Genomic DNA, 530,188 nt, shown 5'->3' with positions numbered 1-530,188 from the left:
TCTCTCTAACCTCCTCTCTTGGCCTCTCCCAATGGACTGACTCCCCTACTCATCAGGAGGGCCACTGCCTTGATCTTGTATTCACCAGACTATGCTCTGTTTCTGAACTCACTAACACTCCTTTCCCTCTCTCAGATCACAACCTTATCACATGCATGCTCTCCTCCATTACTTCAAACTCCATGTCCCTAAAGTCTACAAGGACACCTCTTACCCGCAGAAATATTAACGCTATTAATTTTCAACAACTATCTACCTCTCTGCAACCACTACTTTCACCAATTTCTACATTCACCTCTCCAGAGACTGCTGCGTCACACCTTAACCAAACTCTAGTAACAGCACTTGATGAAGTGGCTCCAGCTACCCATCACACTCCACGTAGACTTAGATGTCAACCGTGGCACTCTAAATACACTAGACACTTACAAAAACTCTCACGAAAAGTTGAACGCCAGTGGCGTAAATCTCGTAGTTCAAGTGACTTTGTCACATATAAGACCACCTACCACTCTTATCGTACTGCTCTGGACACTGCCAAACAAACATATTTTCAATCTCTCATCTCTGCTCAAGCCTCTAACCCCAAGCGACTTTTTAATACATTTAAATCACTTCTTGTCCCTCCCTCACCTAACCCACCAGCCACTGTCAGTGCGCAAGATCTTGCTTCCTATTTCAAGGACAAGATTGACAAGATCCGAAATGAAATGGTATGCTCTTCCACAGCAAGTGACCTGCTCAATTCCCTACCTGAACCCTCTAACACCTTCTCTTCCTTTGATCCTACAAATGAAGATGAAGTATCTGCACTCTTTTCATCTGCCTACTCTAATACCTCTCCCCTTGACTCTATACCCTCACAAATTAGTAAAGCTCTGTCTGCTGTGCTCATCCCAACCTTAACAAAAATCTGTAATCTCTCCCTGTCTACTGGTATCTTTCCTTCTCTATACAAGCATGCAGTGATTACTCCCATTCTGAAAAAACAAAACTCTGACCCAAACACTCTCTCTAACTACCGTCCCATCTCTCAGCTCCCATGCCCCTCCAAGCTACTGGAGAGACTTGCCTACACTCGCCTCACACACTTTCTTAACTCACACAGCCTACTGGACCCACTTCAGTCAGGATTTCGTGCCCAACACTCCACAGAGACAGCACTGACTAAGGTAGTGAATGATTTGGTCACTGCTAAATCTAAAGGACATTTCTCTCTACTTATTCTCCTTGATCTCTCTGCTGCTTTTGACACTGTTGACCACTCTCTTCTCATACAAACACTACAATCCCTAGGTATTCAGGACACAGCCCTTTCTTGGTTCTCATCCTACCTATCTAATCGCTCCTTCAGTGTTCGTTTCTCTGATTCCACCTCTCCTTCGCTACCTCTCTCAGTTGGAGTACCGCAAGGCTCAGTCCTAGGTCCTCTGCTTTTCTCTATCTATACCACATCTCTTGGCAAACTAATCAACTCTTTCGGATTTCAGTACCATCTGTATGCAGATGATACTCAAATCTACCTATCCTCCCCTGATTTGTCACCATCTGTATTGGGCCGTGTCACTGAATGCCTTTCTGCCATTTCATCTTGGATGACATCTCGCCACCTCAAACTTAATATTTCCAAAACAGAATTAATTATATTTCCACCTGCCAATAGTAGTTTCCAACCTGATATATCTATCACTGTTGAGAACTCAGCAATCACCCCTACCCCACAAGCTCGCTGCCTAGGTGTCATTCTTGACTCTGAACTGTCCTTTGTTACCCACATTCAATCTGTCTCAAGATCATGTTACATACATCTAAGAAACATATCCAAAATACGCCCTTATCTTACACAAGACACAGCAAAAACTCTAATCCATGCTCTCATTATCTCCCGCATTGATTATTGTAATAGTCTCCTGACCGGTCTTCCCAAACATAAGCTCTCACCACTACAATCCATTTTGAATGCAGCTGCGAGGCTAATCTTCCTTGCCAGGCGTTCATCGTCTGCAGATCCGCTCTGTCAGTCCCTCCATTGGTTACCGGTATTCTACCGTATTAAATATAAAATACTTTTACTCACATACAAGGCTATTAACCAAACTGCACCAACATACATCTCTTCACTCATCTCAAAATATCTCCCTACCCGACCTCTCCGCTCTGCACAAGACCTACGCCTCTCATCCACACGCATTACTTGTTCACACTCAAAATTACAGGACTTTATCCGGGCTTCACCCACTCTGTGGAATGCCCTCCCACGCACAGTAAGACTCGCCTCTAGTCTCCAAACCTTTAAATGTTCCCTGAAAACTCACCTCTTCAGACAAGCCTACCAAATTCCAGACCCACCCACATAACCTTCAGTGCTTCCCTATCTAATTACATCCTCTGTAGAGTATTCATAACATCACTTATCATGTCTTTCTTTAGTCTCACACCCTCCTGACACTTGGATAACTTTGTGGGGTATCATCATACAACCCATTAAGAACCTAGCAATCTGGTGGACCATTATGCAATAGGTAGCATCAATCCTTGTGTATCTATGCCTATTTCCCTATAGATTGTAAGCTTGCGAGCAGGGCCTTCCTACCTCTCTGTCTGTTTTTACCCAGTTTTGTTCTATTACTGTTGTTCCAATTGTAAAGCGCAACGGAATATGCTGCGCTATATAAGAAACTGTTAATAAATAAATAAAATAAATAAATCACTAAACATGCTCCTGACTGGCCACAGAGAGCAAGTCTAAGTCATGTGATCAGACAGCACCAGGGAGGAGCAAAGCCTGGCAAATGGCCTGGTATTTTCTAGTGCACTGAAGTAGGAAAATGGGAGTCATTAAAACCATGAAGAAGTGGATGTGTTTTTATATTCTATTATTTTCTATATAATAAAGTTCATACAATACATGTGGCTTTCGGATGGTCTTCAGGTTGCTGGAGGCCGGGCTCCCGACGACCACCATACCAGCGCCGGCATACCGACAGCTTTTCTCCCTCTTGGGGTTCCACGGGCCCCCCTGGAAGGAGAATAGATATCGTGGTATGTGCAGCGAGCCCGCAAGGGGCTCATTTGCGCTTGCCCAGCTGTCGGTATGCGGCGGTCGGGATTTCCGGCGCCGGTATGCTGGCCGCCGGGAGCCCGACCGCCGGCATCACATATTACACCCGTGGCTTTCTAATGGCATCTACACAATACAGAGAGCAGTGTAATGACTGCTATATAATACAAAGAATTTTGAATGATATCCATGTTGTACATACAGAGTGTATTCTAGTGACAGCTGTACAATACAGTGAGCTGCCTTGTAACCTCTATATCTGTTACAGATTGCATAGTTACATAGTTGTTGAGGTAGAAAAAAGACAATTTATCCATCAAGTTTGTCAAAGTCGAAAAATATCATGATTCATATGCCTTGTACTAACCCCTCATGCACATGCCCGCTGCGCGAGCACACGCTCTGCCGTGCGTGCACATATCCGCAATTTGCGTAAAGATCGCTCCAGCGATCACGCGCGTGGTATGCGCATTTACGGTAGAGTTTGTAAGCGTCAATCGTAGCATATTTAACCCATATAGTGTGTTTTGTAGTGAATATTCCCCTAGACAATGTCAGCGAGTATGTGACTACTAAGGTTTAGAGAATAAGCATTTCTCTAACGTCCTAGTGGATGCTGGGAACTCCGTAAGGACCATGGGGAATAGCGGCTCCGAAGGAGGCTGGGCACTCTAGAAAGATTTATGACTACCTGGTGTGCACTGGCTCCTCCCACTATGACCCTCCTCCAAGCCTCAGTTAGATCTTGTGCCCGGCCGAGGTTGGATGCACACTAGGGGCTCTCCTGAGAAAGTATAGATTTAGGTTTTTTTATTTTCAGTGAGACCTGCTGGCAACAGGCTCACTGCAGCGAGGGACTAAGGGGAGAAGAAGCGAACTCGCCTGCTTGCAGCCGGATTGGGCTTCTTAGGCTACTGGACACCATTAGCTCCAGAGGGATCGACCGCAGGCCCAGTCCTTGGTGTTCGGTCCCGGAGCCGCGCCGCCGTCCCCCTTACAGAGCCAGAAGCAAGAAGAGGTCCGGAAAAACGGCGGCAGAAGACATCGGTCTTCACCAAGGTAGCGCACAGCACTGCAGCTGTGCGCCATTGCTCCTCATGCACACCACACACTCCGGTCACTGAGGGTGCAGGGCGCTGGGGGGGGGGGCGCCCTGAGCAGCAATATAAACACCTTGGCTGGCAAAAATACATCACATATAACCCCCAGGGCTATATGGATGTATATTAACCCCTGCCAGATTCCATAAAAATGCGGGAGAAAAGTCAGCGAAAAAGGGGCGGAGCCTATCTCCTCAGCACACTGGCGCCATTTTTCCCTCACAGCTCCGTTGGAGGGAAGCTCCCTGGCTCTCCCCTGCAGTCTACACTACAGAACAGGGTTAAAACAGAGAGGGGGGGCACTAAATTTAGGCGCAGTATAAATTATATAAAAGCAGCTATAGGGGACATAACTCAGTTAGTCCCTGCATTATATAGCGCTCTGGTGTGTGCTGGCATACTCTCACTCTGTCTCCCCAAAGGGCTTTTGTGGGTCCTGTCCTCATTGGAGCATTCCTTGTGTGTGTGCGGTGTGTCGGTACGGCTGTGTCGACATGTTTGATGAGACTTATGTGGAGGCGGAGCAGATGCCGATAAATGAGATGTCGCCCCTGTGGGCCGACACCAGAGTGGATGGATAGGTGGAAGGTATTAACCGACAGTGTCAACTCCTTACATAAAAGGCTGGATGACGTAACAGCTATGGGACAGCCGGCTTCTCAGCCCGCGCCTGCCCAGACGTCTCAAAGGCCATCAACGCTCCCTCAGATGGCAGACACAGATGTCGACACGGAGTCTGACTCCAGTGTCGACGAGGTTCAGACATATACACAATCCACTAGGAACATCCGTTACATGATCCCGGCAATATAAAATGTGTTACACATTTCTGACATTAACCCAAGTACCACTAAAAACAAAGGGTTTTATGTGTGGGGAGAAAAAGCAGGCAGTGTTTTGTTCCCCCATCAAATGAGTGAATGAAGTGTGAAAAAGCGTGGGTTTCCCTGATAAGAAACTGGTAATTTCTAACAAGTTACTGATGGCGTACCCTTTCCCGCCAGAGGATAAGTTACGCTGGGAGATATCCCCTAGGGTGGATAAGGCACTCACACGTTTGTCAAGGTGGCACTGCCGTCTTAGGATACGGCCACTTTGAAGGTACCTGCTGATAAATAGCAGGAGGCTATCCTGAAGTCTGAAATTACACACTCAGGTACTAGACTGAGACCTGCAGACTGCTGCAGCGTGGTCTGTACCCCTTTCAAACAGGGATACTATTTTGCGAACATAAGACGTCGTCTTATATATGAGAGATGCACAGAGGAATATTTTGCCGGCTGGCATCCTGAATTATTGCAATGTCCATTCTGTCAGGAGGGTATTGGAGACCCGACACTGGACAGGTGATGCTGACTTTAAAAGGCACATAGAGCCTTATAAGGGTGAGGAATTGGTTGGGGATGGTCTCTGGGACCTCGTATCCACAGCAACAGCTGGGATGAAAATATTTTACCTCAGGTTTCCTCACAGCCTAAGAAACGCACTGTATTATCAGGTACAGTCCTTTCGGCTTCAAAAAAGCAGGCGGGTCAAACGAGGGAAGAGGGAAAAAGCTGCACCAGCAGCCAGTTCCCAGAATCAAAATTCTTCCCCTGCTTCCTCTGAGTCCACCGCATGACGCGGGGGCTCCACAGGCGTAGCCAGGTACGGTGGGGAGCCGCCTCAAAAATTTCAGCGATCAGTGGGCTCGCTCACAGGTGGATCCCTGGATCCTTCAAGTAGTATCTCAGGGGTACAAGCTGGAAGTCGAGGCGTCTCCCCCCCGCCGTTTACTCAAATCTGCCTTGCCGACAACTCCCTCAGGCAGGGAGGCTGTGCTAGAGGCAATTCACAAGCTGTATTCCCAGCAGGTGATAGTCAAGGTGCCCCTACTTCAACAAGGACGGGGTTACTATTCCACACTGTTTGTGGTACCGAAACCAGCCGGTTCGGTGAGACCCATTTTAAAATGGAAATCCTTGAACACTTATATAACAAAGTTCAAGATGGAATCGCTCAGGGCGGTTATTGCAAGCCTGGACGAGGGGGATTACATGGTATCCCTGGACATCAAGGATGCTTACCTGCATGTCCCTATTTACCTTCCTCACCAGGAGTACCTCAGATTGTGGTACAGGATTGCCATTACCAATTCCAGACACTACCGTTTGGACTGTCCACGGCACCGAGGGTGTTTACCAAGGTAATGGCAGAAATGATGATACTCCTTCAAAAAAAAAAAAAGGGAGTTTTTATTTATCCCATACTTGGACGATCTCCTTATAAAGGCAAGGTCCAGGGAGCAGTTACTGGTCGGAGTAGCACTATCTCAGGAGGTGCTACAACAGCATGGCTGGATTCTGAACATTCCAAAGTCACAGCTGGTTCCTTCCACTCGCTTACTGTTCCTGGGGATGATTTTGGACACAGAACAGAAAAAAGTGTTTCTCCCGCAGGAGAAAGCCAAGGAGCTGTCATCTCTAGTCAGAGACCTCCTAAAACCAAAAAGGGTATCGGTGCATCGTTGCACACGAGTCCTGGGAAAAATGGTGGCTTCATACGAAGCAATTCCATTCGGCAGGTTCCATGAGAGGACCTTCCAGTGAGACCTCTTAGATAAGTGGTCGGGATCGCATCTTCAAATGCATCAAATGATAACCCTGTCTCCAAGGACCAGGGTGTCTCTACTGTGGTGGATGCAGGGTGCTGATCTTCTAGAGGGCCGCAGTTTCGGCATACAGGACTGGGTCCTGGTGACCACGGATGCCAGCCTTCAAGGCTGGGGAGCAGTCACACAGGGAAGAAACTTCCAGGGCCTATGGTCAAGTCAGGAGACTTCCCTACATATAAATTCTGGAACTGAGGGCCATTTACAATGCCCTAAGTCAGGCAAGACCCCTGCTTCAAAACCAGCCGGTACTGATACAGTCAGTCAACATCACGGCTATCGCCCATGTGACCCGACAGGGCGGCACAAGAAGCAGGATGGCAATGGCAGAAGCCACAAGGATTCTCCGATGGGCGGAAAATCACGTACTAGCACTGTCAGCAGTGTTCATTCCGGGAGTGGACAACTGGGAAGCAGACTTCCTCAGCAGACACGACCTACACCCGGGAGAGTGGGGACTTCCTGCTGTTGGTAAACCGTTGGGAAAGGCCACAGGTGGTCATGATGGCGTCCCGCCTCAACAAAAAGCTAAAGAGATATTGCGCCAGGTCAAGGGACCCTCAGGCGATAGCTGTGGACGCTCTAGTGACACCGTGGGTGTACCAGTCGGTTTATGTGTTCCCTACTCTGCCTCTCATACCAAAGGTACTGAGAATAATAAGATGGCGAGCAGTAAGAACGATACTCGTGGTTCCGGATTGGCCAAGAAGGGCTTGGTACCCGGAACTTCAGGAAATGATATCAGAGGACCCATGGCCTCTGCTGCTCAGACAGGACCTGCTTCAGCAGGGGCCCTGTCTGTTCCAAGACTTACCGCGGCTGCGTTTGACGGCATGGCGATTGAGCGCCGGATCCTGAAGGAAAAGGGTATTCCGGAAGAAGTCATTCCTGCGCTTATTAAAGCCAGGAAAGATGTTACGGCAAAGCATTATCACCGCATGTGGCGGAAATATGTTGCATGGTGCGAGGCCAAAAAGGCCCCAACAGAGGAATTTCCACTAGGTCGATTTCTACATTTCCTGCAAGCAGGAGTGAATATGGGCCTAAGTCTAGGCTCCATTAAAGTACAGATCTCGGCTCTGTCGATTTTCTTTCAAAAAGAATTAGCTTCAGTACCTGAAGTTCAGACATTGTGAAAGGAGTGCTGCATATTCAACCCCCGTTTGTGCCCCCTGTGGCACCTTGGGATCTCAAAGTGGTGTTGAGTTTTCTTAAAATCACATTGGTTTGAGCCACTAAAAACCGTGGATCTAAAATATCTCACGTGGAAAGTGGTCATGTTATTGGCCTTGGCTTCAGCCAGGCGAGTGTCAGAATTGGCGGCTTTATCATGTAAAAGCCCTTATCTGATTTTCCACATGGATAGGGCAGAATTGAGGACTCGTCCCCAATTTCTTCCTAAGGTGGTGTCAGCGTTTCACCTGAACCAGCCTATTGTGGTGCCGGCGGCTACTAGTGAATTGGAGGACTCCAAGTTGCTAGACGTTGTCAGGGCCCTGAAAATATATGTTTCCAGGACGGCTGGAGTCAGAAACCCTGACTCGCTGTTTATCCTGTATGCACCCAACAAGCTGGGTGCTCCTGCTTCTAAGCAGTCTATTGCTCGCTGGATTTGTAGTACAATTCAGCTTGCACATTCTGTGGCAGGCATACCACAGCCAAAATCTGTAAATGCCCATTCCACAAGGAAGGTGGGCTCATCTTGGGCGGCTGCCCGAGGGGTCTCGGCTTTACAACTTTGCCGAGCAGCTACTTGGTCAGGGGCAAACACGTTTGCAAAATTCTACAAATTTGATACCCTGGCTGAGGAGGACCTGGAGTTCTCTCATTCGGTGCTACAGAGTCATCCGCACTCTCCCGCCCGTTTGTGAGCTTTGGTATAATCCCCATGGTCCTTACGGAGTTCCCAGCATCCACTAGGACGTTAGAGAAAATAAGAATTTACTCACCGGTAATTCTATTTCTCGTAGTCCGTAGTGGATGCTGGGCGCCCATCCCAAGTGCGGATTGTCTGCAATACTTGTAAATAGTTATTGTTAACTAAAGGGTTATTGTTGAGCCATCTGTTAAGAGGCTCAGTTGTTTTCATACTGTCAAACTGGATATAGTATCACGAGTTGTACGGTGTGATTGGTGTGGCTGGTAAGAGTCTTACCCGGGATTCTAAATCCTTCCTTATTATGTCTGCTCGTCCGGGCACAGTGTCCTAACTGAGGCTTGGAGGAGGGTCATAGTGGGAGGAGCCAGTGCACACCAGGTAGTCATAAATCTTTCTAGAGTGCCCAGCCTCCTTCGGAGCCCGCTATTCCCCATGGTCCTTACGGAGTTCCCAGCATCCACTACGGACTACGAGAAATAGAATTACCGGTGAGTAAATTCTTATTATTCTTACTGTGTTTTATTAAATAAGAATTTACTTACCGATAATTCTATTTCTCGTAGTCCGTAGTGGATGCTGGGAACTCCGTAAGGACCATGGGGAATAGCGGCTCCGCAGGAGTCTGGGCACATCTAAAGAAAGCTTTAGGATCACCTGGTGTGCACTGGCTCCTCCCCCTATGACCCTCCTCCAAGCCTCAGTTAGGATACTGTGCCCGGACGAGCGTACACAATAAGGAAGGATTTTGAATCCCGGGTAAGACTCATACCAGCCACACCAATCACACTGTACAACTTGTGATCTGAACCCAGTTAACAGCATGATAATAGAGGAGCCTCTAGAAAAGATGGCTCACTACAGCAATAACCCGAATTTTTTTGGTAACAATAATTATGTACCAGTATTGCAGACAATCCGCACTTGGGATGGGCGCCCAGCATCCACTACGGACTACGAGAAATAGAATTATCGGTAAGTAAATTCTTATTTTCTCTGACGTCCTAGTGGATGCTGGGAACTCCGTAAGGACCATGGGGATTATACCAAAGCTCCCAAACGGGCGGGAGAGTGCGGATGACTCTGCAGCACCCAATGAGAGAACTCCCGGTCCTCCTCAGCCAGGGTATCAAATTTGTAGAATTTTACAAACGTATTTGCTCCTGACCAAGTAATTGCTCGGCAAAGTTGTAAAGCCGAGACCCCTCGGGCAGCTGCCCAAGATGAGCCCACCTTCCTTGTGGAGTGGGCATTTACAGATTTTTGGCTGTGGCAGGCCTGCCACAGAATGTGCAAGCTGAATTGTACTACAAATCCAACGAGCAATCGTCTGCTTAGAAGCAGGAGCACCCAGCTAGTTAGGTGCATACAGGATAAACAGCGAGTCAGATTTCCTGACTCCAGCCGTCCTGGAAACATATAGTTTCCGGGTCCTGACAATGTCTAGCAACTTGGAGTCCTCCAAGTCCCTAGTAGCCGCAGGCACCACAACAGGTTTGGTTCAGGTGAACGCTGAAACCACCTTAGGGAGAAACTGAGGACGAGTCCTCAATTCCGCCCTGTCCGAATGGAAAATCAGATAAGGGCTTTTACAGGATAAAGCCACCAATTCTGACACGCGCCTGGCCCAGGCCAGAGCCAACAGCATGACCACTTTTTCTGTGAGATATTTTAACTCCACAGATTTAAGTGGGTCAAACCAATGTGACTTTTGGAACCCAAAAACCACCTGGAGATCCCAAAGTGCCACTGAAGGCACAAAAGGAGGCTGTATATGCAGTACCCCTTTAACAAATGTCTGAACTTCAGGGACTGAAGCTAGTTCTTTTTTGGAAGAAAATTGACAGAGCCGAAATTTGAACCTTAATGGACCCCAATTTCAGGCCCATAGATACTCCTGTTTGCAGGAAATGTAGGAATCGACCCAGTTGAATTTCCTCCGTCGAGCCTTACTGGCCTCGCACCACGCAACATATTTTCGCCAAATGCGGTGATAATGTTTTGCGGTTACATCCTTCCTGGCTTTTATCAGGGTAGGGATGACTTCATCCGGAATGTCTTTTTCCTTCAGGATCCGGCGTTCAACCGCCATGCCGTCAACGCAGCCGCGGTAAGTCTTGGAACAGACAAGGTCCTTGCTGGAGCAGGTCCCTTCTTAGAGGTAGAGGCCACGGATCCTCCGTGAGCATCTCTTGAAGTTCCGGTAACCAAGTCCTTCTTGGCCAATCCGGAGCCACTAATATAGTGCTTACTCCTCTCCATCTTATCAATCTCAGTACCTTGGGTATGAGAGGCAGAGGAGGGAACCCAAACACTGATTGGTACACCCACGGTGTTACCAGAGCATCTACAGCTATTGCCTGAGGGTCCCTTGACCTGGCGCAATACCTGTCGAGTTTTTCCCAACGGTTTATAATCATGTGGAAGACTTCTGGGTGAAGTCCCTACTCTCCCGGGTGGAGGTCGTGCTGAGGAAATCTGCTTCCCAGTTGTCCACTCCCGGAATGAAAACTGCTGACAGTGCTATCACATGGTTTTTCGCCCAGCGAAGAATCCTTACAGCTTCTGCCATTGCCCTCCTGCTTCTTGTGGCACCCTGTTTACGTGGGTGACTGCCGTAACGTTGTCCAACTGGATCAACACCGGCTGACCTTGAAGCAGAGGTCTTGCTAAGCTTAGAGCATTGTAAATGGCCCTTAGCTTCAGGATATTTATGTGAAGTGATGTCTCCAGGCTTGACCATAAGCCCTGGATATTCCTTCCCTGTGTGACTGCTCCCCAGCCTCGCAGGCTGGCATCCGTGGTCACCAGGACCCAGTCCCGAATGCCGAATCTGCGGCCCTCTAGAAGATGAGCACTCTGCAACCACCACAGGAGGGATACCCTTGTCCCTGGTGACAGGGTTATCCGCTGATGCATCTGAAGATGCGACCCGGACCATTTGTCCAGTAGGTTCCACTGGAAAGTCTTGCGTGGAATCTGCCGAATGGGATTGCTTCGTAGGAAGCGACCATTTTTACCCAGAACCCTTGTGCATTGATGCACTGAGACTTGGTTCGGTTTTAGGAGGTTCCTGACTAGCTCGGATAACTCCCTGGCTTTCTCCTCCGGGAGAAACACCTTCTTTCTGGACTGTGTCCAGGATCATCCCTAGGAACAGAAGACAAGTCGTCGGAACCAGCTGCGATTTTGGAATATTGAGAATCCAATCGTGCTGCCGCAACACTACCTGAGATAGTGCTACACCGATCTCCAACTGTTCCCTGGATCTTACCCTTATCAGGGAATCGTCCAAGTAAAGGATAACTAAAATTCCCTTCCTTCGAAGGAATATCATCATTTCGGTCATTACCTCAGTAAAGACCCGGGGTGCCGTGGACCATCCCTACGGCAGCGTCTGAACTGATAGTGACAGTTCTGTACCATAACCTGAGATACCCTTGGTGAGAAGGGTAAATTTTGACATGAAGGTAAGCATCCTTGATGTCCCGAGACATCATGTAGTCCCCTTCTTCCAGGTTTGCAATCACTGCTCTGAGTGACTCAATTTTGAATTTGAACCTCTGTATGTAAGTGTTCAAAGATTTTAGATTTTAAAATCGGTCTCACCGAGCCGTCTGGCTTCGGTACCACAATAGTGTGGAATAATACCCCGTTCCCTGTTGCAGGAGGGGTACCTTAATTATCACCTGCTGGGAATACAGCTTGTGAATGGCTTCCAAAACTGCCTCCCTGTCAGCGGGAGACGTCGGTAAAACAGACTTTTGGAAACGGCGAGGGGAATACGTCTCGAATTCCAATTTGTACCCCTGAAATATTACCTGAAGGATCCAGGGGTCTACTTGCGAGTGAGCACACTGCGCACTGAAATTCATTGAGAACGGGCCCCCACCGTGCCTGAACTTGTAAAGCCCTAGCGTCATACTGAGGGCTTGGCAGAGGCGGAAAAGGGTTTCTGTTCCTGGGAACTGGCTGATCTCTGCAGCCATTTTCCTCTCCCTCTGTCACGAGCAGAAAAGAGGAACCCTTTTGTCCGCTTGCCAACCAGGACTGCGCCTGATAATACGGCGTCTTATTTTGAGAGGCGACCTAGGGTACATCCCCTTTTTTTAGGCAATACTTCCAAATGCCGTTTGGAATCCCTGACCACTTTACTGGTAGAATACAACGCACTTATACTTGATGCCAGTCGGCAAATATTCCGCTGTGCATCATGCATATATAGAAATGCATCTTTTAATTGCTCTATAGGCAATAATATACTGTCCTTATCTAGGATATCAATATTTCCAGTCAGGGAATCCGACCACGCCAACCCAGCACTGCACATCCAGGCTGAGGCGATTGCTGGTCGCAGTATAACACCAGTATGTGTGTAAATACATTTTAGGATACCCTCCTGCTTTTTATCAGCAGGATCCTTAAGGGCGGCCATCTCAAGAGAGGGTAGAGCCCTTGTTCTTACAAGCGTGTGAGCGCCTTATCCCCTGTAGGGGGTGTTTCCCAACGCACCCTAACCTCTGGCGGGAAAAGGTATACTGCCAATAACTTTTTAGAAATTATCAATTGTTATCGGGGGGAAACCCACGCATCATCACACACCTCATTTTATTTTTCAGATTCAGGAAAACTACAGGAAGTTTTTCCTCACCAAACATAATACCCCTTTTTTGGTGGTATTCATATTATCAGAAAAGTGTAAACATTTTCCATTGCCTCAATCATGCAATGTGTGGCCCTATTGGAAATCACGGTTGTCTCTTCACCGTCGACACAGGAGTCAGTATCCGTGTCGGCGTCTGTATCTGAGGTAACGGGCGCTTTAGAGCCCCTGTATGAGACGTCTGGACATGCACAAGCTGAGTAGCCGGCTGTCCCATGTCAACCACTGTCTTTTATACAAAGCTGACACTGTCACGCAATTTTAACAGTACATCCACTCAGGTGTCGACCCCCTAGGGGGTGACAACACTATTACAGACACTCTACTCCGTCTCCACATCATTTTTCTCCTCATACATGTCGACACAAACGTACCGACACACAGCACACACACAGGGAATGCTCTGATAGAGGACAGGACCCACTAGCCCTTTGGGGAGACAGAGGGAGAGTTTGCCAGCACACACCAGAGCGCTATATATATATACAGGGATAACCTTATATAAGTGTTTTTCCCTTTATAGCTGCTGTATTGTTTATACTGCGCCTAATTTGTGCCCCCCTCTCTTTTTTAACCCCTTTCTGTAGTGTAGTGACTGCAGGGGAGAGCCAGGGAGCTTCCCTCCAACTGAGCTGTGAGGGAAAATGGCGCCAGTGTGCTGAGGAGATAGGCTCCGCCCCTTTCTCGGCGTCCTTATCATCCGTTTTTCTGTATGTTTTGGCAGGGGTTAAATGCATCCATATAGCCCAGGAGTTATATGTGATGCATTTATTTTAGCCATATAAGGTTTTTATTGATTTATTGCGTCTCAGGGCGCTGCCCCCCCAGCGCCCTGCACCCTCAGTGACTGGAGTGTGAAGTATGTTGAGAGCAATGGCGCACAGCTGCGGTGCTGTGCGCTACCTTATCTGAAGACAGGATCGTCTTCTGCCGCCGATTTTCCGGACCTCTTCGCTCTTCTGGCTCTGTAAGGTGGCCGGCGGCGCGGCTCCGGGACCCATCCAGGCTGAACCTGTGATCGTCCCTCTGGAGCTAATGTCCAGTAGCCAAGAAGCCCAATCCACTCTGCACGCAGGTGAGTTCGCTTCTTCTCCCCTTAGTCCCTCGATGCAGTGAGCCTGTTGCCAGCAGGTCTCACTGAAAATAATAAACCTAAACTAAAACTTTCACAAAGAGCTCAGGAGAGCCCCTAGTGTGCACCCTTCTCGTCGGGCACAGAAATCTAACTGAGGCTTGGAGGAGGGTCATAGGGGGAGGAGCCAGTGCACACCAGGTGATCCTAAAGCTTTCTTTAGATGTGCCCAGACTCCTGCGGAGCCGCTATTCCCCATGGTCCTTACGGAGTTCCCAGCATCCACTAGGACGTCAGAGAAATAAGGTTTACTGCGTATCATTCTGTGAGCGTCTGCGCCGCTCGTGTCTTACTCTCACAGCGCAGCGTCCGCTATGCCAATAGCGTAGCAGTACGGTACTCTGTACGCCTATAGCGTGCTTGATACGGAGCGTGAATCCGTGAGCGTACGTGTCGCTCGTGTGTCGCGCCCACGGCCTAGCGTCTGTTACGCTAAGTACGTACCCCTACGGTACGTACCCCTACGGTACTCGGTACGCAAATAGCGTACTCAGTCTGTAATAGTGTGGTAATAATTGACATTATCAATTGAGGGCTCGTCCGGTCCTCCTCATATCCGCAGCCTAGCAGGACAAGGCAGACTTTTATCTATCAGCAAAGGGCGGGAAGGTAGTATCCCCTGTTAGCCGTTTGGTGGTCGGGGATACAGTAGTGCTGATTAGATAAGCGTCTGCTCCGCTTGGTTTGTAGGGATGCTGGTGGGATCCGGATCCGAAAGGTAAGAACGTTAAGCGATTGTCTTTTAAATCTGTTAAATTTCTGTTTGGTGCAAACTGCACACGTAACACACGCACACACCTGTATTTTCATTTGTGTATTTTCGCATATCTACCCTCTTGTTTGCCATTAGCATTGATCACGTGCTGAGAAATTTGTTGCTATTTAGTTAAAAGTAAAGGGTAATACTCAAGGGAGTAATTGTAAAGCACACACGCAGCCTGACCCAGTTATAAAAGTTTATACAGGAGATACTGTGCGGTGCTTGGTAAGCGATTATAGTTAAATATCGTTTACATTTTATAGAAGTGTGTTGTTTGTGTTACTGCGGACGTATTCGGCCTGTGTACACGTGTCTCTGACCGCGCGTGAGACTGCGTACGCAACGCAAAGGCCTACACACGTGGCGTATATTACGCAACGTGCGTACGGATACGCCCACTGAATACAAATCACACGATAGCATTGTTTTAGTCTAGTAGATACTAGAGATGAGCGGGTTCGGTTCCTCTGAATCCGAACCCGCCCGAACTTCATGTTTTTTTTCACGGGTCCGAGCGACTCGGATCTTCCCGCCTTGCTCGGTTAACCCGAGCGCGCCCGAACGTCATCATCCCGCTGTCGGATTCTCGCGAGGCTCGGATTCTATCGCGAGACTCGGATTCTATATAAGGAGCCGCGCGTCGCCGCCATTTTCACACGTGCATTGAGAGTCATAGGGAGAGGACGTGGCTGGCGTCCTCTCCGTTTAGAGAAGAGAGAGACACAGTAGAGACGAGAGAGACACAGTAGTAGTAATTTTGGGGAGCATTATTAGGAGGAGTACTACTATACTACTATACTACTTGCTGAAGTGATATAGATTAGATAGTGTGACTGTAAGTGTATTGTATTATCTGACTTGTGGGGGAGACACTGACAGTGGGGAGCAGTTAGAGTCTGAGAGCAGGACTCAGGAGTACATATAACGTACAGTGCACACTTTTGCTGCCAGAGTCAGTGCCACACTGCCATTGTTGTGACCACACTGACCACCAGTATAATAATATATTTTGTGATTGTCTGCTTAGGACTCGGAGTACTAGTTGCAAGTTGCAACGTGAGTGACCTGACCACCAGTTTAATAATCAATCACCACCAGTTTATATATATATATATATATATATATATATATATATATATATATAATTGTATATAATATATATATATATATATATATAATATTGTATACCACCTACCCGTGGTTTTTTTTTTTTTCATTCTTCTTTATACATACTACTATAGTAGCTTACTGTAGCAGTCTGCGGTGCTGCTGACCTGACAGTGTCCAGCAGGTCCGTCATCAGTCATTACATAATAAATATATATAGTACCTGTCCGGCTGCAGTACTAGTGATATTATATTGATTTCATCTCATTATCAATAATTTATCATCCAGTCTAGACTCTATATTAGCAGCAGACACAGTACGTTAGTCCACGGCTGTAGCTACCTCTGTGTCGGCACCCGGCAGTCCATCCATAATTGTATACCACCTACCCGTGGTTTTTTTTTTTTTTCTTCTTTGTACATACTACTATAGTATAGTAGCTTACTGTAGCAGTCTGCGGTGCTGCTGAGCTGACAGTGTCCAGCAGGTCCGTCATCAGTCATCATTACCTAATAAATATATTATCTACCTGTCCGGCTGCAGTACTAGTGATATTATATATACATACATATATATATATTGATTTCATATCATTATCATCCAGTCTATATTAGCAGCAGACACAGTACGTTAGTCCACGGCTGTAGCTACCTCTGTGTCGGCACTCGGCAGTCCATCCATAATTGTATACCACCTACCCGTGGTTTTTTTTTTTTCTTTCTTCTTTGTACATACTACTATAGTATAGTAGCTTACTGTAGCAGTCTGCGGTGCTGCTGAGCTGACAGTGTCCAGCAGGTCCGTCATCAGTCATCATTACCTAATAAATATATTATCTACCTGTCCGGCTGCAGTACTAGTGATATTATATATACATACATATATATATTGATTTCATATCATTATCATCCAGTCTATATTAGCAGCAGACACAGTACGTTAGTCCACGGCTGTAGCTACCTCTGTGTCGGCACTCGGCAGTCCATCCATAATTGTATACCACCTACCCGTGGTTTTTTTTTTTCTTTCTTCTTTGTACATACTACTATAGTATAGTAGCTTACTGTAGCAGTCTGCGGTGCTGCTGAGCTGACAGTGCCCAGCAGGTCCGTCATCAGTCATCATTACCTAATAAATATATTATCTACCTGTCCGGCTGCAGTACTAGTGATATTATATATACATACATATATATATTGATTTCATATCATTATCATCCAGTCTATATTAGCAGCAGACACAGTACGGTAGTCCACGGCTGTAGCTACCTCTGTGTCGGCACTCGGCAGTCCATCCATAATTGTATACCACCTACCCGTGGTTTTTTTTTTTTTCTTTCTTCTTTGTACATACTACTATAGTATAGTAGCTTACTGTAGCAGTCTGCGGTGCTGCTGAGCTGACAGTGTCCAGCAGGTCCGTCATCAGTCATCATTACCTAATAAATATATTATCTACCTGTCCGGCTGCAGTACTAGTGATATTATATATACATACATATATATATTGATTTCATATCATTATCATCCAGTCTATATTAGCAGCAGACACAGTACGTTAGTCCACGGCTGTAGCTACCTCTGTGTCGGCACTCGGCAGTCCATCCATAAGTATACTAGTATCCATCCATCTCCATTGTTTACCTGAGGTGTCTTTTAGTTGTGCCTATTAAAATATGGAGAACAAAAATGTTGAGGTTCCAAAATTAGGGAAAGATCAAGATCCACTTCCACCTCGTGCTGAAGCTGCTGCCACTAGTCATGGCCGAGACGATGAAATGCCAGCAACGTCGTCTGCCAAGGCCGATGCCCAATGTCATAGTACAGAGCATGTCAAATCCAAAACACCAAATATCAGTAAAAAAAGGACTCCAAAACCTAAAATAAAATTGTCGGAGGAGAAGCGTAAACTTGCCAATATGCCATTTACCACACGGAGTGGCAAGGAACGGCTGAGGCCCTGGCCTATGTTCATGGCTAGTGGTTCAGCTTCACATGAGGATGGAAGCACTCAGCCTCTCGCTAGAAAAATGAAAAGACTCAAGCTGGCAAAAGCAGTAGCACCGCAAAGAACTGTGCGTTCTTCGAAATCCCAAATCCACAAGGAGAGTCCGACTCCAATTGTGTCGGTTGCGATGCCTGACCTTCCCAACACTGGACGTGAAGAGCATGCGCCTTCCACCATTTGCACGCCCCCTGCAAGTGCTGGAAGGAGCACCCGCAGTCCAGTTCCTGATAGTCAGATTGAAGATGTCAGTGTTGAAGTACACCAGGATGAGGAGGATATGGGTGTTGCTGGCGCTGGGGAGGAAATTGACCAGGAGGATTCTGATGGTGAGGTGGTTTGTTTAAGTCAGGCACCCGGGGAGACACCTGTTGTCCGTGGGAGGAATATGGCCACTGACATGCCTGGTGAAAATACCAAAAAAATCAGCTCTTCGGTGTGGAAGTATTTCAACAGAAATGCGGACAACAGGTGTCAAGCCGTGTGTTGCCTTTGTCAAGCTGTAATAAGTAGGGGTAAGGACGTTAACCACCTCGGAACATCCTCCCTTATACGTCACCTGCAGCGCATTCATAATAAGTCAGTGACAAGTTCAAAAACTTTGGGTGACAGCGGAAGCAGTCCACTGACCAGTAAATCCCTTCCTCTTGTAACCAAGCTCACGCAAACCACCCCACCAACTCCCTCAGTGTCAATTTCCTCCTTCCCCAGGAATGCCAATAGTCCTGCAGGCCATGTCACTGGCAATTCTGACAATTCCTCTCCTGCCTGGGATTCCTCCGATGCATCCTTGCGTGTAACGCCTACTGCTGCTGGCGCTGCTGTTGTTGCTGCTGGGAGTCGATGGTCATCCCAGAGGGGAAGTCGTAAGACCACTTTTACTACTTCCACCAAGCAATTGACTGTCCAACAGTCCTTTGCGAGGAAGATGAAATATCACAGCAGTCATCCTACTGCAAAGCGGATAACTGAGGCCTTGGCATCCTGGGTGGTGAGAAACGTGGTTCCGGTATCCATCATTACTGCAGAGCCAACTAGAGACTTGTTGGAGGTACTGTGTCCCCGGTACCAAATACCATCTAGGTTCCATTTCTCTAGGCAGGCGATACCGAAAATGTACACAGACCTCAGAAAAAGAGTCACCAGTGTCCTAAAAAATGCAGCTGTACCCAATGTCCACTTAACCACGGACATGTGGACAAGTGGAGCAGGGCAGGGTCAGGACTATATGACTGTGACAGCCCACTGGGTAGATGTATGGACTCCCGCCGCAAGAACAGCAGCGGCGGCACCAGTAGCAGCATCTCGCAAATGCCAACTCTTTCCTAGGCAGGCTACGCTTTGTATCACCGGTTTCCAGAATACGCACACAGCTGAAAACCTCTTACGGCAACTGAGGAAGATCATCGCGGAATGGCTTACCCCAATTGGACTCTCCTGTGGATTTGTGGCATCGGACAACGCCAGCAATATTGTGTGTGCATTAAATATGGGCAAATTCCAGCACGTCCCATGTTTTGCACATACCTTGAATTTGGTGGTGCAGAATTATTTAAAAAACGACAGGGGCGTGCAAGAGATGCTGTCGGTGGCCAGAAGAATTGCGGGACACTTTCGGCGTACAGGCACCACGTACAGAAGACTGGAGCACCACCAAAAACTACTGAACCTGCCCTGCCATCATCTGAAGCAAGAAGTGGTAACGAGGTGGAATTCAACCCTCTATATGCTTCAGAGGTTGGAGGAGCAGCAAAAGGCCATTCAAGCCTATACAATTGAGCACGATATAGGAGGTGGAATGCACCTGTCTCAAGCGCAGTGGAGAATGATTTCAACGTTGTGCAAGGTTCTGATGCCCTTTGAACTTGCCACACGTGAAGTCCGTTCAGACACTGCCAGCCTGAGTCAGGTCATTCCCCTCATCAGGCTTTTGCAGAAGAAGCTGGAGACATTGAAGGAGGAGCTAACACGGAGCGATTCCGCTAGGCATGTGGGACTTGTGGATGGAGCCCTTAATTCGCTTAACAAGGATTCACGGGTGGTCAATCTGTTGAAATCAGAGCACTACATTTTGGCCACCGTGCTCGATCCTAGATTTAAAGCCTACCTTGGATCTCTCTTTCCGGCAGACACAAGTCTGCTGGGGTTGAAAGACCTGCTGGTGAGAAAATTGTCAAGTCAAGCGGAACGCGACCTGTCAACATCTCCTCCTTCACATTCTCCCGCAACTGGGGGTGCGAGGAAAAGGCTCAGAATTCCGAGCCCACCCGCTGGCGGTGATGCAGGGCAGTCTGGAGCGACTGCTGATGCTGACATCTGGTCCGGACTGAAGGACCTGACAACGATTACGGACATGTCGTCTACTGTCACTGCATATGATTCTCTCACCATTGAAAGAATGGTGGAGGATTATATGAGTGACCGCATCCAAGTAGGCACGTCACACAGTCCGTACTTATACTGGCAGGAAAAAGAGGCAATTTGGAGGCCCTTGCACAAACTGGCTTTATTCTACCTAAGTTATCCTCCCACAAGCGTGTACTCCGAAAGAGTGTTTAGTGCCGCCGCTCACCTTGTCAGCAATCGGCGTACGAGGTTACATCCAGAAAATGTGGAGAAGATGATGTTCATTAAAATGAATTATAATCAATTCCTCCGTGGAGACATTGACCAGCAGCAATTGCCTCCACAAAGTACACAGGGAGCTGAGATGGTGGATTCCAGTGGGGACGAATTGATAATCTGTGAGGAGGGGGATGTACACGGTGATATATCGGAGGATGATGATGAGGTGGACATCTTGCCTCTGTAGAGCCAGTTTGTGCAAGGAGAGATTAATTGCTTCTTTTTTGGTGGGGGTCCAAACCAACCCGTCATTTCAGTCACAGTCGTGTGGCAGACCCTGTCACTGAAATGATGGGTTGGTTAAAGTGTGCATGTCCTGTTTATACAACATAAGGGTGGGTGGGAGGGCCCAAGGACAATTCCATCTTGCACCTCTTTTTTCTTTAATTTTTCTTTGCGTCATGTGCTGTTTGTGGAATGTTTTTTGGAAGGGCCATCCTGCGTGACACTGCAGTGCCACTCCTAGATGGGCCCGGTGTTTGTGTCGGCCACTAGGGTCGCTTATCTTACTCACACAGCTACCTCATTGCGCCTCTTTTTTTCTTTGCGTCATGTGCTGTTTCGGGGAGGGTTTTTTGGAAGGGCCATCCTGCGTGACACTGCAGTGCCACTCCTAGATGGGCCCGGTGTTTGTGTCGGCCACTAGGGTCGCTTATCTTACTCACACAGCTACCTCATTGCGCCTCTTTTTTTCTTTGCGTCATGTGCTGTTTGGGGAGGGTTTTTTGGAAGGGCCATCCTGCGTGACACTGCAGTGCCACTCCTAGATGGGCCCGGTGTTTGTGTCGGCCACTAGGGTCGCTTATCTTACTCACACAGCTACCTCATTGCGCCTCTTTTTTTCTTTGCGTCATGTGCTGTTTGGGGAGGGTTTTTTGGAAGGGCCATCCTGCGTGACACTGCAGTGCCACTCCTAGATGGGCCCGGTGTTTGTGTCGGCCACTAGGGTCGCTTATCTTACTCACACAGCTACCTCATTGCGCCTCTTTTTTTCTTTGCGTCATGTGCTGTTTGGGGAGGGTTTTTTGGAAGGGACATCCTGCGTGACACTGCAGTGCCACTCCTAGATGGGCCCGGTGTTTGTGTCGGCCACTAGGGTCGCTTATCTTACACAGCTACCTCATTGCGCCTCTTTTTTTCTTTGCGTCATGTGCTGTTTGGGGAGGGTTTTTTGGAAGGGCCATCCTGCGTGACACTGCAGTGCCACTCCTAGATGGGCCCGGTGTTTGTGTCGGCCACTAGGGTCGCTTAGCTTAGTCATCCAGCGACCTAGGTGCAAATTTTAGGACTAAAAATAATATTGTGAGGTGTGAGGTATTCAGAATAGACTGAAAATGAGTGTAAATTATGGTTTTTGAGGTTAATAATACTTTGGGATCAAAATGACCCCCAAATTCTATGATTTAAGCTGTTTTTTAGTGTTTTTTAAAAAAACACCCGAATCCAAAACACACCCGAATCCGACAAAAAAAATTCGGTGAGGTTTTGCCAAAACGCGGTCGAACCCAAAACACGGCCGCGGAACCGGACCCAAAACCAAAACACAAAACCCGAAAAATTTCCGCCGCTCATCTCTAGTAGATACGGAAGCCACGCGATAATAGCATAAATTTGTTCAGTTTCCAAAATTTTAGTTTAAAAGATCCTTCTCTTATTGTATCACCTCTGGGATTAGCCTGTTTCACCTGAATGAAAGTAATTTTCTGTACAGAAAAATCAAAGTGTATATGAGTAAGCAGGAGTGAGTGTGAAAATAAAGGTTTTGTGAACCCATAATTCGGGATCCCGTCGGAGACCACATCAGGTGAGTGGACACTTGGTGGCGTGGGAGTGGCTTTCTCACGTTAACATTGTATAAGGTATAAAGGAGCAATTAGTATTACAGCAGACCAAAAGGTCGGCGAAGTCAGAAATCCGTTTAAAGTAACTAGCGAAGTTCTGAAAACCCTGACTTTGAAAGGTCAGGAGTAGTGAGCGCAGCCCCGTGGGTTTTCGTAGTACCCATATAGGCCCGTTTTGAGAATACGCTCCGGCTGAGGTTTCGCAGCCTAAACAATCGATTCCGCTGGTCGTTCGGCGGATAAGTAATAGTTACTTATACGCAGTGCGACTGGACCGCACGCTACTGTGTACATTAGTTAGTTCACCTTGATACCCACTAAATTTGCTGAGGGATCATAGACGCTAATTGTGATTTGTGTAGGTTTTTTTTATTTTAAGGGAGTTTCGCTGTTCACTCAGGAAATCTCCAACAACTGATATTTACTGGGAGGGGTAGCATACTCCCACACGCTCTCAGTCAATAGAGGTTACAAAAGATCCCGAGGTTGGGTACTACCGGCACTGGGCACAGGGCTTGGTGTATAGGCCAATAGGGGCGTGAGTGGGTGAAAGCGCTCGGAGAACTTTCACCGTCGCCTTACCACTGAGTAAGTTGGTTTTTGTAAGGGTTCGCTGAGAAGGCAATACCTGCAAAGAATGGGGGCCAGTTGCTCAAGTAGGGGACGATCAACAAGGGTTCACGTTGATATTTGTCGGCCCAAAGGGTCGGCGAGGTACATAATGTGTGAGAAATATGGATCACACGCAGTGGTCTTGTGCAATGAATGGGAACGTATGACTGTGAACGATGGGGAACAGTTCCCTAGGGTGGGCAGTTTTAATCCTGAGGTTTTGCAAAATTTAAGGAGAAGGATATGTCTGATAAAATCCGGAAAGCAACGGATTAGACATTATGATTATTTACAGTTATGGCAACAGGAAGGTGAGATACAAAGGGGATTAGCTCAAGCAGCTGGTTCCAACCCTAGCAGGAAACTGATAGCAACAGCACCACCACCACCATACATGACAGGAGGGAAAATGGCTACAGAGAATGGCATACTGGTATATGATAAAAGTGCACTTAATAAATGTATTAATGATAAGAGTAAAGTAGATAAGTGTATTGATGCTAATGCTAACCCGTGCAAGTTGTATCCCATCTTAAACTTCCCTCAGGACTGCGACCAGGAAGATGAGCCCACAACGATATCGGCACTCTCTTTAGCAGCCACCATACAAGAGACTACAGTGGGCACGGCACAACAAGTAAGAGGAGTAGCGAAGGCCCCTAGTGGAGGGATAGGTGAGGTCGTGTCCACGGGTAAGTACGGAACTGTACATTGGCCCTCATTCCGAGTTGTTCGCTCGGTAAAAATCTTCGCATCGCAGCGATTTTCCGCTTAATGCGCATGCGCAATGTTCGCACTGCGACTGCGCCAAGTAAATTTGCTATGCACTTAGTAATTTTACTCACGGCTTTTTCATCGTTCTGGCGATCGTAATGTGATTGACAGGAAATGGGTGTTACTGGGCGGAAACAGGCCGTTTTATGGGCGTGTGGGAAAAAACGCTACCGTTTCCGGAAAAAACGCAGGAGTGGCCGGAGAAACGGAGGAGTGTCTGGGTGAACGCTGGGTGTGTTTGTGACGTCAAACCAGGAACGACAAGCAGTGAAATGATCGCAGATGCCGAGTAAGTCTGGAGCTACTCAGAAACTGCTACGAGGTGTGTAATCGCAATATTGCGAATACATCGTTCGCAATTTTAAGATGCTAAGATTCACTCCCAGTAGGCGGCGGCTTAGCATGAGCAAATCTGCTAAAATCCGCTTGCGAGCGAACGACTCGGAATGACCTCCCTTATGCGGAAACAATTACACCTCACATTGTAGAAGAAACACAGAGTGATGTAATTGAACTTAATCCTGTCAGGGTGATCGCAGTCCTAAATGGAAAGACTGACGCTCAGGGAGTCACTCCCATCAGTAAAATTGCGATGCATTGTCCCTGGTCCCGGACAGAATTAAGGACAATTATGTCTGAATTTCCTGATCCCAGGAAAGATCTAGCCGCATGCCAAAGGTTCATTAAAGAACTAGGTAACGCCGCCGAACCCACTAACAAAGATTGGCGGACAGTACTGCGGACATGTTTGCCCTCTACTATTGACCCTTTGAAATTCATTTCTGATTGTAAGTTAGATGAAGAGAAACCTCTCACTGATGCATACAATCAGGAAAATGTTAATCAGATCAATCTGCAGTTAGGAGTATATTTCCCAACTGTTGTCAAGTGGAACAAAATTTTCTCCATTAGACAAAAAGAAGGTGAAACTGCTTCTGACTATTTCCATAGGGCATTAGAGGAAATGGCTAGATACACTGGAGTTGTAGACATTGAGGAAAATGTGCACCATAGGGAAGTAGCGGTTTCTGTATTAATGGATGGGTTAAAGGAAGTGTTGAGAACTAGGGTGCAAACCACTCAACCTAACTGGAGAGGTATGTCGGTGGCTGCTTTGAGAGAGACCGCTGTCGGGCATGATCGGAACATCATTAGACACAGGGAGTCACAGGGCGATTAGCTGATGGCAGTAAGTATACAGGCCCTTACAACAAGGACACCTCAGCCTAAGCCCCAGACCCCTGTCGGTAAGTCGTATGTGGTAAAATGTTATAACTGTCAGAAGGAAGGTCATTTTGCACGAAACTGCACCTATAGAAACCCACATAAGGTATATCGACCCCCTAGACCGGAACATGACACACAGTATGACGCACGCAAATGGGATCAAGTCAGTGTTAAATTCAACAGTGGGTATGAAAACTACTGGTAAAACAATTCCAGCCATGGGAGTAACAGGAGTAGTACAACACTACCCTTTAAGTAAACCAGCAGAGATTACGATAGGGCCTTTGCAGACCAAGCATTCCTTTTTGCTAGCTGCATCGGCTCCGACTAATCTACTTGGGAGAGATTTACTGTGTAAGATGGGGTGTGTCATATATTGTACTCCTGGAGGTGTGTTCTTAGATATACCCGAGAATCATGCTCAGGAAGTGCAGGATATGTTAGACTCCCCTCACAGGTTAATGTCACACTCTGCTGTTACAGACGGGTGTCCATCCAAGGTAGAGGAAATTATCTCCCAAATACCGGAGTCACTTTGGACCAAGGATGGACAAGAGACTGGATTGATGGCAAATGTAGCTCCTGTAGTAGTTCAAGTAAAAGATGGTAGGATAGCTCCAAAAATCCCACAGTATCCTCTGAAGCCAGAGGTGGAGTTAGGAGTTTACCCAGTCATAGAGCGCTTGCTACAACAGGGCATTCTGGTTAGGACGTCCAGCACTGCCAATAGTCCCATCTTCCCTGTGAAAAAGAGTGGGGGGAGGGGTTACAGGCTAGTGCAGGATCTAAGGGGGATCAACAAAATAGTTGAGAGCCAATTCCCCGTAGTGCCAAATCCAGCTGTCATCCTTATGCAAATCCCTCCCACTGCGAAATTTTTCACTGTGATTGACCTCTGCTCCGCTTTCTTTTCTGTTCCTCTGCACCCTGATAGCCAATATTTGTTTGCATTTACATACAGAGGAGTACAGTACACCTGGACTCGTTTACCACAAGGTTTCATTGACAGCCCAAGTATTTTCTCACAGGCTTTGCATGATTGTTTACAATCCTTTCAACCTGAGAGCGGATCAGTATTAATACAGTATGTAGATGACTTACTGCTGTGTTCTGATTCACTCGAAGCGTCCTTGAGAGACACGAAACAGCTTTTGTTTCATCTTTCTAATACGGGACACAAGGTTTCAAAGGATAAGTTGCAGTTATGCCAGACCAAGGTAAAATATTTGGGACATTGCTTGACACAAGGACTGAGACACCTTACCGCTGATAGAATACAGGCGATTCGCGACATGACTCTGCCACAAACCCAGCAACAGATTCGCACTTTCCTAGGAATGTGTGGGTACTGCCGCAACTGGATCCCAGGGTTTTCCATACTGGCCTTACCTTTACAAGAGATGGTCTCATCAAACAAACCAGATCGGATTTCGCACACAGATGAGTCCGAACTGGCATTTGAGAGACTCAAACAGTGCCTATCGCAGGCACCAGCATTAGGTATGCCAGATTATGGGAAACCCTTTGAACTGTACGGTACGGAAAGTGCTGGGTGTGCGGCAGGTGTTTTAACCCAGAAACATGGTGATGCCAGCAGGCCGGTAGCCTACTACATCGCTCAGCTAGACACCGTAGCATGATCTCTCCCCACATGCTTGCGAAGTGTTGCAGCGATAGCATTGCTAGTGAGTAAAAGCGAAGATGTAGTGCTAGGACACAACCTGACCATCCATACACCTCATGCAGTGTCAGCCTTACTGAATTCTGCCCAAACCAGACACGTCTCATCTGCACGGTTTACAAGGTGGGAATTAGCACTAATGGCCCCTGTAAACATCACCATAAGGAGATGCAGCGCACTAAATCCTGCAATGTACCTCCCAGGTGTGCCTGGACAGGCACAAAGGGTGGGGGATGAGAGTGATGGTGAAGGAGGATTTAGTACAGACACTGACACACATGATTGTATGGAATATTTGACCCAAAATTTCACTGCAAGGCCCGACATCAGTGACAACCCACTGGAAGGTGTAGATTTTACTTTTTACACTGACGGTAGTTGCCACAGACAGACGGACTCGGGAGACTTGTGTACTGGATACGCAGTCGTAGATGACAAAGGCACCATAGAAGCGGAACCCCTGGGCCCACCTCACTCAGCACAAGTTGCTGAGCTGGTCGCCCTAACCAGAGCGTGTGAATTGGCTAAGGGTAAGTCAGCCAATATTTACACAGATTCTAGGTATGCCTTTGGAGTAGTGCATGATTTCGGGGCCCTATTGCGCCTCAGAAATTTCATGACGGCAGCTGGCACACCCGTGGCGCATGCGACCCACATCAAAAGACTTCTAGCAGCGATACAGGAACCTGACAGAGTGACTGTTATCAAGTGTAAAGCCCACACGTACAGCCAAGACCCAGTGTCACTTGGTAACAGCCGGGCAGACGAAGCTGCTAAATCAGCAGCCAGTACCCCCATACAGACAGACATCACACAACTGATGGTATTCAATACCGTCAACACACAGAAATTGAGTGAAATGCAAAATTTGTGTTCCCCACAGGAAAAGGCAGTCTGGAGGTCAAAAGGATATGGCCAGGAGTCCTCAGGACTCTGGACAGATGGACAGGGTAAGCTAGTGGCACCCAGAGCACACCTTCCAAGTTTAGCTGAGGCGGCACATGGTCTGACTCATCTAGGCAAAGAAGGTATGTGCAAGTTGGTAAGAGCCTACTGGTGCACACCAGGATTTTCTTCCCATGCAGGTAAGAGAGCAATGACATGCCTCACCTGCTTGAGGAAGAATATTGGAAAGGCAATACCAACTGAACCATCCCATATCCCGCCAACGGACGGCCCTTTTCAGGTAATACAAATTTATTTCATACAATTGCCACCTTGTAGAAATTTAAAGTATGTATTGGTTTGTATTGATCTGTTTTCAAATTGGGTTGAAGCGTTCCCCGCTGCCACAAATACTGCTACGTTTACTGCAAAGAAAATTGTGCAGGAATTTGTGTGCAGGTATGGTATCCCTAGGATAATTGAAAGTGATAGCGGTACCCATTTTACAGGTGAAGTCTTTCAGGTAATGTGCAAATTAATGGGAATTGATAGTAAGCTGCATAATCCGTACCGCCCACAGGCGAGTGCGAAAGTGGAAAGAGTAAACAGCACTATTAAGAACAAGTTGAGCAAAGTAATGGCTGAAACTGGATTGTTGTGGCCAGAAGCTTTGCCACTTGTATTGTACAGCATCAGAACCACTCCCAGGTCCCCTCTTAACCTGTCACCCTTTGAGATTCTTTTTGGTCGACAACCCCATGTAATGATTGACCCCCAGGATGATTTGAAATGTAACAATGAAGTAACTGTAAAGTATTTGGTTAAGATGAGCAAGCAGTTGAGGAATCAAAAGAGCAATCTAAAGCTAGTGATTCCTGATCTGCCAGACAGTAATTGTCATGACATTGAACCTGGGGATTATGTAATGATTCGAAATTTTCTACGCTCAGGTTGCCTGATTGACCGGTGGGAAGGACCGTACCAAGTCTTACTAACCAGCACGACAGCATTGAAGGTTGCCGAAAGAGAGACTTGGGTCCACTCGTCCCACTGTAAGAAGGTCGCTGACCCAGAGAAAGCCCGTGACAAAGAGCAGAGTGTGGAGGAACCATATCACTGGAGTGGAAAAAAAGATATATAAACATATATCTAAACAGGCGCTACTCAGAGAAGGTTTTCCTAGCAGCTGTTTTTATGGGGTAGTCACTCCCCACAATAATATATAAACACAGAAAAACAACTAGCAAACAGCGCTAACTGAATAGTGTGTATTATATTGAGAAAAACAGGGTAATCTAAAAACCTAATTTATTCACAGAAATAATTCTGATTAAAAATTATACATATGTATGTATATATTCATTCGTACCCCCAGCTTCACAAGGCTGGATTTCGCATAAGCATTCTAAAAAACAATAATAACAATAAGATCGTAAGACATGCAGCGTTCATATAATATCCTCTCTCCAAGATCAAATATCAGGGATTTTTTATATAAGCGTATACAGTTCTGTGGGCTACAGTCCATATAAATATGTATGGTCACGGACCGATGGAAGTGGTCCTAGATGGTATTGTGCATATATTTACCAGTCCCCAAGGTATTTGTAAAGGGAAAGATCCTCCTCGTGTTAGGCCTTTTGTAGCAAGATGGCACCAAGTTGGTAATGATGTGCAGCACGTTCAACGGAGTCCCCTTTAACCTTTGTAGCTTGGACCAAAAGTGACCTGAAGTTAGCCAATGGATGATAAATAGAATCAGAGTCCACAGAATCCCTTAGACCAGAGAGAGGCAAGGCTGACGCGTTTCACTGTTGTGCACAGCTTTTTCATATCACTGGAGTGTCTGTTTCGGGAAGGTTGAGAGGCAGGACTGTTGTCACGGCACCTGAGCACAGAGAACTACAAGATCAGAGGCGGTTGTCGTGCCAGTTTTCTTTCCCCCTTCTAATTATTTTCTTTACCTCCCATTACCACTTTTTCTTTCTCCTCCTGCAAGATAGACTTACCCCAAGAGACTGCATTCCAAGTTTTCCTGTTGACCCTGTTGTTGACCAGAGCAATCTATTTCGGTGAGAGTACCAGAGAGGTCGAGAAGGGATCTGGAATGGGTTCTGATGACAAGGATGGATTCGTAGAATTCCAAGAGCAACACAATCACCGAGCAAAGGCGAGTATCAGAAAACGATCTGGTAGTCGTGTCAAAGTCGAAAAATATAGCGACCTATGATGCCTTGTACTAACCCCAATGCACGTGCCCGCTGCTCGCGCACCGACTCCCCCGTGCGTACGCATCCCCTCAGGTTGCGTAGGGGACGCTCTGACGTCGCCTGCGCATGGAGATGGGTATTTAGGGCGGTGTTTGTGTGCGACTAGCGAGCGACTCGATCGCTACATATTTAACCAATATAATGCGTTTTATAGTTAATATTCCCCTTCATAATGTCAGCAAGTATGGTAAGTTTAAAACAGCTCTTGGACCTGAGAGATTCCTCTTTGCATGTTGGGAGGGCTCAGACAAAGGTTGGAGGGTAGTGTATGGTGTCCAGCTGTGGGGTATTGAAGGGATGTTGTGCCTATGATAATTGGGAGGGACTCGCATAGTTCCTGCTCATGGTTATGCACAGAAATAGAAAATAAGATTAATTGCATTCCGAATAAATTACACATAAATGCAGGGTGGGTGAATGGAATTCAGTCACTTCTTTCCCACAGACTGAAAACAATAGCCTTATTTACACTAAGCTTTGAGATTCTATGAAGAGGGCTTACACCTTTGTTTATGAATAGGTCCAGGTTTCTCTCCAGATGAATGAGTGCTGAGGTGTCATTGTCTCAACCGAAGGAGGGTGATGGTGGGGTAAACAAAGCCCAGAGACAGAGTTTGTTTGGAAGATCCAAACAATAGCTTTCCTCAATATAACAAGACAAAGAGGAATTTAGAATACTAACTAGTCCTAGCCATCGCCCACTTCTTGAACTAACCAATGATCCCAGGTGCAGTACATGTCCCACCCCCTAACCAATGGAAAGAGGGCACACAGTATCTATTGTAGTATGTCTTGAGCTAGTAAATAAATATAGTTTGCAATAGGCTTGGGGACACAAGACTCTACTCTCCACAAGGTTTTCATCACTGATTAACTGAGAGCTGGATTTCCAGATTGCGCCTGCGATTCATTCCCATGTGTGTAAGTTTCTCTCTGTGACCACCCTTATTCTCTGACTGTATTTTGCCACGTTCTCTCTTTTACTCACTCTCATTGTATGTTATTGTTTGCGATTGTGCCGCTATTGTATATTTATGTGTAGTTATTCTGTTAGATATTGATGTTAGCCTGTAGTGTATAAGATGTTAACTGTATTTTCCCTTTTGATATAACTAAATCTCGTTAGTAAAGGTTTTGGTGCCTTAGCAAGGTATTATGTGTTTATTACATTGCTGAGGGTATTCGGAGCGTCTTAATCGCTCCAACAGCTTTCATATGATAAGGGTTAATCAGCGTTGCATTGTGGTAATATTACAGTAATAAGGTTTACAGCATAAGCATACCCTTTCATTGTGTTGCATACAAGGTTTACTGTGTGTCATCCTGTGAGCGTCTGCGCCGCTCGTGTTCCTCTTGTGGGCACGGCGTCCGCTACGCTAGTAGCGTAGCATTACGGTACTCGGACCGCCTGTAGCGTGCTCGATACCCAGCGTAAGCCGTGAGCGAACGTGTCGCTCGTGCGTCTCGACCACGGCCTAGCGTCTGCTACGCTATGTGCGTACCCTTACGGTACCCCGTACGCCCATTGCGTACTGAGTCTCTTACCAATATATAGTGAATGTTATAAGATAAATATTTAGCTTTATCACATGACACTAAGAGACATTGCGAAGGATTGTTAGCTGAAGAGAATTGTATCTGTAGGAATTGTGAAAACATAGTTGAGGACGGGTGCATCCAGAGATGTCAGTCCAGCCTTAATATCAACATGGACCGTCATCCATTGAGTGACTATCACTCATTAGTGGGTAAGGTTTTAAACCAAACGGAATGTTGGGTGTGCTCACAAGTACCTCAAGGTCATAGAAAGTCAGGACTAGTGCCATACGCTTTAACGATAGATGAGGTACTTGAATTAAGGGGTGGGAGACCGGTGGACAAGAAATTTAATATTTCTAAGCCTCCTAGTTTGAAGCTCCACCAATATCATGTGGATAGGTCCTTAATATGTTTTAACATTTCCAATCCCCGAAAGCCGGGAAATTGGGAAGTGACATGGAACAACCAAACCATGACATTCTCACACAGAGCCGATAGAATGCCCATAGACTCAGAGCTTATACGCCAAATAGCCAACGATGGGAGATATTTTCAGTATAGGTACACTCTAGGAAGTAGGACCATGCGAGTTGGAGAAGTATCACCAGGATACTGTGCGCATATCATACAGCCTGATACGTGTACTAGACAAATGAGAGAGTTAGGGATAGGATTTTTCACCTGGAAGGTTTGTAATATGGTGATGTCATATTCTGTCCCATATGTCCTCCCCGATGATGCATATTTCATATGTGGGAGGAAGGCGTATAAGTGGCTTGCCCCAAACTCAGAGGGGTTGTGTTACATTGGAAGAGTGTTGCCAGAAGTAATGACCATTACCCATGATAAAATGAAAGACGTTCACCGCAATGCTCAAGCTCCTTACACTCACACTCACTACGAACACATGGTTAAGAGACACCTTATAGATAGGACAGAGCATGCAGCCTCTGATTTGATCCACGAATCCACCGGGATTCAATTCCTAGTCGCGCTAGATATCACCCGTACCGCCAGAGGAGTTATAAATTTTAGGTATATAACTGCGCTAGCGAACCTGATAGACAATATCACCGAGATGTATGATGACACCTTCAGGTATACTGGGAGAGAATTGCAAGCTTACAAAACGGAACTGATCCAGCACAGGATGGTTCTCAATTACATCACAGCGGTGACAGGCGGGTATTGTGTCACCCTAGCAACTCAGTATGGTGTGAAGTGCTGTACATATATCACAAACAGCACTGATGACCCAACCGAGGTCATAGATCAAAAGATGGACGATATCTTGCAATTGAAGTGGGAGTTCCGAAGGAGACACAACCTTACCCTTACTGCTGTGAGTAATGAACTGACCGGCTGGGTTTCATGGTTGAACCCTTGCAACTGGTTCTCAGGTTTAGGAGAATGGGCTCAAAATGGTATCGTTAATGTAGGGAAACTTGTCTTATGTATCCTAGGAGTTGTCATAATGATTGGAGTGATATTCAGATGTGTTCGGATTATAATGAATTGCAAACGCAGTACCAAATTGATGAGTTTAAGGAGCGAGGGCAGTGTTACAACAACTGGTTTAATTTATGACCCATCAATCGAGACAATGTTGTGATAAGATGTGATTCCACGGTCCGTTTCTTTCACCCGTTTCTCCTTTGCTTTTCCTCCAAGGTAAAAAGACATCCACTCGTAAGAAGATTTTGATGACCTTTTATACAGACCATTGATGAACTTTTTCACAGACATTTGACAAACTTTTAGAGACTTTAACTTTCTATGGACACTTGAAAAAACTTTGCTTGCCACTTACAGCAAAGATACAGCAATCCGGACAAGACATCAACAAGACTTCAACAGACATCCATGGACAATCACATACATTATCATAAGAATGCATTTATAATGCATGTTTCTTATCTTCATCTCTACGATCTTCAGGTAGTGACACACATAGTCGACAGGTAATATAGGTACATATATTAGCACTCACATATTTTCCCCCTTCATGTATCATCAACTAATGTGCACCCCATTTGTTGGAACTAAAAGCCGAAAAGAGCTCGGTAGAGTTTGTTAGCCCACTTAAAGACCCTTAATACGGGATAAGAAGGATTCAATGTATACTTCGCAATACCTCGAAGCTTATTTTAGAACATGTACGGCACGATGATACATGACCTCTCAGACATGAATTTCATACATACATGCTTTTACTATCCCACTAGGTCATACATTTCCCACCTTCTCCTCTCCTCCCTACACCCAATCATATATAGGTATTTCACGGTATTATATATTTTTCTGCTTAAATTGTTTAGATAGTGGCAGTTATTGTTGACTGCCAAAGGGTGGACTGTCAAAGTCGAAAAATATCATGATGCATATGCCTTGTACTAACCCCTCATGCACATGCCCGCTGCGCGTGCACACGCTCTGCCGTGCGTGCACATATCTGCAATTTGCGTAAAGATCGCTCCGGCGATCACGCGTGTGGTATGCGTATTTACGGTAGAGTTTGTAAGCGTCTAGCGTGCGACTCGATCGTAGCATATTTAACCCATATAGTGTGTTTTGTAGTGAATATTCCCCTAGACAATGTCAGCGAGTATGTTTAGTTTAAACTGTTCCTGGACAGAGAGATTCCTCTTTACATGATAGGAAGGGTCAGACAAAGGTTGAAAGGTGGTGTCTAGTATCCAGCTGTAGGGTATTTTAAGGGTAACATTCCGATGCTAGTTAGGAAAGGATCGCTCGCTCCTGCGTATAGTTATGTACAAATGTAGTTTATGAACATTAACTGTATTTGCTGTAAATTACACATGCGGCGGGAATCCTGAGGATACCTCCCACCAGAGCAGTTGGGGAAAGACACAGCCCACCTGTTCAAATCCACCTATGACCTTTGCTATAATGTATAAACACATCCCTGTGTCCAATGAACAATGAGATACAAGGTACCATTGTATTGTGAATGTATGTTGTGCTATATAAAGACCACCATTGCCTGGCCAGCCTCTCTCTCTGAAAGCTTTCTCCCTGAATGCTGAGGACTGGATCCAGGTCGCGCATGCGAATCATCCCCACGTATGTATTATTCTCTGTGGCCATTTTGTTAGCCATTGTGTTCGCCATTTATATTCTCATTCTGTTCGCTCTTGTTTGCGATTGTTCGCTATTGTATGTATTATTCTGTTATTCTGTTTAGATTTCCATGTTAGTTTGTAGTGTATAACTTGTATTGTGTGTTCCCTTTTTCTCTAAACCATCCACGGCGGTGTTAGAGCTGCTGTGGTTTTTAAAATCCAAACCAGGTCTTGTGTTTTCACTGTTTACTGCAAAGGGCTTTTCTTAGCGTCTCAATCGCTCAAACAGCATACACATTGTTAAGGTTTTTAAGTGTTACATCATTGTAGTATCTGACTACTAAGGTTTAGAGAATAAGCATATTCTTACTGTGTTTTATTAATAAGGTTTACTGCGTATCATTCTGTGAGCGTCTGCGCCGCTCGTGTCTCACTCTCACGGCGCAGCGTCCGCTACGCCAATAGCGTAGCAGTACGGTACTCGGTACGCCTATAGCGTGCTTGATACGGAGCGTGAATTCGTGAGCGTACGTGTCGCTCGTGCGTCGCACTCACGGCCTAGCGTCTGTTACGCTAAGTACGTACCCCTATGGTACTCAGTATGCAAATAGCGTACTCAGTCTGTAATAGTGTATAGCTTTATGTTTAATGGTAATAATTGACATTATCAAGTTCAACCTATATTTTGATCTCCTGCTATGCTCTAGATTTACTTTTGTTGACCCATATACTACCATATATTATTATGAAAGGTTATATCCCTGGATGCTTTTTTCAGCTAAAAATTCGTCTAACCCTTTCTTAAACATATCAACTGAGTCAGCAATTACAGCCTTCTCTGGCAGAAAATTCCATATCTTTCTCCCGTACTGTGAAAAACCCTTCCTTCGCTGGGTATGAAACTTCCTCTCCTCTAACCTTAGGAGGTGACCCCGTGTCTTGTGTACAGATCTCTTTACATTACAGATTCTTTTTTCATCTTATGCTTTTTAAAGTTCTACTCATAACCCAATATTGCCACATTCTCTGTCTGGATTTCATCTGCTGGTATTACCAAAATGCTTTTCTCATAAACAAAAATGGCTAAATACAGTTTACCATTTCACACATCTTGTTTTAAAAATGTCCCTTTGTTCTTTTTAAATACAGACCAGTTACACACACATTTTCTGACCACAAGTTGTGTCTAATAAAATGTCATGAAAGTTTTCTAAACACCCCAAATGCCTGCATTACAGAAATCAGAGCATTTAGCACATTCTAAGATCTGGTGCCAGTTACTTCAGCAGTTGCCTGTTCTCCAAGACCATTGCGACCTCCAGTAAGTGTGCGTAACCACTATATAAGTGCCCAAAAATCATGCTTTCCAATAATTCACTGAGAATGAACTAAATGTATGATTTATTTTCTTTCATGTTTAAAAAGGACCGATGAAAGGCAGCAGTAACAGAAAAAAATATCTCACAAGATTAGCATATCAGTTTTCAGCCAGTTAATGATGGTAACACATTGAACACCTCATTGTTTATTAAATATAGTTATTTAATTGACCAGATTAGATATGTTTTAAATTATTTTGTGTCTACTTTTATGAAAAAATGCCAGCCACTAATACTCTGAGAATTGGTCTGATGTTGAGTCGGATGCAGCGTCTTATATGGCTGCAAATAGCATGTTTTCAGAACCAGATTAACAATGGGGCAAATGGAGCTACTGCTAAAGGCCTCCACATAAAATAGGCCCATCATCATGACAGCATAAAGATGACAGGCTACCAGCTGACCATATGGTTGGTCATAATTCATGTGTATTAAAATTGATGCATTTTTAAAATATTTTTCCATATTTAGGGAGACAGTGGGGCCAATAGTGCAGGGTGTACACACCCAACGTGGCACTGGCCACACACCACTGGTCACGCCTCCTGCGCTTCTCACAATAAGCCCTTAAACATTTTCATCCCCAGGCCCTTGTGACCCTCAATCTGGCCCTGCGTGTTTTAGCCCACAATCAGAGGCAAATGTATACATTATTGTGCATCTTTGGCTGATTTTGAGTCGGACAGATCTTGCCAGGTTCTCTTGAAATGGGCATTTCAGGGTGGCAACTTAGTAACGCTGCATGGAATCATGGGAGGGTCATGGGAGTGTTGTGTGCATGTAGCTAGATGTTGCATGCATAGTGGAGGAAAACTTGTATTTCTCATGGGTCAGGTGCAGGTGCCGATAATAATGACGCCGTTGCAGCTGTGGAAAGATAAATTGGGGGCAGTGCAACTTCCCACTTGAAGCTGTACAGATACTAGTGTTAGCCTAAGGTATTAAGGGCCTAATTCAGAGTTGATCGCAGCAGCAAATTTTCTAGCAGTTGGTCAAAACCATGTGGGGACAGATATCTCATGTGCAGAGAGAGTTAGATTTGGGTGGGGGTGTTCAAACTGAAATCTAAATTGTAGTGTAAAAATAAAGCAGCCAGTATTTACCCTGCACAGAAACAATATAACCCACCCAAATCTAACACTCTCTACAAATGTTATATCTGCTACACCTGCAGTGCACATGGTTTTGCCCAACTGCTAACAAATTTGCTGCTGCGATCAACTCTGAACTACCCCCTAAATATGACATTCTGCTTTCAACCAGAATTACCCCTCTAGATCAGGGGTGGCCAAACATTCTCCGCATGGACCCCTAACAGGTCACTTTTTTTAAATTTTTTTTTATTATTATTATTATTATTATTATATATTTTTTTTATTCTGAAACACAATTAACAGAGTGAACAAAGGTGTCAGCAATATTGCAAGAAAGGTAAAAACAGATATACAGCCAAGACAGCAAATATAGTAGCCATGCTAGAACAGAAGTGTGTCAGATCACCATAGTTTCTTAATTTTCTCAACCAATGCACCAGGGATTACACTGGTGCACAGGGGTAACCTAAAAATGTAAACAATAGCGAGAACAGGGAAGCATCTGCTAACCATTGTGAAATGCAAAGTATTAATCGTTAAGGACCTTTAACGGAATGACATAACCAGTCACTAAATACAGGTGCTATACCAGAGGACTGGAAAAAAGCAAATGTAGTTCCACTGCACAAAAGTGGAAGCAAGGAAGAAGCAAATAACTACAGACCAGTAAACCTTACATCAGTAGTAGGGAAAGTAATGGAAAAACTATTAAAAGACTGAGTTGTGGAATATCTTAAATCAAACAACTTACAGAATCCAAAACAGCATGGATTTACTGGTGGGAAATCATGCCAAACAAATCTTATTGACTTTTTTGACTCTGACGAAAATAATAGACTTAGTAAGGCATTTGACACTGTCCCACATCGCAGACTGCTAAATAAACTTGAAAGCGTGGGGGTGGATTATAAAACAGTTAAATAGATAAGAACCTGGTTCCAGGATAGGAAACAGACAGTTGTAGTTAATGGAGTGCAATCTATGGAGGGAAATGTTACCAGTGGAGTACCCCAGGGATCTGTACTTGGTCCAGTTCTCTTTAATATCTTTGTTGGGGACATTGCAGATGGCATTGAAGGGAAGGTATGCCTTTTTGCAGATGATACAAAGATATGCAACAGGGTAGACACACCGGGAGGGCTAAAACAAATGATTGATGACCTAGGTAGGCTTGAGAAATGGTCAAGAACGTGGCAACTACAGTTTAATGCTAAAAAATGCAAAATCATGCACTAGGGTCTCAAAAACCCAAAGGCTAAATATAGTATCAAGGGTACTATAATGGAAACTACTGAGGAGGAAAGGGATTTAGGAGTCACTATTTCAAGTGACTTGAAGGCAGGAAAGCAATGCAACAAAGCATAGAGAAAGGTAAGTCAGATGCTTGGTTGCATAGGGAGAGGAATCAGCAGGAAAAAAGAAGTGATAATGCCACTGTATAGGTCATTGGTGCAGCCCCATCTGGAATACTGTGTCAAGTTCTGGAGACCATATCTCCAGAAAGATATAAATACATTAGAGAGTGTACAAAGAAGGGCAACTAAAATGGTGCATGGCCTACATCACAAAACTTACCCGGAAAGGCTAAAAGATCTTAACATGTATTGTTTGGAGAAGAGAAGGGAAAGGGGGGACATGATAGAAACTTTCAAATATATCAAGGGTCTTAACAAAGTTCAGGAGGGAAACATTCTTCAAAGAAAGAGAAGTATTAGAACTCGAGGACATACACTGAGACTGGAGGGGGGGGAGGTTCAGGGGAAATTTAAGGAAAAATTACTTCACAGAAAGGGTAGTGGATAAGTGGAATAGCCTCCCATCAGAGGTGGTAGAGGCTAAGACTGTAGAGCAATTTAAACATGCTTGGGATAGGCATCTGAATATCCTTACAAAGAATTAAGGTTCAAAAAGGGTTGAGATTGCCACCAGGATAAAAAAAAAGGGGCAGACTAGATGGGCCAAGTGGTTCTTATCTGCCGTCAAATTCTCTGTTTCTATGTTTAAGGACAGGAATACGTCCTCATGAAACTAAAGAGTTCTAAAAAAAAAAAAAAAAAGAAGTAAGTCACATGTCACTGAAAATTCCTGTGAGCAACATGAAACCTAGAGTCCAGAAAACCAATAGTAGTAAACTAGTGAGACGTAAGTACCAAAATGGAATCTGTATACACTGCACCCAAGGGCATAGCTACCATATAGGGAGGCCAATCCCAGGATCGGCGGGATCCCGGGATTTAGGGCCAAAATCGTCCCGGATTCAATCCCAGGATTGGAAGGTCCAATCCCGGGGATTGAGGGATCAGCGTTGAGCGTCCACAAGACGCTCAGATGCTGGCCGGCTTCCTCTTTCCGGTTCCACAGCATGAAGTCACGCTGTATTGCTGCCGCTGGGGGAGAGAGACACGCTGTGGAGTATCCCGCCTGCCCGCCTGTGGTATACGGTTGTGTGTGGGGCGAGGGGGCGGCCACATACTTAAAAGCCAATCCAGAGAATCCTGGGATTGCCCATTTTTCAATCCCGATACCCGGGATTGAAAACAATAGCCCGGGATTGGCTTCCCTACTACCATATGTGCAGGGAGTGCAGATGCTATGGGTCCTGGAGCTGAGGGGCCCACCTTCCCTGTCACTGTTACATGTGTTATACACGTTTCACAATTGGATAGTACATAGGGGCCCTTACAAACTTTTGCCTTGGTGCCTACAATATATTGAGTTACGCCCCTGGACCTGCTCATTGTGATGTAGTATAAAAAGAATCTGAGGGCACTATAATGTTACATAGTACAAACTTTTGCACTGTAATGTGGCACAGTTTGACGTGGAGGCACTATAGTGTGGAATAACCTGAACTGGGGCGCTGTAATGTGGAATAATATGTATTGGGGACACTGTATATTATAATGTGAATTGGGGGTACCGTGCTGCATAATGTTTACTGACAGCCCTGCAACGTGACACAATGTGAGCATTCTATGGCTCAGAAAAAGGAACTAGGGCACTATTATGGGGCATAACGTTAACAACTGCCGCAGAGAAGTGTCTCTCTAGAAGCATTGGGACAGGGGCTCCTTGAAAATGTTGCTATAGGGCCCACAAAGTTCTGGCTACACTCCTGCCTGCACCAGTCAAGGAGTTAAAGATAATCTGGACAATGACAAAGGGTGAAATAAGTGATAGATGTCCAAAGCAAAATAATCAAGATCGCAGGATTAACCATGGTCAAAAAGAGAGATTTTAACTTTGAAGAACAGGGATGATCTTTCATGTTCACTGGTACTGCAAGCACTTTGGTGGTGAGGAGACAAAAAGTAACTATGGCAATATGTCCTCTGAAGTTCCAAATATTTATCTTCATTTCTATACCCTGAAGATACCCAAGCAGTATAGTTATGTCGAAGTCGAAAAATATTGCAGTACACACATCACGTACAAACTACACACAGATGGCCTCCGTGCGCGTACTTGTTCTGCCGTGCGTGCACACATTTGCAATTTGCGTATGGTCGCTCCCATGGTCCTGCATATTAGCGCGTGGTATGAGTAATTACGGTAGTGTTTGTAATCGCATGGAAAAGCCATAAAAACTCATTCCATATTTAATCCAAATAGTGCACAATGTACACATAGTCTCCCTGCACCACACCAGCAAGTTACACTAGTTTAAATGGTATCATAACAAAGGGATTCACCTTTACAGGATAGGAGGAGACAGAACTAGGTTATAAGGTGGTGTTTGATATCCAGCTGTAGGGTATACTAAGGGCAATATTCCGGTGTTGGTTTGCAGAAGATCGCACGCTCCTGCGCATAGTTATGCGCAGGAGCAATATATAAATATGAACTGTATTTACTGTACATTTGGTATGCGGCGGGAACCCAGGGGAGACCATCTGCAAGTGCACCTGGAACAGACATCGCCCACCTATTCAAACCGACCTATGACCTCTCCTGTACTGTAAATGACCATCCCTGTGTCCAATGGACAAAGAGATTACAGTTTCCATTGTGTTAGGTTTTGGACTATTGTATAAAAAGCCAGCTGCATGCCTGGTCCCTCAGAGACTCTGAAGGTCATCTACCTTGGTGACTGAGGACCGGGCCGGGAAGCGCAGGCGAAACCAAAACGTATGTACCATTGACTGTAGCCATTTTTATATTGTATTGTATTGTTGTTATTGTAACCCCCTTTCAGCAATTATATGTTGGTGTGTCGGAACCCAGCATCTTAAATACAATCTGGTGTCGTGTCTCTTTTCCCTGCTAAGGTTATAAGTGTATTTCAGTCACCTGTAGCTGCAGAGTGCTCACGGCGTGTCTTTGGGTGTGTACGCACTGCATGTACTTTGTACGGCCAGCGCGGCATTTGTACGCAAAGTACGTACACGGTATGGGGCTTTGTACGCTAACGGTGTAAAAAGTACGTAGGCTAAGGATTGATTACAGTGGCCGCAGCGGCTCCATTTAAAGTGTATTGAAGGTCTTTTTAATGTGTTGCTTTTAGTTCTGTATGTAAATCAACGTTTACAGGTACCTCTCTGATCATGACAGGTAGCTGAATACAATGTGAGTTTATTTTTCCAGCTGTTATTGTGCCCACACACGGTACGATTCTCGCATGCTATTTGATCTTTTTATTTCAAATAGCATCATGTCTAGTTCACATCGCACCGTGTTTAGTTTCCCTTGCGGTGCGCGCTTCCGTATCACAAGGCGAAATAGTATGTGCAGGCAGGTATTTCTGAACTACATCGCATACATTACATATTGTAGTGTAGTCAAATTCGGGTGTAGTTCAAATCGCATACCACTAAAGTACAAATCGCATAGCACCCATTGTATAGGCTCAAATCGCACCTAGCACAGATAGCGCTGTGTGTGCGCACCATTAGTGTTATGTCTGGTAAATACAATATAAAATAAATAATTTCATTTTTTTTAAACCTCTTTCTGTGAATATCAGGGAAAAAAGCCTGGATTCCCTTTATAGATGTGTCCTCTTACACTGTGGCTTCAGTTGTGTCCTCTTACACTGTGGCTTCAGTTGTGTCCCTTACACTGTGGCTTCAGTTGTGTCCTCTTACACTGTGGCTTCAGTTGTGTCCCTTACACTGTGGCTTCAGTTGTGTCCTCTTACACTGTGGCTTCAGTTGTGTCCTCATACAGTATACTGTGGCTACAAATGTGTCTTCATGCACTGGCTTCAGTTGTGTCCTCATACACTATGGTTTTAGTTGTGTCCTCATACACTGTGGCTTCAGATGAGCCAAACAGCCCCTCTTCAGATCGCAAACACAGGTCGGACCCAGCGTTTGAACCCAGGTCCGACGAGGGTCAGAGTAGGCTCAGACCCTTTAACTTTGCAGTTTCGCCACTGGTTGGTGCCTTTCACGCTGAACCCAGGTCACCCATGTTAAACACTGTGATGTGATTTAAAATTGACTTTCCTGACTCACATTGATGAGGTTTCAAAGGAAATGAAAAGAGGGTCTGGAGACTGCTCTAAGCACACCGCACAAATAATCAGGTATCGACCCGGTATATTGCCGGGTCGACATGGATCAGCGTGCGGTGTGAAAGCGCCATAGTCAAAAACCCGGGTCAGTGTTAAAGTAGTGTTATTCCTGGGTTGAATACCGGGTCAGTGGCAGCGTAAATGGGCTCACGGGTCGATGCGACCCAGGACCCATTCTCTACAACAGGGAGAGGCGGCACGGAGATGATCTCATCTCCCAGCACTGCCTCCGCCCCCGCTGCCGGCTCCACACCCCTCCGCTATGGAAACCCGCCCGGTATATTTTGCCGGATCGGGGAAGCCAGCAGTAGCGTTCAAAGCCGGATCCCACCCGTGAAGGACCCGTTTCCAATTCCCGGGTGGGATCCGGCATTGGCGATGTGAAAGGGGTAATAAACAGCCAATCAGCACCTTTTATTTGAGACCCGGGTTTAGTATCCCAGGTCAGAGGCTTTCACACTGCATAACGACCTGGGTCCGACCTGTGTTTAACCCAGGTTAAAATGCCGGGTTGCACGACCTGGGTTATTCACTTTGTCGTTTTCACACTTCACCTCGAGCCGGGTCAGCTTGGCAATAACCTGGGTAATTTTTGTGATGTGAAAGGGGTATTATTTGCATATATAAAACAGCAAAACTACTTTGCTAGATTACAGTAGCAGACAGGTCCTTTACAACTCCGCCAGCGCTGATGTCTTTTTTGAAGAAAATGCCTCTTATCCGCAATGCGATGTGGCTTGGAAGCACCAAGGGACTGTGCTGATTATTTGTATATCTATGTGTGACTGAGTCTGTATATTAAGCACGAAGGAACTTGGTATGTAAAATAGCTATGACCGATGCATTGCAGCACTTCGTATGCAGATTCAGAGACTCAGTCGCACACAGATTTAAAAATATTGGGGGTAATTCCAAGTTGATCGCAGCAGGATTTTTGATAGCAACTGGGCAAAACCATGTGCACTGCAGGGGAGGCAGATATAACATGTGCAGAAAGAGTTAGATTTGGGTGGGTTATTTTATTTCTGTGCAGGGTAAATACTGGCTGCTTTATTTTTACACTGCAAATTAGATTGCAGATTGAACACACCACACCCAAATCTAACTCTTTCTGCACATGTTATATCTACCTCCCCTGTAGTGCACATGGTTTTGCCCAGTTGCTATCAAAAATCCTGCTGCGATCAACTTGGAATTACCCCCATTGCATCTAAAAGTAATCGGCAAAGTCTCCTCCTGCGTCCTAGTCACATCACATTGCGTCTAAGATGCATTTCCGGCAAAAAAGATGCCCAGCTTTAGCAGAGTCTCAAGGTACCTGGCATGCCAAGAGGGGCTGTTTGGCGTGACTGCAGCAAAGATGTATGAGGGCACATCTGTAATGTGAACAGGGGATAACATTAACTAAGGCACTGCTATGGTTCAGAAGATGGACTAGGGCAATAATATGGGACATAAGTAACAACTGCAGCATAGAGGTGTCCCTCTAGAAGCACTGGGACAGGGGCCCCTTCAAATTGCTGCTATGGGCCCCCTAAAGTTCCGGGCATGGGTTGAGTATGTGTTACCGGCAGCTGGGATCCCGATTGCAGAATGCTTGGGGGGGGGCGGCGTGCGCAAACCCCTTGCGCTTCAGGTTCTATGCCCACTCTATGGGTGCCGACTGTCGGGATTATCAGTGTTCGGGATGCAGGGGGAGGTATTATGACCTGCTCAGTCATACTGGCCATCACATGCTGAATGGCGTATTGAGGCTAGGGGCATAAGGACACATCTGTATGTCATTAAACAGCACAGACAAAAGAATTATAATTTTTTGTTTTTTTGCAAATGTCTAGCAACTCTGGTCATCAATCCCTTACAGAGAGAAGGAGGAAAAAAGACAAAGAAAACAGGTTGTGTCGGCCCTGCCCCAAAGTATACCCAGTACTATAACTGCAGGCAGCACTATCAGAGGGACAAAGTAGTAGGGTCATTATGGAATTGCTGCTACCAGCACTAGGCTTTTCCAGTACAAAGGTAAACCTGCAATGTGGGGATCCCCTTGCAATAGTCCCAAAGCAGCTCAAGGCTGGTCAACATGGAACTGTATTCCCTATAGGTAATGGGCCCACAAAAAAAGGTGTGATCCCCACCAGAAAATGTCAGCCCTGTGCTAATAGCACTAGGGCTATTTCCACACTACTGGGAGGTGGGTGTATTTAAAAATACAATACTGATTTATTTATTTTTTGCCCAGTTTTAATGGCTGCCAGGGCATGCTGGCACTTAGAGAGGTAGAATTGCCATGCACTCTGTCAAAGGTCCGCAGGAACTGCAGTATGCTTGTAACAAAAAAAAATACATGCACCTTTAAAAGTTACTTTATTAAAATAAAACTCCTGACACCGTGCTCTTTTAGCCATTTATTTCTCATCTGTATTCAAAATGCAAAATAATAACCGTATAGACAATGCATAACATGAGGATCCGCAACGTGAATGTCAGGTTAAGCTAGGCATTGTTTACAAATACACTAGCTTTATTCTGTAAGAAATGTTTTATTTAAAGAAAAGCCTAAATTCTATAGTGGCAGGAGGTTGGATGGTTATTGGACATTTATTCATTTGTAAAGTACACCTCTTCAGAAGAGTATGGCTGCCTGCAGGGGCCGATTGGTCACAGGGTTTACCAGGAAGATTCCTGTGGGGCCTGTTTTGTGTGTTGTCGTGTGGCCCCACTCCCCACATGACAGGCAGCCCACCACACTCACTACAAGCATTGCCCCCATTCATTCTGTTATTACATCTCTGCAGTACAGCTATTCTGCCATCCAGTGATGCTGACATGGCTACACGGTATGTTTTACCTTTTGTGCTGCCCATGTTGGGCCACTTCTACAAAAATTTACAGGGACACTTTTAGTTCCCAATCCGCCCATGGTCTCAGACACACTGCAGCATAAGATGCAAGATAGACCGCAATTGCATACAATCACGCACTATGAGGGAAGATCCCGCCCCCCTCAACAAACCCCACCCCCTCATCAAACCGCACCCCCATTAGGGCTGCTTCCATAAATTTCCCGGGCTGGTTATCCATCCCAATCCGCTGGTTTTCCATCCTAATCAGCTCCTGCCTGCCTGCACATATAGATGCAGTCAGTGTCTGACTGGCCCCACTGCCTGAAGGCCTGCCCCCTCCTCTAGGGGGATCAGATTACATTATACATATGTTACATTATACTGTACAGGACTTTCTGTACTCTACTTTCTACAGTGCATTCCTGTTTTCTCTGACGTCCTAGTGGATGCTGGGGACTCCGTAAGGACCATGGGGATAGCGGCTCCGCAGGAGACGGGGCACAGCTAAGAAAGATTTAGGACTACCTGGTGTGCACTGGCTCCTCCCACTATGACCCTCCTCCAGACTTCAGTTAGAATCCTGTGCCCGGCTGAGCTGGATGCACACTAGGGGCTCTCCTGAGCTCCTAGAGAGAAAGTATATTTTAGGTTTTTTATTTTACAGTGAGATCTGCTGGCAACAGACTCACTGCAGCGAGGGACTAAGGGGAGAAGAAGCGAACCTACCTAACTGGTGGTAGCTTGGGCTTCTAAGGCTACTGGACACTATTAGCTCCAGAGGGATCGACCGCATGGAACCGGCCATTGGTGTTCGGTCCCGGAGCCGCGCCGCCGGCCCCCTTACAGAGCCAGAAGCAAGAAGAGTCCGGAAAATCGGCGGCAGAAGACATCAGTCTTCACCAAGGTAGCGCACAGCACTGCAGCTGTGCGCCATTGCTCCTCATACACACTTCACACTCCGGTCACTGAGGGTGCAGGGCGCTGGGGGGGGGGGCGCCCTGAGAAGCGATAAAAACACCTTGGCTGGCAAATATATCACAATATATAGCCCCAGAGGCTATATATGTGATAAATACCCCTGCCAGAATCCATAAAAAAGCGGGAGAAAAGTCAGCCGAAAAAGGGGCGGAGCTATCTCCCTCAGCACACTGGCGCCATTTCTCCCTCACAGCTCCGCTGGAAGGAAGCTCCCTGGCTCTCCCCTGCAGTCTACACTACAGAAAAGGGTAAAAAAGAGAGGGGGGGACTAAATTTAGGCGCAATATACATATAGCAGCTATAAGGGGATATAATTTAGTTAATCCCTGATTTATATAGCGCTCTGGTGTGTGCTCGCATACTCTCTCTCTGTCTCCCCAAAGGGCTTTGTGGGGTCCTGTCTTCTGTCAGAGCATTCCCTGTGTGTGTGCGGTGTGTCGGTACGGCTGTGTCGACATGTTTGATGAGGAGACTTATGTGGAGGAGGAGCAGGTGCCTATAAATGTGTTATCACCCCCTGCGGGGCAGACACCGGAGTGGATGGACTTGTGGAAGGAATTACGCGAAAGTGTCGACTCCTTACATAAAAAATTTGACGACATGCCAAATGCGGGGCAGCCGGCTTCTCAGCCCGTGCCTGCCCAGACGTCTCAAAAGTCATCAGGGGCTCTAAAACGCCCGCTACCTCGGATGGCAGACACAGATGTCGACACGGATACTGATACCAGTGTCGACGACGAAGAGACTAATGTAATGTCCAATAGGGCCACTCGTTATATGATTGAGGCAATGAAAAATGTTTTACACATTTCTGAGGTGACCCCAGGTACCACAAAAAAGGGTATTATGTTTGGGGAGAAAAAACTACCAGTAGTTTTTCCCCCTTCTGAAGAATTGAATGAAGTGTGTGAACTAGCGTGGGCTTCCCCCGATAAAAAATTGGTAATTTCAAGAAAATTACTAATGGCGTACCCTTTCCCGCCAGAGGATAGATCACGTTGGGAAACACCCCCTAGGGTGGATAAAGCACTTACGCGCTTATCAAAAAAGGTGGCACTGCCGTCCCAGGATACGGCCGCTTTAAAGGAACCTGCTGACAGAAAGCAGGAGGCTCTCCAGAAAGCTATATATACACACACTGGTATTATACTGAGACCAGCTATTGCCTCAGCATGGATGTGCAGTGCTGCAGCTGCATGGTCAGACTCCCTGTCAGAAAACATTGACACCCTAGACAGGGACACTATATTGCTAAACGTAGAGCATAATAAAGACGCTGTCTTTTACATAAGAGATGCACAGAGCGATATTTGCCGGCTGGCATCAAAAATAAGTGCACTGTCCATTTCTGCCAGGAGAGGGTTATGGACCCGGCAGTGGACAGGTGATGCAGATTCTAAAAGGCACATGGAAGTTTTGCCTTATAAGGGTGAGGAGTTGTTCGGGGATGGTCTTTCAGACTTAGTGTCCACAGCAACAGCTGGGAAGTCAGCATTTTTGCCACATGTCCCCTCACAACCAAAGAGAGCACCGTATTATCAGGTGCAGTCCTTTCGCCCCCAAAAGAGCAGACGGGGTAGAGGCGCGTCCTTTCTGCCCAGAGGCAGAGGTAGGGGAAAAAAGCTGCAGCATACAGCCACTTCCCAGGAACAAAAGTCCTCCCCCGCCTCTTCTGCTGAGTCCGCCGCATGACGCTGGGGCTCAGCAGGCGGAGCCAGGTACGGTGGGGGGCCGTCTCAAAAACTTCAGCAATCAGTGGGCTCGCTCACAGGTAGATCCCTGGATCCTTCAAGTGGTATCTCAGGGGTACAGGCTGGAATTCGAGACATCCCCCCCCCCCCCCCTCCGCCGTTTCCTCAAATCTGCCTTACCAACGACTCCTTCAGAAAGGGAGGCTGTGTTAGAGGCAATTCACAAGCTGTATTCCCAGCAGGTGATAGTCAAGGTGCCCCTACTTCAACAAGGACGGGGTTACTATTCCACAATGTTTGTGGTACCGAAACCGGACGGTTCAGGGAGACCCATTTTACATTTAAAATCCTTGAGCACATATTTAAGAAAATTCAAGTTCAAGATGGAATTGCTCAGGGCGGTTATTGCAAGCCTGGAAGAGGGAGATTACATGGTATCTCTGGACATCAAGGATGCTTACCTGCATGTCCCCATTTACCATCCTCACCAGGAGTACCTCAGATTTGTGGTACAGGATTGTCATTACCAATTCCAGACGTTGCCGTTCGGCCTGTCCACGGCACCGAGGGTATTTACCAAGGTAATGGCCGAAATGATGATACTCCTTCGGAAAAAGGGAGTTTTAATTATCCCATACTTGGACGATCTCCTGATAAGGGCGAGGTCCAGAGAGCAGTTTTTGGTCGGCGTAGCATTATCTCAGGAGGTGCTACACCAGCACGGTTGTTCAGTGGGACCTGTTGGACCAATGGTCCGGATCGCATCTTCAAATGCATCGGTGGATAACCCTGTCTCCAAGGACCAGGGTGTCTCTGCTGTGGTGGCTGCAGAGTGCTCATCTCAGAGAGGGCCGCAGATTCGGCATACAGGACTGGGTCCTGGTGACCACGGATGCCAGCCTTCGGGGCTGGGGGGCAGTCACACGGGGAAGAAACTTCCAAGGACTTTGGTCAAGTCAGGAGACTTCCCTACACATAAATGTTCTGGAACTGAGGGCCATTTTCAATGCCCTAAGTCAAGCAAAGCCCCTGCTTCAAAACCAGCCGGTTCTGATCCAGTCAGACAACATCACGGCAGTCGCCCATGTAAATCGACAGGGCGGCACAAGAAGCAGGACGGCGATGGCAGAAGCCACAAGGATTCTCCGATGGGCGGAAAATCACGTGTTAGCACTGTCAGCAGTGTTCATTCTGGGAGTGGACAACTGGGAAGCAGACTTCCTCAGCAGGCACGACCTCCACCCGGGAGAGTGGGGACTTCATCCAGAAGTCTTCCAACTGATTGTAAACCGTTGGGAAAAGCCACAGGTGGACATGATGGCGTCCCGCTTAAACAAAAAGCTAGAAAAATATTGCGCCAGGTCAAGAGACCCTCAGGCGATAGCTGTGGACGCTCTAGTGACACCGTGGGTGTACCGGTCGGTTTATGTGTTCCCTCCTCTTCCTCTCATACCAAAGGTACTGAGGATAATAAAGAAAAGAGGAGTAAGAACTATTCTCATTGTTCCAGATTGGCCAAGAAGGTCTTGGTACCCGTAACTTCAAGAATTAATCTCAGAGGACCCATGGCCTCTGCCGCTAAGACAGGACCTGCTGCTGCAGGGGCCCTGTCTGTTCCAAGACTTACCGCGGCTGCGTTTAACGGCATGGTGGTTGAACACCGGATCCTAAAAGAAAAGGGTATTCCGGAGGAAGTCATTCCTACGCTTATTAAAGCTAGAAAAGATGTAACCGTACAACATTATCACCGCATATGGCGAAAATATGTTGCGTGGTGTGAGGCCAGGAAGGCCCCAACGGAGGAATTCCAGCTAGGTCGATTTCTGCACTTCCTACAGTCAGAGGTGACTATGGGCCTAAAACTGGGTTCCATTAAGGTCCAGATTTCTGCTCTGTCGATTTTCTTCCAAAAAGAACTGGCTTCACTGCCTGAAGTTCAGACATTTGTCAAGGGAGTGCTGCATATTCAGCCTCCTTTTGTGCCTCCAGTGGCACCGTGGGACCTCAACGTGGTGTTGGGTTTCCTAAAGTGACATTGGTTTGAGCCACTCAAAACCGTGGATTTAAAATATCTCACGTGGAAAGTGGTCATGCTTTTGGCCTTGGCTTTGGCAAGGCGTGTGTCAGAATTGGCGGCTTTGTCATGTAAAAGCCCCTATTTGATTTTCCATATGGATAGGGCAGAATTGAGGACTCGTCCCCAGTTTCTTTCTAAGGTGGTATCAGCTTTTCACTTGAACCAACCTATCGTGGTGCCTGCGGCTACTAGGGACTTGGAGGACTCCAAGTTGCTGGACGTAGTCAGGGCCTTGAAAATTTATGTTTCCAGGACGGCTGGAGTCAGGAAGACTGACTCGCTATTTATCCTGTATGCACAAAACAAGATGGGTGCTCCTGCTTCAAAGCAGACTATTGCTCGCTGGATTTGTAGCACAATTCAGCTTGCGCATTCTGTGGCTGGCCTGCCGCAGCCTAAATCTGTAAAAGCCCATTCCACGAGGAAAGTGGGCTCTTCTTGGGCGGCTGCCCGAGGGGTCTCGGCTTTACAACTTTGCCGAGCTGCTACTTGGTCAGGGGCAAACACGTTTGCAAAATTCTACAAATTTGATACCCTGGCTGAGGAGGACCTTGAGTTCTCTCATTCGGTGCTGCAGAGTCATCCGCACTCTCCCGCCCGTTTGGGAGCTTTGGTATAATCCCCATGGTCCTTACGGAGTCCCCAGCATCCACTAGGACGTCAGAGAAAATAAGATTTTACTCACCGGTAAATCTATTTCTCGTAGTCCGTAGTGGATGCTGGGCGCCCGTCCCAAGTGCGGACTGTCTGCAATACTTGTATATAGTTATTGTTAACTACAAGGGTTATTGTTGAGCCATCTTTTGAGAGGCTCTGTTGTGTTCATACTGTTAACTGGGTATATTATCACGAGTTATACGGTGTGATTGGTGTGGCTGGTATGAGTCTTACCCGGGATTCAAAATCCTTCCTTATTGTGTCAGCTCTTCCGGGCACAGTGTCCTTACTGAAGTCTGGAGGAGGGTCATAGTGGGAGGAGCCAGTGCACACCAGGTAGTCCTAAATCTTTCTTAGCTGTGCCCAGTCTCCTGCGGAGCCGCTATCCCCATGGTCCTTACGGAGTCTCCAGCATCCACTACGGACTACGAGAAATAGATTTACCGGTGAGTAAAATCTTATTATTAATTTATGTATTCATGCTGCTCTAGGAGTATTTATTTTATATACTGTATATTTGTATAGGGGCTCAGGCCATACACACTCTAATAGTTAGTCAAGCGTAAGTGAAGGCTGATCACACACCCTCTGGACACTGGACACACCCCTAAGCATGGGACCATATTACGGAATTCCCCGGTGGGCCCTTCATGCCTCAGTCCGACACTGGTTGCAATTCTAATCTGTAAAGGCATGTTTGAGAGTTGAGAGTATGCATACACTTAAGGTTCAGTGTCCTCAAGAATATATTCCCAGGCTTTTAACTGTACTAGAAATGTAGTCAAGGGCTCTTTACTTCCTATTTTCAGCTCTCCTTACAATCACCATATTTATTACACTACAGTGTTTCATTTTATATCACATTTGACAATGTGCAAAAATAATAATCTTGCACTTTTAGAATTTAGTAAATTCTTTATTCAATTGGAATGGAAATCTAAAAAGCTCAATAAAACCATGGAAATTCTGGAGCAGATTCTGCAAGACAAAGATTGTTCTCTGAGCAGTATGATAATCAATGGATACTGTTCAAGAAACATTCAGAGATTGTGAAACCCCAAGCAATAATCATTCTCTGTCGCTGACACCATGGATATTCTTGAAACGTGAATAGCTACTGGGGGGGGGGGGGGGGGGGGAATAAACAAAAATAGATTTTGTAATATCTTTGGCACTGATGCTTCTGCAACCAACACTCCATGCAACCATTCAACGTGCCACAATCCTGACCCTGATTACCCCAGGCCCATCCTTTCTTCTCAACTCAGTCTTTTCTACTCAATTCAGATCATTTAAGTGTTTGGGTTATTGAAGAATTCAAAGTGTTTAGGATGATCAGGGCTGGTAATTTAATAGGAAAAGGGTGCAGGTGCACCATACACCATTAAAATTATTATAACCATAATATAATATTTGAGGTTCTTGGCATATATTGGCCAGTATATGAGCCTGCCCACCTGCTTCACGGTGACCTCATCGGACAGGTCCCTAACACTATAGGGGTTCACCTCTGGGACGCAGAGCACCCCCAGACCACCCCAGCCAAACCAACCCAGGGCATCACACAGAAAAAGGATAGGAGTGAAAGATCAGTGTTAAGCAAATGAAAGAGGCTGTTGAATGTGAAAGAAAAGAAGAGGACAGCAGTAAAGTGTCAGAGTGTTAGAATGTGAAGTTTAGCTGAGCAGTGTTATAAGTGTAAAAAATATGTGAAAAAAGCTACATAAATATAAAACAAACAAAATGTGATATAAGTGTATGGTGCACCTGAACCCTTTTTCCTATGTTGTAGTATTACAGTACTTAGTCCCAGCAAGGTAGCACATCCCATTATAATAAGCTAGGGTGTGCAGTCCAGGCCCCATTTCCATATAGTCTGGTAATTTAATAATCTCCCCTCACGGCCTGTTTGGTTGTACATCTGGCATTTTCAAGTTTTTGGGACTTTCTTAGAAATTTGCTTTCACTATAACAAAATATTCTACTTTCTCACAATGTGAAAGATCTTTACTTCTCCTTGTCCATCATGATTTGGGCCACATAGCTCAATCAGCAGATGGTGCACAACAGACTGTGGTAAATACCATGAAAGAGGCCATTTTAGATGCAAGTGGTTGTGGTAGGTGATGTCCACCCAGTGGCGGATCAAGGGGTAGGCAGTAAAGATTAACTATTTGGATTTACATAGGGTGATTGCCGAGCCCCACACCCAGCTGGATCCACCCAGAGGTGTAGCTAGGTGCCATGGTTCCCGGAGCAAGGGTATTTTTCAGCACCCCCTCCCCTGTACTGAATTGGGGGCCTGACCAACATGTGGAGGCATGTTATATTTGAAAATAAAAAATCGTATATAAAAATTCTAAATTGGTGACAAGGCCAGTTCTAAACCTTGTGAACTCAGGGCGAAAGTTCCCCGCCCCCCAAGTTTAAAATAGGGTCGTGGTTTCAATGGGAAGGGGTGTGACCACAGAATAGTACCAATTCACATTACACTGCACAGTAGTTTCCATTAATCACGTTACACCACACAGTAGAGACGCTTATACACGTTACACCACAGAGCAGCCGTTTATACATGTTACGTTGCAGCTTCTAACGCAGAGAGAGGTGCTGCAGCAGCATAGAGAGGTGCTGCAGCATCAATGTAGAGAGAGGTTCTGTAGCAGCTGGGGTAGAGAGGGGTGTTGCAGCAGCTGGGGCAGAGAGAGGTGTTGCAGCAGCTGGGGCAGAGAGAGGTGTTGCAGCAGCTGGGGCAGAGAGAGGTTCTGCAACAGCGAGGGCAGAGAGTGGTGTAGCAGGATAAAAGTAACCCGACTGCATAGCTACTAGCAGACAGTGAGACATATAAAGAGGGTGGGCAGAGCTCTGGCATGTGCTGGATGTCAGTGTCTCTTGCTGTCACCACTGGCCTGCCCTGTTCACCACCTAGTCCCTGAGTCTGAGTCAGTGTGTGACCCATCTGTGCCCTCTAACTTCTTTGGCGCCCGGAGCTCACGCTCCACTGGAGCCACCCTTGCTACACCCTTGGATCCACCATGCATGTACATGGGGTAGCTGGGTGTCCAGTTCAGATTTGTGTTTTGGATATATAGGAGCTAAGTGACCCAAGTCATGAGACATTGGCCCTCATTCTGAGTTGTTCGCTCGCTAGCTGCTTTTAGCAGCCGTGCAAACGCTAAGCCGCCGCCCTCTGGGAGTGTATCTTAGCTTAGCAGAAGTGCGAACGAAAGGATCGCAGCGCTGCTACAAAAAAAGATTGTGCAGTTTCAGAGTAGCTCGAGACCTACGCCGAGCTTGCGATCACTTCAGACTGTTTAGTTCCTGTTTTGATGTCACGAACACGCCCTGCGTTCGGCCAGCCACGCCTGCGTTTGTATGTGACACGCCTGCGTTTTTACACACACTCCCCGAAAATGGTCAGTTACCTCCCAGAAACACCCACTTTCTGTCAATCACTCTACGGCCAGCAGTGCGACTGAAAAGCGTTGCTAGACCTTGTGTGAAACTGCATCGGCTGTTGTGAAAGTACGTCACGTGTGCGCATTGCGCTGCATGCGCAGAATTGCCGATTTTTTGCCTGATCGCTGTACAGCGACCGAAAACAGCTAGCGAACAACTCGGAATGACCACCTTTGTACTGAATGGGTAGTGACCTAGGCTCCTCCATTTTGGATTTTATGGTGCAACAAACCAAACTGTCCACTAATCTCCAGAAAGTAAATGGGAGAACTAGAAGGGCTTTCACTTTACACCATTTTGGAGAAAATACAGTAACTATTGTAAAACACATCCCATTAAATTTTAGAAATTCACAGAAGAGCCAATTTAGAATATGTAAAGCTTACCATTTGTCGTCACTAGATATTTTGCTTTATTAACTATTTGTTATCAGTACTCCTAACATAGTTTGCAATATGTACATGGCTAAGATTGTTTTTCATAGTTTATCTATTTATCTTTCCTTTAACCTTTCTGCAAATGAGTATGGCATTTTAAAGGGGAATCAAGAACAACACTTGAATAATTGATAAGCTTATTGACTATGCCAGTAACAAAAGCAGCAAGAAGAGCTTATATTAGCTGTACATGTACAATGATTACAGAGGCTGTGTCTAATAATAACAACCGCTAATGGACACTGATATTTTATAAAGAGATTAAACCTTTTATCACAATGCATAAATGCTTGTGATGATGGCAATTACAAAGGACACAGATATGCACTATTCTACAGCAGAGGTTTTTATCAATAAAAAAACCCAAGAGAAAACAAAAAAGTTCCCAGGCTTTCTGAACTATAGGATAGGCCTTTTAAGTTTGATTCTCCTGAATAGCTTGCTGGTTATATGCAGAAATTGCATATAGCGCTTTCCACAAGCTATGGGAAGACATCAAAATGCTGTTCCATTACTTCATCATTACAAACAACAACAATAAAACAGGGTCAGAACATATCAGAGGGCCCCGATATTCTAAATAGTCACCCACATATAGCCAAGATTCTTCTTCGGTAGGGAGGCCCCGTTGTAAGCATTGGGCTAATACATCTGAAGACCATGTTAGCCCATTTTGGCAAGATCCACAAAGCAAAGCCTTGCAGATCTCATTTACTAAAAATAATTTGTTCTAGTTGGAGTAAACGTGACACTGCTGGCGGTGGGACGCATACAACTACATACAACTACCGATGCTATACCTATAGCAGTCTCCTGTGTGTTATACAGTGGGATAGCATGTGCCGCTGGCTATCATTACACATCTGCACTGACACTCATGGTTCACAACAATTACATGTACTGCACCACATATAAAAGTTACTACACACGGAGACAGTGTGCTATGTATACCATATGCATTATACTGGAAGATAAGTGTTTTGCAGAGTACAATACTAAAGGTGGATGACCCCAACCCCCATGGGTATTATTATTATTATTATTATTATTATCCTTTATTTATATGGCGCCACAATTGATCCACAGCGCCCATTACACAGTACATAATCAAGTGAGCAAACAAGAAAACAGCACTTACAGTACAAGACAATATAGGACAGGTATAGAAAACCCGGGGTTAGGTGCCATCAAAGGGAGTATGGAGTATAAGATAGTGTAAGTAAGAAAAGGAAAGGCACATGAGGAAAGAAGTACCTGCTCTTGTGCGCTTACAATCTAAAAAGGTATCAAAGCATAACACCTCCCCCACCTACAGCACCTCCTGCCCCCATCCAAGGGCCACCCACAACCACCCCACCTACAGCATCTACAGACCCCATCCACGGCACCCCGCAACCACCCCTCCCCCAAACGCAGCACCTCTGAAACCCCTTCCCCAAATGCATCCCATCCTGCCCTGGCCCTCCCCAAACGCACCCCCCTGCACCCGCACTTCCCTCACCAACAGCACCTCCAGACCCCCTCCTTCATCCCTGGCCCCCCACCCCTCCCCTACAGCAGCATCTACATATCCCCTCCGCCATCTGCGCCCCACCCCCACCCGCAGCACCTCTGGACCCCCTCTCCCATCCGCACCCCTTGTGCACCCGCCCCTCCCCCATCCGCACCCCCTCTGCAACCGCCCCTCCGCCACCTGCGGTGGCTCAGGACTCCCTGCAGCACCGCCACACCCGCCCCTCCCTCACCCGCGGCACCCCCGCAACCACCCCTACCCCACTCCCTGACCCCATCCACATCTCCCCCGCACCCTCCACTCCGCCAACCACAGCACCTACTAGGTGATTAATCAGGCCCTGCGCGCGCTGTTCACGCCGTCGCAAGGGGCTACGGCCCCTTAACCATCACACACCCTTTGCCCGTGTAATATTTAACCATTCACAAAATTATGATTGGAGGTAATACTACATATCCCGCAACCACCCTATCCCCACCCACGGCACCCCCGCACTTACCCCTCCCCCAACCCACGGCACCCCGCAACCACCATCCCCCAACCGCGGTGGCTCAGGACTCTCTCCCCCACCCACGGCACCCCCATCCGCGACTATCCCACACCCGGCACTCCACCAACCACATCACCTTTGGCCCCATCCGCCTCCCCTCCACCCGCAGCATCTACAGACACCCTCCCCCATCTGCAGTCCCCACTGCACCCACCCCTCCCCCACCAGAAGCAACCCCGCAATGGCCCCTCCCCCACCTGCAGCACCCCCGGACCCCATCCACCATCCGTGTCTCCCCCGCACCCGCCACTCCCCCAACCACAGCACCTACTGGGTCATTCATCATGCCCTGCGTGCGTTGTTCACACCGTCGCAAGGGGCTACGGCCCCTTAACCATCGCACGCCCTTTGTCCGTGCAATATTTAACCAATCACAAACACAAAATTCTGTTTGGAGGTAATACTCCATATAATAAAAATATTGCACACCCCAAGGCCGTGCAACGGTTAATGGGGCGTAGCCCCTTGCGACGCTGTGAAGAGCGCCCATAGGGCGCGATGAGCCACCTAGTACTGAATATGTTCTAAGGTGACATGGGAGCCTTGGATACACAGGGTCTCATCTGCATACCTGCCATGGGTTAAGACACTTGTGCATTTGCTGCAAGGAGTCTACACCAAGCCATGATATGTTTCAGTGATTTAATAAGGGATGTACCACATGGAGGCACTTTTTGAAAATGAAGACAATGCAGAGGAACTTATTTGGAGGTGCAATACAGTCTTTTTCTTTACCATCTTAAATAAAGGTGGTTTGTTAAACAAATGTATGCACTTCATATAGTAATTCTCAGTACAGATGTGGACATATTTGTTGGTATCCTTCCATGAAAACAAATGTCTTCTACTGAAATAAAATGAAAGTGATGAAAGGAAATGGCATCCATCATTGTTTATTCCATATTTGATAGAAATCAGACTTTGCATTTAAATTTTTGATTCAATAGAATATTTTAAATAACACAACAAATGAAAATGGCATGGACAAAAATGATACCTAATACTTTGTTGCACAGCCTTCAGAGACAGTCACTGTAGTCAAATGATGTTAGTAGCTGCACCTGTCACCTGCCAGTTTGTTCCACTCCCCCTGTCTAAGATGTGATGGGTGACTTCCCCCACAGTGCATGTCTCAGCTCTTTTCAATATGCCTTTTATAAAAATCTATTGTTTGTTTTTTTCAAAAGTGTAGTCCTCCTGGGTCTCCTTTTATGGATCCCACTGTCGCTCAGAAAGCGTTGGATGGTGTGATCAGAAACTGACGTATATTTACCTTGGAGTTCAGGTTGCCTCTCTTTGGAAGTTTTACTTCTCGCTTTATCTGAGATTCTCACAATCCTTCTGTTTAATCTGGGGTTCATCTTCCTCTTGCAGCTGTGTCCAGGAAGGTTGGCTACAGTCCCTTAATAATATTTGCAACTGCAGTCACAGGAATATCAAGATGCTTGAAGATGTCTTAAGGGCCCTATACTAGAAGACATGACCAATGTGAAAGATGAACAATTTGAAAGATGAACAATTTCCCTTGAACTTCCAGGAGTCCTGACAAACGAAATCGAGTGTACGCACTAAGCAATTTTTAAAACAATTTGAAAGACGAAAGATATCTTTGGAATTGGCACCTTATTTACATATTTTAATATTGGGGAATCATTTCTGGGTGTGTGGGCAGGACTGTAGAAAGGGAAACCAATTAAGTTTTCTATCACCCACTGCCGCACCAATTATATTTCCACTGTGCCACCAACATAATTCATAAAACTCCTTGCGTCTGAAAAACTTAAATGGAGACATGCATGTTGAATGCCATTCAACATGCATGTCTCCATTTAAGTTTCCCAGACGCCAAGAGTGCCACACTTGCCTATCTACATACATCCTTTTATGTGTGGGCACCCAGCGCAGCACATATTTATTACAGGGAGAGCCGGACCTGCGTTTTATATATATATATATATATATATATATATATATACATTTATTTATTTCTATATTTATATGTGTATATATATATATATATATATACAGTTGTGCTCATAAGTTTACATAACCTAGCAGAATTTGTGATTTTATGGCCATTTGTCAGAGAATATGAATGATAACTCATAAACTTTCACTCATGGTTAGTGGTTGGGTGAAGCCATTTAGTGTCAAACAACTGTGTTTACTCTTTTTAAATCATAATGACAGCAGAAACTACCCAAATGACCCTGATCAAAAGTTTACATACCCCAGTTCTTAATACCGTGTATTTCCCCCTTTAACATCAATGACAACTTGAAGTCTTTTGTGGTAGTTGTGGATGAGGCTCTTTATTTTCTCAGATGGTAAAGCTGCCCATTCTTCTTGGCAAAAAGCCTCCAGTTCCAGTAAATTCTTGGGCTGTCTTGCATGAACAGCACGCTTGAGATCTCCCCAGAGTGGCTCAATGATATTGAAGTCAGGAGACTGAGATGGCCACTCCAGAACCTTCACTTTATTCTGCTGTAGCCAATGACAGTTCGACTTGGCCTTGTGTTTTGGATTATTGTCATGTTGGAACGTCCGAGTACGTCCCATGCGCAGCTTCCGGGCTGATGAGTGCACATTTTCCTCCAGTATTTTCTGATAACATGCTGCATTCATCTTGTCATCAATTTTGACCAAGTTTCCAGTGCCTTTGTAGCTCACACATCCCCAAAACATCAGCGATCCACCTCTGTATTTCACAGTAGGAATGGTGTACCGTTCATCATAGGCCTTGTTGACTCCTCCCCAAATGTAACGTTTATGGTTGTGGCCAAAAAGTTCAATTTTGGTCTCATCACTCCAAATCACTTTGTTCCAGAAGTTTTGAGGCTTGTCTCTGTGCTGTTTGGAGTATTATATGCTTTGTATTGTATTGTATGCTTTGTGGCATTTGCATAGTAATGGCTTTCTTCTGGCGACTCGACCATGCAGGCCATTTTTCTTCAAATGCCTCCTTATTGTGCATCTTGAAATAACCACACCACTTTTTTTCAGAGAGTCCTGTATTTCAGCTGAAGTTATTTGTGGATTTTTCTTTGCATCCTGAACAATTTTCCTGGCAGTTGTGGCTGAAATTTTTGTTGGTCTACCTGACCGTTATTTGGTTTCCACAGAATCCCTCATTTTCCACTTCTTAATTAGAGTTTGAACACTGCTGATTGGCATTCTCAATTGCTTGGATATCTTTTTATATCCTTTTCCTGTTTTATACAGTTCAATTACCTTTTCCCGCAGATCCTTTGACAATTCTTTTGCTTTCCCCATGACTCAGAATCCAGACACGTCAGTGCAGCACTGGATGAAAGATACAAGGGTCTTTCATGAGTCCAGAAACTCACTGACCTTTTATACACACACACTGATTACAAGCAAACAGATCACAGGTGAGGATGGTTACCTTTAGTAGCCATTCAAACCCGTTTGTGTCAACTTGTGTGCATGTTATCAGGCCAAAATCTCCAGGGTGTCGAAGTCAAAAAAATATTACATAGAAAGAACATACAGACTCCACACATATAAGTCGCTATACTTGCAAATACGCGCAGCGAGCACAGCAATATATGGTAACACATGCATTTACACGGACATGCCACAGAGATGGATTCGACACTTATTTCATACAGTACATAATTATAATAATATCAAGCGCCAGACATCATAATTATTTAAAATTATATAATGGAGTAATGTCATGTATGGGTATTATTGGAACGAAGCAAGATTCACCTGTGATATTTGGTATTAAAGCAAGCAGATTAATGTGTAGATTCATTTGATACTTGTTATTAAGTTGTAGGACATTGCAACTAATAGTTATGATTAAATGTATGAAAGCTAAAGTCATTTTTATTAGGACAATAGACATTTACAGAAACAGGTGGTGGACAGGAAGCTCAGGCCAGCCCTTTTTGATGTCTTCAAGGCTGAATCTGTTTAGCATACGAACAAACTAGTGACTCATCATGAATGAGAAAGTTCCCTCCCCCAAACTAGATAACACATTACAGAGACACACAGTTGCCAGTTGCTGTTTTGTCCCAGACGATGATGGAGGTGCTTCTAGACCAGTTCCTGTATTTATTTGCTGAGAGAGATATATATATTAAGAGGAAGATTCATTGAGGGAATGGTATGGTATGCTGGCCTGTAACTGTATGTATTAACGGCTTACTGTATAAATTGTAATCATGTAACTATATGTATACTGTACATTGTGATATATTGAATACATATCCTTTTAATAACAAATATATACATCAATGAGCTTTGGAACTCAGATAATGTGTGGGTGTATTGTTTTCTCTTATGGGATGCAGTGTTTTGCGATGTATAGCGCACATTCATGGCAAATGGTAATAAGATGTGCAGGCATCTACAATATATATTAGAGCGGGCATTTTAAATATTTGTAAGGAAACAATTTGGTATTCACAAGGGTATGTAAACTTTTGATCAGGGTCATTTGGGTAGTTTCTGTTGTCATTATGATTTAAAAAGAGTAAACACAGTTGTTTGACAATAAATGCCTTCACCCAACCACTAACCATGAGTGAAAGAAAAGTTTGTGAGTTATCATTCATATTCTCTGACAAATGGCCATAAAATCACAAATTCTGCTAGGGTATGTAAACTTATGAGCACAACTGTATATACGGGTGGTCTTCAGGTTGCCGGCGGCCGGGCTCCCGACGACCACCATACCGGCGCCGGAATCCCGACCGCCGGCATACCGACAACTTTTCTCCCTCTTGGGGGTCCACGACCCCCCTGGAGGAAGAATAGATAGCGTGGTGCGCGTAGTGCGCCACCATGCCCGTAGCGTGGTGAGCGCAGTGAGCCCACAAGGGGCTCATTTGCGCTCACCCAGCTGTCGATATGCTGGCGGTTGGGATTCCGGCGCCGGCAACACGTACTATACATATATATACAAATATATTTATTTTTAATTACGTTGGTGGCACAGTGGAAATATAATTGGTGGGGCAGTGGATGGAGACGCTGAGCGGTCAGCGTCTCCCCTCCAGCAGCTCCCATCAGCGGCTCAGCTACAATGAAGCTGCTGGAGGGGAGATGCGCTGAGCGGTCAGCGGCTGCCGGGGATGGAGCCGCCTGCGGGGGGTGAGCAATGTCACATTGTGGACATCGTTCATCGCGGGTCCGTACACACATGCCGCGATGAGCGAGTCACAAGTGACATTGCTCACATTGAGCATGCAGCAGGGGCAACCGCCAACCTGCAATCAACGAGCGCGGGTGAGCGCATCGTTGATTGCAGGACCATACACACTAGATAATGTGAACGATATATCGTTCACAATCGTCTGTATAGGCCATATTTTTCCAAAAAATCGTCTAGTGTGCATGGCCCTTTAGAGCCTTTATCTTTAACATGCTTGTCTATCCTTTTCTTTCTGCTTTCCTTAGAAAACTCCTTTGCTTTCTCTGGTCTATGTCCAGTGTCAGGGGCAAACACATGATTGTTAGCAGGGGATTTCCATACAAGTTTTATTTATATCTATATATAATTTTAATCATAACGAGTAGTGGTTCTACATGCAGGCAGTCAAACCGCAGGCACCCGCCTGCACCCCGCACACCAGCTGCAGCAGGTGCCATGGGCTGCATGGGCACCCACTGTAGCCAACTCCATTGAGGGAGAGCGTCAGACACTAGAGGCAGAGCCGGCCCCAACCAATATGATGTCCTGGGCAAGATTTTGGCTGGTGCCCCCTAGCACCGCCGCTAGTTCTGCCTCTGACCCAGAACACCTTTCCCAGCACCATCACCCCTCACCCATAGCAGTCCTCATTTTGGTGTTCCTAACCCCCATATTTTAAATAGGAACCGTGCACACCCAAAAAGGGGTGTGATCTTTCTAGGAAGGGGCATGGTCACACAATAGTACCCCAGTTCAAATTACACCACACTTGATTCACATTTTATTATGCAATAGTGTCCCTAATTCACGTTACATCACACAGCAGTACCTCTTTACCTTATAAACAATATACCTCACAGTAGTGCTCCTACTTGGCATTACACCACACCATATTGCTCTTTATCCACATTACACCACACCATATTGCTCTTTATCCACATTAGACCACACAGTAGTGCCCTTTCTATACGTTACACCACACAGTAGAGCACCTTATACACATAATACCACACATTAGTAATGCATTTATACATAATACTGCACAGTAATGCCCCTCACACATATGACACACATTATTAATGTCCTTAAAAACATAATGCACCTTTACACATTTTGACAACCTTTATTAATGCCCTTATACACATAATGTCCCTTACACATATGCTGCATATTATTAATGCCCTTATACACATAATGACACACACAATGTCCCTTTCACATATGCTGCACATTATTAGTGCACTTATACACATAATGACACACATAGTACCCCTTACACATGGCTGCTAACACTGTGGCCTCTGCCTCTGCTTGGATACAGATGTGTCCTCATACATCTTGCCTCAATATACCATGCAGCAGGAGATGCCTGGCGTGAGTCAACTGGCAGCTCTGCTAACATCGAGCGCCTTTTTTTAAAGAAAATTCATCTTCTTTGCATTACTATTTGCCTAGTTTGCCTATGCCTGGGGCCGGCTCTGACTAGAGGTCACACTTGACCTCTAGCATCTGTCTCCCTGCTTTCCTCCAGACGCTAGAGGTCAAGTGGGACCAGGCTCGGTGCTACTCGCTCAGCAAAGGGATGCAAAGCAGGTAGGTGCCAGGGTTGGAGAGGCGCTCTCCCTGCTGTGCATCCCCACTGCTGTGCCTGGGACCCCTGCTGCTGCTGCTGGCTGCTGTGCCTGTCACACTGTTTGACAGGCAGCAGCGCCGGCAGCATGAAGCTTCCTCCTACCCCCCCTGACAGCAGTCCAGTGTCTGTGTGTGTCCAACCCGAAAAAGGGGCAGGGCTTATTGGTGCTGAGGAGCGGAGCTACACGGGACCATGGTCATGCTGCAGAGGAAGACAGAAAGCAGAATACAGATCCGGCCAGCCAGATGGTGAGTTGAGGGAGAGTGAGTGAGAAAGTGTATGTGTGTGTATCTACAGAGTGTGTGTATTTGTACTGTATGTGTGTAATGTATGTACAGTATGTGTGTAATGTACACACATACATATGTGTATGTGGTATATGTGTGACAGTGCAGCATAATGTGTGTAAGCGTCACTGCTACAGGGGGCGTTGCGTCTTGTATAAGCATCACAGCTACAGGGGGCATTACGTGTGTAAGCGTCATTGGTACAGCAGGCGTTACATGTAAGCTTCACTGGTACAGGGGGCGTTACGTGTGTAAGCGGCACTGGTACAGGGGGCGTTATGTGTGTAAGCAGCACTAGTACAGGGGGCATTACGTGTGTAAGCGTCATTGGTACAGCAGGCGTTACATGTAAGCTTCACTGGTACAGGGTGCGTTACGTGTGTAAGCGGCACTGGTACAGGGGGCATTACGTGTGTAAGCGGCACTGGTACGGGGGCGTTGCATGTGTAAGCGTCACTGCTGCAGCTGGCGTTACGTATTTAAACGTCACTGTTGCAGGGGGTGTTACGTGTGTAAGCGTGACTGCTGCAGGGAGAGTTACGTGTGTAAGTGCCACTACTACAGGAAGCGTTGTGTATAAGTGGAACTACAACAGGGGGCGTTACGTGTGTAAGCGGCACTACTACAGGGAGCATTATGTGTAAAAGCATTATGTGCGCTGTACCTTTATAAAGTATGGGAGGGCACAAATTTATAGTATGCAGGGGGGCGCCGAACACCCTAGCACCGGTCCTGAGTGGGACCTCTAGCGTCTGACTGTCTCTGTCAGTGATGTCGGCTGCAGCGGGAGCACACGCAGCCCACGGCGCCTGCTGCAGCCAGTGTGCAGGGTGTGGGCAGGCGGCGGATGCCTGTCAATGACCACAGAACCCAGAGCATGAAACCGCTTACAATAAGCATGAGACTCCTGGCAATGAATAGGTCATTTAAAACTGATTAGAAATTTTACTATGTAGCATACTTTGTAAGGGACATTATTGTGTGTGGGCCATAAAAAGGTGTCAGGGGCATAACTGTATGTGGCATAATGTGTAATGGGCATTACAGTGTATGGACAAATCCCCTCTTGCGCTATAAATGATATGGTATGGCTCAAAGTTCAATAAAAACAGACTGAGGAGCAGAATATTGGACCCCTGTACCAGCTTTCTTTGTACCCTTAACTACTCTACCATCCGGCGTTGCTGTCCCTGGACAGGCGGAGATTGGGAGGAGAGAAGCCGCGACTGTGGTGTCTGCAGACGGCACTTGGAGGTGTGGACTCATAGAGCTTGGAAATCGGGTAACAATCAGTGCAGCAGGCGCCAGCGCAGGTGCCGTTCCGGCAGCCCGAGACCGCCTCGTCTGCCATTTGGATTCTCCCGTGCTGTAACAACAGGTGCAAGCTACACGTAAGGCTCCAGTGTGGAGAGGTTATTCTGCACAAATATCATCTTTCTTTGCTGAGTGGCAACATATTGAGGAATTCCATTACAAAGTAACTTGCAAAGATACTATTTGTTACATGGGCTCAAATCACAGCTGGTATTTGATTTTTTTTTTTTAATCCAATATATGGACTGAGTTTTAATTTTTAAAAATTATACTTCTCTGTGCACAGAGTTTACTTAGATCCACCTCCTCAGGAAGTTTATAGTATTATCTATGAATATATATTGTTAGTGATTTTATTGACCGGTCGATTAGTTCATCTGTAAAATATATATCTATCTATCTATCTTTTTTATGTATTAAAATATATAGAATTTATGGAATTACAAGTCTGTTTTTATTGAACTTTGAGCCATACCATATCATTTATAGCGCAAGAGGGGATTTGTTCAGTGTTCTTTGGTTATTGGTACTGGGGATTTCCAGGTGCCGGTTCTTTTTGACTTGTTCTACCCCAAGTCAAGCTCTCTCCTGCAGCTTAAGTATATATTAATCTATAGTTGTTTTTGTATTTAATTTTTAACATCAGTATTCGATCACCAGGACATGGTGATGATTTATTAGCGCCTGGTTATATTTCTTTGTATTATTACAGTGTATGGCACAATGTGTGGCATTACGGTGTGTGGCATATCATGTAATGGGCATTATGGTGTGTGGAAAAATGTGTAATGGGCATTTGGTGTGTGGCAAAATGTGTAAGGGGCATTACTATAAGAAGAAAAATTACAAAGAATGTAAAGGGCATGAATCAGGTATTTTTTTCCCTGTGTTTTTGTTTTACCTGTGTTGTATAAGGGGCTCTACCTGTGGTAATGTGTATAAGGGGTACTACTGTGCAGTGTAATGTGAATTGGTACTTTTCTGTGGCCATACCCCTACCCCAAGAAGCCACGCCACTGTTTTTATTGCGCCTTCAGAGCACACTAACCCAATTTGGAGTGGGGGCGCCAAAGAAAACTTTTGTCCTGGGTGCCACAAGGTCGAGAATCAGCCCCGATCATAATATATAAATATAGTTCTATCTACCTCTCTATGGTGGTCATTCCGAGTTGTTCGCTCGCTGCTATTTTTAGCAGAATTGCTAATAGGCTAAAATCTGGCAGTTCTACGCATGCGTATGCACCGCAGGGCGCACGCGCTAAGCAATTTTACACAAAACTATGCTATTTTACTCACGAGTGAACTAAGGGGGTAATTCCAAGTTGATCGCAGCAGGATTTTTGATAGCAATTGGGCAAAACCATGTGCACTGCAGAGGAGGCAGATATAACATGTGCAGAAAGAGTTAGATTTGGGTGGGTTATTTTATTTCTGTGCAGGGTAAATACTGACTGCTTTATTTTTACACTGCAAATTAGATTGCAGATTGAACACACCACACCCAAATCTAACTCTCTCTGCACATGTTATATCTGCCTCCCCTGCAGTGCACATGGTTTTGCCCAATTGCTATCAAAAATCCTGCTGCGATCAACTCAGAATTACCCCCTAAGCTTTTCAGTCGCTCTGTTGATCGGAGAATGATTGACAGGAAGTGGGTGTTTCTGGGTGGTAACTGAGCGTTTTCCGGGAGTGTGCTAAAAAACGCAGGCGTGCCAGCAGAAAATGCAGGAGTGGCTGGAGAAACAGGGGAGTGGCTGGCCGGACGCTGGGCGTGTTTGTGACGTCAAACCAGGAACTAAACGGACTGAGGTGATCGCAATCTAGGAGTAGGTCTGGAGCTACTCAGAAACTGCAAGGAATTACTTAATAGCAGAATTGCTAATCTTTCGTTAGCAATTCTGCTATGCTAAGATACACTCCCAGAGGGCGGCGCCTTTGCGTTTGCAGTGCTGCTAAAAGTAGCTAGCGAGCGAACAACTCGGAATGACCACATATATACTGTACTGAGAAAAATCTGCTATATAATATAAGCATAAGGCTGCTGAAAAAAGAACACATATTATTGAAGTAAGCAATCCAGGCACAGTATGCAGCCACTAATAATAACAGCAGTAAACTATGCCAAAATTGACAGCAGTCTGTTTCTGTAAGATTGTATGTCTATCTAGTATTTAAACAATGTGTCACTTTGAGATCTCACTACTTTTAGTCGGCTGCTGGAAAGTAAATGATACAACCCAGGCGCTGACCTAAAGCCATATAAAAGCACATGTATCCACTGTTCGAACAGTACAGGTCTACAGTATATAGCTGTCTCTCACAAAATGAATGGTATATGTAGAACGGAATTACACTAAGCACTACTGCAAGCAGAGAACTGCTGATAGTCACATATATTTAAGCATACACAAATACACACACAGCATACCTACAAACACACATAGTATGTATACACACACACACACACACACACACACACACACACACACTTGCATAAACCAAATACTGAGGAGAGGAAAAGGCTCACTGCTAGAGTCCCATCAGAATGCACTCACTGCCTCTGCAGGAAATATCAGAATAACCCTTGGGCGATAGCATTGGACCACATACCTGAGGCCCAGCTGCAGGAGAGTGACCTCCCTCTTGACTGGGAGTGGGGACCTGCAGTTTCAGTCACTCTCTGATGCCATCCTCCAGGGAGTCATCCCTGGAGGATGGCATAAAACAGGGCATTGAGACAAGGGACGAGGATGTAATCCTGCCACTGTACAAATCATTGGTACGTCCACACCTTGAATATTGTGTTCAATTTTGGGCACCATATTATAAAAAAGATATCAGGGAACTAGAAAGAGTTCAAAGGCAAGCTACTAAATTGATTAAAGGGTTAGAGACACTGGAGTATGAGGATAGGCTTACTAGGTTAAATATGTATACACTAGAAAAGAGGCGTCTAAGAGGAGACATTATTAATATATTCAGATATGTAAAGGGTCATTACAAAGAGTTATCAGGGGATTTGTTTATTACAAGAACTCTGTATAGGACACGTGGGCACTCGCTGAGGCTAGAGGAGAGAAAATTCTGTACACAACTTAAGGGGGGTACTCACGGAGCGATCACTGCTTAAAATCTAAGCAATCTGACTAGATTGCTTAGATTTTAAGCACGATCGCTCCGTGTGTAGCCCCCTTAGCGATAGCGATGCGCAGCCCCGCGCATCGCTATCGCTGCTGCTAGATTGGCCTGCATGCAGGTCAATCTAGCGGGTCGCTCACTTCACCCGCTGGGTGAAGTGAGCGGCCCCCCTGTCTCCCCCCGCTGTGCTGAGCGCCGGGAGAGATGTGTGCTGAGCGGTTCGCTCAGCACACATCTCTCTGCCATCGGCCAGTGAGTACTGGCCTTAAGGAAAGGGTTCTTCTCAGTAAGGACAATAAGAGATTGGAACTCCCTGCCGGAGAAAGTAATAATGGCAGACTCTGTAAATGCATTTAAAAACGGATTGGACAAATTTCTAACTGGAAAATGTATCCAGGGTTATAGCATTTAGCATAGTGACATTAATATCTGGGGGGGGGGGTAGAATCACAGTTGTCAATTGGTACTAAACCATTAGCTGCATTATAATATGAACAGCTTAACACAGCATACAGGTTGAACCTGATGAGCATTTTGCCTCTTTTCAACTTCACTAACTATGTAACTATCATGTATGTTCTGGGCCATAGGGGAGGTGTTGAACCCTGAACAGCTCAGCACCTGCTTCTCACACATGCAGATCCAGGTGCATCTACTCTGCATCTCCCCTGCAGGGAAGTTCTAGATTGCTTTACCTGAGTGACTTAGGCTCTATTTATCAAAGATTTCTAAGCCCGAACGCAAGTGAAAGGACTTTTATCACCTTAGGATTTGTTTCTATTGATTAAAGGTTACCCCCAGCAATGGCTATTGCCCAGTATCAATATTGATAACCATCACTGGCTTTCTGCAGTAATGGCTTCCTCATGCTAAGCATGTGCAAGTCCAATTATAAAAACAGCGGTGATACAGGTGTCCACTGATCAGTATCGCTGTCTCAGAATGACAATAACTGAGGATACTGCTGGGACTAATTGTTTGTCATTATAGGTTCACTTTCTTCTGTTCTGATTTTGTACTGCAGCTGCCCTTCTGCCTCACCATATTAGCCGTGACTAATACAGGTAATAGTTCCAGCAGGCCCAGCGACAGGGGGGGGGTCAAAGGGGACACCTGTACCGGGCCCCGAGGGTTGGAGGGGCCCCATGAATCAGGGAAATAAAATATAGGACGCACTGCCTATTTGAAGTGAATGCCTGCCCAGCTGCCAGTCACCTAAAAAATTAATTAAGTGTCCAGTCAGAAGCCGCAATACCTCCTTCCGCGCCTCCCCCTCCTTACCCTGTCCCTTGGTATGGTCCCATACCGTGGCACCAACGTCGTGACGTCATGACGCTGGCCCACCGGCACTTCCCTGTCTCCTGCCTCCGCTGAGGAGCTGTCCAGAAGCTGTGCACAACCTCCCGCTGCCGGCCTGTCCACTGGTGTGTGACACTCGGAGGGAGAAGATTGCAGCAGCCCCCCCGCAGTGCTACACACGAGAGAGACACCCTAGCTGTGGTGACAGTGAGTCCTTCCTGGACAGTCTATGTCTGCTTCACAGTATGTGTGTGTGTGTATACAGTATATGTGATGTGTATGTATGTAGGTATGAGTGTGTTTGTGCTCCAGTAACGGACACAGTGCACTTTTGTTGTGTGTTTTCCATCTATGTATTGTAGTGTTTCAGTATATGCACAAATCTAGTGCCTTGTATTTGGTGATGCCTGTATTGGCACATGCAGGTTAGGGATATTTAGGGAGTGGGACGGAGGGGAGGGGGGCCCCAGAGATATCAGTGTAACGGGCCCCTAGATTTCTGTTGCCGGCCCTGAGTTCCAGAGCTAACTGTGGAAGGGGCGGCATCAGTGATGTTTTTACTTGTACAAAATGTAGTTCCAAATTGTTATACATATTTATTATATGAAGACTTTATTCGCATATTACAAGCTTGATTGACAATTGTTGCGCACATCTGTAGGTGGTGCCACTAATCTGATAGAAAAAGTCTGGTAGAAATCTTTCATCCAGTGACGTGCAGTGAGAGCAGTGACTGGTGAGGCACTGGCGCCACCTCTCCTCCTCCCCCCCCCCCCCCCCCCAAAAAAAAAGCATAGGGTTCCCCTTCTTTTACAAAGACCAGCACTAAGCTGGGGGCGTGATGACATAGCAGGGGAGACACTCAGTATGGGGTCCCCCTGCCATAGCATAAAGCACCCCCCAAACCAGTCAGCCCAGGGATGGGATTCCTCAGGAAGTGGGGGCCCAAAAAATTTAAATGGGGTCCCCCCTCCTGAGCAACAACCAGCACTGGGCTAAAAGCCCAGTGCTATGCCCCGCACCCCTGGTGGCGGTGGGTTCAGGGTTCATGGCATACTAATATTGTTCTTTATAGTTGGCCTACAGGTTCCAGCAAGCATGCCAGCACTTGGAGAACCACAAGTGCCAGCATGCCCGGACATTAAGTACCCGCTGGCACCCGTAGTCCGCCTGTAAAGAAAATATTAAAATAAAAACACAACACCTGATGTTTTAATATTTTATTGTGCTGGACCTTCACCTACGGGAGGCGGCCTCTAAGCTCTTTTGCATGGCCGCCCCAACTCCAGGACTTCCGGCGTCTTCACCTGGGGGAGGAGGCCTTTAAGCTCTTTTGCATGGTCGCCCCCACTCCAGGACTTCCGGTGTCTTCACCTGGGGGACGGCGACCTTTAAGATCTTTTGCATGGCCGCCGCCTCCCCAGGGCTTCCGGCGTATTCGGGAGCTCTTGACTGCTTCCTCCCCGCCCCCGGACTGACCAGCCGCTACCTCACCACTGGCTTATATAAGCCAGTTGAGGGGGCAGGGCGATGACGCGGCGAGCCGGGATTGTCTCGCTTCAGCCATCTTGAATTTCAAAAATGATGCTGAGATAGCCCTCTCCACTGCCGAACTCTGCAGAGTGGCTGGCAGGGGCTGGATCCTCTCGCCAGCCACCCTTTCCCCACCGGGACCCTCCGCCACGATGCCACGTCACGCTGCCGCATGTGCCCGCTTAAAACGGGTAAAGAAGAGTGCCCATCTTACTTGGCGTGGGTTCAGACATCGGGCTGACTGTAGATACAGGAGGTTCTTGTGATCTGTGGTCACTGAAATTGGATGCTGAGCTCCCTCCAACAAATACCTCCACTCCTCAAAGGCCAACTTAATTGCCAGTAATTCCTGTTCCCCAATAGCGTAATTCTGTTCAGCGGGGGAGAATCTTCGCAAGAAGAATGCACAAGGATGGACCTTCTTGTCCTCAAAAAGCTGGGATAATACTGCTCCTACTCCTACAGTAGAGGCATCAACCTCCACCAAGAACGGACGGCTGAGATCGGGTTGTCGAAGAACTGGAGCAGTCGTGAAGGCCTCCTTTAAAGATGAAAAAGCTTCCAAAGCCTCCGGAGACCACTTGGCAGGATCAGCTCCTTTCCTAGTTAATGCGGTTATAGGAGCTATGACAGAAGAATAATTTTGAATGAATCTTTGGTAGAAGTTAGCAAACCCCAGGAAACGTTGAATTCCTTTAAGGGTAGCTGGAAGTGCCCAATCCTGAATCGCCTGGACTTTAGCGGGGTCCATCTGTAACCTCTGCCCTGAAAGAATGTAACCGAGGAATGGAATCGTGGGTACTTCAAAGGTGCACTTCTCTAATTTACAGAATAACTGATTCCTTCGTAAATTTATTAACACTTCTTTGACTTGTTCCCGGTGGGTCTTCAGATCCCTAGAAAAAATGAGGATGTCATCCAGATACACTAGCAAGCAGTCATAGAGGAGATCTCTGAAGATTTCGTTAACGAACTCTTGAAAGACAGCTGGGGTGTTGCATAGGCCAAAAGGCATTACCAGGTATTCGTAATGGCCGTCGCGGGTATTAAATGCCGTCTTCCATTCGTCCCCTGGGCGAATACGTATAAGATTGTAGGCCCCCCGTAAGTCCAACTTAGTAAATACAGTGGCTCCTTTAACACGGTCGAACAGTTCTGGAATCAGAGGTAACGGATATCTGTTCTTAATTATGTCATGTCATTGAGGCCTCTATAGTCAATACAGGGCCGCAACCCCCCATCCTTCTTTTTGATGAAGAAAAACCCTGCTCCGGCCGGAGATGTAGAAGACCTGATGAACCCTTTCTCCAAGTTCTCCCGTATATACTCCGACATGGCCTGTGTCTCGGGAAGTGAGAGAGGGTAAATTCGACCTCGGGGAGGAGTCTTACCGGGTACTAGCTCAATGGGACAAACCCAAGTACGATGCGGAGGCAAGGTGTCCGCCCCATCCTTACTGAAAACATCTTGAAAAGATTGATACTCCACAGGAAGGCTGGAAGGGTTGGAAGAACAGAGAGGTCTAACTGAAGGTAAACAGTTCTGAAAGCAGTCTTGCCCCCAAGAGAGAACATCCATAGTTTGCCAATCTATGTGGGGATTGTGTCTGATTAACCATGGAAACCCTAGGATTAGTTCATGAGAGGCTTTAGGAATTACAAGGAAAGAGATTTTTTCTGAATGGAGAACTCCGACCTTCATCTTGAGAGGAATAGTACGAAAGGATATAATACCCTCTGGGATATAACTTCCATCCACTGCGGTGATAGAAATGGTACGATCCAAAGGAACAGTTTGTATTCCAGATCGTTTGACCAGAGTTGACGTAATGAAGCTTTCGGCGGCTCCGGAGTCGAGTAGTGCAGGGATGAGAAGAGAAGAAGAAGGGAGCTCCAATTGGGTTAACAGGACAGACTCTTTCTTTGTATGTAATTCTGAGAATTCTCCTAGCTTGACCTCTCCAGCACAAACTAGGAGCGGGCGTTTCCCGGACGTAGACTGCAAGTTTTAACAAAGTGATCAGATGCACCACAATACAGGCAGAGGTTCCCTTGTCGCCGTCTCTGACGTTCTTCATTGGAGAGGTGGGAGTGATTAATCTGCATGGGTTCTTCCACAGTTGGTGATGATGGTGTTGGTGGAAGAACAACTCTAGGCTTAGGGCGATCTGACCGCAACCTCTCCATACAGCGTTCTCTGTACCTCAGATCTAACTTATTGCATAAAGAAATTAGTTTATTCAACTTATCAGGTACGTCCTGAGTTGCGAGGTCATCTTTGATCTTTTCGGAGAGACCGCTCCAGAAAGCTGCAATGAGAGCCTCCTCGTTCCAGTTCAGCTCTGAGGAAAGGGTGCGAAACTGGATCACGTACTGACTGACCGTACGCGTGCCCTGACGCAGGCGCAGGATCTCCAATGAGGCGGCAGAAGTCCTGCCCGGTTCGTCGAAGATTCTTTGAAAGGTGGCCATGAATTCTGGATAGTTAGATAAGATGGGATCCATCCTCTCCCACAAAGGTGAAGCCCATTCCAACGCTTGCCCGGTAAGTAAAGAAATTATATAGGCTACTTTGGTTCGTGCTGATGGGAAGTTGGCCGACTGTAGTTCGAACTGGATTTCGCACTGGTTAAGAAACCTGCGGCATTGTTTTGGATTCCCATCAAATTTACTGGGAGGTGGCAAATGCAAACGTGGAAGTGGTACTGGTACAGGAGGAAGCAGGACCGGAGGTGCCAATGTGGGAGCAGCTGTAGATACTTGAGGTGCCGTCATGGCAACACAGAGAGAATCGAGACGTTCGGACATACTCTGCATGAACTGCACGATTTGAGATTGTGTGGCCTCCTGCTTACTTAAGCGAGACCAGATATCTGCAGTTGAATCACCTCCTGAGGCCTGATCACCCGTCGAATCCATTGGGCCAGTGCTTACTGTCACGTCTGGCAGGGTTTGAGGATCCGGCAGCTGAGATTTGCCCGAGGAGGTAGCAGGCTGTGAATGAACCAGATGAGGGGGCTGGATATTAGAGATGTGCACCGGAAATTTTTCGGGTTTTGTGTTTTGGTTTTGGGTTCGGTTCCGTGGCCGTGTTTTGGGTTCGAACGCGTTTTGGCAAATCCTCACCGAATTTTTTTTGTCGGATTCGGGTGTGTTTTGGATTCGGGTGTTTTTTTAAAAAAACCCTAAAAAACAGCTTAAATCATAGAATTTGGGGGTCATTTTGATCCCAAAGTATTATTAACCTCAATAACCATAATTTCCACTCATTTTCAGTCTATTCTGAACACCTCACACCTCACAATATTATTTTTAGTCCTAAAATTTGCACCGAGGTCGCTGGATGACTAAGCTCAGCGACCCAAGTGGCCGACACAAACACCTGGCCCATCTAGGAGTGGCACTGCAGTGTCACGCAGGATGGCCCTTCCAAAAAACACTCCCCAAACAGCACATGACGCAAAGAAAAATGAAAGAAAAAAAGAGGTGCAAGATGGAATTGTCCTTGGGCCCTCCCACCCACCCTTATGTTGTATAAACAGGACATGCACACTTTAACCAACCCATCATTTCAGTGACAGGGTCTGCCACACGACTGTGACTGAAATGACGGGTTGGTTTGGACCCCCACCAAAAAAGAAGCAATTAATCTCTCCTTGCACAAATTGGCTCTACAGAGGCAAGATGTCCACCTCATCATCATCCTCCGATTCATCAACGTGTACATCCCCCTCCTCACAGATTATCAATTCGTCCCCACTGGAATCCACCATCACAGCTCCCTGTGTACTTTGTGGAGGCAATTGCTGCTGGTGAATGTCTCCATGGAGGAATTGATTATAATTCATTTTAATGAACATCATCTTCTCCACATTTTCTGGAAGTAACCTCGTACGCCGATTGCTGACAAGGTGAGCGGCGGCACTAAACACTCTTTCGGAGTACACACTTGTGGGAGGGCAACTTAGGTAGAATAAAGCCAGTTTGTGCAAGGGCCTCCAAATTGCCTCTTTTTCCTGCCAGTATACGTACGGACTGTCTGACGTGCCTACTTGGATGCGGTCACTCATATAATCCTCCACCATTCTTTCAATGGTGAGAGAATCATATGCAGTGACAGTAGACGACATGTCCGTAATCGTTGTCAGGTCCTTCAGTCCGGACCAGATGTCAGCATCAGCAGTCGCTCCAGACTGCCCTGCATCACCGCCAGCGGGTGGGCTCGGAATTCTGAGCCTTTTCCTCGCACCCCCAGTTGCGGGAGAATGTGAAGGAGGAGATGTTGACAGGTCGCGTTCCGCTTGACTTGACAATTTTCTCACCAGCAGTTCTTTGAACCCCTGCAGACTTGTGTCTGCCGGAAAGAGAGATACAACGTAGGTTTTAAATCTAGGATCGAGCACGGTGGCCAAAATGTAGTGCTCTGATTTCAACAGATTGACCACCCGTGAATCCTTGTTAAGCGAATTAAGGGCTCCATCCACAAGTCCCACATGCCTAGCGGAATCGCTCAGTGTTAGCTCCTCCTTCAATGTCTCCAGCTTCTTCTGCAAAAGCCTGATGAGGGGAATGACCTGACTCAGGCTGGCAGTGTCTGAATTGACTTCACGTGTGGCAAGTTCAAAAGGTTGCAGAACCTTGCACAACGTTGAAATCATTCTCCACTGCGCTTGAGACAGGTGCATTCCACCTCCTATATCGTGGTCAGTTGTATAGGCTTGAATGGCCTTTTGCTGCTCCTCCAACCTCTGAAGCATATAGAGGGTTGAATTCCACCTCGTTACCACTTCTTGCTTCAGATGATGGCAGGGCAGGTTCAGGCGTTTTTGGTGTTGCTCCAGTCTTCTGTACGTGGTGCCTGTACGCCGAAAGTGTCCCGCAATTCTTCTGGCCACCGACAGCATCTCTTGCATGCCCCTCTCGTTTTTTAAATAATTCTGCACGACCAAATTCAAGGTATGTGCAAAACATGGGACGTGCTGGAATTTGCCCATATTTAATACACACACAATATTGCTGGCGTTGTCCGATGCCACAAATCCACAGGAGAGTCCAATTGGGGTAAGCCATTCTGCGATGATCTTCCTCAGTTGCCGTAAGAGGTTTTTAGCTGTGTGCGTATTCTGGAGAGCGGTGATACAAAGCGTAGCCTGCCTAGGAAAGAGTTGGCGTTTGCGAGATGCTGCTACTGGTGCCGCCGCTGCTGTTCTTGCGGCGGGAGTCAATACATCTACCCAGTGGGCTGTCACAGTCATATAGTCCTGAGTCTGCCCTGCTCCACTTGTCCACATGTCCGTGGTTAAGTGGACATTAGGTACAACTGCATTTTTTAGGACACTGGTGAGTCTTTTTCTGAGGTCTGTGTACATTTTCGGTATCGCCTGCCTAGAGAAATGGAACCTAGATGGTATTTGGTACCGGGGACACAGTACCTCAATCAAGTCTATAGTTGGCTCTGCAGTAATGATGGATACCGGAACCACGTTTCTCACCGCCCAGGATGCCAAGGCCTCAGTTATCCGCTTTGCAGCAGGATGACTGCTGTGATATTTCATCTTCCTCGCAAAGGACTGTTGGACAGTCAATTACTTGGTGGAAGTAGTAAAAGTGGTCTTACGACTTCCCCTCTGGGATGACCATCGACTCCCAGCAGCAACAACAGCAGCGCCAGCAGCAGTAGGCGTTACACTCAAGGATGCATCGGAGGAATACCAGGCAGGAGAGGACTCGTCAGAATTGCCAGTGACATGGCCTGCAGGACTATTGGCATTCCTGGGGAAGGAGGAAATTGACACTGAGGGAGTTGGTGGGGTGGTTTGCGTGAGCTTGGTTACAAGAGGAAGGGATTTACTGGTCAGTGGACTGCTTCCGCTGTCGCCCAAAGTTTTTGAACTTGTCACTGACTTATGATGAATGCGCTGCAGGTGACGTATAAGGGAGGATGTTCCGAGGTGGTTAACGTCCTTACCCCTACTTATTACAGCTTGACAAAGGCAACACACGGCTTGACACCTGTTGTCCGCATTTCTGTTGAAATACTTCCACACCGAAGAGCTGATTTTTTGGGTATTTTCACCAGGCATGTCAATGGCCATATTCCTCCCACGGACAACAGGTGTCTCCCCGGGTGCCTGACTTAAACAAACCACCTCACCATCAGAATCCTCCTTGTCAATTTCCTCCCCAGCGCCAGCAACACCCATATCCTCCTCATCCTGGTGTACTTTAACACTGACATCTTCAATCTGACTATCAGGAACTGGACTGCGGGTGCTCCTTCCAGCACTTGCAGGGGGCGTGCAAATGGTGGAAGGCGCATGCTCTTCACGTCCAGTGTTGGGAAGATCAGGCATCGCAACCGACACAATTGGACTCTCCTTGTGGATTTGTGATTTCGAAGAACGCTCAGTTCTTTGCTGTGCTTTTGCCAGCTTAAGTCTTTTCATTTTTCTAGCGAGAGGCTGAGTGCTTCCATCCTCATGTGAAGCTGAACCACTAGCCATGAACATAGGCCAGGGCCTCAGCCGTTCCTTGCCACTCCGTGTGGTAAATGGCATATTGGCAAGTTTACGCTTCTCCGACGACGATTTTATTTTAGATTTTTGAGTCCTTTTTTTACTGATATTTTGTGTTTTGGATTTTACATGCTCTGTACTATGACATTGGGCATCGGCCTTGGCAGACGACGTTGATGGAATTTCATCGTCTCGGCCATGACTAGTGGCAGCAGCTTCAGCACGAGGTGGAAGTGGATCTTGATCTTTCCCTATTTTTGGAACCTCAACATTTTTGTTCTCCATATTTTAATAGGCACAACTAAAAGGCACCTCAGGTAAACAATGGAGATGGATGGATACTAGTATACTTATGGATGACGAGTGACTGACGACACAGAGGTAGCTACAGCCGTGGACTACCGTACTGCGTCTGCTAGTATAGAGATGATAATGATATAAAATATATATATATATCACTACTGCAGGTATATATAATATAATGACGGACCTGCTGGACACTGTCAGCAGACTCCTAAACTACTAGTATGAAGAAGATAGAAAAAAAACCCCCACCACAGGTAGGTATACAATTATGGACGAGCACTGACGACACAGAGGTAGCTACAGCCGTGGACTACCGTACTGCGTCTGCTAGTATAGAGATGATAATGATATAAAAAAATATATATATATCACTACTGCAGGTATATATAATATAATGACGGGCCTGCTGGACACTGTCAGCAGACTCCTAAACTACTAGTATAAAGAAGATAGAAAAAAAAACCCCACCACAGGTAGGTATACAATTATGGACGAGCACTGACGACACAGAGGTAGCCACAGCCGTGGACTACCATACTGCGTCTGCTAGTATAGAGATGATAAAGATGATAGAGATGAACAAAAAAAATATAACACTACTGCAGGTAAATATTTATATAATATAATGAATGACGGACCTGCTGGACACTGTCAGCAGAATGCGTTTATAGAATAAAAAAAAAAAACACCACAGGAGTGTTTAACTTTTTCAGGCAGACAATATACTGGTGGTCACTGGTCAGTCACACTGGCAGCAAAAGTGTGCACTGTACTCCTGCTATAACTGCACCCCAGTCTCCCCCACAATTCAGCTGTGTGAGCAGTGAGCACTCAGCACAGTCAGATATACATAGATGATATTATCATGCAGCACACTGAGGCTGAGCACAGATATGGTATGTGACTGTGTATCGTTTTTTTTCAGGCAGAGAACGGATTATATTAAATAATAAATAAAACTGGTGGTGGTCAGTCACTAGTAACTAACTATCAGCAAAACTCTGCACTCTGAGTACTCCTAATGCTCCCCAAAATTACTAAGTAATCAACTCAAGTGTCTCTATCTATTCTAACGGAGAGGACGCCAGCCACGTCCTCTCCCTATCAATCTCAATGCACGTGTGAAAATGGCGGCGACGCGCGGCTCCTTATATAGAATCCGAGTCTCGCGATAGAATACGAGCCTCGCGAGAATCCGACAGCGGGATGATGACGTTCGGGCGCGCTTGGGTTAGCCGAGCAAGGCGGGAAGATCCGAGTCTGCCTCGGACCCGTGTAAAAAGGCTGAAGTTCGGGGGGGGTTCGGATTCCGAGGAACCGAACCCGCTCATCTCTACTAGATATAGTTCCTTCGCATGGGACACGGAGCAATGAAGAACGTAGGCGGGGTTTGAGAGTCAATGGAAAGTATTTATTATGTACAGAGCTGAGGTAGGGAACTGAGGCTGAAGCACAATGGTTAAAGACGTGGCTGGAGGTGAAGAACTGCGGACTGTGATTTGAAAGACGAGACTGTAGATGATGAACTGTGGAATTGTTCATGGTAGTTGAAAACGTGGCTGGAAACAAGGACTGTGGACTGTGGTTTGGAAAACGAGGCTTGAAGATAATAATCTGCAGGCTGTGGTCAGTGGTACAAAGGCGTGGCTGGTGAAGGAGATCTGTGGAGTGTGGCTTGAAAGACGAGGCAGAAGACCCGGGGCCGACTGTGCCCAAAGAGTCTTACTGGACCCGGTTTTCCAGGAGCTCTTCCACAGGCAGTAGCAGGCAAGAAACAGCAGGGCTGCAGCAGCAACAGAGAGCCGACCAAGCAGGATCAGGAGGAACCAAGATACAGCAGGAATCCTGGGAGCACAGGATAAAGCACCTACAACAGGGTTGTAACTTGAAGCACTGGCATCCCTGTCCTAAACCAGCCCCCTTTTATAGGGAGAGCTTCCCCTGGATTGGCTGGAAGAAACAGGAAACAGGAACTATGCTTAAAACTTGGTCTCCAACATGGCGGCGCCCAGTAATGCAGACCTTTTTGCAAAGCCACATTGCTCACTGCCCCTGGTCTCCAAGCAACGGTTCAGCAAGAGCGAACAACGCCAAGGAAGCCAGCCCCGCGGCCCCAGCGTACCAGTAAGACTCCGGACGCTGACACCTTAGTTATTATTTATCTATCATCCTCTGGAGGATGATAGAGAAATAAAATATAGCCTCCATCTCCCCTCAGTTGGCCAATCACTCTCCTTTGCTATTACTTCTCTATCATCCTCTGAAGGATATTGGAGTCTTAAGAGTAGAGGCTCAGGAGCTTGTCCCAGAGTGTGCATTTCAAAAATTAAGTTATAAAGGCAAGTTAGCATAAATAATAAAGGATATTTGTAATACCAGAATAAATAATAAAGGGTATTTAAAAAATAGAGAATATTGTCTTAATTTTTTTAATATAGGGGGTAATTCCAAGTTGATCGCAGCAGGAAATTTTTTAGCAGTTGGGCAAAACCATGTGCACTGCAGGTGTGGCAGATATAACATTTGCAGAGAGAGTTAGATTTGGGTGGGTTATAGTGTTTCTGTGTAGGGTAAATACTGGCTGCTTTATTTTTACACTGCAAATTAGATTGCAGATTGAACACACCAAACCCAAATCTAACTATCTCTGTACATGTTATATCTGCCTCCCCTGCAGTGCACATGGTTTTGCCCAATTGCTAACAGAATTCCTGCTGCGATCAACTTGGAATTACCCCCATAATTATGTTCTGGTTTACCACGTTCTGGATTGCAATAACTTGAAGAACTGATGACCAATGTTCTGCAATACCAAAATATAGACGGACCCGTGAAAGACTGGCAAGTGTATTTACCAACAGGGAATCTAAGTGGTCATCAAAAGCATATCTGCCACACTCCATTCACCATCCGAGCTCTCCCAAGCTCAGATGAAGTACAAGTGTGTATGGACTGTCAATGTCTGTTAAAAACTAGGAAAATCAAGAGCAATGTAATCTCACCGTCTGGACACTTGTCACCTTGCTGGTTGATCGCCTTGTATGGAGATACAATATGCCCACCCAAACAGCTAGTATATTCACTAGCTCTAGTGATGTGCCCATCCAGCTATGTAACTAACTATATAACAATGGGGGTCATTCCGAGTTGTTCGCTCGTTGCCGATTTTCGCTATACTGCGATTAGTCGCTAACTGCTCATGCGCAAGGTACGCAGAGCGCATGCGCTTAGTTATTTAACAAAAAAATTAGCTGTTTTGCTGTAGCGTCTGCGGCGCTTTTCAGTCGCACTGGTGTTCGGTAAATGATTGACAGGAAAGGGGCGTTTCTGGGTGGTAACTCAGCGTTTTCCCGGCGTTGGCTAAAAAACGCAGGCGTGTCAGGGAAAAACGAGGGAGTGTCTGGAGAAACGGGGGAGTGGCTGGGCGAACGCAGGGCGTGTTTGTTATGTCAAACCAGCAACGAAACGGCCTGAGCTGATCGCAGTGTATAAGTAAGTCTCGAGCTACTCAGAAACTGCTAAGAATTTTCTATTTGCAATTCTGCTAATCTTTCATTCGCAATTTTGCTATGCTAAGATTCACTCCCAGAGGGCAGCGGCCTAGCGTGTGCAATGCTGCTAAAATCTGCTAGCGAGCGAACAACTCGGAATGACCCCCAATATACTGGCCCTATACTAACAACTGGCCTAGTGTAATAATAACCCCTGATCTCTGGATGTGATGCACTATTCTAAATTATCTTAAACTTACACAACACTGTATTTACCGCGAGTAACCTCACCGCTGACCGCAAAGTTCCCACCATTGGATACAATGTAGCGCCTATGCGCTACATTGTATCTCTGCCGTGCGCAGCCTTACTGACAGCTCAGGAGTGCACAGGCAATCAGGAGAGTGCCACGACGTGGCGCTCCCTGATTGGCTGAAGGGACCCTCTGTGACAGGAGTCTCGGGGGGTCTCGGCAGTCGGGGAAAGGGGTCCCATGTGTAAACATAGGACCCCTTTCAGTGCGTGGTTCGGGTTTTTCGGTTTGTTTTTTTGCCAAGTACGTGGATTACAAGCTCAGAAGAGGACTGATCTACACAGGATTGTGTGAGTATAATTTTATCCACAGGTACCCCATGGATTCTACTTGGAGAAGTGGACCGACCCTCGTGTGAACATAGGTAAGTATGTGTGAATGTAGGCAGAGCCAGCCATAGGCATAGGCAAACTAGGCAATTGCCTAGGGCATTTGATATGCCTAGGGGCATCAGCAGCTTCTGCTGATTAAAATGATATGCGGTATGCCTATATTCTGTGTGTAGCATTTCATATGCAGATACAGCCACAGTCTCACACAGTATATAGGCATGCTGCATATCAGTTTAATCAGCAGAAGCTGCTTGTGCATCCTAGCCACATAGCAATGCAAATAAGATGCATTTTCATAAAAAAAAGGTGCCCAACGTTAGCACTGAGGCAGAGGTCACAGTGTTAGTGGCAGTATAAGTGCTGTGTGCATGTGAGTGGGTTGGTTGTGCAGTAGTGTTCGGAATATGTATAAGGAGCATTGTTTGTCATGTAAAAATGCATTAATAATGTGCAACATATGTGTAAGGGGCACTATGTGTGTCATTATGTGTATAAGGGCATTAATAATGTGCGGCATATGTGTAGGGGGCACTATGTGTGTCATTATGTGTATAAGGGCATTAATAATGTGCAGCATATGTGTAAGGGACATTATGTGTAAAAGGGCATTAATAAAGGTTGTCATAATGTGTAAGGCGCATTATGTTTATAAGGACATTAATAATGTGTCACATATGTGTAAGGGGCATTACTGTGTAGCATTATGTGTTAAAGGTGCTCTACTATGTGGCATTGTTTATAGAAAGGGCACTACTGTGTCGTCTAATGTGAATAAAGAGCAATAGGGTGTGGTGTATTGTGAATAAGGAGCAATTCAGTGTGATGTAATGTGAATAAGGGGCTCTACTGTGAGGAGTAACGTAAAGTGATACTACTGTGGGATGTAATATGAATTATGGAGACTATCGCATGATCAAATGCGAATAAAGTTGCAGTACTGTGTGGCGTAATTGGAATTGGGGTTACTATTGTGTGGCCATGCCCCTTGCCAGCAAAAACACACCCCTTTTTGGGCTGTGCGCCAAATGTGCGAACTGTTCCTATTTAAAATATAGGGGGTACAAACACCTGGGAAAGAGGTGTAAGGTCAGAGGCAGAACCAGCGGTGTGCTAGGGGGCACCAGCCAAAATCTTGCCTAGGGCATCATATTGGTTAGGGCCAGCTCTGAATGTAGGTGTGCTTGTATGTAATAAAGTTTTACTTTCAAGGTGTGTGAGTTCTGTTTTTATTTGGGTATTTTTTTTGTAGTAGTACTACAGGTACCAGCGGGTCCGTTTTTCCACCGCTTGCTGGTACTTGTGGTTCTCCAAGTACCAGCTTGCGGGGAGGCTTGCTGGGACTTGTAGTACTGCTACAAAAAAACAATATTCTTATTTTTACACATGGCTATCAGCTCCCCATCCGCAGCCCTTGGATGGGGGGGACAGCCTCGGGATTCACCCCTGGCCCTTGGGTGGCTGGAGGGGGGGACCCCTTGATTTAAGGGGTCCCCACTCCTCCAGGGTACCCCGCCCAGGGGTGACTAGTTAGTGATTTAATGCCAGGGCCGCAGGAACCAATATAAAAGTGTCCCCCGGCTGTGGCATTATCTCTCTGACTAGTGGAGCCCGGTGCTGGTTCAAAAAATACGGGGGACCACTACGTCTTTTGTCCCCCGTATTTTTTGCACCAGGACCGGATGCAGAGCCTGGTGCTGGTTGTTTAAATATGGGGGAACCCCAGACATTTTTCCCCCCATATTTTTACAACCAGGATCGCGAGGCTGGTTTTGCTTAGGAGGGGGGACCCCACGTATTTTTAAAAAAAAATTTAAACAGTTTCCCACCCCTTCCCACTGATAAACATGCATGGATCTCATAGATCCGTGCATGACTATCAGAACACGGTAAAAAAAAAGCAGGTCTGTTTTAAAACTGCTTTTTTTTACGAATTGTATTTTTTCACGGCAGTGTTTGGCTATTGCCGGCAGTGTTTGTGAAATACAATTTTTAGTAAATTACCGAGTTGTATACCTAAACAGCCGCGTTTGACCAATGGTGTATTCATTCGTATTTTTTTTCTTTGACTACCAAAAAAATACGAATGGCCTCATCACTGCCGAGATTTTAGTTTAGTAAATTCCCGAGATGACACTTTGATCAAAAAACACCAAATCGGTCAAAATCGGGAGCTTAGTAAATATACCCCTAGGTGTCAAGTCGTGTGTTGCCTTTGTCAAGCTGTAATAAGTAGGGGTAAGTACGTTAACCACCTAGGAACATCCTCCCTTATACGTCACCTGGAGAGCATTCATCAGAAGTCAATGACAAGTTCAAAAACTTTGGGTGACAGCGGAAGCAGTCCACTGACTACTAAATCCCTTCTTCCTCTTGTACCCAAGCTCCCAGTGCAAACCACACCACCAACTCCATCAGTGTCAATTTCCTCCTTAGACCGGAACGCCAATAGTCCTGCAGCCCATGTCACTGGCAAGTCTGACGAGTCCTCTCCTGACTGGGATTCCTCCGATGGATCCTTGAGTGTAACGCCTACTGCTGCTCGCGCTGCTGTTGTTGCTGCTGGAAGTTAATCGTCATCCCAGAGGGGAAGTCGGAAGACCACTTGTACTACTTCCAGTAAGCAATTGACTGTCCAACAGTCCTTTGCGAGGAAGATGAAATATCACAGCAGGCATCTTATTGCAAAGCGGACAACTCAGGCCTTGGCAGCTGTGTTGGTGTTAGACGTGCATCCAGTATCCACCGTTAGTTCACAGGGATTTAGAGAATTTCTTGAGGTAGTGTGTCCCCGGTACCAAATGCCATCTAGGTTCCACTTCTCTAAGCAGGCGATACAGAGAATGTACCCAGACGTCAGAAAAAGAGTCACCAGTGTCCTAAAAAATGCAGTAGTACCCAATGTCCACTTAACCACGGACATGTGGACAAGTGGAGCAGGGCAGACTCAGGACTATATGACTGTGACAGCCCACTGGGTAGATGTATTGCCTCCCGCAGCAACAACAGCAGTGGTGGCACCAGTAGCAGCCTCTCGCAAACGCCAACTCGTTCCTAGGCAGGCTACGCTTTGTATCACCGCTTTCCATAAGAGGCACACATCTGACAACCTCTTACGGAAACTGAGGAATATCATCGCAGATTGGCTTACCCCAATTGGACTCTACTGGGGATTTGTGATATCGGACAACGCCACCAATATTGTGCGTGCATTACATGTGGGCAAATTCCAGCACGTCCCATGTTTTGCACATACAATGAATTTGGTGGTGCAGAATTTTTTTTTAAAACGACGGGGGCGTGCAAGAGATGCTGTCGGTGGCCCGAAGAATTGCGGGCCACTTTCGGCATTCAGCCACCGCGTGCCGAAGACTGGAGCACCAGCAAACACTCCTGAACCTGCCCCGCCATCAGCTGAAGCAAGAGGTGGTAACGAGGTGGAATTCAACCCTCTATATGCTTCAGAGGATGGAGGAGCAGCAAAAGGCCATTCAAGTCTACACATCTGCCTACGATATAGGCAAAGGGGGGGGAATGCACCTGACTCAAGCGCAGTGGAGAATGATTTCAACGTTGTGCAAGGTTCTGCAACCCTTTGAACTTGCCACACGTGAAGTCAGTTCAGACACTGCCAGCCTGAGTCAGGTCATTCCCCTCATCAGGCTTTTGCAGAAGCAGCTGGAGAGATTGAAGGAGGAGCTAAAACAGAGCGATTCCGCTAGGCATGTGGGACTTGTGGATGGAGCCCTTAATTCGCTTAACCAGGATTCACGGGTGGTCAATCTGTTGAAATCAGAGCACTACATTTTGGCCACCGTGCTCGATCCTAGGTTTAAAGCCTATGTTGCATCTTTCTTTCCGGCAGACATAAGTCTGCAGATGTTCAAAGACCTGCTGGTGAGACACTTGTCAATTCAAGCGGAACGTGACCCGCCAATAGCTCCTCCTTCATTTTCTACCACCACTGGAGCTGCCAGGAAAAGGATCAGATTTCCAAAACCACCCGCGGGCGGTGATGCAGGGCAGTCAGGAGCGAAAACTGACATCTGGTCCGGACTGAAGAACCTGCCAATGATTACTGACATGTCATCTACTGTCACTGCATATGATTCTGTCACCATTGAAAGAATGGTGGAGGATTATATGAGTGACAGCATCACTGTAGGCACGTCAGACAGTCCGTACGTATACTGGCAGGAAAAAGAGACAATTTAAAGGCCCTTGCACAAACTGGCTTTATTTTACCTAAGTTGCTCCCCCTCCAGTGTGTACTCCGAAAGAGTGTTTAGTGCAACCGGTCCCCTTGTCAGCGATCGGCGTAAGAGGTTACTTCCACAAAATGTGGAGAAGATGATGTTCATCAAAATGAATTATATTCAATTCCTCCATGGATACATTTACCAGCAATTGCCTCCAGAAAGTACACAGGGACCTGTGATGGTGGATTCCAGTGGGGACGAATTAATACTCTGTGAGGAGGGGGATGTACACAGTGAAAGGGGTGAGGAATCGGAGGATGATGATGAGGTGGACATCTTGCCTCTGTAGAGCCAGTTTGAGCAAGGAGAGATTGATTACTTCTTTTTTGGTAGGGGCCCAAACCAACCAGTCATTTCAGCCACAGTCGTGTGGCAGACTCTGTCGCTGAAATGATGGGTTTGTTAAAGTGTGAATGTCCTGTTTATATAACATAAGGGTGGGTGGGAGGGCCCAAGGACAATTCCATCTTGCACCTCCTTTTTTTTTATTTTTAAACATTAAATTTTTATTGAAGATTTTTCACACAGAAATGGGGAACAGAAAAAAAGAGATAAAGGGAAACATAGGGGCAGTCCGGAATGGTTACCATAATCAAAGCACTATTAACGCACAGTTGGATGAATATACAATTGGTTACATTGGGCGTTCAGAAACAAAAAAAAAAAAACACAAAAAAAAGAGGCATAGCACAAACAAAAAAAAAATTGTCTGATATTTACAACATTCTTAAAGCAGTCAGTCTAGGTGGGGTGAAGCACAGATAAATCAATGGGAGAGCTATAGACTGTTAGCCTACCTTCTCTCTCCCTATAGTCGGACCAACCTAACCATTTCAGGTGAATAGAATTAGCTGAGGAAGAATATTTAGCTTCCGCTGTTTCAAAAATGTAATGTTTGTGAATCTTATTTTGAATAGACGCTAGGGATGGAAGATTCTCAGATTTCCACAATTGGGCTATAGCAGCTTTAGTAGCTATCAGGATATGCCCCAAGACATAGTGATCACCTGCGGAGAGGTGGTCTATGTACAAATGAAATAACGCTAAAGCTGGGCCCAGGGGAATGGAGAACCCTAAAACCATGCTAACCATATTGAAAACTTCACTCCAAAGTGGTTGTATAAGTAGGCACGCCCAGAAAATATGAAAGATATCCCCCGTTGAACCACATTTCCTCCAACATAATTTAGATTGTGAAGGCCAGATTCTATTTTGTCTTTCAGGGGTGAAGTAGGCCCTCTGTATAAGCTTCTAGAACATTTCGGAGTGGTTAATACATTTGGAGACTTTAAAACAAGACTTAAATATACTGTCCCATTCTGCATCAGTAAAGGATCTATTCAAGTCTCTTTCCCATAAAATCTGCGCTTTGAAGTTAGTCTGTGTGCTGCTAGTTAATTGAAATTGATACCACCACGTAATCTCATATTTGTTTTAGGACATCTCCATTCGGCTTTTAATGTAAGCCGGAAGAGAAGGTTTGTGAAGATGCGGAGTAAATGAGTGTAACCAACTTCTCACCTGCAAATATTTGAAAAAGTCTCGAGTCCGAATCCCAAATCTCTCTTGTAATTGAGAAAAGGACATCAAGACGTCACCTAAGAAAAAATCACCCACAGTGGAGAGCCCCTTCCGAATCCAATCTTCTAGTGCAGGGGTTCTCAAACTCGGTCCTCAGGACCCCACACAGTGCATGTTTTGCAGGTAACCCAGCAGGTGCACAGGTGTATTAATTACTCCCTGACACATTTTAAAAGGTCCACAGGTGGAGCTAATTATTTCACTTGCAATTCTGTGAGGAGACCTGCAAAACATGCACTGTGTGGGGTCCTGAGGACCGAGTTTGAGAACCTGTGTTCTAGTGTAATGTTAGGAATCAATGACATAAGAGCGGTCAACGACAGGCAGGGGGACGGCAATTTAATCTCTTCCGAAGAGGACACTAGTTTATGCCATGAATCTAGGGTCGTTTTAATAGACTTGCAAGATCCGAACCTACTACGGGCAGCAGAGGGTGGTAACCAACACAAATCAGAGAGAGTAACAGCATTCAGATAAGAAGCCTCCAGAATAACCCAAGGTTTCAGGCTCGAAGTGTCAAACCAGTCTCTAGACTGACTTAACAGACAAGCAGCATGGTACTTTTCTATATCTGGGAAAGCTACCCCACCGGTTTGTTTGGGCAGAATAAGAATATTTTTAGCAATTTTCGGCCTAGAGCCTCCCCACACATACCTAATCAGGACCTGATTAAATTTATTATAGAAGAGTTTGGGAAGGGGTCTTGGTATGGCGCGAAACAGATACATTAATTTCGGCAATAAGACCATCTTGGCAGCAGCAACTCTACCCAGCCAAGACACCTCCTGCAGCATCCACTCCCCAGTCAGCTCCGCAAAGGCTTTTAATAATGGGGCATAATTACATTCAATGAAATTATCTTCACTGGATAAATTAATCCCTAGATATCTCAGGGAGCAGGACTTCTAGGCGTATTTGTACGATTCCTTCAACCTAGAGACCACAGTCGGAGATATATTGAGTGGGAGGGCCTCAGTTTTATAAGTATTCAATTTATAAAAGGAGACATCCGAATAGTCTTGAAGAACGGCATGAAGAGCTGGCAAGGAAGTCTCAGGATCAGAAAGACATAATAAAATATCGTCCGCAAACAAACTGATTTTGTGAGAAATGCCCCCTATAACAGGGCCACTAATCGAGTCCCGGGATCTAATGCAAGCAGCCAAAGGTTCTATCGCCAACGCAAAAATAATAGGAGATAACGGGCAGCCCTGACGAGTTCCATTAGAGATGTCAAAGGGTGAAGAAAGACATCCGTTAACAAAGACCCTCGCACAGGGCGTGGAATAGAGAGCCAGGATAAAGTCCATGATCCTTCCAGAGAAGCCAAATTTGTCTAGAGTTAATCTCATAAAGTCCCAGTTCAATCTATTGAACGCCTTTTCGGCATCCAGAGACAAAAATAGGAGGGGTTCTTTTCTACAGGCAGAATGTTCAATAACATTAATCACTCTTTGCGTATTATCTGGGGCCTGTCTGTTTAACACGAAGCCCACTTGATCAGGGTTGATAAGAGAAGGGAGAAGGGGACTAATACGGTTGGCAATTAATTTGGCATAAAGTTTCATATCTGTATTTAATAAAGCAATTGGTCTAAATTTTGGACAGAGGTGGGAGTTTTTCCCGGTTTGGGGATAGTGATGATTTGAGCTTCCAGCATCTCCCTGGGGAAGCGCCCAGCTTCTAAGGCTTCATTAAACACTGATAGGAGCACCGGGGCCAAACTCTCCTTAAATGATTTATAGAAACCAGAAGGATAACCGTCGGGTCCCGGGGCCTTATCTGCTGGAAGGGAGTCAATAGCCTTTTCGACTTCCGCTAAAGTCCAAGGCACACTAAGGGAGCTACAAGACTCCGGCGACAGCGAAGGGAGAGGAAAATTGCCCAGAAAATTTTGAACATCCATGCCTGTGGGTTGAAAAGTGGAGAAATCCTCCTTCAAGTTGTATAGTTTAGAGTAATAAGATGCAAAGACATTTGCAATTTCGTCAGGATCATAGACTCTCCTGCCCCTATCCGAATGAACAATATAAATTTTTTCTTTAGCTTTCCTGCCCCTCAACTTCCTCGCCAGCAGTCTGACCTCCTTTTTTTTATTTATTTATCTTTGCATCATGTGATGTTTGGGGCCAATTTTTTTTAAGTGCCATCCTGTCTGACACTGCAGTGCCACTCCTAGATGGGCCAGGTGTTTGTGCTGGCCACTTGGGTCGCTTAGCTTAGTCATCCAGCGACCTTGGTGCAAAATTTAGGACTAAAAATAATATTGTGAGGTGTGAGGTGTTCAGAATAAACTGGAAATGAGTGGAAATTAATACTATGGGATCAAAATGACCCCCAAATTCTATGATTTAAGCTGTTTTTGAAGGGTTTTTGAAAAAAAACACCCGAATCCAAAACACACCCGAATCCGACAAAAAATTTGAAGGGAGGTTTTGCCAAATCGCGTCCGAATCCAAAACCAAAACACAAAACATGAAAAATTTCCGGTGCACATCTCTATATATATATATATATATATATATATATATATATATATATTGATAATGTGTTGATTATCTTTACAGGAATAAAAGCTATACCTTAAACACACCTTTAGCCGCTGCTAAAGTGTATACTCAGTTCACACTCTATGCACCTTTTACGCTATTTGCGGACAGAGTCCCGTACAGTGTACGGACTTTGCGTACACACGCCGCGCTGATGGTACAAAGTACTCTCAGCGCGTACACACCCCGAGATACACTTAAAACCTTCTACAGCAATGCAATGCAATAATAACAATAATAATACACTTTAAACCTTAGCAGGGCAATGAGCACACGACACCAATTGTGATTAACCGCTGGGTTCCGACACCACAGTGGATTATTTCTGAAAGGGGATTACAATTCAAATTATACACTACAATACAGACAATATATATATAACAGAATAATGGCTACAGTCAATGTACATACGTGAGAATATTCGCGTGCGCTTCCTGGTCCAGTCCTCCGTAATCAAATAGATAACGTTGTGAGTCTTGTGACTGGCCGCTCTGCAGCAGGCTTTAGTTATACAAGGAAAAAAAAAATTTAAATTTATTATAGAAGAGTTTGGGAAGGGGTCTTGGTATGGCGCGAAACAGATACATTAATTTCGGCAATAAGACCATCTTGGCAGCAGCAACTCTACCCAGCCAAGACACCTCCTGCAGCATCCACTCCCCAGTCAGCTCCGCAAAGGCTTTTAATAATGGGGCATAATTACATTCAATGAAATTATCTTCACTGGATAAATTAATCCCTAGATATCTCAGGGAGCAGGACTTCTAGGCGTATTTGTACGATTCCTTCAACCTAGAGACCACAGTCGGAGATATATTGAGTGGGAGGGCCTCAGTTTTATAAGTATTCAATTTATAAAAGGAGACATCCGAATAGTCTTGAAGAACGGCATGAAGAGCTGGCAAGGAAGTCTCAGGATCAGAAAGACATAATAAAATATCGTCCGCAAACAAACTGATTTTGTGAGAAATGCCCCCTATAACAGGGCCACTAATCGAGTCCCGGGATCTAATGCAAGCAGCCAAAGGTTCTATCGCCAACGCAAAAATAATAGGAGATAACGGGCAGCCCTGACGAGTTCCATTAGAGATGTCAAAGGGTGAAGAAAGACATCCGTTAACAAAGACCCTCGCACAGGGCGTGGAATAGAGAGCCAGGATAAAGTCCATGATCCTTCCAGAGAAGCCAAATTTGTCTAGAGTTAATCTCATAAAGTCCCAGTTCAATCTATTGAACGCCTTTTCGGCATCCAGAGACAAAAATAGGAGGGGTTCTTTTCTACAGGCAGAATGTTCAATAACATTAATCACTCTTTGCGTATTATCTGGGGCCTGTCTGTTTAACACGAAGCCCACTTGATCAGGGTTGATAAGAGAAGGGAGAAGGGGACTAATACGGTTGGCAATTAATTTGGCATAAAGTTTCATATCTGTATTTAATAAAGCAATTGGTCTAAAATTTTGGACAGAGGTGGGAGTTTTTCCCGGTTTGGGGATAGTGATGATTTGAGCTTCCAGCATCTCCCTGGGGAAGCGCCCAGCTTCTAAGGCTTCATTAAACACTGATAGGAGCACCGGGGCCAAACTCTCCTTAAATGATTTATAGAAACCAGAAGGATAACCGTCGGGTCCCGGGGCCTTATCTGCTGGAAGGGAGTCAATAGCCTTTTCGACTTCCGCTAAAGTCCAAGGCACACTAAGGGAGCTACAAGACTCCGGCGACAGCGAAGGGAGAGGAAAATTGCCCAGAAAATTTTGAACATCCATGCCTGTGGGTTGAAAAGTGGAGAAATCCTCCTTCAAGTTGTATAGTTTAGAGTAATAAGATGCAAAGACATTTGCAATTTCGTCAGGATCATAGACTCTCCTGCCCCTATCCGAATGAACAATATAAATTTTTTCTTTAGCTTTCCTGCCCCTCAACTTCCTCGCCAGCAGTCTGACCTCCTTTTTTTTATTTATTTATCTTTGCATCATGTGATGTTTGGGGCCAATTTTTTTTAAGTGCCATCCTGTCTGACACTGCAGTGCCACTCCTAGATGGGCCAGGTGTTTGTGCTGGCCACTTGGGTCGCTTAGCTTAGTCATCCAGCGACCTTGGTGCAAAATTTAGGACTAAAAATAATATTGTGAGGTGTGAGGTGTTCAGAATAAACTGGAAATGAGTGGAAATTAATACTATGGGATCAAAATGACCCCCAAATTCTATGATTTAAGCTGTTTTTGAAGGGTTTTTGAAAAAAAACACCCGAATCCGACAAAAAATTTGAAGGGAGGTTTTGCCAAATCGCGTCCGAATCCAAAACCAAAACACAAAACATGAAAAATTTCCGGTGCACATCTCTAATATATATATATATATATATATATATATATTGATAATGTGTTGATTATCTTTACAGGAATAAAAGCTATACCTTAAACACACCTTTAGCCGCTGCTAAAGTGTATACTCAGTTCACACTCTATGCACCTTTTACGCTATTTGCGGACAGAGTCCCGTACAGTGTACGGACTTTGCGTACACACGCCGCGCTGATGGTACAAAGTACTCTCAGCGCGTACACACCCCGAGATACACTTAAAACCTTCTACAGCAATGCAATGCAATAATAACAATAATAATACACTTTAAACCTTAGCAGGGCAATGAGCACACGACACCAATTGTGATTAACCGCTGGGTTCCGACACCACAGTGGATTATTTCTGAAAGGGGATTACAATTCAAATTATACACTACAATACAGACAATGGCCCTCATTCCGAGTTGATCGCTCGGTAATTTTCTTCGCATCGCAGTGAAATTCCGCTTAGTACGCATGCGCAATATTCGCACTGCGACTGCGCCAAGTAATTTTACAATGAAGATAGTATTTTTACTCACGGCTTTTTCTTCGCTCTGGCGAACGTAGTGTGATTGACAGGAAATGGGTGTTACTGGGCGGAAACACAGCGTTTTCGGGGCGTGTGGATAAAAACGCTACCGTTTCCGGAAAAAACGCAGGAGTGGCCGGAGAAACGGGGGAGTGTCTGGGCGAACACTGGGTGTGTTTATGACGTCAAACCAGGAACGACAAGCACTGAACTGAACGCAGATGCCGAGTAAGTCTGAAGCTACTCTGAAACTGCTAAGTAGTTTGTAATCGCAATATTGCGAATACATCGGTCGCAATTTTAAGAAGCTAAGATACACTCCCAGTAGGCGTAGGCTTAGCGTGAGCAACTCTGCTAAATTCGCCTTGCGAGCGATCAACTCGGAATGAGGGCCAATATATATATAACAGAATAATGGCTACAGTCAATGTACATACGTGAGAATATTCGCGTGCGCTTCCTGGTCCAGTCCTCCGTAATCAAATAGATAACGTTGTGAGTCTTGTGACTGGCCGCTCTGCAGCAGGCTTTAGTTATACAAGGAAAAAAAAAAGGGTCGGCTGCGCTTATGGTGTTTTACAAATAGGTATAAATCATGGAGAGTTGACAGATTTATATATAAAACAGGTTTATTATGATATAAATTACATCAACAAATCATGTGTAACCTAATAAATGAATAACTGTACTCTGAGACACCGTTATGTAAACACACAGTATCAATCAAGCTCTATGTATAATGTTCCCCTGATTCAGGGTTTCGGATTGTTACTTGTTATCAATTGTAACCAAGATGAAACTTAAATAGTAACACTTAAACTCTGCAATAAATTGTGACTAAGAGATGGATAAAGACAAAAAAAGTTTTTTCCCCTCCAATGATCGGAAGCAGAAAAGCAAGGGCCCAGCGAAAAAACAAAAATAAAAATGTATTATACAATATACAGTTTTTACCTCTCCTGTGGGCTGGTGCTACCGAGCGTCCTCGGTGCAGTCCTATATTGAGCCCACCGTATGCTGTTTAGGGAGAGAGATTTGGTGAAGAGGTGTTTATCCCAGTTTGCTGTTGGATAAGTGAGTCCCGGATGCAGGATGATTACTTGTGTTTTACCTAGGGCTGGTGGAAATCCTTTAGGTGCCCTGAGCATCGGTATTAGCACATCTTCCAGAGCATCAAAGGAACACACGCTGCTGCCGCTAGTTGCGGTGGAGACTCACAGGTGAAATGCCGGTCGGATCTGCCGCACCGACATGCACAAGGATGAAGCGCTATCCCGCGTCCAAGGAGCTGTTTAAATAATGCTGGCTGGCGTTACCAGATGTAGCTGTATGGCGGTGATGCGGGCTGTAGTTTTCCCACTGCCGGGGAACAGCTATCGGAGCTCGCAATGTCCCGCGGCTCGTATCAGCCGTCAGACGCCGTTCAGAAGTGGCAGTATAGCCGCCGTGCAGGCTGAATAGCTCTCCGTGGAGGGCAGAGTTTCTTGGAGCTGTGGAGCTGTGGTACAGGTGAATCAGAGACAGAAAAAGGGGAGGAGCCTAACGCGTTTCGTCACGATTAACGTGACTTTTTTAATCGTGACGAAACGCGTTAGGCTCCTCCCCTTTTTCTGTCTCTGATTCACCTGTACCACAGCTCCACAGCTCCAAGAAACTCTGCCCTCCACGGAGAGCTATTCAGCCTGCACGGCGGCTATACTGCCACTTCTGAACGGCGTCTGACGGCTGATACGAGCCGCGGGACATTGCGAGCTCCGATAGCTGTTCCCCGGCAGTGGGAAAACTACAGCCCGCATCACCGCCATACAGCTACATCTGGTAACGCCAGCCAGCATTATTTAAACAGCTCCTTGGACGCGGGATAGCGCTTCATCCTTGTGCATGTCGGTGCGGCAGATCCGACCGGCATTTCACCTGTGAGTCTCCACCGCAACTAGCGGCAGCAGCGTGTGTTCCTTTGATGCTCTGGAAGATGTGCTAATACCGATGCTCAGGGCACCTAAAGGATTTCCACCAGCCCTAGGTAAAACACAAGTAATCATCCTGCATCCGGGACTCACTTATCCAACAGCAAACTGGGATAAACACCTCTTCACCAAATCTCTCTCCCTAAACAGCATACGGTGGGCTCAATATAGGACTGCACCGAGGACGCTCGGTAGCACCAGCCCACAGGAGAGGTAAAAACTGTATATTGTATAATACATTTTTATTTTTATTTTTTCGCTGGGCCCTTGCTTTTCTGCTTCCGATCATTGGAGGGAAAAAAACTTTTTTTGTCTTTATCCATCTCTTAGTCACAATTTATTGCAGAGTTTAAGTGTTACTATTTAAGTTTCATCTTGGTTACAATTGATAACAAGTAACAATCCGAAACCCTGAATCAGGGGAACATTATACATAGAGCTTGATTGATACTGTGTGTTTACATAACGGTGTCTCAGAGTACAGTTATTCATCTATTAGGTTACACATGATTTGTTGATGTAATTTATATCATAATAAACCTGTTTTATATATAAATCTGTCAACTCTCCATGATTTATACCTATTTGTAAAACACCATAAGCGCAGCCGACCCTTTTTTTTTTCCTTTTTTAACATTGCATTCATAGGCACACGCACAGTGCCTATTCCCGGCAGCGCTTAGGTGCGATTGCATATCGGTATTTATTTATTTATTTATTTAGGCGCTGTCAGCTAGGTAATTTGGTATTTAGTTATACAAGTCTTCCAAAAGCAATACAATGGATACTGTAATCCCTTTGTCCATTGGACACAGGGATGCACCTTTACAGTACAGGAGAGGTCATAGGTTGATTCGAAAAGGTAGGCAATGTCTTTTTCAACTGCTCTTGTGGGTGGTCTCCTCTGGATTCCCGCCGCATACATAATATACAGTAAATACAGTTTATATCTATATTCTGCTTCTGCACATAACTATCCGCAGGAACATGCGATCTTCCGCAGACCAACACCGGAATGTTTCCCTTAAAATACCCTACAGCTGGATACCAAATACCACCTTATAACCTTAGTCTGTCCCCTCTTATCCTGTAAAGGTGAATCCCTTTGTTCTGCAACCATTTAAACAGCTATAACTTTCTGATGTGGTGCAAGGAGACTGTGTACCTTGTGCACTATTTGGATTAAATATGTAATGTGTTCTGATTATTATTATTATTACATTTTATTTATAGGGCGCCACAAGTGTTTCGCAGCGCCGTACAAAGGACAGTACAGGGAGACAAAACTTAGCATAACAATAAATAACAAAAATGGAGTGCAGGTAACAAAGAGCAACACAATTCTCAAAACATAATACAGCTTAGATGTAAGTAGCGAAGGAGTAATCATTGTACTACTTGGGGCTGGCGGCCATAGATAGAGATGAGCCTTTACCAGCAGGAGAGAAAGCAGGTAAAGATGGTCGCTGAGTGAAATGTGTCAAGAAGAGGGTTTAGACAAGAGGAAAGAGGGCCCTGCTCTGAAGAGCTAACAATATAGTGGGGAGGGGCAACAGACAGATGACATGAGGTGCAAGCAGGTAAGCCTGATGGTGGTATGCGAGCAAAGCAGAGATGTCCAAGGCATGGGGCAGGGGGATGGAGGAGCAACCTAAGGACTAGGTTATGCATTGGAGGGGTACGCTTTGATGAATAGGTGGGTTTTCAATGCCCGTTTGAAGCTTTGCATGGCCCTCCATGCGTACACAAACTCTGCCGTAAATACCCATACCACGTGCCGATGCGCAAGACCGCGGGAGCGGCCATACGCAAAGTGCGTACATGTGCACGCACTGCAGAACAAGTGCACGCGCAGTGGGCATGTGTGTGCAGTTTATACGTGCTGTGTGTTCTGCAATATTTTTCGACTTTGACACTCCACCCTTTGGCAGTCACCAATAACTGCCAATATCTAATCACTAAACATAAAAATATCAATATAATATCTACAGACGATTGGATGGTCGGAGGAGAGTTGTAGGCGGGAAATGTAGGACCTAGTGGGATAGTAAAAAGCATGTATGTATGAATCCATAGGAAATGGGTCTAGACTGCACACCCTAGTGGTTGTAATGAAAGGTGCTATCTGCTGAGATTTTATGGTAATACAGGGGAAGAAATGGGTGCAGATGCACTATACAATCATTACTATAAATTACAGTATATAATATACTAAGAGGTTGTTAGCATATAATTGGCCAATGATACGGGCTTGCTCACCGCGTCGAGGTCACCTCTATCGAGCAAGTCCCTAACACTTTTGGGGTTCACACTGGGACGCAGGGCACCCCAAAACCAGCCCAGCCATGAACCCCCCCAAGGCATCACACTAGTGGGAAATTGTGAGGTGTAATAAAGTATAAGAGAAGCATAGGTAGTTACGGAGTGTAGAAAGTGTTTTAAAATTAGATATAAAGTGGGTGAAAAAAATACATGGACAAAATGACACACTTAGGAGGTAGTGAAAAAATAGTGACTATAAGTGTTAGGGTGTGATGCCCTGGAGTGGCCCAGACAGAACAGTTCAGGGGACCCCACGTCCCAATGCTTACCCCCAAATAGACTGACACTGTATGAAAATAATAGGACTTACTTTGTATTACGCCTGAATCATTGATGTGCAGTCAGATGTAGGTCCCTGCTTAAAATCAGTTTGGTAGATGGGGGAGGGGTGCTAGTCAGAATGAAGTAATCTCAGACTTCAGGTGTGTATTTATACACATAGTATAGACTATACAGAGGAAATGGGTCTAGACTGCACACCCTAGTGGTTGTAATGAAAGGTGCTATCTGCTGAGATTTTATGGTAATACAGGGGAAGAAATGGGTGCAGATGCACTATACAATCATTACTATAAATTACAGTATATAATATACTAAGAGGTTGTTAGCATATAATTGGCCAATGATACGGGCTTGCTCACCGCGTCGAGGTCACCTCTATCGAGCAAGTCCCTAACACTTTTGGGGTTCACACTGGGACGCAGGGCACCCCCAAACCAGCCCAGCCAGTTCATGGCTGGGCTGGTTTGGGGGTGCCCTGCGTCCCAGTGTGAACCCCAAAAGTGTTAGGGACTTGCTCGATAGAGGTGACCTCGACGCGGTGAGCAAGCCCGTATCATTGGCCAATTATATGCTAACAACCTCTTAGTATATTATATACTGTAATTTATAGTAATGATTGTATAGTGCATCTGCACCCATTTCTTCCCATGTATGAATCCATGTCTGAGGGGCATGTATCATCGTGCCGTATAAGTTCTAAATAAGCTTCGAGGTATTGCGAAGTATACATTAAATCCTTCTTATCCCGTATTAAGGGTCTGTAAGTGGGCCGACAAACACTACCGAGCTCTTTTCTGCTTCTTGTTCCAACAAATGGGGTGCACATTTAGTTGATGATACATGGAGGGGGAACATATGTGAGTGCTAATATATGTGGATATCATCTGTCGACTATGTGTGTCATTAACTGAAGGTTGTAGAGATGAAGATAAGACACATATCTAAAATACATTCACATAACATTTTCATAAACATTCTTGGGTAGGGCTGATGTCTTTTCCGGATGGGTGTATCTGTGCAGAGGGGGAGACAAAGGAAAAACGGGTGAAAGAAACAGGCCATGGAATTCATTTGCAATCCTTATCATAACACTGTCTCTATGGATGGGTTGTAAATTAAATCTGCTGCTATAACAATGCCCTCGCTCAAATTTGTGCCGTGCTTGCGCCGCGTCAGAATTCGAACACACCTAAATATCAAGCCAATAATTATGACGACTCCCAGGATACAAAGGAGAAACTTCCCTACACTCATAATAACATTTTGAGCCCACTCTCCTAATCCTGAGAACCAATTTCGTGGGTTCAACCATGAAACCCAGCCGGTCAGCTCATTACCCACAGCGGTCAGGGTAAGGTTGTGTCTCCTCCGGAACTCCCACTTCAACTGCAATATATCATCCATCTTTTGACCGATAATCTCTGTGGGGTCGTCAGTGCTGTTTGTAATATACGTACAGCACTTCACACAATACTGAGTTGCCAAAGTGACACAGTACCCACCCATCACGGCTGTGATATAATTTAGGACCATCCTGTGCTGGATCAGTTCCGTCTTGTAAGCTTGTAACTCCCTTCCCGTATACCTGAAGGTGTCGTCATACATCTCAGTGATATTATCTATCAAGTTCGCTAGCGCTTGGATATACCTATAATTTATAATTCCTCTGGCAGTACGGGTGATGTCTAATGCAAGAAGGAATTGAATCTCGGTGGATTCGTGGATCAAATCAGAGGCTACGTGCTCTGTCCTCTCTATGAGGTCAGAGCCGTAACTAAGGGGGGGCTAGGGGGGCATGTGACCTGGCGCTGGATTGGAGGGGGCGCCGCAATGCTTACACCCCCTCCGAGTCCCGATGCGCACAGGTCCCTTCGTCGGAGCAGCACAAGGCTGCCGTATGATGAAACTGAAATAAACTACAACTCCCAGAAGGCCTTGCTGCGGGAGCTGTAGTTTACTTTCAGTTTCTTCTATGTGGGCAGGCATGTGCTACCTGTTGTGCCCTAAGAGGGGGCACAGGGAACAAGTTACCCCAGCCACCCCTGCTGCCTTTGATCACCGCAGCAGTGCACTATTGCACTGCTGAGCGGGAAAAATGAATGACTGCAGCCGGAGGTCCGAAAAAGGGGCGGAGCTACACGGCACTATACTCACAGTGACAGGCCAGCCAGCACAATCGAAGAGAGGAGGGGAGAAGAGCAGCAGCACAGCACAGCCTAATAGTGAGTGTGACACAGTGAAGGGGCACTGTATGTGTGTGCAACTACTATATGTGTGTGTATGAATGTGTTGTGCATGTGTGTGACTGTATGTGAATAGATGTGTCACTACATATCTGTATGCGTGCTTGTGTGTCACTGTATGTATGTATGTATGTATACAGGTGTGTGACTATGTATGTGAGTGACTGAATGCGTGCATGTATGTGTTTAGATGTGTGACAGTATGTATGTGTGTGATTTTACATATGTATCAATGTATGGGGTATTATTTCCTTTTTAACTTCATCTGTAGCCCAAATGTCTAACTAAGGTGGTCATTCCGAGTTGACCGCACGTAGCAACTTTTTGCTGCTCGTGCGATCAACTAGACGCCACCTATGGGGGAGTGTATTTTAGCATAGCAAGGCTGCGATCGCTTGTGCAGCCCTGCTATGCTAAAAAAGTTTTATGTAAAACAAGACCAGCCCTGCAGTTACTTACCCTGTGTGATGGATCTAGCGATGAAGGTCCCGGAATTGACATCAGACATCCGCCCTTCAAACGCCTGGACACACCTGCGTTTGGATCTCCACGTCCGGAAAACGGAGAGTTGACACCCTGGAACGCCTTCCTCCTGGCAATCTTCTTGCAGTTGCCGCTGTGACCACTTTCTTCGTATGTGGCGTCGCTGCCCGGAGACTGTCGTCGCCGGGCAATGACGCACCTGCACAATGCGGCCGCCGCACACGCGCAGTTCCGACCCGTTCTCACCGCTGCAATGAACCGCAGCGTGCGAACGTGTCGGAATGACCCCCTGAGTCCAGCTAAATGTCTAGAAAAGAAGCTATATAGCAGCTACCAGCCCTTTGCTCTCATGGAGTATATATGGGTTGGGGTTACGTGGCCGGTGCACGGTCAGCATACCGACGCCAGGATCCCGGACGCCAGAATGCCTTCAGGGGGTGAGTGTAAAAAAAGCCTCTTGTGGGCTTCGCTGCGCTGGCCACAGGTTCTATTACTGCTCTATGGGTGTCGTGGACACCCATGAGTGGAAATAGCCCGTTAGCTGGTACTGGCTGATGGCATTGTCAGTCTTCGCACTGAGTTACACGTGGTGGTGGTGGTGGTGGTGGTGGTGGTGGTGGTTTAAGGAGCCTGAGCACTGCGGTGAACATCTTTCATCTTGTCATGGGTTATGGTAATGACCTCTGGCTGACTCTTCAAACATAAGACAATCCCTCTGAGTTCGGGGCAAGCCACTTATACGCCTTCCTCCCACATATGAAATAGGCATCATCGGGGAGAACATAGGGGACAGAATATGACATTACCATATTACAAACTTTCCAAGTGAAAAACCCCATCCCTAGTTCTCCCATCTGCTCAGTACAAGTATCAGGCTGGATGATATGAGCACAGTACCCTGGTGATACTTCTCCAACCCACATGGTCTTGCTTCCTCGAGTATACCTATACCGAAAATACCTTCCACTGTTGGCTATTTGGCATACAAGTTCAGAGTCTATGGGTATCCTATCAGCTCTGTGCGAAAAGGCCATTGTCTGGTTATTCCACGTCACTTCCCAATTTCCCGGTTTTCGGTAATTGGAAATATTGAAACATAATAAGGATCTATCTACATGATACTGGTGGAGCTTCAAACTAGGGGGCCTAGAAATATTGAATTTCTTGTCCACCGGTCTCCCACCCCGTCATTCGAGTACCTCATCTATTGCTAAAGGGTACGGTACTAATCCTGACTTGCTCTGACCTTGAGGTACTTGTGAGCACACCCAGCATTCTGTCTGGTTTAAGACCTTACCCATTAGTGAGTGCTAATCACTTAATGGATGACGGTCCTTGTTGATATTAAGGCTGGACTGACATCTCTGGATGCACCCATCCTCGACTATGTTCTCACAATTCTTACAAATGCAATTTTCCTCAGCCGATAATCCTTCACAGTGCCTCTGAGCTCCCTGACTACCAGATCGCTTTCTGATACGCGCCTTTGGTCGAGTGATGTGTTGCTCTTGAGATTCTACAAATCCATCCCCGCCATCAGAACCCATTCCAGGTCCTTTCTCGACCTCTCTGGGACCCTCACCGAAACAGACTGTCCTGGTCAACATCAGGATTAACAGGAAAACCCGGAACGCAGTCTCTTGGGGTAAGTCCATCTTGTTAAGGGAAGAGAAGGGAAACAAGAAGGGGGAGAAAGAGAAGGAGAGAAGGAGGGTAGTGGGGGATGGAGAAAATAAAAAAACTGGTGTGACAACCGCCTCTGGTCTTGTTGTTCTCCGCGCTCAGGTGCCGTCTCAACAGTACTGTCTCTCAACCTTCCGGGAACAGACACTCCAGTGATACGATGTTCTCTACATTGCTCTTTGTCACGGGTTCTTTCCGGGTCAGCAACCTTTCTGTAGGGAACATAAATCTTGCATTTCAATGTGTTTAACTGTTGTGTGAAGTGAACCATCTTTGGAAAGTGAAAAGAGAGGGGAATTAATAAAAAGAAAATTTGTCAGATTTGCGTTCACCATCAGGCTGTCACACCATCATGTATATCGGTATCTATGCACAGTCTCCCTTCACCAGTATTCTCATTCTCCACCCTTTGTGCATGGCCAGGCACACTGATACTGGTGTCCCTATGCTGGTGAGATATACTGTGTTTGGGCAGAACTCTGAAAAGACCGAGTAGGCATGTGACGTTTGAACTGTAATCCTGTCAGTGAACGTAAGAAATGAAGAGGAAACTTTGAAGACAAATCACAGGGTTTAGTAACAGGTAAGTTTGTAAAGGCAAAGAAGATTTTACAAAGTTTGACATCTGGATTGAGCACTACGGGGAATGATTCCCTAATCGGTCTGTTCCCCTTAAAAAAATTCTGTGTGTGTTATATCTCTACTGGGACTATCCCAGCCATCAATCCAGTGTCTTGTCCATTCTAAGTTCATAGGGAACCCGGTATCTTTGAGATAATTTCCTCTACCTGTGATGGACATGCATCTAAAACAGTGAAATGCAACATTAGTCTTCGTGGGTATCTAATATATTTTGTGCTTCCTGGGTGGGAGCGCTCAATATGTTTACCATCTCTAACAAAACTCCTGTTAAGTTATTTAGAGGTCACTTCTGCTAGAGAGAGAAGCAGAAGTTTAGAGACCTCCTCCTAACTTCAGTAAGTTCTGTCAAAAGGGTAAAGTTGCATTTATTCTGTTCTTCCCATTAACCGAATCTGTGTTTTTCTATACTGTATCGTGATTCCTTACTATATGTCCCTTGATCCCGTCTATGTGTTTAATAACGTGGCTTGTTTTCTCTGTCTAGGGATCTATATTGGCTATGTGTTCTACTACTCCTACAATCCCTGGCAAAATGCCCTTCCTTCCTACAAGTGTAGCATATCCTAGGTCCTTTCTTACTATCCGTGTTTTGGGGTTTAGGTTGATGAGACTTTGGTGTAAGGGCCTGTATTCTTTCAATCCTCAGCCTCTCCTCCAGTTCTCTACGCCTAGCAATATTCTTATGGTGTTCAATTGCACATTCTCTAAGACAAGCTACTGTGACCTTTTTCCAACTAGGCAAAGATGTTTCTACTCTGTCCCTCACTGTCTTATTGAGTCCGTCCATTAGCACAGAGACAGCTACCTTCCTGTAATTCGTATCGTTCCCTGTATCTGATACCCCCATGTATCTATCCATTATTTGCAGGGCCCGATGGAAATATTCAGATGTCATTTCATTTTCCCTCTGTTTTATGGAGAAAATTCTTCTCCACTCAGTGGGGAAACACAACTCTAGTTGCCTATTAATTCGTTCTATATTTTCCTGATTGTTTCTGTCAGTCATAGGACTATCCGACTCTAGCCTACAATCTATGGTAAATTTTTGTGTGTCAATATTAGGGGGTAGGCAAGCTTTCAAAACTATCTGCCAGTGTGTTTTTGTCGGTTCATACGCATTACCCAGATCTCTGATACATTTCTGACATCTGGCTAAATGCTTCCGAGGGTCGGGGAATTCTGAAATGATTGATCGCAGCTCATCTCTGGGCCACGGGCAATACATTGCATTATTCCTGGTGAGGACTACTTCCTGACTATCGGTTCCCCCATTGGAGTTACTATTTCCAAGACAGGGTGTAATCCTACCGTTACGTTCCTAATCTGTGACCTCACCAGTTCTTTCTTTGGGGAATACTGTTACTGCTCTACCTGGTTGGACAGGTCCCACCTGAGTTTCCTGCAAAATGACTGCTTGGAGGAGAGCTGGAATTTGGCTGGATCCTTCATCTTCTTGTGACCTATAACCTTGAAAAGACTTCAAAACAGGATACATCTTGCAAAAATTAGGGTTAATACATTGTTTATGCATACTACTATCATTTACGGATATACCATTGACTGTAGCCATCTCTTCCCCTTCGACCTGTGTCGACACTGGTGTGTTTGTGTTCTCATTCCCGCTAGGTCTTGAACCTGTTTTGCGAATTTGTTCTCTTTGCATATCCCTCTCCTGTTGCCATAATTTTAAACAATCATTATGTCTAATCCTTTGTTTTCTGGATTTAAGAAGACATATTCTACTGCTTACATTCTGCAATACCTCTGGTTCAAAGCTGCCCACCCTAGGGAATGGTTCCCTATCATTGTTAGTCATACATATCCACTCATTGCATAAACCTTCTGTGTGTGAACCATATTTTTCACACATGATTAACCTTGCGGAGCCTTTTGGCCACGATTCTGCCTGAACCCTGTCTAAACGTCTCTTACTTGAACAACTGGCTCCCATATTTGTGGGTCTCTTCTAATACCTTTTAAAAAATTCCCACAAACACCAAAATACTCAATATAAGTAGATGGTGGAGGTATACCTGAGCGCCTTCCACTCGCTCGCGCCCACGCTGGCCATACACTGTTGATAGCGAAGGCAATGTACCCAGCTTAGGGCTCCTATCAGACCTTACACCGTAATTTCTTTCGGTGGAAGTTCTGTTTGGAATATTTTCAAAGAGAGGCAGTGAAAATTTCCTTTTCGGTTTCTTTCACTGGAATTGTTTGTAGGGTGAAAAACAGAGAAATTAGATAACTATTTTTCACCCTTTCCAGTGAAGCCCACCAGGGAGATTTCCCGAAGTTATCAAAGAAAAACCCCTTTGTCTATACAATCACGTCTGCGTATGCTCTTCCACAGATGATACAATAATATCACGTTGCTCTGTGCAGAACATGTGCAGATGGTGATGCAATAGCACAGCCTATAGATACTAGTTATCTATATGCCCTACGATTATTGTAGACCACTTAGTAGACCACCTCAGAGTTGTATGGGATACCACTCAGTCCACTAAGACCACTTTAGTCCACTCTTAATAACGCAGGGTTGCGAACCCTACGCCACCGGATCTCTACTAACCAGAGGCGTAACTAGCATGGGGCGAGCAGGGCACGTGCCCTGGGTGCCAGGGCAGCCCCAGCAGAGGGGGGCGCCACCACCACCTGCACGACCCGGTCGCCCCATGCGACAGGGTTTCCGCCGGCGGACTCTCCCTGGCTCCCCAGCCCCGGCTGCTGTGCCTGTCACACTGTACATGCAGCAGCAGCTAGGACGGAGCCTCCCCCTACTCCCCCCCAAGCAGTGTGTAATTGCGGAGGTGCGCGTACGCGCGTGCGCCACCTCGGAGGTGCGCGCGTGCGCGGCCTCGGAAGTGCGGGCGCGCTGCCTCGGAAGTGCGGGCGCGCGGCCTCGGAGGCGGCAGGTGAGCATACAGGCGGCAGCAGTAGTTTACTGTCGGGAGGGGTGGGGGGTGCGGTACAGTGTGCATGTGTGTTAAGTGTGTGTGTGGGACAGTGTGAGTGTAAGTGAATATTTGTAGTCCTGTGTGTGGGGGGGAGGGGAAAGTATGAGAATGTGTGTGTAGTCTGAGTGGGTGTGTGTGGGGTTTGGGGGGTGGCCAGTCTGTGTGGGTGTAATCTGTAGATGACACACACACACACAGACTGGCCACCCCCAAACTCTACACCCACCCACTCAGACTACACACACATTCTTATACTTTCCCCTCCCCCACACACACTGGACTGCAAAAATTGACACACACTCACACTGTCCACACACACACACACACACACACACACACACACACACACACACACACACACACACACACACACACACACAATGAGATTTATTCTTCTATTTTCCTGTTAGTGATAATTTAGAACTAATGGAAGATTGACAGTGGATTAGACCTGAGAAGTGTCGTCCATTTTGTGGTAGCCGGTCTTTGAACTATAACAAGAATTTCCAAAAGTCAGTTACTAACACTAGGATTTCCCAACTGATGGTGTGCTGAGTGACGACGCAGGGGGAGGTGATGGTGTGCTGAGTGAGTGACGACGCAGGAGAGGTGATGGTGTGCTGAGTGACGACGCAGGAGGAGGTGATGGTGTGCTGAGTGACGACGCAGGGGGAGGTGATGGTGTGCTGAGTGACGACGCAGAGGTAGGTTATGGTGTGCAGAGTGACGACGCAGGGGAGGGGATGGTGTGCTGAGTGACGACGCAGGGGGAGGTGATGGTGTGCTGAGTGACGACTCAGGGGGAGGTGATGGTGTGCTGAGTCACGACGCAGGGGGAGGTGATGGTGTGCTGAATGACGACGCAGGGGGAGGTGATGGTGTGCTGAGTGACGATGCAGGGGGAGGTGATGGTGTGCTGAGTGACGATGCAGGGGGAGGTGATGGTGTGCTGAGTGAGAGACGACCAGAGGCGTAACTAACTTATTTTTTAATTAGCAGACAGCAGCAGCACGTAGGAAGGAGGCCCTGGAGGATTCACGCCTGCACCTGTCACCGGAGCAACCAGAGCCGTCCGCGCTGAGTGGAGAAGATGCCTCAGAAGAGGAGTCCAGCCAGACGCAGGACCGGGGAAGGACATCCAACCTTCGGTGGACCAGGACACTGCAGCAAGGGAGGAGACTGACCAGTGATGGGAGCACTGGCAGAAGACCCTGGCTGGCTTAAAGAAGACGGCACGGAACAGCGGGGAGGATGGCGCAGATTGGGATCCTGCAGCAGGAGAGAAGATTCCCTTTCGGAGCGCAGCAGACCACACTGAAAAGGGGGCATCCCCGGTGCGGTGCTCTGCATCCCGGGTGGCGCCGAAGATGTGGAGTGTCGGAGGTGGCAGAAGCGCCGCAGCTTGGGGTGAGAAACCGCTGCAACCCTTCCGCTGCTAAACTCTGCAATTAGTCGATTAAGGGGGTAGGCTCCCCTCACCACAGTGCCCCACAGGCCTTGTTTATTAAGGGGGTTGGATCCCCTCACTCTATGTGAATTTCGGCTCCTACCGTGTGTTATAATATGAAAGGGGCATGAGTACTAGATAGTATAATGGGTCCTACTACACTGAAGGCCACGCCCCCTTCTGAGTGGCCACCCCCCCTTTTCATACCCCCCTTCAAAAATTAAACTTTGACCACTGCACCTACATCTATACATACACACCCTGACATCTTTATACACAGTGACACCTATTTGTGTAGGAGATGATGATGGTAAGGTGCATGTGGAATTGAAAAGAATGTTCCCAGTATGACCTGAAACAGCTGGCGTGTCATGTTGGCACATCGCCATTAGCGTGCGCACATACTTTCCTTTTGTATTTTATTTATTTATTTATTTATTTATTTGGGGGGGGGGCATTTTTAATCTTGCCCTGGGCTCCAAAACCCCTAGTTACGCCTCTGCTACTAACCCAGTGTGCACACTTAGACCACTTTAGTCCACCTTGTTCACTTAGTTCTTGGGTTCAGTATCCACTCACTCCTGCACTCGCTCACTCAAATGTACTTTATTTTTCTGTACAGAAAACTATCATTCAGACAAGCAGCTTTAGTCCCAGAGGCAATACAGTAAATAAGGGTTTTATACTAAACTTTGGAAGCTGGGCAATCTTGTGTTATTGTAGCGTGGCTACTGTCTCACCTTTAAACTAAACGAACTATTGTGTAATTTGTACTTAGCGACCGTATTCTTACGCAATTTGCGTAAACACGCGACCGTGCTTACGCCACGTGTGCAGTTCCGTACCTTGTCCGAGACACGTGTACAAAACCGTACGTCCGCAATAGCACAAATCATACAATTTCTATAAATGTGAGCAATATTAACTATAATTGCTCACTTAACAAGCCACACAGTTTCTTTTCTGTATAAACCTTTATAACTAGGCCAGACTGCGTTTGTGTTTTACACTTACTTCCTTTGTTTATATTACGAATCTAGTAATCTAAATGTTATGGCAACAATGTGGGAGAGTATGCACAGGGTATGGGTGTACGCTTTTGTTGTGTACGCATTTGGCGACACAAATAAATTCACAGATTTTAAATAGCTTTTTTTTTCTGCTTACCTTACGAGTTCTTACCAGCATCCCTACAAACCATACAGAGCAGACACCATCTAATAAGCAATTAAGTAGGGTTTTCAGTATATCCACCGACCAAGAAAAGGATACGTAGGATCCCCCGTCCACCCTTATGCTGATAGATTATGTCTGCTTGTGACCTGTTAAGCAGTAAAAATGTGGAAAATCGGACGATGCCCCCAATTGATAATGTCGATTATCTTTACAGGAATAAAAGCTATACCTTAAACACACCATCAATACACTTTAAACCTTTAGCCGCTGCGGCCGCTATTCTTAGTTCACACTCTATGCACCTTTTACGCTATTTGCGGACAGAGTCCCGTACAGTGTACGGACTTTGCGTACACACGCCGCGCTGACGGTACAAAGTACTCTCAGTGCGTACACACCCCGAGATACACTTAAAACCTTCTACAGCAATGCAATAATAACAATAATAATACACTTTAAACCTTAGCAGGGCAATGAGCACACGACACCAATTGTGATTAACCGCTGGGTTCCGACACCACAGTGGATTATTTCTGAAAGGGGGTTACAATACAAATTATACTACAATACAGACAATATATATAACAGAATAATGGCTACAGTCAATGTACATACGTGAGAATATTCGCGTGCGCTTCCTGGTCCAGTCCTCCGTAATCAAATAGATAACGTTGTGAGTCTTGTGACTGGCCGCTCTGCAGCAGGCTTTAGTTATACAAGTCTTCCAAAAGCAATACAATGGATACTGTGCATCCCTGTGTCCATTAGACACAGGGATGCACCTTTACAGTACAGGAGAGGTCATAGGTTGATTTGAAAAGGTAGGCGATGTCTTTTTCAACTGCTCTTGTGGGTGGTCTCCTCTGGATTCCCGCCGCATACATAATATACAGTAAATACAGTTTATATCTATATTCTGCTTCTGCACATAACTATCCGCAGGAACATGCAATCTTCCGCAGACCAACACCGGAATGTTTCCCTTAAAATACCTTACAGCTGGATACCAAATACCACCTTATAACCTTAGTATGTCCCCTCTTATCCTGTAAAGGTGAATCCCTTTGTTCTGCAACCATTTAAACAGCTATAACTTTCTGATGTGGTGCAAGGAGACTATGTGTACCTTGTGCACTATTTGGATTAAATATGTAATGTGTTCTGATGGCCCTCCATGCGTACACAAACTCTGCGGTAAATACTCATACCACGCGCCGATGCGCAAGACCGCGGGAGCGACCATACGCAAAGTGCGTACATGTGCATGCACTGCAGAACAAGTGCACGCGCAGTGGGCATGTGTGTGCAGTTTATACGTGCTGTGTGTTCTGCAATATTTTTCGACTTTGACAATATATATATGTGTGTGTGTGTGTGTGTGTGTATATATATATATACAGTATATATATATCTCTATATATGTATGCAGAATATCCAAATGGTTGGCGGCACTCAGAGACTCATTAAACAATGTAAATGACGTGCGCAAAAGCCCCGTGGCGCGTGCTTTATTGGTGATGTTTCGGGGATAACTTCCCCTTCCTCAGACAAAGCTTAAGTGACAACAGTGATCTTAAATACCTTAAAGGACTTACCCCCTCCCTGTTTGTCACAGTGGGCTCCCGGTCCCTACGGCCGCCTTCCTGCAGTGGGCACTTCCGGATGCGGCTGGACTCGTCGTGCCGGAAGTGACATCACCCGTCCGGCGCCCGGGGCCATGGCAACTAGCTATAAACAATTTAAGGGATAGTGTAAACTAGAGATGAGCGCCTGAAATTTTTCGGGTTTTGTGTTTTGGTTTTGGGTTCCGCGGCCGTGTTTTGGGTTCGACCGCGTTTTGGCAAAACCTCACCGAATTTTTTTTGTCGGATTCGGGTGTGTTTTGGATTCGGGTGTTTTTTTCAAAAAACACTAAAAAACAGCTTAAATCATAGAATTTGGGGGTCATTTTGATCCCAAAGTATTATTAACCTCAAAAACCATAATTTACACTCATTTTCAGTCTATTCTGAATACCTCACACCTCACAATATTATTTTTAGTCCTAAAATTTGCACCGAGGTCGCTGTGTGAGTAAGATAAGCGACCCTAGTGGCCGACACAAACACCGGGCCCATCTAGGAGTGGCACTGCAGTGTCACGCAGGATGTCCCTTCCAAAAAACCCTCCCCAAACAGCACATGACGCAAAGAAAAAAAGAGGCGCAATGAGGTAGCTGTGTGAGTAAGATTAGCGACCCTAGTGGCCGACACAAACACCGGGCCCATCTAGGAGTGGCACTGCAGTGTCACGCAGGATGGCCCTTCCAAAAAACCCTCCCCAAACAGCACATGACGCAAAGAAAAAAAGAGGCGCAATGAGGTAGCTGTGTGAGTAAGATTAGCGACCCTAGTGGCCGACACAAACACCGGGCCCATCTAGGAGTGGCACTGCAGTGTCACGCAGGATGGCCCTTCCAAAAAACCCTCCCCAAACAGCACATGACGCAAAGAAAAAAAGAGGCGCAATGAGGTAGCTGTGTGAGTAAGATTAGCGACCCTAGTGGCCGACACAAACACCGGGCCCATCTAGGAGTGGCACTGCAGTGTCACGCAGGATGTCCCTTCCAAAAAACCCTCCCCAAACAGCACATGACGCAAAGAAAAAAAGAGGCGCAATGAGGTAGCTGTGTGAGTAAGATTAGCGACCCTAGTGGCCGACACAAACACCGGGCCCATCTAGGAGTGGCACTGCAGTGTCACGCAGGATGTCCCTTCCAAAAAACCCTCCCCAAACAGCACATGACGCAAAGAAAAAAAGAGGCGCAATGAGGTAGCTGACTGTGTGAGTAAGATTAGCGACCCTAGTGGCCGACACAAACACCGGGCCCATCTAGGAGTGGCACTGCAGTGTCACGCAGGATGTCCCTTCCAAAAAAACCCTCCCCAATCAGCACATGATGCAAAGAAAAAGAAAAGAAAAAAGAGGTGCAAGATGGAATTGTCCTTGGGCCCTCCCACCCACCCTTATGTTGTATAAACAAAACAGGACATGCACACTTTAACCAACCCATCATTTCAGTGACAGGGTCTGCCACACGACTGTGACTGATATGACGGGTTGGTTTGGACCCCCCCCAAAAAAGAAGCAATTAATCTCTCCTTGCACAAACTGGCTCTACAGAGGCAAGATGTCCACCTCATCTTCACCCTCCGATATATCACCGTGTACATCCCCCTCCTCACAGATTATCAATTCGTCCCCACTGGAATCCACCATCTCAGCTCCCTGTGTACTTTGTGGAGGCAATTGCTGCTGGTCAATGTCTCCGCGGAGGAATTGATTATAATTCATTTTAATGAACATCATCTTCTCCACATTTTCTGGATGTAACCTCGTACGCCGATTGCTGACAAGGTGAGCGGCGGCACTAAACACTCTTTCGGAGTACACACTTGTGGGAGGGCAACTTAGGTAGAATAAAGCCAGTTTGTGCAAGGGCCTCCAAATTGCCTCTTTTTCCTGCCAGTATAAGTACGGACTGTGTGACGTGCCTACTTGGATGCGGTCACTCATATAATCCTCCACCATTCTATCAATGTTGAGAGAATCATATGCAGTGACAGTAGACGACATGTCCGTAATCGTTGTCAGGTCCTTCAGTCCGGACCAGATGTCAGCATCAGCAGTCGCTCCAGACTGCCCTGCATCACCGCCAGCGGGTGGGCTCGGAATTCTGAGCCTTTTCCTCGCACCCCCAGTTGCGGGAGAATGTGAAGGAGGAGATGTTGACAGGTCGCGTTCCGCTTGACTTGACAATTTTGTCACCAGCAGGTCTTTCAACCCCAGCAGACCTGTGTCTGCCGGAAAGAGAGATCCAAGGTAGGCTTTAAATCTAGGATCGAGCACGGTGGCCAAAATGTAGTGCTCTGATTTCAACAGATTGACCACCCGTGAATCCTTGTTAAGCGAATTAAGGGCTGCATCCACAAGTCCCACATGCCTAGCGGAATCGCTCCCTTTTAGCTCCTTCTTCAATGCCTCCAGCTTCTTCTGCAAAAGCCTGATGAGGGGAATGACCTGACTCAGGCTGGCAGTGTCTGAACTGACTTCACGTGTGGCAAGTTCAAAGGGCATCAGAACCTTGCACAACGTTGAAATCATTCTCCACTGCACTTGAGACAGGTGCATTCCATCTCCTATATCGTGCTCAATTGTATAGGCTTGAATGGCCTTTTGCTGCTCCTCCAACCTCTGAAGCATATAGAGGGTTGAATTCCACCTCGTTACCACTTCTTGCTTCAGATGATGGCAGGGCAGGTTCAGTAGTTTTTGGTGGTGCTCCAGTCTTCTGTACGTGGTGCCTGTACGCCGAAAGTGTCCCGCAATTTTTCTGGCCACCGACAGCATCTCTTGCACGCCCCTGTCGTTTTTTAAAAAATTCTGCACCACCAAATTCAAGGTATGTGCAAAACATGGGACGTGCTGGAATTTGCCCATATTTAATGCACACACAATATTGCTGGCGTTGTCCGATGCCACAAATCCACAGGAGAGTCCAATTGGGGTAAGCCATTCCGCGATGATCTTCCTCAGTTGCCGTAAGAGGTTTTCAGCTGTGTGCGTATTCTGGAAAGCGGTGATACAAAGCGTAGCCTGCCTAGGAAAGAGTTGGCGTTTGCGAGATGCTGCTACTGGTGCCGCCGCTGCTGTTCTTGCGGCGGGAGTCCATACATCTACCCAGTGGGCTGTCACAGTCATATAGTCCTGACCCTGCCCTGCTCCACTTGTCCACATGTCCGTGGTTAAGTGGACATTGGGTACAACTGCATTTTTTAGGAGACTGGTGAGTCTTTTTCTGACATCCGTGTACATTCTCGGTATCGCCTGCCTAGAGAAGTGGAACCTAGATGGTATTTGGTAACGGGGGCACACTGCCTCAATAAATTGTCTAGTTCCCTGTGAACTAACGGCGGATACCGGACGCACGTCTAACACCAACATAGTTGTCAAGGACTCAGTTATCCACTTTGCAGTAGGATGACTGCTGTGATATTTCATCTTCCTCGCAAAGGACTGTTGAACAGTCAATTGCTTACTGGAAGTAGTACAAGTGGGCTTACGACTTCCCCTCTGGGATGACCATCGACTCCCAGCGGCAACAACAGCAGCGCCAGCAGCAGTAGGCGTTACACGCAAGGATGCATCGGAGGAATCCCAGGCAGGAGAGGACTCGTCAGACTTGCCAGTGACATGGCCTGCAGGACTATTGGCATTCCTGGGGAAGGAGGAAATTGACACTGAGGGAGTTGGTGGGGTGGTTTGCGTGAGCTTGGTTACAAGAGGAAGGGATTTACTGGTCAGTGGACTGCTTCCGCTGTCACCCAAAGTTTTTGAACTTGTCACTGACTTATTATGAATGCGCTGCAGGTGACGTATAAGGGAGGATGTTCCGAGGTGGTTAACGTCCTTACCCCTACTTATTACAGCTTGACAAAGGGAACACACGGCTTGACACCTGTTGTCCGCATTTCTGGTGAAATACCTCCACACCGAAGAGCTGATTTTTTTGGTATTTTCACCTGGCATGTCAACGGCCATATTCCTCCCACGGACAACAGGTGTCTCCCCGGGTGCCTGACTTAAACAAACCACCTCACCATCAGAATCCTCCTGGTCAATTTCCTCCCCAGCGCCAGCAACACCCATATCCTCCTCATCTTGGTGTACTTCAACACTGACATCTTCAATCTGACTATCAGGAACTGGACTGCGGGTGCTCCTTCCAGCACTTGCAGGGGGCGTGCAAATGGTGGAAGGCGCATGCTCTTCACGTCCAGTGTTGGGAAGGTCAGGCATCGCAACCGACACAATTGGACTCTCCTTGTGGATTTGGGATTTCAAAGAACGCACAGTTCTTTGCGGTGCTTTTGCCAGCTTGAGTCTTTTCAGTTTTCTAGCGAGAGGCTGAGTGCTTCCATCCTCATGTGAAGCTGAACCACTAGCCATGAACATAGGCCAGGGCCTCAGCCGTTCCTTGCCACTCCGTGTGGTAAATGGCATATTGGCAAGTTTACGCTTCTCCTCCGACAATTTTATTTTAGGTTTTGGAGTCCTTTTTTTACTGATATTTGGTGTTTTGGTTTTGACATGCTCTGTACTATGCCATTGGGCATCGGCCTTGGCAGACGACGTTGCTGGCATTTCATCGTCTCGGCCATGACTAGTGGCAGCAGCTTCAGCGCGAGGTGGAAGTGGATCTTGATCTTTCCCTAATTTTGGAACCTCAACATTTTTGTTCTCCATATTTTAATAGGCACAACTAAAAGGCACCTCAGGTAAACAATGGAGATGGATGGATTGGATACTAGTATACAATTATGGACGGGCTGCCGAGTGCCGACACAGAGGTAGCCACAGCCGTGAACTACCGCACTGTACTGTGTCTGCTGCTAATATATAGACTGGTTGATAAAGAGATAGTATACTCGTAACTAGTATGTATGTATAAAGAAAGAAAAAAAAACCACGGTTAGGTGGTATATACAATTATGGACGGGCTGCCGAGTGCCGACACAGAGGTAGCCACAGCCGTGAACTACCGCACTGTACTGTGTCTGCTGCTAATATATAGACTGGTTGATAAAGAGATAGTATACTCGTAACTAGTATGTATGTATAAAGAAAGAAAAAAAAACCACGGTTAGGTGGTATATACAATTATGGACGGGCTGCCGAGTGCCGACACAGAGGTAGCCACAGCCGTGAACTACCGCACTGTACTGTGTCTGCTGCTAATATATAGACTGGTTGATAAAGAGATAGTATACTCGTAACTAGTATGTATGTATAAAGAAAGAAAAAAAAACCACGGTTAGGTGGTATATACAATTATGGACGGGCTGCCGAGTGCCGACACAGAGGTAGCCACAGCCGTGAACTACCGCACTGTACTGTGTCTGCTGCTAATATAGACTGGTTGATAAAGAGATAGTATACTACTAATATTATATACTGGTGGTCAGGTCACTGGTCACTAGTCACACTGGCAGTGGCACTCCTGCAGCAAAAGTGTGCACTGTTTAATTTTAATATAATATTATGTACTCCTGGCTCCTGCTATAACCTATAACTGGCACTGCAGTAGTGCTCCCCAGTCTCCCCCACAATTATAAGCTGTGTGAGCTGAGCAGTCAGACAGATATATAATATATATATAGATGATGCAGCACACTGGCCTGAGCCTGAGCAGTGCACACAGATATGGTATGTGACTGACTGAGTCACTGTGTGTATCGCTTTTTTCAGGCAGAGAACGGATATATTAAATAAACTGCACTGTGTGTCTGGTGGTCACTCACTATATAATATATTATGTACTCCTGGCTCCTGCTATAACCTATAACTGGCACTGCAGTAGTGCTCCCCAGTCTCCCCCACAATTATAAGCTGTGTGAGCTGAGCAGTCAGACAGATATATATAATATTATATATAGATAATAGATGATGCAGCACACTGGCCTGAGCCTGAGCAGTGCACACAGATATGGTATGTGACTGAGTCACTGTGTGCTGTGTATCGCTTTTTTCAGGCAGAGAACGGATTATAAATAAAAGTGGTGGTCACTGGTCACTATCAGCAAAACTCTGCACTGTACACTACTGAGTAGTACTCCTAATGCTCCCCAAAATTAGTAAATCAAGTGTCTCTCTAATCTATTCTAATTCTAAACGGAGAGGACGCCAGCCACGTACTCTCCCTATCAATCTCAATGCACGTGTGAAAATGGCGGCGACGCGGGCTCCTTATATAGAATCCGAGTCTCGCGATAGAATCCGAGCCTCGCGAGAATCCGACAGCGTCATGATGACGTTCGGGCGCGCTCGGGTTAACCGAGCAAGGCGGGAAGATCCGAGTCGCTCGGACCCGTGAAAAAAAACATGAAGTTCTGGCGGGTTCGGATTCAGAGAAACCGAACCCGCTCATCTCTAGTGTAAACGTCCTCACTATGCACAAAACCAGATCATAAGAGCAGGACCTATCAGCCCTGCATTAAGTGAACACAACAATATTTACAATTTCTAAAACATATAATCGTGACATAATAAACACATGCACGACTTTAATCGACGCTGCTTGTGTCAATACCGACAATTAAAAACTAATTTTAAATTGTGAACTAGTGATAGCCTAATATAGCCAAAGTGCCCAGCAATATTAAAAAAGAAGTGCTTTTTGAAGATAAGGATACTCTCCCAAACAGGAGATCCCTTCACACCAGGAATTCATACAACACTGTCTGACTCAAACAGATACTGTTTACTAGTATACCGCTGCCATCTAGTGGCCCAAATATAAACTGCAACAGGATATCTGTATAGAAATATGTTTAAGGGCCAAGGTCATTAAAAATCACTATCAGCTATATCATCATGGAAACATACAAATTTACACCCAAAGGGCCTTGCTCATCTGGTTTATGCCACCCATTTACTGGGGACATCAAATACCTCACAACAAATGACTTACAAAAAATGACTTAGAATGAGTGATTCATTTAGGCCCTTGGGGGCCACACAGTCCAGGCGGAAAATCCATTTAATTTTGACCTCCTTATCTGATTTGGTGGAATTTCGGCACACTTGTTTCCTTCTTGAGGTTACCCCTAAAGGGGCCTTACCTGGGATTGAGATATCATCCAAGTCCAATATATTAAAGTCGCTCTCACTATTAAATGAATTGGGGTTCCTATACTCCATGGCACGGGTGTAGCAAGGGTGGCTCCGGTGGAGCGCGAGTTCTGGGTGCTGGAAAAGTTAGAGGGCGCGCAGCCGCCTTCCCCCTCCCTTCGTCCACTATACCGCGGGCCGCTGTACAGGCAGGTGCAGATAAGGAAAAGCAGAAGGGTGCACACTAACTCGGACTCGGAGACTAGGTAGGGAACAGGGCAGGCCAGTGGCAGCAGCAGGAGACACTGACAAGCCAGCACATGCCGGAGCTCTGCTGCCCTCTTTATATGACTCATCGGGGGTCATTCCGAGTTGATCGCTAGCTGCTTTCGTTCGCAGCGCAGCGATCAGGCAAAAAAATCTGCACTTCTACGCATGCGTATGATGCGCAGTGCGCACGCGCGATGTACTTTCACAAAAGCCGATGCAGTTTTACCCAAGGTCTAGCGACGCTTTTCAGTCGCACTGCTGATCGTTGAGTGATTAACAGGAAGTGGGTGTTTCTGGGTGGTAACTGACCGTTTTCGGGGAGTGTGCTGAAAAACGCAGGCGTGCCAGATAAAAACGCAGGAGTGACTGGGGAAACGGGGGAGTGGCTGGCCGAACGCAGGGCGTGTTTGTGACGTCAAGACAGGAACTAAATAGTCTGAAGTGATCGCAAGGTAGGAGTAGGTCTCGAGCTACTCTGAAACTGCACAATTTTATTTTGTAGCAGCGCTGCGATCCTTTCGTTCGCACTTCTGCTAAGCTAAGATACACTCCCAGAGGGTGGCGGCTTAGCGTTTGCACTGCTGCTAAAAGCAGCGGGTGAGGGGCAGATGTGGTGGATGCTGTGGGTGCCGCGGGTGGGGGAGGTGCAGGTGGGGAGGGGGAGAGGTGGGTATGGGGGTGGGGGAGGCTGGGGTGGAGGGTGTAGGGGTGTAGCGGGGAGAGAGGTGGGTATGGAGGTGGGGGAGGTGTGGGGGGTTTTGCGGGTTGTGGGTGATACGGGTGGGGGAAGGGGCGGGAGTGCCGCGGGTGGGGGAGGGGTGTGTGCCGGGGTGGGGAACGGATGTAGTGGGTCCTGCGGGTGGGTGAGGGGTGCTACAGGTGGGGGCGGGAGTGCCGTGGGTGGGGGAGGGGCGGGGGGTGCAGCGGGTGTGGGCGATACGGGTGGGGTAGGGGGCGTAAAGCGGATGTGGTGGATGCCGTGGGTGGGGGGCGGATGTGGTGGATACTGTGGGTGCCGGGGGTGCTGCAGGTGTGGGTGCTATGGGTGGGGGAGGGAGTGCCATGGGTGGGGGAGGGGCGTGTGCTGCGGGTGGGGAAGGGGCGGGAGTGTCGCGGGTGGGGGAGGTGCGGAGGTTGATGCAGGTGTGGGTGCATACAGTTGGGGAGGGTGGGGGAGGGGCTTGTGCCGTGGGTGGGGGAGGGGGCAGGGGGTGCAGCAGGTGTGGGTGCTATGGGTGGAGGAGGGGGTGGGAGTGCCGTGGGTGGGGGAGGGGCGTGTGCTGCGGGTGGGGCGAGAGTGTTGCAGGTAGGGGATGTGCGGGGGGTGCTGCAGGTCTGGGTGCAATGGGTGGGGGAGGGGCGGGAGTGTCGTGGTTGGGGGAGGGGAGTGTGCCGTAGGTGGGGGGAGGGGAGTGTGCCGCAGGTGGGGGGAGGGGTGGGAGTGCCGCGGGTGGGCTGCAGATGTGGGTGCTATGGGTGGGGGAGGGGCCAGGAGTGCCGTTGGTGGGGGAGGGGTGGGAGTGCCGCAGGTGGGGGAGGGGTTGGGGGTGCTACAGATGTGGGTGCTATGGGTGGGGGAGGGGGCGGGAGTGCCACGGGTGGGGGAGGGGCAGGGGTGCCGCGGGAGGGGGAGGGGTGCTGCAGATGTGGGTGCTATGGGTGGGGGAGGGGACGGGAGTGCCGCAGGTGGGGGAGGGGCGAGGGTGCTGCCGGTGTGGGTGCGGGGCATGTGCCACGGGTGGGAGGGGGGGTGATGCAGGTGTGGGTGCATCGGGTTGGGGAGGGTGGGGGAGGGGCTTGTGCCACAGGTGGGGGAGGGGGCAGGGGGTGCACTCCCACCCCCTCCTCCACCCATAGCACCCACACCCAGCAGCCCATGTGAACCTGATGTGATTTTATCTGTCTTGAAAAAGGCTCAGATGGAGCCGAAACATCGACATCTTTTGCTGACATGCTGTTGACTGTCTCTATGTGAGATACACCTGTGAGTTGTAATAAATTTTTCATCATCAAGGAAGTGGTGAGTGCCTGTACTCTTTTCGGATATGTTTTGGACTTCTTGAGAGCCCTTTACGGAGCACAGCCCATGTTGTGAATTGTAGCAGTGAGTGTGGACTTTCCGTATATATATATATATATATATATATATATATGTACATACATATACTGTACATATATATATATATATATCTACTATATAAGAATGAAAATCTGTTCTTCTGTCCATTTTTGTATACAAATCCACAGTTTACAAGTGAAGAACGTGCAATTTCACATACAAGCGTATTAAAACATGGCGGACGCAACTAAAACAATTTGAAATCCCTAGCACCCCTAGGCGGGCAGACAGCAGCACAGAGTATATCAGGAGACAGCATAACTCCGGAATGGACCCATGTACTAAAAAATTGGTACACATATGCCTTCCAATCTGCCAGCAAACACTGTGGGAGGAAGACACCCCTAGCACCCTTAGGGGTGAGCCAGCAGCACTGAGTATTTCAGCAGGCAGTATAACTCTGGAATGCCTGCAGCAATTTACAACAAACTTGGTACACATATGACTTACACTCTGGAAACAAACACTATGGGGTCAGACACCCCCGAGCACCCCTAGGGGTGGGGCAGCAGCACAGAGTATGTAAGCAGCCAGCAAAACTGTGGAAGGCCTGGAGTAATTTACACCAAACTTGGTACACTTCTGACTTAAAATCTTGGAACAAACTCTGTGGGGGTTAAACACTCCTATCACCCCTAGGGGTGGGACAGCAGCACAGAGTATTTCAGTAGACAGCAAAACTATGGAAGGCCTGGAGCAGTTTACACCAAACTTGGTACACATCTCACTTACAATCTGGGAACAAACTCTGTGGACTCTGTTAGACAACCCTAGCACCCCTAGGGGTGGCACAGAGTATTTCAGGAGACAGCATAAATCCTGAATGGGTAGACCAATTTACAACAAACTGGGTACACATATGACTTGCACTAGGGGGAAAAAAAAGTGGGGGTCAAACACCGCTAGCACCCCTAGGGGTAGGACAGCAGCACAGAGTATGTCAGCAGTCAGCATAACTGTGGAAGGCCTGGAGCAATTTACACCAAACTTGGTACACATTTGACTTACAATCTCGAAAACACCCCTACCATCCCTAGGGGTGGGACAGCGGCACAGAGTATTTAAGAAGATAGCATAACTCCCGAATGGCTAGACCAATTTGCAACAAACTGGTTACACATATGACTTATACTCTGGAAACAAACAATGTGGGGATCAGACACCCGTAGAACCCTGAGGGGTGGGAAAGCAGCACAGAGTACATCACCAGACAGCATTACTGTAGAAGGCCTGCAGCAATTTACACCAAATTTGGTACACATCTGACTTACAATCTGGGGGTTATACAACCCTACCCCCCCCCCCCCCCCCCCCTACCCCCTTCCCCCTAGGGGTGGGACAGCAGCACAGAGAATTTCAGGAGACAGCATAACTCCAGAATGCCTAGACCAATTTACAATAAACTTGCTACACATATGACTTACAAGTTGGGAACAAACACTGTGGGGTAAGACACCCCTAGGGTTGAGGCAGCAGCCCAGAGCTTTTCAGCAGACAGCATAACTCTAGAATGCCTGGAGCAATTTACACCAAACTTGCTACACATATTACTTACACTCTGGGAACAAACACTGTGGGGGTAACACACCACTAGCACACCTAGGGGTGGACCAGCAGCACAGAGTATATCAGGATATGCATGATATGTCAGTGATGACAGGGCTGCATGGGACAGGGGCAGTGACATGATGTGAGGAGGGGAATGGAGATAGCACGAACCCACACACTGAGAGTTATATAGTGGAAGTAGCACGGTCCCCCAGCAGCACATTGGGTTTTCATTTTATTGATGTGTATAACATTTTTCATGCTTCTTTATGCTGTGTTATTTATACTGTGTTTAATATTTAAATTAATTTTTGTTAACAAACATTCTTAAAATCGCGGGCAACGCCGGGTACTCCAGCTAGTATATATATATATATATATATGAAAAAACACACTCACAATTTGATTTGCTTATCATTTGTTTATTTGTCACTGTTGGTAAACCAGATACACATACTTGATATTTAGATTACTGTGGGAGTATATCAGCATAACCCAAAACTCCACCAGGTGGCGCTCTCCACTTGGTCTCCGATACAAGCACCCTGCACAGTGGACGATTACAACTGCCAGGGAGAGCCTCTTGCTTTATTGTGCTACGGGTCCTTGTTTTGGCCAAAAAAGCTTCGGTCACAGGAAGTCCCTGTACATGTTATTAAACCAGAATGAAAGATAGTCAATGTAGAAATATATTGTAAATATATCAATGAAAAAGTAGTGTCACCAATATATTTTACCATTACATTGTATGGAGTTACTGACAGGAGGTTTTATTCATTGCAAGTCGAACTCGTGAGAGGCAAGATGGCGCCTCCCAGTCCTGGTAATTAAAGGTAGGAAAAGTTACTGCTAAATGCGGAATTATAATGCACAGGGACTTGTAGGGAGGTGCGTGTCAGGGTCTCCGGGATATCAGCCTACTGTTTCTAGTACATGTACAGGGTCTGACTTCAATTTACCACGTGTACGCTGTAATAAAATAAGTACAGCAACTTGTTTAATTAATAGATAGCTGTGGCACACCATTTTTAAAACGTAAACAAGCTGTGTTATTGTACTGTGACAGGTTTTGTTTTTTTAGTAGTTCCCAGCTATTTGTGTTTTATTTTCTTTATTCAATATGAATTATATGGTAAGCACTTAAAATAGCGTATCTGCCACTTGTTAACTTTCACCATCTTTTGTTGAAAAGGAAATACCTGTTCCTTTTCATGTAATTGTTTTTTTCTCTCCATGTGTTTATATCATATAGATGATATATCAATATATTTTTGCGTCCTATATTCAGTAACAATAAAGCTCAGGAGTAAACAACCCAGCCCTCCCCAATAAAAAAGAACAGGGAAAAAACAAAACAATTCCTACAAGTGCAGTGCAGATACAGTTTTGTGTGTCTTTTTTTGTGTGCAGACACATGGCTTTATAAAGGTTTTCACTGACTGGAGGGGATTTGATGTGTACTCAGCAGGCTTCTTGTTGTATACAGATTAAATGCGCACATACGCACAAACAACATCTTATTTTGCTGGAGAACATTAAGTACATTAGGTAATGTAGGTGACATGGGCGGCATAGTAGTGTACTTTTATTCTTTTTGGGTAGATGACCTGTTTTATTCTCCCTGTCAAAGGGCCTCATACTATACATTCATCACTTGTGTGTTTTAGAAGTTTTTTCCCCCCCTCAAAATGACAACTGGAAGGTGCATTGAAAGTATAGGATGCCAACCAGAGACGGCACCCTAGTGCACCCTTCCAAAGGTGGTCTCATATGAGGGAGATGTATCAAGCCATGAAGAAGTTGAAGTTGCTCAAAGCAACCAATCAGCTGTAATTTCATAGACTGTGCTAGTGAAAGGAGTTAGAAGCTGATTGATTGATTTGGACAACATCTCCAGTTTATCGCACTCCAAGGTTGATACATCTCCCTCCTAGTGGTCAATCCAATTAGCCGCGATGATCTCGTGGGTGTGAGTCATTGTGGCAGTGGCCGCACTTTATGGCGGGCCAAATTTGCACAAAAGTGTTTGCAACCCCATAGAGTTCTGAGTAATTTTATGCAAATTGAGGCTGATTTAAGCCTACAAAGGGTGTGAGAGCGGGTGCTGTTGCCAGCTTTGAAATGCCGCGGCAACAGCACATCGCACCATTTGCGACTAAATGGATCAACCCCTTAGTAAGAAATGCCTTACCATTGGACTGTGCTACTTTTTTTTTTCTTTCTTTTTTTTTTAACCTCCTCCCAAGAAAAAGTGTGTCCTTCTCGGCCCACATACAAAATTTGTTGTGGGACATGGTTTTATGTAAAGATCATCACTACGGAGCCATAATGGTTACATTGTAAGATAACATTTCAGGGAGGTTCACTTACAGTACATATTATTGTAATAAGCAAATGTTTTTAAATTTAAAAAAATATATGTAAACTCACCCCAGTAAGCCATTGGGGATCAAGGTGCCACCACGCCAGTTCATTCACTGGAGCACATTGGTAGTATAGGGTCCCTATCTGTGTATGTAGATCTGGCAGGACCCAGAATTATTTGTCCTGGTAATGGTTGAAAGCAGCATGGGTAGCCCCACAGTAGCTCCATATTGAAATAGTAATAATTTTCGGGATGCTGCAAACCTTTCCCCATGTGGGGACCAGAGCGCAACAGTTCCAGATGCCTTTTGTGTAGTATCCGAAGGATTCCTCTCTGCATATTTAATGACATCATGAAAACAAATTGTTTTTGTTTTTTTTTGTCTGTTTCTTGCTAGTAGAAAAATGACTGATGTTTTCACCTATTGTTATCATTATGTTTGTCTGTTTTTATCTTGCAGTGATCGTCTGTCCCACAATCAACTTACTCCTTGTAGTCTTTAACATATTCTCCAGTAAATTACACATGCTAGTTGGGTTTGAGACTAGTTTCTCAACACATTGGCATATTATGAAACCATAGAAACGATCCAGTACATGATATAAATCAGCTGTAATTATGGACTGACTAGTGCACCACTGCCTTGTGAGTAAGCTGGGAATATTCTTTACATTTTGGTCCAATCTGCTTATCATGAAACCTTAAATTACCGTTCTACTAACAGTGATTGTGTTTTGGGTTGTGATTTGTTAGTGTTGATTATTGATCATTGATATTGTGTGCTACGATGTCTTAGGGTGTGTACACACGGTGAGATTCTTGCTATGCCTGATTTTCACTTGTGATTTCCCTTGAACTCCCCGGAGCCCAGCACCACCGATTTTGACTAACTTTTCTTGAGATATGGACTTATGTGTGCTTACGATTTTGGCTTAAGTGAGATGTCATTGACATGTGAGATGAACTAGATAATACACTGATCTAGCAAGGATTGACTTGCCTGCACAGTCTATCTTTTCTTGTGATGCGGACCCGCGAATCGGGATCGCAAGGTGACTTTCACCTTGCGATCTGTACAAACTTTTTTTGCGATTTTGACTATATAGTGATAATGCTGATTTATCCTTAGGAATGAAAGCTATACCTTAAACACACCTCAAATACACTTTACCATGGAGCTGCTGCGGCCGCTGTACTTAATACACACTCTACGTACTTTGTACGCTATTAGCGTACAAAGCCCGTGCTGTGTACGGACTTAGCGTACAAACGCCGCGCTGACGGTACAAAGTACACACAGCGCGTACACACCCAATGAACGCACTTTAAACCTTATACAGCAATGTGATGCGTTACTAATACACTTTAAACCTTATACAGCAATGCAATGCAATAGCAATTCACCTTTAAACCTTAGCAGGGAAAGGAAGACACAACACCGGTTTGTAATTTACCGTTGGGTTCCGACACCACAGCGTATTATTGCTGAAAGGGGGTTACAATACAATCAATACAATATATAACAGAGTAAATGGCTACATTCAATGTTACATACGTGAGTGGATTCGCCGCGCTACCCAGTCTGGTCCTCCGTCATCTGATAGATAACGTTGTGAGTCTTGTCTCTGACCAGGCCTGCAGCAGGCTCTCTTTATACAATTCATCCAAAACTTAACACAATGGATACTGTAATCTCTTTGTCCATTGGACACAGGGATGGTCATTTACAGTACAGGAGAGTTCATAGGTCGGTTTGAATAGGTGGGCGATGTCTGTTCCAACTGCTCTTGTGTGTGGTCTCCTCTGGATTCCCGCCGCATACATAATGTACAGTAAATACAGTTTATATCTATATTCTGCTCCTGCACATAACTATCCGCAGGAACATGCAATCTTTCTCAAACCAACATCGGAATGTTACCCTTAAAATACCCTTCAGCTGGATACCAAACACCACCTTGTAACCTTGTTCTGTCCCCTCCTATCCTGTAAAGGTGAATCCCTTTGTTCTGTTACCATTTAAACTGCTGTTACTTTCTGGTGTGGTGCAGGGAGACTATGTATACATTGTGCACTATTTGGATTAAATATGTAATGTGTTTTGATAGCCTTCCATGCGTTCACAAACTCTACCGTAAATACTCATACCACGCGCTAATGCGCAGGACCGCGGGAGCGACCATACGCAAATTACGAATATGCGCACGCACAGCAGAGCAAGTACGTGCACGGAGGCCATCTGTGTGTAGTTTGTACATGATGTGTGTACTGCAATATTTTTCGACTTTGACAATAGTCAAAATCGAAAGAAAATATCTCACTGTGTGCACACACCCTTATTCTTATCTGGGTAATCAAACAGATAATTGTATAGTGTATGACCAGCATTAGTAGTCATTCCAATATTTGCTTCATGTTATAAAATACATTTTTTACTACATTGTATTTGATATATATTAGTATTGTCTAAACCAGAGCTGGCCAAACCAGTCCTCGAGATCTACCAACAGTTCACATTTTCCAGACCACCTAGCTGGTGCACAGGTGTAGTCATTACTAATCTAGATGTGCTGCATTCATTCCTAACTGAAAATTCTACAGATCTCAAGGAGGCCTGGAAAACATGAACTGTTGGTAGATCTCGAGGACCGGTTTGGCCAGCCCTGGTCTAAACCCTTGAGTCCCTTCTCTAAGATATGTCATTATGGCAGGCATTTCCAACCGCGGTCCTCAAGGCACACCAACAGTGCAGGTTTTAGTGATATCCAGGCTTGAACACAGGTGACTTAATTAGTACCTTAACTATTTTGATTTAACCATCTGTGCTGAAGCCTGGATATCACTAAAACCTGCACTGTTGGTGTGCCTTGAGGACCGTGGTTGGGAATGCCTGCATTATGGTATGCAAATATACTAAAATACGAAGAAAACTAAATCCAAAATACTTCTGGTCCCAAGCATTTAGGATATTGGAGACTGAACCTGTCCCTTTATATACCTGTCCCACATCATTTTAACACGACTCTGCATTTTGCAGAATATCACCTCAAATGATGTCATTTTTGTCCAAATTATGGTAAATAATAATTGCAAGCGTCTAATTAATAATTAGGGGGTGTCCCAGCAGTTCTGAACCATTTTCCAATATTTTTACCTTTAAAATAGGGATTTTTCCCAACTTTTCACCTGCTATGGGTCTGCAAACATAAAGCTGTGTTAGTTACTGTGGAGTGGTAATGTGACTTTGGGGCTGATCGTGATTTGGGAATAAAGGGGCAGATGTATTAACCTGGAGAAGGCATAATGAAGTGATAAACCAGTGATATGTGCAAGGTGATAAACACACCAGCCAATCAGCTCCAATATGTAAATTAACAGTTAGGATCTGATTGGCTGGTGCCTTTATCACCTTATACATATCACTGGTTTATCACTTCCTTATGCCTTCTCCAGGTTAATACATCTGCCCCAAAGTCAGTAAGAGCAAGTAACTGAGCACCTGGGCTAAACCATGTTGCACCGCAGGTGGGTCAGATATAAAATGTGAAGAGAGATTTAGATTTGAGAAAGGTGTGTTCAAATTCAAATCTAAACTGCAGTGTAAAAGTGCAGCTGCCCAGTATTGGTGGATTACATGCAAAAGCAGCCAGTGTTTTTACCCTGAATGCAATACAATTTGCACCCTTTGAATTGTAACATGATTTGCCCAGGTACACAGTTACTTGCTAGTTCTTACTCTGTTCCCAAATCTAGGAATGGCCATCGGTGTGCTCACCAGCGATGGTGGAACCGAGTGTGACCATTGATGGTTGTAATGGAGGACGATCGAAGGGTTTCACCTACCGATGGTCTTCACTGACTGCTCTTTCACTGACTGACCTGTGTGCCAATCAGAACCTGAGGGCTGAGCTACACGGGTGTGTTGTGGGCAGAGCTAAGCTCCATGTCCGTGCGCCAACTAGTGGGGGGAGGAAAAACCATTGGGAGGCTTTGTACCATTAATGGTAGAGGACTGCTGGTTTTCCACCATCGATGGCAAAACTATCTAATACTGGCATTAAACCATTGATGGTTTGTAACCATCAATGGTCGATGGCCATCCCTACCCAGATCAGAATAGGACTTTTCTCTTACGTCCTAGAGGATGCTGGGGACTCCGTAAGGACCATGGGGAATAGACGGGCTCCGCAGGAGACATGGGCACTATAAAGAAACATTAGAATGGGTGTGCACTGGCTCCTCCCTCTATGCCCCTCCTCCAGACCTCAGTTAGATCCTGTGCCCAGAGGAGACTGGGTGCTTTCAGGGGAGCTCTCTTGAGCTTCTCTGTAAAAAATAATTTTGTTAGGCTTTTTATTTTCAGGGAGTCCTGCTGGCAACAGGCTCCCTGCGTCGTGGGACTGAGGAGAGAGAAGCAGACCTACTTCAGTGATAGGCTCTGCTTCTTAGGCTACTGGACACCATTAGCTCCAGAGGGATCGGAACGCAGGTCTCACCTAGCCGTTCGTCCCAGAGCCGCGCCGCCGTCCTCCTTGCAGAGCCGGAAGATAGAAGCCGGGTGAGTATACGAAGAAAGAAGACTTCACAGGTGGCAGAAGACTTTGGATCTTCACTGAGGTAACGCGCAGCGGTAACGCGCAGCGCCATTGCTACACACACACACACACACACACACACACACACACACACACACACACACACACACACACACGATACAGGCATGGATGGGTGCAGGGCGCAGGGGGGGGCGCCCTGGGCAGCAATAATCCTCTTGGCTGGCATAAATAATTGTATATTAAGCTGTGGCATCATTATATACAATCCCCCGCCAGGTTTTTTGTATTTTGAGCGGGACCGAAGCCCGCCACTGAGGGGGCGGAGCTTGATCCCACAGCACTAACCAGCGCCATTTTCTCCACAGCACGCTGCTGAGAAGCTGGCTCCCCGGACTCTCCCCTGCTGAACACGGTGACAGAGGGCTTTGAAGGAGGGGGGGGCACATAATTTTGGCGCAGTCAGTATATAAAAAAAGCGCTATATATATATCTGGGAATTGTGTTTCCAGGGTCATTGGTGCTGGGTGTGTGCTGGCATACTCTCTCTCTGTCTCTCCAAAGTGCCTTGTTGGGGACCTGTCTCCAGATTAGAGATTTCCCTGAGTGTGTGGGGTGTCGGTATGTGTGTGTCGGCATGTCTGAAGCGGAAGGCTCTTCTAGGGAGGAGGTGGAGCAAATGAGTGTGGTGTCTCCGTCGGCAACGCCGACACCTGATTGGGTGGATATGTGGAATGTTTTAAATGCAAATGTGAATTTATTACACAAAAGGTTGGACAAAGCGGAGTCCAGGGAAAGTACAGGGAGTCAATCCCTGCCTTTCACTATGTCACAGGGCCCTTCTGGGTCTCAGAAGCGCCCACTATTCCAAGTAGTAGACACTGATACCGACACGGATTCTGACTCCAGTGTCGACTACGATGATGCGAGGTTGCAGCCAAAATTGGCGAAAAGTATTCATTATATGATTATTGCAATAAAAGATGTGTTGCATATCACAGACGACCCCTCTGTACCTGACACGGGGGTCCACATGTTTAAAGAAAAGAAACCTGAGGTTACTTTCCCTCCTTCACATGAGCTAAATGAGTTGTTTGAAAGGGCTTGGGAAACTCCAGACAAGAAACTGCAGATTGCCAAAAGGATTCTTATGGCGTATCCTTTCCCGGCTAAGGACAGGATACGGTGGGAATCCTCCCCCAGGGTGGACAAAGCGTTGACGCGCTTATCCAAAAAGGTGGCGCTGCCGTCTCAAGATACCGCAACCCTCAAGGATCCTGCTGATCGCAGGCAGGAGACTACCTTGAAGTCGATTTACACGCATACTGGTACATTACTCAGACCGGCGATAGCGTCGGCTTGGGTATGTAGCGCTGTAGCAGCGTGGACAGATACCTTGTCTGCTGAGATTGAGACACTGGATAAGGATACCATTTTATTGACCTTGGGTCATATTAAGGATGCTGTCCTATATATGAGAGATGCTCAGAGAGACGTTGGCCTACTGGGTTCCAGAGCCAACGCCATGGCGATTTCTGCTAGGCGAGCCCTGTGGACCCGCCAATGGATGGGTGATGCCGACTCAAAGAGGCATATGGAGGTTTTGCCTTACAAGGGTGAGGACTTATTTGGGAAAGGTCTCACGGACCTGGTTTCTACAGCTACTGCAGGTAAATCCACCTTTTTACCTTATGTTTCTCTAACGTCCTAGTGGATGCTGGGGACTCCGTAAGGACCATGGGGAATAGACGGGCTCCGCAGGAGACAAGGCACTTTAAGAAAGAATTTGGATACTGGTGTGCTCTGGCTCCTCCCTCTATGTCCCTCCTCCAGACCTCAGTTTGAATCTGTGCCCGGACGAGCTGGGTGCTACTTAGTGAGCTCTCCTGAGCTTGCTAAAAAGAAAGTATTTTGTTAGGTTTTTTTATTTTCAGAGAGATCTGCTGGCAACAGACTCTCTGCTACGTGGGACTGAGGGGAGAGAAGCAGCCCTACTCACTGAAGATAGGTCCTGCTTCTTAGGCTACTGGACACCATTAGCTCCAGAGGGATCGTACACAGGATCGCACCCTTGGTCGTCCGATCCCGGAGCCGCGCCGCCGTCCCCCTCGCAGAGCCAGAAGACAGAAGCCGGTGACAGAAGCAAGAAGACTTCGAAATCGGCGGCAGAAGACTCCAGTCTTCATATGAGGTAGCGCACAGCACTGCAGCTGTGCGCCATTGCTCCCACACTAAGCCCACATACTCCGGTCACTGTAGGGTGCAGGGCGCAGGGGGGGGCGCCCTGGGCAGCAATTAGAGACCTCTTGGCATAAGTGGGCATATATACAGTTGGGCACTGTATATATGCATGGACCCCCGCCATATTTTTACACAGAAACGCGGGACAGAAGCCCGCCGCTGAGGGGGCGGGGCTTCTTCCTCAGCACTCACCAGTGCTATTTTCTCTCCACAGCTCCGCTGAGAGGAAGCTCCCCAGGCTCTCCCCTGCAGAATCACGGTAGAAGAGGGTAAAAAGAGAGGGGGGGGCACATAAATTTGGCGCAAAAACAGTATATACAGCAGCTACTGGGTTAACACTAAGTTACTGTGTGACTCCTGGGACATATAGCGCTGGGGTGTGTGCTGGCATACTCTCTCTCTGTCTCTCCAAAAGGCCTTGTGTGTGTGGTGTGTCGGTACGCTTGTGTCGGCATGTTTGACGAGGAAGGCTATGTGGAAACAGAGCGGGAACAAATGAATGTGGGGTCGCCGACGACGGCGCCGACACCCGATTGGATGGATATGTGGAAGGTTTTTAATGATAATGTTACTTCTTTGCATAAAAGGTTGGATAAAGCTGAAGCCTTGGGACAGCCGGGGTCTCAGCCCATGCCTGATCCTATGTCGCAGAGGCCGTCAGGGTCTCAGAAGCGCCCACTATCCCAAATTGTTGACACAGATGTCGACACGGATTCTGACTCCAGTGTCGATGGCGATGATGCAAAGTTACAGCCTAAAATGGCTAAAGCCATCCGTTACATGATTATAGCAATGAAAGATGTGTTGCACATCACAGAGGAAACCCCAGTCCCTGACAAGAGGGTTTATATGTATGGGGAAAAAAGGCAAGAGGTGACCTTTCCCCCTTCACATAAGTTAAATGAGTTATGTGAAAAGGTTTGGGAATCTCCAGATAGAAAACTGCAGATTTCCAAACGGATGCTTATGGTGTATCCTTTCCCGCCAACGGACAGGTTACGCTGGGAATCCTCCCCGAGGGTAGACAAAGCTTTAACACGCTTATCCAAGAGGGTAGCCTTACCGTCACAGGATACGGCCACCCTAAAAGATGCTGCGGATAGAAAGCAGGAGGGTATCCTGAAGTCCATTTATACACATTCAGGTACCTTACTAAGGCCGGTGATTGCGTCGGCCTGGATGTGTAGTGCTGTAGCAGCATGGACAGATACCTTATCTGAGGAACTTGATACCTTGGACAAGCATACTATAGTACTGACCCTGGGGCATATAAAAGACGCTGTCCTATATAGGAGAGATGCCCAAAGAGACATTAGCCTACTGGGCTCTAGAATAAATGCAATGTCGATTTCTGCCAGAAGGGTCCTGTGGACTCTGCAATGGACAGGCGATGCCGACTCAAAAAGGCACATGGAGGTTTTACCTTACAAGGGTGAGGAATTGTTTGGGGACGGTCTCTCGGACCTGGTCTCCACAGCTACGGCTGGAAAGTCAAATTTTTTTGCCATATGTTCCCTCACAACCTAAGAAAGCACCGTATTACCAAATGCAGTCCTTTCGATCACAAAAAGGCAAGAAAGTCCGAGGTGCGTCATTTCTTGCCAGAGGCAGGGGTAGAGGAAAGAAGCTGCACAATACAGCTAGTTCCCAGGAACAGAAGTCCTCCCCGGCTTCCACTAAATCCACCGCATGACGCTGGGGCTCCACAGGCGGAGCTAGGCCCGGTGGGGGCGCGTCTCCGAAATTTCAGCCACAAGTGGGTTCACTCCCAGGTGGATCCCTGGGCTATAGAGATTGTGTCTCAGGGATACAAGCTGGAATTCGAAGAGATGCCCCCTCACCGTTACCTCAAATCGGCCCTGCCAGCTTCCCCCTTAGAGAGGGAAATTGTGTTAGCTGCAATTCACAAATTGTATCTTCAGCAGGTGGTGGTAAAGGTTCCCCTCCTTCAACAGGGAAGGGGTTACTATTCGACCATGTTTGTGGTACCGAAACCGGACGGTTCGGTCAGACCCATATTGAATTTAAAATCCCTGAACATATACCTGAAAAGGTTCAAGTTCAAGATGGAATCGCTCAGAGTGGTCATCGCAAGCCTAGAAGGGGGGGATTTTATGGTGTCTCTGGACATAAAGGATGCTTACCTTCATGTCCCCATTTATCCACCTCATCAGGCGTACCTCAGATTTGTGGTACAGGATTGTCATTACCAATTCCAGACGTTGCCGTTTGGTCTCTCTACGGCACCGAGAATATTTACCAAGGTGATGGCGGAAATGATGGTGCTCCTGCGAAAGCAAGGGGTCACAATTATCCCATACTTGGACGATCTCATAAAGGCGAGGTCCAGAGAGCAGTTGCTGATCAGCGTAGCACGCTCTCGGGAAGTGTTACAACAGCACGGCTGGATTCTAAATATTCCAAAGTCGCAGTTGATTCCTACGACTCGTCTGCCCTTCCTGGGCTTGATTCTGGACACAGACCAGAAGAGGGTTTATCTCCCGATGGAGAAGGCTCAGGAGCTCATGACTCTGGTCAGAGACCTATTAAAACCAAAACAGGTGTCAGTGCATCACTGCACGCGAGTCCTGGGAAAGATGGTGGCATCATACGAGGCCATTCCCTTCGGCAGATTCCATGCGAGGACCTTTCAATGGGATCTGTTGGACAAGTGGTCCGGATCACATCTACAGATGCATCGGCTGATCACCCTATCCCCCAGGGCCAGGGTGTCTCTCCTGTGGTGGCTGAGGAGTGCTCACCTTCTCGAGGGCCGCAGATTCGGCATTCAGGACTGGGTCCTGGTGACCACGGACGCAAGCCTCCGAGGGTGGGGAGCAGTCACACAGGGAAGAAATTTCCAAGGTCTGTGGTCAAGTCAGGAGACTAGTCTTCACATCAACATCCTGGAACTAAGGGCAATATACAACGCCCTACGTCAAGCGGAGACCCTGCTTCGCGACCGACCGGTGCTGATTCAGTCAGACAACATCACTGCAGTGGCTCATGTAAACCGCCAAGGCGGCACAAGGAGCAGGGTGGCGATGGCGGAAGCCACCAGAATTCTTCGCTGGGCGGAGAATCACGTAAGTGCACTGTCAGCAGTGTTCATTCCGGGAGTGGACAACTGGGAAGCAGACTTCCTCAGCAGGCACGACCTCCACCCGGGAGAGTGGGGACTTCATCAAGAAGTCTTCACGCAGATTGCAAGTCGGTGGGAACTGCCACAAGTAGACATGATGGCATCCCGCCTCAACAAAAAGCTACAGAGGTATTGCGCCAGGTCAAGAGACCCTCAGGCGATAGCTGTAGACGCTCTAGTGACACCGTGGGTGTTCCAGTCGGTCTATGTATTTCCTCCTCTTCCTCTCATACCCAAGGTGCTGAGAATCATAAGAAGAAGAGGAGTGAGAACAATACTCATTGTTCCGGATTGGCCAAGAAGGACTTGGTATCCAGAGCTGCAAGAAATGCTCACAGAGGACCCATGGCCTCTGCCTCTAAGACAGGACTTGTTGCAACAGGGGCCCTGTCTGTTCCAAGACTTACCGCGGCTGCGTTTGACGGCATGGCGGTTCAACGCCGGATCCTAGCAGAAAAAGGCATTCCGGATGAGGTTATTCATACGCTGATAAAGGCTAGGAAGGACGTGACGGCTAAACATTATCACCGTATATGGCGAAAATATGTTGCTTGGTGTGAGGCCAGGAATGCCCCTACGGAGGAATTCCAGCTGGGCCGTTTCCTTCACTTCCTACAGTCGGGAGTGACTTTGGGCCTAAAATTGGGTTCCATTAAGGTCCAGATTTCGGCCCTATCCATTTTCTTTCAAAAAGAACTGGCTTCTCTTCCTGAAGTTCAGACGTTTGTAAAGGGAGTGCCGCATATTCAGCCCCCTTTTGTGCCTCCAGTGGCACCTTGGGATCTTAACGTGGTGTTGAGTTTCCTGAAGTCACACTGGTTTGAGCCACTTAAAACCGTGGAGTTAAAATTTCTCACGTGTAAGGTGGTCATGCTATTAGCCTTGGCTTCAGCTAGGCGTGTGTCAGAATTAGCGGCTTTGTCACATAAAAGCCCCTATCTGGTTTTCCATATGGACAGGGCGGAATTGCGGACCCGTCCGCAATTTCTGCCAAAGTGGTGTCATCTTTCATATGAACCAACCTATTGTGGTGCCTGTGGCTACTTGTGACTTGGAGGATTCCGAGTTACTAGATGTGGTCAGGGCTTTGAAGGTTTATGTAGCCAGAACGGCTAGAGTCAGGAAAACTGAGTCACTGTTTATCCTGTATGCACCCAACAAGCTGGGTGCTCCTGCTTCAAAGCAAACTATTGCTCACTGGATCTGTAACACGATTCAGCAGGCTCATTCTGCGGCGGGATTGCCGCTGCCAAAATCAGTAAAAGCCCATTCCACAAGGAAGGTGGGCTCTTCTTGGGCGGCTGCCCGAGGGGTCTCGGCATTACAGCTTTGCCGAGCAGCTACTTGGTCGGGTTCGAACACTTTTGCAAGGTTCTACAAGTTTGATACCCTGGCTGAGGAGGACCTTGTGTTTGCTCATTCGGTGCTGCAGAGTCATCCGCACTCTCCCGCCCGTTTGGGAGCTTTGGTATAATCCCCATGGTCCTTACGGAGTCCCCAGCATCCACTAGGACGTTAGAGAAAATAAGATTTCTCTATCGTCCTAGTGGATGCTGGGGTTCCTGAAAGGACCATGGGGAATAGCGGCTCCGCAGGAGACAGGGCACAAAAAGTAAAGCTTTAGGATCAGGTGGTGTGCACTGGCTCCTCCCCCCATGACCCTCCTCCAAGCCAGTTAGATTTTGTGCCCGGCCGAGAAGGGTGCAATCTAGGTGGCTCTCCTAAAGAGCTGCTTAGGAAAGTTTAGCTTAGGTTTTTTATTTTACAGTGAGTCCTGCTGGCAACAGGATCACTGCAACGAGGTCCAGAATCGGCGGCAGAAGACTCCTCAGTCTTCTAAAGGTAGCGCACAGCACTGCAGCTGTGCGCCATTTTCCTCTCAGCACACTTCACACGGCAGTCACTGAGGGTGCAGGGCGCTGGGAGGGGGGCGCCCTGGGAGGCAAATGAATACCTATTTTGGCTAAAAATACCTCACATATAGCCTCCGGAGGCTATATGGAGATATTTAACCCCTGCCAGAATCCGTTAAGAGCGGGAGACGAGGCCGCCGAAAAAGGGGCGGGGCCTATCTCCTCAGCACACAGCGCCATTTTCCCTCACAGAAAGGCTGGAGGGAAGGCTCCCAGGCTCTCCCCTGCACTGCACTACAGAAACAGGGTTAAAACAGAGAGGGGGGGCACTAATTTGGCGATATGCTTATATATATATTAAGATGCTATAAGGGAAAACACTTATATAAGGTTGTCCCTATATAATTATAGCGTTTTTGGTGTGTGCTGGCAAACTCTCCCTCTGTCTCTCCAAAGGGCTAGTGGGTCCTGTCCTCTATCAGAGCATTCCCTGTGTGTGTGCTGTGTGTCGGTACGTGTGTGTCGACAGGTAGGAGGACGATGTTGGTGAGGAGGCGGAGCAATTGCCTGTAATGGTGATGTCACTCTCTAGGGAGTCGACACCGGAATGGATGGCTTATTTAGGAAATTACGTGATAATGTCAACACGCTGCAAGGTCGGTTGACGACATGAGACGGCCGACAAACAATTAGTACGGTCCAGACGTCTCAAAAACACCGTCAAGGGTTTTAAAACGCCCGTTTACTTTAGTCGGTCGACACAGACACAGACAGGGACACTGAATCCAGTGTCGACGGTGAATAAACAAACGTATTCCTTATTAGGGCCACACGTTAAAGGCAATGAAGGAGGTGTTACGTATTTCTGATACTACAAGTACCACAAAAGAGGGTATTATGTGGGATGTGAAAAAACTACCATAGTTTTTCCTGAATCAGATAAATTAAATAAAGTGTGTGATGATGCGTGGGTTCCCCCCGATAGAAAATTATGGGCGGTATACCCTTTCCCGCCAGAAGTTAGGGCGCGTTGGGAAACACCCCTTAAGGTGGATAAGGCGCTCACACGCTTATCAAAACAAGTGGCGGTACCGTCTATAGATAGGGCCGTCCTCAAGGACCAGCTGACAAGGCTGGAAAATATAATAAAAAGTATATACACACATACTGGTGTTATACTGCGGCCAGCGATCGCCTCAGCCTGGATGTGCAGAGCTAGGGTGGCTTGGTCGGATTCCCTGACTAAAAATATTGATACCCTTGACAGGGACAGTATTTTATTGACTATAGAGCATTTCTATATATGCGAGATGCACAGAGGGATATTTGCACTCTGGCATCATGAATAAACGCGATGTCCATAACTGCCAGAAGATGTTATGGACACGACAGTGGTCAGGTGATGCAGATTCCAAACGGCACAGTATGGCCGTATAAAGGAAGAGGACTTGTTTGGGGTCGGTCCATCGGACCTGGTGGTCACGGCAACTGCTGGAAAATCCACCGTTTTTTACCCTAAGTCACATCTCTGCAGAAAAAGACACCGTCTTTTCAGCCTCAGTCCTCTCGTCCCTATAAGATCATATCTGCCCAGGGATAGAGGAAAGGGAAGAAGACTGCAACAGGCAGCCTATTCCCAGGAACAGAAGCGTTCCACCGCGTCTGACAAGTTCTCAGCATGGCGCTGAGACCGTACAGGACCCCTGGATCCTACAAGTAGTATCCCGGGGGTACAGATGGGAATGTCGAGACGTTTCCCCTTCGCAGGCTCCTGAAGTCTGCTTTACCAAGTCTCCCTCCGACAAGGAGGTAGTATGGAAAAAAATTCACAAGCTGTGTTCCCAGCAGGTGACAATTAAATTACCCCTCCTACTACAGAAAAGGGGTATTATTCCACACTATATTGTGGTACTGAAGCCAGAAGGCTAGGTGAGACTTATTCTAAAAAATTTTTTTTGAACACTTACAAAGGTTCAAATTAAGATGAAGTCACTCAGAGCAGTGATAACGAACCAGGAAGAAGGGGACTATATAGTGTCCCGGGACATCAGGGATGCTTACCTCTATGTCCCAAATTTGCCCTTCTCACTAAGGGTACCTCAGGTTCGTGGTGCAGAACTGTCACTATCAGTTTCAGACGCTGCCGTTTGGATTGTCCACGGCACCCCGGGGTCTTTACCAAGGTAATGGCCGAATTGATGATTCTTCTTCGAAGAAAAGGCGTCTTAATTATCCCTTACTTGGACGATCTCCTGATAGGGGCATAGTCCAGGGAACAGTTGGAGGTCGGAGTAGCACTATCTCGGATACTGCTACAATCAGCACGGGTGGATTCTAAATATTCCAAAATCGCAGCTGATCCCGACGACACGTCTGCTGTGCCTAGGGATGATTCTGGACACAGTCCAGAAAAAGGTGTTTCTCCCGGAAGAGAAAGCCAGGGAGTTATCCGAGCAAGTCAGGAACCTCCTAAAAACAGTGCATCATTGCACAAGGGTCCTGGTAAAAATGGTGGCTTCCTACGAAGCAATTCCATTCGGCAGATTTCACGTAAGAACTTTTCAGTGGGATCTGCTGGACAAATGGTCCGGATCGCATCTTCAGATGCATCAGCGGATAACCCAATATCCAAGGACAAGGGTGTCTCTCCTGTGGTGGTTATAGAGTGCTCATCTTCTAGAGGGCCGCAGATTCGGCATTCAGGATTGGATGCTGGTAACCACGGAGCCCAGCCTGAGAGGCTGGGGAGCAGTCACACAAGGGAAAAATTTCCAGGGAGTGTGATCAAGTATGGAGACTTTTCTCCACATAAATATACTGGAGCTAAGGGTAAATTTATAATGCTCTAAGCTTAGCAAGACCTCTGCTTCAAGGTCAGCCGGTATTGATCCAGTGGGAAAAACATCACGGCAGTCGCCCACGTAAACAGACAGGGCGACACAAGAAGCAGGAGGGCAATGGCAGAAACTGCAAGGACTTTTCGCTGGGCGGAAAATCATGTGATAACACTGTCAGCAGTTTTTCATCCCGGGAATGGAAACTGGGAAGCAGACTTCCTCAGCACGACCTCCACCCGGGAGAGTGGAAACTTCATTGAGAAGTTTTTTCCACATGATTGTAAACCGTTGGGAAATACCAAAGGTGGACATGATGGCGTCCCGTCTGAACAAAAAACGGGACAGGTATTGCGCCAGGTCAAGGGACCCTCAGGCAATAGATGTGGACGTTCTGGTAACACCGTGGGTGTACCAGTCGGTGTATGTGTTCCCTCCTCTGCTTCTCATACCTAAGGTGCTGAGAATTATAAGACGTAGAGGAGTAAGAACTATACTCATGGCTCCGGATTGGCCAAGAAGGACTTGGTACCCGGAACTTCAAGAGATGCTTACAGAGGTCTTATGGCCTCTGCCGCTAAGAAGGGACTTGCTTCAGCAAGTACCATGTCTGTTCCAAGACTTACCGCAGCTGCGTTTGTCGGCATGGCGATGGAAAGCCGGATCCTAAGGGAAAAAAGGCATTCCGGAAGAGGTCATTCCTACCCTGGTCAAAGCCAGAAAGGAGGTGACCGCACAACATTATCACCACGTGTGGCGAAAATTTGTTGCGTGGTGTGAGGCCAGGAAGGCCCCACAAAGAAATTTCAACTCGGTCGTTTCCTGCATTTCCTTCAAACAGGAGTGTCTATGGGCCTCAAATTGGGGTCCATTAAGGTTCAAATTCGGCCCTGTAAATTTTCTTCCAGAAAGAATTGGCTTCAGTTCCTGAAGTCCAGAAGTTTGTCAAGGGAGTATTGCATATACAAACCCCTTTTTTGTGCCTCCAGTGGCACTGTGGGATCTCAACGTAGTTCTGGGATTTCTCAAATCACATTGGTTTAAAACCAGTCAAATATGTGGATTTGCAGCATCTCACATAAAAAGTGACCATGCTCTTGGCCCTGGCCTGGACCAGGCGAGTGTCAAATTGGTGGTTTTTTCTCAAAAAAGCCCATATCTGTTTGTCCATTCGGACAGGGCAGAGCTGCGGACTCGTCCCCAGTTCTCTCCCTAAGGTGGTGTCAGTGTTTCACCTGAACCAGCTTATTGTGGTGCCTTGCACCTACTAGGGACTTGGAGGACTCCAAGTTGCTAGAAGTTGTCAGGGCCCTGAAAATATATTCCAGGACAGCTGGAGTCAGAAAATCTGACTCGCTGTTTATACTGTATGCACCCAACAAGTTGGGTGCGCCTGCTTCTAAGCAGTCGATTGCTCGTTGGATTTGTAACACAATTCAACTTGCACATTCTGAGGCAGGCCTGCCACAGTCTAAATCGGTTAAGGCCCATTCCACAAGGAAGGTGGGCTCATCTTGGGCGGCTGCCCGAGAGGTCTCGGCATTACAACTCTGCCGAGCAGCTACGTGGTCAGGGGAGAACACGTTTGTAAAATTCTACAAATTTGATATCCTGGCAAAAGAGGACCTGGAGTTCTCTCATTCGGTGCTGCAGAGTCATCCGCACTCTCCCGCCCGTTTGGGAGCTTTGGTATAATCCCCATGGTCCTTTCAGGAACCCCAGCATCCACTAGGACGATAGAGAAAATAAGAATTTACTTACCGATAATTCTATTTCTCGGAGTCCGTAGTGGATGCTGGGCGCCCATCCCAAGTGCGGATTATCTGCAATACTTGTACATAGTTACAAAAATCGGGTTATTATTGTTGTGAGCCATCTTTTCAGAGGCTCCGCTGTTATCATACTGTTAACTGGGTTTAGATCACAAGTTGTACGGTGTGATTGGTGTGGCTGGTATGAGTCTTACCCGGGATTCAAAATTCCTCCCTTATTGTGTACGCTCGTCCGGGCACAGTACCTAACTGGCTTGGAGGAGGGTCATGGGGGGAGGAGCCAGTGCACACCACCTGATCCTAAAGCTTTACTTTTTGTGCCCTGTCTCCTGCGGAGCCGCTATTCCCCATGGTCCTTTCAGGAACCCCAGCATCCACTACGGACTCCGAGAAATAGAATTATCGGTAAGTAAATTCTTATTTTTACTTACCGGTAAATCTATTTCTCGTAGTCCGTAGTGGATGCTGGGCGCCCGTCCCAAGTGCGGACTTTTTCTGCAATGCTTGTATATAGTTATTGCTTACATAAGGGTTATGTTATAGTTGCATCAGGGTTGATCTGATGCTCTATTGTTGTTCATACTGTTAACTGGGTAAGTTTATCACAAGTAATACGGTGTGATTGGTGTGGCTGTTATGAGTCTTGCCCTGGATTCCAAAATCCTTTCCTTGTACTGTCAGCTCTTCCGGGCACAGTTTCTTTAACTGAGGTCTGGAGGAGGGACATAGAGGGAGGCGCCAGAGCACACCAGTATCCAAATTCTTTCTTAAAGTGCCCTGTCTCCTGCGGAGCCCGTCTATTCCCCATGGTCCTAACGGAGTCCCCAGCATCCACTACGGACTACGAGAAATAGATTTACCGGTAAGTAAAATCTTATTTTCCTCACAGCCAAAGAAAACGCCACATTATCAGATGCAGTCCTTTCGGTCGCATAAATCCAAAAGAGTACGGGGATCTTCCTTTTTCGCCAGAGGTAAGGGCAGAGGGAAAAAGCTGCCAACTACAGCTAGTTCCCAGGAGCAGAAGTCCTCCCCGGCTTCTACAAAATCCACCGCATGACGCTGGGGCTCCGCTGAGGGAGTCCTCCCCAGTGGGGGCACGTCTTCGACTTTTCAGCCACGTCTGGGTTCAATCACAGGTGGATCCCTGGGCAATAGACATTGTTTCCCAGGGTTACAAGCTGGAATTCGAAGAGGTGCCTCCTCGCTGGTTTTTCAAATCGGCCCTACCAGCTTCTTCCCCAGAGAGGGAGGTAGTTTTAAATGCAATTCAAAAACTGTGTCTTCAACAAGTGGTGGTCAAAGTTCCCCTGCTTCAACAGGGGACATGGTACTACTCAACCCTGTTTGTGGTCCCGAAACCGGACGGTTCGGTCAAACCCATTCTGAATTTAAAATCCTTAAACCTATACTTGAAAAGGTTCAAATTCAAGATGGAATCGCTCAGAGCGGTCATCGCCAGCCTGGAAGGGGGGGATTATATGGTGTCCCTGGACATAAAAGATGCATACCTTCATGTCCCCATATATCCTCCTCATCAGGCGTTCCTGAGATTTGCTGTACAGGACTGTCATTACCAATTTCAGACGTTGCCGTTTGGGCTTTCCACGGCTCCGAGGATTTTCACCAAGATAATGGCAGAGATGATGGTGCTCCTGCGCAAGCAGGGAGTCACAATTATCCCGTACTTGGATGATCTCCTGATAAAAGCGAGATCGAGAGAACAGTTGCTGAACAGCGTATCACTCTCCCTGAGGGAGTTGCAGCAGCACGACTGGATTCTCAATCTACCAAAGTCACAGTTGGTTCCAACGACCCGATTGCCTTTCTTAGGCATGATTCTGGACACGGAACAAAAAAGGGTTTTTCTCCCGTTGGAAAAGGCCCAGGAACTCCAGAACTTGGTCAGGGACCTGTTAAAGCCAAAAAGGGTGTCGGTCCATCAATGCACTCGAGTTCTGGGAAAGATGGTGGCGTCTTACGAGGCCATTCCCTACGGCAGGTTCCATGCGAGGACCTTTCAGTGGGACCTTCTGGACAAGTGGTCCGGGTCACATCTACATATTCATCAGATGATCAGCCTGTCCCCCAGGGCCAGGGTATCTCTCTTGTGGTGGCTGCAGAGTGCTCACCTTCTAGAGGGTCGCAAGTCCGGCATTCAAGACTGGGTTCTGGTGACCACGGACGCGAGCCTCCGAGGATGGGGAGCAGTCACACAGGGAAGAAACTTCCAGGGACTGTGGTCAAGCCAGGAGGCTTGTCTACACATCAACGTACTGCAATTGAGGGCCATATACAACGGCCTGCGTCATGCGGAGAATGTTCTTCGCGACCTACCGGTTCTGATTCAGTCAGACAACATCACAGCAGTGGCTCATGTAAACCGCCAAGGCGGAACAAAGAGCAGAGTGGCAATGGCAGAAGCCACCAGAATTCTTCGCTGGGCGGAAAATCATGTAAGCGCTCTGACAGCAGTCTTCATTCCGGGAATGGACAACTGGGAAGCAGACTTCCTCAGCAGACACGATCTCCATCCAGGAGAGTAGGGACTTCATCAGGAAGTCTTTACAGAGATTGCAAGTCAGTGGGGACTGCCTCAAATAGACATGATGGCGTCACGCCTCAACAAGAAGCTTCCGAGGTATTGTGCAAGGTCAAGGGACCCTCAGGCGGTAGCTGTGGACGCCCTGGTGACACCGTGGGTGTTTCAGTCGGTCTATGTGTTCCCTCCTCTTCCTCTCATCTCAAAAATATTGAGAATCATAAGACGAAAAGGAGTACATACAATTCTCATTGTTCCAGATTGGCCTCGAAGGGCCTGGTATCCGGATCTGCAGGAAATGCTCACAGAAGATCCGTGGCCTCTTCCTCTCAGAGAAGACCTGTTGCAACAGGGGCCCTGTCTGTTCCAAGACTTACCGAGGCTGCGTTTGACGGCATGGCGGTTGAACGCCGGATCCTAGCTGTAAAGGGCATTCCGGATGAGGTCATTCCTACTATGATAATGGCTAGGAAGGAGGTGACAGCGAAACATTATCACCGTATCTGGAGGAAGTATGTGTCTTGGTGTGAGACCAAGAATGCTCCTCCGGAAGAATTCCGTCTGGGCCGTTTTCTCCACTTACTACAGACTGGAGTGAATTTGGGCCTAAAATTAGGCTCCATTAAGGTACAGATTTTGGCCCTGTCCATTTTCTTTCAGGTGGAATTGGCTTCTCTCCCAGAAGTCCAGACTTTTGCTTCATATCCAGCCTCCTTTTGTGCCCCCAGTGGCACCATGGGACCTTAAAGGGGTGTTACAGTTCCTTCAGTGTCACTGGTTTGAGCCTCTTAAAACCGTGGAATTAAAGTATCTCACTTGGAAAGTGGTTATGTTGTTGGCCTTGGCATCTGCAAGGCGAGTGTCTGAGTTGGCGGCTTTGTCTCACAAAAGCCCCTATCTGATTTTCTATGTGGATAGAGCTGAGTTGCGGACTCGTCCTCAATTTTTGCCTAAGGTGGTTTCCTCTTTTCATATGAACCAACCTATTGTGGTGCCTGTGGCTACAAGGGACCTGGTGGATTCCGAATCCCTTGATGTGGTCAGGGCTTTGAAAATTTATGTAGCCAGAACGGCTAGGGTTAGGAAAACAGAGGCCCTGTTTGTCCTGTATGCAGCCAACAAGGTTGGCGCTCCTGCTTCTAAGCAGACTATTGCTCGCTGGATCTGTAACACGATTCAGCAGGCTTATTCTACGGCTGGATTGCCGTTACCTAATTCGGTAAAGGCCCATTCCACTAGGAAGGTGGGCTCTTCTTGGGCGGCTGCCCGAGGCGTCTCGGCATTACAGCTTTGCCGAGCGGCGACTTGGTCGGGTTCAAACACTTTTGCTAAATTCTACAAGTTTGATACCCTGGCTGATGAGGACCTAATGTTTGCTCAATTGGTGCTGCAGAGTCATCCGCACTCTCCCGCCCGTTTTGGAGCTTTGGTATAATCCCCATGGTCCTTACGGAGTCCCCAGCTGGGAGTCCCCAGCATCCTCTAGGACAGGCATTCCCAACCACGGTCCTGGAGACACACTAGCAGTCCAGGTTTTAGTGATATCCAGCCTTCAGCACAGGTGACTTAATCAGCACCTCAGTAATTTTGATTTAACCATCTGTGCTGCAGCCTGGATATCACTAAAACCTGCACTGTTGGTGTGCCTTGAGGACCGTGGTTGGGAATGCCTGCTCTAGGACGTAAGAGAAAATAATATTTGAAACCTACCGGTAAATCTTTTTCTCCTAGTCCGTAGAGGATGCTGGGCGCCCGTCCCAGTGCGGACGACATTCTGCAAGACTTGTATATAGTTTTCTCTAACGTCCTAAGTGGATGCTGGGGACTCCGTAAGGACCATGGGGATTAGCGGCTCCGCAGGAGACTGGGCACAACTATAAAGAAAGCTTTTAGACTACTGGTGTGCACTGGCTCCTCCCACTAAGACCCTCCTCCAGACTTCAGTTAGATTCTTGTGCCCGGCTGAGCTGGATGCACACTAGGGGCTCTCCTGAGCACCTAGAAAGAAAGTATATTTAGGTTTTTTATTTTACAGTGAGATCTGCTGGCAACAGACTCACTGCAGCGAGGGACTAAGGGGAGAAGAAGCGAACCTACCTAACAGGTGGTAGTTTGGGCTTCTTAGGCTACTGGACACCATTAGCTCCAGAGGGATCGACCGCAGGACCCGACCTTGGTGTTCGTTCCCGGAGCCACGCCGCCGTCCCCCTTACAGAGCCAGAAGCAAGAAGAGGTCCGGAAAATCGGCGGCAGAAGACTTCGGTCTTCACCAAGGTAGCGCACAGCACTGCAGCTGTGCGCCATTGCTCCTCATGTACACCTCACACTTCGGTCACTGATGGGTGCAGGGCGCTGGGGGGTGGGCGCCCTGAGGGCAATATATGACACCTTGGCTGGCAAATATACATCATATATAGTCCTAGAGGCTATATAGATGTAAAATTACCCCTGCCAGTATTCCAGAAAAAGCGGGAGAAAGTCCGCCGAAAAGGGGGCGGGGCTTCTCCCTCAGCACACTGGCGCCATTTTTCCCTTACAGCTCCGCTGGAAGGAAGCTCCCTGGCTCTCCCCTGCAGTCTGAACGCTACAGAAGGGTAAAAAAAAAAGGGGGGGCACTAAATTTAGGCGCAGTATAGATAATATATATATATATATATATATATATAAGATATATAAAAAAGCAGCTATAAGGGAAAACACTCATTGATAGTGGGATCCCAGTGTTATATAGCGCTCTGGTGTGTGCTGGCATACTCTCTCTCTGTCTCCCCAAAGGGCTTTGTGGGGTCCTGTCCTCTGTCAGAGCATTCCCTGTGTGTTTGCGGTGTGTCGGTACGGCTGTGTCGACATGTTTGATGAGGAGGCTTATGTGGAGGCGGAGCAGATGCCTGTAAATGTGATGTCACCCCCTGCGGGGTCGACACCTGAGTGGATGGTGCTGTGGAAGGAATTACGTGATAGTGTCGACTCCTTACATAAAAGGTTTGACGACATACCAAATGTGGGACAGCCGGCTTCTCAGCCTGTGTCTGCCCAGGCGTCTCAAAAGCCATCAGGGGCTCTAAAACGCCCGCTACCTCAGATGGTTGACACAGATGTCGACACGGATACTGACTCCAGTGTCGACGACGAGGAGACTAATGTAACTTCCAGTAGGGCCACACGTTACATGATTGAGGCAATGAAAAATGTGTTGCACATTTCTGATGTTACCCCCGGTACCACAAAAAAGGGTATAATGTTTGGAGAGAAAAAACTACCAGTAGCTTTTCCTCCATCTGAAGAGTTAAATGAAGTGTGTGAAGAAGCGTGGGCTTCCCCTGATAAAAAGCTGGTAATTTCTAAGAGGTTACTAATGGCGTACCCTTTCCCGCCAGAGGATAGGTCTCGCTGGGAAACATCCCCTAGGGTGGATAAAGCGCTCACACGCTTGTCAAAGAAGGTGGCACTACCGTCTCCGGATACGGCCGCCCTGAAGGAATCTGCTGATAGAAAGCAGGAGGCTATCCTGAAATCTATATATACACACACAGGTGTTATATTGAGACCGGCTATAGCTTCAGCCTGGATGTGCAGTGCTGCTGCTGCGTGGTCAGATTCCCTGTCAGAAAATATAGATACCCTAGACAGGGACACTATTTTGCTAAACGTAGAGCATATAAAAGACGCACTTTTATACATGAGGGATGCACAGAGGGATATTTACCGTCTGGCATCCAAAATTAGTGCAATGTCCATTTCTGCCAGGAGAGGGTTATGGACTCGGCAGTGGACAGGTGATGCAGATTCCAAACGACACATGGAAGTTCTGCCTTATAAGGGTGAGGAATTGTTCGGGGATGGTCTCTCGGACCTCGTTTCCACAGCAACAGCTGGGAAGTCTACATTTTTACCCCATGTTCCCTCACAACCAATAAAAGCACCGTATTATCAGGTACAGTCCTTTCGGCCCAATAGGGGCAAGCGGGTTAAAGGCGCGTCCTTTCTGCCCAGAGGCAGAGGTAGAGGAAAGAAGCTGCAGCATATAGCCAGTTCCCAGGAGCAAAAGTCCTCCCCCGCTTCCTCTAAGTCCACAGCATGACGCTGGGGCTTCACAGGCGGAGCCAGGTACGGTGGGGGCCCGTCTCAAAAATTTCAGCAATCAGTGGGCTCGCTCACGGGTGGATCCCTGGACCCTATAAGTAGTATCTCAGTGGTACAAGCTGGAATTCGAGACGTCTCCCCCCCACCCGTCTCCTCAAATCTGCCTTGCCAACCACTCCCTCAGGCAGGGAGGCAGTGTTACAGGCAATTCAAAAGCTGTATTCACAACAAGTGATAGTAAAGGTGCCCCTACTTCAACAAGGAAGGGGTTACTATTCCACAATGTTTGTGGTACCGAAACCGGACGGTTCGGTGAGACCCATTTTAAATTTAAAATCCTTGAACACATATATAAAAAAGTTCAAGTTCAAGATGTAATCGCTCAGGGCGGTTATTGCAAGCCTGGACGAGGGGGATTACATGGTATCGCTGGACATCAAGGATGCTTACTTGCATGTCCCCATTTACCATCCTCACCAGGAGTACCTCAGGTTTGTGGTACAAGATTGTCATTACCAATTCCAGACGTTGCCGTTCGGTCTCTCCACGGCTCCGAGGGTCTTTACCAAGGTAATGGCGGAAATTATGATACTCCTTCGAAAGAAGGGAGTTTTAATTATCCCGTACTTGGACGATCTCCTGATAAAGGCGAGGTCCAGAGAGCAGTTGTTGGTAGGGGTAGCACTATCTCGGGAAGTGCTACAACAGCACGGCTGGATTCTAAACATTCTAAAGTCACAGCTGGTCCCTACAACACGCCTGCTGTTCCTAGGGATGGTTCTGGACACAGAACAGAGAAAAGTGTTTCTACCGGAGGAAAAGGCCAAGGAGCTGTCATCTCTAGTCAGAGGCCTCCTAAAACCAAAACAGGTGTCTGTGCATCACTGCACGCGGATCCTGGGAAAAATGGTAGCTTCCTACGAAGCGATTCCATTCGGCAGGTTTCATGCAAGAAACTTTCAGTGGGACCTGTTGGACAAGTGGTCCGGATCGCATCTTCAGATGCATCGTCTGATAACCCTGTCTCCGAGGACAAGGGTGTCTCTGCTGTGGTGGCTGCAGAGTGCTCATCTTCTAGAGGGCCGCAGATACGGCATACAGGACTGGGTCCTGGTGACCACGGATGCCAGCCTTCGAGGCTGGGGAGCAGTCACACAGGGAAGAAACTTCCAAGGACTATGGTCAAGTCAGGAGACTTCCCTGCACATAAATATTCTGGAACTAAGGGCCATTTACAATGCCCTAAGTCAGGCAAAACCCCTGCTTCAAAACCAGCCGGTACTGATCCAGTTAGACAACATCACGGCGGTCGCCCATGTAAATCGACAGGGCGGCACGAGAAGCAGGACGGCGATGGCAGAAGCCACAAGGATTCTCCGATGGGCGGAAAATCACGTGTTAGCACTGTCAGCAGTGTTCATTCCGGGAGTGGACAACTGGGAAGCAGACTTCCTCAGCAGGCACGACCTCCACCCGGGAGAGTGGGGACTTCATCCAGAAGTCTTTCAAATGATTGTAAACCAGTGGGAAAAGCCACAGGTGGACATGATGGCGTCCCGCCTGAACAAAAAGCTAGAAAAATATTGCGCCAGGTCGAGAGTCCCGCAGGCGATAGCTGTGGACGCTCTGGTAACACCGTGGGTGTACCGATCGGTTTATGTGTTCCCTCCTCTTCCTCTCATACCAAAGGTACTGAGGATAATAAGGAGAAGAGGAGTAAGAACCATACTCATTGTTCCGGATTGGCCAAGAAGAGCGTGGTATCCGGAACTTCAAGAAATGATGTCAGAGGACCCATGGCCTCTACCGCTCAGACAAGACCTGCTGCAGCAGGGGCCTTGTCTGTTCCAAGACTTACCGCGGCTGCGTTTGACGGCATGGCGGTTGAACACCGGATCCTGAAGGAAAAGGGCATTCCGGAGGAAGTCATTCCTACGCTGATTAAAGCTAGGAAAGAAGTAACCGCAAACCATTATCACCGCATATGGCGAAAATATGTTGCGTGGTGTGAGGCCAGGAAGGCCCCAACGGAAGAATTTCAGCTGGGCTGGTTCCTGCACTTCCTACAGTCAGGGGTGACTATGGGCCTTAAATTGGGTTCCATTAAGGTCCAGATTTCGGCTCTATCGATTTTCTTCCAGAGAGAATTGGCTTCACTACCTGAAGTTCAGACTTTTGTTAAGGGAGTGCTGCATATTCAGCCCCCTTTTGTGCCTCCAGTGGCACCTTGGGATCTCAACGTGGTGTTGGATTTCCTAAAGTCACATTGGTTTGAGCCACTGAAAACCGTGGATTTGAAATATCTCACGTGGAAAGTGGTCATGTTGTTGGCCTTGGCTTTGGCCAGGCGTGTTTCAGAATTGGTGGCTTTGTCATGTAAAAGCCCTTATCTGATTTTCCATATGGATAGGGCAGAATTGAGGACTCGTCCCCAGTTTCTCCCCAAAGTGGTATCAGCTTTTCATCTGAACCAACCTATCGTGGTGCCTGCGGCTACAAATGACTTGGAGGCTTCCAAGTTGTTGGATGTAGTCAGGGCCCTAAAAATTTATGTTTCCAGGACAGCTGGAGTCAGAAAGACTGACTCGCTCTTTATCCTGTATGCGCCCAACAAGTTGGGTGCACCTGCTTCAAAGCAGACTATTGCTCGCTGGATCTGTAGTACGATTCAGCTTGCACATTCTGCGGCTGGACTGCCGCATCCTAAATCCGTAAAAGCCCATTCCACGAGGAAGGTGGGCTCTTCTTGGGCGGCTGCCCGAGGGGTCTCGGCTCTTCAACTTTGCCGAGCAGCTACTTGGTCGGGGTCAAACACTAAATTCTACAAATTTGACACCTTGGCTGAGGAGGACCTTGAGTTCTCTCATTCGGTGCTGCAGAGTCATCCGCACTCTCCCGCCCGTTTGGGAGCTTTGGTATAATCCCCATGGTCCTTACGGAGTCCCCAGCATCCACTTAGGACGTTAGAGAAAATAAGAATTTACTCACCGGTAATTCTATTTCTTATAGTCCGTAGTGGATGCTGGGCGCCCATCCCAAGTGCGGATTGTCTGCAATACTTGTATATAGTTATTGCTTAACTTAAGGGTTATTGTTGAGCCATCTGTTGAGAGGCTCAGTTGTTATCATACTGTTAACTGGGTATTGTATCACGAGTTATACGGTGTGATTGGTGTGGCTGGTATGAGTCTTACCCGGGATTCAAAATCCTTCCTTATTGTGTCAGCTCTTCCGGGCACAGTATCCTAACTGAAGTCTGGAGGAGGGTCTTAGTGGGAGGAGCCAGTGCACACCAGTAGTCTAAAAGCTTTCTTTATAGTTGTGCCCAGTCTCCTGCGGAGCCGCTAATCCCCATGGTCCTTACGGAGTCCCCAGCATCCACTACGGACTATGAGAAATAGAATTACCGGTGAGTAAATTCTTATTATTGCTTGCATAAGGGTTATGTTACAGGTTTGTTCAGTCTTTGACTGATGCTGTTCTGTTTCATACTGTTGACTGGTTCGTATATTCCAGGTTATACGGTGTGGATGGTGTGGGCTGGTGTGAATCTTGCCCTTGGATTAACAAAATCTTTCCTCGTACTGTCCGTCTCCTCTGGGCACAGTTTCTCTAACTGAGGTCTGGAGGAGGGGCATAGAGGGAGGAGCCAGTGCACACCCATTCTAAAGTTTCTTTATAGTGCCCATGTCTCCTGCGGGCCGTCTATTCCCCATGGTCCTTACGGAGTCCCCAGCATCCTTTACGGACTAGGAGAAAAAGATTTACCGGTAGGTTTAAAATCTTATTTTAATGTGCACGGCTTATTGTAGTAATTTGTGCCCGGCCACATAAAATCACATTTATCTGCGTAATTAGGATAGTGTTAAAAACAATCTCTCCTTCTGCCACGCTCCCTGTACACTGCACTTTTCTGATGAAGTTGGTTTGAGGAACTTCATGGTTTACAGCCCATTGTTATCTGCCGTTATAACAGGTTTTGATATTTTTTTTACGTATATTAATAAAGGTTGCAGTTTACGTGTAGATGCATTTGACGATACAGGACACAGAGTGCTCTATCATATTAGATCTTTTCTCTAATCCACTTTTTTCCTTATTTTTTAAGCCCATACATTGCAATATAAGCAGTAAGAAGCAAATCTGTAGGCAAGGGGATAATGTATGAGAGCATTAAGCACATTTTCTATAGACGTTTTGCATATTTAGTATCAGCTACTAGATGAATGGTCTTTCCCTTTAAAATTGGAAATGACAGAAGCTGTGCATAGTAGAGTGAAGTAAAATAACACATCTGCCAGCTGTCGCTTATTTCAGTGCATTTGCCAGTGGGCAGGCAATTTAATGTCATTGCTATGATGATTTTATTTCTAGTAATATGGCTCATGAGATGAAGGATTGTTTAACAACTGCGTACTCTATTCCTGTGGACAAACTGCATTGTACTGAAGCCATGGGAAAGGACTGGCGTCCTATAGAGTGTTACATACAACCTGTTTTGGAAAGTACTTTGTATTTAGCTAGAATCTGACAAATTACGCGTGGGCGATTGTTGTACTGTCTACACTTGTGCTGATGAAATGCTGCTTTTTGCATTACAGAACGTAAACCAGTGAAATGGACCCTAAATATAGAGGCTGTAAAAGCAAGAATGCAGGGAAGTCTGACCTGCCTATACTCCCTATTTACAAATGTAAGGATCAGCTTGTTCAGGCTGCCAGGGAGCACTCCTTCCTTATTGTTACCGGAGACACGGGTAGTGGGAAGACTACGCAGCTGCCACAGTATCTCTACAAAGCAGGTGAATTGCTTTTTAAAATTAACATTTCTTATTGTACTTGTTATTACTTCCCCCATGTGAATTTAATATCATATTGAAAAGGTTAATTCGATACATGTTACACTTGAGCAGAGCCATAACTAGACTTTGGTGCCCCCAGACCTCCCCCCTGTCCCCATTTTTTCCAATAGGGACATAGGGGGTAATTCCAAGTTGATCGCAGCAGGAAATTTTTTAGCAGTTGGGCAAAACCATGGGGGTCATTCCGAGTTGTTCGCTCGCAACAAGCTTTTAGCAGATTTGCTCACGCTAAGTCGCCGCCTACTGGGAGTGAATCTTAGCTTCTTAAAATTGCGAACGACGTATTCGCAATATTGCGATTAGACCTCTGTTAGCAGTTTCTGAGTAGCTCCAGACTTACTCGGCATCTGCGATCAGTTCAGTGCTTGTCGTTCCTGGTTTGACGTCACAAACACACCCAGCGTTCGCCCAGACACTCCTCCGTTTCTCCAGCCACTCCCGCGTTTTTCCCAGAAACGGTAGCGTTTTTTCACACACACCCATAAAACGGCCAGTTTCCGCCCAGAAACACCCACTTCCTGTCAATCACTTTACGATCACCAGAACGAAGAAAAAACCGTGAGTAAAATTCCTAACTGCATAGCAAATTTACTTGGCGCAGTCGCAGTGCGAACATTGCGCATGCGCACTAAGCGGAAAATCGCTGCGATGCAAAGAAATTTACAGAGCGAACAACTCGGAATGACCCCCCATGTGCACTGCAGGGGAGGCAGATATAACATGTGCAGAGAGAGATAAATTTGGGTGTGGTGAGTTCAATCTGCAATCTAAATTGCAGTGTAAAAATAAAGCAGCCAGTATTTACCCTGCACAGAAACAAAATAACCTACCCAAATCTAACTCTCTCTGCAAATGTTATATCTGCCCCCCTGCAGTGCACATGGTTTTGCCCAACTGCTAAAAAATATCCTGCTGCGATCAACTTGGAATTACCCCATAAGGTGCACGACAAAATTAGAAAGATGCTACTATGCCCCTTCCCTCTCTGTCTGTCTGTCTGTCTATCTATCCTGTTGTACACACACATTTATACAACACTACAAGAAAATGGATTTTGACACAAATCCTCTTTATTCTAAATTCATCATGCACTTAATTTGAGAGCTCGTTGTTATTGATTTACAGTAACCGTTATTAAATAACACATGTCAATATACTGCCATACCAAAAATTCAAACCCATAATCTTTTGCATTCCAATCAAACATCGTACTCATTGAGCTATTTAATCCTGCATAAAATCCTTGAGATTTCTAACTATATGAAGCTACTTGTATTTTGTAAAAGAAAATAATCAGCATTGCAATTGAGCAGATCTATGTAGTGTGCAGCCATCTGCTCAGCTGCAATGCTTATAATTTTTTTCACAAAGTACAAGGTAAGCTTTAAATAGGTGGAATCCTCTAGCTTTCTATGCAAGTGCAGATAGCTCAATGAATAGAGTGTCTGACTGCAATGCCACAGGCAGGGGGTTCGAAACCCAGTTATGTCAGCATCTTGAAATGTAATAAAACTGAATTTCAGAGAGTTCTTAAGTTATAGGTATTTGCAATGGAAGGGGTGGGGGAAGTATACAGGGGTGGTCAGGAGATGCTGGGCTTCAGAAAGTGGGAAGCTGCAAAGTAATTAAAACAGATAATTGCCAAGTGCTGCCAACAGCGCCCCCCTACGCACCACCTTAGTTATAGCCCTGCACTTGTGCTCATGATGGTAGAATGTACAGCAAGGATGTCTCTTAAAAATGATTCATATAAAATAAATAGTTCACTCTTTACAAACTTGGTATAATATCAGCTGGAGAACTTTGAGACCTTGGAAGCATGTTTAAGATACATAGCAAGTGTTTTGTTAATGGAATATAAAGTTTAGGATGTACTATTCCAAGGATTTCATCTACATAATAAAATCAAGTGCTGATAGAAATTAGGTAGTCCCAACATGCACACATGCCAAAGAGGTTTAATAAAACCCCCAAGAATTCCTTAGCAGGCTCGCTCATTCTGCCAGTATAACAGAATCATGTGCCAATCAAAAGTTCAAGCTTTACATGTGTTACGCTGCTGTGATTTGTATCTGAACACAACTCGGCTCACTTTTTTCACTGATGGCTGTAAAGAGGTGATTGAAGCCAGACAGAGCTGAACTTCGACCACGGGTGGTCTTCAGTATGCCGACCGACGGGATCCCGGCGCACAGTATACCGGCGCCGGGATCCCGACAGCCGGCATACCGACACTTATTCTCCCTCGTGGGGGTCCACGACCCTCCTGGAGGGAGAATAAAATAGCCGCGCCACCGTGCCCGTAGCGTGGCGAGCGGCTCATTTGCGCTCACCACACTGTCGGTAAGCCGGCGGTCGGGCTCCCGGCGCCGGTATGCTGGTCGCCGGGAGCCCGACCGCCGGCATATCGTAGTGAACCCTCGACCACAGCTACAAAACCTCTGTAGTCTAGAATGGATTACAAGAAAGAGAATGACCAAACAGGACAGTGAATCCTGCTACTGGGGTTAATGAGGACAGTGTGGACAACACTGGTAAAAGGCAGAGATTGAGGCAGTTCCCCGTTCTGCTGCTGCCATATTAATATGGCAAGATAGTTCCGTATATTTCAATACCAGGATGAATTAGTAACAAGTGTGCATGCACAAATCAATGATAGTTCAACTAGAGGAGGATATTCCCTGAGTCCTCCTCTGTTAATACTGTCAGTCTGATACAAGTGCTATATATATGAAAGATGTACTTTCTGTACATTAATGAACACGTCCTTGTAAATCCTTTTGTTTTATAAAAAGTCTAAAATAGGTGATATGCTTTCACTCCTTAAATGATGATAGGTGACAGTTAATGAAACAAAGAACGGCGTCCCGTAACTCTGTGGTGTCTTTTTAGCAAATGAAGTCCATGCGCTTACTATTGCGGCCGTGTGGATGAGAGGTCCGTGTGCGGGCAGACGTCTGGATTCCACAGGGGCTCCGGACTGGTTCAGCCTCAGGGGACATGTAGGCTACCTCGGTTTTTCCTGGCACGGGACTTCCCGGATGCCCCCTTTGTCCGCTGTGCTGGCCGTTTGTCTGGGGAGGGAATGCACTGATGCGGGCTCCAGAGAGCCCGTTACCAGACACGCCTCTCCACTAACAGATAGTCACGTGCAGTCTCCATTCCGCTGCCCGTCCAACCTTCTCCCTCTCCGATTCTGGTCACATTGCTGCACACCCGGCACTGGGGCTTTGAAGTTGTTACTGCGTTACTTAGTACCGCTTGTCCGGTTTTTGTGTGTATCTTTATGTCCCTCCAACGTGTTTCAGCCTGTTCGTCCTTCCTCTGGGAGTCTGTGATTACACTTGTCCTGATTGAATGGAGTTTAAAAGCATTATTGGTGGGAACAGCTTTCATTCGTTGTCTGTGTTGAGTATCTCATTGGTTTTTCAGTCTGTCAATCATTGCAAGTTGTCGTAATTGGTTAATTGGATTTTTTTTTTCCTGTTTCTCTGTTGCAAATGACATTAGTGGACCATTTCTTTTTGATTATCAGCCTTAATTCTCCATATTCCTGTTCTTCGAATGCCTAAGCGTAATCCCTATCTTCTATTCAAACATTGTATGTTTGAAAAAGCAATACTACGTGAACCTTACAATGACTACTGTAAATTAAGAAAATTATGTAATAATTGAATTCCAATAGTTATCTACATGGAGTCTAATACTACTCTTTTGGGGGGTTTTCTGATGCCATAGTTCAGTGATCTACTCACAGTGCCTATTTAAATTTCTTTATGCAACTGATTTTTATGCGGAGCGGTGTGCGGGCTGATTGACTTGTTCATACACTGCTCGGTTAATTTATTTATTATTATTATTTTATGTTCTGTTGTTGATCTAAAATCGTTACAATTTAATTTCCATCATGCATTTAATCAGGGCCAATTCTTTGGCCTAGATCATGATTCCCAACCTTAGTACTCAAGGCACAGTAACAGTCTAGGTCAGGCTTTCTCCACCTCGGTCCTGAAGGCACACTAACAGTACAGGTTTTAGTGATATCCAGGCTTCAGAACAGATGGTTAAATCAAAACAACTGAGGTACTAATTAAGTCACCTGTGCTCAAGTATTGCAATCCTTAAAACCTGGACTGTTATTGTGCCTTGAGGACCGTGGTTGGGAACACCTGGCCTAGATGCTTCCTTCAGTACTTTCAGCCTTCCATATCCAAATCTGTTACCTCCTCGGTCCACAGTCACATAATGAGAAAGAGACGCAGTTTTTTGAGAAAATCTGTAGAGGGTTTGAAGTATTCAGCTCCCACTACTTCCTCAAATACCCAACCTACATACCCGAAAAAATGTACACTTGCCCAGATAATGCAAGTTGACACTGATACCGACTCTGATACAGGGGACGGTGATGGGGATATGCAGGGGGGTGATGCATCCCTTGCTAAAGGGGTGCAGCTAATGATTGAAGCCATTAAGGATGTTTTACATATTTCTGAGAAGGTACCTGAACAAGTAGAGGAATCTTATTTTACAGAAAATAGGAAATCCTCGCTTACCTTCCCTGCTTCTAAGGAATTAAACTCTTTATTTGAAAAATCCTGGGAAAACCCAGAGAGAGAATTCCAGATCCCTAAAAGAATTCTCATTGCTTTGCCATTACCTGAAGAGGATAGAAAGAAGTGGGAAAACCCACCTATAGTAGACGCTTCTGTATCTAGGTTGTCTTAAAAGGTGGTTTTACCTGTCCCTGGTTCAACCGCCTTAAAAGAGACGGCTGACCGCAAGATTGAGACTACACTCAAATCACTATACACTGCTACAAGCGTGGCTTTAAGGCCCACTATTGCTTGTGCGTGAATTTCTAAAGCCATAGTAAAATGGGCAGGCACATTACTTGAGTACTTAGATACTATGGATGGGAGTGACATTGACTTGTTTTTACATCACATACATGATTCTGTTAGCTTCATGGTGGAGGCCATGAAAGATCTTGGCATGCTGAATGCAAGGGCAACTTCCATGGCGGTCTCGGCATGCAGAGGACTCTGGCTACGCCAATGGACTGCGGTTGCAGAATCCAAGAAAAGTGTGGAGAACCTACCATTCACAGGTCAGGCTCTGTTTGGGGACGCATTGGATGCGTGGATCTCCACGGCAGCTGCGGGTAAGTCATCCTTTCTTCCCTCAGCAGTACCACCAACTAGGAAATCTTATCCTACGTCTACACTGCAGTCCTTTCGGACCGCAAAATTTAAAAAATCCAAATCCCTTTCCACCTTCTTTAGGGGTGGTCGCGGAAAATCCAGAAAACCTGCACCAACAGGAACAGAAACCAGTTTCTGCTTCCACAAAATCTTCAGCATGACGGTGGACCTCCCAGCCTGGAGATCGGGCAGGTGGGAGCGAGACTAAAAGATTTCAGTCGCATCTGGGCGTCATCATGCCTAGACCCCTGGGTGACAGACATTGTTACCCAGGGCTACAGACTGGAATTTCAGGAACTCCCACCTCACAGAAAGTGCTAGCCTGCAGGAAGCCATTCGAAAAATTGGTCTAAACAAATGTTATTGTTCCAGTTCCACCTCACCTAAAACACAAGGGTTATTACTCAAACCTGTTTGTGGTACCGAAACCGGACGGTTCGGTAAGGCCGATATTAAACCTAAAGTCATTGAACCCCTACTTGAGGGAATTCAAATTCAAGATGGAGTCTCTGAGAGCGATGAGCTCAGGTCTGATGGAGGGGGAATTCCTGGTATCCCTGGATATCAAGGATGCATACCTTCACATTCTGATCTGGCCGCCTCACCAGGCTTATCTCAAATTTGCGCTGCTGGATTGTCACTATCAGCTCCAGGCACTGCCTTTTGGCCTCTCCACAGCACCGAGAGTGTTCACCAGGGTCATGGCAGAGATGATGCTACTCCTCCACAGGCAAGGAATGAACATAATTCCATATCTGGACGATCTCCTGATAAAATCATCTTCCAGGGAGAGGTTGTTGCAGAGAATTGCTCTCTCAACTCGACTACTCCAGGATCATGGGTGGATCCTGAACCTTCAAAAGACACATTTGGAGCCGACAAGGAGACTACCCTTCCTGGGGATGATACTCGACACGGAAGTGCAGAGGGTGTTTCTACCGGTAGACAAAGCGATGGTGATCCAATCAATGGTACGGGATGTCCTGAAGCCAGCCCAGGTATCGGTTCATCAGTGCATTCGCCTTCTGGGGAAGATGGTTGCCTCCTACGAGGCTCTTCCGTACGGAAGATTCCATGCGAGGTCCTTCCAACTGGATCTCCTAGACAAATGGTCGAGATCACATCTTCACATGCACCAGCAGATACGCCTGTCGCCAAAAGCCAGAATTTCACTCCTCTGGTGGCTGCAAACTTCTCACCTACTCGAGGGCCGCAGGTTCGGGATTCAGAATTGGATTCTTCTAACCACGGATGCAAGTCTCAGAGGTTGGGGAGCGGTCACCCAAGGGGAAAACTTCCAAGGAAAGTGGTCAAGTCTGGAATCCATCCTTCCAATAAACATTCTGGAACTAAGGGCCATATACAACGGCCTTCTACAAGCGGCACATCTTCTGCAAGATCAGGCCATTCAGGTTCAGTCGGACAATGTAACGGCGGTGTCCTACATAAACTGACAGGGCGGAACGAAGAGCAGAGCGGCAATGTCAGGTAACAAGAATCCTCCTCTTGGCAGAAAAGCACGTGGTGGCGCTATCAGCAATCTTCATTCCAGGAGTGAACAACTGCGAAGCGGACTTCCTCAGTAGACACGAGAATGGGGCCTCCACCCGGAGGTGTTCGCAGAGGTGACAAGCCAATGGGGCGTACCTCATGTAGAGATGATGGCCTCTCGCCTCAACAAGAAGCTTCGCAGGTTCTGTTCCAGGTCACGAGACCCACAGGCAGTGGCGGTGGACGCACTGGTAACTCCGTGGGTGTTCCAGTCAGTGTATGTGTTCCACTTCCACTCATCCCAAGGAAGAGTTCAGGTGATCCTCATTGCTCCGGACTGGCCAAGAAGGGCTTGGTACGCGGATCTTCTTGAATTACTGCTGGAGGATCCGAGGCCTCTTCCTCTTCGCGAGGACCTTCTGCAACAGGGGCCGATCGCCTATCAAGACTTACCGCGGCTACGTTTGACAGCATGGAGGTTGAGCGCCAGATCTTAGCTCTGAAGGGTATTCCAAAAAAGGTCATTCCTACGCTGATACAAGCTAGGAAGGGGGTTACGTCTAAACATTACCATCGGATTTGGAAAAAGTGTGTGCCTTGGTGTGTATATAAGAAGTTTTCAACAGTGTAGTTTCAACTGGGACGGTTTCTCCTCTTTCTGCAAGCAGGTGTGGATGTGGGCCTATGCTTGGCCTCCGTAAAGGTTCAGATTCCGGCCTTGTCCATTTTCTTCCAGAAACAATTCGCTGCCCTCCCTGAGGTTCAGACATTCTTGAAAGGGGTTCTGCACATCCAACCACCCTTTGTGCCTCCTACGGCACCTTGGGATCTTAATGTGGTGCTGCAGTTCCTGCAATCGGATTGGTTCGAACCTTTGCAGGAGGTGGACCTCAAGTTTCTTACTTGGAAGGCGGTCACACTGTTGGCATTGGCATCTGCTAGACGTGTGCCAGAATTGGGGGCATTGTCATGCAAGAGCCCCTACTTGATTTTCCATGAAGATAGAGCTGAACTCAGAACGCGTCAACAGTTTCTTCCAAAGGTTAGGTCGGCTTTTCATATCAACCAACTTATTGTGGTGCCAGTGGCTACTGACTCCTCAATTACCTCAAAGTCCTTGGATGTGGTGAGGGCTTTGAAAATTTATGTAATGAGAACTTCTCGTCACAGGAAGTCGGATGCTTTATTTGTCCTTTATGATCCCAACAAAGTTGGGTGTCCTGCTTCTAAGCAGACGATTTCTCGCTGGATCAGGTTTACTATCCAGCATGCTTATTCGACGGCAGGCTTGCCGTGTCCAACATCTGTTAAGTCCCACTCTACTCGTAAAGTGGGTTCTTCCTGGGCGGCTGCCCGGGGTGTCTCGGCTTTACAGCTTTGCCGAGCAGCTACTTGGTCTGGATCGAACACGTTTGCTAAGTTCTACAAGTTCGATACTTTGGCCTCTGAGGACCTGAAGTTTGGTCAATCGGTTCTGCAGGAACCTCAGCACTCTCCCTCCCGTACTGGGAGCCTTGCTACATCCCCATGGTACTAAATGGACCCCAGCATCCTCTAGGACAGTGACGGCTAACCTTGACACTCCAGCTGTTGTTGAACTACACATCCCAGCATGCCCTGCATCAGTTTTAGCATGGCCAAATAACAAAACTGTAGCAGGGCATGCTGGGATGTGTAGTTCAACAACAGCTGGAGTGTCAAGGTTAGCCATCACTGCTCTAGGACGTAAGAGAAAATAGGATTTTAATTACCTACCGGTAACTCCTTTTCTCATCGTCCATAGAGGATGCTGGGCGCCCGCCCAGTGCTTCGTATTCCTGCATTGTTACTTGGTTCAGTATTGTTGTTTCAGCCGTTGCTGAATTGTTCCAAGTTGGTTAGCTTGGCTTTCCTTTTTGTTATGTGTGAGCTGGTGTGAATCTCATCACTATCTGTGTATTTCCTTCTCTCGAAGTATGTCCGTCTCCTCGGGCACAGTTTCTAGACTGCGTCTGGTTGGGGTAGCATAGAGGGAGGGGACAGCCCACACTATTAAACTCTTAAAGTGCCAGTGGCTCCCAAAGGACCCGTCTATAACCCATGGTACTAAATGGACTCCAGCATCCTCTACGGACTACGAGAAAAGGATTTACCAGTAGGTAATTAAAATCCTATTTATAATCGCTATGAAATCTATTTCCTCCATTTTTTTTTGTACCCACCGCTTCTTGAAGTCTGCATCATTCTCTCCTCCCTACAACTGCCCCTTTCTTTTCTCATCACCTCCAGTCCTTACATCACGATGCCTGTTCCCATATTGCTCCACTGTTTATCATGCCCCTTTCCCCTGGTATCTTCTCCTCCTCCTGTAAACATGTTTTAAGAACTCCCTTCTCTCCTATGCCTCCAAACAACTGGCTCACCGTCTTCTCCCACTTCTTCCTTAATTACTGTTGTCTACTCCTCACCAGACAACCAAACTTCTGTCTCATCACTCTTCAGTGTGTCCTCAACACCTCTTCCCACCTCATTTTCTTCTCTCATCACTCCATATCTGAGCTTCTTGTTCCATATGAATAGGGTTCAGACTCATTTCACCTACATAGCCCTAATCACTATTTGCCTTTCTAGCCATCTAGGTTTTGTATGCTTTTTATGTAAGTACAAAGTTGACACCACATTAAATATAGCTTGGCTTCCAGCCTAATATGAATGACATTCCCAGTTTAGTTCTTGCAGCGGAGTATGTTACCTGTCTCCTTTTTTATCATTGCTAATCATGGTGTCTGCATTAGTGTCTCGCCTCTTGTTAAGCCTGGTCTGTGAATCGTGTCCACAGGGAAAACTGTGTTGCATGCCTTACTTATACACTAACCACTTAAATGTTTTTTTATTTCTATTTTCTGTAGCGGGGTACACTGGTATTCCACAGGGAATAACATTGGGGTGTAGAGTTGGATCTTGATCCGAGGCACCAACAGGCTAAAGCTTTGACTGTTCCCAGGATTCCTTGCACCACCTCCTCTATAACCCCGCCTCCAGGCACTGGAGCTCAGTTTGTAAGGCAGCTAACAGGGAGGGCTGCGCTAGGCAGCCCTGGAAAGAGCTTTTCCGAAGAAAGAAGACTTCAAGGGTCGCAACACAGGCACTTAGTCTGACATATCGTGCTGCGGCTCCCTGACCTCCCCCAGCGGCGCTGTATACTCCTGTGCACTGGTTGCCAGGTACTTACAGCGGAGGTGCTCCGGCTTCATCAGGCACACACCCGCCGCTGCTCTCCGGGATCGCGTGGCCGCAAGTTCAGGGAGGAGGTAAGAGGGTACCCCAGGCGAGACCCGCGGAAATCGCGATCCGACGCTGCCTCCGGAGACGGACCGCGCCGCTTCCGTGGACACTGTGGCCGTGCAGGGACCCCACTAGATCCGCCAGGGCAAGGGGCACAGGTCGTATTTACTAAAATCCGTTTGATATATGCCCCGCAGTACCCGGTGGTGAAGTCCAGCAGAGGGGATAAGGCTCTGTCCTGTAGCCCCTCCCCCAGCCCCAGGCGCTATTTACTGCAAATGTTCCCGCCCTGGAGCTGCATCTCTCTCTCTCCCTCACTCCCTATCAGCGTTTGGGCGCCATTACACATAGCTGCGCTGATCTGGGACTGCTGGGCATTGTCTCTACTGTAAAGCCGCCTGTCTCATCAGCGCTGTACATTTACAGGACTCTTAAGTATTCTACATGTCGTTTAGACAGTGTTACAGTAGTTAAGAACAAGTGCATAACTACAGGAATATTTCAGTACAAGTACCCTGTGATATACATCCAATATTTACTGTGCATTGTTATATCTGTATACATATATAGCTTTACTTAGTATAGCTAGTCCAGTGCAGTTTTATTGTTGTTGTAATAATTTCTGCATTGTACATGTGACTGTGTGTGCCAATAGCTGCCGTGTGGTTCCTATTCCGTGTATCTCACACATATTGCTATCCCTATATTCTGTACCCTGAGGGGGGGTTAAGTGCGTCAGGGTTATATATATATATATATATATATTTCTCTTACGTCCTAGAGGATGCTGGGGACTCCGTAAGGACCATGGGGATAGACGGGCTCCGCAGGAGACATGGGCACTTTAAGAAAGACTTTAGATCTGGTGTGCACTGGCTCCTCCCTCTATGCCCCTCCTCCAGACCTCAGTTTGATACTGTGCCCAGTGGAGACTGGGTGCTTTTCAGAGAGCTCTCCTGAGCTTTCTGACGGAAAGTATATTTGTTAGGTTTTTTATTTTCAGGGAGCCTGCTGGCAACAGACTCCCTGCATCGAGGGACTGAGGGGAGAGAAGCAGACCTACTTCTGTGAGTTTCAAGGCTCTGCTTCTTAGGCTACTGGACACCATTAGCTCCAGAGGGAGTCAGAACACAGGTCTCACCCTGGAGTTCGTCCCGGAGCCGCGCCGCCGTCCTCCTCACAGAGCCGGAAGATAGAAGCCGGGTGAGTATGAGAAGAAAAGAAGACTTCAGAGGCGGCAGAAGACTTCATGATCTTCACTGAGGTAATGCACAGCAGTGCAGCTGTGCGCCATTGCTCCCACACACCTCACACACGGCAGTCACTGTAAGGGTGCAGGGCGCAGGGGGGGCGCCCTGGGCAGCAATATAAACCTCATTTTTGGCAAAAGAGATATATATATATACAGCTAGGCACTGTATATATAAAGAGCCCCCGCCAGTTTTTATTATATTTAAGCGGGACAGAAGCCCGCCGCCGAGGGGGGCGGGGCTTCTCCCTCAGCACTCACCAGCGCCATTTTCTCCACAGCACAGCTGAGAGGAAGCTCCCCGGACACTCCCCTGCTTATCCACGGTGAAAGGGGGTTTCAGAGAAGAGGGGGGGGGGCACATAATTGGCAGGAAATAATAGTATTACAGCGCTACTGGGTAAACACATTGTGTGTTTTTCCTGGGGTATTAGCGCTGGGTGTGTGCTGGCATACTCTCTGTCTCTCCAAAGGGCCTTGTGGGGGAACTGTCTTCAGATAAGAGGATTCCCCGAGTGTGTGGTGTGTCGGTACGTGTGTGTCGACATGTCTGAGGTAAAAGGCTCTTCTAAGGAGGAGATGGAGCAAATGTGTTTGTGTGTGTGGTGTCTCCGTCGACAACGCCGACACCTGACTGGATATGTGGAATTAAGTGCTGAGGTAAATTTATTGCACAAAAGATTAGAGAACAGACAGGGAATCTACCCATGTCTGTCCCTATGTCGCAGGGACCTTCAGAGTCTCAAAACGCCCACTATCCAAAATAATAGACACTGATACCGACACGGAGTCTGACTCCAGTGTCGACTACGATGATGAAAAGTTACAGCCAAAACTGGCAGAAAAGTATTCAATATATGATTATTGTAATAAAAGATGTTTTGCATATCACTGATGACCCATCTGTCCCTGACAAGAGGGTACACATGTTTAAGGGGAAGAAAGCTGAGATAACATTTCCCCCCTCTCATGAACCAAATGAATTGTGTGAAAAAGAGCGGGAATCTCCAGACAAGAAACTGCAGTTTCCCAAAAGAATTCTCATGGCGTATCCTTTCCCTGCTAGGGCCAGGATACGATGGGAATCCTCCCCTAGGGTTGACACGTTTACCCAATAGGTAGCTCTGACATACCAAGATACAGCTACCCTCAGGGATCCTGCAGATAGCATGCAGAAAAGTACTTTGAAGTCCATTTACACACATTCTGGTACACTACTCAGACCGGCGATTGTGTCGGCAGTGGTTTATAGCGCTGTAGCAGCGTGGACAGATACCTTATCAGCGGAGATTGAAACCCTAGATAAGGATACCATGTTTTCTCTGACGTCCTAGTGGATGCTGGGAACTCTGTAAGCACCATGGGGAATAGCGGCTCCGCAGGAGACTGGGCACAAAAGTAAAGCTTTAGGACTACCTGGTGTGCACTGGCTCCTCCCCCTATGACCCTCCTCCAAGCCTCAGTTAGATTTTTGTGCCCGAACGAGAAGGGTGCACACTAGGGGCTCTCCTGAGCTGCTTAGTGAAAAGTTTAGTTTTAGGTTTTTTATTTTCAGTGAGACCTGCTGGCAACAGGCTCACTGCATCGAGGGACTAAGGGGAGAAGAAGCGAACTCACCTGCGTGCAGAGTGGATTGGGCTTCTTAGGCTACTGGACACCATTAGCTCCAGAGGGATCGAACACAGGCCCAGCCATGGAGTCCGGTCCCAGAGCCGCGCCGCCGGCCCCCTTACAGAGCCAGAAGCAAGAAGAGGTCCGGAAAATCGGCGGCAGAAGACATCCTGTCTTCACCAAGGTAGCGCACAGCACTGCAGCTGTGCGCCATTGCTCCTCAGCACACTTCACACTTCGGTCACTGAGGGTGCAGGGCGCTAGGGGGGGGCGCCCTGAGCAGCAATAAAAACACCTTGGCTGGCGAAAATACATCACATATAGCCCCCAGGGCTATATGGATGAATTTTAACCCCTGCCAGATTACACTGAAAGACGGGAGAAAAGGCCGCCGAGAAAGGGGCGGAGCCTATCTCCTCAGCACACTGGCGCCATTTTCCCTCACAGCTCCGTTGGAGGGAAGCTCCCTGGCTCTCCCCTGCAGTCACTACACTACAGAAAGGGTTAAAAAAGAGAGGGGGGCACTAATTAGGCGCAGTATAAACAATACAGCAGCTATAAGGGGAAAAACACTTATATAAGGTTATCCCTGTATATATATATAGCGCTCTGGTGTGTGCTGGCAAACTCTCCCTCTGTCTCCCCAAAGGGCTAGTGGGGTCCTGTCCTCTATCAGAGCATTCCCTGTGTGTGTGCTGTGTGTCGGTACGTTTGTGTCGACATGTATGAGGAGGAAAATGATGTGGAGGCGGAGCAAATTGCCTGTAATAGGGATGTCACCCCCTAGGGGGTCGACACCTGAGTGGATAAACTGCTGGAAGGAATTACATGACAGTGTCAGCTCTTTACAAAAGACTGTGATTGACATGAGACAGCCGGCTACTCAGCTTGTGCCTGTCCAGACGTCTCATAGGCCGTCAGGGGCTCTAAAGCGCCCGTTACCTCAGATGGCAAATACAGACGCCGACACGGATACTGACTCCAGTGTCGACGGGGAAGAGACAAATATGACTTCCAGTAGGGCCACACGTTACATGATTGAGGCAATGGAAAATGTTTTACACATTTCTGATAATACGAGTACCACCAATAGGGGTATTATGTTCAGTGAGGAAAAACTACCTGTAGTTTTCCTGAATCTGAGAAATTAAATGAGGTGTGTGATGAAGCGTGGGTTTCCGCCGATAAAAAACTGATAATTTCTAAAAAGTTATTGGCATATATCCTTTCCCGCCAGAGGTTAGGGTGCGTTGGGAAACACCCCCTAGGGGGGATAAAGCGCTCACACGCTTGTCAAAACAAGGGCTCTACCCTCTCCTGAGATGGCCGCCCTTAAGGATCCTGCTGATAGAAAGCAGGAGGGTATCCTAAAATGTATTTACACACATACTGGTGTTATACTGCGACCAGCAATCGCCTCTGCCTGGATGTGCAGTGCTGGGTTGGCGTGGTCGGATTCCCTGACTGAAAATATTGATACCCTAGATAGGGACAGTATATTATTGCCTGTAGAGCATTTAAAAGATGCATTTCTATATATGTGTGATGCACAGCGGGATATTTGCCGACTGGCATCAAGAGTAAGTGCGCTGTCCATTTCTACCAGAAGAGGGTTATGGACACGACAGTGGTCAGGTGATGCGGATTCCAAATGGCATATGGAAGTATTGCCTTATAAAGGGGAGGAGTTATTTGGGGTCGGTCTTTCAGACCTGGTGGCCACGGCAACAGCTGGGAAATCCACGTTTTTACCCCAGGTCGCCTCTCAACATAAGAAGACGCCGTATTATCAGGCGCAGTCCTTTCGTTCCCATAAGGGCACGTGGGCAAAAGGTTCCTCATTTCTGCCCCGTGACAGAGAGGGAAACGGCTGCAGAAATCAGCCAGTTCCCAGGAACAGAAGCCCTCAGCATGACGCTGGGGCTTTACAAGCAGACAGGGAGGCAGTGTTGGAAGCCATTCACAAGCTGTATTCCCAGCAGGTGATAATTAAGGTACCCCTCCTGCAACAGGGAAAGGGGTATTACTCCACACTGTTGTGGTACCGAAGCCGGACGGCTCGGTGAGACCGATTTTAAATCTAAAATCTTTGAACACTTACATACAGAGGTTCAAATTCAAGAGAAGGGGACTACATGGTGTCTCTGGACATCAAGGATGCTTACCTTCATGTCCAAATTTACCCTTCTCACCAAGGGTACCTCAGGTTTGTGGTACAGAACTGTCACTATCAGTTTCAGACGCTGCCGTTTGGATGGTCCACGGCACCCCGGGTCTTTACCAAGGTAATGGCCGAAATGATGATACTCCTTCGAAGGAAGGGAGTTTTAGTTATCCCTTACTTGGATGATCTCCTGATAAGGGTAAGATCCTGGGAACAGTTGGAGGTCGGTGTAGCACTATCTCAGGTAGTGTTGCGACAGCACGATTGGATTCTCAATATTCCAAAATCGCAGCTGGTTCCGACGACTCGTCTTCTGTTCCTAGGGATGATTCTGGACACAGTTCAGAAAAAGGTGTTTCTCCCGGAGGAGAGAGCCAGGGAGTTATCCGAGCTAGTCAGGAACCTCCTAAAACCGAGCCAAGTCTCAGTGCATCAATGCACAAGGGTTCTGGGAAAAATGGTAGCTTCCTACGAAGAAAAGCCATTCGGCAGATTCCACGCAAGAACTTTCCAGTGGGACCTGCTGGACAAATGGTCCGGGTCGCATCTTAAGATGCATCAGCGGATAACCCGGTCATCAAGGACAAGGGTGTCCCTCCTGTGGTGGTTGCAGAGTGCTCATCTTCTAGAGGGCCGCAGAGTCGGCATTCAGGACTGGGTCCTGGTGACCACGGATGCCAGCCTGCGAGGCTGGGGAGCAGTCACACAGGGAAAAAATTTCCAGGGCTTATGGTCAAGCCTGGAGACATCATTTCACATAAATATCCTGGAGCTAAGGGCCATTTACAATGCTCTCAGCTTAGCAAGACCTCTGCTTCAAGGTCAGCCGGTGTTGATCCAGTCGGACAACATCACGGCAGTCACCCATGTAAACAGACAGGGTGGCACAAGAAGCAGTCAATGGCAGAAGCTGCAAGGATTCTTCGCTGGGCGGAAAATCATGGGATAGCACTGTCAGCAGTATTCATTCCGGGAGTGGACAACTGGGAAGCAGACTTCCTCAGCAGGCACGGCCTCCACCCGGGAGAGTGGGGACTTCACCCAGAAGTCTTCCACATGATTGTAAACCATTGGGAAAAACCAAAGGTGGACATGATGGCGTCCCGCCTAAACAAAAAATTGGACAGGTATTGCGCCAGGTCAAGGGAACCTCAGGCAATAGCTGTGGACGCTCTGGTAACACCGTGGGTGTACCAGTCAGTGTATGTGTTCCCTCCTCTTCCTCTCATACCAAAAGTACTGAGAATTATAAGACGGAGGGGAGTAAGAACTATACTCGTGGCTCCGGATTGGCCAAGAAGGACTTGGTACCCGGAACTTCAAGAGATGCTCACGGAGGACCCGTGGCCTCTACCTCTAAGAAGGGACCCGCTCCAGCAAGGACCCTGTCTATTCCAAGACTTACCGCGGCTGCGTTTAACGGCAGGGCGGTTGAACGCCGGATCCTGAAGGAAAAAGGCATTCCGGATGAAGTCATCCCTACCCTGATCAAGCCAGGAAGGATGTAACCGCAAAGCATTATCACCGCATTTGGCGAAAATATGTTGCGGGGTGCGAGGCCAGTAAGGCCCCGATGGAGGAATTTTCAACTAGGTCGATTCCTGCATTTCCTGTAAACAGGAGTGTCTATGTGCCTAAAATTGGGGTCCATTAAGGTTCAAATTTCGGTCCTGTCAATTTTCTTCCAGAAAGAACTAACTTCAGTTCCTGAAGTTCAGACGTTTTGTAAAAGGGGTACTGCATATACAGCCTCCTTTTGTGCCTCCAGTGGCACCTTGGGATCTCAATGTAGTTTTGGGGTTCCTAAAGTCACATTGGTTTGAACCACTTGAATCTGTGGAGTTAAAATATCTCACATGGAAAGTGGTCATGTTGTTGGCCCTGGCCTCGGCCAGGCGCGTGTTAGAATTGGGGGCTTTATCCTGTAAAGGCCCTTATCTGATCTTCCAGACAGGGCGGAATTGAGGACTCATCCTCAATTTCTCCCTAAGCTGTTTTCAGCGTTTCACGTGAACCAGCCTATTGTGGTACCTGCGGCTACTAGGGACTTGGAGGACTCCAAGTTGCTGGACGTAGTCAGGGCCCTGAAAATATATGTTTCCAGGACGGCTGGAGTCAGAAAATCTGACTCGCTGTTTATCCTGTATGCACCCAACAAGCTGGGTGCTCCTGCTTCTAAGCAGACTATTGCTCGTTGGATTTGTAGCACAATTCAGCTTGCACATTCTGTGGCAGGCCTGCCACCACCAAAATCTGTAAAAGCCCATTCCACACGGAAAGTGGGCTCATCTTGGGCGACTGCCCGAGGGGTCTCGGCTTTACAACTTTGCCGAGCAGCTACTTGGTCAGGGGCAAACACGTTTGCTAAATTCTACAAATTTGATACCCTGGCTGAGGAGGACCTGGAGTTCTCTCATTCGGTGCTGCAGAGTCATCCGCACTCTCCCGCCCGTTTGGGAGCTTTGGTATAATCCCCATGGTCCTTACGGAGTTCCCAGCATCCACTAGGACGTCAGAGAAAATAAGAATTTACTTACCGATAATTCTATTTCTCATAGTCCGTAGTGGATGCTGGGCGCCCATCCCAAGTGCGGATTGTCTGCAATACTTGTACATAGTTATTGTTACAAAAATCGGGTTATTGTGGTTGTGAGCCATCTTTCCAGAGGCTCCTCTGTTATCATGCTGTTAACTGGATTCAGATCACAGGTTGTACGGTGTGATCGGTGTGGCTGGTATGAGTCTTACCCGGGATTCATAAATCCTTCCTTATTGTGTACGCTCGTCCGGGCACAGTATCCTAACTGAGGCTTGGAGGAGGGTCATAGGGGGAGGAGCCAGTGCACACCAGATAGTCCTAAAGCTTTACTTTTGTGCCCTGTCTCCTGCGGAGCCGCTATTCCCCATGGTCCTTACGGAGTTCCCAGCATCCACTACGGACTATGAGAAATAGAATTATCGGTAAGTAAATTCTTATTATTGACCTAGGATATATAAAAGATGCTGTCTTATATATAAGACATGCTCAAAGAGACATTGGTCTACTGGGTTCTAGAGTCAACGCTATGTCGATTTCTGCTAGACGTGTCCTCTGGAACATGCAATGGACAGGTGATGCCGACTAAAAGAGGCATATGGAGGTTTTACCTTACATGGGTGAGGAATTGTGTGGAGAAGGGCTCTCGGACCTGGTCTCCACAGCTTTAGCTGGTAAATCTGATCTTTTGCCTTATATTCCCTCACAGCCTAAGAAAGCACGACATTATCAAATGCAGTCCTTTCGGTCGCAGAAAAACAAGAAAGTACGAGGAGCGTCCTTTCTTACCAGAGGTAAGGGCGCAGGGCACAGCTAGTTCCCAGGAACAGAAGTCCTCCCTGGCCTCTACTAAATCCACCGCATGACGCTGGGGCTCCGCTAAGGGAGTCCGCCCCAGTGGGAGCACGTCTTCGACTCTTCAGCCACATCTGAGTTCACTCACACGTGGATCCCTGGGCAATAGAAATTGTTTCTCAGGGTTACAAGCTGGAATTCGAAGAGGTGCCTCCTCGCCGGTTTTCCTTATCGGCCCTACCGGCTTCTCCCCCAGAAAGGGAGATAATATTAAATACAATTCACACATTGTATCTCCAACAGGTGGTGCTCAAGGTTCCCCTCCTTCAACAAGGAAGGGGATATTACTCAACCTTGGCTGTAGTCCCGAAACCGGACGGTTCGGTCAGACCTATTTTAAAATTAAAATCTCTGAACCTATACTTGAAAAGGTTCAAATTCAAGGTGGAATTGCTCAGAGCGATCATCGCCAGCCTGGAAGGGGGGATTTTATGGTGTATCTAGACATAAAGGCTGCATACCTTCATGTTCCCATTTATCCACCCCATCAGGTGTACGTGAGAATTACGGTACAGTATTGTCATTACCAATTTCAGGGTAATTGGCGGAAATGATGGTGCTCCTACGCAAGCAAGGAGTCACAATTATCCCATACTTGGACGATCTCCTAATAAGGGCGAGATCAAAAGAGCAGTTGTTGAACAGCGTGTCACTCTCGCTGAAGGTGTCACAGCAACTCGGCTGGATTCTCAATATCCCGAAGTCACAGTTGGTTCCTATGACTCGTCTGCTCTTCTTGGGTATGATTCTGAATACGGACCAGAAATGGGTTCATCTTCCGATAGAGAAGGCCCAGGAACTAATGACTCTGGTAAAAAACCTATTAAAGCCAAAACAGGTGTCAATGCATCTCTGCACTCGGGTCCTGGGAAAGATGGTGGCATCTTACGGGGCCATTCCCTTCGGCAGGTTCCATGCGAGGACTTTCCAATGGGATCTGCGGAACAAATGGTCCGGATCACATCTACAGATGCATCAGTTAATCACCCTGTCCCCTAGGGCCAGGGTGTCTCTCCTATGGTGGCTGCAGAGTGCTCACCTTCTGCAGGGTCGCAGGTTCGCCATCCAGGACTGGATTCTGGTAGCCACGGACGCGAGCCTCCGAGGTGGGGGAGCAGTCACACAGGGGAGAAACTTCCAAGGTCTTTGGGTCAAGTCAAAAAACTTGTATTCATATCAACATCCTGGAGCTGAGGGCCATATACAACGCCCTTCGGCAAGCGGAAACATTGCTTCGCGACCTACCGGTTCTGATCCAGTCAGACAACATCACCGCAGTGGCTCATGTAAACCGCCAAGGCGGCGCAAAGAGCAGAGTGGAAATGGCAGAAGCCACCAGGATTTTCCGCTGGACGGAAAATCATGTAAGCGCATTTTCAGCAGTTCATTCCGGGAGTGGACAACTGAGAAGCAGACTTCCTCAGCAAACACGACCTGCATCCAAGAGAGGACTTCTTTAGGAAGCCTTCGCACAGATTGCAAGTCAGTGGGAACTGCTACAGATAGACATGATGGCGTCCCGCCTCAACAAGAAGCTACAGAGGTATTGCACCAGGTCAAGAGACCCTCAGGCAGTAGCTGTAGATGCCCTAGAGACACCGTGGGTGTTCCAGTCGGTCTATGTATTTCCCCCTATTCCTCTCATACCCAAGGTGTTGAGAATGGTAGGAGGGAGAGGAATGAGAACAATCCTCATTGTTCCAGATTGGCCACGAAGGACCTGGTATCCGGATCTGCAGGAAATGCTCACAGAAGATCCGTGGCCTCTTCCTCTAAGACAGGACCGGTTGCAACAGGGGCCATGTCTATTACAAGACTTACCGCGGCTGCGTGGGACGGCATGGCGGTTGAACGCCGGATCCTAGCGGATAAGGGTATTCCGGATGAGGTCATTCCTACGCTAATAAAGGCTAGGACGGACATGACATCTAAACATTATCACCGTATATGGCGAAAATATGTTTCTTGGTGTGAGGCCAGGAATGCTCCTACGGAAGAATTCCATCTGGGCCGTTTTCTTCACTTCCTGCAAACTGGAGTGAATTTCGGCCTAAAATTAGGATCTATTAATGTTCAGATTTCGGCCTTATCCATTTTCTTTCAAAAGGAATTGGCCTCTCTCCCTGAAGTACAAACTTTTGTGAAGGGAGTACTGCATATTCAGCCTCCTTTCTCTATCGTCCTAGTGGATGCTGGGGTTCCTGAAAGGACCATGGGGAATAGCGGCTCCGCAGGAGACAGGGCACAAAAAGTAAAGCTTTTCCGATCAGGTGGTGTGCACTGGCTCCTCCCCCTATGACCCTCCTCCAGACTCCAGTTAGATTTTTGTGCCCGGCCGAGAAGGGTGCAATCTAGGTGGCTCTCCTAAAGAGCTGCTTAGAGAAAGTTTAGCTAGGTTTTTTATGTTACAGTGATTCCTGCTGGCAACAGGATCACTGCAGCGAGGGACTGAGGGGAGAAGGAGTCAACTCACCTGCGTGCAGGATGGATTGGCTTCTTGGCTACTGGACATCAAGCTCCAGAGGGACGATCACAGGTACAGCCTGGATGGTCACCGGAGCCGCGCCGCCGGCCCCCTTGCAGATGCTGAAGACAGAAGAGGTCCAGAATCGGCGGCTGAAGACTCCTGCAGTCTTCTAAAGGTAGCGCACAGCACTGCAGCTGTGCGCCATTTTCCTCTCAGCACACTTCACACGGCAGTCACTGAGGGTGCAGGGCGCTGGGAGGGGGGCGCCCTGGGAGGCAAAATGAGTACCTATAAAGGCTAAAAATACCTCACATATAGCCCTAGAGGCTATATGGAGATATTTAACCCCTGCCTGATTTCTCAAAATAGCGGGAGACGAGCCCGCCGGAAAAGGGGCGGGGCCTATCTCCTCAGCACACGGCGCCATTTCCTCTCACAGCTCCGCTGGTCAGGACGGCTCCCAGGTCTCTCCCCTGCACTGCACTACAGAAACAGGGTAAAACAGAGAGGGGGGGCAAATTTATGGCGATATTTTTATATAACAAAGCAGCTATAGGGGAGCACTTATTATAAGGCTATCCCTGATATATATATAGCGCTTTTGGTGTGTGCTGGCAAACTCTCCCTCTGTCTCCCCAAAGGGCTAGTGGGTCCTGTCTTCATTAGGAGCATTCCCTGTGTGTCTGCTGTGTGTCGGTACGTGTGTGTCGACATGTATGAGGACGATATTGGTGTGGAGGCGGAGCAATTGCCAAATATGGGGATGTCACCTCCTAGGGGGTCGACACCAGAATGGATGCCTTTATTTATGGAACTACGGGATAGTGTCAACACGCTAAAGCAGTCGTTTGACGACATGAGACGGCCGGACAATCAATTAGTGCCTGTCCAGGCGACTCAAACACCGTCAGGGGCTGTGAAACGCCCTTTGCCTCAGTCGGTCGACACAGACCCAGACACAGGCGATGACTCCAGTGGTGACGGTGACGAATCAACCGTATTTTCCAGTAGGGCCACACGTTATATGATTTTGGCAATGAAGGAGGCGTTACATTTAGCTGATACTACAGGTACCACTAAACAGGGTATTATGTGGGGTATGAAAAAACTACCTATAGTTTTTCCTGAATCAGAAGAACTAAATGACGTGTGTAATGAAGCGTGGGTTGCCCCTGATAAAAAGCTGATAATTTCAAAGAAATTATTGGCATTATACCCTTTCCCGCCAGAGGTTAGGGAGCGCTGGGAAACACCTCCTAGGGTGGACAAGGCGCTAACACGCTTATCTAAACAAGTGGCGTTACCCTCTCCTGAGACGGCCGCACTTAAAGATCCATCAGATAGGAGGATGGAAAATATCCAAAAAAGTATATACACACATGCAGGTGTTATACTACGACCAGCTGTAGCAACTGCCTGGATGGGCAGTGCGGGGGTAGTTTGGTCAGAATCCCTGATTGAAAATATTGATACCCTGGACAGGGACAATATTTTACTGTCGTTAGAACAAATAAAGGATGCATTTCTTTATATGCGTGATGCACAGAGGGATATATGCACACTGGCATCACGGGTAAGTGCTATGTCCATTTCGGCCAGAAGAGCTTTATGGACGCGACAGTGGACAGGCGATGCGGATTCAAAACGGCATATGGAAGTTTTGCCGTATAAGGGGGAGGAGTTATTTGGAGTCGGTCTATCAGATTTGGTGGCCACGGCTACAGCCGGGAAATCCACCTTTCTACCTCAAGTCACTCCCCAACAGAAAAAGGCACCGACTTTTCAACCGCAGCCCTTTCGTTCCTTTAAAAATAAGAGAGCAAAGGGCTATTCATATTTGCCACGAGGCAAAGGTCGAGGGAAGAGACAGCAACACGCAGCTCCTTCCCAGGATCAGAAGCCCTCCCCGGCTTCTACAAAAGCCTCAGCATGACGCTGGGGCTTCTCAAGCGGACTCGGGGACGGTGGGCGGTCGTCTCAAAAATTACAGCGCGCAGTGGGCTCACTCGCAAGTAGATCCCTGGATCCTGCAGATAATATCTCAGGGATACAGGTTGGAATTAGAGACAGATCCACCTCGCCGTTTCCTGAGGTCTGCTTTACCAACGTCCCCCTCCGAAAGGGAGACGGTGTTGGAAGCCATTCACAAGCTGTACTCTCAGCAGGTGATAGTCAAGGTACCTCTTCTGCAACAAGGGAAGGGGTATTATTCCACTCTTTTTGTGGTACCGAAGCCGGATGGCTCGGTAAGGCCTATTCTAAATCTGAAGTCCTTGAACCTGTACATAAAGAAGTTCAAGTTCAAAATGGAGTCACTCAGAGCAGTGATAGCGAACCTGGAAGAGGGGGACTTTATGGTATCCTTGGACATCAAGGATGCGTATCTCCACGTTCCAATTTACCCCTCACACCAGGGGTACCTCAGGTTCGTTGTACAAAACTGTCACTATCAGTTTCAGACGCTGCCGTTCGGATTGTCCACGGCACCTCGGATCTTTACAAAGGTAATGGCCGAGATGATGATTCTTCTTCGAAGAAAAGGCGTATTAATTATCCCATACTTGGACGATCTCCTAATAAGGGCGAGGTCCAGAGAACAGCTAGAGATGGGATTAGCACTGTCTCAAGAAGTGCTAAAACAGCACGGGTGGATTCTGAATATTCCAAAATCCCAGTTAATGCCGACAACTCGTCTGCTGTTCCTAGGGATGATTCTGGACACGGTTCAGAAAAAGGTTTTTCTCCCGGAGGAAAAAGCCAAGGAGTTATCCGAGCTTGTCAGGAACCTCCTAAAACCAGGAAAGGTGTCTGTACATCAATGCACAAGAGTCCTGGGAAAAATGGTGGCTTCTTACGAAGCGATTCCATTCGGCAGATTCCACGCAAGAATTTTCCAAAGGGATCTGTTGGACAAATGGTCAGGGTCGCATCTTCAGATGCACCTACGGATAACCCTGTCTCCAAGGACAAGGGTGTCTCTTCTGTGGTGGTTGCAGAGTGCTCATCTATTGGAGGGCCGCAGATTCGGCATACAGGATTGGATCCTGGTGACCACGGACGCCAGCCTGAGAGGCTGGGGAGCAGTCACACAAGGAAGAAACTTCCAGGGAGTATGGACGAGCCTGGAAACGTCTCTTCACATAAACATTCTGGAACTAAGAGCAATATACAATGCTCTAAACCAGGCAGAACCTCTGCTTCAGGGAAAACCGGTATTGATCCAGTCGGACAACATCACGGCAGTCGCCCATGTGAACAGACAGGGCGGCACAAGAAGCAGGAGGGCAATGGCAGAAGCTGCAAGGATTCTTCGCTGGGCAGAGAATCATGTGATAGCACTGTCAGCAGTGTTCATCCCGGGAGTGGACAACTGGGAAGCAGACTTCCTCAGCAGACACGATCTTCACCCGGGAGAGTGGGGACTTCATCCAGAAGTCTTCCACATGCTGGTAACCCGTTGGGAAAGACCAATGGTGGACATGATGGCGTCTCGCCTCAACAAAAAACTGGACAGGTATTGCGCCAGGTCAAGAGATCCGCAGGCAATAGCTGTGGACGCGCTGGTAACGCCTTGGGTGTACCAGTCGGTGTATGTGTTTCCTCCTCTGCCTCTCATACCAAAAGTATTGAGAATTATACGGCAAAGAGGCGTAAGAACGATACTAGTGGTTCCGGATTGGCCAAGGAGGACTTGGTACCCGGAACTTCAAGAGATGATCACGGAAGATCCGTGGCCTCTACCTCTAAGGAGGGACTTGCTTCAGCAGGGTCCCTGTCTGTTTCAAGACTTACCGCGGCTGCGTTTGACGGCATGGCGGTTGAACGCCGGATCCTAAAGGAAAGAGGCATGCCGGAAGAAGTCATTCCTACTTTGATTAAAGCAAGGAAGGAAGTAACCGTGCAACATTATCACCGAATTTGGCGAAAATATGTTGCGTGGTGCGAAGATCGGAGTGCTCCGACGGAGGAATTTCAACTGGGTCGATTCCTACATTTCCTGCAATCAGGATTGTCAATGGGTCTCAAATTGGGATCTATTAAGGTTCAAATTTCGGCCCTGTCGATTTTCTTTCAAAAAGAATTGGCTTCAGTCCCTGAAGTCCAGACCTTTGTTAAGGGAGTGCTGCATATACAGCCTCCTGTGGTGCCTCCAGTGGCACCGTGGGATCTAAATGTGGTTTTGGACTTCCTAAAATCTCATTGGTTTGAACCACTAAAAAAGGTGGATTTGAAATATCTCACATGGAAAGTGACCATGCTTCTAGCCCTGGCTTCTGCCAGGAGAGTGTCAGAATTGGCAGCTTTATCTTACAAAAGCCCATATCTGATTTTCCATTCGGACAGGGCAGAACTGCGGACTCGTCCGCATTTTCTCCCTAAGGTGGTGTCAGCATTTCATCTGAACCAGCCTATTGTAGTGCCTGCGGCTACAAGTGACTTGGAGGACTCCAAGTTACTGGACGTTGTCAGAGCATTAAAAATATATATTGCAAGGACAGCTGGAGTCAGAAAATCTGACTCGTTGTTTATATTGTATGCACCCAACAAGATGGGTGCTCCTGCGTCTAAGCAGACGATTGCTCGTTGGATCTGTAGCACAATCCAACTTGCACATTCTGTGGCAGGCTTGCCACAGCCTAAATCTGTAAAGGCCCACTCCACAAGGAAGGTGGGCTCATCTTGGGCGGCTGCCCGAGGGGTCTCGGCATTACAACTTTGCCGAGCAGCTACGTGGTCAGGGGAGAACACGTTTGTAAAATTTTACAAATTTGATACTCTGGCTAAGGAGGACCTGGAGTTCTCTCATTCGGTGCTGCAGAGTCATCCGCACTCTCCCGCCCGTTTGGGAGCTTTGGTATAATCCCCATGGTCCTTTCAGGAACCCCAGCATCCACTAGGACGATAGAGAAAATAAGATTTTACTTACCGATAAATCTATTTCTCGGAGTCCGTAGTGGATGCTGGGCGCCCATCCCAAGTGCGGATTATCTGCATAAGTTGTACATAGTTATTGTTAACTAATTCGGGTTATTGTTGAAGGAAGCCATCTTTCAGAGGCTCCGCTGTTATCATACTGTTAACTGGGTTTAGATCACAAGTTGTACGGTGTGATTGGTGTGGCTGGTATGAGTCTTACCCGGGATTCAAAATCCTCCCTTATTGTGTACGCTCGTCCGGGCACAGTACCTAACTGGAGTCTGGAGGAGGGTCATAGGGGGAGGAGCCAGTGCACACCACCTGATCGGAAAAGCTTTACTTTTTGTGCCCTGTCTCCTGCGGAGCCGCTATTCCCCATGGTCCTTTCAGGAACCCCAGCATCCACTACGGACTCCGAGAAATAGATTTATCGGTAAGTAAAATCTTATTTTTGTACCTCCGGTGACGCCTTGGGACCTTAACGTGGTGTTAAGTTTCATTAAGTCACACTGGTTTGAACCACTTAAAACGGTGGAGTTGAAAAATCTGACTTGGAAGGTGGTCATGTTATTAGCCTTGGCTTCGGCTAGGCGAGTGTCGGAATTAGCGGCTTTATCACATAAAAGCACCTATCTGGTTTTCCATATGGATAGAGCGGAATTGCGGACCCGTCCTCAATTTCTGCCAAAAGTGGTTTCATCCTTTCATATGAACTATTGTGGTGCCTGTGGCTACGCGTGACTTGGAGGATCCCGAGTCCCTTGATGTGGTCAGGGCTTTGAAAATTTACGTGGCCAGATCGGCTACAGTCAGAAAAACAGAAGCACTGTTTGTCATGTATGCAACCAACAAGATTGGTGCCCCTGCTTCAAAGTAGACTGTTGCTCGCTGGATCTGTAACACGATTCAGCAGGCGCATTCTACGGCGGGATTGCCGTTACCTAAATCGGTCAATTCCCATTCCACTAGGAAGGTGTGCTCTTCTTGGGCGGCTGCCAGAGGGGTCTCGGCGCTACAGCTGTGCCGAGCTACTACTTGGTCGGGTTCAAACTCCTTTGCAAAGTTCTATAAGTTTGATACCCTGGCTGAGGAGGACCTCCTGTTTGCTCAATCGGTGCTGCAGAGTCATCCGCACTCTCCCGCCCGTTTGGGAGCTTTGGTATAATCCCCATGGTCCTTACGGAGTCCCCAGCATCCTCTACGGACTACGAGAAAAAGATTTACCGGTAAATCTTTTTCTCGTAGTCCGTAGAGGATGCTGGGCGCCCGTCCCAAGTGCGGACTACTTCTGCAAGACTTGTATATAGTTATTGCTTAAATAAGGGTTATGTTATAGTCTCATCGGTCTTGGATTGATGCTATGTCGTTTTCATACGGTTAACTGGATAGTATATCACAAGTTATACGGTGTGATTGGTGTGGCTGGTATGAATCTTGCCCTTGGATTAACAAAAATCCTTTCCTCGTACTGTCCGTCTCCTCTGGGCACAGTTTCTCTAACTGAGGTCTGGAGGAGGGGCATAGAGGGAGGAGCCAGTGCACACCAGATCTAAAGTCTTTCTTAAAGTGCCCATGTCTCCTGCGGAGCCCGTCTATCCCCATGGTCCTTACGGAGTCCCCAGCATCCTCTACGGACTACGAGAAAAAGATTTACCGGTAGGTTTAAAATCTTATTTTATATATATATATATATATATATATATGTAGTAATATTTCCTTCCCCACCTGTGGCTCAGGTGTATGCGGCAAAGGAACAGAGGCGGCACTCCAAGGTCTTAGCAAACGTTTGTATTCAAATCATGGTGCAAACAAGGCAATCGTGTTCATAAAAAACAAAACATGGCAGGCTTACGACGTTTCAAGGCATTAAGCCTTTTCCTCAGGTAAGTATACCCATGTGCGGTGAGAATATACAGTATATAGTATATACTGTATATTCTCACCGCACATGGGTATACTTACCTGAGGAAAAGGCTTAATGCCTTGAAACGTTGTAAGCCTGCCATGTTTTGTTTTTTATGAACACGATTGCCTTGTTTGCACCATGATTTGAATACAAACGTTTGCTAAGACCTTGGAGTGCCGCCTCTGTTCCTTTGCCGCATACACCTGAGCCACAGGTGGGGAAGGAAATATTACTGCATTATCTCCAGGAGGGCACCCAGGCATTATCCTCTGTTGCATCGAGTGCCGGATGGTTTCATCTGTATATATATATATGTATATATTTATTTATATATATATATATATAGAGAGAGAGAGAGAGAGAGATAGAGAGTTTCACACAATATATACTACCGTGATATTTTTCTCTGTGTATTTCAGTCACCATATACCACTTAAATCCTCTGTTTGTGCTCTGCATTTGCGGTCACATAACACAGGGTTTTTTTGTCAGGCACTGTGTCTGGCTATATTGTACTGTTACGCCCTAAGGCTACATTCACACATACTGTCTGCTACACAGGGCGGGAGATCCGTGGCTGATCCTGCGTCATGCAGTGCTGACGCCGCGGATGCACCCGAGGAAAATATTCCAAATGAGGGTCCAGTCAGCACACCAAAACCCACCCTGGGCTGTTTTTTTCTAACTTGCTGACTACGCTAGTAACGAGATTTATGCCGCCTGTGGGACCTCCTGTGCCATTACAGCCACATATTGTCCCTGCAGTTCATCCGGCATGGGCAGATAATCTGTCAACTCAGTTACAGCAATTAAATCAGTCTTTGGTTAAACAAAAACCTAACCCTCGCCCTCCTAAGACCAAAGGGTCATCTAAGCGGGTCATTACTTCCTCACAATCTACTCATGTTACAGATACTTCATCCGATGAAGATGGCGTATACACTGATCCCTCAGACACTGATGGAGATGCTTCTGATGGGGAATCTATTTCACAGGTGGATGTTCCTGACCTCTTGGAGGCTATCAAACTGATTCTTCAGATTGATATTGAATCTGAACCTTCCGGATATGTCTAAGAAACCCGATAAGTTCAAACGTCAGAAGGTCACTAAATTGGTTTTGCCCCATTTTAACCATTTAGTTGACATACGTCAGGAATCCTGGGAGTATCCAGAAAGGAAATTCTCCCTGTTTAAGAAGATGCTTGCTCGTTATCCCCTCGCTGCAGAGTTAAGTAAAAATTGGGAAACACCGCCGCCGGTGGACACACATGTCGCACGTCTAGTGGTGTCCTCTACTCTGCCTGTCACTACCGTCACTTCAATGAAGGAACCGACGGATAAGTGTGTGGAGGGTTGCTTGAAGTCTATTTACACCTTTGCAGGTGCTGTGCATAGACCCACTATAGCGGCCTCTTGGGCTGTGAAGGCTATTGAAGCCTGGGTTCAAGAAGTTGAAGTGGAGCTACCTTCTAATTTTTCTGACAATGCCAGACAGTGTCTTTCATATATTATCACAGCCTCTCATTATATAAAGGAGGCGGCCTCTGATGCCGATGTCCTGGCGGCCAAAGCGTCTACTACGTCCATTTTGGCCCGCCGGATTCTGTGGTTGCGATCCTGGTCTGTGGATCTGGACTCTAAAAAGACCTTAGAGGTTATCCCCTTTAAGGGAGAGATCTTGTTTAGGGAAGGTCAGAACAAAATTGTTGCTGACTTAGTGTCTGCTAAAACTGCATGTTTGCCGAGTACTAATCCTTTGGTTCAGAAGGCTAAGAGTACCACCTTTTGCTCATTTCGACCTCCAAGTAAAGCACAGGGTCAGGCGTACCCGAAACAGGCTCGCAATTACAAAACCTCTAAGCCCAAACCTAAACATTCCTGGGCTGCCCGTCAGCCTGCTTCCGAACCAGACAAGCCTGCTGCATGACTGGGCGGGCCTCCCTTTGGGGGACCCCAGGGTAGGAGGCCGACTTCTACGGTTTGCTCAGGTGTGGTTACAGACCACTTCGGACGCTTGGGTAAGGGAAGTCATCACTCACAGATATGTAATCTCTTTCAAGAAACGTCCCCCTCGCCAGTTTTATCTCTTCGGATCCGGTAAAAGCAAAAACTCTCCATTTGGTGGTACAGTGCCTTCTACCAGCCATATCGGCAGTGTTCTTTCCGGGGGTCCTCAACTGGGAAGCGGACTTCCTCAATCGTCAGGACGTACACGCCGGAGAGTGGAGCCTTCATCCAGAAGTATTTCAACTCCTAGTGGACAAGTGGGGCCTACTAGATGTAGACCTGATGGTGTCTCGACACAATCGCAAGGTTCCAGTCTTCGGAGCAAGGACAAGGGATCCTCAAGCAGCGTTCGATGATGCCCTGGCAATTCCATGGAACTTTCGGCTGCCGTACGTGTTCCCTCCGGTGTCACTCCTGCCCAGGGTAATAAGGAAGTTCAAGCAAGAAGGAGGATTCCTACTTCTGATCGCTCCAGCGTGGCCCAGACGACATTGGTTCTCAGACCTACGGGGTCTCTCGATAGAGCGTCCTTTTCTACTTCCTCAATGCCCAGACCTCCTCGTTCAGGGCCCCTGTGTTTACCAGGATTTGGCCCGACTGGCTTTGACGGCGTGGCTCTTGAAGCTTCAGTTCTGAGGGCCAAAGGTTTTTCTGAGGCGGTCATTCAAACGATGTTGAAAGCTCGTAAACTGGCTTCGGCTCGGATTTATTATAGGGTCTTGAATTCTTACTTCACCTGGTGTGCGGCTAAGAATTTTGATGCATGCAAGTTCAGTGCTGCCAAACTCCTGGTGTTTCGGCAACAGGGCCTGGTCTCAGGCATTCGTCTGGCCTCCCTCAAGGTTCATGTTTCAGCCTTGTTGGGGTGGTTTCAGAGAAAAATTGCAACTCTGCCTGTCGTTCATACCTTCACCCAGGGTGTTTTACGGATTCAACCTCCCTATGTTCCTCCTGTGGCTCCTTGGGATTTGTCTGGACGCCCTACAAGAGTCTCTGTTTGAACCTCTTGAGTCTGTTGACCTTAAATGGCTTATGCTTAAGGTCTTATTTTTGCTGGCTATTGCCTCTGCTAGACGGGTTTCAGATCTGGGTGCCTTGTCCTTTAGGTCTCCCTTTCTGATTTTTCACAGTGACCGTGCGCTTTTTAGAACTCGCACTGGTTATCTACCTAAGGTGGTGTCATCTTTCCACCTTACCCAAGAGATTGTGGTTCCTGCTTTTATCTGTCCTGATTTGTCCTCCAAAGAACGATCTTTGGCTGTGGTACAGGCTCTCCGTATCTATGGGAAGAGTACCGCCTCCCTTAGGAGATCTGATTCTCTCGGTCCTTTTTGGTTTTCACAAACGTGGCTGGTTTGCTTATAAGCAGACTTTGGCCAGATGGATTAGAATGGTGATTGCACAAGCTTATGTACAGGCTGGACTTCCAGCTCCTGCTACTATCACGGCCTATTCTGTTCAGTCTGGTGGACCTTCTTGGGGGGCCCGCCGTGGCGCGTCCCAAGAACAATTGTGCAAGGCGGCTACATGGTCCTCAGTGAACACGTTCATTAGTTCTATGCCTTTGATACTTCCGCCTTCCAGGATGCTTCCTTTGGATGCCGGGTTCTTGTGCCCACTACAGTGCGTCCCCTCCCATGAGGAACTGCTTTAGGACATCCCCGATGTTATCCCCTGTGGAATACCAGTGTACCCCGCTGCAGAAAAGGACATTTATTGTAAGAACTTACCTTTGTTAAATCTCTTTCTGCGAGGTACACTGGATTTCACAGGGCACCCACCCTGACGCACTTAGCTTCTTTGGATTTGTATGGCATTAGCCGCTGGTACCTTCTCCTGTCGTGAGAATGTAGTTCGCTGTGGCTACTAACTGTTATCGTCTCTTTTACCTGCTACTGCATTGGACTGGTTAACAAAACTGAGCTCCAGTGCCTGGAGGCGGGGTTATAGAGCAGGCAGTGCAAGGCATCCTGGGAACAGTCAAATCTTTAGCCTGTTGGTTCCTCGGATCAAGATCCTACTCTACACAGTGATCGCAAAAACGCGCTATAGCGCGTATTTTACCCTGTAACTGTCACCTGGGACCCACTTTTAGAAGATGAGCGGGTCCCACAGGACGCGCTCATTCTAGATCTGTGTGTCAGCGCCCTAACCAATCAGCGGCACACAAGAGGTGACTGGCTGCTTCCCCAACCAGTCACCTCCTGTAGTCTCCAGCGAATCATAGCCTGCTGTGTCTCCCTCTCATTGCCCGCCAGTCCGGCACGCTGCGGCTTTGAATCCTCCTCCCGCTGCGCGCTGATCCTAGGCTCCGCTGCCAGCACGTACCTGGGCCCTCATTCCGAGTTGTTCGCTCGGTAAAAATCTTCGCATCGCAGCGATTTTCCGCTTAATGCGCATGCGCAATGTCCGCACTGCGACTGCGCCAAGTAAATTTGCTATGCACTTAGTAATTTTACTCACGGCTTTTTCATCGGTCTGGCGATCGTAATGTGATTGACAGGAAATGGGTGTTTCTGGGCGGAAACAGGCCGTTTTATGGGCGTGTGGGGAAAAACGCTACCGTTTCCGGAAAAAACGCAGGAGTGGCCGGAGAAACGGAGGAGTGTCTGGGCGAACGCTGGGAGTGTTTGTGACGTCAAACCAGGAACGACAAGCACTGAACTGATCGCAGATGCCGAGTAAGTCTGAAGCTACTCAGAAACTGCTACGAGGTGTGTAATCGCAATATTGCGAATACATCGTTCGCAATTTTACTATGCTAAGATTCACTCCCAGTAGGCGTAGGCTTAGCGTGTGCAAAGCTGCTAAAAACGGCTTGCGAGCGAACAACTCGGAATGACCCCCCTGGTATGTATCTGTGCCGCAGCACTGGCAGAGACTGGCCCCGCTCACCCAGCAGTGTCACCAGGGCCCTCCTCCTATGCAACGGTGAGTGCCGCTCGAGTCAGTCACTGCTCCATGCTGTGCCGTGTCCATGATGAGAGACAGCATAATACTCTGTGCCCTTGCACTGTCCTGGTCGGCATGTCTCACCTATAGACTGTGCCCCTTGCATGGTAAGAAGGCACAGCAGCAGGGCGGGTATAGAGGCACTCCAAGGTCCAGGGGCATATAAAGGGGTCTGTGGTGCCTAACAAAGAAGTTTACAATTATCGCTCTGGCCACCCACAACTTAACTGGCAGGGAGGGATGGGGGGGGGGGGGGGGGGGGGAGAGGTGTTTAATGTTAAGGTGAAGACAGAGAGAGCGCTGGATCTACCTGCAGAACCTCAGTGTAAACGGCATAGTGCATGCATGGGGCAGATGATCCAGATGACATACAGAGGCTGGCCGGGCAGGGAGAGCTTTCACCATTGACCAATCAGCACGGAGTAGGGGAGGAGCCTAGGGAGTATCTCAGAAGCAGGCAGCCGTTCATTCAGTGGTGAGTTGAACAGAGCAAGTAAATATGCATAGAGGTCTGTATAATAACTGTCACTTCAACATCTATATTAATACAGCTTACCCATCACACTAGAAAATACAGATAGGATAGCTAATCTGCACTAACCTCCATCAGCTGCAATTACTGCAAGTGCCCTGTTAACATATATGTATTTATTTGTTGCTGAAATTTGTTTATGCTAAATAGCTATATAACACAGTGCAGTAGCAGTGTTATGTCCTTTTGGTCATTGCCTAAATGTTCAAGTTAGATTTTAGTTGTAAACTAAAAAAAAAGAATATTTAAATACCAACCAAATGCTTTTGGCATAATTCTTTGTTTTCTTCGCCCCTTGTGGGCTTGCTGAGCTCACCACGAGTTCTATTCCCACTCTATGGGTGTCGTGGACACCCACGAGTAGGAATAGCCCCTGTTAGCCGGCATTCTGGTGGCGGGGATCCTGTGCAGGGCCGGATTGGCCATTACAGTTACCGGGGAGTTCCCCGGGGGGGCTGACTAGTGTGTGGGGCCACCTGTCATCGGTAGCCCCTCCCTTTTACAGCTAGTACTAGCGCGGCCACTATCGCAAGAAGAGGCCCGCGCTGCCTAGCTGAGAATAGGTGCGCGCGCCACATCAGTGATGTCACGCACCACGAAGGAAGAGGGGTGACTTGTCTAGCAGTCTGCTCTCCGCTCCCCGAGCCGCCGTCAGCTGCAGCCTGCAAGCCAGTGGTAAGAGGAGGGGACACGGAGTGGGCAAGGCCGGATTAACAATGGGGCTGATGGAGCTGCAGCTCCATGCCCCCCCTCCCTTTAAAATAGAGACAGGGGAAAAAAATTTTTTTTTTTTTTTTAGCTTCAAGCAGCCACTTGGGGCCCATCCATTCACACCACAACTGATCTCCCCCTGATAGCCAGCCAGAAACTTTAATAATGAAATATGTATGTGCAGTGATCGCAAAAACGCGATATGGCGCGTTTTTTTCCCATTTTTTAAGACCTGGAGGACGACGGACAAGGTGATTACTGCAGTGTGCCTCAGTACTCTTACCTGGTGTAGTGTGCCTCAGTGCTCTTACCTGGTGTAGTGTGCCTCAGTGCTCGTACCTGGTGTAGTGTGCCTCAGTGCTCTTACCTGGTGCAGTGGTGCCTCAGTGCTCGTACCTGGTGCAGTGTGCCTCAGTGCTCGTACCTGGTGCAGTGTGCCTCAGTGCTCTTACCTGGTGTAGTGTACCTCAGTGCTCGTACCTGGTGCAGTGTGCCTCAGTGCTCGTACCTGGTGCAGTGTGCCTCAGTGCTCGTACCTGGTGTAGTGTGCCTCAGTGCTCTTACCTGGTGCAGTGGTGCCTCAGTGCTCGTACCTGGTGCAGTGTGCCTCAGTGCTCGTACCTGGTGCAGTGTGCCTCAGTGCTCTTACCTGGTGCAATGTGCCTCAGTGCTCTTACCTGGTGCAATGTGCCTCAGTGCTCTACCGAGCGCATTGTGTATAACGTACTCTACCGGGCGCATTGTGTATAACTTGCTCTACCGGGCGCATTGTGTATAACTTGCTCTACCGGGCGCAGTGTGTATAACGCGCTCTAACTGGCGCAGTGTGTATAATGCGCTCTAACTGGCGCAGTGTGTATAACGCGCTCTAACTGGCGCAGTGTGTATAACGCGCTCTAACTGGCGCAGTGTGTATAACGTGCTCTAACTGGCGCAGTGTGTATAACGTGCTCTAACTGGCAAAATGTGTATAACGCGCTCTAACTGGCGAAATGTGTATAACGTGCTCTAACTGGCGAAATTTGTATAAGTCCTCAACCTGGTGCAAAGTGTATAACGTGCTGTACCTGGTGCAAATTGTATAATGTGCTGTACCTGGTGCAAAGTGTATAACGTGCTGTACATGGTGCAAAGTGTATAACGTGCTGTACCTGGTGCAAAGTGTATAACGTGCTGTACCTGGAGCAAAGTGTATAACGTGCTGTACCTGGAGCAAAGTGTATAACGTGCTGTACCTGGAGCAAAGTGTATAACGTGCTGTACCTGGAGCAAAGTGTTTAACGTGCTGTACCTGGCGCAATATGTATAAAGTGCTCTACCTGGTGCAGTGTGCATAGGAGGTTCTACCTGGTGCAATGTGTATAAGCGGCACTACTGTGTGGTGTAATGTGAATTGGCACTATTATGTGGTCACGCCCCTTCCCCATGAAGCCATGCCCCTAAAATTTTGTGGAGCGCCTTCGGCGCGCATTGCCTATACTTTGCGGTCTGGGAGGTGGGACACCAATTCACTTTCTGCCTAAGGGCACCAAAATGTCTAGTTACACCTCTGGTGCAGGGTGTCCTGCATGCTACACAGCCCAGCAGCATTGTCACCCCATCCCCCCACCTTGCAACACTTTTGTAGTGTCCAAACAAGATTAAGTTTAAAAAGAACCTTCATTTCGATGGGACCCAGAAAAGGACCGGTAGGACCCCAATTTTCAAAAGTGAGGGGTCCCTGGGACCCACTTTTTTTTGGGCTCAGCGCGATCACTGACACCCCATTGTTATTCCCTGTGGAATCCAGTGTACCTCGCAGAAAGAGATTTAACAAAGGTAAGTTCTTACCATAAGTCTCCTTTTTTTTGTGTGTGTGTGTTGTGCACAGGAAAATAAATGTGAAAATATATATTTTCTTAGATCAAAGACCTTTCTGAGGATGTTATTAACAAACCATATAAAGGGTGTTCTCACAGTGCTGATTGTTTGTGCAAGTATTCCTACATGTCCACCTAGCACTTTTCTCCTCCCCTTCACAATGGGCCAGATTCAGAGATTTGGGCGCAGCTACCCTGCGATTATATGCTAATGCTGCAGGTGGCGATGCGTCTTCTCTAAATAGATGCCTCCTGCATGCTTCTGTGATCTGCTCAAAAGACGCAGGTAGCAAAGGTCAGGAAATCTGCAATGACTCTGGACTCTGCACAGCTATAAAATGGGGTCACGATGACCCCATTTTTGTGAAACATTCGCTGTCGCCCATCCCTGACCGTGACCAGCACATAAGCTTGCTGATCCTACGCATGCACAGATCAAAAACCTTTGAAGCTGTATGCAGACCATCGACGTCCTGATGTCATGCCGCACCACTGAGACACAGAGGAGCTGCAGTGCGGCTAAGTGCAGCCAGAACCAAAAGACGCAGAATAAGGTAAGTGTAAGGGGCTGCAACCAGAGGATGTAGAGGACTGGAGCTGGAGAGACACTGTGGTGCTGGACAGACAGAAGAGGGCGGGAGTGCAGTGACTCTGGGGTGGAGAAAATGAGAGGGAAGCAGTAAGTGACCGGTGCAAAGAGGAGAGCGGGGAGCAGGGATATATTTATATAACTAGGTGATTCATCACGCCCTACGGGTGCTCTTCACACCGCCGCAAGGGACTACGCCCCTTAACCCCTGCATGCCTTTCTGGCATTCAATATTTGTATTATATGGAGTATTACCATTGCACGACGAAAGGGCTTGCGATGGTGAAGTCCTTTGCGACGGGGAGGGGGCGGGGGAGTGGGGGCCACAGAAGGGGGAGGGGGTCTGGAGGCGCTGCGGTTGGGGGAGGATCAGGTGAGGGGCTGTCGCGGATGGGGGAGGGGCGGATGCGGTAGTGCCGTGGGTGGGGTAGGGGTCTGGAGGCACTGCGGGTGGGGGAGGGGTAGGGGTGCCGCGGGTGGGTGAGGGGCGGGTGCAGGGTTGCCGCAGAGAGGGGAGGGGGTCCGGGGGCGCTGCGGGTGGGGGAAGGGCCGGGTGCTAGGGTGCAGCGGGTGGTGCATGGGCGGGTATATTGAGGAATATATAATGGGGTGGGGTACACTGTGGTGGGGTATATATAATGGGGTGGGGTACACTGTGCGAGGTATATATAATGGGGCGGGATACACTGGGGGGGTATATATAATGGGGATGGGTACGCCGTGGGGGGGTATATATAATGGGGATGGGGATGCTGTGGGGGGTATATATACGTGTACATCATGTATAGTATATGTGAGCGCTGTGTATAGTGTGTATAAGGGCTGTGTGTACCGCGTGTATAGTATATGTAGGTGCTGTGTATAAGGGCTATGTGTACAGCATGTATAGTTTGGGCGCTGTGTATAGTGTATATATAAGGGATACATGTACAGCATGTATAGTATATGTAGGTGCTGTGTATAGTGTATATATAAGGGATACGTGTACAGCGTGTAGGTGCTGTGCATAGTCTGTATAAGGGCTGTGTGTACAGTGTGTATAGTATATGTGAGCGCTGTGTATACTGTGCATAGTGTGCATAAAGGCTGTGTGTATAGCATGTATAGTATATGTAGGTGCTGTGTATAGTGTGTATAAGGGTTGTGTGTACAGCGTGTATAGTGTATGTAGGTGCTGTGTATAGTGTGTATAGCATATATAGTATATGTGGGCACTGTGTAGTATACAGGGTTATCTGTACAGTGTGTATATACAGGGGCTGTGTTGTACTATAGTGTGTATATCTAGGCACTGTGTAGTATACAGGGTTATGTGTACAGTGCGTGTATATTGATACTATATAGTGTAGTATACAGGTGCTGTACAGGTGTAGTATACAGTGGTATATAATATGTATGTGTGTGCGCTGTGTAGTATATAGGGGTGTATATGTGTGTGGTGTGTATATGTGTGTGTTGTGTAGTATATAGGGGTGTATATGTGTGCGGTGTGTAGTATATAGGGGTGTACAGTATATGTCTGTGCGGTGTATATGTGTGCGCTGTGTAGTATATAGGGGTGTATGTGTGTGGTGTGTAGTATAGGGGTGTACAGTATAGGTGTGTAGTATATAGGGGTGTATACTGTATGTGTGTGGTCTGTAGTATATATAGGGGTGTATGCGTGTGGTGTGTAGTATATAGGGGTGTATGTGTGTGTGGTGTGTAGTATAGGGGTGTACAGTATATGTGTGTGGTGTGTAGTATATTTAGGTGTGTGTGTGTGGTGTGTAGTATATAGGGGTCTATATGTGTGTGGTGTGTAGTATATAGGGGTGTATATGTGAGCACTGTGTAGTATAAAGGGGTGTATGTGTGTGGTGTGTAGTATATAGGGGTGTATATGTGTGTGTGCTGTGTAGTATATAGGGGTGTATATGTGTGTGGTATGTAGTATACAGGGGTGTATGTGTGTGGTGTGTAGTATATAGGGGTGTATGTGTGTGTGCTGTGTAGTATATAAGGGTGTATGTGTGTGTGTGTGTGTGTGTGTTGTGTAGTATATAGGGTGTATATGTGTGTGGTGTGTAGTATATAGGGGTGTATGTGTGTGGTGTGTAGTATATAGGGGTGTATATGTGTGTGCTGTATAGTATATAGGGGTGTATATGTGTGGTGTGTAGTATATAGGGATATATGTGTGTGGTGTGTAGTACTGTATATAATGGTGTATATATTTGTGTGCTGTGTAGTATATATGGGTGTATATGTGTGTCGTGTATAATATATTGGGGTGTATACTCTATGTGTGTGGTGTGTAGTATATATAGGGGTGTATGTGTGTGGTGTGTAGTATATAAGGGTGTATATATGTGTGTGTGGTGTGTAGTAGATAGGGGTGTATATGTGTGTGGTGTGTAGTGTATAGGGATGTATGTGTGTGGTGTGTAGTACTGTATATAATGGTGTATATATTTGTGCGCTGTGTAGTATATAGGAGTGTATATATGTGTGGTGTGTAGTATATAGTGGTGTATATGTGTGTGGGGTGTAGTATACAGGGGTGTATGTGTGTTTGGTGTGTAGTATATAGGGGTGTATGTGTGTGGTGTGTAGTAGATAGGGGTGTATATGTGTGTGGTGTGTAGTATATAGGGGTGTATATGTGTGTGGTGTGTATTATATAGGGGTGTATATGTGTGTGGTGTGTAGTATATAGGGGTGTATATGCGAGGTGTGTAGTATATAGGGGTGTATATTTGTGTGGTGTGTAGTATATTGGGGTGTATGTGTGTGGTGTGTAGTATATTGGGGTGTATGTGTGTGGTATATTGGGGTGTATAAATGTGTGGTGTGTAGTATATAGGGGTGTATATGTATGTGGTGTGTAGTATATAGGGGTGTATATGTGTGTGGTGTGTAGTATATAGGGGTGTATATGTGTGTGGTGTGTAGTATATAGGGGTGTATATGTGTGTGGTGTGTAGTATATAGGGGTGTATATGTGTGTGGTGTGTAGTATATAGGGGTGTATATGTGTGTGGTGTGTAGTACATAGGGGTGTATATCTGTGTGGTGTGTAGTATATAGGGGTGTATATGTGTGTGGTGTGTAGTATATAGGGGTGTATATGCGAGGTGTGTAGTACATAGGGGTGTATATGTGTGTGGTGTGTAGTATATAGGGGTGTGTGTGTGTGGTGTTTAGTACTGTATATAATGTATATGTATATAATACCGCTTCAACCGCCTGCTGCAGGCGGTTCCGGTATGAATGGTCGACCATGTTATGGTCGACAGTCATTAGGTCGACCACTATTGGTCGACATGGACACATGGTCGACATGGACACATGGTCGACACATGAAAATGGTCGACACATGAAAGGTCGACATATGAAAAGGTCGACATGAATTTTTTAACTTTTTTTGGTGTTGTTTTTTGCGTAAAGTGACTGGGAACCCCAATTAGTGCACCGCGTCCCCTCGCATGGCTCGCTTCGCTCGCCATGCTTCGGGCATGGTGCCTTCGCTCCGCTACTGCTTCGCTCGGCACACTTTACCGTTCCAATCGTAGTCCATGTGGATCGTAAAGTATGGAAAAGTTCCCCAAAAGAAAAAAAAGTTAAAAAACTCATGTCGACCTTTTCATGTGTCGACCTTTCATGTGTCGACCATGTGTCCATGTCGACCATGTCAATGTCGACCAATAGTGGTCGACCTAATGACTGTCGACCATAACATGGTCGACCATGTAAACGGATACCGCTGCAGGCTGGGCGTCAGCTTGGAGAACATCATTCCCCTCTGCTACAGCAGCTTCTCCCGGGAGTCCCTGGAGAAATCCGAGATCTGCTGCCCTGCCGCTCCAGCGTGTCACCGGTTACTCACAGCGCTGGCAGCCCGGGGGCCGGAGACTCTGCTGCGCTGCCACTCCAGCGTGTCACTGGCCGCGCACAGCGCTGGCAGACCGGGGGCCGGAGACTCCGCTGTGCCGCGCTCTGCTGGCCTCACCGCTCCTGCGTGTCACTGGCTGCTCACTGCACTGCCAGACCGGGAGTCCGGACGGAGACACCACCGGAGAAGGGGTGGGTGCGAGGGTTGGGAGGCGCAGTGGGTGGAGGAGGAGCGGGGTTGACGCAAGTGGGGTGCGGGGGTACCACGGATGGGGGATGGGGTCCATAGGCGCTGCATCAACTACTCACCAGACAGTCAAATCATCATGGCCTGCATCCAGCCAGCTCTCCTATATTTTTTAGCAGATCTGTGACTGTATGCCTGTGACTCGGCCCAGCGTTAGAGGCCCAGGTACAGAGTCACAGATCTGGGCTATTAAATAGGAAATACTACATGGTACTAAGGGCCTAATTCAGATCTGTTTGCAGCAGCAAATTTGTTAGCCAATGGGCAAAACCATGTGCACTGCAGGGTGGGCAGCTATAAGATGTGCACAGAGAGTTACATTTGGGTGGGTTATTTTGTTTCTGTGCAGGGTAAATACTGGCTGCTTTATTTTCTCTAACGTCCTAGTGGATGCTGGGGACTCCGTCAGGACCATGGGGAATAGCGGGCTCCGCAGGAGACAGGGCACATCTAAAAAAGCTTTTAGGTCACATGGTGCGTACTGGCTCCTCCCCCTATGACCCTCCTCCAAGCCTCAGTTAGGTTTTTGTGCCCGTCCGAGAGGGTGCAATCTAGGTGGCTCTCTTAAAGAGCTGTTTAGAAAAGTTTTTTTTTAGGTTTCAATCTCAGTGATTCCTGCTGGCAACAGGATCACTGCATCGAGGGACTTAGGGGAGAGATTTCCAACTCACCTGCGTGCAGGATGGATTGGAGTCTTAGGCTACTGGACACTTAGCTCCAGAGGGAGTCGGAACACAGGTCAGCCTGGGGTTCGTCCCGGAGCCGCGCCGCCGATCCCCCTTACAGACGCTGAAGAGACGGCAGAACGGAGGTCCGGAAAACAGGCGGCAGAAGACTCCACAGTCTTCATGAAGGTAGCGCACAGCACTGCAGCTGTGCGCCATTGTTGTCACACGGCTCACTGACTCAGTCACGGAGGGTGCAGGGCGCTGCTGGGGGCGCCCTGGGCAGCAATATAATTACCTTTAGTGGCAAAAGAAATACATCACATATACCCATTAAGGCTATATGTATGTATTTTGACCCAGGCCAGTTTCTTAAAAACCGGGAGAAAAATCCCGCCGAAAAAGGGGCGGAGCTTATTCTCCTCAGCACTCAGCGCCATTTTCCTGCTCAGCTCCGCTGGTGAGGAAGGCTCCCAGGACTCTCCCCTGCACTGCACTACAGAAACAGGGTAACAAAGAGAAGGGGGGCATAAATTGGCGATATTTATATATTGAGAGCGCATATATAGTAAACAACACCTTCTAGGGTTGTTTATATACATTTATAGCGCTTTTGGTGTGTGCTGGCAAACTCTCCCTCTGTCTCCCCAAAGGGCTAAGGGGTCCTGTCTTCGATTAGAGCATTCCCTGTGTGGCTGCTGTGTGTCGGTACGGGTGTGTCGACATGTATGAGGACGATGTTGGTGTGGAGGCAGAGCAATTGCCGATGATGGTAATGTCACCCCCTAGGGAGTCGACACCGGAATGGATGGCTTTAGTTATGGAATTACGTGATAATGTCAGCACACTACAAAAGTCAGTTGACGAAATGAGACGCCCGGCAAACCAGTTAGTACCGGTTCAGGCGTCTCAGACACCGTCAGGAGCTGTAAAACGTCCTTTACCTCAGTCAGTCGACACGGGTACCGACACAGATGAATCTAGTGTCGACGGTGAAGAAACAAACGTATTTTCCAATAGGGCCACACGTTATATGATCACGGCAATGAAGGAGGCGTTACAGATCTCTGATACTGCTGGTACCTCAAAAAGGGGTATTATGTGGGGGGTGAAAAAACTACCTGTATTTTTCCCAGAATCAGAGGAATTGAATGATGTGTGTGATGAAGCGTGGGTTACCCCCGATAGAAAATTGCTAATTTCAAAGAAGTTGTTGGCATTATACCCTTTCCCACCAGAGGTTAGGGCGCGCTGGGAAACACCCCCTAAGGTGGATAAGGCGCTCACACGTTTATCAAAGCAAGTGGCGTTGCCGTCTCCTGATACGGCCGCCCTCAAGGATCCAGCAGATAGGAGGCTGGAAACTACACTGAAGAGTATATACACACATACTGGTGTTATACTGCGACCGGCAATAGCCTCAGCCTGGATGTGCAGTGCTGGGGTAGTGTGGTTGGATTCTCTGACTGAAAATATTGAGACCCTGGATAGGGACAGTATTTTATTGACTCTAGAGCAATTAAAGGATGCTTTTCTTTATATGCGAGATGCTCAGAGGGATGTTTGTACTCTAGCATCAAGAGTAAGCGCGATGTCCATATCTGCCAGAAGAAGTTTATGGACGCGACAGTGGTCAGGTGATGCGGATTCCAAGAGGCATATGGAAGTATTGCCATATAAAGGAGAGGAATTGTTTGGGGTCGGTCTTTCGGACCTGGTGACCACGGCAACTGCCGGCAAGTCCACCTTTTTACCTCAGACCCCTTCACAACAGAAAAGGACACCGTCTTTTCAGCCGCAGTCCTTTCGCTCATAAAAAGCGACCAAAAGGACAGTCTTATCTGCCGAGAGGCAGAGGAAAGGGTAAGAAAGGGCAGCACGCAGCCCCTGCCCAGGAACAGAAGCCCGCCCCGGCTTCTACAAAGCCAGCAGCATGACGCTGGGGCTTTACAAGCGGACCCAGGAACGGTGGGGGGTCGACTCAAGATTTTCAGCAATCAATGGGCTCACTCACAAGTGGACCCGTGGGTCCTGCAGATAATATCTCAGGGTTACATGCTGGAGTTCGAAAGGTTTCCCCCTCGCCGGTTCCTAAAGTCTGCTTTACCAACGTCTCCCTCAGAAAGGACGTCGGTTTTGGAAGCCATTCACAAGCTGTATTCTCAGCAGGTGATAGTCAAGGTACCCCTCCTACAACAGGGAAAGGGGTATTATTCCACACTATTTGTGGTACCGAAGCCGGACGGTTCGGTAAGACCTATTCTAAACCTGAAATCCTTGAACCTGTACATACAGAAATTCAAGTTCAAGATGGAGTCACTCAGAGCAGTGATAGCGAATCTGGAAGAAGGGGACTTCATGGTGTCCCTGGACATAAAAGATGCTTATCTGCATGTCCCAATTTACCCCTCACACCAAGGGTATCTCAGGTTCGTGATACAAGACTGTCATTATCAGTTTCAAACGCTGCCGTTTGGTTTGTCCACGGCCCCTCGGGTCTTTACCAAGGTAATGACCGAAATGATGGTTCTTCTACGAAGAAAAGGCGTATTAATTATCCCTTACTTGGACGATCTCCTGATAAGGGCAAAGTCCAGAGAACAGCTGGAAGTCGGTGTAGCACTAACCCAGGTAGTGCTTCAGCAACACGGGTGGATTCTGAATCTTCCAAAATCTCAATTGTCCCCGACAACTCGTCTGCTGTTCCTAGGAATGATTCTGGACACGGTTCAGAAAAAGGTGTTTCTCCCGGAGGAGAAAGCAAGGGAGTTATCCGAACTTGTCAGGAACCTCCTAAAACCAGGAACTGTGTCAGTACATCAATGCACAAGAGTCCTGGGAAAGATGGTGGCTTCGTACGAAGCGATTCCTTTCGGCAGATTCCATGCACGGACATTTCAGTTGGATCTGCTGGACAAATGGTCCGGATCGCATCTGCACATGCATCAGCGGATAACACTGTCACCGAGAACAAGGTTGTCTCTCCTGTGGTGGTTGCAGACTGCCCATCTGTTAGTGGGCCGCAGATTCGGCATACAGGACTGGGTCCTGGTGACTACGGATGCCAGCCTACGAGGTTGGGGAGCAGTCACAAAGGGAAGAAACTTCCAGGGCGTGTGGTCAAACCTGGAGACGTCTCTTCACATAAATATACTGGAGCTAAGAGCGATCTACAATGCTCTAAGTCTGGCAAAACCGCTGCTTCAGGGTCAGCCGGTGTTGATCCAGTCCGACAACATCACGGCAGTAGCCCACGTAAACCGACAAGGCGGCACGAGAAGCAGGAGTGCAATGGCAGAAGCTGCAAGGATTCTGCGCTGGGCGGAGAATCATGTCATAGCACTGTCAGCAGTGTTCATCCCGGGAGTGGACAACTGGGAAGCAGATTTCCTCAGCAGACACGACCTTCACCCGGGAGAGTGGGGACTTCATCCAGAAGTTTCCACATGATTGTGAACCGTTGGGAAAAACCAAAGGTGGACATGATGGCGTCTCGCCTCAACAAAAAATTGGACAGGTATTGCGCCAGGTCAAGAGACCCTCAGGCAATAGCTGTGGACGCTCTGGTAACACCGTGGGTGTACCAGTCAGTGTATGTGTTCCCTCCTCTGCCTCTCATACCAAAGGTACTGAGAATTATACGGAAAAGAGGAGTAAGAACGATACTGGTGGCTCCGGACTGGCCAAGAAGAACTTGGTATCCGGAACTTCAAGAGATGCTCACGGAGGATCCGTGGCCTCTACCTCTAAGACGGGATCTGCTTCAGCAGGGACCTTGTATGTTCCAAGACTTACCGCGTCTGCGTTTGACGGCATGGCGGTTGAACGCCGGATTCTAAAAGAAAAGGGCATTCCAGAGGAAGTTATTCCTACCTTGATTAAGGCTAGAAAGGAAGTGACTGTACAACATTATCACCGCATTTGGCGAAAATATGTTGCGTGGTGTGAGGCCAAGAAGGCTCCAACGGAAGAATTTCAATTGGGTCGATTCTTACATTTCCTGCAAGCAGGATTGTCTATGGGCCTAAAATTGGGGTCCATTAAAGTTCAAATTTCGGCCTTATCAATTTTCTTCCAGAAGGAATTGGCGTCAGTGCCTGAAGTACAAACTTTTGTAAAAGGTGTACTACATATACAACCCCCAATAGTGCCTCCAGTGGCACCGTGGGATTTGAACGTGGTTCTAAATTTTCTCAAATCTCATTGGTTTGAGCCGTTAAAATCGGTAGAATTAAAATACCTTACATGGAAGGTAACCATGCTGTTGGCCCTGGCTTCTGCCAGGAGAGTTTCAGAGTTGGCAGCTTTGTCATACAAGAGCCCATATCTGATATTCCATTCGGACAGGGCAGAATTGAGGACACGTCCTCAATTTCTCCCTAAGGTGGTTTCGGCATTTCACTTAAACCAGCCTATTGTGGTGCCTGCGGCTACTAGCGACTTGGAGGACTCCAAGTTACTGGACGTTGTCAGAGCATTAAAAAATATATATTTCAAGGACAGCTGGAGTCAGAAAAACTGACTCGTTGTTTACATTGTATGCACCCAACAAGATGGGTGCTCCTGCGTCTAAACAGACGATTGCACGTTGGATCTGTAGCACAATCCAACTTGCACATTCTGTGGCAGGCGTGCCACAGTCTAAATCGGTAAAGGCCCACTCCACAAGGAAGGTGGGCTCATCTTGGGCGGCTGCCCGAGGGGTCTCGGCATTACAACTTTGCCGAGCAGCTACGTGGTCAGGGGAGAACACGTTTGTAAAATTTTACAAATTTGATACTCTGGCTACAGAGGACCTGGAGTTTTCTCATTCGGTGCTGCAGAGTCATCCGCACTCTCCCGCCCGTTTGGGAGCTTTGGTATAATCCCCATGGTCCTGACGGAGTCCCCAGCATCCACTAGGACGTTAGAGAAAATAAGAATTTACTTACCGATAATTCTATTTCTCATAGTCCGTAGTGGATGCTGGGCGCCCATCCCAAGTGCGGATTGTCTGCAATGCTTGTACATAGTTATTGTTACAAAATCGGGTTTTTACTGTTGTTGTGAGCCATCTTTTCAGAGGCTACTTCGTTTTGTTATCATACTGTTAACTGGGTTCAGATCACAAGTTGTACGGTGTGATTGGTGTGGCTGGTATGAGTCTTACCCGGGATTCAAGATCCTTCCTTATTGTGTACGCTCGTCCGGGCACAGTACCTAACTGAGGCTTGGAGGAGGGTCATAGGGGGAGGAGCCAGTACGCACCATGTGACCTAAAAGCTTTTTTAGATGTGCCCTGTCTCCTGCGGAGCCCGCTATTCCCCATGGTCCTGACGGAGTCCCCAGCATCCACTACGGACTATGAGAAATAGAATTATCGGTAAGTAAATTCTTATTTTTACACTGCAATTCAGATTGAACACACCCCTCCCAAATCTAAAGGGCCCTACAGACACGGCGATGCGCCGCCGAGCTGCCCGACCGCCGATATGGCAGACGGGCGACCCGGCGGCGGGGGGGCAGTGACTGGGGGAGTGAAGTTTCTTCACTCCCCCCCGTCACCCAGCTCAATACAAGTGCAGGCAAATATGGACGAGATTGTCCATATTGGCCTGCATGCACAGCCGATGGGGCACCAGCGATGAACGAGCGCGGGGCCACGCATCGTTCATCGCTGTTGCCTCCACATTGCACGATATGAACGGTATCTCGTTCAACGAGATCGTTCAAATCTTGCAGTCAGATCGCCCAGTGTGTAAAGCCTATACCTCTCTCTGCACATGTTATATCTGCCCCCCCCCCCCCCCCTGCAGTGCACATGATTTTGCCTATTAGCTAACAAGTTTGCTGCAGCGATCAGATCTGAATTGGGCCCTAAAATCAAAATGATAAAATCTACTGGGGGGCTGAAGCGGACCCACTTCTAAATTCCCACTTCAAGCACTGTAATGGTGCATTCAAAGTTAGGTTGGGGGTGGTGTAAGAAGGGAATTTGTAATTTTAGCACAAGTATTCAGGAGGTTTTCCTGGGAGGGCATCAACAATAATCATAATACTTCACATTGACAGTTTCTACTTCTTTCACTATTCTGTTGCTGTCACAGGATGTTTGGAAATCATTCTTGGGAAACATCATGAATATCGGATGTGTGCTTTAGAAAAAATAATTTTTTTTTCGAAGTTATGATGAAAATGTAATCAACTAATTAGATTTTTTTTTTATACCTAAAAATTCTGTGTTTGTGGTTAGCTTTTGTTTACCATAAAAGCGATAAGTTGGCGGCTACATTGTGTTATGTTGAGTTAGTAGGCGTGAAATAAGGTCATATGCTTTTAATTGTGGTATTTATCTGCTTTGATCAGTTTAATAGTTTAAGATTGTAACAGTTAGCACTTTACTATAAATGCATTTTCCTTTTTATCTAGAAGAACTGTAACAATGCTTTTTAATACTGTTGCCAAGGATACACCGTATATGAATATGTCAGACAAACTTGTGCTGTCATCTGAAATTAGCTGTTTTTCTTTTTTCTTTTACACAAAATGATTTGTAATTGCTTTATTTTCCCACTGTGCATAAAAGTGCACCTTTTGAATAACAGTCCTAAAAAGAGCTTTATTACTATGCAGAGTGTGAAAAAGTAGGGTTACTAAACATAAATAATAAAAACAAATGTCAAAATGTACTCACTCTTAAAAGCACAATTTGAGGAATCTTTCTGCACTCTTCAACACCAGGTGACCAAAACAAACAGTGGGGCAAATCCCTTTTATTTAACCAATTTGTACCTACCATCATTTTTGTCTCTTTTTTGGGCATTTGGGCGCAAGTGGTTGATTGTCATTTGTTCCCATACATTACTAGATTTGCGTTCCAACTAGCCAGATTGGACTGATAATCTTTAACCACTTGCCTGGCATGGCCGCATCAGATGCGACCATGCCTGCAAGTGCTCTATCTGACCTGGTCGCACAGGATGCGACCAGTCAGATAGAGAGTGTTAGCAGCGGCAGGCAAGATAAACTTCCCTCCGCTGCTGCTGTTGCCTCCCCGCACTCTCCCCCTGTGTCTGCCGTGCTGCCGATCACTGCTTATCGGTCATCACGGCAGGATCTCCCCCCTCTAGCGGCTGCAGACAATGGCAGCCGCTGGGGAGTGTAAGTGAACCCTCCCAAGCCACCCCCAGACCCCCCCTGTATACCTGCAGGCTGTCCCGGCTTTCAAAATGAAAGCCGTGATGTTCCCGATGGCCGCGATGTTCCCGATCGATGTTTCGATGATTGGGGGGAAATATGTATTTTTCTACTGGGGGGTACACTGGGCTCCACAAGGATGGACAATGGGGTGTAGAGTAGGATCTTGATCCGAGGCACCAACAGGCTCAAAGCTTTGACTGTTCCCAGAATGCACAGCGCCGCCTCCTCTATAACCCTGCCTCCCTGCACAGGAGCTCAGTTTTGTAGTTGGTGCTGCAGAAAGCAGGCACTTAACAGAGGGGCTGCTCCAGGCAGCCCTAAGAAGAGCTTTTTTATGAAGAAAAAGTGAAGACTTCAAGGGCAGCAGCGGTGGTAAATGTCAGAAGACATTCACTGCTGCAGCTCCAGCTCTCCCCAGCTACGCTGTACACTCCCGAGCCCTGTTTGCCGGGTAACTACAGCAGGAGGCTCCGGTTTTCTTCACGTTAGGCACACACGACGGGGGCTCTCCGGGATCGCGTGGCCGCACTTCGGGAGGTGGTGAGTGGGTCCCGCTTGCGGGACCCAGTCTTTATCGCGATCCGGCGCGGTCAGTGGGAGGCGGGCCGCGCGCGCTGGCGGTGGACACTGTGGCAGAACAGGCGATCCCACTAGATCACCAGGGCATGGGCGCAGGTCAGGTTTTCTCTCTAAACCAGTTTAATAAGAGCCCACAGTACCTGGTGGTTTTGCCAGCAGGGGGATAAGGCTTAGACCTGAAGCCCCAGCCCCAGGGCGCCATTTCCCGCAAATGTTCCCGCCCTGGAGCTGCATTTCTGTCTCTCCCTCACTCCCTGTCAGTGTCTGGGCGCCATTATCCCTCAGCTTCACTGTTCCTGGGACTGCTTGGGCAAATCCTCCTGTGTAAAGCCGCCTGGTTGTCAGTGCTGTGACTTTACATGACACTTAAGTATTCTACCTGCCTTTTTAGTCAGTTCTTGTTAAGAAAGAGTGCATTTAGTCAGGGTTTTCTAGTACAATTACCCTGTGATATACATCCAGTTCTTACTGTGTAGTGATATATCTATTGACTATATAGCTATATATATAAGCTAGTCCAGTGCAGTATTATTGTTAGTAATAACCTCTGCATTGTACAAACTGTGACTATCTGTGTGTGCATTTGATAGCTGAGTGGTGTCCATTTCGTGTCTTTCACTCAACCTGCTATCCCTATATTCTATAACCTGAGGGGGCTTGGTGCATCAGGTTTTATATTGATACAGGTTTCTCTGACGTCCTAAGTGGATGCTGGGGACTCCGTCAGGACCATGGGGAATAGCGGCTCCGCAGGAGACAGGGCACAAAATTAAAAGTTTGACCACTAGGTGGTGTGCACTGGCTCCTCCCCCTATGACCCTCCTCCAAGCCTCAGTTAGGTTTTTGTGCCCGGCCGAGAAGGGTGCAATCTAGGTGGCTCTCCTAAAGAGCTGCTTAGAATAAAAGTTTGTTAGGTTTTTTATTTTCAGTGAGTCCTGCTGGCAACAGGCTCACTGCAACGCGGGACTAAGGGGAGAAGAAGCGAACTCACCTGCGTGCAGGATGGATTGGCTTCTTAGGCTACTGGACACTAGCTCCAGAGGGACGATCACAGGTACAGCCTGGATGGGTCACCGGAGCCGCGCCGCCGGCCCCCTTACAGATGCTGAAGAGAGAAGAGGTCCAGAAATCGGCGGCTGAAGACGTCCCAGTCTTCTTAAGGTAGCGCACAGCACTGCAGCTGTGCGCCATTGCTCTCAGCACACTTCACACCGCGGTCACTGAGGGTGCAGGGCGCTGGGGGGGGGCGCCCTGGGCAGCAATGTAATTACCTTTACTGGCTAAAAATACATCACATATAGCCCCTGGGCTATATGGATGTATTTAACCCCTGCCAGGATTACAGAAAAAACCGGGAGAAGAGCCCGCCGTGAAGGGGGCGGGGCCTATCTCCTCAGCACACAGCGCCATTTTTCCCACACAGATCCGCTGGTGGGAAGGCTCCCAGGCTCTCCCCTGCACTGCACTACAGAAACAGGGTTAAAACAGAGAGGGGGGGCATATTTTGGCGATATTAATATATATTAAGCTGCTATAAGGGAAAACACTTACTATAAGGTTGTCCCTGTATAATTATAGCGCCTTGGTGTGTGCTGGCAAACTCTCCCTCTGTCTCCCCAAAGGGCTAGTGGGGTCCTGTCCTCTATCAGAGCATTCCCTGTGTGTGTGCTGTGTGTCGGTACGTGTGTGTCGACAGGTATGAGGACGATGTTAGTGGAGGCGGAGCAATTGCCTGTAATGGGATGTCACCCCCTAGGGAGTCGACACCGGAATGGATGGCTTTATTTATGGAATTACGTGATAGTGTCAACACGCTACAAGGTCGGTTGACGATATGAGACGGCCGGCAAACCAATTAGTACCTGTCCAGGCGTCTCAAACACCGTCAGGGGCTTTAAAACGCCCATTACCTCAGTCGGTCGACATAGACACAGACACGGACACTGACTCCAGTGTCGACGGTGAAGAAACAAACGTATTTTCCAGTAGGGCCACACGTTACATAATCACGGCAATGAAGGAGGCGTTACATATTTCTGATACTACAAGTACCACAAAAATGGGTATTATGTGGGGTGTGAAAAAAAAAAAAAAAACTACCTGTAGTTTTTCCTGAATCAGATAAATTGATTGAAGTGTGTGATGAAGCGTGGGTTACCCCCGATAGGAAGTTGCTAATTTCAAAGAAGTTATTGGCATTATACCCTTTCCCGCCAGAGGTTAGGGCGCGCTGGGAAACACCCCCTAGGGTAGATAAGGCGCTCACACGCTTATCAAAACAAGTGGCGTTACCGTCTCCTGATACGGCCGCCCTCAAAGATCCAGCTGATAGGAGGCTGGAAAATACTCTAAAAAGTATATACACACATACTGATGTTATACTGCGACCAGCAATCGCCCCAGCATGGATGTGCAGTGCTGGGGGGGTTTGGTCGGAATCTCTGACTGGAAATATTGATACCCTGAATAGCGACAATATTTTATTGACTATAGAGCATTTAAAGGATGCATTTTCTTTATATGCGAGATGCACAGAGGGATATTGGCACTCTGGCATCAAGGGTAAGTGCGCTGTCCATTTCTGCCAGAAGAAGTTTATGGACGCGACAGTGGTCAGGTGATGCGGATTCCAAGCGGCATATGGAAGTTTGCCGTATAAAGGGGAGGAATTATTTGGGGTCGGTCTATCGGACTTGGTGGCCACGGCAACAGCCGGAAAATCCACCTTTTTTACCTCAGGTCACCTCCTACCTCAGGTCACCTCCTACCTCAGGTCACCGTCTTTTCAGCCTCAGTCCTTTCGTTCTCATAAGAACAAGCGGGCAAAAGGCCATTCATATCTGCCCGAGGCAAAGGAAAGGGTAAGAGACTGCAGCAAGCAGCTCCTTCCCAGGAGCAGAAGCCTTCCCCCGCTTCTGAAAAGTCCTCAGCATGTCGCTGGGGCCCTACAAGCGGACTCAGGTCCGGTGGGGGGGTCGTCTCAAGAATTTCAGCGCGCAGTGGGCTCACTCGCAAGTCGACCCCTGGATCCTGCAGGTAGTATCACAGGGGTACAGATTGGAATTCGAGACGTCTCTTCCTCGCAGATTCCTGAAGTCTGCTTTACCAATATCTCCCTCCGACAGGGAGACGGTGTTGGAAGCTATTCACAAGCTGTATTCCCAGCAAGTAATAGTCAAGGTACCCCTACTACAACAAGGAAAGGGGTATTATTCCACGCTGTTTGTGGTACCGAAGCCGGACGGCTCGTGAGACCTATTCTAAGTCTGAAATCTTTTGAACACTTACATACAAAGGTTCAAGTTCAAGATGAAATCACTCAGAGCAGTGATAGCGAATCTGGAAGAAGGGGACTTTATGGTGTCCTGGGACATCAAGGATGCTTACCTCCATGTCCCAATTTGCCCTTCACACCAAGGGTACCTCAGGTTCGTGGTACAAAACTGTCACTATCAGTTTCAGACGTTGCCGTTTGGATTGTCCACGGCACCCCGGGTCTTTACCAAGGTAAAGGCTGAAATGATGATTCTACTTCAAAGAAAAGGCGTATTAATTATCCCTTACTTGAACGTTCTCCTGATAAGGGCAAGATCCAGAGAACAGTTAGAGGTCGCAGTAGCACTATACCAAGTAGTGCTACAACAGCACGGGTGGATTCTAAATATTCCAAAATCCCAGCTGATCCCGACAACACGTCTGCTGTTCCTAGGGATGATTCTGGACACAGTTCAGAAAAAGGTTTTTCTCCCGGAGGAGAAAGCCAGGGAGTTATCCGAGCTAGTCAGGAACCTCCTAAAACCAAGAAAAGTGTCAGTGCATCAATGCACAAGAGTCCTGGGTAAATGATGGCTTCTTACGAAGCGATTCCATTCGGCAGATTCCACGCAAGAACCTTTCAGTGGGATCTGCTGGACAAATGGTCCGGATCGCATCTTCAGATGCATCAGCGGATAGCCCGTCTCCAAGGACAAGGGTGTCTCTTCTGTGGTGGTTGCAGAGTGCTCACCTTTTTGGAGGGCCGCAGATTCGGCATTCAGGACTGGGTCCTGGTGACCACGAATGCCAGCCTGAGAGGCTGGGGAGCAGTCACACAGGGAAGAAATTTCCAGGGAGTGTGGTCAAGCCTGGAGACTTCACTTCACATAAATATACTGGAGCTAAGGGCAATTTACAATGCTCTAAGCCTGGCAAGACCTCTGCTTCAGGGTCAGCCGGTGTTGATCCAGTAGGACAACACCACGGCAGTCGCCCACGTAAACAGACAGGGCGACACAAGAAGCAGGAGGGCAATGGCAGAAGCTGCAAGGATTTTTCACTGGGCAGAAAATCATGTGATAGCACTGTCAGCAGTGTTCATTCCGGGAGTGGACAACTGGGAAGCAGACTTCCTCAGCAGACACGATCACCACCCGGGAGAGTGGGGACTTCACCCAGAAGTCTTCCACATGATTGTGAACCGTTGGGAAAAACCAAAGGTGGACATGATGGCGTCCCGCCTCAACAAAAAACTGGACAGGTATTGCGCCGGGTCAAGAGACCCTCAGGCAATAGCTGGGGACGCATTGGTAACACCATGGGTGTACCAGTCAATGTATGTGTTCCCCCCTCTGCCTCTCATACCCAAGGTACTGAGAATTATAAGGCGAAGGGGAGTAAGAACGATACTCGTGGCTCCGGATTGGCCAAGAAGGACTTGGTACCCGGAACTTCAAGAGATGCGCACGGAGGATCCGTGCACTCTACCTCTAGACTTACCGCGGCTGCGTTTGACGGCATGGCGGTTGAACGCCGGATCCTGAAGGAGAGGGCTCCGACGGAGGAATTTCAACTGGGTCGATTCCTACATTTCCTGCAAACAGGATTGTCTATGGGCCTCAAATTGGGGTCCATTAAGGTTCAAATTTCGGCCCTGTCGATTTTCTTCCAGAAAGAATTGGCTTCAGTTCCTGAAGTCCAAGCTTTTGACAAAGGAGTACTACATATACAGCCCGGTTGTGCCTCCAGTGGCACCGTGGGATCTCAATGTAGTTTTTGGATTTCTCAAATCCCATTGGTTTGAGCCTCTCAAATCGGTGGATTTGAAATATCTTACATGGAAAGTGACCATGCTACTGGCCCTGGCTTCGGCCAGGAGAGTGTAAGAATTGGCGGCTTTATCGTACAAAAGCCCATATCTGATTTTCCATTGGGACAGGGCAGAACTGCGGACGCGTCCTCAGTTTCTCCCTAAGGTGGTATCAGCGTTTCACCTGAACCAACCTATTGTGGTGCCTGCGGCTTCTAGCGACTTGGAGGACTCCAAGTTGTTCGATGTTGTCAGAGCCTTAAAAATATATATATATATTTAAAGGACGGCTGGAGTCAGAAAGGCTGACTCGCTGTTTATACTGTATGCACCCAACAAGCTGGGTGTTCCTGCGTCTAAGCAGACGATTGCTCGTTGGATTTGTAGCACAATTGAACTTGCGCATTCTGTGGCAGGCCTGCCACAGCCAAAATCTGTAAATGCCCACTCCACAAGGAAGGTGGGCTCACCTTGGGCGGCTGCCCGAGGGGTCTCGGCATTACAACGCTGCCGAGCAGCTAAGTGGTCAGGGGAGAACACGTTTGTAAAATTCTACAAATTTGATACCCTGGCTAAGGAGGACCTGGAGTTCTCTCATTCGGTGCTGCAGAGTCATCCGCACTCTCCCGCCCGTTTGGGAGCTTTGGTATAATCCCCATGGTCCTGACGGAGTCCCCAGCATCCACTTAGGACGTCAGAGAAAATAAGAATTTACTTACCGATAATTCTATTTCTCGTAGTCCGTAGTGGATGCTGGGCGCCCATCCCAAGTGCGGATTGTCTGCAATACTTGTACATAGTTATTGTTACAAAAATCGGGTTATTATTGTTGGAAGCCATCTTTTCAGAGGCTCCTCTGTTATCATGCTGTTAACTGGGTTCAGATCTCAAGTTGTACAGTGTGATTGGTGTGGCTGGTATGAGTCTTACCCGGGATTCAAAATCCTTCCTTATTGTGTACGCTCGTCCGGGCACAGTATCCTAACTGAGGCTTGGAGGAGGGTCATAGGGGGAGGAGCCAGTGCACACCACCTAGTGGTCAAACTTTTAATTTTGTGCCCTGTCTCCTGCGGAGCCGCTATTCCCCATGGTCCTGACGGAGTCCCCAGCATCCACTACGGACTACGAGAAATAGAATTATCGGTAAGTAAATTCTTATTTTTTCACAAAGATATACTCTAATACATATTTTTCTCTGTGATTTAGTCACCATATCTCTCCTTTATCTATGCTAGTGCTGACTACACTTTGCAAAGGTATTGTGCTGCTGACAATCGTACTGTGTTACCTGATACTGCAAGTTATATCATGTCTGCTTCTGAGGGTAACGGTTCTGGGGCTGAACACACTGCCAGTGTTGCTGAAGCCACAGATCCCTATGAGGGGAATATAGCAGCTGTGGGCTCTGGTTCTGGGGGCTCCTTGCCCCCCAGTGGGACTGTGGCAACGGAGGCACATAATGACCCACCGTGGGCCGCTTTTTCCACGCTTCTGCATACGCTAGTTCATAAACTAACACCCCCTATGGGACCCCCAATGCCGGTACAACCATATGTGGTCCCTGCATCTAACCCGCCGTGGGCAGATGATTTATCTGCTCAATTGAAGAAGTTGAACCATTCCCTGACTACTAAAAAGTCTGCCCATCGCTCGCCTAAGTCCAAGGGGTCCTCTAAGCGAGCGCTTGTCTCCTCACAATCCACTGCTGTCACTGACACCTCGTCTGATGAAGACGGCACTTACACTGACCCTACAGGTTCTGACTCAGATACGGATGATGGGGAGGGTAGTTCACATGTGGATGTTCCTGATCTTTTGGAGGCTATTAAGTTAATTCTACAGATTACGGATGATCCCGAGCCATCCTTCCCTCCTAGGAAATCTGATATGTTCAAGCGTCAGAAGGTGGTTAAACAAGTTTTACCTCACTCTGATCACCTAGTGGATATAAGTCAGGAACCCTGGGGAAACCCGGGTGCGAAGTTTGTGCCTCAAAAGAAGATGCTGGCTCGCTATCCCCTCGCGCCAGAGCTGTCTAAGAATTGGGAAACGCCTCCTCCAGTAGACTCACATGTGGCTAGGATGGTGGTTTCCTCAGCTCTGCCTGTCAGTACCGTCACGTCTATAAAAGAGCCTACGGATAAACGTGTGAAGGGTTGTCTTAAAGCGATTTACACCCTCACGGGTGCTGCACAAAGGCCCATTATTGCAGCTACATGGGCTGCAGAGGCTATTGAAGCATGGGCCTTGGAGTTAGAAGATGAAATCTCCTCTGACCATGCTAGACAATGCTTGTCATATATTGTCACAGCTTCTCGCTATATTAAAGAGGCGGCTTCTGATGCCGGTATCCTAGCAGCCAAGGCCTCTACTACGTCAGTCCTGGCTCGCCGGATATTGTGGCTGAGATCCTGGTCTGTGGATCTGGACTCTAGAAAAACCCTGGAGGTACTCCCTTTCAAGGGAGATATTCTGTTTGGGGAGGACTTAAATAAGATAGTGGCTGACTTGGCTACTGCCAAAACTGCCTGTCTGCCAAGTACCGCTCCTTCTGTGTCGAAGGCTAAAGCTACTTCCTTTCGCCCCTTTCGTCCTTCAGGTAAAGCAAAAGGTCAGGCGTACAACAAGCATGCCCGCACTTCCAAACATGGTAAGCCGATGCCCAAAAGAGCCAGGGCGGCCCGTCAGCCAGCTTCCAAGACCGATAAGCCTGCCGCATGACGGGGCGGGCCTCACCCTGGGGGATCCCAGGGTGGGGGGCCGGCTTCTAGGGTATACCCAGGAATGGTTGAAAACCACTTCAGATGCCTGGGTACGGGAAGTCATCACTCGAGTTTACGCTATAGCCTTCAAAAACCGACCCCCTCATCGATTTTGCCAGACAGACGTCCCTTTGGACCAGACAAAGGCAAACACTCTGCTTTTGGTGGTACAGACCCTCCTGGATACAGGAGTCGTAGTACAGGTGCCTCTTGCACAGAGGGGCCGGGGTTACTATTCTCCGCTGTTTCTAGTCCCGAAACCGAATGGGTCCTCCCGGCCCATTCTCAACCTCAAGGCATTGAACAAGTTTGTGAAGGTTTCCAAGTTCCATATGAAAACCCTTCGCTCTATAGTTCTAGCCTTGGAACCTGGGGACTACATGATATCCCTGGACATACAGGATGCTTACCTGCATATTCCTATAGCAGCGTCACATCAGCAATACCTGAGGTTTGCTATTGGCAACCTCCATGACCAGTTTTGGGTGTTACCTTTTGGTTTAACAACAGCTCCGCGAGTCTTCACCAAAGTTATGGCGGTGATGACGGTGGTACTCCGCCGTCAAGGGGTCAGGATACTGCCGTATCTGGACGATTTGTTAATCCTGGCAAATTCCCCAGAACTTCTCGTTCGTCATCTGGATATGACGGTCCGGTTTCTACAAGCCCACGGGTGGCTCATCAACTGGAAGAAATCCTCCCTGATCCCTGCTCAGAGCATGGTACATCTGGGAGCGCTATTGGACACTCACAACCAGAGGTTGTTCTTGTGTCAGGAGAAGGTCCTGAAGCTTCAGGACAGTATTCGTTGCTTCCTTTCTCGTCCGCAAGTGTCGATACATTCGGCGATGCAGGTCCTGGGTCTCATGGTATCAGCATTCGACATGGTGGAGTATGCTGAATTCCATTCTCGCCCCCTCCAGAGGCTGATTCTAGCCAAGTGGGACAGCCTGCCTCACCGGATCAGGGCTCAAATGATCTCATTGACTCTGGAGGTCCGTCTGTCGCTACACTGGTGGCTCCAGGACCAACAATTGTGCAGGGGCCGTCCCTTCTGGATATCCGACTGGGTCCTGTTGACGACAGATGCCAGTCTAAGAGGTTGGGGCGCGGTGCTGGAGCAACACTCCCTTCAGGGTCGGTGGACCAAGGAGGAATCTCTCCTCTCGATCAACATTCTGGAATTGCGGGCGGTCTTCAATGCATTGAACCTGGCCCAGCATTTAATTCAGAACCGTCCTGTTCAAGTGCAGTCGTACAACGCCACCACAGTGGCTTACATAAATCATCAAGGCGGCACTCGAAGCTGTTTGGCAATGAAGGAAGTCTCACGGATTCTACACTGGGCGGAACGCCATCTACCGGCCATATCGGCAATCTTCATTCCGGGTGTCCTGAATTGGGAAGCAGACTTTCTCAGTCGTCAGGACGTGCATGCCGGCGAGTGGGGCCTCCATCCAGAAGTGTTTCAACTCCTAGTGGAAAAGTGGGGTCTTCCAGACGTAGATCTGATGGCGTCTCGACACAATCACAAGGTTCCGGTCTTCGGAGCAAGGACAAGGGATTCTCAAGCAGCATTCGTGGATGCGCTGGCGGTGCCGTGGAGGTTTCGGCTGCCGTACGCGTTCCCTCCGGTGTCACTCCTGCCCAGGGTAATTCGGAAGTTCAAGCAAGAAAAAGGAATTCTGCTTCTCATAGCTCCAGCGTGACCCAGACGGCACTGGTTCTCAGACCTGCAGGGTCTATCGTCAGAGCGTCCAATTCTACTTCCACAACGCCCAGACCTCCTCGTTCAGGGCCCCTGTGTCTACCAGGACCTAACCCGGCTGTCTTTGACGAAGTGGCTCTTGGAAGCTTTCGTCTTGAGGGCTAAGGGTTTTTCTGAAGAGGTCATTAAAACTATGTTGCGGGCCCGGAAACCGGCTTCTGCTCAGATTTACCATAGGGTCTGGCATTCCTACTTTGTTTGGTGTGCATCTAACAATTATGACGCTTCCAAGTTTAGTACAGCCAAGCTTTTGGCTTTTCTGCAACAGGGCCTGGATTTAGGCCTGCGTCTGGCCTCCCTCAAGGTTCATATTTCTGCCTTGTCGGTGTGGTTTCAGAGAAAAATTGCGACTTTACCTGATGTTCATACTTTCACTCAGGGTGTGTTGCATATCCAACCTCCCTATGTCCCGCCTGTGGTTCCTTGGGACTTGTCGGTGGTTTTGGAGGTGTTGCAGGAGTCTCCGTTTGAACCCCTCGGTTCAGCTGACCTTAAGTGGCTTTCCCTTAAGGTGGTGTTCTTGCTGGCTATTGCCTCTACTATAAAAGTGTCGGATTTGGGTGCCCTTTCCTGTAGTTCCCCATATCTGATTTTTCTCCGTGACCGGGCGGTACTTCGGACTCGTCCCGGTTATTTACCGAAGGTGGTGTCCTCGTTCCACCTTAATCAGGAGATTGTGGTTCCGGCCTTTGTCTCTCCTGATTTGTCTCCCAAAGAGCGGTCTTCGGATGTGGTACGGGCTCTCCGTATCTATGTGAAGAGAACTGCTTCTATTCGAAAATCTGATTCTCTCTTTGTTTTGTTTGGATTTCACAAACGTGGCTGGCCTGCTCACAAGCAGACCCTGGCTCGGTGGATTAGAATGGTGATTGTGCATGCTTATGTGAAGGCTGGTCTGTCAGCTCCTGCTCACATTACGGCCCATTCTACTCAGTCTGTTGGACCTTCTTGGGCGGCCCAATGTGGTGCGACCCTTGACCAATTGTGCAAGGCGGCTACGTGGTCCTCTGGGAACACGTTCATGAGGTTCTATGCCTTCGATACTGCCGCTTCCCAGGATGCTTCCTTTGGACGCCGGGTTCTTGTGCCTGCTACAGTGCGTCCCCTCCCATAAGCAACTGCTTTAGGACATCCCCATTGTCCATCCTTGTGGAGCCCAGTGTACCCCGCAGCAGAAAACGAGTTTTATGGTAAGAACTTACCGTTGTTAAAACTCTTTCTGCGAGGTACACTGGGCTCCACAAGGCGCCCACCCTGACGCACTTATCTTCTTTGGGTTGGTATGGCATTAGCCGCTGACACTTCTCCTGTCATGAGAGTATGGTGTACGTGGCTACTAATCGTTGTCATCTCTTTTCCTGCTACTGCATTGGGCTGGTTAACTAAAAACTGAGCTCCTGTGCAGGGAACAGTCAAAGCTTTGAGCCTGTTGGTGCCTCGGATCAAGAGCCCAGTTTACCTCGCAGAAAGAGTTTTAACAACGGTAAGTTCTTACCATAAAACTTTTTTTTTTCCTGTTTTTTTTTTTTTTTTTTTTACTAAAATCATTTGGGATAGGGTTAAATTCATGTTCTTCACCTAGTTCACTCATTTAAAAAAATGACAATTTCGGAGCGGTTTTCGGCGAAATAAATCGTCAGTTAAGTGGTTAAGTGCATGGCCAGCTTTAGTGTAGCAACCAAAAGAGATTTGGTTTTGAATCGGGGTAATTGATGAGTACGTGCATTTCAGCTTTGCATATTGCTTCAGTTTATGCTCAAATTATCTCTTATTGGATGTTATATTCATATCTGAATTATTCATTTTACCCGTCGTATTCCCTTTTCCCGTCATTCCACTGAATGCTATTGGTAGGAAAAGCAGCAAGCAAAATAAACTAATGGTGATTAAAATCTCATTTGAAGGGTTTGCAAAACACGGCGTGATTGGGGTCACCCAGCCTCGTAGGGTAGCCACAATCTCAGTGGCACAGAGAGTGGCAGAAGAAATGGATTGCTTACTGGGGAGTACAGTGGGTTACCAAGTGCGATTTGACGACTGCACATCGCAGGTAGGAAACTATTCAGCTCTCAATCTTCTTCTAGCAAGTTGTAAAAATGTGTTATAATTGCAATTCTAAATGATACATTGAAAATGTATCTGTTGTACCACTTTTGTACCTGTATTATTTTATTACGTTAAATAAAATGATTGTTAACACTGGGATCCGGTCTCTAGGTCGACAGTAACTAGGTCAACATTGTCTAGGTCGACCACTATTGGTCGACAGGGTCTCTAGGTCGACATATGCTAGGTTGACAGGTCAAAAGGTCGACATTAGTTTTTCACGATTTTTGTCTTTTTTTGAACCTTTTAATACTTAACGATCCACGTGGACTACAATTGGAACGGTAATCTGCCCGAAGCATGGCGAGCGAACACGGTGCACTAATTGGGGTTCCCGGTCACTCTACAAAGAAAACTACACCAAAACGACACCATAAAAAACTAATTTTGACCTTTTGACCTGTCGACCTAGACCCTGTCGACCTAGTTACTGTCGACCAATAGTGGTCAACCTAGACACTGTCGACCTAGTTTCTATCTACCTTCCATACCACACCCGTTAAAACTCTGCAAACATGACACGTCTGTAATAAATGCAGTTTTTATTTTTAATACAGTACACTGAAAATTAAAGAACAAATTCCCTCTGTAATTCTTTTTTTTTTTAAAGTGTTTTTATTGACCAGTGAAATATCAGTACAGCTGTATCAACAGTATGCATTATATAAACAATACATTATAAACAAATAGTAACAGTACATGTTATTATACTCCGTATAAGCCATTTTAGCCCAAGATAGTAGTGGTATCTAAACTGCAGAGGGTGTATGTCCACCACTGAAGTGTGAGAGAGTTAGGTAATATCCTTATATGATGTACATTAGTATAGAGTCAGGGGTTCAGAAGTTCAGAAGGGAGGAGGTGTGGAGTCTAATGTCTCCTGCAGGTACCATTTCGTATCTTTGAAACATTTTCGCAGGGCTTCCCTTGTAACCTGGGGAAGGACCTGGACATAGGGTAGCCAGGTTTGGAAACATTTCTCTGTCAGTTTGTCTTTCTGTAAAGTGGTGTTGGTCCAGTCTAGATGGAATAGATGAGAGATTCTAGGATGTAGTAAGGAGATGTGGGTTGGGTCAGTGGATATCCATTGTGAGAGGATCGTTTTTTTTGTGGCTGCTGCTAGTTTAGTTAAGAGAATACGTTGTCCCTTGGACAGGTCAGGGGGATGTTGTTTCGGGAATATGCCCCAGAACGCCCACATCTTAGTAATGGTAAATTGTAGTTGTAAGACTGTTGTGATGTACGATTGGAGTGCCTGCCAGAGTGTATACACCTTGGGGCATGACCATAGGCAGTGTACGAGGTCAGCTTCCGGAGCAGTGCATTTAAAGCAGTGAGAGGATGGGGCTGCTCCGATAAGGTGTCGTAGCTTGGGGGTGACATACGCTCTGCGTAAAAATTTTTGGTGCATTTCTGAGTATGTGACTGAGCCTAGTGTTTTGTCTAAGTAGGTGTTTGCCTCCAAGATTTGCTTCATTGTGAGTTCCGGGAATTCCAGTTTCCACTTCAGGAGGCCTGTTGAGCCAGTGTCTACATCTAGTAGAGTGCGGGAATATGTATATATGAGTGCTGTGGGAAAGTTACCGTCACGGGTGCGTCGTAGTGTGTTGTCCAGGGCATGGGATCTATCCTGTATAGATAATGAGGATGTAACCTTTTGTACATAGCTGCATGCTTGAAGGAAAGGGAAAAACGGAATTGGTAAGGATGGGAAACGTGTTATGAGTTGGGAGTGTGTAAGTAAGGTTAGAGTTTCTGCATGTAAGAAATGGTGAATGAATTTCAGCCCACCATCGTGCCAAGTCTGAAATATGGGGGAGGTGTTATGAGGTTTGAATTCTGGGTTATTCCAGAGAGGTAGAAATAATGATGTATGTCGGGGTAGTTTCAATCGTGAGCGGGTCTGTCTCCATGCAAGGCAGGTGGTGGAAATAAGTATGTTGTTTGACACACTGTGTGGAATGGAGGCGGGAGTGGTGTGTAGTAAGGATGCCAGAGCCTGGGATGGGATAAAAGATTGCTCCAACTGTGTGTTGGCGTATACGTCTCGTCCGCCAATCCAGTCCAAGACTATCCTGTAGTTGGCAGCCAGGGCGTAGGAATAAAGGCATGGTAAATTAAGGCCTCCAAGAGAGCGGGGTTGGCGTAGTTTGAATAATGAAAATCTAGGATGTTTGTCCGCCCAAATGAATTTGGACAGTGCTTTGTCCAGTTGAGCTAGCGCATGTTTGGGCGGGATCAGTGGGAGCATCTGTAGTACATAAAGGAAGCGAGGGAAGCTAATCATTTTATACAGGTGGCTCCTGCCAGTATACGTAAGGGGGAGATGGGACCATCTGGCGAAGTCTGTATATGTCCTGGTCAATAATGGGGGAAAATTAAGCGAGTAAAGTTTGGATGGGTGATCAGGAAATTTAATGCCTAGGTATGTAATGCAATTGTTTGTGGCCCAATGGAATGGGAACGTGTCCCCCCAACCTGTCTTTATTGAGGGAAAGAAGGCTAAGGCTTCTGTTTTGGAGGGATTAATTTTGAAGCCAGAAACTAGTTCAAATGAGTATAGGATGTTGAGTAGGTATGGCATGGCTTTTCGGGGGTTGCTAAAATAAAGTAGGATGTCATCTGCAAATGCTGAGAATTTGATTTCGTGATTGGCCAGTTTTATGCCGTGCCATCTATTTTCTCTGCAGAAGTGGCGAAGGAGGGGGTCTAAGGCTAAGTTAAATAATAGGGGGGACAAGGGGCAGCCTTGTCTGGTGCCTTGATGTAAGGCGAATAGTCTTGAATTGTGGCCATTCACCGTCAGAAATGCTTGTGGCGTTTGATAGATACTATGAAATACTTTAACAAAAGCAGTGCCAAAGTTTTGCAGTTTGAGTATTCTGTCAATGTGGGCCCATGACACTCGATCAAAGGCTTTGTCTGCGTCACAGCTTAGTACCATATTGTCTAGCTCTGATGAGTCGTGAGTTTTGTACATAGCTGCCAGTAATGAGCGAACATTGTGCACTGAGTGTTTGTGTCTCATAAATCCTGTTTGCGCAGGATGTAGTAGTTTTGGTAGAACTGCTTGGAGGCGTGTGGCAAGAATCTTTGTGAATATTTTGAAATCTTGGTTCAGCAGCGAGATTGGGCGATAGGATGACACTAAAGTGTGATCCTTGTTAGGTTTAGGAAGGATTATGACTCGGGCCGTGTTAAAATCTGTTGGGGCGGGGTGTCCCTCTAAAAGCGTGTTATACAATTGTCTAAGGCAGTAGTTCCCAAACTGTGCGCCGCGGCTCCCTGGGGTGCCGCGGCGCTGTGACAGGGGTGCCGCAGCCTAGCAGCCGCTTGTCCGCTTTTTTTTTTTTTTCGCCTGTCGTGGGCGGCGCCGGGACGTGGTGTGCGGAATGTGTCCGCATGTGGCTACGGGAGGGGAGTACGGGCAGCAGGAGGAGGCAGTGCAGCCCGCTCTGTTAGCCGACGCCGGGGCTAGTGGGTGCTGGCAGTACAGTGCGCACAGTTAGGGGAGGGGGGAGGGGTGTCGGAAGGCGAGCCGGAGGGAGAGAGTGCAGGCTGATTACCGCAGCGTGCACAGAGCAGGCGCCCGGTGGGGAGGGCGCAGGGGCAGGGAGAGAGTGTAGGCGGCAGCTGCAGCTGGGCAGTGTGGAGTTAGCCGGCGGGGGAGGGAGGAAGAGGAGAGCTGCGGCTGGCCAGTGTGGAGTTAGCCAGCGCAGAGAGGAGGGGGGGTGGGTGTTTGTGTGGGATGTGCTGTGGCTGTGCCCAAAGTTAGCCAGCTCAGATGCTGGGGGAGTCACCCTGTGGGGAGGGAAGGTGTTATTGTGCAGGTTGTGACAGGGTGCTTTGGGGAACCTGTGACTGGAATCAGCCGGCAGGGGGTGCAGGTGTAAGCAGGTTGCAGTGGCCGAGGAGTGCCCTGGAGTGGCCGAGGAGTGCCCTGGAGTGGCCGAGGAGTGCGCTGGGCAAGGGTCCTGACGGCTGATTGAAGTCCTGGCTGCTGTGACAGAGGAGCTGGCTGAGAAAGTGAGTAAAATATTAATATGTGATTCTGTATGTGAGATGCTGCATAGGGAAATCTATAGGAGGGGGTGACTTATACCTCCCTCTGAGCACTAGAGACTCTACAGTGCATGCGCAGGACGCCGAAAAAATAGGCGCAGCGCCATTTTTTCGGAGTCCTGTGCATGCGCTGTAGTGCTCAGTGCGCTAGCAGCAGCGGTGGCGGCTACGGGAGAGGAGGGGAACACACGAACACCAATGGACGCCGGAAAGGTAAGTATCGAAAAATGGGTGGTGTGTGTGCGGTGCGGCCCCCCTCTGGACCCAGGGGCCCGCACACTCTGCACCAGTGGCGGAACTAGCGAGCGGTGGGCCCAGGTGCGACAAAATGCTTTACCCCCCCATCCCATCCAAGTCCACCCCCTCACCCCTGGAGAGGATCTGGTGAGGGGAATTTGCTCAGGGCCAGGGAAATGGATACCTAGCAACAGTGCTGTAACTAGACATTTTAGCACTGTGTGCAAGAAACGGCATCGGAGCCCCATACAATGTAAAACAGGGGCAATGCAATTACACCAGGTAGAGCCCCTTTTACACGTTACGCCGGACAGATTCCCCTTTTTACACATTACGGCAGAGAGCGTCCCCTTTTTTACACATTACGGCAGACAGCGTCCCCTTTTTTACACATTACGGCAGACAACGTCCCCTTTTTTGCACATTACGGCAGACAGCGTCCCCTTTTTTGCACATTACGGCAGACAGACAGAATATATATAGACAGACAGATAGAGAGATAGATAGAACAGATTATACTTGCAGTCTCCGCTGGCAGTCAGGCTCCTCGATGCAGGCAGTCACTGTCAGGCAGCCGCAGATCCCGGGCAGGGGAGAAGAAGGAGGAGGGAGGGGACTCAGGAGTGGAGCAGGGCACTGTAATTGGTGGAGGCGCTGCTGCAGCTGCCCCTCTACTTCCCAGCATTCACAGCGGTGGAGGGCAGCCTATGGTGAAGGAAAGGGACAGCAGCAGCAGCGCCTCCACCAATTACAGTGCGCTGCTCCGGCTCCCTCCTCCACCTTCCCCCCTCGTGGCGCAGCGCTCCTCTCCTCGGCGGACAGCGGCATGTAAAAAAAGGGACAGTTCGGTAATTATTTCGGCTTAAGGGTGCCTTGAAAAAGTCAGGAAGACCCAAAGGGTGCCTTGGACTAAAAAAGTTTGGGAACCACTGGTCTAAGGTGTTCGCTTAAGTGTGGAAGAAGTAATTTGTAATAGGACGCTGACATACCGTCAGGCCCCGGGGATTTCCCATTTGTAAGGGATTTGATGGTTGATTCCAATTCTCCCTCTGTAATTCTAACAATGTAAAGTTGTTGAAATGTAAACCCAAAAAATGAATTATATATGTAGCAGATTTATGTATTTTTCAATTGATTAAATACACATTTATCAGTCTGAAATGAATAACAAAATATTACTTATTATATTTTGATTTTTTTTGTGATGTTAATGGAGAAATGTGAAAGATTTACTCTTAAGCGTCTGCATTAACCGCTCTATTCTTAAAGCCTTTCTGCCCACAGTCAGTGTAATTATGTCAGTAGCTGGCTGGCTGCAGACTTTAGACTGGAAGTCTTCTGGTGATTTGCTGGACCTGTGATGAGTGTACTGTTTGTATAGAAATGAAGGATACCCCAGCATGCAAAGTGAAATCTCTTTACACCACATAGGTGATGTCACCATGGAAGTGACCTGGAACATGATCAATAGGCACCTGTTCATTTTACAATGTATATGAATTTATTCTTGCTTGGTTGAGTGTTATTCACTCACCGTCTCCCTGAATAAAACAATGGTTAAATAGAAGAGAAACAAATATGTAGCTGTTCGTTCTTAGTGTAATAAATGTGTTATTTGTTATCTCTAAACTGGAATCTGATTAATGGTTCCAATACTTTAGGCAGCTATTGGGATGGGGAGATACCCCATTCTGGTGCTGCCTCCTGGGTTGAGAAATCAGAGCAGTTCAGCATAACAATTCTGACCAAAAATTATCAGGATTGGTGAGTCAGGGATTACATGCAGTGTTTTGCTGATACCCTGACAGAATATCGATGTCCACATATCGGTTTGACGCTTGGCAACAGAAAAATTGTTATTGGCACACTTGGATGATAATTTACAGAAATATATTAAAAGTATGTTTACAACCTAATGTATACAAATTTTATGTACAATTTCCAATAGAAAACTGAAATGATATACCTGACTGATGGCTGCTTGTTGAGACACACTCTGACTGACCCCAACCTTATCAAATTCAGCACAATAGTTTTGGATGAAGCCCATGAACGAAGTTTAAGTACTGTAAGTACATTTTTGGTGTAAAATCTGTTTGAGTTAGTGTCCTATCATACCGGTGATGTTTTGAAAGCTCTGAAGAAGACAAGAATATCTAATGGTGCTTGGTAAAGATCCCCAATAAATGGATGCTTTAGGCTGAGAACAAATGTATATGGGTTAGAAGTTAATTCACTTTTGCATTACTGTTAATAAATGAAGGTGTCCTGTGCATAGACTGATGCAATTGCTGACAGTACTGAAGTGTAAGTGAATAAGGAATCAATATTCATGTTAGTGGTGTGAACATACAGTATAAAGACAAGAATATCAATAATCTACTATGGATAGAGTTTATTTTCTTATAAATTACTCTGATGTATGTTTATTTATTTTTTTAATAACATTTCTCCCCCCCAAAAAATTGGTATGATATATACTAGCTGTGTCATTGGTGATCAGAGGCCTATGCTTTCTGATGGAATGTGTAGGTGCATGCTTGTTAGTATCGCAGTGAATACCCAACATAGTTATTTCTTTGTGTGAGCTTGATTTTAATGCTTTATTAATATAATTGAAAAAAATGACTTTAACAGTAGGAGCCCATTTGGCCTAATTAGTATGTTAGTACTTTATATTGAGTTTTACACTGAGGAATTGTCTATCTGAATACTACAGCGGCACTTCCAGTTGATGCATTCCAAGCTATAATGTTCACGTTAGGCTGTTTATCCGGACGCTTCACTCTAGGATTTTTAAAGGGCAAAATGCGCCCTGCCCCTTTAGAGTCGCCTGGCTAAAACAGCCTGCCACTGCTGTATAAATAAAGGCAGTGCACATATGCACGTCATCTATACACAGTAAAGTGAGAGTTTAAGGGAAGCCCAGCACTCCGTAAGCATGCAGAGGGCGCCATACCACCCCGAATGGTGATGCTGCCGGGGCCACTCCGTCTTTTCCGACTTGCAGCGTACCAGGCATACTTCCCTGCTCCTGGTGGGAACACTAAAGCTGTAACACAAACAGGAAGTGTATGCACATGTGATTGCTAAGGAATATATTTTCTCTAACGTCCTAGTGGATGCTGGGAACTCCGAAAGGACCATGGGGAATAGCGGCTCCGCAGGAGTCTGGGCACAACTAAAAGAAAGCTTTTAGACTACCTGGTGTGCACTGGCTCCTCCCACTATGACCCTCCTCCAAGCCTCAGTTAGATTTTTGTGCCCGGCCGAGCTGGATGCACACTAGGGGCTCTCCTGAGCTCTTAGAAAGAAAGTATATTTTAGGTTTTTTATTTTACAGTGAGACCTGCTGGCAACAGGCTCACTGCAACGAGGGACTAAGGGGAGAAGAAGCGAACCTACCTGCTTGCAGCTAGCTTGGGCTTCTTAGGCTACTGGACACCATTAGCTCCAGAGGGATCGACCGCATGGAACTGGCCTTGGTGTTCGTTCCCGGAGCCGCGCCGCCGTCCCCCTTACAGAGCCAGAAGCAAGAAGAAGTCTGGAAAATCGGCGGCATGAAGACTTCTGTCTTCACCAAGGTAGCGCACAGCACTGCAGCTGTGCGCCATTGCTCCTCATACACACTTCACACTCCGGTCACTGAGGGTGCAGGGCGCTGGGGGGGGGGCGCCCTGAGCAGCAATAAAAACACCTTGGCTGGCAAAACAATCACAATATATAGCCCCAGAGGCTATATATGTGATAATTACCCCTGCCAGAATCCTTAAAAAAGCGGGAGAAAAGTCCGCGAAAAAGGGGCGGAGCTATCTCCCTCAGCACACTGGCGCCATTTCTCCCTCACAGCTCCGCTGGAAGGAAGCTCCCTGGCTCTCCCCTGCAGTCTACACTACAGAAAGGGTAAAAAAGAGAGGGGGGGCACTAAATTTAGGCGCAGTAAATATTATAGCAGCTATAGGGGACATAATTCAGTTACTCCCTGCATTATATAGCGCTCTGGTGTGTGCTGGCATACTCTCTCTCTGTCTCCCCAAAGGGCTTCTGTGGGGTCCTGTCCTCTGTTAGAGCATTCCCGGTGTGTGTGCGGTGTGTCGGTACGGCTGTGTCGACATGTTTGATGAGGAAAATTATGTGGAGGCGGAGCAGATGCCTATAGAAGTGATGTCACCCCCTGCGGGGCAGACACCTGAGTGGATGGTTTTATGGAAGGAATTACGTGCAAGTGTCGACTCCTTACACAAAAAATTTGACGACATGCCAAATGTGGGACAGCCGGCTTCTCAGCTCGTGCCTGCCCAGGTGTCTCAAAGGCCATCAGGGGCTCTAAAACGCCCGCTACCTCAGATGGCAGACGCAGATGTCGACACGGATACTGATACCAGTGTCGACGACGATGAGTCTAATCTAATGTCCACTAGGGCCATTCGTTGCATGACTGAGGCAATGAAAGAGGTGTTACACATTTCGGATATAAACCCAGGTACCACTTAAAAGGGTATTATGTTTGGGGAGATAAAACTACCCGTAGTTTTTCCCCCATCTGAAGAATTAAATGTTTTTCCCCCATCTGAAGAATTAAATGAAGTGTGTGAAGAAGCGTGGGCTTTCCCCGATAAAAGATTGGTAATCTCTAAAAAATTACTAATGGCGTTCCCTTTCACGCCAGAGGATAGGGCACGTTGGGAAACACCTCCTAGGGTGGATAAAGCGCTCACACGTTTGTCTAAAAAGGTGGCACTTCCGTCTCCGGATACGGCCGCCCTGAAGGAGCCTGCGGATAGAAAGCAGGAGGCGATCCTGAAGTCTGTATATACACACTCAGGCATTATACTTAGACCAGCTATTGCGTCAGCATGGATGTGCAGTGCTGCCGCTGCATGGTCAGATTCCCTGTCAGAAAATATTGACACCCTAGACAGGGACACTATTCTGCTAACCATAGAGCATATAAAAGACTCAGTCTCCTACATGAGAGATGCACAGAGGGAGATCTGCCGGCTGGCATCTAAAATAAGTGCATTGTCCATTTCTGCTAGGAGAGGCTTATGGACTCGGCAGTGGACAGGGGATGCAGATTCCAAAAGGCACATGGAAGTTTTGCCTTATAAGGGTGAGGAGTTATTCGGGGATGGTCTCTCGGACCTAGTTTCCACAGCAACAGCTGGGAAGTCAGCATTTTAACCCCATGTTCCCTCACAGCCTAAGAAAGCGCCGTTTTATCACGTACAGTCCTTTCGGACCCAGAAAAACAGGCGAGGAAAAGGCGGGTCTTTTCTGTCCAGAGGCAGAGGTAGGGGAAAAAGGCTGCAACAAACAGCAGGTTCCCAGGAGCAAAAGTCCTCCCCCGCTTCTTCCAAGTCCGCCGCATGACGGTGGGGCTCCACAGGCGGAGCCAGGTACGGTGGGGGGCCGCCTCAAAAATTTCAGCGATCAGTGGTTTTGCTCACAGGTGGATCCCTGGATCTTTCAAGTAGTATCTCAGGGGTACAAGTTGGAATTCGAGGCGTCTCCCCCCCGCCGTTTCCTCAAATCTGCCTTGCCAACAACTCCCTTGGGCAGGGAGGCTGTGCTAGAGGCAATTCACAAGCTGTATTCCCAGCAGGTGATAGTCAAGGTGCCCCTACTTCAACAAGGACGGGGTTGCTATTCCACACTGTTTGTGGTACCGAAACCGGACGGTTCGGTGAGACCCATTTTAAATTTGAAATCCTTGAACACATACATTAAAAAATTCAAGTTCAAGATGGAATCGCTCAGGGCGGTTATTGCAAGCCTGGACGAGGGGGATTACATGGTATCCCTGGACATCAAGGATGCTTACCTGCATGTCCCCATTTATCATCCTCACCAGGAGTACCTCAGATTTGCGGTACAGAATTGCCATTACCAATTCCAGACGCTGCCGTTTGGACTGTCCACGGCACCGAGGGTGTTTACCAAGGTAATGGCGGAAATTATGATACTCCTTCGAAAAAAGGGAGTTTTAATTATCCCGTACTTGGACGATCTCCTAATAAAGGCGAGATCCAGGGAGCAGTTGTTGGTAGGAGTAGCACTATCTCAGGAGGTGCTACACCAGCACAGTTGGATTCTGAATATTCCAAAGTCACAGCTGGTTCCGACGACACGTCTACTGTTCCTGGGAATGATTCTGGACACAGTCCAGAAAAAAGTGTTTCTCCCGGAGGAGAAAGCCAAGGAGTTGTCATCTCTAGTCAGAGACCTCCTGAAACCAAAACAGGTGTCGGTGCATCACTGCACGCGAGTCCTGGGAAAGATGGTGGCTTCTTACGAAGCAATTCCTTTCGGCAGGTTCCATGCCAGAATCTTTCAGTGGGACCTGTTGGACCAATGGTCCGGATCGCATCTTCAGATGCATCGGCTAATAACCCTGTCTCCAAGAACCAGGGTGTCTCTGCTGTGGTGGCTGCAGAGTGCTCATCTTCTAGAGGGCCGCAGATTCGGCATACAGGACTGGGTCCTGGTGACCACGGACGCAAGCCTCCGAGGATGGGGGGCAGTCACTCAGGGAAGGAACTTCCAAGGACAGTGGTCAAGTCAGGAGACTTCACTACACATAAATATACTGGAACTAAGGGCCATTTACAACGCCCTGAGTCAAGCAGAGCCCCTGCTTCAAAACCAACCAGTGCTGATTCAATCAGACAACATCACGGCGGTCGCCCATGTAAACCGCCAGGGCGGCACAAGAAGCAGGACGGCAATGGCAGAAGCCACAAGGATTCTCCGATGGGCGGAAAATCACGTACTAGCACTGTCAGCAGTGTTCATTCCGGGAGTGGACAACTGGGAAGCAGACTTCCTCAGCAGGCACGACCTCCACCCGGGAGAGTGGGGACTTCATCCAGAAGTCTTCACACTGATTGTAAATCGTTGGGAACGGCCACAGGTGGACATGATGGCGTCCCGTCTCAACAAAAAGTTAAAAAGATATTGCGCCAGGTCAAGGGACCCTCAGGCGATAGCGGTGGACGCTCTAGTGACACCGTGGGTGTACCAGTCAGTTTATGTGTTCCCTCCTCTGCCTCTCATACCAAAGGTACTGAGAATAATAAGAAAACGAGGAGTAAGGACAATACTTGTGGTTCCGGATTGGCCAAGAAGAGCTTGGTACCCAGAACTTCAAGAGATGATCTCAGAGGACCCATGGCCTCTGCCGCTCAGACAGGACCTGCTGCAGCAGGGGCCCTGTCTGTTCCAAGACTTACCGCGGCTGCGTTTGACGGCATGGCGGTTGAACGCCGGATCCTAAAGGAAAAGGGCATTCCGGAGGATGTCATTCCTACGCTGATTAAAGCCAGGAAAGATGTAACTGTAAAACATTATCACCGCATATGGCGGAAATATGTTGCTTGGTGTGAGGCCAATAAGGCCCCAACAGAGGAATTTCAGCTGGGTCGATTTCTGCACTTCCTACAGGCAGGAGTAACTATGGGCCTAAAATTAGGCTCCATTAAGGTACAGATATCGGCTCTGTCGATTTTCTTCCAAAAAGAACTAGCTTCACTACCTGAAGTTCAGACATTTGTAAAAGGAGTGCTGCATATTCAGCCCCCTTTTGTGCCTCCAGTGGCACCCTGGGATCTCAACGTGGTGTTGAGTTTCCTAAAATCGCATTGGTTTGAGCCACTAAAGACCGTGGATCTAAAATATCTCACGTGGAAAGTGGTCATGTTATTGGCCTTGGCTTCGGCCAGGCGTGTATCAGATTTGGCGGCTTTGTCATATAAAAGCCCTTATCTGATTTTCCATATGGATAGGGCAGAATTGAGGACTCGTCCCCAGTTTCTCCCTAAGGTGGTATCTGCTTTTCACTTGAACCAACCTATTGTGGTGCCTGCGGCTACTAGCGACTTGGAGGATTCCAAGTTACTGGACGTAGTCAGGGCCTTGAAAATTTATGTTTCCAGGACGGCTGGAGTCAGGAAAACTGACTCGCTATTTATCCTGTATGCACCCAACAAACTGGGTGCTCCTGCTTCAAAGCAGACTATTGCTCGCTGGATTTGTAGCACAATTCAGCTGGCGCATTCTGCGGCTGGACTGCCGCATCCTAAATCAGTTAAAGCCCATTCTACAAGGAAGGTGGGCTCATCTTGGGCGGCTGCCCGAGGGGTCTCGGCTTTACAACTTTGCCGAGCTGCTACTTGGTCAGGGGCAAACACGTTTGCAAAATTCTACAAATTTGATACCCTGGCTGAGGAGAACCTTGAGTTCTCTCATTCGGTGCTGCAGAGTCATCCGCACTCTCCCGCCCGTTTGGGAGCTTTGGTATAATCCCCATGGTCCTTTCGGAGTTCCCAGCATCCACTAGGACGTTAGAGAAAATAAGATTTTACTCACCGGTAAATCTATTTCTCGTAGTCCGTAGTGGATGCTGGGCGCCCATCCCAAGTGCGGATTGTCTGCAATAATTGTACATTGTTATTGTTCACTAAAGGGTTATTGTTATGAGCCATCTGTTGAGAGGCTCAGTTATGTTTCATACTGTTAACTGGATATGGTATCACGAGTTATACGGTGTGATTGGTGTGGCTGGTATGAGTCTTACCCGGGATTCAAAATCCTTCCTTATTGTGTCAGCTCTTCCGGGCACAGTATCCTAACTGAGGCTTGGAGGAGGGTCATAGTGGGAGGAGCCAGTGCACACCAGGTAGTCTAAAAGCTTTCTTTTAGTTGTGCCCAGACTCCTGCGGAGCCGCTATTCCCCATGGTCCTTTCGGAGTTCCCAGCATCCACTACGGACTACGAGAAATAGATTTACCGGTGAGTAAAATCTTATTTTAGAAGCAGAAGCTGTTTTGCAGTTTATATCAGTACTAATATTAAGAGTAAATCCCAGTGTATTTTGCACTTACTATTAGCACTTCTTTAAATTTGAAGGTCAAACTGACCAAGACTCCTCCAAGATGTTAATGAACCTTTACTAATACTTTTAAATAACATTTTGAGTTTCAAATATTACACTATGGGCCCTCATTCCGAGTTGTTCGCTCGTTCTTTTCCTTCGCATCGGTGCGATTTTCCGCTAACTGCGCATGCGCAATGTTCGCACTGCGGCTGCGCCAAGTAAATTTGCTAAGAAGTTTGGTATTTTACTCACGGCATTACGAGGTTTTTTCTTCGTTCTGGTGATCGTAGTGTGATTGACAGGAAGTGGGTGTTTCTGGGCGGAAACTGAACGTTTTATGGGAGTGTGTGAAAAAACGCTGCCGTTTCTGGGAAAAACGCGGGAGTGGCTGGAGAAACGGGGGAGTGTCTGGGCGAACGCTGGGTGTGTTTGTGACGTCAAACCAGGAACGACAAGCACTGAACTGATCGCACTGGAAGAGTAAGTCTGGAGCTACTCAGAAACTGCAAAGAAAAATCTTTTCGCAATATTGCGAATATTTCGTTCGCAATTCTGCTAAGCTAAGATTCACTCCCAGAGGGCGGCGGCTTAGCGTGTGCACTGCTGCGAAAAGCGGCTAGCGAGCGAACAACTCGGAATGAGGGCCATGGTGTCCAAGCTAAACTGTATATGCAACGTGACTAATTATTAATCTAGAGCTTAATAAATAATTCTAAAATCTAGGAGCCACAATGAAAAGGTAGGAGCCAGACCACCGTCCCATAAAAACGAAAGTCTGAGTCGTCCTGCCTTCCCGAAGCCACATTACTGGCCAACTCCCCCATCCCCTGGGCAATCCAACACCCATGGTCGCAAACTAAGAGGGTACCCCGTAGGCAAATCCCTCCCCTGTGGCCACATCACTACCCCTTACGAAGCTGCAATCCCCGGCCATAGTCCCCCTCTTACCGGAGAGCTCAATGCAGCCAGAGTTTAGAAACAGCAGACAGCACAGCCTGGAATGGACAGGAGGAGTCGGCGCAGGCCAGGATGGACACTCAGCACTTGCACTCTTGTGCATGAAATGGCCACCGCAATACAGGCACACCCACAAATCGCTGCTGGGGCTGACCAGGAGTTGCTTCCCTCTTCCTAGATCCCTGCAAAATCTGGTAGCCAGGCAGCAAAATCTAGGGGCCACAGGGACCTGGCCCTGAGATTTGTTGAGCCCTGTAGTAATCCATATTTCTCTAACGTCCTAGTGGATGCTGGGAACTCCGAAAGGACCATGGGGAATAGCGGCTCCGCAGGAGACTGGGCACAACTAAAAGAAAGCTTTTAGACTACCTGGTGTGCACTGGCTCCTCCCACTATGACCCTCCTCCAAGCCTCAGTTAGATTTCTGTGCCCGGCCGAGCTGGATGCACACTAGGGGCTCTCCTGAGCTCCTAGAAAGAAAGTTTATTTTAGGTTTTTTATTTTACAGTGAGACCTGCTGGCAACAGGCTCACTGCATCGAGGGACTAAGGGGAGAAGAAGCGAACCTACCTGCTTGCAGCTAGCTTGGGCTTCTTAGGCTACTGGACACCATTAGCTCCAGAGGGATCGACCGCATGGAACTGGCCTTGGTGTTCGTTCCCGGAGCCGCGCCGCCGTCCCCCTTACAGAGCCAGAAGCAAGAAGAGGTCCGGAAAATCGGCGGCAGAAGACATCGGTCTTCACCAAGGTAGCGCACAGCACTGCAGCTGTGCGCCATTGCTCCTCATGCACACTTCACACTCCGGTCACTGAGCGTGCAGGGCGCTGGGGGGGGGCGCCCTGAGCAGCAATAAAAACACCTTGGCTGGCAAATATATCACAATATATAGCCCCAGAGGCTATATATGTGATAAATACCCCTGCCAGAATCCATAAAAAAGCGGGAGAAAAGTCAGTGAAAAAGGGGCGGAGCTATCTTCTTCAGCACACTGGCGCCATTTTCTCTTCACAGCAGTGCAGCTGGAAGACAGCTCCCCAGGCTCTCCCCTGTAGTTTGTAGGCTCAAAGGGTTAAAAAGAGAGGGGGGGCACTAAATTTAGGCGCAATATTGTATATACAAGCAGCTATTGGGGAAAATTCACTCAATATAGTGTTAATCCCTAAATTATATAGCGCTCTGGTGTGTGCTGGCATACTCTCTCTCTGTCTCCCCAAAGGGCTGTGTGGGGTCCTGTCCTCAGTCAGAGCATTCCCTGTGTGTGTGCGGTGTGTCGGTACGGCTGTGTCGACACGTTTGATGAGGAGGCTTATGTGATGGCAGAGCAGATGCCGATAAATGTGATGTCGCCCCCTGTGGGGCCGACACCAGAGTGGATGGATAGGTGGAAGGTATAAACCGACAGTGTCAACTCCTTACATAAAAGGCTGGATGACGTAACAGCTATGGGACAGCCGGCTTCTCAGCCCGCGCCTGCCCAGGCGTCTCAAAGGCCATCAGGGGCTCAAAAACGGCCGCTCCCTCAGATGGCAGACACAGATGTCGACACGGAGTCTGACTCCAGTGTCGACGAGGTTGAGACATATACACAATCCACTAGGAACATCCGTTACATGATCCCGGCAATAAAAAATGTGTTACACATTTCTGACATTAACCCAAGTACCACTAAAAAAGGGTTTTATGTTTGGGGAGAAAAAGCAGGCAGTGTTTTGTTCCCCCATCAAATGAGTGAATGAAGTGTGAAAAAGCGTGGTTTCCCACGATAAGAAACTGGTAATTTCTAAAAAGTTACTGATGGCGTACCCTTTCCCGCCAGAGGATAAGTTACGCTGGGAGATTTCCCCTAGGGTGGATAAGGCGCTCACACGTTTGTCAAAAAAGGTGGCACTGCCGTCTTAGGATACGGCCACTTTGTAGGTACCCGCTGATAAAAAGCAGGAGGCTATCCTGAAGTCTGTATTTACACACTCAGGTACTAGACTGAGACCTGCAGATAGTGCTGCTGCAGCGTGGTCTGTAACCCTGTCAAACAGGGATACTATTTTGCGAACATAAGACGTTGTCTTATATATGAGGGATGCACAGAGGGATATTTTGCCGGCTGGCATCCAGAATTAATGCAATGTCCATTCTGTCAGGAGGGTATTAGAGACCCAACACTGGACAGGTGATGCTGACTTTAAAAAGCACATAGAGCCTTATAAGGGTGAGGAATTGTTTGGGGATGGTCTCTGGGACCTCGTATCCACAGCAACAGCTGGGAAGAAAATTTTTTACCTCAGGTTTCCTCACAGCCTGAGAAAGCACTGTATTATCAGGTACAGTCCTTTCGGCTTCAGAAAAGCAAGCGGGTCAAAGGCGCTTCCTTTCTGCACAGAGACGGGGGAAGAGGGAAAAAGCTGCACCAGTCAGCCAGTTCCCAGAATCAAAATTCTTCCCCCGCTTCCTCTGAGTCCACCGCATGACGCGGGGGCTCCACAGGCGTAGCCAGGTACGGTGGGGGGCCGCCTCAAAAATTTCAGCGATCAGTGGGCTCGCTCACAGGTGGATCCCTGGATCCTTCAAGTAGTATCTCAGGGGTACAAGCTGGAATTCGAGGCGTCTCCCCCCCCGCCGTTTCCTCAAATCTGCCTTGCCGACAACTCCCTTGGGCAGGGAGGCTGTGCTAGAGGCAATTCACAAGCTGTATTCCCAGCAGGTGATAGTCAAGATGCCCCTACTTCAACAAGGACGGGATTACTATTCCACACTGTTTGTGGTACCAAAACCGGACAGTTCGGTGAGACCCATTTTAAATTTGAGATCCTTGAACACATACATAAAAAAATTCAAGTTCAAGATGGAATCGCTCAGGGCGGTTATTGCAAGCCTGGAGGAGGGGGATTACATGGTATCCCTGGACATCAAGGATGCTTACCTACATGTCCCCATTTACCATCCTCACCAGGAGTACCTCAGATTTGGGGTACAGGTTTGCCATTACCAATTCCAAACACTGCCGTTTGGACTGTCCACGGCACCGAGGGTCTTTACCAAGGTAATGGCAGAAATGATGATACTCCTTCGAAAAAAGGGAGTTTTAATGATCCCGTACTTGGACGATCTCCTTATGAAGGCGAGGTCCAAGGAGCAGTTGTTGGTCGGAGTAGCACTATCTCGGGAAGTGCTACAACAGCACGGATGGATTCTATACATTCCAAAGTCACAGCTGGTTCCTACCACACGCCTACTGTTCCTGGGGATGGTTCTGGACACAGAACAGAAAAAAGTGTTCTCCCGCAGGAGAAAGCCAAGGAGCTGTCATCTCTAGTCAGAGACCTCCTCAAACCAAAACAGGTATCTGTGTGCATCACTGCACACGAGTCCTGGGAAAATGGTAGCTTCTTACGAAGCAAAATTCCATTCGGCAGGTTCCATGCAAGAACCTTTCAGTGGGACCTCTTGGACAAGTGGTCGGGATCGCATCTTCAGATGCATCGGCTGATAACCCTGACTCCAAGGACCAGGGTATCTCTACTGTGGTGGCTGCAGAGTGCTCATCTTCAAGAGGGCCACAGATTCGGCATACAGGACTGGGTCCTGGTAACCACGGATGCCAGCCTTCGAGGCTGGGGGGGCAGTCACACAGGGAAGAAATTTCCAAGGACTTTGGTCAAGTCAGGAGTCGTCCCTACACATAAATATTCTGGAACTGAGGGCCATTTACAATGCCCTAAGTCTGGCAAGGCCTCTGCTTCAAAACCAGCCGGTACTGATCCAATCAGACAACATCACGGCAGTCGCCCATGTAAATCGACAGGGCGGCACAAGAAGCAGGATGGCGATGGCAGAAGCCACAAGGATTCTCCGATGGGCGGAAAATCACGTCTTAGCACTGTCAGCAGTGTTCATTCCGGGAGTGAACAACTGGGAAGCAGACTTCCTCAGCAGACGCGACCTACACCCGGGAGAGTGGGGACTTCATCCAGAAGTCTTCCAAATGTTGGTAAACCGTTGGGAAAGGCCACAGGTGGACATGATGGCGTCCCGCCTAAACAAAAAACTAGATATTGCGCCAGGTCAAGGGACCCTCAGGCAATAGCTGTGGACGCTCTAGTGACACCGTGGGTGTACCAGTCGGTTTATGTATTCCCTCCTCTGCCTCTCATACCAAAGGTACTGAGAATAATAAAAAAACGAGGAGTAAGACTGATACTCGTGGTTCCGGATGGGCCAAGAAGAGCTTGGTACCCAGAACTTCAAGAAATGATATCAGAGGACCCATGGCCTCTACCGCTCAGACAGGATCTGCTACAGCAGGGGCCCTGTCTGTTCCAAGACTTACCGCGGCTGCGTTTGACGGCATGGCGGTTGAGTTCTGGATCCTAAAGGAAAAGGGCATTCGGGAGTAAGTCATTCCTACGCTGATAAAAGCCAGGAAAGAAGTAACCGCAAACCATTATCACCGTATTTGGCGAAAATATGTTGCGTGGTGTGAGGCCAGGAAGGCCCCAACAGAGGAATTTCAACTGGGTCGTTTTCTGCACTTCCTACAGTCAGGAGTGACTATGGGCCTAAAACTTGGGTTCCATTAAGGTCCAGATTTCGGCTCTGTCGATTTTCTTCCAGAAAGAACTGGCTTCACTGCCTGGAGTTCAGACATTTGTAAAGGGAGTGCTACATATTCAGCCCCCCTTTTGTGCCTCCTGTGGCACCTTGGGATCTCAACGTGGTGTTGAGTTTCTTAAAATCACATTGGTTTGAGCCACTTAAAACTGTGGATTTGAAATATCTCACGTGGAAAGTGGTCATGTTATTGGCCTTGGCTTCGGCCAGGCGTGTGTCAGAATTGGCGGCTTTGTCATATAAAAGCCCTTATCTGATTTTCCATATGGATAGGGCAGAATTGAGGACTCGTCCCCAGTTTCTCCCTAAGGTGGTATCAGCTTTTCACTTGAACCAACCTATTGTAGTGCCTGCGGCTACTAGGGACTTGGAAGATTCCAAGTTACTGGACGTAGTCAGGGCCTTAAAAATTTATATTTCCAGGACGGCTGGAGTCAGGAAAACTGACTCGCTTTTTATCCTGTAGGCACCCATCAAAATAGGTGCTCCTGCTTCTAAGCAGACTATTGCTCGCTGAATTTGTAGCACAATTCAGCTGGAGCATTCTGCGGCTGGATTGCCGCATCCTAAATCAGTAACAGCCCATTCCACGAGGAAAGTGGGCTCATCTTGGGCGGCTGCCCGAGGGGTCTCGGCTTTACAACTTTGCCGAGCTGCAACTTGGTCAGGGGCAAACTCCGTTGCTAAATTCTACAAATTTGATACCCTGGCTGAGGAGGACTTTGAGTTCTCTCATTCGGTGCTGCAGAGTCATCCGCACTCTCCCGCCCGTTTGGGAGCTTTGGTATAATCCCCATGGTCCTTTCGGAGTTCCCAGCATCCACTAGGACGTTAGAGAAAATAAGATTTTACTCACCGGTAAATCTATTTCTCGTAGTCCGTAGTGGATGCTGGGCGCCCATCCCAATTGTACATAGTTATTGCTAACTAAAGGGTTATTGTTATGAGCCATCTGTTGAGAGGCTCAGTTATGTTTCATACTGTTAACTGGATATGGTATCACGAGTTATACGGTGTGATTGGTGTGGCTGGTATGAGTCTTACCCGGGTTTCAAAATCCTTCCTTATTGTGTCAGCTCTTCCGGGCACAGTATCCTAACTGAGGCTTGGAGGAGGGTCATAGTGGGAGGAGCCAGTGCACACCAGGTAGTCTAAAAGCTTTCTTTTAGTTGTGCCCAGTCTCCTGCGGAGCCGCTATTCCCCATGGTCCTTTCGGAGTTCCCAGCATCCACTACGGACTACGAGAAATAGATTTACCGGTGAGTAAAATCTTATTTTCAGTGTATGTCTTCATTTTGAGTCCAAAATCTTTCCTTTTTATGCTGTGCTAACACTACACGCACATAGGTCATCTAACCAGAGTAGCATTGAGTTGCTTTGTGAATACCACTGTAGCACCATTGTAGCATCATATGGAATGGGCAGAGGCTGAACTACTGGTTATGCAGCAGGTGCCGGGGCCCCTGGTGAGCCAAGGGCCTACAGTTGGGTGGAACTATATTTCATTTGGCTGACCCCTTTAGAGAAGACTGTGGGGGTAATTCAGACTGGATCGCTGCAAGGGCAGCGATCGCAGTCTGAATTACTATGCGCAGCCAGTAAGATGCTATCAGCATCTAACTGGTGCGATCGCCTCTGCCTGATTGACATGCAGAGGCTGTCGCAGGGCGGGAGGGGGTGTGCCAACGGCGTTAGAACGCCGTTGGCGGGGCGCAGTCCGGACAACGGTGGTGTGTCCGGACTGTTGTGGGGGTGGGCCACGGCGGCTGTGTAACTTCACACGCAGCTGATGCGACCCAGGATGCGACAAGTAGCTCCCTGCCAGAGCGCAGGAGCTGCGCAGGTAGGGAGCTACTTGTCAAGAACAAAAGCTTTTGTACTTGTGTTGGGGGACGGTAGGGTTTGACATGCAGGGCGGACTAGCCCCGTGCTGGGTGTCCCCCCCGCATGTCAGAGTAAATGATCGTAGATATGCTAAATTTAGCACATATACGATCAACTCTGAATTACTCCCTGTGTCACAGTACAATACTGTGACTGTCCATGCCTTCCGATACTGCACTCCCTTCCCATCTCTTGAAGTTCAGTCCAGTGACCTTGGTACATGTGCGTAAATGCATCTGTATGCTAAAGTGTGTGTGCCTGTGCTCTTCCACAATGATAAGCACATTGGCCAGAATTACGCAGTTTCAGTAGGGGGTAAAAAAAACAAATTCAGACCTGATCGCTCGCTAGAGGTTTTTTGCACTGCTGCGAACAGATAGTCGCCGCCCATAGGGGAGTGTATTTTCACTTTGCAAGTGTGCGATCGCATGTGTAGCAGAGCTGTACAAACAGATCTTGTGCAGTTTGTGAGTAGCCCAGGACTTACTCGGCCCCTGCAATCACTTCAGCCTGTCCGGGACCGGAATTGACGTCGGGAACCCTCTCTGCAAACGCACGGACACGCTTGCGTTTTTCAAACCACTCCCAGAAAACGGTCAGTTACCACCCACAAATGGCTGCTTCCTGTCAATTGCCTTGCGATCGCCCATGCGAATGGATTCTTCGCACAAACCCATTGCTAAGTGACGATCCGCTTTGTACCTGAGCGACGCGCCTGCGCATTGCGGTGCATACGCATGCGCAGTTCTGACCTGATCACAGCGCTGCAAAAAACGCTAGCGAGCGATCAGGTCTGAATTACCCCCAAAGCCTGTACCCAGAGTGAAAGAGCCGTAAGTGAGCTAGTATTCATTTTGGGTGCATGGAAGGAGGTAGAGTGGATGCAATAGACATAGGGGCTGATTCAGACCTGATCGGTGCTGTGTGTTTTCAGACCTGATCGGTGCTGTGTGTTTTCGCACAGCAGCGATCAGGTATGAACTGCGCATGCGCCGGCGCCTGGCAGACAGCCGACAGCTGTCGTAGCCCTGTGATCGCCTCTGCCTGATTGACAGGCAGAGGCGGTCACTGGGCGGGAGGGGGCGGGCTGCCGCTGTTCAGGGGGTGTGGTCTGGGCAACGCAGGCGTGCCCGGACCGTTGAGGGGGGGGGGGGCGGGCCGCGGCGGCTGCGTGACATCAAAAGCAGCTGCTGCAACTCGGGCAGCGACGAGTAGCTCCCTGCCAGCGCACAGGAGCTGCGCTGGCTGGGAGCTACTCCTGAAGTACAAAAGCATCGCCGCTGTGCGATGCTTTTGTACTTGTGCGACGGGGCAGGGACTGACATGCCGGGCGGGCTAGCTTTGTGCTGGGCGTCCCCCCGCATGTCAGTGTGACTAAATTTAGCAGATCTACGATCAGGTCTGAATTAGCCCCATAATGCTGTATCTGGTAACTGTCCTTGTGTTAGGCTGAGTTGATGCTTGCATACCCACTGCCTTTGTCAGTGAGTGGAGTTTTGGGGGCACTGAGCACATTTGTTCCCATTAATCTCTGCTAAGTGTGCTTCTAGCACACTCTGGTCTGTATCTCAAGGCGGCCATACAGACCAGAGTGTGCTAGAAGCACCAGAGGAGATAGCGACGCTCCAGGCAGGAAAGGAACTGCATGGATTGTGACAGGTGCTAGAATGAACACTACTGCATTGTTTAATGCATCTGATTATTGTGTATGTGTAGTGAACAGGTGTCTCAGGTCCTGGCGATGGGGGTCAGGGTGGGGTTTTTTTTGGCTGACCTTGGCACAAATTCAATAAATATATAGGAGTAGGGGGAAGCAATTTTTGCACCTTGGTCAGCCACTTGCGTGTTCCACTATTGGGAATAGGTATCACTTATGGGCGATTCTCTGTGATGCACGGGACAGCTACACAAATTCAAACCACATACTTCTCCAAAATACAAGATTTTAGTGGGTCTTAAGTTATAGGGTAATTCAGTGCTACTAAGCAATTAAGTTTTCATATAACAACAATTTCTTAACAGACCAGTTTAAAAGGAAAACGTTTTTTGAAAGCGTGTGATGCACGGGACTTTATGTTCACTTTCTGGAGAATCACCCTTATTATTGTTATGTAGGAGTGCATAATGCAGTAAGTATGAATTGTTGAGGAGCCATGACCTTCTGTATCATATTGTGACCATGGGGGGTAATTCCAAGTTGATCGCAGCAGGATATTTTTTAGCAGTTGGGTAAAACCATGTGCACTCAGGGGGGGGGGGGGGGGGGGGGGGGGCAGATATAACATGTGCAGAGAGAGAGAGATTTGGGTGTGGTGAGTTCAATCTGCAATCTAAATTGCAGTGTAAAAATAAAGCAGCCAGTATTTACCCTGCACAGAAATAAAATAACCCACCCAAATCTAACTCTCTCTGCAAATGTTATATCTGCCTCCCCTGCAGTGCACATGGTTTTGCCCAACTGCTAAAAAATGTCCTGATGCGATCAACTTGGAATTACCCCCATGGTCCGTTCACCTTGAATGGAATTAATGCTGCCTATTCCCAGTGATGTTAACCTTGAAAAAGTGGCTTAATGTGGCCCAGGTTGGACATTCCTCAGAAGAAAATAAACACCACTGTGCAAACAGTACAAAGTATTTAGGTCACATTTCAATTGTTCCCCATCATATATAAATCATTGAAGGGATGAGCAAATCACTCCCCAAATATCTGTGAAAGGCTGGATGTAGAAGGTCCAAATATGATGTGTGGGGGAAAAATAAGCAGAATTTTGGAAGGTCAAGAGAGCTGAAAAATAGGTTGGTAATATGAGATAGAGTTAGGCTGGGTACACACTTGAGCGATATCATCACGATATGCAGTTTCCGGGCAAATCGGAACTACATATGGGGCTGGATGTAATGACGCCTGATTCCGGCCGCCGTGCAGGGTGTCGGCCGAACTTGGACTTTTTTTTAAAGGGGCAATTACTTACAACAAAATGTTGGGCGTCCATACATCCGGCCCATAGTGTGGATCACACTGTGTGTACCCACAACTGAACGCTCCCGCTGGTTGTTTACGGTATCTTTTGGTTGGCCGTGCAGCGCAGTCAATCAGAAGATATCATTAACGATGTGATACTGCTAAATGTGTAACTGCAGCCTTTAATTAAGGTTCGGATGAGGTACACAAGACAATGAGACAAGATCAATGGATTTGGGAAGATAAATTGTCATGTGGAGAAGTAGTAGAGTAGGAAAATAAAAGAAATCTAAAAAGTTAGGTCCGAGTTCATGTTTGTACGCCATGGCCGATTATCATGTAGTTGAGAGATTATCGTCAGACTGCATGTGCGCATGCATCAATGTAACGCCGCTGTCCCGCTTGCACTGAGGATTTCATGGGAAAGTAAGTAACAGGAAGTGACCATTTGGAGGTGTTAACAGGGAGTGAATAGGAGTGGTTGAAAAAATGCAGGCGTATGTGTCATGGCCGTTTTTCAGGGCGTGTATCTGCTGTCAGCTGCAAGCTCATACATGAAAAACATAGCTCCTGCGTCGCTAATGTCCAGTTTGCATAGCCATAGGCCTATTCTTAACCTCAGAGTTCCTCTTTTTTACGTTTAGGCTTCCAATATGTATGCGATTGCGAATTAGTTTGCGATGGCTCCGGTGGGTGTCTCTTTTCATTTCTGGGCGTCATCTTCACTTGCTAACATTAACATTTCTGTAGCGTAGAAAATCATAATTGCATTTGCGTATAACAATGAAGTAAGGCCCTAATTTGCTAGAGGATACAGGTGGAATTGAGCATGTTGGTGGTCTAGGAAGAGGAAATAATGTTATGTCTTAGCAATATTGGGCCTAATTCAGACCTGATCGCTAGCAAGCGATTTTTGCACTGCTGCGATCAGATAGTCGCCGCCTACAGGGGGAGTGTATTTTATCTGTGCAAGTGTGTGAACGCACAAAATAGATTTTGTGCAGTCTGTGTGCAGCCCAGGACTTACTCAGCCACTGCGATCACATCAGCCTGTCCAGGACCGGAATTTACATCAGGAACCCTCCCTGCTAACGCACGGACACGCCTGCATTTTTCCAGGCACTCCCTGAAAACCGGTCAGTTGACACTCACAAACACCCTCTTCCTGTCAATCTCGCCCGTGCGAACTGATCCATTGCACAAACCCATCGCTGAGCAGCGATCCGCTTTGTACCCATGCATTGCGGTGCATGCGCAGTTTGTGCCTGATTGCCCACTGTACTAAAACGCACAGCAGCGATCAGGTCTGAATTACCCCGATTGTCTTTGTAGTAAGCAAGAGCATGAGCATTGATGGGTTAGGGGTTAGGGGGAGTTTGAGAAAAGATGCAAGAGTATGTTTGTTTTGCAGTGTCCAGAGCAGTTTCATAGGCTTGGTAGATAACAGTATATGTGAAGAAGTCATTAGAAGTACAAGACTTCTCAAGACCATTGTAGTGTGTGAGAGAGTTTTTAAAAGGCCTCATGTTTCTTTAGAGTGTGACGGCTGACATCATGGCTGAGGGTAAAGTGTAGGTAATGCTACTTGGTTGTAGGGGTTGGTTAGGATGGGTTATTGCCTGACCAGGAGAGGTTACTGGGATTTTTTATTTTTTTTGTAAATAAATATCTGTCTGAGATGTGTGGCCAGATTGACCATAGACTCCACTGGGAAATTTAATTTCTCTAACGTCCTAGTGGATGCTGGGGACTCCGTCAGGACCATGGGGAATAGCGGGCTCCGCAGGAGACAGGGCACATCTAAAAAGCTTTTTAGGTCACATGGTGTGTACTGGCTCCTCCCCCTATGACCCTCCTCCAAGCCTCAGTTAGGTTTTTGTGCCCGTCCGAGAAGGGTGCAAACTGGATGGCTCTCTTAAGGAGCTGTTTAGTAAAGTTTTTTTTAGGTTTCTAATCAGTGATTCCTGCTGGCGACAGGATCACTGCAACGAGGGACTTAGGGGAGAGACTTGCAACTCACCTGCGTGCAGGAGGATTGAAGTTTTAGGCTACTGGACACTGAGCTCCAGAGGGAGTCGGAACACAGGTCAGCCTGGGGTTCGTCCCGGAGCCGCGCCGCCGATCCCCCTTACAGACGCTGAAGAAAGACGGCGGAACGGAGGTCCGGAAACAGGCGGCAGAAGACTTCACAGTCTTCAGAGAGGTAGCGCACAGCACTGCAGCTGTGCGCCATTGTTGCTACACGGCTCACTGACACGGTCACGGAGGGTGCAGGGCGCTGCTGGGGGCGCCCTGGGCAGCAATATAAATACCTATTTGGCAAATAAATACATCACAGATAGCCATTAAGGCTATATGTATGTATTTAACCCAGGCCAGTTTTCCTAATAACCGGGAGAAAAGCCCGCCGTGAAAGGGGCGGAGCTTATTCTCCTCAGCACTCAGCGCCATTTTCCTGACCAGCTCCGCTGGTGAGGAAGGCTCCCACTCTCCCCTGCACTACAGAAACAGGGTTAAAGAGAAGGGGGGCATAAATTGGCGATATAATTATATATTAAGAGCCCATATATAGAAACAACACCTTCTAGGGTTGTTATATACATTATGGCGCTTTTGGTGTGTGCTGGCAAACTCTCCCTCTGTCTCCCCAAAGGGCTAGTGGGTCCTGTCCTCTATCAGAGCATTCCCTGTATGTGTGTGCTGTAGGTCGGTACGTGTGTGTCGACATGTATGAGGAAAATGTTGGTGAGGAGACGGAGAAAATTGCCTGTAATGGTGATGTCACTCTCTAGGGAGTCGACACCAGAATGGATGGCTTACTTATGGAATTACGTGATAATGTCAACACGCTGCAAGCCGGTTGACGACATGAGACAGCCGGCGGACAAATTAGTATCGGTCCAGGCGTCTCAGACACCGTCAGGGGCTTGTAAAAACGCCCATTTACCTCAGTCGGTCGACAGACACTGACACGGACACTGACCCCAGTGTCGACGGTGAAGAAACAAACGTATTTTTCCTTTAGGGCCACAAGTTACATGTTAAGGGCAATGAAGGAGGTGTTACGTATTTCTGATACCACAAGTACCACAAATAAGGGTATTTTGTAGGGTGGGAATAAACTACCTGTAGTTTTGCCTGAATCAGATAAATTAAATGAAGTGTGTGATGATACGTGGGGTTCCTCCGACAGAAAGTTATGGGCGGTATACCCTTTTTTTCCCGCCAGTAGTAAGGGCGAGTTGGAAAACACACCTTAGGGTGGACAAGGCGCTCACACGCATATAAAAAACATGGCGTTACCGTTTCCAGATACGGCCGCCCTCAAGGAGCCAGCTGATAGGAAGCTGAAAAATATCATAACAGTATATACACACATACTGGTGTTATACTACGACCAGCAATCGCCTCAGCCTGGATGTGCAGCGCTGAGGGGGCTTGGTCGGATTTCCTGACTGAAAATTTTGATACCCTTGACAGGGACAGGATTTTATTGTCTATAGAGCATTTTAGGGATGCATTTCTATATATGTGTGATGCGCAGAGGCATATTTGCATTCTGGCATCAAAGAGTAAATGTGATGTACATATCTGCCAGACGAAGACACGACAGTGGTCAGGTGAGGCAGATTCCAGACGGCATATGGAAGTATTGCCGTATAAAGGGGCGGTCCATTGGACCTGGTGGCCATGGCAACAGCTGAAAAATCCACCTTTTGTTACCCCGAGTCACATATTGGCAGAAAAGGACACAGTCTTTTCAGTCTCAGTCCTTTCGTCCCCATACGGGCAGGCGGGCGAAGGCCAGTCATATCTGCCCAGGGGGAGAGGAAAGGGAAGAAGACTGCAGCAAGCAGATCATTCCCAGGAACAGAAGCTCCTCACGGCTTCTGCCAAGTCCGCAGCATAACGCTGGGGCCGTACAAGCGGACTCAGGTGCGGTAGGGGGTCATCTCAAGAGTTTCAGCAACACTCGCAAGGGAACTCCGGGATCCTACATGTAATATCCCAGGTGTACATTGGAAATTCGAGACGTCTCCCCCTCACACAATTCACAGGCTGTATTCCCAGCAGGTGATAATCAAAGTACCCTTCTTACAACAAGGAAGGGGGTAGTATTCCACACTATATTGTGGTACTGAAGCCAACCGGCTCGGTGAGATCTGAAATATTTGAACACTTACATACAAGCGTTCAAATCAAGATGGAGTCACTCGGAGCAGTGATAGCGAACCAGGAAGAAGGGGACGATATGATGTCACTGGATATCAGGGACGTTTACCTACAGGTCCAAATTTGCCCTTCTCACCAAGGGTACTTCAGGTTCCTGGTACAGAACTGTCACTATCAGTTCAGACGCTGCCGTTTGGATGGTCCACGGCGCCCCGGGTCTTTACCAAGGTAATGGCCGGAATGATGATTTTTCTTAAAAGAAACATGGACGCTTTCCTGATAAGGACAAGGTCCAGAGAACAGTTGGAGGTCGGAGTAGCACTATCTTAAGTAGTTCTACGACAGCACGAGTGGATTCTAAATATTCCAAAATCGCAGCTTTTTCCGACGACACGTCTACTGTTCCTAGGGAAGATTCTGGACACAGTCCAGAAAAACGTGTTTCTCCCAGTGGAGAAAACCAGGGAGTTATCCGAGCTAATCGGGATCCTCCTAAAACCAGGAAAAGTGTCAGTGCATCATTGCACAAGAGTCCTGGTAAAAATGGTGGCTTATTACGAAGCAATTCCATTCGGCAGATTTCCCGCAAGAACTCTTCAGTGGGATCTGCTGGACAAATGGTCCGGATCGCATCCTCAGATGCATCAGCGGATAACCCTATATCCAAGGAAAAGGGTGTCTCTCCTGTGGTGATTACAGAGTGCTCATCTTCTAGAGGGCCGCAGATTCGGCATTCAGGATTGGATGCCGGTGACCACGGAGGCCAGCCTGAGAGGCTGGGGAACAGTCACACAGGGAAAAAATTTCCAGGGAAGTGTGATTAAGTCTGGAGAATTCTCTCCGCATAAATAAGCTTAGAGCAAATTTATAATGCTCTAAACTTAGCTAGACCTCTGCTTCAAGGTCAGCCGGTATTGATCCAGTGGGATAACATCACGGCAGTCGCCCACGTAAACAGAAGGGCGGCACAAGAAGCAGGAGGGCAGTGAAAACTGCAAGGATTTTTCGCTAGGCGGAAAATCATGTGATAGCACTGTCAGCAGTGTTCTTTCCGGGAGTGGACGACTGGGAAGCAGACTTCCTCAGCAGGCATGACCTCCACCCGGGAGAGTGGAAACTTCATAGGGAAGTTTTTCAACATGATTGTGGACCGTTGGCAAAGACCAAAGGTGGACATGATGGCGTCCCGCCCGAACAAAAACGGGACAGGTATTCCGCCAGGTCATGAGACCTTCAGGCGATAGCTGTGGATGTTCTGGTAACACCGTGGGTGTACCAGTCTGTGTATGTGTTCCCTCCTCTGTTTCTCATAACCATGGTATTGAGAATTATAAGACATAGAGGAGTATGAACTATACTAGTGGCTCCGGATTGGCCAAGAGGGACTTGGTACCCGGAACTTCAAGAAATGCTCACAGAGGACTAAGGGCCTGGGGAGCTAAGAAGGGACTTGATTCAGCAAGTACCATGTCTATTCCAAGACTTACCGCGGCTGCGTTTGACGGCATGGCGGTTGAATGCCGGATCCTGAGGGGAAAAGGCATTCCATAAGAGGTCATACCTACCCTGGTCAAAGCCAGGAAGGAGGTGACCGCACAACGTCATCACCACATGTGGTGAAAATATGTTGCGTGGGTGAGGCCAGGAAGGCTCCACAACGGCAATTCAACTAGGTCGATTTCTACACTTCCTGAAAACAGGAGTGTTTTGGACCTCAAATTGGGGTTCATTAACATTTAAATTTCGGCCCTGTAGATTTTCTTCCAGAAAGAATTGAATTCAGTTCCTGAAGTCCAGATTGTAAAGGATGTATTGCATATACAGCTTTTTTGTGCCCCTAGGGGCACCGTGAGATCTCAACATAGTGTTGGGATTTCTTAAAATCATATTGGTTTGAACCGCTCAAATCTGTGGATTTGAAATATCTCACATGGAAAGTGACCATGCTGTTGACAAATATCTCACATGGGAAGTGACCATGTTGTTAGCCCTGGCCTCGGCCAGGCGATTGTCAGAATGGGCGGCTTTGTCTTACAAAAGCCCATATTAAAATTTTCCATTTGAACAGGACAGAACTGGGACTCGTCTCCAGTTTCTTCATGAAGGGGTGTCAGCGTTTTCACCTGAAACAACCTCTTGTGGTGCCTGCGGCTACTAGGGACTTGGAGGACTCCAAGTTACTAGACGTGGTCAGGGCCCTAAAAATATATATATATATATATATAGTTAGGACGGCTGGAGTCAGAAAGTCTGACTTGCTGTTTATACTGTATACACCCAACAAGCTGGGTGCTCATGCTTCTAAGCAGTCTATTGCACGCTGGATTTGTAGTACAATTCAGCTTGCACATTCTGTGGCAGGCCTGCCACAGACGAAATATGTAGATGCCCATTCCACTAGGAAGGTGGGCTCATCCTGGGCGGCTGCCCGAGGAGTCTCGGCATTACAACTTTGCCGAGCAGCTACGTGGTCAGGGGAGAACACGTTTGTAAAATTTTACAAATTTTGATACTCTGGCTAAGGAGGACCTGGAGTTCTCTCATTCGGTGCTGCAGAGTCATCCGCACTCTCCCGCCCGTTTGGGAGCTTTGGTATAATCCCCATGGTCCTGACGGAGTCCCCAGCATCCACTAGGACGTTAGAGAAAATAAGAATTTACTTACCGATAATTCTATTTCTCGTAGTCCGTAGTGGATGCTGGGCGCCCATCCCAAGTGCGGATTGTCTGCAATGCTTGTACATAGTTATTGTTACAAAAATCGGGTTATTACTATTGTTGTGAGCCATCTTTTCGGAGGCTACTTCGTTTTGTTATCATACTGTTAACTGGGTTCAGATCACAAGTTGTACGGTGTGATTGGTGTGGCTGGTATGAGTCTTACCCGGGATTCAAGATCCTTCCTTATTGTGTACGCTCGTCCGGGCACAGTACCTAACTGAGGCTTGGAGGAGGGTCATAGGGGGAGGAGCCAGTACACACCATGTGACCTAAAAAGCTTTTTAGATGTGCCCTGTCTCCTGCGGAGCCCGCTATTCCCCATGGTCCTGACGGAGTCCCCAGCATCCACTACGGACTACGAGAAATAGAATTATCGGTAAGTAAATTCTTATTTTATCTGTGGTGCCAGATGGATGTCCTTGCATAAATACTTTGCATTATATATGTTTGTTCTCTTTGTGTGGTGCTGTGCTCACTATGATGCTCTCTATACTGTGTGATGATCACTGGGATGTTCCTTGTTTTGTGAGGTGATCATTGGGATGTGCTCTATATAGTGAGGCGGTCACTGGGATGCTCTCTGAAGTTGCTGTGGTTCCACCTACCATTTTACATTGGGCTTGCTTATCACCTTTTTGGCTAGGGCTAATAGTTTGCTCACCCTACTTTTGTTTTGGCCCTGATCACGGTTTACTCCCACCTATGTGAGGCCACTATTATTTCTCTGACGTCCTATTGGATGCTGGGAACTCCGTAAGGACCATGGGGAATAGCGGGCTCCGAAGGAGGCTGGGCACTCTAGAAAGATTTATGACTACCTGGTGTGCACTGGCTCCTCCCACCATGACCCTCCTCCAAGCCTCAGTTAGATTTTGTGCCCGGCCGAGGTTGGATGCACACTAGGGGCTCTCCTGAGCCCTTAGAAAGAAAGTATAGATTTAGGTTTTTTATTTTCAGTGAGACCTGCTGGCAACAGGCTCACTGCAGCGAGGGACTAAGGGGAGAAGAAGCGAACTCGCCTGCTTGCAGCCGGATTGGGCTTCTTAGGCTACTGGACACCATTAGCTCCAGAGGGATCGACCGCAGGCCCAGTCCTTGGTGTTCGGTCCCGGAGCCGCGCCGCCGTCCCCCTTACAGAGCCAGAAGCAAGAAGAGGTCCGGAAAAACGGCGGCAGAAGACATCAGTCTTCACCAAGGTAGCGCACAGCACTGCAGCTGTGCGCCATTGCTCCTCATACACACTTCATACTCCGGTCACTGAGGGTGCAGGGCGCTGGGGGGGGGGCGCCCTGAGAAGCAATAATAACACCTTGGCTGGCAAAAAATTCCACAATATATAGTCCCAGAGGCTATATATGTGGAAAATACTCCTGCCAGAATATGGAAAAAAGCGGGAGAATAGTCCGCGGAAAAGGGGCGGAGCTATCTCTCACAGCACACTGGCGCCATTTCTCCTTCACAGATCCGCTGGAAGGAAGCTCCCTGGCTCTCCCCTGCAGTCTACACTACAGAACAGGGTAAAAACAGAGAGGGGGGGCACTAAATTTAGGCGCAGTATATAATATATAGAAAAAGCAGCTATAGGGGACATAACTCAGTTAGTCCCTGCATTATATGGCGCTCTGGTGTGTGCTGGCATACTCTCACTCTGTCCCCCCAAAGGGCTTTTGTGGGTCCTGTCCTCATTCGGAGCATTCCTTGTGTGTGTGCGGTGTGTCGGTACGGCTGTGTCGACATGTTTGATGAGGATAATGATGTGGAGGCGGAGCAGATGCCTTTAGAAGGGATGTCACCCCCTGCGGGGCAGACACCTGAGTGGATGAGCTTATGGAAAGTAATGAGTGCACGTATAGACTCCTTACATAAGAAAATTGACGACATGCCAAATGTGGGACAGCCGACTTCTCAGCTCGTGCCTGCCCAGGCGTCGCATGGGTCGTCAGGGGCTCTAAAACGCCCGCTACCGCAAGCAGACCCAGATGTCGACACTGATACTGACACCAGTGTCGACGACGATGAGTCTAACCTGATGCCCACTAAGGCCATTCACTGCATGATTGAGGCAATGAAAGAGGTGTTACACATTTCTGATATAACTACAGGTACCACTAAAAAGGGTATTATGTTTGGGGAGAAAAAACTACCCGTAGTTTTTCCCCCATCAGATGAATTAAATGAAGTGTGTGAAGAAGCGTGGGCTTTCCCTGATAAAAAATTGGTAATTCCTAAGAAGGTACTAATGGCGTTCCCTTTCCCGCCAGAGGATAGGTCACGTTGGGAAACACCCCCCAGGGTGGATAAAGCGCTCACACGTTTGTCTAAAAAGGTGGCACTACCGTCTCCGGATACGGCGCCCTCAAGGAACCTGCTGATAGAAAGTAGGAGGCGATCCTGAAGTCTGTATATACACACTCAGGCATTATACTTAGGCCAGCTATTGCGTCAGCTTGGATGTGCAGTGCTGCCGCTGCGTGGTCAGATAAACTGTCAGAAAATATTGACACATTAGACAGAGACACGATCCTGTTAACCATAGACCATATAAAAGACTCAGTCTTATATATGAGAGATGCACAGAGGGAAATCTGCCGACTGGCATCTAAAGTAAGTGCATTGTCCATTTCTGCTAGGAGAGGCTTATGGACTCGCCAGTGGACAGGAGATGCAGATTCTAAAAAGCACATGGAAGTGTTGCCATATAAGGGTGAGGAATTATTTGGGGATTGTCTCTCGGACCTAGTTTCCACAGCAACGTCTGGGAAGTCAGCATTTTTACCCCATGTCCCCTCACAGCCTAAGAAGGCGCCGTTTTATCAGGTTCAGTCCTTTCGGACCCAGAAAAACAGGCGTGGAAAAGGCGGGTCCTTTCTGTCCAGAGGCAGAGGTAGGGGAAAAAGGCTGCAACAAACAGCTGGTTCCCAGGAGCACAAGTCCTCCCCCGCTTCTTCTTCCAAGTCCGCCGCATGACGGTGGGGCTCCACAGGCGGAGCCAGGTACGGTGGGGGGTCGCCTCAAGAATTTCAGCGATCAGTGGGCTCGCTCACAGGTGGATCCCTGGATCCTGCAAATAGTATCTCAGGGGTACAAACTGGAATTCGAGGCGTCCCCACCCCACCGGTTCCTAAAATCTGCCTTGCCGATTGCTCCCTCAGACAGGGAGGCGGTGCTAGCGGCAATTCACAAGCTGTATTCCCAGCAGGTGATAATCAAGGTACCCCTACTTCAACAAGGCTGGGGTTATTATTCCACACTATTTGTGGTACCGAAACCGGACGGTTCGGTGAGACCCATTTTAAATTTAAAATCCTTGAACACGTACATAAAAAAATTCAAGTTCAAGATGGAATCGCTCAGGGCGGTTATTGCAAGCCTGGACGAGGGGGATTACATGGTATCCCTGGACATCAAGGATGCTTACTTGCATGTCCCCATTTACCATCCTCACCAGGAGTACCTCAGATTTGTGGTACAGGATTGCCATTACCAATTCCAGACGCTGCCGTTTGGCCTGTCCACGGCACCGAGGGTATTTACCAAGGTTATGGCGGAAATGATGATACTCCTTCGAAAAAAGGGAGTTTTAATTATCCCGTACTTGGACGATCTCCTAATAAAAGCGAGGTCCAAGGAACAGTTGTTGGTGGGAGTAGCACTATCTCAGGAGGTGCTGCACCAGCACGGCTGGATTCTGAATATCCCAAAGTCACAGCTGGTTCCGACGACACGGCTACTGTTCCTGGGTATGATTCTGGATACAGTCCAGAAGAAAGTGTTTCTCCCGGAGGAGAAAGCCAGGGAGTTGTCATCTCTAGTCAGAGACCTCCTGAAACCAAAACAGGTATCAGTGCATCGCTGCACACGGGTCCTGGGAAAGATGGTGGCTTCTTACGAAGCAATTCCCTTCGGCAGGTTCCATGCCAGAATCTTTCAGTGGGACCTGTTGGACCAGTGGTCCGGATCGCATCTTCAGATGCATCGCTTAATAACCCTGTCTCCAAGAACCAGGGTGTCTCTACTGTGGTGGCTGCAGAGTGCCCATCTTCTAGAGGGCCGCAGGTTCGGCATACAGGACTGGGTCCTGGTGACCACGGATGCCAGCCTTCGAGGCTGGGGGGCAGTCATACAGGGAAGAAACTTCCAAGGACTATGGTCGAGTCAGGAGACTTCCCTTCACATAAATATTCTGGAACTAAGGGCCATCTACAATGCCCTAAGTCAAGCAAGATCCCTGCTCCTACACCAGCCGGTGCTGATCCAGTCAGACAACATCACGGCAGTCGCCCATGTAAATCGACAGGGCGGCACAAGAAGCAGGATGGCGATGGCAGAAGCCACAAGAATTCTCCGATGGGCGGAGAATCATGTACTAGCACTGTCAGCAGTGTTCATTCCGGGAGTGAACAACTGGGAAGCAGACTTCCTCAGCAGACACGACCTCCACCCGGGAGAGTGGGGACTTCACCCAGAAGTCTTCCAGATGCTGGTAAACCGTTGGGAAAAACCACAGGTGGACATGATGGCGTCCCGTCTCAACAAAAAGTTAAAAAGATATTGCGCCAGGTCAAGGGACCCTCAGGCGATAGCTGTGGACGCTCTAGTGACACCGTGGGTGTACCAGTCGGTTTATGTGTTCCCTCCTCTGCCTCTCATTCCAAAGGTATTGAGAATAATAAGAAAGCGAGGAGTAAACACAATTCTCGTGGTGCCGGATTGGCCAAGACGAGCGTGGTACCCGGAACTTCAAGAGATGCTCTCAGAGGACCCGTGGCCTCTACCGCTCAGACAGGACCTGTTACAGCAGGGGCCCTGTCTGTTCCAAGACTTACCGCGGCTGCGTTTGACGGCATGGCGGTTGAACACCGGATCCTAAAGTATAAGGGTATTCCGGAAGAAGTCATTCCTACGCTTATTAAGGCCAGGAAAGATGTTACGGCAACGCATTATCACCGCATATGGCGGAAATATGTTGCATGGTGCGAGGCCAATAAGGCCCCAACAGAGGAATTTCAACTAGGTCGATTTCTGCATTTCCTGCAAGCAGGAGTGAATATGGGCCTAAAACTAGGCTCCATTAAAGTACAGATCTCGGCTCTGTCGATTTTCTTTCAAAAAGAACTAGCTTCAGTACCTGAAGTTCAGACATTTGTGAAAGGAGTGCTGCATATTCAGCCCCCATTTGTGCCTACTGTGGCACCTTGGGATCTCAACGTGATGTTGAGTTTCTTAAAATCACATTGGTTTGAGCCACTAAAAACCGTGGATCTGAAATATCTCACTTGGAAAGTGGTCATGTTATTAGCCTTGGCTTCAGCCAGGCGAGTGTCAGAATTGGCGGCTTTATCATGTAAAAGCCCTTATCTGATTTTCCATATGGATAGGGCAGAGTTGAGGACTCGTCCCCAATTTCTCCCTAAGGTGGTGTCAGCATTTCACCTGAACCAGCCTATTGTGGTGCCGGCGGCTACTAGTGAATTGGAGGACTCCAAGTTGCTAGACGTTGTCATGGCCCTGAAAATATATGTTTCCAGGACGGCTGGAGTCAGAAAATCTGACTCGCTGTTTATCCTGTATGCACCCAACAAGCTGGGTGCTCCTGCTTCTAAGCAGTCTATTGCTCGCTGGATTTGTAGTACAATTCAGCTTGCACATTCTGTGGCAGGCATACCACAGCCAAAATCTGTAAATGCCCATTCCACAAGGAAGGTGGGCTCATCTTGGGCGGCTGCCCGAGGGGTCTCGGCTTTACAACTTTGCCGAGCAGCTACTTGGTCAGGGGCAAACACGTTTGCAAGATTCTACAAATTTGATACCCTGGCTGAGGAGGACCTGGAGTTCTCTCATTCGGTGCTACAGAGTCATCCGCACTCTCCCGCCCGTTTGGGAGCTTTGGTATAATCCCCATGGTCCTTACGGAGTTCCCAGCATCCACTAGGACGTCGGAGAAAATAAGAATTTACTCACCGGTAATTCTATTTCTCGTAGTCCGTAGTGGATGCTGGGCGCCCATCCCAAGTGCGGATTGTCTGCAATACTTGTAAATAGTTATTGTTAACTAAAGGGTTATTGTTGAGCCATCTGTTGAGAGGCTCAGTTGTTTTTCATACTGTCAAACTGGATATAGTATCACGAGTTGTACGGTGTGATTGGTGTGGCTGGTAAGAGTCTTACCCGGGATTCTAAATCCTTCCTTATTATGTCAGCTCGTCCGGGCACAGTGTCCTAACTGAGGCTTGGAGGAGGGTCATGGTGGGAGGAGCCAGTGCACACCAGGTAGTCATAAATCTTTCTAGAGTGCCCAGCCTCCTTCGGAGCCCGCTATTCCCCATGGTCCTTACGGAGTTCCCAGCATCCACTACGGACTACGAGAAATAGAATTACCGGTGAGTAAATTCTTATTTTTCTAACTTGCCCCTGTCTGCTAACATAAAATAGGCTACAGTATATTATCTCTACAACTATCAAGTTAAAGAGTTCAGTTTGATAGGGAATGGGAGCATGGACTGTGTATGTATTTAATAACTTGTTCTTTGCTGCAATGTCTACACACGCATTGTGGCAGCGACTAGGTACGCCGGTTGCGACTGTTTGCACCTGCGACTATACAGTGTGATGTCTATGAGCTGCGGGCATGACTATACGCTACCCGCGGCAAACTAGTGGTGGGTGCGAATAATTGCAGCATGGATGGGGCTGGCTATGGCTGACTATATCTGTATGAAATATGCTCATTTAGGGGTATATGCAATTAGCGGCGAATCGCGGCAATTTTTCGGCCGTTTTTTAATTCGACACAATTCGACCGTCTAATTTCGGCAAGTGGGTGCCGAAATTGACCATATTCAATAAAAAACGGATTCGACAGTCCCGCTGACGAAAAACGGCCGATTTGACGGATTTTGTTCCGATTTTTAAAAACCGGGAAAAAACACAAAAAAAAATTGCGTGGGGTCCCCCCTCCAAAGCATAACCAGCCTCGGGCTCTTCGAGCTGGTCCTGGTTCTAAAAATCCGGGGGAAAAATGGACAGGGGATCCCCCGTATTTTTAAAACCAGCACCGGGCTCTGCGCCTGGTGCTGGTGCAAAAAATACGGGGGACAAAAAGAGTAGGGGTCCCCCGTATTTTTTACACCAGCATCGGGCTCCACTAGCTGGACAGATAATGCCACAGCCGGGGGTCACTTTTATACAGCGCCCTGTGGCCGTGGCATTAAATATCCAACTAGTCACCCCTGGCCGGGGTACCCTGGGGGAGTGGGGACCCCTTCAATCAAGGGATCCCCCCCCCAGCCACCCAAGGGCCAGGGGTGAAGCCCGAGGCTGTCCCCCCCCATCCAAGGGCAGCGGATGGGGGGCTGATAGCCTTGAGAAAATGACAAGAATATTGTTTTTTTCCTGTAGTACTACAAGTCCCAGCAAGCCTCCCCCGTAAGCTGGTACTTGGAGAACCACAAGTACCAGAATGCGGGAGAAAAACGGGCCCGCTGGTACCTGTAGTACTACTGGGGAAAAAAATACCCAAATAAAAACAGGAGACACACACCTTGAGAGTAAAACTTTATTTCACACCTGCCGACACACACATACTTACCTATGTTGACCCGCCGACTGCCACGTCTCCTGATCCGACGATCCGGGGTACCTGTGAATAAAATTATACTCACCTCAATCCAGTGTCCAGATATAAATCCTCGTACTTGTGGCCAGGGGTGACTAGTTGGATATTTAAGGCCACGGCCGCAGGGCGCTGTATAAAAGTGACCCCCGGCTGTGGCATTATCTGTCCAGCTAGTGGAGCCCGATGCTGGTGTAAAAAATACGGGGGACCCCTACTCTTTTTGTCCCCCGTATTTTTTGCACCAGCACCAGGCGCAGAGCCCGGTGCTGGTTTTAAAAATACGGGGGATCCCCTGTCATTTTTCCCCCCGGATTTTTAGAACCAGGACCGGCTCGAAGAGCCCGAGGCTGGTTATGCTTTGGAGGGGGGACCCCACGCCATTTTCTTCCGGGATTTTACCATTCCATCTAAAAAAATAAAATAAAAAAATATATATATTTTTAAAAATATATAAATAATACTTGTGCCTCCCAAAAAGACAAACCAAGTACCTAATCCCTTCTAATATAAATAGATATGCTATTACCAATAAAAAAAACACCAAATAAAAAATATGTTTTAATTTTTTTTTATTAGATTCACCCACCAAAGTGTGGCGGATTGAAAATGACGAATTTACTGTCTAAAAGCACTGTTGTCGAATTTCCAAACTTCAATTGAATATACTTTTGGCGAATTGCCGCATTTGTACCATTGCAGAAATGTCGAATTTGACAAATGTCGAATTTCAAAAAGTCGAATTTTGAAAGTCCGTTTTTTTTTAACGGAAAGTACTGAATTGCATTGTCGAATTTTTTTTTTTGGGCGAAAAAGTCCCGTTTTTCGACAATTTCGGGAATTCGACCGCAATTGCATATACCCCTTAGGGTAAATGGGAGTGTCAAATACGTACATGCTACACCTGTATACGGCAAATGTTAGATTTGTGGAGGATCAGATTTTAGATTCATTTGTTTATTGTTAGGGACGGGGTTACCGAGCTATAGCAGGAAAATATATAATTTTAGTTGAAGGAAAGATAGTAGTCCCTTCAAGGTCCCATTATGTCTTGGTTGCTTGGTGTATTTACAGATACCTGTATAACCAGCAGCTGAAAAATGTATATTTTGCTTGTAAGTTCATAAATGACCAAAGCCTACTATCCCCAGTGAGCTCATGTATAAACTACATTTTCCCACTTGAAGTTTGTTATATTTACTTTGATGGGTGTTGTTTGAAGGTGGAATATTGTGTAGTTTGGTAGTGTAAATATTCCATATTTAGGGCGACATGCATCGCACATAACATTTTGAATGCAATGCATCCCGCCACTGATTTCATAGAGCGTTTAATAAAGCCGTATGCATATAGATTTAATCAAAGGACAGGTCTTCCGATAAGAGCTGTCCTTGCGGTGTGGGGTCTTCTGGGTTTATGACCCGAGAACCCTTTTGTGCATGCACTGAGGGGGACATTGGGAGGGATCCCATTGGATCCCTCTTAGGTATTCTTGTGGAGAGAAGCCCATTGGCTTCTATTTGGCAACACCATCTATAGATGACATTGCTTATTGGGTGCAAGCTCAGGAAAATTTGGCTTTTCAGAGCTTGGTGTATATGGGGAATGCAGTCAAACGTCCAAAAACTGCATTTTCTGTGGTTTGACCAAATTTTTGCCACATGTGCTCCCTACTTTTAAAGTTATTGGTTCAAATGTTTGCTGTCAACCCTGGATTGCATATCTAATATTTCAGTATTCTAGCCAAGTGAGTTAATATGCAGAAGCTACAACATTATATGGTACATATATAGAAATCAGGGACAACCAGCTCACGCTCTTTACTGGGTTTTTGCAACCCTGAGCTGTCTGCTCTGAATCTTTTGTTAAACCCAAAAAAAAGAAGAAGCTATGAATAAAAATGTGAGTATTTTATATATCCTTCTACATGGAATACATATGTTTTACCGGCAGACGGGATGCTGGCTGTCAGTATACTGACAGCAGCATTCCGTCTGTCTGAATCCCGGCAGCGAGTCCCCTCTCTGGCTCGCTGTGCTTACCACGTTACGGGCCCAGTGGCTCACTTCATGTGCCACAGGTTATATTCTCACTTGGGTGGTGGCGTGGATCCACCAACCGAATGAGCCTAAGCTGCAGTGGTCGGGATTCTGTTTGTCGGTATGTCATCGGCTGTCAAGATTCCAGCGTCTGTTTCCTGATTTCCTTTTCCTTAGGAAAGTAGGTTGCTTTTTTTGCACTTATTTCCCTTGTTTGATGTCACTGGGAGGGGATATACATACATTATGTGGGCAGTTAGAATATCCACTTACAGTGTGTCAACATGTGCCGTACGTCTATATATGTTGACATGTTCATCATGTCAACTTGTCGTATATCAACACTGATATAATTTTTACGTTTCCTAATGTTGACAACTAACTGTAACCCCTTAACCCCATGTTGACATGTTCAATATGTCTGTATGTCACGTGTCAACATTTTGACTATTTCTCTTACGTCCTAGAGGATGCCGGGGTCCATATTAGTACCATGGGGTATAGGCGGGTCCACCAGGAGCCATTGGCACTTTAAGAGTTTAATAGTGTGGGCTGGCTCCTCCCTCTATGCCCCTCCTACAAGACTCCGTTTAGAAAATGTGCCCGGAGGAGCCGGTCACAGCTAGGGGAACTCTCCTGAGCTTCCTTGGAAAAATGTTTTTTTTAGAGTTTTTTCTTACAGGTGGCTGCTGGCGACAGCCTACCTGCATCGAGGGACATAGGGGGGGAGGGGGGGGCAGTGTCCACCCTGCGGGGGTTGAGTCACTGCCTCCGCTGACTGGACACTGAGCTCCAGAGGGACCGATCGCGACCCGCCATAGGGGACCGCTCGCCCCAGCAGCCAGCTGCCACCCCCTTCCAGAAGCTGAAGTTGGCGAGTGAGTCACTGTCCCCCCTCACTAGCGGGGGTCAGTGTGATGAGGCGGCTCCAGAACGGCTCAGCGGTGCTGCGGTGCGGCGCTAGGAGGGGCGCCCTGAGCCTTCTCCAGACCCATACTGACCTGTCCAGCCTGTCGGGGTCCGCGGATCTCGGATAGCAGAAAATTCCTCCGGGCCAGTCTAATCTTCAGAAGAGCGGGAAGCCGGCGCCATTGCAGAGGCGGAGCTTCTCCTCAGAGCGGACCCAGCAGCGTTCAGCGCCATTTCTCTAACGTCCTAAGTGGATGCTGGGGACTCCGTAAGGACCATGGGGATTAGCGGCTCCGCAGGAGACTGGGCACAACTAAAGAAAGCTTTAGGACTACCTGGTGTGCACTGGCTCCTCCCACTAAGACCCTCCTCCAGACCTCAGTTAGATTCTTGTGCCCGGCTGAGCTGGATGCACACTAGGGGCTCTCCTGAGCACCTAGAAAGAAAGTATATTTAGGTTTTTTATTTTCAGTGAGATCTGCTGGCAACAGACTCACTGCAGCGAGGGACTAAGGGGAGAAGAAGCGAACCTACCTAACAGGTGGTAGTTTGGGCTTCTTAGGCTACTGGATACCATTAGCTCCAGAGGGATCGACCGCAGGACCCGACCTTGGTGTTCGTTCCCGGAGCCGCGCCGCCGTCCCCCTTACAGAGCCAGAAGCACGAAGAGGTCCGGAAAATCGGCGGCAGAAGACTTCGGTCTTCACCAAGGTAGCGCACAGCACTGCAGCTGTGCGCCATTGCTCCTCATGTACACCTCACACTTCGGTCACTGATGGGTGCAGGGCGCTGGGGGGGGCGCTCTGAGGGCAATAAATAACACCTTGGCTGGCAAATATACATCATATATAGTCCTAGAGGCTATATAGATGTAAAATTACCCCTGCCAGTATTACAGAAAAAGCGGGAGAAAGTCAGCCGAAAAGGGGGCGGGGCTTCTCCCTCAGCACACTGGCGCCATTTTCTCTTCACAGTGCAGCTGGAAGACAGCTCCCCAGGCTCTCCCCTGTAGTTTTCAGGCTCAAAGGGTTAAAAAGAGAGGGGGGGCACTAAATTTAGGCGCAATATATGTATACAAGCAGCTATTTGGGGAAAAATCACTCAGTTATAGTGTTAATCCCTGCATTATATAGCGCTCTGGTGTGTGCTGGCATACTCTCTCTCGGTCTCCCCAAAGGACTTTGTGGGGTCCTGTGCTCAATCAGAGCATTCCCTGTGTGTGTGCGGTGTGTCGGTACGGCTGTGTCGACATGTTGGATGAGGAAGGTTACGTGGAGGCGGAGCAGAGGCCGATAAATGGGATGTCGCCCCCTGTGGGGCCGACACCAGAGTGGATGGATAGGTGGAAGGTATTAACCGACAGTGTCAACTCCTTACATAAAAGGCTGGATGACGTAACAGCTGTGGGACAGCCGGCTTCTCAGCCCGCGCCTGCCCAGGCGTCTCAAAGGCCATCAGGGGCTCAAACAACGCCCGTTACCTCAGATGGCAGACACAGATGTCGACACAGAGTCTGACTCCAGTGTCGACGAGGTTGAGACATATACACAATCCACTAGGAACATCCGTTACATGATCTCGGCAATGAAAAATGTGTTACGCATTTTCTGACATGAACCCAAGTACCACATAAAAGGGGTTTTATTTTTGGGGAGAAAAAGCAGCCAGTGTTTTGTTCCCCCATCAGATGAATGAATGAAGTGTGTAAAGAAACGTGGTTTCCCCCGATAAGAAACTGGTAATTTCTAAAAAGTTACTGATGGCGTACCCTTTCCCGCCAGAGGATAGGTCACGTTGGGAGATATCCCTTAGGGTGGATAAGGCGCTCACACGTTTGTCAAAAGGTGGCACTGCCGTCTTAGGATACGGCCACCTTGAAGAAACCTGCTGATAAAAAGCAGGAGGCGATCCTGAAGTCTGTATTTACACACTCAGGTTATATACTGAAACCTGCAAATTGCCTCAGCATAAATAGTGTTGCTGCAGCGTGGTCTGATACCCTGTCAGATAATATTAATACGCTAAGACAGGGATAATATTTTGCTAACATTGAGCATATTTAAGACGTTGTCTTATATATAAAGGATGCACAGAGGGATATTTGCCGGCTGGCATCCAGAATTAATGCAATGTCCATTCTGCCAGGAGGGTATTAGAAACCCGGCAGTGGACAGGTGATGCTGCATTTAAAAGGCACATGGAGATTCTGCCTTATAAGGGTGAGGAATTGTTTGTGGATGGTCTCTGGGACCTCGTATCCACAGCAACAGCTGGGAAGAAAATTTTTTACCTCAGGTTTCCTCACAAAAGCCTAAGAAAGCACCGTATTTTCAGGTACAGTCCTTTCGGCTTCAGAAAAGCAAGCGGGTCAAAGGCGCTTCCTTTCTGCACAGAGACAAGGGAAGAAGGAAAAAGCTGCACCAGTCAGCCAGTTCCCAGGATCAAATATCTTCCCTCGCTTCCTCTGAGTCCACCGCATGACGCTGGGGCTCCACAGGTGGAGACAGGTGCGGTGGGGGCGCGTCTCGGGAACTGCAGGGACCAGGGGGCTTGCCCACAGGTGGATCCCTAGGTTCTGCAAGTAGTATCACAGGGATACAGGCTGGAGTTCGAGACAACTCCCCCTCGCCGTTGCCTCACATCAGCCTTGCCTGCTGCCCTCGGAGAAAGGTAGTACTGGTGGCAATTCACAAGCTGTACTTCCAGCAGGTGAAATCAAGGTACCCCTCCTTCAACAAGGCCGGGGTTACTATTCCAAAATGTTGTGGTACCGAAACCAGACGGTTCGGTGAGACCCATTCTAAAATTGAAATCCTTGAACACTTATATACGAAGGTTCAAGTTCAAAATGGAATCGCTCAGGGCGATTATTGCAAGCCTGGGAAATTTCAGGGTATCACTGGACATCAAGGATACTTACCTGCATGTCCCTATTTACCCTCTTCACCAGGTGTACCTCAAAATTGTGGTACAGGATTGTCATTACCAATTCCAGACGTTGCCGTTGGTCTGTCCCCGGCACCGAGGGTATTTACCAAGGTTATGGCCGAAGTACTTATCCCGTACTTGGACGATCTCCTTATAAAGGCGAGGTCCAGGGAGCAGTTGTTCGTCGGAGTAGCACTCTCTCGGGAAGTGCTACAACAGCACGGCTGGATTCTGAATATTCCAAAGTCGCAGCTGGTTCCTACGACGCGTCTACTGTTCCTGGGTATGGTTCTGGACACAGAACAGGATAAAAAGGGTTTCTCCCGGAGGAGAAGTCCAAGGAGTTGGCGTCTCTAGACGGAGACCTCCTAATACAAATACAGGTATCGGTGCATCAATGCACGCGAGCCTTGGGAAAGATGGTAGCTTCTTACGAAGAATTTCCATTCGCCAAGTCCCATGCAAGGATCTTCCAGTGGGATCTGTTGGACAAGTGGTCCGGGTCGCATCCTCAGATGCATCGGCGGATAACCCTGTCTCCAAGGGCCAGGGTGTCGCTGTGGTGGTGACTGCAGAGTGCTCATCTTCTAGGGGGCCGCAGATTCGGCATACAGGACTGGGTCCTGGTGGCCACGGATGCCAGCCTTCAAGGCTGGGGGGGCAGTCACACAGGGAAGAAACTTCCAAGGCCTATGGAAAAGTCAGGAGACTTCCCTACACATAAATGTTCTGGAACTATGGGCCATTTACAATGCCCTAAGTCAGGCTAGACCCCTGCTTCAACACCGGCCAGTGCTGATCCAGTCAGACAACATCACGGCGGTCGCTCATGTAAACAGACAGGGCGGCACAAGAAGCAGGATGGCGATGGCAGAAGCCACAAGGATTCTCCGATGGGCGGAAAATCATGTGTTAGCACTGTCAGCAGTGTTCATTCCCGGAGTGGACAACTGAGAAGCAGACTTTCTCAGCAGACACGACCTCCACCCGGGAGAGTGGTGACTTCATCCAGAAGTCTTCCAAATGATTGTACACCGTGGGGAAAGGCCACAGGTGGACAGGATGGCGTCCCGCCTCAACAAAAAGCTACAAAGATATTGCGCCAGGTCAAGGGACCCTCAGGCGATAGCTGTGGACGCTCTGGTAACACCGTGGGTGTACCAGTCGGTGTATGTGTTCCCTTCTCTGCCTCTCATACCCAGGGTAATGAGAATAATAAGAAGGAGAGGAGTAAGAACTATACTCATTGTTCCGGGTGGCCAAGAAGAGTTTGGTACCCAGAACTCCAAGAAATGATCTCAGAGGACCCATGGCCTCTGCCGCTCAGACAGGACCTGCTGCAGCAGGGGGCCTGTCTGTTCCAAGACGTACCGCGGCTGCGTTTGACGGCATGGCGGTTGAACGCCGGATCCTGAAGGAAAAAGGCATTCCGGAGGAAGTTATCCCTACGCTATTTAAAGCTAGGAAAGAAGTGAACGCAAACCATTATCACCGCATATGGCGGAAATATGTTGCGTGCTGTGAGGCCAGTAAGGCCCCAAAGGAGGAATTTCAGCTAGGTCGATTTCTGCACTTCCTACAAGTCAGAGGTGACTATGGGCCTAAAATTGGGTTCCATTAAGGTCCAGATTTCGGCTCTATCGATTTTCTTCCAAAATAGAACTGGCTTCACTGCCTGAAGTTCAGACTTTTGTTAAGGGAGTGCTGCATAGTCAGCCCCCGTTTGTGCCTCCAGTGGCACCGTGGGATCTCAACGTAGTGTTGGATTTCCTGAAGTCGCATTGAGTTGAGCCACTTAAATCCGTGGAGCTACAATACTTCACGTGGAAAGTGGTCATGCTGTGGGCCTTGGCGTCGGCCAGGCGTGTATCAGAATTGGCGGCTTTGTCAAAAGCTCTTATCTGTATTTTATATGGATAAGGCGGAATTGAGGACTCGTTCCCAATTCCTTCCTAAGGTGGTAGCAGTTTTTCATGTGAACCAACCTATTGTGGTGCCTGCGGCTACTTGGGACTTGGAGGATTCCAAGTTTCTGGACGTAGTCAGGGCCCTGAAAAGTATATGTTTCCAGGACGGCTGGAGTCAGGAAAACTGACTCGCTATTTATCCTGTATGCACCCAACAAGCTGGGTGCTCCTGCTTCTAAGCAGACTATTGCTCGCTGGATCTGTAGCACGATTCAACTTGCACATTCTGCGGCTGGACTGCCGCACCCTAAATCTGTGAAAGCCCATTCCACGAGGAAAGTGGGCTCTTCTTGGGCGGCTGCCCGAGGGGTCTCGGCTTTACAAATTTGCAGAGCTGTTACTTGGTCGGGTTCAAACACTCTTGCAAGAGTCTACAAGTTTGATACCCTGGTTGAGGAGGACCTAGAGTTTGGTCATTCGGTGCTGCAGAGTCATCCGCACTCTCCCGCCCGTTTGGGAGCTTTGGTATAATCCCCATGGTCCCCAGCATCCACTTAGGACGTTAGAGAAAATAAGATTTTACTCACCGGTAAATCTTTTTCTCGTAGTCCGTAGTGGATGCTGGGCGCCCATCCCAAGTGCGGATTGTCTGCAATACTTGTATATAGTTATTGCCTAACTAAAGGGTTATTGTTGAGCCATCTGGTGAGAGGCTCAGTTGTTATCATACTGTTAACTGGGTATAGTATCACGAGTTATACGGTGTGATTGGTGTGGCTGGAATGAGTCTTACCCGGGATTCAAAATCCTTCCTTATTGTGTCAGCTCTTCCCTGGCACAGTATCCTAACTGAGGTCTGGAGGAGGGTCTTAGTGGGAGGAGCCAGTGCACACCAGGTAGTCCTAAAGCTTTCTTTAGTTGTGCCCAGTCTCCTGCGGAGCCGCTAATCCCCATGGTCCTTACGGAGTCCCCAGCATCCACTACGGACTACGAGAAATAGATTAGAGTAAAATCTTATTTTTCCTGCCTGCAGCTCCCTGCCAGCGAATGTCCATGTCCCTCCTGAGCACCTCCAGCGATCTGTACGGTACCAGGGGGGTGTAGAAGGGGGGAAGGGTGTTCTGTGAAGGGCTGTGTCACCTATTAAGGGACTCAGTCAGCGCTGGTGTGGGGTTTCCCTATACCTGTTACAGCGCTGTGTGTGGGTTGGCTCCAATCTCTGTGTCTCTCTGCCATTCTTGGGGGGAAACTCTGTCTGCCCAGGACCCTGTGTGTATGTGTGGTGGTTGTGGTGTATTTGAAAACATGTCTAGGGATCTGTTTCCTATGCTGCAGAGGATTTATCTTCCCCGGAAGATCCCATCCCATCTATTTAGGATTGCACTGTTGTAGCGCAGATTCCAGTTAGAGAGCCGGAGTGGTTAGCCTCTCTCAGGGTGACTATTTCTCAGATTTTCGACAGAGTTGCTAGAACTCAGGGGCTGCAATCTTCTATGGTTGTATGGTCTGATACTGCTTCCTCGGGGTCCCCCGTGGTACATTCTCAGAAAGGTGCACTTGCAAAAATTATGAAGGATGACACGGACACCGATTCTGACACTGCGGACGGTGACGGGGATGTGTCACGGGGAACGGCATCACTTGCTAAGGGGGTGCAATTAATGATTGAGGCCGTGTAGGAGGTATTGCACTTTACTGACACACCGCCTGAACAGGTTGAGGAGGCCTTTTTCACGGACAGTAAAAAGCCACCCCTCACTTTCCCAGCGTCTAAAGAATTAAACGCTATCTTTGAGAAAGCCTGGGAAAATCCGTAGAAAAAGTTCAAGATCCCTAAGAGGGTCTTCGTTGCTTTTCCCTTCCCGGAGAAGGATAGAAAAAGGTGGGAGTCTCCGCCGATTGTGGACGCCTCTGTCTCCAGGCTGTCAAAACAGGTGGTATTACCGGTCCCGGGGGCTACCGCATTGAAGGACCCGTCAGACCGCAAGGTGGATGCTACGCTGAAATCCATTTACACAGCTTCAGGGGCTATACTGGGGCCTACTAAAGCCTGTGCTTGGATTGCTAAGGCTATTGCCAGATGGTCGATCGCTCTGCAGGAGGAATCGACTACGCTAGATAAAGGTGACGTTGATTTATTTTTACGTAATATTCAGGATTCTGCAGGGTTCCTGGTGGACTCCATGAAAGACCTGGGCTCCATGGCTGCGGGGATCTACTCCATGTCTGTCTTGGCTCGCAGGGGTCTCTGGCTACGCAACTGGTCTTCGGACGCAGAATCCAGGAAGAGTTTGGAGAGCTTGCCATATAAGGGCCAAGCTCTCTTTGGGGAGGCACTGGACGCGTGGATTGCCACGGCTACGGCGGGTAAGTCTCCTTTTCTCCCCTCAGCTGCACCGGCTACGAAGAAGCCCTTCACGCCCGCTAGGCCTAGAAAGAACAAAACTTCGAACACCTTCTTCAGAGGTGGCCGTGCTAAAGGCAAGAAGCCTGCTCCCGCGGGCTCCCAGGGCCAGAAGCCCGCTTCTGACACCCCAAAGTCCTCCGCATGACGGTGGACAGCTCAGCCTGGAGGAAGTTCCAGTGGGGGCGAGACTCCGGCATTTCAGCCAAGTCTGGGTGTCATCGGGTCTGGACCCCTGGGTACTGGATATAGTGTCCAGGGGTACAGGCTAGAGTTTCAGGATTTCCCGCCTCACCGTTTCTTCAAGTCAGGCTTACCAGCTCTGCTGGCAGACAGGACGGTTCTTCTAGAAGCTACCAAAAAATTGGTGGTGTCCAGGGTCATTGTTCCCGGTTCCGCCTCATCAGTGGAACAAGGGTTACTATTCAAACCTTTTCTTGGTACCGAAACCGGATGGTTCGGTACGGCCAATTCTGACCCTAAAATCTTTGAACTCCTATCTCCGGGAGTTCAAATTTAAGATGGAATCCCTGAGACCGGGCATCTCGGGTCTGACGCAGGAGGAGTCCCTGGTGTCCCTGGACATAAAGGATGTGTACCTCCACGTTCCAGTCTGGTCTCCGCATCAGGCTTATCTCCGGTTTGCGCTTCTAGACGATCACTATCAGTTTCAAGCGCTACTGTTCGGCCTCTCCACAGCTCCGCGAGTCTTCACCAAGGTGATGGCGGAGATGATGGTTCTCCTGCGCAAGCGGAGGGTGAACATAATTCCATATCTGGACGACCTCCTAATCAAGGCGTCGTCCAGGGAGGAGTTTTTGCGATCCATAGCTCTCACGACGCATCTGCTCAGAGAGCACGGTTGGATACTGAACCTTCCAAAGTCTCATCTGGAGCCGACAAGGCGTCTGTCCTTCCTGGGGATGATCCTGGACACGGAGGTCCAAAGGATGTTTCTGCCAGTGGAGAAAGCATTGGTGATCAATCAATGGTCCGGGCTGTCTTGAAGCCTACCCGGGTCTCAGTTCATCATTGCATCTGCCTTCTGGGAAAGACGGTTGCCTCCTACGAGGCTCTCCAGTACGGAAGTTTTCACGCTCGGTCCTTTCAGCTGGATCTGTTGGACCAGGACTGGATCCTCCTGACTACGGATGCAAGTCTAAGAGGTTGGGGAGCGGTCGCTCTGGGGGAGACCTTCCAAGGAAGGTGGTCCGATCAAGAATCCCTCCTCCCGATAAACATTCTGGAGCTAAGAGCCGTGTACAACGGCCTTCAGCGAGCATCGCACCTTCTACAGGATCGGGCTGTTTAGGTGCAGTCGGACAACGTGACCACAGTGGCCTACATAAAACGACACGGCGGAACGAAGTGCAGGGCTGCCATGTCAGAGGTGTCACGGATACTCCTCTGGGCAGAGAGACACGCAGTGGCGATGTCGGCAATCTTCATTCAAGGAGTAGACAACTGGGAAGCAGACTTCCTCAGCAGACACGATCTCCATCCGGAGAGTGGGGCCTCCATCCGGAGGTGTTTGAGGAGGTAACAGGTTGGTGGGGGGTTCCTCACATCGACATGATGGCCTCTCGCCTCAACAAGAAGCTGCGGAGGTATTGTTCCAGGTAGAGAGACCCACAGGCAGTGGCTGTGGACGCTCTGGTGACACCGTGGGTGTTCCAGTCAGTGTATGTGTTCCCTCCACTTCCCCTGATTCCAAAGGTTCTTCAGCTGGTCAGAAGAACAGGGGTTCGGGCAATCGCCATTGCTCCGGACTGGCCAAGGCGGGCTTGGTACGCGGATCTGCTTGATCTTCTGCTGGAAGATCCCAGGCCTCTACCTCTTCGGGAGGTTCTGCTGCTGCAGGGGCCGTTCGCTTATCAAGACTTCCCACGGATACGTTTGACGGCATGGCGGTTGAGCGCCAGATCTTAGCTCGGAAATGTATCCCGAGTGAGGTCATTCCTACCGTGATTCAGGCTAGGAAGGGGGTAACATCTAAGCATTACCATCGCATTTGGAAAAGATATGTTTCTTGGTGTGAGTCAAAGAAATTTCCTGCGCGGGAGTTTCAACTCGGACGTTTTCTCCTTTTTCTGCAAGCACGATATGGGACTGTGATTGGGTTCCCTCAAGGTCCAGATCTCTGCTTTGTCCATCTTCTTCCAAAGACAATTGGCTGTCCTCCCTGAGGTTCACACCTTTTTGAAAGAGGTTCTGCATATCCAACCTCCCTTTGTGGCGCCTACGGCTCCCTGTGATCTTGATGTGGTGTTGCGGTTCCTGCAGTCGACTTGGTTTGAGCCTCTACAGGAAGCTGAATTCAAGTTCCTCACGTGGAAGGCGGTCACTTTGTTGGCCTTGGCTTCTGCGCGACGTGTGTCGGAATTGGGGGCTTTGTCTTGTAAAAGTCCCTATCTGGTCTTCCATGAGGACAGGGCAGAACTTAGAACTCGTCCACAGTTCCTGCCTAAGGTTGTATGGGCTTTTCATATCAACCAACCTATTGTGGTGCCAGTGGCTACTGACTCCTCAATTTCTTCAAAGGCCTTGGACGTTGTGCGGGCTTTGAAGGTCTACGTGACGAGGACTGCTTGTCACATGAAATCGGACTCTCTGTTTGTCCTCTATGATCCCAAGAAAATTGGGTGTCCTGCTTCTAAGCAGTCGATTTCTCGCTGGATCAGGTGCACCATCCAGCATGCTTATTCTACGGCAGGATTGCCGTGTCCGTAGTCTGCTAAGGCCCACTCTACTCGTAAAGTGGGTGCTTCCTGGGCGGCTGCCCGGGGTGTCTCGGCTTTTCAACTTTGCCGAGCGGCTACTTGGTCTGGGTCGAACACGTTTGCCAAGTTTTACAAGTTCGATACTTTGGCCTCTGCTGACCTCCAGTTTGGTGAAGCAGTCTTGCAGGAGCCTCCGCGCTCTCCCTCCCGTACTGGGAGCTTTGGTACATCCCCATGGTACTAATATGGACCACAGCATCCTCTAGGACATAAGAGAAAATAGGATTTTAATGACCTACCTTTAAATCCTTTTCTCGTAATCCGTAGAGGATGCTGGGCGCCTGCCCAGCGCTGCGTTTTGCTGCATTGGTTTTCTAGTTCAGTACTGCCTGGTTCCTAGGTAAGTTCTGCATTCTTTACTGTTTCAGTACTGTTCAGCTGTTACTGTGTTGTTCCGGCATGTTGGCCGGATTTGCCTGTTGGGTGAGCTGGTATGAATCTCGCCACTATCTGTGTAAGTCCTTCTCTCGAAGTATGTCGTCTCCTCGGGTACAGTTTCTAGACTGAGTCTGGGAGGAGGGGCATAGAGGGTGGAGCCAGCCCACACTATTAAACTCTCAAAGTGCCAATGGCTCCTGGTGGACCCGTCTATACCCCATGGTACTAATATGGACCCCAGCATCCTCTACGGACTACGAGAAAAGGATTTACCGGTAGGTAATTAAAATCCTATTTTTCCACATGTCGATGACATAACATCCGACATTATGGTGTCGGAATTATGAATGTCGACTTAGTGAATGCATACAATTGGGAGAGTTTTCTCAACTTTATTTCTTATGCTATTAATGACTTGTGTATTTTAATGTGCACCTGTCAATTGCAGGTATTGTTATCTATATAAAATATTTATTTATATGTAAATATATAACTAACTTTTAAGCATAGTGGATGCTCTGATATGGTCTAATACTGTATAACAGAAAATGGCTATATCAACCTACAGATTTTTGAGTAATAATCAATGCAAAATGTAAAAAGTTGTTTTTAATGTAATGATTGAACATTTGTCTTTCAGTAAGGCTGTGAACACTAGCACAGAGCTCGTTTACTGAGGGACATTTGCTCTTAAACAATCTGTGTATTTAGATGACCCCATAATCCCTGTATTTTAATCTCGTTAAGCATGTGTCCCATTATTTTCATACTGTAAAAGAAGTCAAAATGCTTGATCAAGTGTTCTCTGAAATTGACGGACAATCTCACCCAATATGTAAAACAATTCAGTTTTAAATGGCATATACTAAGGGAGGAATTCAGCTAATTGTTTAATTGCACTGCCTGGTTTAATTACAACGCGTGGTAATCCCAATAGGCAGCATCAGAAGCTGTGAGGAAAAATCGGCATTAAATGCACCCCTCTGCATTTAGCCTGCGGGGAAACCATTTAGATTCATCAGTTTACACAGAATCAGTGTATTTCTGCATGTTTCCAGATGTGTTGCCAACTGAGGAAAAGGCTAATTAATTGAATAGCTATTCAACACCTGGTGTGATGAATTAGCGGCGTGGTGCGATTACTTAGCTTAGGGAATTCCACCCCTAAGTATATTTCATTTTAAAAGGCTCTTCTCTGGAAACCACAGTTCTCCTGACCTCTTATCTACCTGCTGCTGGTCCCGTCACTCTTTCATTCTTCTGTTTGTAACGTGTTAAACACATTGCGTATCTGAACATGTTGAGAGCAGAAGGAAAATGAGTGTCAGGCTTACGCTTTAAATTAATGGTTGAATTTATTTTTACTTCAGTGCTAATTTGCTTCTGTGAGTATACCCCATTACAACCAGTTCCACCTCTTCAGATAGAAGATGAAATGAGTATTACTCTGCATCTTCTATTCTTGTGTATGTCCCCTTGTGGCACATGCTCAGCGTGAGAACACACAAGATATGCTCCGCAAACAGTTGTAAATTCAGCGCCACATTAGCCCCATAATTAATAACACTACAAATCATGTATAACTGAATAAAAAAAATATCCACTATGTTAATCAATGGAGAAAACATTGAATCTGTTATAATGTCACACATGAAATCCCTCTTCACAAGCAATAGTGTGCATACCTTATGGGCAACATGGATGGTGTAATGGTTAGCATTACTGCCTCACAGCACTGAGGTCTTCGGTTCAATTCCCACCATAGCCCTAACTGCGTTAACTTTGAATATTCTTCCAGTGATTCTGTGGGTTTCCTTTGGGCACTCTGCTTTCCTCCCACACTCCAGTGTGTGCGTGACAAGTGGTAAGGAATATAGATTGTAAACTCCACTGGGGAAGAGACTGATATAAATATCATATTTTCTGTAAAGCAATGCGGCATATGTGTGCCCTATATAAATAACTGGTAATAAATTATTAATAATACCATCACCAAATGGACCCAAGTCCATTTCAACTCTGTGTGGACATGAAACCACTTATGGTATATATGTGTGTTCCGTAATAGGATCCATGGATAGCCATGGTACAGACTGAACTACTGCCGTCAGCACAAACAACTTGAACACCACAAAGAGACATTGGCCAATATTTAATAGCCTGGGAGGTGCAGGCTGTTTGGGAATTCCTATGAGTCTGCCCATATTTTTAAGCTGCATTGTTTGCCCATTGTCTCAGAAAAGACGTTTTAGTGACCTAAAGGTTTTCCTTACATATTGAGGCTCACAGGAATATTTTAGAACATAAATAATGAAAGTACAGTAGATTTATAAATCATAAATAGCTGTATAGTTTTGGAAAAAACGGAGATGATTTCACTTGTTATTTTGCACATCTCTGGGGTATGGACAGCTGTGAATGGTTACATGTTTTCTGTGCAGTGCTGCATATCATCATTATCGCTGTTTAAATAATAATGGAGTTCTGAGAAACAAACTTACAACATTCCCTTCTGTGGTTTAAGTAAAGATTAATGATCAAGCCTTTGGACAGCCCGTTTTGCCTTCATGAATTCCGCTCATATTGTAAACAAAAACTGTTACTTCCAACTAATTTGTAAAGATTATTTTATTGCAGTCTACTTAGAGGGTGTGATCCAAGACATTAACAATGTGATAGTCATAACAATGGGTGAATTTCAAATTAAAATTCTTAGTGTTTAAATCTGCCACAAATTCTTATGCTAATTGCGAATACCCTTCCTAATAATTAATCAATATATGGCCATAGAGCACGATGTTTGCCTCAAAGGAGCCATTCCTGATGAACTAGTCCTTGAACCCTCCCATGTGTTGCAAAACTAGGGGTAAATCTAGTTCCCATAACCAGTGATTGTAAATGAAAGATGGTAACAAAGACAAATAGTTATGTGTGAGCATATAAGGAATAGAATCCAAAGGAAAGTGACAGTGCCTCTCCAAGATTACTCTGTTCATAGTTAGATAGGTACACCTTCCTTCTACCTCAGATATATCTACTTCGTTCAAATATGGACATTGCATAGTATCCTGGATGCGGGATCTCAAGATGCAGCGTGAACCTGCAAGAAGTCAAGAGCAAAACTCATAAATTAAAGACACTGTACCTGAGATTATTAGATGCTAATGAAAGAGCAGTGGTTCAGTGATTTTTGGAAGATGTTAAAAAAAGATGTAACTGGATACACAATAAATAAAAAGGAAATTGTTCCTTTTTCTGTAGAGTATTAGATAAAGGAGGCTCTACGGCAGTTGTGAACCTACAAGTCCCAGCATGCCCTGGGATGTCTAGTTTCACAACAGCTGGAGAGCCACAGGTTGGCTAAGCATGCTCTACAGCCTCGTTTATGTAATCAATGACCCTACTGAAATTTGTCAGTTCGATTTGAGAAGTTTGTTAGATTCTGCCCAGGAAGAGAAGGTACTGTAATACTGTATCTGAGAAATAATTTCATTTTTTATTTTGGAATAAATTTATTTATGGGAATAGCGGGCTCCGCAGGAGACAGGGCACATCTAAATAAAGCTTTTAGGATCACATGGTGCGTACTGGCTCCTCCCCCTATGACCCTCCTCCAAGCCTCAGTTAGGTTTTTGTGCCCGTCCGAGAAGGGTGCAATCTAGGTGGCTCTCCTAAAGAGCTGCTTAGAAAAAGTTTTTTTAGGTTTAAATCTCAGTGAATCCTGCTGGCAACAGGATCACTGCATCGAGGGACTTAGGGGAGAGATTTCCAACTCACCTGCGTGCAGGATGGATTGGAGTCTTAGGCTACTGGACACTTAGCTCCAGAGGGAGTCGGAACACAGGTCCTCCTGGGGTTCGTCCCGGAGCCGCGCCGCCGATCCCCCTTACAGACGCTGAAGACGGAGGTCCGGAAAGCAGGCGGCAGAAGACTCCTCAGTCTTCATGAAGGTAGCGCACAGCACTGCAGCTGTGCGCCATTGTTGCTACACGTCTCACTGATTCAGTCACGGAGGGTGCAGGGCGCTGCTGGGGGCGCCCTGGGCAGCAATATTAAATACCTTTAGTGGCAAAATAAATACATCACATATAGCCATTAAGGCTATATGTATGTATTTAACCCAGGCCAGTTTTCTTAAAACCCGGGAGAAAAGCCCGCCGAAAAAGGGGCGGAGCTTATTCTCCTCAGCACTCAGCGCCATTTTCCTGCTCAGCTCCGCTGGTGAGGAAGGCTCCCAGGACTCTCCCCTGCACTGCACTACAGAAACAGGGTAACAAAGAGAAGGGGGGCATAATTTGGCGATATTGATATATTAAAAGCGCTTATATCAAAAACAACACCTTCTAGGGTTGTTTATATACATTTATAGCGCTTTTGGTGTGTGCTGGCAAACTCTCCCTCTGTCTCCCCAAAGGGCTAAGAGGGTCCTGTCTTCGATTAGAGCATTCCCTGTGTGGCTGCTGTGTGTCGGTACGTGTGTGTCGACATGTATGAGGACGATGTTGGTGTGGAGGCAGAGCAATTGCCGGTAATGGTGATGTCACCCCCTAGGGAGTCGACACCGGAATGGATGGCTTTAGTTATGGAATTACGTGATAATGTTAGCACATTACAAAAGTCAGTTGACGAAATGAGACGGCCGGAAAACCAGTTAGTACCGGCTCAGGCGTCTCAGACACCGTCAGGGGCTGTAAAACGTCCCTTACCTCAGTCAGTCGACACGGGTACCGACACAGATGAATCTAGTGTCGACGGTGAAGAAACAAACGTATTTTCCAATAGGGCCACACGTTATATGATCACGGCAATGAAGGAGGCTTTGCAGATCTCTGATACTGCTGGTACCTCAAAAAGGGGTATTATGTGGGGGGTGAAAAAACTACCTGTAGCTTTTCCAGAATCAGAGGAATTGAATGACGTGTGTGACGAAGCGTGGGTTAACCCAGATAGAAAACTGCTAATTTCCAAGAAGTTATTGGCATTATACCCTTTCCCACCAGAGGTTAGGGCGCGCTGGGAAACACCCCCTAGGGTGGATAAGGCGCTCACACGTTTATCAAAGCAAGTGGCGTTGCCGTCTCCTGATACGGCCGCCCTCAAGGATCCAGCAGATAGGAGGCTGGAAACTACACTGAAGAGTATATACACACATACTGGTGTTATACTGCGACCGGCAGTAGCCTCAGCCTGGATGTGCAGTGCTGGGGTAGTGTGGTTGGATTCTCTGACTGAAAATATTGATACCCTGGATAGGGACAGTATTTTATTGACTCTAGAGCAATTAAAGGATGCTTTTCTTTATATGCGAGATGCTCAGAGGGATATTTGTACTCTAGCATCAAGAGTAAGCGCGATGTCCATATCTGCCAGAAGAAGTTTATGGACGCGACAGTGGTCAGGTGATGCGGATTCCAAAAGGCATATGGAAGTATTGCCATATAAAGGAGAGGAATTATTTGGGGTCGGTCTTTCGGACCTGGTGGCCACGGCAACTGCCGGCAAATCCACTTTTTTACCTCAGACCCCCTCCCAACAGAAAAAGACACCGTCTTTTCAGCCGCAGTCCTTTCGCTCCTATAAAAACAAGCGACCAAAAGGACAGTCTTATCTGCCGCGAGGCAGAGGAAAGGGTAAGAGAGGGCAGCAAGCAGCCCCTGCCCAGGACCAGAAGCCCGCCCCGGGTTCTACAAAGCCATCAGCATGACGCTGGGGCTTTACAAGCGGACTCAGGAGCGGTGGGGGGTCGACTCAAGATTTTCAGCAATCAGTGGGCTCGCTCACAAGTGGACCCGTGGATCCTGCAGATAATATCTCAGGGTTACATGTTGGAGTTCGAAAGGTCTCCCCCTCGCCGGTTCCTAAAGTCTGCTTTACCAACGTCTCCCTCAGAAAGGACGTCGGTTTTGGAAGCCATTCACAAGCTGTATTCTCAGCAGGTGATAGTCAAGGTACCCCTCCTACAACAGGGAAAGGGGTATTATTCCACACTATTTGTGGTACCGAAGCCGGACGGTTCGGTAAGACCTATTCTAAACCTGAAATCCTTGAACCTGTACATACAGAAATTCAAGTTCAAGATGGAGTCACTCAGAGCAGTGATAGCGAATCTGGAAGAAGGGGACTTCATGGTGTCCCTGGACATAAAGGATGCTTATCTGCATGTCCCAATTTACCCCTCACACCAAGGGTATCTCAGGTTCGTGATACAAGACTGTCATTATCAGTTTCAAACGCTGCCGTTTGGTTTGTCCACGGCCCCTCGGGTCTTTACCAAGGTAATGACCGAAATGATGGTTCTTCTACGAAGAAAAGGCGTATTAATTATCCCTTACTTGGACGATCTCCTGATAAGGGCAAAGTCCAGAGAACAGCTGGAAGTCGGTGTAGCACTAACCCAGGTAGTGCTTCAGCAACACGGGTGGATTCTGAATCTTCCAAAATCTCAATTGACCCCGACAACTCGTCTGCTGTTCCTGGGAATGATTCTGGACACGGTTCAGAAAAAGGTGTTTCTCCCGGAGGAGAAAGCAAGGGAGTTATCCGAACTTGTCAGGAACCTCCTAAAACCAGGAACTGTGTCAGTACATCAATGCACAAGAGTCCTGGGAAAGATGGTGGCTTCTTACGAAGCGATTCCATTCGGCAGATTCCATGCACGGACATTTCAGTGGGATCTGCTGGACAAATGGTCCGGATCGCATCTGCACATGCATCAGCGGATAACACTGTCACCAAGAACAAGGTTGTCTCTCCTGTGGTGGTTGCAGAGTGCCCATCTGTTAGAGGGCCGCAGATTTGGCATACAGGACTGGGTCCTGGTGACTACGGATGCCAGCCTACGAGGCTGGGGAGCAGTCACACAGGGAAGAAACTTCCAGGGCGTGTGGTCAAACCTGGAGACGTCCCTTCACATAAATATACTGGAGCTAAGAGCGATCTACAATGCTCTAAGCCTGGCAAAATCGCTGCTTCAGGGTCAGCCGGTGTTGATCCAGTCGGACAACATCACGGCAGTCGCCCACGTAAACCGACAAGGCGGCACGAGAAGCAGAAGAGCAATGACAGAAGCTGCAAGGATTCTGCGCTGGGCGGAGAATCATGTCATAGCACTGTCAGCAGTGTTCATCCCGGGAGTGGACAACTGGGAAGCAGACTTCCTCAGCAGACACGACCTTCACCCGGGAGAGTGGGGACTTCATCCAGAAGTCTTCCACATGATTGTGAACCGTTGGGAAAGACCAAAGGTGGACATGATGGCGTCTCGCCTCAACAAAAAATTGGACAGATATTGCGCCAGGTCAAGAGACCCTCAGGCAATAGCTGTGGACGCTCTGGTAACACCGTGGGTGTACCAGTCAGTGTATGTGTTCCCTCCTCTGCCTCTCATACCAAAGGTACTGAGAATTATACGGAAAAGAGGAGTAAGAACAATACTGGTGGCTCCGGACTGGCCAAGAAGAACTTGGTATCCGGAACTTCAAGAGATGCTCACGGAGGATCCATGGCCTCTACCTCTAAGAAGGGATCTGCTTCAGCAGGGACCTTGTATGTTCCAAGACTTACCGCGTCTGCGTTTGACGGCATGGCGGTTGAACGCCGGATTCTAAAAGAAAAGGGCATTCCAGAGGAAGTTATTCCTACCTTGATTAAGGCTAGAAAGGAAGTGACTGTACAACATTATCACCGCATTTGGCGAAAATATGTTGCGTGGTGTGAGGCCAAGAAGGCTCCAACGGAAGAATTTCAATTGGGTCGATTCTTACATTTCCTGCAAGCAGGATTGTCTATGGGCCTAAAATTGGGGTCCATTAAAGTTCAAATTTCGGCCTTATCAATCTTCTTCCAGAAGGAATTGGCATCAGTGCCTGAAGTACAAACTTTTGTCAAAGGTGTACTACATATACAACCCCCAATAGTGCCTCCAGTGGCACCGTGGGATTTGAACGTAGTTTTGAATTTTCTCAAATCTCATTGGTTTGAGCCTCTAAAATCGGTAGATTTAAAATACCTTACATGGAAGGTAACCATGCTATTGGCCCTGGCTTCAGCCAGGAGAGTTTCAGAGTTGGCGGCTTTATCATACAAAAGCCCATATCTGATTTTCCATTCGGACAGGGCAGAACTGCGGACACGTCCTCATTTTCTCCCTAAGGTGGTTTCGGCTTTTCACTTGAACCAGCCTATTGTGGTGCCTGCGGCTACTAGCGACTTGGAGGACTCCAAGTTACTGGACGTTGTCAGAGCATTAAAAATATATATTTCAAGGACAGCTGGAGTCAGAAAATCTGACTCGTTGTTTATATTGTATGCACCCAACAAGATGGGTGCTCCTGCGTCTAAACAGACGATTGCACGTTGGATCTGTAGCACAATCCAACTTGCACATTCTGTGGCAGGCCTGCCACAGCCTAAATCTGTAAAGGCCCACTCCACAAGGAAAGTGGGCTCATCTTGGGCGGCTGCCCGAGGGGTCTCGGCATTACAACTTTGCCGAGCAGCTACGTGGTCAGGGGAGAACACGTTTGTAAAATTTTACAAATTTGATACTCTGGCTAAGGAGGACCTGGAGTTCTCTCATTCGGTGCTGCAGAGTCATCCGCACTCTCCCGCCCGTTTGGGAGCTTTGGTATAATCCCCATGGTCCTGACGGAGTCCCAGCATCCACTAGGACGTTAGAGAAAATAAGAATTTACTTACCGATAATTCTATTTCTCATAGTCCGTAGTGGATGCTGGGCGCCCATCCCAAGTGCGGATTGTCTGCAATACTTGTACATAGTTATTGTTACAAAGATCGGGTTATTACTATTGTTGTGAGCCATCTTTTCAGAGGCTACTTCGTTTTTTGTTATCATACTGTTAACTGGGTTCAGATCACAAGTTGTACGGTGTGATTGGTGTGGCTGGTATGAGTCTTACCCGGGATTCAAGATCCTTCCTTATTGTGTACGCTCGTCCGGGCACAGTACCTAACTGAGGCTTGGAGGAGGGTCATAGGGGGAGGAGCCAGTACGCACCATGTGATCCTAAAAGCTTTATTTAGATGTGCCCTGTCTCCTGCGGAGCCCGCTATTCCCCATGGTCCTGACGGAGTCCCAGCATCCACTACGGACTATGAGAAATAGAATTATCGGTAAGTAAATTCTTATTTTATCAAGCAAGCTACTTCTCCTTTCTTGTGCCATTTTCCAATCATGCGCAAAGCACTGCACCTTCCACTGGGCATCCTACTATTTATGGGACTGATTTTTTTACATTCTAATTTATTGTAACTTGCTGTTTGCAGGGTCATGTTGCCTCACAGGAGGTCACAGTTAATGTTAAATTATATAAAGGGGGCACAATGATAAATTCCCCTCTGAGGTTTGGTAAATATCCAGACCAGCATGCAGTTACAGGTGTAACAGATCTGTCTCGTCACGTTCTCAGATCCTTGGTATAATTATCTAGGAGACTAATAATGCAAACAACATGCTTAATTGCAGAGGATGCCTAGGCACAGGTACAAAATGGTAACCACAGAAAGAAAAAGGCAAGACGCAGAGCTCGATATGCAGATAGTAAATATTGATAGGACACAGGTATAAGTGGTGGGTAAATAGACTAGTAACACAGGCAATGCAGAATCAAAAAAATATTTTGATCAATAGTGGTGTTTTGGCAATTGCTTTGTGCCCAGCTCTTTATGCTAGTGCTCCTTTTTTTATTCTGCTTTTCCCTTTTGAAGGAGATTGGCCGCACATTGTACTGTCTATTGTTGAGTGGTGCACCCTTTTTCTTTATATTTGGTAACACAGGTAACGATAGCTGATGAATAACAGGAGTAAATGAAGCCAGATGTACTGACAATGCTGGAGAATCACAGGTATAAATGGGTTGGGGCTGAAATGCCGGTGTTGGGGATGCTGGCGGTCAAAATACTGATCGTGGCTTCCCAATGTTTAGAACCTTGACAGGCATCGGGAAAGTATGGTAACCCTCCCCCCTAACCTTCCCTTCCAGCAGCCTAAACCTAACTCACGCAGCTGAACCCTAATCCTCCCAGGTGATGGCCTAACCCAACCCTGTCTGGGGGTGCCTAAACCTAACCCTCCCTCTCCGCAGCCTAAACCTGACCCTCCCACCCCGTAGCCTAACCCTAAACCTCCCTCTCCCCCCACCCTCTCAGCCTAAACCTAATCACCCTCCGCGGCTTGCCTCTGTGATGGCCGACAGTCACTTGTTTGGGATCCCGGCTGTCGGGATGCCGGCGCTGGTATTGTGATCTCATTCGGAATGCCGATTCCTATTTCGACTACCGGGGATCCCAACCGCCAGGATCCTGACCAGATCCCATTTAAATCACTGTCCGGTGTTAGCACAAATGCAAATTTCGGTTCAACATGCTGGGGATATGGCTTGTTAAAAGACAGATGCAGGTCACAGCTCAGTATGCTGTAGAAATGTCTTGATGATACAGAGATGCAAGTCACAGTCCAGTCCCGACAAAGCAGAAGTGACTGACTTACAATTGAGTAGTCAATTCTGGATAAACCCAAGGTAATTGATTCTTGAATTTCCTTTGCATTATGTCACACAGGGGGCTATTCATGTACTTGTGCAGGTGACGATTGTTAGTTTTCACTATATATTGGATCATTTCGATGCAATATATAGCGGTGGTAAGTAGATATTCTGGTATACTTATCTTTCTTGCGAATCCTGTCTTCAGCTGCAGTCCGCCATGAAATCACAGTCTATGCTAGCTGGACCTATGTGCACATGCTACGGCGCATAAGGGACAGGGCAGACTGAAAGAGAAGGAAATACAGTAGCCTGAAGCAGGGTCACTTCATCATATACGAGGGGTGTGCAATAAATTTCCGGATGTGCAGTGCATAGGTAAAATAGACACAATCTTACTGTCTGGTTGTGAACTGTAATCACTGACTAAAGTTCATGTGAAATGTCAAGGCACAAAACCGTATATAAGCAGCACTACACACAGCAAAGAAGTCCGCATGTTCACTACCTTTACAAACTCATTATGGAGCTCAACAGAGGCCACTGGAGAGCCATGATCTTCTACGACTGCAAGAGTGGTATGCGACAGCAGGAGATTTTGACTGAGTGCAGCTTTTGGTGAGGAAGCACCATCCTGAACCACTGTGTTTGAGAAGTTTGCAGAATTTCGGCGTGGAGACAGTCCCTGGAAGACAAGGGGGGTCATTCTGACCCATTTGCTCGCTGCGTTTTAACGCAGCAGAGCGAACGGGTCCCTGCTGCGCATGCGCCGGTGCCGTAGTGCGCCGGCGCATGCCAGACGGCCGACGGCCGTAGCAATGATGCGATCGCCTCTGCCTGATTGATAGTCAGAGGCGATCGCAGGGCGGGAGGGGGCGGAACAGCGGCGTTTGGCTGCCGTTTCGTGGGTTTGGTCCGGCCAAAGCAGGCGTGGCCGGACTGAACGGGGGGCGGGCGGCGCTGGCTGCGTGACGTCACACGCAGCCGCTGCGGACCGGGGAGCGATGAGTAGCTCCCGGCCAGAACGCTAAATCTGCGCTGGCCGGGAGCTACTCTTGCAGTGCAAAGGCATCGCCGCTGTGCGATGCCTTTGCACTTCTGCGAGGGGGGGGCGGACTGACATGCGGGGCGGGCTAGCCCTGTGCTGGGCTTCCCCCGCATGTCAGGGAAGAAGATTGTAGCTGTGCTAAATTTAGCACAGCAACGATCAACTCTGAATGACCCCCAAGGAGCACTGCGGCCGACCTGTGTCTGATGTCACAGATGACAATGTTGCTGCCGTAGTTGAGGTGGCCCCCAGGGTGATGGTGGCCCAGTTAGAGAAGAACATAGGCATCTCGTCAGGATCCATCTGCTTGATACTCCACGAAAAGCTTGGCCTGAGCAAGGTTTCTGCACACTGCGTGCCCCATCAGCTGACTCGAGAGCAGGAGGTGACTTGGTGCCACAAAATGCTGGCCAGGTTTGATGGGAGATAGTGACGATGAATGGGTCTACAGTTTCAACCCCAAGACCAAAACACAGTCAGCCCACTTGATCCCATTTGGTGGTTTGCTGCCACAGAAGTTCTGACATGAGTGCAGTTTGGCCAAGCAGATGGTGGCTGTTTTTTGTGGCCAAGACTGGTCATGTATCTACCGTACCACTTTTGCAGGGGCTTCGTTGTGCTCGCCACCCTGCTGGCATTCTGGAGGCCAGGATCCCGGCGTCTGTATGCTGACCGCTGGGATCACGACCGCTGGTCACTCGGCCCCAACCCATTTAGGACTAAAAGTCTGAAGGATTTCTCTAAAGTCTTATGTTTTACAACCTGCAGGGTAAAGATGTGTGTAACATAAACCTGTACCTGTGGTTAATGAAGAGCAGCCCATGCACCTTGCCTGGGTTATTTTAACTTCTACAAAATATGCCATGTTAAGTGTATTATGCACATGTACCTGTAGCTGCCATTTGTCTTTTCTGTGAGCAAGCTCTAGTTTCTGGACCAGGGTCACCAATTTCAGCATTGTTGTCTCTCTTTAGCCTGACCTCATGTTCTGTCAAAGTACCTTGAGTGAAGCACTTGTAGTCCTCTCAGATTATAAACTGGTTTTGGTTGGTAATTGAATCAATGAAAATTTAAAGGTCAAGTTCCTTCTTGACATGATCTGAATAAGTAATGTCACCTACTAGGGAATTAAGGGTGAAGTTTGTATCCTTATTTTTTTTAGAGAAAGAAAACAGCATCAAACCTGTGAGGGGTTAAATTATATGTATAGTCCCTCATATCTGTATGTTCAACCTCAGCTAATGTTCATATACTGTACTTTGTACTTACCTGAAACTACACACAAATGATGGAAAGCACCCCTAGACCAATCATTCAGACGATCATGTACGATTAAAGGCATTAGTATTTCTGTGTTGTGATACTGTATAACCTGTACAAATAGACATCAATATTTTAAATTATAATTGGAGAGTAGAATTACTATCCATTCATATTTAACAGTGGTCATAAAATAATTTTAATATACATTGTGAATATTCTTATAGCTCTACTAGCCATATACACTAATTTATGAACGCTATACGTAGTTCATAAAACCCTTGTGTTTCATAGTAGAGGGTAACTTCTTTTTACCACTCTATGGTAATATACAGGGTGATTCAAAAGTCGCAGTACACCCTTTTGTTTCAAAAACTGTGTAGGAAATGGGAAAACTGAATACTCCAGTAAGGTATGGGTGAGGTGGGCTATCTTTTAGGGTATGTACCGAACATGGGCGCCATCTTGAAATTGGCCATCTTGAATCTAAGTCAGTTTTCCCATTTCCTGTAGTTTTTGAAACAAAAGGGTTTACTGTGACTTTTGAATCGCCCCCTGTACAATTTATATTCATTGTAAATAGTAACTGGATGTCTGGTAACAAGTGTATTCTAGACATATATATATCTATACAAGTAATTTCATGTTTCTCTTTCATCAGGATATATTATTTGGGCTGCTGAGAAAGCAGTTTCTGAAGCAGTGTTCTGCAGCAAGGAAGTACCCTCTCCGAGTTATAGTAATGTCCGCTACTCTGGACATTGAGCGGCTCTCTGAATTCTTTGGCAATTGTCCAGTAATCACAATCCCAGGAAAGATCTTTCCAGTCACAATGAAATTCCATAACCTTATTGGTCCAAGAGACAAAGACAGCAGTGCTTATGTTACTGAGGTATGTGCTGTATTTCTACACCTGATTAACTGGTGAGACTAAATAATGTCTCCTAGGGACTTCCTAAAGTTACTTATGTAATGGATTAAAAAACATCTGTATTCTTTGCAGTAGTATTTACTTGTTGGCTAAAATATATGAAAACATGTAATTCCAAAATTGTCATTGTGAGATGTTTATTAATGTAAGAAATAAAGCAAACATTGCTGAAATATATTTATCAAAGGAGAGCTTTATCCATTTCCTAGTATGCCAAACAGAAACCTCACATTTATTGAAAAGCAATATGCTTGCATTAAGTACTATGTTGGGATTACTCTGATGCACAGCAAAAGATAAGTGAATGATATAAAATTGTTTTGTGCAGTTTAAAAAAACCAAAACACTTTACTGTTAATATATGTATCTTATAAATGTATTTATAGATCTATTTTTTTTTCTACAGTATATTCATTTTTGTACATGAGAAGAAAGATTATACTGTCTGTATCATATGGGTTTTTTGTGTAAATGAAATCAAGTTGTAAATGTTTTTTCGGTATCAAAACACTCATCCTGCTTATTTTCTGGTTGGATTTGAGTGTATCTGATGTACAGTACTGTGCAAACGTTTTAGGCTGGTATGAAAAAAAAATGCTGCAAGCTAGGAGTGCTTTAAAAACTAGAAGTGTTAATAGTTTATTTTTATCAATTAACAAAATGTAAAGTGAATGAACAGAAGAGAAATCTAACGCAAATCAATATTTCAGTATCTAAATCAAATCACCCTTTGCCTTCAAAACAGCTTCAGTTCTTTTAGGTACATTTGCACACAGTTTTTGAAGGAACTCGGCAGGGAGGTTTTCCAAACATCTTGGAAAACTAACCACATACCTTCTATGGATGTAGTCTTGCTCAGATCCTTCTGTCTCTTCATGTACTCCCAGACAGACTTGATGATGTTCAGATCAGGGCTTTGTGGGGGCCAGTGGCGTAAGTTTATCCCAGTTACCCGGAGGCAAGAAAAATATTGGTGCCCCCCCCCCCCCCTCTTATATATCATCCGTGAGCCAATAAGATGCCGTTTTGAGATCCGAGTAACACAGAGTAAAACCGAACCCGCTCATCTGTAATTCTAACTATATGAAGCTACTACAAAACCATTGCAACTAGGCAGATCTATGTAGGGGTCCAACCACACACTACATAGATCTGCTCAGTCACTCACAATGCTGATTATTTCTCTGACAATTAATTTGCAAGTGTCATATCCAGGATTAGAACCCACAACCTATTACACTGGTAGCATGCACCTTACTGATGGAGATATCTGCTCTTGCATAGGAAGCATGAGAATTCTAACTATATGAAGTTACTTGTAATCGTCAGAGAAATAACTTCATATAGTTAGAATTCTCATGCTTCCTTTATAGGGGCAAATAGCTTCATCAGTAAGGTATCTGCTTCCAGTGTATCTGTAATAAAGAGGGTGTGATTTGTAAGGTGCAGTGACAAGTGGGGAAGTCGGCTACGGAAGAGATACCGGCTGCTGTCATTTAACTTAATTGATTAATGTCGCTAAACACATGGAACAGGAGGAGAGGTGCCCCCCTTCAAAGCAGGAGCCCGGCGGCAGCTGACTCCGTTGCCGCCCAGAGTTCTGCCTCTGGTGGGGGCCATAGAATCACTTCCAAGACTCTTTGAGGCAGATGTATTAACCTGAAGAAGGCTTAAGGAAGTGATAAACCAGTGATATGTGCAAGGTGATAATGGCACCAGCCAATCCGCTCCAATATGTAAATTAACAGTTAGGATCTGACTGTCTGGTGCCTTTATCACCTTGCACATATCACTGGTTTATCACTTCCTTATGCCTTCTCCAGGTTAATACATCTGCCCCTTTGTTCTTTACGCTGAAAATAGTTCTTAATGACATTGGCTGTATGTTTGGGGTCGTTGACCTGCTGCAGAATAAATTTGGAGCCAATCAGATGCCTCCCTGATGGTATTGCGTGAAGGATAAGTATCTTGCCTGTATTTCTTAGCATTGAGGACACCATTAATCCTGACCAAATCCCCAACACATACATACATACATTCACACATACATACATACATACATACATACATACATACATATACATAACAAACGGCGGCACTCACGGGCATCGTAAGAAGGATCAAGAAGAGCACAAGAAGTCCATTCAACAGTTTCGATCTATTCAACCTTTGTTAGAAAAATTCTTGACTAAGGGTTTATAAGCAAAAACTGTTTAACGGCTTGTTATGCTCTTATTGATCCTTCTTGTGATGTCCGTGAGTGCCACCGTTTGTTCTGTTTAACTACCTTGTTATGTGGAAGGCACCCAGTAGTACAGCTGTGATTTTATGTATTTAAGTCCGGAGTTTCTACATTATATGTGTGTGTGAAGTTTGGCACTCTGGAAAATAAACCATATTATTCCATGGTGTCCTCCTAGCTTAGTACAAGCATATGCAGATGTAGCCACGTCATCTATTTGCATTGCTGCATGGATGATGCGACTAGTGTGCCCGCGTCTATAGTATGCCATAGACTTCTATGGAGCGTTGCAGCATAACATACCTTGCAGCTTGCCATGATGTATGTGCCCATGCGTGCGCATCGTAGCAAGGATGAGCGTGGCTACATCTGTAGGTACCCAATAGGCAGCATTCCACAGGCTTTTGAATTAGTATAAATTTGTACCCCGAGGGAAAGACCCACATCAGTAACTATTAATATACAGATTTACACTGTCTGCCGAGTGCTACATCTTCCTTTTTATGGGATACCTATATGCTATGTATTGATATAATTCATGTGCCTGCCTCTTTAATAGGGGCTCCCTGACTGAAGTTCCCTGGGCTCCCCATAGCCTTAATCCGGCTCTGCCTAACCACTCATACACCTCATTGACTTTTCTCTGACGTCCTAGTGGATGCTGGGAACTCCGTAAGGACCATGGGGAATAGACGGGCTCCGCAGGAGACTGGGCACTCTAAAAGAAAGATTAGGTACTATCTGGTGTGCACTGGCTCCTCCCTCTATGCCCCTCCTCCAGACCTCAGTTAGAATCTGTGCCCGGCCAGAGCTGGGTGCTCCTAGTGGGCTCTCCTGAGCTTGCTAGAAAGAAAGTATTTGTTAGGTTTTTTATTTCTCTATCGTCCTAGTGGATGCTGGGGTTCCTGAAAGGACCATGGGGAATAGCGGCTCCGCAGGAGACAGGGCACAAAAAGTAAAGCTTTTTCCGATCAGGTGGTGTGCACTGGCTCCTCCCCCTATGACCCTCCTCCAGACTCCAGTTAGATTTTTGTGCCCGGACGAGAAGGGTGCAATCTAGGTGGCTCTCCTAAAGAGCTGCTTAGAAAAAGTTTAGCTAGGTTTTTTATTTTACAGTGATTCCTGCTGGCAACAGGATCACTGCAGCGAGGGACTGAGGGGAGAAGGAGTCAACTCACCTGCGTGCAGGATGGATTGGCTTCTTGGCTACTGGACATCAAGCTCCAGAGGGACGATCACGGGTACAGCCTGGATGGTCACCGGAGCCACGCCGCCGGCCCCCTTGCAGATGCTGAAGACAGAAGAGGTCCAGAATCGGCGGCTGAAGACTCCTGCAGTCTTCAAAAGGTAGCGCACAGCACTGCAGCTGTGCGCCATTTTCCTCTCAGCACACTTCACACGGCAGTCACTGAGGGTGCAGGGCGCTGGGAGGGGGGCGCCCTGGGAGGCAAAATGATTACCTATAAAGGCTAAAAATACCTCACATATAGCCCTAGAGGCTATATGGAGATATTTAACCCCTGCCTAATTTTTCTAAATAGCGGGAGACGAGCCCGCCAGAAAAGGGGCGGGGCCTATCTCCTCAGCACACGGCGCCATTTCCTCTCACAGTTCCGCTGGTCAGGACGGCTCCCAATCTCTCCCCTGCACTGCACTACACTACAGAAACAGGGTAAAACAGAGAGGGGGGGGCACATTTATGGCGATAATTTGATATAACAAAGCAGCTATAAGGGAGCACTTATTATAAGGCTATCCCTGATATATATATATAGCGCTTTTGGTGTGTGCTGGCAAACTCTCCCTCTGTCTCCCCAAAGGGCTAGTGGGTCCTGTCTTCGTTAGGAGCATTCCCTGTGTGTCTGCTGTGTGTCGGTACGTGTGTGTCGACATGTATGAGGACGATATTGGTGTGGAGGCGGAGCAATTGCCAAATATGAGGATGTCACCCCCTAGGGAGTCGACACCGGAATGGATGCCTTTATTTATGGAACTACGGGATAGTGTCAACACGCTAAAGCAGTCGTTTGACGACATGAGGCGGCCGGACAATCAATTAGTGCCTGTCCAGGCGACTCAAACACCGTCAGGGGCTGTGAAACGCCCTTTGCCTCAGTCGGTCGACACAGACCCAGACACAGGCGATGACTCCAGTGGTGACGGTGACGAATCAACCGTATTTTCCAGTAGGGCCACACGTTATATGATTTTGGCAATGAAGGAGGCGTTACATTTAGCTGATACTACAGGTACCACTAAACAGGGTATTATGTGGGGTATGAAAAAACTACCTATAGTTTTTCCTGAATCAGAAGAATTAAATGACGTGTGTAATGAAGCGTGGGTTGCCCCTGATAAAAAGCTGATAATTTCAAAGAAATTATTGGCATTATACCCTTTCCCGCCAGAGGTTAGGGAGCGCTGGGAAACACCTCCTAGGGTGGACAAGGCGCTAACACGCTTATCTAAACAAGTGGCGTTACCCTCTCCTGAGACGGCCGCACTTAAAGATCCATCAGATAGGAGGATGGAAAATATCCAAAAAAGTATATACACACATGCAGGTGTTATACTACGACCAGCTGTAGCGACTGCCTGGATGGGCAGTGCTGGGGTAGTTTGGTCAGAGTCCCTGATTGAAAATATTGATACCCTGGACAGGGACAATATTTTACTGTCGTTAGAACAAATAAAGGATGCATTTCTTTATATGCGTGATGCACAGAGGGATATCTGCACACTGGCATCACGGGTAAGTGCTATGTCCATTTCGGCCAGAAGAGCTTTATGGACGCGACAGTGGACAGGCGATGCGGATTCAAAACGGCATATGGAAGTTTTGCCGTATAAAGGGGAGGAGTTATTTGGAGTCGGTCTATCAGATTTGGTGGCCACGGCTACAGCCGGGAAATCCACCTTTCTACCTCAAGTCACTCCCCCACAGAAAAAGGCACCGACTTTTCAACCGCAGCCCTTTCGTTCCTTTAAAAATAAGAGAGCAAAGGGCTATTCATATCTGCCACGAGGCAAAGGTCGAGGGATGAGACAGCAACACGCAGCTCCTTCCCAGGAACAGAAGCCCTCCCCGGCTTCTACAAAAGCCTCAGCATGACGCTGGGGCTTCTCAAGCGGACTCGGGGAAGGTGGGCGGTCGTCTCAAAAATTACAGCGCGCAGTGGGCTCACTCGCAGGTAGATCCCTGGATCCTGCAGATAATATCTCAAGGGTACAGGTTGGAATTAGAGACGGATCCACCTCGCCGTTTCCTGAAGTCTGCTTTACCAACGTCCCCCTCCGAAAGGGAGACGGTTTTGGAAGCCATTCACAAGCTGTACTCTCAGCAGGTGATAGTCAAGGTACCTCTTCTACAACAAGGGAAGGGGTATTATTCCACTCTTTTTGTGGTACCGAAGCCGGATGGCTCGGTAAGGCCTATTCTAAATCTGAAGTCCTTGAACCGGTACATAAAGAAGTTCAAGTTCAAAATGGAGTCACTCAGAGCAGTGATAGCGAACCTGGAAGAGGGGGACTTTATGGTATCCTTGGACATCAAGGATGCGTATCTCCACGTTCCAATTTACCCCTCACACCAGGGGTACCTCAGGTTCGTTGTACAAAACTGTCACTATCAGTTTCAGACGCTGCCGTTCGGATTGTCCACGGCACCTCGGATCTTTACAAAGGTAATGGCCGAGATGATGATTCTTCTTCGAAGAAAAGGCGTATTAATTATCCCATACTTGGACGATCTCCTAATAAGGGCGAGGTCCAGAGAACAGCTAGAGATGGGATTAGCACTGTCTCAAGAAGTGCTAAAACAGCACGGGTGGATTCTGAATATTCCAAAATCCCAGTTAATGCCGACAACTCGTCTGCTGTTCCTAGGGATGATTCTGGACACGGTTCAGAAAAAGGTTTTTCTCCCGGAGGAAAAAGCCAAGGAGTTATCCGAGCTTGTCAGGAACCTCCTAAAACCAGGAAAGGTGTCTGTACATCAATGCACAAGAGTCCTGGGAAAAATGGTGGCTTCTTACGAAGCAATTCCATTCGGCAGATTCCACGCAAGAATTTTCCAAAGGGATCTGTTGGACAAATGGTCAGGGTCGCATCTTCAGATGCACCTACGGATAACCCTGTCTCCAAGGACAAGGGTGTCTCTTCTGTGGTGGTTGCAGAGTCCTCATCTATTGGAGGGCCGCAGATTCGGCATACAGGATTGGATCCTGGTGACCACGGACGCCAGCCTGAGAGGCTGGGGAGCAGTCACACAAGGAAGAAACTTCCAGGGAGTATGGACGAGCCTGGAAACGTCTCTTCACATAAACATTCTGGAACTAAGAGCAATATACAATGCTCTAAGCCAGGCAGAACCTCTGCTTCAGGGAAAACCGGTGTTGATCCAGTCGGACAACATCACGGCAGTCGCCCATGTGAACAGACAGGGCGGCACAAGAAGCAGGAGTGCAATGGCAGAAGCTGCAAGGATTCTTCGCTGGGCAGAGAATCATGTGATAGCGCTGTCAGCAGTGTTTATCCCGGGAGTGGACAACTGGGAAGCAGACTTCCTCAGCAGACACGATCTTCACCCGGGAGAGTGGGGACTTCATCCAGAAGTCTTCCACATGCTGGTAACCCGTTGGGAAAGACCAATGGTGGACATGATGGCGTCTCGCCTCAACAAAAAACTGGACAGGTATTGCGCCAGGTCAAGAGATCCGCAGGCAATAGCTGTGGACGCGCTGGTAACGCCTTGGGTGTACCAGTCGGTGTATGTGTTTCCTCCTCTGCCTCTCATACCAAAAGTATTGAGAATTATACGGCAAAGAGGCGTAAGAACGATACTAGTGGTTCCGGATTGGCCAAGAAGGACTTGGTACCCGGAACTTCAAGAGATGATCACGGAAGATCCGTGGCCTCTACCTCTAAGGAGGGACTTGCTTCAGCAGGGTCCCTGCCTGTTTCAAGACTTACCGCGGCTGCGTTTGACGGCATGGCGGTTGAACGCCGGATCCTAATGGAAAAAGGCATGCCGGAAGAAGTCATTCCTACTTTGATTAAAGCAAGGAAAGAAGTAACCGTGCAACATTATCACCGAATTTGGCGAAAATATGTTGCGTGGTGCGAAGATCGGAGTGCTCCGACGGAGGAATTTCAACTGGGTCGATTCCTACATTTCCTGCAATCAGGATTGTCTATGGGTCTCAAATTGGGATCTATTAAGGTTCAAATTTCGGCCCTGTCGATTTTCTTTCAAAAAGAATTGGCTTCAGTCCCTGAAGTCCAGACCTTTGTTAAGGGAGTGCTGCATATACAGCCTCCTGTGGTGCCTCCAGTGGCACCGTGGGATCTCAATGTAGTTTTGGATTTTCTAAAATCTCATTGGTTTGAACCACTAAATAAGGTGGATTTGAAATATCTCACTTGGAAAGTGACCATGCTTCTAGCCCTGGCTTCTGCCAGGAGAGTGTCAGAATTGGCAGCTTTATCTTACAAAAGCCCATATCTGATTTTCCATTCGGACAGGGCGGAACTGCGGACTCGTCCGCATTTTCTCCCTAAGGTGGTGTCAGCATTTCATCTGAACCAGCCTATTGTAGTGCCTGCGGCTACAAGTGACTTGGAGGACTCCAAGTTACTGGACGTTGTCAGAGCATTAAAAATATATATTGCAAGAACAGCTGGAGTCAGAAAATCTGACTCGTTGTTTATATTGTATGCACCCAACAAGATGGGTGCTCCTGCGTCTAAGCAGACGATTGCTCGTTGGATCTGTAGCACAATCCAACTGGCACATTCTGTGGCAGGCCTGCCACAGCCTAAATCTGTAAAGGCCCACTCCACAAGGAAGGTGGGCTCATCTTGGGCGGCTGCCCGAGGGGTCTCGGCATTACAACTTTGCCGAGCAGCTACGTGGTCAGGGGAGAACACGTTTGTAAAATTTTACAAATTTGATACTCTGGCTAAGGAGGACCTGGAGTTCTCTCATTCGGTGCTGCAGAGTCATCCGCACTCTCCCGCCCGTTTGGGAGCTTTGGTATAATCCCCATGGTCCTTTCAGGAACCCCAGCATCCACTAGGACGATAGAGAAAATAAGATTTTACTTACCGATAAATCTATTTCTCGGAGTCCGTAGTGGATGCTGGGCGCCCATCCCAAGTGCGGATTATCTGCATAAATTGTACATAGTTATTGTTAACTTATTCGGGTTATTGTTGTAGGAAGCCATCTTTCAGAGGCTCCGCTGTTATCATACTGTTAACTGGGTTTAGATCACAAGTTGTACGGTGTGATTGGTGTGGCTGGTATGAGTCTTACCCGGGATTCAAAATCCTCCCTTATTGTGTACACTCGTCCGGGCACAGTACCTAACTGGAGTCTGGAGGAGGGTCATAGGGGGAGGAGCCAGTGCACACCACCTGATCGGAAAAAGCTTTACTTTTTGTGCCCTGTCTCCTGCGGAGCCGCTATTCCCCATGGTCCTTTCAGGAACCCCAGCATCCACTACGGACTCCGAGAAATAGATTTATCGGTAAGTAAAATCTTATTTTTCAGTGAGATCTGCTGGCAACAGACTCACTGCTTCGTGGGACTGAGGGGAGAGAAGCAAACCTACCTGCGTGCAGCTAGCTTGTGCTTCTTAGGCTACTGGACACCATTAGCTCCAGAGGGTTCGAACACAGGGCCTGACCTCGATCGTCCGTTCCCGGAGCCGCGCCGCTGTCCCCCTTGCAGAGCCAGAAGACAGAAGAAAGGAGATGAAATCGGCGGCAGAAGACTCCGGTCTTCATTAAGGTAGCGCACAGCACTGCAGCTGTGCGCCATTGCTCCCACTGCACACCACACACTCCGATCACTGTAGGGTGCAGGGCGCTGGGGGGGGGGGCGGGGCCCTGGGCAGCAATAAGAATACCTTTTGGCACATTATGCACATAATACAGTCTGGAAAACTGTATATGTGCAAAAAACCCCGCCATTAAGATATAAAAAACGCGGGAGAAGCCCGCCGCTGAGGGGGCGGGGCCTTCTTCCTCAGCACACCAGCGCCATTTTCTCTTCACAGCTCCGCTGGAAGGACGCTCCCCAGGCTCTCCCCTGCAGTATCCTGTACATGAAGGGTAAAAAAGAGAGGGGGGGCACATAAATTTAGGCGCAAATAAGATAATAAGCAGCTATTGGGAAAAATCACTCAGTATAGTGTAAATCCCTGTGTTATATAGCGCTGTGGTGTGTGCTGGCATACTCTCTCTCTGTCTCCCCAAAGGACTTTGTGGGGTCCTGTCCTCAGTCAGAGCATTCCCTGTGTGTGTGCGGTGTGTCGGTACGGCTGTGTCGACATGTTTGATGAGGAGGGTTACGTGGAGGCGGAGCAAGGGCAGATAAGTGTGGTGTCGCCCCCGACGGGGCCGACACCGGATTGGATGGATATGTGGAAGGTCTTAACAGACAGTGTCAACTCCTTACATAAAAGGTTCGATGACGCAGCAGCCTTGGGACAGCCGGGATCTCAGCCCGCGCCTGCCCAGGCGTCTCAGAGGCCATCAGGGGCTCATAAACGCCCGCTAGCTCAGATGGTAGACACAGATGTCGACACGGAGTCTAACTCCAGTGTAGATGAGGATGAGACAAATGCACAGTCTACAAAAGCCATCCGATGCATGATTACTGCAATGAAAAATGTATTGTACATTTCTCTAACGTCCTAGTGGATGCTGGGGACTCCGTCAGGACCATGGGGAATAGCGGCTCCGCAGGAGACAGGGCACAAAAAGTAAGCTTTTAGGATCACATGGTGTGTACTGGCTCCTCCCCCCATGACCCTCCTCCAAGCCTCAGTTAGGTTTTTGTGCCCGGCCGAGCAGGGTGCAATCTAGGTGGCTCTCTTAAAGAGTTGCTTAGAAAAAGTTTTTAGGTTCTTTATTTTCAGTGAGTCCTGCTGGCAACAGGCTCACTGCATCGAGGGACTTAGGGGAGAGAAGTGAACTCACCTGCGTGCAGGATGGATTGGCTTCTTAGGCTACTGGGCACCATTAGCTCCAGAGGGAGTCGGAACACAGGTCTCGCCCTGGGGTTCGTCCCGGAGCCGCGCCGCCGACCCCCCTTGCAGATGCTGAAGATTGAAGAGGTCCGGAACCAGGCGGCAGAAGACTTTCAGTCTTCATCAGGTAGCGCACAGCACTGCAGCTGTGCGCCATTGTTGTCAGCACACTTCACACAGCGGTCACGGAGGGTGCAGGGCGCGGGGGGGGGCGCCCTGGGCAGCAATGTATAATACCTGTATGGCGAAAAATACATCACATATAGCCCTTGAGGCTATATGGATGTATTTAACCCCTGCCAGATATCACAGACTCCGGAGAAGAAGCCCGCCGAAAAGGGGGCGGGGCCTATTCTCCTCAGCACACAGCGCCATTTTCCCTCACAGAAAGGCTGGTGGGAAGGCTCCCATGCTCTCCCCTGCACTGCACTACAGAAACAGGGTTAAAACAGAGAGGGGGGGCACTGATTTGGCGATATGAATATATATTAAAATGCTATAAGGGAGGAACACTTATATAAAGGTTGTCCCTGTATAATTATAGCGTTTTGGTGTGTGCTGGCAAACTCTCCCTCTGTCTCCCCAAAGGGCTAGTGGGTCCTGTCCTCTATCAGAGCATTCCCTATGTGTGTGCTGTATGTCGGTACGTGTGTGTCGACATGTATGAGGAAAATGTTGGTGAGGAGGCGGAGCAAATTGCCTGTAATGGTGATGTCACTCTCTAGGGAGTCGACACCGGAATGGATGGCTTATTTATGGAATTACGTGATAATGTCAACACGCTGCAAGCCGGTTGACGACATGAGACGGCCGGCGAACAAATTAGTACCTGTCCAGGCGTCTCAAACACCGTCAGGGGCTGTAAAACGCCCATTTACCTCAGTCGGTCGACACAGACCCAGACAAGGACACTGATTTCAGTGTCGACGGTGAAGAAACAAACGTATTTTCCTTTAGGGCCACACGTTAAGGGCAATGAAGGAGGTGTTACATATTTCTGATACTACAAGTACCACAAAAAAGGGTATTATGTGGGATGTGAAAAAACTACCTGTAGTTTTTCCTGAATCAGATAAATTAAATGAAGTGTGTGATGATGCGTGGGTTTCCCCCGATAGAAAATTATTGGCGGTATACCCTTTCCCGCCAGAAGTTAGGGCGCGTTGGGAAACACCCCTTAGGGTGGATAAGGCGCTCACATGCTTATCAGAACAAGTGGCGGTACCATCTACAGATAGGGCCGTACTTAAGGAGCCAGCTGATAGGAGGCTGGAAAATATCCTAAAAAGTATACACACACATGCTGGTGTTATACTGCGACCAGCGATCGCCTCAGCCTGGATGTGCAGAGCTGAGGTGGCTTGGTCGGATTCCCTGACTAAAAATATTGATACCCTTGACAGGGACAGTATTTTATTGACTATAGAGCATTTAAAGGATGCATTTCTATATATGCGAGATGCGCAGAGGGATATTTGCACTCTGGCATCAAGAGTAAATGCGATGTCCATATCTGCAAGAAGATGTTTATGGACACGACAGTGGTCAGGTGATGCAGATTCCAAACGGCACAAAGATGTATTGCCGTATAAAGGGGAGGAATTATTTGGGGTCGGTCCATGGGACCTGGTGGCCACGGCAACTGCTGGAAAATCCACCGTTTTTTACCCTAAGTCACATCTCTGCAGAAAAAGACACCGTCTTTTCAGCCTCAGTCCTTTCGTCCCTATAAGAGTCATATCTGCCCAGGGATAGAGGAAAGGGAAGAAGACTGCAGCAGGCAGCCCATTCCCAGGAACAGAAGCCCTCCACCGCTTCTACCAAGTTCTCAGCATGACGCTGGGACCGTACAGGACCCCTGGATCCTACAAGTAGTATCCAAGGGGTACAGATTGGAATGTCGAGACGTTTCCCCCTCGCAGGTTCCTGTAGTCTGCTGTACCAATGTCTCCCTCCGACAGGGAGGCAGTATTGAAAAAATTCACAAGCTGTATTCCCAGCAGGTGATAATAAAATTACCCCTCCTACAACAAGGAAAGGGGTATTATTCCACTATATGGTGGTACTGAAGCCAGAAGGCTAGGTGAGACCTATTCTAAATCTGAAATATTTGAACACTTACAAAGGTTCAAATCCAGATGCAGTCACTCAGAGCAGTGATAGCGAACCGGGAAGAAGGGGACTATATGGTGTCCCGGGACATCAGGGATGCTTACCTCCATGTCCCAAAATTTGCTTTTCTCACCAAGGGTACCTCAAGTTCGTGGTACAGAACTGTCACTATCAGTTTCAGACGATGCCGTTGGATTGTCCAAGGCACCCCGGGTCCTTACCAAGGTAATGACCGAAATGAGGATTCGTCTTCAAAGAAAATGGACGACCTCCTGATAAGAACAAGGTCCAGAGAACAGTTGGAGGTCGGAGTAGCACTATCTCAAGTAGTTCTACGACAGCACGGGTGGATTCTAAATATTCCAAAACCGCAGTTGTTCCGACGACACGTCTGCTGGTCCTAGGGATGATTCTGGACACAGTCCAGAAAAAGGTGTTTCTCCCAGAGGAGAAAGCCAGGGAGTTATCCGAGCTAATCGGGATCCTCCTAAAACCAGGAAAAGTGTCAGTGCATCATTGCACAAGAGTCCTGGTAAAAATGGTGGCTTATTACGAAGCGATTCCATTCGGCAGATTTCACGCAAGAACTCTTCAGTGGGATCTGCTGGACAAATGGTCCGGATCGCATCTTCAGATGCATCAGCGGATAACCCTATATCCAAGGACAAGGGTGTCTCTCCTGTGGTGATTACAGAGTGCTCATCTTCTAGAGGGCCGCAGATTCGGCATTCAGGATTGGATGCTGGTGACCACGGAGGCCAGCCTGAGAGGCTGGGGAGCAGTCACACAGGGAAAAAATTTCCAGGGAGTGTGATCAAGTCTGGAGAATTCTCTCCACATAAATATACTGGAGCTAAGAGCAAATTTATAATGCTCTAAGCTTAGCAAGACCTCTGCTTCAAGGTCAGCCGGTATTGATCCAGTGGGATAACATCACGGCAGTCACCCACGTAAACAGAAAGGGCGGCACAAGAAGCAGGAGGGCAGTGGCAAAACTGCAAGGATTTTTCGCTAGGCGGAAAATCATGTGATAGCACTGTCAGCAGTGTTCATTCCGGGAGTGGACGACTGGGAAGCAGACTTCCTCAGCAGGCACGACCTCCACCCGGGAGAGTGGGAACTTCATCGGGAAGTTTTCCGCATGATTGTGAACCGTTGGGAAAGACCAAAGGTGGACATGATGGCGTCCCGCCCGAACAAAAAACGGGACAGGTATTGCGCCAGGTCACGAGACCTTCAGGCGATAGCTGTGGACGTCCTGGTAACACCGTGGGTGTAACAGTCGGTGTATGTGTTCCCTCCTCTGCTTCTCATAACCAAGGTATTGAGAATTATAAGACGTAGAGGAGTAAGAACTATACTCGTGGCTCCGGATTGGCCAAGAGGGACTTGGTACCCGGAACTTCAAGAGATGCTCACAGAGGACTAATGGCCTCGGGAGCTAAGAAGGGACTTGCTTCAGCAAGTACCATGTCTGTTCCAAGACTTACCGCGGCTGCGTTTGACGGCATGGCGGTTGAACGCCGGATCCTAAGGGAAAAGGCATTTCGGAAGAGGTCATACCTACCCTGGTCAAAGCCAGGATGGAGGTGACCGCACAACGTTATCACCACATGTGGTGAAAATATGTTGCGTGGGTGAGGCCAGGAAGGCCCCACGAAGAAATTTCAACTAGGTCGATTTCTGCACTTCCTGCAAACAGGAGTGTCTATGTGCCTCAAATTGGGGTCCATTAAGGTTCAAGTTTCGTCCCTGTAGATTTTCTTCCAGAAAGAATTGGCTTCGGTTCCTGAAGTCCAGACGTTTGTCAAGGGAGTATTGCATATACAGCCCCTTTTGTGCCTCCAGTGGCACCGTGGGATCTCAACGTAGTGTTGGGATTCCTCAAATCATATTGGTTTGAACCGCTCAAATCTGTGGATTTGAAATATCTCACATGGAAAGTGACCATGCTGTTGGCCCTGGCCTCGGCCAGGCGATTGTCAGAATTGGCGGCTTTGTCTTACAAAAGCCCATATTTGATTTTCCATTCGGACAGGGCAGAACTGCGGACTTGTCCCCAGTTTCTTCCTAAGGTGGTGTCAGCGTTTCACCTGAAACAACCTATTGTGGTGCCTGCGGCTACTAGGGACTTGGAGGACTCCAAGTTGCTAGACGTTGTCAGGGCCCTGAAAATATATATATATATATATATTTTGAAACAAGTATATACAGGTGCGCTGGTGACTCTATGTTAGGTAGTCCACAGACCAACAATCCGGGCTTCAGGCACAGGTAAGTTTAATTACCGCAGCACTTTACTCCTATATTCACTCCGGACTCCAGGAGATAAGTTTTCTAAAGATACAAATGAGGAGAAAGTGCGCTCATAGTGCAGATAAGTATTTTAATGGATAAAACAACACTGTGTACAATCCAGGACAGGTAATTTAAAGACTCGTACCCTGATTACCCACTCTGTGGGCTGATTACCACATGATATAAATGTTTCCACAAGGCTGTCTCAATGACGAAACGAAAGTGGTATACGAAACGCGTTGGGGCGTGGTCTGTCTGACGTCTTCTCTCCACAATTATACTGGTTGATCTGGTCGATTGCACGGCACGGTGGCTGGACGGATCCTGACGTGTTTACGGCTGGAGACGGTGCTGTGTCCCGGACTGTGGTAGGCGATCATTGAGACAGCCTTGTGGAAACATTTATATCATGTGGTAATCAGCCCACAGAGTGGGTAATCAGGGTACGAGTCTTTAAATTACCTGTCCTGGATTGTACACAGTGTTGTTTTATCCATTAAAATACTTATCTGCACTATGAGCGCACTTTCTCCTCATTTGTATCTTTAGAAATATATATATATATATATAATTCCAGGACGGCTGGAGTCAGAAAGTCTGACTTGCTGTTTATATTGTATGCACCCAAAAAGCTGGGTGCTCCTGCTTCTAAGCAGACTATTGCTCGTTGGAATTGTAGTACAATTCAGCTTGCACATTCTGTGGCAGGCCTGCCACAGCCAAAATCTGTAAATGCCCATTCCACAAGGAAGGTGGGCTCATCTTGGGCGGCTGCCCGAGGGGTCTCGGCTTTACAACTTTGCCGAGCAGCTACGTGGTCAGGGGGGAAAACGCTTGTAAAATTCTACAAATTTGATACCCTGGCTGAGGAGGACCTGGAGTTTCTCTCATTCGGTGCTGCAGAGTCATCCGCACTCTCCCGCCCGTTTGGGAGCTTTGGTATAATCCCCATGGTCCTGACGGAGTCCCCAGCATCCACTAGGACGTTAGAGAAAATAAGATTTTACTTACCGATAAATCTATTTCTCGTAGTCCGTAGTGGATGCTGGGCGCCCATCCCAAGTGCGGATTGTCTGCATTACTTGTACATAATTATTGTTACAAAAATCGGGTTGTTATTGTTGTGGGCCATCTTTTCAGAGGCTCCTTCGTTGTTATCATACTGTTAACTGGGTTCAAATCACAGGTTGTACGGTGTGATTGGTGTGGCTGGTATGAGTCTTACCCGGGATTCAAGATCCTTCCTTATTGTGTACGCTCGTCCGGGCACAGTACCTAACTGAGGCTTGGAGGAGGGTCATGGGGGGAGGAGCCAGTACACACCATGTGATCCTAAAAGCTTACTTTTTGTGCCCTGTCTCCTGCGGAGCCGCTATTCCCCATGGTCCTGACGGAGTCCCCAGCATCCACTACGGACTACGAGAAATAGATTTATCGGTAAGTAAAATCTTATTTTCTGATATTAACCCGGTTACCACCAAGAAGGGTATTATGTTTGGGGAGAAAAAGCAGCCAGTGACTTTACCCCATCTGATGAATTAAATGAATTGTGTGAGGAAGCGTGGAGTTCCCCCGATAAGAAACTAGTGATTTCTAAGAGGTTACTGATGGCGTACCCTTTCCCGCCAACGGACAGGTTACGTTGGGAAACATCCCCTAGGGTGGACAAGGCGCTCACACGCTTATCAAAAAAGGTGGCACTGCCGTCTCAGGATACGGCCGCCTTAAAGGAGCCTGCGGATAGAAAGCAGGAAGCTATCCTGAAGTCTGTGTATACACACTCAGGTACTATACTGAGACCTGCTATTGCTTCAGCATGGATGTGTAGTGCTGCAGCCGCATGGTCTGATTCCCTGTCAGACAACATTGATTCCCTCGACAGGGATACTATTTTGCTAACCGTAGAACATATAAAAGACGTCGTCTTATATATGCGGGATGCACAGAGGGACATTTGCCTGCTGGCATCTAGAATTAATGCAATGTCCATTTCTGCCAGGAGAGTATTATGGACTCGGCAGTGGACAGGTGATGCTGATTCTAAAAGACACATGGAGGTTTTGCCTTATAAGGGTGAGGAATTGTTTGGGGACGGTCTCTCGGACCTCGTATCCACGGCAACAGCCGGGAAGTCAACTTTTTTACCTCAGGTTCCCTCACAGCCTAAGAAAGCACCGTATTATCATGTACAGTCCTTTCGGCCTCAGAAAGGCAAGCGGATCAGAGGCGCATCCTTTCAGCCCAGAGGCAGGGGTAGAGGAAAGAAGCTGCACCAGGCAGCCAGTTCCCAGGAACAAAAATCCTCCCCCGCTTCCTCTAAGTCCACCGCATGACGCTGGGGCTCCACAGGCGGAGCCGGGTGCGGTGGGGGCGCGTCTCCGAAACTTCAGCAACCAGTGGGTTCGCTCACAAGTGGATCTCTGGGCTGTACAAATTGTATCTCAGGGATACAAGCTGGAGTTCGAGGCGACTCCCCCTCGCCGTTACCTCAAATCAACCTTGCCAGCTGCTCCCAGGGAAAGGGAGGTAGTACTGGCGGCAATTCACAAGCTGTACCTCCAGCAGGTGATAATCAAGGTTCCCCTCCTTCAACAGGGACGGAGTTACTATTCCACAATGTTTGTGGTACCGAAACCAGACGGTTCGGTGAGACCCATTCTGAATTTAAAATCCTTGAACACTTATATAAGGAAGTTCAAGTTCAAAATGGAATCGCTCAGGGCGGTTATTGCAAGCCTGGAAGAGGGGGATTTTATGGTGTCGCTGGACATCAAGGATGCTTACTTGCATGTCCCCGTTTACCCACCTCACCAGGAGTACCTCAGGTTTGTGGTACAGGATTGTCATTACCAATTCCAGACGTTGCCGTTTGGTCTGTCCACGGCACCGAGAGTATTTACCAAGGTAATGGCCGAAATGATGATACTCCTTCGGAAAAAGGGAATTATAATTATCCCGTACTTGGACGATCTCCTTATAAAGGCGAGGTCCAGAGAGCAGTTGTTAGTCAGCGTAGCACTCTCTCAGGAAGTGTTGCAACAGCACGGCTGGATTCTGAATATCCCAAAGTCGCAGCTGATTCCTGCGACGCGTCTGCTCTTCCTGGGCATGATTCTGGACACAGAACAGAAGAAGGTGTTTCTCCCGGTGGAGAAGGCCCAGGAATTGTCATCTCTGGTCAGGGACCTCCTGAAACCAAAACAGGTGTCTGTGCATCACTGCACGTGAGTCCTGGGAAAGATGGTGGCTTCTTACGAAGTAATTCCCTTCGGCAGGTTCCATGCAAGGACAAATGGTCCGGATCGCATCTTTAGATGCATCGGTTGATCACCCTGTCCCCAAGGGCCAGGGTGTCTCTGCTGTGGTGGCTGCAGAGTGCTCATCTTCTCGAGGGCCTGCAGATTCGGCATACAGGACTGGGTCCTGGTGACCACGGACGCAAGCCCCCGAGGATGGGGGGCAGTCACTCAGGGAAGGAACTTCCAAGGACAGTGGTCAAGTCAGGAGACTTCACTACACATAAATATACTGGAACTAAGGGCCATTTACAACGCCCTGAGTCAAGCAGAGCCCCTGCTTCAAAACCAACCAGTGCTGATTCAATCAGACAACATCACGGCGGTCGCCCATGTAAACCGCCAGGGCGGCACAAGAAGCAGGATGGCGATGGCAGAAGCCACAAGGATTCTCCGATGGGCGGAAAATCACGTGCTAGCACTGTCAGCAGTGTTCATTCCGGGAGTGGACAACTGGGAAGCAAACTTCCTCAGCAGGCACGACCTCCACCCGGGAGAGTGGGGACTTCATCCAGAAGTCTTCACGCAGATTGTAAACCGTTGGGAACGGCCACAGGTGGACATGATGGGGTCCCGTCTCAACAAAAAGCTAAAAAAATATTGCGCCAGGTCAAGGGACCCTCAGGCGATAGCTGTGGACGCACTAGTGACACCGTGGATGTACCAGTCAGTTTATGTGTTCCCTCCTCTTCCTCTCATACCCAAGGTACTGAGGATAGTAAGAAAGAGCGGAGTAAGAACTATACTCAACGTTCCGGATTGGCCAAGAAGAACTTGGTACCCAGAACTACAAGAAATGATCTCAGAGGACCCATGGCCTCTGCCTCTCAGACGGGACCTGTTACAGCAGGGGCCCTGTCTGTTCCAAGACTTACCGCGGCTGCGTTTGACGGCATGGCGGTTGAACGCCGGATCCTAACGGAAAAGGGCATTCCAGATGAAGTGATTCCTACGCTGATAAAGGCTAGGAAAGACGTGACAGCACAACATTATCACCGTATATGGCGAAAATATGTTGCTTGGTGTGAGGCCAGGAAGGCCCCTACAGAGGAATTCCAGCTGGGTCGATTCCTGCACTTCCTACAGTCAGGAGTGACTATGGGCCTAAAATTAGGATCCATAAAGGTCCAGATTTCGGCCCTATCTATTTTCTTTCAAAAAGAACTGGCTTCACTGCCTGAAGTTCAGACGTTTGTTAAGGGAGTGCTGCATATTCAGCCCCCTTTTGTGCCTCCAGTGGCACCTTGGGATCTTAAAGTTGTGTTGGATTTCCTGAAATCCCACTGGTTTGAGCCACTTAAGATCGTGGAGCTAAAATATCTCACGTGGAAAGTGGTCATGCTATTGGCCTTAGCTTCGGCTAGGCGTGTGTCAGAATTGGCGGCTTTGTCATGAAAAAGCCCTTATCTGATCTTCCATATGGACAGGGCAGAATTGAGGACTCGTCCCCAATTTCTCCCTAAGGTGGTATCAGCGTTTCATTTGAACCAACCTATTGTGGTGCCTGCGGCTACTCGGGACTTGGAGGACTCCAAGTTACTAGATGTAGTCAGGGCTTTGAAAATCTATGTAGCCAGGACGGCTGGAGTCAGGAAAACTGACTCGCTGTTTATCCTGCATGCACCCAACAAGCTGGGTGCTTCTGCTACAAAGCAAACTATCGCGCGCTGGATCTGTAACACGATTCAGCAAGCTCATTCTGCGGCAGGATTGCCGCATCCTAAATCAGTAAAAGCCCATTCCACAAGGAAGGTGGGCTCTTCTTGGGCGGCTGCCCGAGGGGTCTCGGCTTTACAGATTTGCCGAGCTGCTACTTGGTCGGGTTCAAACACATTTGCTAAGTTCTACAAGTTTGATACCCTGGCTGAGGACAGAGCTGTCTTAACAGCAGTGTAGACCCCTGGGCACAGCAATGCACTGGGGCCCCTACCCACCCATCATTGGTAGGGGTGGGGGTGCTATCAGCGGCAGCTTTGATGTCCCGCGGGGGTTTGGGGGGGTTCTATCTTTTGCTCAGCATTTAGGACCTGGAGAAATAATTTCTGCTAATTACACCTTTACTGCACAGATGGGGCGGGAAGGAGAACACTAACCTGTAGAAGGGGACATTGTGCTGAATGAAGGGGCCCCGGTACATGACTTCCAGGGTGGTAGGGGGTGTTTAATGCACAGGGGAGGGGTGGATAGTGGAGTGGGCTTAATATTCATAATTTTCCGGGGGTCAGGACAGCTTGCTTTACTGCAGATATCTCCAGTTCCTGGAAATAGATTTCTTAGCTTTAATGGAATACAAAAAAACCTAGGGAGTCCCATCTTTCAGGAGGTACTGGGGACTTGGGGATCAGACTTCAGGAACCAGAGCAATCCACCAACAAATATATAAAACTGCATATTAGGTGTGTGGAGCTGGAGCAAGGACCAGCTGCTTGAAGGCTGATATCTGTGGTTCTGGGCTTAGTAGAGACAAGCTGCCAGTGTCCACTGAAAGAGGAGAGTCCCAGCTTTTGGAGTGTACCTTCAGAAAAACGCTAAGTCAGACAGAACTTGATATATCTGTCTGGGAAGAACAATTAACAGGCTTGGATGGGGACCACTGCTTTGAAGTCGGATATCTCCAGTTCCCCTGGGCCGATTTTCAAAAATCTGGTGCCCCTGGAAAGAGGGGACCCTCAGCTATCAGCCTATGGCCCTTTTTCTCCTGGGGCCCTTGGGCAAGAGCCCATTGAGCCCATATGAAAAGACGGCCCTGGCTGAGGAGGACCTTGCCTTTGCTCATTCGGTGCTGCAGAGTCATCCGCACTCTCCCGCCCGTTTGGGAGCTTTGGTATAATCCCCATGGTCCTTACGGAGTTCCCAGCATCCACTAGGACGTCAGAGAAAATAAGAATTTACTCACCGGTAATTCTATTTCTCGTAGTCCGTAGTGGATGCTGGGCGCCCGTCCCAAGTGCGGACTCTCTGCAATACATGTATATAGTTATTGCTTAACTAAAGGGTTATTGTTATGAGCCATCTGTTACTGAGGCTCAGTTGTTGTTCATACTGTTAACTGGGTATGGTTATCACAAGTTGTACGGTGTGATTGGTGTGGCTGGTATGAGTCTTACCCTGGATTCCAAATCCTTTCCTTGTTGTGTCAGCTCTTCCGGGCACAGTTTCCTTAACTGAGGTCTGGAGGAGGGGCATAGAGGGAGGAGCCAGTGCACACCAGATAGTACCTAATCTTTCTTTTAGAGTGCCCAGTCTCCTGCGGAGCCCGTCTATTCCCCATGGTCCTTACGGAGTTCCCAGCATCCACTACGGACTACGAGAAATAGAATTACCGGTGAGTAAATTCTTATTTTTAAATATTATTAAATGTATGGACAAGGATACTAAATACGCATGCATGACCTTGCGTTTAGTGTAAACCCGAATTTAAGCTTTCTTGTTCCACTTTTGCAGAAAACAATAACTTCTAAAAGGTACAGTCATTTAGGTAAGGTGACTATCTTGATTAAATTATCCCTACCAAGATGTGAGAGGGTAAGATGATCCCATCAGCAATATTTTTGAATACTCAGGATATATTAATTCTGTAGAGATTGGTAGGGTTCCTAGGAAGATTGATTCTCAGATAGGTCAGAGGGAGATGCAGGCCATTTTATTGGACCTGATCAACTCTGTCGAGGATTGACTGCCCTGGGCCCAGCATAATTCCAGCTTATTTATCTGCATTAATAACTAGTTCAACGATGTTGCCATAGAAATGAATTGCGTCTGATAGAAGACTCAGAGTGACCTGAGGGCTAGTTATACAAAGGAGTAGGTCACTCGCAAATGCTGAAATTTTGATTTAACTAGACCCAAATCGTGTGCTGTGAAAAGATGCCTAAGCCTGTGCTATCTGCAGAAGGGCATCAGGAGAAAAAAATAGACCGTAATGGGGAAAGCAGGCAGCCTTCACGTGTTCTCCTACCCCTTACAATTTGATCCCATTTTATCTCCTTTATTAACAGCAAAGTGTAAGGGGCACAATAAAATGGAGAAATGAACTGTATAAAATCAAAAGCTGTCAATTCCAAACAGAAAAGGTGTGGGGCTGTACAGAGTACTATGTAAAACGCTTTTTAAGTTTCTAAACTCCGTAACATATTTTCTCTAACGTCCTAGTGGATGCTGGGGACTCCGTCAGGACCATGGGGATTAGCGGCTCCGCAGGAGACAGGGCACAAAAAGTAAGCTTTTAGGATCACATGGTGTGTACTGGCTCCTCCCCCTATGACCCTCCTCCAAGCCTCAGTTAGGTTTTTGTGCCCGTCCGAGCAGGGTGCAATCTAGGTGGCTCTCTTAAATAGTTGCTTAGAAAAAGTTTTTAGGTTCTTTATTTTCAGTGAGTCCTGCTGGCAACAGGCTCACTGCTACGAGGGACTTAGGGGAGAGAAGTGAACTCACCTGCGTGCAGGATGGATTGGCTTCTTAGGCTACTGGACACCATTAGCTCCAGAGGGAGTCGGAACACAGGTCTCGCCCTGGGGTTCGTCCCGGAGCCGCGCCGCCGACCCCCCTTGCAGATGCTGAAGATTGAAGAGGTCCGGAACCAGGCGGCAGAAGACTTTCAGTCTTCATCAGGTAGCGCACAGCACTGCAGCTGTGCACCATTGTTGTCAGCACACTTCACACAGCGGTCACGGAGGGTGCAGGGCGCGGGGGGGGGGGGCGCCCTGGGCAGCAATGTATAATACCTGTATGGCGAAAAATACATCACATATAGCCCTTGAGGCTATATGGATGTATTTAACCCCTGCCAGATATCACAAACTCCGGAGAAGAAGCCCGCCGAAAAGGGGGCGGGGCCTATTCTCCTCAGCACACAGCGCCATTTTCCCTCACAGAAATGCTGGTGGGAAGGCTCCCATGCTCTCCCCTGCACTGCACTACAGAAACAGGGTTAAAACAGAGAGGGGGGGCACTGATTTGGCGATATGAATATATATATTAAATGCTATAAGGGAGTAACACTTATATAAAGGTTGTCCCTGTATAATTATAGCGTTTTGGTGTGTGTTGGCAAACTCTCCCTCTGTCTCCCCAAAGGGCTAGTGGGTCCTGTCCTCTATCAGAGCATTCCCTATGTGTGTGCTGTATGTCGGTACGTGTGTGTCGACATGTATGAGGAAAATGTTGGTGAGGAGGCGGAGCAAATTGCCTGTAATGGTGATGTCACTCTCTAGGGAGTCGACACCGAAATGGATGGCTTATTTATGGAATTACGTGATAATGTCAACACGCTGCAAGCCGGTTGACGACATGAGACGGCCGGCGATCAAATTAGTACCTGTCCAGGCGTCTCAAACACCGTCAGGGGCTGTAAAACGCCCATTTACCTCAGTCGGTCGACACAGACCCAGACACGGACACTGATTTCAGTGTCGACGGTGAAGAAACAAACGTATTTTCCTTTAGGGCCACACGTTAAGGGCAATGAAGGAGGTGTTACATATTTCTGATACTACAAGTACCACAAAAAAGGGTATTATGTGGGATGTGAAAAAACTACCTGTAGTTTTTCCTGAATCAGATAAATTAAATGAAGTGTGTGATGATGCGTGGGTTTCCCCCGATAGAAAATTATTGGCGGTATACCCTTTCCCGCCAGAAGTTAGGGCGCGTTGGGAAACACCCCTTAGGGTGGATAAGGCGCTCACATGCTTATCAGAACAAGTGGCGGTACCATCTACAGATAGGGCCGTACTTAAGGAGCCAGCTGATAGGAGGCTGGAAAATATCCTAAAAAGTATACACACACATGCTGGTGTTATACTGCGACCAGCGATCGCCTCAGCCTGGATGTGCAGAGCTGAGGTGGCTTGGTCGGATTCCCTGACTAAAAATATTGATACCCTTGACAGGGACAGTATTTTATTGACTATAGAGCATTTAAAGGATGCATTTCTATATTTGCACTCTGGCATCAAGAGTAAATGCGATGTCCATATCTGCAAGAAGATGTTTATGGACACGACAGTGGTCAGGTGATGCAGATTCCAAACGGCACAAAGATGTATTGCCGTATAAAGGGGAGGAGATATTTGGGGTCGGTCCATGGGACCTGGTGGCCACGGCAACTGCTGGAAAATCCACCGTTTTTTACCCTAAGTCACATCTCTGCAGAAAAAGACACCGTCTTTTCAGCCTCAGTCCTTTCGTCCCTATAAGAGTCATATCTGCCCAGGGATAGAGGAAAGGGAAGAAGACTGCAGCAGGCAGCCCATTCCCAGGAACAGAAGCCCTCCACCGCTTCTACCAAGTTCTCAGCATGACGCTAGGACCGTACAGGACCCCTGGATCCTACAAGTAGTATCCAAGGGGTACAGATTGGAATGTCGAGACGTTTCCCCCTCGCAGGTTCCTGTAGTCTGCTGTACCAATGTCTCCCTCCGACAGGGAGGCAGTATTGAAAACAATTCACAAGCTGTATTCCCAGCAGGTGATAATAAAATCACCCCTCCTACAACAGGGAAAGGGGTATTATTCCACACTATATTGTGGTACTGAAGCCAGAAGGCTAGGTGAGACCTATTCTAAATCTGAAATATTTGAACACTTACAAAGGTTCAAATCCAGATGGAGTCACTCAGAGCAGTGATAGCGAACCGGGAAGAAGGGGACTATATGGTGTCCCGAGACATCAGGGATGCTTACCTCCATGTCCCAAAATTTGCCTTTCTCACCAAGGGTATCTCAGGTTCGTGGTACAGAACTGTCACTATCAGTTTCAGACGATGCCGTTGGATTGTCCAAGGCACCCCGGGTCCTTACCAAGGTAATGACCGAAATGAGGATTCGTCTTCAAAGAAAATGGACGACCTCCTGATAAGAACAAGGTCCAGAGAACAGTTGGAGGTCGGAGTAGCACTATCTCAAGTAGTTCTACGACAACACGGGTGGATTCTAAATATTCCAAAACCGCAGTTGTTCCGACGACACGTCTGCTGGTCCTAGGGATGATTCTGGACACAGTCCAGAAAAAGGTGTTTCTCCCAGAGGAGAAAGCCAGGGAGTTATCCGAGCTAATCGGGATCCTCCTAAAACCAGGAAAAGTGTCAGTGCATCATTGCACAAGAGTCCTGGTAAAAATGGTGGCTTATTACGAAGCGATTCCATTCGGCAGATTTCACGCAAGAACTCTTCAGTGGGATCTGCTGGACAAATGGTCCGGATCGCATCTTCAGATGCATCAGCGGATAACCCTATATCCAAGGACAAGGGTGTCTCTCCTGTGGTGATTACAGAGTGCTCATCTTCTAGAGGGCCGTAGACTCGGCATTCAGGATTGGATGCTGGTGACCACGGAGGCCAGCCTGAGAGGCTGGGAAGCAGTCACACAGGGAAAAAATTTCCAGGGAGTGTGATCAAGTCTGGAGAATTCTCTCCACATAAATATACTGGAGCTAAGAGCAAATTTATAATGCTCTAAACTTAGCAAGACCTCTGCTTCAAGGTCAGCCGGTATTGATCCAGTGGGATAACATCACGGCAGTCACCCACGTAAACAGAAAGGGCGGCACAAGAAGCAGGAGGGCAGTGGCAAAACTGCAAAGATTTTTCGCTAGGCGGAAAATCATGTGATAGCACTGTCAGCAGTGTTCATTCCGGGAGTGGACGACTGGGAAGCAGACTTCCTCAGCAGGCACGACCTCCACCCGGGAGAGTGGGAACTTCATAGGGAAGTTTTCCGCATGATTGTGAACCGTTGGGAAAGACCAAAGGTGGACATGATGGCGTCCCGCCCGAACAAAAAACGGGACAGGTATTGCGCCAGGTCACGAGACCTTCAGGCGATAGCTGTGGATGTCCTGGTAACACCGTGGGTGTAACAGTCGGTGTATGTGTTCCCTCCTCTGCTTCTCATAACCAAGGTATTGAGAATTATAAGACGTAGAGGAGTAAGAACTATACTCGTGGCTCCGGATTGGCCAAGAGGGACTTGGTACCCGGAACTTCAAGAGATGCTCACAGAGGACTAATGGCCTCAGGAGCTAAGAAGGGACTTGCTTCAGCAAGTACCATGTCTGTTCCAAGACTTACCGCGGCTGCGTTTGACGGCATGGCGGTTGAACGCCGGATTCTAAGGGAAAAGGCATTCCGGAAGAGGTCATACCTACCCTGGTCAAAGCCAGGAAGGAGGTGACCGCACAACGTTATCACCACATGTGGTGAAAATATGTTGCGTGGGTGAGGCCAGGAAGGCCCCACGAAGAAATTTCAACTAGGTCGATTTCTGCACTTCCTGAAAACAGGAGTGTCTATGAGCCTCAAATTGGGGTCCATTAAGGTTCAAGTTTCGGCCCTGTAGATTTTCTTCCAGAAAGAATTGGCTTCAGTTCCTGAAGTCCAGACATTTGTCAAGGGAGTATTGCATATACAGCCCCTTTTGTGCCTCCAGTGGCACCGTGGGATCTCAAAGTAGTGTTGGGATTCCTCAAATCATATTGGTTTGAACCGCTCAAATCTGTGGATTTGAAATATCTCACATGGAAAGTGACCATGCTGTTGGCCCTGGCCTCGGCCAGGCGATTGTCAGAATTGGCGGCTTTGTCTTACAAAAGCCCATATTTGATTTTCCATTCGGACGGGGCAGAACTGGGACTCGTCCCCAGTTTCTTCCTAAGGTGGTGTCAGCGTTTCACCTGAAACAACCTATTGTGGTGCCTGCGGCTACTAGGGACTTGGAGGACTCCAAGTTGCTAGACGTTGTCAGGGCCCTGAAAATATATATATATATATATATATATAATTCCAGGACGGCTGGAGTCAGAAAGTCTGACTTGCTGTTTATATTGTATGCACCCAAAAAGCTGGGTGCTCCTGCTTCTAAGCAGACTATTGCTCGTTGGATTTGTAGTACAATTCAACTTGCACATTTTGTGGCAGGCCTGCCACAGCCAAAATCTGTAAATGCCCATTCCACAAGGAAGGTGGGCTCATCTTGGGCGGCTGCCCGAGGGGTCTCGGCTTTACAACTTTGCCGAGCAGCTACGTGGTCAGGCGGGAACACGTTTGTAAAATTCTACAAATTTGATACCCTGGCTGAGGAGGACCTGGAGTTCTCTCATTCGGTGCTGCAGAGTCATCCGCACTCTCCCGCCCGTTTGGGAGCTTTGGTATAATCCCCATGGTCCTGACGGAGTCCCCAGCATCCACTAGGACGTTAGAGAAAATAAGATTTTACTTACCGATAAATCTATTTCTCATAGTCCGTAGTGGATGCTGGGCGCCCATCCCAAGTGCGGATTGTCTGCATTACTTGTACATAATTATTGTTACAAAAATCGGGTTATTATTGTTGTGGGCCATCTTTTCAGAGGCTCCTTCGTTGTTATCATACTGTTAACTGGGTTCAAATCACAGGTTGTACGGTGTGATTGGTGTGGCTGGTATGAGTCTTACCCGGGATTCAAGATCCTTCCTTATTGTGTACGCTCGTCCGGGCACAGTATCCTAACTGAGGCTTGGAGGAGGGTCATAGGGGGAGGAGCCAGTACACACCATGTGATCCTAAAAGCTTACTTTTTGTGCCCTGTCTCCTGCGGAGCCGCTAATCCCCATGGTCCTGACGGAGTCCCCAGCATCCACTACGGACTATGAGAAATAGATTTATCGGTAAGTAAAATCTTATTATTAGGATTTTGGACATTGGCTCAAGGACACAACAGTTGTTGTAGCCATTCAGACACCCCTCACTGAGTGACAACCAGCCACCAAGCCCAGCAAAATAGCCTGGGCTTGATTTAACATTATCTTTTTGAAAATGGTGCGAGATTTCCTGTTCTGTAATTTCACTGGACAATATACAGTATCATGATGGGATTGAGACAATTGAGGGAGATAAGCCTCTTGTAACATGCAAAATAATTACAGGATTAACCTTGGTAAAGATTCTCATTTTATGCTTGAAACAAGGACAAGATGTGCTTAGAATTGGTGATAGGAGGACAAGTTATAGGGTATATTATAGCCATCATTTGGGTATATGTTTTCCAAGGGTTGGTGTTTGGCCTGCGTCAACAAGGATTTTTCTAGGAGTTGCTGAGCCTGTTATAAGGAGTCAGCATCTCATCGCCTGGTGAAGAAGAATGTGCAACAAACATCAACATCACTTCTTCCCCTCGGGGACAGTAGATAAATTCAGTTTCTTCTTCAGGGTCCATAGGGCTCCACAGGGAATACCTTGGGGTGTAGGTGGTTGGAGTGGACCAGGCACAAACAGTTAAAGCTTTTAAGCTCCCGGAATGCTTCGGTCCCTCCTCCCCTATACACCGCCCCCAGCCAGGGACAGCCAATTTTGCTTTGGTGCCGGCAGGAGCCGGACGCACCATTTAACAGTGGGGCTCCTTTTAACCACTTAACTGACGATTTATTTCGCCGAAAACCGCGCCGAAATTTTCTGGTTTTTTTATTCATGAATTAGGTGAAGAAAATCAATTTAACCCTATCCCAAATGATTTTAGTTTAAAAAAAAGGGGAAAAAAAATATATTTTTTTATAAAAAAAATAATAATAATAAAAATAATATTTTTTCAAACATCGAAACATCGATTGGGAAGATAGCGACCATCAGAACATCGGGAACATCGCGACTATCGCGGCTTTCATTTTGAAAGCCGGGACAGGCTGCATGTATGCAGGGGAGGTCTGGGGGTGGCTTGGGAGGGTTCATTTACTCTCCCCAGCGGCTGCCATTGTCTGCAGCCGCTGGAAGGGGGGGGATCCTGCCGCGCTGAACAATAAGCAGTGATCGGCAGCACGGCAGACACAGGTGGAGAGTGCAGGGAGGCAGAGTGACCTTCCGGTCCCACTGACAGCAGCAGCGGGGGAAGTTTCTCTTCCCTGCCGCTGCTAACACTCTCTATCTGACTGGTCACATCCTGTGCGACCAGATCAGATAGAGCACTTGCAGGCATGGTCGCATCTGATGCGACCATGCCAGGCAAGTGGTTAAGCAGCCCCAGGCATTTTATTTTATGATTTTTATTTTTTATTTTTTTTACACTTAGAGCAAGCAGCGCTAGGCTATCCTGTGGACGCCAGCGGTGCTGCTCCTTCATCTCCCCACCTGCGCCGTAACACCAGTGAGTGGACTGGTAATTATGGAGGGTAACATGGAGCTCAGCTAGTAGGCTCCCTGGGGACCCACAGGGTCAAAAACGGGGGAACAGGTAAGGCGGGGACCCGCGTCTTTCATTGCAGTCTTTCCTCCAGTCACGGAGATGGCGTGGAAGCCGGTCTGTCCGCGACCCCACTAGTCCACGAGGGCAACAAAATAATGGCGCTGCTGTATTTTAGAGGCCAGTGGCCCATGGAGGTTAATGTCAGCAAGGGGAGGTCAGCTCTCTCCCGGCAGCCCCTCACCATCTTAGAGCGCACTTCCAGTGCATCTTCCCCCCTCTGAGCTGTTCCTCTTTTATACTCAGAGACACTCAGCAGCCATTTTAATTACAAGGCTGATGCTGCAGAAATGTTGGGGCCAGTCTCCCTGTATACCTCTCCCAAGGGCCAGGTTATACAACACTAAATCCTACCAGCCACTGCGTTCTAAGTAATTGATTACACTGTGTCCATTACAATTGTAGATTTTTATATGCAGTGTATGTGACTTGTGCAAGCTCTGCTGTCTGATTTTCTCAGTGTCAGTTACACCTACCCTTTCTGTTCCTATAATCCTAGATACTGGTGTATAGGGGTTCACAGTACTTTACATTTACAGAGTATTTGTGGAGGGTGTCACTGCTGCTATGTCTTCCAAAGGCAAAGGTAACAGGGAGGCTGCTGCTCTTCTGCTGGTCTCATGCAATTCCTGTTCAGCAGGATTATCCCCTCAGGACATTGTACAAGATGGTGTGTGCATCTTGCTATATTCCTCCTAACCAGCCTGTTTCACCAGCCCCTGTTCAGGACCCACCATGGGTGTCTTCCTTTTCACAGATGTCGCAGATAGTGGACCATTTAGCAGCTCCCGCTTTGCCTTCACCTATGGGATTCCCACAGCAGTTACATCCTGCTTTACCAATCCCCTCATTGGGTGAATGTACTGTCTCACTCAGTTCGGAATCTGGCTCAAACTTCTGTTGCCTTTCAGCAGATATTACAATGTGACAGACCCTTAGCTGCCAAAGCACAGAGGCGTACGGTACCATCCTCACAGTCTACACAGTTCTTAGCTTCTGACCACTGCGGTGGCCTACCTCAGTCATCAGGGGGGCACTCGCAGTTTGTTGGCAATGGAGGAAGTGGCACACATTCTCCGATGGGCTGAACGTGATCTTCAGGCCATCTCGGCGGTGTTCATTCCAGGGATTCGCAACTGGGAGGCAGACTTCCTCAGACGTTACGATGTCCACGCAGGAGAGTGGTCTCTACACCTAGACATCTTCCAAACTCTGTCAAATGGGTCCTACCGGACATGGACCTCATGGCCTCACGTCACAACCACAAAGTTCCCGTGTACGGGTCCAGGATAATAGACCCTAACGCAGCCTTCATGGACGCACCGGCAGTCGCCGAACTCTGATCTTCCTCCTTCCCAGTGTTCTTCGCAAATTCAAGCAAGAAGGAGGCACTGTCCCACCTTTTGATAGCCCTGGCCTGGCCCAGGAGCCATTGGTGCCCCATCTACAGAGTCTCTCCATAAATACTACTTTTCCACTTCCTCTGTAACCAGATCTGTTGTCGCAAGGTCCCTGTTTGCTCCCGGACCTAGTTCGCCTGTCTTTGATGGTGTGGCTCTTAAGTGATCCCTCCTAAGATCCAATGGCTTCTCCCACACTGTGATTCAAACGATGCTCAGGGCACGGAAGTCTGCCTCTGCATATATATTACCGAGTTTGGAATGCTTACTTCCAATGGTGTGCTGCAAGACACTATGACCCTCTGGTTTTTCAGGTTTCCAGGGTGCTTGCCTTTCTCCAAGCTGGACTCCATTTGACGTCCCTGAAAGTGCATGACTGTGCTCTCTTTTCATTTGGTTCTAGTTACGGATTGCTCCACTGTCTGATGTTCGAATCTTCCTTCAGGGACTCCTGCGCATTCAACCTCCCTTTGTCTCTCCAGTGTCTCCTTTGGATTTACTTTTAGTTTTTCAGGCTCTACAGCAGCCCCCGTTTGAACCTCTGGACTCCGTGGACCTCAAATGGCTGACGGTGAAAATATTGTTTCTTCTGGCTATTGCCACGGCCTGAAGGATATCAGATTTAGGGACAATCTCCTCTTGCTCCCCCTTTCTGATCTTTCACCCTGACAGAGCTGCTCTACGGACCCAGGCCGGCTACCTCTTCTAGATGGTGTCTAGATTCCATCTTAATGAAAACATTGTGGTGCTGGCCTTCCAATCCCCGCACCTCTCACCGGGGGAAGCCTCCTTGGATGTGGTCCGTGCTCTTCGGATTTATGCTGAACCAGCTCTATCAGGAAAACGGATTCCCTATTTATCCTATATGGATTCCACAAGAGGGGCTGACCAGCTAATAAGCAGACTGGCCGGAATGATTCACATGACTATCTCACAGGATTACGCACAGGCTGACCTCCCTCTGCCGGATGTAGTCTCTGCCCACTCTATTCGCTCTGTGGGTCCTTCATGGGCAGTCTGACGTGGTCCGTCTGCTGAACAATTGTGCAAGGCTGCCACGTGGTCTTCTGTCCACACCTTTCTTAGGTTCTATGTCTTTGATACCTTTGCCTCTTTGGATGCTTCCTTTAGGTGCCAGATTCTCCTCTCTTCTCAGAAATGTCCCCATCCTTAAAAACTCTTATCTCTTTTTTTTTTTTTTTTTTTTTTTCAAGGTTCATAGGATCCACAGGGCGCCCACGCTGACGCACCTGGCTTCTATGGATTTTTCCTCTTGGTCACCTCTCCCTTCTCTGTTGTATGAGCATGCGTTTCTTCTCCATTCTCCCTTCTATCCTATCCTGCTCCTGCCTTGGGCTTGTTCGCAATACTGGCTGGCCCTGGGTGGGGCAGTGTATAGGGGAGGAGTGACCAAAGCATCCTGGGAGCTTAAAAGCTTTAACTGTTTGGTGCTGTGTCCTCCCCAACCACCTACACACCAAGGTATTCCCTGTGGCAGCAATTCAATTATCCACCCGTGGAATCTCTGCTTGCTTCCAACGTGTCTGCAGAAACATTGTGTCTGGGCACAATTATTTAAAATTAGTTACTGGTCTTTTCTGATTAACAAGGCTGTTAATACCTTCTACATTCCATAATACTATTTTTGTTATGATTATGAGATTTGGAGTTAGCATTGAAAAAGAAAGAGATTGCTAACCCACACTCCCAGAACTAAAGCTAAAACCATTCCTGGAATATGGACATAAAGGGAGCTCCCCCTTTCCTAAAATAAGAATAAACATGCAGTGTATTGGTTGTGGAAACTACATTGATAGAAAATAGTTGGACTACAGTCATAAAACATTACTGAAACGAGCATTGTAGTGCACAATACAAATTACCGTTAAACCTGTGAAGTCGTGCTTCAAATTGCCTAATTGCAGATGTGGATTGGGGAGAAAGACTAGGGGAGTAGGGGAAGGAACAAAATGGTAGTAGGGACAGAGCTACAGTGTCAAACCATATTCATTTTTTAAGGGACACAATCATAAAAAAATCAGATTTTCTGTTAAATGTAAGATCGTGTTTTGTAATCTATGTAATCAAAAATGGCATGTACACATTTTTCTCACTGATTCAGTATACTGGATGTCATTTACAAAGCTGGGCGTCTAGGCAGCACAAATACAGCTATAGAAATGATTTGCCCAAATGCTTCTAAATTTCCACAAGATGCGCACAGGAGCAGAAGTTTGTACTGACAGAGGGGAGGAGTTGGGCTTAGTGGAGGGATTCCTTGCACAGTAGTGCAGAAACCAGACTTCATTCTGCAGGGAGATTATTGTAATCCGATTTGTATGACCATTTTCCTGGCAAAAGAACTTCAGGTTTACACCAGCTCAGAGATCCTTTACTATTAGTGACACAAAACACTTTTTCTCTTACGTCCTAGTGGATACTGGGGAACTGTAATTTAGTACCATGGGGTATAGATAGGGTCCACTGGAGCCTGGCATTTTAAAACCTTTAGTGTGTGTATATGTTTTCTGGCTCCTCCCCTCTATGCCCCTCATACCAGGCTCAGTTTAGAAAAATGTGCCCAAGGAGCCGGGTGCATTTCTCTGGCGCTCCAGAGAGTTTCCTTTATTTTTTATTTTAGTTATTTATTTTCAGGTAGTACTGGTTGGCAACCAGTTTACCTGCTTCATGGGACTTAGAAGGGGGACCGAACCAACCTCCTGAGGGTTAATGGTTCGTAATCCCAGCTGACAGGACACTGAGCTCTTGAGGTGCTGTTTCACACACCATACTATGTGTGCCCACGCCAAGCAGCTAGCCGCCACCCTCTAACAGATGCCGAAGAGTCACAGGTGTGGTGAGTGTTAACACCAGGGTCCCGGATAGCCGGTCCCCGGTGTGGTTTGGCGGCATGTCATGTGGCGGTTACGGGACACGAGCTGCGGTGCCCACCGCGGACTACACTGGCTCAGCAGTGCTTTATGCTGCACAGGGTGCTAACTGTCAGTAGGCATTGTGTGTATTACTGTGTATTTCTCTATCGTCCTAGTGGATGCTGGGGTTCCTGAAAGGACCATGGGGGATAGCGGCTCCGCAGGAGACAGGGCACAAAAAGTAAAGCTTTAGGATCAGGTGGTGTGCACTGGCTCCTCCCCCTATGACCCTCCTCCATGCCTCAGTTAGATTTTTGTGCCCGGCCGAGAAGGGTGCAATCTAGGTGGCTCTCCTAAAGAGCTGCTTAGAAAAGTTTAGCTTAGGTTTTTTATTTTACAGTGAGTCCTGCTGGCAACAGGATCACTGCAACGAGGGACTTAGGGGAGAAGAAGTGAACTCACCTGCGTGCAGGATGGATTGGCTTCTTTGGCTACTGGACATTAGCTCCAGAGGGACGATCACAGGTACAGCCTGGATGGTCACCGGAGCCTCGCCGCCGGCCCCCTTGCAGATGCTGAAAAGAGAAGAAGGTCCAGAATCGGCGGCAGAAGACTCCTCAGTCTTCTTAAGGTAGCGCACAGCACTGCAGCTGTGCGCCATTGCTCTCAGCACACTTCACACGGCAGTCACTGAGGGTGCAGGGCGCTGGGAGGGGGGCGCCCTGGGAGGCAATGTAAACCTATTTTTTGGCAAAAAAATACCTCACATATAGCCTCCGGGGGCTATATGGAGATATTTAACCCCTGCCAGAATCCGTTGAAGAGCGGGAGACGAGCCCGCCGAAAAAGGGGCGGGGCCTATCTCCTCAGCACACAGCGCCATTTTCCCTCACAGAAAGGCTGGAGGGAAGGCTCCCAGGCTCTCCCCTGCACTGCACTACAGAAACAGGGTTAAAACAGAGAGGGGGGGCACTAATTTGGCGTTAGAAATATATAAAAAGATGCTATAAGGGAAAACACTTATATAAGGTTGTCCCTATATAATTATAGCGTTTTTTGGTGTGTGCTGGCAAACTCTCCCTCTGTCTCTCCAAAGGGCTAGTGGGTCCTGTCCTCTATCAGAGCATTCCCTGTGTGTGTGCTGTGTGTCGGTACGTGTGTGTCGACATGTATGAGGACGATGTTGGTGAGGAGGCGGAGCAATTGCCTGTAATGGTGATGTCACTCTCTAGGGAGTCGACACCGGAATGGATGGCTTATTTAGGGAATTACGTGATAATGTCAACACGCTGCAAGGTCGGTTGACGACATGAGACGGCCGACAAACAATTAGTACCGGTCCAGACGTCTCAAAAACACCGTCAGGGGTTTTAAAACGCCCGTTTACCTTAGTCGGTCGACACAGACACAGACACGGACACTGAATCCAGTGTCGACGGTGAATAAACAAACGTATTCCTTATTAGGGCCACACGTTAAGGGCAATGAAGGAGGGGTTACATATTTCTGATACTACAAGTACCACAAAAGAGGGTATTATGTGGGATGTGAAAAAACTACCTGTAGTTTTTCCTGAATCAGATAAATTAAATGAAGTGTGTGATGATGCGTGGGTTCCCCCCGATAGAAAATTATTGGCGGTATACCCTTCCCCGCCAGAAGTTAGGGCGCGTTGGGAAACACCCCTTAGGGTGGATAAGGCGCTCACACGCTTATCAAAACAAGTGGCGGTACCGTCTATAGATAGGGCCGTCCTCAAGGAACCAGCTGACAGGAGGCTGGAAAATATCATATAAAAGTATATACACACATACTGGTGTTATACTGCGACCAGCGATCGCCTCAGCCTGGATGTGCAGAGCTGGGGTGGCTTGGTCGGATTCCCTGACTAAAAATATTGATACCCTTGACAGGGACAGTATTTTATTGACTATAGAGCATTTAAAGGATGCATTTCTATATATGCGAGATGCACAGAGGGATATTTGCACTCTGGCATCAAGAGTAAGTGCGATGTCCATATCTGCCAGAAGATGTTTATGGACACGACAGTGGTCAGGTGATGCAGATTCCAAACGGCACAAAGGTGTATTGCCGTATAAAGGAAGAGGAGTTATTTGGGTCGGTCCATCGGACCTGGTGGCCACGGCAACTGCTGGAAAATCCACCGTTTTTACCCTAAGTCACATCTCTGCAGAAAAAGACACCGTCTTTTCAGCCTCAGTCCTTTCGTCCCTATAAGAGTCATATTTGCCCAGGGATAGAGGAAAGGGAAGAAGACTGCAGCAGGCAGCCCATTCCCAGGAACAGAAGCCTTCCACCGCTTCTGCCAAGCTCTCAGCATGACGCTGGGACCGTACAGGACCCTTGGATCCTACAAGTAGTATCCCAGGGGTACAGATTGGAATGTCGAAACGTTTCCCCCTCGCAGGCTCCTGAAGTCTGCTTTACCAAGGTCTCCCTCCGACAAGGAGGCAGTATGGAAAAAAATTCACAAGCTGTATTCCCAGCAGGTGATAATCAAATTACCCCTCCTACAACAAGGAAAGGGGTATTATTCCACACTATATTGTGGTACTGAAGCCAGAAGGCTAGGTGAGACCTATTCTAAATCTAAAAAATTTGAACACTTACAAAGGTTCAAAGCAAGAGGGAGTCACTCAGAGCAGTGATAACGAACCAGGAAGAAGGGGACTATATAGTGTCCCGGGACATCAGGGATGCTTACCTCCATGTCCCAAATTTGCCCTTCTCACTAAGGGTACCTCAGGTTCGTGGTATAGAACTGTCACTATCAGTTTCAGACGCTGCCGTTTGGATTGTCCACGGCACCCCGGGTCTTTACCAAGGTAATGGCCGAAATGATGATTCTTCTTCGAAGAAAAGGCGTCTTAAATTACCCCTTACTTGGACGATCTCCTGATAAGGGCAAAGTCCAGGGAACAGTTGGAGGTCGGAGTAGCACTATCTCGGATACTGCTACAACAGCACGGGTGGATTCTAAATATTCCAAAATCGCAGCTGATCCTGACGACACGTCTGCTGTGCCTAGGGATGATTCTGGACACAGTCCAGAAAAAGGTGTTTCTCCCGGAAGAGAAAGCCAGGGAGTTATCCGAGCTAGTCAAGAACCTCCTAAAACCAGGAAAAGTGTCAGTGCATCATTGCACAAGGGTCCTGGTAAAAATGGTGGCTTCCTACGAAGCAATTCCATTCGGCAGATTTCACGCAAGAACTTTTCAGTGGGATCTGCTGGACAAATGGTCCGGATCGCATCTTCAGATGCATCAGCGGATAACCCTGTATCCAAGGACAAGGGTGTCTCTCCTGTGGTGGTTACAGAGTGCTCATCTTCTAGAGGGCCGCAGATTCGGCATTCAGGATTGGATGCTGGTGACCACGGAGGCCAGCCCGAGAGGCTGGGGAGCAGTCACACAAGGAAAAAATTTCCAGGGAGTGTGATCAAGTCTGGAGACTTTTCTCCACATAAATATACTGGAGCTAAGGGTAAATTTATAATGCTCTAAGCTTAGCAAGACCTCTGCTTCAAGGTCAGCCGGTATTGATCCAGTGGGAAAAACATCACGGCAGTCGCCCACGTAAACAGACAGGGCGGCACAAGAAGCAGGAGGGCAATGGCAAAAACTGCAAGGACTTTTCGCTGGGCGGAAAATCATGTGATAGCACTGTCAGCAGTGTTTCATTCCGGGAGTGGAAACTGGGAAGCAGACTTCCTCAGCAGGCACGACCTCCACCCGGGAGAGTGGAAACTTCATCGGGAAGTTTTTCCACATGATTGTGAACCGTTGGGAAATACCAAGGTGGACATGATGGCGTCCCGTCTGAACAAAAAACGGGACAGGTATTGCGCCAGGTCAAGAGACCCTCAGGCAATAGCTGTGGACGTTCTGGTAACACCGTGGGTGTACCAGTCGGTGTATGTGTTCCCTACTCTGCTTCTCATACCTAAGGTACTGAGAATTATAAGACGTAGAGGAGTAAGAACTATACTCATGGCTCCGGATTGGCCAAGAAGGACTTGGTACCCGGAACTTCAAGAGATGCTCACAGAGGACTTATGGCCTCTGCCGCTAAGAAGGGACTTGCTTCAGCAAGTACCATGTCTGTTCCAAGACTTACCGCAGCTGCGTTTGACGGCATGGCGGTGGAACGCCGGATCCTAAGGGAAAAAGGCATTCCGGAAGAGGTCATTCCTACCCTGGTCAAAGCCAGGAAGGAGGTGACCGCACAACATTATCACCACATGTGGCGAAAATATGTTGCGTGGTGTGAGGCCAGGAAGGCCCCACGAAGAAATTTCAACTCGGTCGATTCCTGCATTTCCTGCAAACAGGAGTGTCTATGGGCCTCAAATTGGGGCCCATTAAGGTTCAAATTTCGGCCCTGTCGATTTTCTTCCAGAAAGAATTGGCTTCAGTTCCTGAAGTCCAGAAGTTTGTCAAGGGAGTATTGCATATACAACCCCCTTTTGTGCCTCCAGTGGCACTGTGGGATCTCAACGTAGTTCTGGGATTCCTCAAATCACATTGGTTTAAAACCAGTCAAATCTGTGGATTTGAAGCATCTCACATGAAAAGTGACCATGCTCTTGGCCCTGGCCTGGGCCAGGCGAGTGTCAAATTGGTGGTTTTTTTCTCAAAAAAGCCCATATCTGTTTGTCCATTCGGACAGGGCAGAGCTGCGGACTCGTCCCCAGTTCTCTCCCTAAGTTGGTGTCAGTGTTTCACCTGAACCAGCTTATGGTGGTGCCTTGCGCCTACTAGGGACTTGGAGGACTCCAAGTTGCTGGATGTTGTCAGGGCCCTGAAAGTATAGGTTCCAGGACGGCTGGAGTCAGGAAAACTGACTTGCTGTTATCCTGTATGCACCCAACAAACTGGGTGCTCTTGCTTCTAAGCAGACTATTGCTAGTTGGATGTGTAATACAATTCAGCTTGCACATTCTGTGGCAGGCCTGCCACAGCCAAATATGTAAATGCCCATTCCACAAGGAAGGTGGGCTCATCTTGGGCGGCTGCCCGAGGGGTCTCGGCATTACAACTTTGCCGAGCTGCTACTTGGTCAGGGGCAAACACGTTTGCAAAATTCTACAAATTTGATACCCTGGCTGAGGAGGACCTGGAGTTCTCTCATTCGGTGCTGCAGAGTCATCCGCACTCTCCCGCCCGTTTGGGAGCTTTGGTATAATCCCCATGGTCCTTTCAGGAACCCCAGCATCCACTAGGACGATAGAGAAAATAAGAATTTACTTACCGATAATTCTATTTCTCGGAGTCCGTAGTGGATGCTGGGCGCCCATCCCAAGTGCGGATTATCTGCATTACTTGTACATAGTTACAAAAAATCGGGTTATTATTGTTGTGAGCCATCTTTCAGAGGCTCCGCTGTTATCATACTGTTAACTGGGTTCAGATCACAGGTTGTACAGTGTGATTGGTGTGGCTGGTATGAGTCTTACCCAGGATTCAAAATCCTTCCTTATTGTGTACGCTCGTCCGGGCACAGTATCCTAACTGAGGCTTGGAGGAGGGTCATAGGGGGAGGAGCCAGTGCACACCACCTGATCCTAAAGCTTTACTTTTTGTGCCCTGTCTCCTGCGGAGTCGCTATCCCCCATGGTCCTTTCAGGAACCCCAGCATCCACTACGGACTCCGAGAAATAGAATTATCGGTAAGTAAATTCTTATTATTACTTCATTGACTGTGTACAATACTTCAGCCAGTATAAACAGCTACTTGGGACCTCACGCCATTACAGGGGCGGGGCTTCCCAGAGAGCGGGACCAGAGGCGGGAAGGCGCCATTTCCTGCTGCTGCGGATCACAGGCTGCAGGTATGCTGCTCCTCCATGGACCCACGCTGTTACAGACTCTGTACTGATTCCAGGGGGGGTCATAGCAGCGGGGGAGCACATCAGCGGTAGTGCCGCTGAACATAAGTAAGGTGATACACATACTTTTACACACTACGCTGCTGTGTTTTGTGTGCTGTTCTCCTTTTCTCTGTGTCACTCCAGGGGCTCTCTAGGGTCTGTGTGGAGGTGTTTTCAGTGGGTTTGTGCTCAATATGTCTGTTGACATGGGGGGTCATTCCGAGTTGTTCGCTCGTTATTTCTCTGACGTCCTAGTGGATGCTGGGAACTCCGTAAGGACCATGGGGAATAGCGGCTCCGCAGGAGACAGGGCACATCTAAAGAAAGCTTTAGGATCACCTGGTGTGCACTGGCTCCTCCCCCTATGACCCTCCTCCAAGCCTCAGTTAGATTTTCTGTGCCCGACGAGAAGGGTGCACACTAGGGGCTCTCCTGAGCTCTTTGTGAAAGTTTTAGTTTAGGTTTATTATTTTCAGTGAGACCTGCTGGCAACAGGCTCACTGCATCGAGGGACTAAGGGGAGAAGAAGCGAACTCACCTGCGTGCAGAGTGGATTGGGCTTCTTAGGCTACTGGACATTAGCTCCAGAGGGACGATCACAGGTTCAGCCTGGATGGGTCACCGGAGCCGCGCCGCCGGCCCCCTTACAGAGCCAGAAGAGCGAAGAGGTCCGGAAAAATCGGCGGCAGAAGACTTTCCTGTCTTCAGATAAAGGTAGGCGCACAGCACCGCAGCTGTGCGCCATTGCTCTCAGCACACTTCACACTCCGGTCACTGAGGGTGCAGGGCGCTGGGGGGGCAGCGCCCTGAGACGCAATAAATCGATAGAAAACCTTTTATGGCTAAAATAAATGCATCACATATAACTCCTGGGCTATATGGATGCATTTAACCCCTGCCAAAACATACAAGAAAACGGATGATAAGGACGCCGAGAAAGGGGCGGAGCCTATCTCCTCAGCACACTGGCGCCATTTTCCCTCACAGCTCAGTTGGAGGGAAGCTCCCTGGCTCTCCCCTGCAGTCACTACACTACAGAAAGGGGTTAAAAAAGAGAGGGGGGCACAAATTAGGCGCAGTATAAACAATACAGCAGCTATAAAGGGAAAAACACTTATATAAGGTTATCCCTGTATATATATAGCGCTCTGGTGTGTGCTGGCAAACTCTCCCTCTGTCTCCCCAAAGGGCTAGTGGGGTCCTGTCCTCTATCAGAGCATTCCCTGTGTGTGTGCTGTGTGTCGGTACGTTTGTGTCGACATGTATGAGGAGAAAAATGATGAGGAGACGGAGTAGAGTGTCTGTAATAGTGTTGTCACCCCCTGGGGGGTCGACACCTGAGTGGATGTACTGTTGAAATTGCGTGACAGTGTCAGCTTTGTATAAAAGACAGTGGTTGACATGAGACAGCCGGCTACTCAGCTTGTGCATGTCCAGACGTCTCATACAGGGGCTCTAAAGCGCCCGTTACCTCAGATACAGACGCCGACACGGATACTGACTCCTGTGTCGACGGTGAAGAGACAACCGTGATTTCCAATAGGGCCACACATTGCATGATTGAGGCAATGGAAAAAGTTTACACTCTTCTGATAATATAAATACCACCAAAAAAAAGGGGTATTATGTTTGGTGAGGAAAAACTTCCTGTAGTTTTCCTGAATCTGAGAAATAAAATGAGGTGTGTGATGATGCGTGGGTTTCCCCCCGATAACAATTGATAATTTCTAAAAAGTTATTGGCAGTATACCTTTTCCAGCCAGAGGTTAGGGTGCGTTGGGAAACACCCCCTAGGAGGGATAAGGCGCTCACACGCTTGTAAGAACAAGGGCTCTACCCTCTCTTGAGATGGCCGCCCTTAGGGATCCTGCTGATAGAAAGCAGGAGGGTAGCCTAAAATGTATTTACACACATACTGGTGTTATACTGCGACCAGCAATCGCCTCAGCCTGGAGGTGCAGTGCTGGGTTGGCGTGGTCGGATTCCCTGACTGGAAATTTGATATCCTAGATAAGGACAGTATATTATTGCTTATAGAGCAATTAAAAGATGCATTTCTATATATGCATGATGCACAGCGGAATATTTGCCGACTGGCATCAAGTATAAGTGCGTTGTCAAATTATACCAGTAGAGTGGTCAGGTGATGCGGATTCCAAACGGCATTTGGAAGTATTGCCTTAAAAAAGGGGATGTACCCCAGGTCGCCTCTCAAAATAAGACGCCGTATTATCAGACGCAGTCCTGGTTGGCAAGCGGATCCTCTTTTCTGCTCGTGACAGAGGGAGAGGAAAATGGCTGCAGAGATCAGCCAGTTCCCAGGAACAGAAACCCTTTTCCGCCTCTGCCAAGCTCTCAGTATGACGCTAGGGCTTTACAAGTTCAGGCACGGTGGGGGCCCGTTCTCAATGAATTTCAGTGCGCAGTGGGCTCACTCGCAAGTAGACCCCTGGATCCTTCAGGTAATATTTCAGGGGTACAAATTGGAATTCGAGACGTATTCCCCTCGCCGTTTCCAAAAGTCTGTTTTACCGACGTCTCCCGCTGACAGGGAGGCAGTTTTGGAAGTCATTCACAAGCTGTATTCCCAGCAGGTGATAATTAAGGTACCCCTCCTGCAACAGGGAACGGGGTATTATTCCACACTATTGTGGTACCGAAGCCAGACGGCTCGGTGAGACCGATTTTAAAATCTAAAATCTAAAATCTTTGAACACTTACATACAGAGGTTCAAATTCAAAATTGAGTCACTCAGAGCAGTGATTGCAAACCTGGAAGAAGGGGACTACATGATGTCTCGGGACATCAAGAATGCTTACCTTCATGTCAAAATTTACCCTTCTCACCAAGGGTATCTCAGGTTATGGTACAGAACTGTCACTATCAGTTCAGACGCTGCCGTAGGGATGGTCCACGGCACCCCGGGTCTTTACTGAAGTAATGACCGTAATGATGATATTCCTTCGAAGGAAGGGAATTTTAGTTATCCCTTACTTGGACGATTCCCTGATAAGGGTGAGATCCAGGGAACAGTTGGAGATCGGTGTAGCACTATCTCAGGTAGTGTTGCGGCAGCACGATTGGATTCTCAATATTCCAAAATCGCAGCTGGTTCCGACGACTTGTCTTTTGTTCCTAGGGATGATCCTGGACACAGTCCAGAAAGAAGGTGTTTCTCCCGGAGGAGAAAGCCAGGGAGTTATCCGAGCTAGTCAGGAACCTCCTAAAACCGAACCAAGTCTCAGTGCATCAATGCACAAGGGTTCTGGGTAAAAATGGTGGCTTCCTACGAAGCAATCCCATTCGGCAGATTCCACGCAAGACTTTCCAGTGGAACCTACTGGACAAATGGTCCGGGTCGCATCTTCAGATGCTTCAGCGGATAACCCTGTCACCAGGGACAAGGGTATCCCTCCTGTGGTGGTTGCAGAGTGCTCATCTTCTAGAGGGCCGCAGATTCGGCATTCGGGACTGGGTCCTGTTGGCCACGGATGCCAGCCTGCGAGGCTGGGGAGCAGTCACACAGGGAAGGAATATCCAGGGCTTATGGTCAAGCCTGGAGACATCACTTCACATAAATGTCCTGAAGCTAAGGGCCATTTACAATGCTCTAAGCTTAGCAAGACCTCTGCTTCAAGGTCAGCCGGTGTTGATCCAGTCAGACAACATTACGGCAGTCACCCACGTAAACAGACAGGGTGCCACAAGAAGCAGGAGGGCAATGGCAGAAGCTGCAAGGATTCTTCGCGGGGCGAAAAACCATGTGATAGTACTGTCAGCAGTTTTCATTCCGGGAGTGGACAACTGGGAAGCAGTTTTCCTCAGCACGACCTCCACCCGGGAGAGTAAGGACTTCACCCAGAAGTCTTCCACATGATTATAAACCGTTGGGAAAAACTCGACAGGTATTGCGCCACGTCAAGGGACCCTCAGGCAATAGCTGTAGATGCTCTGGTAACACCGTGGGTGTACCAATCAGTGTATGGGTTCCCTCCTCTGCCTCTCATACCCAAGGTACTGAGATTAATAAGATGGAGAGGAGTAAGCACTATATTAGTGGCTCCGGATTGGCCAAAAAGGAATTGGTAACCGGAACTTCAAGAGATGCTCACGGAGGATCCGTAGCCTCTACCTCTAAGAAGGGACCTGCTCCAGCAAGGACCTTATCTGTTCCAAGACTTACCGCGGCTGCGTTGACGGCATGGCGGTTGAACGCCGGATCCTGAAGGAAAAAGGCATTCCGGATGAAGTCATCCCTATCCTGATCAAAGCCAGGAAGGATGTAACCGCAAAACATTATCACCGCATTTGGCGAAAATATGTTGCGTGGTGCGAGGCCAGTAAGGCTCGACGGAGGAAATTCAACTGGGTCGATTCCTACATTTCCTGCAAACAGGAGTATCTATGGGCCTGAAATTGGGGTCCATTAAGGTTCAAATTTCGGCTCTGTCAATTTTCTTCCAAAAAAGAACTAGCTTCAGTCCCTGAAGTTCAGACATTTGTTAAAGGGGTACTGCATATACAGCCTCCTTTTGTGCCTTCAGTGGCACTTTTGGGATCTCCAGGTGGTTTTTGGGTTCCAAAAGTCACATTGGTTTGACCCACTTAAATCTGTGGAGTTAAAATATCTCACAGAAAAAGTGGTCATGCTGTTGGCTCTGGCCTGGGCCAGGCGCGTGTCAGAATTGGTGGCTTTATCCTGTAAAAGCCCTTATCTGATTTTCCATTCGGACAGGGCGGAATTGAGGACTCGTCCTTAGTTTCTCCCTAAGGTGGTTTCAGCGTTCACCTGAACCAAACCTATTGTGGTGCCTGCGGCTACTAGGGACTTGGAGGACTCCAAGTTGCTAGACGTTGTCAGGACCCAAAAAATATATGTTTCCAGGACGACTGGAGTCAGGAAATCTGACTCGCTGTTTATCCTCTATGCACCCAACTAGCTGGGTGCTCCTGCTTCTAAGCAGACTATTGCTCGTTGGATTTGTAGTACAATTCAGCTTGCACATTCTGTGGCAGGCCTGCCACAGCCAAAAATCTGTAAATGCCCACTCCACAAGGAAGGTGGGCTCATCTTGGGCAGCTGCCCGAGGGGGCTCGGCTTTACAACTTTGCCGAGCAGTTACTTGGTCAGGAGCAAATACGTTTGTAAAATTCTACAAATTTGATACCCTGGCTGAGGAGGACCGGGAGTTCTCTCATTGGGTGCTGCAGAGTCATCCGCACTCTCCCGCCCGTTTGGGAGCTTTGGTATAATCCCCATGGTCCTTACGGAGTTCCCAGCATCCACTAGGACGTCAGAGAAAATAAGAATTTACTTACCGATAATTCTATTTCTCGTAGTCCGTAGTGGATGCTGGGCGCCCATCCCAAGTGCGGATTGTCTGCAATACTGGTACATAATTATTGTTACCAAAAAATTCGGGTTATTGTTGTATTGAGCCATCTTTTCTAGAGGCTTCTCTATTATCATGCTGTTAACTGGGTTCAGATCACAAGTTGTACAGTGTGATTGGTGTGGCTGGTATGAGTCTTACCCGGGATTCAAAATCCTTCCTTATTGTGTACGCTCGTCCGGGCACAGTATCCTAACTGAGGCTTGGAGGAGGGTCATAGGGGGAGGAGCCAGTGCACACCAGGTGATCCTAAAGCTTTCTTTAGATGTGCCCTGTCTCCTGCGGAGCCGCTATTCCCCATGGTCCTTACGGAGTTCCCAGCATCCACTACGGACTACGAGAAATAGAATTATCGGTAAGTAAATTCTTATTTTTTTTCTCGCAACGGAGCGATTAGTCGCTAATGCGCATGCGCAATTTCCGCAGTGCGACTGCGCAAAGTAAATTTGCTATGCAGTTAGGAATTTTACTCACGGCATTACGAGGTTTTTTCTTCGTTCTGGTGATCGTAATGTGATTGACAGGAAGTGGGTGTTTCTGGGCGGAAACTGTCCGTTTTATGGGAGTGTGTGAAAAAACGCTACCGTTTCTGGGAAAAACGCGGGAGTGGCTGGAGAAACGGAGGAGTGTCTGGGCGAACGCTGGGTGTGTTTGTGACGTCAAACCAGGAACGACAAGCACTGAACTGATCGCACTGGCAGAGTAAGTCTCGAGCTACTCAGAAACTGCACAGAGAAGTCTTTTCGCAATATTGCGAATCTTTCGTTCGCAATTTTGATAAGCTAAGATTCACTCCCAGTAGGCGGCGGCTTAGCGTGTGCAAAGCTGCTAAAAGCAGCTTGCGAGCGAACAACTCGGAATGACCCCCCTGGTTATGTGTACTGCTTGTAACACTACCCCTTCTTCTGCGGGGTCCCTCATGTGTGAACAGTGCTCCTTATCTCCACAGGGATGCAGTTCACAGGCACCTGACTGGCTAGATACTTCACAATGTGAATTCGGAACTAGCTGCAGCTAAGAAGGAGAGACAGGTGTTAAAACAGTCTATTGATTGTATGGCTAAAGCAGCAGATACCAGAAAGGCTTCTCAGCCTCCTCTGGTGGTCTCACAGGTGCTCCAGTCTGCCACAGGTGCTCCAGTCTGATTCTGACCAGACTGATGTAGATGATGATGATATGGATGAGGAGAAGCTCTCTGTCCCCCGGGGTGGAGGCCCTCATTTATGCTGTAAGAGAGGTTCTTCACATACCCGATCAGGAGCAGAACCAGATGAGGAGTTGTACTTTAATGTTAGACTCAAGACCTTAGCCACGTTTCCTATGTCTAAGGAATTAAACTCCCTGAGGCACGGGTGAACCCTGAGAACAAATTCAAAACTCCTCAGAGGTTTTTATCTGCATTTCCCCTCCCAGCTGTTAACAGGAAGGTATGGGGAAAACCCCCATCAGTCGATACGTCTGTGTCCAGACTGTCTAAGAAATTGGTACTGCCGGTGCCAGGGGCTGTATCCCTAAAAGACCCTGCTGACTGTAAAATTGAGACCACTTTCAAGGCAATATATACGGCAGCGGGCGTAGCACAGCGACCCACAATAGTTTGTGGTTGCATTTCTAGGGCAGTAGTCAAGTGGTCTGATAATATTATTAATGGATTAGACACTCTGCCCCAGGATGAGGTCATTACTCTGCTGCAACACATAGAGGATGCTGCAAATTTTATGAGCGAAGCTATAAAGGAATTGTGAAAGATAAATGGGCGCCCTACTGCTATGGCAGTTTCGGCATGCAGGGCTCTGTGGTTACGTCAATGGTCAGCGGACGCTGTTTCCAAAAAGGGTGTAGAAATCTTCCCTTTACAGGTGATGCCTTGTTTGGAGATGAGTTAAATAAATGGATCTCTCAGGCAATGGCGGGTAAATGTACCTATCTGCTGTCGGCTGCACCACCTGCTCGACATTCTTACCAAGGACCCTCCTTGCAGTCCTTTCGTGTAGAAAGGTTCAGAGGCAGGGGAAGTAGTCTCCACTACTCCCAGAGGATCTTGTGGTAAGTCCCGTAAACCTGTAACTGCTGCATCCCTGGACCAGACCACCGGGTCCCCTGCCTCTAAGCCTTCTGCTTAACGGTTGGTCCCAACAGCAGGGTGACATTCGGGTAGGTGCTCGCCTTCAACACTTCGCCCACGTGTGGGCAACGTCCTGCCAGGATCCTTGGGTGAGGGACCTAATTTCCCAGGGATACCGGCTGGAATTTGATGCACTTCCTCCTCACAGATTTTTCAAGTCAGGCTTACCAGTTTTACCAGCAGCAAAAGTTATCTTGCAAGAGGCTATTCAAAAACGTTTGCAGACTGGTGTGCTGGTTCCAGTACCTCCTCCGTTACGCAACAGGGGTTTTTACTCCAGTCTTTTTGTCGTTCCAAAACCAGACGATTTGGTGAAACCCATCTTGAACCTGAAGTCTCTAAACCCGTATCGGCGGGTGTTCAAATTCCAGATGGAATCCCTGCGGGCAGTGGTGTCTGGTCTGCAGGAGGGGGAATTCCTGGTATCTCTAGATGTCAAGGATGCTTACCTACACGTTCCCATGTGGCCCCCTCATCAGGCTTACCTCAGGTTCGCCATATTGGACGACCATTTCCAGGTTCAGGCCTTACCCTTTGGCCTATCCACAGCTCTGAGGGTCTTCACTAAGGTCATGGCGGAGATGATGCTGCAACTGCGCATGATGGGAGTCGACATAATCCCCTACTTGCACGATCTCCTGATTAAGGCTATGTCCAGGGAGCGTCTACTGCACAGCATTGATCTGACTACTCGCCTACAAATGGTTCATGGGTGGATCCTAAATTTTCAGAAATCTCACCTGGAACCGGCACAATGACTTCAGTTCCTGTGAATGATACTGCATAATGTGTCTCAAAAGGTGTTTCTTCCGATGGACAAGGCCTTGGCTATCCAAGCTATGGTCCGCTCAGTGCTCCGTCCTCGCAAGGTATCCATACATCTTTACATATGCCTGCTGGGCAGGATGGTAGCTGCTTACGAGGCAATCCAATACGGCAGGTTTCATGCCCGGCCATTTCAGCTGGATCTGCTGGACAAATGGTCAGGGTCTCACGTTCACATGCATCAGGAAGTGACCTTCTCTCCGAAAGCACGGATTTCTCTATTATGGTGACTACAAATTCCTCACCTGGTAGAAGGCAGAAATTTCAGTATCCACTTGTGGATTCTACTGACAACGGATGCTACCCTTTGAGGTTGGGGTGCTGTGACTCAGGGGGCCCAGTTCCAGGGAACATGGTCAAATCAGGAATCTGCTCTGCCAATAAACATTCTGGAATTCAGGGCAATTTACAATGCCCTTTTGCAGGCTTCCCATCTCCTGAAGGATCAGGCCATCCAGGTTTCAATCGAACAATGCCATGGCAGTAGCGTACATAAATCAACAAGGGGAGGGGAACAAGAAGCAGAGCGGCGATGCAAGAAGTGTCAAAAATACTCTTCTGGACGGAGGCCAACGCAAAAGCCATCTCAGCCATATTCATTCCAGGAGTGGACAACTGGGAAGCAGACTTCCTCAGCAGACAAGACCTCCATCCGTGGGAATGGAGCCTACATACCTAGATGTTTCAAAAGTTAATTCACCGGTGGGGCTGTCCGCAGATAGATCTGATGGCTTCTCGTCTCAACAAGAAGTTATGCCGTTACTGTTCCAGAACGAGGGATCCGCAGGCTGTAGCAGAGGACGCGCTGACGACACCATGGATGTACCAGTTTGTGTACCTGTTCTCTCCTCTACCGCTAATCCCAAGGGTTCTAAAAAGGCTAAGATTGGCCTCGACAGGCGTGGTACTCGGACCTCCTAACCATGGCTCTGGAGGATCCCTGGCCTCTTCAAAAAGGATCTTCTTCAGCAAGGTCCATTCATCTATCCAGACTTACCGCGGCTACGTTTGACGGCTTGGAAGTTGAGAGGGAGATTCTAGCCAGAAAAGGTCTTCCTTCCAGGGTTATTTCCACTATGGTCCAGGCCAGGAAGATGGTTACGTCAAAACGTTATCATCGTATCTTGAAAACCTATGTTTCGTGGTGTGAAAGTAGAAAGGTTTCTCCCGTGGAATTTAGAATTGCTCGCTTTCTTCTTTTCCTGCAAGCGGGAGTGATATGGGCCTACGTTCAGGCTCCATCAAAGTGCAGATTTCGGCGCTATCTATTTTCTTCCAGAAACAACTTGCAATGTTGCCGGAAGTACAGACTTTCCTAAAAGGAGTTCTTCATATGCACCTCCCACGGCTTGTGGGATCTCTATGTGGTTTTGTCATTTCTTCAATCGGACTGGTTTGATCCCTTACATAGGATGGAATTGAAATTTTTTACCTGGAAGACTGTGATGTTACTAGCATTGGCGTCTGCCAGATGTGTCTCTGAATTGGGGACCTTATCCTGTAAGATTTATTTGATATTTGATTTTTCACGAAGACAGGGCAGAACTCAGGACCCGACCTCAGTTTGTGCCAAAAGTGGTGTCAGCTTTTCACGTGAATCAACCCATTGTGGTTCTGGTGTTGTCTGACGCTTCCGTTGGTCCAGAGTCCTTGGATGTGGTGAGAGCTCTGAAGGTTTATGTCAAACGGACTGCTCGTCATCGGAAATCTGATTCGCCGTTTGTCCTTTATCATGCCACCAAGATTGGTCGTCCGGCTTCTAAGCAATCATTTGCTCTTTGGCTCAGGTTGACCATTCAACAAGCCTATACTTCAGCGGCTCTGCCTTTGCCGACGTCTATGCAGGCCCACTCGACAAGATTTGTGGGCTCTTTCCGGGCGGCTGTCCGGGGTGTCTTGGCCTTACAGTTGTGCCGAGCTGCTACTTGGTCTGGTTCGAACACTTTTGTTGAGTTCTATAGGTTCAACTCCTTGGCCAAGGATGACCTTTAGTTTGGTTAAGTGGTTTTGCAGGGGTCTCAGCGCTCTCCCACCCGTTTAGGAGCTTTGGGACTTCCCCATGGTACTAAAGTACAGTTCCCCAGTATCCATAAGAGAAAATAGGAATTTAATACCTACCGGTAATTCCTTTTCTCGAAGTTTGCAGTGGATACTGGGCGCCCGCCTCAGTGCTTCGATTCCTGCTTACCTGAGTAAGTGTTTGGTTGGCCCGCCATTGGGGTTCCCTTTATGATGTTGGGATAGCTTTGCTATCCTTGTTATGTTGGTGTTGCTATCCTCTGTTCTGGTTAGCGCCCTCCTTTTCGGTTATGGTTGTGTGTTGGCTTAGTGCCTCACCGCTGTTGTACCTGTTTTCTTCTCTCGTGGTATGTCCATCTCCTCGGGCACAGTTTCCTAGACTGAGTCTGGTAGGAGGGGCATAGAGGGGAGGTGCCAGCACACACATACACACACTAAAGGTTTTAAAGTGCCAGGCTCCAGTGGCCCCGATCTATACCCCATGGTACTTAAGTACAGTTCCCCAGTATCCACTACGGACTACGAGAAAAGGAATTACCGGTCGGATGCTGGGGTCCACATTAGTACCACAGGGTATAGACGGGTCCACTAGGAGCCATTGGCACTTTAAGAGTTTGAGAGTGTGGGCTAGCTCCTCCCACTATGCCCCTCCTACCAGACTAAGTTTAGAAAATGTGCCCGGAGGAGCCAGTCACAGCTAGTTTTATTATTTTAATTAGCGTTTAGGAAACAGCCTCCCTGCTTCGTGGGACTAAGGGGGGGAGTAGACCAAACCGTCCAACACCTTCTTTAGAGGAGGTCGGCCAAAATCCAAGAAACCTGCTGCTGCGAGTTCCCAGGAACAGAAGCCTGCTTCAGGTACGCCAAAGTCCTCAGCATGACGGTGGACCGTGGGGCCTGGAGGGGGTCCAGTGGGGGCGAGATTCAGGCATTTCAGTCACGTCTGGGTGTCGTCCGGCCTGGATCCCTGAGTGCAAAATATTGTGTCCCATGGATACAGGCTGGAGTTTCAAGATCTCCCCCCTCACGATTCTTCAAATCAGGCTTGCCAGCTTCGCTGGCGGACATAGCTATCCTACAGGAAGCCATCCAGAAGTTGGTGGAGTCACAGGTCATTGTACCAGTTCCACCCCATTTGCAAAACAAAGGTTACTATTCAAACCTTTTCTGGATGGTTCGGTCAGGCCCATTCTGAACTTAAAACCACTAAACCCCTTTCTGAGGGAGTTCAAGTTCAAAACTGAGTCTCTGAGGGCGGTGATATCAGGTCTGGAAGAGGGGGAATTCCTGGTATCCCTGGATATCAAGGATGCGTACCTCCACATTCCGATTTGACCACCGCATCAAGCTTTTCTCCGATTCGAACTGTTAGACAGTCACTATCAGTTTCAGGCACTGCCTTTTGGCCTCTCCACAGCAACGAGGGTCTTCACCAAGGTGATGGCGGAGATTATGGTTCTGCTCCGCAGACAGGGGGTGAACATAATTCCATATCTGTACGATCTGCTGATAAAAGCATTGTCCAAGGAGAAGCTGTTACAGTCCATTGTTCTCACGACCGGAACACGGTTGGATCCTGAATCTTCCAAAATCACATTTGGAGCCGACCATGAGGTTGTCCTTTTTGGAAATGATCCTCTACACGGTAGTGCAGAGGGTATTTCTTCTGGAGGAGAAAGCATTGGTGGTACAAAAAAATTGTCCGGGATGTCCTGAAGCCAGCCCGAGTGTCGGTTCATCAGTGCATTCGCCTTCTGGGGAAGATGGTGGCCTCTTACGAGGCTCTGCAGTATGGGAGGTTTCATGCTCGGACCTTCCAACTGGATCTCCTGGACAAGGGATCGGGATCCCATGTACACATGCACCAGAGAATATGTCTATCGCCAAAGGCCAGGATTTCACTCCTCTGGTGACTGCAATTACCTCACCTTCTGGAGGGCCGCAAGTTCGGGATCCAGGACTGGATCCTTCTAACCACGAATGCAAGTCTCCGGGGCTGGGGTGCAGTCACTCAAGGGGAAACCTTCCAAGGAAGGTGGTCAAGTCTGGAAGCAGGACTACTAATAAACATTCTGGAACTAAGAGCCGTCTACAGCGGTCTTCTCCAAGCGTCCCATCTTCTGAGAGATCGGGCGCCGTCGGCAATCTTCATTCCGGGAGTAGACAACTGGGAAGCGGACTTCCTCAGCAGACATGATCTCCATCCAGGAGAGTGGGGACTCCATTTGGAGGTGTTCAAGGCGGTAACAGATCTTTGGGGTGTACCTCAAATAGACATGATGGCATCTCGTCTCAACAAGAAGCTTCGGCAGGGACCCTCAAGCCGGTGGACTCCCTGGTGACTCCGTGGGTGTTCCAATCGGTGTACGTGCTTCCTCCACTTCCACTCATTCCAAGGGTTCTAAAACTCATAAGGAAAACAAGAGTTCTGGCGATCCTTATTGCTCCGAACTGGCCAAGGCGGGCTTGGTACGTGGCTCTTCTGGATCTACTGCTAGAAGAGCCAAGGCCTCTTCCTCTTCAGGAGGACCTGCTACAGCAGGGGCCGTTAGCCTATCAAGACTTACCGCGGCTACGTTTGACGGCATGGAGGTTGAATGCCAGATATTAGCTCGGAAGGGCATTCTGTAAAAGGTTATTCCTACCCTGATACAGGCTAGGAAAGGGGTAACGTCTAAACATTACCATTGTATTGGAAAAAAATATGTATCTTGGTGTGAGTCCAAGAAATTTCCTACGGTGGAGTTTCAACTGGGGCGGTTTCTCCTCTTCCTGCAAGCAGGTGTGGATATGGGTCTGAGGTTGGGATCCGTAAAGGTCCAGATTTCGTCCCTATCCTATTTTCTTCCAGAAACAATTGGCTTCCCTTCCTGAGGTTCAGACTTTTCTGAAAGGGGTTCTGCACATCCAGCCTCCCTTTGTGCCGCCTACGGCGCCCTGGGATCTTAACGTGGTGTTGCAGTTTCTCCAGTCGGATTGGTTTGAACCTCTGCCGGAGGTTGAGGTCAAGTTTCTCACGTGGAAGGCTGTCACTTTGTTGGCCTTAGCTTCTGCTAGACGTGTGTCAGAGTTGAGGGCTTTATCTTGTAAGAGCCCCTACTTGATCTTCCATGAAGATAGAGCTGAGCTCGGGACACGTTAGCAATTTCTTCCGAAGGTTGTGTTGGCATTTCATATCAACCAACCTATTGTGGTGCCAGTGGCTACTGACTCCTCAATCTCATCAAAGTCCTTGGATGTTGTAAGGGCTCTGAAAATCTATGTGAAGAGGACTACTCGTCACAGAAAGTCTGACTCTCTGTTCGTCCTGTATGATCCCAAGAAACTTGGGTGTCCTGCTTCTAAGCAGACGATTTCTCGCTGGATCAGGTTCACTATCCAGCATGCGTATTCTACTGCAGGATTACCGTGTCCTACGTCTGTTAAGGCCCACTCTACTTGTAAGGTGGGTTCTTCCTGGGCGGCTGCCCGGGGTACTCTGCTGTACAGCTTTGCCGAGCGGCTACTTGGTCAGGGTTGAACACGTTTGCTAAGTTCTACAAGTTCGATACTTTGGCCTCTGAGGACCTAAAGTTTGGTCAGTCAGTTCTGCAGGAGCCTCCGCGCTCTCCCTCCCGTTCTGGGAGCTTTGGTACATCCCCATGGTACTAATGTGGACCCCAGCATCCTCTAGGACATAAGAGAAAATAGGATTTTAATTATCTACCGGTAAATCCTTTTCTCGTAGTCTGTAGAGGATGCCAGCGCTCCGTTATCCTGCAATGGTTACTTAAGTTCAGTACTGCTTAGTTTTTTGTTAAGTACTGTTTTGTTACTTGGTAAGTAATCTTGTTCAGCCGTTGCTTATGTTTCAAGCTAGTTAGCTTGGTTTGCCTTGTGTGTGAGCTGGTGTGAATCTCTTCACTATCTGTGTAAATTCCTTCTCTCGAAGTTGTCCATCTCCTCGGGCACAGTTTCTAGACTGAGTCTGGTAGGAGGGGCATAGAGGGAGGAGCCTGCCCACACTATTAAACTCTTAAAGTGCCAATGGCTCCTAGTGGACCCGTCTATACCCCATGGTACTAATGTGGACCCCAGCATCCTCTACGGACTACGAGAAAAGGATTTACCGGTAGGTAAGTAAAATCCTATTTTTTTTTCTTTTTAGAATTCTTTATTTTGAATGGTCAGCCAAAAATACAGAAGATAAAAAACTTGAAGGCTGTATGATCACCGATCGCAGCAGACAAAATGATTGTAAAATAGCGTAGTGTGTATGATGCTGGATAAACACTGGCCTATATATTGGCCGTTCAGTTGAATGGGCAATATATTGTGGGTGCGTCGGGTGTGTAGCAGAAATATGTCTGTGAACTACGTCTTTCACTGACATATTGTGTCGCCCCTGCAGCACAGCTGATGGCCAAATAAATTATTACATTATTCTGTGTGTACTGGCAATCTGCCGACTGCCCATACAGTGCTGCAGAGGCCGCCGGTGACTGACATCACAACTGGACAGGCACATGTAAATACCCGCCCAGTTGAGATGTCAGGCACAACACATCTGACCAAAAATTGGTAAGTGTTTATGCTCTTACCAGTCGTTGTATAGGTTGCTGTCATCCTAGTGTGCACCCAGCTTTAGTTTAGCAATGAATAAAACACTGGAACAAATAGGGTTGGACAGTAATAGACACAAACGTATAGACAAAACACTTTCAATGCACAGGGTGCTTTGTAAAAATAGTAATAATAATGACTAAAACAGGCAGCATTGTGTTGTGTGGCAGAGAGACCGCAATTTTGTCCTTCTGTACTGCATACTGAAGCACTTATCATCGTTCACCATTCATACTCAAACAGACGTGGATGCTCCATACATAAAATAGTGTCTACCCTCCCTATTGCCAATATCTCTGCTCTTATGTGAAACTGAGAGCTGGCACTCTATTAAGGTGTGCGATCAGTCTGTAGCTCACAGTAAACCATTTTGATAAAGGTATGGATGGTGTAAAAAGCACTACATACTATAGAGAAAGTTAGCACACTGGGCCCAGGTAATTTTAGGAGGAAGACTCCTTGGGGTTCCTAGAAAGGGCATTTCCCCTACTCCCCATCCCTACCTCATCTCTTTGCTGTATGACGAGTTCATAATGATTTTTGTGTGTGCGTATGAGAATGTTTTGTCCAAAATTTTGATTTTCTCATTCTGTGAAGATAAAATTGTAAAATGTGGCTTTATGACCCTATGTGACAATCTAAGCTTTAGTACATGTTTCTCTGGCGTCCTAGTGGATGCTGGGAACTCCGAAAGGACCATGGGGAATAGCGGCTCCGCAGGAGACTGGGCACAACTAAAGAAAGCTTTTAGGTCACCTGGTGTGCACTGGCTCCTCCCACTATGACCCTCCTCCAAGCCTCAGTTAGATTTTGTGCCCGGCCGAGGTTGGATGCACACTAGGGGCTCTCCTGAGCTTCTAGAAAGAAAGTATATAATTAGGTTTTTTATTTTACAGTGAGACCTGCTGGCAACAGGCTCACTGCAGCGAGGGACTAAGGGGAGAAGAAGCGAACCTACCTGCTTGCAGCTAGCTTGGGCTTCTTAGGCTACTGGACACCATTAGCTCCAGAGGGATCGACCGCATGGAACTGGCCTTGGTGTTCGGTCCCGGAGCCGCGCCGCCGTCCCCCTTACAGAGCCAGAAGCAAGAAGAGGTCCGGAAAATCGGCGGCAGAAGACATCAGTCTTCACCAAGGTAGCGCACAGCACTGCAGCTGTGCGCCATTGCTCCTCATGCACACTTCACACTCCGGTCACTGAGGGTGCAGGGCGCTGGGGGGGGGCGCCCTGAGCAGCAATAAAAACACCATGGCTGGCATATATATCACAATATATAGCCCCAGAGGCTATATATGTGATAAATACCCCTGCCAGAATCCATAAAAAAGCGGGAGAAAAGTCCGCGAAAAAAGGGCGGAGCTATCTCTCTCAGCACCCTGGCGCCATTTTCTCTTCACAGTGCAACTGGAAGACAGCTCCCCAGGCTCTCCCCTGTAGTTTTCAGGCTCAAAGGGTTAAAAAGAGAGGGGGGGCACTAAATTTAGGCGCAATATTGTATATACAAGCAGCTATTGGGAAAAATTCACTCAATATAGTGTTAATCCCTAAATTATATAGCGCTCTGGTGTGTGCTGGCATACTCTCTCTCTGTCTCCCCAAAGGGCTGTGTGGGGTCCTGTCCTCAGTCAGAGCATTCCCTGTGTGTGTGCGGTGTGTCAGTACGGCTGTGTCGACACGTTTGATGAGGAGGCTTATGTGATGGCAGAGCAGATGCCGATAAATGTGATGTCGCCCCCTGTGGGGCCGACACCAGAGTGGATGGATAGGTGGAAGGTATAAACCGACAGTGTCAACTCCTTACATAAAAGGCTGGATGACGTAACAGCTATGGGACAGCCGGCTTCTCAGCCCGCGCCTGCCCAGGCGTCTCAAAGGCCATCAGGGGCTCAAAAACGCCCGCTCCCTCAGATGGCAGACACAGATGTCGACACGGAGTCTGACTCCAGTGTCGACGAGGTTGAGACATATACACAATCCACTAGGAACATCCGTTACATGATCCCGGCAATAAAAAAGGTGTTACACATTTCTGACATTAACCCAAGTACCACTAAAAAAGGGTTTTATGTTTGGGGAGAAAAAGCAGGCAGTGTTTTGTTCCCCCATCAAATGAGTGAATGAAGTGTGAAAAAGCGTGGGTTCCCCCGATAAGAAACTGGTAATTTCTAAAAAGTTACTGATGGCGTACCCTTTCCCGCCAGAGGATAAGTTACGCTGGGAGATATCCCCTAGGGTGGATAAGGCGTTTGTCAAAAAAGGTGGCACTGCCGTCTTAGGATACGGCCACTTTGAAGGTACCTGCTGATAAAAAGCAGGAGGCTATCCTGAAGTCTGTATTTACACACTCAGGTACTAGACTGAGACCTGCAGATAGTGCTGCTGCAGCGTGGTCTGTAACCCTGTCAAACAGGGATACTATTTTGCGAACATAAGACGTCGTCTTATATATGAGGGATGCACAGAGGGATATTTTGCCGGCTGGCATCCAGAATTAATGCAATGTCCATTTGGTCAGGAGGTTATTAGAGACCCGACACTGGACAGGTGATGCTGACTTTAAAAGGCACATAGAGCCTTATAAGGGTGAGGAATTGTTTGGGGATGGTCTCTGGGACCTCGTATCCACAGCAACAGCTGGGAAGAAATTTTTTTTACCTCAGGTTTCCTCACAGCCTCAGAAAGCACTGTATTATCAGGTACAGTCCTTTCGGCTTCAGAAATGCAAGCGTGTAAAACGAGGGAAGAGGGAAAAAGCTGCACCAGTCAGCCAGTTCCGAGAATCAAAATTCTTCCCCCGCTTCCTCTGAGTCCACCGCATGACGGGGGGGCTCCACAGGCGTAGCCAGGTACGGTGGGGGGCCGCCTCAAAAATTTCAGCGATCAGTGGGCTCGCTCACAGGTGGATCCCTAGATCCTTCAAGTAGTATTTCAGGGGTACAAGCTGGAATTCGAGGCGTCTCCCCCCCGCCGTTTCCTCAAATCTGCCTTGCCGACAACTCCCTCAGGCAGGGAGACTGTGCTAGAGGCAATTCAAAAGCTGTATTCCCAGCAGGTGATAGTCAAGGTGCCCCTACTTCAACAAGGACAGGGTTACTATTCCACACTGTTTGTGGTACCGAAACCGGACGGTTCGGTGAGACCCATTTTATATTTGAAATCCTTGAACACATACATAAAAAAATTCAAGTTCAAGATGGAATCGCTCAGGGCGATTATTGCAAGCCTGGAGGAGGGGGATTACATGGTATCCCTGGACATCAAGGAGGCTTACCTACATGTCCCCATTTACCATCCTCACCAGGAGTACCTCAGATTTGTGGTACAGGATTGCCATTACCAATTCCAAACACTGCCGTTTGGACTGTCCACGGCACCGAGGGTCTTTACCAAGGTAATGGCAGAAATGATTATACTCCTTCGAGAAAGGAAGTTTTAATTATCCCGTACTTGGACAATCTTCTTATAAAGGCGAGGTCCAAGGAGCAGTTGTTGGTCGGAGTATCACTATCTCGGGAAGTGCTAAAACAGCACGGATGGATTCTATACATTCCAAAGTCACAGCTGGTTCCTACCACACGCCTACTGTTCCTGGGGATGGTTCTGGAGACAGAACAGAAAAAAGTGTTTCTCCCGCAGGAGAAAGCCAAGGAGCTGTCATCTCTAGTCAGAGACCTCCTGAAACCAAAACAGGTATCGGTGCATCACTGCACACGAGTCCTGGGAAAAATGGTAGCTTCTTACGAAGCAAAATTCCATTCGGCAGGTTCCATGCAAGAACCTTTCAGTGGGACCTCTTGGACAAGTGGTCGGGATCGCATCTTCAGATGCATCGGCTGATAACCCTGTCTCCAAGGACCAGGGTATCTCTACTGTGGTGGCTGCAGAGTGCTCATCTTCAAGAGGGCCGCAGATTCGGCATACAGGACTGGGTCCTGGTAACCACGGATGCCAGCCTTCGAGGCTGGGGGGCAGTCACACAGGGAAGAAATTTCCAAGGACTTTGGTCAAGTCAGGAGTCGTCCCTACACATAAATATTCTGGAACTGAGGGCCATTTACAATGCCCTAAGTCTGGCAAGGCCTCTGCTTCAAAACCAGCCGGTACTGATCCAATCAGACAACATCACGGCAGTCGCCCATGTAAACCGACAGGGCGGCACAAGAAGTAGGATGGCGATGGCAGAAGCCACAAGGATTCTCCGATGGGCGGAAAATCACGTCTTAGCACTGTCAGCAGTGTTCATTCCGGGAGTGGACAACTGGGAAGCAGACTTCCTCAGCGGACACGACCTACACCCGGGAGAGTGGGGACTTCATCCAGAAGTCTTCCAACTGTTGGTAAACCGTTGGGAAAGGCCACAGGTGGACATGATGGCGTCCCGCCTAAACAAAAAACTAGAGAGATATTGCGCCAGGTCAAGGGACCCTCAGGCGATAGCTGTGGACGCTCTAGTGACACCGTGGGTGTACCAGTCAGTTTATGTGTTCCCTCCTCTGCCTCTCATACCAAGGGAGAATAATAAGAAAACGAGGAGTAAGAACAATACTCGTGGTTCCGGATTGGCCAAGACGAGCGTGGTACCCGGAACTTCCAAGAGATGATCTCAGAGGACCCATGGCCTCTGCCGCTCAGACAGGACCTGCTGCAGCAGGGGCCCTGTCTGTTCCAAGACTTACCACGGCTGCGTTTGACGGCATGGCGGTTGAACGCCGGATCCTGAAGGAAAAGGGCATTCCGGAGGAAGTCATTCCTACGCTGATTAAAGCCAGGAAAGATGTAACTGCAAAGCATTATCACCGCATATGGCGGATGTATGTTGCTTGGTGTGAGGCCAAAAAGGCCCCAACAGAGGAATTTCAACTGGGTCGATTTCTGCATTTCCTACAAGCAGGAGTGACTATGGGCCTGAATTTAGGCTCCATTAAGGTACAGATCTCGGCTCTGTCGATTTTCTTCCAGAAAGAACTAGCTTCACTACCTGAAGTTCAGACGTTTGTTAAGGGAGTGCTGCATATTCAGCCCCCTTTTGTGCCTCCAGTGGCACCTTGGGATCTCAACGTGGTGTTGAGTTTCTTAAAATCACATTGGTTTGAGCCACTTAAAACCGTGGATCTAAAATATCTCACGTGGAAAGTGGTCATGTTATTGGCCTTGGCTTCAGCCAGGCGTGTGTCAGAATTGGCGGCTTTGTCATGTAAAAGCCCTTATCTGATTTTCCATATGGATAGGGCAGAATTGAGGACTCGTCCCCAGTTTCTCCCTAAGGTGGTATCAGCTTTTCACTTGAACCAACCTATTGTGGTGCCTGCGGCTACTAGGGACTTGGAGGATTCCAAGTTGCTGGACGTAGTCAGGGCCTTGAAAATTTATGTTTCCAGGACGGCTAGAGTCAGGAAAACTGACTCGCTATTTATCCTGTATGCACCCAACAAGCTGGGTGCTCCTGCTTCTAAGCAGACTATTGCTCGCTGGATTTGTAGCACAATTCAGCTGGCGCATTCTGCGGCTGGACTGCCGCATCCTAAATCAGTAAAAGCCCATTCCACAAGGAAGGTGGGCTCATCTTGGGCGGCTGCCCGAGGGGTCTCGGCTTTACAACTTTGCCGAGCTGCTACTTGGTCAGGGGCAAACACGTTTGCAAAATTCTACAAATTTGATACCCTGGCTGAGGAGGACCTTGAGTTCTCTCATTCGGTGCTGCAGAGTCATCCGCACTCTCCCGCCCGTTTGGGAGCTTTGGTATAATCCCCATGGTCCTTTCGGAGTTCCCAGCATCCACTAGGACGCCAGAGAAAATAAGATTTTACTCACCGGTAAATCTATTTCTCGTAGTCCGTAGTGGATGCTGGGCGCCCGTCCCAAGTGCGGATTGTCTGCAATACTTGTACATAGTTATTGTTAACTAAAGGGTTATTGTTGAGCCATCTGTTGAGAGGCTCAGTTGTTTTCATACTGTTAAACTGGGTATGGTATCACGAGTTATACGGTGTGATTGGTGTGGCTGGTAAGAGTCTTACCCGGGATTCAAAATCCTTCCTTATTATGTCAGCTCGTCCGGGCACAGTGTCCTAACTGAGGCTTGGAGGAGGGTCATAGTGGGAGGAGCCAGTGCACACCAGGTGACCTAAAAGCTTTCTTTAGTTGTGCCCAGTCTCCTGCGGAGCCGCTATTCCCCATGGTCCTTTTTTGAGTTCCCAGCATCCACTACGGACTACGAGAAATAGATTTACCGGTGAGTAAAATCTTATTTTCTTTTTTTTCAGGCTGTGAAAGTCACACTACAGATACATTTAAATGAACCTGCTGGGGATATTCTTGTTTTTCTCACTGGTAAGTTGAATGGGTAGCCAGATAACAACATTCAGTCTGTTCTTGCATAACTAATGCTGGGAATATATTCTTACATTTTTGGCCCTATCAGCCAGTAATCAGCTAATCGGTCCTGTAATTGAGCAGTGCATTGCCGGGACCGGTGAGTAATTGTTGGTCTATCGGACATGCAGAATCATCCAATTTACACTATCTGACATCTGCTGGTAGCATCCATTATCGTGTTAGATAGTATGTAGATTGGTCTAACAGGCATTTTTATCAGGTGTGTGCCCAGCATTAGTCTGCTTTAATCGAAAATTAAGGGTGAGTAGCATGCTCCAAGACAGGTATATCTTAAAAATATAAAATACTGTCTAGTGCAAACTTATAAAAGTTTGCACTAGACAGAGATTTATAAAAGTTTGCTGTATGCATTTCTTTTGCTTTATTACAGGCCAGTCAGAGATTGAGAAGGCCTGCAATGTACTGTTTCAAAAAGCTGAACTGATAGACTATCGGCATGATGTGTATGACTCTGCTGTGGAAGGCCTGCTCATCCTACCAATGTATGGTTCTATGCCAACAGGTAAGTTGTTTGCAGTGGCGTAAGTTTGTCCCAGTTGCCCGGAGGCAAGAAAAATATTGGTGCCCACCCTATATATCATCCGTGAGCCAATAAGATGCCGTTTTGAGATCCGAGTAAAACCGAACCCGCTCATCTCTAATTCTAACTACAGTATATGAAGCTACTACAAAACCGTTGCAACTAGGCAGATCTATGTAGGGGTCCAACCACACACACACATACATAGATATGCTCAGTCACTCACAATGCTGATTATTTCTCTGACAATTAATTTGCAAGTGTCATATCCAGGATTAGAACCCACAACCTATTACACTGGAAGCATGCACCTTACTGGTGGAGATATCTGCTCTTGCATAGGAAGTATGAGAATTCTAAGTATATGAAGTTACTTGTAATCGTCAGAGAAATAACTTCATATAGTTAAAATTGTCATGTTTCCTTTATATGAGCAAATAGCTTCATCAGTAAGGTGTCTCCTTCCAGTATATCTATAATAAAGAGGGTGTGATTTGTAAGGTGCAGTGACTAGTGCGGAAGTCGGCTACGGAAGAGATACCGTCTACTGTCAATTAACTTAATTGATTAATGTTGCTGAACACATGTAACAGGAGGAGAGGTGCCCCCCCTTCAAAACAGGAGCCCGGCGGAAGCTAACTCCGTTGCCTCCCAGAGTTCTGCCTCTGGTTGTTAGTTCGATTGGTGGAGTTCAGAATCCGTTTTAGATGCTTGGTTAGAAGGAAACGTCCCTAAAGTACCTGCTATTAATAAACAAATGTATTGAAGTGACCTGTGTATTTACTAAACATTTAAAATACTATGATGCTGTTTATCTAGATAACTACTGTAAATTGCTCCAAAGTACATTTTAGATCAAGTTTCCCTAGTTTTGCCTTTATCTGGCTATTTCTTATTCAGTAACACAATACACATACCATACTTTAGCAGAAACTCTGTACACTCACCTGTACTGGATCAGATGTTTGTTAATGAAGTACCTGTAAAGAAAAAGGATATGTAATTCACATTTTCCCTTCATATCCTGTGTTTTGCAGGTCAGCAGAAAAGAATTTTTCTTCCGTCCCCAGCAGGCATCAGAAAGTGTATTGTAGCCACAAATATCGCAGCAACATCAGTGACTATTGAAGGAATACGGTATGTACTTATTTTTACATTGTATTAGTTTTGAACATTCAATTTAGAGTTGTTTTTTCAAAAGCATAATACCTAGACCAAAATGTTGTGATTCCGGTATGAATGGTCGACAGTTATTGGGTCGACGTGGACAAATGGTCGACACATGAAAGGTCGACATGATTTTTTTTACTTTTTTTTGTGTCGTTTTCTGCGTAAAGTGACAGGGAACCCCAATTAGTGCACAGTGTCCCCTCGCATGGCTCGCCATGCTTCAGGTTACCGTTCTCAATCGTAGTCCACGTGGATCGTAAAGTGTGAAAAAGTTCCACAAAAGAAATTTTTTTTTAAAAACTCATGTCGACCTTTTCATGTGTCGACCTTTAATGTGTCAACCATTTTCATGTGTTGACCATGTGTCCATGTTGACCATGTCAATGTCAACCAATAGTGGTCGACCTATTGAATGTCGACCATAACATGGTCGACCATCCAAACGGATACCAATGTTGTTATAGAGACTTTCATGCATTTGCCTTGTTCTATTTTTTTCTTACAGGAAAGATAAAAATGCTGAGGCACACTCTAAAGGTGCATACACACTTAGCGATATAGTAAACGCTATAGCTCATTTTCCCCTTCCTGAGCGATACCGTTTTCTATATTGCCCAGTGTGTATGCAGCTGATGACAGCCGATGTGCAGCCCCGCCGCGGGTCGGTAACGATTCTTGGGGACAGCCGTACATGCAGCTCAATTTGGACTCATCGACCAAAGCTGCATTTACAGCCAGGCCGCGGCATAAAGTCACTGTGCGATATCACTAACGATATCGCACAGTGCGTATGACCGCCGTCGGGCAGCCTGGGTCAGGAACGGACACACTAGGAGATTTCACTCACAGAGCACATCGCCTAGCCCTAAGAATACTGATAGTCAAAATCATTTTGATAAACTCTTACAATGAACATGGCGTATAAGGGAAGTTCTTAGCACAAATCTGGCCAAATGTGTGCCTCATCCACTGTGTCCAAGTGAACTTTATTATATGGACCCCTAATAGCTCTAATACTTAGACATGATATACATTTATCTAGATTTTACCATTAAATAGAGCCCATTCTAATATGTAGTCAACAATGTAGGAACCTGTGCTACTTAAAATACCGGAGGGTAGATGGGAAGGGTTCCAAGTCCAAAATGAAGGAGCCACACCTAAGGTAAGACCTGGATATGTTTATATCATGTGTTAGTTAGAGCTATTAGGGGCCTGTATAGTAAAGTTCACCTGGACGCAGTGCATGAGAAACATATTTGGCAACATTTGCGGTAAGAACTTCACTTATACTCCATGTTTACCCATCTGATGAAGTTCACCTGGACGTGGTGGATGGGCCACATATTTGGCCAAATTTGTGCTAAGACCTTTACTTATACTCCATGTTAATTGTAAGAGTTTATCAAAATAATTTTGACTATCAGTATTCTTAGTGCTTAGAGCATGGTAGCACCTCTTCTTCTTATTTTTTAAAATAGGGTGTGCAGTCCAGCCTCCCCCTTTTTCCTCTGTATTTTTCTTGTTATACCTATACATTTTATGTACTACAGTATGCTTAATTTCCCTACTGCACTATGCTGTGGGTGTTTGTGGTGTCTTATGAATAAAAAAATAATAGTGATTGGAATAGTACAAAATTAATACTTTTAAGCCAGATGTCAATACAAAACAATTTACAGACATCAGACTTAATATTACAATATATGTTTTCAATATTTTTCTTTTTTCAGGTATATTGTAGACAGTGGGTTTGTGAAACAGTTAAACCATAATCCCAGAGCGGGACTAGATGTTTTAGAAATTGTTCCTATTTCAAAGTAAGTTACAGTGAAAGAAGATAATCTTTTTTTTTTTTACCCAGTTACGAGTCTTTCTATATTTACCATTGCTTTCATTTTCCTTACGTAAGAAGTGAAGCAGTGCAGAGAGCTGGAAGGGCTGGCAGGACGGCTTCTGGGAAATGTCACCGGATTTACAGTGAGGAATTTTGGGATAAATGCATGCTTGACCACATGATCCCTGAGATTAAACGAACCAGTCTTACATCTGTCATTCTGACCCTTAAATGCCTGGAGGTAAATGATGTAATCAGGTAATCCAGAGCTTCTTTAATTACATTACCTAGATGTGTGTTTTTTTTAGTTTATCACCTTAACAAGCATATTGTGTTGCTTTGTTTCTATTTATTCTACAGTATCATACTAGCTTGAAAAATAAATAAAAAATGGAACGTGATTGAAATTCTTCAACATTCTCTATACCATTCTAATATTGCTGACACTGCTTTGTGGACTGTTATTAAAATGATTGTGAGCTGTTCATGAAGCTCTGGTGACATAACGGGTGTCCTGTGAGAACAAAAGTGGATCTAATCTCACTAATAAGTGTCCGCAACTCTGCAGATTAGGAGACTGATTCAAATACCTCCAAGTTGTTATTGCGTGATGTCTTTCACCACATTTCTGCTCGCAACCTGTGGGAATATGAGCCTTTGTAGCCCCAGATCTGGGAGCATGCAGGGTGTTCCTGGGAGGTGGCTAGTAGTATGCACAAAAACAGTCAGTGGGCATGATATTGAAGCGCCCCAGGTGTGTCAGTGCAAGTGGCTGCATGCACAGATGCACAGCCGAAGGCATAGGAGGCCATGGTCCAAAGTAGAAACAGAATCTGCCATAGTGCTGGTGTAAGGTTTGATGGTGTGACCGATACTGGCTGTTGGGTACACACTAATCAGTATCATAGCATGGTGTGTATGCTAAAAGTGGGCGTCTTAGTTTTTGCACATTCGGCTGCATGGATGTACATGAGAAGGAGTTTGTAACAGCATTTGAATAAAGTTGCAGACCTGTGATCTCCAATCAATCTGTTGAATCAGGCCCATAGATAGATATGTAGACTGTGGCAGTAAAAGTATGCACATGGTCTGCAAAAATGGCCAGGATGACTGTTGCATTTTATCAGTGATAACTTGGTTTTAACCCCTTGACTGGCATGGTCGCATTTGATGCGACCGGAGCCAGGTGTGCATAGCCTGGCTAGGCTGCATCACATTTGACCCGCTACCTGCCGTGTCCCCCTGCTTGTGCCTGACTGCCCGGATCTCCTTGAGTGATGCGGCGGTCTCTGGCCACCAACATCACTGCTGGAATTGTGCCCCAGAATGCCATGCGGCCGGCATTCTGGAGCGCATGCTACGGGAAGCTCAGTTCGGGGTTTCCCCTCCCCAGCCCATCTATGCTGATCTCTGCTTGTGCCCCCACAAAGCCCTGATTTCCACATCATCGAGTCTGTCTGGGATTACATGAAGAGACAGAAGGACTTGAGAAAGCCTACATCCACAGACGATCTGTGGTTAGTTATCCAAGATGTTTGGAACAACCTCCCTGCCGAGTTCATTCAAAAACTGCATGCAAGTGTACCTAGAAGAATTTATGCCGTTTTGAAGGCAAAGGGTGGTCACACCAAATATTGATTTGATCATTCACTTTGCATTTTGTTAATTGATACAGTAAACATCAACACTTCTATTTTTTTTAAAGAATTCACACTGCAGCATTTTTTCTACACTGCCTAAAACTGTTGCACAGTACTCTGGGTGTGTGTATATGTGTATATATATATATATATATATATATATACACACACGGGCCGTCATTACAGAGGAGGAGGCCCGTGTGCATGCTCCTTCTGGACCCTTTCCTCTCTAGCCGACAGTGCTCTTGTCTCTGGGCATTAGGGGACCCTAGGCTATCCCAGAGTCTTGTGCGCATGCGCAGGGCTCCGGTAAAACAAATTAGTATGTGACAATATTGTGTTTCTGTGATGCCGCATGTGTAATATATTTACCCTGATTGTCATCCACAGGTTCCCATACTTGGATCCACCAGAAGAGAGGTTTATTTTAGAAGCACTGAAGAAGCTCTATCAGTGCAGTGCCATTGACAGGTAAAAATAATCTTTTTTTCCATTAAATAAATAATTGTGCTATTATTTAACTGTGTGATCACGGAAATGTAAGTAATATAGTGTATCATGTCGTCTTATAACTGCCAGTGAGATAATGTCCCTATTAGTCACATCTGTTAAAATACATAAGAAAAATATTTGTTATTGTCATCACTTTTGTTGGCACAACATCTCCTAATATATAATTAAACATGTGAAATATTACTAGAAATATTCCTTTGTACTGCACAACTGTGATTGGATTGGCCCGGAGCATACAGCTACTTCTTTCAGATTCAGCTTGCAGATTAAGCATAATTATGCATGGCTAGGGTTACTTGTAATGGATTTGTCTCTTGTCTCTTTAACCTGGATTGTGTACTTTTTACGTCATTTAACAACTTTTTCTCAATTTTGCACCTTCAATTCAAACAATGTTCTAGGTGTTTAGGATTGGTGGGGGGTTGTCACCAGAAAATGTATGTGAAATTGTAGATTAAGTTTAAGCATGTCTTTTGCCTGTTTAACATGAATCGTGTGCTTTTTCCACAACTTTGCTAGTCTGCGTCATGATAAACGGGACTATTTGGCTTGATTTGTGGATAGGTGTATGTGGACACATCTGTACTGTTACATATTGACCATCCATTGATACATTTTAACATTTTCAATTTTTCATCTCAACAGAATGCCAGTTTTGTCTTATGTATTGTATACTTCATTGCAGTAAACTTAGTTTGGGATTATCTTTATTTTAGTTCACTTATTTTAGGTGCGAGTTGTTTCATGAAATTCATAGACATTTGCACGAATGCACGTTTGTGAGAAATCTCCAATACAATTGAAAATGCCTATCCGCAGTACTCACAGCGGGGGGGCGAAGGAGGGTGAGAATTGTCATCCATATGCGATGTGAGAGAAGTGCGTGAGAAAGTGGGGTGACCTTCCTGGACTGCCCAAAAATTAAATTTTGTTTGCATAATCATACAGAAGGCTGTCAGAGGTCATAATGAAAGTATTGGGGGCATTTAAACAGTGTTAAATGGCTGATTTGTGCAATTTTCTCATACGTCCTAGAGGATGCTGGGGACACTTCAAGAACCATGGGGTATAGACGGGATCCACAGGAGACATGGGCACTGTAAGACTTTCAAAGGGGTGTGAACTGGCTCCTCCCTCTATGCCCCTCCTCCAGACTCCAGTTTAGAATCTGTGCCCAGGCAGACTGGATGCACACTGAGGAGCTCTACTGAGTTTCTCTGAAAATACTTTGTTAGGTTTTTTATTTTCAGGGAGCACTGCTGGCAACATTCTCCCTGCTTCGTGGGACTTAGGGGAGAGAAGTCAGACCTACCTCTGTGAGTTTAAAGGCATCTGCTTCTTTGGCTACAGGACACCATTAGCTCCTGAGGGTTTGGAACACTAGGTACGCCTAGGGGTTCATTCCCAGAGCCCGCCGTCACCCCCCTTGCAGAGTCAGAAGACAGGTGAGTAGAAGAAGATCAGAAGACTTCAGTGACGGCTTTGAGGTACCGCATAGTGGCGGCGCTGCGCGCCATGCTCCCACATGCAACAGCACTACAGGGTGCAGGGCGCTGGGGGGGGGGGGGGGGGCGTCCTGGGCAGCATATAAACCTCATATATCTATCTGGCAACAGCGGACTAAGTGCCTGGGCACTGTCCGGACCCCCGCCAGTGTAAAAAAGTTTAAAAATGAGCGGGTCTGAAGCGCGCCAGTGCGGGGGCGGGGCTTAGCCCTCACAGCACACAGCCCGGCGCCATTTTCTCTTCACAAGGCTGCAGAGACGCTGGTCCTTCCTCACACGGCTGTACAAGTAACGGTGAAAAACGGGGGGGGCACAGCGATTTTGGTGCATTATATTAGTTTATAAAAGCGCTGCAGGTCTGGGACATTGTCTGTAGTGTTCAGACCGGGTTTAGGCGCTGGGGTGTGAGCTGGCTATATCTCCCTCTGTGTCTCTCTGACAGGCTTTACTGTAGGTCTTTCCCCTGTAGGCCCAGCGTATCTACGTGTGGTGGGTGCACGTGTGTCGGCATGTCTGAGGCAGAGTGCTCTTCCCAGGAGGAGACTGTGTTAGGGACACAAAAGGCTGTGGGAGTGACCCTGTCGGCACTGCCGACACCGGATTGGGTGAATGTTTTGAGTGCTTTGAATGCAAATGTGGCTCTGATTAATAAAAGATTGGATAAATCTGAGTCTCAGAACCAGGCTTGGAAGAAATCCGTAGAGGATGTGTTGTTTCAAGTCCAGACCCCTTCAGGGTCACAAAAACGTTAATTTGCCCAGCTGGCAGACACGGATACCGACACGGACACTGACTCAAGTGTTGACTATAGTGATGCCAGATTAGATCCAAAACTGGCAAAGAGCATTCAGTACATGATTGTGGCTATTAAAGATGTATTACATATCACTGAGGACACTACTGTTCCTGATACTAGGGTCTGTATGTATAAAGGGAAGAAACCTGAGGTAACATTTCCTCCTTCTCATGAACTGAACGCGCTTTTTGCAAAGGTTTGGGAAAATCCTGACAAAAAGTTTCAGATTCCCAAAAGGATTGTAGTGGCGTATCCGTTTCCCTCTGGGGATAGGGAAAAATGGGAGTCATCCCCCATTGTGGACAAAGCTTTATCACGGCTGTCCAAAAAGGTGGCTCTTCCGTCCCCTGACACGGCAGCCCTAAAGGATCCTGCGGATCGTAGGCAGGAAAATACATTGAAATCCATTTATATCTCTACGGGTACACTACTCAGACCAGCCATTGCATCTGCGTGGGTGAGTAGTGCTATCGAAAAATGGGCAGATAACCTGTCATCTGAATTGGATACCCTGGATAGGGATAGCATTCTTCTGACACTAGGTCATATCAGGGACGCTGCAGTCTACCTAAAGAAAGCTGCGAGAGATATTGGCCTCTTGGGTTCACGGGCCAATGCCATGGCGGTCTCAGCTAGGAGATCATTGTGGATTCATCAATGGAATGCTGATGCTGACTCCAAGAAAGCTATGGATTCTCTACCGTATAAAGGTGGTGTATTGTTTGGTGACTGCCTCGCTGAGTTGGTATCTACGGCTACCGCGGGTAAGTCGTCATTTTTACTTTATGTGCCTGCACCACAAAAGAAACCACACTATCAGATGCAGTCCTTTCGGCCCTATAAATACAGAAAAGGCCGGGGGTCTTCCTTCCTTGCTAATAGAGGAAAGGGAAAGGGTAAGCGATCACCGGCCGTGGCCGGTTCCCAAGAGCAGAAGTCCTCCCCGGCTTCTGCCAAGTCCACCGCATGACGCTGGGGCTCTGCTGCGGGTGTCCGCACCGGTGGGGGCACGTCTCAGGCTCTTCAGTCAGTTCTGGGCTCGTTCGGGCCTGGACCCATGGGTTTTAGAAATAGTGTCCCAAGGGTACAAATTGGAGTTTCAAGACGTCCCCCCTCACCGATTTTTCAAATCAGCCTTACCAGCTTCTCTTCCAGACAGGGAAGTGGTATGCGCCGCAGTACAAAAATTGTGTCGAAATCACGTCATTGTCAGGGTTCCCCCGTCGCAACAGGGATAAGGCTTTTATTCGAGCCTGTTCGTGGTCCCGAAGCCAGACGGCTCAGTCAGACCAATCCTGAACCTCAATTCCCTCAATTTCTACCTGAGAAAATTCAAATTCAAGATGGAATCTCTCCGGGCTGTGATCTCCAGTCTGGAGGAGGGGGATTTTATGGTGTCGGTAGACATAAAGGATGCCTACTTACATGTTCCCATTTATCCTCCACATCAGGCTTACCTGAGGTTTGCAGTTCAGGATTGTCATTATCAATTTCAGACGTTGCCGTTTGGTCTGTCCACGGCTCCGAGGGTTTTCACCAAAGTAATGGCCGAAATGATGGTTCTCCTGCGCAAACAAGGAGTCACAATTATCCCGTACTTGGACGATCTCCTGGTAAAGGCGAGATCCAGGGACCAATTACTGCAGAACATTACGCTCTCCCTGACAATTCTGCAGCAACATGGTTGGCTCCTAAACTTGCCGAAATCGCAGTTGGTTCCGATGACACGGCTCACGTTTTTGGGAATGATTCTGGACACAGAATTACAGAGAGATTTTCTTCCAGTGGAAAAGGCTCTGGAAATTCAGAACCTGGTCAAACAAATTCTGAAACCAGCAAGAGTATCGATCCATCAATGCACTTGGTTACTGGGGAAGATGGTGGCAGCCTACGAGGCCATTCAGTTTGGCAGATTCCATGCCAGAGTGTTTCAGTGGGACCTATTGGACAAGTGGTCCGGGTCCCATCTGCACATGCACCGAAGGATAACCCTGTCCTCCAAGACCAGAATCTCACTCCTCTGGTAGCTGCACAGCTCTCACCTCCTAGAGGGACGCAGGTTCGGGGTCCAGGACTGGATCGTAGTGACCACAGATGCGAGTCTCCGAGGCTGGGGAGCAGTCACGCAGGGGGAAAGCTTCCAGGGAAAATGGTCAAGCCAGGAAATGTGTCTACACATAAAAGTTCTGGAGTTAAGGGCCATTCACAACGGCCTTCTGCAAGCGGAACGTCTTCTTCGCAATCGGCCCGTCTTGATTCAGTCGGACAACATAACGGCAGTAGCGTACATAAACCGCCAGGGCGGAACAAAGAGCAGATCGGCAATGGCAGAGGCCACAAAGGTGCTCCGTTGGGCGGAAAGGCATGCAAGCGCTCTATCAGCGATCTTCATTCCAGTAGTAGACAACTGGGAAGCAGACTTCCTCAGCAGACACGATCTCCATCCAGGAGAGTGGGGTCTTCATCAAGAGGTCTTTGCAGAAGTGACAAGTCTTTGAGGAATTCCTCAAATAGACATGATGGCGTCTCGCCTCAACAAGAAACTTCAGAGATATTGTTCCAGGTCGAGAGACCATCAAGCAATAGCAGTGGACGCCCTAGTGACACCGTGGGTGTTTCGGTTGGTGTACGTGTTTCCTCCACTTCCACTCATTCCAAAAGTGATAAAGATCATAAGAAGAACAAAGGTTCAAGCGATCCTCATTGTTCCAGAGTGGCCAAGGAGGGCTTGGTATCCAGATCTTCAGGAATTACTCATAGGAGATCCCTGGCCTCTTCCTCTGAGGGAGGATCTATTACGACAGGGGCCGTGCGTGTTCCAAGACTTACCGCGACTTCGTTTGACGGCTTGGAGGTTGAACGCCGGATCCTAGCCCGAAAGGGTATTCCCAAGGAAGTCATCCCCACTCTTATTCAGACCAGAAAAGGAGTAACGTCTAAACATTACCATAGTATTTGGAGAAAATACGTGTCTTGGTGTGAATCCCAGAAAGCTCCTACGGAAGATTTTCAGTTAGGACGTTTTCCCCATTTTCTACAAGCCGGTGTGGATGCGGGCCTAAAGTTGGGCTCAATTAAAGTTCAAATTTTGGCTTTATCGGTTTTCTTCCAAAAACAATTGGCCTCCTTTCCAGAAGTTCAGACCTTCGTGAAAGGCGTATTGCACATCCAACCTCCCTTTGTGCCCCCTGTGGCACCATGGGATCTTAACTTGGTGTTGCAGTTCCTTCAATCTCATTGGTTTGAGCCTTTACAGGAGGTAGAGTTGAAATTCCTTACTTGGAAAGTGGTCATGCTGTTGGCCTTGGCATCCGCAAGGCGGGTGTCTGAATTGGCGGCCTTGTCTCACAAGCGCCCTTATTTGATCTTCCATGAAGATAGAGCAGAATTGAGGACTCGTCAGCAGTTTCTGCCGAAAGTGGTTTCATCGTTCCACTTGAACCAGCCTATTGTGGTGCCAGTGGCTACTGACGCCTTGCTGGAATCAAAGCTTCTCGATGTAGTAAGAGCTTTGAAAATTTATGTCGCCAGAACGGTTCAGTTTAGGAAAACAGAGGCACTGTTTGTCCTGAATGCTCACAATAAAATTGGGGCTCCTGCTTCCAAGCAGACTATTGCGCGCTGGATCTGTCATACGATTCAGCAGGCTCATTCTACGGCTGGATTGCCGTTACTGAAATCGGTGAAGGCCCATTCTACCAGAAAGGTGGGCTCATCCTGGGCGGCTGCCCGAGGGGTCTCGGCTTTACAACTTTGCCGAGCGGCTACTTGGTCGGGTTCAAACTAGTGATGAGCGAGGTTCGGTTTTACTCGGTTTTACTCGGTTTTACTCGGTTCTCAAAACGGCATCTTATTGGCTATCCAAAACACGTGACATCCGTGAGCCAATAAGATGCCGTTTTGAGAACCGAGTAAAACCGAGTAAAACCGAGTAAAACCGAATCCGCTCATCACTAGTTCAAACACCTTTGCGAAGTTCTACAAGTTTATACCCTGGCTGATGAGGACCTCATGTTTGGTCAATCGGTGCTGCAGAGTCATCCGCACTCTCCCGCCCGTTCTAGAGCTTTGGTATAAACCCCATGGTTCTTGAAGTGTCCCCAGCATCCTCTAGGACGTATGAGAAAATAGGATTTTAATACCTACCGGTAAATCCTTTTCTCTTAGTCCGTAGAGGATGCTGGGTGCCCATCCCAGTGCGTACTGTATCTGCAGTTATTGGTTATGGTTACACACATGTTGTGTTACGTTTATAGTCAGCCTGTTGCTGATGTTGTTCATGCCATTGACTTGCGTTGTTGAATGCCATGTTGTACGGCGTGCTTGAGGTGTGAGCTGGTATGTATCTCACCTTAGTTTAACAATAAATCCTTTTCCTCGAAATGTCCGTCTCCCTGGGCACAGTTCCTATAACTGGAGTCTGGAGGAGGGGCATAGAGGGAGGAGCCAGTTCACACCCCTTTGAAAGTCTTAAAGTGCCCATGTCTCTTGTGGATCCCGTCTATACCCCATGGCTCTTGAAGTGCCCCCAGCATCCTCTACGGACTAAGAGAAAAGGATTTACCGGAAGGTATTAAAATCCTATTTTTTTTTAAAGTGAGAAATTATAAAAAAGCTAACTTTTTTTGTTTACTTTTATATGAAAAATGAAAAAAGATGCTTTAGGGGAGTTTTGAGGTCACATAAAAAAAGGAGAAAATATAAAAAGCAATTATTTAGAAAAATAAATACTCTAATAGCATTTGGTGTGCATACAGCAACAAAATAGTTAATTTTGGGGTAATTTGAGACCATTGCTTTATATGTAAACCCCAATAAGGACATGCAATTATTACACTAATTAAGCTAATTGGAAACTTCCCTTTGCAAGGGTGCCCAAAGTTTACTGCACACGTGTCCCGACGTTTTAACCTTAAAGTAAGGATTTTCCTTACGATCTTTCACCCTCAGTGAGGTACGAATGGAAAAAGAGTTTACTCTGGTTCAATGCGAGTTGCTAATTGGATTTGAAAAATGTATTCACAATGCGAATTTGCAGAGATAGCGACACCTCGCATCTCGCAACTCACCCCCAACTGGATTGACCATCTTAACCAGGCATGTCAAACTCGTGGCACTCCAGCTGTTGTGAAACTACAAGTCCCAGCATGCGTTGCCGCCATACCTGCCAGAGATCAGTTGGTAAAGCATGCTGGAACTTGTAGTTTCACAACAGCTGCATGACCATAAGTTTGACATGCCTAATCTAGACCATGGGTCTTCAACATGTGGCCCTCCAGCTGCTGTGAAACTACACATCCTAGCATGCCATAGTATTGTTATTAAGGTATGCTAAAACTGAGGCAGGGCATGTGGGGATGTGTTGTTCCGCAGCAGCTGGAGGGCCGCAGGTTGAATACCCATGATCTAGACTATGACAGATTTGTCCCTTATTGTCCCTTAATGGGCAACTGCTGAGTAGCGCACAGATCTGGCCTCTTTGCTACATGTGCTCTGTGGGGTTATTTGGATGTGCAGATCTGCAGTATATTGTGCCATTCTGCAACATGAAACCTGGCTCTTGAGTAGCCCGGCACTTTATTGCAGATACTTTGCAATGCTTTTCGTGTGGCACATGAATTGGATGACATCGCTTTTATAGTACAGATGAAGCTTTATTCTTGTTTCTTTAATAAATGACTTCTGTTATTTTGACTCTGAAGTCCCTGACATGTTTCCCATTGTCTAAAAGTCTTCATTCTCCCTAGTGTGGAGCTTATTTTTTGTATCACAATGTTCTGTATTATTTAGCTGTTAAAATGGAGACACATGTTTAATGTTCATGTGTAGCCAGCCTGCAGCAGAAATACATACAGTAGCTTCCTAGATTGAGAGAAAAAAAACATGAAGTTTCTAAAGTCTCATCACATATAATTGTGTTAATTCAGACTGACATTTAGCTCTAAGGGAAATGTATGTATTTCATAGTCAGTAGTCTTTCTAACCCGAAAGCAGATCAAGTATTAGGTAGAAAGGGGTTAGTAAGAAACATAATTGTTATAATAGGGAGACTTTTTGGCCTCCTCAGAACGCAGGGTTTCACGCAACCACCCTTGCATGTCTGTAGTGGAATGGGAAGTGGGAACGAGGCTTGATGAAGAAGTCATCATACACAATGCCCCGCCAACTTGATGATAGCAAATTGTGTCAAGTCAGATGCAAATATTCTTTCTCATACGTCCTAGAGCAGTGATTTTCAACCTTATTCAATTCGCGGCACTCCAAACATGATTTGAAAATTGCCAGGGCACACCATCAGTACCGCGCAAAAAAAAAACCCAAAAAACAAACACACACACAGGGATATAAAACAGAGATATTGACCCCTAAGGGGGAAAAACACAAATGCACTGGCCCTCACAGTAATTCCACACATTGCCCCCCATAGTAATGCCACCACACATTGCCCCCATAGTAATGCCACCACACATTGCCCCCATAGTAATGCCACCATACATTGCCCACATAGTAATGCCACCACACATTACCCCCATAGTAATGCCACCCCACATTGCCCCCATAGTAATGCTACCACACATTGCCCCCATAGTAATGCCGCCACACATTGCCCCCATAGTAATGCCACCACACATTGCCCCCGTAGGAATGCCACCACACATTGCCCCCATATTAATGCCACCACACATTGCCCCCTATAGGAATGCCACACTAACCTGTGACTGTTAAATCTTTCACTGTCAGTGGTGGGAGCAGTGAGGAGCGCCGAGAATGAATGGAGGAAGCAGCACAGATCAGCAGTGGGCGGGCACTCCAGGCGGGAACGCGATGTGGTGTTTGCGTGACCGTGACCTGTGAGTCACGGCTCATCAGCATAGGTCGCAGGCTGGGCTGCAGAAGTGCCCAGCGCTGGCCGATCTTCTTAATCATCACTGCGGCAGTCAGGCAGCGGCCTCTCTGGCGGCTGTGCGGCACACTTGAGAACCGCTGGCGGCACACTAGTGTGCCGCGGCACAGCGGTTGGGAATCACTGTCCTAGAGGTTACTGGAGAATGTACTTTAGTACCGTGGGGTATTGATCGGGTCCATTGGAGCCTGACACTTTAAGAATTAATTAGTGTGTGCTGGCTCCTCCCCTCTATGCCCCTCCTAGCAGACTCAGTTTAGAAAATGTGCCCAAGGAGCTGGGTGCATATCTTTGGAGCTCCAGAGAGTTTTCTTAAGAATTTGATTTTGTTTATTTATTTTTTTAGGCAGTACTGGTTGGCAACCAGTTTGCCTTCGTCATGGGACTTAGGGGTGGGGACTGAACCAACTTAATAATAGGATTTTGGTTACCTACCGGTAAATCCTTTTCTCGTAGTCCGTAGAGGATGCTGTGGTCCACATTAGTACCAAGGGGTATAGATGGGTCCACCAGGAGCCAGTGGCACTTTAAGAGTTTGAGAGTGTGGGCTGGCTCCTCCCTCTATGCTCCTCCTACCAAACTCAGTCTAGAAACTGTGCCCGAGGAGACGGACATCTTTGAGAGAAAGATTTAACACAGATAGTGGCAAGATTCATACCAGCTCACACATACAAGGCACATCAAGCTAACTAGCTTGAAACATTCAGCAACTGCTGAAACATTACTTACCAAGTAACAATGCAGTATATAACTAAACAAAGTAGTACCGAACCAATAACGGTTACAGGAAAACGAAGCGCTGGGCGGGCGCCCAGCATCCTCTACGGACTACGAGAATAGGATTTAACGGTAGGTAACCAAAAACCTATTTTCTCTGACGTCCTAAGTGGATGCTGGGGACTCAGTCAGGACCATGGGGATTAGCGGCTCCGCAGGAGACAGGGCACAAAAGTAAAAGCTTTAGGATCAGGTGGTGTGCACTGGCTCCTCCCCCTATGACCCTCCTCCAAGCCTCAGTTAGATTTTTGTGCCCGGCCGAGAAGGGTGCAATCTAGGTGGCTCTCCTAAAGAGCTGCTTAGAGTAAAAGTTTTGTAAGGTTTTTTATTTTCAGTGAGTCCTGCTGGCAACAGGCTCACTGCTACGAGGGACTTAGGGGAGAAGAAGTGAACTCACCTGCGTGCAGGATGGATTGGCTTCTTAGGCTACTGGACACCATTAGCTCCAGAGGGAGTCGGAACACAGGTCTCACCCTGGGGTTCGTCCCGGAGCCGCGCCGCCGACCCCCTTGCAGATGCCGAAAAGTGAAGAGGTCCAGAAACCGGCGGCAGAAGACTTTTCAGTCTTCATAAGGTAGCGCACAGCACTGCAGCTGTGCGCCATTGTTGTCAGCACACTTCATAGCAGCGGTCACTGAGGGTGCAGGGCGCTGGGGGGGGCGCCCTGGGCAGCAATGAAAGTACCTTATTCTGGCTAAAAATACATCACATATAGCCCCTGGGGGCTATATGGATGTATTTAACCCCTGCCAGGTCTCAGAAAAACGGGAGAAGAAGCCCGCCGAAAAGGGGGCGGGGCCTATTCTCCTCAGCACACAGCGCCATTTTCCCTCACAGAAATGCTGGTGGGAAGGCTCCCATGCTCTCCCCTGCACTGCACTACAGAAACAGGGTTAAAACAGAGGGGGGGGGGCACTGATTTGGCGATATGACTATATATATTAAAATGCTATAAGGGAAAAACACTTATATAAAGGTTGTCCCTGTATAATTATAGCGTTTTTGGTGTGTGCTGGCAAACTCTCCCTCTGTCTCCCCAAAGGGCTAGTGGGGTCCTGTCCTCTATCAGAGCATTCCCTGTGTGTGTGCTGTGTGTCGGTACGTGTGTGTCGACATGTATGAGGACGATGTTGGTGAGGAGGCGGAGCAATTGCCTGTAATGGGGATGTCACTCTCTAGGGAGTCGACACCGGAATGGATGGCTTATTCAAGGAATTACGTGATAATGTCAACAGAGACGGCCGGCAAACAAAATAGTACCTGTCCAGGCGTCTCAGACACCGTCAGGGGCTTTAAAACGCCCATTTACCTCAGTCGGTCGACAGACACAGACACGGACACTGATTTCAGTGTCGACGGTGAAGAAACAAACGTATTTTCCTTTAGGGCCACACGTTACTTGTTAAGGGCAATGAAGGAGGTGTTACATATTTCTGATACTACAAGTACCACAAAAAAGGGTATTATGTGGGGTGTGAAAAAACTACCTGTAGTTTTTCCTGAATCAGATAAATTAAATGAAGTGTGTGATGATGCGTGGGTTTCCCCCGATAGAAAATTATTGGCGGTATACCCTTTCCCGCCAGAAGTTAGGGCGCGTTGGGAAACACCCCTTAGGGTGGATAAGGCGCTCACACGCTTATCAAAACAAGTGGCGGTACCGTCTACAGATAGGGCCGTCCTCAAGGAGCCAGCTGATAGGAGGCTGGAAAATATCCTAAAAAGTATATACACACATACTGGTGTTATACTGCGACCAGCGATCGCCTCAGCCTGGATGTGCAGAGCTGGGGTGGCTTGGTCGGATTCCCTGACTAAAAATATTGATACCCTTGACAGGGACAGTATTTTATTGACTATAGAGCATTTAAAGGATGCATTTCTATATATGCGAGATGCACAGAGGGATATTTGCACTCTGGCAGCAAGAGTAAGTGCGATGTCCATATCTGCCAGAAGATGTTTATGGACACGACAGTGGTCAGGTGATGCAGATTCCAAACGGCACAAAGATGTATTGCCGTATAAAGGGGAGGAGTTATTTGGGGTCGGTCCATCGGACCTGGTGGCCACGGCAACTGCTGGAAAATCCACCGTTTTTACCCTAAGTCACATCTCTGCAGAAAAAGACACCGTCTTTTCAGCCTCAGTCCTTTCGTCCCCATAAGACCGCTTTCTGACAAGTTCTCAGCATGACGCTGGGGCCGTACAGGACCCCTGGATCCTACAAGTAGTATCCCAGGGGTACAGATTGGAAAGTCGAGACGTTTCCCCCTCGCAGGTTCCTGAAGTCTGTTTTACCAACGTCTCCCTCCGACAGGGAGGCAGTATTGGAAACAATTCACAAGCTGTATTCCCAGCAGGTGATAATCAAAGTACCCCTCCTACAACAAGGAAAGGGGTATTGTTCCACACTATATTGTGGTACTGAAGCCAGAAGGCTCGGTGAGACTTATTCTAAATCTGAAATATTTGAACACTTACAAAGGTTCAAATCAAGATGGAGTCACTCAGAGCAGTGATAGCGAACCAGGAAGAAGGGGACTATATGGTGTCCCGGGACATCAGGGATGCTTACCTCCATGTCCCAATTTGCCCTTCTCACCAAGGGTACCTCAGGTTCGTGGTACAGAACTGTCACTATCAGTTTCAGACGCTGCCGTTTGGATTGTCCACGGCACCCCCGGTCTTTACCAAGGTAATGGCCGAAATGATGATTCTTCTTCAAAGAAAATGGACGACCTCCTGATAAGAGCAAGGTCCAGAGAACAGTTGGTGGTCGGATTAGCACTATCTCAAGTAGTTCTACGACAGCACGGGTGGATTCTAAATATTCCAAAACCGCAGTTGTTTCCGACGACACGTCTGCTGTTCCTAGGGATGATTCTGGAAACACTCCAGAAAAAGGTGTTTCTCCCGGAGGAGAAAGCCAGGGAGTTATCCGAGCTAGTCAGGAACCTCCTAAAACCAGGAAAAGTGTCAGTGCATCATTGCACAAGAGTCCTGGGAAAAATGGTGGCTTATTACAAAGCGATTCCATTCGGCAGATTCCACGCAAGAACTTTTCAGTGGGATCTGCTGGAAAAATGGTCCGGATCGCATCTTCAGATGCATCAGCGGATAACCCTATCTCCAAGGACAAGGGTGTCTCTCCTGTAGTGGTTACAGAGTGCTCATCTTCTAGAGGGCCGCAGATTCGGCATTCAGGATTGGAGGCTGGTGACCACGGAGGCCAGCCTGAGAGGCTGGGGAGCAGTCACACAGGGGAAAAATTTCCAGGGAGTGTGATCAAGTCTGGAGACTTTTCTCCACATAAATATACTGGAGCTAAGGGCAATTTATAATGCTCTAAGCTTAGCAAGACCTCTGCTTCAAGGTCAGCCGGTATTGATCCAGTGGGACAACATCACGGCAGTCGCCCACGTAAACAGACAGGGCGGCACAAGAAGCAGGAGGGCAATGGCAAAAACTGCAAGGATTTTTCGCTAGGCGGAAAATCATGTGATAGCACTGTCAGCAGTGTTCATTCCGGGAGTGGACAACTGGGAAGCAGACTTCCTCAGCAGGCACGACCTCCACCCGGGAGAGTGGGGACTTCATCGGGAAGTTTTCCACATGATTGTGAACCGTTGGGAAAGACCAAAAGGTGGACATGATGGCGTCCCGCCTGAACAAAAAACTGGACAGGTATTGCGCCAGGTCAAGAGACCTTCAGGCAATAGCTGTGGACGTTCTGGTAACACCGTGGGTGTACCAGTCGGTGTATGTGTTCCCTCCTCTGCTTCTCATACCCAAGGTATTGAGAATTATAAGACGTAGAGGAGTAAGAACTATACTCGTGGCTCCGGATTGGCCAAGAAGGACTTGGTACCCGGAACTTCAAGAGATGCTCACAGAGGACTCATGCCTCTGCCGCTAAGAAGGGACTTGCTTCAGCAAGTACCATGTCTGTTCCAAGACTTACCGCGGCTGCGTTTGACGGCATGGCGGTTGAACGCCGGATCCTAAGGGAAAAAGGCATTCCGGAAGAGGTCATTCCTACCCTGGTCAAAGCCAGGAAGGAGGTGACCGCACAACATTATCACCACATGTGGCGAAAATATGTTGCGTGGTGTGAGGCCAGGAAGGCCCCACGAAGAAATTTCAACTCGGTCGATTCCTGCATTTCCTGCAAACAGGAGTGTCTATGGGCCTCAAATTGGGGTCCATTAAGGTTCAAATTTCGGCCCTGTCGATTTTCTTCCAAAAAGAACTAGCTTCAGTTCCTGAAGTTCAGAAGTTTGTCAAGGGAGTACTGCATATACAACCCCCTTTTGTGCCTCCAGTGGCACTGTGGGATCTCAACGTAGTTCTGGGATTCCTCAAATCACATTGGTTTAAACCGTTCAAATCTGTGGATTTGAAGTATCTCACATGGAAAGTGACCATGCTGTTGGCCCTGGCCTCGGCCAGGCGAGTGTCAAATTGGCGGCTTTGTCTCACAAAAGCCCATATCTGTTTGTCCATTCGGACAGGGCAGAGCTGCGGACTCGTCCCCAGTTTCTCCCTAAGGTGGTGTCAGTGTTTCACCTGAACCAGCTTATTGTGGTACCTGCGGCTACTGGGGACTTGGAGGACTCCAAGTTGCTAGATGTTGTCAGGGCCCTGAAAATATAGGTTTCCAGGATGGCTGGAATCAGGAAAACTGACTTGCTATTATCCTGTATGCACCCAACAAACTGGGTGCTCTTGCTTCTAAGCAGACGATTGCTAGTTGGATGTGTAGTACAATTCAGCTTGCACATTCTGTGGCAGGCCTGCCACAGCCAAAATATGTAAATGCCCATTCCACAAGGAAGGTGGGCTCATCTTGGGCGGCTGCCCGAGGGGTCTCGGCTTTACAACTTTGCCGAGCTGCTACTTGGTCAGGGGCACACCCTGACTGAGGAGGACCTGGAGTTCTCTCATTCGGTGCTGCAGAGTCATCCGCACTCTCCCGCCCGTTTGGGAGCTTTGGTATAATCCCCATGGTCCTGACGGAGTCCCCAGCATCCACTTAGGACGTCAGAGAAAATAAGAATTTACTTACCGATAATTCTATTTCTCGTAGTCCGTAGTGGATGCTGGGCGCCCATCCCAAGTGCGGATTGTCTGCAATACTTGTACATAGTTATTGTTACAAAAATCGGGTTATTATTGTTGTGAGCCATCTTTTCAGAGGCTCCGCTGTTATCATGCTGTTAACTGGGTTCAGATCACAGGTTGTACAGTGTGATTGGTGTGGCTGGTATGAGTCTTACCCGGGATTCAAAAATCCTTCCTTATTGTGTACGCTCGTCCGGGCACAGTATCCTAACTGAGGCTTGGAGGAGGGTCATAGGGGGAGGAGCCAGTGCACACCACCTGATCCTAAAGCTTTTACTTTTGTGCCCTGTCTCCTGCGGAGCCGCTATTCCCCATGGTCCTGACGGAGTCCCCAGCATCCACTACGGACTACGAGAAATAGAATTATCGGTAAGTAAATTCTTATTTTATCTTACGTCCTAGAGGATGCTGGGGTCCACATTAGTACCATGGGGATCTACCAAAGCTCCCAGAACGGGGAACGGGAGGGAAAGTGCGGAGGCTCCTTCAGAACTGATTGACTGAATTTCAGATCATCAGAGGCCAAAGTATCAAACTTGTAAATCTTTGCAAATGTGTTCAACCCAGACAAAGTTGCAGCTCGGCAAAGTTGCACTGCCGAGACACCCCGGGCAGCCGCCCAGGAAGACCCCACCTTACGAGTAGAGTGGGCCTTAACAGATTTTGGACACGGCAGTTCTGCCGTAGAATAAGCGTGCTGGATAGTGAACCGAATCCAGCGAGAAATAGTCTGCTTAGAAGCAAGACACCCAATTTTCTTGGGATCATAGAGGACAAACAGAGAGTCCGACTTTCTGTAACGAGAAGTTTTCTTCACCTATATCTTCAGAGCCCTTACAACATCCAAGGACTTTGATGTAATTGAGGAGTCAGTAGCCACTGGCACCACAATAGGTTGGTTGATATGAAATGCGACACAACCTTCGGAAGAAACTGCTGACGTGTCCGGAGCTCAGCTCTTTCTTCGTGGAAGATCAAGTAAGGGCTTTTACAAGATAAAGCCCTCAATTCGGACACGCGTCTAGCACGAAGGACAACAACGTGACCGCCTTCCATGTAAGAAATTTGACTTCAACCTCCTGTAGAGGCTCAAACCAATCCGACTGGAGGAACTGCAACACCATGTTAAGGTCCCAAGGCGCCGTAGGTGGTACAAAGGGAGGTTGGATGTGCAGAACTCCCTTCAAAAAAGTCTGAACCTCAGGGAGGGCAGCCAGTTGTTTCTGGAAAAAAATGGATAGGGACGAAATCTGGACCTTCACATATCCCAACCTCAGGCCCATATCCACATCTTCTTGCAGGAAGAGGAGAAAACGTCCGAGTTGAAACTCCACCGTAGGAAACTTCTTGGATTCACACCAAGAGACATATTTCTTCCAAATACGATGGTAATGTTTAGAAGTTACCCCTTTTCTAGCCTGTATCAGGGTAAAAATAACCTTCTTCAGAATGCCCTTCCGAGCAAGTATCAGGCGCTCAACTTCCATGCCGTCAAGCGTAGCCGCAGTAAGTCTTGATAGGCGAACGGTCCCCGCTGCAGCAGGTCCTCCCGAAGAGGAAGAGGCCTCGGCTCTTCTTGCAGTAGATTCAGAAGGTCCGCGTACCAAGCCCTTCTCAGCCAGTCTGGAGCAATGAGGATCGCTTGAACCCTTGTTCTCCTTATGAGCTTCAGGATTGTTGGGATGAGTGGGAGTGGTGGAAACACGTACACAGACTGGAACACCCACGGAGACACCAGGGCGTCCACTGCCACTGCTTGTGGGTCCCTTGACCTGGAACAAGAACGCTGAAGCTTCTTGTTGAGACGAGAGGCCATCATGTCTATTTGAGGTAATCCCCAAAGGTCTGTTATTTCCTTGAACCCCTCCGGATGGAGTCCCCACTCCCCTGGATGGAGATCGTGTCTGCTGAGGAAGTCTGCTTCCCAGTTGTCTACTCCCGGAATGAAGATGGCTGACAGAGCCAACGCGTGTTTTCTGTGCAAAGTAGTATTCTTGTCACCTCTGCTCTTCATTCCACCCTGTCTGTTTATGTAAGCCACTGTTGTTACATGTTCCGACTGCACTTGAATGGCCCGATATCCTAGAAGTGGGGCCACCTGAAGAAGACCGTTGTAGATGGCTCTTAGCTCCAGGATGTTGATGGGCAGGCCGGCTTCCAGGCTTGACCACCGTTCCTGGAAAGTTAATCCTTGAGTGACTGCTCCTCAGCCCCGAAGGCTCGCATCCGTGGTTAGAAGGACCCATTCCTGAATCCTGAACCTGCGGCCCTCCAGAAGGTGAGGTAATTGTAACCACCAGAGGAGCGAATTCCTGGCCTTCGGCAACAGACAAATTCTCTGGGGCATGTGGAGATGAGATCCCGACTACTTGTCCAGAAGATCCAGTTGGAAGGCCCGAGCGTGGAACCTCCCGTACTGGAGAGCCTCGTAAGATGCCACCATCTTTCCCAGCAGGTGAATGCATTGATGAACCGACACCCGGGCTGGCTTCAGGACAACCCGGACCATAGTTTGTATCACCAACGCCTTTTCCTGCGGAAGAAACACCTTCTGCACTTCTGTGTCCAGGATCATTCCCAGCAAGGACAACCTCTGGGTTGGTTGCAAATGTGACTTTGGAAGGTTCAGAATCCAACCATGATTCTTGAGGAGGCGTATTGTGAGAACAATGGACTGCAGCAGCTTCTCCTTGGACGATGCTTTTATCAGCAGATCGTCCGTATATGCAATGATGTTCACACTTTGCTTGCGGAGGATAATCATCATTTCCGCCATCACCTTGGTAAACACCCTTGGTGCCGTGGAGAGGCCGAATGACAGGGCCTGGAACTGGAAATGTCAGTCCAGCAATGTGAAACGGAGATAAGCCTGATGCGGCAGCCATATCGGAATGTGGAGGTACGCATCCTTGATATCCAGGGATACCAGGAATTCCTCCTCTTCCAGACCTGATATCACCGCCGTGAGAGACTCCATCTTGAACTTGAACTCCTTTAGAAAGGGGTTCAATGATTTTAGGTTCAGAATGGGCCTGACCGAACATATCCGGTTTCGGTACCACGAAAAGGTTCGAATAGTAACCTGTGGCCTGCGCAGGAGGAGGAACTGGCACAATGATCTGTGCCTCCACCAGCTTTTGGACAGCTTCTTGTAGTACAGTGCTGTCTGCCAACAGAGCTGGTAAGCCTGATTTGAAAAAACGATGAGGAGGGAGACTTTGAAATTCCAGCCTGTATCCCTGGGATACAATATCTATCACCCAGGGATCCACGCCGGGCGATACCCAGATGTGACTGAATGAAGTGTCTGAGTCTCGCTCCCACCGGCCCCACCTCCAGGCCACGCGGTCCACCGTCATGCGGAGGATTTTGGCGTACCTGAAGCAGGCTTTTGTTCCTGGGAACCTGCAGCGGCAGGTTTCTTGGACTTAACTCGGCCTCCCCTAAAGAAGGTATTGGACGGTCTGGCCTTTCTAGGCTTGTTAGGCCGAAAGGACTGTGTTGCAGATGAAGAGAAGGATTTCTTCGGAGCAGGTGCTGTTGAGGGAAGCTACGGAGACTTACCCGCTGTAGCCGTGGGTATCCACGCATTGAGAGCTTCCCCAAAGAGAGCCTGACCTGTATAGGGTAGGGACTCCACACATTTTCTGGATTCCGCGTCGGCCGACCACTGGCGCAGTCCCCGACAAGCTGAAACAGACATGGAAGATATTCCCGCAGCCATGGAACCCAGGTCTTTCATGGATTCTACCATAAAACCTGCTGAATCATATATGTTGCGTAAAAATAATGCAACATCATCCTTATCCATCGTATCCAAATCCTCAAGTAAGGTAGCCGACCACTTTACTATAGCCTTTGCACTAGTGCGACGTAATATGGCCCCCGAAGCAGTGTACATTGATTTAAGTGTGTTATAAATTTTTTGATCAGCTGGCTCCCTTAAGGCGGTAGCTCCTGGAACAGGCAAAACCACCCTCTTTGAGAGTCTGGACACAGGTGCGTCAACAATCGGCAGGTTTTCCCATTTTTTTCTATCCTCCTCAGGGAAAGGAAACACCACATGTACCCTTTTAGGGACCTGGAGTTTTTCTCAGGGTTTTCCCATGCTTTCTTAAATATAGCATTCAATTCCTTTAACGCAGGGAAGGTTAGCGAGGCTTTTTTATTTTCAGTGAAAAAGGCCTCCTCAACCTGCTCAGGTGTGGTATCATTAATATTCAACACATCCCTGATAGCCTCTATCATCAATTGCACCCCCTATGCAAGAGATGCGGACCCCCGCAACACATCCCCACCACCGTCTGTGGTGTCAGAATCGGTATCCGTGTCGTCTTGTGTGACATGCACAAGCGCACGCTTATGGAGGTATATAGCGGAGTGTCCCGAGGTACCAGAAACTGGCCATACTGCCATAGAGCTCTGTAATACCTGGGTTGCAGATTAATTACTTGCAACCCTGTCAGAGATCTGAGAAATCCAAGATTTGATAAAGGAAAACCACTCAGGCTCCCTTGCTGGTTTCTGTGCTAAACCAGTGCTGTCCTGCTTACATGGAATGGGATCATCCTGGGAGGACGAATCCTCTGCATCATATGACACAGTGTCCCTGGACATAGCTAAAGGAGACCACCAAACACTCTATACACACACACACACACACACACAGGTGTGGGCAGACAGAGTTTCCCTCCCAAGAATGGCAAGAGAGACATAGAGATTGGAGCCAACCCACACACACCGCTTTTACCAAAGGGAGACCCCTTGTCAGCGCTGACTGTGCACCCTAATAGGATACACAGTCGTATTACAGCCCCCCCCCCCCTTCTACAACCCCTTGGTACCATTTACAGATAGCTGGAGTTGCTGTGGAGGGACCTGATTCTCCTCTCAGCGCTGTGCAGGCACGAAAATGGCGCTGAAACGCTGCTGGGTCCGCTCTGAGGAGAAGCTCCGCCCCCTTAATGGCGCTGTCTCCCCGCTCTTCATGGATTATACTGGCCTGAGGAATTAGTGCTGGCTGAGATTTGGGGACCCCGACAGGCTTCTGGACCAGTGTAGGGTGTCGCGCTGGCTCAGGGCACCCCTCACAGCACCGCACCATGTACCGCTGAGCCATCCCCGGAGCGCAGTTAATACTGCGCTCCTACCCTGTGCCGCCTTCTTCACACTGACCCCCTGCTTGTTAGGGGGTTGGTGTCTCACTTGCCACTGATTCTTCAGCTCTGCAAGGGGGTGGCGGCATGCTGCCTGGGCGAGCGGTCCCCTGTGGCGGAGAACGATCAGACCTCTCTGGAGCTCAGTGTGTAGTCAGCGGAGACAGTAGCTCAGACTCCGCAGGGCGGACACTGCTCCACCCTCAGTCCCTCGCTGCAGGGAGGCTGTTGGAAGCAGCCTCCCTGTAAAATAATAAACTCTAAAAAAAACATTTAGCAGGAAAACTCAGAAGAGCTCCCCTAGCTGTGACCGGCTCCTCCGGGCACATTTTTTAAACTGAGACTGGTAGGAGGGGCATAGAGGGAGGAGCCAGCCCACACTCTCAAACTCTTAAAGTGCCAATGGCTCCTGGTGGACCCGTCTATACCCCATGGTACTAATGTGGACCCCAGCATCCTCTAAGACGTAAGAGAAATAGAGTTAGTGGTTCATATCCCCACTGACAGGACACTGAGCTCCTGAGGTGATGTTTCTCACATTCCCAGAGTGTGAGCCCACACCGGCAGCATGCCGCCACCCCTAACAGATGCCGGAGACAGGTGTGGTGAGTGTTACATCGGGGTCCCGGTTAGCGGGTCCACAGTGACAATGGCGGCATAAGGGCGCGACGGTCACGGGCCCACACTGGCTGACGAAACAGGGGGTTGTTCTCGCTGTTTTTTTACCTCAAATCTGCTTTTTACACACAGTACATGCCAGTATAATAGATAGGGGCCGCGCGCCGTGAAAGGGGCGGGGCTTACCAGAGAGCGGGATCAGCCGGCAGAAGGCGCCATTTCCTGCTACTGCTACAGGCTGCCTGCTGACGCTGCTCCTCCACAAAGGCCACTGAACCACCACTGTACTGGTACCAAGGGGTCTAATAGGAAAGGGGGAGCGCATATATATACAGCGGTTACACCGCTGTCCACTTAGCAAACAAATCTATATATAATATACCCAGCGGAGCTTTGCTTGGACTGTGGTATTGTGTGCTGGTCTCAATCCCCTCTGTGTCACTCCATACAGGGCTGTTCGTTGAAGTGATCGGAGTGTGATTGACAGGAAGTGGGTGTTTCTGGGCGGAAACTGACCGTTTTATGGGAGTGTGCGGAAAAACGCAGGCGTGCCAGGATAAAACGCAGGAGTGTCTGGAGAAACGGTAGAGTGGCTGGCCGAACGCAGAGCGTGTTTGTGACGTCAAACCAGGAACGAAACGGGCTGAGCTGATCGCAGTGTAGGAGAAAGTCTCGAGCTACTCAGAAACTGCTAAGAATTTTCTATTCGCAATTCTGCTAATCTTTCATTCGCAATTCTGCTAAGGTAAGATACACTCCCAGATGGCGGCGGCCTAGCGTGTGCAATGCTGCTAAAATCTGCTAGCGAGCGAACAACTCGGAATGACCCCCTCTATGTAATCTGCTGTAAGAATGTCTGGGGAAAAAATCTGTATGTCACTAAGTTTACACCTTCCTCACAGGGATCTTAACTGTGTACCCAGTGATCTCTGCCTTCACAGGCCAGTGCTATGCAGGAACCTGAGTGGTTAGAATCATTTAAAACAATGATTGCTAATATTAATACTGAGTTAGCTACGACTAAGCATGAAAGACAGACATTAAAACAGTCTATGGATGATTTCCTAGTTAAGGCTGCAGACCGCAGACAGGCTACTCGGCCCCCTCTGGTGGTCTCATAAACGTACGCTTCCACAGGAACTCCAGTCTGACTCTGAGACTGACTTACTGGAGTTGGATGAGGATAATTCCCTGTCCCCTAGAGTTGAGGCCCTAATTTATGCCATTAGAGAGTTCCTCAACATACAAGATAAGGAGGCAGAACCAGAAGAGGAATTGTATTTTAATGTAAAGCCAAAATCCTCTGTCACCTTTCCTGTTTCATAGGAGCTAAACTCCCTGACTAAGGAGGCATGGGTAAACCCTGACAAGAAATTCATTACCCTAAAGCGGTTATTGAATTCTTTTCCCTTTCCTGCTGAGTACAGAAAAGTTTGGGAAAATCCCCCGTCAGTGGATACTTCAGTGTCCAGGCTGTCACGTAAAATTGCTATCTCTCTGAAAGACCCAGCCGGACGTAAAATTGAGAATACACTCAAATCAATTCATATTGCAGTGGGTGTAGCTCAACGGCCCACTATTGCTTGTGGCTGGATTTCTAGAGCCATGGTAAACTGGTCTGAAAATACAGTGAGTAGGTAGGACTCCCTGTCGCAGGAGGATATCATTACCCTACTGCATCATATACAGGATGCGGCTAACTTTATGAGCGAAGCCGTTATGCCTCATCAATGGCCGTACTACAGCTATGGCGGTCTCGGCCCGCAGGGCTCTGTGGCTACGGCAATGGTCAGCGGATGCTGATTCCAAAAAAGGTGTAGAAAACCTTCCTTTTACAGGGGATGTCCTGTTTGGAGAGGAGCTGAACAAGTGGATCTCCCAGGCAACGGCGGGTAAGTCTACCTATCTGCCGTCTGCTGCACCTCCTGCTAGATGTCCCTACCCTGAACCCTCTTTGCTTTCCTTTCGTGTGGCAATATTCAGAGATAGAGCCAGAGGTGCCTCCAGTGCTGCTAGAGGATCTTGTGGTAAGTCCTGTAAGCCAGCAGCAACTGGTTCTCTGGATCAGTCCTCCGGATTCTCATCCACGAAGCCCTTCGCGTGACGGTTGGCCCCAGCAGCAAGGCGACTTCCAGGTAGGTGCTCGACTTCAGCACTTTGCCCAGGTCTGGGCACTGTCCTGCTGGGATCCTTGGGTGAGGGACCTCATATCCCAAGGATACCGGTTGGAGTTTCAAGCACTACCTCCTCTCAGATTCTTCAAGTCAAGCTTGCCAGCTTCACCCGTAGCAAAGGTTACCTCGCAAGACGCCATTCAAAAACTACTACAAACAGAGGTTGTTGTCCCAGTACCTGCTCCATTACACAAACAGGGGTTTTACTCCAGTCTGTTTGTTGTTCTGAAACCGGACGGTTCGGTTCGACCCATCTTGAACCTCAAATCTCTGAACCTATACCTACATGTGTTCAAATTCAAAATGGAATCACTGCGTGCGGTGGTTCACAGTTTGGAGGAGGGGGAATTCCTTGTATCCCTGGATGTTAAGGATGCTTACCTGCATATTCCCATATGGCCTCCCCATCAGGCTTACCTTCGGTTCACTCTCCTGGACATCCACTTCCAGTTTCAGGCATTGCCTTTCGGTCTCTCCACGGCTCCGCTGGTATTCACGAAAGTCATGGCAGAGATGATGCTCCAATTGCGCAGAATGGGAGTCAACATCGTCCCCTACTTGGATGATCTCCTGATAAAGGCGATGTCCATTCAGCGTCTGTTGTACGGCATCGACCTGATGACTCGCCTGCTTACGGATCTTGGCTGGATCCTAAATTTCTCTAACGTCCTAGTGGATGCTGGGGACTCCGTAAGGACCATGGGGATAGACGGGCTCCGCAGGAGACATGGGCACTTTAAGAAAGAATTTAGGTTCTGGTGTGCACTGGCTCCTCCCTCTATGCCCCTCCTCCAGACCTCAGTTTGATACTGTGCCCAGACGAGCTGGGTGCTTTTCAGTGAGCTCTCCTGAGTTTGCTGAGAGAAAGTATTTTGTTAGGTTTTTTATTTTCAGGGAGCTCTGCTGGCAACAGACTCCCTGCATCGTGGGACTGAGGGGAGAGAAGCAGCCCTACTCTCTAAAGCTAGGTCCTGCTTCTTAGGCTACTGGACACCATTAGCTCCAGACGGATCGTACGCAGGATCTCACTCTCGCCGTCCGATCCCAGAGCCGCGCCGCCGTCCCTCCCGCAGAGCCGGAAGACAGAAGCCGGGTGAGTATGAGAAGCAAAGAAGACTTCACTGGCGGCAGAAGACTCCGTTCTTCACTGAGGTAACGCACAGCACTGCAGCTGTGCGCCATTGCTCCCACACACCTCACATACTCCGGTCACTGTAAGGGTGCAGGGCACAGGGGGGGGGGGGGGGGGGGGGGCGCCCTGGGCAGCATTTGGGACCTCTTTTGGCAAAAGTTAAACATATATACAGCTGGGCACTGTATATATGTATGAGCCCCCGCCAAAAATTGCATATTTAAGCGGGACAGAAGCCCGCCGCCGAGGGGGCGGAGCTTCTTCCTCAGCACTCACCAGCGCCATTTTTTCTCCACAGCTCCGCTGAAAGGAAGCTCCCCAGGCTCTACCCTGCAGATACACGGTAGAAGAGGGTAAAAAGAGAGGGGGGGTACATAATTAGGCGCAAAAAACAATATATAAACAGCAGCTACTGGGTTAACATTAAGTTACTGTGTTATTCCTGGGTTTATAGCGCTGGGGTGTGTGCTGGCATACTCTCTCTCTGTCTCTCCTATGGGCCTTGTGGGGGAACTGTCTTCAAAAAGAGCATTCCCTGTGTGTGTGGTGTGTCGGTACGCTTGTGTCGACATGTCTGATGAGGAAGGCTATGTGGAAGCAGAGCGGGAGCAAATGAATGTGGTGTCTCCGCCGACGGCGCCGACACCTGATTGGATGGATATGTGGAAGGTTTTAAATGATAATGTTAATTCCTTGCATAAAAGGTTAGAAAAAGCTGAAGCCTCAGGACAGTCAGGGTCCCAACCCGTGCCTGATCCTTTGTCGCAGAGGACGTCAGGGTCTCAGAAGCGCCCACTATCCCAAATTGTTGACACAGATACCGACGTGGATTCTGACTCCAGTGTCGATTACGATGATGCAAAGTTACAGCCAAAATTGGCTAAATTACTTGCTTCAAATACACCCAATAGGTTATAGCAATAACTTTGTTCATAATCCCATTATAATTTTGGATCATATACCGAATTGGGGGAAAACAAAACACAAAAAACAAAACAAAAAAACCCACTGCTTTCTCTCCCTCTCTCATCATATGCAGCTCAAACTTATAGTAATCTGTCATTGATGACCAAATGTATACGTATTGCTCCAGCTTCATTCTTTCACTCCGCCCACCACGTTCTGCAGTTCCTATCACACCATCACAGGCTTCTATTCTCCAATCCCTTGGCATTTTAAAAAGAAAACACTGGCGCATTCGTGGGAAGCGAGCAGGCTGGAAATGTATTTCCCCCGGTAACCATCTAAGTCCTTTGCCCACCTGCTCACCCCCATACTCAAAGAACAATCAAATAGAAGTGATACCCAAAAGACGGCCCTGTGTTTGGAAGGACAGAACTGTCAACTCTCACTTTGTGACCCCCATACCCAGAGCTCCTGCACTTAACATAAAGAAAACTGAAGGCCCTCTGGTATGCCCAATCAGGTCAGTCCTTTGTAATGCCAGATCTATAAGAAACAAGACTGCAACAATTGCTGACCTTATTGAATCTGCAGATCTAGCCTGTATTACAGAGACCTGGCTAGATGAAAATGCAGCACCTATATTGGAGGCTGCAGTACCAACAAACTACTCTGTCATCCACAACCCAAGACTGGACCGCAGGGGTGGCGGGGTGGCTATCTGCTTCAAAAAAGAACTTAAACTTAGGGTCCACCCTATTGAAACTACTCGCTCATTCGAGTGCATTGCTGCCCGGAGTTCGACAGGATTAGGTTTCAGAGTACTTCTCATTTACCGGCCACCTGGAGATGGAAAGATATTTCTACAAGAAATTGCAGACACTGTTGCTGGCCTGGTTCTGGAACATCAAAGATGGCTCATCCTCGGGGATTTCAATGCATGGGTGGATGATGAGCTCTCACGCCTTGGCCAAGACCTCCTGTGCACAATGAATGGTCTGGGCTTCACACAGGTCGTTCCCTCTGCCACACATAAAAGTGGTCACACCCTCGACCTTGTCTTTCAGATTGGATTAGAAGTCACTGACCTAAAAATAAACCCAGTCATCTGGTCAGACCACTACTCCCTCTGGTTCTCAGTTGCAACCCCTCAAATAAGATCTCTGCCCGTGGAGTTGACCAGGTATCGTCCAAGGAGGGGTATGACTCCCCAGGCTCTTGCAGCAAATCTGGATCTCTGCTATACTGGGTGCCTGTGAAGATCCCTGTTCCCTAGTCCGTTATTATAATAGGGATGTTATGGCTGCAATTGATATTATCGCCCCTGTGCGTTTAAGACCTCGTAAACCACAACGTCAAGCTCCATGGTTCGACAACAGTGTTAGTGAGCTCAAGAAAAGGGGGCGTAGACTGGAAAGACGATGGAGGAAGACTAACCTAGTGGATGACAAAATAAAACTAATAAAGCATAACGAAGAATATCAATCGACAATCACTCGTAAGAAAGCACAGTTCCTGTCAAATGAGATCACAGCAGCAAACAATAGGCCAGCTCAACTTTTCCGCACAGTGGAGATGCTTTGCAAGCCAGCATGCCTGCAGACTGATGAGACCCTCTCCCAGGCAAGATGCAACGAGTTTGCAAACTTCTTTGCAGATAAAATATCCACCATCCGGGCTGGAATCTCCACAGTGCCATCAAAGGAGTGCCAAACTACAAAGTCTGCCAATATAAGCTACCTGCCTTCATGGACCAGCTTTGACCCAGTGGATGTAAAGGACACTGCTGAAATTGCTCGGATTTTGCGTCCCACCACCTGTGATCTGGACCCAGCCTCAACCAAGCTTCTAATCGGTTGTATGGATATAATTGGTCCTGTCTTTACAAAAATTGTTCAATGCTCTTTGCAGACAGGCATTTTTCCTGGACCCCTAAAGGAAGCAATTGTTAGACCGCTTCTTAAAAAACCTAATTTAGGGGGCGTGGCCTGAGCTTTAAACTGGAGAGTTGTGCTGCATATGAGCTCCAGCTAACAAGAGGTTAAATCTACCTATTACTGCTGGCCCCTGCACCTAGACAACCCCACTCAGCTCTACCCACAACTGTAACCAGGGACCTTTACACAGAGACATCATCAGGTGGACCCTCCGGCCCGTTTTGCGATTGAGGCCTACCATCCATCCTGAAGCCGGGGCCTCGATTTTGAAGCCTCCCCGGCGCCGAGCTCCGGGACCGGAACGCGGCCGAAACGGGACCCGCGGCTACTCCCCCCCGAGACTGGGAGCTCCCCCATACCTCCTCCAGCCTGCCTTGGACCCTCGGGCACCTCTGGGACAGGGAAGACTCGCTGCCTGACCCCTGGAAACGAGGTTGCTGTGAGAGATCCCCTGCCTGGGTGTATGACGGCGGCCATCTTGGATTCCACAGCTATAAAGTAAGTGGAACTGTTTCTCATCCAAGCTGGGCGCGCTGCTCACGATCTCCTTCCCCACCACACACCTCTCCCCTCATCCCATCACAGGGTCTGAGAACTTGCCCCACTAAGGCCCCCCACGATTGGAAGTACATCCTGTGGGCTATCTTTGCACCCCAGCTTTTCCCCATATTCCAGCACTGAAGGAGCTAAACCTAGCTCCATACATAATAAGCACTCCTTACAGAGGAGGGTCGGGGTCGACGCTCTAGTGGATATGCGCTGGGAACTTCAAACCCTACAGTCGGTCCTTAGATCACCTCAAGCCCCGCGAGATCAGTGATCAGAGAACACCGGCAGCCCCTGCCGCATCGCCCACGGGACGAGACTCCCTGCCCTTCCGGAATAACGGATTTGGGCAATATTCTGCCTTACTCTGTCCCGCCCCTATACTCTCAACCCTCCTGCTCTACGATCTCGATGCCCTATATCTGCAAGACCTCCGCAATGTGAGTGCTCTCCAAATTGTTCACCGCCACTCATGTTCATCTGAATAACACGTACACACCATCAATGTGACTGAGTTCTCCTGTCTCTCCACTATCAGCTGATTGGACCCACCCCTGAAGTACGCCTCTTTGTGCCTTCTACATGCGCTACTATCGACGAGAAATGGCACCTAAAAAAAGCAAGGAGATAATACCCCCTAAGGTCTCCTACCCCACTCAAAAGTCCCTCCAAATCTCCCCTCTACAAAGTGTCTCCTCCCCTTCCGCCACGCTGGACCCCACGGGATCTAGTGTCCTAACTTCCACTCTCTCAGTGTCGGGTGTGGACTGCGAATCGGATGCCCCCCTAACCGTGAGATCCCTCTGTCAGATTCTCTCCGCCTTCAAGTCTGAACTTTCTAAGGATTTGACCTCTGCCGTCCGCGAGGTCAAAACTGAACTGGTAGCATTGGGAGACAGGACAGACCATCTAGAACGTAAGATGGAAGAATTGGTCACCTCCCACAATGACCTGCTTTCATCCCATGATCGTCAACAACAAGACCTGGACCAATTCAAATCCAAACTGGCAGATATGGAGGACAGATCAAGGCGGAATAACATCAAAATTAGAGGCATCCCAGACTCAGTTACCAACTCTGAACTGGAATCCTACGCCACTGCCTTATTTAGGAAACTTCTCCCAACGGCGGACACCTCGGAACTCCTGATCGACCGCATCCACCGACTCCCTAGACCCCGTACTGTCTCATCTGACCTCCCTAAAGACACCCTCCTTCGAGTTCATTTCTTCCCAGTTAAGGAGCGTATTATGAGGGCCGCTAGAGAATCCAAGAACTCCGATACTTTAGGGGGACTTCAGATATTTCAAGATTTCTCAGCTGCTACTATCGCAAAGAGACGCGCTTTTACCCCCATCACCCTTGCTCTGAGGTCCCACGACATCCACTACCGCTGGGGATTCCCAGTTAAATTGATAGTCTCATATGAAGATTCGACCTATATAATTCCCTCCCTAGACGCGGGTGTGAAGCTATTGCTGGATTGGGACATCTCTATCCCGAAGCCGTCTACATCGACAAGAGCTGCTACCGTCCGTCAAGACTGGGCGTCCACCTGACCGGACTGCCACATCGGGTCCTTTCAAAATTTACCCACTGACATCTCCGGTCCACGGAGACTGTAGACCTCCTACCCCCTGTCAAGGGGAGATATAAGTACTTTTTCTATTTTTCTTCCTTCAAATGACATAATATGCCTTATTACATGTTTTCTTTCCAGGTCTACGAGTTACAGGCTTACTCTTTCACATGTTGTTCAAATGTTGTTTCCTATTAAGGGGCGATACTTTGCCCGGTTATTACTACCCACTGAATACCTGTTGGTGCCCCATAGTGCACCTCCTTGTTAATTAGAGAAGTTTACACTAGCTGTACGTGCTTTAATTTTACCTTCTCAGAAGTTATATTGGAGTGGCGGTGCATGTTCACCCAGCCCGCCTCCACCTTTTTCTGTACTACTGCAAACCCCCGAATCTTTTTCCCCCTCCCTGCAGTAGCCATGCAGGTCCAGTATACCGGACCTTTTCTTTTTGTTGTTTGCCTCCTACTCTCCTGTTTTCAACCCAACCCATGCCATTCCCACATGCTCCCTCCTCCCCTGAGCTCCAGACTTGATTCATTCCCCCGGTCACAACTGTTCATCAGTACTCGGTACAGGTACGTTCCAGTAGATCAGTATAGATCCCTCTTTCTCATGTCTAACATATGTTTACAATGCTGAACCTTATATCTCTAAATGCCAAAGGACTGAACTCGCCCAATAAGCGTCGGCTGGCCCTCTCCTCCTTCCACCAGCAAAAAGCTGATGTCGTAGCACTACAAGAAACACACTTTTCTTCTGCTAACCCTCCCCTTTTTAAGAATAGCCACTTCCCTGTGGGATACTATGCCAATGGTCCATCCAAGAGGAATGGGGTAGCTATCCTTTTTAGCAAAAATGTCTCCTTTTCCCTACAGTCTCAACTTTCAGACAAAAATGGCCGTTATCTTATTCTCACTGGCCTCCTGGATGACAAGCCGATTACCCTGGTATCCCTATATGCACCTAACTCTAACCAGGTCCCCTTCCTACGAAAACTATTCCTCACTATACGCAATACACTAAAGGGTTCTCTGGTAGTCTTGGGTGACTATAACCTTGTTCTTGACCCTAAAATGGACAAGTCCCGCCAATTCTCCCAGACTGTGCCCACTACCCTCTCTGGCCCCTCCCTGGCCTTTCGCAATCTCCTTGCGGAATTCGACCTTTATGATGTCTGGAGAACTCATAACCCCTCGGGTCGGGAATACACATTCCACTCACTTGTCCACAACTCCTACTCCAGAATAGACCTGATCTTGTGTGATAAATGGTCTCTCCAGAGAACTAAAGACGTTGATATTCTACCAATCACATGGTCTGACCACGCCCCAGTTCTCTGGAAATGGAATCTTCACGGTACTTACAACCCTCCCCGCCAATGGCGTTTATACCCTTACCTTCTAAATAACCCTGTGTCTAAAAAAATAATCTCTGACTCTATTGACTCTTATTTAGCTACTAATTCTCCCCAAGATACTTCCCTTATTAACCACTGGTGTGCTTTTAAAGCCGTTACCCGTGGAGCCGCAATTCAGGCTGGCGCTACTCTCAAAAAACAGGCCCATCAAATGCAGAAGACACTAGAAGCTGACCTGTTAGACCTTGAAGCTAAGAATATAGCCCATCCCTCCAAAATCCTTAAAAATGAGATCTCTAATGTTCGGGGTCAGCTCCAAAAGTTGCTCCTTGCCCGCACTCAAGCGGCTCTAAACAGAATGCGCCACAAATTCTACCTCCTAGGCAATAAAGCTGGCAAAATGTTGGCACGTAAACTACGTGTTCAACAAGCCAGGAATAGGATTAAATGTATTTATTCTCCCACCAAACAAAAGATCTTGAACCCCAAAGATATAACGAACCAATTTGCAAAATATTACGCCAAATTATATAATTTAGCAACTGACCCTTCCACTCCCCAACCCACCCCCCCGTCTATTTCTTCCTTCTTAGAAAACCTCTCTCTCCCTACTCTTACACAGGATCAGCTGTCTTCACTTAATGCCCCATGGTCGACGGCTGAAATCTCCGCCGCTATTAAAGCCACCCCTAGGAATAAAGCCCCCGGCCCAGACGGCTTTGTCTCTGACTTCTATGCCACTTTTCATGACGCCCTCGCTCCCCACCTGACTGCGCTCTACAATACATTTTCAGACCAAGGCTCCCTCCCCCCGGAACTCCTAGAAGCACGTATTGTTACTATCCCTAAACCAGGAAAAGACCCCGCCTATGTACATAACTACCGACCAATAGCACTACTTAACTGCGACATCAAACTCTATGCCAAAATGATTGCAACACGCATTAACAGATTCCTCCCATCGCTGATACACCCGGACCAGACTGGCTTCGTCCCTGGGAGACAAGCGTCCGATAACACGCGCCGGGTCTTCAACCTGATAGACTCCCTATCTGAAGACCAGGGCCTTCTCTTGCTATCTTTAGATGCAGAGAAGGCCTTTGACAGATTAAATTGGTCGTACATGCGTGAAACCCTCCTCAGATTCGGATTTAGAGATCGCATTCTAACCTCTATCCTAGCACTATACAGCTCTCCTACGGCCCGGGTGTTCAGCGGAGGCTTCTTGTCTGACCCTTTCCCTATCACAAATGGCACCAGACAAGGCTGCCCCCTATCCCCTCTAATTTTCGTCCTGTCAATTGAACCCCTAGCAACTAAAATACGAGAGAATCCCTATATCCCGGCACTCCAATTCGGTACGTCCTCTCATAAACTAAGCCTCTTCGCAGACGATGTCCTCCTCTTCATTTCTAACCCCACCACAACTCTTCCTGTCTTACACTCTGTCCTAGATGCCTATAGCCTCGCATCTTATTATAAACTTAACACTACCAAAACAGACGCCCTTCCCTCTAACCTATCTCACTCCATCTCAACACTCCAAACCTCCTTTCCGTATAACTGGCGGAAACACACAATAAAATACCTGGGTATCAACATCCCTGTCTCTATTACAGACGTCTTCTCGGTCAACCTCGCCCCTCTGATAGAGTCATTGGCAGCACTTACGAAATCCTGGTCATCCTATGAGGTCTCATGGTTGGGACGTATGGCGGCATTCAAAATGTCCCTACTACCCAAACTAATGTACCTCTTTCGCACGATTCCATACCCCTTTCCAAAGAAGTACATCCAGTCCTGTTCTTCTATCATGTCCAAATATATCTGGTCTTCTAAACCACCCTCGCTGGCTCTTTCAAGAATGATCCTGCCGAGAGCGTCTGGAGGTCTTAATATACCTAATATCCCCTTGTACCAAGAAGCCTCTCTCCTGGCCCCCATTAAACATTATTTCGCAGCCCACTCACACTTCGGTTGGATGGAGCTGGAACAAATTCGAGCAAACCCAATCCCTTTAGCTGATCTTTTCCGCATTCCAAAGTCACTCCGACCTACTCATTTAAACCTCCTCCCCTCCACGCAGGCTTCACTACAAACCTGGGACAAACTATCGGCCTCCCTAATATCCCCTATTTCCCATATTCCCCAGATATCCATCACTACCTTAGCACTGATGATACCCCATCTCAATCTAACTAAATGGAGACGAGCTGGGGTACTATATGTAGGCGACCTACTAGATGGACTTTCTCTAAAACCCTTCTCATCTCTCCAGTCGCAGTACTCTCTCCCAGCCACAGAACTCTTCCATTACATGCAAGTGGCACACTGGTGGAGGACGATCCCTCCTACTTACTCAACGCTACACACAACTTCTTACACCCTCTTTGCCCGCCTCGCCTTACCTGAATCCAAAGGCGACATTACATACTGGTACAACCTACGGATAACCCCTACTTCCCCTTCCAAGTCTAATGCCCAATTGAAATGGGAACAGGACCTGGGAAGAACCCTATCCCCAAACGACTGGCGCCAAGTCTTCTTAACCTCGTACTCCATGTCCCAGTGTTTAAACCACACTGAAATGCATATAAAACTAGTAAACAGATTGTACCAGACCCCAGACCGAATTCATAAATTTTGGCCCTCCCATAGTAATAAGTGCTGGAGATTGTGCGGCTCGGTAGGCCATATCTTCCATATCTTCTGGACGTGCCCAAAGATCACTAAATATTGGTTAGAGGTATTTGAACTAATAAATAAGGTTTTGTCAATTCACATCATGCCAGACCCGACCCTAGCATTACTTCAAGTTGTCCCCCACTCAGTCCCACCCCCTGCTAGATATGTCCTGGGCCACATCTTGATAGCCGCCCGTGCCAACCTGGCCCAAATGTGGAAACAACCCACACCCCCCACCTTGTTAAGAGTAATTCATAAGATGAACCACCACTTCCTTATGGAAACAGAATGTGTCTCCTCTTCTCTCAACTCTACTTCCCTCAAAACATGTTGGTCCCCGTGGCACCGCTATATCTCCTCGGCTGAAGGGTCCCATTATTCTCATAACCCCACCCCAACCCCTCCCTAGTTCAACTGACCAGCCCGACAATGCCTAAAACTATGTGATATAGTCTACTACTGTACTCTCTTATATCAGGGTAGTCATATACCCCCCTTGCCTGTTGAGAGACGACACCAGCTTTGATTCCCCACACTGTCTTCCCCTAACTTACACCTGTAAGCTTTAACTTCCAAGGCTAGACCAATATCTCCTTACGGCAATGTAATGGTTTCCTATGTGACTTAACCTAACCGATGTATACTGTTTGTTTGGTTCTGATGTATTACCCCCCCAATTTTAGTCTGGATGCCCATTTCCCCCCCCCCCCCATACCTCTGTATCCCTACCATACCTACCCTTGCAATGTATTGTTATATCATCCCCTTTTTTTGTTCTGTACCCTATAAAAGTGATTCTGTTTTCTCAATAAAAAACTATTGATTCAAAAAAAACCTAATTTAGATCCCGAATGCATGACCAACTACAGACCGGTATCAAACCCTCCTTTCCTAGGAAAGGTTATTGAGAAAGTCGCTGCAAATCAACTGGAAACCCGCCTGACAACCCATGATATTTATGATCCATTTCAATCAGGATTCAGGAGAAGACATAGCACTGAAACAGCCCTGGTGTGTGTGTTAAATGATCTTCTGATGGCAAAAGACAGAGGTGACTGTTCAATATTAATCCTTCTGGATCTCTCGGCAGCATTTGATACCGTGGACCATGGGCTTCTGATTGAGCGACTGATACATTTCTGTGGTCTGGATGGCACAGTCCTAAGCTGGTTCAAATCATTTCTCACTGGCAGGTCACAGAGAGTATCATCTGGATTATACTCATCACCACCAGTGCCATTGCCATGTGGTGTCCCGCAAGGTTCTATACTATCCCCCATGCTTTTTGCAGTATACATGCTCCCATTGGGCGAAATAATCAGGCGCCATGGCCTGGTCTACCACTGCTATGCAGATGATACACAACTGTACTTGTCCTTTGCTCCGGGCACTGATAACCCAATAGCCACCCTAAATGGCTGTCTAGCTGAACTACAGGAGTGGATGAGCGCCAGTTGGCTGCGACTGAACCCGGATAAAACAGAGGTCCTTTTGATACGACCGCAACATCAAAGGACAAGACTGCAGCATAGCCAACCAACTGGACTTACACTCGGGGATTCAGAATTACAGACCAGTGATCGTGTGCGGAATCTTGGCGTTGTCCTGGATGGTGGCTTGACACTTAAACATCAGATATCAGCCACAATCAAATCCTCATTCTTTCACCTGAGGAACATAGCCAGAATCAAGCACTTAGTTCCCTCAGATGACATGCCAAAAGTCATACATGCATTTGTATCATCTCGTTTAGACTACTGTAACGCCCTCTACCTTGGTCTACCAGCAAAAGAATTGCAACGCTTACAGCTGGTGCAAAACACAGCTGCCAGGCTATTAACCAACCAGCCCCGTTCTAGCCACATAACACCCATCCTCTACTCCCTTCACTGGCTGCCTGTAAGATGGCGAATCATCTTCAAGATTGGCTTACTGAGTTTCAAAGCATTACATGACCAAGGCCCAAGGTACCTGAAACAGCTGCTGACCCCATACTGCCCCACTCGATTACTGCGATCTGTAGATGAAGGACTTTTAGCAGTACCTAGAATCTACCGTAATTCATCTGGGGGTCGAGCTTTTAGTCATGCGGCTCCAACTCTATGGAACTCACTTCCCCGCACAGTGCGAGAGGCCCCAACTAAAGAATCCTTCAAAAGTAGACTCAAGATTTTTCTGTTTACTCAAGCATTTCCATAGTGTCCCTTTTAGTATCTTCATGGTTCTGTATTTTATGAAAATGTACTTCATTATTTTCTGTACTATATTATGCTATGTATCTGTTAAGCGCCTTGAGTCCTATTGGAGAAAGAGCGCTATATAAATAAAATTATTATTATTATTATTATTATTAAATCCATCCGTTATATGATTATAGCAATTAAGGATGTGTTGCACATCACAGAGGAAATCCCAGTCCCTGACAAGAGGGTACATATGTATGGGGAAAAGAAGCCGGAGGTAACCTTTCCCCCCTCACACGAGCTAAATGAGTTATGTGAAAAGGCTTGGGAATCTCCAGATAAAAAACTGCAGATTTCCAAAAGGATTCTTATGGCGTATCCTTTCCCGCCAACGGACAGGTTACGCTGGGAATCCTCCCCTAAGGTGGACAAAGCTTTAACACGCTTATCCAAGAAGGTAGCCCTGCCGTCACAGGATACGGCTACCCTCAAAGATGCTGCGGATCACAAACAGGAGGTTACCCTGAAGTCCATTTATACACATTCAGGTACCTTACTGAGGCCGGCGATCGCGTCGGCCTGGGTGTGTAGTGCTGTAGCAGCATGGACGGATACCGTGTCGGAGGAAATTGATACCTTAGACAAGGATACTATATTGTTGACCTTGGGGCATATTAAAGACGCTGTCCTATATATGAGAGATGCTCAAAGAGACATTAGTCTCTAGAATAAATGCTATGTCAATTTCTGCCAGAAAGGTCCTGTGGACTAGGCAATGGACAGGTGATGCCGAGTCATAAAGGCATATGGAGGTTTTACCTTACAAGGGTGAGGAATTGTTTGGGGAGGGTCTCTCGGACCTGGTCTCCACAGCTACTGCTGGAAAGTAAAATTTTTTGCCATATGTTTCCTCACAGCCTAAGAGAGCACCGTATTATCAAATGCAGTCCTTTCGTTCACAGAAAAACAAGAAAGTCCGAGGTGCGTCCTTTCTTGCCAGAGGCAGGGGCAGAGGAAAGAAGCTGCACAACACAGCTAGTTTCCAGGAACAGAAGTCCTCCCCGGCCTCTACAAAATCCACCGCATGACGCTGGGGCTCCACAGGCGGAGCTAGGCCCGGTGGGAGCACGTCTTCGAAATTTCAGCCACAAGTGGGTTCACTCCCAGTTGGATCCCTGGGCAATAGATATTGTGTCTCAGGGATACAAGCTGGAATTCGAGGAGATGCCCCCTCACCGATACCTCAAATCGGCTCTGCCAGCTTCCCCCCGCGAGAGGGAAATAGTGTTAGCTGCAATTCACAAATTGTATCTTCAACAGGTGGTGGTCAAGGTTCCCCTCCTTCAACAAGGAAGGGGTTATTATTCGGCCATATTTGTAGTCCCGAAACCGGACGGTTCGGTCAGACCCATATTGAATTTAAAATCCCTGAACATATACCTGAAAAGGTTCAAGTTCAAGGTGGAATCGCTGAGAGCGGTCATCGCAAGCCTGGAAGGTGGGGATTTTATGGTGTCTCTGGACATAAAGGATGCATACCTTCATGTCCCCATTTATCCACCTCATCGGGCGTACCTCAGATTTGTGGTACAGGATTGTCATTACCAATTTCAGACGTTGCCGTTTGGTCTGTCCACGGCACCGAGAATATTTACCAAGGTAATGGCGGAAATGATGGTACTCCTGCGGAAGCAAGGAGTCACAATTATCCCATACTTGGACGATCTCCTTATAAAAGCGAGATCAAGAGAGCAGTTGCTGATCAGCGTAGCACTTTCTCTGGAAGTGTTACGGCAACACGGCTGGATTCTAAATATTCCAAAGTCGCAGTTGGTTCCTACGACTCGTCTGCCTTTTCTGGGCATGATTCTAGACACAGACCAGAAAAGGGTTTATCTCCCGATGGAGAAAGCTCAGGAACTCATGACACTGGTCAGGAACCTATTAAAACCAAAACAGGTGTCAGTGCATCACTGCACTCGTGTCCTGGGAAAGATGGTGGCATCATACGAGGCCATTCCCTTCGGCAGGTTCCATGTGAGGACTTTTCAATGGGACTTACTGGACAAGTGGTCCGGATCACATCTTCAGATGCATCGGTTAATCACCCTATCCCCCAGGGCCAGGCTGTCACTCCTGTGGTGGCTGCAGAGCGCTCACCTTCTCGAGGGCCGCAGATTCGGCATTCAGGACTGGGTCCTGGTGACCACGGACGCAAGCCTCCGAGGTTGGGGTGCAGTCACACAGGGAAGAAATTTCCAAGGTATGTGGTCAAGTCAAGAGGCTTGCCTTCACATCAACATCCTGGAACTAAGGGCCATACAACGCCCTACGTCAAGCGGAGACCCTGCTTCGCGACCAACCGGTTCTGATTCAGTCAGACAACATCACCACAGGGGCTCATGTAAACCGCCAAGGCGGCACAAGGAGCAGAGTGGCGATGGCGGAAGCCACCAGAATTCTTTGCTGGGCGGAGAATCACGTAAGCGCACTGTCAGCAGTGTTCATCCCAGGAGTGGACAACTGGGAAGCAAACTTCCTCAGCAGACACGACCTCCACCCGGGAGAGTGGGGACTTCATCAGGAAGTCTTCGCACAGATTACAAGTCGGTGGGAACTGCCACAGGTGGACATGATGGCATCCCGCCTCAACAAAAAGCTACAAAGGTATTGCGCCAGGTCAAGAGACCCCCAGGCGATAGCTGTAGACACCCTGGTGACACCGTGGGTGTTCCAGTCGGTCTATGTATTTCCTCCTCTTCCTCTCATACCCAAGGTGCTGAGGATAATAAGAAAAAGAGGAGTGAGAACAATACTCATTGTTCCAGATTGACCACGAAGGACTTGGTATCCAGATCTGCAAGAAATGCTCACAGAGGACCCGTGGCCTCTTCCTCTAAGACAGGACTTGTTGCAACAGGGGCCCTGTCTGTTCCAAGACTTACCGCGGCTGCGTTTGACGGCATGGCGGTTGAACGCTGGATCCTAGCAGAGAAAGGCATTCCGGATGAGGTCATTCCTACGCTGATAAAGGCTAGGAAGGACGTGACAGCTCAACATTATCACCGTATATGGCGAAAATATGTTGCTTGGTGTGAGCCCAGGAATGCTCCTACGGAGGAATTCCAGCTGGGCTGTTTCCTTCACTTCCTACAGTCCGGAGTGAATTTGGGCCTAAAATTGGGTTCCATTAAGGTCCAGATTTCGGCCCTATCCATTTTCCTTCAAAAGTAGTTGGCTTCTCTACCTGAAGTTCAGACGTTTGTAAAGGGAGTGCTGCATATTCAGCCCCCTTTTGTGCCTCCAGTGGCACCTTGGGATCTTAACGTGGTGTTGAGTTTCCTGAAATCCCACTGGTTTGAACCACTCAAAACGGTGGAGTTGAAATATCTCACGTGGAAGGTGGTCATGCTATTAGCCTTGGCTTCGGCTAGGCGTGTGTCAGAGTTGGCAGCTTTGTCACATAAAAGCCCCTATCTGGTTTTCCATGCGGATAGAGCAGAATTGCGGACCCGTCCACAATTTCTGCCGAAAGTGGTTTCATCCTTTCATATAAACCAACCTATTGGGGTGCCTGTGGCTACTACTGACTTGGAGGATTCCGAGTTACTTGATGTGGTCAGGGCTTTGGAGGTTTATGTAGCCAGAACGACTAGGGTCAGGAAAACAGAGTCTTTGTTTATCCTGTATGCTTCCAACAAGCTTGGTGCGCCTGCTTCAAAGCAAACTATTGCTTGCTGGATCTGTAACACGATTCAGCAGGCTCATTCTGCGGCTGGATTGCCGCTGTCAAAATCAGTTAAGGCCCATTCCACTAGGAAGGTGGGCTCTTCTTGGGCGGCTGCCCGAGGGGTCTCGGCATTACAGCTTTGCCGAGCGGCTACTTGGTCAGGTTCAAACACTTTTGCAAAGTTCTACAAGTTTGATACCCTGGCTGAGGAGGACCTTGTATTTGCTCAATCGGTGCTGCAGAGTCATCCGCACTCTCCCGCCCGTTTGGGAGCGTTGGTATAATCCCCATGGTCCTTACGGAGTCCCCAGCATCCACTAGGACGTTAGAGAAAATAAGATTTTACTTACCGGTAAATCTATTTCTCGTAGTCCGTAGTGGATGCTGGGCGCCCGTCCCAAGTGCGGACTTCTTCTGCAATACTTGTATATAGTTATTGCTTCAATAAGGGTTAAGTTATGGTTGCATCAGGGTTTGACCTGATGCTCTGTTATTTGTCATACTGTTAACTGGTTGTTATCACATGTTATACGGTGTGATTGGTGTGGCTGGTATGAATCTTGCCCTGGATTACCAAAATCCTTTCCTTGTACTGTCAGCTCTTCTGGGCACAGTTTCTCTAACTGAGGTCTGGAGGAGGGGCATAGAGGGAGCAGCCAGTGCACACCAGAACCTAAATTCTTTCTTAAAGTGCCCATGTCTCCTGCGGAGCCCGTCTATCCCCATGGTCCTTACGGAGTCCCCAGCATCCACTACGGACTACGAGAAATAGATTTACCGGTAAGTAAAATCTTATTTTCCAGAAATCTCACCTGGAACCATCACAAAGACTTCAGTTCCTGGGAATGATACTGGACACAGTGTCTCAGAAGGTGTTCCTTCAATTAGCGATTTACTAACGACTTTATGCGCTAATAGAAATTCAGGTGTATAGAGAGATTGCACCCCCAATTCCAGGAAGGACTTTATCATCAGCTACGATCGCCTGCCTATACCTAGATCATTGCCTCCAGTTGTCCAGCTACCACGGCACCTATTGTGACGCCACACGCTAGAGGCGCCCACCGTGAATGAGACATCAGGGCCAGGGGCAAACAGCGGGTGTGTAGAGGCTGGACGCGGTCCGGGCACGAAGGTGAGCTCCCCCGGCTGGTGCACACCGCCGGGAGACGACAGCAGCAGAACGATACAACAGCAGCAGAACGATACACTCATCACTGCTCATGCACATGCCGTCTTTCCCGCTGGAAGGTGATTTATTACAAGTCGCTCCATAAAAAAGCGTAGCAACACACATCTGCAGCTTTTAAATAGGAGCGCTTAGGAGTGGACATTCAGTGTTGCAGAGAGTGGAGGCAGGTGAGCCCACCACGAGTGGAGACATTGCTAACTTATCTTATTACAAATTACATTCTATCATTTCGGATTCCAAGTATGTCATAAAGTTTCAGTCCTCATGTTGGGACATTATAAATGAGGATTCTCTATACATTTTTTACTGTGTCTATAGTAGACACAACAATAGTCACGTGACCAACAATTTTTCTGCGTAGCATTGGATGCCGTTCATTAAATAATTTTAAATGCTATGAATTGTTTGTGTATCTATGAAATATATTTTTCACATGATATAAAGATATAGAAATTTACTGAAGTAGTGTGTGTTCATCATTTATACACCTGAATTTCTATTAGCGCATAAAGTCATTAGTAAATTGCATTGTTTTTTGGTATAAGCACTAAGAGCCGTACTTTATATAGCTGTGTGTACACCTACACAGCTGAAATTAATTGCTGCTTAACGTATTGTAGGATAAAATTATTAAATACAAACTTTTTATTAAAAAAAGTGTTCCTTCCATTAGACAAGGCCTTGACTATCCAGGCTATGGTCAGCTCGGTGCTCAGGCCCCGCAAGATTTCCATTCATCTTTGCATTCGCTTACTGGGCAAGATGGTGGCCTCATACGAGGCCATCCAGTACGGCAGGTTTCATGCCCGTCCGTTCCAGTTGGATCTGCTGGACAAATGGTCTCACCTACATATGCACCAGATGATAACTCTGTCGCCAAAAACACGGATTTCCCTGTTATGGTGGCTGCAGGTCCCTCACCTTGTGGAGGGTTGGAGTTTCGGTATCCAGTCATGGATACTACTGACAACGGATGCCAGCCTCCGAGCATGGGGGGCTGTGACCCAAGGGACCCAATTCCAAGGGAAGTGGTCAAGTCAAGAATCTGCACTCCCGATAAATGTATTGGAACTCAGGGAGTTTACAATGCTCTCCTGCAGGCCTTCTCTCTTCTCTGAAATCAAGCCATCCAATTACAGTAGGACAGTGCCACGGCGACAAGGAGGAACAAAAAGCAGGGGCACAATGTGAGAGGTGTCCAGGATACTTCTCTGGGCGGAGGCCAACGCAAGGGCCATCTCGGCCATCTTCATTCCAGGAGTGGACAATTGGGAAGTGGACTTCCTCAGCAGGCACGATCTTCATCCAGGAAAATGGGGCCTTCACCCTCAGGAGTTTCAACAACTGATTCACCGGTGGGGCTGTCCACAAATGGACCTTATGGCTACTTGTCTCAACAGGAAGCTCCATTGTTACTGTATCAGGACACGGGATCCGCAGGCTGCGGCAGTCGACGCTCTGACGGCACCGTGGACTTACCAGTTTGTATACCTGTTTCCACCAGTCCCTCTCATTCCCAGAGTTCTAAAACAACTCAAAAGAGAAAGAGTTCAGGCAATTCTGATTGCCCCGGATTGGCCCCAGCGGACCTGGTATGCAGACCTCCTGACGATGTCTCTGGAGGACCCCTGGCCTCTGCCGCTTCTCAAGGACTTCCTTCAGCAAGGGCCGTTTGTCTATCCAGACTTAAAGCGGCTACGGTTGACGGCTTGGAAGTTGAGAGGGAAATTCTAGCCAGAAAAGGCCTCCCATCCAAGGTTATTTCTACTATGGTCCAGGCCAGGAAGGTGGTTACGTCAAAACATTACCACCGTATTTCGAAAAAATATGTTTCTTGGTGTGAGGGTATGAAATATTCTCCTGTAGAGTTTTGATTGGGTCGTTTCCTACTCTTCCTGCAAGCAGGTGAGGATATGGGCCTACGATTGGGCTCTATCAAAGTCCAGATTTCAGCTCTCTCCATCTTCTTCCAGAAAAAGCTTGCGGTTATGCCGGAAGTACAGACATTCCTGAAGGGGGTTCTTCACATTCAACCATCCTTCATACCTCCAACGGCGCCGTGGGATCTTAATGTGGTCTTGACCTTTCTCCAGTCGGACTGGTTTGAACCCTTACGTAGGGTGGACTTGAAATCTCTCACTTGGAAGACTGTCATGTTGCTGGCATTAGCCTCTGCAAGACGCGTGTCAGAATTGGGGGCCTTATCCTGTAGGAGCCCGTATTTGATATTTCACGAGGATAGGGCTGAGCTCAGGACTCGCCTGCAGTTTTTACCGAAAGTAGTGTTGGCTTTTCATGTTAATCAACCTATAGTGGTTCCAGTAATGGCTGACACATCATTTGCTCTAAAATCCCTGGACGTTGTGAGGGCTATGAAGATTTACATCAAGAGGACGGCTCGTCACAGGAAATCCTACTCGCTTTTTGTCCTTTTATGATCTACAAAAATTGGTCATCCTGCTTCTAAGCAGTCAATTGCTCGTTGGCTCAGGTTGACCATTCAACAAGCCTTTTCTTTGGCAGCATTGCCACTACCGAGTTCTATCCAGGCCCACTCCACAAGGTCGGTGGGTTCTTCCTGGGCGGCTGCCCGGGGTGTTTAGGCCCTACAGTTGTGCCGTGCAGCTACCTGGTCAGGGTCGAACACGTTTGTTAGGTTCTATAGTTTCAACACCTTGGCCAATGATGACCTTCAGTTTGGTCAGGTGGTTTTGCAGGGGTCTCAGCACTTTCCCACCCGTACTGGGTGCTTTGGGACTTCCCCACGGTACTAAACTACATTCCCCAGCTAAACATCACAGCCCATACCGATATATTTACGCATCAGGATGTGTGTATGGAAAGTCCATATGGATGTGGTTAGGATCCCGGCAGTCAGAATACCGACAAAGGATCCCAACAGTTCCAATGGATCCTGAAGGTAAGTACAGGGGTTAGGCACTGGAGTGCGGGTTAGGGATAGGTTGCCGGGGGGATGGTTAGGTTAAGCTTGCTGATGGGAGTGGGTTAGGGGTAGGGGTGGGATTAAAATACCAGGATCTGTTGGAATTTTGACTGTCGGGGTAGTAACTGCTGGTATTTCATACCCAACCTGCCCATACACTTGATGCAGGGCAGGGAGCTGGACAGTCAAATTGAAAGGCAATTGGAAAGTCAAATTGATGTCAGGACGACACATCGGGCAGACGATCGGTATGTGCATGTGCATACCCAAATCAGCCATTCTGCTTGTGGGATGATGGGCCCGCTGTCAGGTCGGCCTAGTGTGTACCCAGCATGCTTGTGAGCGTGTAAGTCCACATGCTTGCCCACACAATTTTTTCTTTTTATGTCATTACTCATCATCATGTTCTGAATATAATTGGGGTATCCATTGCTGCTGTTCATTCAACATAGTTGTACTGGTTTTTTTTTATCACAAGTTTTGCTCAAACAAAACCATTTATTCTTCTAATGATTGACCAGAAAAGATGTGCTTGTGAAGGAAGCTGGCACCGGTTTGTGTCTGAACTAAAAGTGTCTGAAGTAGCTTTGAAAACCTATAGTAAAGCTTTGAGTCCTAAACATGGCAAGTTTACCTTGTTAAAGTTTATACATGTCTCAAAAACAGCAAATGATCAAAGCCTTGCATTCTAGCAGATGCATATTTATTTTGATTGATGTTGAATACTGTCACTGATAGGAATATTCAGAAAAATGGCCTCCATAATGGTGACCTAATGATGTAGAACGTTACTATGTTAGCAATTATCAATAATGATTATCTCTGTAATAAAGCTGCATAAATGGGAGGGACAAGGGCGGTCACCATCAGCTCCATAGCTACTCATTACCAACAAATAATGAGAGAATACTATTATTTATTAAGCTCATGTTAATGAATGTGTCGGATAAATCACTGTGAATGTCCTACATAATCACCAGACTTTCAAATGAAACTCTCAAAAGCAGTAATCTTAGCAGATCTAGGATCAGCAGCACTAAACTGTGCTATTGTTATAGGCAAATAATGTCCTATTGCTTGTGCATAGTAAGAAGATGTTGTAGAAGTCAGTGGGCTAGCTACTAAGAGGAAATCCTGCTGTTGATATGGTTTTAATTCATGAATGTTAGCTGCACAAAATCCTGAAAATGGACCATTTCACAAATTGTAGCTAACTGTGCATTGCATCACAGCCTCCATATGCAAGTTTTGAGCGATTCAAAGTTGACCACATCTCGCCTAAATGAGCATTATTGGGTGACAATGGGGTCATCACACATAGTAGAAACACCTCACCTCTCTTTTTCCCTCCTCTTCTCACCTTGATATTTATTCTCTTACCCCCCTTTTCTCTACCCTTTTTTTTCTTTCTCCACATTACCCCTGTTTCTACCCTTCTCTATTCTGTCCCTTTATCTATCCCTCCCTTTCTACATTTTTGTTTTACTATTTCCACCACCCTCTCCCTGTCTTTTTTTTCTTTCCACTATTTTTCATACGTCCTAGAGGATGCTGGGGATGACATCAAGACCATGGGATATAGACGGGATCCGCAGGAGACATGGCCACTCTAAAGACTTTCCATTGGGTGTGAACTGGCTCCTCCCTCTATGCACCTCCTCCAGACCTCCGTTTTAGAAATGTGCCCAGGTCGACTGGATGCACTCTGAGGAGCTCTACTGAGTTTCTCTGAAAAGACTTATGTTAGGTTTTTTATTTTCAGGGAGATCTGCTGGCATCAGACTTCCTGCTTCGTGGGACTTAGGGGGCAAAAGCAGAACCAACTTCCTCAGAGTTTCATGGCTCTGCTTCTGGCTGACAGGACACCATTAGCTCCTGAAGGGAACTGAACGCTAGCCGTGTCTAGATGCTCACTTCCACAGCACGCCGTCACCCCCCTCACAGAGCCAGAAGTCAGAAGACAGGTGAGTATAAGAAGAATGATCTTCTATCAAGTAAGTGATGGCTGAGGTGCGGCGCGGCTGACGGGAGCGCAGCGCGCCATTGCTGCCCACACACACAGGCACTACAGGGTGCGGGGGGGCGCCCTGGGCAGCAAGAAAAATACCTCAAACTGGCTAAAAGGGGGCATAAGTTGCCGCTGGCACAGCCCTACCCCCGCCAGTATAAATATTACAGTGTATATATGAGTGTAAGGATGCGCCATTGCAGGGGCGGAGCTTCTTCCTCAGGCAGCCAGCACACTACTCAGCGCCATTTTCTCTCTCTCCTCAGGCTGCAGAGAACACGCTGGTCCTCTCCTCCACTTCTGACAAGTATAGGGTGCTATTAAGGGGGGGCACAAAGCGATTGTGGTGCATTTGATAGTGTATATTACTATTTAGAAAGCACTGTTAGGCTGTGGACATACTGTGTTCACAGGAAATACTGGCGCTGGGATTGTGAACTGGCGGCTCCTCTCCTGTGTCCCTCTGACAGATTTTACTGTGGGTCTGTCCCCAAAATAAGTCCCAGTGAGTCTGTTGGTGTGCTGTACATGTGTGAGGCATGTCTGAGGCAGGGAGTTCCTCCCCGGAGGAAGCGATTTTAGGGACACAGAGTTGTAATGTGGTGGCGCTACCGGCACACCAAGAGCCTGCATGTGTGAAAGAGATACGTGACAGTATGCATCTGATTAACCGTAGATTAGATAAATCTGAATCTAAGGCTGCATGCTGGAGAAAATCTGTGGAAGATGTAATTTTTCAGGATGCTGTTATTCCTTATGCGGGCGGCCCCTCTGGGTCACATAAGAGACCATTTGCAAATGTTGTTAACACTGATACCGACACGGATTCTGACTCTTGTGTCGACGATAGTGAATCCAGAGAGATAGATCATAAATTGGAAAAAAAAAATATACAATATATGATTGTGGCTATAAGGGACGTGTTGGAGGTTACAGAAACCACCCTGTACCTCAGGAGAAGGCGTATTTATGTAAGGAAAAGAAGTCCAAAGTCACGTTCCCCCCTTCACACAAACGAAATGCTTTGTTTGAAGGGATGTGGGTGAATCCTGATAAAAGATTTCGTATTCCCAAAAGGATTCACATAGCTTACCCTTTCCCGGCTGAGGACAGAAAAAAGTGGGAGTCACCCCCTGTGTTAGACAGTGCACTTTCCAGGTTGACAAAGAAGGTAATTCTTCCTGCTCCTGGCACGGCTTCTCTTAAAGAGCTGGCAGACCGCAAAATGGAAACGACATTGAAATCCATTTATGTTACCAATGGTACACTGATTAGGCCCACTATTGCCTGCGCATGGGTGAGTCGCGCTATTGAAAAATGGTCAGAAAGCGTGTCATCAGAAATTGACACGATTGATAAAGATAAGATACTCCTTAAATTAGGGAATATCAAGGACGCTGCCGCCTACATGCTGGAAGCAATGAAGGATATTGGACTCTTGAGTTCACAGGCCGCTACCATGGCAGTATCGGCTAGGTGGGCGTTGTGGATTCGCCAGTGGAACGCGGATGCAGATTCTAAAAGAAACATGGAGGCTCTCCCATATAAAGATGAGGCCTTATTTGGCGATGTTTTACTTGTGGAGTGATTACCACTCCAACTCCCGGCGCAAAAATTCAATTCAAATATTTATTCATGCACCTGCTGCATACACCAAAGGATTGGCAAAATCCCCAATTACTATAAAACAAAACAGAAAAAAAGTGTTTCTTTGGCTGGGTCCACAGGATTATCCACAGGATAACATTGGGATATTGTCGAGCGACAGCGAAAATGGCACCAACACGGTCACGAGCTTTCTGGCCTCCCAGGATGCATTGGGGCCTCCACTATATAGTCCCGCCCACTGACTCAGTCAGATCAGTTTTTGCTTGGTGCGGCAGGAAGCCGCATGGTCACAGGGCTGCTGTGAGAGCAGCCTCAAGCTTTTATTTTTTTATTTTTATAGACTTACTATATTGTTTTTTTGAGCGACTTATCTTAACAGCGTCTTAAACGCATTCTAGAAAAGAGTCGCTCCAACAACTCCCCACCGGGTCGCTACAACGCTTACCTGCGGGTATCAGTGCTGTCTCGACAGGCGTCTGTGTCGGATGTTCTAGCAGGTCCAGCAGACGTAACCAGGCTGTGGCCGGAGCATGGGGAGACGGTGAGTCTATGGACTTCCTCTTACTAGAGGGGTCAGGACACAGCTACACTGATTTGGTGGAGACTACAAACAGTGTGTTGATGCGCCGAACATCTAGAGTGCGACAGCGCTACGCTCCGGGGATCATAGGCGCCAGGACTAGGTGAGGCCGCGATCCTGGGAGTTTAAGTCAACAGGGGGATTCAGACGCTCTCCTGGCCGTCCCTCCTCCGAGTTCATGGCCAGTTCCCGCGTGTTTCTCGTTTCATGAGCTAAATGACCTCACTTCCGGCTCAGATGCTACCACGAGGGTACTCGGTCGCAGCTTAGACGCTGCGGTTGTGTACACTGGAGATAAACCCGCCCAGACCAAGTCGTAGGCCTTAGCGTCTGCATACACGTGGAAGTCGCTCAGCGTCCGTGTCCGTTGGTGAGCGTCCGTGTCCGTTATCAGTTATCAAGAGCGGCAGTGTACACCAGTAGCGTCTAAATCCACTCAGCGTCTTACGAGCGTATTTGCTTGGATATGGAAGTGTGATGAGTCTCCCTGTATCCCGCTCTACGGAGGCAGGGTATACAGTACTAAAAATTCTCTCTACTTCTTAGTATGCATTGTTAATTTTTAGTACCTATTGCATATGAGACCTGTATATTACTGTGTTTTCTGCATGCTATGTTGGAAAAAAGAACAAGTTTAAAACAGAAGTACAATTTTCCTACTTATGTATAAGTTGTTATGGAGGTTGTTTTCTCATATGGCAATGTCTAATGCTTTAACATGTGACTGACTGCTAGTATGTGTGCTGACTTTTCTGTGTAATGTCAGTCCGGTTCTGACCCTCAAATCAGGTGCACTGTGGTCAGATTGATCTCACCTCTATATACTGACATATAGGGTGATTTTCAGTCACAAATTGTGTAGTCAATAACAGCTTAATACCATGTCTGTGAGCGGCAAAAGTGATGAGGAGAATTTATCAAGCACTCCTACAGCCCTAACATGCTTATCTTGTAAGTCAGGGGTAATTGATATGAATCAATTGGTCACTTATGAGGGTTTGTGTGCAAACTGTTTCGCTTTTCAGCGAAGTAAAAAACAGGAGTTGGTTCAACCACCAACAGAGCCACCATGGAATATGTTCGCAAAGACTCTGTCTTCAATAGCAGACAGGTTAGCTCCGGTAGCACCACCTCAAGGGTTAGGTTACACTATGAACCCATACATGCAGCTCCCTTCCTATGGTTTGGTTCCAGTAGCCTCTACAAGCAACCAAGGGACAGGTAAGACTAAGACAGATACGTCTGTGTGGCAGACTACACAAGATGATACATCGGATGATGATGATACAATAGATTCAACTCCGTATGATGATCAGTCGCAGAGCTTTAGTTCAGAAGATGTAGCTGAACTTCTTAATGCTGTGAAGGCTGTTCTCTCGTTGGAAGAGCCAGCCAAGATAGTGTTAAAAGCTAAAGCACCTGTATTTAAACGAACAAAATCAGTGAAAGCTGAATTCCCAGCGTCAGATGAGCTGACGGAAATGATGGATGAGTCTTGGGCAGCGCCCAGTAAAAAGTATAAGATTCCTAAGAGATGGGATTCTTATTATCCATTTCCTGCTGTGAATTGTTCGAAAAGAGAAGTTCCTCCAAAAGTAGATGCACATGTTCTGCGACTCGTGCATAAATCTGCTTTACCACTGTCATCTACCTCATTGAATGATGTCACAGACAGAAGGGTAGAGAGCCTTTTGAAAAATATTTTTTTCTCTAGTAGGAGCAGTGGTAAGACCTGCTATGGCTTCGGCCTGGGTAGCAAAGGCAATGGGCGAATGGATAGAGGAACTAGAGAATGACATCCCTTCTCCTACTAGGGAGCAAGAGGATCGTTTTTGCCATTTAAGACAATCTGCTCCGGTATTTGGAAGAAGCAGCAATTGATGTAGGTACAGTTGCTTCTAAAGCTTCAGCCTTGACAGTAGTCGCTCGCAGACCAGTTTGGCTACGGACCTGGAAGGCAGATGCGGAATCCAAGAAAGAATTGGAAGCATTGCCTTTTGTCGGTAATATATTATTTGGAAAACCTTTATCGGATATCCTAGAATCAGAGGTTGAATCGAAAAAGGTCAGATTTCCAGCTGCTTATAACCCTAAGTCCAAGGGTTTAAATTTCGCTCATTTCGTTGGCAAAGCAAAGCGAAAGCTAAAGAGGATCCTAAACAACCCCAGTTTAAATCCAGGGGTAGGAAGCAGTGGGCTAGCAAAAAGCCAGCTTCCAAACCTGAACAGAAACAGTCAGCCTGAAGAGGATGCTTGGGTGCAGAAGGTAGTATCTCAGGGGTATGGGTTCCCATTCAGGAGGCAGCCTCCTCAAAGATTTTTTTGCACCAGCCCGTCTCGTATAGAGTCGAAGGCCAATGCCCTGCAAGAAGCAGTCCAAAAATTACTGCAGTCAGGTGTGATTGTCCCAGTACCTCCATCACAAAGGGGACAGGGGTTTTACTCCAATCTATTTCTAATCCAGAAACCAAATGGGTCATACCGACCAATCCTCAATTTGAAAATGTTGAACAAATACATATGGATGCCGAAGTTCCACATGGAGACGCTACGCTCCATAATGTTGGCTATGGAACCGGGAGATTACATGGTATCTCTGGATGTGCGGGATGCTTACCTACATGTGCCTATAGCACTGTCACATCAGTGTTACCTCAGGTTTGCCATCCTCCAGCAACATTTCCAGTTCCAAGCTCTGCCTTTCGGGCTAGCTACAGCACCCAGGGTGTTTACCAAGATCATGGTGGTTATGGCAGCTTGTCTGCGCAAACAGGGGATAAGAATATTCCCATACCTCGACGACCTATTAATCTTAGCACAGTCGCAAGATTTACTGTTGAGCCATCTTCAACAGATGATAGTTTGTCTACAGAGACACAGGTGGCTCATAAATTGGGAAAAGTCGTCCCTGAATCCGTCACAGCGGATGGTTCATTTGGGGGCCATATTGGATTCAGACCTACAGAAAGTTCTCTTACCATAGAAAAAGATAGTCAAGGTGCAGGTCATGGCTCAGGAAGCGTTGCAAGCCCAGACATTGTCAGTCCATGCAGCAATGCGACTGTTGGGTCTGATGGTATCAACCTTCAACATGGTGGAGTATGCGCAATTCCACTTCAGACCGTTGCAGCACCTTATTCTGACCAAATGGAACGGAAATCATCAGACGATAAGGAAGCAGATGATAAAGATTCCAGTAAATGTAAAAAGGTCTCTAGCGTGGTGGCTACAGACAGACCATTTAAACAAGGGGAGACCCTTATGGATAAAAGAGTGGCAAGTCCTGACAACAGATGCCAGTCTGCAAGGCTGGTGGGGCGGTACTCGGAAGCCTATGGTTCCAAGGAAAGTGGACCGCAAGGGAAAGTCACCTGCCAATAAATCTGTTAGAAATAAGGGCCATTTACTTGGCTTTGGTTCAGGCAAAGGACAATCTACAAAGAAGACCAGTCCAGATCCGCTCAGACAATGCGACAGCAGTAGCATACCTCAATCATTAAAGAGGAACTCACAGCAAGAGATTGATGGAGGAAGTAACTCCCATTCTAAAATGGGCAGAACTCCATCTCCCGGCATTGTCAGCAGTATTTGTCCCGGGTGTACTGAATTGGGAAGCGGATTTTCTCAGTCGGCACACCATTCAGGAAACCGAATGGGCACTACACCCAGAAGTGTTTCAGACACTGGTGAACAGATGGGGTCTACCGGAGATAGACCTTATGGCGTCTCGTCTAAACAACAAAGTTCCGAGGTACGGATCGAGAACAAAAGACCCAGGAGCGGTCCTGGTAGACGCATTGTCAGTAGAATGGAGATTTCAGCTGGCATATCTGTTCCCTCCAATATCCCTGTTACCCAGAGTAGTGAGAAAGATAAAACAGGCAAAAGGAGCGATCATTCTAATAGCTCCAGCTTGGCCAAGAAGGCATTGGTACACAGATCTGTTGAGAATGTCCGTGGAAGCACTGATACTGCTCCCTCAGCGTCCAGATCTGCTAATGCAGGGTCCTTGTTGTCACAGTCATCTGGATCGCCTATCTTTGACGGCGTGGCTGTTGAAACCTCTATCCTAGAGGCTAAAGGATTTTCGAAACAAGTAATCCAAACTATGCTTAGAGCAAGAAAGCCTTCTTCGGCCCGTGTGTATCATAGAATATGGCAAGCCTATATTCACTGGTGTACTGGAAAAAATATCAATCCGAGGTCTTTTAAAGTAGCTAGGATTTTGGATTTCCTTCAGGCAGGATTGGATAAAGGTTTGAAAGTTGCTTCCTTGAGGGTTCAAGTATCAGCGTTAACTGTATGGTTTCAGTAAAAGATTGCTGATTTACAGGATGTACGTACATTTTTTCAAGGAGTAGTACATATTCAACCTCCATTTGTTCCTCCTGCAGCTCCCTGGGATTTGAATTTAGTTCTTACATTTCTCCAGGGTCCTTGAACCACTTGAGAGAGCAGATCTTAAGTGGTTAACGGTTAAAGTTATTTTTTTACTGGCAATGGCGTCAGCCAGAAGAGTGTCAGATTTAGGAGCATTATCATGTAAGTCTCCTTTCCTAAGTTTTTTTCCAGACAGAGCAGTTCTCAGACCGAGATCTCGCTATCTTCCAAAGTTGGTATCAAAGTTTCTTCTGAATGAAGAGATTGTAGTCCCTGCTTTTCAGGTATCGGGACTATCTGCGGGAGAAGCGTCGCTGGACGTGGTCCGGGCTTTAAGAATCTACATAGATCGTACTAGTGCCATCAGGAAAACAGATTCTCTCTTCATCCTCTACGGATTCCATAGAAGAGTATGGCCTGCTAGTAAACAGACGCTGGCGAGATGGCTCTGAATGGTAATATCAGAAGCTTATTCGCATGCAGATCTCCCTATTCCGACTAATGTCTCTGCACACTCTACACGTAAGGTAGGTCCTTCTTGGGCAGCACAACAGGGTGCTTCAGCAGAACAGATATGTAAGGCAGCCACATGGTCTTCCATAAACACATTCATTAGACATTATGCCTTGGATACTTTTGCCTCTCATGACGCAGACTTCGTGCGAAAGGTCCTCCTGTGCAATCAGGAGCGTCCCCACCACTAAAATGGCTTTGGGAATCCCAATGTTATCCTGTGGATAATCCTGTGGACCCAGCCAGAGAAATATACGTTATGGTAAGAACTTACCATTGATAACGTGATTTCTCTTATGTCCACAGGTATCCACAGGGATCCCACCCTGACGCATCTGATTTGAGGATCTAGACCAGAGGTTCTCAAACTCGGTCCTCGGGAGCCCACACAGTGCATGTTTTGCAGGTAACCCAGCATGTGCACAGGTGTATTAATTACTCACTGACACATTTTAAAAGGTCCACAGGTGGAGCTAATTATTTCACTTGCGATTCTGTGAGGAGACCTGCAAAACATGCACTGTGTGGGCCCCCGAGGACCGAGTTTGAGAACCTCTGATCTAGACAATCACTAAAACCTCTTCCTTCTTGTATGGAAGGGTGTGCATGTGTGTTCTTATCGCCTAAACAGGTCTCTGCCTGATGTTCCTGCCTAAAATCGCTGTGGAAAGAACTGATCTGACTGAGTCAGTGGGCGGGACTATATAGTGGAGGCCCCAATGCATCCTGGGAGGCCAGAAAGCTCGTGACCGTGTTGGTGCCATTTTCGCTGTCGCTCGACAATATCCCAATGTTATCCTGTGGATACCTGTGGACATAAGAGAAATCACGTTATCAATGGTAAGTTCTTACCATAACGTATATATTGCGCTTAATGTAATTAATAAATATATCCAAATGAAGATACAAATAATAATAGTAATAATTAAAATAATTAGAATGTAATCAGGTGTCTGCTTATACTCAATTGACACACATGGAACTTGCTTAATAAAATAAAATTAATTTATTCATTAATAACACACATGAAAAAACATACAATTCTAAAACCGTATTAGTATGCTCAGACACACAGATATAATAGACTAGAAGTAGCCTTATGCTTGAATAGCAACAATAAATCTCAGATGAATTTGAACAGACTAAAGTGATCTGTTACAAACGTTGCAACAAACTGCAACAGTTGCTATTGCCAGTAATAGAATCTCCAATCCTCCTGCTACTGGCGTCCCAGTGCAGAGGAAATATTGTAGTTATAATTACCCAGTCAGCGGGAATGTCCAGGTACACGGTACAGATATTAAAGGTTGCTCCTTGCGGCATACAGCCAAATCGTCCACCGCCGGCACTATACGTGGCACAGATGATATCACTGTCCTGGCGGGCAAGAGTGGGCGATCCAAAAGCCGCTGTCCTGACGTATAAAGATAAAGTTCCTGGTGTAATTGCGGGAATACCCGCTAATGGTGAGAGCTAAAATAGCTCTAGCAGCTGATGTTACCGTCAGTATCCAGTGGAATTGTTTGAATCCACAATGCAGGTGTTCAGAAGAATGCGCTCGTGGCGTGCAGCCACGGTGTCCGCCGCCGGCACTATTCTTAGTGCAGACAATAGCTGTGTCCTGGCTGGGCGGATATGGACAATTCCAAACGCTGACCTGGTATGCAGAAATAAGTGCTCCTAGTGCCGCTCCGGGATAAGCCGCTGGTAATAGATGCTGGCAATAGCGCTGGTGCAGGTGTTGCCGTCACAGTGTGGATCTGAGCAAGGAAATGACGTCAACGCGTTTCGTCCCGTCACAGCTCGGGACTTCCTCAAGACTATAGGGCTCACTGTCTACTTAGCCCTTATTTAACTCCCCACAAGGACCGCCTTAATTGTAATTAAGCATCAATATGATATGGTCTATAATTAACTCTGCATATACTAGTAATACTCTAAAAAGCAAGTTCCATTTAATTGTCAAACAGCTGACATCGGTACATAAACCCACATAAATAATAATAAATAATGGATAATAAATAATGGATAATAGATAAAAATATATAAATGTGAAAATGAATAATAAAAAGCTAAACATATTTAATAAAGTTAGTTAAATTAATTGTATTAAATAATTTTAATACAGTATATAATTGATACACAAATAATAATAGCACAAACCACAATTAATATGAAAAGAGGGGTTTTCATATAAAAAGAAAGAAGAAAAAGGAAAAGAAAAAAGGTAAATCACCTGAAGCTGGTCATAGTAATCATTTAAATAAATGATCACAATATCATAATAATGGAAATGGGCACAATAAGTACATTCGTACTACCATTACTCAAATTACAATAACAGAGATGAAATTCACCCTTTAGCTGTCAGTAGTAGTAACCCCTAACCTACCATTCCCAGAACACAATTGATAGCTAATATAGATAGAATGAAATAGAAATAAATAAATAAATGAACTGACTGACTAATCTAAACAGGTATAATCAATGGCCTCATTAAGCCCCTTAGGGCTCAAGGTATCTAATTTAAAGATCCATGCTGATTCACCAATGCATAGCTGTCGAAATCTATTCCCACCCCTCCTAGTGTGGCAAAACTGTTCAACTACCGTTAGGGACAACCCCTTGGGGTCCCCATTATGACTTTTAACAAAGTGTCTGGAGACACTGTGTTTGGTGGATTTGTTTATAATGTTACACCTATGTTCTCTGAAGCGACTTTTGATAGATCTAATAGTCCTGCCAACATATTGCAGTTGGCAGGGACATTGGAGGACATACACAGAATACGTAGATTCACAATTTAAATATTGTTTGATCGGAAAACTCACTCCACTGCTATTGGACATGGCCTGGATGCGTTTGCATGGCTTATTTAGCGATGGCCTGGATGCGTTAGTCTCAGCGGCTACTGCAGGTAAGTTGACATTTTTGCCCTCTGCGCCTGCACCAGCAAAAAGACCTATCACCCGCAAATGCAGTCCTTTCGGCCCAATATATACAAAAAGACGAGCGTTCCCCCTTCTTTGCAGGTAGGGGAAGGGGAAAGAAGCCCACAGCGGCTCCAGGTTCCCAAGAGCAGAAGTCTACCCCTACTTCTGCCAAATCCCCAGCATGACCCTGGAGCTCCCTTGCGGGAGGCCGCTCGGGTGGGGGCACGTCTCAAACTCTTCAGCCAGGGTTGGATTCTGTTTGGCCTGGATCCCTGGGTGTTGCAAATAGTATCCCAGGGATACAAACTGGAGTTTGAAGACGTGCCTCCATGCCCATTTTTCAAATCGACCTTGCCAGTTTCTCAGCCAGAAAGAGAAGTAGTTACAGCGGCAATCCAAAAATTATTTCAAGACCAGGTCATAGTCCTGGTACCGTCGTCTCAACAAGGGAAGGGTTTTTATTCCAGCCTCTTTGTTGTTCCGAAGCCGGACGGCTCAGTCAGACCGATCCTAAATCTAAAAGATCTGAATTGTTACCTAAAAAGGTTCAAGTTCAAGATGGAATCACTTCGGCAGTGATTGCCAGTCTGGAGGAGGGGGACTACTTGGTGTCGGTGGACATAAAGGATGCTTACCTGCATGTTCCCATTTATCCTCCTCACCAGGCTTATCTGAGATTCGCGGTCCAGTATTGCCATTACCAATTCCAGACGTTGCCTTTCGGTCTCTCCACGGCGCCGAGGGTATTCACCAAGGTGATGGCGGAGATGATGGTCCTCCTTCGTCAGAAAGGAGTTAATATAATTCCTTATCTGGACGATCTCCTGATAAAGGCGAGATCCAGGGAGCAGTTGTTACAAAACATATCACTCTCTCTGTCAATACTCCAACAACACGGGTGGATCATAAATTACCCAAAGTCACAGTTGGAACCGACGACAAGGTTGTCTTTCCTCGGGTTGATTCTGGACACAGAAGTTCAGAGAGTATTTCTTCCGCTGGAAAAGGCTCTGGAAATCTAGAAAATGGTAAAACGGATATTGAAACCATCAAGTGTGTCGATCGATCAGTACATTCGGTTGTTGGGGAAGATGGTTGCGGCCTACGAGGCCATACATTTTGGCAGGTTCTATGCCAGAGTATTCCAGTGGGACCTGTTGGACAAGTGGTCGGGGTCACACCTACACATGCACAGAAAGATAATCCTGTCGTCAAAAACCAGGATTTCGCTCCTGTGGTGGTTTAACAGCTCTCACCTACTAGAGGGACGCAGGTTCGGGATTCACTACTGGTTCCTGATAACCACGGATGCAAGTCTCCGAGGCTGGGGAGCAGTCTCTCAGGGAGAAAACTTCCAGGGACATTGGTCACAACAGAAAGCCTGCCTTCACATAAACGTTCTGGAGCTAAGAGCCATTTACAACGGCCTTCAACAAGCGGTACATCTTCTTCAAGACCGTCCCGTGCAGATCAGGCGGACAATGTAACAGCAGTCGCGTACATAAACAGGCAGGGCGGAACGAAAAGCAGAGCGGCAATGGCAGAGGCGACAAAAATCCTCCGCTGGGCAGAAAAACATTTACAAGCTCTGTCGGCAATATTCATTCCGGGAGTAGACAACTGGGAAGCAGACTTCCTCAGCAGACACGATCTCCATCCAGGAGAGTGGGGCCTCCACCAAGAAGTCTTCGCAGAGGTGACAAGTCTTTGGGGAGTTCCTCAAATAGACATGATGGCGTCTCGTCTCAACAAGAAGCTTCAGAGATACTGTTCCAGGTCGATAGACCCTCAAGCAGTAGCAGTGGATGCACTAGTGACCCAATGGGTGTTTCTGTCAGTGTATGTCTTCCCTCCATTTCCGCTGATCCCAAAAGTACTCAGGATCATAAGAAAAACAAGGGTTCGAGCAATCTTCATTGCCTCGGACTGGCCAAGGAGGGCTTGGTACCCAGATCTTCAGCAGTTACTCTTAGGAGATCCTCGGCCTCTTCTTCCTCGAGAGGACCTGCTGCAGCAGGGGCCGTGTGTGTACCAAGACTTACCGCGGCTACGTTTGACGGCATGGCTGTGGAGCGCCAAATCCTAGCCAGGAGGGGTATTCCCGAGGACGTCATCCCCACCCTTATTTAGGCCAGAAAGGGAGTAACGTCGAAACATTACCACCATATTTGGAGAAAATATGTATCTTGGTGTGAATCCAAGAAAGCTCCTACGGAAGAGTTTAATTTAGAACGTTTTCTCCATTTTTTGCAAGATGGTGTGGAGGCGTGCCTCCGATTGGCATCAATCAAGGTCCAGATTTTGGCCTTGTCAGTGTTCTTCCAGAAACAATTGGCCTCTCTTCCAGAGGTTCAGACCTTTGTGAAAGGGGTTCTGCACATACAGCCTCCATTCGTGCCTCCAGTGGCACCATGGGACCTTAACGTGGTATTGCAGTTCCTTCAATCGGATTGGTTTGAGCCTCTACAAAAGATAGAGTTGAAGTTTCTCACTTGGAAAGTGGTGATGCTATTGGCTTTGGCCTCCGCAAGGCGGGTGTCTGAATTGGGGGCCTTGTCTCACAAGAGCCCTTACCTGATCTTCCATGAAGATAGGGCAGAGTTGAGGACTCGTCAACATTTTCTTCTGAAGGTGGTTTCATCTTTCCACATAAACCAACCTATTGTAGTGCCAGTAGTTACTGACACATTCACTGATTCAAAATCTCTGGATGTGGTTAGAGCTTTGAAAATCTGTGTCTCTAGAACGGCTCGTATACGGAAAACAGAGGCTCTGTTTGTCCTGTATGCTCACAACAAGATTGGCTGTCCTGCTTCCAAGCAGACTATTGAACGTTGGATTAGAAATACGATTCAGCAAGCTTATACTATGGCTCTATTGCCGTTACCGACGTCGGTAAAGGCCCACTCCACTAGGAAGGTGGGCTCATCCTGGGCGGCTGCCCGGGGGTCTCGGCATTACAACTTTGCAGAGCAGCTACTTGGTCAGGTCAAACACATTTGCTAAGTTCTACAAGTATGACACCTTGGCCGATGAGGACCTCAAGTTTGGTCAATCGGTGCTGCAGGGTTATCCGCACTCTCCCGCCCATACTGGAGCTTTGGTATAGACCCCATGGTCTTGATGTCGTCCCCAGCATCCTCTAGGACGTATGAGAAAATAGGATTTTGATACCTACCGGTAAATCCTTTTCTCCTAGTCCGTAGAGGATGCTGAGCGCCCGTCCCAGTGCGTAATTTACCTGCAGTTTAGTTATTACAGTTACACAAGTTGTGTTATTTTAGTTCAGCATGTTGCTGCAATTGGTTCATGCCTGTTGGCGTGTGTTATGATGAATGCCATGTGTGCGGCATGTTTGAGGGTGTGAGTTGGTAGATATCTCACCACTAGTTAAGTAATTCCTTTCCTCGAAATGTCAGTCTCCCTGGGCACAGTTCCTACAACTGAGGTCTGGAGGAGGGGCATAGAGGGAGGAGCCAGTTCACACCCAATGAAAAGTCTTTAGAGTGCCCATGTCTCCTGCGGATCCCGTCTATACCCCATGGTCTTGATGTCATCCCCTGCATCCTCTACGGACTAGGAGAAAAGGATTTACCGGTAGGTATCAAAATCCTATTTTTTCTCCTTTTTGTCCAACCCACTTCTTTTTTTTCTATAGACCTTCCATCACTCTTGTTCTCCTGTTTCTTTTACCATAGTTTTCCATAGTACCTAAGCAACAGACATTATATACATTTGTAAAATAGGGTATTTCTATTTACAATCTCAGGCAGACTGAACATGTGAGCTGGATGACAGAGTGTACATGTCCTGGCTTACTCCCAAACACACCCCTAGCTGTGCTTCTGAAAGTTTAAATAGATTAGTATATACCGTATTTTGCCTGTTTTGCTAATTTGTATATTCATTTGCTATACTGCAGTGTATATGAACATGTGTTTACATGCCAATTGTTAGGTTGTGATCTGTTTAAAGATGTATATTTTTAAATGCATGTTTTTTGGATTTTTTTTAAAAGGAGTGGCAGCGTTACAAAACTGGGACGCTTGATCGTAGAGTTTCCCTTATCTCCCAGTCTGGCTTGCGCTGTGATTAAAGCGACATCTCTTGGGTGTGAGGATCTTCTCCTTCCTGTAGCAGCCATGTTGTCTGTTGAACATGTGCTTATACAACCAGGTAAATTGCACAGTTTCCATGCATTTTTTCATTCATGCATTTTATATGTGTTGAAAATTGAAAAACAATATTGTTTACTTTGACTATGCCATAATAACATCTGTAAAGTTCAATTATTTTACTAGGAAAAGCAATACCGTATCACACTGTGGTTCAGGCCGCTGCGGCCGTTAAACATAAGCAAATAACCGCTAAGATATGTATGCATGTTGCGTATACACGCCGACACGCTATGCGCACAATGAAGCAACACGTGTGGCTGAATACACCTTATCCCCAAGCAAGAATGGAATGCGACACCAGTAGTTAAATGCAATGTTGTGGTCCAACGCATCAACAGTAACTATTTACTCAAAAGATAAAGATAAAATATACAACAATATTACAGAGAAGAGCTACAACCAATAGTACATACGTTTGTTCACGAGCGCTCCCGGATCCAGGACTCAGTCAGTCTTAGCAAGATGACCTTCAGAGAATAGACTGAGCCTGGTCAGGAGGACTCTCTTTATACAATGTGTCCAAATACAGTACAATGGGAAATGTAAGCTCTTCTTTCATAGGTCAAGGGGCAGGTCATATACAGTACATGAGGGGTCATAGGTTGGTTTAAATGAATGGGCGATGCTTGGTCCAGGTGTACTTGCAGGTGTTCGGCACTGTGTTCCTGCTGAATATCAAGAGTACAGTATTTACAGTAGTTTATGAATATTACAATTCTGCACATACCTATGCGCAGAAACATGCGATAAACTGCAAATAGCGACAGGAATGTGGCTCTCAAAATACTGCACATCTGGATACCAAACATTAAGTTCTAACCTTGCTACATCCCCTCACATCCTGTAACCCTGAATAACTCTGTTGTTCTATCTTTTAAGTATATGTAACTTGCTGGAAAAGTGTGTGGAGACTATAGGGTATATGCAATTCCGGGCGAATTGCGGCTTTTTTTTCGCCCGTTTTTAAATTCGACCGTCGAATTCCGGCCGGCGGGTGCCGGAATTCGACATATTCAATAAAAAACGGATTCGACAGTCCCGCTGTCGAAAGACGGACCAATTGACGGATAAGTGCGTCCTGGATTCGACTTTTCCGACGGTGCAAAAATAGTTAAAAAACACAGAAAAAAATTGCGTGGGGTCCCCCCTCCTAAGCATAACCAGCCTCGGGCTCTTTGAGCCGGTCCTGGTTGTAAAAATACGGGGGGGAAATGGACAGGGGATCCCCCGTATTTTTAGAACCAGCACCAGGCTCTGCATCCGGTCCTGGTGCAAAAAATATGGGGGACAAAAAGCGTAGGGGTCCCCCATATTTTTTGAACCAGCACCGGGCTCTACTAGCTGGAGAGATAATGCCACAGCCGGGGGACACTTTTATACCGGTCCTTGCGGCCGTGGCATTAAATCTCCAACTAGTCACCCCTGGCCGGGGTACCCTGGAGGAGTGGGGACCCGTTAAATCAAGGGGTCCCCCCCTCCAGCCACCCAAGGGCCAGGGGTGAAGCCCGAGGCTGTCTCCCCCATCCATGGGCTGCGGATGGGGGGCTGATAGCCTTGTATAAAATCAAAGAATATTGTTTTTTTGCAGAAGAACTACAAGTCCCAGCAAGCTTCCCCCGCAAGCTGGTACTTGGGAGAACCACAAGTACCAGCATGCGGGGGTAAAACGGGGCCGCTGGTACCTGTAGTTCTGCAAAAAAAATACCCAAATAAAAACAGGACACGCACACCTTGAAAGTACAACTTTATTTTTTGCACCAGGACCGGACGCAGAGCCCGGTGCTGGTTCTAAAAATACGGGGGATCCCCTGTCCATTTCCCCCCCGTATTTTTACAACCAGGACCGGCTCAAAGAGCCAGAGGCTGTTTATGCTTAGGAGGGGGGACCCCACGTATTATTTTTTTTCAGAATTTTAACCCATTCCCGCCCCTTCTTACTGAAAACCATGCTCTCTCAATTTTAGTCAGTTAAAAAAAAATAGTATTTAAAAAAAATATATAAATAATAGTTGTGTCTCCTAATAGACAAACCAAGTACCTAATCCCTTCTAATATAAATAGATATGCTATTAGCAATAAAAAAAAACACAAAAAAAAACATGTTTCAATTTTTTTTTATTAGATTCCGCCAGCAAAGTGAGGCGGAATGAAATAGACGAATTTACTGTCAAAAGCACTGTTGTCGAATCGACATTTTTCAATTGAATATACTTTTGTCGAAAAGCCGCATTTTTACCATTGCAGACATGTCGAATTTGTCACCTGTCGAATTTCAAAAAGTCGAATCTGAAAAGTCAGTTTTTTTGTCGAAAAGTACTGTATTGCATTGTCGAATTATTTTTTTGTGTCGAAAATGCCCCGTTTCTCGACATTTGCGGCAATTCGACCGCAATTGCATATACCCCTATGTGTAAATTATGCACTATATAAATAGAATATTGAATATGACTATCTGGCTTTTCTGTGCAAATGCGTATGCTACCGTATTTACTCATACCACGTGCCAATACGCAAGGCTCGTGAACCAGTGTACGTAGCGTGCGTCTATGCGTACGCACGGCGAAAACGCGCACGCACAGAGGCCACTCCGTTTGGTGTTTGCATGTGGTGTGTATGTAATATTTTCGACTTCGACACATGATAATACAGTACTCCACCATTTATCTATTCATTTAAAAACAAAATAATTTATGGTTTACAAAAGATTTGATTCAGTCCAATTCCTTCTGTGATTCTGAAGGTCCAGTGTTCTGGTACATTGCCGTGCATGGGCATTGTCTAGGTGCTGAATGCATTTTAACTTGAGCTAAAATATTGTTAATTAAACAGATTTATATTGCAATAATTTTATAAAAAGCCTGATGGGCTTTGAGAAAAGGCTTTCTTATTTATTTATTATACATCAGCAGTTTTTTGAAAATGTCTGAGTATTTTTCTTGTTTGTTGGAAGTCCATTTGTACTTGCGTAGAAATTGGGGATGTGCTGCTGCGGATGGTGGTGTTTATAGAGTTTGGGTTCTTGTTACTTTGTTGCTTTGTGGTACCTTGGTGCATTCGGGGAGGGCTTCCTGTTGGAGAGAGAAAGTGTGGAGAGTTATGGCACGTATGCAGTGTTCCTACATTTCCCTGTGAATGTATTTCAAGGTTTTGAAATTATAAAATAGATGGGGTTTTTTTTTTGATGGGTGTATCAGTTATCCTCAGTCTGTGTCTCAGTACTGCCAAAAAAATTGGATTTTAATTACCTACCGGTAAATCCTTTTCTCGTAGTCCGTAGAGGATACTGGGGTTCCATTTAGTACCATGGGGTATAGATGGGTCCACTAGGAGCCATGGGCACTTTAAGAATTTGATAGTGTGGGCTGGCTCCTCCCTCTATGCCCCTCCTACCAGACTCAGTCTAGGAAACTGTGCCCGAGGAGAGGAACATACTTTGAGAGAAGGATAGATAAAGGTAGTGGTGAGATTCCAAACCAGCACACACAAACAGAGGAAAGCTATGCTAACCCAACTTTAAACAGGAACAGCAACAGCTGAACCAACATTACTTAACCCAGTAACAGTGCAGGAAGAACAAAGCATCGGGTGGGTGCCCAGTATCCTCTACGGCAGGGATTTTCAACCTTTTTAAACTCATAGCACACTAAGCAAGATTTTAAAATTGCCAAGGCACACCATCAGTTTTTTTCTACAAATATTTGGCCCTCATATTTCCACACACCTGCCCCCCCCCCCCTTAGAAATTACACATACTCGCTCCCCCCTTAGTAATTCCAAACACCAACTCCCCACTTAGTAATTCCACACACCAGCTCCCCCCTTAGTAATTCCACACACCAGCTCCCCCACTTAGTAATTCCACACACTAGCTCCCCCCTAGTAATTCCACACACCAGCTCCCCACTTAGTAATTCCACACACCAGCTCCCTCCCTTAGTAATTCCACACACCTGCCCCCCCTTAGTAATTCCACACACCTGCCCACCTCCTTAGTAATTCCACACGCCTGCCCCCAGCACCCATAATAATTTGTCATGCTTTAATAACTAAATATCAGTGAGGCGCTACGGGACCTCACCTCACCAGGCAGCATGGAGCAGCAGAGCACTGTGTGAGTGGGCGGGCGACATGCGTTGCATGACCTGTGACTCACCATAGGTCACGGGCCGGCTGTCGGAATTAAAATCCAGCGCTGGTTGTGAACTGCCTGCCGGATGCTGAGGGGCTGTCTGGCGGGCGTCGGTGGCATGTCTTGCTGGCTGGCAGCAGTGGGTATGTGCGGCGGGCGGCGATCTGTTTGGCGCCGGTGTCAGGTCTTGCTGGCTGGCGGCAGCAGGTCTGTGCGGCGGACGGCGGCACACCAGTTGAAAAAGGCTGCTCTACAGACTACAAGAAAAGGATTTACCGGTAGGTAATTAAAATCCTATTTTCTCTTACATCCTAGAGGGTACTGGGGTTCCATTTAGTACCATGGGGATGTACCAAAGCTCCCAGTCCGGGTGGGAGAATGCTGAGGTTCCTGCAGAACTGATTGACCAAACTGAATCTCCTCAGAGGCCAAAGTATCGAACTTGTAGAACTTAGAAAATGTGTTTGAATCAGACAAAGTAGCCTCTCGGCATAGCTGTAAAGCCGAGACACCCCGGGCAGCTGCCCAAGAAGAACCCACTGACCTAGTAGAGTGGGCCTGTACAGATTTTGGAACCGGCAACCCTGCCATGGAATAAGCATGCTGGATAGTGAGCCTGATCCAGCATGCAATTGTCTGCTTTGAAGCAGTACACCCAATTTTATTGGGATCATATAGAACGAACAGCGAGTCGGATTTTCTGTGACGAGCTGTCCTCTTTACATATATCTTCAAAGCCCTCACAACATCCAAAGACTTTGAAGTAGCGGAAGTGTCGGTGATAACCGGAACCACAATAGGTTGGTTGATGTGAAACGCAGACACCACTTTTGGGAGAAATTGCTGACGAGTTCAGCTCTGTCCTCATGGAAAATTAAATAGGGGCTCTTGTGAGACAAAGCCTTCAGCTCTGACACACGTCTTGCTGAAGCCAAGGCCAACAGTGTGATGGTCTTCCATGTAAGATATTTTACGCCCACCTCCTGTAATGGTTCAAACCAGTCCAATTGGAGGAACTGCAGCACCAAATTGAGATCCCAAGGTGCCGTGGGAGGCACAAAGGGAGGTTGTATGCGCAGAACACCTTTCAAAAACATCTGTACCTCAGGGAGAGAAGCCAATTGTTTTTGAAAGAAAATGGACAAGGCTGAAATCTGGACCTTTATTGAGCCCAAACTTAAGCCCACACCTGCCTGCAGAAAAAGCAGGAAACGTCCCAGGTGAAATTCCACTGCAGAATAAGTTCTGCTCTCACACCAAGAGATGTATTTATTCCAAATATGGTGGTAATGTTTAGACGTTACCCCCTTCCTGGCTTGGATCATAGTTGGGATAACTTTATTAGGGATCCCTCTTCTGGCTAGATTCAGCCAGAAGTTCAACTTCAATGCCATCAAACGTAGCCGCGGTAAGCCCTGATAGATGAACAGGCCCTGTTGCAGAAGATCCTTACAAAGAGGTACAGGCCGCGGATCATCGAGAAGCATCTCAAGAAGGTCCGTGTACCAGTCCCTTCTTGGCCATTCCGGAGCAATGAGGATTGCTTGAACCTTTTCCACTTTTTTTATTCTTTTGAGAATTCTTCGGAGGAATCACATACACCATCTGATAGACCCATGGAGTCGTTAGAGTATCTACCGCCACTGCCTGTGGGTTTCTCAACCTGGAACAATACCACTTGAGCTTCTTGTTGAGACGAGAGGCCATCATGTCGATTTGTGGATATCCCCACCGATGTGTCAAGCACCTGACACTTCCGGGTGAAGGTCCCCCCTTCCCCGGGTGCAGGTCATGTCTGCTGAGGAAGTCTGCTTCCCAGTTGTCTACTCCCGGAATGAAGACCGCTGACAATGCCACCGCGGTTTTTTCTGCCCAGAAGAGAATTCTTGACACCTCTGACATTGCTGCTCTGCTTTTCGTTCCGCCCTGTCGGTTCATGTACGTCAATGCCGTCACATTGTCTGACTGGACTTGTATGGGCCCGATCCTGAAGAAGAAAAGAGGCCTGCAGAAGGGCGTTGTATATGGCCCTGAGTTCCAGAATGTTGATTGGAAGGACGACTTCCTGACTTGACCATCTTCCTTGAAACTGCACCCCGAGTGACTGCTCCCCAACCTCTGTGGCTTGCGTCCGTGGTTAACAGGATCCAGTCCTGAATTCCAAACTTCTACGAGGTGAGAGGTCTGTAGCCACCACAGAAGGAAGATCTTGGCTTTTGGCGACAGACGAATCCTCTGGTGCATGTGAAGATGCGATCTGGACCATTTGTCCAACAGATCGAGCTGGAAGGGTCTTGCGTGAAACCTTCCGTATTGAAGTGCCTAGTAAGAGGCCACCATTTTCCCCAGAATGCGAATGCATAGATGCACCGAAATCCGGGTTGGCTTCAGTACATCCCGAACCATCGACTGGATTACCAATGTCCAGTATCATTCCCAGGAATGAAAGCCTCCGTGTTGGCTCTAGGTGAGATTTCGGAAGATTCAGAATCCACCCGTGATCATGGAGAAGTTTAGTTGAGAGGCCAATGCTGTCCAGCAACCTCTCCCTGGATGGTGCCTTTGTCAGAAGATCATCCAGGTACGGAATTATGTTCACTCCCTGCTTGCGGAGTATAAACATTATCTCTGCCATCACTTTGGTGAACACCCTTGGTGCCGTGGAGTGACCAAATGGCAGGGCCTGGAACTGTTAATGACAGTCCTGTAGCGCAAACCGTAGATAAGCCTGGTGAGGCGGCCAGATCGGAATGTGAAGGTACGCATCCTTGATATCCAGAGACACAAGGAATTCCCCTTCCTCCAGACCTGAGATCACCGCTCTCAGAGACTCCATATTGAACTTGAACACGCTTAAGAACGGGTTCAAGGACTTGAGGTTCAGAATTGTTCATACCGAACCGTCCGGTTTCGGTACTACAAACAAGTTGGAATAGTACCCCTTGTTGTGTAGATGAGGTGGAACTGGAACAATGACTTGAGTCTGTACCAGTTTTTGGATGTCCTGCTGTAAAGTTATACTGTACTTGCCTCTTGTGAAGCTGGTAAGCCTGATTTGAAGAATCTGTGAAGTGGGAGCTCTTGGAACTCCAGTCTGTAGTCCTGCGAAATAAGGTCTATTACCCAGGGTTCCCGACACGAACTTGACCAGATGTGACTAAAGAATTGTAGTCGGGCTCCCACCTGACAGACCTCCAGGCCTCGCGGTCCACCGTCATGCTGAAGGCTTTGAGGAAGCAGAGCCTGAGCTCTGTTCCTGAACACCTGCAGTTGCTGGTTTGCGTGGTTTACCTCTTGGGCCTCTGGAGGCCGTAGAAGCACCTCTGGATTTTCCCTTAAACTCGGCTGTCGGAACGGACTGTAAATTTGAAGCTGAATAAGCTTTTCTAGCTGGGGGAGCTGCGGAAGGAAGATACGTAGACTTACCCGCAGTGGCTTTGGAGATCCATTTGTCTAGTTCGTCTCCATACACGGCCTCTCCTGTGAATGGTAGGCCTTTCATTCCTTTCCTGGAGTCCGCATTAGCAGTCCACTGGTGTAGCCACAAGCCCCTGTATGCTGACACTGACATAGCGATGGTGCGTGGATTAAGCAAACCAATCTCTTTTATGACTTCCACCATAAAGTTCATGCTGCAGGAGTAAAACAACATCCCCCCTAGACAAGGAATCTAACCCCTCAATTAGGTTACCTGACCATTTAGCAATGGCTTATGTGATCCACGCACATGCAATAGTGGTTCTTTGGGCCACCCCAGCAGCTGTGTACAATGATTTGAGTGTAGTCTCAATTTTACGAATAGCCGTATCTGCACCAGGGACAGGTAATACAATTTTACGTGATAGCCTAGAGACTGATGCGTCCACTATCGGTGGATTTTCCCATTTTTTCCTATGCTCCAGAGGAAAAGGAAAAGATGAGAGCAACCTTTTAGGGATTTGAAATTTCTTATCAGGATTAACCCACGGTTCTTCAATTCTTTTGACGCAGGAAAAGTGACTGAAGACTTATTTTTTACATTAAAATAAGATTCCTCACTCTCCCCTGACACCTTATCAGGAATTTGCAGAACATCTCTGATAGCCTCTATAAGAGCCTCTATTCCCTGTGAAAGAGTAGCATCCCCCCTCCAAATCCACCTCACCCTCCTCCATGTCTGACCCATCAGCGTCAGAGTCAGACTGCAGGATATAGGCCAGAGATATATTTTGCGGACAAATTGGAGGGGAATGAGACGCTGGTTTGGGGACTGAGTCTCTATTCATAAACTCATCCACAGTCTTTCTTAACTATTGCGTCTCTTTCTCATTGCGGGATAGCTTTTTAGAAATATTTGAGATCATTCCTTTGATGGAATTGATAAAGCTAACTATTTATCTTATAACATTCACAATAAATGGGTAAGAGACACAGTACGCAATTGGCGTATGAGGTACCGTAAGGGTACGCACTTAGCGTAGCATACGCTCGGCCGTGATCGAGACGCACATGCGACACGCTCGTTCACAGCTTAATGCGTGGTGTCGGGCACGCTATAGGCGGTTGACTACCGTAATGCTACGCTACCAGCGTAGCGGACGCTCGAGACCACGAGGAGATCACGAGCGGCGCAGACGCTCACAGGATGACAATCAGTAAACCTTGAATGTAACGCACCGAAAGGATACTCTTATACTGTAAACCTTGAACTGAAATACTGTAGCGATATAACGCTGCTTAACCTTGATAATGCTTGAGCGTTTGAGACGCTCCTATTACCTTCTGCAATATAATAAACACACGATACCTTGCTAAGGTTCCAACACCTTTACTAACAAGCTTTTAGTTATATCGAAAAGGGGAAACAGTTTACAAGTCATACACTACATGCTAACATATCATTCTAACAGAATATCTAGACAGAAATATACAATAGCGTCACAAACTTATACTATAACAGAGAGAGAGAGAATGGCCAATACAAACAGAGAACAAGTTGATTACAGAGAATTACTTACACACACTGGGAACGATCGCTGAGCAGCTTCTGGTACCAGCTCCAAGTTAGTCAATATGAAAACCGTTTGTGGAGAGTGAGAGAGCTGCCCAGGCTGGCTGATCTTATATACACTGCGTACAATACACTACAATGGGACCTATAATCTCATTGTTCATTGGACACAGGAATGTCTCCCTGCATCATAACAAAAGGTCATAGGTTAGTTTGAACAGGTGGGCTGCGACTATATCAAACTGCTCAGGTGGGAGGGAATCTGAAGATTCCCGCCGCATGGGTAATGAATCGCAAATATAGTAAATGTCCAGAAAATACAAATGGCCATAACTATACGCAGGAGCGATTAATCTTTACCTAACCAGCACCGGATTGTTTCTAATAAAATGTTCTTTAGTTAGGTACCAGACACAGCTGTTCAAACCCTGTCTGACCCTTCGTACCATACAAAGAGGAATTCCTCTGTCCAGCGATCATTTACATTAAACAAACTTACAGTCATTATTAAGGGGAACATTATCTATAAAACATGCTATTTGGTTTTATTATTTAACGATTGAGTCGCCCGCTAGACGCACACAAACTCTACCGTAAATGCACATACCACGCGCTCGAGCGCATGGCCGAGGCGCCATCACGCGGCTGCGAGTATCCACACGCACGGGAGAGAATGTGCACGTGCAGCAGGCACGCGCATAGAGTGGATATATGGCAACGTGTAGCATGATATTTTTCCGACTTTGACAGTCCACCCTTTGGCAGTCATCAATAACTGCCACTTCCTAAAACAGTTAAAAAAATAAAAATATATGTCATATGTAAATACATTTCTATGATTAGGTAAGGGAGAAGAGGATCAGGTGGGAAAAAGGTATGACCTAGTGAGATAGTAGAAGCATGTGTGTATGAATCCATGTTTGAGGGGTCATGTATCATCGTGCCGTACGTGTTTTAGATCAAGCTTCGAGGTATTGCGAAGTATACATTTGAATTCCTTCTTATCCCGTATTACGGGTCTGTGGATGGGCTGTCAAACTTTACCGAGCTCTTTTCGGCTTTTGGTTGTAACAAAATGGGGGAGCACATTTTAGTTGATGATACATGAATGGGGGGATATGTGAGTGCTGATATCTGTGCCTATATTCCCTATTGGCTATGTGTGTCATTACCTGAAGATTGTAGAAATGAAGATAAGAAGCAATTATGGTAAATGCAGTCATAAACTATGTGAGTTTAATATACATTTGCCGATTGAGGTCTTGTCTTGTCTCGATGTACATGTTGACTGTAGTCTCCTGATGTTTTTGCTATAAATGACGGCAAAAGTTTTTCCATTGTCCAGAAAGTTAGTCACTAAAGTATTTGGGCTATCGTAAAATTTAAAGTCACTAGGGAAAATGGGGCTTATAGTATAGTTCATCAATGGTCTGTATAAGAGAGGTTGTCAAATTCTTCTTCCAAGCGGATGTCTTTGTACCTTGGAGGAAAACAAAGGAGAAACGGGTGAAAGAAACGGACCGTGGAATCACATTTTCATCACAACATTGTCTCTATCGTTGGGTCATACATCAAATTAGTTGTTGTTAGTACAGTGTCTTCGCTCCTTAGACTCATCCCCCTGGTATTACTTTTACGCTTCGCTAAAACCCGAACGCATCTAAATATCAGGCCAACCAATATGACGACTCCCAGAATACACAAAAGACATTTCCCTACATCCATAATAATACCTTGGGCCCATTCTCCTAAGCCCGAGAACCAATTTCGTGGGTTCAACCATGACACCCAACTGGTCAGCTTATTACCCACAGCAGCGAGTGTGAGATTGTGTTTCCTTCGAAACTCCCACTTTAATTGTAAAATGTCATCCATCTTTTGGTCTATGACCTCGGCTGGGTCCTCCGTGCTGTTTGTAATGTACGTGCAGCACTTTATTCCATATTGAGTTGCTAGGGTAACACAATACCCGCCTGTCACAGCTGTGAGGTAATTGAGAATCATCCTATGCTGAACCAGTTCTGTTTTGTAGGCTTGTAACTCTTTCCCAGTGTACCTGAATGTGTCGTCATACATTTCGGTGATATTGTCTAATAAATTTGCAAGCGCAGATATATATTTATAATTTATCACTCCTCTGGCGGTACGAGTGATATCTAACGCGATTAGGAATTGAATCCCGGTGGATTCATGGATCAGGTCAGAGGCCGGATGCTCTGTTCTCTCTATCAGGTGCCGTTTAACGATGTGCTCGTAATGAGTGTGAGTATAAGGAGCTTGGGCACTGCGGTGAATATCTTTCATTTTATTATGGGTTACAGTCATTACTTCAGGCAGTACTTTTCCAATATAGCACAATCCCTCTGAGTTTGGGGCAAGCCACTTATACGCCTTCCTCCCGCATATGAAATATGCATCATCGGGGAGAACATATGGGACGGAGTATGACATTATCATGTTACAAATTTTCCATGTGAAATCTCCTAACCCTAACTCTCCCATCTGTTTAGTACACGTATCAGGTTGTACGATATGTGCACAGTATCCTGGTGATACTTCTCCAACTCGCATGGTCCTACTTCCTAGAGTGTACCTATACCGGAAATATTTTCCATGGTCGGCTATCTGGCGTATAAGTCCTGTGTCTATGGGCATTCTGTCGGGTCTGTATGAAAAGGTCATGGTTTGATTACTCCATGACACTTCCCAATTTCCCGTCTTTCGGGGATTGGAAATGTTAAAGCATATTAAGGACCTATCCACATGATATTGGTGGAGCTTCAAACTAGGAGGACTAGAGATATTAAACCTCTTGTCCACCGGCCTCCAACCACTTAGCTCAAGTACCTCTCTTACAGTTAAAGGGAATGGTACTAGTCCTGATTTGCTATGACCTTGAGGTACTTGAGAGCATACCCAACAGTCTGTCTGGTTTAACACTTTACCCACTAGGGAGTGATAGTCACTCAATGGATGCCGGTCCATGTGGACATTAAAACTGGACTGACATTTCTTGATGCACCCATCCTCAACTATATTGTCACAGTGCCTACAGATGCAGTTCTCTTTAGCTAACAATCCTTCACAATGTCTACAAATAACATGGCTGCTAGATCGTTTTCTGGTACTCGCCTTTGCTTGGTGATTGTGTTGCTATTGGAAATTTACGCCTCCGTCTCAGTCATCAGAAACCCCTTCCGGATCCTTTCTCGACCTCACTGGCACTCTCACCGAAACAGACTGCCCCGGTCAACACCATGGTCAACAGGAAAACACGGACTGCAGTCTCCTGGGGCGAGTCCATCTTACAGGAGGAGAAAGAGAAATTTGTAATGGGGGCACAAAAAAAATACTTTGAGGGGAAAGAAAAAAATGTTATGATGCTTTTGTCCTCTAGTCTTGTTGTTCTTCTTGCTCTGCTGTCATCTCAAAGGTGCTGTCTCTCAGTCTTCCAAACGAACATTCTGGTGATACAATATTCCTTCCAAATCTGCGATCTTTCTGTAAGGAGCAAAAAATCTTGCATTACCATTTGTCCAACTGATGTGTGACATACCATCTTTAAAGCATGAGAACATGAGAAAGAAGAGGGGGAAAAAAAAAAAAACGAGAGAGAGAACAATTCATCACATTTTGCATTAACCAACAAAAAAAAAAAACATTGTCAGATCTTCCGTTCACCATCAGGCTGTCACACCAACACATCCACTGGTGTCCTTGCGAAGTCCTCTCCCCACCAGTATTCCCACACTCCACCCTTTTGTGCCTGACCAGGACACACCGATGTCGGTAGGTCACACTGGGGTTAGGTAGACTTCTGCAAGGACCAAATAGCTATGTGATGTTTGAGTTCTGCCAATGAACGTCAGAGATGGGGAAAAAGAAACATTTACAAATAAATTTTACAACGTTTACCCGGCCGTTCCTGTGTTTACAAGGAACTGACCTCCCAATATCATTAACTGTAACCTCAGGCTTACTATCAGTCCTAATGATCACCTTTCCCGACTGCATATTACAGGTGCGGCCCAAACTCCTTCCTATGTGATCCCTGATTACAATTTTGTGTGTCATGACTCTGCTCATGTCTTTGTCTAGGGGGTTTATATACCTTCTGTGGTTCTTTAAACCTACAATCTCGTGCATAATGACCTTCCTTCTGGCAATTATAACACCTTATCACCTTTGACTTACCCACAGGGATCTGAGGCCTCTTACCTCTCTGTGCTTCCCTGTGCTTGCTGATGTTTTGCTCATGCCCAACAGCGGACTTTCTTAATGCAGCCACCGAGATATTTCTCCAGTTTGGGTTGGTGGTCTGTACCCTTGTTCTCAACACTTCCTTTAAACCATTCATTAATACCTTAACCGCTACTTCTCTATGCTTCACATTTGTTTTGATGTTTTCTATCCCTGTATACTTAGCCATGTCCTGCAATGCCCGATGGAAATAATTAGAAGTACTTTCCCCTTTGTTTTGTCTCATGGAGAAGATTTTGTTCCACTCGACAACGGCTGGGAAATATACTCCTAACTGTCGGTTGATCTGCTTAATACATTCCTGATTGTGTTCCTCCGTTTGAGGTACTTCTGTGTCTAATTTACAATCAGTAATGAATTTCGCAGGGTCAACACTGGAGGGCAAACATGCCCTCAGCACTGTCCGCCAACCTTTGTTGGTGGGTTCTGTGGAGTTTCCTAGTTCTTTAATGAACCTTTGACATGCAACTATATCTTTCCTAGGATCAGGAAATTCAGACATAATTGACCTCAATACCATCAGGGACCAGGGACGGCGCATTGCACTGTCCCTGACGGGAATGGTTCCCTGAGCGTCAGTCTTCCCATTGGGGACTGTGATCACCCTGACAGGATTAAACTCAATTACATCATCTTGTGTTGGTTCTACAATATGAGGTACATTTGTTTGTGCGTGATATATAACACCGTACGTACCTGTGGACACGACCTCACCTGACCCTCCGTAAGGGGGTTTGATTACTGCCTTTACCGAATTGGTCGTGTCCACCTGGATGTCTTGTGTGATGGCTGCTGAAAAAGGTGCCGACATCGTGCTGGGCTCACTTTCTTGCTGGTAATCCTGAGGGAAGTTTAACATGGAGTGCAACTTGCACGGGTTAACAATTGAACATTTAACAGTTTTACTTTTATAATTGTTACATTTGTTACACTTATCCTTATCATCTATAATACAGTTGCTAAGTGCATTTTTATCATACACCAGTGTGCCATTCTCTGTAACCACCTTCTCTCCCGTTGCCATATTTTTCTTACCACAGTGAGAGTCAGCTGTGTAAGCTAATTCTCCTTGTATTTCACCTTCCCGTTGCCATAACTGTAAATAATCATAATGTTTGATCCGTCTCTTTGCAGATTTAATGAGACATATCCTTCTCCTTAGATTTTGCAACACCTCGGGACTAAAACTGCCTACCCGTGGGAACTTTTCTCCGTCATGCACAGTCATTCTTTCCCATTAATTGACCTTTGTGTGTGATCCATTTCGGACTTCCCGGTCTGTATCACACGTTATCCTTGCCGACTCTATTGGCCGGTTTACTAAGTCAACCCGAACCGAGGTTGATCGCCCCCTACCTGAACAACTGGCCCCCATCTTTGCAGGTGTTGCTTTCACTACCTCTGACCTTCAAATCAGGGTCTTCAACGAACCCTTAAAAAACCAAGATGTCCGGGGTAGGCCGGCGGCGGAGGTTTACCGAGTACTCCACTCACTCGCCCACGTCGACCAATACGCCCACACACTGCACTAGCGCTGGCGTACTCGACCTAGGGCCCCTGCGACCTGAACCTCTATTTACTGGAACATGTGGGTGTGATCCGAAGAGCACTTAACCCTTCCCAGTAACTATTGGTTGTTGGATAGTTCCCAAGTGACCAGCGAACTTCCCTTAAAATAAAAAAAATTACACAAATCACGTTAGAATGTACAAATAGCGTTTATGACCCCTCTAGCGTACGCAAATGGTACTGGGTCAAGTTACCAACTAATGCACACAATTACGTGCGGTACAATCGTTCTGCACATAAGCAACTAATCTTATGTGCGGAGCGACCAGTGGAATCGAAAATTGTGGCTGCGAATTCCTTCAGCCAGAGCTTAATGGCCTATATGGGTACCGCACCAACCCTTCCTGGTGTTGTGCTCCTTTACTCTTTATCTATAGCGGACTTCCTAGTCTGCTGTACCTAGACCTCCTGGTCTGTTTCTGGACCTCCTGGTCTGTGCTACAGTAGACCTCCTGGTCTGCTATACTCTAATGCTCTTTTTTAAATGTTTAACAAGGGATGCCTCCCAAGCCACCGTGCAGTCACTTACACGTATGTACCTTCACGAGAACTCGATGATTTCCTGTGGTTCAACCATATCGAAAAGGGGAAACAGTTTACAAGTCATACACTACATGCTAACATATCATTCTAACAGAATATCTAGACAGAAATATACAATAGCGTCACAAACTTATACTATAACAGAGAGAGAGAGAGAATGGCCAATACAAACAGAGAACAAGTTGATTACAGAGAATTACTTACACACACTGGGAACGATCGCTGCGCAGCTTCTGGTACCAGCTCCAAGTTAGTCAATATGAAAACCGTTTGTGGAGAGTGAGAGAGCTGCCCAGGCTGGCTGATCTTATATACACTGCGTACAATACACTACAATGGGACCTATAATCTCATTGTTCATTGGACACAGGAATGTCTCCCTGCATCATAACAAAAGGTCATAGGTTAGTTTGAACAGGTGGGCTGCGACTATATCAAACTGCTCAGGTGTGAGGGAATCTGAAGATTCCCGCCGCATGGGTAATGAATCGCAAATATAGTAAATGTCCAGAAAATACTAATGGCCATAACTATACGCAGGAGCGATTAATCTTTACCTAACCAGCACCGGATTGTTTCTAATAAAATGTTCTTTAGTTAGGTACCAGACACAGCTGTTCAAACCCTGTCTGACCCTTCGTACCATACAAAGAGGAATTCCTCTGTCCAGCGATCATTTACATTAAACAAACTTACAGTCATTATTAAGTGGAACATTATCTATAAAACATACTATTTGGTTTTATTATTTAACGATTGAGTCGCCCGCTAGACGCACACAAACTCTACCGTAAATGCACATACCACGCGCTCGTGCGCATGGCCGAGGCGCCATCACGCGGTTGCGAGTATCCGCACGCACGGGAGAGAATGTGCACGTGCAGCAGGCACGCGCATAGAGTGGATATATGGCAACGTGTAGCATGATATTTTTCCGACTTTGACAGAACTAACCCATTCTGGTTCAGCCCCGCTATGCTGGGAAGATGCACTGCCCTGAGTACCCAGTAGTGAGCCCCCTGGTGAAGAGGAACACTCCGCTGTACAAGAAACACACTCTTTGCCTGACATAATGTAAATGTGACAGCACACACACAGGAAAAGGTTAAGCACAATTAACCCAGAAAGAGCCCTTCAGGGAGACACAGAGTAACTTGGAGCCAGCCCCCACCACGCCCTTATCGCTAATGCCAAGCTTAGCCGGGTCGCAGACTAAGTACCCTGATAGGGGACTTAGTACATTAATAATTGCTCCCCCCCTTCTATGACCCCCTGGTAACGTTGAGGTAATCTGGAGTCACACTGGAGGAGCTGCGCGTCCCTGTCAGTCAGCGTCTGTGTCCACTGCAGAGGGAAAATGGCGCTGGTGAGCTGCTGGATCCTCTCATAGAGAAGCCCCACCCCTTCAATGGCGCCCGGTCTTCCCGCTTTTTTTACACTGATTGAGGTAATCTGTTGCTTAAAATGGAGAGCAAACCGTTTTAAGGCTGTTTTTGTCAGTGTGGGTACTGTGCACAATGTACTGAGACACAGCTGTGTACTGTGTATGGAGACGCATTCCGCCCCTGTTAGAAGCCATGCGTCTCCGTACCCTCATGCCGCCATAATGCCCGGCGACCCGCTAGTTGGGACGCCGGCTTAGTACTCACCACTCTTCTTTCTTCTGGCTCTGTTAGGGGTGCTGCGGGAATGTACGCTCGCCGTGGTGGGGCTTGCGAATAGTTCCCTCAGGAGCTCAGTGTCCTGTCAGCGGGGAACGGGACCATTAACCCTTCAAGAAGTTGGGCCACTCCCCCCCCCCCCCCCCCCAAGTTCCACGAAGCAGGCATGCTTGCCTGAAAACAACAAACATTTAAAACTAGGTGATTCATTGCACCCTACTGGGCGCTCTTCACACCGTCGTTAGGGGCTACGCCCCGTTAACCCCTGCACACCTTTGGACATACGCAGGCCGGTAGATAACAGAATCAGAAACACAGGGCAGTATAGAGGGCATACAGAAATGGTGTCCGGTTGAGAAAAGATAGAGAGGCGTAGGAGGGGAGAAAGGGAATGTACAGAAACGCTGTGCGATCGGTAAAGGATAGGGAGAGGCAGGGTGGTAGGGAGAGGATAAAGAGAGGGAAGGTGTTAGAAAATACCGTTGCAAAAGGCTACGACCTGTAACCCCTGCACGGGCTTCAGCTGTGCTATAATTGTTATTATATGGAGTATTACCTGCAAAAAAGTTTATGCTAGTGGGTAAATATTGCAAGGGGGAAGGGCGTGCGATTGTCAAGGGGGCGTAGCCCTTTGTGAGGGCGTGAAGAGTGGCCGCAGGGCACAATGAATAACATAGTGTAGTATATACTGCTAGTGTATACAGCGCAGCTTATACACACAGTGGACACAGGTATCAGAGCTGCGTATACACACAATGGACACAGGTAGCAGCGCAGCTTATACACACAGTGGCCACAGGTAATGGAGCCACATATCCACACAGTGGCCAGCGGTAGCAGGGCAGCTTATACACACAGTGCCCACAGGTAGCAGAGGCGTTGATACACACAGTGCCCACAGGTATCAGAGACGTTGATACACAACGTGCCCACAGGTAGCAAAGCAGTTTATACACACAATGACCACAGGTAGCAGTGGTGCTTATACACACAATGGCCCCCGGTAGCAGTGCCACTTCTACACACAATTCCCATAGGTAACAGAGGCACTTATACACACAGTGGCCACAGGTAGCTGAGCCGCTTATACACACAATGGCCACAGGTAGCAGCACCACTTATACACACAATGGCCACTTTTAGCAGCACCACTTATACACACAATGGCCACTGGTAGCAGTGTCACTTATACACACAATGGCCACAGGTAGCAGCACCACTTATACACACAATGGCCACAGGTAGCAGCACCACTTATACACACAAGCAGCACCACTTATACACACAATGGCCACTGGTAGCGGTGTCACTTATACACACAATGGCCACAGGTAGCACCACCACTTATATACACAATGGCCACAGGTAGCAGTGGCGCTTATACACACAAGGGCCACAGGTAGCAGTGGCGCTTATACACACAATGGCCACAGGTAGCAGTGTCACTTATACACACAATGGCCACTGGTACCAGAGCCGCGTATACACACAGTGGCCACAGGGAGCTGTGCCACTTATACACAATGGCCACAGGTAGCAGTGTCGCTTAGACACATAATGGCCACAGTATTACTTTTTGTTTATTAATCCAATGTCCATTGGTAGCAACTATACTCACAGAAGTTCAGTGTGTGTGGGGGGTTTGGAAAGAGGGTGGGTTCAGTGAGGTGGAGGTGCCTATCCGTGCCGCTGATCACCCCAATTCAGGGAATCACTTGTAGCGGCTGCGGATGGTGTCCGAGGTGCTACGTGTGGTGGAGGGGTGGGTGCGGGAGGGGGTCCAGAGGTGTTGCGGGTGGTGGAGGGGTGGGTGCAGTGGCACGGATGGCAGAAAGGGTGCAGAGGTGCTGTGGGTGGGGGAGGGGTAGGAGTGGAGGGGGCGTGGATGGGGGATGGGGTCTAGAGGTGGGGTCTAGAGGTGCTGCGGGTGGGGGAGGTGCGGAAAGGTAGTGTAGATGCTGTTGGTGGGGGAGGAGTGGGTGCGGGGGGCTGTGGATGAAGGAGGGGGTCTGGAGGTGGTGTGCATGGGGGAGGGGCGATGTAGTGGGGGGTTGTTTGGGGAGGTGGGGTTGCAGGGAGGGTGAGGTTGGGTGATAGGTTCTAGAAGTGCTTCGGGTGGAGGAGTGGCTGCAGGGGAGCCGTGGATGGGGTCCGGAGGTGCTGTGGGAGGTGGTCCAGAGGTGCTGCGGGTGGGGGAGGTGTGGTAGGTCCACGAATGGGGGAAGGTGTCTATAGATGATGCGGGTGGGGGAGGGGCCAGAGGTGCTGTGGTTGGGGGAGGGGCGGCTGCGGGGTGTGGTGGGGGTCCGGATGCGCTGTGGGCAGGGGAGGGGGCGGGGGTGCTGCGGGTGGGGGTGCTACGGGTGGGGGTGGAAGCGGGAGTGCCGCGGGTGGGAGGGGGATGTGGTAGATGCTGTGGGTGGGAGGGGGGCATGTGCAGCAGTTGTGGGGCAGATGTGGTGGATGCTGTTGGTGCGGCGGGTGGAGTGGAGGATGCAGGGGTGTAGCGGGGGAGAGAGGTGGGTATAGGGGTGCAGGGGTGCTGCGGGTGGTGGAGGGGTGGTGGGTGCTGCGGGTGTGGGTGCTACGGGTGGGGGAGGGGCGTGTGCCGCGGGTGGGGGCGGATGTGGTGGATGCTGTGAGTGCCGCGGGTGGGGGAGGTGCGGGGGGGGAGGGTTGGGTGCAGGGGTGTAGCGGGGAGAGAGGTGGGGAAGGGGAGGGGGTACTGTGGGTGGGGGAGGGGTTGGGGGTTTGCGGGTTGTGGTTGATACGGGTGGAGGAGGGGGCGGGAGTGCTGCGGGTGGTGGAGGGGCATGTGCGGGGGACGGATGTGGTGGGAGGGGGAGAGGTGGGTATGGGGGTAGGGTGGGGGAGGTGCAGGGGGTGTAGGGGGGTTAGAGGTGGGAACGGGGGTGGGGGAGGGGCAGGGGTGCCACGGGTGGGAGAGGAAGGGGGAGGGGCGGTTTGTGGGTGCTACGGGTGGGGGAGGGGGCGGGAGTGGTGTGGGTGGGGGAGGGGCGTGTACCGTGGGTGGGGGACAGATGTGGTGGGTGCTGTGAGTGCCGCGGGTGGGGGAGGGGCGGGGGGTGCTGCAGATGGGGGAGGGTGCGGGAGTGCTGCGGGTGGTGCTGCAGGTGTGGGTGCTACGGGAGGGGGCGGGGGTGGGAGTGCCGTGGGTGGGGGAGGGGCGGGAATGCTGCGGGTGGGGCATCTGCTGCTGGTGGTGGAGGGGCGGGAGTGCCGCGGGTGGGGGAGGGGTTGGGGGTGCAGCAGATGTGGGTGCTATGGGTGGGGGTGCCGCGGGTTGGGGAGGGGCGGAAGTGCCACGGGTGGGGGAGGGGCGGGGGGGTGCTACAGATGTGGCTGCTATGGGTGGGGGAGGGGGCGGGAGTGCTGCGAGTGGGGGAGAGGTGGGGGTGCTGCAAATGTGGCTGCTACGGGTGGGGTAGGGGACGGGAGTGCCGTGGGTGGGGGAGGGGCGGGGTGTGCTGCAGATGTGGCTGCTATGGGTGGGGGAGGGGGCGGGAGTGCCGCTGGTGGGGGAGGGGCGGGGGGGTGCTGCAGATGTGTGTGCCATGGGTGGGGGAGTGAGTGTTGTGGGTGGGGGGTGCTGCAGATGTGTGTGCCATGGGTGGGGGAGTGAGAGCCGCGGGTGGGGGGTGCTGCAGGTGTGGGTGCCGCGGGTGGGAGGGTGCCGCGGGTGGGTGGCGGATGTTGTGAAGGCTGTGGGTGCCGCGGGTGGGAGGGGGGCGGCAGTCAGTGGTCGTCCACGGCATTCTCCTCCAGACTGTGCGGCAGCTGAGCAGTCACTGGCTGCAGTGTCACCAGGGTGCAGGGAGTGTACGGGGAGGGGGGAGAGAGGGGAGTGGGCGGAGATGGGGAGGGGACTGGGCGGACCGAGGGAGGGGACTGTTCCTGGCCTGCATCCAGCCACCCAGATCTGTGACTGTGACTCCGCCCAGCGTTAGAAATGCAGGCACAGAGTCATAAGGCTATTATATAGGACAGGGGTGGCCAACCAGTCAAAGGCAAAGAGCCAGAAAAGATCTGTAGTCAAGGGCAAGAGCAACTACCATTTTTAGTCATGTTGTACAGTGCCACATACATATAATGCCCCAGTACAGTGCCACATACATATAAATATGCCAATATATGGGTGCCTCCACACTGCGAGAAACATATGTCCCCACAGTGCCAGATACATATATGCCTCCACACTGCCAGAAACATATCTCCCCACAGTGCCACATACATATATGCTCCCAGTGCCAGATACACATGTCCCCACAGTGCCACATACATATATGCCCCCAGTGCCAGATACACATGTCCCCACAGTACCAGATACATATATGCCCCCAGTGCCAGATACACATGTCCCCACAGTGCCAGATACATATATGCCCCCAGTGCCAGATATACATGTCTCCACAGTGCTAGATACACATGTGCCCCACGGTGCCAAGTACACATATGCAACACAGTGCCAAGTACACATATGCCCCACAGTGCCAAATACATATCTGCCAGATATGTCCCCAGTGCCAGATATACATGTCCCCACAGTGCCAGTTATGCCCCCAGAGCCAGATATACATGTCCCCACAGTGCCAGCTATGCCCCCCAGTGCCAGATATGCCCCCAATGCCAGATAGACATGTCCCCCCAGTGCCAGTTATGCCCCCAGTGCCAGATATACATGTCCCCCCAGTGCCAGTTATGCCCCCAGTGCCAGATATACATGTCCCCCCAGTGCCAGCTATGCCCCCAGTGCCAGATATACATGTCCCCCCAGTGCCAGCTATGCCCCCAGTGCCAAATATACATGTCCCCACAGTGCCAGATATACATGTCCTCACAGTGCCAGCTATGCCCCCAGTGCCAGATATACATGTCCCCACAGTGCCAGCTATTCCCCCCCAGTGCCAGATATGCCCCCAATTCCAGATATACATGTTCCCCAGTGCCAACTATGCCCCCAGTGCCAGATATACATGTCCTCACAGTACCAGCTATGCCCCAGTTCCAGATATACATGTCCTCACAGTGCCAGCTCTGCCCTCAGTGCCAGTGTCCCCACAGTGTCAGATATACCCCACAGTGCCAGATATGCCCCCAGTGCCAGATATACATGTCCTCACAGTGCCAGCTATGCCCCCAGTGCCAGTGTCCCCACAGTGCCAGACATGCCCCCAGTGCCAGTGTCCCCACAGTGTCAGATATGCCCCCAGTGCCAGATATACATGTCCCCAGAGCAAGCTATGCCCCCAGTGCCACATATATATGTCCCCACAGTGCCAGATATGACCCCAATGCCAGATATACATTTCCCCCCTACCCTTCCCCCATGCTGCTCACCGCGTTGCTGCTGTTTTTTTAGGGGAGGGGAGCGCAGCACGCGACTCTCCTGACCCTCACTCTCCGGCGGCGGTTTCTCTCTTCAATTAGGCGCCGGTCCGTGAGCCAATCAAAACTCACGGTCCGGCAGCCAATCAGGAGCCTCAGCTGCCGGTCCGCGAGCTCTGATTGGCTCATGGACCGGTGCTGAATTGAAGAGACACCGCCGGAGACAAGAAAAGTGTGTGTGCCGGGCAGCGGTTGCCAGGAGCCGGCCAAGCCGCTTGCGGCGGATGAAAGAGCCACATGCGGCTCGAGAGCCACGTGTTGGCCACCGCTGATATAGGAGATAAATGCAGAAAACTCTTCAGGAGCTTCCATAAGCGTGACCGCCTCCTCCGGGCACATTTTCTAAACTAAGTCTGGTAGGAGGGGCATAGAGGGAGGAGCCAGCCCACACTGTCCAATTCTTAAAGTGTCCATGGCTCCCAGTGGACCTGTCTATACCCTACGGTACTAAATGGAACCCCGGTATCCTCTAGGACGTTACAGAAATATGAGGTACTATCTGAAAAATGGAGATAAGTAGCAGGTAAAAGTGTTCTGTAGGGGGAATTCAATTGTTTTCAGCTGCAGGTAATTAGTGAAGCAGTTCATTTGCTTCTTTGGGCGCGAATGCCGTGGGAGGACACATTTCTGAGATGGCAAGAATAAATGTACATAAAGCCCGTGGTTTGGGTGCCTGTGCACCAATTTTCAGAAATGCTTCCATTGCTAATTTTAGATACCATTGAAACAGCAATAAACCGCATGTGTTACACGTGCAGTATTATATGTAGTACAGCAATTTACTAGGGAATTCAAAAATATATAGGCCAGACGTTGTGAGAAAATAGTAATTTATATACTCAAGGTCTGTAAGTATGTGATCTTTTGAACTGGAGACCTTTGAGTTTTGTTCCGTCTGTGTTGCACCAAAAGAACCTGTTTATCAAGCAATATATTAACCATAGTTAAAGTGTTCTCTGTAGTTCAATGTTAGTTAAATTGTGTCCCTGAAGTTTCACATTCTACAGCAATGTGATGGAGATTTCAAATATATCTCCGGCAAAAAGCTCATTAGCGCTGAAGACTGCTGTCTCCATTATTATCAAAGGGGACTACAGTCTGACTCATATGTACCAAACTCTAAAAAGCAAAGCTTTTTGGAGTTTGGGCCCGTTGGGCTGCACCACGTCCCTCACAACTTCAGATTGTGTAAATCGATTTTTTTTTCCTATGGAGGGATTATCGCAGGAGAGGGATATTACAGTACCTCTCCCGCTGCCTTCGCCCTGCTCCAAAATTGACAGTTTGCATGTGCATTGTCATAGTTACAGGAAGTGTCTTTTAGAAATGTGGAGATGTAACTTGGAGAGACAGCGTTTATTGCTACTGCTATTCCTGCAAGGGGATCCAGTCACTAGGTCAACAGTAAGTATGTCGATATGGTTTCTAGGTCGACAGGGACTTTAGGTCGACATGTACTAGAGTCCCTGTCGACCTAGAACCCATGTCGACCTACTTACTGTCCACAAATAGTGGTCGACCTAGACACTGTCGACCTAAGTCTAGTCTGTCTAATACCCCTTTCACACTGCCAATGCCGGATCCCACCCGGGAATTGGAAGCGGGTCCTTCCTGGGTGGGATCCGGCATTGGCAGCTGCTGCTGGCTTCCCCGACCCGGCAATAAGCCGGGCGGGGGGCGGAGCCGACGCTGGGAGATGAGCTCATCTCCGCGCCGCCTCTCCCTATCTAGTAAACGGGTCCCGGGTTGCATCGACCCGGGAGCCCGTTTACGCAGCCACTGACCCGGTATTCAACCCGGGTATAACACTGCTTTATACCCGGGTTGAATTGCCGGGTCAGGCGACCCACGATTTCGGCAATGTCCCTTTCACACCGCACGCCGACCCGGCAATATGCCAGGTCGATACCAGGTTATTTGTGCGGTGTGAAAGGGGCATTAGATACCACACACCCCTGCGAGTTACAGTTTGTACATAGTCCGTAGCTGTTTTTATAAAAACTGAAAAAGTCAGCCACATAATTATTTTTCTCTAACGTCCTAAGTGGATGCTGGGGACTCCGTAAGGACCATGGGAATAGCGGCTCCGCAGGAGACTGGGCACAAAAGTAAAGCTTTAGAACTACCTGGTGTGCACTGGCTCCTCCCCGTATGACCCTCCTCCAAGCCTCAGTTAGATTTTTGTGCCCGAACGAGAAGGGTGCACACTAGGTGGCTCTCCTGAGCTGCTTAGTGAAAAGTTTAGTTTTAGGTTTTTTATTTTCAGTGAGACCTGCTGGCAACAGGCTCACTGCATCGAGGGACTAAAGGGAGAAGAAGCGAACTCACCTGCGTGCAGAGTGGATTGGGCTTCTTAGGCTACTGGACATTAGCTCCAGAGGGACGATCACAGGCCCAGCCATGGATGGGTCCCAGAGCCGCGCCGCCGGCCCCCTTACAGAGCCAGAAGACAGAAGAGGTCCGGAAAATCGGCGGCAGAAGACGTCCTGTCTTCAACAAGGTAGCGCACAGCACTGCAGCTGTGCGCCATTGCTCTCAGCACACTTCACACTCCGGTCACTGAGGGTGCAGGGCGCTGGGGGGGGGCGCCCTGAGACGCAATAAAAACACCTTGGATAGCAAAAAATGCATCACATATAGCTCCTGGGCTATATGGATGCATTTAACCCCTGCCAGAATACATAGAAAAATGGGAGATAAGGCCGCCGATAAGGGGGCGGAGCCTATCTCCTCAGCACACTGGCGCCATTTTCCCTCACAGCTCCGTTGGAGGGAAGCTCCCTGGCTCTCCCCTGCAGTCACTACACTACAGAAAGGGTTAAAAAAGAGAGGGGGGCACTAATTACGCGCAGTATTAAATAAAACAGCAGCTATAAGGGGAAAAACACTTATATAAGGTTATCCCTGTATATATATATAGCGCTCTGGTGTGTGCTGGCAAACTCTCCCTCTGTCTCCCCAAAGGGCTAGTGGGGTCCTGTCCTCTATCAGAGCATTCCCTGTGTGTGTGCTGTATGTCGGTACGTTTGTGTCGACATGTATGAGGAGAAAAATGATGTGGAGACGGAGCAGATTGCCTGTAATAGTGATGTCACCCCCTAGGGGGTCGACACCTGAGTGGATGAACTGTTGGAAGGAATTACGTGACAGTGTCAGCTCTGTATAAAAGACAGTGGTTGACATGAGACAGCCGGCTACTCAGCTTGTGCCTGTCCAGACGTCTCATAGGCCGTCAGGGGCTCTAAAGCGCCCGTTACCTCAGATGGCAGATATAGACGCCGACACGGATACTGACTCCAGTGTCGACGGTGAAGAGACAAATGTGACTTCCAGTAGGGCCATACGTTACATGATTGAGGCAATGAAAAATGTTTTACACATTTCTGATAATACGAGTACCACCAAAAAAGGGGTATTATGTTCGGTGAGGAAAAACTACCTGTAGTTTTCCTGAATCTGAGAAATTAAATGAGGTGTGTGATGATGCGTGGGTTTCCCCCGATAACAACTGATAATTTCTAAAATGTTATTGGCATTATATCCTTTCCCGCCAGAGGTTAGGGTGCGTTGGGAAACACCCCCTAGGGTGGATAAAGCGCTCACACGCTTGTAAGGGCTCTACCCTCTCCTGAGATGGCCGCCCTTAAGGATCCTGCTGATAGAAAGCAGGAGGGTATCCTGAAATGTATTTACACACATACTGGTGTTATACTGCGACCAGCAATCGCCTCAGCCTGGATGTGCAGTGCTGGGTTGGCGTGGTCTGATTCCCTGACTGAAAATATTGATACCCTAGATAGGGACAGTATATTTTTGCCTATAGAGCATTTAAAAGATGCATTTCTATATATGCGTGATGCACAGCGGAATATTTGCCGACTGGCATCAAGTCTAAGTGCGTTGTCCATTTCTACCAGTAGAGGGTTATGGACACGACAGTGGTCAGGTGATGCGGATTTCAAACGGCATTTGGAAGTATTGCCTTATTAAGGGGAGGAGTTATTTGGGGTCGGTCTTTCAGACCTGGTGGCCACGGCAACAGCTGGGAAATCCACGTTTGTACCCCAGGTCGCCTCTCAACATGAGAAGACGCCGTATTATCAGGCGCAGTCTTTTCGTGGACAAGCGGGCAAAAGGTTCCTCATTTCTGCCCCGTGACAGAGGGAGAGGAAAAAGGCTGCAGAAATCAGCCAGTTCCCAGGAACAGAAAACCTCTCCCGCCTCTGCCAAGCCCTCAGTATGACGCTGGGGCTTTACAAGCAGAATCAGGCACGGTGGGGGGCCCGTCTCAATGAATTTCAGCGCGCAGTGGGCTCACTCGCAAGTAGACCCCTGGATCCTTCAGGTGATATCTCAGGGGTACAAATTGGAATTCGAGACGTCTCCCCCTCGCCGTTTCCTAAAGTCGGCTTTACCGATGTCTCCTTCTGACAGGGAGACAGTTTTGGAAGCCATTCACAAGCTGTATTCCCAGCAGGTGATAATCAAGGTACCCCTCCTGCAACAGGGAACGGGGTATTATTCCACACTGTTGTGGTACCGAAGCCGGACGGCTCGGTGAGACCGATTCTAAATCTAAAATCTTTGAACACTTACATACAGAGGTTCAAATTCAAGATTGAGTCACTCAGAGCAGTGATTGCGAACCTGGAAGAAGGGGACTACATGATGTCTCGGGACATCAAGGATGCTTACCTTCATGTCCAAATTTACCCTTCTCACCAAGGGTACCTCAGGTTTATGGTACAGAACTGTCACTATCAGTTCAGACACTGCCGTATGGATGGTCCACGGCACCCCGGGTCTTTACCAAGGTAATGGCCGAAATGATGATATTCCTTCGAAGGAAGGGAATTTTAGTTATCCCTTACTTGGACGATTCCCTGATAAGGGTAAGATCCAGGGAACAGTTGGAGGTCGGTGTAGCACTATCTCAGGTAGTGTTGCGGCAGCACGATTGGATTCTCAATATTCCAAAATCGCAGCTGGTTCCGACGACTCGTCTTCTGTTCCTAGGGATGATCCTGGACACAGTCCAGAAAACGGTGTTTCTCCCGGAGGAGAAAGCCAGGGAGTTATCCGAGCTAGTCAGGAACCTCCTAAAACCGAGCCAAGTCTCAGTGCATCAATGCACAAGGGTTCTGGGTAAAATGGTGGCTTCCTACGAAGCAATCCCATTCGGCAGATTCCACGCAAGAACTTTCCAGTGGGACCTGCTGGACAAAGGGTCCGGGTCGCATCTTCAGATGCATCAGCGGATAACCCTGTCACCAAGAACAAGGGTGTCCCTCCTGTGGTGGTTGCAGAGTGCTCATCTTCTAGAGGGCCGCAGATTCGGCATTCAGGACTGGGTCCTGGTGACCACGGATGCCAGCCTGCGAGGCTGGGGAGCAGTCACACAGGGAAGGAATTTCCAGGGCTTATGGTCAAGCCTGGAGACATCACTTCACATAAATATCCTGAAGCTAAGGGCCATTTACAAGGCTCTAAGCTTAGCAAGACCTCTGCTTCAAGGTCAGCCGGTGTTGATCCAGTCGGACAACATCACGGCAGTCACCCACGTAAACAGACAGGGTGGCACAAGAAGCAGGAGGGCAATGGCAGAAGCTGCAAGGATTCTTCGCTGGGCGGAAAATCATGTGATAGCACTGTCAGCAATTCCGGGAGTGGACAACTGGGAAGCAGACTTCCTCAGCAGACACGACCTCCACCCGGGAGAGTGGGGACTTCACCCAAAAGTCTTCCACATGATTATAAACCGTTGGGAAAAACTCGACAGGTATTGCGCCAGGTCAAGGGACCCTCAGGCAATAGCTGTAGACGCTCTGGTAACACCGTGGGTGTACCAGTCAGTGTATGTGTTCCCTCATCTGCCTCTCATACCCAAGGTACTGAGATTGATAAGATGGAGAGGAGTAAGCACTATATTCGTGGCTCCGGATTGGCCAAGAAGGACTTGGTAACCGGAACTTCAAGAGATGCTCACGGAGGATCCGTGGCCTCTACCTCTAAGAAGGGACCTGCTCCAGCAAGGACCCTGTCTGTTCCAAGACTTACCGCGGCTGCGTTTGACGGCATGGCGGTTGAACGCCGGATCCTGAAGGAAAAAAGGCATTCCGGATGAAGTCATCCCTATCCTGATCAAAGCCAGGAAGGATGTAACCGCAAAACATTATCACCGCATTTGGCTAAAATATGTTGCGTGGTGCGAGGCCAGTAAGGCCCGACGGAGGAAATTCAACTGGGTCGATTCCTACATTTCCTGCAAACAGGAGTGTCTATGGGCCTGAAATTGGGGTCCATTAAGGTTCAAATTTCGGCCCTGTCAATTTTCTTCCAAAAAGAACTAGCTTCAGTCCCTGAAGTTCAGACGTTGTAAAAGGGGTACTGCATATACAGCCTCCTTTTGTGCCTCCAGTGGCACCTTGGGATCTCAATGTAGTTTTTGGGTTCCAAAAAGTCACATTGGTTTGAACCACTTAAATCTGTGGAGTTAAAATATCTCACATGGAAAGTGGTCATGCTGTTGGCCCTGGCCTGGGACAGGCGCGTGTCAGAATTGGCGGCTTTATCCTGTAAAAGCCTTATCTGATTTTCCATTCGGACAGGGCGGAATTGAGGACTCGTCCTCAGTTTCTCCCTAAGGTGGTTTCAGCGTTTCACCTTAACCAACCTATTGTGGTGCCTGCGGCTACTAGGGACTTGGAGGACTCCAAGTTGCTAGACGTTGTCAGGGCCCTGAAAATATATGTTTCCAGGACGGCTGGAGTCAGAAAATCTGACTCGCTGTTTATCCTGTATGCACCCAACAAGCTGGGTGCTCCTGCTTCTAAGCAGACTATTGCTCGTTGGATTTGTAGTACAATTCAGCTTGCACATTCTGTAGTAGGCCTGCCACAGCCAAAAATCTGTAAATGCCCACTCCACAAGGAAGATGGGCTCATCTTGGGCGGCTGCCCGAGGGGTCTCGGCTTTACAACTTTGCCGAGCAGCTACTTGGTCAGGAGCAAATACGTTGTAAAATTCTACAAAATTGATACCCTGGCTGAGGAGGACCTGGAGTTCTCTCATTTGGTGCTGCAGAGTCATCCGCACTCTCCCGCCCGTTTGGGAGCTTTGGTATAATCCCCATGGTCCTTACGGAGTCCCCAGCATCCACTTAGGACGTTAGAGAAAATAAGAATTTACTTACCGATAATTCTATTTCTCGTAGTCCGTAGTGGATGCTGGGCGCCCATCCCAAGTGCGGATTGTCTGCAATACTGGTACATAGTTATTGTTACCAAAAAATCGGGTTATTGCTGTAGTGAGCCATCTTTTCTAGAGGCTCCTCTGTTATCATGCTGTTAACTGGGTTTAGATCACGAGTTGTACGGTGTGATTGGTGTGGCTGGTATGAGTCTTACCCGGGATTCAAAATCCTTCCTTATTGTGTACGCTCGTCCGGGCACAGTATCCTAACTGAGGCTTGGAGGAGGGTCATAGGGGGAGGCGCCAGTGCACACCAGGTAGTTCTAAAGCTTTACTTTTGTGCCCAGTCTCCTGTGGAGCCGCTATTCCCATGGTCCTTACGGAGTCCCCAGCATCCACTACGGACTACGAGAAATAGAATTATCGGTAAGTAAATTCTTATTTTACATAGACCCCTTAATCAGAGAGCCACCCCACCCTGCTAGGGTCATTGCACCCCATATTTACTGGATTTTCAGCAATTATAAACCCAAGGTATTATTTTTGTAACTGAAAGTTAGGTTTGTTTGCAGTGAAAACTCTTCACAATTTTTTACATTAGGTTTTCAGGAACAGACTGTTTTAGTTTTTGACTAGAATTAATTGTACTCAATTAAAATAAATTAAATGAATGGTTTCATCTATAAATCTTTCTATGAGCGAAGCATGTCCTCTATAATACAATGGTAACCTCTAACCTTTTCACACTGCAAATTATAATTGTAGAAATACGACTTGTTATAAAACTAATATGTAAAGCATTGGTTTAGCTCCAAGCTGTCACAAGTAGAATATTATGGCAGCTTTTTTAGCGTTCACACATCTGTGGACAATGCAAATGCTGCTCCAAAGTCCCATCCCTGAGGTATATCCATACATACTGTATGAATGTGCAAGGACTGAGATGCCCACTATGAGCTTATGTAGATTCTGTAATTCTGCCTGGTGCTCCTTTAGCCACCAGCACTGGTTGCACCAGCTCTGTGCAGAGTATGTCTTCTAGTGTGAGCGATGATGATGCTGTGTACGCAAAGACTTTAACAAAGCACCTGCGACACTCCCATAACACGTATATTTTTGCGCGTCTATAGCATTACCACCCAGGAACTTCCTGCACTTTTCCAAGACATTTCTGATACCATATGTCTCAATGGCAATGGCATCTGCACCTTCGTGCATACACAGGGATGCAGTCAGGATCCCTGCGCTTGAAATCCCTACAGTTAGAATGCCGACTGATTTGGACGTAAGTACTGGGGTTAGGGTTAGGCTACGTGAGGGGACAGATAGGGTTAGGCTGTGGGCAAGGTGTGTTAGGGTTAAAATACTCGCCAGGATCCGTTTTTGAGTTTTGTGATGCCGTTGTCGACATTCTAACCTTTGGGATTTCAACCGCTGGGGTAGCGATACCATCCCCATACACACTATGTAATGCATGTGCCATATAAGTTTTTATGCGCATGCAGTACCAAAATATTGTTCAACTCTGAACAGCAGCATTGATTGCGACTCAGAATCAGGCCATATGTTTTATTTTCAGATTTTCTCTATCGTCCTAGTGGATGCTGGGGTTCCTGAAAGGACCATGGGGAATAGCGGCTCCGCAGGAGACAGGGCACAAAAAGTAAAGCTTTAGGATCAGGTGGTGTGCACTGGCTCCTCCCCCTATGACCCTCCTCCAAGCCTCAGTTAGATTTTTGTGCCCGGCCGAGAAGGGTGCAATCTAGGTGGCTCTCCTAAAGAGCTGCTTAGAAAAGTTTAGCTTAGGTTTTTTATTTTACAGTGAGTCCTGCTGGCAACAGGATCACTGCAACGAGGGACTTAGGGGAGAAGAAGTGAACTCACCTGCGTGCAGGATGGATTGGCTTCTTGGCTACTGGACATTAGCTCCAGAGGGACGATCACAGGTACAGCCTGGATGGTCACCGGAGCCTCGCCGCCGGCCCCCTTGCAGATGCTGAAACGAGAAGAGGTCCAGAATCGGCGGCAGAAGACTCCTCAGTCTTCTTAAGGTAGCGCACAGCACTGCAGCTGTGCGCCATTTTCCTCTCAGCACACTTCACACGGCAGTCACTGAGGGTGCAGGGCGCTGGGAGGGGGGCGCCCTGGGAGGCAAATGAAAACCTTTTTTGGCTAAAAATACCTCACATATAGCCTCCGGGGGCTATATGGAGATATTTAACCCCTGCCAGAATCCGTTAAGAGCGGGAGACGAGGCCGCCGAAAAAGGGGCGGGGCCTATCTCCTCAGCACACAGCGCCATTTTCCCTCACAGAAAGGCTGGAGGGAAGGCTCCCAGGCTCTCCCCTGCACTGCACTACAGAAACAGGGTTAAAACAGAGAGGGGGGGCACTAATTTGGCGTTAGAAATATATATAAAAAAGATGCTATAAGGGAAAACACTTATATAAGGTTGTCCCTATATAATTATAGCGTTTTTGGTGTGTGCTGGCAAACTCTCCCTCTGTCTCTCCAAAGGGCTAGTGGGTCCTGTCCTCTATCAGAGCATTCCCTGTGTGTGTGCTGTGTGTCGGTACGTGTGTGTCGACATGTATGAGGACGATGTTGGTGAGGAGGCGGAGCAATTGCCTGTAATGGTGATGTCACTCTCTAGGGAGTCGACACCGGAATGGATGGCTTATTTAGGGAATTACGTGATAATGTCAACACGCGCCAAGGTCGGTTGACGACATGAGACGGCCGACAAACAATTAGTACCGGTCCAGACGTCTCAAAAACACCGTCAGGGGTTTTAAAACGCCCGTTTACTTTAGTCGGTCGACACAGACACAGACAGGGACACTGAATCCAGTGTCGACGGTGAATAAACAAACGTATTCCTTATTAGGGCCACACGTTAAGGGCAATGAAGGAGGTGTTACATATTTCTGATACTACAAGTACCACAAAAGAGGGTATTATGTGGGATGTGAAAAAACTACCGTAGTTTTTCCTGAATCAGATAAATTAAATGAAGTGTGTGATGATGCGTGGGTTCCCCCCGATAGAAAATATGGGCGGTATACCCTTTCCCGCCAGAAGTTAGGGCGCGTTGGGAAACACCCCTTAGGGTGGATAAGGCGCTCACACGCTTATCAGAACAAGTGGCGGTACCGTCTATAGATAGGGCCGTCCTCAAGGAGCCAGCTGACAGGAGGCTGGAAAAATATCATAAAAAGTATATACACACATACTGGTGTTATACTGCGACCAGCGATCGCCTCAGCCTGGATGTGCAGAGCTGGGGTGGCTTGGTCGGATTCCCTGACTAAAAATATTGATACCCTTGACAGGGACAGTATTTTATTGACTATAGAGCATTTAAAGGATGTATTTCTATATATGCGAGATGCACAGAGGGATATTTGCACTCTGGCATCAAGAGTAAGTGCGATGTCCATATCTGCCAGAAGATGTTTATGGACACGACAGTGGTCAGGTGATGCAGATTCCAAACGGCACAAAGGTGTATTGCCGTATAAAGGAAGAGGAGTTATTTGGGGTCGGTCCATCGGACCTGGTGGCCACGGCAACTGCTGGAAAATCCACCGTTTTTACCCTAAGTCACATCTCTGCAGAAAAAGACACCGTCTTTTCAGCTTCAGTCCTTTCGTCCCTATAAGAGTCATATCTGCCCAGGGATAGAGGAAAGGGAAGAAGACTGCAGCAGGCAGCCCATTCCCAGGAACAGAAGCGTTCCAACCCTTATGACAAGCTCTCAGCATGACGCTGAGACCGTACAGGACCCCTGGATCCTACAAGTAGTATCCCAGGGGTACAGTTTGGAATGTCGAGACGTTTCCCCTGCGCAGGCTCCTGAAGGCTGCTTTACCAAGGTCTCCCTCCGACAAGGAGGCAGTATGGGAAAAAATTCACGAGCTGTATTCCCAGCAGGTGATAATTAAATTACCCCTCCTACAACAAGAAAAGGGGTATTATTCCACACTATATTGTGGTACTGAAGCCAGAAGACTAGGTGAGACCTATTCTAAATCTAAAAAAATTTGAACACTTACAAAGGTTCAAATCAAGATGGAGTCACTCAGAGCAGTGATAACGAACCGGGAAGAAGGGGACTATCTGGTGTCCCGAGACATCAGGGATGCTTACCTCCATGTCCCAAATTTGCCCTTATCACTAAGGGTACCTCAGGTTCGTGGTACAGAACTGTCACTATCAGTTTCAGACGCTGCCGTTTGGATTGTCTACGGCACCCCGGGTCTTTACCAAGGTAATGGCCGAAATGATGGTTCTTCTTCGAAGAAAAGGCGTCTTAATTATCCCTTACTTGGACGATCTCCTGATAAGGGCAAAGTCCAGGGAACAGTTGGAGGTCGGAGTAGCACTATCTCGGATACTGTTACAACAGCAGGGGTGGATTCTAAAGATTCCAAAATCGCAGCTGATCCCGACAACAAGTCTCCTGTGCTTAGGGATGATTCTGGACACAGTCCAGAAAAAGGTGTTTCTCCCGGAAGAGAAGGCCAGGGAGTTATCCGAGCTAGTCAGGAACCTCCTAAAATCAGTGCATCATTGCACAAGGGCCATGGTAAAAAAATGGTGACTTCCTTCGAAGCAATTCCAGTCGGCAGATTTCATGCAAGAACTTTTCAGTGGGATCTGCTGGACAAATGGTCCGGATCGCATCTTCAGATGCATCAGCGGATAACCCTATATCCAAGGACAAGGGTGTCTCTCCTGTGGTGGTTACAGAGTGCTCATCTTCTAGAGGGCCGCAGATTCGGCATTCAGTTTTGGATGTTGGTGACCACGGAGGCCAGCCCGAGAGGCTGGGGAGCAGTCACACAAGGAAAAAATTTCCAGGGAGTGTGATCAAGTCTGGAGATTTTTCTCCACATAAATATAGCTAAGGGTAAATTTATAATGCTCTAAGCTTAGCAAGACCTCTGCTTCAAGGTCAGCCGGTATTGATCCAGTGGGATAAAACATCACGGCAGTCGCCCACGTAAATAGACAGGGCGGCACAAGAAGCAGGAGGGCAGTGGCAAAAACTGCAAGGACTTTCCGCTGGGCGGAAAATCATGTGATAGCACTGTCAGCAGTGTTTCATTCCGGGAATGGAAACTGGGAAGCAGACTTCCTCAGTAGGCACGACCTCCACCCGGCAGAGTGGGAACTTCATGGGGAAGTTTTCCACATAATTGTAAACCGTTGGAAATTACCAAAGGTGGACATGATGGCGTCCCGTCTGAACAAAAAACGGGACAGGTATTGCGCCAGGTTAAGAGACCCTCAGGCAATAGCTGTGGACGTTCTGGTAACACCGTGGGTGTACCAGTCGGTGTATGTGTTCCATCCTCTGCTTTTCATACCTAAGGTGCTGAGAATTATAAGACGTAGAGGAGTAAGAACTATACTCATGGCTCCGGATTGGCCAAGAAGGACTTGGTACCCGGAACTTCAAGAGATGCTCACAGAGGACTTATGGCCTCTGCCGCTAAGAAGGGACTTGTTTCAGCAAGTACCATGTCTGTTCCAAGACTTACCGCAGCTGCGTTTGACGGCATGGCGGTGGAACGCCGGATCCTAAGGGAAAAGGCATTCAGGAACAGGTCATTCCTACCCTGGTCAAAGCCAGAAAGGAGGTGACCGCACAACATTATCACCACATGTGGCGAAAATATGTTGCGTGGTGTGAGGCCAGGAAGGCCCCACGAAGAAATTTCAACTCGGTCGATTCCTGCATTTCTTGCAAACAGGAGTGTCTATGGGCCTCAAATTGGGGTCCATTAAGGTTCAAATTTCGGCCCTGTTGATTTTTCTTCCAGAAAGAAGTGGCTTCATTTCCTGAAGTCCAGAAGTTGTCAAGGGAGTATTGCATATACAACCCCCTTTTGTGCCTCCAGTGGCACTGTGGGATCTCAACGTAGTTCTGGGATTCCTCAAAACACATTGGTTTAAAACCAGTCAAATCTGTGGATTTGAAGCATCTCACATGAAAAGTGAACATGCTCTTGGACCTGACCTGGACCAGGCGAGTGTCAAATTGGTGGTTTTTTTCTCAAAAAAGCCCATATCTGTTTGTCCATTCGGACAGGGCAGAGCTGCGGACTCGTCCCCAGTTCTCTCCCTAAGGTGGTGTCAGTGTTTCATCTGAACCAGCTTATTGTGGTGTCTTGCGCCTACTAGGGACTTGGAGGACTCCAAGTTGCTAGATGTGGTCAGGGCCCTGAAAATATAGGTTCCAGGACGGCTGGAGTCAGGAAAACTGACTTGCTGTTATCCTGTATGCACCCAACAAACTGGGTGCTCTTGCTTTTAAGCAGACTTTTGCTAGTTGGATGTGTAATACAATTCAGCTTGCACATTCTGTGGCAGGCCTGCCACAGCCAAAATATGTAAATGCCCATTCCACAAGGAAGGGGGCTCATCTTGGGCGGCTGCCCGAGGGGTCTCGGCTTTACAACTTTGCCGAGCGGCTATTTAGTCAGGGGCAAACACGTTTGTAAAATCCTACAAATTTGATACCCTGGCTAAGGAGGACCTGGAGTTCTCTCATTCGGTGCTGCAGAGTCATCCGCACTCTCCCGCCCGTTTGGGAGCTTTGGTATAATCCCCATGGTCCTTTCAGGAACCCCAGCATCCACTAGGACGATAGAGAAAATAAGAATTTACTTACCGATAATTCTATTTCTCGGAGTCCGTAGTGGATGCTGGGCGCCCATCCCAAGTGCGGATTATCTGCATTACTTGTACATAGTTACAAAAATCGGGTTATTATTGTTGTGAGCCATCTTTTCAGAGGCTCCGCTGTTATCATACTGTTAACTGGGTTCAGATCACAGGTTGTACAGTGTGATTGGTGTGGCTGGTATGAGTCTTACCCGGGATTCATAAATCCTTCCTTATTGTGTACGCTCGTCCGGGCACAGTACCTAACTGAGGCTTGGAGGAGGGTCATAGGGGGAGGAGCCAGTGCACACCACCTGATCCTAAAGCTTTACTTTTTGTGCCCTGTCTCCTGCGGAGCCGCTATTCCCCATGGTCCTTTCAGGAACCCCAGCATCCACTACGGACTCCGAGAAATAGAATTATCGGTAAGTAAATTCTTATTATTTTGCTACTGCAGAATATTTAGCACTTTAATTTATTAGTCCTATAGATTGTAAGCTTGCAAGCAGAACCCCCTTTTCTGTGTCTGTTATTGCCCAGTCTTGTTTTATTACTGTTTTTGTTCCCAATTGTAAAGTGCAATGGAATATGGTATTGCATTATAAGTAATATAAATAAATAGAAGTCCAACTAAATAGCTGTGTTTGTCTAGGAACGTCTCAGAAACAGAAGGAAGTGGAACAAAGTCATGAAGCGTTATCCAAGATGGCTGGTGGAGACAATGACTTTGCTACTCTGCTGCACATTTTTGAACAGTGCAAATCTAAGTAAGTTCGGTTAGAGAGACCAGTGATCTCATTCAAGTCCTTGATGAAAGGTAGAGATTTGCAGTCGGTTGGTCTGCACTTACTCCCCTCTTTTGCCTTGCACTTTGAATGAATATATGGACATCATAATCTTGGAGTATATGCGCCTCCCATCACTGTTTCCCTTTGTTCATGATGTTTTTCAATTTAGTTATCACTTTAGCACAGTTACTTGTGTATCAGTAGCAAGTTTTCACTTTAGACATGGTTACTTGTGGGGTTGGGTATGTGTGACCGGCCACAATATGGACGGTGGGATCCCGGCAGTCGGATGGCCGATGGGGAGGGGGGCGAGCGGAACGAAGGCCCTTGCAGGCTCGCTGCGATCGCCGCGCAGCTGGCTCGGTGTCTCGCTGTGCTCGCTACAGGTTCTATTCCCACTCTATGGGTGTTGTGGTCACCCACAAGTGGGAATAGTCCCTGTTGGTCGGCATGCCAACTGGCAGGATTTTCAGATGCCGGAATCCCGGCGTTGTTATTTTGACCTGCGGTCTCCTGACTGCCGGTCATATAAATGCAACCCTACTTGTGGATTATTAGCAAGTTATCACCTTAGACACTGTTACGAGTGGATCAGTAGCAAGTTATCACCTTAGCGCTGCTGCTCGTGGATCAGCTGCAGGTTGAACTGTTCTGGTCCCTGAGGGTTCTGCCAAACACTTTCCCATAACTATAGGAGACCAGGGCAGTCCAATATTTTTATATTTGACAGCCATACATAATAATATTGAAGTACTTAGATATCCCAGTTAGCACTGTTGGATCAATTGTGAGAAATGGAAGCTACCACCCTGACACTGCCTAGACAAGGCCAGCCTTCAAAACAGTGTCTGAGCAAGAAGGAGACTTGGGAAGGTAGCCTTAGAGAGGCCTGCTATCACTTTGAGAGACCTACAGAGTCAGTGGCTGAGACTGCAGTGAAGGAGCACCAGTCAACCATATTAAGACCTCTGTATTGGAGGGTGCCTAGAAAGAAGCAATTTCTGAAGAAAAACCACATCAAGAAAATATTGGTGACTCTGCTAAAATGTGAGATTATACTTTGTGGTCGTGACCAGGGGTTAAATTGAGACGGAACGGGGCAGAACTGCTTTCCGTCAGTTCCATTTGAGGACGGAACCAGTTCCACCTCCTTTCCGAGCCACCTAACCCAGAATGTCTGCCCGGAACTGCAGGGAGATGCCGGGCGCCTGCTGAGTTTTCGTTACCAGCGAATGCCTGGTTCCTTCCCCACAGCGGCAGCCGAAGGCAGGAGCTCACTCCTGAGCTCCGGCTTCTGGCTCTGGCAGTGTGCCCTATGGTAGAGACGTCATAGTTCCGAGGAGCAGGCAGCCAGAAGGACTGCAGCAGTCGGATGCAGGAGTGGGGCTTAAGGTGAGTATTGTGTTTACATTTTTGTGTGTGTGTAAGCAGTGCTATTACATGGGGCATTACTACTGGGGGCAATACTACATGGGGGCACTACTACGGGGGGGCATTACCACTGGGAACACTACCACAGGGGGCAATACTACAGAGGGCAATACTACACAGGGGCATTACTACTGAAAGCAATACTACACAGGGCCATTACCACTGGGGGGCAATACTACACGGGGGCATTACCACTCTGGGCTTCACTACTGGGGGCACTATTAATGAGGGCATTGTATCACTTCATAAGGGGCTTCACTCCTGGGGACATAAGGGGCACTACTACTGGGGGCACTGTATAAGGGGCACCACTACTATGTGCTGTACATAAGGGGCAATACCACTACAGTGGGCATTGCATAAGTGGCACTACTACTGTGGGCATTGTAGAAGGGGCACTACTGCTGTTGTCATAATGTGTATTAGGGGTGCTACTACTGTGGGCTTTCTGTATAAGGGGCACGAATGTGTGTCATAACATGAATAAGGTACACTACTATGTGGTGTATTGGGAAGATTGTGCTACTGTGTGGCGTAATTTGAATTGCTGATACTATTGTGTGACCACGCCCCTTTATTTTTGAGACCACACCCTTTTTTTAACGGCACACACGCTATCCCTTTATTACATAGGCACCTTAGGGGGCCTGGGGATGAGTTCCACCACCTTGTAGGACCACTTTAAGCACTGGTCATGAAGCTTTTATCCTCAATTCAAAACATTGTGGGGCAGATTTATTAAGCTTGGTGAAGTGATAAAGTGGAAGGTGATAAAGGACCAGCCAGTCAGCTCCTAACTGACATTTTTCAAACCCAGCCTGTGACATGGTAGTTAGGATCTGATTGGCTGGTGCGTTATCACCTTTCACTTTATCACTTCACCGAGCTTAATAAATCTGCCCCTCTGTATGGTGCAAACATAACAATCTTGTTAAAATTGTTGGAATGATGGATGGTGAGAAATACAAGGAGATACTGCAAGACAACCTGCTTCAGTCTTCTAGAAAACTAAAGCTTGGGAAAAAGGCCACCTTTCTGCAGAACAATGATCCCAAGAACAAGGCCAAAGCAGCACTAGCTTGGCTTATCAACAAACAGGTGAGCGTTCTGCAATGCCCAAGTCAAAATGCAAATCTCAATATAAAAGAGAATCTGTGGCACTATTTGAAAATTACAGCTACCAAGCGTCATCCAACCAAGCTGAACATCCTGGAGCAAATCTGCAAAGTAAAATGGGAAAAAATCACTACCAAACAGTGTGCAAGCCTAGTAGCTTAGTAAATCCTGACGCTTACAACTGGCCATGCTTCAAACCAGCCAACAGCCAACCAGACGATTGTCATTTGCTCCCATGCAACTAGTTGGCTGGTTGGACTGATAATCTTTAGATGTGTGGCAGGCTTTAGTTCCACCCCTGTCAGGTTTTAATTATCCACCCCCCCTTCCCTAAAATAGTGCTTCATTATGGCTTATACTAATCATGAGTGTATGTGAGGACATGGTGCCTATCTTTAATACAGTCTCTTTTTGTGCGTTAAGTGCTTTATTACAGTAAATGGGGGGTATGTAATTAGCTTTTCGCTATTTTCTCTTATGTCCTAGAGGATGCTGGGGTCCACATTAGTACCATGGGGTATAGACTGGTCCACTAGGAGCCACTGGCACATTAAGAGTTTGAGTGTGTGGGCTGGCTCCTCCCTCTATGCCCCTCCTACCAGTAAAAGTTTTCTTAGAGTTTATTATTTTACAGGGCGGCTGCTGGCAACAGCCTCCCTGCTTCGTGGGACTAAGGGGGGGAATAGTGTCCGCCCTGCGGGGTCTGTGCCACTATCTCCGCTGACAGGACACTGAGCTCCTGAGGGTGCTGATCGTTAGCCGCTCCAGGTGACCACTCACTCCCGCAGCATGCCGCCACCCCCTTACAGAGCCAGAAGACTTCGGTGGCAAGCGGGGAGCCGGTGTGAAGATGGCGGCAACAGGGTAGGGAGCGCAGTACTAACTGCGCTCCGGGGCTCAGCCGTACATAGTGCGGCACTGTGAGGGGCGCCCTGAGCCAGCGCCTATACCCTACACTGGTCAGCAAGCCTGTCAGGGTCCCCGGATCACTTCCAGCAGAAATCCTCAGGCCAGTACAATATAATGAAGAGCGGGAAGCAGCACCATGTTCGGAGGGCGGAGCTTCTCCTCAGAGCGGACCCAGCAGCGTTCAGCGCCATTTTCCTAACTACAGTTCATGTACAACAGACGCAAACGGGTTCCAGAGAGTTGTGAAAGATCCGGTGATCAAGCCTATCAGCGAAACGTACGTCAGGACTCATATGGTCACGTGGTGCGCACACGTGACCTGTAAGCCGGATCATCTCAGCCTGTCACCAGGCAACCACAAAAGCCGCGGAAGTCAGCGGCTCTCCCCACCCGCCGGAGCTCGATTGCGGGCAAACAGTGGTGGATATCCACCGGATCTTCCACAACTCTCTGGAACCCGTTTGCGGGTACAAACGGCGGGACGTAGCGGCGTTCTCCTCACTTGCTGGAGCTCGATCGTGGGCAGGAGCAGCGGGGATCAGCGGCACCCCTCCCGTTATCCACACTCACAATACCTGTACCGGAAAACCTGGGGACACAAAATCCTACACAGCTTGGTATCGTATGTAATACCGGAGTGTCTGGTATAAATATAACAGTACCTGTTATGCTTAAATTTCTAGCAGTCTCTACATTGGGAGATTAGTAAATAGTTACCTGCCAACCTACATATCCCCACAAGCTATATTACTGCTTAGTGGTAGTACTATTTTAAAATATGTCATAAAGTTTGCCAGGTTTAGACCTATGTTTCCTGATCACCACAGAATGGTTGAGGATTTATCTGCTATTAAAGCTGACACCTGTTATGTTTTGATCTAATATACATTTACACTCTTCTGCAAGAACAATATATCATATGCTGCGGTAAGAAACCAGCTGCATATCTTGTATAGGTACACACAGATGGTTTATTTATAAATTTCCATTTGTTTTTGCTGAACCAACATATGTGCCTGGGTACTCCGGAAGGTGGTGGAGTACATTTTTAGAAACTAAGAATTGTATTGAGAAATTCCCTGTTTAAATCTGTACATAAGGCATTACATGCATCCAAGCTTTCTGTTCATACCATTAAAGGGCCACCTGGTCTAGAAACTCACCAATTGAAAGTGATTATACTAATCAGTGAAAAGCATACAATTGCGGATGTACCCCACTAAAGGTGCTTAATTGCATCCAAGCACGATTGCTATATAGTGGTGGGCAGAGTTGGTACTTAGATGGGAGACCACTTTGGAACACCCTGTTACTGCAACATTTGCTTTCATCTGTATACCTCAGATGTATATACCAATGGTGGATTATTGGTTGTCAGAAAAATATAGATGCAAACCCATCAACTATAAAGGATTCTTTGTAGTAATCTTGGGATTTTTCTTGGTGATAAATGCATGCCTAGTTTTACATATTTAGACAGCACCACTACGAGTGAGTTTATTATTGACTCATATTTGACTGGTGTACAGTACTGCATAAATAAGGAAGGATTTACCTTGTTTGGATATCTGTGGCCTTGACATTTTCTTGCCATATAATTGTTATATCCAATCTGTATATTTTGAGCCTAATTGTCACATGTGTGTCCGTCCCCTTTTCTTGTGGAAAATACGACCAATTCCATTTCCTATTTAAGGTGACAAACAAAAGGGCTAGCTTAAAAAATTGCGGACATACCCCACTGGAGATGCCCAATCTCTTCCGATCTTGGAAGCCAAGCAGTGGAGGGCCGGATTAGTACTTGGATGGGAGACCACCTTGGAACATCCTGGTACTGCAAATAAATTTTGCTGCCTAAATTTAAGTCACAGATAGGAACTCGGATCCATATGACCTATGATTTAATTCTCTGCAACCATTTTTCCATTTGGGATTCTTGCAGTATGAATGATGGTCATATACTCTCTATGACGGACACTACTGAGACTAGAAGGTGACACCTTTTTGACAATATAAAAGATTTTCCGGCTTATATTATATTATAGCAATTTTTGCTAATTATCTACTCTAATCTATATAAATATTTTTGCATAATAGTCTTGAATCACATATTTATTGAACTTCGATAATTCTACATATTTTACTAAGAAACTATTAAAATCATGATTTTATCAGTATAAGACATTGATACACTTTAGTCCCTCTGAGGTTGAGTGCTCCCAAACAAGAGTCTACTTCTTTTCCATTTCCTCTCATTTGGTATTTTTTTCTCTAGTCTAGTAAGGTACACAGAGAGCGCTGGTAATTTCATTAGTTCTACCTCAAAAAGCACTGTGTGTGGGTTGGCTCCAATCTCTGTGTCTCTCTGTGGCATACTTGGGGATAAACTGTGTCTGACATTTCCCTGTGTGTGGGTGTTTAATATCTCACATAGCCATGTCTAGAGACTCTGTGTCATATGCTGCAGAAGATGTTTCCTCTCAGGCGGGATCCATTCTATGTACACAGGATTGTAATGCTTTGTCTCAGATCCCTGTTGTTGAACCTGAGTGGTTGACCTCTATCAAAGGAATGATCTCTCAGATCTCTACTAGGGTAGCTAATACAGAGACTGAAACTCAGGTGTTGAAGAAATCTATAGCAGTTTGGTCAGGCTCTGTCCCTATTCCTGCAAAATCCCCTAGCATGTTCCCACAGAAACGTGCACTTGCCCAAATTATGCAAGATGACACGGATACCGATTCTGATACTGCAGACAGTGATGGGGAGGTGCTGAGGGGGGCGACATCCCTTGCTAAGGGGGTGCAGCTCATGATTGACGCCATTAGAGATGTGTTAAACATTAATGACACCACACCTGAGTAGGTTGAGGAGGCTAACTTCACTGACAATAAGAAAGCCTCGCTAACCTTCCCTGCGTCTAAAGAATTAAACAATATATTTTAAAAATCCTGGGAAAACCCGGAGAAAAAATTCCAGATCCCAAAAAGGCTTCTGGTTGCTTTTCCCTTCCCTGAGGAAGGTAGGAAAAAATGGGAAAACCCACCCATTGTGGACGCATCTGTCTCCAGACTGTCTAAACAGGTGGTTTTACCTGTCCCTGGATCTACCGCGTTAAAAGAATCGGCTGATAGTAATATTGACACTACGCTCAAATCCATATACACTGCTTCAGGATATTATTCATAATAAGGATTCAGGCGTTAAGGCCCCACTATTGCCTTTGCATGGATTTCTAAAGCCATAGTAAAGTGGTCAGGCACATTACTAGAGGATTTGGATACAATGGATAGAAGTGACATTGAATTGTTTTTACGTAACATACAGGATTCTGCGGGGTTCGTGGTGGAATCCATGAAGGACCTGGGTACGCTGACTGCACGGATATCTTCCATGTCGGTCCCAGCCCGCAGGGGACTCTGGCTATGCCAATGGTCTGCAGACGCGGAATCCAGGAGAAGTGTGGAGAACCTACTCTACACAGATCGGCTTTATTTGGGGAAGCGTTGGATGCGTGGATTTCCACGGCTACCGCGGGTAAGTCAACTTTTCTTCCCTCTGCTACACCTTCTACGAAGAAACCATTTTCTTCAGCTGTGCCGCAGTCCTTTTGGACCGCTAAGGCAAAAAACGTCGGGCAAAATCCAAAAAGCCTGCACTCGCAGGCTCCCAGGTCCAGAGACCTGCTTCTGGTTCCTCAAAATCCTCAGCATGACGGTGGACCTCAAAGCCTGGAGGACGGGCTGGTGGGTGCGAGACTCAGACATTTCAAACACGTCTGGGTGTCGTCCGGCCAGGATCCTTGGGTACAGGATATTGTGTCCCAGGGGTACAGATTGGAGTTTCAAGAACTCCCGCCGCACCGATTCTTCAAAGCAGGCTTGCCAGCTTTGCTGACAGACAGGGCTATCCTACAGGAAGCCATCCTAAAATTGGAAAAAGTCACGGGTAATTGTCCCAGTTCCACCTCATATGCAAAACAAGGGTTATTATTCAAAACTTTCGTGGTACCGAAACCGGATGGTTCGGTCAAACTAATTTTGAACTTGAAATCGTTGAACCCTTACCTGAGGGTGTTCAAATTCAAAATGGAGTCTCTCAGAGCAGTGATTTCAGGTCTGGAGGAGGGAGAATTTCTGGTTTTCCTGGATATCAAGGATGTGTACCTCCACATTCCGATTTGGCTGCCGCACCAAGCTTATCTCAGATTTGCACTGTTGGACAGTCACTATCAATTTCAGGCACTGCCAGTCGGCCTCTCCACATCACCGAGGGTGTTCACCAAGGTGATGGCAGAGATGATGGTTCTCCTCCGCAGACAGGGGGTGAACATAATCCCATATCTGGACGGTCTGCTGATGAAGGCATCGTCCAGGGTGAAGCTGTTGCAGTCCATTGTTTTCACGACTCATCTGCTCAGGGAACACGGTTGGATCCTGAACATTCCAAAATCACATTTGGAGCCGACCAGCAGGTTGTCTTTTCTTGGAATGATCCTCGACACGGAAGTGCAGAGGGTGTTTCTCCCGGAGGAGAAAGCATTGGTGATACAAACAATGGTCCGGGATGTCCTGAAGCCAGCCCGGGTTTCGGTTCATCAGTGCATTCGCCTTCTGGGGAAGATGGTGGCCTCTTACGAGGCTCTACAGTACAGAAGGTTTCATGCTCGGCCCTTCCAACTGGATCTCCTGGACAAGGGGTTGGGATCTCATCTACACATGCACCAGAGAATACGTCTGTCGGCGAAAGCCAGGATTTCACTCCTCTGGTGGCTGCAACTACCTCACCTTCTGGAGGGCCGCAGGTTCGGATTCAGGACTGGATCCTTCTAACCACGGATGCGAGTCTCCGGGGCTGGGGCGCAGTCACTCTGGGAAACCTTCCAAGGATGGTGGTCAAGCCTGGAATCCAGCCTTCCAATAAACATTCTGGAACTAAGAGCCGTCTACAATGGTCTTCTTCAAGCGGCCCATCTTCTGCGAGATTGAGCCATTCAGGTGCAGTTGGACAATGTAACGATGGTGGCTTACATAAACAGACAGGGCAGAACAAAGAGCAGAGCTGCAATGTCAGAGGTAACAAAAATCATCCTCTGGGCAGAAAAACACGCGTTGGCGCTGTCAGCAATCTTCATTCCGGGAGTAGACAACTGGGAAGCGGACTTCCTCAGCAGACACAATCTCCATTCAGGAGAGTGGGGACTTCATCCGGAGGTGATCACGGAGGTAACAGATCTTTGGGGTGTACGTCAAATAGACCTGATGGCCTCTCGTCTCAACAAGAAGCTTTGGCGGTATTTTCAAGGTCGAGGGACCCGCAGGCCGTGGTGGTGGACGCCCTAGTGACTCCGTGGGTGTTCCTGTCGGTGTACGTGTTTCCTCCACTTCCACTCATTCCAAGATTCTAAAACTCATAAGGAGAACAAGAGTTCAGGCGATCCTCATTGCTCCGGACTGGCCAAGAAGGGCTTGGTATGCGGATCTTCTGGATCTACTGCTAGAAGAGCCAAGGCCTCTTCGGGAGGACCTGCTACAGCAGGGGCCGTTCGCTTATCAAGACTTACCGCGGCTATATTTGACGGCATGGAGGTTGAACGCCAGATATTAGCTCGGAAGGGCATTCCGAACAAGGTTATTCCTACCCTGATACAGGCTAGGAAAGGAGTAACGTCTAAACATTACCATCTTATTTTGAAAAAATATGTATCTTGGTGTGAGTCCAAGAAGCTTCCTATGGTGGAGTTTCAACTGGGACAGTTTCTCCTCTTCCTGCAAGCAGGTGTGGATGTGGGCCTGAAGTTGGGATCCGTAAAGGTCCAGATTTCGGCCCTATCCATTTTCTTCCAGAAATAATTGACTTCCCTCCGTGAGGTTCAGACTTTCTTGACAGGGGTTCTGCACATCCAACCTCCCTTTGTGCCGCCTACGGCACCCTGGGATCTTAATGTGGTGTTACAGTTCCTCCAATCGGATTGGTTCGAACCTCTGCAGGAGGTTGAGGTCAAGTTTCTCACGTGGAAGGCTGTCACTTTGTTTGCCTTAGCTTCTGCTAGACATGTGTTGGAGTTGGGGGCTTTGTCTTGTAAGAGCCCCTACTTGATCTTCCATGAAGATAGAGCTGATCTCCGGACACGTCAGCAGTTCCTTCCGGAGGTTGTGTCGGCATTTCATATCAACCAACCTATTGTGGTGCCAGTTGCTACTGACTCCTCAGTTTCATCAAAGTCCTTGGATGTTGTAAGGGCTCTGAAAATCTATGTGAACAGAACTGCTCGTCACAGAAAATCGGACTCTCTGTTTGTCCTGTATGATCCCAAGAAACTTGGGTGTCCTGCTTCTAAGCAGACGATCTCTCGCTGGATCAGGTTCACTATCCAGCATGCGTATTCTACGACAGGATTGCCGTGTCCTACGTCTGTTAAGGCCCACTCTACTCGTAAGGTGGGTTCTTCCTGAGGAGCTGCCCGGGGTGTCTCGCTTTGCAGAGCGGCTACCTGGTCTGGGTCGAACACGTTTGCAAAGTTCTACAAGTTCAATACTTTGGCCTCTGATGATCTGAAGTTTGGTCAATCAGTTCTGCAGGAGCCTCCGCGCTCTCCCTCTCGTTCTGGGAGCTTTGGTAAATCCCCATGGTACTAATGTGGACCCCAGCATCCTCTAGGACGTAAGAAAAAATAGGATTTTAATTACCTACCAGTAAATCCTTTTCTCGTAGTCCATAGAGGATGCTGGGCGCCTGTCCAGCGCTTCGTGATCCTGCAGTGGTTACTTAGTTGAGTACGGCTTCTTTCTTGGTTAAGTACTGTTTTGTTACTTGGTTAAGTAATCTTGTTCAGCCATTGCTGATTTTTCAAGCTGGTTAGCTTGGTTTGCCTTGTATGTGTGAGCTGGAGTGAATCTCGCCACTATCTGTGTAATATCCTTCTCTCAAAGTTGTCCGTCTCCTCGGGCACAGTTTCTAAACTGAGTCTGGTAGGAGGGGCATAGAGGGAGGAGCCAGCCCACACTATCAAACTCTTAAAGTGCCAGTGGCTCCTAGTGGACCCGTCTATACCCCATGGTACTAATGTGGACCCCAGCATCCTCTACGGACTACGAGAAACGGTTTTACCGGTAGGTAATTAAAATCCTATTTTGAGGGTGAATGGGGATTCTCCCTATGCAATAGCAGGGCCGGATTTTCGCCTAGGCGAAAAATGCGTCAGGGGTGGAAAACACGTGGACTGGCGAATCCACAGGTTTTCCGTCGAAAACGCGGGCCATTTTCAGTGCTTTTGAGGCATTTTTCACCAATGCCTTTTCACTTAAAAAACAAGGTGAAAGTAAAAATGCCTTCAAAACAGTCGAAAATGGCCCTAATTGAATACTTAGTGGGGCGAATTCATTAGCTCCGAAATGATCGGAGCTAATTGCATACCCCCCCATATTATTCAAAGTGAACCTAGAAATGTACTTCTCTAACAAAGCACAAATCAGGTACCATTTAAAATGCGCCCTCCTTTTTATTTCATTAAAAATAGTTTTACTTCACAAACTGAAATCTCCCACCCCACCCTCACCTTGTGCACCTTAAGGCCCATACACACTTGACGATAAAATGAGCGACGTCGTTCATTTCAGCCCTCATCAACGACATCGCTCATTATATCGTCAAGTGTGTATGCATCCAACGACCACCGATACGCGGCCCCGCGGGACGTTAACGACCCTCGCTTATCTGTGGAGCATGTATGCTCAATTTCCACTATGGTCGTTACCGACCAGAGACGTCGTTGAATGTGTATGGTGTGAACGACCAACGACCAAGCCACTGTTCACCAGCCCTGTTCCCAGCTCATTATTTTAATAAACTCTTCAGCTTGGATGCTTCAACGATGAATGGTCTTTGGTCGTTGGTAGTGTGTATGCTCATGTCTGGATGCAGAAATAAGGTAAAATATACCCAAAGGTATACGGGCGCTGTGAGACGAGATGGTTGGCTAAGCAGCCAATGTTACAGGGGAGTCACTCCCAGGTTGAAAGTACAAAAAAGGAAGGAGGCTGCGCTAGTGGAGGAAAGAACAATATAAACAAATCAATGTGTAATTAAAAAAAATTATTAAAATACATTAGTTCATTAAAAAGCTATAGTTATGTGCAAGATAATGTGCCAAATATATGCAGAAAAAAGATAGAATTTGCCAATGCTATGCAAAAATAGGAGTTTACCCAAGGTGTTGGTACAGGATTAGTGGAGGTAATTCTCTAGAGTCCGTTCCTTATTTTGCCCATCAATATGGTGTCCAGTAATAATCCGGTGAGGAAAATCCCTTTTAGATGTTACTGAGGAGAGTCCATGGAGAGTTTCTATATAGCGCTAGAGGATTAGTGCAATGTCTCATAGATGTAGAGTACCTCATGCAATGCGGAAATAGGCTGGTGCCTCTCTCGGGCTCCTCCGGATAACTGGTCGGCAGAATGGGCTGGTTCGGGTCCAATTCAGATATATCCTGTTCCAACGGGTAAGTACCTGACGCGTTTCGCTGCATAAACCTTGCAGCTTTGAAAAAGCTGCAAGGTTTATGCAGCGAAACGCGTCAGTACTTACCCGTTGGAACAGGATATATCTGAATTGGACCCGAACCAGCCCATTCTGCCGACCAGTTATCCGGAGGAGCCCGAGAGAGGCACCAGCCTATTTCCGCATTGCATGAGGTACTCTACATCTATGAGACATTGCACTAATCCTCTAGCGGTATATAGAAACTCTCCATGGACTCTCCTCAGTAACATCTAAAAGGGATTTTCCTCACCGGATTATTACTGGACACTATATTGATGGGCAAAATAAGGAACGGACTCTAGAGAATTACCTCCACTAATCCTGTACCAACACCTTGGGTAAACTCCTATTTTTGCATAGCATTGGCAAATTCTATCTTTTTTCTGCATATATTTGGCACATTATCTTGCACATAACTATAGCTTTTTAATGAACTAATGTATTTTAATAAATTTTTTTAATTACACATTGATTTGTTTATATTGTTCTTTCCTCCACTAGCGCAGCCTCCTTCCTTTTTTGTATGCTCATGTCGTTTGCTCAGCTGTTCAAGGGAAGTTCAAGGAAAGTCGTTAACGACGTGTGCATTGTCAAGTGTGTATGGGCCTTTATACACCTTATACAATATTTGCTAAATGTGTGCGGCGTGAACACTGTAATTCCTAAGTGTTATGTTTGGAATATAAAATGTTACATTACGTACTGTTAACATTTGTAGAATACGGTTATTATGCTAGAAAAAAATCAGACCTAATTTAGATATTTTTCTTTGACAGCGACAATCCTGCTTCCTGGTGTCACAAACACTCCGTTCACTGGAGAGCTGTAAAATCTGCATTCAGTGTGGAAAAGCAGCTTAAAGATATCACAAATAAGTTAAAACAGGTTTGTACCTTCTTTTCTTTTACCTGCTTCCCTCAACCATTCCCCTTACAAAAACCCAAAGACACTTTAAAAAGTAGTCCTGTTATAAAATAAGTGACTGTGAGTTAATGTCAAAAATACGTATTTGTTTGCACCTCCCATGTAGGTGAAATATTTATAAAAAATTGTTCTTTTGTTCTACAAATGTCAGGTGATATTGCAGAACGAGGAAAAAGGGGGATTGGACTGTACACCCTATTTTTAAACATAAGGAAAGGTGATACAATGCTGAGGCTTCTAGTTACATACAAGATAATGAAAAATGCTAATGCACACTCTATGCACTAAGAATACTAATAGTCAAAATAATTTTGGTACATTCTTACAATTAACACGGAGTATAAACAGGGCCGGCAACAGAAATCTTGTGAAGTTTCCACAGTCTGTGTTGATTTGGGGAGCCATGTCATCTGCTGGTGTTGGTCCACTGTGCTTTATTAAGTCCAGAGTCAATGCAGCCGTCTACCAGGACATTTTAGAGCACTTCATGCTTCCTTCAGCAGACAAGCTTTATGGAGATGCTGACTTCATTTTCCAGCAGAACTTAGCACCTGCCCACATTGCCAAAAGTACCAAAATCTGGTTCAATGACCGTGGGATTACTGTGCTGGATTGTCCAGCAAACTCGCTTGACCTGAACCCCATAGAGAATCTATAGGGTATTGCTAAGAGAAAGATGAGACATGAGACCGAACAATGCTGAAGAGCTGAAGGCCGCTATTGAAGCATCCTGGTCTTCCATAACACCTCAGCAGTGCCACAGGCTGACAGAATCCATGCCACGCCGCATTGAGGCAGTAATTCATGCATAAGGGGCCCAAACCAAGTACTGAGTACATATGCATGATTATACTTTTCAGAGGGCCGACATTTCTGTATTTCTCTAACGTCCTAAGTGGATGCTGGGGACTCCGTAAGGACCATGGGGATTAGCGGCTCCGCAGGAGACTGGGCACAACTATAAAGAGAGCTTTTAGACTACTGGTGTGCACTGGCTCCTCCCACTAAGACCCTCCTCCAGACTTCAGTTAGATTCTTGTGCCCGGCTGAGCTGGATGCACACTAGGGGCTCTCCTGAGCTCCTAGAAAGAAAGTATATTTTAGTTTTTTTATTTTACAGTGAGATCTGCTGGCAACAGACTCACTGCAGCGAGGGACTAAGGGGAGAAGAAGCGAACCTACCTAACAGGTGGTCGTTTGGGCTTCTTAGGCTACTGGACACCATTAGCTCCAGAGGGATCGACCGCAGGACCCGACCTTGGTGTTCGTTCCCGGAGCCGCGCCGCCGTCCCCCTTACAGAGCCAGAAGCAACGAAGAGGTCCGGAAAATCGGCGGCAGAAGACTTCGGTCTTCACCAAGGTAGCGCACAGCACTGCAGCTGTGCGCCATTGCACCTCATGTACACCTCACACTCCAGTCACTGATGGGTGCAGGGCGCTTGGGGGGGGGGGGGGGGCGGCGCTTGGGGGGGGGGGGGGGCGCCCTGAGGGCAATATATGACACCTTGGCTGGCAAATATACATCATATATAGTCCTAGAGGCTATATAGATGTAAAATTACCCCTGCCAGTATTCCAGAAAAAGCGGGAGAAAGTCCGCCGAAAAGGGGGCGGGGCTTCTCCCTCAGCACACTGGCGCCATTTTTCCCTCACAGTTCCGCTGGAAGGAAGCTCCCTGGCTCTCCCCTGCAGTCTGAACACTACAGAAGGGTAAAAAAGAGAGGGGGGGGCACTAAATTTAGGCGTAGTATAGATAATATATATATATATGATATATATAAAAAAGCAGCTATAAGGGAAAACACTCATTGATAGTGGGATCCCTGTGTTATATAGCGCTCTGGTGTGTGCTGGCATACTCTCTCTCTGTCTCCCCAAAGGGCTTTGTGGGGTCCTGTCCTCTGTCAGAGCATTCCCTGTGTGTTTGCGGTGTGTCGGTACGGCTGTGTCGACATGTTTGATGAGGAGGCTTATGTGGAGGCGGAGCAAATGCCTGTAAACGTGATGTCACCCCCTGCGGGGTCGACACCTGAGTGGATGGTGCTGTGGAAGGACTTACGCGACAGTGTCGACTCCTTGCATAAAAGGTTTGACGACATACCTATTGTGGGACAGCCGGCTTCTCAGCCTGTGCCTGCCCAGGCGTCTCAAAAGCCATCAGGGGCTCTAAAACGCCCGCTACCTCAGATGGCTGACACAGATGTCGACACGGATACTGACTCCAGTGTCGACGACGATGAGACTAATGTAACTTCCAGTAGGGCCACACGTTACATGATTGAGACAATGAAAAATGTGTTGCACATTTCTGATGTTACCCCCGGTACCACAAAAAAGGGTATAATGTTTGGAGAGAAAAAACTACCAGTAGCTTTTCCTCCATCTGAAGAGTTAAATGAAGTGTGTGAAGAAGCGTGGGCTTTCCCTGATAAAAAGCTGGTAATTTCTAAGAGGTTACTAATGGCGTACCCTTTCCCGCCAGAGGATAGGTCACGCTGGGAAACATCCCCTAGGGTGGATAAAGCGCTCACACGCTTGTCAAAGAAGGTGGCACTACCGTCTCCGGATACGGCCGCCCTGAAGGAATCTGCTGATAGAAAGCAGGAGGCTATCCTGAAATCTATATATACACACACAGGTGTTATACTGAGACCGGCTATTGCTTCAGCCTGGATGTGCAGTGCTGCTGCTGCGTGGTCAGATTCTCTGTCAGAAAATATAGATACCCTAGACAGGGACACTATATTGCTAAACGTAGAGCATATAAAAGACGCACTTTTATACATGAGGGATGCACAGAGGGATATTTGCCGGCTGGCATCCAAAATTAGTGCAATGTCCATTTCTGCCAGGAGAGGGTTATGGACTCGGCAGTGGACAGGAGATGCAGATTCCAAACGACACATGGAAGTTCTGCCTTATAAGGGTGAGGAGTTGTTCGGGGATGGTCTCTCGGACCTCGTTTCCACAGCAACAGCTGGGAAGTCTACATTTTTACCCCATGTTCCCTCACAACCAAAGAAAGCACCGTATTATCAGGTACAATCCTTTCGGCCCAATAGGGGCAAGCGGGTTAAAGGCGCGTCCTTTCTGCCCAGAGGCAGAGGTAGGGGAAAGAAGCTGCAGCATACAGCCAGTTCCCAGGAGCAAAAGTCCTCCCCCGCTTCCTCTAAGTCCACAGCATGACGCTGGGGCTTCACAGGCGGAGCCAGGTACGGTGGGGGCCCGTCTCAAAAACTTCAGCAATCAGTGGGCTCGCTCACGGGTGGATCCCTGGATCCTTCAAGTAGTATCTCAGGGGTACAAGCTGGAATTCGAGACGTCTCCCCCCCGCCGTTTCCTCAAATCTGCCTTGCCAACCACTCCCTCAGGCAGGGAGGCAGTGTTACAGGCAATTCACAAGCTGTATTCACAACAAGTGATAGTAAAGGTGCCCCTACTTCAACAAGGAAGGGGTTACTATTCCACAATGTTTGTGGTACCGAAACCGGATGGTTCGGTGAGACCCATTTTAAATTTGAAATCCTTGAACACATATATAAAAAAATTCAAGTTCAAGATGGAATCGCTCAGGGCGGTTATTGCAAGCCTGGACGAGGGGGATTACATGGTATCACTGGACATCAAGGATGCTTACCTACATGTCCCCATTTACCATCCTCACCAGGAGTACCTCAGATTTGTGGTACAAGATTGTCATTACCAATTCCAGACGTTGCCGTTCGGTCTATCCACGGCTCCGAGGGTCTTTACCAAGGTAATGGCCGAAATGATGATACTCCTTCGAAAGAAGGGAGTTTTAATTATCCCGTACTTGGACGATCTCCTGATAAAGGCGAGGTCCAGAGAGCAGTTGCTGGTAGGGGTAGCACTATCTCGGGAAGTGCTACAACAGCACGGCCGGATTCTAAACATTCCAAAGTCACAGCTGGTCCCTACGACACGTCTGCTGTTCCTAGGGATGGTTCTGGACACAGAACAGAGAAAAGTGTTTCTCCCGGAGGAGAAGGCCAAGGAGCTGTCATCTCTAATCAGAGGCCTCCTAAAGCCAAAACAGGTGTCGGTGTATCACTGCACGCGGATCCTGGGAAAAATGGTAGCTTCCTACGAAGCGATTCCATTCGGCAGGTTTCATGCAAGAACCTTTCAGTGGGACCTGTTGGACAAGTGGTCCGGATCGCATCTTCAGATGCATCGTCTGATAACCCTGTCTCCGAGGACAAGGGTGTCTCTGCTGTGGTGGCTGCAGAGTGCTCATCTTCAAGAGGGCCGCAGATTCGGCATACAGGACTGGGTCCTGGTGACCACGGATGCCAGCCTTCGAGGCTGGGGAGCAGTCACACAGGGAAGAAACTTCCAAGGACTATGGTCAAGTCAGGAGACTTCCCTGCACATAAATATTCTGGAACTGAGGGCCATTTACAATGCCCTAATTCAGGCAAAACCCCTGCTTCAAAACCAGCCGGTACTGATCCAGTCAGACAACATCACGGCGGTCGCCCATGTAAATCGACAGGGCGGCACGAGAAGTAGGACGGCAATGGCAGAAGCCACAAGGATTGGGCGGAAAATCACGTGTTAGCACTGTCAGCAGTGTTCATTCCGGGAGTGGACAACTGGGAAGCAGACTTCCTCAGCAGGCACGACCTCCACCCGGGAGAGTGGGGACTTCATCCAGAAGTCTTTCAAATGATTGTAAACCGGTGGAAAAAGCCACAGGTGGACATGATGGCGTCCCGCCTAAACAAAAAGCTAGAAAAATATTGCGCCAGGTCGAGAGACCCGCAGGCGATAGCTGTGGACGCTCTAGTAACACCAAGGGTGTACCGATCGGTTTATGTGTTCCCTCCTCTTCCTCTCATACCAAAGGTACTGAGGATAATAAGGAGAAGCGGAGTAAGAACTATACTCATTGTTCCGGATTGGCCAAGAAGAGCTTGGTACCCGGAACTTCAAGAAATGATGTCAGAGGACCCATGGCCTCTACCGCTCAGACAAGACCTGCTGCAGCAGGGGCCCTGTCTGTTCCAAGACTTACCGCGGCTGCGTTTGACGGCATGGCGGTTGAACACCGGATCCTGAAGGAAAAGGGCATTCCGGAGGAAGTCATTCCTACGCTGATTAAAGCTAGGAAAGAAGTAACCGCAAACCATTATCACCCCATATGGCGAAAATATGTTGCGTGGTGTGAGGCCAAGAAGGCCCCAACGGAGGAATTTCAGCTGGGCCGTTTCCTGCACTTCCTACAGTCAGGGGTGACTATGGGCCTTAAATTGGGTTCCATTAAGGTCCAGATTTCGGCTCTATCGATTTTCTTCCAGAGAGAACTGGCTTCACTACCTGAAGTTCAGACTTTTGTTAAGGGAGTGCTGCATATTCAGCCCCCTTTTGTGCCTCCAGTGGCACCTTGGGATCTCAACGTGGTGTTGGATTTCCTAAAGTCACATTGGTTTGAGCCACTGAAAACCGTGGATTTGAAATATCTCATGTGGAAAGTGGTCATGTTGTTGGCCTTGGCTTCGGCCTGGCGTGTATCAGAATTGGCGGCTTTGTCATGTAAAAGCCCTTATCTGATTTTCCATATGGATAGGGCAGAATTGAGGACTCGTCCCCAGTTTCTCCCCAAAGTGGTATCAGCTTTTCATCTGAACCAACCTATCGTGGTGCCTGCGGCTACAAATGACTTGGAGGCTTCCAAGTTGTTGGATGTAGTCAGGGCCCTAAAAATCTATGTTTCCAGGACAGCTGGAGTCAGAAAGACTGACTCGCTCTTTATCCTGTATGCGCCCAACAAGTTGGGTGCACCTGCTTCAAAGCAGACTATTGCTCGCTGGATCTGTAGTACGATTCAGCTTGCACATTCTGCGGCTGGACTGCCGCATCCTAAATCAGTAAAAGCCCATTCCACGAGGAAGGTGGGCTCTTCTTGGGCGGCTGCCCGAGGGGTCTCGGCTCTTCAACTTTGCAGAGCAGCTACTTGGTCGGGGTCAAACACGTTTGCAAAATTCTACAAGTTTGACACCCTGGCTGAGGAGGACCTTGAGTTTGCTCATTCGGTGCTGCAGAGTCATCCGCACTCTCCCGCCCGTTTGGGAGCTTTGGTATAATCCCCATAGTCCTTACGGAGTCCCCAGCATCCACTTAGGACGTTAGAGAAAATAAGAATTTACTCACCGGTAATTCTATTTCTCATAGTCCGTAGTGGATGCTGGGCGCCCATCCCAAGTGCGGATTGTCTGCAATACTTGTATATAGTTATTGCTTAACTAAAGGGTTATTGTTGAGCCATCTGTTGAGAGGCTCAGTTGTTATCATACTGTTAACTGGGTATTGTATCACGAGTTATACGGTGTGATTGGTGTGGCTGGTATGAGTCTTACCCGGGATTCAAAATCCTTCCTTATTGTGTCAGCTCTTCCGGGCACAGTATCCTAACTGAAGTCTGGAGGAGGGTCTTAGTGGGAGGAGCCAGTGCACACCAGTAGTCTAAAAGCTTTCTTTATAGTTGTGCCCAGTCTCCTGCGGAGCCGCTAATCCCCATGGTCCTTACGGAGTCCCCAGCATCCACTACGGACTATGAGAAATAGAATTACCGGTGAGTAAATTCTTATTTTAAAATCCTTTTTTTATTGATTTTATGTAATATTCTAATTGTGATTTTGGATTTGGGGTTTTCTTAAGTTGTAAGTCACAATCATCAAAATTATAACAAATGAAGGCTTGAAATATCTCACTTTGGATGTAACGAGTCTATATAATATATTAGTTTCACCTTTTATGTTGAATTACTGAAATAAATGAACTTTTGCACTATATTCGAATTTTCTGAGATATATATAAAATAGTAAACCAACTACAGCTCGCTGCCCCATTTGGACATGACAGCTCACATCCCTGCCAGGTGCAAAGTGGCTTATCCTTGAGGCCCCTCTGATCCTTGGGGCCCGGTACAGGTTTACCCTTTGACCATCCCTGTTGCCTGCCCTGAGTATAAGGGAAGTTCTCATGTTTGGCCAAATATGTGGCCCATCCACCGCGTCCAGGTGAACTTCATTAGATGAGTCCCTAACATCGCTAATATAAATTTATCCAGGTCTTACCTTTAAATAGAGCCCATTCTAATATTATCTGATAATCTAATAATAAATTTACAAGGCAAAACCATGCCTTGTAAATGACTACCCCTTTAAAAAAATATCAGAGATTGGCCGGCATGCTGCATATCCTGCGATCTCTGACTCCATTACATCCCACCCATAGAATTTGTGATTCACGGACCTATGTGTTTTCACTGCCTGATTTGCAAAGACGGATAATTATCTGAGATTTTTATTCTGAGCCGAAAATAGAAATTCTTGATCAGTGCTGCTGGCGGCCACGCTTTGGGGCCTATTGGATTCCCCTCTATGTCATAACTAGATTTGCAGTTGGAAGAATTAGCAGTCTTTTGGAGAATGCGTAATAATAAATAATTCTAATAATAATTTTGTATAGTGCAATCATTTTGAACTGAAAAGATATTTATAGTATTTGTTTTGCATGTATTTATTTAGATGAAAGATTTTCCAGTGGAAACAATTGCTGCTCCTAGTGATGAGATGCTCAAGCGATGTCTCTGTGCTGGTTTTTTCTCCAATGTAGCCAGAAGGTAAAGCATGCACATTATGGTGTACAACAGAGCTCTCTAGTCTGCGCCTCAGGGCTTCTAAGTGATGAGACTCTGATTAAATTCTCTTATTCATTCATACGGAATCTAGTCATTTTATAGTATGCATCATGATGCTCTTTTTGTTAATTTTTAAAAAATATATATTAAATTGTAGAATTTTAATATTTTTTTTTCTTATAATTCATGCTATCATAGTTCTGGTACAACGTGGAAAAGCTGTCCTGCAGTAAATATGATCATGCACTTTGCTTTTTGGGTTTTGTTGTCCAACTTGTGTTTTGTACATGCTAATAAGGTCTTGTAGAGGAGGTAGATTGCTAGTTTACATAACACCTTCGCTGCTGAGGGTTTTCTCACCCCAACAACAGTATCACTTTTTTATACAATACCCATGCAAATTATACTTCAGTGTATTTTTCAGAAGGCTATTTTGGGAATTCAGTTGCTGGCGAATACCTTTACTTGGTCAAATCAGCACGATTATAGATGCACCGTACGGCAGCCTGATCTCACATTCACATCTGGCATTCGGCTGGCCGGGCGAATAGTGCGACATGGGGTGCCATTGTTGCCGTTTAAATGCAGTGGCAACGGCAAATCGCTCCCTTCGCTGTCAGTTGAAGTCCGCCCAAAGTATTTTCCAGAAGTACCATTCTTCCTTTTGCTCATTGTAACACGTTGACTAAAATTTTACTAAAATGGGCAGTTTTTTATTTAAACTTAAAGATGGCGAACAAGAAGAAAACTGCATTTATGCATGCATGCATGCATTCATTCAATCCTTTTATTCATTCATATATTTCTTTTTTTTAATATGAATACCATAAATAAATGCTTTGTGGTTGTTGCTTCGTCATAAATTCATTTTTCTAAAAAAAAAGCAACTAGTAAGAATTCTGCAGGTAATTTTTCACAAGAAAAAAATCTAAACTTGAAAAAAAAAAAAATTTTTAAATTTTTGTGAATTTTTGCCATCTTGTTATAAATGCTCTCTAGGTGGGATGCGGTCAAGATCCCGCCGGACGTGATCCCGGCGGTCGGAATACCAACACCGGGATCCTGACCGGCACAATCCCGACATATTCTCCCTCTGTGGGTGTCCACAGTGTCTCGGTGTGCCGAGCGTAGCGAGTTGAGCACAGCAAGCCTGCAAGGGGCTGCGTTGCGCTCACCCCCCTGTCGGGATTGTGCCGGTCGGGATCCCGGTGTCGGTATTTCGACCGGCGGGATTTCGTACTGATCCCCTCTAGGTGTATGTATAATACCACAGCCCAAAAACCTAAGTTTTCCATAGTGTAGGTAGTATTGGGCCTTATACAGATTGGATTGTAATTGCAGAGCTTTTCTTAGCAGTTTTGCATTACGATCCTTAGCAATGCAAATGCAGGATGTTCATGCCACCTCCTTCCTGCATTTGTGATTGCTAAAAACTGGGATGCTATTGCAGTTCGTGATGATCATCTGCGACTGTAGTCTGAGTAAGTCCATACTTACTCAGACTCTCAGTCGCAGGGAGGCTAGTGACGCCAAGGAAACTGACAGCGTTGAGGTACTTGGCCTCACCACTCATGGAAAAAAAGGGGCAAAATGCCCCCAAATGCCCCAGCCACCTTCACCCCTGTTCCTCTTTGCAAACACCACTGCCTGATTGTGATCACATATCTGAGATGCGATTGCAGGACCCGTTCTACCCATGCATGGAACGGGTCCCGTGTTTGCACAGTTTTCCAGAATATCAAGACACTGCGGGTTGGATTGCATAAGGTGTCAACCCCCTGGATGGTGTCAACCAGTAAGGTCCGCACCTTCCTAGTGATGCCACTGCACCACATACAGTGAATATGGCCCTGTCTATATGAGCCCACTTTTATAATTTTATCCACGGCCACTTTTTAAGGTCTTTGTCTACCCCTGTATTAGTACATGGCAGTTTTTTCACTTACACATACACTCCTCTAAAACCCCACACATCACACAATGTGGCGTTGGGGGTCTCGATCCAAACACTGGAGGCGTGTCTGGACGACTTGCGGGACGGGCCGCAGCAGCTGCGTGATGTCATACTCAGCCGCTGCGACCCAAAACATGGCGGCCCGGCGAATGCCTTTGCAGCTAGGCTGCGAAGGCAGAGGGCTACCCTTACTATGCGAGCGCTTGCATTTTAGCGCAGGGGTAGGGTGGACCTGGCATGCGGGTTGGCCTTGCCCCGTACTGTGCGCCCACCCCACATTCTGGAGAAAGGAGTTGTAGTTTTGCAATTTTTTGCAAAACTACAACTCATGCTGAATTAGGCCCTGTTTTCCTTATGTCAGTAGTAATACTAAGGGGGAGATTCAAATGTTTGAAAAGTCAGTTGGGAGTCTGTTTTTTCCTATCTCATAGACAGCCAACCGACTTTTCAAACATTTGAATTCCACCCTAAATATTCTTCTTAAAACAACACATCATATAGCGATTCACAATTCCTACGCTAACACAAACAGTGACAGACAACTGCTCTGTGTACCAATAATTATGTACACAGTAATCTTTGTTTCTCAGCCCCCTAAACAATGCTTTTTATTCACAAGATGAAACATCTGTGCAATATCAAACACTACAGAAACATTTGTACTGACAACCAGTCATCTGTAATTATTTGGTTCATCTTGTACAGTAACCCCTTAAACTTATTTGCGGCACTATGCCTTGTAATGTATGGTACTCACCCATCCTCAACATCAAAGTTTTTTTTGTCACAGGCAATAACCAGGTTACTTGTGCTCATTTGAATTATACCTCAAACACACTTGTTGTATCTGTGACTCATGACCTTTTCAGTTAAAAGTTTTACTTACATTGTGAACACATTTGTGCTGTTCATATAGGTCTGTTGGTAGAACATTCTGCACAATGGATGGAAATGGCAGTGTGGTACACATACACCCTTCATCAGCTGTGAGTATTTTGAATGTGGTAATAGATGCTCATCTCACATTGTTTAATCTCCTGTTTTGGATATTACTTTCAGTTTGTTCAGGTAAAAACATTCTAAATCACTAACTGCATTTTTATTTTCTTGTTAAATTTAATGCAACCATTTGAACATACAAAAAGCAGTAATTGCTTCGAAAATGTCAGTCTTATTTCAAAACCATGCTGTTGAAACCGTTAGTTTTCCTATTCGTATTAAAGATAATATACAAGTGAAACAAGTACCGTAGTTGCTGATACTGTGAAGCATTTAATAAATATCTATCTATCTTCTATCCGTGACTTCTTTTCCCCTGTATCTAGAGATGAAGTCATGACCCTAATCTGCTCTTCCCCCTTGATCGCATTCCTCCCACCTCCTCTGCTCTGCTTGATCCCATCTGCCTGTTCCAATCTTGTCCAGCTCCGCAGTCTCTCCTTCTCATCAGGCATTGTCCCCTCTGCATCTCTCCTTCTCAGGCATTGTGCCCTCTGGTTATGCCATGCCCTTGTCTTCCCAATTCTTAAAAAACTAGGATTTATGTTCTTACCTTGTTAAATCCTTTTCTCTGAGTCCATAGGGGGCACAGGAGTAATCATGCAGGGTATAGGCTGGATGTGAGGCGTCTGGGCACCAGTGGGTTACTTTTAACTACACAGCCGCCCACAGGCCCCCTGTCCCCTATACCACGCTAGTTTTGGTTAGCAAGCCCACGGCAGGAGCAGGAATAGGAATGAAGACCATCACTCTTACAGAGGCACAAGCCCTCAAGTTAAGGACACACTTAACCTAGGAACAATCTCCGTGCGTCAGGGAGGGCGTCCTGTGCCCCCCTATAGACTCAAAGGAAAGGATTTAACAAAGTAAGAACATAAATCCTAGTTTCTTTTTCGTCCACTAGAGGACACATTAGTAATCACGCTGGGATGTCCTAAAGCTGTCCCTACAATGGTGGGGACGCTCCTTGACTGTGCTCAAGACCCCATGCCCGTAGGCAGCGTCATCCGACACAAATTTGTCGAATACATAGAATCTAAGGAAAGTGTGGTCCGAAGACCACGTGGCTTCTCTGCAGAAGCCCCACGCTGGCCTGCCCAAGACACTCCTACAGAGTGAGTAGAATGGGCTCTGACCCTATCCGGGGTAGGAAGTTCCACACTTTGCTTGAGAGGAATCCATGAGAGCCGGAACTACAATCTCCTGGTTTATATAAAATTTAGAGACAATCTTTAGAAAGGTAATGCAGCCGAGTGCGAAGCTCCGCTCTGTCCCAGTGAAAAACTATAAATGGAGAGCAGCATGATAAGGCACTAAGGTCTGATACCCTACGAGCTGAGGCAGTCACCAAAAGGAAACATGCTTTCTAGGTAAGCCAATGGAGATCCACCATTTCTAATGTCTCAAAGGGATCTTTCCCCAATGATCCTAGGACTACCGATAAGTCCCAAGGAGCTACTGGAGGTACAAAAGGAGGCTGCACATGTAATACTCCCTGAAAAAAGGTATGCATGTCTGGCATCTGGGCTGTCTCTGGAATAGGACAGACAGTGCCGAGACCTGGTCCTTTAAGCAGGACAGGATGAGACCCAGGTCGAGACTTGATTGCTAAAAAGCCAAGTAGTGGGAAAGCCGAAAGGATCGTGGGCCGAACCCTCTAGCTGAACACCACTGAAAGAAAGTCCTCCACACTCAGTGTTAAATTCTCGCTGAGGAAGATTTCCTTGCTCTGAGCATGGTATCGACCCCTTCTTCGAAAATCATTTCTGCCTTAGGACGGAGGTTTTAATAGCCACTCCGTCAAAATGAGGTGGTTTGGATTCGGATGAAGGCAGGGCTCTGTGCTAGAAGATCCGGATGTCTGGGTAGCGGGACGTCTACAGCCAGTGCCTGAAGATCTGCGTACCACGCCGGTCGTGGCTAATTTGGAGCCACTAGAATCAACATGCCTCCCTCCTTTTTAAACTTGCAGAGAATTCTCAGCAACTTCTGGATCAAAGAAAACATTTAATTTAGCTTGCATGCCCATGGAGTTGTTAGAGCGTCCACCAGACTGGCTTCCGAGTTTCGTGTTCTGGAACAGTATCTTGGCACCTGATGATTGTGGCGAGAAGCCATCATGTCTATGTCTGGAAATCCCCGTCTGTCAACCAACAACTGAAACACCTCCGGATGGAGCCCACTCTCCTGAATGTACATCTTGTTGACTAAGGTAAATCCACTTACCAATTGAAAACTCTGGGGATGAACACTACTGAGATGGCGGGAAGATGACTCTCCGCGCACTGTAAGTAACAATATTTCTCTGACGTCCTAGTGGATGCTGGGGACTCCGTAAGGACCATGGGGAATAGACGGCTCCGCAGGAGACTGGGCACACTAAAAGAAAGATTTGGTACTACCTGGTGTGCACTGGCTCCTCCCTCTATGCCCCTCCTCCAGACCTCAGTTAGATTTCTGTGCCCGGCCGAGCTGGATGCACGCTAGGGGCTCTCCTGAGCTCCTAGAAAGAAAGTATATTTTAGGTTTTTTATTTTACAGTGAGACCTGCTGGCAACAGGCTCACTGCAACGAGGGACTAAGGGGAGAAGAAGCGAACCTACCTGCTTGCAGCTAGCTTGGGCTTCTTAGGCTACTGGACACCATTAGCTCCAGAGGGATCGACCGCAGGACCCGTCCTTGGTGTTCGTTCCCGGAGCCGCACCGCCGTCCCCCTTACAGAGCCAGAAGCAAGAAGATGGTCCGGAAAATCGGCGGCAGAAGACTTCAGTCTTCACCAAGGTAGCGCACAGCACTGCAGCTGTGCGCCATTGCTCCTCATACACACTTCACACTCCGGTCACTGAGGGTGCAGGGCGCTGGGGGGGGGGGGGGGCGCCCTGAGCAGCAATAATATCACCTTGGCTGGCAAAATAACCACAATATATAGCCCCAGAGGCTATACATGTGGTAATTACCCCTGCCAGAATACAGAAAAAAGCGGGAGAAAAGTCCGCCGAAAAAGGGGCGGAGCCATCTCCCTCAGCACACTGGCGCCATTATTCCCTCACAGTTCCGCTGGAAGGAAGCTCCCTGACTCTCCCCTGCAGTCTACACTACAGAAAAGGGTAAAAAAGAGAGGGGGGGGCACAGATTTGAGGCGCAGTAAATATTATAGCAGCTATAGGGGACATAATTCAGTTAGTCCCTGCATTATATAGCGCTCTGGTGTGTGCTGGCATACTCTATCTCTGTCTCCCCAAAGGGCTTTTGTGGGGTCCTGTCTCCTTTAAGAGCATTCCCTGTGTGTGTGTGCGGTGTGTCGGTACGGCTGTGTCGACATGTTTGATGAGGAGACTTATGTGGAGGCGGAGCAGATGCCTATAAATGTTATGTCACCCCCTGCGGGGCAGACACCTGAGTGGATGGACTTATGGAAGGAATTACGTGCAAGTGTCGACTCCTTACATAAAAAATTTGACGACATGCCAAATGCGGGACAGCCGGCTTCTCAGCCCGTACCTGCCCAGGCAATTCAAAAGCCATCAGGGGCTCTAAAACGCCCACTACCTCAGATGGCAGACACAGATGTCGACACGGATACTGATACCAGTGTCGACGACGATGAGTCAAATTTAATGTCCACTAGGGCCATTCGTGGCATGATTGAGGCAATGAAAGAGGTTTTACACCTTTCTGATATAAACCCAGGTACCTCAAAAAAGGGTATTATGTTTGGGGAGAAAAAACTACCAATAGTTTTTCCCCCATCTGAAGAATTAAATGAAGTGTGTGAAGAAGCGTGGGCTTTCCCTGATAAGAAATTGGTGATTTCAAAAAAATTACTAATGGCGTTCCCTTTCTCGCCAGAGGATAGGTCACGTTGGGAAACTCCCCCTAGGGTGGATAAAGCGCTGATACGTTTGTCTAAAAAGGTGGCACTACCGTCTCCGGATACGGCCGCCCTAAAGGAACCTGCTGATAGAAAGCAGGAGGCTATCCTAAAGTCTATATATACACACACTGGTGTTAACAGATTTATTTAACCAGTCACTAAATACAGGTGCTATTCCAGAGGACTGGAAAAGAGCAAATGTAGTTCCACTGCACAAAAGTGGAAGCAAGGAAGAAGCAAGTAACTACAGACCAGTAAGCCTTACATCAGTAGTAGGGAAAGTAATGGAAAAACTATTAAAAGAAAGAGTAGTGGAATATCTTAAATCAAACAACTTACAGGATCCAAAACAGCATGGATTTACTGGTGGGAGATCATGCCAAACAAATCTTATTGACTTTTTTGACTCTGTGATGAAAATAATAGATCAAGGGGGAGCTGTAGATGTAGCATATCTAGACTTTAGTAAGGCATTTGACACTGTCCCACATCGCAGACTGCTAAATAAACTTGAAAGATGGGGGTGGATTATAAATCAGTTAAATGGATAAGAACCTGGTTGCAGGATAGGAAACAGACAGTCGTAGTTAATGGAGTGCAATCTATGGAGGGAAATGTTACCAGTGGAGTACCCCAGGGATCTGTACTTGGTCCAGTTCTTTTTAATATCTTTGTTGGTGACATTGCAGATGGTATTGAAGGGAAGATATGCCTTTTTGCAGATGATACAAAGATATGCAACAGGGTAGACACACCGGGAGGGGTCAAACAAATGATTAATGACCTAGGTAGGCTTGAGAAATGGTCAAGAACGTGGCAACTACAGTTTAATGCTAAAAAATGCAAAATCATGCACTTGGGTCTCAAAAACCCAAAGGCTAAGTATAGTATCAAGGGTACTATAATGGAAACTACTGAGGAGGAAAGAGATTTAGGAGTCACTATTTCAAGTGACTTGAAGGCAGGAAAGCAATGCAACAAAGCATTGAGAAAGGCAAGTCAGATGCTTGGTTGCATAGGGAGAGGAATCAGTAGCAGGAAAAAAAGAAGTGATAATGCCACTGTATAGGTCATTGGTACGGCCCCATCTGGAATACTGTGTCCAGTTCTGGAGACCCTATCTCCAGAAGGATATAAATACATTAGAGAGTGTACAAAGAAGGGCAACTAAAATGGTGCATGGGCCTACATCACAAAACTTACCCGGAAAGGCTAAAAGATCTTAACATGTATAGTTTGGAGGAGAGAAGGGAAAGGGGAGACATGATAGAAACTTTCAAATATATAAAGGGTCTTAACAAAGTTCAAGAGGGAAACATTCTTCAAAGGAAAAGAAGTATTAGAACTCGAGGGCATACATTGAGACTGGAGGGGGGGAGGTTCAGGGGAAATTTAAGGAAAAATTACTTCACAGAAAGGGTAGTGGATAAGTGGAATAGCCTCCCATCAGAGGTGGTAGAGGCTAAGACTGTAGGGCAATTTAAACATGCTTGGGACAGGCATATGAATATCCTTACAAAGAATCAAGGTTAAAAAAGGGTTGAGATTGCCTAAAGGATAAAATAAAAAAGGGGCAGACTAGATGGGCCAAGTGGTTCTTATCTGCCGTCAAATTCTATGTTTCTATGTTTCTATACTGAGACCAGCTATTGCTTCAGCGTGGATGTGCAGTGCTGCTGCTGCTGCTTGGTCAGATTCCCTGTCAGAAAATATTGACACCCTGGACAGGGACACTATATTGCTTACCGTAGAGCATATAAAAGACTCAGTCTTGTACATGAGAGATGCACAGAGGGAGATCTGCCGGCTGGCATCTAGAATAAGTGCATTGTCCATTTAGGCTAGGAGAGGCTTATGGACTCGGCAGTGGACAGGGGATGCAGATTCTAAAAGGCACATGGAAGTTTTGCCTTATAAGGGTGAGGAGTTATTCGGGGATGGTCTCTCAGACCTTGTTTCCACAGCAACAGCTGGGAAGTCAGCATTTTTACCCCATGTCCCCTCACAGCCTAAGAAAGCGCCGTACTATCAGGTGCAGTCCTTTCGACCCCAGAAAAACAGGCGGGGAAAAAGCGGGTCCTTTCTGTCTAGAGGCAGAGGAAGGGGAAAAAAGCTGCACCACGCAGCAGGTTCCCAGGAACAAAAGTCCTCCCCCGCTTCTTCCAAATCCGCCGCATGACGGTGGGGCTCCACAGGCGGAGCCAGGTACGGTGGGGGGCCGCCTCAAAAATTTCAGCGATCAGTGGGTTCGCTCACGGGTGGATCCCTGGATCCTTCAAGTAGTATCTCAGGGGTACAAGCTGGAATTCGAGGCGACTCCCCCCCGCCGTTTCCTCAAATCGGCCTTACCGACAATTCCCTCGAGCAGAGAGACTGTACTAGAGGCAATTCACAAGCTGTATTCCCAGCAGGTGATAGTCAAAGTACCCCTACTTCAACAAGGACGGGGTTACTATTCCACACTGTTTGTGGTACCAAAACCGGACGGTTCGGTGAGACCCATTTTAAATTTGAAATCCTTGAACACATACATAAAAAAATCAAAGTTCAAGATGGAATCGCTCAGGGCGGTTATTGCAAGCCTGGACGAGGGGGATTACATGGTATCCCTGGACATCAAGGATGCTTACCTGCATGTCCCAATTTACTTTCCTCACCAGGAGTACCTCAGATTTGTGGTACAGGATTGCCATTACCAATTCCAGACACTACCGTTTGGACTGTCCACGGCACCGAGGGTGTTTACCAAGGTAATGGCAGAAATGATGATACTCCTTCGAAAAAAGGGAGTTTTAATTATCCCGTACTTGGACGATCTCCTAATAAAGGCGAGGTCCAGGGAGCAGTTACTGGTCGGAGTAGCACTATCTCGGGAAGTGCTACAACAGCATGGCTGGATTCTAAACATCCCAAAGTCACAACTGGTTCCTTCCACACGCTTACTGTTCCTGGGGATGATTCTGGACACAGAACAGAAAAAAGTGTTTCTCCCGCAGGAGAAAGCCAAGGAGCTGTCATCTCTAGTCAGAGACCTCCTAAAACCAAAACGGGTATCGGTGCATCACTGCACACGAGTCCTGGGAAAAATGGTGGCTTCGTACGAAGCAATTCCATTCGGCAGGTTCCATGCAAGGACCTTCCAGTGGGACCTCTTGGACAAGTGGTCGGGATCGCATCTTCAGATGCATCATCTGATAACCCTGTCTCCAAAGACCAGGGTGTCTCTACTGTGGTGGCTGCAGAGTGCTCATCTTCTAGTGGGCCGCAGATTCGGCATACAGGACTGGATCCTGGTGACCACGGATGCCAGCCTTCGGGGCTGGGGCGCAGTCACACAGGGAAGAAATTTCCAGGGACTTTGGTCAAGTCAGGAGTCGTCCCTACACATAAACATTCTGGAACTGAGGGCCATTTACAATGCCCTAAGTCAGGCAAGCCCCCTGCTTCAAAACCAGCCGATTCTGATTCAATCAGACAACATCACGGCAGTCGCCCATGTAAACTGACAGGGCGGCACAAGAAGCAGGGTGGCCATGGCAGAAGCCACAAGGATTCTCCGATGGGCGGAAAATCACGTACTAGCACTGTCAGCAGTGTTCATTCCGGGAGTGGACAACTGGGAAGCAGACTTCCTCAGCAGACACGACCTACACCCGGGAGAGTGGGGACTTCATCCAGAAGTCTTCCTACTGTTGGTAAACCGCTGGGAAAGGCCACAGGTGGACATGATGGCGTCCCGCCTCAACAAGAAGCTAAAGAGATATTGCGCCAGGTCAAGGGACCCTCAGGCGATAGCTGTGGACGCTCTAGTGACACCGTGGGTGTACCAGTCGGTCTATGTGTTCCCTCCTCTGCCCCTCATACCAAAGGTACTGAGAATAATAAGAAGGCGAGGAGTAAGAACGATACTCGTGGTTCCGGATTGGCCAAGAAGAGCTTGGTACCCGGAACTTCAAGAAATGTTATCAGAGGACCCATGGCCTCTACCGCTCAGACAGGATCTGCTACAGCAGGGGCCCTGTCTGTTCCAAGACTTACCGCGGCTGCGTTTGACGGCATGACGGTTGAATTCCGGATCCTAAAGGAAAAGGGCATTCCGGAGGAAGTCATTCCTACGCTGATAAAAGCCAGGAAAGAAGTAACCGCAAACCATTATCACCGCATTTGGCGAAAATATGTTGCGTGGTGTGAGGCCAGGAAGGCCCCTACAGAGGAATTTCAGCTGGGTCGTTTTCTGCACTTCCTACAGTCGGGAGTGACTATGGGCCTAAAATTGGGTTCCATTAAGGTCCAGATTTCGGCTCTGTCGATTTTCTTCCAGAAAGAACTGGCTTCACTGCCTGAAGTTCAGACTTTTGTAAAGGGAGTGCTTCATATTCAGCCCCCTTTTGTGCCTCCTGTGGCACCTTGGGATCTCAATGTGGTGTTGAGTTTCCTAAAATCACATTGGTTTGAACCACTTAAAACCGTGGATCTCAAATATCTCACGTGGAAAGTGGTCATGTTATTGGCCTTGGCTTCGGCCAGGCGTGTGTCAGAATTGGCGGCTTTGTCGTGTAAAAGCCCTTATCTGATTTTCCATATGGATAGGGCAGAATTGAGGACTCGTCCCCAGTTTCTCCCTAAGGTGGTATCAGCTTTTCACTTGAACCAACCTATTGTGTTGCCTGCGGCTACTAAGGACTTGGAGGATTCCAAGTTACTGGACGTAGTCAGGGCCTTGAAAATTTATGTTTCCAGGACGGCTGGAGTCAGGAAAACTGACTCGCTTTTTATCCTGTATGCACCCAACAAAATAGGTGCTCCTGCTTCTAAGCAGACTATTGCTCGCTGGATTTGTAGCACAATTCAGCTGGCGCATTCGGCGGCTGGATTGCCGCATCCTAAATCAGTGAAAGCCCATTCCACGAGGAAGGTGGGCTCATCTTGGGCGGCTGCCCGAGGGGTCTCGGCTTTACAACTTTGCCGAGCTGCTACTTGGTCAGGGGCAAACACGTTTGCTAAATTCTACAAATTTGATACCCTGGCTGAGGAGGACCTTGAGTTCTCTCATTCGGTGCTGCAGAGTCATCCGCACTCTCCCGCCCGTTTGGGAGCTCTGGTATAATCCCCATGGTCCTTACGGAGTCCCCAGCATCCACTAGGACGTCAGAGAAAATAAGAATTTACTCACCGGTAATTCTATTTCTCGTAGTCCGTAGTGGATGCTGGGCGCCCATCCCAAGTGCGGATTGTCTGCAATACTTGTATATAGTTATTGCCTAACTAAAGGGTTATTGTTGAGCCATCTGTTGAGAGGCTCAGGTGTATTTCATACTGTTAACTGGGTTAAATATCACGAGTTAAACGGTGTGATTGGTGTGGCTGGTATGAGTCTTACCCGGGATTCAAAATCCTTCCTTATTGTGTCAGCTCTTCCGGGCACAGTATCCTAACTGAGGTCTGGAGGAGGGGCATAGAGGGAGGAGCCAGTGCACACCAGGTAGTACCAAATCTTTCTTTTAGTGTGCCCAGTCTCCTGGGGAGCCGTCTATTCCCCATGGTCCTTACGGAGTCCCCAGCATCCACTACGGACTACGAGAAATAGAATTACCGGTGAGTAAATTCTTATTTTCTGAGGTTGAAAAAAGACAATTTGTCCATCGAGTTCAACCTGTTAGTGGTCTCCTACACTGAACTATTTTTAAGACTAACTTTAACTGTGGTGTTTAGCCATAAACTAAAAAAACTCAGCTTTTTTATTACTATAGTACATGATTTAACCACTATAACCCAGTATATCCTTATCCATTAGGAATTTATCATGCTCATTTGTAAAAGTAGTGACAGAGTCCACCATCACTACTCTCTCAGGCAGGGAATTCCATATGAGTATTGCCCTTACTATGAAGAAACCTTTCTGTCTCTTTGTGCGAAATCTCCTCTCATCCAACCTAAGCGGGTGTCCACGTGTCCTTTTTGATGGTCTTACCAAAAACAAATCCACCGCTAGCTCTGTGTATTGACCCCTTATATATTTGTAAATGTTAATCATGTCACCTCTTAATCTCCTTTTTTTCAATGTAAACATGCCTAGCCTAGCAAGCCTTTCTTCGTATTTTAGAGTCTCCATCCCCTTTATCAAGTGGGTCGCTCGTCTCTGAACCTTTTCTAGTTCCAAGATATCCTTTTTGTAGTATGGTGCCCATAATTGTACACAGTATTAAAGATGTGGCCTCACCGGTGATTTATACAGTGGGAGTATAACACTCTCGTCCCTTGCATCAATTCCCTGCTTAATGCATGCTAATACCTTGTTTGCCTTTTTTTGCTGCAATCCTACTTTGGGTACTGCTGTTAAGTTTATTATCTATGTGAATACCTAAATCTTTTTCTAGTACAGAATTCCCTAGTTTCTCCCCGTTTAGTATGTAGGTAGTCTTCTTATTTTTGCAACCGAAATTAATTACCTTACATTTTTCTATATTGAACCTCATTCTCCATTTTGAAGCCCATGCTTTCAGTTTAAATAAATCGTTCTGAAGAGACTCGGCATCCTCCACCAAATTTAGAACCTTACACAATTTGGTATTGTCTTCAAAAATTGACACTAAGCTCTCTAGACCTGTTAATAGATCATTTATGAAAATGTTGAACAATAGTGGTCCAAGTACAGACCCCTGTGGCACACCACTGAGTACCTCAGTCCATTTTGAAAAGTTCCATTTACCACCACTCTCTGCTCCCTTTTATCCAACCAATTACTCACCCAAGTGCATAATATGTACCCTAGCCCAAGTTCTCTTAACTTGTAGATTAGTCTCATGTGAGATACTCTGTCGAAAGCTTTAGCAAAGTCTTAAAAGATAACATCCACCCTCCTTAGGGTTGCACTAACTGTTTCAAAAAAGTCTGTTAAGTTTGTTTGACATGATCTATCCTTCACGAATCCATTTTGGTTCCTATTAATAACCTTATTGATTTCAAGGAACTCTTGTACTATGGGGGTCATTCTGACCCAATCGCTCGCTGCAGTTTATCGCAATGCACCAGCGCTGCAGTGCGCCGGCGCATGGCAGCCAGCATTGCCTAGCGATCGCCTCTGGGGCAGAGGCGGTCGCTGGACGGGAGGGGGCTGGACGGCGGCGTTAAGCCGCTGTTTAGGGGGCGTGGTCCGTCTGTTGGGGGGGCGGGCCGCGGCAGCTGCGGGACATCACATGCAGCTGCTGCGACTGGGTCAGCGAAGAGGTTCTCCCGGCCAGCCGCAGGAGCTGCGCTGGCCGGGAGTAACTCCTGAGATGCAAAAGCATCGCCGCTGTGCGATGCGTTTGCATTTCTGCAGGGGGGGGGGGCGTCACTGACATGTGGGGCAGACTAGCCCTGTGCTGGGCGTCCCCCCGCATGTCTGAGTGCCTGATCGTAGCTGTGACAAATTTAGCACAGCTACGATCAACTCGGAATGACCCCCTATATCTCTTAAAATACCTTCCAGTATTTTCCCCACTATAGATGTAAGACTTACTGGTCTGTAATTACCCGGTTCAGATTTACTCCCCTTTTTAAATATTGGCACTACTTCTGCTATACGCTAGTCTTTGGGAACCATGCCTGATGTAAGTGAGTCAATGAAAATCAAATATAGGAGTCTTGCTAATTCGGAGTGTAGCTCCATGAGAACCCTTGGGTGAATTCCGTTGGGACCAGGTGACTTATTAATCTTAATTTTTTTTAATCGGTCACAGACTACTTCCTCACTTAAATAAGCACTTAGCAGTGGGACATTCTCATTGCTGAGGTTATACGTCAATCCCTCCATATGATCCTCTCTTGTGAATACTGATGAGAAAAACTTGTTTAATTCTTCCGCTATGTCAATGTCGTCTTTGATTAGGACGCCAAACTGGCCTTTTAAAGAGCCTATACTCTCTTTAATCTTTTGCTGTGTATGTATTTAAAAAAACCTTTGGGGGTTTGATTTACTTTCCTTTGCTATTATCTTTTCCGGTTCGATTTTAGACGCTCTGATTTTTTTTTTGCATATTTTGTTATAATCCTTTTAGTACTGGAATGACTTCGCCTTCCCGTCTGATTTATACTATTTGAATGCTCTCCTCTTTTTGGCCATTAGTTCCTCAATCTTTTTAAGACACATTGGTTTGGAATTATTGCTCCTCTATGTTTGCTGCCCATGGGAATGAAGTTACGACTACAACTAGCGAGCAACGTTTTTATTACATCCCATTTATCTGTGGTATTCTTGCCTTGAAGCAATAAATCCCAGTCAATACCACTTAAAGCTTCCTTCATCCTGGCAAAGTTGGCTTTGCTAAAGTTTAAAGTTTTAGTAGAGCCTAAATAGGGCTGTTTGTAAAAACTGATATTGAATGTGACCATATTGTGGTCGCTGTTTCCCATGGCCTCCCCTACTGTAATATTCGATATCAATTCCACATTGTTTGTTAGTACCAAGTCTAAGATTGCATTGTACCTAGTTGGTTCCTCGATCAATTGAAGTAAGTAGTGATCATTTAGTGTGTTTAAAAACCTATTACCCCTAGCAGTATCACATGAATCATTTGTCCAATTAATCTCTGGATAGTTAAAATCGCCCAACACTATTACATTACCTAATCCTGCTTCAGTAACAATTCCTCATCAGACACATTAATGTCAGGCGGCTTGTAGCATATCCATATTAGTAGCTTTTTAGTTCCCTTTCCCCCACATGCAATTTCTACCCATAAAGTCTACAGTATTTACAGTTCCATCGTGAATATCATCCTTTATGTCTGGTTTTAAAAAAAGGCCCCGTTTGTTAATTCTGTCTCTCCTGAACAGCATGTAATCCTCCAGATTAACTGTCCAATCATGAGTTTCGTCCCACCAAGTTACAGTACAGGCCCATATAGACGGGCCGATGCGAGGAGAGATGTGTGCTGAGTGAACCGCTCAGCACACATCTCTCCCGCCACTCAGCACAGCGCGATCTGTGCTGAGCGTGCGGGGGGAGATGGGGGGCCGCTCACTTCACCCAGCGGGTGAAGTGAGCGACCCGCTAGATTGGCCTAGCAGCCATCGCTATCGCTGTAAGGGGGTACACACGGAGCGATCAGGCTTATATTCTAAGCAATCTGGTCAGATTGCTTAGAATATCGCTACGTGAGTACCCCCCTTAATACCTATAATATCATACTGTTTGTTTGCTGCAAGGACTTCTAGTTCTCCCTTTTTCCCTGTGAGGCTTCTAACGTTTACATACATACAATTAAGATAAGCATTTCCTACATGTGACTATGTGTGTGTGCATATGGCTGCTGCATGATTTCTACTTCGTGTATCTCACTCAGATTGCTATCCCTATATTCTGCACCGTGAGGGTGGCTAAGTGCGTCAGGGTTATTATTTGATATAGGTGTTTCACAGTATATACTTATTTTGTATTTTTCTCTGTGATTTTCAGTCACTATATATCTCTTGAATCCTCTGTGGTGATATCACACTGTACAGGGGGTTCTTGGTAAGGTATTATACTGTTGATATTGTATGTTGCCCGTGGTTTATGCTTTCATATTAAGTCAGCTTCAAGGGGCGACGGTTCTGCGGCTGATCACGCAATGCGTGGTGGTGATGTCACAGACACATTAGAGGAAAACATAGTAGCGGAGGGTTCAGGTTCTGGGGGTTCCCTACCCCCCAGTAGGGCTGTAGCAACGGGGGTACATAATGACCCACCTTGGGCTACTTTACTAAATACGCTGGTAACTAGACTTACGCCCCCTATGGGACCTCACGTGCCTGTACAGCCACATATTGTCCCTGCGGTTAATCCGCCATGGGCAGATCTCCTGTCCACTCAGTTACAGCAATTGAATCACTCACTGAACAAACAGAAGCCTAACCCTCGCCCGCCTAAGACCAAGGGATCCTCTAAGTGGGCCATTACTTCCTCACAATCCACCCTGGTTTCTTTTCAGACACTTCGTCTGATGAGGATGGCGTGTATACTGACCCCTCAGACACTGAATCATATGCTTCTGATGGGGAATCTATTTCACAGGTGGATGTTCCTGACCTATTAGAGTCTATCAGGCTGATTCTTCAAATTGATGATGACCCAGAGCCTGTTGTTACCTCTAAGAAACCGGATAGATTTAAACGTAAGAAGGTTACTAAACAAGTTTTACCTAATTTTTACCACTTAGTTGACATACGTCAGGAATCCTGGGAAAATCCAGGAAAGAAATTCACACCTCACAAACAGATGCTGGCTCGCTATCCCCTCGCTGCAGAGTTAAGCAAAAATTGAGAAACGCCACCGCTGGTGGATTCGCAAGTGGCTCGGCTGGTGGTGTCCTCTGCTCTGCCTGTCACTACCGTCACCTCTCTGAAAGAACCGACGGATAAGCGTGTGGAGGGTTGCTTAAAAGCTATTTATACCCTTGCAGGAGCTGTGCATCGGCCCATGGGCTGCAGAAGCTATTGAAGCATGGGCTCAGGAGGTGGAAGCAGAGCTGCCGTCCAATTTTTCTGATAATGCTAGACAATGTCTCGTATATTGTCACAGCTTCTCATACATTCTGATGCCAGTGTTCTGGCGGCCAAGGCTTCTACTACGTCCATTCTGGCTTGCCGGATTCTCTGGTTATGGTCCTGGTCTGTGGGTCTGGACTCTAAGAAAACCCTGGAGGTGCTCCTTTTTAAGGGAAACATCCTTTTTGGTGAGGATCTCAACAAGATTGTGGCTGACTTAGCTCCTGCTAAGACCGCGTGTCTACCTAGTACTGATCCTTCGGTCCCGAAGGTTAGGAGTACTTCCTTTCGACCTCCAGGTAAAGCAAAGGGTCAGGCGTACCTGAAACAGGCTCGCACTTCCACAACCACTAAGCCCAAACCTAAACATGCCTGGGCTGCCCGTCGGCCTGCTTCCAAATCAGACAAGCCTACTGCATGACAGGGCGGGCCTTCGTCTGGGATGATCCCAGGGTGGGAGGCCAACTTCTAGGGTTAACCCAGGTATGTTTGAAGATCACTTCCGACGCCTGTGTAAGGGAAGTCGTCACTCATGGATAAGCCATATCCTTCAAGAATCGTCCCCCTTGTCATTTTTGCCTGACAAACGTCCCTTCGGATCAAGTGAAGGCAAAAACTCTTCATTTGGTGATACAGTCCCTCCACACAGGAGTGGTAGTGCCGGTGCCTCTGGCTCAGGGAGGCAAGGAGTACTATTCTATGCTGTTTCTAGTCCCGAAACCGAATGGTTCCTCTCGGCCCATTCTCAACCTCAACTCCTTGAACAAATTTGTGAAAGTCTCCAAGTTTCGTATGGAAACTCTTCGCTCTATTGTTCTGGCGTTAGAGCCCGGGGACTATATGGTCTACCTGGACATACAGGATGCTTACCTCCATATTCCTATTGCCATGTCGCATCAGCAATACCTGCGGTTTGCTATTGGCAACCTCTATTATCAATTTTGGGCCTCACCTTTTGGATTGACCACGGCTCCGCGAGTATTCACAAAGGTCATTGCGGTAATGATGGCCCTACTCCACCGTCAGGGTGCCAGGATCCTACCGTATCTGGACGACTTGCTTATCCTGGCGAATTCCCCAGAAATTCTCCTCCGTCATCTGGATCTGACGGTCCAGTTTCTCTAAGTTCACGGGTGGCTCATCAACTGGAAGAAATCTTCCCTGGTTCCTGCTCAGAGCATGGTGCACCTGGGGGCATTGTTGGACACTCACAACCAACGGTTGTTCTTGTCTCCGGAGAAGGTCCTGAACCTTCAGGACAGAATTCAAGGCTTCCTCTCTCGCCCGCGAATGTCGATACATTCGGCGATGCAAGTACTAGGCCTCATGGTGTCAGCTTTCGACATGGTAGAGTACGCTCAGTTTCACTCCTGCCATCTGCAGAAGCTGATTCTTGCCAAGTGGGACGGCCTGCCTTACCGGATCAGGTCTCACATGATCTCCTTGTCTCCGGAGGTTCATTGATCACTGAGCTGGTGGCTACAGGACCATCGATTGAGCAGGGGTCGTCTCTTCTGGATCTCCAACTGGGTACTTCTGACGACGGATGCCAGTCTGCGGGGTTGGGGTGCGGTGTTGGAGCAACACTCTCTTCAGGGTCGGTGGACCAGGGAGGAGTCTCTCCTCCTGATAAACATTCTGGAATTGCGGGCGGTGTTTAATGCTTTGAACCTGGCCCAGCATCTCATACAGAACAGGCCTGTTCAAGTACAGTCGGACGACGCCACCACGTTGGCATACATAAATCATCAAGGCAACACTCAAAGCCGCATGGCAATGATGGAAGTGTCGAGGATTCTTCAGTGGGCGGAACGCCATCTGCCAGCCATATCGGCAGTATTCATTCCGGGGGCCCACAACTGAGAAGCGGACTTCCTCAGTCGTCAGGGCGCACACGCTGGAGAGTGGAGTCTCCATCCAGAAGTATTTCAACTCCTAGTGGACAAGTGGGGCCTACCAGACGTAGACCTGATGGCGTCTCGACACAATCACAAGGTTCCGGTCTTCATAGCAAGGACAATGGATCCTCAAGCTGCGTTCGTGGACGCACTGGCAATTCCATGGAACTTTCGGCTGCCATACATGTTCCCTCCGGGGTCACTTCTGCCCAGGGTGATAAGGAAGTTCAAGCAAGAAGGAGGATTCCTACTTCTGATAGCTCCAGCGTGGCCCAGACGGCATTGGTTCTCAGACCTACAGGGTCTCTTGTTGGAGCGTCGTCTTCTGCTTCCGCAACGCCCAGACCTCCTCGTTCAGGGCCCTTGTGTATACCAGGATTCAGCCCGGCTGGCTTTGACGGCGTTCTGAGGGCCAAAGGATTTTCTGAGGCGGTCATTCAAACCATGTTGAAGGCCCGTAAGCTGGCTTCAGCTTGGATTTATCATAGGGTCTAGAATTCTTACTTTGCTTGGTGCACATCTAGCAATCATGACACTTACAAGTTTAGTACGGCCAAACTTTTGACCTTTTTACAACGGGGCCTGGATTTAGGCCTTCGTCTGACCTCCATCAAGGTTCATATTTTTGCCTTGTCTGTATGGTTTCAGAGAAAATTGCGACTCTGCCTGATGTTCATTCATTCACTCAGGGTGTGTTACGGATTCAGCCTCCCTGTGTCCCGCCTGTGGCTCCTTGGGATTTGTCGGTGGTTCTGGAGGCCTTGCAAGAGTCTCCGTTTGAACCTCTTGAATCTGTGGACTTTAAGTGGCTTACTCTTAAGGTTTTGTTTCTGCTGGCTATTGCCTCTGCTAGACGGGTTTCTGACTTGGGTGCCTTATCCTATCGGTCACCCTTTCTGATTTTTCACCGTGACCGGGCGATTCTTCGGACACGCCCTGGTTATCTACCTAAGGTGGTGTCTTCTGTACACCTTAACCAAGAGATTGTGGTTCCGGCCTTTATCTCTCCTGATTTGAACGGCCTTTGGATGTGGTACCGGCTCTCCGTATCTATGTGAAGAGGACAGACTCTGTTAGGAAGTTTGATTCTTTCTTTGTCCTTTTTGGTTTTCACCAGCCACGTTTTCACAAACTTGGCTGGCCTGCGAATAAGCAGACCCTGGCCAGATGGATTAGAATGGTGATTGCACAAGCTTATGTACAAGCTGGTCTTCCAGCTCCTGCTACCATCAAAGCCCATTCTACTCGGTCGGTTGGACCTTCTTGGGTGCCCCCCCGTGGTGCGACCCTTGAACAATTGTGCAAGGCGGCTGCGTGGTCCTCAGTGAACACGTTCATAAGGTTCTCTGCCTTCGATACTTCCGCCTCCCAGGATGTTTCCTTTGGACGCCGGATTCTTGTGCCCGCTACAGTGCGTCCCCTCCCATGAGGAACTACTTTAGGACATCCCCGATGTTATTCCCTGTGGATCCCAGTGTACCCCGTTGCAGAAAAGGAGATTTATGGTAAGAACTTACCGTTGTTAAATCTCTTTCTGCGAGGTACACTGGGTTCCACAGGGCGCCCACCCTGACGCACTTAGCTTCTTTGGGTTTGTATAGCATTAGCCACTGATACCTTCTCCTGTCGTGAGAATGTGGTGTACGTGGCTACTAACGGTTGTCGTCTCTTTTACCTGCTACTGCATTGGACTGGTTAACAAATCTGAGCTCCTGTGCATGGAGGCGGGGTTATAGAGGAGGCGACGCTGAGCATCTTGGGAACAGTCAATGCGATTAGCCTATTGGATTCTCGGATCAAGATCCTACTCTACACCCTGTGGAACCCAGTGCACCTTGCAGAAAGAGATTTAACAATGGTAAGTTCTTACCATAAATCTCCTTATCAGCTGAATACCTGTGTTTCACTACGGAATTTCAAGTATAATCACAAAGAGATGAAATGCGCTGGTAATTACATTTTATCTGTAGCCTCTGTGTCTTATTTTCTGGACAGCGGGATATATCTAAAGTTAACTGGTTAGTTTATCACAGAAGATTATCAATTAAACTTACAACAGGACATGCTCTGCCCGCCGCTTCCAATCTTTGTCAGGCCAAACCTCCACGTGGGCCTTCCCCCGGAATGATGCGGTCAAAAGGATGGCACTGAATAGAATAATCTGCCTTCTTCTCTGTCACATCCCGCCTCTGATGCTGCCCTGCTCAGTGCTGTAAATGATGGGATGACAGTCCAAGCTTCCGCCCGCTGTATGTTAAATATGTAATGTTTGCAGGGATAGGCTCTATTCCAAAGGGCCCTAGGTCTGCTTGCTTAGCTTGGCTCCTCCTTTGAGGTAAAAAGGTAAATATTTTTACCCAATGCTTTAGGTCACTGGGAGATCTGTCATTACCCTTTACACAGCAGATATGCAGTTGCTGACTGTCAAACATTTCTTTAATGAATTTAAGAGTCAAAATATCTATCTCTCCTTTCCTCCTATTGCTCTCTGAGAGGTTCGGCAATGTTTACTTCAAGTGACAGGTTCACCTCTAATAATTGAAACACTATCCCCTCCTGACTAGAAATAGGTTTGTTAAGTACTTATATATAAAATCTGTACATATATCAAAGACAAATACCACTGACTCATCATAAAATCTCCTGAACCATAAGGCTAGACTTCGTTGCCAGTGGCAGATGCAGAGCAGGCTATTATTCAAATAGTGGAGGCACAGCCAGCGATGTTTGACAGTGTTTAGGGGTGGTAGTTGATGTGGCTCCCTTATTTGAATAATGGACTGCTCTGCAACTGCCAATGGCAAGAAAGTCCAGGAACAGAGCATTATGTTCTCCCCTCTCCACGACTTTGTATCGCCGACACCATGTATTCTTTATAGCCCCGGCTGGGTGGTCTGTCTTAACTCTCCTCTGTGAGATGGACATTACCAATAATCATCTCACCTCTTTTAACCGTTTTGTGGGTGGAATTTTGAAAAAATCCCTTCTTAGTGGGTACCTCTGTCATGAAAGCAAGCTACTGTCCAAATTTCAAGTTCCTGGTCCTTATGGTTCAGGAGATTTTGTGATGAGTCAGTGGTATTTGCCATATATACTGTATGTATGTGTGTGTATATGTATGTGTGTATGTATATATATATATATGTGTGTGTAAATGATGTGCAAAAGTTTTCACCAGGTGTTGAAAAAATGCTGCAACGTATAAATGATTTCAGAAATAGTAGTATTTATTTTTTATCAATTAACAAAATGCAAAGTGAAGGAACAGAAGACAAATCGAAACCAAATCAATATTTGGTGTGACCACCCTTTGCCTTCAAAACGTCATCAATTCTTCTTGGTACACTTGCACACAGTTTTTGAAGGAACTCTTTTAGTGAGCTAAATAACAGATACATTTGTACGAATAAGGATAAAACAAAGGAAGAAAAAAATTAGCAACTTACTATTAAAAGGTTTTCCACCAGCATACTATTTATATCCTTTTTACACCAAAATCTCTGTTCTGACCTGGGATTTGGAATGCAGTTCTAGTCCAGGATAAGACCCCTTTCAGACATTGGCCCTCATTCCGAGTTGATTGCTCGCTAGCTACTTTTTGTAGCCGTGCAAACGCATAGTCGCCGCCCACGGGGGAGTGTATTTTCGCTTTGCTAGTGTGCGCTCGCATGTGCAGCTGAGCGGGACAATAACGTTTTTTGCAGTTTCAGCGTAGGTCTGAACTTACTCAGCCGTTGCGATCACTTCAGCCTGTCCGGTCCCGGAATTGATGTCAGACGCCTGCCCTGCAAACACCTGGACACACCTGCGTTTTCCCTACCACTCCCAGAAAACGATCAGTTGACACCCATAAACGCCCTCCTTCTGTCAATCTCCTTTCGATCACCCATGCAAATGGATTCGTCGCTAGAAGCATTGCCCAGCAACGATGCTGTTTGTACCCGTACGGTGCGCATTGCGGTGCATACGCATTCGCAGTAGTAGCCTGATCGCTGCACTGCGAAAATCGGCAGCGTGCAATCAACTCTGAATGACCCCCATTGGCTCCAAACTGGGTTATTCCTGGGTCCACACAGTTTACACTGCACACTGGTGCAGTAGAACTTGTCTGCCGGTGCTTGGAGATGATATCATCTCCAAGTGCCGGGAATGCGCCCTCCCTTTTCTGTGAACGTGGCAGACCCGGGTTATCCGTTTACTTTGCCCTTTCCTCTGATCCATCCCGGAACCAACCTTGTAAGCTACCCGGGTTGGATCCCTGGGAACTGAACCAACCCGACAATAACCCGGATCGATGCAGTGGTGTGAAAAGGGGTACAAGTGTTCCTTGTGTTTCAGCAAAGTGAGTGACTGGTCTGCTGATGCTCTTTAAATACCTTAAACAACATCTGTTCCAAACTGATCCAAATTTGTTGTTGTGTTCCACCTTGGTGCGCAAATGTTGTTTTGTGAACATTTCATCTGGTATATTATTTCTATTTTATTCTACCTGAGTGGGTTACCAATTTACCTAATCCTTCCCCCGGGGCTGGATAGTGGGAGATACCCCACTGAAATGATCACTACTTCATTGTGGGCCATGTATTGGCTTACCCAATTATCAGTGGGGTTACCCACATATCTCCTCTTCTCTGAGGAATACTAATTGTGTTTTAAACAAACACCATCTTGGTACATTCCCAGATTGCTTTGTTCTTACTTTTTACGCTGCAAATGGAGACCATTTTCCAGTGCCATCCTGAAAACAATTTGTGGATTAATTTTTTGCTCCAAGTAAATTCTTTTTGGTTTTGGTGCTGAGGTCTGATTTCAGATATATCAAATTCATACAAGGCCCAATTATCATCTGGCTCATCTACTGAGCGACAGTGAGGGAGAACATTTACAGTATCAAAGATAACCGATACTCATTATTAATTCGCTTCAAAGTACGCACATTGCTTACTTTTGCACAAGCTTTGAATGGTTGAATGGTTGTAATTACTAAACTATAAGTGCAAAAGCTACTTGGAACACGATGACCACAGAGCTATTTGCTTAAATTCATTCTGCTGCCTCTGTTGAATTTGGTGGTATAAATAATTTTTTACTCTTTTTTTTTTTTTTTTTTTATAAGATATTTGGACATGAAGCCAACATGGAGTGGATATTGTTCCACAATGTCTTGGTGACTTCGAAGATATTTGTCAGGATTGTGTGTCCCATCCGCTATGAATGGGTTAAAGATTTACTCCCAAAGCTGCATGATATAAATGCTTATGAACTGAGCAGTGTGGCCAGAGAAGAGGTGACTGAAGAAGAAATGGCTAAATGGCAATCTAGAGAACAAGCAAAGCAGCACACAGGTGAGATTATTTCAGTGAAACCTAGAACTACAGGTTGAGTATCCCTTATCCAAAATGCTTGGGACCAGAGGTATTTTGGATATCGGATTTTTCCGTATTTTGGAATAATTGCATACCATAATGATATATCATGGCGATGGGACCCAAGTCTAAGCACAGAATGCATTTATGTTTCATATACACCTTATACACACAGCATGAAGGTTATTTTAATCAATATTTTTTGTAACTTTGTGCATTAAACAAAGTGTGTGTACATTCACACAATTCATTTATGTTTCATATACACCTTATACACACAGCCTGAAGGTCATTTAATACAATATTTTTAATAACTTTGTGTATTAAACAAAGTTTGAGTACATTGAGCCACAGAAAACAAAGATTTCACTATCTCACTCTCACTCAAAAAAGTCCGTATTTCGGAATATTCCGTATTTCGGAATATTTGGATATGGGATACTCAACCTGTATTTTATATGCTTAAATGTATGTATGGTTTTGTAAGAGAAACTGCTCTTACACAATAATACATACAGTACAGTTAAAAGCCCTGATTCTTATTCACTTGCTCTCCTCTCCATTGTCAGTTTATTCTCTAAGCAATATAAATTCGGGCAGCCTGGTCTCTGCAGTCACACCTTGTGTCTCTCTTGTGACATATTTCTCTGTAGATTGTGGGCTCTCACAAGCAAGACTTTACTCCTTTCTTCCTGTTTGTACTTGTAATATGTAAAGTCTATTTCACGCCATTCCCAGGACAGCTATGGGCAGATAATTTATTTACCACCCCTTCTAAAGGGGGGTACACACGGAGAGATCCGTGCTTAAAATCTAAGCAATCTTGCTAGATTGCTTAGATTTTAAGCACGGATCTGCCGTGTGTATGCCCCCCAGCGATAGCGATGCGCGGCCCCGCACATCGCTATCGCCGGTGCTAGATTGAGCTGCATGCAGGCTCAATCTAGCGGGTCGCTCACTTCACCGTTGTGTGAAGTGAGCGGCCCCCCGTCGGCTTTCCCCCTCGCTCAGCACATCGCGCTGTGCTGAGCGGGGTGAGAGATGTGTGCTGAGCGGTCTGTGTTAAGATCGCTCAGCACACATCTCTCCCGTGAGTACCCCCCTTTAGTGTTTTTCCAATATTAGCTCTACATGCTAAAGTTAAGGGAGGTACTCACGGGAGAGATGTGTGCTGAGCGATCTTAACACAGACCGCTCAGCACACATCTCTCACCCCGCTCAGCACAGCGCGATGTGCTGAGCGAGGGGGAAAGCCGACGGGGGGCCACTCACTTCACACAACGGTGAAGTGAGCGACCCGCTAGATTGAGCCTGCATGCAGGCTCAATCTAGCACCGGCGATAGCGATGTGCGGGGCCGCGCATCGCTATCGCTGGGGGGCAAACACACGGCAGATCCGTGCTTAAAATCTAAGCAATCTAGCAAGATTGCTTAGATTTTAAGCACGGATCTCTCCGTGTGTACCCCCCTTTACTGCTGGCTAAATAATTTACTAAGAGATCTGGCCAGGAAAAATCCTGACAAGGAGTTACCAGTAAGTGTCACAATTATCACATCATTCCCAGGGCAGCACATCCAGAGAAGATCACGAAAATAAATAACTTGGGAGGGATAATAGATTAAAAAAATGAAGTTGCTAGATTTTCATTTGAATGGACATCAATGCGATGGTATTTGGTGAAGGTATGAATGCTGGTCTGTGTGGCAATGTTATCTCTGCAAGTCTGATGTATTGTGACCAGTACCGTCTCTGCACAGGATGTAGAACAATGTGTTTCCACTTTTAGGATTTCTCCTTGCTAAGGAGACTGTTGGTCCCCACTGTGCTATTTGGATCCACCCAGCTTCTTATCCATTTGTTTGAAACCCTTTCTCTTCTACCATAAAGTGCTAAATACATTTGATGCTCTGTAACTCATAAAACAGAATATCCTAACTAATCAGCCAGCTGCCATAAAGTTTCAGCATAGTATTAGAGAGTTTCTGTTATCCAGTAATGAGCATGTACATTAAATGGTACAATAATGGAATGGGATAATTTGTCATTAGACCTGGCAAGCCCCTAAGTGACCATGGTTTCCTAAGGAGTGTCATTCCTGAGACAATTTAATCAAAGCCCCTCTCTCTCTCTATCCCTCCCTCCCTCCACAAGTTCCTTGGCTATTGTCACACACCTTGCATGGTTAGTCATACTGGCAGTATTGAATCTGGCATACTATCAATTTCACCATCAGAAGATCAAAGTCACAGCCTCAGACCTGCTCTCCTGGGGATGGTGACCAGGGATTTCCAGACCTCACAACATCAGTAATTCCACCTGTGTCTTGAGCTTCCCTTTGGAATATCAGGCAAGCTTGTCTCACGGATGCTGCTTACTTCCCCTAAAGTCATGTTGTACGTCAGCAAATTCTTTCCACTCTGCTACCTTCAAAGTTAAAGACATCTCAAATGGTTTAAGATATGACACTTTACTCAGATATCGGTCATCAAAATTCTGATAAGTGGAACAGCCATGCTCCTGATAACTTGTCTAGATGTCCCAGGCGGTATCCGGACTCCAGGTCGACAGCACAAAGGTCGACGCCAATTGGTCGACACACCTTAGGTCGGCATGGACAAAAGGTCGACATGGACAAAAGGTCGACAGGAACAAGGTCGACATGGAAAAAGGTCAACATGAGTTTTTCACGTTTTTTTTTTTTTTTTTTTCTTTTTTTGAACCTTTTCATACTTAACGATCCACGTGGACTACGATTGGAACGGTAAAGTGTGCCGAGCGAAGCGGTAGCGGAGCGAAGGCACCATGCCCGAAGCATGGCGAGCCATGCGAGGGGACGCGGTGCACTAATTGGGGTTCCCGGTCACTCTACGAAGAAAACGACACAAAAAAAACATAAAAAACTCATGTCGACCTTTTTCCATGTCGACCTTGTTCCTGTCGACATTTTGTCCATGGCGACCTAAGGTGTGTCGACCAATTGGCGTCGACCTAAGGTGTGTCGACCTTTGTGCTGTCGACCCTCAGTCCCAGACCCGTCCCAGGCATGGATTCTTGAATTAAAAAGTGTGGTCCTCACGAATGCAACCAATGTTTTTGCAATACGAACAGAATTTTTAGTCTTAAGTGTCTGAAGACTGGAGTCTATCCACACTTCTTGAGGTCACACTGATTGTTTTCATGGCTGGCATTCTAAAAACCGGAACACAAGCTTTGTGAGGTAGACTATGTTGATAATGAATATCTGAGAAACCGAAAACTGTGGTTGACATTAAAGAGAAGTTTGGAAAACAATACATTTGGCTATTACATTTACATTTAGATGCGTGCATATACCTCAACAAATATTTGAATAAGAGCAAATGTGGACAATGTATATAATCAGCTCGCCTGTTAATCAAACACTTTTTTTTTTAAGTTTTTTTTTTCTTTTTAACATACACGTAAACATTTGGTTTAATGCAGCTGGAGGACAGAGTGGAACAGAATTGAATCCATTATATTTTTATGTCCATTAAGATTTATGTGAAAAGCTCGCAATACAGCAGGTTCATAGAATGTGTCTTATGGAGAGCAGGAACAGGCTGTGACCTGACAATGGTGCATGGTACCCAGGTCATTACACAGCGAATAGAAGAAGAGTGCATGCACCCAAGAAACACCTACTGAGCACACTACAGCACTTACAGATTTTTCCTGTTCAAGGATACTTGGCATGCCTATAAAATGTAATATTTCTGCATGCTCAAGTGTGCGGGGCAATCTAGGTAGAATCATGGCATAAGTCTATCAAGTCAGTAACAGTAGTCGAATACAGAAATATATCCCACCCAGAAAACCATGAATTGGACTTATAGATGGGCAGTTAGTAAACCACAATTGCACAAAGGAGGAGGATGTATGATGCATGTCAGCCATTATAGTTTAAGGTAAACACCCTTGCTGTAGTCACCACTGTGATTGGGAGGCCTACCTGTCAGCTACAGTGGATCTAAAATGTCTACACACCCATATTGAAATTACAGTCTTTTGCAATGTAATGCCTGAAGTTAAGATAAATCATACAAGACCTTAGTCTGACCTTGAAACCAGTAGAAAAACTTTTTCATGAATGCTAATAGTATACAGAAAATAGTACAGTACAGACAGATGGCACACTTTTATAAACATTTGACATTTTAACCCTTACTGACTGGACTATGTGGGGTACCTCCACCTATCATTGTAGCTTCGGATAGGATGTTGTTCATCTTTTGTTTTCCTTAACTGCTAAACACCTATAAATTCTCCTTGCTCTTGTTGTTCCCCTCTTTATCCAACAAGCCTTTCCTTGATTGCAGAGCAGCAGCAGCACCTGTTGCAGGCTCCACATTGCTGCCTTCTTCAATGTTATAATTGCATACCTCTCAACATGACCCTCTCCAGGAGGGACAGAATGCTCTGCTTCTGGACTTTTCTGTTAATGTATGATTGTCATCACCTGTTTTGAACAGGTTAAAGGATAAGAAAGGTGTTTTACCACAGGAGATGACAATCCTAAATTAACAGGGAAATCCAGGAGCAGAGTATTCTGTCCCTCCAGGAGAGGGTCATGTTGAGAGGTATGTAATTGCACCTAGAAGGTGCAAAGTATATCCTGTCACAAATATAGAGATGAGGCTTGAACATGGGGCAAGAGATGTGACAGTGAATTCAAGTCCTTTTCTGGACAAAAAAAATAAGCCTGTATGTGTTCTGCAAACAGGGAAGCCCTATACATTCACTCTCTCCAGCTCTTCATCCCACTGAAATTATCCTGTCCTGCAAAATCATGTGTCTGTTCTTCAGCGCAGAACAGGGTCAGTTATGTGTTTAATCCGCTCTTATCAATTTTTTGTTTGTCCTCTACCATTGGCCTACGCAAGCTTCTTTCCACTGCCACCATGTTAGCCTACAATTCCATGGACTTCCCCTTAAACAAATCTAAGTAGGCACGTGACAATACAATATAGTACTTGCAGTGCAGGTTTTCAGTTTTCTTTGCAATGCATGTAAAAATACGTTCATGGATCAGTGTTACTGCAGAAGCGCATGGAGTATAATTACATATAACACAATCAATTTGATTAATTGATCAATTCAGAACCTTCACTCTAGGTGTCCACAGTTGAACAAAATCTAACCACTGTTTTAATTTCTGTAAAAGTAGGACGTGGAGCGGTATCCTATTGCCAGTGCTAATTTACTGCACGGTAAAAACTGGTTTTATAGCCTAATAGTATTATCGTGCTATCCAATTATAGCCTGTTTTTACTGTGTGGTAAATTACCTGTTTTTGAGCGATAACACATGGGATCTGGGGTAAATTCCCAGACCCATGTGTTATCGTGTTAAAACAGGTCTCAAAGGGCTGCTTATCGGGGATTCTGCAACATACTCCCCAATAAGTGCTGGCGCTCAGGGCTAAATGAATAGCCCCTGGGGGATCCATTTACTGCAGCTAATAGGATACCCCCATAGTGTCAATTTTTTTCTTATGTAAGCAGTGTAAATTTCTAATTATTTTAAATAAACATTTCAATGCCTGCGTTAATATATACCACGGACACAAGGCACATCTTATTACCATATTCGATAAAAGTGCGCTGAACGTCGCAGCACTATATCCCTTAAGAGAAAGCAAGCAGTCGCACACATATGGTATTACTGAGGTCCAACGCTCAGAGATATATGTATTTGATATTAAAGGTTATGCATACAAAATAACATATGTACAGTATAACACGTATATAGTTACAGAGTTACAATTACACAAGAAGCAGTTGCCGTTACATAAGAATCAGTTACAGCCAATATACATATGCTTAATTTCACTGGTTTCAGGCAGCCAGTCATCAGGTAGGAGACTTCTGATAAGTGTGTGTGTGTGTGTGTGTGTGTGTGTGTGTGTGTGTGTGTGTGTGTGTGTGTGTGTGTGTGTGTGTGTGTGTGTGTGTGTGTGTGTGTGTATGAGAATGTATCAGAGAGCTGCCTGATTCTGGGTCCTTCTTTTTATACAGTAAAATAATGGGTGTATACAACAGTGGGTTTCATCTTCTTCCATTGGTCCAGAGGCCAGACCTCTCAAGAACTCGAAGGCTCATAGGTCAGTGTGAGGGCTTTTGTCCTATGTTGCAGGCACATGTGTTTGCCCTCAGGGCCATGCTGTGAAGCCAGTTCCAACTGACCAGTATCCACACCTTGCTCTGCACATTATTCCATACATATCTTATATTACTCATATATTGCAGTCTCAGTGTGCAACGGTTTATTCGTAATGATCAGATTAGTGATGGTAAAACACTGATTAATATGAGACTAAACATGATATGATTAACTTGCACTATCCCAGTAATATAAATATATATATATATATATATATATATATATATATATATCTGATGTTACACTGTATTACAGGGGTGGCCAACCAGTCAGAGGCAAAGAGCCAGAAAAGATCTGTAGTCAAGGGGAAGAGCCAGTATCGGCGCGCGCTCAAAAATGGGGGTGTGGTCTAGTTTTCACAAAGCCACACCCCATTTTGTGCGCACACCTTTCGTTATGACGTTTGTAGGAGTATGACCTTCTGTCATAACTCCGTTTTCAGTTATGTTGTACAGTGCCACATACATATAATGCCCCAGTACAGTGCCACATACATATAAAAATTTTAAAAAAATGGGTGCCTCCACACTGCCAGAAACATATGTCCCCACAGTGCCAGATACATATATGCCCCACAGCGCCAGATACATATATGCCTCGCAGTGCCAGATACACATTTCCCCCCAGTGCCAGATATGCCCCCAGTGCCAGATATATATGTCCCCACAGTGCCAGCTATGCCCCTAGTGCCAGATATATATGTCCCCAAAGTGCCAGCTGTGCCCCCAGTGCCAGCTGTGCCCCCAGTGCCAGCTATGCCCCCAGTGCCAGCTATGCCCCCAGTGCCAGATATATATGCCCCCAGTGACAGCTATGCCCCTAGTGCCAGATATATGTCCCCAAAGTGCCAGCTATGCCCCCAATGCCAGTGTCTCCACAGTGCCAGATATGCCCCAGTGCCAGATATACATGTCCCCACAGTGCCAGATATACATTTCCCCCCAGTGCCAGATATACATTTCCCCCCAGTACCAGCTATGCCCCCAGTACCAGATATACTTGTCCCCACAGTGCCAGCTATGCCCCTAGTGGCAGATATATATGTCCCCAGTGCCAGCTATGCCCCCAATGCCAGTGTCCCCACAGTGCCAGATATGCCCCTAGTGGCAGATGTATATATGTCCCCAGTGCCAGCTATGCCCCCAATGCCAGTGTCCCCACAGTGCCAGATACGTCCCCCAAGTGCACAAGCTAACTTCAGCCTCGTCCCAAGTGCCAGATATATATGTCCCCACAGTGCCAGCAATGCCCCCAGTGCCGAGAGTCCCCCCAGTGCCAGATATGCCCCCCAGTGCCAGATATACGTCTCCCTAGTGCCAGCAATGCCCCCAGAGCCAGCTATACTTGACGATGACACCCCCCCCCCCCCCCCCGTGCTGCTCACCGCGTGGCTGCTGTCTGTGAGGGGAGGAGAGCGCAGCGTGCGCCTCTCCTACCCCTCACTCTCCGGCGGCTGTGTCTCTCCTCTAGGCGCCGGTCCGTGAGCCAATCAAAGCTCGCGGTCCGGCAGCTCACGGATTGGCTCACGGACCGGCGCCGGAGAGTGAGGGGCAGGAGAGGTGCACGCTGCGCTCTCCTCCCCTCACAGACAGCAGCAGCACGGGAGTAGGGGAGGCCAGGGCAGCGGTGGCCAGGAGCCGGCTGAGCCGCATGCGGTGGATGAAAGAGCCGCATGCGGCTCGAGAGCCGCGGGTTGGCCACCCCTGCTCTATTATATAAATACAATTATAATACAAGTCTTGGTGCTAAACATGTTTTGTCTATGTGTTGTATGAATATGTGTTGAATATGTCTTTGTGGCTTCACTGTTCGAATGCGCATGCTACCGTATATCCTGTGCACGCTACGTGTATGCGTAGACACGGCGATTACGCTCACGCACAAAGGCCACTCTTTTTGGAGTTTACATGTAGTGTGTATGTAATATTTTTGACTTCGACAGCAGTCAGTAAAATACATGTACAAGATGTTATGAGAACAGTAGGGGCTGTCATATTTATTACTCTTTCTAGGTGCACAGAATTATCTTTCATCAACTACAGTGGAATATGCCCAAGTGGACAATTATTAATGGGTTATGGAGAAGAATCGCTTGACTTTTCTTCCACAAATAACCTCTCCCAGCCACAGGAGTACCCTTGTTTTAATCAACAAGAGGTTTCCTTTAAAGTCTATGAAGCTAAAGAATGCATAGAAAGATGGATTCTGCATAGCTAAAGATTTTGTAGCTTATTTTATGATCTTGTGCAATGTGTTGTGTTTCACAGCAGTCAATAAGATGTATGTTTTAAACATAAAAGTTGCACTTTTTGCATACATAACATTAAGTGATTAACTGAAAGGAATGACCATAAGGGTTGAAACGCAGACAGCCCCTTTATTTTCATCTCTCATCCTCATGTTAATCAACAGGCATATACAGGCATATACTATTTTCTGCTTTCCTACTCCGTTATCTGCCTTGCAGTGGCAACTCTCCATGGGGCCTGATTCAATTAGCCAGGGTAATTACCATGCAAGGACAATTGCTTGTAGCCTCATACTTTTATGCTATTCAGTTACAAGCCCTTTTCCTTGTGCTGTAAATTTGTGGCTATTGCGCATTAACCCATAGATTCTGGGTTAAGAGCAATCAGCTATGGGTTAACAGGTTTGGGGCACCCGCGATAAGGGCATAAAGCCCTACCTTCAAACTCAAACAGAAATCTGCATTAAGTGCAGCCTGTTTGCTGCAACTGAATAGCCCCAACCACTGCTACAAGCTCACAGTAATTAGTGCGGCTCATTGAATCTGGCCCATGGAGGTTGCTGATCTCTATGTAAACTAGAGATGAGCGGGTTCGGATATAACGCCAGAATTAACGCCAGTTCGGTTTTAGCCGGATTTTTTCTATTGGCTATCCAAAACACGTGACATCCGTGAGCCAATAAGATGCCGTTTTGAGAACCGAGTAAGTCCGAGTAAAACCCGCTCATCTCTAATGTAAATCTGTATCTTATCTCTGTTCAACTATTCAAGACTGATATATAGATACAAAGTGTACAAGCCCTTTGGTGTAAATCAGTATTTATATTATCTTTTTAAATAGTGGATGCTTCATTCTGTATTATTACGTTCTTTTTACCAGAAAAGTCATTACTTATTAGTATAAAGTGATCTGCTCTACACATTAATTCTATCTTCCTAGAAGTATTACATCTCTCTTACAACTTGTGTCTTCTTGCCAGATATATTTGAAGCCTCATTGAAGAAGTTGCAGAAGAGAAATGATGAACAGTCTATATCTGATGCGAGAGCCCGCTTCCTTCAGCGTAAACAACAGAAATCAGGCGTCCAGCCACTGGAAAGTAGCTAATAAGACACTTTGGGGTATATTCAGTTAGGGTCGGATCCATTCCGACATTCATTTGTCGGAATGGATCCGACAACCCCTATTCTATCCCATCTCAATTCGACTTTAAAAAAAGTCGAATTGAGATGAGACCTGTGAGTGGAGGAGAGGGGGGAGACCAGTGGGGAGAGCCGCGGGCAGACGAAGGAGAGCAGCGCTACAGTAGCGCTGCAGAAGGATGTCTCACAGCCGGCAGACCTCACGGCAGTGTTCACCTGGCTCCAGCAAGCGTAACCTCACTTGCTGGAGCAGGGTGGACGCTGCCATGAGCGATGCGGTTGTGACACATCCTCCTGCAGCGCTGTGCTGTAGCGCTGCTCTCCCCCATCTCTCCGCGGCTCTCCCCCCTCTCCTCCTGTAAGGTCCCTCATCTCAGTCCGACGTTTTTTTATGTCGGACTGAGATGGTCGGAAACAAGGCCAAATCCTGTCGAATTTGGCCCGTTTCCTCGACTTGACGAATAAAAATAGCTGGGATTGAATAGGTCGAATCGCGATTCGACCTTAAAAAGTCGAAAACTGACGTATTTTCGACAGACGGCAGCTTTCGACCCTAATTGAATATACCCCTTTGTATTCTCCTTGTAGTAATATTATATACAATACAGTAGCTATAGTAACAAATAGTTCCCAAAAAGCAGTTGTATCATTTGATCAGTGTATTAAAAGGTACTGGCTTGGCTTCTCCTTTTGTTTTTATTTTGTATAAATACTGAAAGTGAGGTAAAATCCAATGCTCATGTGAGAAACTTCCCATTGTGGTCGATACATTATATCATGTAACACATATCAGAAATTGTGCTATAATCATGGGATCATTCATTACTCCCTATTCTATTAAAAGGGGTCATTAAGATCTGATCGCAGCAGCAAATTTGTTAGCAGTTCGGCAAAACCATGTTGCCCTGCAGGTGTGGCAAATATAACATGTAGACATGCAGAGAGAGTTAGAATTGGGTAGGTTATATTGTTTCTGTGCAGGGTAAATACTTGCTGCTTTATTGTTACACTGCAATTTAGATTTCAGTTTGAACACACCCCACCCAAATCTACTCTCTCTGCACATGTTGTATCTGCCCCCCCTGCAGTGCACATGGTTTTGCCCAACTGGTAACAAAATTGCTGCTACGATCAGGTCTGAATTAGGCCCTATATTTGGCGGAATTCCCCATGTACACAAGTGGTGCACACATAGGGGTACATTTTTTTTAGAACTGGTGATGTTGCCCATAGCAACCAATCAGGTTGCTATGGGCAACACCCCCTACAAATATCTCTATCACTGTTGACAACACTATCATCTCCCCCGTTCCCCAACTCCGTTGCCTGGGTGTCACTCTTGACTCCTCCCTCTCCTTTGCCCCCTACATCCAAGCTCTGGCGCAATCTTGTCGATTCCAGCTACGCAACATTGCTCGCATCAGGCCATTTCTCTCCCAGAGTGCAACTAAACTTATCATCCACTCACTGGTCATCTCACGACTTGACTACTGCAATGTGCTCCTCACTGGCCTCACTTGCTCCCACATCGCTCCCCTCTAATCTGTCCTCAACTGTGCAGCTAGGCTCATCTTCCTCTCCCGCCGCTCCACTTCTGCCACTCCCCTTCAACAAAATCTACACTGGCTCCCATTCCCCTACAGAATCCTCTTCAAACTCCTCACCCTCACATACAAGGCCATCTCTAATTCCACTGCTCCCTACATCTCCAACCTCCTCTCCCTTCATACTCCCTCCCGCCCACTACGGTCGGCTGATGACCGTCGCCTCTCCTCTGCCTTGGTCACTGCTTCCCATGCACGAGTTCAGGATTTTGCCCGTGCTGCACCCCTTCAGTGGAATGCGCTCCCCCGCTCCATTAGACTCTCCCCGACCTTGCAAAGCTTCAAACGGGCATTGAAAACCCACCTATTTATCAAAGCGTACCCCTCCAATGCATAACCTAGTCCTTAGGCTGCTCCTCCATCCCCCTTCCCCATGCCTTGGACATCTCTGCTTTGCTCGCATACCACCATCAGGCTTCTACCTGCTTGCTTGCACCTCATGTCATCTGTCTGTTGCCCCTCCCCACTAGATTGTTAGCTCTTCAGAGCAGGGCCCTCTTTCCTCTTGTCTAAGCCCTCTTCTTGACACATTTCACTCAGCGACCATCTTTACCTGCTTTTTCTCCTGCTGGTAAAGGCTCATCTCTATCTATGGCCGCCAGCCCCAAGTAGTACAATGATTACTCCTTCGCTACTTACATCTAAGCTGTATTATGTTTTGAGAATTGTGGTGCTCTTTGTTACCTGCACTCCATTTTTGTTATTTATTTACTGTTATGCTAAGTTTTGTCTCCCTGTACTGTCCTTTGTACGGCGCTGCGAAACACTTGTGGCGCCCTATAAATAAAATGTAATAATAATAATCTATTATCTTGTAGAATAAACTAGATAAATGTTAAGTAGAATCTTATTGGTTGTTATTCTAAAAAAACTCCCACCTTAGTAAATTTACCCCATATTTTTTAGCAACAGTATATATATTCACAACATGTAATTATAATCGGCACGCTTGGGGAACCTCACGGGGGAATTAAATTGGCTAATTGATCCCCCGGTGTTATCCAATTAGCCCCGAAGTCAGCCTGATGCCAGCACTTATCTGGGGATTTTTTAGGTCCAGAAAGATAATTACCATTTTTGCGGTTGCGGCAGTGAAAACACATAGGTCCGTGAATGGATTTTATGAATCCATGGATTCTATGTGTTTCCCCCAAAAACAGGTATATTACAGGCGGTAAAAATGGTCTCTAATTGGATTGTCCCGACAAAAAAAAACAAATTTGCAATGAAGTCTCATTTTTCGATCCCTGAAAAATGATCAGGGCTAATTAAATTATCCCATAAATGTTACACACTGGAATTATCAGTCAATGTGAACAGGTGCTTCAATAAACACATTATTAGCTCTTTCAACCCTACATATATAAAACATAAGCGCCACTCCTATAACTTGTATGAAAATTCTGTGATAACTATAGCAAAGTTCAAACACATGCATTTTTTCCAGCACCATAGCTGTCACATATGTTAAGTCAACAGTCAAATGCAAAAGCAGGAAATTACATCACTATACGTAAGGAAATGTCTACACCTAAATAGGATCATGCATAATGCAACCAGCCTGAGGCTTGGGTCTTGCTAGATTGTGAGAACTATTATAAAGCAATCATGTATAGGGAGGCAATGGTCAAATACATTGCCAACCTATTTTAAAGAACCATTAAAAGTACATTAAGTCAGAAGTGTATAAATAAGTACAATATCAATACATGGAAACTTAATTTAAAGAGATACTTGATATATACTGTAAATAACTATTTTGCATGCAATTTTAAAACCAGTTGGGTTCAGAAAATACATTATGTATTAGTGCCAAACAAATGTTTATTTTCTTTGTTCAGCAGATGTATATTTACAGTTTTTACAGCTTGAATTAACTTTTTTTTTTTTTGTATAATACAAATAAAAAAAGTAAAAAAAAATATTGTTACCTAAATGTACTTGAATTTTTGCACTTATGAATCTTTTGACAGTACTCTCCTCCCCAGAAGTACTCCATGGGTTGGGAACGGAATCTCAGTACCTAGAAATAGCTAGAAATTGCAATCGCTAGGCGTATGCAAGGTGATTGACAGGAAGTGGACGTTTTGATGATGGTAACTGGCCATTTTCTGGGAGTGTCAGGAAAAATGCAGGTGTTCCCAGGAGTTTTCAGGGCGGATGTGTGACGTCCGCTCCGGCCCCGAAAAGCCTGATTCTATCGCACTGTAGGAGTAAGTTCTGGGCTACGCACAGACTGGGAAAATCATTTGATGGTGAGTGAGTTGGGAACGGATTCGCAGCTGCATTTACACACTTGCACGGGGCGGGTTTTCACTCTTTCTGGGCAGCAACTATCCGATCACAGACCTCTGTAACATTGCAGAGGAGAGATTAGGTTTGAATTAGGACCTAAATACAGCCAGACAGCATGTGGAGTTGCCCTCTTCTCAATTTTCAGAACACGAATGCGCACAGTTGTCTGAACGCACTTAATTGCTAGGTAAGCAATTACCCCATTGAAAATAGTTTCACACTAGTGAATCATATAGGGCCAAATTCATGTTTGTATGCACTTGCCGACGCAGCTGCGATTTTTCAAGCTACAGAATTGCTAATCATTGCAAGTGAAGCTGCCACCCAGAAAAGAAGATAGATGCCCACCGGAGCCATCGCAAAGTCATTTGCAACTGCATACACAGCCTACACACAATAAGGAGGAACAACGACTACTAGGGTTTCCCTACGGCTACGTACACTGGACACAGCAGTAACAATGCAGGAGCCATATTTTTGTTTGTGCAGTGCATCCGGAAAGTATTCACAGCGCTTCACTTTTTCCACATTTTGTTATGTTACAGCCTTATTCCAAAATGGAATAAAAAATGTTTTCCCCTCAAAATTGTACACACAATACCCCATAATGACAACAATTAAAAACTAAGAAATCACATGTACATAAGAATTCACAGCCTTTGCCATGAAGCTCAAAATTGAGCTCAGGTGCATCTTGTTTCCACTCATCATCCTTGAGATGTTCCTACAGCTTAATTGGAGTCCACCTGTGGTAAATTCAGTTGATTGGACATGATTTGGAAAGGCACACACCTGTTTATATAAGGTCCCACACTTGACAGTGCATGTCTGAGCACAAACCAAGCATGTAGATATCCGAGACAGGATTGTCTCGAGGCTCAAATCTGGGGAAAGGTACAGAAAAATATCTGTTGCTTTGAAGGTCCCAATTAGCACAGTGGCCTCCATCATCCGTAAATGGAAGAAGTTCGGAACCAGCAGGACTCTTCCTAGAGCTGGCCAGCCGTCTAAACCAGCGGTGGCCAACCCACGGCTCTCGAGTCGCATGCGGCTCTTTCATCCACCGCAGGCGGCTCGAGACGATTCGCTCCAGGCCACCGCTGCCCCACACAGTGCGCGCACACACAGACACAGCTGAGCCGGGCGCACAGACTTCTAAGGTCTCCGGCGGCGGTGTCTATCTGAAATTCGGTGCCGGTCCGTGAGCCAATCAGAGCTCGCGGACCGGCAGCTGAGGCTCCTGATTGGCTGCCAGACCGCGGGCTCTGATTCGCTCACAGGCCGGCGCCAAATTTCAGATAGACACCGCCGACGTAGGGGTAAGAGAGGCTTGCGCTGCGCTCTCCTCCCCTCACAGCAGCAGCGCGGTGAGCAACACTTGGGGGGGGGGGAGCACACTGTGGGGGCATGTGTATCTGCACTGGGGGCATATCTGGCACACTGTGGGGACATGTGTAACTGCACTGGGGGCATGTGTATCTGCACTGGGGGCATATCTGGCACACTGTGCGGGCATGTGTATCTGCACTGGGGGCATATCTGGCACACTGGGGGCATGTGTATCTGCACTGGGGGCATATCTGGCACACTGTGTGGGGGCATGTGTATATGCACTGGGGGCATATCTGGCACACTGTGTGGGGGCATGTGTATCTGCACTGGAGGCATATCTGGCACACTGGGGACATGTGCAACTGCACTGGGGGGCATGTCTGGCACACTGTGGGGACATGTGTAACTCCACTGGGGGCATGTCTGGCACACTGTGGGGACATGTGTAACTGCACTGGGGGCATGTCTGGCACACTGTGGGGACATGTGTAACTGCACTGGGGGCATATCTGACACACTGTGTGGGGGCATGTGTATCTGCACTGGGGGCATATCTGGCACACTGTGTGCGGGCATGTGTATCTGCACTGGGGGCATATCTGGCACACTGTGGGGACATGTGTAACTGCACTGGGGGCATATCTGACACACTGGGGGCATGTGTATCTGCACTGGGGGCATATCTGGCACACTGTGTGGGGGCATGTGTATCTGCACTGGGGGCATATCTGGCACACTGGGGGCATGTGTATCTGGCACTGGGGGCATATCTGGCACTGGGCATGTGTATTTGGCACTGCGGGAGCATATATGTATTTGGCACTGGGGATGTGTATTTGGCACTGTGGGGCATATATGTATCTGGCACTGTGGGGCATATATGTATCTGGCACTGTAGGGACATGTGTGTATCTGGCACTGTGGAGGCATTTTTATATGTAAGTGGTATGTACTGGGGAATTATATGTATGTGGCACTGTACAACATGACTAAAAACGGGGTTATGACACAAGGTCATACTCCTACAAACGTCGTACCGAAAGGCGTGTGCACAAAAAGGGGGCGTGGCTTTGTGTCAACTAGGCCACACCCCTATTTTTGAGCGCGCGCCGGAAGCACGCGGCAGGATAGTGGCTCTTGTCCCTTGACTACGGAACTTTTCTGGCTCTTTGCCTCTGATTTGGTTGGCCACCCCTGGTCTAAACTGACCGATTGGTGGAGAAGGGCCCTTGTCAGGGAGGTGACCAAGAACCCAATGTTCACTCTGTCAGAGCTACAGCATTCCTCTGTGGAGAGAGGAGAATCTTCCAGAAGGACAACCATCTCTGCAGCAATCCACCAATCAGGTCTGTATGGTAGAGTGGCAGGATGGAAGCCACTCCTTAGTAAAAAGCACATGGCAGCCCGCCTGGAGTTTGCCAAAATGCACCTGAAGGACTCTCAGACCATGAGAAACAAAATTCTTTGGTCTGATGAGACAAAGACTGAACTCTTTGGCGTGAATGCCAGGCATCATATTTGGAGGAAACCAGGCACTGCTCATCACCAGGCCAATAACATCCCTACAGTGAAGCATGGTGGTGGCAGCATCATGCTGTGGGGATGTTTTTCAGTGGCAGGAACTGGGAGATTAGTCAGGATAGAGAGAAAGATGAATGCAGCAATGTACAGAGACATCTTGGATGAAAACCTGCTCCAGAGCGCTCTTGACCTCAGACTGGGGCGACGGTTTATCTTTCAGCAGGACAACGACCCTAAGCACACAGCCAAGATATCAAAGGAGTGGCTTCAGGACAACTCTGTGAATGTCCTTGAGTGGCCCAGCCAGAGCCAAGACTTGATCCGATTGAACATCTCTGAAGAGATTTGAAAATGGCTGTGCACCGACGTTTCCCATCCAACCTGATGGAGCGTGAGAGGTGCTGCAAAGAGGAATGGGCGAAACTGCCCAAAGATAGGTGTGCCAAGCTTGTGGCATCATATTCAAAAAGACTTGAGGCTGTAATTGCTGCCAAAGGTGCATCAACAAAGTATTGAGCAAAGGCTGTGAATACTTAATGTACATGTGATTTCTTAGTTTTTTATTTGTAATAAATTTGAAAATATCTCTAAAAAAAAAAAATTCACGGTGTATTGCGTGTAGAATTTTGAGGGGAAAAAATAATTTATTCCATTGTGGAATAAGGCTGTAACATAACATAAAATGTGGAAAAAGTCACGCGTTGTTAATACTTTCCGGATGCACTAAAAACAGACATGATAGGCCTGCATTTTTGCTCTCTCTCCCAAGTGATCCGTACCTGTTGGTCATTCCGAGTTGTTCGCTCGCTAGCAGTTTTTAGCAGCCGTGCAAACACTATGCCGCCTCTCACTGGGAGTGTATTTTAGCTTAGCAGAAGTACGAACGAAAGGTTTGCAGAGCTGCTACAAAGTTTTTTTTTTTGCAGTTTTAGAGTAGCTCAAAACCTACTCAGCACTTGCGATCACTTCAGACTGTTCAGTTCCTGTTTTGACGTCACAAACACGCCCTGCGTTCGCTAGGCCACACCTGCGTTTTTCCTGGCACGCCTGCGTTTTTTCGAACACACCCTGAAAATGGTCAGTTGACACCCAGAAATGCCCACTTCATGCCAATCACACTGCGGCAACCAGTGCGACTGAAAAGCTTCGCTAGACCCTGTGTGAAACTACATCGTTCATTATAATAGTACGACGTGCTGTTTTTTTGGCCTCATCGCTGCACAGCGAATGAATGCAGCTAGTGATCAACTCGGGATGACCACCCTGTCAATCACTTTATGATGAAATCCTTACTGCAAGCAGCTTTGCGAGATACCTTGGTGTGTGCGCACCGTGATCGCGGAACATACATAGTCTACTGATAATCTCTCCATTGCATGAACATCGACATTGTGTACAAACATGAATTAGGCTCATAGGGGGTAATTCAGACCTGATCGTAGCAGCAAATTTGTTAGCAGTTGGGCAAAACCATGTGCACTGCAGGTGGGGCAGATATAACGTGCAGAGAGAGTTAGATTTGGGTGGGGTGTGTTCAAACTGAAATCTAAATTGCAGTGTAGAAATAAAGCAGCCAGTATTTGCACAGAAACAATAACACACCCAAATCTAAATCTCTCTGCAAATGTTATTTCTGCCCCACCTGCAGTGCACATGGGGGGTCATTTCGAGTTGATCGTAGCCCTGCAAAATTTAGCAGGGCCACGATCAGGAACTCAGACATGCGGAGGGATGCCCAGCACAGGGCTAGTGCGCCCCGCATGTCAGGCCCGACCCCACAGCGGCAATGCTTTTGCACTTCAGGAGTAACTCCCGCCCAGCGCAGCTTTTGCGTGCTGGCCGGGAGCTACTCATCGCTACTCGGCTCCCAGCGGCTGCGTGCGATGTCACGCAGCCGCTGCGGGCCGCCCCTCGCACGGTCCGGCCACGCCTGCGTTGGACAGACCGCACCCACGAAACCGGCCAAATGCCGCCGTTCCGTCCCCTTCCCCCCCACCCAGCGACCGCCTCTGTCAATCAGGTAGAGGCAATCGCTGTGGAATGACTTCCTTTGGCGCATGCGCACTTCTTGCCTGTTCGATGCACTGCGATGAACAGCAGCGAGCGAACAGGTCAGAATCACCCCTATGGTTTTGCCCAACTGCTAACAAATTTGCTGCTACGATCAGGTCTGAATTACCTCCATTGACAGGTCTCCATGGCTGCTAATTAATAGATTTGAAAGTATTTTATTAACTTCTGTTACAGCAAGTTCTAATCTGTTAACAGTGACTGGTTCCTTTCCTAGAATGGGCATATTCAGTTAGCCACAGGGTTTACCCGTCTGAGCGTGCCACACAGGGAAAGGCTATTCAATAAAAAGCCTTTTCCATGCTACGAAAATCAGGGATTAACATGTAGAAACTCATTGATTCCATGTAAACTGCAGAAGCTGCAAGGAAAAATAAACTCTTGGGGAATAACACACGGGTTATTCCCCATGAGTGAATGTATATTGTTACAGCAGACTTTTGTAAAAAGGAGTGTTATGGTAGACTTACCATTGTTAACACTGTCAAAGTCAAAAATATTACATAAAGAGAACATACAAACTACACACATTTAAGTCGCTATACTTGCAAATACGCGCAGCAAGCACAGCAATATATGGTAACACACGCATTTACACGGACATGCCACAGAGATGGATTCGAAACTTATTTTACAGTACATAATTATAATAATATAAAGCGCCAGACATCATGATGATTTAGAATTGTATATGTAATGAAGTGGTGTCATGTATGTGTATTATTTGAACGGAACCAGATAGACCTGTCATGTTTACTATTGAAGCAACCAGCTTAATGTGTAGATTCATTTGATACTTGTTATTAAGTTGTAGTACATTGCAACACGGAATTATGATTACATGTATAAAAGCTAAAATCGCTCTTATTAGAACAATAGATATTCTTAGAGGTAGAGGACAGGGAACTCAGGCCAGCCATTTGGATGTCTTCAAGGCTGAATCTGATTACCATATACAAAGGAATTGGTGACTCACCATGAACCCGTCCCCCAGAAACTAGTTAATACTCTGCTGACCACACAGGAAGGGACTTGCTTTTTGCTCTCAGAGGACGATGATGGACTTGCTAGCAGATCAGTTCCTATATTTATTTACAGAGAGAGGGAGACATAAGCTACATTGGAGGGAATGGTAACTGTATCGCTGGCATGTAACTGAAATTGTATGTAATTGTATGTTCTAACTGTTTACTGTGTGAGTTGTATTCATGTAACTATAGGTATACTGTACTTTGTAATATATATTGAATCCATATCCTTTTAACAACAAATATATACATCAATGAGCTTTGGAACGCAGATAATGTGTGGGTGTATTGTTTTCTCTTATGGGATGAAGTGTTGTGCGATGTACAGCGCACATTTATGGGATATGGTAATAAGATGTGCAGGCATTTACAATATATATTAGAGCGGGCATTTTAAATATTTGTGAGAAATCAAAATGGCATTCTTAGATAGGGGCTCGTCCGGGATATCAGGGTCTTAATGATGCACTGTACATTACAAATGTGGCTGTAATTGACCGGCTCCAATGGACGCATTGAGAAGCTGATGAAAATAACATTCACGTTAATGTATTTTTGTGTTATCAGTAAGCCAATGATATGAAACTCAAGGGACAATGCGTTTCTCATATTTAAAATGCTAAAATGTATTTTTATTGTTGCAAAACAAGGTTCAAATAAGTCATATTGTGTTTGATTCAGATTGGATTGTTTATCTGTTTAAGTAGGTTTAAAAGTATATTTAAAAGTTGCTGCATAGCGTTGATATAGTGTTTTTTTTAACTCAGGCCTAAAATAACTTCAGGTGCTTGTATGATGTGTGATTTCTTTGTGACAAAGGAAGCCACATGGTCTGTCCTCCATTTTGGACTAACCACATGGCCTGTCCACCATTTTGTGTAACCCTCATGGATGTGGAAGGGGGAGGAGCAGCGGCCATTTTGGGAAGGTCATATTTCTAAATGGCTGATTTTCACTGCCCAGAATAATCAGCTCTCCTTGGTCACATCAATCACCATTTATGCGTTACCAATGCATTTATTTAACCCATGCCATAGTCAATTACAAATAGTTTCAGCTGGGCCTAGTGAAAGTTAATAGTGAGATGAATACTTAGTGTAAGAATTACACACAGATATAAAAAAAGGTGTTTTTTTCTTTTACCGCTAGGATTCAGTTAACTCTGCTTGCTAGTTTAGGATAGACATTGAAATGTTAATTAACCTGTCCCACTACCCTCTTGAACAGGCATATGAACCTTTGTTGATATGCAAATTAGAGACTTTAAAGGAAATGCATTCATTCAGTAGGTGTGTACTGTGTGGGGGTTCTATGATAGTCAAGTGATATATATTATATATAATATTATTATAATTATGTGTATATTTATATCCGTGTATGTTCTGCAAGATAGCTATCCAATCTGAATCATATCATTTAAATTATTGATCATTGCTAGATTCATTTAAACCTATGTGAAACCGGAGATATTTTTGTTGCTATATAGTTAAAACTAAAATAAATGTTAAGGAAGGAAGTGTAAGACACACACGCAGCCTGGCCTAGTTGTAAAGGTTTATACAGAAAGAAACTGTTGTGTTAAGTGAGCGATTATAGTTAATATTGCTCACATTTATAGAAATGTGATTTGTGCTATTGCGGACGTACGGTTTTGTACACGTGTCTCGGACAAAGTACAGGACTGCGTGCGCAGCGCAAGAGACACGCACGATCGCTTGTTTACGCAAATTGCGTAAGAAGTACGGTCGCTAAGTACAAATTACACAATAGTTCATTTAGCTTAAAGGTGGGACAGTAGCCACGCTACAATAGCACCAAACCACCCGGTTTCTAAAGAAATTTAGTATAAAAACAAAATTTAGTATAAATATTTTTTTTTTAAATTGCCTCTGGGGGTAAAGCTGCCAACTTGAATGAATCCTAATTTTCTGTACAGAAAAATAAAGTGTATTTGAGTGAGCGAATGCAGGAGTGAGTGGATACTGAACCCAAGAACTGAAGTGGTCTAGGTGGTCTAAGCTAGGTGGTCTAGGTGGACACACTGAGTTAGTAGAGGCCCGGTGGCGTAGGGTTCGCAACCCTGCGTTATTAACTAGGTGGTCTTAGTGGACTGAGTGGTATCCCATACAACTCTTAGTGGTCTATGTGGTCTAAGCTAGGTGGTCTACAGCAATCGTAGGGCACATAGATAACAAGTATCTATAGGCTGTGCTATTGCATCACATGTCCGTTTATTCTGCACAGCGCAACGTGATGTTATTGTGTCATATGCGCTGTGGAAGAGCATACGCAGACATGATTGTATAGACAAAGGGGTTTTTCTTTGATAACTTCGGGAAATCTCCCTGGTGGGTCTCACTGGAAAGGGTGAAGGATAGTTATCTAATTTCTCTGTTTTTCACCCTACAAACAATTCCAGTTGAAAGATACCGAAAAGGAAATTTTCACTGCCTCTCTCAGGAAAATATTCCAAACAGAACTTCCACCGAAAGAAATTACGGTGTAAGGTCTGATAGGAGCCCTACGTTGGGTACATTGTGATCCGCTACCAACAGTGTATCGTTGTACTGGCCAGCGTGTGCGAGAGTGAGGGGAAGGCGCTCAGGTATACTTCCACCGTCTACTTATATTGAGTATTTTGGTGTTTGTGGGAATTTTTTAAAGATATTAGAAGAGACCCACAAATATTGGAGCCAGTTGCTCAAGTAAGAGACGTTTAGACAGGGTTCAGGCAGAATTGTGGCCAAAAGGCTCAGCAAGGTTTATCATGTGTGAAAAATATGGTTCACACACAGAAGTTTTATGCAATGAGTGGGTATGTATGACTAACAATGATAGGGAACCATTCCCTAGGGTGGGCAGCTTTGAACCAGAGGTACTGCAGAATGTAAGCAGTAAAATATGTCTGATAAAATCCCGAAAACAAAGGGTCAGATATACAAATTGTTTAAACCTGTGACAGCAAGAGGGGTTGGTGAGTTTGATCCTAAGGTATTGCAGGTGGTATGTTTAACCAAAGTCATATAAGACAAGAATGGAAATATAAGAACTGTTTGAACTTGTAGCAACAATAAATAAGTAGGAAGAGGAAAAAAAAAAGAGAATGCAAGTACACCGCCTTATGTAGATGTGGAAGCAGTTACGGCCAGCATACAAACTATAGAAAATAATAAAAATATGAAAAATATGACTGTAACCTATATATGTACTAATGAATGTTGAAGTTTTATTTAGGAGGAGAAGGTGACCTGATCGTTTTCAGCCATTTCTCATGCACCAAGAGGAGTATCCAACCGGTAAAAGAAGAGCAGTAGCCTGTGGGGGAAGTGGCTGAGACCAGTGGAACAGGTAAGTATGGTATCATTCGTGTACATATATAGTAAAACCCAAAAATAAAACAAAAAAATCAAGAAAGTAACGTCAGAAATGGAGAAAAACCTGTCCGCACATTAGTATTTGCCAGTAGGAAAGCGTACAGAGACAAGGTAACCCCAGGGTATTTCTTTCAGTTACCATATAAGAAGTATTTGTTCCTAGTAATGCCCCTAGTAAAGATGAGCTCGGAAATGTTTGATGGACCATGTACAGACCCTTAATACCGGATGAGAAGGATTGAATGAATACTTCGCATGACCTAGAAGCTTGTTAAACTTTTTTTTTTTTGTCTCTTGCAGAAATAGAAAACTCTCCATCTGGATAAGACCACTGGTAAACACTAATTCGGCAAATGGGAGGTGGCTGTCTCTGTGCAAATGGACGGGCTCAATAAGGCATTGAGTGTCAGGGTGCAGACTTCTTTGCAAAATTGGAAAGGGGTCACAGTAGCTAATCTTAGATAGTGTGCTATTGAACATCACCAGAATAGTGCTAGGCGCAGAGATCAACAGGTGGAGAGGTTGAGGATGGTAAGTATACTGGCACATACAGGAAAGACCCATCAGTCCAAACCCCAGATCCCAAATGGTCAATAATATGTTACACTTGTAGGAAGGAAGGGCATTTTGCCAGAGATTGTAGGAGTAGTAGGACACATAGTCAATATAGATCCGCTAGACAGAAAACACAAGCCACATTATTAAACACATAGACGGGACCAAGGGACATATAGTAAAGAATCATAAGCCATATAGAAAACACAGATTCGGCTAATGGGAAGAACAAAATAAATGCAACTTACTAATGTTACATTTCACTGTTCTAGATGCATGTCCATCACAGGTAGAGGAAATTATCTCACAGATACCGGGTTCCCTATGAACTTAGGATGGACAGGACACTGGATTGATGGCTGGGATAGTCCCAGTAGAGATAAGACACAGAGAAATGTTTTTTAAAGGGGAGTAGACCAAGTAGAGAATCACTTCCCCGTAGTGCCCAATCCTGTTGTCAAATTTTTATAAATTCTTCTTCACCTCTACAAACTCATCTGTCACTAACCTCTATTCTGTTTCTCTACAGTTTTCCTCTTCATCTTTTGCGTTCACACAGGGTGGTACAATACATGGACCCAATTACAGTTCAAACTCCACATGCCTAGGTCCTTCAGAGTTCTGCCCAAACCCAGTATATCTCAACAGCCTGATGACACCAGTATTACTGCAGTGTGCCTTGTCATGCACAAAGGGTGGAGAATGGGAATACTGGTGAAGGGAAATTTTGTATAGACACTGATTTATCTGTTGGTGAATGGCAAACCTGACATTTTCTTTTTCATTTTCTTCTTCCTTCTCTCCTCTAGAGATGTTTTTTTTTTTCTTTTTTTTTTCTTTTTGAGCTATGCTCATGACTACATTGCAAACACACGATAATTAAATTAAGATACAAAAATTTGTGTTCCCTGCAGGAGGAGGCAGTCTGGAGGACAAAGGGGTATGGCCAGGAGTCCTCAGGACTGTGGGCAGGTGGACACGGTAAGCCAGTAGCCCCCAGAGCATACTTTCCAAGTCTAGAGGAGGTGGCACACGGTCTGACTCATCTAGGCAAAGAGGGTAGGTACAGGCTGATGAGAGCCTACTGGTGTGCGCCAGGATTCTATTCTCATGCAGGTAAGAGAGCAATGACCTGTCTTACTTGCTTGAGGAAGAATATTGGTAAAGCAATACCAACAGAACCATCCCATATCCCTCCTGCAGACGGATCTTTTCAGGAAATACAAATCGACTTCGTACAGTTAACACCCTTTAGGAATTATTGTTATGTATTGGTGTGCACTGATGTTTTCTCAAACTGGGTAGAGGCATTTCCTGCCGCCACGGATGCTGCTGTGTTTAGCGCAAAGAAAAATTGCGCAGAAATTTGTGTATAGCTAATGGTACCCCTAGAAGTAGAAGCAAAGCCTGAAATTGTACGATTGTGATCATAGATACTGCCACTAGTATTATGTAGCTTCGGAACCACTCCCAGATCTTCACTCAACGAATCACCCTCTTCGAAATTTGTTTTTGTTTTGGTATTTGTGTCTTTTTGGGTTTTTTTGAAAGACAACCTCATGTCATGATTGATCCGCACAATGATCAGAAATACACCAACGAGGTGACAGTACAGTACCTTATTGAGATGAGCCAGCATTTGAGGACTTGACAAAAGAACTTGAAACTGTTGATTGCTGGTATGCCAAATGCTAACTGTCTTGATTGTGAACCAAGAGACTGTGTGATTGTTCTTACGCTCAGGTTGCCTAATAGAGAGGTGGGAAGGACCATACCAAGATTTGTTGACAGCACTAAAGGTCGCCGAAAGAGAGACTTGGGTCCACTCGTCCCACTGCAAGAAGGTCGCTGACCCGGAGAGAACTCGTGACAAAGTAGTTTATTGCTCACATTCATCGAATTTGTGTGTTTGAAGTGAACTGTGTGTTCCAAGTGAACTGTGTGTTCAAAGAGCAAGGTGGAGAGCAAAGTGAACTGTGTTTTCGAAGAGCAAGGCAAAGAGATCGCAAAAGTATCACCAGAGACTCTGTTCCGTGAAGACTGAGAGGCGGCACTGTGGGACACTACCTGAGCGTACTAAAGGACTGCAGAAAGACCAGTCATTGTAATTGATTTGTTATGAACAAGAGTTGTTTTGTTCTATTTCTCTTTTCTCTCTTTCCCGCTGACAAACATTTTCTTTCAGGATATTCTATTTTTGCGAGGTTTTTTTTATGAGGAGTCGAGTGTGGGACTGGAACTGGTTCTGTAGGAAGGAGTGATTTCCTTATAGGATCCCAGGATTAGCCGATCAGTTTGTTAAAATCAGAGAAAAATCAAAGTTCTAGTAGTTATGGAGTTCAGAGGTAATCAGGAACAGTCAGACAATGGCTATTCACACATTGCAGATAAAGAGCTCATTAATATATGTGGAAGAAAGGTTTATGAGTGGCTCTCCCCAAACTCTGAAGGTTTATGTTATTTAGGAAGGACACTACTTATAACTCTTGTTCAATGATTAAACAGACCTAGCATACGTTCCAGAAATGGAAACAATGTTCAGAAAATGATAGGAATATGTAGATCATGAAAATTTTATATGTCACTGTCACGATTTGTTTGTGTCTTCTTCACCTACCCAGCAGAACCTCAATAGAATCCAAACATCAGTGTACAAAGACGTAGGTACATGTATGTGTGAAATGTTCGTCGCAAATCAGACATTATAGGCCAAAGCACTGTCCCAGCATACTCTATAGGTTGAATGTTGTCCCACACCCAACCAGTGGTCCTGTGACCGCCGAGTGCATATAGAGGATGTCTCGTTCTCCTCCCTGTCTATCCCAAATATAGTCAAGTGTCTGATTTGCGAAATGCATACATACTTGTGTCTAGGTCACCGATTATGGTATGAAATATTTTTTCTTATGTTAATAATTGATGGCAGTTATTGTTTACTGCCGAAGGGTGGACTGTCAAAGTCAAAAATATTACATAAAGAGAACATACAAACTACACACATTTAAGTCGCTATACTTGCAAATACTCGCAGCGAGCACAGCAATATATGGTAACACACGCATTTACACGGACATGCCACAGAGATGGATTCGAAACTTATTTCATACAGTACATAATTATAATAATATCAAGCGCCAGACATCATGATGATTTAGAATTGTATATGTAATGAAGTGGTGTCATGTATGTGTATTATTTGAACGGAACCAGATAGACCTGTCATGTTTACTATTGAAGCAACCAGCTTAATGTGTAGATTCATTTAATACTTGTTATTAAGTTGTAGTACATTGCAACACGGAATTATGATTACATGTATAAAAGCTAAAATCGCTCTTATTAGAACAATAGATATTCTTAGAGGTAGAGGACAAGGAACTCAGGCCAGCCCTTTGGATGTCTTCAAGGCTGAATCTGATTACCATATACAAAGGAATTGGTGACTCACCATGAACCCGTCCCCCAGAAACTAGTTAATACTCTGCTGACCACACAGGAAGGGACTTGCTTTTTGCTCTCAGAGGACGATGATGTTCTTGCTAGCAGATCAGTTCCTGTATTTATTTACAGAGAGAGGGACACATAAGCTACATTGGAGGGAATGGTAATTGTATCACTGGCATGTAACTGAAATTGTATGTAATTGTATGTTCTAACTGTTTACTGTGCGAGTTGTATTCATGTAACTATAGGTATACTGTACTTTGTAATATATATTGGATCCATATCCTTTTAACAACAAATATATACATCAATGAGCTTTGGAACTCAGATAATGTGTGGGTGTATTGTTTTCTCTTATGGGATGCAGTGTTGTGCGATGTACAGCGCACATTTATGGGATATGGTAATAAGATGTGCAGGCATTTACAATATATATTAGAGCGGGCATTTTAAATATTTGTGAGAAATCAAAATGGCATTCTTAACACTCTTTCTGCGATGTACATAGGGTTCCACAGGGAAACATCGGGGTGTAGAGTGGATCTAGATCCAGAGGCACCAACAGGCAAAGCTTTAGCTGTCCCATGATGCATAGGGGTCTCTTCTATAACCCCGCCTCCAGGCACTGAGCGATGAAGATGGTAGTCACAGAAGAACACATTTTCATGACATGAGACGGTACCAGTGGCTAATGCCATACAAACCCAAAGAAGCTAGGTGCATCAGGGTGGGCACAATGTGGAACCATGTGTACTTCACAGAAAGAGTGTTAACAATGGTAAGTCTTCCATAACACTCCTTTTCGGTTACACAGGTTTCCACAGGGAAACATTGGGGATGTCCTAAAGCAGTTCCTCAAAGGAGGGGATGCGCCTTAGCAGATGTGAGAATCCGGCGTCCAAAGGAAGCATCCTGGGAGGCGAAGGTTTCAAAGGCTTAGAACCTAAGAAACGTGTTCACTGAGGACCACGTAACTGCCTTGCACAATTTTCTGCGGGTGGGCCACCCAAGAAGGTTCAACAGACCGGAAAGAATGGGCCTTAATTGCAGCAGGAGCTGGAAGACCAGCCTGCACGTAAGCATGTGCAATCACCATTTCTCTAACGTCCTAGTGGATGCTGGGGACTCCGTAAGGACCATGGGGAATAGACGGGCTCCGCAGGAGACAGGGCACTTTAAGAAAGAATTTGGATACTGGTGTGCTCTGGCTCCTCTCTCTATGTCCCTCCTCCAGACCTCAGTTTGAATCTGTGCCCGGACGAGCTGGGTGCTACTTAGTGAGCTCTCCTGAGCTTGCTATAAGAAAGTATTTTGTTAGGTTTTTTTATTTTCAGAGAGATCTGCTGGCAACAGACTCTCTGCAGCGTGGGACTGAGGGGAGAGAAGCAGCCCTACTCACTGAAGATAGGTCCTGCTTCTTAGGCTACTGGACACATTTAGCTCCAGAGGGATCGTACACAGGATCTCACCCTTTGTCGCCCGATCCCGGAGCCGCGCCACCGTCCCCCTCGCAGTGCCGGAAGACAGAAGCCAGTGACAGAAGCAAGAAGACTTCAAAAGCGGCGGCAGAAGACTCCAGTCTTCAAACTGAGGTAGCGCACAGCACTGCAGCTGTGCGCCATTGCTCCCACATTAAACCCACACACTCCGGTCACTGTAGGGTGCAGGGCGCAGGGGGGGGGGGGGGGGGGCGCCCTGGGCAGCAATTAGGAACCTCTTGGCAAAAAGTAGCATATATACAGTTGGGCACTGTATATATGCATGAGCCCCCGCCATTATTTTACACACAAACGCGGGACAGAAGCCCGCCGCTGAGGGGGCGGGGCTTCTTCCTCAGCACTCACCAGCGCCATTTTCTCTCCACAGCTCCGCTGAGAGGAAGCTCCCCAGGCTCTCCCCTGCAGAAACACGGTAGAAGAGGGTAAAAAGAGAGGGGGGGCACATAAATTAGGCGCAAAAAGCTTTATATACAGCAGCTACTGGGTTAACACTAAGTTACTGTGTGATTCCTGGGACATATAGCGCTGGGGTGTGTGCTGGCATACTCTCTCTCTGTCTCTCCAAAGGGCCTTGTGGGGGAACTGTCTTCAAAAAGAGCATCCCCTGTATGTGTGTGGTGTGTCGGTACGTTGTCAACATGTCATGTCAACATGTTTGACGAGGAAGGCTATGTGGAAGCAGAGCGGGAGCAAATGAATGTGGGGTCGCCGCCGACGGCGCCGCCGACACCTGATTGGATGGATATGTGGAAGGTTTTAAATGATAATGTTAATTCCTTGAATAAAAGGTTGGATAAAGTTGAAACCTTAGGACAGTCACCCCGACTGCCTGATCCTATGTCTATATCCATGCCTGATCCTATGTCGCAGAGGCCGTCAGGGTCTCAGAAGCGCCCACTATCCCAAATTGTTGACACAGACACCGACACGAAGTCTGACTCCAGTGTCAGCTATGATGATGCAAAGTTACAGCCTAAATTGGCTAAAGCTATACGTTATATGATTATAGCAATGAAGGAGGTGTTGCACATCACAGAGGAAACCCCAGTCCCTGACAAGAGGGTTCATATGTATGGGGAAAAAGGGCAGGAGGTGACCTTTCCCCCTTCACACGAGCTAAATGAGTTATGTGAAAAGGCTTGGGAATCTCCAGATAAAAAACGCAGATTTCCAAACGGATGCTTATGGCGTATCCTTTCCCACCAACGGACAGGTTACGCTGGGAATCCTCCCCTAGGGTGGACAAAGCTCTAACACGCTTATCCAAGAGGGTAGCCCTGCCGTCACAGGATACGGCCACCCTAAAAGATGCTGCGGATAGAAAGCAAGAGGGTACCCTGAAGTCCATTTACACACATTCAGGTACCTTACTAAGGCTGGCAATTGCGTCGGCCTGGGTGTGTAGTGCTGTAGCAGCATGGACGGATTCCTTATCTTAGGATCTGGATACCTTAGACAAGGATACTATATTAATGACCCTGGGGCATATAAAAGACGCTGTCCTGTATATGAGAGATGCTCAAAGAGACAGCCTACTGGGCTCTAGAATAAATGCAATGTCAATTTCTGCCAGAAGGGTCCTGTGGACTCGGCAATGGACAGGCGATGCCGACTCAAAAAGACACATTGAGGTTTTACCTTACAAGGGTGAGGAATTGTTTGGGGAGGGTCTCTCGGACCTGGTCTCCACAGCTACTGCTGGAAAGTCAAATTTTTTGCCATATGTTCCCTCACAACCTAAGAAAGCACCATATTACCAAATGCAGTCCTTTCGTTCACAAAAAGGCAAGAAAGTCCGAGGTGCGTCCTTTCTTGCCAGAGGCAAGAGTAGAGGAAAGAAGCTGCACAACACAGCTAGTTTCCAGGAACAGAAGTCCTCCCCGACTTCTACTAAATCCACCGCATGACGCTGGGGCTCCGCAGGCGGAGCTAGGCCCGGTGGGGGCGCGTCTCCGAAATTTCAGCCACAAGTGGGTTCACTCCCAGGTGGATTCCTGGGTAATAGAGATTGTGTCTCAGGGATACAAGCTGGAATTCGAAGAGATGCCCCCTCACCGATACCTCAAATCGGCCCTGCCAGCTTCCCTCTTAGAGAGGGAAATTGTGTTAGCTGCAATTCACAAATTGTATCTTCAGCAGGTGGTGGTCAAGGTTCCCCTACTTCAACAAGGAAAGGGTTATTATTCGACCATGTTTGTGGTTCCGAAACCGGACGGTTTGGTCAGACCCATATTGAATTTAAAATCCCTGAACATGTACCTGAAAAGGTTCAAGTTCAAGATGGAATCGCTCAGAGCGGTCATCGCAAGCCTGGAAGGGGGGGATTTTATGGTGTCTCTGGACATAAAGGATGCATACCTTCATGTCCCCATTTATCCACCTCATCAGGCGTACCTCAGATTTGTGGTACAGGATTGTCATTACCAATTCCAGACGTTGCCGTTTGGTCTCTCCACGGCACCGAGAATTTTCACCAAGGTAATGGCGGAAATGATGGTGCTCCTGCGAAAGCAAGGGATCACAATTATCCCATACTTGGACGATCTCCTCATAAAGGCGAGGTCCAGAGAGCAGTTGCTGATCAGCGTAGCACGCTCTCGGGAAGTGTTACAACAGCACGGCTGGATTCTAAATATTTCAAAGTCGCAGCTGATTCCTACGACGCGTCTGCCCTTCCTGGGCATGATTCTGGACACAGACCAGAAGAAGGTTTTTCTCCCGACGGAGAAGGCTCAGGAACTCATGACACTGGTCAGAGACCTCTTAAAACCAAAACAGGTGTCGGTGCATCACTGCACGCGAGTCCTGGGAAAGATGGTGGCATCGTACGAGGCCATTCCCTTTGGCAGGTTCCATGCGAGGACCTTTCAATGGGATCTGTTGGACAAGTGGTCCGGATCACATCTACAGATGCATCGGATGATCACCCTATCCCCCAGGGCCAGGGTGTCTCTTCTGTGGTGGCTGCAGAGTGCTCACCTTCTCGAGGGCCGCAGATTCGGCATTCAGGACTGGGTCCTAGTGACCACGGATGCAAGCCTCCGAGGGTGGGGGGCAGTCACACAGGGAAGAAATTTCCAAGGTCTGTGGTCAAGTCAGGAGACTTGCCTCCACATCAATATCCTGGAACTAAGGGCCATATACAACGCCCTAAGTCAAGCGGAGACCCTGCTTCGCGACCAATCGGTGCTGATTCAGTCAGACAACATCACCGCAGTGGCTCATGTAAACCGCCAAGGCGGCACAAGGAGCAGGGTGGCGATGGCGGAAGCCACCAGAATTCTTCGCCGGGCGGAGAATAATGTAAGAGCACTGTCAGCAGTGTTCATTCCGGGAGTGGACAACTGGGAAGCAGACTTCCTCAGCAGGCACGACCTCCACCCGGGAGAGTGGGGACTTCATCAGGAAGTCTTCGCGCAGATTGCAAGTCGGTGGGAACTGCCACAGGTGGACATGATGGCATCCCGCCTCATCAAAAAGCTACAGAGGTATTGCGCCAGGTCAAGAGACCCTCAGGCGATAGCTGTAGACGCACTAGTGACACCGTGGGTGTTCCAGTTGATTTATATATTTCCTCCTCTTCCTCTCATACCCAAGGTGCTGAGAATCATAAGAAAAAGAGGAGTGAGAACAATACTCATTGTCCCGCATTGGCCAAGAAGGACTTGGTATCCAGAGCTGCAAGAAATGCTCACAGAGGACCCATGGCCTCTGCCTCTAAGACGGGACCTGTTGCAACAGGGGCCCTGTCTGTTCCAAGACTTACCCTGGCTGCGTTTGACGGCATGGAGGTTGAACGCTGGATCCTAGCAGAAAAAGGCATTCCGGATGAGGTTATTCCTACGCTGATAAAGGCTAGGAAGGACGTGACAGCTAAACATTATCACCGTATATGGCGAAAATATGTTGCTTGGTGTGAGGCCAGGAATGTCCCTACGGAGGAATTCCAGCTGGGCCGGTTCCGTCACTTCCTACAGTCGGGAGTGACTTTGGGCCTAAAATTGGGTTCCATTTAGGTCCAGATTTCGGCCCTATCCATTTTCTTTCAAAAAGAACTGGCTTCTCTACCTGAAGTTCAGACGTTTGTAAAGGGAGTGCTACATATTCAGCCCCCTTTTGTGCCTCCAGTGGGACCTTGGGATCTTAACGTGGTGTTGAGTTTCCTGAAGTCACACTGGTTTGAGCCACTTAAAACCGTGGAGTTAAAATTTCTCACGTGGAAGGTGGTCATGCTATTAGCCTTGGCTTCAGCTAGGCGTGTGTCAGAATTAGCGGCTTTGTCACATAAAAGCCCCTATCTGGTTTTCCATATGGATGGACAGGGCAGAATTGCGGACTCGTCCACAATTTCTGCCAAAAGTGGTGTCATCTTTTCATATGAACCAACCTATTGTGGTGCCTGTGGCTACTCGTGACTTGGAGGATTCCGAGTTACTAGATGTGGTCAGGGCTTTGAAGGTTTATGTAGCCAGAACGGCTAGAGTCAGGAAAACTGAGTCGCTGTTTATCCTGTATGCATCCAGCAAGCTGGGTGCTCCTGCTTCAAAGCAAATTATTGCTCGCTGGATCTGTAACACGATTCAGCAGGCTCATTCTGCGGCTGGATTGCCGCTACCAAAATCAGTAAAAGCCCACTCCACAAGGAAGGTGGGCTCTTCTTGGGCGGCTGCCCGAGGGGTCTCGGCATTACAGCTTTGCCGAGCAGCTACTTGGTCAGGTTCGAACACTTTTGCAAAGTTTTACAAGTTTGATACCCTGGCTGAGGAGGACCTTGTGTTTGCTCATTCGGTGCTGCAGAGTCATCCGCACTCTCCCGCCCGTTTGGGAGCTTTGGTATAATCCCCACGGTCCTTACGGAGTCCCCAGCATCCACTAGGACGTTAGAGAAAATAAGATTTTACTTACCGGTAAATCTATTTCTCGTAGTCCGTAGTGGATGCTGGGCGCCCGTCCCAAGTGCGGACTTCTTCTGCAATACTTGTATATAGTTATTGCTTAAATAAGGGTTATGTTATGGTTGCATCAGGGTTGATCTGATGCTCCGTTGTTGTTCATACTGTTAACTGGGTAAGTTTATCACAAGTTATACGGTGTGATTGGTGTGACTGGTACGAGTCTTGCCCTGGATTCCAAAATCCTTTCCTTGTACTGTCAGCTCTTCCGGGCACAGTTTCTCTAACTGAGGTCTGGAGGAGGGACATAGAGGGAGGAGCCAGAGCACACCAGTATCCAAATTCTTTCTTAAAGAGCCCTGTCTCCTGCGGAGCCCGTCTATTCCCCATGGTCCTTACGGAGTCCCCAGCATCCACTACGGACTACGAGAAATAGATTTACCGGTAAGTAAAATCTTATTTTTAATCCATCTGGCAAAGGTTTGCTTATTCGCAAGCTAGCCACATTTGTGGAATCCAAACAGGACAAATAGGGCATCAGACCGTCTAATGTGGTCCTGTCCACATAGATACAGAGAACCCTAACCACATCTAAAGACCTTTGTTTAGCCGACAAGTCCGAAAAGATAAAGACCACAATCTCTTGGTTAAGGTGAAAAGATGACACCACCTTAGGTAAGTAACCGGGCCAGGTTCGAGAACCGCCTTGTCATGGTGGAAAATCAGAAAGGGCAGATAACAGGACAAAGTACCTAAGTCCAAGACCCTTTTTGCAGAGGCAATAGCCAGCAAGAACAGGACCTTGGCCGTGAGCAATTTGAGGTCCACCAATTCAAGAGGTTCGAAGGGAGACTCCTGAAGGTCTTTCAAAACAATAGACAGGTCCCTTGGAGCCACTGGAGGGACATATGGAGGCTTAATACGTAGAACACCCTAAATGAACATATATACATCAGGAATAGAGGCAATCTTGTGCTGAAACCACACAGACAAGGCAGATATGTAAACCTTGAGGGAGGCAAGACGAAGACCTAAGTCCGAGCCTCTTTGTAGAAAAGCCAGAATTCTGGAAGTCCTGAATCAATAGGCATCATGATTCTTATCAGCACACCAGGTGACGTAAGAATGACGAACCCCGTAATAAATCCAGGCAGAGGCTAGTTTACAGGCCTTTAACATACAGATGGGTCCACGGTTATCTTGGCTGGTTTGCTGCGCCTAGGCACAACATGGTTTATTAACGTAAACCCTTCATCTATTGTTCTCAGCTGCAATACAATACAGAGAACAATACAGCAAGGGATTAAGTCCGACTGTCCAGTCTCAGTTAATCCTATTAAAGGTCAAGATAAACATGGACCCATCTGTAGTCTGAATAACAGCCTCAGAAAATGCTTTGGCCCTTAGGAGTAATGCTTCAAGAGCTACGCCGTCAAAGCCAGTCTGGCCAGGTCTGGGTAGAGACAAGGGCCCTGTACTAGGAGGTCTTGATGCTGAGGAAGTAGAAGGGGACGCTCGTGTCGATAGACCCTGCAGGTCTGAGAAACAATGCCATCTGTGCCACGCTGGAGTGGCTAGAATTAGCATTCCTCCTTCTTGCTTGATCTTCCGCAATACCCTGGGCAGAAGTGACACCGGAGGGAATATGTAAGGTAGCTGAAAGTTTCACGGTACTGCCAATGCCTCCATGAACGCTGCCTGAGGATCCCTGGTCCTTGATCCGAAGGCCGGAACCTTGTGATTGTGTCAAGACGCCATGAGGTCCACGTCCGGCAGACCCCATCTGTCTACTAGGAGTTGGAAGACTTCGGGATTGAGGCTCCACTCTCCAGAGTGAACGTCCTGGCGACTGAGGAAGTCCGCTTCCCAGTTCAGGATGCCTGGAATGAACACTGCCGATATGGCTGGCAGATGGCGTTCCCCCAACGGAGGATTTTGGACACTTCCAACATTGCCATGCGGCTTTGAGTGCCGCCTTGATGGTTTATGTATGCCACTGTGGTGGCGCTGTCTGATTGAACCTGAACAGGCCTGTTCTGTACCAGAGGCAGGGTGAGAGACAGTGCATTGAACACTGTCCTCAGCTCCAGAATATTGATGGGAAGGAGTGATTCTTCCTTGGTCCAACGACCCTGAAACGAGTGTTGCTCCAACACCGCTCCCCATCCCTGAAGACAGGCGTCCGTTGTCAGTAGGACACAGTTGGGGATCCAGAAGGGACAGCCCCTACTCAACTGCTGGTCCTGAGTCCACCAGGACAGCGACACATGAACCTCTGGAGTCCAAGAGACCATTTGGCACCTGATCCGATGAGGTAGGCCGTCTCACTTGGAAAGGATTAACCGTTGCAAAGGATGAGAGTGAAAATGAGTGCCAGGTCGAAGGACGACACCATCAGGCAAAGGACTTGCATCACCGAGTGTATCAACACTCTGGTGCGACGAATGAAGCGTCATCCTGTCCTGAAGTTTCAGTACCTTGTCCGGGGCCAAGAACAGTCTTTGACTGTAAGTGTCCAGTAGAGCCCCTAGGTGCACCATGCTCTGAGCTGAAACTCGTGAGGACTTTTTCCAATTTATTAGCCACCCGTGGGCTTGCAGGAAGGTCACCGTCAGTTGGAGATGACTGAGGTGGATTTCATGTGAACTTGCCAGAATCAGGAGATCGTCCAGATATGGGAGGATTCTGATTCCCTGGCGATGGAGGCGAGCCATCGTAACGGCCATGACCTTGGTGAAGATCCGAGAAGCCGTAGCCAGTTCAAGTGGCAGAGCCTAGATTGGGTAATGAAGGTCGCCAAGAGCAAACCGAAGGAACTGCTGATGCAAGATGGCAATAGGAATATGCAGATATGCATCCTGTATATCCAGGGATACCATATAGTCTCCGGGTTCCATAGCCAGAACTATAGAGCGCAGCGTTTCTATTTGAAACTTGGATACTTTCACAAACTTGTTCAAAGACTTGAGGTTGAGTATAGGCCGGAATGACCCATTGTGTTTCGGAACCAGGAAGAGAGTCGAGTAGTAACCTCTGCCCCTCTGGGACAGAGGAACCGGCACAACCACTCCTGTACTCAGGAGGGAACTTACAATCGTTTGTAGAGACTGCTCTTTCAACGTGTCTGACTGGAGAGTAATTGAGCAGAACTGATGAGGGGGTCATCTCTTGAATGAGACACCATACCCATAAGAGACAACTTCCAATACCCTAGCATCTGAAGTGGTTGTGAGCCAGTTGTGAGCGAACTGTAGAAGTCTGCCTCCCACCCTGGGGTCCCCCAGGGGGAGGCCCACCCCATCATGTAGCAGGCATGTCATGTTTTGCTGACGGGTTGCCCAAGATTGCTTTGTCTTGGGCTTGGAGGTTTTGGAAATGCGAGATTGTCTAGGGTATGACTGACCTTTCGCTTTCCCTTGAGGCCGAAAGGAGCGAAAAGTTGTACTTTCTGCAGCGGGGTACACAGGGGTTCCACAGGGAATAACATCGGGGTGTAGAGTTGGATCTTGACCCAAGGCACCAACAGGCTAAAAGCTTTGACTGTTCACAAGATGCACAGCGCCGCCTCCTCTATAACCCGCCTCCGTGCACAGGAGCTCAGTTTGTAAGTTGGCGCCTGCACTGCAGGCAGCTAACAGGGAGGGCTGCGCTAGGCAGCCCTGAAAAGAGCTTTTTTTAGAAGGCAGAAGACTTCAAGGGCTGCAGCACAGGTACTTAAAAGTGCTATATATCATTCTGACATATTGTGCTGCGGCTCCCTCACCTCCCCCAGCGGTGCTGTATACTCCCGCTTCATGGTTGCCGGGTACCTACAGCGGAGGGCTTCACTTTCTCTTCAGGCACACACAGTTGCCGCTGCTCTCCAGGATCGCATGGCCGCCTTACAGGGAGGAGGTAAGAGGGTCCCCCAAGTGGGACCCGCTGAAAACTGCGATCCGTCGCGGTCTCTAGGAGACGGTCTGCGTGCGCTGGCGTGGACACTGTGGCCGTACAGGGACCCCACTAGACCACCAGGGCAAGGGGCACAGGTCGGATTACCTCATAATCCACTTTAATAGGCCCCGCAGTACCCGGTGGTGAAGTCCAGCAAGGCGATAAGGCTCTGACCTGTAGCCCCTCCCCCAGCCCCAGGCGCCAATTACTGCAAATGTTCCCGCCCTGGAGCTGCATCTCTCTGTCTCCCTCACTCCCTGTCAGCGTTTGGGCACCATTACACACATGCTGAGCTGATTCTGGGACTGCTGGGCAATGTCTCCTCTGTAAAGCCGCCTGCATCATCAGCACTGTGCATTTACAGGACACCAAGTATTCTACATGTCATTTAGCATACTTACCGACTTTTTGGCTGCTCTCTCCGGGAGAGAGCAGCCAGGTCGGTGCTGCAGGGGGTCGGGCTGCGATGTAAGTGCAGAGGGGGGCGGTCCGTAGGCGGGGCGTGTCGGAGGCGGACTGGGGGCGTGGCTACGGGGATCGTCCCGTGTAAGCTCCGCCCCCCGCTGTGTAATGCCGCTATTGCAGGCATTATACAGCAGGGGGCGTGGCTATGATGACGCGATTCAACCAGAATCGCGTCATCGCCTGCCCGGACCGCCCACTTTACTCGCTAAGTTGGCGGCCGGGCAGGGGGGGGCCCCTGTAACCGGGAGACTTGCCTGCTCTTCCGGGGGGGCCGGGAGGGTCACCCGATTTTCGGGAGCCTCCCGGCCATTCCGGGAGAGTAGGCAAGTCTGCATTTAGACAGTGTTAGTTAAGAACAAGTGCATTACTACAGGGATAGTAAGTACCCTGTGATATACATCCAGTCTTTACTGTGCATTGTTATATCTCTATACCTACAGTATATAGCTTTACTTACGGGTACAGTTTGTACTTAGTATTGCTAGTCCAGTGCAGTTTTATTGTTTGCAATAATTTCTGCATTGTATATGTGACTGAGTGTATGCCAATAGCTGCTGTGTGATTTCTATTTTGTGTATCTCACACATATTGCTATCCCTATATTCTGTACCCTGAGGGGGGCTAAGTGCATCAGGGTTATCATATAATATAGTGTTTCACAGGATATACAGATGGGTCCATGGTTATCTTGACTAGTTTTCTGCGCCTAGGCACAACATGACTTATTAGCATAAACCCTTCATCTATTGTTCTCAGCTGCAATACAATACAGAGAACAATACAGCAGGGGATTAAGTCATTACAGTAGGGGATTAAGTCTGATTGGCCAATCTCAGTTAATCCTATTAAAGGTTAAAATAAATGTGGACCCATCTGTACTACCTTGGTATTTTTCTCTGTGTTTTACAGTCACCACATACCTCTTAAATCCTCTGTGCTCTGCTTTGCAGTCACACTATACAGGGTTTTTTTTTGTCAGGTAATTTGTCTGCTTATTTTGTACTATTTAACCCTTAAATTACGGTTACATATAATGTCTGCTAAACAGGGTGGTAGATCCATGGCTGATCCTGCACCATGCAGTGCTGATGCCACGGATTGCTCAGAGAAAAACATAGCAGCTAAGGGTTCAGGTACTGGGGGTTCTATACCCCATGGTCAGTCTGCAGCAACGGGAGCAAATCAAGAGCCACCTTGGGCTGCTTTCTCTAATTTACGGACTACGCTAGTAACTAGACTTGCGCCCTCTATGGGACCTCCTGTGCCATTACAACTACATATTGTCCCTGCAGTTAATCGCCAAGGGCAGATACACTGTCCTCACAATTACAGCAATTAAATCAGTCTCTGGCTAAGAAAAATCCTGACTCTCGCCCGCCTAAGACCAAGGGGTCATCTAAACGGGCCATTACTTCCTCACAATCGACACATGTTTCGGATACCTCGTCTGATGAAGATGGCGCTTACACTGTCCCTTCAGACACTGATGCAGATGCTTCTGATGGGGAATCGCTGACACAAGTGGATGTTCCTTACCTCTTGGAGCCTATCAGGCTGATTCTTCAAATCGATGATGACGAAGAGGCTCCAGCTACCTCTAAGAAACCAGATAAGTTTAAACGGCAGAAGGTTACTAAATTAGTTTTACCTCATACTGACCACTTGGTTGACATTCGTCAGGAATCCTGGGAAAATCCAGGAAAGAAAATTTCCCTGTCTAAAAAGATGCTAGCTCATTGTCCTCTTGCTGCAGAGTTAAGTAAAATTGGGAAACACCTCCGCCTGTGGACTCACAAGTCGCGCGTCTGGTGGTGTCCTCTGCTCTACCCGTCACTACCATCACCTCACTGAAGGAACCAACGGATAAGCGTGTGGAGGGTTGCTTGAAGTCCATTTACACTCTTGAGCTGTGCATAATCCCACTATTGCGGCTTCTTGGGCGGCAAAAGCTATTGAAGCTTGGGTTCAGGAAGTTGAAGTGGAACTACCGTCGGATTTTCCTGATAATGCTAGGGGTGTGGTATTGAAAGTCGACAGTAAATAGGTCGACAATGTCTAGGTCGACCACTATTGGTCGACAGTAACTAGGTCGACAGGGTGTCTAGGTCGACAGGGTCTTTAGGTCGACATGTTCTAGGTCGACAGGTCAAAAGGCGCTCCATTGTAACCAATGGTGGGAACTTTCTGCTCAGTGGTGAGGTCACTTTCGGTCAACCGCAGGGCAGAAAGTTCCCACCATTGGTTACAATGGAGCGCATAGGCGCTACATTGTAACACTGCCGTGTGCCGCCTGTCAGACAGTACAGGAGCACACAGCCGATCAGGAGGGTGCTACAACGTGGCGCTCCCTGATTGGCTGAAGAAACCCACTTAGACATCAGTCTGTCACGATCCGGGTATCTGGACGCCATTTCTTACCCATCAGATGCCTCCTAAGGCTGGCTCAGCGCTCCAGGACCGGATCCCATCTGTTATCCTAATGTTCACATTCCTGCATCCTCTCCTGTCTCTCTGAGACGCTGTCACAGTAACGCCTTATTACATCTGGCATGGCGTCTCCCGCGGCCTCCGCCGCCGTCCCTGAGCTTCTGCATGCAGAGTGTCAGAGTGGCGATTACGTCAGCCGCGGCCTCCGCTGTGTCCGCGTGGTTGGATGTGCACTTGTCAGCCTGGCGTCTCCTGTCTCCAGTGGCCGGCGCCGCCATTACTGTTTTGATTACCACATGGATTACAAACCAAACTTCCCTCCAAGTGTCTGCATGGGCGCAGCCATCTTGGATTCTGTCAGCTGATCATTTCCTCCAATCTGTTGTCAGTATTGTTAATCTGCATAATTGCCTAGCCAATCCCTTCCTTGCTGCAGGTATAAATACACTGTGCCTGAGCAAGGAAGGCGTCAGTGCTTTGGTTGTCAAACCTAGTTCCTGTTTGTCTCTCTCCTGTGATTGTCTTCCAGGTTCCAGCTCCTGTCTCAAGACTTCCACCATAGAGACCCGCACCAGCATTCCACCTGCGGTGTAGCCTGACTCTCCAATCCATTGTGGATTCATCTGTTTCCAGCTACAACATTACCTGCTTCCAGCTCAGCTTCCAGCAGAGTACAGCTTCCCTTAAAGGGCCGGTGTCCTTTCTACACTTTACCACTCTCCACCGGTATTATTATTTCTCCGCTCTCAAGTTCTACATTTCAGTTCATATTTCATCGCTCCCAAGTTCATTTATTATTTAACTGGTTCCAGCCAGTATCCACTCCGTGCTAACAACAGTCTGGTTCCAGCCAGTATCCACAGCAGCTGTTTTACCTTCAGCAACCCAGCTTTTCCTGGAACACCAGCTGGCACAATCCTGGGTTATCTCCATTGCTACAGTCGGGCCTGGTAAGGACTTTCCATCTAGAAGATCATAAGAACTATCTCACACTACCAGTGCCCTGTGGCTCCTGCCATCCTGTAGTACCCAGGAACTGTATTTATTATTTGCTGACTTTTACGTTTTCTTTTACTGCTGCTGTGTTGCGGAGTTGTCATAATAAACATCATTGACTTTTATCCAAGTTGTCGTGGTCACGCCTTCGGGCAGTTAATATTCATGTTACTTACATGTCCAGGGGTCTGATACAACCTCCCAGGTTCCGGTACATCTCAGCCCCTACAACTGAGGCTGCCTCCCGTCAGCTCAGGCCCTCAGTTGTGACAGTAAGCACTGACCTAATGAATCCAGCCGGAGACCAGGATCAAGCGGCCAGGCCGATGCAAGAACTGGCAGCCCGACTAGAACATCAGGAGGCTGCACAGGGCCACATCATCCGCTGTCTCCAGGATCTCTCTACTCGGCTGGATGGGATTCAGACAACTCTCCGTGGATCAGGCGCATCTGGTGCGTCAACCACAGTGACTCCAGCTATAACCCCACCCACCTTACCCATTTCTGCTCCACGTCTTCATCTTCCAATGCCAGCAAAATTTGACGGATATCCAAGATTCTGCAGGGGATTTCTCAACCAGTGTGAGATTCAGTTTGAGCTACAACCTGGCAATTTTCCCAGTGACCGTACAAAAATTGCCTACATCATCTCTCTTCTCAGTGGCTCCGCCCTTGACTGGGCATCACCGTTATGGGAGAGGTCCGACACCCTGCTATCTTCTTACACTGCATTCGTGTCAACATTCAGGCGCATCTTCGACGAGCCAGGCCGGGTAACCTCAGCTTCATCCGAGATTCTCCGTTTACGCCAGGGGTCACGTACTGTAGGACAATATCTGATACAGTTCCAGATCCTGGCATCCGAACTGGCATGGAACGACGAGGCCCTGTATGCTGCATTCTGGCATGGCTTATCTGAGCTTATTAAAGATGAGTTAGCTACCAGAGACTTACCTTCTAAGTTAGATGAGCTAATCTCACTCTGCACGAAAGTTGATTTACGTTTCAGAGAGAGAGCAACTGAGCGTGGAAGATCATCTGCTCCAAAATCTTCTGCTCCTCCTCCTCGTCAACTGTCACCATCTAAAGATGAGCCCATGCAAATTGGCCGTTCCCGTTTAACTCCTGCTGAGCGCCGAAGACGTCTCTCTGAGTCTCTTTGTCTTTACTGTGCAGCTCCGTCTCACACCATCAATGCCTGTCCCGAACGTCCGGGAAAACTCCAAACCCTAGCTCGCCCAGGAGAGGGCCGGCTAGGAGTAATGATCTCCTCTCCATCTCCTCATGATTGTAATCTCCCAGTCTCGCTTCAAGTTGCTCAACGTTATCGGAACGTCATTGCTCTCCTTGATTCCGGAGCAGCTGGGAACTTTATTACTGAAGCCTATGTTAAACGGTGGTCCCTACCCACCGAGAGACTTCCTTCCTCCTTTTCCTTAACTGCCGTGGATGGCAGTAAAATTTTTGATACTGTTATTGCTCTAAGGACTCTACCAGTTCGTCTGAGAGTGGGAGTTCTTCATTCCGAACTTATTTCACTTTTAGTGATTCCAAGAGCCACACATCCTGTGGTCCTGGGCCTTCCATGGCTCCGTCTTCACAATCCTACAATTGATTGGACGACTACGCAAATCCTGGCATGGGGTTCCTCCTGTGCAGAGACATGTTTGTTTAAAGTATTGCCTGTCTGTTCTTCCTCCCCCAGGTCGTCTGATGTTCCACCTCCTCCTTATCAAGATTTCACGGATGTGTTCAGTAAAGCTTCTGCTGATATCCTTCCTCCTCATAGAGAATGGGACTGCCCGATTGATCTCGTTCCAGGGAAGGATCCACCTCGAGGCCGAACTTATCCGTTGTCTCTGCCTGAGACGCATTCTATGGAGGAATACATTAAAGAGAACCTAGCAAAGGGGTTCATTCGACCTTCTTCTTCCCCAGCCGGCGCAGGCTTCTTTTTTGTAAAAAAGAAAGATGGTGGTCTGCGGCCGTGCATCGACTACAGAGGTTTGAACGACATTACCATCAAGAACCGTTATCCTTTACCCCTGATTACTGAGCTCTTTGACAGAGTTAGCGGAGCTACCATCTTTACAAAGCTGGACTTGCGAGGTGCATACAATCTCATCCGGATCCGTGAGGGTGACGAGTGGAAGACCGCCTTTAACACCCGTGACGGACATTATGAGTACCTCGTCATGCCCTTCGGATTGAGCAATACTCCAGCTGTCTTCCAGCATTTTGTCAATGAGATTTTCAGAGACATTCTATACCGTCATGTCGTGGTCTATCTAGACGATATCCTCATTTTTGCCAACGATTTAGAGGAACATCGTTTTTGGGTTAAAGAGATTCTGTCCCGTCTCCGTGTCAATCATCTCTATTGCAAATTAGAAAAATGCGTCTTTGAAGACAAGTCCATTCCGTTTCTAGGGTACATTGTGTCCGGTTCCGGACTAGAGATGGATGCTGAGAAACTACAAGCAATTCAGAATTGGCCGGTACCCTTAACCCTCAAAGGGGTCCATAGGTTCTTAGGGTTCGCCAATTATTACCGAAAGTTTATACGAGACTTTTCCACCATTGTGGCGCCTATTACTGCTTTCACCAAGAAGGGTGCTAACCCGTCCAAGTGGTCTGAAGAAGCCATGCAAGCTTTTCATCTTTTAAAACAGAGGTTCATCTCTGCGCCTGTCCTGAAACAGCCTGACATCGACTCTCCTTTCATCCTAGAGGTGGATGCCTCCTCCGTTGGAGTAGGAGCGGTGTTATCTCAGAGGGCTAAAGATGGCCATTTACATCCTTGCAGTTTCTTCTCCCGGAAGTTCTCCCCAGCTGAGCGCAACTATGCCATTGGCGACCAGGAGTTGCTAGCCATCAAGCTCGCTCTAGAAGAGTGGAGGTATCTGTTGGAGGGAGCTTCTCATTTAATCACCATACTTACAGACCACAAGAACCTTTTATACCTGAAGGGCGCACAATGTCTCAACCCTCGTCAGGCCAGATGGGCACTTTTCTTTTCCAGGTTCGACTTTAAACTCCAGTTCTGTCCGGGCTCTCAGAATCGCAAGGCCGATGCCCTTTCCCGCTCATGGGAGCAAGAAAATGAGTCAGAGTCTTCAGACAAGCATCCTATTATAAATCCGTTGGCATTCTCCACGGTAGGGATGGACTCTACGCCCCCATCAGGGAAAAGTTTTGTGAAGCCGATGCTAAGGAAGAAGCTCATGCATTGGGCCCATGCTTCCCGTTTTGCCGGACATACAGGTATCCAAAAAACCCTGGAGTTTATCTCTAGGTCCTATTGGTGGCCAACTCTGAAAAAGGACGTCTTGGAGTTTATTGCATCTTGCCCAAAGTGTGCCCAACATAAAGTATCCCGCCAGTCGCCTGCGGGGCAACTGGTTCCACTATCCGTTCCCCGTCGACCATGGACCCACTTGTCGATGGATTTCATTACAGACTTACCCATGTGCAACAAGTTCAATACCATC

At 47.4% G+C, this 530,188-nt stretch overlaps 1 protein-coding gene and 1 pseudogene across 6 annotated transcripts; both read left to right on the top strand.

The window, feature by feature from the left end:
• The first annotated feature begins 121,999 nt into the window (after positions 1-121,999).
• Positions 122,000-495,949, top strand: DHX40 (DEAH-box helicase 40). Of its 6 annotated transcripts, none has more exons than XM_063954052.1 (19): positions 122,000-122,300; positions 124,293-124,477; positions 151,454-151,653; positions 212,069-212,214; positions 218,518-218,637; positions 277,177-277,407; positions 338,036-338,102; positions 338,539-338,670; positions 339,726-339,825; positions 341,592-341,678; positions 341,771-341,953; positions 343,726-343,806; positions 403,135-403,292; positions 440,368-440,482; positions 453,277-453,385; positions 460,978-461,072; positions 463,961-464,030; positions 485,441-485,669; positions 495,100-495,949. In XM_063954052.1, exons 3-19 carry the CDS (start codon positions 151,470-151,472, stop codon positions 495,225-495,227), a joined length of 2,235 nt encoding a protein of 744 aa, XP_063810122.1. In that variant the 5' UTR covers positions 122,000-122,300; positions 124,293-124,477; positions 151,454-151,469; the 3' UTR covers positions 495,228-495,949. The 6 variants fall into 6 exon arrangements, with proteins under 6 accessions (XP_063810122.1, XP_063810126.1, XP_063810127.1 ...); XM_063954055.1 differs by lacking the exon at positions 122,000-122,300 and adding an exon at positions 122,334-122,355; XM_063954054.1 differs by lacking the exon at positions 122,000-122,300 and adding an exon at positions 122,409-122,431.
• Positions 445,683-445,802, top strand: LOC135053176 (5S ribosomal RNA; annotated as a pseudogene).
• Positions 495,950-530,188: the final 34,239 nt, after the last annotated feature.

Source organism: Pseudophryne corroboree, chromosome 2, assembly GCF_028390025.1.
Source record: "Pseudophryne corroboree isolate aPseCor3 chromosome 2, aPseCor3.hap2, whole genome shotgun sequence".
Taxonomy (NCBI): domain Eukaryota; kingdom Metazoa; phylum Chordata; class Amphibia; order Anura; family Myobatrachidae; genus Pseudophryne; species Pseudophryne corroboree.
Note: the sequence above shows the minus strand (reverse complement) of the source record. Positions and strands in the feature narration are given on the sequence as shown.

Excerpts from the sequence above, each read along its gene's own strand:
- DHX40 (XM_063954056.1), top strand. The coding sequence starts at position 151,470 with ATGGACCCTAAATATAGAGGCTGTAAAAGCAAGAATGCAGGGAAGTCT. Across the intron at positions 212,215-218,517 it reads TTGACGACTGCACATCGCAG|AAAACTGAAATGATATACCT; the intron begins GTAGGAAACTAT and ends AATTTCCAATAG. Across the intron at positions 341,954-343,725 it reads GAGGTAAATGATGTAATCAG|GTTCCCATACTTGGATCCAC; the intron begins GTAATCCAGAGC and ends TGTCATCCACAG.